Source organism: Mauremys reevesii, linkage group 12, assembly GCF_016161935.1.
Source record: "Mauremys reevesii isolate NIE-2019 linkage group 12, ASM1616193v1, whole genome shotgun sequence".
NCBI classification, from domain to species: Eukaryota; Metazoa; Chordata; order Testudines; family Geoemydidae; genus Mauremys; species Mauremys reevesii.
In genome coordinates, this window is record NC_052634.1 from 1,469,735 (window position 1) to 1,964,150 (window position 494,416).

At 51.4% G+C, this 494,416-nt stretch overlaps 4 protein-coding genes and 3 long non-coding RNA genes across 27 annotated transcripts; 5 read left to right on the forward strand and 2 right to left on the reverse strand.

The window, feature by feature from the left end:
- The first annotated feature begins 5,561 nt into the window (after window positions 1–5,561).
- Window positions 5,562–30,082, forward strand: TMPRSS13 (transmembrane serine protease 13). Of its 3 annotated transcripts, XM_039496495.1 has the most exons (14): window positions 5,562–5,692; window positions 6,594–6,678; window positions 15,057–15,234; window positions 16,376–16,486; window positions 18,568–18,690; window positions 19,560–19,689; window positions 21,171–21,263; window positions 22,270–22,313; window positions 23,339–23,498; window positions 24,560–24,732; window positions 26,711–26,809; window positions 27,499–27,641; window positions 27,907–28,059; window positions 29,115–30,082. In XM_039496495.1, the coding sequence occupies exons 3-14, from the start codon at window positions 15,174–15,176 to the stop codon at window positions 29,127–29,129; spliced, it is 1,305 nt and encodes a 434-aa protein (XP_039352429.1). In that variant the 5' UTR covers window positions 5,562–5,692; window positions 6,594–6,678; window positions 15,057–15,173; the 3' UTR covers window positions 29,130–30,082. The 3 variants fall into 3 exon arrangements, with proteins under 3 accessions (XP_039352429.1, XP_039352430.1, XP_039352431.1); XM_039496496.1 differs by lacking the exon at window positions 6,594–6,678 and having other exon boundaries at window positions 5,674–5,692; XM_039496497.1 differs by lacking the exons at window positions 5,562–5,692; window positions 6,594–6,678 and adding an exon at window positions 7,638–7,674.
- A 5,415-nt stretch (window positions 30,083–35,497) lies between these two features.
- LOC120375654 (FXYD domain-containing ion transport regulator 6-like) lies at window positions 35,498–91,751 on the forward strand. 9 transcript variants are annotated; one of them, XM_039496439.1, is made up of 9 exons: window positions 51,028–51,049; window positions 52,362–52,465; window positions 81,908–81,970; window positions 85,033–85,071; window positions 85,249–85,323; window positions 85,980–86,016; window positions 86,966–87,015; window positions 87,157–87,199; window positions 88,826–91,751. In XM_039496439.1, the coding sequence occupies exons 1-8, from the start codon at window positions 51,042–51,044 to the stop codon at window positions 87,183–87,185; spliced, it is 405 nt and encodes a 134-aa protein (XP_039352373.1). In that variant the 5' UTR covers window positions 51,028–51,041; the 3' UTR covers window positions 87,186–87,199; window positions 88,826–91,751. The 9 variants fall into 9 exon arrangements, with proteins under 9 accessions (XP_039352376.1, XP_039352375.1, XP_039352373.1 ...); XM_039496435.1 differs by lacking the exon at window positions 51,028–51,049 and adding an exon at window positions 51,680–51,869 and having other exon boundaries at window positions 52,335–52,465; window positions 85,036–85,071; XM_039496433.1 differs by lacking the exon at window positions 51,028–51,049 and adding an exon at window positions 51,684–51,869 and having other exon boundaries at window positions 52,335–52,465.
- Window positions 91,752–95,366: 3,615 nt separating this feature from the next.
- FXYD2 (FXYD domain containing ion transport regulator 2) lies at window positions 95,367–107,695 on the forward strand. 4 transcript variants are annotated; one of them, XM_039496446.1, is made up of 6 exons: window positions 95,367–95,661; window positions 103,701–103,739; window positions 104,386–104,460; window positions 106,469–106,505; window positions 106,662–106,692; window positions 107,463–107,695. In XM_039496446.1, exons 1-5 carry the CDS (start codon window positions 95,553–95,555, stop codon window positions 106,684–106,686), a joined length of 285 nt encoding a protein of 94 aa, XP_039352380.1. In that variant the 5' UTR covers window positions 95,367–95,552; the 3' UTR covers window positions 106,687–106,692; window positions 107,463–107,695. The 4 variants fall into 4 exon arrangements, with proteins under 4 accessions (XP_039352380.1, XP_039352379.1, XP_039352377.1 ...); XM_039496447.1 differs by lacking the exon at window positions 95,367–95,661 and adding an exon at window positions 100,082–100,828; XM_039496445.1 differs by lacking the exon at window positions 103,701–103,739 and having other exon boundaries at window positions 95,368–95,661; window positions 104,357–104,460.
- Window positions 107,696–112,231: 4,536 nt separating this feature from the next.
- On the forward strand, window positions 112,232–129,772 carry LOC120375800. Of its 2 annotated transcripts, none has more exons than XR_005586785.1 (3): window positions 112,232–112,376; window positions 125,184–125,266; window positions 129,441–129,772. It is a non-coding gene; the product is annotated as an uncharacterized LOC120375800 (long non-coding RNA). The 2 variants fall into 2 exon arrangements; XR_005586784.1 differs by lacking the exon at window positions 129,441–129,772 and adding an exon at window positions 128,124–128,541.
- Window positions 129,773–130,708: 936 nt separating this feature from the next.
- DSCAML1 (DS cell adhesion molecule like 1) lies at window positions 130,709–480,521 on the forward strand. Of its 5 annotated transcripts, XM_039496725.1 has the most exons (34): window positions 130,712–130,785; window positions 144,959–145,276; window positions 152,492–152,638; window positions 304,618–304,764; window positions 309,368–309,646; window positions 312,124–312,399; window positions 313,614–313,910; window positions 315,586–315,618; window positions 317,584–317,856; window positions 325,633–325,911; window positions 330,068–330,187; window positions 331,321–331,497; window positions 350,795–350,994; window positions 351,945–352,041; window positions 353,327–353,455; window positions 356,211–356,378; window positions 357,736–357,806; window positions 359,677–359,917; window positions 365,794–365,940; window positions 366,655–366,810; window positions 434,622–434,761; window positions 444,639–444,792; window positions 445,175–445,292; window positions 445,580–445,743; window positions 446,798–446,896; window positions 456,566–456,754; window positions 458,351–458,638; window positions 461,077–461,232; window positions 463,042–463,072; window positions 463,888–464,006; window positions 464,783–464,935; window positions 466,726–466,920; window positions 473,634–473,945; window positions 479,674–480,521. In XM_039496725.1, the coding sequence occupies exons 1-34, from the start codon at window positions 130,725–130,727 to the stop codon at window positions 480,114–480,116; spliced, it is 6,177 nt and encodes a 2,058-aa protein (XP_039352659.1). In that variant the 5' UTR covers window positions 130,712–130,724; the 3' UTR covers window positions 480,117–480,521. The 5 variants fall into 5 exon arrangements, with proteins under 5 accessions (XP_039352663.1, XP_039352659.1, XP_039352660.1 ...); XM_039496726.1 differs by lacking the exon at window positions 315,586–315,618 and having other exon boundaries at window positions 130,713–130,785; window positions 479,674–480,520; XM_039496727.1 differs by lacking the exons at window positions 130,712–130,785; window positions 315,586–315,618 and adding an exon at window positions 135,116–135,643.
- Window positions 384,288–388,243, reverse strand: LOC120375798. Of its 2 annotated transcripts, none has more exons than XR_005586780.1 (3): window positions 386,953–387,472; window positions 384,657–386,858; window positions 384,288–384,556 (listed from the first exon to the last, which is right to left on the reverse strand). It is a non-coding gene; the product is annotated as an uncharacterized LOC120375798 (long non-coding RNA). The 2 variants fall into 2 exon arrangements; XR_005586781.1 differs by lacking the exon at window positions 386,953–387,472 and adding an exon at window positions 388,080–388,243 and having other exon boundaries at window positions 384,289–384,556; window positions 384,657–386,575.
- Window positions 389,567–395,461, reverse strand: LOC120375799. Of its 2 annotated transcripts, XR_005586782.1 has the most exons (4): window positions 394,561–395,461; window positions 392,670–393,063; window positions 390,370–390,762; window positions 389,567–389,986 (listed from the first exon to the last, which is right to left on the reverse strand). It is a non-coding gene; the product is annotated as an uncharacterized LOC120375799 (long non-coding RNA). The 2 variants fall into 2 exon arrangements; XR_005586783.1 differs by lacking the exons at window positions 389,567–389,986; window positions 390,370–390,762 and adding an exon at window positions 390,965–391,155.
- Window positions 480,522–494,416: the final 13,895 nt, after the last annotated feature.

Consider the following 494,416-nt stretch of genomic DNA (forward strand, 5'->3'; position numbering starts at 1 on the left):
CCACTGGTTGTTTAGCAGGCTTCCTGCTTCTGATGTACTTAAAAAACATTTTGTTACCTTTGGAGTTTGTGGCTAGCCGTTCTTCAAACTCCTCTTTGGCTTTTCTTATTACACTCTTGCACTTAAGTTGGCAGTGTTTGTGCTCCTTTCTATTTGCCTCGCTAGGATTTGACTTCCATTTTTTAAAGGAAGCCTTTTTATCTCTCGCTGCTTCTTTTACATGGTTGTTAAGCCACGGTGGCTCTTTTTTAGTTCTTTTACTGTTTTTCTTAATTTGGGGTAGACATTGAAGTTGGGCCTCTATTATGGTGTCTTTAAAAAGGGCCCAAGCAACTTGCAGGGATTTCACTTTAGTCACTGTACCTTTTAACTTTTGTCTAACTAACCCCCTCATTTTTGTATAGTTCCCCCTTTTGAAATTAAATGCCACAGTGTTGGGCAGTTGAGATGTTCTTCCCACCACAGGGATGTTGAATGCTATTGTATTATGGTCACTATTTCCAAGCGGTCCTGCTATAGTTACCTCTTGGACCAGCTCCTGCGCTCCACTCAGGATTAAATCTAGAGTCGCCTCTCCCCTTGTGGGTTCCCGTACCAGCTGCTCCATGAAGCAGTCATTTAAAGTATCGAGAAATTTTATCTCTGCATTTCGTCCTGAAGTGAAATGTTCCCAGTCAATATGGGGATAATTGAAATCCCCCACTATTATTGAGTTCTTAATTTTGATAGCCTCTCTAATTTCCCTTAGCATTTCATCATCACTATTACTGTCCTGGTCAGGTGGTCGATGATAGATCCCTAATGTTATATTTTTACTAGAGCATGAAATTTCTATCCATAGAGACTCTATGGAACATGTGGATTCGCTTAAGATTTTTACTTCATTTGAATCTACACTTTCTTTCACATATAGTGCCACTCCTCCCCCTGCACGACCTGTTCTGTCTTTCCGATATATTTTGTACCCCGGAATGATTGTGTCCCATTGATTGCTCTCAGTCCACCAGGTTTCTGTGATGCCTATTATATCTATATCCTCCTTTATCACAAGGCACTCTAGTTCACCCATCTTATTATTTAGACTTCTGGCATTTGTGTACAAGCACTTTAAAACTTGTCCCTGTTTATTAGCCTGCCTTTTCTGATGTGCCAGATTCTTTTTTATGTGACTGTTTATCATCTGATCCGGCCCTTACATTATACTTTTCAGTCCTCTGCTCCTGACTATAACCTGGAGATTCTCTATCATCAGACTCTCCCCTAAGAGAAGTCTGTGTCCGATCCACACGCTCCTCTGCAGAAGTCGGCTTTCCCCCATCTCCTAGTTTAAAAACTGCTCTACAACCTTTTTAATGTTTAGTGCCAGCAGTCTGGTTCCACTTTGGTTTAGGTGGAGCCCATCTCTCCTGTATAGGCTCCTCCCATCCCAGAAGTTTCCCCAGTTCCTAATGAACGTGAACCCCTCCTCTCTACACCATCGTCTCATCCACGCATTGAGACTCTGAAGCTCTGTCTGCCTACCTGGCCCTGCGTGTGGAACTGGGAGCATTTCTGAAAATGCCACCATAGAGGTCCTGGATTTCAGTCTCTTCCCTAGCAGCCTAAATTTGGCTTCCAGGACATCTCTCCTACCCTTCTATGATTCTATAATAGGGTGTGTGTGTGGATGTTCTACAGCTGTGCAGTGGGAGAGGTCAGGCTGAATGGTGGTCATGGTCCCTTCTGGCATTAAAGACTAGGAAATTGTGCCTTGCAGCTACAGGCTGGGTGTGCAAGGGTCCCACACATACATCAAGCAGCCCTGATTCTCATTATTAATAATAATGGCTTACGGAGTTATTGCACTTTAAGTCAATATTTAGGAAAGCCCTTCCATAGGTCAACAAGCACAAGAGAATTTCATCTTTATTTTCTTTGTTACAACACAGAAAGAATTTAGGCAGATTGAAAAACTGCTGCCTAATAACCCATCCTATCTGCTGCATCTCTAGACATCTGTGAAATGGCAACAGCCAAGGACATGGGAGATGACTGTATTGATTTTTGAATGTTATATGTATCTCCGTGGGTTTGGTGGTTATTGTGCTGCTGACTAACAAGTACTAAACAGCAATTAGAAAGGTCAGTCAAACTTTGGCTGCAGGAACCAAAGACAATGGCTTTAGAGAGTAGGTGTTAGTTCCTTTGTTGTTCACCTCCACCACTCAGAGCAGGAAATCCGCCATGCCAATGATTGCACTCAGGGGACAAATGCAGCAGCACCATAAAAACCGATGGAGGGGACATGTCGGAAAGCAAGTCCTCTTGGGTCAGATCTCAGCAAGTGAGGGACAGTTTAGCTCTGACGGGCCCTGTTGGGTCAGAGCTGCATAACAGCTGAAGACAGGAACTTGGTGCAACTGAAACTGCAGAAGGGATTGAGCAATTGCAGGATGTAGTAACCTAGTGGAATTTGGCCAGGGAATCTTGGTTAACCCCCCGACTCTTCCGAAAGTGCCACGGGACCTTCAGTGACCACGAGAGGTCTGGTTCTGAGTTTGATGGGAGTGAACTGACTACGTCCTGGGAAAAGACGTCTCCTTGGTGGGGGTTGCTTGGGCACTGACTCAGTGGAAAGGGTGACACCGAATCACCAGTCCCACTTCTTCAAATAGCCTGCACTTTCCTGGTACTCTCTCCTCCAAGGACCGTCCATGCCAGTTTTTGCCAGAGCTGATATGATCACAGAACGATTAAGGTCACAGCCTTTGGTTGTGTGGCTTCCAGCTAAGTCAGAGAAACATTAACTGACTGAGGATAGTCAATTACTGCTCTCTATGGCAATGCAGCCTAAGAAGCAGTAACCTGCCCGTGAGGCAAGTTACACACTGAAGAGAAGCTGAAGGCTTTGGCTATCTCTAAGGCTGCAAGTCTTTCACGGAGGCCATTTTCCAACTGACAACACAAGGTGCTTCATTCTAATTACAGTGCATCTTAGCTCGGAAAACTGCATGCTGGTCACACGCCCCTCCCTCCCCAGCACCCTTAGCAGGGAGTGGCATCTGGGGTTTTGGACAGTGGCAGAAATGCAGGGGGACTGTCATGGGCAAAGTTCTGGGCTTCTCTACTGCAGCTAAGAGCTGGGTAAAAAAAAATGCCATTTGAGGCAGGGATTTCAAATTAGGAATTAAAAAGTCACGTCCAGCTCACATTTTTCCATTTCAAAAACTGTTTTTGATCAAATTTTTGGTTTCCAAAAACTGAAACCTGGCAATTTTTAATGAAGACTGACAAATATTTGGTTTCCAGTTTCTCAAGGAAAAAACAGAAAACTTCAAACAAAATTAAAATTTTCCATGAAATTGTTTGGTCCAAAAGCCATTTTGTATATACATTCTTATTTTTTTTTTAAAGAAAAAAACCCAAAAAACCCTGCTCAACTCTTCTCTACAGTTCTTGTGACTCAGCACAATCCCAGCTGTGCACCATGGACCAGGAAGTTCTGTATAACCTGTGAGCAAACCAGAGGCCAGCCCCTATGGTAGCTGAAATGACTGCAGGATTGGCATTCAGATCATCTGGAATTCCCACTCCTGTACAGCTGAGTCATGGGGCTAGAGGGAACCAGTGTGGCTGACTGAGTTTGCAGAGTCATATGAGCCACATATGGGGGATCAAAACCAAAGAGGATGTTCATCCCAATCCCTGCAGGGAGAAACCCGCTGCGGTTTTCCTCTACACTCCGGAGACCCTGGCTCCACCCCCGACTTCCCAGTGAGAGCCCTTCGGGTGGGTGGGGAGCCCGATGAAAAGAGACTTGCAGTGTGAATGGGAGGGAGGAACCATGTGAAATGGGACTCAGGGGCCCTGACTCCCCACCTCCCTGCTCCTGCATCATTTACATCATTCTACCCCCACTTTGCACTGCTGTAAGTAAGTACAGGAGGGGCAGGCAGTGGGGGAATCTGGCCAGCTGAGTGTCAGGAAAGGGTCTGAAGTGCTGCCATTAGCATGCACTAATGCTCCCTGCTCTAGCCACGCAGCGTTCGCCCTACCTCCTGAAAAGAGGGCCGAGATCACACAGTGACATGGGAGCGACTCTTCTCCTTGCAACGCGGCCAGCCCACTACTCCCTGTCGGCATGTGGAGTCGACAAGTCACTCTCATAATGTCCTGTTGCAGCAGAGATTGGTCACCCCTGTTCTTCCTGCTGTTGTCATAGGACGTTGCTAGGTGACACGTTTGTACCTTTGTCAGAAATGGGCCATCACATCATGCCACAGGAGCCAGGGTAGTAAATATTGTCATTGAAAGATTAAACTAGCAGGAAGGTTCACAGGCAACAGCTCCCATTGGCAGGGGCGGCTCTACAAAGTAGGCTGCCCCAAGCAGCGCGGAGCGCTGCGCCGCCCTTCCCCCCCCGTCCCGTCCCCCCTTCCTTCGGCTCGTTGGTTGCTCCTGCCGCAGTCATCTGCTGCAGCAGGTCGCTCGTCCCGCTCCGCGGGACCTGCCAGGCCATGCGGCGGGAGCGAACCGAGCCAAAAATGCCGCCCCGGCCCCCCCGCCGCCGCCGCCCCTGCGGGCGCTCCGGGTCCTGCCTGCCCATTGGGTTCCATTTTCTCCTCCTTGTAACCACCCAGCTCGTGACAGCTGCGGCTTTGGGAGTGACAGAGAAATGTGGGTCGGGGCAGGGAGGGGTTCATTGACAAAATCTCCCAAGAGATAAGGGCCCTGATTCTCCTCTGCAATCTGCTCCTGTGTTTATCTCAGGATGAAGGTGTGGGAAGGAGCCATGTTTGTGTCTTCCATATTCTGGGGCAGTGGGAGGGCCTGCCCAGTCCCCTGGCGTAACTGAGAGCAGTCTCAGGGCTGTTCTAATTTATGCTCTGTTTCCCATGGCCCCTTGTGGATTGTGGGCAGCCAGAGGTCTGCGTCCCGTAACTGGAAAGCCCAGCTTGGTCTGTGCTGCTGTGCAAGAGCTGGGCCCTTTTCTCCCAGGATGGCAACAAGCAATCGGGCGAAAAGGCGTGACATGACAGCACCTGCTTTATGTCCTCTGAGTCAGACTCTCCAGCTAGGAGCCTTAGGAGTGTGACCTCATCCCATGGGAGTTCACTTGAAACTGGGCAGCTCTCAGGGGAAAGCAATTAAGGACTGGGGAGGATCGGGGTGGCTCTGAGCTCAGGGAGAACATTTGCGAGCCATTCAGTGTGAGCCTTGCCTCGAACAGACAATCTCTGAATGGAACAAAACCTCTGAGGGTCCCACAGACTTTGCCCATAACAGATCACCTGGCTCCTCACTAGGAGTGTCCAGAAAGATACGTCCGACCCTGTGGTGAGAACTAGGAACCTGCCAGGTTCCTCCCAAGTTTCTGTTGCCTCTGTACAAAGGCACCCCTGCCCTGCTGTCAGGAGCAGGCAGGAGTGGCTGATGGGCCGGTACGTAAAAGGCAGATATTTATACACTACGTACGGGCTAATTGGAAACAAACAGCCAGCAGAGCTGAGTGACAGGTCAGGCCGGTTTTCCTCTGTCAATTACCCTGGCAGTTACCACACAGGTGCGAGCACGGACAGACTTCCTGCTCCATTCCCATAGAACTGCCTGCTCTCTTCGGGATCGGACGCTCTCCAGAAAACCCTGGAGTTGGCGGCACTGTGATCCCCAGACTCCAGCCCTGGTGGCGGCCATGGAACGGGATAGCTATCTGGTAAGCTTGCTCCTCCAGCTCCTTGCAGAGCCAGCAATGCAGGGAAGTAGGCTCCCTGAGATTGGGGTTTAATTAATGAGCTGCTTTCTTTGCATGTGAGAGGTAATTTCTGTGGGGGGAACCTGGGTTTGTTCTTCTGTCCTCTCTGTAGGATGTTCCTCTCCAGGCAGCATGTTTGTAACAGATGGGAGAATTCAGTGGGGTAGGGAGGGAATCACGACTTCTGGGTTCTATTCCCTGACACTGACCATCACTGCTCCATGCCTCAGTTTCCCCATTGGTAAAAGGGGCAGGATAATAGTTACCTTCCTCAGAAGGTGCTTTAAGGCTTAACAAGCGTTTGCCAAGCAGATGGTGGCATTGTGCTAGGGAAGGGGATCTTAATTTTAACTCGGTGGCATTGACTTTTCATGGTGAAATAGACCAGGGCCTCATGGAAGTGCAAGGACCAGGGATTAGGCCAAATGCTCTGCTAGTGTAAATTGACCCTGCTCTGGTGACGTCACTGGAGCAGCACCAATGTGCTCCCACAGAGTGTGTGGTCCTGTGTTTGGTACAGAGAGGCAGTGCGATCCAATAGACTGAGCGTGGGGCTGGGAGCTGGGAACTCCTGAGCTCTGCTCTGTCCCTGCCTGGCCTTTTGCACGTCACTTTAGTGCCTTTCTGTGCCTCGGTTTCCCCATCTGTGCCATGGGGGCAATATCTCAGAGTGGTGCGAATGCTGTAATGTGCTGTGTAGTGTTATCGCAAAGACTTTGAGACTCTACTGACCTATGGCACGGGAAGGAGCTCCGCAGTCCTGCTCTTCGTTTCTAATTATGATTTTCACCCTCTTAGCAACCAGCATCCAACCATAGTCTCTCCTCTTACTGACATTTATCCCTTTCTGTTTGGCGAACAGTGATTGCTGTCTCCTGTGCACTGTACCGAGGAGAAATAACCAGCCTGTTTGGTTTAACAGCTGCATCGACTTTGACTGATGCACAGTAAGTTCCTTGTCATGGGGAAAACCTCTCTGTCTGTGCCCCGGCCTCAGCCCCGGGGTGTCGGCCCGGCTCTGCGGGTGCCGCTCCTGAGCCAAGCTGCGGTGCGTGCTTACTTGGAGGAAAGGGCAGCTGGACGTTGACTGGGAAGGTGCTGAGCTGCAATTATCACTGTGCCCACCCCACCCCTCTCTGCACATGGACAGACGCAGCCCCATGCTCAGGGGACGTGTTCAATTTAACCAAGAGAAGGTTGTGGGGTGGCTGGATCATTAGGACCAACCTGGTGCTGAACAAATAATGAGCTCTGCTCTAGCAGGAAAAGGCCCAACACGAGCCAGTGGCTGGGAGCTGACGAATTCAGACCGGAAATAAAAGGCAGGTTTTAACAGCGAGGGTAATGAACCCTCGGAGCAGCTTGCCCAGGGGTGGTAGGTTTTCCAGCATGGCCATTTTAAAATCAGAACTGGGTGTTTTCTAAACAGTCGGCTCTAGCTCAGACAGGAACGAATGCAGGGAAGTCCGAGGGCCTGCGCTAGGCGGGAGGTAGACGATCACAGCGGTCCCTTCTGGCTCTATAATCGATGACGCTATGATCCCAGGGCGCGAACCATCCCCTCACTGACCGCACTCACCCTCCTTAGTGCCAGTGCAGCAAGTACACCCCTCCTGTGTGCTGGCGAAGGACTGTGCTAATGAGGGATGGCCACTCCTAGAGCTCCCCGGGGCTGATGTGGCTTCCTGCTGCCCGGTATCAATCCCACAGTCTGGCCTAAACTGAGTCCAGCTCTAAGTGATGTTGGAAGGCGAGGGGAGAACAGCTGCTTTGCAGAATCAGGCCAGTCATTTGGGCACCCACATATCGAGTAAATTACCTAACTTCAGGCACTCACATTTGACAATTTTGGCTTACCCTCTAGTTGAGAAAGCATGGACCTGGGAGTCAGGAGTCCTGAGGGCTGATCTCAGCTCTGCTGCTGACTCACTGCAGGACCTTGGGTAAGCCCCTTCCCTGCTCTGTGCCTCAGTTTCTCCATCTGTAGAGAGGGTGGAATGGTGCTGATTCCCTTTACGGAGGGCTTTGTGGATGAGGGGCTTGTCTCACTGGCGTGCAGGAATCCATTTCTGACCTGCTCCAGCTGACCCAACACAGAGCCAAGGTTTTAGCGTTGCAGAATGTCCCTTAATATGTCAGCATTATTCCCTTCTTTGTGCTGGCATCTTCTAAAGCATCTGGGCTCTAAAGAGTCTGACCAGATTTCAAAGGGGAAAAGTCACTGTGACTGATAGCCTTGCTCAGAATCCTAATGACTGGGTGCTAAATAGACCCTTGCCTGTCCCCGGATATTTGACAGCAATAGGAGGAAAAATCCAAGATACCATTGCAGAATGAAGCATGCTTGGTTTTGCTTCATCACACCACAGGTTTTGGTTCATTATAGACTGTCTCTGTTCTCACCTCAACTTCCTCCTATGATAGTGCATGAGAAGGGATCATTTGTTTATACTCACAGTGGGTGAAACTCTGGCCAGCACAGGGCCTACTAACCATTTAATCCCATCCAGAAGATGCAAGTGAGGCATAAACCTTGCGCTGGCTCTGCAGTGGGAGGAATTTTGCCCGTTGCTAGACAGTCGGTAGTGTCATCATTACTATGTTAATGCACTATTTATCAGGCACCAGCCGTGCTATGCAAACACACAAAAAAGCCAGCCCGTTTCCACTCTAGCTCAGAGAAAGGCAGATGAGTTCAGAGGCTAACAGCAGGTTGTTTGGTGATCGGGGGAATAGGAAAGAAGAAGCGCAGATATTTAGGCAGCTCGTTTCAACTAGTTCAAAACCGCATGTGTTGTTTGGTCTGCCACTGATCTCATTCCTCTCAGGTGACTGCTACTGAAATGATTCCTGTGACTTTCAGTTTCTGTTTGTTTCACTGTACCGTAAGGCCCTGTGGTGGTGTCCTTTCATTTTTGATTAAACACCCACTGTGAAGGTGCAGACAATTTCTAACTGTCTCTTGCATCTGCCTTCCCGTCATTGTTGGATTCTGAACACTGGGCTTCGATCCATGCTGTCCCTCTGCGGTGTTAGGGACATGGCAGACTGGTTCTCACTCACAGTCTTTAAGTCAAGATGGGATTTCTTTTGAAAAGATTCACTACTGCTCAAGCAAAAGTTCTGGACTGAGGCAGGAATTACTGGGTGAGGTTCTCTGGCTTGTGCTGAGCAACAGGGCAGCCTGGATTTTACCATAATGGTCCCTTCTGGCCTTAACATCTATGGTGCTGATGTGTTCCAGTTTTAATTCAGAGATTAAAACTGGAGATGGACAAATAGTTAATAAAGTGCTGCCTGTGCATATCTCCCCCCAACATCCCATCTCCATCAGCAGGACACATAATGAGAATCAATAACTGTCAAGAAATCGGTTAGAAAAATATCAGGAAATTCAGCAGAAAATTACTCTACCAGCTCTACTTCAAACCTATTGGGCCTGATCCTCCACTGAGTCGAAGGCGCTAGGCAGACTGACAGCAGCGAGGATCTGGCCCATTAGTTTTCTAGCTTCTCTCCTTATTGTTTCTATCCCAACGTTTTGTGCATGATTCAGGCCCTGCAGCAGTGACCTCAGCAACACGTTTGGCTCAAACCACGCACACACTTGTGCATTACTCAGCACACGTTTTCAGTGTCCAGCAGCTCTCGCTCCATGTTGTCTGGGTGACAGAAGACAGCACAAGCCCCTTGTGCTCCTTAAGTCCCACTTAAACCTTCCTTTGCCTGGTGCTCAGAGATTACCATTCTTTGCGCTCTCTGGATGTCTGGTCTGGCCACAAGTCCCACCTCCAATGAACGCAATGAGATGATACAGGAACTCTACCCGAGCCTTGCTCATGGGACTGCAATGAGCTCCAACCGTGCAGCTGAGCATGGACCTTTTTGAAATTCAGGCCCCTGTTGCTCCTGGTTAGCCACACTGTTCTGGGGGAGGATCTGAGAAGGGAGGCTGGCTATTTCAGTGAAAAGAACAGGAGGACTTGTGGCACCTTAGAGACTAACAAATCTATTGGAGCATAAGCTTTCGTGGGCTCCAGCCCACTTCATCAGATGCATAGAATGGAACATATAGTAAGAAATATATATACATACAGAGAACATGAAAAGGTGGAAGTAGCCATACCAACTGTAAGAGGCTAATTAATTAAGATGAGCTATTGTCAGCAGGAGAAAAAACCCTTTTGTAGTGATAATCAAAATGGCCCATTTTAGACAGTTGCAAGAAGGAGTGAGGATACTTAACGTGGGGAAATAGATTCAATATGTGTAATGACCCAGCCCCTCCCAGTCTCTATTCAAACCCAAGTTAATGGTATCTAGTTTGCATATTAATTCAAGCTCAGCAGTTTCTCATTGGAGTCTGTTTTTGAAGTTTTTCTGGTGCAAAATTTCCACCTTTAAGTCTGTTACTGAGTAGCCAGAGAGGTTGAAGTGTTCTACTGGTTTTTGAATGTTATGATTCCTGATGTCAGATTTATGTCCCTTTATTATTTTGTGTAGAGACTGTCCGGTTTGGCCAATGTACATGGCAGAGGGGCATTGCTGGCACATGATGGCATATATCACGTTGATAGATGTGCAGGTGAACGAGCCTCTGATGGTGTGGCTGATGTGATCAGGTCCTATGATGGTGTCATTTGAATAAATATGTGGACAGAGTTGGCATTGGGCTTTGTTGCAAGGATAGGTTCCTGGGTTAGTGTTTTTGTTGTGTGGCGTGTGGTTGCTGGTGAGTATTTGCTTCAGGTTGGGGGGCTGTCTGGAAGCGAGGCCTGGTCTGCCTCCCAAGATCTGTGAGAGTGAGGGATCATCTTTCAGGATAGGTTGTAGATCTTTGAGCTTATGCTCAAATAAATGTGTTAGTCTCTAAGGTGCCACAGGACTCCTGTTCTTTTTGCGGATACAGACTGACACGGCTGCCACTCTGAAACCTGGTTATTTCAGTGAAATTAAAAATAGGTCAGCCCCTGGGCCACTCCGTGATGTGCCAAGTCCTGTGGGAAATGACAGGAAGGCAAATTGCCTTTGTTCTCCTCCACTCCGGGAGTGTGAAAGCCTCTGGAGGGGCACAGGTAGGAAGTGACATCTCTGCTCCTCTGCATGTTTTGGGGGGCAGGGCAGAGAGCCACTCATTGCCCACCTCTCTAACCCTGCTGGGAGTCCTGACTCACAGCTGGCTTAGTCCTTGGCAGCTCACTGGTTGTGCTGATGGTGTGGGCAGGTGAATGCCACTAGGGACCAGCTGGCCAGCAGCGATGCTGAGGTCACCACAGCAGCAGTCGCACATAGAGACTCTGAGGTCAGAAGGGAGAGCTGTGGAGAAGGACGGGGCCTCTCTTCCCTATTGAGGGAACAACCCCCAGTGCGCTGCTGGCCCTGTCTGGGCGAGGGTTAGTCCCCCCGGCCTCATGCAGATGCTTAGCTCATGCACTGAAGCATGAAGCTTGACTGCTCTTATTGCTGTTAGCTTAGGACCTGCCCATCGCTTCCTGAAGTCAGCAGGAGTCTTTCTATTGATTTCAGTGGCTGGTGGATCGGGGCCTCAGTTGCCTGTATGTGTTACTGAAGGAGGCAGTGTGGTCTGATGGGATTGAAAGCCCAGAATCCCAGAGGGCTCTGCTCCCAGATCTGCGACTGACTGACTGGGTGGGTGGGGCGAGTCCCCCTGGCTAACATTTTAAAGGGTGACCAGGCAAGTTCGGGTGCTCAGTCTGAGAGACCCAGATTTAAGGAGGCGCTAAGCACTCACAACTCCAGCTGGAGCCTGTGGGACCCGTGGGTGCTCAGCACCCCTGGCAATCTGGCTTTGGTGCGTCACGCTGAGCACTCAAAATTAGCCGCTGCTTTTAAAAGCGTTGACACTAACTCCTGTGGGCCTCACTGTTCCCGCCAGTGATGCCCTGGCTGTGAGCCATTGAGGTTGGTCACAGGAATGGTCCATGACATGAGCCATGCTTTAAAAACCCACCCACCATCTTTGAGTCAGTGCCCTGTTGTGCAGTGAATTCCGTGGGCAGGGTAGGCACTGGGTGAACCAGCAGTGCTGCTGTGTGCTGTACGGAGACTGCCTGTGTTCTGGGTGGGCAGCTTCCACTTGACCTTCCTTCATTTTGTGTCGCTCAGTTTAATCCACTCGACTTGGTTTTAAAGGGCCAGCAAGACCCACAAACATCACACGATACGACCAGATTTAAGGTGACTTCCGTCAATGGCCTTACTCAGCCATGTAACGTTGGAAGAGACCCCTGTGGGGCCTGATCCAAAGCCCATTGAAATCAGGCTAAAGGGGAAAGGCTCCCATTTAGATCAAGAGGCCAGACCAGGCTAGCTCTCAGGTGACGTACTGGGGGCAAAAGACATATCTGGCTTCAAGACTAAGCTTGAGAAGTTTATGGAGGGGGTGGTATGATGGGATAGCCTAATTTTGGCAATTAATTGATCTTTGATTATTAGCAGGTAAATATGCCCAGTGGTCTGTGATGGGATGTTAGATGGGGTGGGATCTGAGTTACTACAGAGAATTCTTTCCTGGGTGCTGGCGGGTGAGTCTTGCCCACATGCTCAGGGTTTAACTGATCGCCATATTTGGGGTCGGGAAGGAATTTTCCTCCAGGGCAGATTGGCAGAGGCTCTGGAGGTTTTTCGCCTTCCTCTGCAGCATGGGGCACGGGTCACTTGCTGGAGGATTCTCTGCAGCTTGAGGTCTTCAAACCATGATTTGAGGACTTCAATAACTCAGACATAGGTTAGGGGTTTGTTACAGGAGTGGATGGGTGAGATTCTGTGGCCTGCATTCTGCAGGAGATCAGACTAGATGATCAGAATGGTCCCTTCTGACCTTAAAGTCTATGAGTCTATGATGTGCAGGGCAGGGCTCAAGAAGGAGACACCCCCTCATTTTAAGTGTGTTGCGTGAGTAGAGCAGGGCAAAATGTTTTGGCCGAAACTTTTTCTGAATTTGTGTTGTTTTTCACTGAATTGTTTAAAAGAAACAAACAAAATAAATGCCAAAAAAGTCAAAACGTTTTGCTGTTTTGATCTGCAAAGTTAGAAACTTCCTTCAGTTGTATCGAAAAAATGTCAAACCATTAAGAAAAGCTAAAAACCCAAACGAGACACTTCGGTTGGCCCACAATGAGGTTTTTTCCCAACGTTATGATGATTTTCAGGTCGACCCAAAACATTTTTATTTTTATTATTTTTCTGAATTGGCAGAGAACTGACAAATCAGTCATTCACCTTCTGCAAGTGGTAAGTGTAGGCAGGCCTAGAGCCTTTCGTGATATTGTTGTGCTCCACCAAAGGGGGGAAAGAGAAAATAGTCTGATTGTAGGAGGGGTAGGGATATCTGTGGTGCCTCAGCCAAGGAAGTTAAACATGACATTGTAACATTGAAGGTATTGACGGAGTCTGTAGGGAAATGTGACCGCCTTCCAATGCACTCAGGAAATAATCTGCCATATCCATAGCAAACTGGGCAAAACTAGGCCAAATAAAATACTGAATAAGAAAATTCAGCTGGAATCAGGGTAATATATTAACTGCATTACAAGCTCTTGTGATTTCATCATGAGTCTCACAGTGTTGGGTGGTTTTCTTCAAGCCCAAGCTCCTGCAGTCATGTGAATACACCAGCATCTCAGTTTTCATTTCTTTTTTTAAAAAGGAAGTTCGTGATTGTGGAGAAAAGCTTGAAAAAGTGACCCCTGCAGGGTGTAAAGCCAGAGGGCAAATGGAAGGAACTCCAAAGATATGAATTTCAGCTGATCTCATTACTTTTTGGAGCCTGACATGATTCTTGAGTGTTTGGGGTTGGCAGAACTGTGTTAAGTGCTGGCTTCTCCGGGGGCACCTCCCTTGTTCATGGCATACACCCTTCCTATGTTGTGTAGAGATGGGCATAAGAGAAATCCCAACGGCCATGATTCAGGCCCAAACCTAACAGCTCAGGCTCACTTCCATCGCAGTGATGTATCCAACGCCTTTGAAAAGGTTAGTGCCCAGGATCTCTGATTAAACAATGGCTGCCTGCCCTGATGATGGGACGGTTCTGCCTTCTTTCACTGGCTGAGTATTCTCCCTCACTCAACACCTCGCTGGGGAAGCGGCTGCTTGGGACAAGCCAGATCTTTCCAGGTCTGTTGCTTATGTCATGAATTAAGGTTTTGAGAGAGTTTCGGTGGGACAAATGATAAGTAAGCACTGAAAATGAGTGGACCCCCCTCAGGAGAAAGATACCAACGGATATAGCCCTTGCGTTTTTCACATGGAGAAGGAACTATGAACTCCATGTTTAAACTCAATGTTTATGAGCCGCAAATATCTGACTTGCTTCCCCTTTGCACATACAATATGAAGGGGCTGACTCATAGCAAGTTCTGGTGGTTGCTGCACCATTCCTGGGCTCTCTCACTGCACAAGTGACATTTTCTTTTTGCAAGTTCTCTGTTGCATGTGATGTTTTTACTGCTAAAATTAGCCCGAGATTTAAAACAGAAACCACATTAGCAGAAAAAATAACGTTTATTCTAAATTCAAAGCTCAGGCTCTCTCCAAGGAGAAATGGGGGAACACGGCACACGTATCTGGATTAAATTAATAAAGCACTCAGGAGAGAGGAATTTGAGTAGAGGAGATAAATATCCGGTCCCATGTTCACACCGATCAGTTGTGACATAATCGCAGAGCAGCATTCCAGGGCTCAGGAAGTTTCGGCCTTGGAACACCAATTATGAAATGTTACTAATTAACAACTGGAAGTTACATTGGCATTTTCTGAATGAGTGACTCAGAGGACTTATATAATGATAGAGACTCAGTTTCCAAACCTGGGTACATAAATTGGGGCACCTGATTCCTCCCCTGGGTGCTCACATGGACACTGAGGCGCTGTTTGGGGAACCAAGCCACCCACGCCTGAGCTGAGTACCAAAGGTTCCATCAGATGCCCTGAGCTAGGGGATCAGCTTGGAGAATTTGTTTGGCAGCCTCCAAAAGGAGAAAAACCAGAATGATGCAGTGTGATTCTTTGCAAAGATGCTCAGCATTTTTCAGCTCTGCAAGAACTCGGGGAAGAGGCACCTCTAGGGCTTTCTTTGCCTCCATAGGCTGGCCCGTTGTACCCTGGAGGTACATGTGCTGAGATGTTCGGCTACCAAAGCCAGCCAGCTCCGTCAGGAAGCCATGTTACTGGGATTTCCTGACTGCGTACGTTGGCTCTTGCTTCATGAAGGCAAGTCTTCTAGTTGTCCCTGGGCACCCAGCCTGGCCTTTGGGCATCTCCAGCAGATTGTGTGAGTGACGGTGTGTTCTTTACCTACAGATCAGACTGGCTCTGCCAAACAGCAGCCTCCTTCCCAACCCCTATGCCGCGTGAGCCAGTCAACCCATCACCACCCCGGCTGCACGTCCACGAGAAAGGGTCCGTGGGAGCAACTTCATGCCGTGCGCTCCAGAATCTGGACCGGCTCCACCAGGATACGTGGCTTGTGACAACACAAGTAAGATGGGTGGGGCAGGTCTCTTGGCAGCTACAGCTACTGGGAAGTCCTTGCTTCCTGGAGAGGTTGGGCATGTGCTTCCAGCCAGCCCTGGAATTGTGAGCCCCAGTCGTTCATGCATTAGCTCCCGCCACCCTGGGAGAGCTGACTGGGAGATGGGACTAGATGGTGCAGTCTCATATGGACTGCTGCCGGCGACTGTGTCCTGTCACCCCGACTGGCTAAAAGGAACAACCTCACAGGAAGCTGGCAGGCTCCCTGCGGCCTGTGGGATGCTGTGGCAGCAGTGGTAGGAGGGGAGGGAATGTGCTGAGGTGTACGTTATCCTCCTGCAGAGCGATGTGTAAGGGGTGTATGTTACCTCTTTGCACTCACTTAGATGCCTGTGGCCTGGCTCTACCAACGTGTGAGGGAGCCAAGCCCCATGGCAGGCAACCCCAGCTAGCGTCAGGAGCTGTACTCACAGCACCTTGTGCATCACCTCTGCACCTGGCCCCAGGGTGGGGTGCGCCCTGCTTTTAGGAATGGGGAGGTGACGCGGATGGCCTGTACATCCTGCCTGTGAGAACCAGGGCTTACACTAAAATTACCCGTAATGGGGACAACGATGGTATGGGCCAATCTAGCCTGGAGGCTGCCAGTTCAAATCCAGCCCACATCTGCCATGACAGAGAGCTGCTGTGCGGCGGTCTGTGTGACATGCGTTTCTGGGTCCCAGAAAACACTGTGGTGAGCAGCTGGGCTGTCAGTCTCAGCAGAGGGACCAAGGAATGAAGGTGCTAGGAGAATGAAGCCTCTCTCAGCCCTAGCAGCAGCCTGGGCGCATTGTCAGGAGAAGCCTTGGGATGCCTCTGCCCAGACTGCTCTAGTCACAGTGGGAAGCAGCTAGCCTGGGATCCCTGGGCTGTAATGGGAATGGTGTGTGCTAGGGACACCTGCTTCCTCACCTGTCAGAAATGACATGTGCCTGCTGGCGAAGGAGCAATCGCACATCCCCAGACATGCCTCCGTGGGCCTAGGTAACACAGCTGCCATGTCCAAAGGGCTGAGCATCCTCCTCTCTGTTGGGGAGGAGCTTGGATGGGAATGTCTCTGCAACCATGTGCACCAGTGACTGTGTTTCTGTCATCCCAATCCCCAGTGTCCCCAGCGGCAAGGTGCAAGGTCTCGTCGTGCATGGGCCAGAAGAGGCTGGCGCTGATCCTTTGCATCTCCTTTCTGATAGTCCTGCTCATTGCCCTCATCCTGCTCTGTGAGTCCTTTCCCCTTCGTTAGCCTCCAGCAACGCTGGCATGTCCTGGGGTGCAGGCCAAGTTCCTGCGTCCATCCAGGGGCTTGGCCTGCTGGGGGAAATATGTCACCTAGTTTGGGTTTGGGCAGGCCAAGCACAGCTACTGGCCTGCCAGCCGGGTTCTGGGATTAGAAACGCCAACAGGAGGGAAACCGACACTCTGAAAAGAAGTGATTAAGGGCCTGATTCAAAGCTCATTGAAATAAGTACAAAGACTCTCACTGCGTCCAGTGGGCTTTGGGGAGCCAGAAATGAAAGCCATGTCCCCATTCTCACATTCTTTAACCTGCCCAGCATATGCTACCTGTGGCCTGTCCCATCATGCAGCGAGACATAGGTCTGAGCTGTAAAGCTTGCGTCAGCACCCACGCCCCTAAAGTTCAGGGTGTTCAGGTTTGGCCCATTATAGAGGGGAGCATGGGCTGGGATTTTCTGACGTGGGTCCGAAGTTCCCCCGAGACTGAAGACAGTTCAGATCTGATGTTCCACTCTGGGCTCAGCTTAATAGACATGGACTAGAGATTTATGGTCTGTATTTTCTGTGTCACATACAACCTCTTGGTTTAACATCATTTATCTGAGACTGATAACAGACTAGGAGGGCGTTCATTAGGAGCTCAGCTGATCCCCACTCCTCCTGTCAACTCCAGCCACAGCCTGGGAGCTACAGGCTCGCCCCTAATGGCACTGCCTGGCTGTCAGAAGGAGGCAGTGCAGCTGCAGTGCTAAGGATGTGATTCCTGGAAAGAGGGCCCAGGCGGTGGGATGCCTCCATCCTTCTATTTCTTGAGTTTTCCTGACATCTGCTAGACACCTGGGAGCAAAGAATTTCACTAGGAAATTAGAACAACATCCTACTCTCTTTATGGCCCTTCTGCCTAGTGTTTTAGATGTGACATGCACCCAAGTAACCAGAGGCAGATGGTTAGATGTTTAGATAAGCCCAACACTTTCCATTTCCTGCAAATATTTTCAAGTGTGGCCACAGCTATCAGCACAGTCCCTCCTACTCTGAGGTAATTTCTGTGCAAGGAACACAGCCAGTGGGGAATTAGTAAGAGCCCACCAAATGGAAAGGGAAAAATCAGCAGAGACAGCAAAGATTTTACAGATAATGAAGAGGTTGTTTTTTTTCAGCTCCGTTGTCAAATCTAGCTGCTGGTTTTCCTTTTATCAGTTGCATTATCGAGCCCCTGCAGTAGCAAGTGGATTTAGAGCATTTTTACTGGGCGAATATTTTGCAGACGCAAATTAAAACTGCGTGAAGTGAGAGTGGATTTTGAATGGGGCTGAGTCAAAGGCAGCAGTTTTGGATTGCCAGGGACCAGGGTGGGGATCAGGTGAAGTAGAGATTGGCCTAAACCCAACTCTGGATCTGACCTTGAAATCCCAAGGGCAGAAGCCCGGCTCAGAAAACGCCCAGTCAGCTTTGGCCCAGAACAGCCTGAGGTTTGAACTGTGACCCATGATCCAGTGTTTGGGCTGGGCCCATTTCGGCTGTGAACTCTTTTCTGGGGGTCGGCCATGTGGATTCAGGTTCTGGAGGGTTCAGAATGTGTCCAGTTTTCCAGACAGTTCCCCATAGAGGGCAGGGGTTGGGGCGGGCTGTAGCACTGATATGGGGGCGGGGGGTTGAGTCGACAATCACTTGGTTTGAGTGTGGGGGCACCGGAGGGAGGGGCATCGGGCCGAGTGATCCTGCTCTTTACTGCTGCAAATAATGGCAGGATTCCCTTGGAGCAGGATACCATGTGAGGGGGATTGCGCCTTGGGAGCATCCTCTCCATGCCCCTCACTGGGACTTTGGAGCAATGACAACAGTGACTGCTCCAAAGAATCCAGCCCAGGTTTTGCTTGCTGCAAATAAATGCCCCTGCAGCTAGCGCAGGTCTGGGAGTGCGACCATGCCCCAGCTGGGGTGCCTGGGGTGAAGGAGCTGCCGGGCCCAGGATGGAATTGGCTGGCAGGAAATATCCCCTCCCAGCGCAGGTGACCTCCCCGCCACGACTGTCTCCAGCTCTCCTCTGTGTGTTTGCCTGCAGTCCTGTTCTGGCGGTCGAACACCGACTTTCTGTACAAGGAGCCGGCTGAGAGCTGCAGCCACCGAGCCGTGCGCTGCGACGGGGTGGTCGACTGCTCCCAGAAGAGCGATGAGCTGGACTGTGGTAACGCACCTGGGACGCAGGGGTCCCGCGGGGTCAGGCTGCTGCTTTCACCCAGGCCCTGTCTTAGGGCCTTGTGCTCTCGGTTCTGAGCGAGCCCCCAGACGTGACCAGGTCCCCGGGGCAGGAGTTTGCACTGATGCCAAAGATGGCACAAGGGCCCGGGGCCCAGGAATGCTGAGACCCCCGACGTTCAGGAGCTGGGAGGAGCTGGGGCCCCTGGCGTGAGAGGGGGCAGCGGCTGGGCCGGCAGGGGGTAGCCACGGAACTGATTTTTGCTCTCACATGTTGGGCAGTGCCTGAGGCTAGTGCAGGTGATGACTCTGGTGAGGCCTGTGTGGGGTTAGCTGGTGTTCCCAGGGGGGATTCAGAACTGGCACCAATTGCACACGCACGGCACTCCCGACAGCCCCGCAGGGAGGCCAGGGCTGGAGGGGACAAAGAGGCTGGGCGGGGCTCTTCCTGCACTCGCTTCCAGTGAGGCACGTTGGCCGGGGCTGCCCGGAGGACGCTAGTTCTGCCTTGGGCTGCCCCTGCCCCCTGCTGTCGCCTGGTGCTGGGGTGGAGCTCACTGTCACACTGCACATCGGGGTTCTCCTCGCTCCCCCCCCTCCCCCGTGGCCTGGCACCTGTCGAACTCCATCAGCTCAGTGGGGCGGCTCCTGATTTACGCCCGTGGGCAGGAGAGGGGAATCAGGCTGGTCATTTGCCAGCTTTTGTGCATGATCATGACACAGAGGCGCAAGTTCAGTCCTGGTGCAAGGGGGCTGGGCTCTTTGCCAGGCCCGGGTGCCTGTCTAAGGGTGGGCTGGAGCTGCAGAGCTGCCTGGAGCCCCTGCTGATTCTGCTGTCTCCTTCCTTCGCGCCTGCAGTGCGGTTTAGGTGGGATCAGTCTCTGCTCCACGTCTACTCCAGCACCGAGAATCAGTGGCTGCCTGTCTGCAGCAATGCCTGGAACGACTCCTTCTCCAGGAAGACCTGCCAGCAACTGGGATTTCAAAGGTAAGTCCCCAGGGACGGGCGTGTTTAGTTAGTGATGGGGGACGGAAGCCAGAGAAACCCAGCCCATGCCCAAAATGACCTGCTCCCGGGCTCCTCGCATCCAGGGGGAGCTTTCCGAAGGCACAAGGGAGAGTGAAGTGCTCAGCCCCAAGGCACTGCCACTGGGCCCCTACCAGCCCTTTGTCCTTTGAAAATCTCTCCCACAACGGCTTCCGGCCACCAGGCCCTCCCCGCTCCCTTGCCATTGCTCTGTGGTTGCTAGCTGCTGAGGGTTGCATGGACTCCTCCTGTTTCTCTCTGCACCTTCCCTGTGTGGTGTTTGCTAAGTCACCCCTGGGGTTTGCGGCCAGGGGAACCAGAGCTGGGAATGGCAGGGAACGGAGCTGATCCATGCACGGCTGTTATTGGAAGGGGAATCAAGGGGCTTGTCTACAGTGGGAAACCCCCGTGTCGCTGTCCCATTGCAAAGTGCCCCCAGTGCAGACGCACAGCACCCCTGCAAGAAGTGACTTGTACTGTGCAGGTTAGCCAGGTTGTTTACACAAGCAATGGTGCAAATAACTTTCTACACTAGTGCAGTGCCTCTGTACTAGGGTTTGCATCTGTGTGGCTAACCTGTCAGTGCAGCGATGCAAAAATCCCTGGGATAGACCAGCAGGGGTTCTCAAACTGGGGGTCGTGAGGTTATTACATGGGGGGGGTCGCAAGCTGTCAGCCTCCACCCCAAACCCTGCTTTGCCTCCAGCATTTATAATGGTGTTAAATATACAAAAAATGTTTTTAATGTATATGGGGGGTCGCACTCAGAGGCTGCCGTGTGATGGGGTCACCAGTATAAAAATTTGAGAACCACTGGTCTAGTACAACCCACGTTAGGATCTTTGCCCCCCTCTAGTGGCTGGTTCACGTCAGGCTACTACAGCTGCCAGCTACTGGGTCTGTCGTCACTGCACCTAAACACCCACAGCTGGCCCAGGTCAGCTGACTCAGGCTCATGGGGCTCAGGCTGTGAGGCTGTTGCATTGTGGGGTAGATGTTTGGGATCAGGCAGGAGTCTGGGCTCTGGGACCCTGCGAGCGGGGAGGGTCACAGCAATTTTTAGCCCTGCAGCCTTAGCTCCGCAAGCCCAAGTCAGCTGAGTCTGGCCAGCTGCGGCCATGCCACGGATCTTTTATTCCAGTGTAGCCGTACCTTTGAGGCCCTTGCTGTTTGCTCTGGGGGGCTTGCGTTCCAGCCCCTCTGGTGACCCAAGCAGGGGGTTGTTATAAACGCACAGTGGGTGAAGACCTAGGTTCTAATCCAGATTGGGGGACTCGTGAACTAGCGCTTTGTGGGGTTCGAGTGCCAGGGCCACATCGCAGTTCAGTGTGAGAGGCAGCAGCGGAGGGGAGATGCCCCTCTCTGGCTGCATGCCTGATTTTCCCGTTGCTGAGCTAGAGTTAAGGAAACCTGGCAGCATGACGTGTCCTGTCTCCTCCCAGCATATCTCACACGGAGTACGTGCCAGCCTCCTTCCCTGGCAAAAGCCTCACTGTCACCAAGGAGCATCCCACGATCCAGCAGAGTCTCAACAGGTAATGAAGAGGATCTGTTGCCTTTTCCCTGCTCCTCCCTATGTCTCCTTGTCCGCTTAGGGCCCCTCTCTGCCCACGGCACTGGCTGCATGGTCCCCTCTGAACTAACTTGGGAAAAAGGCCTGAGTTCGCTGTGGACGCCGGAATGAGAACCCCTGCTCAGTGCAGAGTGGTCAGCAGAGCAATACGATGCTGGCTTGCCTACAGGACGGGAGGCAGGGATGGGCACCAGAGATGATTAGCGGCCTGGCAAGACGGGGCTCTTTGCTTTAGAGAGGAGACGGCGGTCTGTCGCTCTGGCCCAGGCTGGCAGCCCTGCTCAGAGGGGGACACACGAAGCCCCTCCACCATGGCAGCTTTTCCAGCAATTCCAGGAAAGGGAGGGGAGGCCTGTGGCTGGAGCTCTGCAGGGGTTTGATCCCCTAATGGGATGGGAGTGCTAATGGGCAGAGGAGCAATCTGAGCAGTCTCCCGTCAGCTGGATTTCTGAGAGAACCGTGAAGTGCAGTTAGCCCCTGTGCTTGTTCTGCAGCGGGAACACGCGCCTCCAAGGAAAGTCAGGGCAGGTCCGAGCCTGCTGGAGAGTGGCCCATGCTTTAGCAATGGCCCACGGGTGCCTGGTGCTTAAGGGAGCCGAAGCACCTTGGAACAAACAACTCTGGTCTCACTTTACACCAGCGTAAATCTGGAGTGGCTCCAAAATAGTCAGCCCGTGTCTGTCTGCTACTGTGTGCACCTGCCAGGGATGGGGCTGCAGCTGCGAGACAGAGAGAGGCAACCTGAAGGGATTTTCTAGGAAGTAAAGGGGAGACGTGATCTTGTAGAGAGAACTCCCATTCCCCTTTACTGAGCAACAAGAGAGCATCTGGGATACTTCTGTGCTGGCTGAGCAGGTCAGGACGGGCGGGAGGGTGAGGGACCAGCCACTCGGATTCTTGCTCTTGTGTTGTCTCAGCGTGGGCCCGTGTTTGACTTTGTCTCTTGTTTGTTTTGTTCTCTCCTGCAGCTCCAAGTGTCCCACGGGAAAATACGTCTCCCTCCGATGCACAAGTAAGAGGGAGCTTTTACCATTGCCATAAAGCATAGACGTGGTGATAGGAGAGCTGGGTCTAGAGCGGGTCTCGAAACCACTCAAAGAACTGGTGTGAAAATGGTTTGAAATTGTTTTACTGGGTTTTGAAAATGTTGCCAGATCCCAGTTTCTCAGCAGTTGGTTGGAAAAGTGAGAGAATTTTCATCAAACTTTTCAGGGTTTTATTTTTTTCATTGAAAATTTTCATTGAAAATTCAAAATTTAACTGAAGTTCACAAAATTTTGATCAACTCAACTGATCTCTTGTGACATCATGTAAACTGCCATTTTTCTTTATCAAAGTTTTACACTGTTTGATTCTTTCTTTCTTTCTTTCTTGGCAGACTGAAAATATCAGTCTGTGCTATTGTCTATTTATGGGCTCACTTACTGTAAACGTATAAAAGTAAATACTAGGGGCCTGTCCCTAGAACTGGTCATCTATCCTGCTCTACTCATCTCTGTATCCACCTACCTGTCTGTCACAACTCACGGGTTTTTAAGGTGTCTGTCACTGATAGCTAAACAAAAAACCCCTTTTCTTACCCCTCCAGCTCAGTGGAATATATATTACTTAGCATAATAGCTACCCTATTTCACTGTGGGTATAAGTAACGGCCCATGCAATTCAAAGCCGCAGGGGTCGGATAGTCCAATTGTCCAGCTGGATTGTAAAAGTGGAGGCTGAATGACTTTAGACTCTCCTCCCTGGCATGCAGCCAGCATTGTACAGCTGTCTAGGGTATTACTGGGTTCTCTTTGCAGTTCCACTGAAGCAGAAAGCCACTGCCACAGCTGGGGGCAGGATACTGAAACTGATGGGCCACTGATCTGGTCTGCTGTGTTATCTGTGAGCACGTTTTGTCAGGTGTGCGATCTGTTAGGTGATCCTTGGCCTGATTTTCCTGTCGAAGCACCTGACAAAGCTAATGGACCTTTTTGAGTTTCCCCTCAGGCTTCCATGGGGAAGATTTGCCTCCTCAGCTTGTTTCTCTTCCTCCAGGCTGTGGACAGAGGACTTCTGGCCGGATCATTGGGGGGAACGAAGCTTCGGCGAGTAAGTGGCCCTGGCAAGTTAGTCTCCAGTATGGGCTGAGCCACATCTGCGGGGGGACAGTCATTGATACCCAGTGGGTGCTGACAGCTGCCCACTGCTTCTTCATGTAAGTGGTGCTCCTGCTAACTGGCTGTGTTGGCTGCAGCCAGCAAAGGTTGGTTTGGCTGCGGCTGGTGAGGGAAGGGCCTAGATGAGGAGAACCGGAGGAGATGGGAATTATCGGCAGCTATGTCCCACTCTCGGTCACAGCGTTGAAATGCAGACGGATTCTGCTGGAGCTTGAGTCGCTCTAGATCAACGCTGATGTCACCCGGGATCCCTCTCCCTGCTGGGACTTCAGACACGAAACCGGCAGCTGCACCACAAGAGCTAAGGCAGAATTTCCACTAGCTGTCAGCCACTAGAGGGCAGGATCACAGCGGTGTTCCAGCCCAGGCCAGCTCCTGGAGCAGCTGCAGCTCTCCAGCACAGACCAGCAGCCGATCCTTGCACAGGCGCCCGGTTTATATGTAATTATTGTAAGGTGGGAGCATCCGCGGCTGGGGGTGCGCAGACAGAAAGCCAATAGCAAACATGCACATCGGGGCCAATGGCTGGAATAAGAAATCAGCATCCATGCAGAATGTACAGCCGAGATCTGTGCCGTAGATAAGAGAACGGGGAATTAAAGCACTGACCTGCGTACCCGGACCAGGCTCAGACATAAGTCCCGCTTGGATTAGGCCGAGCGACCCAACCCTCGATCAGCATGGTGGAGATGTTGGTAGGGAGCAGGGTCTGATCTGAACAAAACAGGGAGAGGGCTTTTTGTGCCAAGTTTTTAACTCCCGTCCTTGAAACGAAGTGCTGGAGGGAGGCTGGAGGCTGGCCTGAAAACCCAGCCATGTGAGAAGAACAGGGGGCTACCAGAAGCTCGCTGAGGGCTGCCAGAAGTTGCTGTTGATATCTCTGTAGACAGCGGCGTTCAGTTCTAATCTGCTGGCCTCTGAGCTGGGCGTGCAGTAAGGGCACTGTGCAGAATCCCGGCGTGGCGATGGCACTAGGCAACGGCAGATTCCAGACCTGGTGTAAGAGCTGCCCCTGCGCTTGCCTGGCCTGGATTGGGCCATTTGCTGTTCAGAGCGGTCACTGCATCACCCCCCCCCCCCCCTTTCTGCGTCCGCTTAGGAACAGCGTGAAGATCCTCAACGAGTGGAAAGTGTACGCTGGGGCCTCCGACCTGTTCCATCCTGCCAAGGGCATCCCCACCGCCCAGATCATCATCAACTCCAACTACAGCGATGACCACGATGACTACGACATCGCTCTGGTGAAACTCGCCACCCCCTTAACGATATCAGGTGAGGCTAATTCCCAACCTCCTCAGGCTGGGAGCTGCAGGGCCGGTGCATCTGCTCGACTTGGCCAGCCAGGTGCTCCTGTTCCTGGGAGCGAGGAAGGACTGACAGGGAGCTGGCAGACATTTCAGGGGAGAAGAAACCCCTTGTCCCACTAAGTGGGAGAAAAGAGCAAGTACAGTCAGAATCCAGTACCAGGCGTGGCCTCTCCCAGCGATTCCAGATCTGAACTGTGATTGTTCTAACTGCCGTGCCAGCGCTGCCATCTGGTCTGGTCCCACCTGCCTCACCCGTCATAACCAGAAGCGGGAGGTTCTGTGTCCAGAACTCAGGTGTCTACGTTGTTGGTGGTGCATGAGGCAGAACAGACTCAGCACCCTCTCCCAGAGCAGCATCAGTTCCACAGGCCAGGCAGGGGCTAAGGCATCTTTGGGCAGTGAAGTCTGACTCCAAGCCACATGAAGAGCAGGGGCGGAGGCAGAGACTGTGGGTAAGAAGGTGCTGGATTTACACAGGCACTTTTCTGACTGTAATCAGTATAAGGCCCAGCCATGTGCACAATGCTGGCTACCTGCAGCGGGCTACCGAGTCAGTGGGGCTTTATGCATGCAAAGGGACCCGCTGCACATCAGTGGCAGGACTGGGGCTGATAGCTGTCACCGGGCAGACAGGAGGCTGAGGGGGTAACGCTGAGCTGTTAAATGGGTGTTTATTATCATCCCCCCGGCACCATGGGCATGTGGGGTGAACGGCCCTGCACAGCTGAGCCATACAGAGAACATCTGTTGATTTATACCTGTAAAAATGGGTCCTGGGGGCTTTGTAGGCATGTTCATGGAGCTCAGTTTGGGGTCTGGCTAATAGGATGTTGGGCAGATGACCTGGGAATGAGACCCCAATAGCACCAATGAACGCACCCCCTGGAAGCACCATACAAACGCTCTTACAGCCAAGACTTTTCCCCTCCCTCCGTGTAATCTGAAAACGGCTTCGTCCAGTGCTCAGAGACCGGCCTGACAGCCATTGCCACGTGGTGGGTGCTAGGACGGGGCTCCTGGAGCACGCAGGGCATGGGCCTCATGCCTCCCAGCCCCCGGGGAGGTGTGCCCAGGCCGATGCTTGCTGAGCCTTCTTGCTTGGCTTGGCCACAGTGCGGATGTCACAGGGTGGCTGGCCCTGGCTCCCTTGTGCCGGAACAGTTGCTCCCTTTGTCCAGGCAAGGGGGCAGGGCAGAGCTGGGCTGTGAAGGACCAGAGCTGGTGAATCAGAGCTGCCTGAGCGAGGGGCAGGGGAGGGCTGCCAGGGCCGGGAGGTCTCTCATGGGGGAAGGCAGGGGAGCAGCAAGACGGGGTTGCTGGCTGACCTTCCCACACCAGAGAGGGCTGAAGGCAGGGGAGCAGCGGAAAATGTACCCGCTGGTATCTGCATGCCGGAGAGCTGAAGCCAGGGGAGCAGCGAGGGGGCGCGATGGGTGCTCCCTGGTGCGGGTGATCTCCCCGCAGAGAGGCTGGGAAGAGTGGGTGCACTCCAGCCAGAAGGGCTGGGGCGGCTCTCTGGCTCCGGGACACAGGAGGGCTGACAGAGTCTGGTGTGGCGGAAGATGCCGGAACATGGCATGTGTTACGTCAGTGGCTGAGAAGCTATGTGATGTGAAGGACTACTTGGCCTGGGGTGATATAGTGTAAACAATCCCTTTGCTTTTGCAAAAAATCAGCCCAAGGCAGGAGAGCCTGGCAGAGTCTCCTTGGGTTACCTGAGAGGAGAAACTGAGGCAGATGCACCAGTTCTGCCATGGCCTGCCACAGGAGGGCACTCCAGGGGGGTCACCCGTTGACAGATGGTTAGTGGGACAAGACCCGACTTTAGTTCCTTCGGAGGACAACACTCCCTGTGGAGGCTGCTGGAACACCAGAAACTGCAGCTGTTCCCTGGTGCGTCTCAGACTCACTCTTTCCTTGTTTGGTGTTTTCCTGTCTTCCAGGGCAGGTCCGCCCCGCTTGTCTCCCGATGTCTGGCCAGACGTTCCGGGCTGGGAGGACGTGCTTCATCACTGGCTTTGGCAAAACCAGTGAGGATGAAGGTGAGAGTGGGGACTGAATCCGACATCCCTTTGGGGAGGGGCCACAGGCCTTGCTGTGACCTCAGTCCAGCCGGGGAGCACCGTGGGGGAGCACCGAAAAGGCAGCTACGCATCGTGCTGCGGAGTATGGGGGGAGCCAGAATTTTCAACCTGGGCCAATGACTCTGAGTGCCTCAGTTCTGGGGGGCCCAACCTGAGACCTGCTGGTCCTGATTCTCAGAGGCGCTGAGATGCTGTTGCTGGAAGTCCAGGGGGGCTCAGCACCTCAGTAATATCAGGGCCCAGCAGGTCCTGATCTGAAGACCCCCACGATGAACTTGCCTAAAACTGGTGGCCAGTTTTGCTAACGTGACTTTAATCTGTGAAGCCACCATGAAGATCTCTGTGAGAGGAAGCCCAGTGGTCTGAATTATGGAAACGAGGCATGTGATTTCAGAGACTACCGTTCTGTGGGCACGGCTAAGAGCCAGTGACCTCCCTACTGTGGGATTCTGTAGTGCAAAGAGCTCATTCGCCATTCAGTGCAATCACACGTTACAGCGATCCCTGCGGCACCTTCGCTTACGGCTGTGATGTGCCGGGGGCCTGCAGCGTGTGATCTAGCGGTGACAGCCGGTGGCCAGGGACTCGCTCTCGGTGTGTGAGCCCAGGGCACTGCTTCACCTGTCCCCTTTCTGTCACTGTTCCAGAGAACACCTCCCCAAAGCTGCGGGAGGCGGAAGTGAGCCTGATCGACTACAAGATCTGCAACAGCAGTAGCGTGTACGAAGGCGAGCTGACCCCCCGCATGATGTGTGCAGGGTACTTGCAAGGAGGGAGGGACTCGTGCCAGGTGAGGCTTCTGCCGGTGTTAGTCTGGAAGGGCCTGCAGCCCTGGGCAGGGGTGGGGGTGGGCACCACGTTGATCCACAGACACCCCTGTCTTAGCACAGACGCATGAACGAGCTGCTCCTGGAGACGTGCCGTGTCCTGGGCACTGTACCTGGCGGCACCTCTGGAGTGTGCACCGGCTGTGCAGTGACCTGAGACCTCTGTGCAAACCAAGTGCACGGTGGGGTCTCTCTTCGAGTTCTCCTGACTCTGCCTTCCCGCTCTAGGGCGACAGCGGCGGCCCCCTGGTCTGCGAGGATAACAGCCGGTGGTACGTGGCCGGAGTGACGAGCTGGGGAACTGGCTGTGGCCAGAAGAACAAGCCTGGGGTTTACACTCAAGTTACAGAGCTCCTCAGCTGGATTCACAGCAAAATGGAGGTGAGCTGGCCTCAGGACTGAGCTCCAGTGGGGAAAAGCGCCTGCCTCTGCTCCATGTGTGCAGGCGAATGCCATGGTCACCCTGGGCGAGAGCTGAGAATTCCAGATGGCTCCCAAACAAACGTGACGGACCTTGGTGGCTTGACTCTTGTGCTGCAATTGCCATCAGCCCCAGGTCCCTTGGCAAAGCACACGCCTCACCTCCAGGTAGTGCCCTGGCTTGGGAGCCCCTGCTGAAATAGAGGCAGCAAGAGGGGAAATGAGGAGAAGTGTGAACACTAGATCCTCATCGGGAGTTAATGGGTGAAAGCTTCATCCCCTGCAATGCTAAGTGGGCCAGAGTCTGCTCTTGATCCCACCCGTGGAACTCCAGAGTGATGGTGTTGAGCTCAGGGGAGTTACCTGAAGGCAGGATTTATCCCATTGTCTGTCGTTGCAGACAGGCTGTTAGGCAGGAAAACAGGGTTTGGGCTGCAATAACGCCGCAGAGCCGTGGGTTCCAGGCTGGCCCACGCAGCCATCTTGAGCACCAGCCTTTACCGGGGCCCGGCCTGCTCACTGTGGGTGTTACAGATCCCCTGGCACGTCCCCAAAGACTGGGGCTTGACTCGGTGCCTTTTGACCAAAACGACCCTTCCCCGCGGCACCACTCTGCCTCTGTGCCGCTGCCGATGCAGAGGATTACGGCACCACTCTGCCTCTGTGCCGCTGCCGATGCAGAGGATTACGGCACCACTCTGCCTCTGTGCCGCTGCCGATGCAGAGGATTACGGCACCACTCTGCCTCTGTGCCGCTGCCGATGCAGAGGATTACGGCACCACTCTGCCTCTGTGCCGCTGCCGATGCAGAGGATTACGGCACCACTCTGCCTCTGTGCCGCTGCCTATACAGTTGTGGTGTATCACAACTCCACTGACACCAGTGGGAGCTAGGCTGTGTGGCACATGGAAATCAACACAACTCGGGAGCAGGTCGCTCCCCACACCCACGGGTGCTGCTTGAAGCTTTGGTGTCTCCTGTCTAACCTGCGCTCTGCTCCCCTTTCTCTTCCCAGAGTGAGAGTGACTAAGGACAAGACGGGCGCATAGTGGGGCTGTGGCTTCTCCCGCTACCAGCTCCAGGTGCAGCGAGATCCTCTGCGCAGTTCTGCTGCCACAGGGCAAAATGCCAGTGATCGCCCTTTGAGCACGGACTGGCCGGAGGACTATGACTTGGTGCTGCCCTGAAGCCCTGAAAACACGATGCCTCCAGAACATCGAAGTCAATTCATGTTGCCAACAACCAAGATGGGAAATATAAGCAGAATATCAGGGGAAACGTCCCGGTGGTGAGAACTGTGAGCTGGTGAAATATTTTCCCAAGGGAAGTGGCCGAAGCCCCATGACTTGACATTTAAAACTGGACTTGACGAAGCACTTGAAAATATCCTATAAGGCACAGTCCTGCATTGACGGGTCCCTTCTGTCTTTAAATTATACAGTTCTTGTTGTCTTGTACATAGAAACGTCAGGCCTGTTTCCTCCAATCCTTCGCGTCAGAACCCGGGGGGACGGGCAAGCCAGTGCCGCAGGACATGGTACTGGAAGGGAAAAGGCTGAAACTCACACGGTTCAGCCCCTTTGCATTGTGCTCCTTGTGTTACAGTGGCCTCTGCTTAGGAGTAGGTGCTGCACCAAGCCCTGGTCAGAGGCAGAGGCTGCCCTGAGGAGCTGCCTGTCTAAATGGACACAGGCTGGGAGAAAGGAAGGACAATGCTCCCCAGAGAGGGCTCCCTGGGGGTCAGTGGCAGAACCAGGTCAGCCCAATGCCTGAGCCCCAGGGCTGCCCTTCACCATTCCTGCGGGCAGTAACGTGTAGTTCTCCTGTCAATGTCCACACGCAGCTGCCTCTGCAGCTAACGGCCTGTGTCATTAGAGCCTCTCGCAGTTGTCAGGGGAGGGGATTTGAACGGTTTGTTAATGAGTTTTTTGTATCATGTAGAAATATCTGATGGGTTTTTTTTTTATGGTTTCAAAATGACCTGCCCAGGCAATCCAGCTGGTGTCTGTCCCTGCACCGCTGCCCTGCACCCCGCTGCTGATGTGGAGGTGGACTGCTGCAGTGCCAGATACAACACAGTGTGCGTCCTGGTGGACAGGATTATACACACCAGCTGGAATTCGGGGGAGGAAATCTGTGACTCCTGGGGAAGTTTAGGAGCAGAGGAAAGGTAGAAAATTCCAGATATAATGGGAGCTGCCTTAAAAACACACCAAGCAGCTGCCTGGCCAGAAGCAGCTGTGTGAGTGAGTGCTACATGGCAGAACCCAGCATTAACAATGTTAAGTGTTCCAAAAGCATGAGTCGGGCCCCAGAAACAAATAATCACTGTTGGATTCTGTTCCTTGGCTATCTGACTGTTACACCTGCCAGGAGTCAGGCTCCAAGCTTCCCTCTATGCCCTCCTAAGGACAGCCAGACCGGGCCAGACCAATGGCCCGTCTAGCCCACCGTCCTGTCATCGGCCAGGGCCAGAGCCAGCTCTCACACTCCTGTTTGCAGCGAATGGGACCCCAAACACTCAGAAAGCACAAAGTGAACAGAACACGCCCTCCCCGCCCCCAATACATTTTACTATCCTGCAGGCTAGGGTCCTGACTCATGATTTCTGAACCCTCAGCCGGACAGCATGGCCATGATGTGTTCCTGCCGCAAGTGCCCAGATTGGAGCCGGTTGTGCTAGGCTCTGTACAGAAACAGGACAAGGCCTTTGTTTGGAAACACAAGTTACACCAGTTTAAGTCCATATCTAAAGTGCGAATGAAAATGGTGCACCGGTGTGAAGCCAAGACCTCGGAGACCGTCCCTGCCCTGCCGAGTTCACAGTCTGGCCAGACGAGGGGGAGGAGACAAAGCATTTACCTGGCTAGTGTCTGACCGGAAATGTGTCACTTCCTGGTGCGGCGGAGGGATTGACTCACCCTGACCCACTCCTAGATCAAGCCAGCCAGCAAGAAGAGGCGAACAGCAGCACTGAGCCACAAGGGCAAAATACCTCCCGAGGCTGGAGTGTGACATGCCCGGCTCTTAGGTAGCACCTCAGAGCCCGGTCAGCACCATTAGCTAGGGCAGGAGCGTGACCTGCCTAAAGAGGAGCTGAGCTGAGAGCTCAGGTCTGCTGCCTCCCTGTCCACTGGACCCCGCTGTCCTCTGGAGGAGGGGCGCAGGCCAGGCTCGAGGTCATCGGCAGGACACGCTGGGCTGAAAACTGGAGGAATTGCAGTCTGTATTATCCTGGCCTCTTGCTCTTAACCACAAACATGCACTAAAAATAAAACATCCTGAGAGTGGAAAACGTAATGGAAAATGTTGCAGGGTTTGTATAGCACCCAGCCCTCTGCGATCTCAGGCTGAGTGCACAAACGGGCCGCAGCGGTGTGGGAGAGAGCAGAGAGCGGGTTGCTGGGTGTGGCACCCGGCTCCCCTTTGCTGGCAAACCCCTGTGTGCTGCCCCCAGCAGGGGAGTGACCCAACCCCCCCTGCCTGCATGGACACTGAGAGAGGAGGAGCCTGATGCTCCTCTCAGCCATGCCAGTGTCCATGCCATTGTTAATGGAGCGAGAGGGTAAAGCCAGACCTGGGCCCACAGTGTTCGCGCTTTAGCCCAGAGGCAGGCTGGCCAGTTCAGGCACTGGGCCGGTGCCCCAGCATGCTCTGGGATACTGGCATGCTCCTGCAGCGTTTACAGGGGCTGTCGGGTGCTCTGGGATGGAGGCGTTTGTGCTCCGCTAGCTTTAGCAAAGGCCTGGGAGTGGAAGAATTCTTACGTGGTTTTCCTGTACCGCTCTGACCCAACGCACTGTCTCCTCCCAAGCAGCTGGCCTCCCTGGGCTGATGGTCCTCTCACACTGCTGCGGAACTGGTGTCACCCCTTTGCCTTCAGTGGGGTTACTCCCAGTTTACAGTGGGGTGAGTGAGCGGAGAATCAGGTCCCCTGCATCTCACTGTGCCCAGCGAGAATGTCTCCTGGTGAATAATGAACCAGCCCTGGGCCTATGTCTCTGATCAGATTTTCAGGGGAAATAATTTGAATGGCAAAGAGGAGGGAAGGGGTGGAGGTCTCTTTTTCTGTGTGCATCTGTGGGGGGGGGAGGAGGGGATCCCCAATGCTGGGTGCAAATAGGATTTAATCCAAGCTGTACATTTCAGGAACCAGCATTAACCCCCCTTCCTTGAGAAGTATTAGCCGCCTGTGTGATTAGGCCCCATTAGGAAAGTGGCAGCAAATGTGCATTTAGCCTTGAATTTTCCTCTGCAGCCGGAACGGTTGCTAGTAATTGGCTTTCTGTAGCCCATCTTCTTACTGCTGGGAACATTAGAGGGTGACCTGGAGCACTCGGGAACTCACAGCTTTCTTTGTAATGGACTGAAACACTCTCCTCCAAGTTGCCAGTGTCTCCTTGTCTTTGAGCTGTAGATGCCTGGAGGATCCCAGCCCTCCCAGCGGAGTAAGAGATTTGCTGTAATTCACTGGGGCATGATGACTCTTCCTCCAATAGTTAGGACTCTCCCTGCCCACTAAAGCAATTAAAAAAGGGGTGCAGCATGTCAGGGATGTGTGGGAAATCCCCCGGCCACGCCTGTGCAGCTCTGCTGCTGCTTGGTCCTTCACAAGAGCTGTGGGAAGCCTGCTACTGAAATGAGCTGGGGAAAGTTTGTGATGCACTGGCAGCCTGTGGAGCCAGCACCGTGCAGGGTCAGGAGTCTGCCTGTTGGCTGCTTTCGCAAGTGAAAGATAAATGCTTGAGCCATTAGCCACCTATTCCAGTGTACAAAGGGCAGGGGTTGAGCCCACTCTGAAAGCAGCTCAGTGCATGGGTGCCAGGGGGAGCCCCGTCCCAGGTCTGAAATGCAGTTTCCCATTAGCTGAGGCGTGGGATTGCTTTCTACTTGTTCTTGACTTTGGCTGGGAAGTTTCTATCAAAATGTTTCTTCAGTGCACAGTTTCCATGCTGTTTCATGGGAGTCACGTGACTGCAGTGCATCATGGGAGATGATCTTTCTTTAATTGGAAAGATACCTATCTCCTAGAACTGGAAGGAGGTCATCGAGTCCAGCCACCTGCCTTCACTAGCAGGACCAAGTACTGATTTTTGCTCCAGATTCCTAACTGGCCCCCTTAAGGATTGAATTCACAACCCTGGGTTTAACAGGCTAATGCTCAAACCCCTGAGCTATGCCAGTAGAGGTAATAGGTGCCATGGTAGAGGTAATGGGTGCCATGCGGGACTGCAGTAGTGCAGCAGGTTACCATCCAGTGCTGAACTGAGCCAAAACAAAACATTCAGACATTTCCAGATTGAAATGTGTGGAGCTTTCCATTCAGTACAGAATGATGGTTCTGCTTTATGCCCTGACTGGTGAAATATTGGAATGTCCTAGGGGCCAGAAATTCTGATTTTCAACCAGCTCTACTCCCATGCTAAAAGACAAAAACAGCTTATCACCGGGGGGCAAACACTTTTCACAACACAGTCTCTTCATATCTGCCCTCCCAGTCCTCGTCCGCAAAGGAAACCTGCCCCACACTTTCACAAGGTGAGCCTGGGAACTGAAAGTCAGACACAAAAAACCATGGACTTCATAGAGACACGGGGTTTTTATGGCTCATTGCAACACTTTGTAACGCTTCAGTCTGTTAGCTCTTAATTGCCCACTTTGGCTTAAGGGGTCTCCTGCAGCATGTGTGACTCCCTTATGCTGAACAATCTGCCCAGCTTGTGTTAAACTCAGACATGCTGGTCACCTTCCCCAGATCTGAAGCGCTCTGTGGAGCTCGAAAGCTTGTACAGTCCACCAGCAAAAGTTGGTCCAATAAAAGATAGCACCTCACCTACCTTGTCTCTCTCATATCTTGGGACCAACATGGCTACAGCAACACTGCAAGCTATAATGCCAATGGTGGTTACTTTGTGATGGCCAAACTTCAGAAGTTTCACTTTGCATAAGCACTTTGCGTATTTAAACCCCATGTAAGCTCTGGGCTCTGTAAAATGTAGCTGGTAATCAAAGAGACTTCCTCGTGCCATTTAGGCTTATCCAGACCCATTCCTGTCTGCTGGAGGGACCTCTGAGGCCCTTGAACGGGAAAAACACTGTAGGAAAAGTTACCTGAAAGTGTGCAAAAGTTTTGGCTGGGTTTGAATTTTGGGAGACAGGTCAGATCAAGTCTGCCTCCATGTGCAGCACAAGCATCTAAGTCCCCCAGGTACTGACAACAGCCCCATATTCGCCCTTGGGAGCGTAGCAGCTGCAGTGACCAGGCACTGCAATAAGCAGGTGTTACCTTCCTTTTTGAAAACATTGAGCCTGCTGGACTTTGAATCCCTGCCAGTGGGTTAAAGAAACCTCCAGTGTGTCGTGGAAGCCTCTTCTGAAAGGAGTGCGAGTGGCAGCATGATGCCAGAGGGGCAGTTTCTGTGCTATTTCATGTTTCTGAAGCAGAGTGACTCTGGATCAATAACACTTGCTCTCTGGTTACCCTACGCTGTAAATAATGGGCAGGCAAAGGCTGGAAGTGACAGTCGACGCAGGGGGAAATTGGGAGCCAGTGGAGAAGCTCATAAAGAGTGTCCCAGTCACAGGCTAAAATAATCTTGGCAGCAATATTTTCAATCGGCCTCGAGGGCGTGGGGGGTCAGGAGGGCCTGAGAAGAGCAGGTTGCAGAAGCCATGCTGAGGGCCTGGGCGGGAACGCTGGAGGTGGGGACAGCGAGAGACATACAGGGATGGGGGGCAGAGGGGACACGCTCGGACAGTGTTTGCTACAGGAGCTAGAAGGAAACCTGCCAGACCCTGGGGAGCAGGGATAGGGAATCTGGGCTGCCTGCAGCCTGTCTGTTCAGTCAAGCAGGCATGTGCAGGTACACCTGGGAATAGCAGCCGTTCAGCTAGCTCATGCACTATGGCTGTCAGACGTCTCATGCACCTCACCAGAAGGGGGTGGCTGACAGGCCAGGCCTGCTTTTCCCCTGCCTGGCATCTCATGTCCTCACTTACGCCTGGGCCAAGTGGGTGCAGTGCAGCCAGACCAGACCAGCATTTTGCACTGGCTTGTCACAGCTGTGCATGGGGGATTCGGCTCAGCACCTCACCCCGCTGAGCATGCAGGGCCAGCGAGCGCAGCTCCGGGGAGCAGGGCCTCGGAATTCTGGCACTTGCTGAGTGGTCACAAGGTGGGTTAGCAACCCCAGAGACAGAGCGAGGGAGGGGGAGTGGGCCGGGGTTGGCAGGGAGAGGGTTAACTCTCTCTCCTGAGTAGGGGAAGGCCACAGCTGTAAGCCAGGAGCGGGCAGGGCTGGTCCAGCTGTGGTGAGTTAGGGATTTACCCCAGATCACTATAAGGGGCTTGTGCTGGAGCCCTCCATCCCCTTAGAGCAGTGGTTCTCTATGGATGGGGGGGGGGGTATGCTGAGGAGCTCTGGGGGCACATCAACTCATCTAACTGTTTGCCTAGTTTTATTACAGGCTAAAGGAAAAGCCCTAGTGGAGTCAGTACGAACTGAAATGTCAGACAATGACTTGTTTGTACTGCTCTAGATACCATGCACTGAAATGTAAGTACAAGGTTTCTATTATGATTGATTTATTTTATAATTAAAGACAAAAATGAGAAAGGCAGCCACTGCTCAGTACTAGAGGGCTGTGACACTTCTGTCGTCTCACGGCTGATTTTGTAAGCAAGGAGTTTTTCAAGTGTAGTGAAAGCTGGGGGTAGTCAAGACCAATCAGACTCGGGAAAGGAGTGCAGTTGCCTGGAAAGGCTGAGCGCCCCTGTGCTACAGGGAGTGGGTTAGCAGGAGACGCTGCCTCTGGTGCACTCAAAAGGGGGCTGTGCAAAGGCCCTTTCCTGCATGAGTCAGGGTTCACGTATGTGCTGTGGCAGGAGGCTCCTGGAATCTTGGTTTTAAACCCAGGCCAGGCAACTGGGGAAGGGGCTGGGAGCTCTCTTGTGGTTTACAGCCCCCAGGATGTGTGTGTGTGGGGGCGGGTGTGATGTGCACACAATACTGCACCAGAGCCCTGGGCTGAAAAGTGAAGCAGGAATATCAGGCTGAAGCTAGAAGGGGGGATTTAAGGACCCAGACAGTCATTATCTGGGTTAGAATTTGGGCAGGCCACTGACCTTAGCAAACCAAATCTTGAGCATTTTCAGTCTGACCTGATGCTTTTCACATCCCAGAGCTGGGGCAATGAACATGAAAAGCCTGTCTTAGAATCACGGTGTAGGCGTGCCTGTGAGTTAAAGCTGCTTTTAGCAGCCCCTGACTCTTTGAATTTTGTGGGGGGGGGCTGGAAAGGGGGGCTGAGGCTGCACGGTTCACGTTACGTCCCTTGTGTGTGAAACCCAGGCACTAGTCATTACTAGTGAATTAAGCCACTTATCCCATTAAACCCCCAAATTTATCTTCCGGAGGCTTGTGCATGACAACTCTGAGCTGGGCTATCAAACATCAGAGAGGAAATATCTGATCATCACTAAAGCTGGTGATCCCTTAGCTAGGGAGTTGATATATCCTAGGGGCACAATTAACATATGGCTGTCACTAGACAAAGGTAGAGTTTCTGTTTGAAATAGGTCAGGCTAGTTGCTCTTCTAATGTGCTAGACTCAGAGAACGATACAGACACTGGGTGGCAAGCAAAGGAAAATAGCAGCCATGCCCCTGTTCGCTGGCTCTGCAGACAGCACAGCCGGGGCTAGGGTATGATCTCTGAGCTCTCTGGAGAGGTGACGCCATGTAAGGCAGCAGCCAGGAAGAATGAGCATGAGGCTAGGAAGTGGGAAAGTCTCTGTGTTGATCCCAGATCTGCAAGTGATTTGGTGTGTGTTTGTGAGTCACTAAGATATTGTGCGTCAGTGATAAAGCTTGCTGGGCCTGACAGATGCAACAGACACCAGGTTTTAGGTACTGCCCTAACTCCACTGCCCAGTGAAATTACAAGGGTCCATTCAGGGGTTTAAATGAGAGCAGAATCTGTCCCGATGTGTTTGCCAGCCCTGCAGGGGTATGGCGCAGATCCAGTAGCGAAAGGCTGGGAAGTGCCATGTAAGTGTTTGCATTTGGAGTCTGGCTGTTTGCGTCACTTCCGCACACGCCCAACAGTGGTGGCACATGATGAAGGGGTGAGGCTGTGTGCTCAATGTGGAGATGGTCTGAGCCTTGCTGGCTGCTGGGGGATGCAGTGCTCATGGCTGCTGTCCCACAGGGAGGAGGGGAGGTGATGCTTGGGGTGCCAGGGGGCCATGCCAGAGATGATGGAGACAAGGAAAGCCACATACGGGTGCCTGGGCTCCTCCTGTGCATACGGATGCACTTGCACACACACGTGGGAGGTTTGTGTGAACACGGGATAGAGGCTAATAGAAGAGTCCTGTTTCTGTAGGTTCTTTTAACCACCCTATACAAGTCAGTTGAGGATACGGTCCCAGCTGTAACATTCTATAGAACTTTTAAAAATAGAAACAGATCATTTTCTATGAAATTCTAAAGACTCTGTCGTTTCTAACAAACCCAGTTATCTAGAATCCTAGAAATGTCAGGCTGGAAGGGACGAGTGGGCCTCAAGTTCAGCCCCCATCACTGAGGCAGGACCAAGTGAACCTGGACCATCCCTGACAGGAGTTTGTCCAACCTGCTCTTAAAAATCTCCAGCGATGGGGGTTCCACAACCTCCCTTGGAGCCTATTCCAGAGCTTAACTTAGAGTTAGAAAGTGTTCCCCAATATCTAACCTAAATCTCCCTGGCTGCAGATTAAGCCCACTGCTTCTTGTCCTGCCTTCAGTGGACATGGAGAAGATCTGATCACTCTCCTCTTTGTAACAGCCCTTAGCTGATTTGAAGGTTGTTCCCAGGTCCCAGCTCAGTCGCCTTTGCTAGAGACTAAACAAGCCCAGTTTTTTAACCTTTCCTCATAGGTCAGGTTTTCTAAACCTTTTATCATGTTTGTTGCTCTCCTCTGGGCTCCTCCATTTGTCCCCAACTTTCCTAAAGTGGAGTGCCCAGAACTGGCCACAGGACTCCAGCAGAGGCCTTAGCAGTGCTGAGTAGAGCAGGACAATTATTTTCTGTGTCTTATGTACAACACTCCTATTAACAGACCTCTGCATGATATTAGCCTTTTTTACAATTGCATAGGACTTTGCCATAAGGGAAGAATGAACACACCTGCAGCTCCATGAGAGAGCCGGTATGTGGCTTCACGCATGCACAAGAACACAGACATACACACATTGCATAACAGCAAAAGTAGGTGGATGATGCAAAGATACCAGGCTCATGCCTGGACTATGCCAGTGTCCTTGACAAGGGCTGCTTCTGGTATGTTCCTTGTATTAAAACTGGAATAATAGCTCTTTGCATCACAAGCGTGCAATCTTTGTACTCGTGCAGGCTCAAGCAAGCATATTGACACACGCACAAAAGAATATACGCCGTGCACAGAATTTAGGTACATTTTGGTTTCATTCTGGCACTGACAACTTGAATTTTGTAATTGATTTTTCTAAATGTTTAGCAGGGAGGGGAAAGCTCTCTTCTGGCCAGCCTGAGTGGCTAAAAAAGATGGGTTCTGAGTAGGGTCCCCTATGGCCACCTCCATTTTATATTAGTCTGATTAGATTAGGGATTCCGTGGGTATTAAATCACGGATTGAGCGTGCATTTGTCCAGATGCTATTTCCTGAACCTCTTCCCTTTTGCCCATAAAAGCCTTGGTGTGCAGCAGAGAGCAGCAGGCCCATTGTATTTTATTGCTTGGAGATGACATGTTGGAAAAACAAATAGCTTTGAAAAGAATAAGCCAAAAATTGTAATCTAATAACAGCTGATCTTCTTGAAACAATGTTCCTGCTAACAGCGCAATTTCTGTGCACAGCGGAATTATGCACCTAAGAGGGATTTCATCTTCCAGGAGGTTATTGCTCCTCTGGGCCCCAGGAACATCATCTCTGAAGCAGATAAATGGCTTCAGATCCCTAATACAAACGTAATTTATTTCTCCTGAAACTTGCATCCAGCAGCCATTCCACTCAGGCTCGGAGGGAAGGTAACGTTTCCCCTTGAAATCTGAAACTTTGAACCAGATTAAAAGTGATTATTTCCTCTTGAAGCTGTCTGGACAATTTTGTTGGCTTTTATGCTCTGTTTAGGCGTTTCCAAGGAAAATTCCATTCAGCAGAGGAGGGGAAGATGCTAGACCAGCTTCATTCCTGTTCTCAAGCGTTTGAGCTACAAGTTGTTGCTCTTTTTAACCCTAGGCAGGAAGCTAGAAGGATAATTTAAGTGGTGCTGGAAGGAAGGGGGCATAGATGTGGAGAGAGAGAGAAATAGATAAACATGCACATGTGACAGCTGATTCACAGCAGACACATATTGCAGTGGAAGTGACTGATAACATTTCCTCTTGGAAGAAAAAGGCTAATGGGTTCCTAAAAGCATTGTGAAGAAAGCGATACTTGGTCCCACGTGTGAAATAAATTCCTAATGGTGGCCTTAGTCATAAACTTGCCCCAGTTTACTAGAGAAGAGTGAATACCAGAAAACTTTTCCTGCAAACATTCAGATCTAAAAGCAAATTTCAGTTTGAGTGGCTCTGAACCCTTTTTCATAGATTTAAGGCCAGAAGGGACCATGATCATCTTAGTCTGCCCTCCTGCATAGCACAGGCCAGAGAATTTTACCCAATAAACCGGTGTGTGTGTTTTAGATCACTGGTTCTCAACCAGAGGTATCCCTGGGGATATGTAGAGGTCTTCCGGGGGGGTACATCAGCTCATCTGAATATTTGCCTAGTTTTACAACAGGCTACATAAAAAGCCCTAGTGGAGTCCATACAAACTAAAATGTCATACAGACAATGACTTGTTTATACTGCTCTATATACTGTACACTGAAATGTAAGCACAATATTTATATTTCAGTTGATTTTATAATTATACAGTTAAAATGAGTCAGCCACTGTTGAGTACTAGTGGGCTGTAACACTTTTGTATTTTGTCTGATTTTTGTAAGCAAATAGTTTTTAAGGGAGGTGAAACTTGGGGGTACACAAGACAAATCAGACTGGAAAGGTTGAGAGCCACCGTTTTAGATGATGCATTTGTCCCTTTTCTGGCAAGTCGTTCCAATAGTTAATTATCACTGTTGAAAAGTTTTGTTCCCTTTGTGTGAACACTTGGGCAGACCTGAGTTTTCTTGCTAATTAAGCATAACAATGGAGAATTCATTTTGAAAGCTTCTCAACTGCCAACCTCAAAAATGTGCATATGATTCTAATTGTCAGTGTCCAGCTGTGTTGGTCATCCAGTCAGGGAACAGAAACACTATCATGTGATTTGTGCAACTAACACAATGTAAATGTACAGTTGGAATAATAAATAGTCTCAACTCTCAATGAAATATTCTTGGTTCGCAATGGAATTCTTCATCTTTAGGCATTGGACTTGCCTGAAAATACTTGCTGGCTTTCTATCTTAATTGCTTGCTTTCCTGCAAGTTTTCCCTTTTTAATTTCCAAAGCTGGCAGGTGCCCTATTCAGGGGTGGTGCCAAAGCTGTTCCAAAGATGGCCCAAGCAGTGCTGTGTGCAGGACTATTGCGCAAAAGGATGGTTCAGTGGTCAGAGCACACTTTACCTCTGTGTTTGGCACTGGTGCAACTGCTGCTGGAATCCTGTGTCCAGTTCTGGTGTCCACTGTTCAAGAAGGATACTGGTAAATTGGAGGGGTTCAGAGAAGAGCCACAAGGATAATTAAAGGATTGGAAAACAAGCCTTATAGTGATAGACTCAAGGAGCTCCATCTATTTCTCTTAATAAAGAGAAGGTTACGGGGTGATTTGATGGGTCTAGTGGTACGTACATGGAGAACATAAATTTGATAGTGGACTCTTCAGTCTAGCAGAGGAAGGTAAAACTCAATCCAGTAGCTGGAAGTTGAAGCTAGACAAATTCGGACTGGAAATAAAAATGTATGCCTTAACAGTGAGGTTAATTAACCTTTGGAACAATTGACCAAGGGTGGTGGTGGATTCTCCATTGGTGACAATTACTAAATCAAGAGTGAATGTTCTAAGAGATCTGCTCTGGGAATGATCCTGGGGCCGGTCTCTGGCCTGTGTGATACAGAAGGTCAGCCTAGATGGTCACAATGCTCCCTTCTGGCCTTGGAATACAAATCTTTTTCTGCAGAAAAGGACCTAGGGGTTACGGTGGACGAAAAGCTGAATGAGTCAACAGTGTGCCCTTGTTGCCAAGAAGGCTAATGGCATTTTGGGCTGTATAAGTAGGGGCATTTCCAGCAGATCGAGGGATGTGATCATTCCCCTCTACTCAGCACTGGTGAGGCCTCATTTGGAGTACTGTGTCCAGTTTTGGGCCCCACACTACAAGAAGGATGTGGATAAATTGGAGAGAGTCCAGCGGAGGGCAACAAAAATGATTAGGGGCTGGGACTGCAGAGGGTCCGCTGGTGCACCAGCTTGTTTTGCTGGTGCCTAGAGCCGCCCCTGGCTGGAGCACATGACTTATGAGGAGAGGCTGAGGGAACTGAGATTGTTTAGCCTGCAGAAGAGAAGAATGAGGGGGGATTTGATAGCTGCTTTCAACTACCTGAAAGGGGGTTCCAAAGAGGATGGATCTAGACTGTTCTCAGTGGTAGCAGATGACAGAACAAGGAGTAATGGTCTCAAGTTGCAGAGGGGGAGGTTTAGGTTGGACATCAGGAAAAACTGTTTCACTAGTAGGGTGGTGAAGCACTGGAATGGGTTCCCTAGGGAGGTGGTGGAATCTCCTTCCGTAGAGGTTTTTAAGGTCAGGCTTGACAAAGCCCTGGCTGGGATGATTTAGTTGGGGGTTGGTCCTGCTTTGAGCAGGGGGTTGGACTAGATACCTCCTGAGGTCCCTTCCAACCCTGAGATTCTATGATCTATGAATGAATCACTAGCCTAGGACTTGGGAGACCCTGGTTTGAGTTCTTGCTACTCCACAGGCTTCCCTGGGAGCTTGGACAAGTCCCTTAATGCCGCAGTTCCCCGTCTGTAACTGGGGATACTAGCTCCTAGAGATGAATACTTGAATACCTGTGAAGCACTCCGATATGGTGCTAATAGGGGCTCTGTAGGGTTCAGTGTGTGCTGGATGGACAGTTCTGGACAAGTCAACCCTTTGTTAATGCACAGGGCAAAGCAGGAAGCAGCAGTGCCATGCGCACAAGCCTGCCAGCATGCCCCATCCCTCACCCCCACAGCCTAACCTAGGCAGGTCTTAGTCGCTCAGCTGCAAGGGCTGAGCAGGTTGATCGTAATGCCAAGGGAGTATTGTCGACTGGGAACAAGACTGAGACCCAACAACCTCATTTCACATAGGCCGCCCAGTGGCACTTTCCGTCACTCCTGGTACAGGCTGGATTTGAACTGGTGGCCTAAATGCGAAAGGCTTCCTACCCTATCCCGCTCTCCAGAGCCAGCCAGTCCCCAGCCCAAGGGCTGTTCTCAGATGCAGCCGAGATTTAAAACAACCCCCCGTTTTACAGCTCAGTGTTGTTTCCACATCAGAGCAAGGGAAATCTGTAATGCAAAATCACATGGTCCTTGTTACTAAGTGACAGGGGACAGGTCATGTGTTCTCACAATCCCTCGGGCAACTCTTCTGAGCAAGAGACCCAAACCCAGAATGCAAAACCTGAATGACCCTCTCCAGGAACCCATTTTCTCAAGGGACTCGAACCAGCTCTGCATTGACTTTCTATTGAACCAGTCATTTCAATCCTTGTCATGTCGCTGATCCTTTGGGAAGCAGATGGACCCTGCTCTTGGCTCCATGTCCAGGGACGGTGCCATGGCTTTAGCACCATTCAGGTCTCGGTCTCACGGTTTCTCAGAATGAAAGGGTGTAATTTCCTGGCGGGGAGATAACTACTGAGGAAGCTGGATGCCCTCCCCCATGAATTAAGGGTGCAGTAGCTACCCAACTCATTACAACCATCTGATTGCTCAACGGCATCCAGCTACCACTTCCAGTCCCCTAATCGTTCTTGCTTCTCCTCCGAGATGGTTGTGCTTCCAAGGGGAAAAACAAACATCCTTCCCTTCCGGTTATTTGTACAGTTAATCATCCTGCCAGAATTTCTAGTTTAGATTATCTCCCTTCCTTGCACTCTCTCTGCTCCACTTCCCTCTTTGCTCTCGCCTGATTTATGTGCACATGTAAATCTCCATTCTGCACTTGCAACCCTGAATCGCAGTAATTGGTTACCATGGAGATGACTGTGATGCAGCACCGGTGACTTTATTCAAGCACAGGAGGCGGCAGAAAGGAGAGGGCTGTACACACCAGTAATTAAAAGGAACCCCTCCTCCTCATTGTCCTTGGCCCAGTGACTTGGAAGTTCACTGGCTCAGTGCAGGGCATGTGATGTCCACAAAAGGGTTAATTTTTATGAACTACTGCAAACCCTTAGCCCTGGGGTACTGACCTCCGGTCTGATCAGCCCAAGAGTTTGTTCTGGTGACTTAATGCTTCCATCTTGCTATTACGCCGGAGGGCTCTGGTGGAACAGGAGTGTCCAGCCTGCTTCTGCACTTCAGCTGGTCCCAGCTCCCCTCCAGCTGGTCGGGGAATGGAGGAGGGGAAATCGCAAACAGTTTTGCAAAATGGTTTGTTTTGTTGGAACTTCTTGATTTTATGGAAGGGTTCTGAGCTGCGCTACTCATCGGCCCTGCTGTCCCATGTGCAGGGACGGGGCCCGTGCCCTCATCTGGCAGGACTGACCCGCTAGGGAGAAACTTCCCCCAGAGGCAGCGTATTCCATAACTGCCTTGTACCTTCTTCCAAAGCACTTGGCTCAGGGCATGCCAGAGACAGGACACTGAACGACACGGGTCACAGGCCCAGTCTGGCCAGGCCTATAGTCGGCTGTATTGGAAAACCTTTGGCCAATGCCATCCAAGAGGATATAAGTTACAACAATACGGACTGAGCCACCACTAATTCCTGCTGTCTTTCCCAAACTCCCCTTTTGTAGCCCTTTAGACTTCTGTTTGTTGGGACGGGTTTGCCTGGTGTTGTTCCATCAGCACATTTCTCTGATTGCAGCAAGTTTCATTTTGGATGGGTGATTTTGGTGGTTTTCCAGGCAATTGTTAAACTTGACCTCATTACGTTATGACTATGGCAGCGATGCTCAGTTAGCACACAAGAGCTTCACTCATTTAGCAGTTTTAATTCAGTATGTTCCTTTGTCCATTACTCTCTGAATAAGCGAGGACGCAGAGAATGAATTAGTTGGGTCTGATTTAAGATTTAATTGATTTTTAAAACTACCATGTGGCTCTAGGCACTGTTCCCTATTCTTTTGTCTCTTCTAAATTCTGGTCAGGTTCTCATGTGGCACCTTTCGACAAACCATCCAACTACCTCATGGTGTGGCTAGCACGAAGTGCTCCAGTGGTGCCACTCACAGGTGGGGTTGTGTGTAAGCAAGAGAAAGACAGATGCCAAGAATTAATTCTGACACCTCTGTATGACATCTGTTTTTATTTACAATGGCATCTTGAGGTTTCAGCCAAGAGCATGGCCCTGTTGTGCTAGGTGCTGTACAAACAAATAAGAGCCCCTGTCCTGATGAACTTGCATGCTCACTATGCAGGCATTAGACTTCTCTAGTGCATTTTCACTAACCAGGGCTTCCCTAACTTAGCTTTCCCTACAGATCACTTACACAAACCCCAGTGTCCCTCCAAGAAGTGCAGTTCATTAGTCTTAATGAGTCCTTCACTTCTATCTTGCACCTTTCATTCAAAGAACTCCATGTTTTTACAGACCGGAATTCAGGACTTGCATCCTCTCCCAACCATATAAAGTAGGCGATTATAATAATACCCACTTTACAGGTGGGGAAACGACCTCACAAAACAGGGACGTGGCTCTGGGTCACACGGTGCCAGGAATATAAGCTAGAACTCTTGATTCCCAGTCCCCTGTTCAAAGGAATTCATCTTTCCTCGCTCTGCTTGTGCTAAAGAAAAACTAGCAGACTTTGTTGTGTCTAAGTGCTGCTTTGCAAAGACATTAAAGGTTTTGAAGCCCAAAAGGTTGGCATTACAGCGCAGAGGAGATACTGTGGTATTTGAACTGTAAAGTTTGTGTCAAATTACACACAGGCAGGATGACCACAGATATCCTCTGTTTTCACCAATGACTGTGCAAATATTAGAGATTGGAACAGGCCCCAGAGCCAATCCCTGACAACCTGGGATCATTGTTATATTTTGTTAAACTGGTTCACTGGCTGCCAGAGAGAGACAGTGGTGCTTTTATCATCAGCGATCTCATCACGCCACAGCCTTGCCAGACCGTGGTGAGCCACAGTTAGCAGAGTCCATGCTGGATAAAAGGTCCCAGGAATGAGCATTCAGAAGTATTAAGGGGCACTGACAGACCAAGTCTGCTCCCAGTGTGAAGCTGTAGCTAAAAGGGCTAATGTGTTCCTTGGCTCTAAGGACAGTGAATAGGAGCAGAGAGGCTTTTACATCTGTATCTGGTATTAGTGAGACTGATACTGGAATCCTGTATCCAGCGCTGATGTCCACATTTTTTAAAGTATGTTGAAAAATGGGAAATGGTGCAGGCAGGAGGCACAAAAAATGATTTGATGGTTGGAGAAAATGCCTGAGAGCAAGAGACCTTAAAAGCTCCATCTGTTTAGCTGATCAGAAAAGATTAAGTGACTTGATTGCAGCGTCTGAGGACCTTTCTGGAGAGAGAATACCAGGTCCTAAGGGGCTCTTCAGTCTAGTGGAGAAAGGCAGAACAAGAACCAATGGCTGGAAGCTGAAGCCAGACAAATTGAAGTTAGAAGCAAGGTCCCCATTTCTAACAGCGAGGGTGGTTAACCACTGGAACAAACTCCCAAGGGAAGTGGTGGATTCTCCATCTCCCAACGTCAAGCCTGGAAAATGCTTTGGCCAAACATGAGTTATTGGGCTCATTACAGGGGAGCTGGGGGAAAGGTAAGGCCCTGTGGCATGCAGGCAGCCAGACTAGACAATCTAGTGATCCCGTCTGTCTTCATGCTGCTAGGAAGCTATGAAGAGCATGTGTGGGGCCCCAGGACTGCATTAACTGGGATGTGCTGCAGATCGCGTGGCAAGCGCTTGTGCAGGGCCAGGGCTCGATGAGCAGAGGGCTGCAGGTATTGGAGTGTTTATATGATGCCTGCTTGCACTATGCCTGGACCTACCACCTGCTGCTGCTCCAGGACTCTCCTTAGAGTCTTGGTTGCCAAATAAAACATTTTGTTTTAAGGTTAGAAAACCTAAAAGTAGGTAGAACTGATGGCTCTGAGGCCTGTCTAGCACTCGGCTAACTAGGCAGCCAGAGACGAGGAATCAGCTGCAGCAGCAGCTGCCTGTGCCCCTCGATGACTTATTTCTCGGCTACTTGTTCTGCTGACCTATTCTCATGGGCAGTGGTCTGCTCTCTTCTGTACTGGTGTTAGTAACAGATGAAGCTAGCTGCGGAATCAGCTGATGGTTACACCCTTCTGCATCTTGCTGCCATCTGTGAGGTGGGACAATGGCCAAAATCGCTTACCAGACAGACCGTGAAATCAGAGAGGAAAAATCTGAGCCACAGCCCCTACTTTTCCTTTGTTTGACAACTTTTTGCCTCCGAGCCACCATGTGAACATAAGAACGCCATAATGGATCAGACCAAAGGTCGGTCTAGCCCTCTGTCCTGTCCTCTGACAGTGGCCAATGCCAGGTGCTTCAGAGGGAATGAACAGAACAGGTCATCATCAAGGGGCACATTTGGAGGCTCTTTCCTTTCAACTTTCCTTTACTGGAATCTAAAATAGAAAACTACCAAAGGCCAGGGCTGAAATCCTGCCCTCATTGAAGTTAACTGCAAAACTCCCATTTATTGGAATGAAGCCAGGAGTGCTGCTGAAATCCTCAACTGGGGTAAATTGGCATGGCTCCTTCGGCTTCAGTGGAGCTATGCGGATTTACACCAGCAAAGATCTGGCTCAAAATGCAGAGGAAAAAGAATCCCATAAGGAAATTATTGGACGGACAAAGTAATCAGTAAAGACCTGTGCAGCAGTAACAAGTGTTGAGAGTATGCATTTTATTGCTTTCTATTGAAATGATGCAAGAGGCTTTCCTTCTGTAGAAGCGTCATAACAGACTCTTCAGAGAATAAATACAAGATGTAATCTGCACCTGAGCTGGGTTAATATGGAAAAAAGTTGGTGATGCTGATTTTTTTATTCTGTTTCCAATATAAATAAAACATTGAAATGGAGAAAAATTACAAATTCCAAACGCCAGTGAAATTCCAGTTTGCCTGCCAATGTGCCGAGGCTTTCAGTAATGGTGAGTTATAGGAATATTTACATTGGGTCCCCTATGCCCCTCCAGAAACCCAGCAAACCTAAATGTTGTCCTGAGATGATGGTTATGCTAAGATATTTTATTACACAGAAGGGATAACACAAGCACAGGACTAGATTAGAGAAACCCTAATCTGGTCCCACTCCCTGTGTACAGAGTCCTGGAGGAGACAGTGTAACTGATTAAGGTGTCATGTCATCCCTAACCATAAAAAAGACTTTTCTGGTCATGCTTATGGGCCCATTATTTCTCAGCTCTTCTAAGAAATTGCCTTGATATGCCAATGTCAATTTATCTCCCCTCCCCTCTTTTTTTTAAACAGGAAACTGCCAAAGGAATGTGTATCCGAATATGGGACATTTTCCCAAACAATTACTCATAGACTCATAGACTTTAAGGTCGGAAGGGACCATTATGATCATCTAGTCTGACCTCCTGCACAATGCAGGCCACAGAATCTCACCCATCCACTTCTATAACAAACCCCTAACCCATGTCTGAGTTATTGAAGTCCTCAAATTGTGGTTTGAAGACCTCAAGCTGCAGAGAATCCTCCAGCAACTGACCTGTGCCCCATGCTGCAGAGGAAGGTGAAAAACCTCCAGGGCCTTTGCCAATCTGCCCTGGAGGAAAATTCCTTCCCGACCCCAAATATGGCCATCAGTTAAACCCTGAGCATGTGATTTCCATTCAAGATGTATGTGAGTATTGGAGAACACTACAGATAGGTAGTATTGCAAAACCCTGCCAGGATTTTCTTTTAATGAGGAAAGAGCTCTCTGGAGCAGCACTTCGGGACAGGTAGGGGTGTGTGTGTGTGTGTGTGTGTGTGTGTTCATTCAAATGGAGTGTGTACCCATGCTGTCTTTTTGATTGTGTATGCTCAAAAAGGAAGCGTGTATTCATGCTGTCTTTTGTTTGGCCGTAACATTGCCATTTTTATTGCTCTTCTGTCCAAAAAGGCAAAAGTTGGCCTTAGGATGCAAACAGAAGAGCCCTTACTCCTCCCACCTCACCAGTGAAACTTAAGTAAAGGCAGAATCTAGCACTAGATATTTATGACCCATGCATCCCAGTGGGGTTCGATGGGACAAATTCTTAGTTACCCTGGAATAAATGGGAAATTACCCCACTGACCTCAGTGGATTTATTCTGGATTTACACTGAGGCCACTGAACACAATTTGTCCCAGTGGCTTGACATGGGATGTAAGACAGAAGAGAATACAGCCCCTGGTTTTTAATGGGCCCATTGGTATCTAACCCTCACCCAGGCTCTTAGAAAAATCCCATGAATCATAGCAAGTGTTGATAAAAATATTTGACTTATCTCAGATTTTATCAATCAGACAGCTGTGATTTTTCTCTCCCCTTGGGGGCTTCAGCGTGCCAGGGGCCCAAGTCCGCACCCACCTCTTCCCATTTGCCTCATCCTTTCACTGCATTACTGGTGCAGAAACCCAGAGCGCTGCCTTAACGTTGGACCAGGGAGCCTGGCGACCTAGCCACCGAGTTCTGTGCACGAGAGCTGGTAGGCCTGGCATGGAGCTGGGGCCAGGAGCCCAGAGAGCAGCCTTTCCCCCACTGGCTGTCCAGCATTGGAAGGTCACAAACCCCAGGACTTTGGAATAAAATAATTAGAATAACACCTGGGTGTGGTTGTGTTCATCCCCTCCCTGCCAGTTAGAAGCTGGTCAGGAACAGACCTTCCCCTGCAGTGTACTACTAGAAACGCATCCACCCCCGGCTCAGGCAGCTTGCCTCTGCTCCCGGTGTGGGGCATGCAGCAAGGCAGAACTGGACAGACTCTGTGAAGGTGGGTGGAAATTGGCCCACCTCTGGCCCCTGTGGCACAACAGTAATTTACACCTGCTAAGGATCTGCCTCCTTGGTTCTTGTGGCTGGAGATGGTTTGTGGTGCCCTTGTGAGTTATGCAGGTTTTGGTCCATCGTTGGCTCAAAGGCCAGAGGCTGACCTTTTTCCAGGTGCTGAGTGCCTACACCACCACATGAAGTCAATGAGAGCTCTGGGTGCTGCATGCATCTGAAAATCCACTCCGCTCCTTGCTGATTTCAGGGGGAAGCGTTTGAGGCCCTCCTGTGCTGTCTGGCCAGGCTGCCCCTGAGCCCCTCTTCACGGTTTTATTCCCGTAAGGTTAGTGAGATGAACTGACACCTCCCTAATCCCTCTTTCGCTCTGGACTCTATTGTCTTAGGACTGCGGCTAGGCAAGAGAAGCCTTTATAGAACATTTACCAAGCTCTTTTCAAAAGTGTTTTGCTGATGCCTGAGTTGCTCCTCAGAACATTTCCCTGAGTACCTGGCTGCTTTTCCCAGTACCTCTAAACCACTATCTGACTAGGGGCAGCTTTCCGGAGGGAGGGACTGAACAAAGCTGCTGTCTAGGTTGAAAAGGGCTCTTTCAGAGCACTTTATAAACATTCTTTTTACTGAAGCATCCTGAGGGCTAATGCTGCTTTTAGCAGAGGATCTCAGAGCACTTTATACACAGTAAATTAAGCCTCACCATGCTCACGTAATTGTGAAATAGATACTGTCCTATCCTTTTTGCTGCTAGACAAACTGAGGCCAAGAGGTTAAAGCAGCTTGCTCAGAGTCACACAGCAAGCGGGTGGAGCTGGGTATACAAGCCAGGAGACCTGACTCCCAGTCCCCATTCTCCTCCTATGCTGATCAGACAATTATTAATTACTATTTATTATTGGATTACCATAGCAGCTAGGAGCCCCAGCCATGGACCCGGAGCCCCAGCCTGCTAGGTGGGGCAAAGAACAAAGTGTCTCTGTCCCAAGGAGTTTACAATCTAGCTGTAAGACAAGAGAGGTCTGATAGTGACAGAGAGTGGAGTACAAGGAAACAATGACAATATTGGTCACCCTGCTAGGCAGTGGTCTTGGTACACTAGCAGCCTTGCTGTTAAATTTTTGGTAGGCACCATGGCAAAGGAGGGATCTGAAGGAGGCTTGTTCATTAGTGGTTGCGGGTGTTTCTGGGTGCTCCTGCCAGGTGGGCGGGGCAGTCTGGGTGAAAGCACAAAGGTGATTCTTTGGAAATGTAACAAGCGAGTGCTGGAGCTGCTATCAGGGAGGCTTGGCAGAGGATGTGGCTTTGCGGCCATTCCTACACAATGCAGTCTTTACCTGAAAGGGCCACTTTTCCTTGCAGCTCTGGTGTCATTTTCTTGGTATCATAAATAACATCCCCAAGGGTGTCTCATGAGCCTCTGGCTGCCCCCTTCAGTCTGTCTGAAAGTGGTACTGGGGGTGGTCCCACAGGTACTAGCCAGCAGTTGTGCTCATTAGCAGAGCTAACCTCGGCCTGGTGCTGAAGCAGAATGTCTGACCCTCAGCCTGCACCAGCCTGGTCTGGATTTCCTCCATTTCACCTGGGAAATGTAGTCATGAAACCACTTGCCCTTAGTGCTAATTATAGCAGAAGCTCTTCAGGGGCGGGGACGGTGGTTTACTATATGTTCATCCTGCACTAGCACAGTGGCACCCGGAGATGGTGGGCCTTGGGCATCACGGATGTTTAGGTGAGTTAACCTGAGCAAACCCATTACTGTCAGTGGGGAGGGGGGAGTGTAATTTGGCTCTAAAGAAGCCATTGTGCTTTTTGTGTGAGACAGGGAGGGGATGGGTGTTCTTGACCAAAACTCCCCTTGTTTGCCAGCCCCAGAGGTGGCTGCAGGTCAGTGGTGCTTTAGGTTGGAGAGGATTGTGGACCCCTGTGGAAGGAAGGTTACTACAGAACAGCAACACGAGCTCTCTCGCTGAATGCAGGTCCCACTGGGGTGAACACTGTACCTGGCCTGGCTCTTAGAGAGCAGGATGTCTGTGCTGCTCTCACACCCGCACAGCTGGGTGGATATCAGTTGATTTGCAATGGTCTTGCCATAGTTTTTAATACACTGACTTCCCTGAGTTTCCTGTGCCCTGGGCATGGGTGTCCCACTCCTTACTGAGGTCAGTGCAGGGAGCTGGGCACTCCCTGGTGTGCACTGATTCTTACACTTCCTTTCACACAGTGCTGTAACTAAAGGATTACAGACAGCCCAGGGCCTGCCTAGGAACCCCTGGGGGCTGCAGAGGTGGGTACAGTCGGACTGGACCCACAGTGCAACAGGGCTGAAGGCTGTTGTTTTCCCTTCTCTTTTCCGGAGGAGGGGCTCTACTGCTTCGCTCGCCAGAGTCTCTTCTCCCCCTCCTCCCCCCATTCTCCCAGCGCTGGAGAGGCACGAATAGCCCCGGGGGTGTGTGCGCGCAGAGGCATCCCGGGCAGCGGCACGTTCCTTCCATGCATGGGCTGGGGTGTGAACGCTGCTGCTACAGGGGTTTAACTGGAGTAAAGCTCAGGTGCGTCTCAAAGCTAGAATTAAAGAGGGGCCGCAGGGTGTGTAACAAGCCCAAGGCCATCTACAGATCACTCCCTGGAGCGTCCCCATAACTGTGGGGCCTGGGGTTAGCTCCTTCCTCCCTCCTTTGGCTCCGCTCCGTTTTCCTAGTAGGGGAGGGGGGATAATCAATGTTTCCTTCTTTTCTTGCTTCCTCCTGTCTCTCTCGCTCACTCCCCCCTCCCCTCCCGAGCGTCAAGCAACAGATTATTGCAAATTCCTCCCCACCCCTCCTTGCAAATTCCCCTTTGATCCACCGCCCCTTTCGCTGGTGTCTGCCAGCCCCGCACTCCCGCAGCCGGCCCGACAACCCTGCACGTGCCCACGGTGCAGCCAGCCAGAGGGGGCCGGGGACTGTGTGTCTGAAAGCACCGAGAAGCCATTAGGCAGCTGACACCGATGCATCTTGGCTCCCGCGTTTAACCAGCTCCGGCTCCCCCCTCCGCCCACACAGGGCTCCACTCCCGGACTCCGTGGGCTTCTCTGCACGGGAGAGGCGGCGCCAGCGGAGCCCCCCACGGTCCCGTCTCTTCCCCCGGGCTCGGCGCGGGACTGGAGGTAAGTTCCCGGCGGGGTCTGGGGGGTCCGGGGCGGCTCCGCCCGCATGGCCCCCGCTGTGCTCCGGCCCGGGGCTGCGGGGCGGGGCGGGAGAAGGCGCCGCACGCCCAGACCTCGGGGCGGGGGCGGCTCCTTCCCGACTTTGGGGCCGCGCCCCAGTTCCCGGGCCGAGCCCTGAAGCAGCTGGGGGGAGCAGAGCCCCCACCTAGGGCGTCGCGTTCGGGGTGCAGGTGGGTTGCGGGGGAAAGCGGGTTCCTGGGGATCCCCCCCGGGTTCCAGACCCCGCTGGGCGGGGTCAGTCCAAACCCGTCTCCTCTTGCTCTTATTTTATCTTACACGTAAACAACCCCCCCCCCGCCCCGCCCACCATGGGCTGCCTGTCCCGGGGGGGGGCCCAGCCCCACTCCCATAGCGGATTGTAAAGCGAACTCCGGAGCCGCGCCTGTTTACAAGTGGCGGGGAGGTGGCTGGCGCTGCCCTGCTCCAGGCGACGTGACCTGGGAGTTAACTACATGGGAGCAGCCAGAGCCTTGCTGGCCATGTGTCCTGCCCCGACAGCCCCTGTCCCTCCCTGGCCCCCCAGGCTCCCTCCCACCAGGAATTCATTCACCCCCCAGTGGGCAGAGCTCCAGCCCGCCCTGTGGGAGGCTAGGGGGGCATGCATTGTGCTTCCCCAACCCTGGCTGGGAGTTGGGGGGCATGCCCTGCCCCCTGGCTCTTCGTGGGGCATGGCTGGGAGGGTGTCGCCTTCCCGCTGCCCCCCTGGCTGCAGGGCAGTGCTTTGTCAGCAGCTTGGCCTGGGCTGGCACCGGAGGGCGCCTGGTGCTTGGAGCTGGCGGCCTGCAGGAGCCCCATTGTTCACGGTGCCTCCCCCTGCCTGCCTCCCACCCAGCTACTTGTTGGCGCTGCGTGTGCACATGTCTCTGTCTCTTCTTTTCATTGTGAGGCCTTCCATTCCAGGCACGTGACCTGCCTTGTAGTTGCCATGCCAACTCCCTGGTACCAGTCCCCCCCAATGGTTGCCTGGATACCATTTATCCCTGCCTGGTCTGGAAGGATGCTCTTGTCTTGCATGCTCCCCTTCTCCCCTCTTTCACAAGTAGCCACACAAGCGTGTGCACACCGTACAACCCAAAGGCAGAGATATCTTACAGATCTCTAGTGCTAGGTGCATAGTCTCACAAGTATCCTCTAGTGCGCGCACACACAGTATGATCTGCTTCCATACACTCATATGAGCATGCACACGCAGTCACACTCACAAACACAGTCACCGTCTTGCACAGTCTCTCTCTCTCTTTCTCTCTCTCTCTCACACACCTACCCACCCCCCCACACACACCATCTTGCATACTCATCCAGACACATGCACAGACAGCCTCCGATACACACAGTTGCACACACCTCTTCTCACAATCACAGACATCACTTACACACCCTCACATCCCTTCACACACACGTTCCCATACGCACAGCTACATCCAGAAAGCAGTCCTTTTAATCTGATTTTAGGAAAAAAAACACCCTTGCCCAATTGGGTGTTGCAATGCACACAGATTTGGAGAAGAGCAAAGGAGCATCTAGTTGTGTATATCAAAATATTTTGCGATACATTTTCTTATGTTAGTAAATATTTTAATAAAGCTGCAGTAATATAAACAAATCAAACACTTTATCCTGCAGAGGAAAAAGGAGGCCCTATCCATACCAAGCTATATCTTCAGTTAAAGAGTCCTGAAAATTGTATATCTGAATCCATTCAGTGGAGTTCAGATCCTGAAGGAGTGATTTGCAGGAGGGGCAGTGACAGGTGGCATATCTGGATCTGTATAAGCTTTACACCATGAAAGAGCAGCCTCTGAAGAAATGTTTTCAGAGCTGCATGCGGATTATGACTGACATGAGATTCCCTTGTACCATTTCAATGTACACCACCTGTTTGGAGGTGTCGTTGTGTGCCCTGTTCTGAGCACAACATGAAATTTCTACTCCTGTAGGTTGTTTTCACTAGCACCTAACTCTGTGTTGAAAACAAAAAGAAAACCTTATTAAACAGAGGGGAAGCTCCAGAGAATTAAATTCCTTTTCCCATATGGAAAATGTTTCTGCAGAAATACAGCATGGCTTTGAGTCGAGCAGCAGGGGAACAGTAGCTGAGGAATGACAGATAACGTTTCAGATTCACAGCTGTTCTAAACGCCGCAAACCAAGGACAATAGTTGCTAATTCCAGGCTGAGGGGACGTGTATAAAACATCAGTGTTATGATATCCTCTGTAGACTCGCTGAAGAATCTGACTGATGTGGAGTGAGTTGGTTGCCATCTTGTTGCTATGAGATTTGTGCTTTACTTTTAGGTTTTAATTACGTGTGATTGCTTGACACATGCCGGCCTGGATAAAATATTGCACATAGCTGTGAATTTGTCAATAGTTTAAACTTCTGTAGTGGGGACAACTTTCATGGAGGACAGGTCCATCGATGGCTATTAGCCAGGATGGGCAGGGATGCAAAACCATGCTCTGAGTGTCCCTAGGCTCTGTTTTCCAAAAGCCGGGACTGGGCGACAGGGGATGGATCACTTGATGATTGTTCTGTTCATTCCCTCTGAAGCACCTGGCATTGGCCACTGGGCTACATGGACCATTGGTCTGACCCAGTATGGCTGTTCTTATGTTCTTAAATATGTCAAACTAGAAACTTAAATCTATTCCTCTCACCTGTTTGCGCTCATGGTGTTTCTTTCCATAATTGCAAATTATTCAAGGACTGGTTCTGGCACTTGCTCAGGCAGGGGATGAATCAGTGCCACTTCTGAGGACATTCTGTGCCAAAAAATAAAAAGTCTGCGCACAATATTTTAAAATTCTGTAAAATTCTGCAATTTTTAGTTCTCAAATAAATGCGGAGGATCCACCCTGGCATTGGGGAGCGCAGGCCACTGGATGCACAAAGATGGGAGATCACTGTGCAGCTCCACCCCCGGAACATGGACTCACCGGTGAGGATGCACCCAACCCTGATACTGTGCAAGGACCAGAAACACCCCAGGGCCCTGCACCCAATGCCAGTTGTGGGCAGGCAGGCTCAGCAAGGCAGGATCCAAGTGTGGAGGGGGTTAGTGTGGGGGGATCCAGGTGTGGGTTGAGAGGGTTCTGTGTGGGTCATTCTGGGTGTGGGCGGCTCAGTGGGGGATCCGGGTGCAGGGGTGGGGATCTGGATGCACAGGGGCTTGTTGGACAGTTCTGGGTGCAATGGTAAATGGGACTCTGCAGGGGATTCAGGTGAAGGTGGTTGGGGCTCAGCAGTGGGGGTGTGGGGGGATAGAGCTCAGCAGGGCGTCTGGATGTGGAGGACTCAGGAGGGGGGTCCAGATAGTGGGGGAGTGGGGTGGGGATCCACATGCAGCTGGTTGGGGCTCGGTGGGGTGGGAGTCTGGGTGCGGGTGGCTCATCAGGGTGATCCAGGTGCAGGGGGAGTGGGACTTATTGAGGGGAGGTGTTTCTGAGTGCGAGGGTGAGGCTCACTGGGAGGGTCTGGGCATGAGGGGGTCTGGATGCATGGGGGTTGGGTGCATGGGGGAGCAGCTCCCTGTTCAGGGATCCCTTCCCCAGCAGCTGAGGAGCGATGGATGCAGTAAGCGGGAGTGGGGGGAATTTGCAGAGATTCCTGCAGCTTGGGGAGAAATCTGGGGGGTGAGTCCGATCCAGCCCCCAATGCTGTGCAGGGAAAGAGGAAGTTCCGTCCTGCCTAGCCGGGATTAGCAGCTGAGCCCAGCGCAAGGGTGGGAGTCACCAGCCGGGTCTTTCCCACTCCCCACAGTGATTTACCCCTCTGCCGGCTGCCCTGGGCACCTGAAACATACTGCTGGGGAGGGTCACTCTTGTGGTTTTCCTTTGCTTCCCCGTCAGAAAGTCATTTTTCTGCGGGGAAGCAAATCTGCGGAGGACATAAATTCTGTGCATGCGCAGTGGCGCAGAATTCCCCCAGGAGTAAAGTGCAAAGCATGATTATAATCAGAACCAGCCAGAAGAACTCAGGAATGAGGAGATGTGTTGTGTCTCTGTCTCTATGCTGGCTGTGCTGCCGTTAATGCTAAGGATATGGAGTGGGGAATTGTCTCTCTCCTCTGGGTTTTGTTTATGTACATGCAGTTAAAAGCAGCCATTCTTTTTAAAATGAGAGCAAATCACTTTGGAGGGGGTGGCAAGAATGTGGATTCTTTGACAGTCTGTTGATTAAGACAGTATTCCAATATTGTCTATATCGGCAAGCTCAGTGGTTTAAGCATTGGCCCGCTAAACCCAGGGTTGTGAGTTCAATCCTTGAGGGGGCCATTTACGGAACTGGGGTAAAAATCTGTCTGGGGATTGGTCCTGCTTGGAACAAGGGGTTGGACTAGATGACCTCCTGAGGTCCCTTCCAACCTTGGTATCTCTGTGATTCTAAAGAGGGTAGAACTAGCATACCTTAGGCTTTTACTTCACTGCTTTCCAGGACATAGATATTTACAAACCAGATCATATCAGGTAACATTTATTAGTATTATTTATCCATTGTTGCATGACACCAGCAGTTCCTGGCCCAGAGATCTCGCCATCCAGGATCTAGCCAATAAGCAATCAATGAGTAAACAGATCAATGGAGAATATCGGGAAAAGGTAGAGACAGTAGAGGTGTATTTGTGTAAGATAGTTGTTACAGTGGTCTCGGTAGGTGTTAAACAAATAGAGGGAACATTTATGAAAAACAACCTAAACAGAATCTCCACTTCCCAGCAGCAAATTGTACAATGTCTTGGCTTGGCTTCGTCGAGAGACAAGTTTTATATGTCCTGTTCCCCTTCCTCACAGCGGACGCTGTTATTTCCCAGCCTGGCTTGCTCCACGCAGCCTGCTGTTAGCACAGCGTTAATCCCATTTGAGATACTCCTCGAATAATGGACTAGCTTGGCTCTTTTCGGTCTGCCAGGCTCTATGTTATGAGATGCACGTCATGTTGATGAGCTGAGGACTGAGGGCCAAGACAAATACCTCCAAACTGATTTGGCAGCCATTCCTTGATGTGTTAGGACATGACTGCCGGGAGCCAGGGGAAAAACCTGCAGAAGACTTGTTTTGTGTGATCTTATTAGTAAAGGGTAGGGCTCAGGGCCAGGGCAGGAGGGACAGAGTCTCACTGTAATTTTGTCCAGTGTGAACTGCGATCATTCTTGTGATCTCCTTGTTCTTGATTGACCCTAATCACGAGTGATCCATGTGGCTTCTGGTGGCATCTGAGATTAGATCACTCAGTGGAAGCCTGTATTGAGGTTTGGGTCCCTGGGTCTCCTGAAGAGCAGTAGGATTCCTTTGAGCATCCTCTGCTTTTGGCAGCTATCCCAAGCCTGCAAGTGACAAATTAATCTTAGCAAAAGCTGCCTTGTGTCTCCCATCCTACCCGCATATGAATCCGCGCAGTCCTGGCAAGTTACGAGTGGTGTCTTGCATTTTACAAGGATGTAGGCTGGAAATCTATCATTTAGGAACAAGAGACATAATAACAATTGCACGAGAAGCCAAATTGATGCTGAAGTGAAATGGCAGAAGAGCACATATATGCATAGCTGCAAATGTTCGTTCCCACACGCACGCTCGTACTTCCTTCAGGCAACTGGGGCTTTGTGGGGAATTTGGAGATTTTAACTCGGTCTGAGCTTTGGGAGATGGCCCGAGGACTCTTGAAGGAAGAAGGCGACTGCCCAGCGTTAATTCTGATGGCTGAGATTTGATGGGCTGATCTATTTGAAACAATTAAAAATAAGTGTTTAAAATTCTTTTCAAGTCTCTTACAAATCACCTGTCTTGTTCTTGCGGAGTTTTCAGTGTTGTTAAGGGCTGCAGAAGAGGTGGTGTTTGTCTGTCTGGCTTTCACCCCTCCCTGTCTCAGTAACGTGAGGAGAATGCAAAATTACAAGGGGATTTTTGAGGAGAAAGAAGGAAATCGGGACTTTCAGTATGTTCGGTATAGGGCTGTTCTGTGGGTGGCATATAGGCTAGAGGTACAGCGAGCGCAGTGAGCCCATGATCATGAAGTTGAACATATCTGCCCGCCTTCGGTGTGGTTTGATGTGGTTGTGTGAGAGGCGAGGTAGCGTGTATGTGTGTACTCTGGCCTCCGTCCCATGTAGGCTTGTGCCTCCAATGCCAGCTTTCCTGGAGGCCTGAACCAAAGCGCCAGAGCTGAGAAATGAACGGGGTGGAGGAGACATTGGGGTTCTAACCAAAGCAGCCTCTGAGCTGGAGACACTCTCCTCCTGGCTCAGCCATCCCTGTCTTCAGAGACACCCCAAGTCCCAACAAACTCTCTTCTCGTTTACACCAGCGGAACCCAGCTGCCTTCGGCAGGAATGCACCGGAGGAGCAGACACGCTCGGCACCTTGTGTTGCCATTGGCGTGGGTGCAAAGTGTGCACAAATCGGAATGGCAGCGTTTACACATGCTCCGCCCTGACTTTGCATTGGTGCAGATGATGACACCCATGCCATGTGCTGGGCTGAGAGCCCCCTTGCTATGTGGCCATGAACAGCTGAGCTGCAGGAAGGACATTGCAGACATAACACACGTCCTCCCCTCCTGCTCCCCATTAGCCCTCTGCTGCCACACAGCCTCTTCTAGCAGATGCTAGGTCGTGATTTCCCCTCTGGCAGGGGAAGATTGTGCAGTGTGGAGATAACCTCTTGCTAGTACTGTCCTCTCCCTGAGAGATGAAGAGTGACTAGGAACTGGAGGTCTCCCTGAGAGCCAGCCTGAGCCTACGCGCATTGCACGGAGTGACACGTGCCAACAGTATCGGAGGGGGAGCCGTGTTAGTCTGGATCTGTAAAAGCAGCAAAGGGTCCCGTGGCACATTGTAGACTAACAGACGTATTGGAGCACGAGCTTTCGTGGGTGAATACCCACTTCGTCGGATGCATGCCAGTGCCACTGAAACCACTAACAGCGTATTGATCACTTGGGTTATGGTAACACCCAGAAGCCCCAGCTGAGATCAGGGCCCTGTAGACAGCCCCTGCTGTAAAGCGCTTACGAAGGCAGGACTGTTATCCCTATTTTACAATTGGGAGAGAGGCACAGGGAAGACTGACTTGTGCAAGGTCACCCAGCGGGTCGGGCAGGAATTGAACCCAGATCTCCTGAGTCCCAGTCCAGTGCTGCTCACAAGGCCACGTGCATTCTTCCACACCCTGTTGCATTGTGAGCTGGGGACCGAGTTTGGGGAGGCTGAGTGGCTCAGCATGAGGAGGGAGCCAGGCCTTTGCCAAGTAAACAGCCAGCTGTGGTTACTGTGCACTGGTGCCTCCTGCTCTAAAGCCAGTGAGAAAGCAAGGCTGCCCAGGGCCCTGCGTAGCTGGCCGGGGCTCTACACTGCAGCAAGCAGAGGGGCTCCTGCAAATGTCAAATTTGAAGAAAACTCAAGTGGGGCCCAATAAACAGCCCTCCTGTTTGGCCTACAATTTGTTCACCATGTGGCCAAGCTTTGCTTCAGCAGCTCGGCTCCTGGCCCAGCGGTAGCGCGGGGTTGGATAACATACACGCAAAGGAGAGTAGTGGTAATGACCCAACAAGCACGGTCGATCTCTCCTTTCTGTGGTGAATGCTGTCGCAAGGGAGTGTGAGATTTTTTGAAAGTAGGGCAGACAGCATGGGGAGGCTGTGTTGTCTTGGTCACAGTAACTAGGGATTGGAAACCAGGACTCCAGGGTCCTATTCCTGATTCTGCCACTGACATGGTGTGTGACATTTGAACAAGTCGCTTCACTTCCCTGAGCCTCAGTTTTCCCCATCTGTAAAATGGGGATAATGGTACTTACTGGCCCTACAGGGTATCCTGGGAGTCGTTGGCAAAAGATGATGAGGAAAGGGGAGTTACTATGATTTAATGTTAACAGCAAAGCAAACAAACCCTCTCGCCCCTTCCAGAGAAACAGGCAGGATCTTCACTCTTGGGATTTTCGGGGGAAGTCGCTATCGTAATGTGTGCCATGGAAATAGCTAAATGAATGAAAAGGTCATCAGGATTGCTGGTGATTGGGCGTGATGAGCACAGGGGAAGTTGGTCCTTACAAATGCTGGCTGTAGTGTCACACTGCAAATGGAAGGGCCTGATGCAAGGCCACTGAAGTCAACAAGAATCTTTCCATTGGCTCCAATGGGCTTTGGATCAGACTCTATTTGTGGAGTGCCCTGGTTTGTTTCTGGTAAGATATTGTCCCCAGAAGCACCCCTCTATTTTCTGCTCCCTGGACCAAAACCCCACCCCAACCCAAGCCAATAGAACACTTCCACCCTTTCGTGGCTGGGTCTGTACAATGGGATCTCAAGGCTGCCTTGGCCCAGGAATTTTCTCTCTCAACTGCCTTGTGCCCTCTTGTCTCCCACCTTGTTACCACAAGGAATCAATGAGTAGTCAGAGAAAGCAGGAATCACTGCATAGGTGACTGGGGATTGTAAGGTTCTGCACTGGCATAGCAAGGTGTTCTGGTGGCTAACTGATTGCGATGGCATCAGAATCCTGGTGCATGCGTGTGTGTATAGCCCAGGTTGCAAAATTGTCACAAGCATTTATCAGTCCAGGCATAAAATCTACTTGCCTGCTGTTTCCATGATGATGACAGTGAAAAAAGTGAATGACGATTTACTGCCCTATTGCAAATTGTGGCTGGCTGTAGGCGAGAGGGAAAGGAGAATGTCGTCCATCTGGTGTAGCTCGGCTCAGTTTTCCCATGTGTCTAGATCTCTATTTATAATACAACAGGGAACAAACATGTTTTGATTAAAGTCAGATGGAACTACATCCCCTTCCTGACTGATGGGGATTTGTGTGTTTGCATTATAGCAATATTTGATGGTTAGAGATTTAGTGTTACTGAGGGGAAAAACATTTACAAACGCTGTTTATTAAACTTACAGTTCGGCTTGAAGAACCCAGTGATGGCTGGGGCAGCTCTGCCTGAGGTAATACAGACACTCCTTCCGCAGCTATTCTCATTATTTATACAGAGCCCTGCTGTGGGGATGCCTGTACCGTAGGCAAATAACCCCGTGGCTTGGCCAGCTTAGTCTAAAGGCGCAAGGCCGTGCAGTGTAATCGGGCTGTAGGAAATGTTTGCACAACCATTGACATTTTTGCTTTTCTCATTTTATTCCAGTCTTTCAAAAACAGCTGTCAGTCTGATTTTATGAAAAGCCCATGACATTTCACACAAATATACTCATTTGAGGGAGAAACGGGCTCGTTTTTCACTCCAAAATGATACTGTTCTTTCTCTAGTGAGAACTGTGACAATTCTGCAATTTAATTGGTATGAAGATGACTTTTAATGTGAGAAAAATGAAATTTCATTTATGTTTCAATGTGAAAAATACCCAATTTGCTAAACATCATGAAAAAATGGAACTCTGGCGCCAAACCCCCAGGAACCAAATGGAGAAAAGAGGCACAAAAAATGTTAGAAAACAGTTTTTCCCATTTGTCAGAGCCAGTCCAGATTGGTGTAGGGTTACCAGAGCGGGACTGCTTCCTAGGGTTGCAGTACAAAGTGTGCACTGCTTAAACCCACGTGGGCTTTTCCCAAGCCCTCCTTCCTGGCTGCGGTGAGGTCAGACAAACCGGGGAGATATTTATCCAGCATGTGCCCATTGCACAAGCCTAGGGGAGTGTTTGCTTCAGTAAAAAACATTTTGGAAGCCCTTTCTCAGTGTTGCACGCAGTGCATGGGAGCTTTGCCCGAGCCAGGACTGAGTAAAATCTGACAGTACGTCCTTTGGCGTTTGGCCCGTCACCAATATATAAACTAAATTCTTTCATAATGTGCTGCTGACGGCAATCCTGTGACATGGAGTGTCTCAAAAGCCACAGTCCCCACCGGTCACGCAGCCTGCAATTTAAAGGGTCTGCTCGGGTAGGGAACTGCTCCTTTGCTTCTGCCAGCTTCCCTTAAGGCTATTGCTGTAGTTGTGAAAACTGGAGTCCATTGACTTCAGTGAGCTTTGGCTCTGGCCTTGACGGGATGCTGTGCAAGCGAGTCTGACCTGCCGCACAAGCAGGAGGAAGAGGAAATCAACACAAAAATCTGACTTAAAAAAAAGTGTTGCAGCTCTTCCGGCGATCCCCCAGGCAACTGAGAGCGAGCTGTGCACTTAATGCGTGTAGCAAAACCTCGCTGCTAGCGACGCGGAAGAGAATGGCCCATGTTCCAGAGCTGTAAAGTTACCAGAAGCTGTGCCTCAAAGCTGTAAAATACAACTGTTGGAAAGAACCCAGCCTCCACAGCGGTTTAACCAAAGAACCCAGCCTCCACAGCGTTGTAGCCAATACAACCGCAGCGTGCAAAGGCACTGACCTTGACTGTGTACGTGGCAGAAGACAACTGCTCTGCACTCGGTTACGTGGGTGTAAATCTGGGCAAGCCAGGGCACTCTGTAGGGATGAATTACTTGTGCTGACCTAGCCCTGTCCTTTAACACCCCCCCCCCGCACCCCAGATAGTTTTAATTTAAGATCAAATTGCAAGTTTAACGTCTCTAATCAAGTGTTCTCTTGTCCTAGAGGGTTTACTGCAGAAGGGCCAAGACACAGTTTCTGCGTGAGGTTAACTGATGTTTTTTGTTAAAATCTCATGTTGCCTTTCAAATGCACAGACCACAGTGCAGCAACACTGACTGTGATCGGCCCTACTGAGACCAACTTAAGGCTGGTGTAAGTGGGTGCACTCGCTCGCCCGGGGGGGGGGTACCCCACAGTCTTGCAGAGATCTGCCCAGGTTTTAGCTCTTGGTTCTGCCTGGCCTGGGCTTGCATCAGCCCCACATTTCATTTGGAGTTTTGGATTCAAACCACAAACTGAGGAGCCAGGCAGGCTCACCCGAAGCCTTTCCGTGTAGGGGCAGAAACCACTGAGCTTTGCCTGGGTTCCACCTATTAATATGATTGATTGGCAGTGCCCCAGTCAGGATCAGGGCCCCACTGGGCTGGGTGCTCTGCAGTGAGATCGGGAGAGGCAGCCCTGCCTTGGAGAGCTTGCAGTCTGAAAAGACAAAGACAGATTGGGGTGGGGGGAAGGATGCAACGTACAAGCAAAGTGACCAGGTTGGTGATGGGCACGTCTTGTTTATTTATGTCATTTATTTATGTCTGTATTAAATAACTGATCCTTACTTGCCACTCTGCCTAGCTCCTCTTGGGTCTTTCCCCTCATCCTCTAAGGCCATAATTCTGACTGAAACCATCTGGGGAGGTTGAAATGTCAGTGGGTTCGAGTTAGAAACTGGCTGGGAACTGACCTGACTGTTTCCATGGATCCATCTCAGGGCTCTGGTGGTGACACAAACCAGAGCGATTCCCCCTGGGCTTGCCATGCACAGCATAGATTTGTAGACTGTAAGGCCAGAAGGGCCCATGATGATCATCCAGTCTGACCTCCTGCCTAGCACAGGCAGGGAACCTCCCCAGGGATTCCTGCATCAGGCCCAGAACCGCTGGCTGAGGTAGGACAGAACGTCCGGAGAGAGAGCCCGTCTCGATTTAAAGACTTCAGGTAACGCCCACATCCCTTGGTAAGTTGTCCACGTGGTTAATTACCCTACTAAAACGTTATGCCTTATTTCTAGTATGAATTTGTCTAGCGTCAGTTTAAAGCCATTCAGTCTTGTGCGGTCTTTGTCTGCTAGAGCTTCCTGACGTGGGTCTGCATGTACGTACCACCCTGTAGGTCAGTTACTTGTGTGGTGAGAGACGGGATGAGAAAACACGTGTGAAACCAGATGAAGCATTTCTTTGCTTCCTGGCCGAGGCCCTCAATACAATGCTGGCCTGCCACAAGATTGACGGGTACCTACCTAATCCCTGCTCTAAGGATCAGCAGTGTGACTATGGACATGTTCCCCATGCCAGCACCTTCAACCCTAACCTGGATGCACCTGCTGCTCTGCAAAACATGGTGTGCTGTAATCCCTTGGGAAATCATAGGGGTCGTCAGCTCAGTGCACAAAGATACACCAAAGCCCAGATCTGGGAGCGCAAGGTAGTCAAATCTCATTCCTTGGGCCAGTGAGTGACAGGGAAGGGAGGTGCCATTTGGTTTGTAAAACCAACAGAGTTGCATTTGCATCACCCTCTGCTGCTAACAACGTGGGGCTCAGTGTCCCGTGGGGCTCAGGGACTTGACGTAATGGACAGGTTGCATTCATGGTTTTGTGTCCAGGCGTCTTTGTCCAACAGGGCCGCCCAGAGGAGTCAGGGGGCCTGGGGTCTTCGGCAGCGGGGGGCCCCACTTTGGCAGTAATTTGGGGGTGGGGGGCGCCGAAGACCCGGAGCGGAAAAAGCTCCGGGGGCCCGGGCCCCGCAAGAGTTTTCCGGGGCCCCCAGAGCGAGTGAAGGACCCGCTCCAGGGGTCTCGAAAAACTCTCGTGGGGGCCCCCGTGGGGCCTGGGGCAAATTGCCCCCTCCTCTGGGCAGCCCTGTTGTCTAAACAGGGCCGGCTCCAGGCCCCAGCGCGACAAGCACGCGCGTGGGGCGGCACTTGCCGGCAGGGGCGGCAGATTGGGCCGGCGGACCTGCCGCAGTCATGCCTGCGGGAGGTCCACCGGAGCCCCGGGACGACCGGACCTGCCGCAGGCATGACTGCACAGGGGGCGCTCCTCCCGCGGCTCCAGTGGACCTCCCGCAGGCGTGACTGCGGACGGTTCGCTAGTCGCGCGGGTCGGCGAGACCTCCCGCAGGCATGACTGCGGCAGCTCAAGCAGCCGCCGGACCAGTGAACCGCCCGCAGCTGCGGGAGGTCCGGCCGAGCCGCGGACCCTCACCAGTCAAGCCCGCGGGAGGTCCGCTGCTCCCGGGGCTCCGGGGCGCCTCCCGCGCATGACTGCTTGGGGCGGCGGAATATGTTTAGCCAGCCCTGTGTCTAAACCTGTGTCTAGGTGCACAACAGCTTGTGTGTGTGCACACGATGTTAGAGTGCAGATCACGTAGTGAGATATCTGCCAGCCTGATCACCACATGCCATTACACGAGCATGACAAATTGCATGAAGCTGTTTGTATATGCAAAATATCTTACATCATTGTAGAGTTTGCTTCAGAAAATGTGACCCAGCATGCCATTCTCTTTCCCCGAGCTTCGTTCTCTACAAACCATTTTGTTACCAGTGACGGGCTGTCTGATGCTGCAGAACACCCCCCAGACATACATCACTGACTGTGTAGCAGGAAACACAAGGCCACATTGTTCGTTTGCCATGTGGGACACTTGTCTTGCAGCATGCTGGCCGTACAGACTCACCTGAAGAGATGTCTCCTGAGGACTGAGGGCCTTTTTCATTCCATCTGGAGCTGGCTCAGCTGAACCACAGAGTGGCATGAATTTAAACCAACAGTGTCTCCGCGAACGAATGTGCTCCCTGATCCCCCATGTCACCTCCTGCCCCCATATATCTGTAGCTAGTCTGTGGAATGGATATAGCGGAAGCTGATTCGCAGGGCAGCTGTGTGCTGATGGGTGGGAAAGTAGACGTGTGGGGCGGGTAACTGTGCACATAGGACCCCTGGTGCCGCTGGCCTGCAGCTTGGGGACTCAAGCCCGTGCCTTGCTGATTTGCTAGAGTTTTGAGCCTGCTCTGCACTGGTGTGCATGGCTGGGGCAGAGCAGACCCAGGCCCCTAGCACTGGGCTCTGGCTATCCCACTTCTGAATTGCGCTGGACTATCCCACTTCTGAATTGCGCTGGACTATAAAATGACTGTGTCATGGAAAGCTTCTGTGTACGTGCCTCCACCGTGAGTTAGCAGGCTTGTCACGTCTCTGCTGGGCTCGAGGCACTGAGCGATCAGCACTCAACAATCATCTATTCAAAATCACCCACTTGGGAGTGCTGGGAGAAGACACTTGCTCCTCTTGTCTGAGGGCAGGGGTGTGCGAGAGTAATGGGAAGTCACTAGGAGCAGGGACCCCACCAGGAGCCTCTAGAGGGACTCCCAGGAGGGTGGAAGGGATCCAGCATGGAGCCTGGATGGGATTTCAGGCTGCAGCGCGTTGTTGTTATGATTTTTTAAAAGATAAACTTCAGACTTCCAAAATGATCAAGTGGAAAACTATCGGCCTGTTTCACAGCGGCAGCCGTTGAGCAAGCGTCCCGCCAGGAGCGATGTGAATTTGTGTTGTGTGCACAGAGAGATGCTGGGCAGGGGTGGGGAACTGCCTGCGTCAGGGACAGCGAAGGGGTCAGGCTGTGGTGGTTTTTCTGTCTCGGCCGCTCTCTTTAATTTTGCTGCCTAGTGCTGGTGGAGCTCTGTGCTCAGGTGCTCTCCCATATTTGTTGTTTTTAAAGGGCTCCTGGAACCATGCTCAGCAAGAGCCAGTTGCCTGCCCCTGTTGCCTTCTAACTGCCAGGATCAGAGCACAGCTGTTCACATTCCTGGAGAGCCACTGGCTTATTTATAGTCCAGAATAATGACTCTCCGAGTTCTCTCTGTGGAAGAAGGATAATCCTAGTTTCTTTGACTCCTCCTGTTGAGCCCTTCCCCATCTGTATCCGCTAGCGGGAGAATGGAATTGGGTCCTTGGTAAGCAGAGGAGCTGATTGTGCTTTCAGTGCAAACGGAGGGGCCCCAAATGGTTTCTGAGAGGGAGGAATGATAGCACCAGGGCTGAGCCCTCCCTCCCCCTCGGGAGTGCTGGGGAAGGTGAAAATTAGGAGGTCAGGTGCAAATTGCAAATCCCTGAAATAGAAAAAGTGCCAGGGACTTTTGGCAAGAGGATCATAGGTTGGTAATGTGCTGTTAGATTTAGGGCTGTTGGGAGGGAAAGCCTGGAGTGGGGGTAGGAAATGCTAGCATTAATTCACAGGTACTTCCAGCGCAAAGCATTGCGCCAGTCCCAGAAAGGCTAGAGGTGAGATACCAGGTGGAAATATCCAGGCAGGAGGCTGGAGGCTTGCTCTCTATGCATCCAAGGGGACCTAATTCATCTGCAGAACCCTTTATACAAACTGCCTCTGTAGTTTATAGTATTAGAAAGCATTTTCCCAGAGGCGTACTATATATACACACACACAGAGGTGAGGTATAGAGTGTGCGTATCATATATGCACCCAGGGAGTGTTGGGTGTGCATGTATTTCATTACATTGCCGTGTGTGCGTGTACAGTTTGCATCTGCAAATGGCTTAATGTTTGCAAAGTGCTTTGAAGATGAGAAAACATCTCTGAGCATTAAGCATTATCAGCTGATGTTTGAAAAGTGTTTTTTCCTCCTTTTGGAAGACAGTAGAGGCAGGGCAGGGGTGGGGAGTTGTAAGACCCTGTTCCATATGAGACAAGCTGGTCACTTTGGAAGTGTTGCACTAACAGGCTGGTGAAATGGCAAGTGTTACCTTGTAGCAATTGTTAGGTCATCAATGAGATACCAGCAGAGGAGAGTTTAGAGGGATAATTCGACTTGTAAGATACTGTTGTTTTTCTAGCTTGCCCAGAGCAAACTGAGGTAATGACAGGAACGATTTTCCTCCAGAAAAAGCAAAACACCTATGTACAAGCAAGAGTGCAAATCCTGCTTACCTGTGTCCTGCAGGCAGCTGCACTGAAATCTGTGGGAGGCTCTGAGCCTAGCAAGGGGGCGTTTGGGGCTCTGGTGATGGAGGAGGCAAAAAGGACAGCATGGGCAGCAGGGCCGGCTTTAGGAAGTGCGAGGCCCAATCAAACAGTTTCAACGGGGCCCCAGCAAGGATGACTTTAAAAAAACCACATGGGGCTCGTTCTCACCGGGCGGTGCTCCAAGTCTTCAGCGCCTCTTCGGCGGTGGGTCCTTCACTCGCTCCGGGTGTTCGGCAGCACTGAAGGACCCGCCGCCGAAGTGCTGCCGAAGACCTGGAGCGAGTGAAGGACCCGCTGCCGAAGACCCAGAGCGCCGCCGGGTGAGTAAAAATGAAAAAGGCGCCTCTAGCCAGGGAAGGGATTCTCACTAGGTGCGGGGCCCTCTTAGGCGCGGGGCCTGATTCGGGGGAATTGGTGGAATAGGCCTAAAGCCGGCCCTGATGGGCCAGGTCCCATGAGATTTCCAGCCTGCACAGGACTTCTAGGTTTGGCATGAGATTTGGAGCCGTGTTAGGAGCCCTGTGCTCAGGGCCATGTCCCGTTTGCTGGATTCCAGCAGTCAGCCCATTATCTAGATCAAGTCAGTACTTTGGGACCGGGAAGGAATTTTCCCCATACCTCCGGATTGGTGAGGCAGGTCAAGTTTTTTCATCTTCCTCGCAGCACAACCTAGGGGTTGGGTTCTGGGCAACAGGTGGGCTGGGATTCTCCCCCTCCTGGAGGGCACAGTCTGGCCCTGTGGGAGAGTCGTCATTGCAAATGTTGGCAGGTGCCCAGTGCAGGAACAAACTGATTTAGGCCCTAGATCCTAAAAGGTAACATGGAGGGCACCTCCTTACGTGACGGGGGCATCGTGCGAGGCCCCTGGGGGCAGAGGCGAACCAGGGGTTGGGATGCTACCCAGGGGGACCCCTTGCAATGTGCTGTATGGCAGTGCTGGGGGTGGGGGTTGAGGTCTGAAAGGGGGAGAGATGGTGTTGGGTGGCTGGAGGTGCCCAGAGAACCTCCCAGTGTGGCGATTGGCTCCCTCTGTGGTGGGCGCCCACCGAGAATTGGCAGAGCTCAGTGGGGTGTGGGTGACTGCGCAGGGCCATCCCCTGACGGGAATCGTGGGTGTAATTTGACTCGCAAAGGTGCGGCCTGGTTAAAACCCATTCCCCATGTCCTTGCTGCCTCCTGCACGGGTGGGCGGGGTTTGGCTGAAAAGCGGAGTGATTACAGGCTGCAATGGGGTTAGTGATGCAGGATGTCACAGCAGTGCCTGGGCCCGAGTCTGCAGTTGCTGCTTCACTGAGCTCCCCGGCGCCTGATGTCTGTTTATACTACGGCTGCTTTGGTGCCAGAGGGTGTGGAGAGGCTTCAGTGTAAATGAGAATCAGGCTGTACTTACTGCCGTGGAGTCAGGCTGGTGTAATACTGACGTGACCGAGTGGGAACCGGGCCCACAGGGGTTGGGGTACGTCTCAGCTGTAGTATTTGTTAGAGAATATATTCAACGCGAAATAAATCATTGATGGGCTATGTCTTTCGGTAAGCATGATCCAGCAACAGAGGTAGTCAAATCATGCAAAATATGTACCTGATGAATAATTTATTCTACAAACAATGGCATTATTAATGGAACATCAGAGTCAATTAACACCATTCAGCTCGACTTTTGACTCATGGAGATAAATCGTGTGTTACGCTCTGTGATATATTTTGCACGATGCACACTGCACATTTTGAGTTGGATAGTTTCCACATTACACTCAGAACAGTATTTGATATTTTTAAAGTATCTTGTTTACTTATCACCCATATCATCTACGGAAAACAAGGCCACACATTGCTGGATCATCAGCTGTTGGGCTTGCTTGGTGGTTTTTTTAACCCAGTAATTACATTCATCATACAACGATAATTGCCTGGGCATGCTGCACCAGCTGATCCCTGTGTTCCTCTGCACACTCGAGAGTACGGAACCCAGAGCTTGGGAACGGCAGCAGCGGGAGCTGCATGGAAGGGAAGTTGAACCAAAGTCTATTGGGATAGAACGTGTGCACTGCAAAATGGCCCGGTCTCCGTGTGGGGAAGATACCGGTTATGCTGGGATGTGGGTTGTTATGAAGCATGGCGCTCGCTCTGTCAATGCGCAACGACATTTTACAGCACCAAGAGAAACCCAGGGGCTGACTCCGTTGCCCCTTTACACCCACCCGAGATCCCTGCTCTAAGGCGCTGACAAGCCAAGGCCCTGATCTGGTGGTGGGATCCCAGCCGGTTGTTCCTTTCTCCTGGCCTGAGTCCTGCTGGCTGCAGTGGGATTCCCCATGATGCTTTGCAGAATCGGGCCTTAACCAATGAGATTCTTAAAGACTGAGACTCAGTGGCCAGCAAACAAACTCTGAAAATGCTCCCTGGTACCGACTGTCCCCGTCCCCTCCGTGCTGGAGGGAGATGAGAGCACTCGCAGGGCAGGGCTCAGACGTTTTAAGGGCTGGTGTTTTATTTTTTTAGCTAAGGGAGAGATTTGTGAGTGGAAGGAGCTGTCCCCACTAACGCCAGCAGGGTCACGAAATAGCTGAGGAAGGCCCAGGTCATGGCATGTAGCTACTTCTGTTTGGAAAGGACGAAACTAGGAGGAGTGAGGGGCAGGGTGATGGGGCCGTGCGGGAGGAGAGCATCCCGCTCTGTCTCTCATAAGTGCTGCATCCACGCAGGGCTGGGAAGTGTTTCTACCCAAACTGAATTATGCAGAGTGAGTGATACGTTCCCCTTGAAGGAGAGCTCATTGCTTTGGCTGAGGAGTTATTCCGGGATAGCTCCCTGCGGGTTACTTACATTATGTACACTGCACTCGCCGCCTTCCCTTCGTTTTGTCCTGGCATTTGCCTCTCTGTCTTCATTTGGGATCTGCTGCTTGTTCCCAGCCCCCTCGCCCGGTATCCAGGAGACACCAGCTGCGAGGGCAGCCGTGGAGGTGCTCGCTCTCAGAGACCTCTGGCTGTAAGAACACACAGATACACTGAATCCAACTTACCCTTGGGGTAACTCCACTGACGTTGTGAAGTTCCACCCGCAGTGATCCTGGCCTTTATTTTCTTCGCCCCCTGGCTTTGTTTGGTTTGGTCTCTTGGTTCCAGTAACTGCTCTGCATCGCTTCCCCCCTCTCTGAGACCCACACTGCTTCGCAGCAAACCCCAGCAGGCTGCATGCTGGGAGTTGCAATGGCCGCCAGCCTTTAGTGGATCCCAAAGGTAGCCCTGGGGGTTAGGCCTCGAGTGAGCCTTGGGCCGGCGGCTTCGGTCCGGACACTAAACCCCCGCCAGGTGGATTTCAACGAGCAGGTTCCATCAGTTCCCTCTGGAGGCTGAATGCTTTCCTGAGTGGGGGAATCTCCCAGAAACAAAGTATGAAAAAGGGAGAAACCGAATGGCTCTCAGGGGATATAACTTCACCCTCCTTCACCCCCAGCTCTGCCACTTACAGCTGAGCCACCAGCACTTTCCATCCTGCTAAAGAACCAACAGACCTTTCACATGGGCGTTGGTGGCAGACGCCACGATGTTTCCTGAGGGATCTGGTGACTTTGGTAGGAGCCATAGAAAGTCACAAGCCTCCAACCTCAGTGGGACTTGTGCTAAGCCATGGAGCTATGTTGGCTGATGGGTGTAGGTGCCCCCAACAGGGAGCTATTTATTGGAGGTAGAGACTATTCAAATGTTCCCTTCCCCCGCTGGAAAGAAGAGTACCCCAACTTTTGCCAGTGATGCATCGTCCTCTGCTCCAGGTGTGGGAGGTCTGACGGGGGGGTGCTGAAGGGGTATGTCCAGCTGGGAGTGCATCTCGGCTTCTGACCAACAGTGGTGGCTGGTCACACCATGGTGACACCAAAGGGATGCTCGTGGTGGGTCAGCACTTCCAGCCTGGGCTACGCAGACAGCACCCGCCTTATGCCCTGCAGTGCCAGGGGAGGGGCCCAGGCCTCTTTGCTGGCCCTTCTGGGTGTGCGTTGAGTGAACGCTGTTCTGGTGACTGTGGGGAATGTGGTCGCCAGGCCAGGGAGCATCGCCGTGGCAAGCCGGGGACAGCAAGAGGCTGTGAGGTTATCATTGATTCTCAAGCCACACAAGCCAATTGATGCTCGTGTATCTGGGGAGCCGTGGCTTGGTGCCCAGCTCGGCGTCCGGATACTGCACTCCTGGGTGCAAAGCAGCGCCATGGCCCTGCCAGCGAGCACGCTGCTCCATGATGGAAGAGGCAGGGCCGAGAATAGGAGACTTAGGACCCAGATCCGCCATGGGCAGCCCTGACGCCGTTCTGGCCAGGGGGGCATCAGCAATGCCAGGAGAAGGAGACAAGGCCGGGGCAGTCGGGGGGAGGGGTGTAACCACGGCTCTGGCTAGACGGAGGTTCAGTCTCTTGAGTCGGGGGAAGGCTTAGTCAGGGCTGAGCCACTCAACGCCAGCGTCTCTCTGCATCTGTCACCCAGGGAATTGAATTGCTGCTCGGAAAGGGCCCCTTTCTCGTCTGCGTTATTCCAGCCCAGCAGCTGCAGCCGTGTTCCGGCTCTGTGCTCTCAGCGCTGCACAGAGCCTCTCTGTCTCCTCTCCCCGGATGTGAGCAGCTCACGGCCACGCAGCGCAGCTACCGGCAGTGCTATACCATGTATAGTCCTAGAGTCCGACCGGCTGGCTGTGCTCGCTGCCCAGAGGAAGGGCGTGGAGCCGATCCCACGGCTCCTGCTGTGTTGGGGGGCTGGCTCGCCTGACCTGGATGTGCTTTGCTGAGCTACAGCAGTGGGCGGCCCCTACGATGGGTGCTACGCCCAGACACAGGCCAGCAAGTGCTGTGCAAGCAGATTGATGGCCCTGCCTAATGCTGAAGCGTGTGTGTGTGGGGGGGGGGGGGGTTTGGGGGGGGTATACATCCCGCTTTGCAAGGCGAAGCTGGGCCCCTCTCCACCCTGGCCTCAGAGCCATGCTAGCTCCAGTGTGTCTGAACGCAGCCCTGGCCAGCGGGGATAGAGTGTGGGGATTTTTGTGCTGAGATGACCCGTCTAGGTTGTCTGAAATGTGGCTTTATTCCCTGGCTCCGACAAACTCCCTCCCTCTCCTCACTGATTAGGAACCCAGCCGGCAGGGCTCTTGCCCTGGCGGGGGCGGGCCTGTGGGCAAGGCTTCCTCTCAGGCCGGAGGGGGAGAAGGGCATCAGCACTGGCCTCTAAGCCTGACTCCTGTGTCGCCCGTCTGGGCCTGGTCCAGTGTTTGATTCTCAGCACTGGAACGTCCTGCCTGACCACTCCAGGGGCTCAGAAAAGGCCAAAGGCAAAACTCCCCAGCACCTGGAAAGTGTCATTAGCTGAAACAGCGGCAGCCCCTGGAGACTGTCCCTCTGTTTAGCAATGAGAGGGCAGGCAGGACAGGTGAGCATTACTGTCTGGGCACCTGCCTCCTCGAGCCCAGTGGGCCTGGGGCTCACTGATCTGATCAGGACAGTGCCAGTCATTGTTAATTTCCCAGTGGTCTGGTGGTGAGAGCAGGAGCGGGGCGGGGAGTCAGCACTCCAGGGTTCCTTTCCCCAGGCTGTCGCTGACCCTTCTGCCCATGCACCCCTTTGGCCCTAGGGAACGGGGCAGGTGAAGGCGATGGTGGGTGACACTCCTGTTGTAAGCCCTGCGAGCACAGGCCGTCAGGCTTGCTGGCTAGCATTGCTGGGGGAGTAAGGGCAGGTGGGCTCACCCCCACGTTGGGCACTGCCGCCTGGCCACAAGGGAGTCGCGGCACCATGGCTGGGGTCCCATGTAAATCCAGATGAGTTGCCGCTAAGTCAGCAATGACGCCTGCAGCACCAGCCCAGACCTGAGCAGAGCACTGCAGCCAGGCCCTTCCAGGCACGTCCCTGCAGCCCGGCGCTGCACCCAGGGGCTGGCCGAGTGAGGTGCTGAGAGGAGTTCCCGTGGGACGCTCCAGCTAGAGGAGATCGCAGTCAGGGAGGTTGCCCATTGCAGGGGTTTCCCTACATCACTTTCTGGGGGGCGAGGGGGCACAGGCAAACACCTTGCCCTTCCACACCAGCCCTTGGGGTCCCTGCTCCCTCCTCCTGGTCCCTGGCAGCACACAACCAGGAACTGCCCGCACTGGCTGCAGGAGGGTGGCGGTGGCAGAGCCAGTGCCGCCTCAGGCAGCGTTATGTTCTGGTGGGCCCCCAGCCTTTCCCAGAGCTGCACACAGACCTGCAGGCCCCTCCAGGCTCTGGTCCCCAGTGGGGAGGGAGCTGGGTGTTCCTGTCCTGAGTGTTTTGGAAACAACTGAAGGAGACCCCAGCAATGTGAGACTAGCAGAGCTGCAGTCTCCTCTCAGTCCTCCCTGCTCAGTTCGTTCCAGCTCTGGGTGACTGGTGCTGGTGGAAGGTGCCGAATCGCCGCCTCCTGCATGTCCGCCGTGACCCATAGGAACCGTCTCATTGGGGGCTGTGGCCCACACAGACATGCCTGCCGCTTGGGGGCGAACTGAGCTGGTGATTCTGAGGGGGATGCCTGGCCACTCGCAGTGGGATTGAGAGCCAACAAACTCACTACACATGGGGCCCTGAACAGGCATCTGGGGTTGGGGGGGGGTTCTGCTTGGTGAAGCCCGTCTCCCCTGCACGTCTACTGGTTTAGCTCATTTTTACATCGGTTCACTAGGGACCCACCTCTCTGCAGAAGATTCATCGGTTGGCAGTTTCGTCATTGTGTCCCTTTTGGTTCCAGGTGGCACCATTCTCACCACTCAGCAGGCACCCACAGGGGAGGTGCAGGGACCGTCTTTGTTCTGGGTGTGGGGTCCTGGCTCCTAGGTGCTACAGCAACCCAAATAACGAATGGATCTGAGGCCAGAAGGGGCACTAGGACGTCTAGTCTGAGCTCCTGCCTAACCCAATAAGAAGAAGCTCAGAAGCCAGGCTCTCTGGCCAGCAGCGCTGCCGCCTGAGTGCACCGGCTAGTCTGTGCTGCATGCGCTCTGCAGCCATGACGCCAGCTCCAGCCAGCATCACTGTGCAGCATGGCGGCATCACCCGCTAACCGGTTTATTTCTGAGCTGGTGACTTTGTAGACGGTCCCTGAGCGGGCAGCCCCCTTGGGCCCTGTGCGTTCTTCCCAATGATCTGAGGTGGGAACTGATGCTTGTCATCCTTGTCACAGTCCATAAACCAGCCTTCTCCCGTCCTGCTGCCCTGCCACAGAGAGTCCTCCCATTGCTGGGCACTGGCAGCTCACCAGAGGGGCACCAGGGACCCCCCGGCTGGAGAACTCCACTCCCTGTTGCTGCATAAAGAGCAGAGCTCAGGCTGGCTGACGCTGGTAACGAGCGCGACAGGCTGAGCGTGGCGAGCTCCTCAAAGAGACAGGCGCAGCCCAGGAGCTACCGGCTATTAGCACCCCAGAGCTCTTCGGTTCTCAGCGCCAAGCAGCTCGCTCTCCATGCTGTGCAGGGCCAGAGCAGTAAACGTAACACCTGCGTTTCCTCCTGTGCCAGGAGGGCCGAGACCCCAGTGCCTGTGACTCCAAGCCTGGCAGCAGCACGTTGAGAGACCGGGTGACCCCGAACCTGGCTCCTTCCCAAACGTCCCGCGCTCGTCGCCCAGCTGATGTGCGTGCAGGACGGCGTCGGGGGGTGCGTGAGTGGTCTGTGTAACGATACTGGTGTGAGTGCCCTGCATCCTAGGAAACAGAGAGAGTTTCTCACGGACCCTTCACCGGGCTTCCTCCTTTCTGAGCTGTTTGCAACGAGCTCAGCGACTTCCCCATGGAAATCCTCTTAGTGGCGACTTGAAGAAAGGAATTCAGGGTAATGTCTTACCAGGCTTGAGAGGACTTTTAGTGGCTTCAGCCTCCCAGGCACCAGGGCCGGGTTTGTTTGTTGCATTTACAGAGAGACACGGTGCAGTGACGTGGATTCTAAAGGCCTGTGTGGTGGCTAGTTTTTTCCCCTTGCTGTTGTGTTTGGCTGGTTAGGGATTTTGGGTCTAACACTCGCCCACAGCAAAATTCAGCTGGCAGAGACTGATGTGGAAAGGACTGTGCCCTCTAATGATATTTTGTTTATACCTCTGCACCAGTCAGCACCTGAAATTAACAGAGAGGAAGTGAGAGTGGCTAGTTTGTAGCCCCTACAGAAAGGTTGGGTGTGAGCCTTTGGCAGCAGTTCTCCAACAAACCCTGACCCCAGCACTGCAGGTGCACCCCGGTGTACACACACTAGGGACCTTCCCCACAGCTAGGTGCTGTGTACCAAACAGAGGTAATTCTAGAGCTCACAACCAAGAGCAGTGTTAAAACAAAACTCAGGCTAATGTAAAGGTGCCAGACTGACGTCCCTGGAGAACAATGCCCTCTGGTTATCTGTGTGCCTGGCCACACTGCCCTGGAGATGCAACTCCTGGGAGGAGAGCAGAGTTCGGTCCCTGGGGCCCATTCATTCCCTGGCCAAGACTGACAACCAGGGGCCAAAGCCACGGTGCTTTTAGTGGTGTGGGCACTTGCTGAACTGAAACCCACCACGCTCGTGTCATGCAGGCCTCCTGCACCCGTCAGACCTGCCAGCACCGCTGGCCTGGCCTGGATTTGGTATCCGCCCTGAGTTCAATGGCTGGGAGGCCCATTTCTCTCACGCGCCACCCAGCACTTACTGGGTTTCATTTGCTAGCGAAGGCAGCCATGTCGCTTGTCACAGCGGGCGGCTGGGGAAATCACGGCCGCCAAGTGAGAACGGGCAGGGTCAGGAGGAGAGAGGGCTCTGCAGACAGCGGGGAGTGAGTAGTGACCATGGGAAAGAGGCATAGTCTGACGGGTGTCCCTCTGACAGCCTGTAGGGTTGTTATTTCGATTGTGCATCACAGTCCGAGCAAGTGGTTTCTCCCCACTCCCTCAGGTCCATCCCTCCATGGGACAGTCAGAACTCGACTGCGGGAGTCGGGTTCTGACCCTTCAGAGCAGCCGCGGCTGCTTTTAGGAGCCATTTGATTGTGGGTGGGTGTCCCTGGCTAGCGAGGCTCCCACCTCTGGATGGACAGAAGAGCCATACACTGGTATCACTCCAGAGCACTTGTGCCTGTCGGCCAGCAGCAAAGCGGATAAACAAGCAGATGGACCCGAGAGAGAGCGAGCTGCAGGCAGGCTGCAGTGTCAAAGCAAACTCTTTTCCTGAGCCTTCGAGCTCATCCTCCCTGGATGGAGCCTCTGTCTGCAAAGCTTCAGAGCCCGGGTCCCTCTGGCAGGAGGCATCTGTGTGTGCACAGTTCGGGCATCCATGTCCCCAGGAAAGGGACCAGCCACGTCTCCTCCCCAGAGGGAAGCAGTGGAGAGGGCCTTCTGCCATTCCCCATGTGCTCAGTGAAAGTTAACACGCAACATAAGCATCTCTGGGTGCTGCAAAGTGCTCCATTTAAATCCACCCACCTCAGAGCGGCGATTGGCGCTTCTCCCGTGTGGCAGCGTGCTGCCTGTGGCTATGGATAAGCTAGTTCAAGGCTCTCAGCCAGATTAATCCTCCTCTTCCAAACCAATCCAATAAACAGCAGCTCAGCGCTGTGGAGTCTCAAACCCAGCTGAGGTGCTCGTCCCACTGGATGGCTGTTTGGGGCTCTGTGAAGTGAGTTGTGGGGCTCATATTCCCCAACTGTCTACATCCGGTGCAAAGAAGGCAATTCCCTACAGTCCCCATCTAAGCACAGCTGATCTCCGCTGCAGGGCAAACTGGTTTTCCATAGTTACAGATCATCTATTCGTCTAGGGCACATGAAAACTGACAGTGACTTGGCTGTGCTTTGAGACAGGCCTTTGTGTGCCAGGCTGTGCGGTAGGGAATTTAGGCTCTGATGTGTACTTCCTCCTTTTCCTTTCTGAGACTGATCTACAGTGAGAAACTTTTGCAAGCCAAACAAGAGTCTTGCTGCAGCCTCCTGTGCAGTGAGCCATGGAGACCCCCAGGGGCATCTAGGCTGCCTGCAGACACAATCCACAGCTGGAGCAGGGCCATTTCACTTTGGGAAGCAGTGACATCCAATGAGATTAGCATAGGGACTAGGCAGGCCCCTAATCTCTGGTGTGGTGGGTCCAGTGTGATCTGGGATATTTGGGATAGGTTGCCTGGGAAGTGTTAGCTGTAGAAACACCCTGGTGGAACTGGATGTGAAAGCCCAACGCTGTCTGGTTTCCCAGCATTCCTGGGGTGGAGGTGGGGGTAAGCGTCTCTCGGGGATGGAGAATTTGCATTTTCCTCCCAATCCAGGGGAACTCACTGCAGAGTCGGGTCTGTCTCGCTGTGCCATTCTCCGGAGCCTCGCCCAGCCTGGAGCCTGGCATCCTTTAGCGGAGTGCAGTTCCGTGCAAGCGCTGTTTTGCCTGCAGGTAAATTGTAGGCTGACAACAGCAGCTGTAACTCCCTGGTGCGAGTACCTTGAGCCTGGGATGAAGAATCTCCACCCAGGGAGATCTTTGAGCTAGGAGCTGACCGTTGGTGCCAGCAGCAAGTCCCTTATTCTAGCAGCTCGGAGAAGCTATTACAGCTCCCCCTAGCGTGCCTGGGACTGGACTCGGGGATCCTCCAGCTAAATGCAGACAGCAGCTGTTCCAGACAAACCGAACACTACAGGGCTGCTGGTCCTTGCTGCGGCCAGCCCTGGAGCAGCCTGTGTAATTGTCCTGCTGCAACAGTCATGAAGGCAATTGCCTGTGGTGGCTTTAGTGAGAGCCTCACCGCTGAGGCTAAAACAAACCCCAAAGCGCCTGGCCTGTGCCCTTGATCAGAGGGTGCTCTCCAGGTTTGTCTGAAGCCTCATTGGTGGAGCTGGTAGACTGTTTCTGTCAAAATGTTTTGTCAATGGAAAGTGGCTTTTTCAACCAAATGGGAATGTGAATGAAAAACATCCGTTATTGTGCTGAAAAATCAGGGGGAGGAGGGGGAAATCAAAGATTGCTCCCCCTCCCACATACATACACAAGAAAATTTCAAAGAAAAACTTGCAACAAAAATGAAAACATTTTTGTTTGTGTTGAAAATGTCAGAAGGCTTTCCCAGCCAGCTGTGCTCCATGGATTCAAGGCTAGCCGGGACCGTGGGGACCATCTGGTCTGACATCCTGCACGGCACAGGCCAGGAGAAACACCTCCTGTGATTCCTGTGTCCTGCCCAGAGTTCTGGCCGAGCTAGACCATCTCACTTACAGAGAAACATCAGATCCTGATTTCCGAACTCCAGGGGGTAGAGAATCCCCCATGTCCCTTGGCAGCCTGTTCCACTGGTGAGTTACCCTCGCCGTTCAGACTCTCTCTGAAGTTGTCCCCAGGGACTGGGTGTGGTCTGTGCAGCTGGCACCGTAGCCGTGATTCTGCCAAAGAGGCAGGAGCCAGCAGGGCTCACACTCTCATGTTGTCAGGAGGGGAAGTCAGCAGTGATAAATCAGATGCTTGGGGAGCAGAGACAGGCTGGACCCAGGGGCGTGTCTCAGGCTCACTTTCCTGGCTGCTGCCGCACTCCCAGCAGTTGTGTAGTTTATTGTATCTTGGCTTGTTATTTCTATCAAAGGGCTTTTCAGTTCACCTGCAGGCAAGAGCCGTGGTTACTGGGCCCAGGTGAGGGCAGCAGTGGTCATTTATCTTCCAGTTAGAGCCTGGAAGTGCGACTCCAATTCCTGGGTTTGCCTGACAAGCTGTGTGACCTCCAGCTGGTCCCCCTTTGCTCGCTTCGCCCAGTGGGGCCCCAGGCAGTGACGCTGGAGTCAGTCAGTCCTGTGCAGTGCTTGGATAAGCACGGCCTGTTGCGTTACTGCTGGTTTGCAGGGCGGGCACCAGCAGAGGCTAAGGGGCTGCCAGCCAAGCGGTGACCTTGCTGGGTTTTCCCAGGGACTGGGGAGGCGGGATGCTGACATTCAAAATTGATTAGCGTGTTGGGGGGGCGCAGGGCCGGCTCCGTCGCTCCCAAGCCCAGGGCAGGGCAGAGCTGTCTGCGGGAAAGGGCAGCAGTTACTGTTGGGGGGCGCAGGGCCGGCTCCGTCCCGCCCGAGCTCGGGGCAGGGCAGAGCTGTCTGTGGGAACGGACAGCAGTTACTGTTGGGGCGCACAGGGCCGGCTCCGTCGCTCCCGAGCCCAGGGCAGGGCAGTGCCATCTGCGGGAATGGGCAGTGGTTACTGTTGGGGCGCACAGGGCCGGCTCCGTCCCGCCCGAGCTTGGGGCAGGGCAGAGCTGTCTGCGGGAATGGGCAGCAGTTACTGTTGGGGCGCACAGGGCCGGCTCCGTCCCGCCCGAGCTCGGGGCAGGGCAGAGCTGTCTGCGGGAACGGGCAGCAGTTACTATTGGGGTGCACAGGGCCGGCTCCGTCCCGCCCGAGCTCGGGGCAGGGCAGAGCTGTCTGCGGGAAAGGGCAGCAGTTACTGTTGGGGCGCGCAGGGCCGGCTCCGTCCCGCCCGAGCTCGGGGCAGGGCAGAGCCGTCTGCGGGAATGGGCAGCAGTTACTGTTGGGGCGCACAGGGCCGGCTCCGTCGCTCCAGAGCCAAGGACAGGGCAGTGCTGTCTGCGGGAACGGGCAGCAGTTACTATGCTAATGGGGCACATTAAAACCTGCTCTGGCAAAGAGCACAGCACTGACCTTGGCAGCGATGGTGAGAGCAGAGGTGGGAGCCAGCAAGGCCCCCAGGCAGTGATGTGACCTTGGAGTAGCAATGGCCCTCACAACCAGTAACCCCCCCGCCCTCCTCCCCGACCTGTGGCAGGCTGCTCGCTCCGCTTAATGCAGCCAAGCCAGGAACACAGCAAAGGTGCCAAGGGCCCAGAGACCTTTGCCTGGCTGAGCCCCTCAGCCATAGGGCTCGGGGTGCGGGTGCCTCTGCAGAGCAGGCCCCTCTGCCTGTTTGTGGCTAGTCTGTGCAGGCCGGAGTCCAGCTCACTGGCTCTAGCGCATGCAGAAAAGGGTGTGGAGCCCAGTAACCGGGGGTGGGGGAAGGGCTCAGGCTGGGCGTAACGGGGTCTTGTGTTTGATGATACACAGCAAGAGGGCAACAACTTTCCTCCATCAGTCCCTGGTGCCTGCTGCCCCAGCCCTGATCCTCAAAGGGGAACGTGCTCTGGCCACCCTGCGTCCCAGCTGGGAGTGCATCTGAGTGCGGCTCCTTCAGCTCCCCCATAAGGGGTAATGGAAGCCAAAGTCGCCTCCCTGCCATGCCCAAACGGGCTCCCAGCTGCTGCCAGTCTGGAGAACAGTGGCCAAGTACCAGGCGTGGCTCCAGGTGACTCACCCACGGGGCCCAATGCTTGTACCTTTAACAGCACGCGTGATGGTGCTCTGCCAGTTCTTTGGGAAAGCAGATGGTGCCCCGCAGCCGGCCTGCAGGGAGTATAATGCTGCAGCTGGGCTTTAAAAGAGGTTGAATAATCTTATGAGGTAAACTATTAGTAGTTGAGAGTAATTAGTTGTCAGGCTTCAGGTTGCGAGCTGGTTCCCTGCAGGGGTCAGGAAGGAGTAGTTCCTCCACACAGACAAGATTGCACAGGTAGCCTGGTGCACTGCCCTCCCTGTGCAGCATCAAGCACGAGCTGCTGCTGGAGCCAGGATATGGAGCCCAATGGGCTGAACTAGAGGGGAACCCAATCAGTGGAGTTGGATTCTAGTTTTGAACTTCTCTGAAGTTCCAGAGCTGTTGGATCCAGTGTCCTGGTCCAGGCTGACCTACTGTCTGATCTGCTGGAGTGAATCTCACCCACCCAAGGCATCCCCCTCCCCCGCTCCATTGTTCTGCTGCTTTTGTCCTTGCTGCCTAGTGGAAGAGTAACCCCTGTCCTCCTCTCTGTTCTAGTGGCCATGGAAACAGCGCTGATCTTTCTGTGCTCTCTGCTGGTGCCTGTGGTCGTGGCAGATGGTAGGTATCAAGCCCCGCACACCTTGCACTCTGGAGGGGAAATGGGTACAACCAAAGGGCCCATGGGACCCAGGCAGATAACACAGAGTTATGCATCCAGATTGGGGTGCTGGCCTGCACCCTCCCCCCAGGCTTGGAGCTGCCAGGGCACAACTGATGGGTGGAGGAAGCATCAGGACTTTTAAATAGCCTTTTCTTGCTGGGAAAATATAGCCCACAGCAAACAAACATCAGGGGAGCTGCTAGGTGAGGGCACTGGTCCAGCTTCGGGGACATCTGCTTGGCGAGCCCTACACAGTCTGATTGGGAACACGGGGCCATAAGCTCAGGTAACTCAGTCACTGAGAAAAGCACCTAACAGGAGGCCATGAGAACCTGTCCTGATCCACCCTGCTTCACGCTCCAGCTTCCTCCACCCTCTGCCTGCACCCACTCACGCTGCCTTGCATGGGAGCAGTTGGCCTCAGTTGGCCTCTGACTGTGGCCACATCGGCACTGGGAGCTTGGGGTGTACTTCCCCAGCTCACTCGCAGCAGCTCGATGAGAACTAGCACCAAGATAGTCGTGTCCCCACGGTAGCATGGGCAGTGGCAAGCCACATGGAGTACAAACACTCCTGAAAATGCCGAGTAGATACTCTTCACGCTTCAGTCATGGCGTTAGCTTATGTTCATGACGTCACACATGACATTGCTCCATGCGTTTTGCCATGACATTACTGATCAGCAAGTTATGCATTTTCAAATGACCCCTCAGAAGGCATGCCGTGTACACCCATCATTACAGCGTGTCGAGGGTGTGAATACAGGGGTGCATTGTCACACCTCCCCCAGGGGAGCTACTGGCTGACCTGGAGGCAATAGGTCGGGGCCCTCTCCCCTGGACAGGGCATCTGCCACCATGTTTTCTTTTCCCTTGATAGCCACAATTCCCATCTCAAATTCACATAGTGTCAGACTCCAGCGCAGAAGCTTGGAGTTTGAGGCTTTAGTTTTGTGCAGCCAGATGAATGGAGAATGATCTGTTAATACCCTGAGCTTTCTGTTGACAGGATAGGGCTATAACTGCTTTACTGCCCACACAATGGCATAACATTCTTTCTCTAGGACAGAATAATTTTGTGTCAATTTCTTGCTTAAAAAAGCAATGGGGTGTTTTTCGTTCTTCCCAGGCTGCCTTAATACAGCCCCTGATCAGTGTCTGGTGCATCCGTGCACAGTTCAAGCATGGTGTCGAAGTCTGGGCTAGCTACAGCAGGCTTTTCAGACAGGCTTTTCTTCCCCTTCTCAAACCCCTCCTGACATGCCTCTGTGCATCCAGCTTCGTTAGGCGGTGTCTTTTCACGGGGGTTTGTGATGGCAGACACGAGGTCACTGAACCCCCCCGCACACAAACCTTCTGTCACAGCTTATTACCCCAGACCTATGAAAGACGGGACCTGCTTCTTGTTTGGGGCACAGGCCCATTCACCAGGGCTTCAACTTGGAAGGGCTCCGGGGATATTTGATCTCCCCTACCCAGTGTCCCAAATAAGGAACTGCAGCTCGTCAAGTTTTACACCTAGAGGCTTCTGCAGTTAGGTGTGTGTTGTGATCGGCCCAGGTGTTGCTAAACGTTGCTGTGCCATCAACACAGGCTCTTGCAAAGTCCTGCAAACCGTTTAACGCTTGGTTGACCAGCCTCTGAAAGGTGGCTCCTGCATTCATTAACCCAAATGCTGATGTTGTGAATCCATAGAGACCCATATCAGTGATGAAAGCAAATCTTTTTTCTGTGCATCCTCATCTAAAGGAGTTTCTGTTAACCACATCAAAAGAGCTGAGATATTTAGCTTTGCTTAAGGTACCCAGCATATCCTCAATTCTAGGCATAGGATAAGCACCTGGTGGTGGTGTGACAGCACTGAGTTTTCTGTAATCAACACAAAATCTTAGTGTTGTCTTTCATAGGGCCCAAGACCACAGGTGATGCCAAGAACTGTCAGACTCTTTAATTATTCCCAGGTATAATATGCTTTGTGTTTCTGCTCTTGCACCTTGCCAGGGGCCCTGCAGGCTCTGCTTTGGTCCTTCTGTAACGATTTTGTGGGTGAGCAAGTGTGCCTTCCCTGGCTTGCTAGAAAACACTTCTTTGTGCTCTTGCAACGCAGACAACACCTCTGACTTTTCTGCTGGTGTTAATGCATTGCAGGTATCATTGCTTTCCAGAGACTAAGTCAGTCTGGCATTCAGCCGTCAAATCAATGAGGTGGTGTGCCTCAGTTTCCCCTTCTGCACAGCAGCTCATGTTTACCATGGCTTCCCTTCTGTGATAGGCTGTCAGTCTGTTTACATGCACCAGCTGTGGGACAGAATTCCCATGAGGCTTTTCCCCATGGTCTGTATCTTCATTCTCCTCTGTCACCTCAAAAGGTCCTGCCCGACTCGTTTGCATTTTGTATTTTTTTGCTGGGCTTAGGGCTAGCACCCCGTCTTCTATTTCAAAAGAGTGTTTCCAAGTGTGTCTATCGTACCATGGCGCTTGTTTGGCCTGACCATCAGGGAGGTTAGGCCCAGCGTGTCTTTTAACCCTTTTTCTGAATCTTTGCACGTATTCAGTTACTGGCTCTCCCTCTCCCTCCATGTCCCCTTCCCAGGCATCTGTGATGAGATCGAGGGGCCCCTCACGTTCCTTCTCTATAGGAGCTCAAAAGGGGAGAACCCAGCTGATTCTTGGGGTACCTCCCTGTAAGCAAACAGCAAATATAGTAGCAACTCATCCCAATCTGGGACCCTCTTATTCGCATACATTCCCAGCCTAGATTTGAGGGTCCCGCCTGGACACATGCAGACAAGTCTCTCACCTTGCACTTAACCTGTAGCTCTCCAGGGCAGGGACCATCTCCTTGTGTGTTTGTCCAGCACCCTGCACAATGGAGCCCTAATCCCTGAGGGTCCTCAGCACTACAATAACACAAGTAGGAATTCAATGCAAGTAAAACCTCGCACGCTCAGAGTGATTTGGCAAAGTGCTTGTAATCCCAATGCTCATATTCACCAACTTTTTGTCTGTTTTGTTTCCAGCAGCCAATCAAGAGAAGGAAAAAGATCCTTTCAACTATGGTGAGCATCAGAGTCCTTAGTGGTATGCATATGGATGAGTGTGCAGAGTATATACCCTCGTGGTGCTAAAAGAAGTGTGTGTGTGTGTGTGTGTGTGTGTGAGAGATCTGACCATGTTTGTCTGAACGCTGCAGCCCACTTGGAAATGAAAACTTCCCTTGCCTTTTCCCCCCCCAGATTACCAGAGTTTGAGGATCGGCGGTTTGGTGTTTGCCGTGGTCTTGTTTTCTGTTGGAATTCTCCTTATACTCAGTAAGTTGGCGAGGGCGGAGTCAGTGGCCCAGTGAGATAGTGCTGAGAACTGGCTGCCCAGGGACGTACCCAGGATCTCAGGACTGTGCTCCACTGGCTAGCCTATGCCACAGCCCGTGCTGCTGCAGCTACGCTGCTTCTTTACATCTCCCCGAGCTGGAAATAGCCCTGCCAGCTGCAGGGTAGATGGACCTTCGTGTAAATGGGAAAATCAACCCTCTTTGAGGGCCACGTTTCTGCTGAAGGGCACTTGTACCCCTCTCAAAGCTACGTTCTTCCCCTCCCCCCGTTCCCCAGTGGGATTCTGCACACTCAGACTCCTCAACGTTTATTTGAGTGCTATTTCAGACAGCACAGGAGGTGACTTTCTAACCTGTGGCGAGGCTCTGTGTCCTTTCCCTCACATGAAAGAGCTCTGCGGCGTCCCCCTGCCCTGTCGTTCTTCGCTGCTGCGTGAGATGCCATAAGGCTGCTGGGAATCCTGCAGATCCATAGCGTCCCTGTGAACCATGGACCCACTGCCAGGGGACTCGGAAGCTCTGGGGTAGTGAAGTTCTTGGGGTAGCACCGCTGGTGCTCTGGGGGTGAATGGCTACAACCTGTTCCAAAGGGAGGCTTTTCTCTCATACGCTCACGATATTTTCTTACTCTTCCAGGCAGGAGGTGCAGATGCAGCTTCAACCAAAAGCCCAGGTATGTGTGCGAGTGGTGGTTAGCCTCTTTCTGCCTGGACTTGGAACCCTCTTTAGACTCCTGACCCATAAATAAATCCATAGACACATAGCAGCTGGGAGAACGTTCCCGCTAAATGAGGATCCCCACCCTGTGCTGCTCCCACAGCCAAAGCACAGAGCATTCCACAAGGCTCCTTGAGTAGCAAGGGCAGGATGTCTGCTTGGGGAGGTTACCCCAGTGGGGGCATAGCTGTCTGCGGTGCACTCCCCAAGGGCCAGGACTCAGGATATTAGCCAGTCAGGAGAGTCCTAGTGCAGTCACCAGCCTCGTCTGCCTGGGGGACACTTCTCCTTGCATGCCCTGATTGCTGTTCTCCTAGGGAACCTGCCAGTTCAGTGGAGGTTGTAGGCCCCTGTGATAGCACATCCAGGAGCCTGGCACACAGTCCCCTGGCCCCACCAGCCATCGCATTGCAGGGTGGTGCAGTGGTGTGCCGGGGGCTCGATGGGAGCCTGCTTTAATTCGTAAAGCCCAGAGAGGCTGGTGCAAACTTAGGCGAACCAAGCGAGCCAGCCACTGTACAACGGACCCTCTTCTCCTCACACCTCCCTCCAACAATCTCCTCCCCAGTGATGTGAGAGCTCACAGCCGCCCCGACCGCTGCTCTGTAGCCCCCATATCTGTGTTGCTGTGGCTCCCACCCATGCCGGCTCCCAGCCTGCGCTGAGTGAGTTTGCTCTTGGTTTGGGGGTTATGGACGAGAGTCCATGTTTCTTCACTGGGGTGTGTTTGGGTCATAAGACTGAGGGCCTAATCTGAACAGGCCTTGAGCATGCGTAGCTCACCGGGTCCCTGTGCTCAGCCCCTCCCAGCATCAGGCCCTCAGTTAGCAGTGTCCAAGCTCCTGCTCCATGCACTGGCAAGGTGGTGACGCCTCTCAGTTCTCACTGTGCATCTCTTGTTGCAGAGCCCCTGGGGATGAGGAGGCTCAGGTGGAGAACTTGATTGCCTCAAACGGTAAGGACCTTGTTCTCTTGCTGCACACACGCTGGGTTTTATTGAAAGATGGCCCCTGGCTGCTTGCCAGGCATGGAGCTGGGCAGGTGGCTGAGGCCTCTTGGTTGAACTTTTAAAGACATTTTGCCATTTTCTTTGCAGCAACAGGGGCACAAAAAGCAGAGAACTGAACTAGAGCCATCAGGTGAGCCACACCCAGCTTTTCGTATGTGCTGCTTCTCTGTGCCGGGCAGGGTTAATGGCAGCCGCGCATGGGGCTGAGGTCAGAGCCTCGCTAGATATTAGCAGGGATAGTGTGGGGCAGGGGGTGCGGTTTGTACAGAGCAGGGAGCACAGGACTCCAGCACAAATCATGGGGAGTTTACATGTTACTCGATTGTGCTGCAGTGTCGGGTCCATTCCAGGATCCAGTCCCTGAGGCCTGTACTCAAACAAAGTCCCAGTGCGGCGCCTGTGAAAAAACCCAAGGGCCTGATTCTGGTCTCCCATGCATGTGTGTGAATCCACCGAAGGTGAGACTGATGGGCAAGAGAGCCGAGCAGGGCCTGATGTGGCCCTCAGGATCTGGCCCTGGGGCTGGGATGCAGGCGTCCTGTTGTCACTCAGATCCGGTCTGCGGCGGAAGGGGGAGGTGGAAGGGAGGTGCACAGGCAGCCTCCCAAAGGGCTGGTTTGCGGCAGTGTGAACGATAAAGCCACGCACGTGCAATCTCTCCGGAGCACAGCAGCATGTCGGATTGTCTGTGTAACCTGCTGTGGCTCTCCCCGCCTCTGCGCTGCCCGGACCGGGCTGCCACTTTACGGTCCTCAAACCAGAGCTCCCTGGTGTTCGTGTCTCTGTCCCTTCCTGCCCTTCGTCCTCAACACCATGCAAGCGTAAGGCCATACAGGGTGGCTAGCTGGTGGCTTTCCCTTCTCTAGGAGCTCGACATTACTGATGCTCCTCCTACTTTATAATCCACCTTAGAGGCATTGGCTTTCTGGAGACTTTGGGTGTTCCCTGTACGCTCTGCATGCGGCTTGGTGGATCAGTTACACTGCAGGCAGTGCTGTGCTACCAGGGAAAGGTGCCTGGTGCCTCTGGTAAAGTGGGTGCTTAGAATTAATGGCTCCAGGGGCCGTGTTGTTAAGGTCTGTGGCCCTTCTGCGGGGGCTGTTTGTTTGGATGTTGGGTTCTAATTGGTTCATTTGGGATGGAACCTCGAATACCAGGATGGGTCTTGTGGGCTCTCTTAAGACATTACAAACCCTGCAAAACCAGGCACTTATCCCGGTAACTTGACATACATTTCCTTCCTGTTGGTGTCCTGCTGCGCATGCTGCTTGCTGCTCCATCCATATTTCCTAGTGGTTCTATGTAGAGCTGAGTGAATTTGCAAAGCACAATTTATCGGATTCATTTCCCCTCTTTCTCCGCTCAGGGACTCCCCGCTCCCAGATGGAGTTTTCCTTGAATGTTTTTGTTGCAGTGATGTTTTCTTAAAGTGCTGGGTAGATTGCGAACCCCTGTCTGAGAGTGTTCACTATCCTGCTCTGTTGGGTAGTGGGAACGGGTCGGGCAGGTCAATGCCATGGTGTCTGTTCTTGGATTGCATCAATGCAGATGTGAACATGTGGCACCAAAATACAGGATTTTTTAAAAAGAAAAATGTAAATTGGGTCCCAGAAGTGTCTGCTGGAGTGAATCTTTGCCAGACAAAGCAAGTGCAATCTGCAATGCTTGGCTTTTTCTTAGTGTCTCCTCTGCTTTCTTCCCTGATGAGGGGTTGAGTACAGGAGCCAGACTGACTCAGTGTCCTCCCTTCTCGCAGATCAGAGACCTGAGGACAGACGCTTGGACCACCAATGCAAGCGACCTGCAAGAAAGCGAGAATGACAGCAACAGGTCCTCCTAAGGAGACGCAAAGAAGCTGTGTCTGTGTTACCCTTTGTACTTTAATACTGGTTCTCTATATAACAACCTAACTAAACTCCACGCGCGGTACTGTCTGCCTACAGTAATGTGTAATGTTAATGTATAACGACCATCGCCGTTAAGGCTAGCTGTTGACGATGTTGTATTAGTAAGTTTCTCTTCATTTTTCTAGTGCTGTTGAGTGGTGCGTGACTGCGTAAGAATGACAGGGTGTGCTCCCCGTGGCACTTTGCTTGGCACCGTATTGGGGGTGTGGTTCTTTGTCCTTTCTGTGGGGAGGGGGAGGTTTTTGGGTGGCTGCCTCTCAGACCTGGGAGCATGGATCATACGCCACACTGCAAACTAAGGAAGGGATCGTCCACTGGACGAGCTGAGTCCTGCTCTTCAGTGTTTGTAAAGCACCGTGTGCACTTATGGTGCGATATAGATCGCTCATAACAATAGTGTTTATTGGATCTCTTTAATCCAAAAGCAAGAGCCTGGTGGTGCATGGAGCCAAGTCTGCCCCGTGCTCCGATCCTGGCACAGCACTCGGATTTTAGCCACCCTGAGCCTTAGGGATTTAAATGGTTGGCCAGCATGCGTCGTCTCGCTCCACCCCCAAACATCAGCTGTTGGAGGCGCCCCGAGGAATCAGCCACTGTAGAGAGGAGCTTTTCCTGTGTGGCTCCTGCACTGGGTCTGGGAGGGGGGTGTTTTATTCTCTGGGTAGGGCAGGAAATCTGTTAAAACAGGAGATGGGTGCAAACCAACCCTCGCACTCCAGACTCTCTGTGTTTTGACGAGAGGAAGGCGGATCCGAATCTGAAGTCACATCCAGATTTCTAAGCTGGCCAAACCCAGCACCCAGGCCCAGACCCCCTCCTGGGCTTTGGGGAATTTGAAATCTGAATCCTGGTTCCCAGCTCCGGATCTGCTGAACTGGGGACAGCGCAGCACCCGTGGCTCTAGTGAGAAACCCACGGCCAGTGGCACCAGTTCAGCCAGAGCTCAGCTAAAGGCCTCGTCCCAGTTGGGGCAGCCAGCTCCTACAGCCCGTGCTTGTGCTGTGGGTGGCTGGTGTGTGCAACACAAACATTGCACGCTCAAAGCATCGCAAGCAGCAGGTTCTTGTGATACAGGTTTTTTAGTTTAGACGGGGCTTCGGGGATCACTTCAGTTTTGTTTTGGTGAAATTGAATCTGCAGATAAAATCCAACACAGTACGGCTGGAAGAGACCCATGGGGAGCAGATTGCAGTTGCATTTTGCAGTATCAGCCATAACCATCATGCGCCCCTGGAGCAGGGCCCCAAGGGCTCTTGCTGGTGAGGAGAAAGCAGAAAAGCCAATTGCTTTTATTTCTCAGACCGCAGCTCCATGCCGCTTTAAACCCAGGAGAGATCTCTTCACAGCATGTGGCTTGTCGCTGCAGCACCCTCTTCTCTGAGCTCCCGGCTAAAATCGCCTCCCCTGGAGACGTTATTTTCAATGTGATCCAATGCTTTGGTGGAAGAGTCAGTCTGTGAAATGCCCCGGTACAGTGACGCTATGCAGGGAGTAATCCTGCTTCCCTCCTCCGTTCTGTGTGACGAGGTTAGACTGTCTCTGAGGACTAAACAGGTCCTGTCTCAGAAATTCTCTCTGTTAAAGGGCCAGTTCTTATTTGTCTAAGCCAGCAAAGGCATCCAGGGAGCACTGCAGGAGATTGAACACAGCAGTACTTTACCGTGAGTGGCACATCTTTGTTAATTCCTTTGCAGTTCCCTGTAGTGGGGTACAGGAGGTCAAGTCCTTGGCATTAATGTCACGTGTAATTCCAGAGTGTCAGTATCCACTTGCTGTACAACACCCTCCTCTGCTGGGAAAATAGAGCCCTGAATGGTGCTGGGTGACCCCCCAGGGCTCGTATGGCAGCTCGGATAGGATGGAGGCTGCTCCCATGCAGGTGGGCGATGCACCACTTATTTCTATGCTGCATTCAGGTGTAACTAGGAGTTAAGTGTTGCCTGCCTCTGTGCTGGCCCAGGACACGGGGTGAATTTTCCCCCAGAAACTTCCCAAAGTCTGGTCACTTATCCAAACCTCTGAGCACCCAGGAGTATGGCCCAGGTCTGCCGTCTTTCCTGGTAACTTATGCATTGCAAGGGGAAAACTCATGCGGTCAGGTTACCTCGTAAGATTCCCAGTAGATGCACAAACCCAACGTGAGATAAAACAAGGAGAAAGAAACAAAATTACATTCAAGGGGGATGAAGCTTTCAGACCGTCTGTGTAGGTCCAGATCTGTTCCAGGGAGATTTGGGGAGAGAAGGTCCCATTTGATCCATCCCAGTTCTTCTGCCCTGGGCTCCAGGATGAGTGGGTAGGTGAGCAGAAGGAAGGTTTGTTTGGGATCCGTGACTTCAGGACACAATATTTTGTTTTCCTCCAGTGGTGTGTGAGATGGGAAGCACCTCCTGTCCTGCAGTGTGAGGCAGAGTGAGTGCGTGTTGTGTACCTCAGACCCTTATCTTTGTCCAACCTGTAGCAGGCAGTAATATGTTGTTTTTTTCTTGGTGGCATTCTACTGATTCAAACAGGCAAACAAGCAAAACCCCTCCCAGGCCGCCCCCTGAGTGTTAGCTGTACGTACACCATGAGTTCTATGTTCAGAGTGACTTCAGTGTCTGTAGTGTGCAGTCAGTATAAAGAAAAAACATTAAAAATTGTATATGTAGAAAATGGCAAAATCTTGAATGTTGTAAAATAAAACCAACTGTTGTGTTTTCATTTTAAATCAGCAAACCTTGCTGCTGTGATAACGGACTGTTGTATTCTGTGTTGTGATCCAGAATCTAAGGGGGAAAAAAAAGGAATAAAATATCATTTCTATCTTAGTGATTCTCTAACTATTTGGTACCATAATGCAGGGCTGTCTAAGGGGAGGACCAAGTCCTTTTTCCTGAATGGAAACAAAGGCCAGTGGTTAGCAGAGCCAGCTGGTAAGGGGCTTGGGGCACGGGCTGTCTTTGTTCTGTTTGCACAGTCCCTAGCGCAGTGGGGTGCTGGTCCGTGACTGGGGCTCAGAGGTGTTATCACAATACAAATAATAAATACTGTTACTCTTAACAATAATTCAAGTTCACAGCTACAACTTCCCAGGATGCAGTGCAACCTTCCCCTGACCACGCAGCGTGGTGCATCATGGGAGATATAGACTGTCCAGAATAGGGGTATCGGGCACTTGAATTACCAGTCCCATGGGGCAATGAGCCACCACAGGGAAATGCAATTTAATGTGGCACTGATTCGAACTGAGACACTTGGGGTCAGTTCCACAAACCAAAGGCAAAGGTTGAGATTCTGGAACGTCGAAAGGTTTTGCTCAGGAGCACTGAATCGTTTACCCATTTCGGAATCAAAGTATTTTGGAACTTTTCGTTCTGAGGTAATTTCAGTGTTTCAATGTTTCGTCCCAATTTGGGCGAAACGTTTGTTTTGTTTTTTAAGAGTTGGAATTTCCCGCGGGATGGCCATTGTGCTGCTCCCATGGCTCTGGGCTGAGCACAGCTTGGCCCGGATGGAGCAGCAAAGACAAGGGGGCGATTTTGACTTAAATCCTGGCAGGCGTGTGACGCATGGGGATGGTGCGAGTGCACATGGGTGGAGGTCTCTGCGTGCGGCAGAGGGTGATATAACCATCTGTGAAGGCGGGAGGTTAGCAACGGGTGCACCCTGCAGAAGAGCTCTCTACAGCTCGAAAGCTTGTCTCTCTCACCAACAGGAGTTGGTCTAATAAAAGCTATTACCTCACCCGCCTGGTCCCTTCCCCGGCCCTGGAAGATGCGGAGTTAACTCAGCTCAAGTCCCCTGCCCCACCACACCCTCACAGGCATTGGATAGGGAGCCAGTGTTCCTAAGGGATGAGGGCTGCTCCCTGGCAGTGGATTTTGCTAGCCCTTGGCGAAGGCAATGAAGAGGGCAGGGTCTCTCTGCAGGATGTTTCCGTTGCAGGCTGGCCCCAGCAGCTCACAGCGGGTAGAGCTGTACCAGTGTCACAAGGCTCTCGGACAGTACAGTGTGTCTGTGCCAGACGGTGCCAGGCCAGGAAGCTATTTATTCCTCCCTGCCATCAGCAGAGGCCCTGCCCTCCTCACGTGGAAGCTGGATGTAGTTTAATGCCCAGTTTCAGAGACTCCCCGTGAGTCTCATGGCAAAATCGAAATTCTAGCTTATTTTAATGGAAGAGCCAGATTTCTAGGTGTGTGACTAGCTCCTGGTAGTGTCCCACTGGTTCCTGTTGCTGGGGAAGGGAGGATGGGTACGGACTTCATTGTCTCCCAAGGGACAGAGGCAGCTCCAAGAAAGATGCCTTTTAACAGTTGAATAATGGCTTTAGGTTTCTATGCTCCCAGCAAACATGCCATGCATGAAGCCAACCAGCTCTCCAGGAGGCAGACCTTGTTATCCTGGGGTAAACTGAGGCACAGAGCGAGCCAGTAGCTGGATCTGAGGTGGAGATGGGAACAGAACCATGGATTATTCCCACCACTGCATCAAAACACCAGAGCCATGAAAGACATTTTCCCTCGGGCCTATTTTACTTTGATGAAATAGTGTCACCCTTCATCTAACCCAGAAACCCTGGTAAATTCCCTTCAGTTTCATGGCTCTCCCCTTAGCAGATCGGAACTACAAGGTCACCCATTGGGCAGGAAAGATCAAGCAGTATTTCTGGAAAGTTTTGTTTTCACTTCAGCGTTTCCAAGACTTTTGTGCTTCGCTGCTCCAACAGTCTTGAAAATACTGAAGAAAACAGCCTCCCAGGGGAGGACCTTTTTTACGATATGCAGAGGCCACTTGGAAGTTTCCTTCAATGCAAATAGCAAGGCTTGGGGACGGAGCCCGGCACGGAGCAAGCAAGGCTTGGGGACAGCTAAGTGCGGCGTAGCTAGCAGACACACCGCTCGGGAGCAGGTGGATTCCAGCTGGTGAGTTACTGTGTTGGCTCCTGCTGTGGATCTCCCATGGGTCATGGCTCGCTGGCCAAGGCCACCCGGCAGCCAACTTTTCCAATTAACACCACATTGCGTGCTGGCTGGGCGTGCATTGAATTCTTGCTGGAACCAAAGCATAATTGAAACTAATTTTGTCCTGCAGCTGGGCTGCAAGGTTGGATGTGCAGCTTCATCTGCTGGGTACGTCTGAGTTTGGTCGAGATTTCCTCACGCTCACGAGTTGGGTGAAAAAAGTGAGCTGCACCTGATCTGGAGTGGCAAAGGCAACACTACCTAGGCTCTTAGCACAGGCACAGCTAAACGCTGGGCCATTGAAAGGTCCTAGGGCATGTTCATGGGCCTTAGCACCTCTTGCATAAAGCTGTGGACTCTCTGAAAGGCAGCAGGCAATGGCAGCCTTCCAGCCAGCGGGCTCCCCCGGACCTGAGACTGGGGGGACTCACAATTCCCAGTGGGGAGAGAGGATGGTCTCTAAACACCAGGCAGCTGCTGTTCTGCTGACGTCGTTCTGAAGGATGCACCGTTCAGTGCAGTATGACAGCCGTAGCCTGGAGATGCTTGCACCCTTTGTATGGGCAAAGGCGGCATGTGGTGCCCGTCTGTAGTTAGACCACAGGACCGGGAGTCAGGACTCCTGGGTTCTATTCCCAAGTCTGCTGCTGGCCTGCTGTGCGGCGTTGGGCGAATCACATCAATTCCCTGCACTCCTTTTGTAAAGCGCTTTGGGACCCGCCGGTGGGCAGAGTACCAAAAGGGCCTGGTAGGTTTATTCTCCATACGGCAGAGCAGCAGAGAGAGTGGCTGGGGCAACACAGTGCATTTGCCACCTCTCTCCCTTCAGCTGATCTTCACTCAGCTGCAACAGGAGCAGGTTTTCCAGGGGCCTCAGATCCACCTGCAGCGTGCACGGGACAGGGGGCGAGGGATTCTGCTGTATGGTGCTCTCCTTCCGTTACTGGCCTGATCTGCAGCGGGATCAAAGGGACACTCATGCTATGGGCCTGGCCTCTAGGACAGGGCACTCCCAGGCCCATCTCAACAGGCTAGCGGCTTGATCCACAGCACAGGACCACTTCCTGCCTGTCCGGGGCAGGATTAGACCAGCCCGGAATCAGTTACTCCTTCTGCACAGGTGATAATACAGGAAAGCGGGGGAACAAAGCAACACCCGCTCGTAAGGTTTAGAACGAAAAGGCAGATGAGAAAGCTGGGTTTCCCCAGGGTTCCTGGTGAATGTTGGAGCCAGTTAAAGGGTGAATGTGACAATGGAGAGACTGAAAAGCCACGTCTCGTCCTGTGGCTCTCCAGTGCAGCATGCAGGGCTGGACACGAGCCAAGGCGGGCAGTGCAGAAACCCAGGGATGGCTTGGTCTGACCTTGGTGAATTCCAATGGACAATGGTGCTGTTCTGTCTCCAAGTGTCTCAACTTTTAGCCAGCTCCTCTGTCAAGAAATGGGTAAACCCCCAAAGCCTCAGGCACTATCCTGGCTGTGAGTGGAGGAGTGACTGGGAGAGAGAGACAAAGGACCAGGCTCTGCCGTGCAAAGCCAGATATGCTCACTGAGTGACTGCCTGTGGAGGGAGTGAAGAAAGGCCTCAGGATATGGACAGGCTGTTTAACAATCTGCATGAACCCACGGCCAGATGGAAGCGATGGAGGAAAAGGTCCCCCCGCCATGTACCAGCGAAGTGTCTATTGCCCCAGCTTATCGGGAGCAGAGCTCCACCAGAGTCACCCCTCTGTGCCCTGGAGGTCAGTGGAGAGCTGTGGGGGAACTGATGTGGCCCTGTGGATCACCCTGTGAGTACCTGAAGGGAATATATGTCTGTCTGCTTTTTGGGGGACAGGGCGAGATCACCATTGACCAACCAGTTGAACCCCAATCCCACGCGGTGCAGGCAGCCGACGGAGCATGCGTGGAATTGGGTGTGATGCCCCTGCCCAGACGTCCCCAAGCACCGAGTGACGGTGTGCCGCTGGCTCTGGAGTAGCTGTGCGTGCTTTCAGCTGGCTGCGAGTCCTGCGGTCTGTGCACTAGGGCAGCTATGGGGCCTGACCATGCTGCAAGGAAACCCAGGGTGTGCTGTTTACTCCAGGGGTTTCTGGGCCCCAGGGGACCCTGAACTGAGCCATCAGCGTGAGGCAGGAAAGCCTTGCTGAGCTTGTGAAGGGAGCTTGGAAGGAAGCATCAGGGCTGGGAATGGTTGGGCTGCGAGAAGCCTGAAGAAGAGCCGGAGGGTTTGCTGGCTCCTGGCCCTGGTCTGCCTTAATCTGCCCTTGCATTGTCTCTGCTGCGTGCACCCTCTGGCTGCTGCTTCGCCCAGGCTGGAGAGCTCTGTAAGATTCCATGTTCCCTTTTCATTCCCTTCCACCTTCCTTAGGTTATGTCTGCTCTGCCCTTTCGGCAGTAAAACATTTGCCGGTTAGGGGTGTGAAAAAACACCCCCGATCGACAAAAGTTTTCCTGATGAAAAGCACCGGTGTGGACAGTGCACAAAGCTACTGCCCCTCGTTGGGGGTGGTTTTATTTTGTTGGCAGGAGAGAGCATGGTTGTAGAGGCACAGCTATACCTCTGTAAGGTGTGCAGTGTAGACACAGCTTTAGTTACAAGGAGGAAGGCTGTGCCCTTTCTGAGAGGAGCTCAAGCTGGAAAATTTGGATTGTGTGTGTGTGTGTGTGTGATTGATATATATATATCTGTGGAACCTCCAAGCCAGCTTCGTGCTAATGTCAGACAGGGAGACAGGGTTCCTCTCCTTGAAGCTTGTAGCAGAAGAAACTATGGGAAGCTGCCCCTGCTGCTCAGCTGTGTTTTAGTGCCCATTTGCTACAGCCCCGTGAGTGGCCAGTACAAACAGCAAATGGTGCCTGTGCTCAACTGGTGAGGCACCAGCGGGGACAGCCGGGCTTTGTTAGAGCTGACTGTCTCCTGTCTAACGACGGGCGATAAAATCAGTTTTGTGCTAGGAGGAGGGAATCTTTCCAAGTCACCGTTCAATGGCCCCATTTTCTGCAGCAATTTTAACAATACCCAGAGACTTTCAGGTGTGTGTGGGGGAGCAAGCCAGCCACTTTGCACTATTGAAGCTGTGCAATAAGAACCGGGCTTTGTTCAGTGCATCTCAGTTTCCTCTTCCCCTTTCCTAAAAACTGTAATCCCAGATGCATCACAGAGTGAAACAGGCTGCAAAGTCAGAAAGCGGGTGCGGGTGCGCTGTGCAGGGACAGAGGGGGAGGTCTGGGCCAGAGGAGAGATGTGGTTTGAAATGAGAGTTGAAAACAGAGGGAGTGTGGCATGTGGCAGTGAGAACAGGGAGGCTGTGTCACAGGGGCTGCTGCAGAGGGGGAGAGTCTTGCACCCAGAGTGTTAGTGAACTGGGTCAGAGAGGGGGTGGGTGCTACAGGGGCAGAACAGTGACAGTCGTGGGCTGAGTCTGGAGCAATACAAGGCAGCACGTTTGCACCTGTGAGTTTGTTTGTCACCAAGTGACAGCCCCTCCCACCTGTTATATTGGGGATCCACCAGTGCAGAGACCCAGAGCCCACTCAAGCCTGTTCCTCAGTGAATGGAGCTGTGTTGAAGTGGAGCAGATGGTAAGTGCTTGGTATGATGTGGAGCAGAACCTCACTTAGCCACCCACCTCCTCATCCACCAGCAAAAGCTGGCAGCCACCCAGCAGGGCTGGTACTGGAGGGAGCTCTCTCATTCCTGGGGCTGTAGGATGCTCCAAGACCTGCCAAGCGCTAGCTGTGATGCGTCTCAAGGCACACAGGGCTGTGAGCTTCCTTGTTATTACCTGCCAACAGCGCAAGGGAATCTTGCTGGGTGTTAATTCCCTAACAGCCAGCCAGTCAGGCACTCGCGCACTCTCCTCTGGGCTACACTTGTCCTGTCGGTGCCTGGGAGGTTGATGATAGATGCACTCCAGCTCCCTTGTACCCTCAAAGTGTCCCCTGGTAGTATCCAGCTCCTACTCGTTGGATAACCACAGACATCCCAGCTGCTCTGTTCCCCAAGGAACAGTGTCACACCTTAGCCAGCCGCTCCTGTGTCACATACTGCACCTGAGTTCCAGTCCCAAATGTCACAGCACATCTCACCCAAACGGCCCTCCGGTGCTTTCAGCCAAGCCAGGCTGTGATCCCCCTTTGCATGAAGCAAATTCTCTGTCCATTCGCTTCCCAGGGGAAGGATGCCAGGGTGTTTCTTTGTGCCCTTAAAAATACCAGAACAAGCCTTTGGGTTCACGTCTGCCCCCTGCTGTTTATTTCTTCCTGTTAGTTTCCTTCTCAAGCCTCCACCAGCTCTTCATTAGCATTTGACTTTGTATGTTAATAGACCCCTATTGTATGACAAACAATGCACAATGGAGATCAGTGTCCCCTACCCCCACAGTTTGTCTCAAGAGATGTGTGCCCTGTTTTTCACTACAGCCCTAGAGAACGTGCTGTTGCTGGTTAGTATATAACCATATCTCTGTACGTGCATCTCACAATGGTTGTAATGATTAGTGTGACACAGGCTTTTGCTAGACACATTACAGGATGTTCTTGGGGTGAAGCCAGGAGATCCCTGCACCCCGTTATACCCCAGTGTGCTCTGCAAGTTGGCATCCAGAGGTTCTTGGGTCACGCTGGTTTAGTTAAAGCTAACCTGCACCAGTCCAACGCCTGCGGCATCATTCTTGGGGGTTGAGGGGTGTGGTTTGTTCACTAATTCACAATTTTCAGTCATTCCTCCTAGGTTTTTGGGACAAACGGGGTCTGCTGCACAGTGTGCACAGCCAGGGACTGATGCAAGCCACGGAAGTAGGATTCAGATTTCCAGTACCTCAATATTTGGGCTTGATTTGAGGCTGTCTCCAGTCAATGATGCTAAGACCCAAATTCCAGGGGTCATACCTTGGTCTGCTTTAAAGAGACAAACAATAGTCCTGGTGTCAGTAAATAGCCTGTAACCCTGGCACTCACCTGGCATAAATCTCCAGACAGACAGACAGACGAAGACGTGCTGTCCTCCCAGACCCTCATTACAACTATTGCTTCTTGCTTATGACAAGCAGGAAGGAGGAGCCATTTTATAACAAGGACAAACATTCTGAAATGCGCCCCAGCAGTTCCTCAGGGCCAGGGTTTTAATGTGAGGCCTTGGTATCCCTGAGGCTGTAATTAGAGCTGATTAGCTTCTCAGAGCCGGCCTAGGATGGTGTTTGTCAGGCTATTCAGCTAGCGAGCTAGGTTCTTACTCTGCTGCTCAGCACTGCGGTGTCAGTGTGTGTTCCCTGCGGGCTCTGGGAATCTGGTGCAGAGAGCTCCCCGGGGTAGGTTGCCCTGTTAGTCTGTATCAGCAAAAAGAACAGGAGTCCTTGTGGCACCTTAGAGACTAACACATTTATTTAGGCATAAGCTTTCGTAGGCTAAAACCCACTTCATTGGATGTATGGAGTGAAAATTTTAGCCCACGAAAGCTTATGCCCAAATAAATATGTTAGTCTCTAAGGTGCCACAAGGACTTCTCATTGTTTTCCCCTGGGGCAGGTTCCACTCTGTAAGCACCATAACAGTAATCGGCTGGGATGCGTGACTTGCTGGTCACTGATTGCCAGAACAGAACAAACTGCACTTAACAGAGGGCTCAGCATTTAGCCTCTGGCTGCTGGGAAGAGGGGAGGTTTACAGACCTGCGGGGGAGAGGAGTCCGCACAAAGCGATTTGTGTATGCAGACAGCATTGGCAAAACCAATGGCATGGACTGGACTGCCTGCTGTGCCGCCCTGGGTGCAGGATGCTGCCTTTGCTGAGGTGTTGATTACAGTAGAACCTCAGAGTTACAACGCCCTGGGAATGGAGGTTGTTCGTAACTCAGCAAAACGTTCTGGTGGTTCTTTCAAAAGTTTACAACTGAACATTGACTTAATACAGCTTTGAAACTTACTGTGCAGAAGAAAAATGCTGCGTTCCCTTTATTGTTTTAGTAGTTTACGTTTAACACTGCACTGTACTGTATTCGCTTCTCTTTTGTTGTTGTTGGTCTCTGCTGCTGCCTGACTGTGCACCTCGGGTTCCAAATGAGGTGTGCGGCTAACTGGTGAGTTTGTAACTTTCTGGTGCTCATAACTCTGAGGTTCTGCTGTATCCTCTCCCCCGAAGGACTGGGACTGGGGCAGGCTGCTCCATCAGCGGCTGACGCTGGGCCTGCAGGAGGGCCAAGCAGTGCTGAACTCTGGTCTGGCCTTAATGGGACCCCTGTCTCCCTGCCAAGCTGCCAGGGTGGTGGTGGGGTAGGATTCCCCTTCCCCTCCTATGTTGCTAGCCAGTAGCCAGCCAAGAGACATGATCAAGGGATCAGAGCCAAGGGCCGGAGCCAGGAAATCCCACAGCTCTGCCTCTGACTTACTGGGTGACCTTGGCCAAGTCCCTTCCCTCTGCCTCAGTTTCCCACTGCAACATGGGGATAATGACAGGACCCAGCAGGCAGAGCTTGTGGGGGCTGGGTAGGAAGGTTGCCAAGCACCTGGAGAATGAAAAGTGCCCTAATTGCTTATTAGCCCTTCCCCTCTCCCTGCTGGGGCTGTCAGAGCTGAGATGCCCCTCGCTGAACTCCATGACACTCCCATTGACCTTTCAAACAGAGGCTGAGGGTGCATCTGGCTCAGCCCCTGCTCTCCGTGTGAACTGGAGAGAGCTGGTTGCAGGGGCTTGTTCTTTCCTTTGCCCCCTCAAGGAGTCTGATGTTTCCAAAACCTGGGTCTGGGCCATGTGCCTCACCTTGTGACTGGGATAAACATTACACTGAGGCCGTTAATGTTTAATGACGTTTGTCCCACGCCCCCCCACCCCCATTAATGTGCTTTCCCGGTGGTGCACACGCCCAGACCCAGGCACCCGCTGGACGGCTCGCTGGGAAGATGGCTGACGGTAAGGGTCTCGCTGCTCTTCAGCTCCCTGTCGGAGGCAGGCTGTGCTCTGCCAGGCTGTACCTGGGAGCACGGGGAGCGCGCTGCCATTCATTCACCCTCTCTGCAAGTGGAGTTTAGGCTTTGCTGGCAGGCGTGGCAGGCGGACAGGCAGGCGGAGAGACGTGAATGCTCCCTTAGCAGGGAAGCGTTCCCCGTGCTCTCAGACGTGGGGGCCTAAGCCCCGGTTAGACATCCAAATCAGCAGAGTGGTTTGATTGTCAAAGGCGCTGGGCACAGGCTGCTCTCCGGGTGGAGCCTTCACAGGGGCTCAGGAGCCGGCCATTAGGCTCTCAGGTGTGAAGATTTTGGCTGATGCTTTTAGATGCCTTATCCTAGTGCTTGGAGTGATCTCGTCCTCTCACATGGAAAGAGGGCTCTGCCCCGAGGCTGAGCTGGGGAAACCCTGCAAGAATTCAGGAGAGAGGCCCAAATAATCCCAAGAGTTTTGCCCTCGGCAGGGGGAGCAGTAGTTATAGGAAGGGTCAGTTTTTCCAGAGGGATTTTCCCTCCCCATAGGATGGACGCAGTGGCAAGGTCAGGGGACCTGGAGCAGAGAAGAGCGGCACGGGGACAGAACGAGTGGGTCAGCGCAGTGGTATCATGGTGTGACCCGGCTGAGGAGAAGGCAGTAGTTCCAGCCTGCGGCACTGTGCTGTGCTACCGGGCAGTCAGGAGGTCAGCTGAGCTCCGCCATTTCACCAAAGGGAGTGGGAATTGCCGTCCCGGTCAGATTGCTAGCGGGCACTGTGTGAAACCTGGGTGTCGGTGAGGTAACACCCACAAATGGTGGCGGATTTGTGCCAACACAGGTTCCTAGACACCCTGGAGCCATTCAGAGGGATACAGGCTAACCCGTAAATCTGCCCATGGTTAAAACGCAGATTTGAATCTGTGACACTTTTCCTTTTCCTTTTCATCTCTTTTTTCCTGTCTTACTCCCCCAACCCCCATGGGCCCTGTCCGGTTTGGAATGCAGTGATTAACAAGGCCCCCCCGGCCCCACCTACAAACAAGCAGCACTGTAAAAGGCAAGGTGGTGCTAGGCAGATGAATCAGAGTCCCAGTTGTTGGCTGTTTTCTACCCAGTGCTCCACAGTCCCCTCCGCGAGTGTGAGAAATAATTGAGTTGGAAAGGCAGGTTAGAAGGTGACTATGGAATGTGCCAGTGACTGATTGCAGCTGTGTAACTTTACTCTACGCAGGTTAACCTTTTCCTCCCCCTCCTGAACACATTGCTTTAGACACGGTCGAGATTGGGATTTGCCCAAAGTTTAAGGGGTGTTTGGATCCACCCAGGAAGTTTGACTCTGGAAACCAATTTTCCCCCCAAATCCCAGGGACCTGGAATCCAACCTGTCTCTAGCTGCTTCCCATGATGGAAAATGGTCTGAAAAAAACAGCAGTTTGCTGAGGACTCTTTGGAAAGCCAATCATGCTCCCCAAGGAGCCTGTAGCCTGTGAAATCCACCGTGCCCTTACTCCACCCCCGCTCCATTCTCCATTGCCCTCACGGCCTGTTCCCTTCACAGAGCTCTCTCTGGGGACCAGGGACCCTGCTAGGTTTTACGACGCCCCCAAGATGCTGCGCCCCGTGCACAGGGCGCTGGGCGGTGCAGATGCCTGGCAAGCAGCAGCAGTTACAATCTGTCCGTTCAGAGCAGGTTTTGGTGCTCTGTGACCGTAGGCTTGCAGAGCTTTGGGGCAATACACGGGCCAGTAGCACTAATCTGGGAAGTGGAGCCCTCCCTAGGCTGGCTGTGAAATCCCAGCATGGAAGACTCTCCAGAGGTGGTGCTCAGGAGTGCTGGCCGTGGGCATGAGTCCCCAAGCCTGCCGCTCTCAGCTGATCTCTAGGTATGGATGTGGCCCTGGTGAAGGTACTATCGAGGGCCGGCAAGCAGTTATACATAGCGGGAAAGTTTGGCTCACACAGCATGATTATAGGTTAGGACTGAGCTCCTTTGGCAGAGCTATGGGAGGCCAGGACCGGGACAGCAGGCCCTGGGGCAGGTTGGACAGGAGCTGCACTGGCAGATCTGTTTAGGGGACCAAGGACTGGACTAGCAGGGAGGCCCTGTGCATCAGAGAGGAAGTGCATTGGCACAGATGTTCAGGAGAGAAAAGGCTGGAATAATGTGGGGTTGGGGGAGAGAACGGGCTGGAATAATGGGGGGCCTGTGGGGGGAAGAGAACGGGCTGGAATAATGGGGGGCCTGTGGGGGGAAGAGAACAGGCTGGAATAATGGGGGGCTTGTGGGGGAACAGGGCTTCAGGTCTAAGCTGAAGGGTAGATTTCGAAACATGCTGTTGAAAATGAATCATACCCACATTGACCTGGGGCAAGTGGACAGAGGGAGGGGAGGTACACGGGACTCGCAGACTCTCTGGCACTTGGACGCAGTGAATTTGGGGCAGGTGTGTAATGGTAGCTGTGGAAGCCACTGGGAGCTGGTGTCATGGGCTAGGGTAGGCTCTATCCCCGGCATTCCCAGTCTCCACTGCCAGCAGCCCCACAAGATCCCACAGGGCTGCACCAGCAGCCAGTCAGTGTGTGGCCGCCCGCTGCAGCCTGGGATCACTGTGCTGGCTGGCCCCGAAGGTCTCTCCTTGGCTGCCAGGGGCAGGGACGGATCAGCTGTTTCCCCAGCTCTCCCATGGAGCCCTGGGCACTGTTCAGGAGATGTGCCTTCCCCGGGGCAGCTAGGCTCAGAGTCTGGGGTGCGGGGAGCCCGTTCCATAGCCGCTCCCTTGTGTCGTGGAGCTACGATACACCAGCAGCTCTGGGACCTCACCCCACTGGCTCGTCACTGACCTGCTCGCTCTTTTCCCAGAGATCGTCCCAGAGCAGGTGCCTGACAAGTTCACCTATGGTAAGACTCTTCTCTGCACCGTCGCACGAGGCCCTGGCTACCCCAGCCTTCGGTCTGTAATTCTTTGTCCAGTGGTCCCCCTGTGCTCCAAACACTGGAAGAGACGGCCTCTGCCCGGTGTCATTACCCTGTCAATAGGACAGAGCGGGAGGGCTACTGGCCCCTGGGGGCTGGCAGGGAACTGAGGCAGATTCAGTGACTTGCTCCCGGTCACACAGGGAGCCTGGGATGGGCCAAGAATTGAGCCCAGATCTCACCTTAGCCCCCAGATCCCCCTTCTGCCCTGTGGTTAGCCCCTGGATCTGTAGGCAGTGCCAGCCCCAGTGGCCATCCCGTAGCCAGGGGCACAGCTCTGTGAGCCTGCGGGTAGCTGCGTGGGATGCCTTTGGTGGCCCGCATTCATGTCACACACGTGTCACAGAGGGGAATCAGAAGCAAAGCCCTTCAAGGGCTGTTCTCAGGCAGCCGCCCAAGCCTGGCTGCCGTTGGTGCTGGAGCTGCGGCGAAGGCATGGGCCGCTCCAGCGGTAGCTGGTAACTCTTGCTCATCTGAGAGCTTCAGAGCTCGGTGAGATGCGACTCTTCCCTCCCCCAGCCCAGCTCCCTTTGCTCCGCCAGGCTAACAGGTGTCTCTCTCCCGTTCCGAGATTACGAGACCATTCGGAATGGGGGGCTGATCTTCGCCGTGGTGGCTTTCGTGGTCGGACTCCTCATCATCCTCAGTAAGTCTCACTTCTGGGGGGCTGCAGCCCTGCCTCCCACCAGCCCAAAGGCTGGGGTCGCGTGGGGGCTCTTCTCTGCTCCCCACACTGTGCTGCACATGGCTGCCCAGTGCCGGGGAAGGGAGGAGAGGGTGCATCTGTGCTTTGTGTGCGAACACACATACAGGCAAGCCGAGTCCTGCCTCAGTGTGTGTCACAGCCTGGGGGCCGGAGGGCCTGCTAACATGCCCCTGCTTTGTGGCAGGACGAGGTCCATTCTCCGTAAACCATCGCATGTCAGAGGGGCCTAGGCTTTGCCCTGCAGAACCGCAGCAACAGCACCGCTTAGAGCTTCAACTTTCCCTGAAATGTTTAACGTGGCCTCCCCTGCCCTCGCTCCGCCCTGGCCTGGACATCAGTGAGAACAATGGCCTCTGTCTCCCATGTCTCCTCTCTGCTTTGTTCTCGCTGCAGGAGGCCCCACAGAGCTGGGGGCCAGAGGCTGGGTACATGGCTCAGAACTTAGATGCAGATTTGGGTGCATGTTAATCTTTAGTAGAAGCTAGTAGGAAAATTTCCATCAAGGCAAGATTCCAACAGAAAATGGGGGTGGGGTGGGGAGGAGATTGTGCAAATATTTGCAGAAGCAATTTTGCCTTTTCCTGCCAGCTTTAAGGTTCAGGGTGAAAAGGTCACCAATTAAAAATGAGAGCAACAATATCTGACATTTCTAGAGGCAGAAACCAGGTTTTCCAAAGTGCTCCACTCCTGCAGACTCACTGGTGACCCAGCATGCTGGGCTGTTTTGCAAACCTAGCCATATATAGCCAGGGGACACTTTGCCCACTGCTGACAGGCAGCCAGCTCTGGGATGAAACACAATAGACATTTAACAGTGCACACCGCTACAGGGAAGAAAAGGAAGGAGAAAACTGTGTGCACTTGAAACCGTAGTAGCAGTGTAGAGAGAGTATCAGAGGGGTAGCCGTGTTAGTCTGGTTCTGTAAAAGCAGCAAAGAGTCCTGTGGCACCTTATAGACTAACAGACGTTTTGCAGCATGAGCTTTTGCATGAGCTTTCGTGGGTGAATGCCCACTTCGGAGAATGCATCCGACGAAGTGGGCATTCACCCACGAAAGCTCATGCTGCAAAACGTCTGTTAGTCTATAAGGTGCCACAGGATTCTTTGCTGCTAGTGTAGAGAGAGATGCAGAATGGAGGTACCTGGGGTGGAGTTCGGCCAGAAGGACTGGGTCAGCATCCTGGCCTCTGAGCAAAGTGCCACGGACCCTTGAATAACCTACGCCATGCGTCTCACCCACTAGCCCCAAATGCTGCAAACTCTGCAGATGGGAATAACAGCGTATTCCAGGTGGGTTCCAGATGCATGGCTGCTCTTTACAGCTGTGCTCAGGGCAGCTCCCAGCAGGCAGGCAGCCCTGGCTCTCTCCGCTGGTGTCCAGGCCTGACTGGGCCGTGTGGCTGAACAGGGCGTTTGTTCAGAGAGCTCAAGGAGGCTGAAATGTCCCGTTGGCACCCACAGGCCGGTGCGGGAGAGCCCAGAGCACGTTCCCAGAGTGCACCTCCCTCCTGGCTGGGCAGGGGCAGGCAGAGCTGGTGGCTTGAAAACCAAAGCTAGGGGTCAGTCCAGAGACGGGCACGGTTCTGACCCCCACCCACCCCCAGTGCCCGAGGGCTGGCCGACCCCACGCCAGACTCCGGTGTGCTTGCTGAAGCAGGGCTGTGCCGAGAGTTCCCACCACTGTGGGTGGGGTGGCCTTGGTCCCTATGCGATGGCTGCAGAGGCCACGCCGAGTTGAGGAGGCAGAGGCTTCAGGGGAGGGGCTCTTTGCCCCACAGACACAGCAGAATTATTGCATCAAAGAGAGAGGGGCAGCAGAAGGTGGGTGGAAGCCTGAGAGCAGTGAGGGAGCACCGGGATGTGGCCAGGGCCAGGGAGCACCGGGATGTGGCCAGGGCCAGCCCAGCCAAGGCGTAGGAGGCCTCAGACTCTTTCCCTTGTTTCCAGGTCGGCGGTTCCGCTGCGGAGCAAAGAAGAGAAGAAGGTTGGTGGTGTTTTAAATCGTCCAAGTCAGTCAGCCCATGTCTTCTCTTTAGTGGGAGTCTGTAGATGGTTCGAGGGCCGAGACATTGACTTTCCCCTTGGCTGCTTTGGCTCGTGCTGATGCTACTTTCTCTCTCTTTTCCGTCTGTTTCCTTAGACAAAGTGACGATGACGAGCTGTAGCTGCAGGTACGTGGAACGGAGGGAGAGCAGTGGGGAGTGGGAGGCAGCGTGGCTAGCAGGGCTGTATGGTGTATCAGGCTGTATGGCAGTGATGCCTGATGCACTGCACCGTTGGCAGGTGTCCATCCTGCTAGGAAAGGGTTAAGTGGGCTCTGCTGACTCCCTGGGGCAGGAGGCTCAGTACCCCACTGGGACATAAGGGAAATGGGAGGCAGAGGATCTAGGGTGTGGACTGAGCAGCCTAGAGAGAGGAGTCCTAGGAGCTTCCCAGCCTGCAGAGAATGTCTAAGTCTGAGCTTTCTGCCCGTATCAGTTTTGTAGGTAACAAAGCCAAACCCCAGGGAAGGGCTGGGGCTGGACTCTACACGCTGCGTGGGCTGTATCTTAGAGCAGTTTGGGAGAGGTACCTGCTCACAGTGCTGCTGTTTAAGTCCAAGGCCAGGACGTGGGGTGGGGGTAGAGGGGAAAGGATCCAGGTGGCACAAACCTTTTTGGGTCTGATCCAATGTGAGGAAACAGTATTGACATCCACACAGTGCAGCGGCAATCTGGGACGAAAACTTCTCAGCCAATCCTATGGCTCAACGGGTAGAGAATGGGATTGCCAGGTAGGTGTGGCCTATCCCCATTGGGTGTGTGTGTGTCTGCGGAGTGTGTTTGTGCAAGAGGAGTGCCACGTGCACCAGCAGAGGGCGCAGCACGGAGCTGAGAACTAGTCTGCAGGTATCTACTGCCCGGCTGATTTAACGCTTTCTGTTATTTCTTTCCAATTCTAGAACCGCCTGGACTGTCTGGAAAGCGGCTTCCTGCCCAGTGCTCTGTCTGGGAGGGGGGAGTTGTCTTCAGGAGCCAAGCCCCTTGCACCGGAGACATTAACCCTCTCAGCCCTGCACCTCTATACACACTATTTGCATGGCTTTCCTTTGTAAAATCAGTTCAGTGCTTCTTTGCCTCAATAAAGCTCCTGCTGAGCGAGGGTTAAAGCTTGTACCCAGGTGGGTTTGAGTCAGCCAGTTTCTCTGCCCTGTGCCAGTTTCTTTCTCTGTCCAGAAACATCAGACAATTCTGAACCCAAACCCAGCAGGTAAAATCTCTCACCCTTCATCCCCATAAGCAAAAGGGGTTTGAGCTTTAACCTTTTAAGTGAAGGGCCTAAGTGCCAGAGTGGGAGGTATCCTGAGCTGGGAGCTCTGTCAGTCTTTCCTGTTGAAGCTGGTCCACCTTCGTTAAATGATAATTGGGGAAGTCCCGGTCGCCCCCAGATCAGGGAGTTGCTGGTTGAGATGGGATTTGAACCTTGCTCTCTAACCTCTCAAGTGAAGGGCGTACGTGCGGGATTGGGAGGTATTCTGACATGGGGCTCCCTTGGCCTTTTCTATTGACACTGGTCCACTTTAACTACATAATAACTGGGCTAAAGCTTGCCTCCATGGGCACTTCTCAGGGATGTGAGTGACCCTGGTTCAAATCCCCACTCTGCCTCCATGGAGGGGATCTGGTGCCTGAGGTGCAGGCCCTTGTAAATTGACTGTGGCCGATACAGAGCAGCTCTTGCTGGTTTAATTAGTGAGTATTGTGGCCATACAAAAGACCCAGATCCCTTTCTTGTCCCCAGTAGCTAGGATACACACCCAGGCTGTGGCAGAGCCCTTCTCTGCTGAGGGGTGTGAACTGGGGGCTCCCACTTCCCAGGGAGAGTCAGAGACAAGGCCGCCTGCAGGGGGTGGCAAATGGGGCAATTTGCCCCGGGCCCTCAGCGCGCCGCGTCAGGAGCGGCCCTGGACAAAGCTGCAGGGGCGGGACCTGAGCTCCTCCCACTGAGTCAGATCCGTGTGGTAAGGGGGGGGCTGCGAGCTCCAGTCCCGCCGGAGCCACGCTGCTGCAGCGCTGTCCAGGGGCCAGGGCAGCTCCTGGACGTGGCGCACTGAGGCTCCGAGATTGGGGAGAGGCCGTGGTAACCCAGGAGTAGCCCTGGATAGCGCTGCTGGGAGCAGGATGGGTTGGGGATTCTGAGGGGGGCAGGAAGCGGGTGGGAGTCAGATAGGGGGCAGGGCCAGGCTGTTTGGGGAGGCACAGCCTTCCCTACCCTAACGCTCATTCAGCAGTTTGAGGCTTGCAGACAGCTATTTAACACAAAGAGCCAAGCTGTTATCTTTTCCCTTAGGGCTACCATCCCTTTCACTTCTCAAATGCCAAATTATAGTCTACGTTTAATTTCAGTGCCACAGGGAGAGTCATGTCAGGGGAGGGCAGCTTCATTTAAAATTAGCCACTTTAGATTAACAGTGATAGAGCCAAGAGAGCCATGGGGGAGGGATCACATGAGAAGGGCAATATCCTACACCACCTACCTCCTTCCCAACCCTACCAAGGGAAACCTCCTTCCCCTACGTTCCCCGAGGGTCCAGAGGGGTTAATTCAGTGGTTCTCAAACTTCTGTACTATTGACCCCTTTCACATAGCAAACCTCTGAGTGTGAACCCCTCCCCTATAAATTAAAATCACTTTTTAATATATTTAACACTATTATAAATGCTGGAGGCAAAGCAGGGTTTGAGGTGGAGGCTGACAGCTCACAACTCCCAGTAATAACCTTGTGACCCCCTGAGGGGTCCCAACCCCCAGTTTGAGAACTCCTGGGTTAATTTAATTTTAGCACCCTGTGTCCATTCACATGCATGTGCTATTTTGAGCATATTAGTTTTCACAACATAGGCTCATCCCATATTCTGGAACAAGCTCAAATGCTCAGTTCGTGGAGTATGTACATAAGCTATACTAAAGACAAACCCACAGTAACCGTCTCCAGTTTGTGAGGGACCCCAGGAGCCAGTCTCTAGGAAACAGATAAATTCATGGAGGTTAAGTCCATAAATGGCTATTAGCCAGGATGGGTAAGGGATGGTGTCCCTAGCCTCTGTTTGTCAGATGGATGGCAGGAGAGAGATCACTTGATCATTACCGATTAGGTTCACTCCCTCTGGGGCACTTGGCATTGGCCACTGTCGGTAGACAGGATACTGGGCTGGATGGACTTTTGGTCTGACCCAGTGTGGCCATTCTTATGTTCTAACCTAAATGAAGTTATGGAGACAGATATGAGTCAAGGAAGCCAGCAGAGTATCAGAAACCTGGAAAAATCTCTGACTGGATGGGCTCAGGCGTTTGGTCACAAGCTGAGGTGGTTCAAAAGTTTTGGATTTTTTTAAGCAGATTTTTTTTACTGTTTCTTTAAACAGTCAAATACAGCAAGCAGCAAATATTTGGCCACACACTTCTGAAACCCCAAACCATGTTCAGGTTTTGGCAGACTAATTTCTGCTTTTCAATTAAAAAAAACACAACAAATTTTGAAGGAAAGCAGACAGTGTCCGTGATTTTTTCTGCTTTTAAAAAAACCCTAGTTTTTGATCCAAAAAAAGTTTTGATGGAAAATATTTGTCCAACCCTTTTAATGAGCTTTAGTGCCTTTTAGCACTAGCTGATGCTGAAAACCAGTGATACCTTGTAAAGGTGACTTGAAAAGAAGTTTTCTCAAAACTGGATTTGTGCCGAGATGCAGAAGGTTTTTAAATGTTTATTTTTCCCAGGGCTGCCCAAGGAAGGGGTGGGGGGAGGAAGTGGGAAAATTTACCCCGGGGCTGCAGGGGCCCCCACGAGAATATAGCATTGTATAGTATTGCAACTTTTTTTTTATGGAAGAAGCCCCCAAAATTGCTTTGCCCCAGGCCCCCTGAATCCTCTGGGCGGCCCTGGTCAGAGGTGGGCAAGCCCTATCTGAATCCCCTCCCTGTCCCAAGATAGAAATGGCCTCCTGAGAAAGGGAGGGGGTTCAGACAAGGATGTCACACCCCAAAGGGCAATCAGTGGGAAGGCAGGAAATCCCTGTGCAAACTCCTGCTGAACAGGCAATGGGGATTTGAGCCAGCCTCTCCTACAGCCCAAGCAAGGACCCTAACCCCAGCCTATAGAGCGATTCCGACTTTAGGCCTGGCCTGAAGAACAGTTAAATCAAGTGGAACAACTTCAGAAGGCAAGAGTGAGGGAGCCCCTCAGCACTATACCTCAAAGCGCACACCCAGGCTGCAGGAGAGCTCTCTTCAAATTGCTTCTCAGCAGGCCAAGCAGGGGGTTTGAACCCACGCCTAGTCTCACCCCCAGCGTGTAGAGGGAGTCCTGGCGCTGGCCCAGCCCAAAGAAGAGTTAATTCCATTGGAACAGCTTCCAGAGGCAGGGAGCCCCTGAGCGCAGCACCCAGGTACACACCAGGAGCTCTCACTTCGATCTGCTTCACAGCCACCCAGGGGGAAGATGTGAACCAGCATCTCCCACGAGCCAGGTATGCAGCCTAACCACCAGCCTGCTGCCAGAGTCCTGTTTTGGGGTTGGCTCAAAGAATAGTTAAGCCAAGTAGAACAGTTTCACCAGGCAAGCATGAGGGAGCCCCCTGCCCCCAATTTCTGTGGCCCATCACCTGGGCAGTAGGAGATCCCTCCTCGCATCCCTTCTCTTCATCAGGCAGAGGGGGATATTCAGGGCTGGCCTTAAGGATAATTGTGCCCCTGGCCCCCACGGCCTCCCCGTCCATCACCCCGGCCCATCCTCCCACTGTCCCTGTCCGCTGCTGCCTTCCCGGTCTCCCCACACATCCCCCCATTGCCCCTGGATCTTGCTGCCTCCCTGGGCTCCCCACTCCCAGGCCTGCTACCTCCCCTACCCTACTGCACCAAGCTCCCTTCTGCGACCTTGCACCCCACTCCTGCACCGCTCCTTGCCTCCTGCCTCTGGCAGCCGGAGAGCAGCAGCTGCTGGCCGGGAGCCCACAGGCGCCAGGGCTATGTACTGCCAAGCCTAGAGGTGCCAGGCTCAGCACCGGCAATCCCTGGCACAAATTAAGTGCTGATGTTTCCCCCCTGGGTGGTCACCCACCCATAAGGCTGGTCCTATTTTTGTTTCTGCGGGGGAATCACAGGCTTCCTAGAGGGAATAAATGGTGCCCCTGCCCTGTGCATAAGCCCACCCTGGATTTTTGCATCCACCCCTCCATTTTGAAGCCAACTGACCTGCCCTTCTGATGCACATGGGAAATGTCCCATTTTTTAAAAAAGGGGTGAATGATCTAAAACCGTTTTGGTCCCCCTCTCTCTGGGCCCCCCTGAGTCTCACATGGCTGGTGCATGCTCTGCTGCACCCTCCTGCCCTCACCGTTCTGGCGGGGTGTCTGGGAACACCATGCCTCCGCTTGGTCAGGGGAGGGAAACCAGGGCAGGCAAGGACAGGCTCTGCACAGCCGGGTTCAGGGCAGCAAAGCAAGCGGCCTCCAGAAGCCAGGCAGGAGTGGGGGGAAGGATGCCTGGCACTGGCCCCTGTAGCAAAGAGGCATAGTTGCCCTTGGAGACGGACAGGGAGAGACCGCCAGAGGCCCCCTGGTGGGCGGAGCCAGGAAGGCCACACCCATGGGGCCAGAAGCAGAGGGGCGGGGCAGGGACAGGAAGTATAAAAGGCGGGCCCTGTGGCTCAGTTGGGCTGGAGTGGCTAAGGGAGATGGATCTGCTCTCTCCACTACTGGTGTAGGACCCTGTAGAAGACATCTACTGCCCTAAGCTGCTAGACCTGGCTGATGCTGAGGAGCAGCTGGATGGCCCTAGGTAGTGTATCCTGAGGAGGTGGAGGATGACCATGGGACTCAGGTACACCTGGAGGGGAGGGGAGGAGAGGAAGTAGCCCTGGGACAGCTGATGGTAGCCAGGTTGTGTTGCTGCCTGAAGATTGGTCAGTGTGTTGTGGGTAGATCCCTGCTGACCCAGTAGTGGGACCTGGGGAGTTGAGTGGGCCTGGGTCCTCTTGCCACCTAACCCCGGGGGTGGTAGCTGTCCCCTGCTCCTCTTCTCTTCACCCCCCACCCCTGTGTTGGTCTCCTGTCTGCTGAGCTAGGGGCTGCAGACTGTTAGTTTGGTGCCTTGCCTGACCTGAGGGTTTGAGTCCTAGCAACAGCTAAATTCTCCCTCGTTTTAAGTGTGGTGGTCTGGCTGCCCTAGGAGATTGGCAGGGAGGGATGGCCATGCATGCTCACATGTGATATTCTGGGGGTGAGCACCTTGTCCTCATCCTTGGAGTGTGTGGCTCAGTGGGCTACTTGGATGGGAGAAGAGGAAAGTCCTATGAGGTTGCTGGAGCTGGGCCCCTAGGGACATGGTGCGCTGGGGTCTACTGAGCAAGGGATATGCAGCCTTTAGGGAAAGCACCCTTCCTGGTTGGAGAGTCATAGATCCTCTTAGAGAGAGGCTGGAGAGGAGTTCCCATAGCCTATGGCCATTTGATATTCAATGGGACATATATTGTGTGGACTTGGCTGGACCAACAGGGCCATCTACTGGCCATCTAGTGTAATCCTGGTTTTGGGTTACCTGGGAATCCCTGCACTTCCACTTCTCTGGAAACACAATCCTCTAGATGCTGAGCGGCTGCCCTCAAGTGGAGCTGGGGTGGTGGCTCTGTGCCCCTGACCACCAGGTGCAGGATGTGAGCAGTGCACTGTCCCCTAAAAGCCTTGTGCTGAGATTAATGAGCTCATTAGTTTTCTATTCTGTTCAGAGGTATTAAAACTAGGGCTGTCTGGAGATTTTAAAAAGATGAATCTTTTTGATTGTCATTTATTTACATATTTTTGGAGGTTTTCTACATTTGCAAATATATTTATTTCAAGTACAACACAGAATACAACGTGTACAGTGCTCTATTGATTACAAATATTTGCGCTGTAAAACCAAAGAAATAGTATTTTTCACTTCACCTACAACAAGTACTGTAGAGCCATGTCTTTGTCTTGAAAGTTGAACTTACAAATGTAGGCTCTAAACTTCTACGTTGGTTTTATTTTTGAATGCAGAATTTTTTTGTACATAATTCTAAAAGTCCAATCTATCTATCTTCAGCCAATCTCAAACAAGTTTGTTTACAGTTGTGGAAGATAATGCTGACTACTGTTTACAATGTCATCTGAGAATGAGAACAGGCATTTGCTTGGCAGTCTTGTAGCTGGCATCACAAGATATTTACATGCCAGATGTGCTAAAGATTCACATGTACATGCTTCAACCACCATTCCAGGGGACATGCATCCATGCTGATAACAGGTTCTGCTTGATAACAATCCAAAGCAGTGCAGACTGATGCATATTCATTTTCATCCTCTGAGTCAGATGCCACCTGCAGAAGGTGAAGGGTGTGTGGTTTTGCTGGTTTGGGTTCTGTAGTGTCCACATTGGAGTGTTGCTCTTTTCAGACTTCTGAAATCATGCTCCACACCTCGTCCCTCTTGGATTTTGGAAGGCACTTCAGATTCTTAAACCTTGGGTTGAGTGCTGTAGCTATCTTTAGAAATTTCACATTGGTATCTTCTTTGCATTTTGTCAAATTTGCAGTGCAAATGCTCTTAAAACAAACATGTTCTGGGTCATCATTTGAGACTGCTATAATATGCAATATATTGCCGAATGCGGATGAAACTGAGTAGGAGAAATAAAATTTTTCCCCCAAGGAGTTCGGTCTCAAATTTAATTAACACTTTTTTTTTTTAATGAGCATCATCAGTATGGAAGCAGGTCTTCCGGAATGATGGCCGAAGCATAAAGAGGCACATGAATCTTTAGAGCATCTGGCATGTAACTATCTTGCAACACCAGCTATAACAGTGCCATGCGAACGCCTGTTCTTACTTTTCAGGTGACACTCTAATGAAAAAGAGGGCAGCATTATCTCCCATAAATGTCAACCATCTTGTTTTAGTGATTGGGCTGAACAAGAAGTAGGTCTGAGTGGACTTGCAGGCTCTAAAGTCTTGCATCAGGGTTTTCTGAGTGCAGTAATGTAGCACAAAAACTACAGTTGTAAGCTGCACTTTCATGATAGAGATTGCACTACAGTACTTCTATTAGTATTTTTCAGTTCACCTATTTCTTTTGTTTTTTACAGTGCCAATATTTGTCATAAAAAATAAATATGAAGTGAGTACCATACACTTTGTATTGTGTTGTAACTGAAATTGCTATAATTGACATTGTAGAAACATCCTAAAATATTTAATTTCAATTGTTGTTCTCTTGTTTAATAGCATGATTAATATTTTTGAGTTAACTGCAATTTAATCGACAGCCCTAATTCAAATCCCTGGCAGGAAGAAAGCAACCAGCAATTAATGTAGAGGCATTTTAGAGCCTCAGGTGGGCAGCTAGTCTGTATGGGGCCTCGCACTCCCAAGGGGTGTCACCAAAATGCCTGGAGTGATGATGGGGGACAGCCACAGCTTGAGGCAAGGCCCAGGATGAGGTATACTGCAGCGGGTCCATGTGCCCCTGCTGGAAGAAGCAGCAGGGCAGCGAGGGAGGGATAAGACCCTAGTGTGGAGTGTGGCTGTGATGGGGAGTGATTCTGGGTCCATCCCTGGGTTCACTCATCCCTATATGAACCTGTGGCTGGTTCAACTTTCTTATCCCACTCCAGCCCCTCTGGAAGACTCCCCAGCAACAGAGCCGGGCATGGGATAAGGGCCTGGCTATGCAGACATGCTGTTACTGCCACCTTGTGTCCAACTCTGTTTGCATGTGTAGGTTCTGGCTGTAGCATTATTATTATACAAGTTGAGTTGCATGTTAAAACTGTTTCTCAGGGGACACTGAGTTCATGTTCCAGTATTTCACAGCAGCGTGGTATAAATATTACAGAACTCAAGATCACTAGAAATATTGTTATGATTTCTGTTTTAAATCCCATTGAAAGCTGGCTTTTGTTTAGATTCAGACATTTCCTCTGGAGGGTTTGAAACACAAACATTGCAGCATGTTGCTAAAACAGGAGAGCCCTAAAATGAAAGCTCACTGTCAGCAAAAGTGAAACTGACTAACCTGGTTAATTTTTGCTCTAGATTCAGCTCAGATAATGAGACTAAAGGGTTCATGGTGAAAAGAAAAGTAGGTTATTAAAACTGAAAAGATTTTAAACAGCTAAGGTGCTTTTTAATAAACACAGAGCTTTAAGAGAGACTCTGTACAAATGCCATTGCCCCAAGAGCGATCAGAATTCCTGGAGGATGGGAATAAAGTGCCCAACTTGAATTTCATTGAGGCCAGGCAGACAGGACTGTGCTGTAACTCACTAGCACAGAATAGCTTTAAAGAACTGATGCTGTAATATTTTCAATGGCCTTTTAGCCATTGATTTATATTTTGGGCAGTGTTACTTATACAAACAGCAAGGATGTGCTACCATGTAATGCATAGGCCAGGACCGTTTGTAAGGTCCTATTGTGTGTCCTGTCAGTGGTGCCTGTCACCCATTTATATTTTAAATTTCTCCCCATCTGAGTTTGAGTTTTATTTCAGTGGCTGGGTATTTGCTTCATGGCTTCAGATTACCTGAGTGTAAGCTAGTGCTCAGTGAGTTGCAGCAGGGAATTCTTCCCCACCCAGTGTAAAAGGAGCTCCTGTTTTCCTATCTCTTCTCCTCAAGCCCTGCTTTTCCACTGCCATCCCAGGGGCTGGGCACAAGAGGACAGCTGCTTTCTGAAGTACCCTCGTGCTTGGGCCCCGTATCAGGGCTGCATGCATTCCTCTTTCCCCACTCTGAACAGGGCTGCAGCCTGTGGGGTGTATTCAGCAGCCCACTGGTTCGCGGTCCTTTCTGAAATCCTCTTCTGCTGCCTCCTTAAATGTTCCAGCTCTAGCTGGAGAGAAGCAGGTGTGTGTGTTTGTGGGGGAGTCACTTTCTGTAAGGCCTCGAGGGAGGTGCACTGTTAATTCCAACTACATGAACACAGCTTGTCATTGTCCTGTTCACAAAAACCAAAATTGATTTCTCCAGTTCAGAGGCTTGAGAAAGGGTGAAGCTGAGGTGCCATTTTTCTCCCTAGTCTAACCAACACTGGCTTTGTGTTAAAAGTCCAGCCTTTCCTAGAATCCTGGAAGTGTAGGATTGGATGGGACCACGAGAGGTCCTCTAGTCCAGGTCCCTGCACTGAGGCAGGACTAAGTATTATCTTCTAGACCATCCCTGACAAGTGTTTGTCTAACCTGCTCTTAAAAACCTCCAATGACGGAGATTCCACAACCTCCCTGGGCAACTTATTCCAGTGCTTAACCACCTTCACAAGATTTTTTTTTTCCCCCTAATGTCCAACCTAAACTGCCCTTGCTGCAATTTAAGTCCATTGCTTCTTGTCCTAGCCTCAGAGGTTAACAAGAGCGAACTTTCTCCCTGCTCTGTGTAACAACCTTTTAGGGGGGTGTTTGACATGGGCTTTAACCCCCTGGGCTATGCCTTTTTAAGACAGGAATATGGGAGGTTTCAGCTGTAACACATGCCACGCCTCAGCCAGGTGCTGTTTTTTTCTACAGGGATTTTTGGCATGTGCCATCTACCCAATGGCCCAGTTAGATCATAGCGTTGCAGGAGAACTGAGTCAATGATCTGCTAATTAAGAGATCTTGACACGGTTGTGACATGCCACCTTGGGAGCACTTGAATAAATAATTAAGTGTCTTTGCTAATACGATCTATAGGGAATAGACAGGACTAGCAGGATCACTGCAGTCCAGTGTGCCAGTTCTCCAGCAGACCCCCTCGCTGCTGATGAGCTAAGCTGAGGCCCTGGCTATCCCCCATGGCTGGGGAACATGTATTGCTCCAGCCAGCGGAGGGAGGTGAAGGCCTATGGGAAGCTCTGGGGGTGTTTGGCATGTGGTGGTGGTGACCTCTTAATTCTTGCTCATTTTAAAATCCTCTGGAGAGTGACCCCTAAATCAGACAGTCAGCTCAGTCAGTCATGAGGGTGCTGAGAGCTCCAGTCTGGGTCAAACCACACCAGCACACTCTGGATGTGTGGGGCGGGTGTGTGTGTGGGGGGGAATGTTATCGTGCTCCCTGAACACACCCTGAGCTCAGGGCAGTGGGAGTCCTCCTGGGACTGTCAGGCCTGGAGGCCAAGCAAAGGAGGATTTGGCTGGAGAAGGGTGAGGGTGGAGACCCCAAATAAGCTAAACTTGGGGCCTGAGCTACCACTCTGGCTCCTAGAGAGCAGGGCTGGGAGGGAATTTCTGTTGTTGGACCAGCTCCTGTTGGGGAGGGATGAGTGTTGGAGCCAGAGAACCCCCTTTTTGCTGACTCGGGGGGCACTGAGTGCCACAGCTAAATACAGGGGGGCACTGAATGTTCAGCAGAAGTAAACCCATTTGAAAGGACCATTCAAGGCCAAGTGGCCCGTTAGCCCCAGACCCTGATGCTGCACCCCTGGGTGGGGATAATTCCAGCCCATGTCTGGTGCTGGCCCAGGGCCCTTTCCCAGCCAGCAGATTGTTTCCAACCCTTCTTCACATCTCCCTCACTGACCCACTTGCATGTGGGACCGAAGGGAAAGAGCAGGGGTGTGAGACAAACCCTGGGCCAGGGCATGTCTGCAAACCCACCCGGACGTCAGGGCTGCCTCCCCGGGGAGCCCAGCTATTTCAGCCCTTCTGTGCATGAGGGGTGGGTGCCGGGGTGAGGGGTGACTGCTGGGGTGACAGACTGCCAGGGAGAGGGTTATGGGGAGGAGATCACAGTGCAGTTACTTCAGTCAGACCTGGGTCAAACATGCTCCTTTTCCCCATAATCTCCCCACCATCCCTAAGCCCCCTGTGTGCTGCTGAAGGGCTGGCCCAGCAGCCTCCGTGGCCCACGCTAGGGCATCTGCCTTGTGCCCATGGCTGATGGAAACCTTGTCAGCTCCTCATCTGAGCACTGTCCCTCACACATGTTAACGGGGAGGGTCTCACAGATGGGAACGGCCCATTCCCCAAGTCCCCCATGGCTTGAAGTGAACAGATTAAGAGGCACAAAAAGCCATGTCTGGATTTCCTAAGCAGGGGGATCTCTGTCTGGGCACCAGATGGCATTAATAGCATTATTCTGCACTGTGTGCAAATTGCCCAGCAGCCTCTGAGCCAACGCCATGGGAAAGGGGGCACAGGAACACGGAGGGGGCCTCCTGCTGGGCTGGTTTTGGGGGGGGGGAGGGCAGACCCAGCTGCCAGCACCTGAAGGCTGTGACCTGGAATCTACTGGTGAGCAGCTGGCTGGGGGCAGAGGTTAAACTCCAAGGCAGGCTATTATTAGAGTTAAACTGGGAGAAGCCTAACTAAGCCCTTCAAGACGGGGCCATGGGAATCCTGCCCTAAGCTGCCCAGTCCAAGGCGAGGGGCCAGGGAATGCAGACCTCCCTGGGCAGGAGCGCACTGTCTGCCAGCATCTTCTGCTGTATCCTGGCACCCAGCTGCAGTGCTGTGGGGGCCACATGCAGGATGGCAGGGGCTGCCAGGGAGAGTTAGGTTGTCTTCTGCATCCCATTACTTATACAACTTCTGCTCCCTGATCCACATGCTCAGACACCCACTGACCCCACAGTCTGGTGTGAATGTCATGGCTTCAGGCTTGGGCTCTGTTCCCCCCCCCCCCCCCCGAGTCTCCTTGCCAGTGGCCAGAGGCTGTAATTAACAAGGGTAACCTCACTTGGTGTGACCTTTGGGGAGCTACAAGCAGACAGGTGCTCTCCCTCCTTCCAGTCAGGGTCTGTCTCCCTGTGTCAGCACTCCACCGGACTGGGGTTTACAGGGAGCAGCAGGACAGTCCACCCAAAGTGAGTGTTGGTTCGTCTGTAAAAGTGCCTCACACCCCTGTGTGGGGATCAGCATCACTATTTATTGTTTATACTAATTATTGATATTCCTATTGTGAAAGCAGTACCAAGAGACAGGGCTCTCTGCTGCAGTACTCCAGTGATGCCTTTATTCATTGGTCAATTTTTATAGCTTCCCTCCCTACTCCTGTAAATCAAAAGCAGCTTTTTTTTCCTTGGGGGGATTCCCTACCCCCTGAGGAGAGCCCATCTGCCCCCCTGCCTGTGACAGAACGACAAGCTGCTGAGATTAGAACACCTGGCGTCACCTTCCGGCCGAGGAGCTAGAGAGGGCTTTACAGACCCTCCTCAAGCCAGCGCCCAGCGAGCAGCCCATCTAGCTCCAGATGGGGACAGGGAGGTGAAGGTGCTTGGTCAAGGTCACCTGGCTAAGTCAGGACTAGAACCCAAGTGTCCATCGGTTGGGAGAGCCCTGTAGAAATGCATAGGGACTAACCCCCAGGGACCTATAGCCATTGCTCTAAACCCTGCAGAACTGGCCAGTTCTGGAGAGTGAGGGGGGGTTTGTTAGGGTTAGAACTCTAGGGCCAGGCTATCATTCTCCAGACTGTTCACAAGATCCTAGCCCATCACAGGCTACAGGCCTTCTCCACAGGAGCAGCCTCCCAGCTGCCTTCTCTAGCACTGCCCGGGCTGGGTTAAAAGACCAGAACACAACCATAGTGTGAGTAGCAGCATCGGCCGCCGCTGCAGCATCAGCTGCCACTGCAGCCCCGTGCTCCATGCTGAGTGCTTCTGGAGCAGCCCTGTCTCCGCATGGGAGATCTCAAGGCCCTTGCATGCTGCCTTGACTTTGACACTGGCACATTAATAATGCTTCTGTGCAGCATAATGAAGCTGCTGCCCTAATTATCCATAAATAAATAAATGATCATGCTGTCGGGGGTGCTGACAAGGAGAACTCCACTGCTTCCAGCACCGGGAGCCTACAAGATTTATTTATTCATGGCCGTGGGGGGGCGTAGTGGAGAACTCCCCACTCCCTGGCATGACAGCAGCTCCCACAGGCTCTGCTTGTTCCTCTCTGGTGCATGCAGCTCCAGAGCTTGTACAGCAGCTCGGGTCTGTCTGCAGCTCTCAGGCACAGCAGTTGAAGCCACAGACCTGAGGTCAGCTCCTGGCTACGCTCCGTCCCCTTTGTGCTGCTTTGGCAGGCCAAAGGGAGTGGGAACAGAGCCAGCTGGACTGGTCCCAAGCAGGTATAGAATAGGTATAGCTGGCTCCTTTGGCAGCCATCCTGCAGCCCCTGACATAGGGAGCAGCATGGGGAAAGGGTGTGGCCAGAGTGCACTGTGCCTAGCCATCTCCATCTGGCAGAGCCTAGAGCAGCCCTCAGGCTGCTCTAAATTCCTTTGTGGCAGAGGGGCTGTGCTCAGGGGTCCAGCTTACAAAACTGTGGGCTTGCCATTCCCCTCCCTCACAGGGGTGCTGCATCCCTGCCATCTCCCAGGGTGGGTTTATAATCCCTGCAATGTGATTGCTCCCAGCGTGCTGCTGGCAGGTGCTGAGCATGAGCACCCACTGGTGGCGCAGGGAGTTGAGGTTGTCACACAGAGGGCAGATTTTAGCTGTTGGTTAATAAAAGCTCTACTGAGCAACCTGGTCTGTCTGCCAGGGCTCCGAGGGAAGGGAAAGGAAGACCTGTCCTCCCAGCTACATGTGCCTGAAGCTCTGTCACAGGCAGGGGGCTGCCCCTGCTCCACCTCAGCCTGCATTTCCCCCACTCTCTCCATTGCTGGAAGGTAACAGGGTGGTTGGTGGTTATGCACCCCAAGTGCTAGGCATGCCTGGTGCTCTGTGAGCATCAGACAAGACAAGGTGCCCCCACTGATGAGTACTCAAGGCAGAGGACACAAAGCATGGGCCAGTGGGGTGACAAGGCCAGTGGGGTGACAAGGCTGGCAGGGCAGGGCAGTATTCAGACAGTGCATGTGAAGTGTTGGCCGGGAGCCACAGGGTGGGGCTGGGGCAGGCACAGTACAGATGGAGTCAGGCCTGCACTTCTGGCTGCTGTATCATTTTACCACCAACTTTTCATCAATCACACAATTATCAGGTTTCAGAGTAGCAGCCGTGTTAGTCTGTATCCACAAAAAAAACAGGAGTACTTGTGGCACCTTAAAGACTAACAAATTTATTTTAGCATGAGCTTTCGTGAGCTGCAGCTCACTTCTTCAGATGCATAGAATGGAACACACAGACAGGGGATATTTATACATACAGAGAACATGAAAAGGTGGAAGGATGCATACCAACAGGCAGAGTCTAATCAATTGAGATGAGCTATTGTTAGCAGGAGGGAAAAAAACTTTTTGAAGTGATAATTAAGATGGCCCATAGAAGGTGTGAAGAGAATTATCAGGGAAACTTCTTGAGTGGACCCAGCGACTTCGATGGGAACCACAGCTCATGGGCCAATGCCGGAGGGTTTTCTAATGCCCTCTGGCCATCGCAGTGCCTGGGGAAACCTCCCCCAGGGAAACAAAGGGAGCAGCAGGCATAGCAAGGGGAGAAGGCACAGATATCTGCAGGGATCCTGCAGGAACATGAGTGAGGGGAGCAGAGAGGGAGAGATGAAAGGGCCAGGGGCAGCAGGGGGAAGAGAGAGGGAGATAAGAGACAGAGGCAAAGAGGATTTAGATGTAGAGGGGGAATGAGAAGAAGTGAAACTGAGGAAGGGACAGAGTGGGAGGGAGAAAGGAGAGATGTGAGGTAGAGGAGTAAGACCCTGTAAAATGGCAGGCGAGATCCTTGCCAGGCACTCTCCTCCCAATCCCTGCTCTCAGGGCCTCCCTTGCTATCAGTCCCCTGGAGGCACTTCTGCTGTGCCCAGGATCCTGCTGCCCATTAGCAGGGCCGGCTCCAGACCCCAGCACGCCAAGCGCATGCCTGTGGTGGCATGCTGCAGGGGGCGCTCTGCCTGTCGCCGGGAGGGCGGCAGGCGGCTCCGGTGGACCTCCCGCAGGCGTGCCTGCGGATGCTCCACTGGAGCCGCGGGACCAGCGGACCCTCCACAGGCACATCTGGAGGAGGTCCACCAGAGCTGCGGGACCGGCGACTGCCAGAGCGCCCCCCGCGGCGTGCTGCCGTGCTTGGGGCGGTGAAATTCCTAGAGCCGCCCCTGCCCACTAGCTGAGGCAATTGGGGATATAATCCTGAATAAACAGGATTTGAGATGTGGAAGCCCCTACAGCCCCTTGGTTAGCACTGGGCCAATGACAGGTCTATTTTCAGTTGTGTTTTAACCTTGGGGGGAGAAGAAACTTTGTTTTTGATACCAAGCAGTCCCTTGGGATTTCTCCCACACTCCTCTGAGCCATTAATCTTCTCAATCTAAATCTGCCCTGTGACATAAAGGAGATTGGGTAAATAATACCCCTTCGACAACTGGAGTATCTTTCTCCTCTGGGAAGATCTTAAAGGAGTCTCTCCCCTTTTCGTGGAATCTAACATAGCTCCTGCTGCCCTTGCTTGGCTTTGTCTGGCTCTGAGCGGGCTGGGGACAGAGCCATGGGGCATGGGACAAATTATCTTCCAGGGGAGATCAGAGTGAATAAAGGCTTGGGTTTAACTTGGCCTCAGGGCTCTTGGGTGCTTTCCTATAGGAACTCTTGACATCGGAAACAGAAGCGCAAAAAATACCTAGGGTTAACCTCAGTCGGCAGGTGGAAGGAAAGCAAATATTAGTCAGACTCTCTCAGGATGTGAAAATTACTGACCCAAACCCTTGAGCCCATAATCAAGGAAAACTCTCATTGAGTTTTGCCTGACAGGATTTATTGAAAATTGAGACAAGACTTCAGGATTTGGCTTCTTGCCTTTAGAAATGTCCTTTCCTGTGTTACTAACACCATCTTAGATAATCAGAACTCAAAGAAATAATAGCTAGACTTTTGCTTCTCGTTACTTTCTTTTTTTGGGGGTGTCCTGCACTAGCTCAGTGCATTTAGGTTTCCAAGAGAGACAGAAAAAATATTAAATTACATTGACTTAATTGAAACTTTAAAAAAATTATAAACGTCTTTCTATATCTATTATATTTTGTAATATGTATGCATACCCCCAATCCAATTGCATGTACACACATATATGGTTTATAAGTTATTTAATGTGTAAAATCCACTCCCACTCTGTACTGAGTTAGATGTGTGCACACATATGCACTACAATACATGTATTTTACAAGCCTTAAAGAACTATTCAACAACAACCAAAATCCCAAGCAGCCCTGTGATCACAGGTATTAGCTTCTCACTTCGGGAGGCCTCTGCGCAGAAGAAATTCTAGGTCATGACAACAGCACCAAGCACCTCCCTGCCTGGCATGCCGGTTGGCCTTTGTTGGAGGGGGACGGCTCAGGACTGGAAGAGGAGAATGCGTTATGGGCTGCATGAAGATCTATAGATCTCCACAGGCACCAGTGGTGAGGCTGGAGGAGAATGGGCAGAGCTGCAGCGGGGGAAGCTTTCTAGGCCATGCTGTCCCTCGTCCTTTGCTTTCATAAAGGCCTAAGCCTCCCTGGACCCATCAAATCCCCAGGGTAACTCCACTGACTCCATCCCGGTGACTCCCAGGAGGCCCACAGGGAAATGTCAACACAAAGTCTTCTGATTAAACAGTCGAGCACTAAATGGTGACGAATGCAGCCCATGAGAAACACGTGACAATACAGAGGCGATGAGGCCAGGCTGGCGAGGAGGCAGGCGCATGCTTCGTTCTCCTGTTGTCTGGCTCCCTGGATGCCCCCACATCAATCAGTAACAACAGGGCTGCCAAAAAAGCAGCACAGCAAGGTAATAAATTGTCCCATTGCCCAAAGCAAATAACGTTTCAGTCCTTAGTTCCACATTACACATGCCCCAGGGCAGTTATTACACAATAACTGTTTGCACCGAAGACGGATGCCTTCCCCTACTGCAGCCAAGGGGTTCCCATGAGCAGCAAAGAACGCAGAAGGCCTGGGGCCGTGCGTCGGAGAGAGGGATGGAGCATGAGCAGTCTGTATTCTGCACCTGGGATGCCTGCAGCTCCCGTCTCCAGTCTTAGCTACGTAGCCTACAGCTGCACCTCTCTGCACTCCAGCCATTGTCAGAACTAGTCGTCTTCTGCCTGTGGCCGGCAAATGCAGTCAGGACCAGATTTTCCAAAATGCTCAGGGTGGGATTTTCAAACATGCCTAAGTGATTGATTCAGGAGCACAGATCTTGTTGAAAGTCTCTGGGAGCTGTACTCCTAAATCACATAGGCACTTTAGAAAATCCCACCCTTAGCCCTCACTTAGGCACCCTAATAAGTGGCCCACTTTTAGAAGTTACTCAGCATGGCGGGGGCTGGGACATTGGAGCTCATTTGAACTGTGACAATGGCAAGTCAATCTCAGAAGAAGCCCTACAGATTCTTCCCCCTTGTCTTCATGCTCTTCCTCTTGGCTGTTATGTACTTGTTGTCTTTGTACAGCTTTTGGGATGGGGGGCTATGAAAAGCACAGTTGTATTGTGTGGGCCCTTCGCAGAGCTGAGCTGGATGTGTTAGATTTTCTTTACAAGCTGCAAAGTGCAAAGTCCCTGGCACCGACCTGCTTAAACAGCCATAGATATGGCTAAGTGCGGAACTGGGTCCTGGACACCTGGCTGTCGCTGGAACAAGATACACAGGCTGCTCCTGGACAGGGTATCAGCATAACAGAAATTGGCATCCCAAATGAAGAGCCCATTGCTAGCTCTTTAGGAAAGATTTGGGGACATCCACAGACCAGTGTGTTCTCTTTCAGGCTTTGCTGAATCATGAGTGATGGAAGCTTTGAGATCCCCCCGGGCCTTTGTTGCATGACAGGATTGTGTATAGAGAGAGCAGGTGGGTGAGGTAATTTTTTTATCTCTTATATACAATACAAGCTATGGCCTCACTCAGCTTGTCTCTCTGATTCCTGGGGCCGACACAGCTACAGCTAAACTGCATAGGAGGAATATTGTGCATAGTCTGGTCCAGGCGCTTCTCTTCACTGTGGTGCTCAACACTAGGGGGAGGCATGAAACAAGCTTATTTCCTGGAAAGATTTCCCTGGGCCCGTGAGCGAGGAGCCACATGGAGCATTCTGAGCCGAGGGGACGAACGGTCCCAGCCCCAGAGCCCACTGCTTGCAGGGTGACCAGACAGCAAGTGTGAAAAATTGGGACAGGGGGTGGGGGTAATAGGAGCCTGTATAAGAGAGCCCCAAATATCAGGACTGTCCCTATAAAATTGGGACATCTGGTCACTCTAAGTGCTTGGCCCCTCACTGAGCTGCCTGTCTTCACCACCCAATGCACCAATATGTCGAGTTTATTTAAAGAGGACGTTTCCTTGAACTCCAGGTATTCTAGTCCACTTGTACAGCGCGCTGAACTTCCAGGTCTGGTCTCCAGCTTTACCCTGAAGGGGGGGACACAAGCACCTGACAAGCGGTGGGATGGCTCACTTTGCCCCCTCCTGAAGCCATTTCTGGGGTGCAGCATGGCAGGAGGTGCTCATTTAGGATCCAGTTCTCCAGCCCACAGGGGGTGGGGGAATGCTGCACCCACCCTGAGCCCCACTAACATACTTACCCTCACAGGGCAGTGCTATTATTCCCATTTCCCAGATAGGAAGCTGGGGCACAGAGAGACTAAGGCCCAGATCTCCACAGGCCCTTAGGAGCCTAACTCCCTATGATTGCAGATTAGCCCACTCATAGGCGCTTCCCCCCAGCACACTTAACTAGGAGCTGGCCTTGAAATCTGGCAGGTAGCTGCAGCCCTCTAATGGCCATTTTGTTACAAGCTGCTGCAGGCTGGACGTCTCCTCCCCTGCTGTCAGACTTTGTTTTGGCTGGGGCAGACTGGCACGTCCTGCACACCATGCTGTGGACCAGAAGGGACTCTCCCTAAGGGGAGAAGTCTCCTCACCCCAGCGTACAGAGGGGGAAAGGGAGACCCAGAGGAGAAGGTGCTATCCTGAGGTCCCACAGTGGGTCAGTGGTGGCTGGGCTGGGTTCTGCAGCATGTCTGGGCGGGAGCCAGCTGGGTGCCCACAGAGCGAGGAGTGGATCAGCACACAGTCTGGCTGCACCGCAGGCTGGGCTGGGCTGTACTATCTAATAACTGAAACCGTAGGGGGATTGAGCTCAGTGGGGCGTTTGGTGCCCTGGAGGGGTTGGGGAAATGGGGCAATGGGAATGCAGTTGCAGCCTTTGGGACCACTCAGAGTTGAGTAAAACTCCTGTTCTCTGGCAGTTACACAGGCTGCTGAGACTTTCCGTTTTATGGTGTATTGGGAGCTGTCACTATCAATTTCAGGAGTTTGTCCTGGTCCTGCTTGCAGGTGAGGGGATTCTGGGGAAGTGTGTGAGCTGGGCCTAGCAGCAAGCCGTTTGCAGCTGGCGGCCAACAGTAAGGTGGAGGTGGATTGAGTGTAGGGAGCATCCTGCTTTGTGTCTCTCTGTTTTGGGGTTCTTGTGCGCTATTGTTCTGAATTCTAAGCAATCAAGGCGTGTTATAGCCCAACCTTCCAGTAAGAGTATTCTGTGTTTTTTCATCTAACTTCTCTGCTTTCTGCTGTGAAATGGAACAAGTTTTTAAGTCCATGTGCACTGCCCCTCTCTGCCCTGGTTTGGATTCAGACTCGCCTGACCCTTATCAATGGAGCAGCTCTGGGGTGAAGCTTCCTGCCCTAGTGTGCGTGTTCCACTGTCAGCTATGTGGAGCCTTTTAAAATCCCACCGGAGGGTTCCAAGGCACTGTCTAGTGGGTACAGCAGGGGCTGGGATCTAGTCCCAGCTCTGACACTGACTTGCTGCCTAGCCTGTGGGAAGTCCCTTATCTCTCTGCTACCTCCCCAGGGGAAGTGTCAGTGAAGTGCTGGCAAGGAGGGGGATCGTATTCCTGTTATCATCATTAACGTTGCCTCTTGGAGGGTTTATTGTCCAGGGAAGTGTCAGACTGTTATTGGCCTTAGAGCAAAGGCTGGCGAGGGTAAATGTGAGGGTTGCCTTGGGATTGCTGGGCTGCTTGCTTGGCACTAGGGCATAGGCATAGTTTGACTTCTATATTTGGGGAGGCAGCTCTGGTCAGGCCAACAGGGCCACGTATGTGGTGGGTGGGGGGAATTCAGAGCCTGCCTGAGGCTTGCAGTTTGGGGTGGGGGGGGCAACACCCTCCTATTTCTCCCCCCTCCCCCAACTACGCCCATGTGCTGGGGTGCTTCTGGCCTGAGCAGCCGGCCTGGGGCTGGTAGACCTTTTCCAGAGCTTGTCCTGGTGGGCATGGATGCAGTCCACGTGCGTTCACTCTCCTTGCATTAGAAAATATTTCCAAGGGAGGCTGATGCTGGGGGAAAAAGGAAACGGAGAGACTCTGCTTATTGGCAGAACAGCTCCAGCAGTGGCTCTCAAACTTTTGTCCTGGTGACCCCTTTCACATAAGCCTCTGAGTGTAACCCCCCCCCCATACATTAAAAACACTTGAACACCATTATAAATGCTGGAGGCAAAGCGGGGTGTGGGGTGAAGGTTGACAGCTCATGACCCCCCCCATGTAATAACCTTGCGACTCCCTGGGGGGTCCCGACTCCCAGTTTGAGAACACCTGAGCTACAGCAAGGCAAGCTGTCCCACTAGCCTGCCTCAAGTCTGCCGTGGAGGGATGGCTCCATGAGAAACTCGAGTTACCAAGGGCCATTCTGTCATTGGCTTCAGCTCCAGGCTGCTAGCAGCCCCCAGGGCAGGGACGATGGCTGTGATTGGTGATGACTGGAGTGAGACCTCTTCAAACAAGCCCCCCAGTGTCCATCAGACTGCAACAACTTCCAGCCACTCACTGCTGACTGTCAGGCTCAGGGCCAGATGCTTTCACCAGGCCACTCTGAGCTATCGAGTCCCCGGCTGGGCACTACTCTGCAAATGCTCCCCTGGGTTCGAAATGGCACAAATCCTGCTCAAATGAGTGGTGTCAAATGTTGTTTGTACTGGCTGCACGATCCAGAGGGAAATCATTTGCAATGAGAAAATGGAGAGGCTCTGAGGGCTAGAAATACATTTGGGTCCAAGATGAGCAATGAAGAGATGAGTTTTTGCAGTAATTCCTCACCCCGCTGTCATCAGTGGGATACAAACCAAGGGCCTTCAGAACTGCAGCACAGACCTCTGCCCCTAATAGAATAACTCCATTAGCTGCTACCGGCTAGTAGACCAGTCGCAAGGGGAGGGCTGTGACACACTCTTTTCCCATGTGTTACACTTCTACTGTCTCTCTTTCATGGAGCCTCATCTGTGCTGCCAAAAGTGTGGCTTAGGCCTGAACAAATCATGTATTGGATGACTTTCACCTCAGTCAGCTTACAGCTGTATAAACCCTGGGGCATCACTCTGGGTCCCCGGCAGGGGCCCTTAGCTTGATACCAGCTGGCTAGTTTGAACACTTGTGGAAAGGAATCTTAAAAACACTTCCCATGAGTATCCCAATGGCAAGCTCCTAGAATGGCTATGCTAGTAAAACCCGTTTGCACCAATGTGTGTGGGAGGTGCACTCCGGCAGGGCACCCCAGGGGCTGGCTTGGCCGGAGCCAGCTCCAAGATGGAGCTAGCTGCCTGCTGTCAGGGATCAGAGGGCCAGTAGTGTAGCGTGTGTCTGAGTGTAGGGAGCATGGAAGCTAAACAGCCTCCTCTGAACGATCGATGGGAGGAATAAAGGGGCTGCAATGAAAGGGACTGGCCAGCTGAAAGACTGGACCAGAGCTGCCAAGAGCACAGGCTTGTGCTTCTCACCCAACCTGCCCAGCATCCAGCTGTTTCTCTGCCCTCTCTCTGGCTGCTTTCACAGTGGCCAGCAGAGGTAGTTTTGTTCTGGGGGGAGGGATGCTGTTTAATACCTTTCTAGCCCTGCCGCCTAGGTGGGAGTGACCAGGGCAGGGCTGGCCAGAGGGGAGTGCCAGGGGGGGCAATTTGCCCCAGGCCCCGCAGGGGCCCCCACGAGAATATACTGTTCTATAGTATTGCAACTGTTTTTTATGGAAGGGACGCCTGAAATTGCTTTGCCCCAGCCCCCTGGATCCTCTGGGTGGCCCTGGACCAGGGAACTTATCAGCGATGCTGAACAGCAAGGGAAGCTAACAATGAAACATGGAGCAGTGTTTGCTCCCCCTCATCATGTGCTGTGAATGGATATCTCCAAGGCCCCGACCACGCTGTGCCAACATGCCTCCCGACAGTGCCTTCTCCTGTGCCTCCCAGCCCACGCACCTCGGTCTCGTTGGGTGCTTGGAGTGGGAGTGCCACAGCTGCACCTGAAGCTGGCGTTCCTGCACGGAAGAGGAAGTTATTGTTGCAGTTTGGATGGCCAGCAGATTCCTGCTATCAGCCTTCCCTTGGCTGCCTTCTTTGTAACAGCTGCCAGCAGGGAAGGAGGGTAGCCAGTCAGCATGTGTCCAGGGTGGGAGGCTCCCACCCTCGCCTCAGCGAGGGGTTTGGGGGAGGAAATGGGCTGGTTCACCAGAGGGATGGGGGAGCAGGCTGGGGGATGGTTTGCAGAGGGTTAAAATCCTGGCCCCATTGAAACTACTGGCAAAATTCCCATTGACCCCACAGGGCCTGGATTGGGGTCGTTACACCCATTTCACCGGTAGGGAGACTGAGGTGCAGAGAGGGGAAGAGATGTGCCCAGCAAGCCAATGGCAGAGCACTGAATAGAACCCAGGTGGCCTGCCCCTTGACCACAAGGTAGTGCTGCTTCCCTGAGACAGATTCCCTCCCTGCTGGGCTTCCGCCTAGTTACTGAACAACCTGTCCAGAGGCTCTTCCACCTGGCTGGACTGGGATGGCAGAGAGGCTGTCCTTGTGGCACTGCTGGCTGGGAGCAGAAGCAGAAGGACCATTAATCTTGCATGTGAGCCTGTTCTTGCGAGACTTCCAGCCCACTTCTGCAGGCTCAGCTCAGGCTAGGATGGGTGCTTCTCTGGGCCCAGGTCTAGGGACTGCTTCAGCTGGTTCAGGTCCCGAGTGCTCTTCCATTGGGGTCAGTGCTGTAGCAGGGCCCCAGCCTGGTGCAAGGAGGCAGCATCGGTCAGCTGGAGCGTGACCCTGAGGCCCTGACCACTTCCTTCCACTCCCTCTCTAAAGCTCACCTCTGCCACGATGCCTGCAAAGCACTGACCAGTGGCTGCTTGTTCTGCTGATCACAGGCATCTCGCTGTTGTTACTGTAGCAGCTAGGAGCCTCAGCTGTGGCTATGTGCAAACGCAGAACAGAAGGACAGTCCCTGCCCTAAGGAGCTTACAATCTGAGTAGGAGACGAGACAACGGATGGATACAGGCAGACCAATGGGTCAGTACGAGGAAACAAGGAGACAGTATTACCAGCACGGTAAGCAGTGGTCTCAGTACCTTAGCCGTTGTCTTTGTTCTTCCCCCTCTCTCTGTTGCACCCACCTGGCGCCTCTTGTCACATACTTAGCTTGGGCCCTGCCACAGGGAACTTGCAGCTTTTTATTTTCAGTGTGTGCAGTGCCTAGCACATTGGGCCCTTGATCTCACTTGGGGCCTCTAAGTGTTACTGTAATTCATATTATTAATAATAGTTTGTGCTCGTTACAGATCTCAGGGAGTTCTCTGCTGTAGGAGAGAGATTTACCCTGGCCAAACTCCAATTCAGGGAATTGCATTCTGCCTCCCTAAATTAGTTACTTATTTTATTGATATTTTAAGGCTCCTGAGGCTATAGCAAGCTCTATCCTGCAGTTTCAATTGGATAGGTTATTTTTCATTTGCAGACCTAAACTACTGTGGCATATTAACTGTGTAATATTAAACAGCTGCTGTGTTCCACTCCAGAGGTGGCTGCATTTCAGTGGTAGGTGAAGTGAACCTCCATATATTACTTACATTTACCTCACATGAGTGAGTGTTGTTTGGATAAGAGGCCATATTTGGTTCTCAGTTACTCTGTCGTAAGGCAGGAGTGAGTCCACTAGCCTCAAGATTTATGCTAGTGAGAGCAGAATAAAGCCCCATGTCAAAGTGCTTTGAGATCCTCTGAAGAAAAGCACAAGTGTGTAGAAAGCTGGAAGTGCAAAGTGTTGTTCTTACCAATTCAAGCTGCCCCTGTGACTGAGCGTATTCGCAAGGGGCAGAGGCACGGGTTCCCCAGAAGTGCCCTGCTAGTAATTCAGACTCACTGGCCCCCTGCGCTAGCTGGCCCACCTTCCCCAGCTGCTGGTGAGTTCCCGACTGGGGGAGGAGGTGACAGGAGCATCAGGTGGGTGAGCTTGTTGCCCTGAGGATGGCCGGGAATATCAATTTCTTCACTGAGTAGCCAACGTGCAGAGGTTGGCTCTGGAGCCAGCAATTGACATGCTCCTCCACTCCCGAGGTAATGACTGGAGTGGAGCCTGCAGCATGCTCTGTGCCCTGGCAGCGTCTCCGCCTTGGCCTCTCCGGCAGGACAGGCAGGCTGCAAAGCCTGGGGACCGAGGAACTCTGGGAGAGTAGGGACTCCACAGAGGGGTAATGGATGCCTGTGTGACTGAGCAAAGAGGGAGGTGTGTGTGTGTGTGTGTGTGTGTGTGTAAAATAGATACACACCCCTACAATACACATCACTGTTATAGAAATTCCATCAATGTGCCATAGAAGCCATGAGAGATGAACAGAAGGTCAACAGTAGAACTGCTACCGTGTCACAGCTGCAGCTGCGCTGCTGGAGCCTGTAGTGTAGACACTCCCTGCAGTGACAGAAAGGGCTCTTCCGTGGCTGTAGTAAATCCCCCTCTCCGAAAGGCGGGAGTTAGATCCATGGTCCACAAAAGAATTCTTCTGCCAGCCTAGCGGTGTCAGCAGTGGGGCTTAGGTCAGCTTCGTTACATCACCCAGGTGTGGTTTTGTCACAGCCCTGAGTGATGTACTTACACTGGCCTAACCTTGTAGTGTAGACCAGCCCCGAGAGAGCTTTTTTCAGGGAGCACAGTCACTAGCTTGGAGCAGAAAGGGAGACAAGGACATGCAGGGATGGAGTGGAGGAAAAGGAATGGAACAGGAGGGATCATAGACTCATACAATCGTAGGACTGGAAGGGACCTCAAGAGGTCAGTCCCCTGCACTCAAGGCAGGACTAAGTAATATCTAGACCATCCCTGACAGGTGTTTGTCCAACCTGCTCTTAAAAACCTTCAATGACAGAGATTCCACAGCCTCCCTGGGCAATTTATTCCAGTGCTTAACCACCCTGACAGTTAAGTTTTTCCTAATGTCCAACCTAAACTGCCCTTGCTGCAATTTAAGCCCATTGCTTCTTGTCCTATCCTCAGAGGTTAAGAAGAACAATTCTTCTCCCTTCTCCTTGTAACAACCTTTTACATACAGTCTTCTCTTTTCCAGAATAAACAAACCCAATTTTTTCAATCTTCCCTCATTGGTCATGTTTTCTAGACCTCATTTTTGTTGCTCTTCTCTGGACTTTCTCCAGTTTGTCCACATCCTTCCTGAAATGTGGTGCCCAGAACTGGACACAATACTCCAGCTGAGGCCTAACCAGCGCAGAGTAGAGCAGAAGAATTACTTCTCGTGTCTTGCTTACAACACTCCTGCTAATGCATCCCAGAATGATGTTCGCTTTTTTTTGCAAGTGTTATACTGTTGACTCATGTTTAGCTTGTGATCCATTATGACCCCCAGATCCCTTTCCACCATACTCCTTCCTAGGCAGTCATTTCCCATTTTGTGTGCGTGCAACTGATTGTTCCTTCCTAAGTGGAGAACTTTGTATTTGTCCTTGTTGAATTTCATCCTATTTACTTCAGACCATTTCTCCAGTTTGCCCAGACAGATGAAGGACTGTTCTCTCGAGCAGCTGGAGGATGGGCTGGGCAGGGCAACCAGGTCTCCTGGATCCTATACGTGGTGCTGCCACTGGCTTGCTGTGTGACCATGGGCAGGTGCCATTCTGTGCCTGAATGTCCCTTTCTATACAATGAGAGCAGTCCTCCCTGGAGGGGGGGGCACGCACTGCACTCAGAGCCCCTCTTATGGGCAGAGCTCACAATGCTTTGCAAAGGTGGGTGAGGATTGTTTCAAGTCTGTAACAGGCTGGTCTGCCCCTTGGAGGGTCAGGAGGCCTGTGGCTAGCCAACCCTCTTCAGTCAGTCCCACCTGTCCCATAATTAGCTGCCTCCCAGCCAAAGGGGGTGGGGCTAATTGGGGTCATGTGACAGTTTGAAACACCTGGGCCCCATCAAAAGGCCGAGAACTCAGTTTGGAAGCAGTAGATGTCCAGGGAGCAAGGTGGGTTCCAGCAGAAGGCCTTGGAGAGAGCCTGGGAGCTGGGCTGAGGTCCCCGAGTGGAGAGGCTTACAGGGGGGCCTGGGGGTCCAGCCTGCAGGGTGGGCTGAAGAAGCTTTTTGTTGGGACTCTTGTTTGAAGAGGGTTGAATTCAGAGTGACCTAGCTGGAGGGCTGAGCCCACAAGGGAGGCAAGGAACCCTTTCAGTGCCATGCTTAGCCAGCTCACATCTGCAGACAAAAGGCTTGGTGGAGGTGCAAACAGCTGTTCTCACACACTCTGTGAGTGTGGGGGTGGATGACTGACCCTTTGGGGGTGATAGATGTTCCTAAATGGGGAAGGAAAGGAGAATGCAGGCTGTGTCAATGCAGGTGAAAAAGGAGAGAGAAGCTCCCAGGGGATACAGGACTGGGAACCTTGGAGTTCTGGTATCACTGACTTATTGTGTGTTCTTATGTCATGTCACCTCCCAGTGCCTCTGTCTTCCCCAGCTGTGCAGGGAGGATAATGCTTACCTGCCTCCTGGGAGCATGGTGTGGGGTTATCTTGCTAGGGGTTCTCCAGCATGTACAAAGAGCTCTAGAAACATTAAGAATTAGTAGGAACTAGAGCTGGTCAAAAAATGCCAAATCACTTTCATCAGAATCTAGTTTTGTTTTGTTTTTTTAATTCCTCGAGGGGGGGGGGGACATTTTTTGTTTTTAGAAAAAAATAAAATGAAAATCCAGCTCTCTTGCATTCTCAGACTAGTTCAGCAGTGCTGTAACTAGGCCAGGTGCACAGTAGGGTTGAACTTGGCCATCTGTCGGCTGGAATAGGATCTGCGTAATTGACTGTCCTAGGCCCTGTATCACTAACAAGTTAAAGGAGAGTTTACCTAAGTGCAAACAGTGGGGGTGGTGCCTTTTTGTAGTGGGAGGAGTTGTTCTGTCCCCCAAATTGCCACAGCGGTGGGCAAAGCGGGTTACAGCCTACATGGGAGAGAAGGGGAACAGAATGGGCTGCAACAGGGCAACGACTGATGTGAATGCAGCTTCTAGGGATGGATAAGCAGAACGGGGTGTGTATATACACACTTCAGAGAGAGAACTAGAACTGTCTGTTCCGAATCGCTCTACGTAAGTGCTCAACCAACTTCCCTTCATGGGGCACAACCACCGTCTCCACAACAATCTGTATCTTACCCCTCTCTCTCTTTTATTATATATATATATATATACACACTCTGTAGCCTTCTATGCATGTTTCACTTTATACGTGTGAACAGCCCTAGCCCAGGGGGGACCATCTTATGAGCCACCTCTTCAAGTGTGCACATGCACGTTGGAGTGACCTGCCGGGTGCTGCCAGGTCTTGGAGGGGAAGGATGAATGTGTGTGCACCATCTGTTTGTACAGGTACTAAGCCCTGAACCTGTGCAAGCTGGCCCCAGGCATTAGTGCAAGCAGGTGTCTCTGCGTACTCTCGTGAAATGCTGGTCTGTACAATTAGAGCCAGGGAGCTGAGTGTCTTTCCCTTTAATAAAGGAGCCCGTGTATGTGTGTGCAAATGACAAGATTTTATACATGATCACGTCCCCTACCGCACAGAGATTGAATCTGGAAAATGTCCCCCCACTGTTCAGATACAATAGATAATATATCCACACCCTGTACCAAGTGGCAACTGCCAAGGGCCAGGCTGCACCCCCCAACGCATGCTGAGTGGGCGGGGAGTACACAGGCAGCCCTGCCCACCCTCCGGATGACACTAGCTAGGGAGAAGGGGGAAGGAGGAGCTGCTGGGAGCTCAGCTGTGAGCATCTGAACCTGGATAGTCCTGGGAAAGGCAGGGAGCACGGCACGTCTGGGCGCCGCGCTGCAAGGAACTGCACTACATCCCAGAGAAAATAGGTGCTCTTTATGGCATGTGGCTGGTAACTTTTCTCCTGCTGTACTCTTTGCAAAAAGGTACGTCCCGTCCGGGGTGGCGGAGAGGGGGTGTTACTCTGTGGCCAGCGGGCTCCCGTCCTGCCCCTTGTGCGGTTTTAAAAAAGGGACCGGCTCCCCGGGTGCTGCGGCCAAAGGGGGCGGGCCGAGGGGTGCCTGCGCCCAGCCCAGTGCTCTTGCCAGTCCCTGGATGCTGCTCTTGCAGCTGTCCGAGCTGCAGCCCCCCAGCCGGGGGGTGATGCCGGGGGCCGGGCAGCAGCGCGGGGCTGGGGCTGGGGCGGGGGGGCAGCGCCCCACGGGGCTCGGAGTTTCGGGCTCTCGCAAGTGGCTCTGTGAGCCCCCCCCCCCCGGAGGAAGCGGGGCCGGTTCTGAGCCTGCCCTGGGATGCCGCCCGCTGCGTTTCACCCCTTCGGGTCCCCGGTGTGTGTGTGTCGGGGGGGGGGGGGTGTCAGGAGGAACCGCTGCTGGGCTGCTCCTGCTCTGAGCAGGGGCTTGGACTCGATACCCCCGAGGTCCCGTCCAGCCCCGATCCTCTCTGGTGGGGGGCGCGGGGGGCTGTGCAGCGGCCTCCCCAGGGTCAGCTCCGACGTGCCCACCGCGGGGGGCTCCCAGCCCCGCTGCGGCGCCCTGCATTAATGGGACAGTTAATGAGTGTGACGGTGCAATGGCACCGGGCAGGAGATGCGGGGGGCGGGACACGGCTGGCCAGCGGGAGTACCCAGGGGGCTGGCTGGGCTCTGGGCTCAGGTTGCCATGGGGCTAATCAAGGTCCAGGGGACGGGCAAGCCCAGACCTGCAGCCCCGGCTGCAATGCACCTGATCCCGGGAGGGGGCACCCCCCCGCCCCTCTCCTCTCCTCTCCCGGGGTAGGGCAGGTCCGTGGGGCTCTGCCCAGTGCGGCCGGACGGGACGCTAAACCCGGGGGCTAGGGGGAGCTGGTAGCGCTGCATTTGTAAAGCCCCCCCCCGGCTGAAGGGTCTCTCTTCAAGGGGGTCGTTGCTTCACTAAAACAACCCCCCCCCTCGAGACGTCTGCCCGCGGCGGGGCGGAGGAGGGTGTTTGGGGCCCTGCCCGCTCCCTTCTGCCACCCCCCGCACCCTCTTCCCCCGGGGGCGCCTCCTCTTCGGATGGAACCTGCTGCCGAGCCCCGTGTGGCCACGGTACCGCTGGGCTCCATTAACATGGATCTGGGCTTTCGATTCGGAGCGGGGGTGACGCCGCTACTTCTGGCTGAAGGACAAAATCAAAGCCCAGGAGCCCCAACTCGGAGTTTGCTTGCGGAGGCTTTTTAATGGGGGCAGCGGAGCCTTGCAGTGGGAGCTCCGAGCTGATAATTAGTGATGTTAACTCCTTGCAGCCCCTGAAATCCTCTGGCGGGGGGAGAAATGATAAAGCCCCATTCCCCACACAGCTCTCCAGCCCCACAGAAGCGCCGTAATTACATGAATATTCAAATGTTTTCCATACCAGCCAGCCTCTCTTTGTGCAGGCAAGACTGCAAAGGCTGAAGCTTGTAGCAGTACTTTTTAAAAGCTTTGTTCTGCTGTCCTTACTTCCCAAAGACTATTGACAGCAGCAATATTCTAATCCCATAACACAAGCTCAATCCAGGGATGCTTTTAAATCCCTTCCTCTCCTCTAGGAATGCTCCATTAAATGTAATCCAGCGGTTTGAGCCCTCAGGTGGAGCAAAAAATGACTGTGAAGTAAGTGTGTCAAGGAGACACAACACTTGATTAACGGTAAATTGGGGATTGCTAGTGTCATCCAAATCTGTATGTGGGGTGTGCGAAACTGAGGTCCCTAACTATAGATGCAGTTGCAAAGGAAAGCCATCTGCTTGTACCATTGGTAGTGAAATTACAATCCATTTGTTATAGTATTTCAATGGTGTTAGCTAAAAAAGCTCCTCCGTTCTGATTTGATAGGGATTTTTGTGTTTTATTTTTGTAGTAACTTACCTTTTAATTTATCATCTGGTCCAAGGATGGAATAACAAACGTCCATGTTATGGAAAATGAGCTACTTTCAGCATATAAAACGTTTTCTCTAATAATCGCTTTCATCATATGAAAACAGCAAGAGGCAATCTTAGGAAATAGGTAGCGGGAGTGGGCTGCATCCTTAAATACGATTATTGTATATTAAATGTTAATATAATGAACATATTTACTGAGGTTTAATGGTGCATCCTGCGTGGTTGTGATAGTCAATTATGAAATATGAAATAGTCGTATTAAAGCCAGAATAAATCTGTATTTGGGAGCTTTAGACAAAATTGCTATTGTCGGACCTGCTGTACTGAACATGGAAGCATCTGCTTTGCCTAGATTTGCATGTTTCCTGTGTAAAAAGGAAAAACCAAAACAAATAACCCTCCGAGGCACTAAAAGTCTCTCTTCCCCCCCCCAACATCGAAAATAATCAATCCAACACAGCCCATTACTATTTGTGCACATTTTCAGCCCCAGCCCCTCAGCAAAGAGTCTCTGCTACAGAGCTCTCTCTTCTGAGAAGAGCAAATTAAAAGCCTCCATTAGCACTACACCTTATGGCCTCATTATTTTTTTTCTCTTTTCAGTTCAAGAGAGATTTTATTTTTAAGAGTCTCTGTGCTGAAAGTGTTAAAGTGGAACAATTCCAGGGAGAGGACAGTAATACAATGGAAGTTTCATTATAATAGGATAAAAATTGAATTGCTTAATGCATGATAAACCTTTCAGATACTTAATTCTTCTAGGTATCAAAGCACAACCATTTAATACATTTCTACTGTAGAACAAGAGCTCAATTAGAAACAAAAAGCAAATAAACATTTGACCCCAGGGACCACTAAAGTTTAGAAATCCCTCAGTAGACTGTAGCTGTTTGTTTATTTTTTTTTTTGCCTATAAAATAAAAATAGGCAGTTAGCAAGCAGGGAGTTTAGCGAAAGAGGGCTTGGTGGTTGATTATACAAATTAAAGAGCAGCCATAACAATGAGAGGGAGGGCGATGTGAATTGGAAGCTGTATGATCAGGAGGAGCATACAAGTCAAAATCTTGATATACTTAAACTGGGGGAATAATTTCCCTGTATGATTTTGCTGGAGTTCTCTGCCTGCTGATTTGTGATGTTGGCATTTTGTGTACGCTGTGTTCAAATATTAGAAGCAGTGAAATATGTTGCTTCCATTTTTTAATCCCCCCCCCTGCGCCCCCCAGTGTGGTACGGCGCTCATTTATCTTGGAAATGAAACGTGGAATCCATGAAATCCATGGAGGTAGAGCTTGCAGTACTGAAGTCCTGGCAGTGCCCAGTGTCGTTATTTTACGACACCAGGGCCATGATGGCAACTTGCTAAGAGACCAGCATCTACGCCTGGCTGAGGTGTAAAGCTCTATGTGCCGTAAATGAAGAATCAACACATGCAGCCCTAATATTTTCTGGTACTTGTGTTCTTCAGAAGGGAATAGCAATCACGCCTTGCCAGTTTGCCTGTGCTAGGAGCCTTTGTCCTCACCCAGCTTGCAGAGGTTGGCAGTGGGTTGTGAATTTAGGAATCCACTGGCCATGCCTTGAGCACCCACAAGACACCATATGTGTCCAGTGTGGTGCCCTCCTTTCTGCCCATGTGACACTTAGTGCACCTGCCTCGTTTGAACCAGCTGCTGAGCTCAGCATGAGAATCAAATAGGAAGTGTCTTTGTGGAAAGAATTCTCCTGACATGGAAGCGTGTGAGTTTTGAGCGGTATGTTGGATAATGTGAATTCAGCAGACTCTGAAATAGGCAGGCTGTTACATGCAACTTGCTAGGAGAGAATGAAGCACAAATGTATGTGGTTATTTCAGGAGACTCTGAAGTACTCTGCTGGTGAGTTTACATGGTGGTTAGTTAAGGCCCAAAATTTTATGCACCTTGAAACCAAAATTCTAAGTAGCTTTTTTTTTCTTTCTTGTAAAGAGTCTTTCCCCAGATTCTTAAATTAAAAATAATCCCTCAATGCCCCCTATAGCATTGCAAACACCCCTTGCTGACTAAACTGTATCAAATATCTAGAAACCCAGTTCCTTGGCCTTTGCTAATCTGCTGACCAGACCAGGAATTACATTTTGAAAGGCCTGTGGGAACCAAAGGTAGCCAGTGTTCATTCTAGTGCACTGGGGAAAAGGACACAACTGAGTGGATTTCAGTACTCCCCCTCTGCCTGTTCAGTCTGAGTCACCTTTTGGTTTATTTCTTACACCACCTGGGGCGTGTGTGGGAAATTGCCCTCTCTGCTTGTAGAAGCCTGCAGGCTTAGGGCAAATGAAAGTCATGGCCTGCTGGCTCGGGACAGAGCCTAGCAGCTGATGTGCACGCTCCTCTGATGTACCACAGTCCAGTCCTGAGCCTCCCTTGATTGGACACTTGACATGGTCCTGAAATGTGTGTTGGCTCAGTGATGTCACCAAATATCCAGTGGAGACTCAGGTGAAACTTGCCAGAGTTGCTGCGTACGTGACGTAAGCAGAACTTGAAATCAGGTCTCCAGAGATGAAAGGCTGGTGCATTCACCCCCACCCTGGCTCAGCGTATTCCCTTTGTCTAGTTCTGCATGTCCCCCTTGCAATACCCCGGTGTAGAGGGAGGAGGTGGAGGATTGCATTTCAAGCTCCTCTTTGGTTAGGTTTGCCTTGCAGAGGTAGGGCACCAGGTAATGTGCATGTACTTGGGGAGTTGTTGTGTTTTCTGTGCAGGGATTTAGGATGTGCTCGTTTTACCAGAACTTGGGGTATGTGCTCTGTCTGGTTTGGGGGTGTGCAAATGGCAACTGCAGCAAAGGCTGCAGGGACTGTGACTTCTCAGCTATCTGGAAGATGGGAGTTGAGTCTGCTCTGCCTCTGTGCTGATTTGGGCTGCGAGCCCAGCATCAGATCTCCCCTCTAGGTGCCACTGGAACTAGGATTTGGAGTTCAGTGAGTGGTGCTCTTTCCTCCTAACAGGTGCACAAGGCCTCAGCATGATGGGGGGCGTTGTGATGCTGGGGGGTCCTGACCACTTTTAGTTAATGTTTCCATACTATCCTGCTAAAGGGTAGGATGGCAACTCCAGGTGCATTTGGAGTCATTGCACTTTACCCACTACATTCCTCTTGCATTGTGACCTGGACTCCATATTCTTTCACTTTCTGTCCTGAACTCCTACTTAAGGCTCCTGTGTGCATCTCATCGCAGAGTATGCAGAAGTGTGTAGCTTGTGTGAAGTGCCCTGGGAGGAAAGGTGCTGTGTAAATGGGGTGTTAGTGACCACCACCTCTCTGAGCTCTTGGGTCACATGTAGCGGGAAAAGCCAACGCCTTGGGCCTGAAAGCCACATACACACGGCATTGAGCATTTCAAACTGCCCCTTTTTTGATGAATACACATGCTGAAAACGTCAGCTTGCGCAGTTTCTTGGGCAGCACTCAAGCCTGAACTTCAGGTGGCTCAGTGGTAGGGTTGGGGTGAATTTATGGTCACTCTGCCTTGGCTTCTCATGAGATGGAAAGCACTCATTTACTCGAACGCATCTCTCTGTGGTGCCGAGAGTGGCCCTGCTTCTAAAGAGAGTGCAGTTTCAAGAGTCCAGCGAACAAGACTAGTAAATATTGCTAAGGGAGGATAACAAAATGACTCATTTTTCCCAGCTGAGATGGAGATATTAATATTTCAATACCTTAGGTTGTAATTTACTGTGATTTAAGAAGATTTTACGGTGATAACTCAAAATAGACGCTCCTCAGTGCTAGCTAGGCACAGTCCATCCACATATTAGTCCACCTGTGAAGCTCTCATCCAGCAGAGTTCAGGTCTCCAGCACTCAATACAATGCCCCTGGCAGTGACATATTGTCTCCCAATAGGAAACTGTCCCGTTTTCACCACGCCCACCCCAGGGTTTGAGGTCTGTATAAATTAATGCCCTCGATATTTAGGTTAGGGTCAACGCATGTGACCAGATGCCAGCAGCGATTTCTGGTTTAAAAATATTGCAGTGCTATTTCTAAATTTTTAATCTCTCTCAGTGATTTGGAGACAGTTTTATGAAACATGGGATTAGGATGGTGCTCAATGTTAAATGGTAAAGGAGATTATATGGATTTAACTCTATGCGTCTGTCACATAACTACTACCAATCCCATAACTTCCATTTTCTATTAAAAATCCATTTTCCCCTTTGACCTGAAAAAGCTTTGCTGGTAATCTGAATTTCTCTCATTATTTATGAGGTATTTTTCCATTCCACCCCCCACCCCCTCTGTGTATCCAGCATGCAAGGGTGATGTCTGCAGAGAAAATTGTTCTCTAGCAGGATGATATCTGATCATCGCATCGTACAGCTGGCAACATGTCCTGCAAATTGTGGCTTCCATTCGAGTAGGGATACTCACCTGGGGGTCAGCACTGTCGATTCTGCCTGCTCTTGGGCAGAGCAAGTGGAACGCCCATGGGAACTAGCGGGGAGCCCTGCTACAATAGTGCAACGAGGGGTGCTGAGAAAAGGGACGGGATGTGAAGAAGTTCCTAGAATCCCCCCTCTTCTCACACAGCTAAAAGGCCCCTCTAGGATTTCAGGAGGGGCTGTGGGGGTGGATGAAATGGGAGAGGGACTGTGGCCTGGACCAGAGTTGCAGAGAGCTACAGAATATTCATGGTTCTAGGTCCTTGCATGACACATGGACCACACAGCAGAAAGCATGTCTGTTTTCTGTGTGCGCTACCTTTAAAGCGGAGCAGTCTCCATGCCATCCTGTGTTTCAGGGCACATGCAGAATGTTACCACAATGGTAGCACACAGATGCTTTCTCTCTGCTTGTTTTCCTTCATCTGATTGTAAATGCATATTTTCCTCTCGTGTACGGGCAAGATGAGTGGAAGAAGAGCAGAAATGCTGATTCATCACAACAAACCATCCTTCAGACATTATTTATATCTCGATAGCTCCTCAGAGCCCCTGTCCTAGGCCAGGGCCCACTGTGCTGGACTCTGCACTGCCACAGAACAAAAAGATGGCCCCTGCCCCAAAGAGATTAGATGTCACGACGTGAGTGTTTAGTGCCACTCTGCCACTGAGAGCCCAAGTTGCTTTTCTAAGGCCATCAGAGGATCAGCTGTAGATTGTCTTACCCCGGGTTTGTCACGAGTCTCCTAGCATTTGTCAGCCCAATGAGAAAAAATAAATAAATGTCTTTGTTCCTTTCGGTCTGTGCATGGGCTCACGGGGGGGCCTCTTTTCTTTACCTGTAAATCTGTTGTTTAATCAGCAGTAACGTTCCTAATCAATTCATCCTTCATTCCTACCAGTTTGTAGCCACAAAACTGACTGCAGCATCCTTGACTTGGGCCAGTAGAACTCTGGGTAGTTTGAGAAAGGAAATGTTGTTGTCATAGCTGATGTTCCTGCTCAAAACATGGAGAGGAACAAGAAACAGGCTGTTTAATGGGTGCTGAGAGAGACTGAGATTATATTTCCATCTCCGGAAGGGAGATTAAATAAGAGGGGGAATTGTTTAGTGGGTGGAGTAGAGGGTTCCTTGGTTGTATTCCCAACTCAATGAAAGAGCATGTTCTGGTGGTTACAGCAGGAGACTAGAGCCAGGACTCCTAGGTTCTTCCTTTCCTCTGATTCACTAAGACCCCATGGGCACGTTGCTTCACTGTGCCTCAGTTTCCCCAGCTCTATAAAACAAGAATACCTAACTCAAGTGCCATGATGTCTAATCTTCTGTGGAGTTGCTCTGATAAGTTCTCTAGAAGTGTTGTTCCGTTATTATTATTGTCACTGAGAGGGAGACCTGCACGTTAAAGATTCTGTTGTGTAAAGTAAAATAACACTCCAGCATTTGTCTTCCCCCTGTCAGCTCAGGAAAGCCTGAGCCAGCTGGCGACGTGACACTTACCCCTGGCAAGGAGCGTGGTTCCAAACACCCATCCTGATGAAAACACAAATATTATTTTTTCAATGGAGGCTGGTGCTGATGCTCTCATCATTGCTTTGTGATGTGATGTGAGTTGCTCTGGCCAATAACGCTTTAATGGCCTTTTCTCAAATGAGCAGTCATGAAACATTCTCCCTGGAGGGGCAGCTAAAAGCTAAGCTAAGAATATTAATACAGATGAGACTCTTTTCCCTTCTCCCTCTCTTCTCCATCCCCACAAAGTTGAAGAGTTTGAGGTGATGAAGGGTCCCCTGTGACTCATTCTAAACCAGTGGTAGAGTAGTTATTTGCTTATTGGTCCTGCTATAGCACAAGCAGAGGGATTGTGCTCTCCGCCAGAGCTATTCATACCCTGACACCGATCACTGCTTTCTATATTAGCGTCCTTTTGCCTATGTAAAAGTAGTGCCCTTAAAAAATCGGTTCTAAGCGACTTGGCACCTTGTTGGCAAACTTGTCCCCTCACCTTCCAGGTTTGAGGCGTCAGTGGGAAGGAGTCAGAGTGGAGCAGCAGGAAGGAGGAGCTGGGAGGGAAAGGCCTTTCCGCCTGCACTAGAGGAGGAGGAAGGTCGAGGGAGACTTTTCTCCTCTTCCAGGGCTTGGCTGCAGTTTGCAAGACCTGGCTGTGAAGAGCTGCTCCCTTGGAGACTGGCAAAGCCCCATTGCTCTCACACGGCTTCCTGTCACAAAACCGTCCCCACGCTTGAGAGTTCTGCCTGGCTGTTTCTGGGGCCCATTGTCTGAGGAGACCTCTCAGGAGGTGTCCAATGACCCATGGCTGCCTCTTCCCTCTCTAACTCAGCTGGCTCAGGGGGAGGGGGCGGACAGGTGACTCTACCTGTGGGGAGGCTCACACAAGGGCATCCTGGGAAATGTAGCTTGCGTTAGTCATAGGTGTCCTAGCGATTTTGGGAAAGGGCTGGGATTGCCAAGGCATCCCCTCAGCCCTGGACCAGCTGCTGAGGAGAGGCGAGAAGTACCTGGCCACTGTGTTCATGCACCAATCTACCCACTCCATTTGGGGCTGTTTGCCGCTGCCTGAGGAAGGCTCCCAGGCAGGGCCGGCTCCAGGCACCAGTGCAGCAAGCAGGTGCTTGGGGCGGCCAACGGAGGGGGGCGGCACATCCGGGTCTTTGGCGGCAATTTAGCAGTGGGTCCCTCAGTCCCTCTCGGAGGGAAGGACCTGCTGCCAAATTGCTGCTGAAGAAGAAAGCGGTGGTAGTAAAGCTGCCGCTGAAGTGCCGCCAATCGCGGCTTTTTTTGCTACTTGGGGTGGCAAAAAAGCTGGAGCTGGCCCTGCTCCCAGGACATGTCATTGGGAAGCCGTTGCTCTGCAGGCAAGAGGAGTTGGATGTTTGCAGTAACTCCCTGCTGTTGGCTCTGGTCTCTCCACAGCACACACTGAAGATGTTGGAACCAGTCTCTACTTTGTGAACGACTCTATCCAGCAGGTGACCTTCTCCAGCACAGTCGGGGTGGTGATCCCCTGCCCCGCAGCAGGGTCGCCCAGCGCCGCCCTTCGCTGGTACCTCGCCACAGGGGACGACATCTATGATGTACCGCACATCCGGCATGTCCATGCCAACGGGACTCTGCAGCTCTACCCCTTCTCGCCATCAGCCTTCAATAGCTTTATCCACGACAATGACTACTTCTGTACCGCGGAGAACTCGGCAGGCAAAATCAGGAGCCCCAATATCCGCGTTAAAGCAGGTAGGGCCGTGGGCGGGGCCGGGGCTTGGAGGTGGTGGTGGGGTGCTGGTGGGTTCTCTGGCGTTCTGTGTTTGTGACGATGATTAGCCCATTTGTGTGTCCCGACTGATTCTCTCCAGTGCCCTGGAATTGCCTAAAGTGGCTGATATGGTGAGCTCACTTCATCAATTAACCATTGAAGAGGGTGGCATCAGGGCTCGCTGGTGATTAGGGCTGGAACTCAGGGCGCTTGCGTCTTATTCCTGGTTCCGCTGCTCTCTCTGCGTGGCCATGGGCAAGTTACTTCACCTCCGAGTAAATGAATGCCTGTCCCCTGCCAAGCGTGCTGTGCAGATGTGTGTTCACTGAGCCTTGTGGCACTTGGAGCGCCTCTGGGCAGCCAAGCGCGGCTGTTCTGAGCTTGGAAGAAGACCTGAGGAAGTCCTAGCTGAGAGTGACCTGCTCCTGCCAAGGCTTGGGGTGGAGTGTCTCAATCTCCAGCGGGCCAATGCGTACGAGTCAGCATGTGAATGGGAATAACCGTTCACAGGATCAGGCCTGGAGGCAGTGCAGTGGCCAGCAGTGAGCTCCAGGGCCCTTCTGCCTGGATCTTCAGGTCATGGGTCCTCATCAGTGGGTTTAGAGCAGTATCTAGCACCTTTTGCCACGTGAGCACCAGCGTCTGCAGAGAGAGCAGGTCATAGCAAGGGCCCAAACTGGGCACTGCCTTGTGTGCCAGCAACCAGAACAGACAATAACTCCATTTTTACCTGGTACCTTTTGTACTGCGTCTGCCTTGCAGCCCTTCACCGTAAAGGTGCCAATAGTGCAGGCCACGGCGGCAGCGTCTGGGCTCAGCTTTGGCTCGTACTCAGCCATGGACGTTAGACTGTTTACTTGGGAAGTGTATTCGCCAGGGTGCTTGGGTATCGTCTTGCACCGTTTCCAAGAAATGGGATAGAGACCGCAGAGTCCTGTGGCTGGGTACAGGAGATCAGGGTTCTAGTCCTGTCTCTTGTGCTAATTCTCTGCATGACCCTGGGCAAGTCACTTAATGTTTCCTGCCTTGCTTCCCATCTGTGATATGAGGATGATGATACTTACCCGTCTCTCAAGGAAAAAAAGACTGTGCTAAGAATCTGTCATGTGGGCTCTGTAGCTTGGACGTGGCCCATGGAAAGCACAAGGATTTAGTCTCCTATTAAGAGCTTAGCTTTTCTCCCCAAGTATTGTGCCAGAGAACAGAGCAGACAGCCTGGGGTGAAACTTGAACCTGTGACCTCTGGGCCTGGCGGGGTGTTTTACTGACTGAGCCTTCCTGACCTGATGAATACAGTATTTATGGGGATGTTGTTGTCACTCCTGCAGGAATTGTGCCCTGTGGAGCCTGTGAGTGTGTAGGCTAAAACGCAGCTGCCATGTGGTTTTGCGTGTTGGCAAGGCCGTGGAACTGGGACTGTAATGGTCTATTGCAAGAGGATCGATCGATGTCACTATCGGCAGTAGAAATGAGGGCAGGGTGTTGGACAAACAGGAGGCAGAGTGTCAATAATGTTTCAAAAACTGCACCCTACCCAAGCCAAGACCAAACAATAATTTAGAACACTTGTTGGTAGGGAGAGATCTGCCGAGTGATTAGCGAGGACGAGAGCTGAGGGCCATCCCAGTGCTGCAAACTGGGGATGGCTCTGGGGGAAGCTGATGGTAACAAGAGACCATGGGTCTCCAGGACTGATCCCTGTCTGGCGAAGGCCAAGCCCCTTCAAATATTAGGAGAACCAGGCCCTGCGATGTCCCACGGGGACAAAAGCCTCAGTTCCATCCACCTGCGAAGACGCCCCAGAACAAGGGAGGAGGGGAAGGGTCATGAGGCTTTCCCAGAGGGCTGTTGTGCTGGTCCAGCCCAGCCAGCTACAACCATGGGCCGTGGTTCTAATGGTGACATTGCAGCTAGGTAGAGGTGGAAGAGTAGATGCAAAAGTGACTTCTTCATTATCTTCCAGGGGCTATGACCCACCTGCAGCAGAACAAGAGGGGATGCTTTATTCACTGCAATCTTTGAGCCCTTCTGGTGGTGGGATGTGGGTACAGAAACCTTGCATCATGGTGGGGTTAGACTATCTGACCCTTGTGATGCCTGCTAGCCCCTTATGGTTCTGTGATTGCTACCCAGACGTGTGTCTCAGCGATTGAAGTAGCAGGACAGCAGGCTTGGAGTCCAGAGCTGGGGAGCAATGGAGAAAGCCAGAGGCATCTTCTCTTCAACCATAGGTTGTTCATGCCACTGAGATCTAGAATTGCCAGATTGCACCAGGCCTATTGTGGAGACCAGACGCTGGATTAGAGGGACTAGTGGCCAGAGCCAGATGTTTCAGAGGAAGGTGCAAGAAACCATGCAGTAGCTAGCAGATGGGGGATAATCTGCCCCGTGAAGGTCTCATCCTGACCCCCATAGTCAGAGATGAACTCCAGCTTTGCAGCATGAGGGTTTATCTTCATTCCCAAACTTCTGTTAGCATCAATTATAGTAACTCCTGAATAGTCTTGTATAATTGTCGAGTCCTTCAGCAGGTCCCACCAAGGGGAGAATCCCCCACCTCATTAACCCCCCTTCCTAAACCCCTATATCTGCATTGCAGGCTCCAGGCCAACCACCCCAAGACGTCTAAGAAAACAAAAGGAGGAGGAATATAGCCAAGTGCTGCTTTCCAAAGTGATTATAGTAAATTATTGACCAGGCTGAGGAGGGCTAATAGCCCAGGAATGACTTCATTATGTAACCTATTAAAACCAGGGCTGGCACAGAGAACACAGCGAACAGACTAAAGGGAGTTTTTATTTTAATTCATGATACTGCAAAGTAAACTGGCCTGAAACCCCCTCCTGCCCAGAGAGTGAATTATTTACCAGCATTAGCAGTTAAGCTCTAAACCAAAGCAGACGGGAGTGAGCAGTACACTGGGTTGTATGTTTAAGGGAGGGGAATGTAAATAAATGTTGTTGGTCAGACGTGTGACATGTTGCAGCTTGTGTCAGCCCAGCTCTGGTGGAGGCTGCGTGGAAGTTTAACTGTTGCTGTCTAATGAGTAGTAATAATACCTAGCGACACTAGGTGGGTGAGGTAATATCTGTTATTGGACCAACTTCTATCACCTCCCCCACCTCTCTAACATCCTGGGACTGACACAGCTACACCGCATACAGCCAATACCTGGCACTTCTATACAACTTCTCAGCCATCCTACAAAGGAGTCATTATCCCTAGTCTACAGATGGGGAAACTGAGGCACAGAAGTGCAGTGGCTTGCCCAAGGTCACCCAGTCTGCCAGTGGCATCCAGGTCTCCTGAATCGCAGTCAATGCTCTGTCCACTAGGCCACGCTGTGAAATTGCTCCCAGCAGGGATGGAACCAGGGGGTGGGCTCTGTTAGTTGGCATGAGGCAGGCAGAGGGGAAGTATGCGGAGGGTGCTGTTGTAACTGATGCTTTCCCAACAGCCAAGATGGGTGGGTGCCTGAGAACAAGAGCAGCTGGCACAACTCTGCTGGCAGCTGCCTCCCTGCTGCAGGACCCCCTCTCCCAGCCCTTGGAGAGTATCCAACGTTCCAGCTGTTTGCTTAGTTTGCATCAGGCACGGTGGCCACATGGTCCTGCTTCTGCTCTCTAGATGGATGAGCAACACACCTGCAGTCAGGTTTCCAGAGTGAATACTCGCAGCTGGAGTCCAACATTCTTTTCCTGTTTCACCCCCTCACCAAAAAACCCTTCCAACTCTCTAGTAATGACTTAAAATGCGCTGTTTCTGCAGACACTCCCACCAGGGGCCAGCTGTGCCAGGGTGTTCACGGGAAGCAAATGCTGAGTGGCTGATTCAATTTTGTTGTTGTTCCCTAGGTAGTTTCTAGAGGTGAAAATCCATCTCCTGTCACAGCTGCCTGGCCCTGCAGGCCAGGGTTCCTGTTACCTCCCTCTAGACACTGAGGTGAGGTGACATGCCCAGGGTGATGCAGTGAGTCAGTGGCAGGGCTGGAGCCCAGGAGTCCTGACTCCAGCTCCCTGTTCTAAATACTAGACTTACTGCACCCCATGGAGTGACTGCAGGCTGCTGCTGTGCAGTGCTGTGACTTTCATCTCTTGTATGAAGGTGGGCGTTGCAAGTCTGAATTGGCTTTCAGCTGCTAGGCCTGGTTGGTAGTCCAGGCCAGTGCCACCCCTTCTCATTCAGTAGGTACTCATGGTACCTCCTCACAGGATTCCTCGAGATGTCACTGGGACAGCTCAGTCCGTGACAGTTAGAATGAGTTTGGCTTTAGGATAGTTGGAAACACTTAGCAAAAATCCCAACTTCTATTTCTCACGAGCGTGCTTCTGTTCCCACCTGCTTCCCGTATGCTAATTAATTATCCTCTTATTACTGAAATCCTGTCTCCAAACACTCTTCTTCTGTAGCCTTGTAATGGCAATCCCCTGAACCACGTAAAGCAGCAAACACACAGTAAACTGAAATGTAATGTTGAAAACCTGAAGATTTTAGAGACGAGGCACCAGGAATGATTCAAGGTCTGTATAACCTGCCTTCTAGCAAGGAACTTGTGACGCTCAATCTGTTCTTAGTTTGCCCAAGAGAAGGGATCAGGTGAGTTGATCACAGTTTTAGAAGTACGTGGGGCAGAGATTCTGATGGAAAACAGCTTTTTAATCTAGCAGACAGAGACAACACGATCTAATGGCTGCAAGCTGAGACTAGACAAATTCAGACTAGAAATAATGTGCAATTTTTAACCCTTGGAACAACTTACCCAGGAATGGGCTAGTTAGAGTCTTTAAATCACTTAGTCTTTAAATCAGGACTGGCTGGGTTTTAAAAGGTCCCATCTAGCTCAGGCAGAAGTGAAGGGCTTGATACAGAGATTCCAGTGTAAGATTCTATGTCTCTGCTAAAGCAGGAGGACTGGCTAGGTGACCAGAAGGGACACTTTTTTCCCTTTAACCATCTAGGAAGGAGTATGCAGCTCCTGTGTAACTGACAAGACTCCTGCTAACCAATCCACTTTGGTCCTTGAGCTGCTCTCTGCTGCAGAGCAATGAGTGTGTCCTCTTGGGCTTGCCTCCACCAGCCCTCTGCCTTCTCCCAGACCCCCGTCATCTGCTATGTTTGTCTGTAGTCTGCTTGGCATGGCATCTCCTGGGGGCAGAGAGCATGCCCTCCTATGGACCTGCAAAGCACCGTGCACATAGGTTTCAATACTGAGTGAGAAGGAGGTTTGTCTGACCTGTAGCCCCCTCTCCACCCCCCCAATGTTCATGTGAGGGTGGCTTGTCAAGCCAGCTGGTGTCCTGGAGCTGTGCTCTGAAGGTGCATTTGCTGCTGACCAGCGATCTTCTCAGCAGCTGCTCAGGTTGGGCCAGCTTGTCACCTATGATTCCATTGCAGTTCAGCACCTCCTGCACCAGGCCGCTGGTGTGTGGAGCCTGCTGGGAAGTTTAACCGGGGCTTCCTGAGGGATGGGCTGCCATTTGCCTCCAGCCTGTGAGCAGTTTTCTGTCTTGAGCTTTTGCAATAAAATTGTGAAGTCTGAAAGCTGGACACTTAGAGGAGAGGAATTGCAGGCAGAAGCAGCATCACCTCCTGTCTTACTTATTAAATACTCCTTGGGCCTGTTCAGAGGAGGCAGAGTCCGCACCTGCCAACAGATGCGTTCAGTGCTGGAAGCAAACCCCCTTCTCCACCCCCTCCCCCCGTGCCTGTTGAGTGTTTTCTATTAAAACACGCATTGGGTTGTTGCTGTTCTGGCCAGGGGAGCTGCAGATGACCCAGTGGTGTGTGTGTGTGTGTGTCTCTCTCTCTCCCCCTCTCTCCTGCTCTCCAAGGGGGTGAATAATGAGAAGCCAATGTCTTTTGGGGCAGGCATGTTGTCATGACAAGATCACACACCCACATGCTAGGCTAATTTTAAATGGAAGATATTTAAACATTACCAGTTCTTGGTGTGTCTGCCTGCACTCCCTAATGGTTGCACTGACAAGTTTCCTTACCAAAGAGACCTTGGGACGTTCAGCCGATCAAGCAAACTGATCCAGTACTTCGTAGGGTTCATTAGGGCTGCTACTAGTCTGGATAATCCCTTGTTATTTCCCCAGAGAGAGAAGGCTGCAGAGCTGCCAGGGCAGGCTGTGGGCGTTGCCGGGTCGCGCTGCGAGGGCAGACCCCATTTTGGGGAATTGCATTCCTCCTCTCCAGTTTCAATAGGGTACCGTTTTCTACCTCCCTCCTGTGCCCTAGTGCCGAGCAATGCTGATGCACGCTCAGCTCCTGCCCAGACCCAGCTGCATTTCAGCAAGAGGAGACGTTATTCTTCCCTGCCTTGTGGAAGGCCTGCCCCGCTGAGGTGCTGCCTGCATCCGGAGAGCTCTGGGCACCCGTGGCCCCTGCAGATGGGAGCCCCTGCCGGGCAGGAAGGAGGGTCCCGTCAGAGGAATTTGCCCAGAGAGAGCAGGGATTGTTGGCTCCAGGCCTACACTCACTAAAGTGTGAAACATGCACTATTGCTGTGGGATTCTGCCAGTCCCTGCCATGCTCTGGTGCCAGAGGAGAGCTACTTCCTCCTCCCCAATGCTGCCCTGTGCCCTGCTGGGCCGGCACAGAACCACACGTGGTGAGGAGAGGTGCTGGCAAGTGCTGCTCTGCCCTGCAGCGAGGGTGCTTCCCACCCCAAGGGGGCTCTTCCCAGGACTTGGCAGCGGCCGGGTGGTGGAGGGAAGTGGCTGGGGGCTGCGAGTACCTGGGAGGAGGGGCACCTGGGATGTGATTTGTTGCAGTGAGGGGATTGCAAGGGCCATGCTGCTTTCAGTGGCATGGGAGGAAGTGACCCCCTGTTGCTGTGCTATAGTCTGTCGCTATGTCCCACTGTGGGTTGTACCGAGAGGTGTGGGTTGGTGTGGCACCTCCTTACCGGCCGACGCAATCGTTTAAATGCCCCACTTCAGAGCCGTTCCCAGAAAACGATACTTCTTGGAATCTCTCTCCTGCTTGGGCCCCGTGAGCACATGGGATGTTGAGACCCCCAGAGACACGTGCACATGTGAATTCACTCTCCCTCCAGCTCGTCCCTTGTGGCAAACGCTGGAGCTGCTCAAAATGTGGGATAAAAAACGGGAACTGTTTAAATTAATGTGTTTGTGCCCAGTGCAACTTGGCATCGGTGCGTTGACTGTCGTCTGCTTTTCTCTCTGCAGTTTTCAGGGAACCTTACACCGTCCGGGTGGAGGATCAAAGGTCAATGCGTGGAAACGTGGCTGTCTTCAAGTGCCTCATCCCTTCTTCAGTGCAGGAATATGTTAGCGTTGTGTCCTGGGAGAAAGATACTGTTTCAATCATCCCAGGTAAGAGAGGAGCAGGAGGGGGACCCTCCATTCTCCCAGCTAATACTAACTGCATTGCCATGTGCATAAATTGTTGTACACGGAGCTCTTTTTGGTTTTTCTCTGTCCCTGGGCCCCAAAAGCAAGGGGGTTTGCTGGTGAATCATATTAGTACGAAAGCTGAGCCTGTGGGCTGGATTTACATTGGAAATGAGCGGGGTGTGACTGTGCGGTGTATTCGGTGGCGCCTGTTGTATTTGCCGGGATTGCAGTGTGTGCTTTGAGGCTCCTAGGTGCATAAAATTGAAGTGTGACAATATGTACGTGTCTTCTGGCTTCTCCCACCCACTGGTGACCTTGCCGACCTGGAGGGTACGTGACAGTGGGGAGTCAGGCAGAGGCACCCTGTGCCTTCCGTCTCCATGTATTCCTGCCGGGAGCAGGGCGTGACAAGAGTAAATAAAGCCTCTCTCATGACTCTTTACAACCCTTCCAATCAAACAGTCTTTAACTCCTGCCAGCACAGATGTCCATGGCCCACGCTCCCTGCCTTGCCCCTGTGGCCCTCGCAGTCTGTTAATGCGCCCAGGGAGCGTTCCAGTTAATGGGGCAGTTGCTGTCCTTGTGGGCGAGGAGACGCCATAGAGGAGTAATTAACTCCGGTCTGTCTCTGGGGAGGTGATGGTGCAGAGAACGTGTGCTGCCAGCCCATGTAGCCTGTCAGGGTGGCTGGCACCGACGCTCCCCTCGTGGGGTCCGGGCCGGTGGCTGCTGCGGCTTGGGCAAAAGTTTGCTCAGCTAGTTTTTGATCACAGAGGCCGTGCTCCTGTGGCGCCTGGTGCTGAGGAATCCAGCTCCTGAGGCCAATTCTGTGAGGTGCTGAGCACCCCTGACTCCCTGAAAGCCTAGTAGGAGGGTTCTGCTCTGTGCGGGATTGGCCCATTGAGGAGCAGAGTTAAAGCCTCTATGAAGAAATGCCAGGCACTGCTGAAGGCAAGTGTGGAATGAGTCCAGGCCTAGGTTCTGGGGTGTTTGGACCCAGAGTTTGGTGTGGCCCATGGTAGTGATAAGGGCCTGCTGGGAGGTTAGGATCCAGATTTCCCTGGCACTGAGGGCACTGGGTTGTGGGTCCATCTCGGTGGGGAGTGGAAAGGGGCAGGTGTGATGGTTAGTGTCTTCTACTCTTCAGTGCTTGGGCCTGATTCTCATTAGCAGAGGAGTCTTGTGGTTGTGTGGGTGGGCCCACGCGCCTGAGTTGTGTGATCCTCTGGAAAAGGGCGCGCTCGCGCCGCAAACTCCTCCTACTTCAGCCGGGCCAAGCGTTTCATGCACCACCACTACTACTACTACTACTACTTTTTTTTTTTTGTTTTGCAAAAAAGTGCAGATTTGGCAACATGAAAACATTTCACAAATTCACATCTAGTTCACCAGATTGTTTTGGTTGGAAACAAACAATTCTGAAGAAATAGAAATATTTTGTTTTGACGTTTTCAAAACAAAATGTCTTGTTTTGGTTCGTAGTGACATAATTTCAAAATGTCTTTTTAAAGTATATTTTACTCCTCCCGCCCCCCCAAACATTAACGACATTGGAATCAAATGTTCTGCGCCGCACTGCACTGAAAAATCTGGTGTTTGCCCAGCTCTGATCCAAGTCATGCCCCCATCCCTTGAGAACCCCATGGGAACTGTAAGGGGGGGAGGGGGTGGCATGGGAAGTTACCTGGAAGAGGAGGCTAGCACCCCCCCCCACGGTGACCTTTTTAGTGAGAACATGGTGGTTTGAGCAGAAGAACACAAGACTGTATGAAGTGCTCATGGATTTGTGAGCAAATCGCGCACAGAACCAATTGCGGCTTTGCCTCGTTGTCTAATGCTCTGGTGTGGTTTGTAGCTGGCTCTTGGATTGACAGCGCAGCGTTTGCAGTGAGATGCTGGATGGCAGAGTTCACTGGGCGATGCCCAGTGGTGAGCACTCGGCTCATGTTTCGAGCTGCCACCTACCCTGAGATGTATTGGTTGTTTAGTAGAATGTATCACTGCTGCTCCCCGAGGTTCCACTCCCCCAGCAAATGGCGTGGTGCCACTCAGCACTGGTGGCGGGTACGGGCTGGGCTCTGGGGGGCTCCTAGTGTTGCAATGGTGCCCCCAGCCTCTGTTTGCCAGAAGCTGGGAATGGGCGACAGGGGATGGATCACTTGGTGATTCCCTGTTCTCTTCATTCCCTCTGGGGCACCTGGCACTGGCCACTGTCAGAAGACAGGACACTGGGCTGGATGGACCTTTGGTCTGGCCCAATATGGCTGTTCTTATGCTCTTATGGGTGTCACATCTAACCCTGTTCGCAGAAGGTCTGAGGCATGTTGGTTCAAAGGCCAGTAGTCACTGGCCCTCTAGTGCTCCTGCTGGCACCTTCTCTGCAGCAGCATAAGAGGAAATTCTGAATGTCACCGGGGCCTGGGGGTGGGTGTAACGCCGGTTACTGTGATGTGGATGACCTTGAATCTCATAGCCAGGGCTGGTGATCTCGACGAGGATCCCAGAGCGGGTGGGTGGAGAGGTCAGTGTGGATGTTCCTCCGTACTGGGGTGACCTTCTGACTCTGCTCAGAGACGGTATTGATGGCAGTGCTGGCCCTCCCGCACAGCACGTGTAAGCTAGTAGTAAAGCCATCAATACTGCTTCCCCTGGGGGATCTGGAAAGAATGAAAGGATTTTGCCCACGGCGAGTGCGCGGTGTTTGATATTTGCTCACAGGTCAGTAAATACTGGCAGCCCGCGGGGGCTCGGTATTGCTCTAGTTGTGACATCATGAAGGGGCTGGGCATTTTGCTGCTTGGCCGTCAATCTCTAGGTGTTAGTAAAGTGCTTCACACCATGCACGCTAGTGACGTCACGAGTTCAGCCTCGTGTGCAAACCTGCAGTCGTCCCTCGTCAGAGCAGGTGCTGGCTACACCTGTGAGCTGCTGGGCTTAACCGCCCTCAGAAGGAATGTTTCAGTTAGCGCTCATCTCGTGAGCGGCATGTGGTTACTCGGCCAAACTGGCCTTGGAGATGCATTTTAAACCTCTCTGCATCACCTTCCCCCTGCGTCCCATCTCCCAGGAGGGCAGCTGGCTTCCCAGTTGGGACTCCATTGCCTCCAACGAGCAGATCCAGCCCAAGGAGTGCCGTTCAGTGTGGCGGCCCTGTATCTCTCATGCTCCGTTTATACCTTCGGAGCTGCACTACAGTGAAGGAATGTCAAATTAACTAGTTTCAGTTAAACGTCCCCCTTTCAGGGCTGCCCAGAGGATTCAGGGGGCCTGGGGCAAAGCACTTTCGGGGGCCCCTTCCATAAAGAAAAGTTGCAATACTATAGAATACTATATTCTCGTGGGGGCCTGGGGCAAATTGCCCCACTTGCGCCCCCCCCCGGCGGCCCTTCCCCCCTTTGGTTAGCAGATCCAGTGCAGTGAGTGATGTCTGGTGGCTCCTCAGGCCCTATGAGGAGATGAGAGGAAGAGGTCCTGCTAGGAGCTGGAATGATGTGAGTGTCTCTGTCACTCAGCTGGCCCTCATAACAAAGAGTCCAAAGCTAGAATGCATCCAGAAGAGTCTTGTCTGGGCGGAGGCCGGTGGAGGGAAAGCTTGTCCTGCAGCTCCCCTGGCGTTCTCGGCGCTGTTGGGTAGATGGAGCTGGATGGAACTTGGCCATCCTTTACAGAGCACAGTCAGTTTCTTCGGCACTTCAGTTTGTTGACTTGACATCCTGCACTTGCACGTTTTTAACCCGGGCTGGTACTTAAGTTTTGCAGTTGTGCTGGATTTTTAAATATGGTGATGTAATTAGAGTGGAACGATTTTAACATTTTAAAGCAATAATTACCCTAAAGACAGAATATAGAGACAATTTATACGTAGAGTCAACACAAGCAAACATATTTGCTGTTGGATTATAAATATTGCATCTGCCCAAAGCTAATTTTTAATTTGCTCTTGTGTTAGAGCGAAGACTGGATTCACGTCTACAAAAACAGGGTCTTTGTTTTGACTTCTTGTGACCCTTTGATTCCATCCTAAGTGTGTGCATGGAAGGGAGGGGGGTCCTTAATGGTGGCAGGGAGAATGGACAGTTGAGGGTGGGTTCCTTTTGCATTCTGTGTGGTTAATTAAAACAAACCAACCAATGAACCAAAATTGGTTCTGAAACATCAAAGCCATTTTCTGCCTAAAAATCTGTGTTGTGAACTGCAGGTCAAACAAACCTACAAATACATCACTGCCTTGCCCTCCTAAAATCGTCCTTTTAAGGAGAAAAGATCTATGGAAGGACAACTGCTTTAAAAAGTAAACCTAAGCAGTAACTTGAGGCTAGCGCTGTGACTTGGCGTGTGTGTTACCATGAGCCTGTACCGCCTACTGCAGCGGCTTCCATCTGTCCTCCAAAACGTTCCTTTGGCCTTGCAGGGAAGGTATGTCCCTGTGTGTGTCTGATAGAGGCTTGCTCCCCTGTTCTTGGTGTGTTTCAGTGGACCAGTCGGATAGGCAGAGTCTTAAATCTCCCCTAGGACTGGTCAAAACATTGGATTTATGAGAAATAAACTTCTTCATGGGAAGTGTCTGCTTCTGTAAAAATTCCCTTTTTTCCCCCTCCTTTTGGAAAATTGTTTGAAAACTGGAAAAATTCTGACTTTCTGACCAGCTCTGCTTTCCAGGGTTCACAACACACATTATATGTCAGGGAGCATGTAACTAGTGGGAGGGTTGGAAAAAGTACCATATATACTCGTTCATAAGCCAAATATTTTTGGTAAAAAAGTGACGCATCAAAGAGCAGGGGTCGGCTTATAAATGGGTCTACACCAAAACTTGATGATTTAAAACTCTGTGGAATCATTGAATTGAATATCTAATACATTGTCGTTTTGTTTATCTGGAGCATCTGCAGGCACAGAGCCCCTCAGTTCCCATTGGCTGGGAATGGCAAACCGCGGACACTGGGAGCTGAGGGGCTCCATGCCTGTGAATGTTCCAGATAAACAAAACGTACAGGCCCGGTAGTGGCACAGGCCAGGAGTCAGTTTGCCAACCCCTGAAATATAGGGTCGGCTTATGAAAGGGTCATACAGTTTTTGCTATTTTTACCTAACCATCTTGGGGGAGGTGGGTCGGCTTATAAATGAACAGGCTAATGAACGAGTATATACGGTACGTTTATTTATTTCCCTCCTCTCTCAAGCACAGACAGCTTCCTCCTAACTGCCCACCTGCCAGTGCTTTGCTTTGGGTGCCTGGCTAGAGCCATGGAACTGGAAACCTCGGAGAGCTACTGGGGGGCTGAAGAGGAGTGTTGGGCGTAGAGCTAGGCTTGGTGTGGGGGTCTGAGCGCGAAGCCAGAGCAGGCCCCCGTGTGCAAACGAAACAGCACCAACATTGGGAGACCCGAATGGTGGCAGTGTCGCAAGAATTGCAACCCGTACAAGACTCCAGCTGTCTTGGGCTGCGTGCCCGTGTCTAGAGCTCCCCAGCTCAGAGTGGGAAGGGGGAAGGGGGCAGTTTGGCCCCATCTCTAAAAATAACTGTCCTCTCTGACCTAAAATCCCGCCCGTGCTGCGTTCAGTGCTGCAGCCGGCAGCAACGACCGCAAGTTCTGCCTTTGGGCCTGGTGGCCGTCTGCGGTGGTGCCCTGTGGTGTTGAACTCCCCTTGGCTCCTTCCTTTGCTTCTCCTGCATGTTAGAAATGAAAAAGGGAACAGTTGCTGAGTCCCAAGCAACTACAGGCAGCAGGGTGGGTGCGAGATAACAGGATGCCCCCTGACGTTACCGAACCAAATTGCCAATGGGCTTTTCCCTTTGCAGCAGTACTAACAAACAGCTGGGGTGGGCCCCAGTTTGTTTTGTGCTTGTGGTGGGGCTGGACACCTTTGGGGGCACAAGCGGCAGATCTTGCTTGTGGAAACGCTTCCTTTGGGTTAGGCTCTAGGCGGCTTTGCACATCAGGGAGTTAGAGGTTTGGGTTGTTTTTTTTTTCAATTTTATGCTCAAATAGACACATTTCCATGGTAAAACCTTGGCCAAACTGCTTCATTTCAGTGTTTTTTGTGTCCAAATGTTGAAATTTCTACAGAGGCTCCACAGTTGGATCTGGACTGGAGAGTATGATCCATTCATAGAATCACAGAATATCAGGGTTGGAAGGGACCTCAGGAGGTATCTAGTCAACCCCCCTCCCCCCCCCCCCCCGCTCAAAGTAGGACCAATCCCCGCCAGGGCTTTCTCAAGCCTGACCTTAGAAACCTCTAAGGAAGGAAATTCCACCACCTCCCTAGGTCACCCGTTCCAGTGCTTCACCACCCTCCTAGTGAAATAGTGTTTCCTAATATCCAACCTAAACCTCCCCCACTGCAACTTGAGACCATTGCTCCTTGTTCTGTCATCTGCCACCACTGAGAACAGTCTAGATCCATCCTCTTTGGAACCCCCTTTCAGGTAGTTGAAGGCTGCCATCAAATCCCCCCTCACTCTTCTCTTCTGCAGACTAAACAATCCCAGTTCCCTCAGCCTTTCCATTGAATTCTGGCGGGAGACAGAGTTTGAGGCTCCTATCTAACATCGCTGCATGAACTGTCCTGGCTACTTAAATCTGTGTCCAGTTTCTTCCTTAGCATAATGCAGTGGTTCTCAAATTCTTTTTTCCCCGCAGACCACTTGAAAATTGCTGAGGGTCTCAGTGGACTACTTAATGATCTTTCCAAATGTTGTTTGTGCCATTAACTAACTATTGTAAAGCACTTTGGATAAAAGCGCTATATAAAAAAACCCTTAATAATAATAAAAAACTCTTTGTTCCACAAATAAAAGCACACAACTCATATTTTCATATCAGTAGTTCTACCTTTCTAATGTGATGGATGTGCTCTCTCTCCCCTGCCGCGGTAGCCCCCGAGCTGGGGCTGGGAAGGAGGGGGGTCTCTCCCTCTCTCCACCTTAGAGGGAACTATCTGCAGACCACCTGAATGGAGCTCACGGACCACTGGATGAATGGGCTAGTGCTTTTGCTTTCTTCTGTCCTCTGCTGGACAGAACCAGAGCTGCTGAACTGTCAGAGACCCTGTATTTGCAGCAGCTAATGAAGATTTTCCTGTAGCTCAGGAGGTAGAGGCCTGTGCTGTTTGAGGACAGCAGACCCCACTTCATTCTTGCTGCCACCATGGAGTGCCAGCGAGTGGCTATGATGTGCCTTGTAACTCAACTATTGATATTGAAGGTCATCACTGATATAGAGGCGTGTAGGGAGTGCCTAGAAAAACATACTTGCATGGTGTTTTGGGTGGGGGAAAAGTGCCCCTTTTAATGCTGGGTAACATGTCCTTTGGGTTTAACATTTTGTCTTTATGGCTATTCCAAGTCGTTTTAATCAAATGCAATAGGCAGAACTTGAGGCTTGTAGCACGTTTCATGGCTAGCTGTTCTTGTTCTTAACTGCACAGAACTGTTTCATTGGCAATGGGTGCCCTCCCTGACTTGTTCTGGTTAGTTCCCGACAAGCATCTCTCTTCAGGAGCACCTACTGCGTGTATTTCAGAAGATATTTTAAAACAATTGCAGAAAAATGCTTGATCTCTGTATCCTGCTGCTGCAATGGCTTTCTGGATTTTTTTTTTCTTTTCCTAGTGAGCTGAGTTATTTGGTTAACTTGGCAACACTGTAACTTACCCTGAAATCAAAGATAAATTCTTTATAAAAGGTTATCCTGCACATAAATCATCATTAGTCTACCTCATTTTTGTTTAATGCCTCCCTAACTGTGCTGTAGTGTAAAAATGTGTGTTTAGTGAAGTCAAGGGTTGCAGAGAAATTATAGGGTTTTCAAAAACCCATTTGCTTTACTGGTGCTCACATCAAAATCAATCTTGCCTTTAGTTCTCAACCTCCTAGCAAACATGCAGCACCACTCACTGAGTTCTGGCATTTAATGTAGGGTAGCATTTATTCAGAATAAACCAACGGTGCTTACAGAATGCTGGACTATGTATAAGATTGTACTTCACACCAAGGCTGTGATTTTGAACTCTGTTGCTATCAACAAATCTTATGGGTTTTTTTGGAAGTGGGAACTGCAGCTGAGCAGTACCTTTTCCCTTCCCCCAGGTTTCTCTCTTCTCCAGCGAGAGGGAGGAGAACTGATGTGTGGAAACGCTTGCACAGTAAAACTTGAGTTTGAGAACTGAATGAGGTATTTTTAAAAGGAGAAAAACACCCAACAATTCTAGATTGGATCATATTGAGAAGTCTAGGAAGTAAATACACATTTTAATTTGGTTTTAAATGTGGGTCGTATCCTTTGATTTTATTTCTCTTGGAACCAAGTCTCTGGTGTGGGCAACTGAAGCTGCTTTAGAACTGTTATGCTCTAATATCGTGGCAACTCATTAGACAACAAAATCTTGACTTTACAACATCAAAAACTGAACCTAGAACTGGTCCAGACACAGAATGCAAGTTTTTTGCAAAAACTTCATCTATTTTTAATAAAAATGTCAATGAGAATTTTTGTCAATTTTTAATTTTGAAAATTTTTGACCAACTCTATCTGCGGCAGCTTGGCTCTGGATTTAATCTGATCTAAGCAGCCCATCTCTGTCCCCCTTCCCCTCAATCTCCTATGTCTGGCATGGGTGGCGGGGTCTAGAAATCTTCTTAAACTCCTCTCCGCATTGGTTTTTGTGGCCACGTAGGAAACAAAACTGACATGGCATTTTAATGGTTAAATATGCCCACTTTTATCATGTGTGTTTTAATCTTTCCTCTGTTGCACCTTGGAACATCTGTCACATGCTCTATTTTCTCTCTAATATTGGAAGTAAATGTAACTATATTAAAATTCCATTTTAATCTGTCTCAAAGTGTAATGAGAGTCTAGAGACACAGCATGAGTCTACTGAAAATTAAAAACACCAGTAGTATTTATGGGTCTAATGTTCCTCCAGCATGTCCCTTTATATTCAGCTGTATCGGAAATGAAACTAGCGTTTGCATTAGAGCTCCGCTACTAGGGGCAAGCAGGTGCTGTTCATCTGCTCCTCCCCAAACAATATGCATGCGCTGCATAACAGAGGGCAGCACGGAAAGATGATCCAAGGCCCAGAATAACCAGAACCTAGATAATTAAGCATTGTCCTTTATCAATAGGCTCTTTTTCAGAGAACATCAATCTCGTGTTATTGGAGAAAGCTGGAGGCTGGGGCAGAATAAACACTGCAATAGGAGGTGAAAGGCAATCCTTGTTTGTGTGTTTATCTTCCGTGGGGTGGGGTGGGGACAGGAGATAACTTACAGGGTGTATTTACCAGCTGCTATCTTCTGTTTGTTTTTGCTTTGAATACAAAATAACCCTGGCTGGCGTAATTCTAACCATTGCATCCCCCTCCCCTTTAGCTGGAAGCCTGTGGTTTGGAATTCCTCAGACCGAACAATGCAGCAATGCATTTGTATTACCTGCCTCTTCCTAGGTGGTCACCTGAGGAGGCTGAATGGCCAATGAGTTTGTGCATCACTTGTTGCTGGAACTTACCAAGTTTTCATTACCCAGAGACATCTGAAAAGGGTTCAGAGTGCTGCTGTGGGGTGGGCATTGGGACTCCCTGCTCGCTGGGCAGGTGGAGTGCCAGCCTCGAGCCATCTTGTTCTCTTTAGCGCGCAGCCCCACCCGCATTTTTCAACGTGCACTTGATAAGGTCAGGTACCGTTTCTGCGCATACAAAATCCACATTTGCGCAGGCACGTTGGGCAGGCCGCTGCCTCGGTGGTGAGTGAGTGTGTGCCAACCGCACATGCAGTGACCATTGGTTAGCTGCCCGCAAGCCCATGTGTGCAAGAGGAGAGGCCTTGAAGGGCCTGGCAAGGTTCTCAAGCCCGGGGGTTTGACTGACAGCTGAATCCCGAGTCAAGGGAGGGTTTCTCCATAGTGGGAAGCAGCCCATTTGAAATCAGGGTGTTCGATGTCTGGCTGCTGGAATTGGGGATACTCAGCACCGTGTGGGCCGCCCTTCATGCCTCAGGAAATAAATGGAAACTGAAGGTGCCCAGCTCCTCCCAGTATCAGGCCCTGATACTGGACTAGATTGAAAAGAAAAGTAGATCTGACGCCGACAGTTCTGTGCCCCCTCCCCCCGGCCAATCTTAATAACTAGTCCTACCTCCTCAATGCTCTGCAGAGAGGTGTCTCTGTGGCTGCTGTGCCAGGAGGTGCCGTACATACAGGGCTGCTCCTTCTAGATCTGTCAATGAACTGAGCTGAGCAGAGGAGTCGTCATTGCTGGCTTTCATGCAGCTTTAATTTTTCTGCATGTAGCGGAGTTATGAGATTTGTTCCCTTCCCTGTGGGATGACGTGGACCCAGCTCCATAAGACATGGTGCAGCCCACTCTAAAAACTCGGCGGTGGGGCCTGGCTGGATCACTGGGACATCCCAGCCTCTTTCTCTGACTGGGTGGTGCAGAATGCAAACTGCCCTGGCTCTTTGCACTTGGTACGAGATGGAGAAGTTTGGTGCTGGTTCTGGTCCCGAGCTCTGATAGTGCAGGGATGAGAGCCACAGCCCTACCTAGAGAGATGCATGAAGACCTTTTCGTGTAGTGCCTTGTCTGCCATCTCTGCTTTCTGGAGTGAAGGGAACAGAATGAGACCAATGGAGACGTGTCAGCAACAGGGACACGCAATGTCCAGCTGACGCTGGGAGAGGTACCAGGAAGCGGGTCTGGACAGTAGGTGCTGTGGGACGGAGGGGTGCAGGGACAGCTGGGGAATGGTTTGAGTGAAAGATCAGTACTTCCACAGCAGCCATGACTTGGTTTTTTTTCTCTTTTCTGTGATATTCTTGGTACGGCAGGAAATGCCGTATTGGGAAAGACTCCACCCACTCCTGCCCGTAGTGCCTAGGGACCAGCTGAGATGAGGGCTGCAGAGCTGCTGTTTAGAGCAAGCAGCAGACAGCCCCTGCCCCCAGGAGCCTCAGAGGCGGGGAAGGGATAGCGCATGCAAGCAGTAATCAGTGTGGTGGTGATAAGCATCTCTTGGGCGGGGAGAGGCTGTGGGTTGGGAGGGTGGGTCCCCTGTGCTGTCGGACGCCAGCCTGACCTGTCTGCAGATTATCCCTTTCTCTCCTGGAGGGCAGGCTTGTGCCATGTTGGCCTGTCTTCTCCCGATGCTAGTGGAGCAATTGGTTTCCATGCAGCCCTTGTGGGCATGGGCGGACGGCCCGTGAGCACTTGAACTTGCGTGCTGAGTTCCGCTGCAGCTGTGAGCTGGCGGGGCTTACCCCTGCTGTGATATTTTTCATTTAAAACTCATGACCTCTTAAAATACAGCTATTAAAGCTGCTGAGTGTTGTTAAAGTCACGATGGGGAGACAATGGGTAAGTAAATGTAAAACGTTCTGTGCATTGTGCCTGATGCTACTGATCACCTGCTCCTGGATCTGTTCAGTCTTACCGCAGTGCCTGTCTCTTGGAAACTTCCCTTTGACTGGGACTGTGTTGTTTGAGCAACTAAGGAAGAACCTCTCTCTCTAAAGTGTCTTCCCCTTCCCCTCTGGGTAACGGAACCTTTGGTTGTCTACGCGTCAAGCAGCTTGTGGTGTACAGCCACTGCACACCCAACGGGAGCAGCCAGAACCAGCCGTGTAGCTGGTGAGGCAAGACTTAGACAAGTAGAGTACAGCTGTGTCAAACCTTAGGGCACATAGACCCTACACAGCTCTCTACACCCCCAAACAGTGCTTCCCCCCTCTGGTTTTAGCAGGACAGTGTCCTACTGCCAGAGCCTTTCCCTGCTGCCGCCCCTTTGCCGGAGACACTATCTTACGTAGCGTGGATGCAGGCCACTTTCCACTGCAGCGTGTCGCTACACGTACCCTACATGCTACGGCCAGTGTAGACGGCTGCTGGGTGTGCATGCTCCATACCAGCTCCAGGGCTGGTGAAGTAGAGCACATCCGTTTTGCCACTAATTTGCTATATGGCCTCAATTCTGCAAAGACTTAAGCACATGCTGGACTTTACATGGCCACTGGGGTCAAGGAAACTGGCATGTGTAAATCAGTGTGAGATTTTTGGCCTGAGTCACTTAACCTCTTTCTGCCTCCATTCTCCCCTCTGTGATGTGAAGATCAAGCTTGTCTTGCTCACGGTTTGATGTATGAGAACAGCTTTGAGATGGAAGGTCTGATAGACCTGCAAAGAATTACTAATAATTTATATTTAGTGTCCAATTGGGATTGGTTGGCTTGTAGTTGAACTTGCGTTGGGATGTTTTGGGGGTATCGAATCTCCATGCATCCTAGCGCAATCTTAAAATCATCTGTGTCCCCTCGCTGTCTCGACAGGTGTCCTGTCCTCCCCCGCTCTGCCCTCCCAGAGTGAGACATGTGCCCAGACCTGTTACTGAGGAAAGTTGCTCCAGGCGTTCTCACCAAGTGGGGTGAGATTCTGTCTGAAATAATTCCGTCCTTCCCCAGAGAGTTAGCGTGAATTTTATCTAATCACCATGGCAACAGATAAAAAAAGGTGTGAGCACATCTCTGTTTGCTGTGATAATTCAGATTTATATATTCAGATCAGATTGGAGTTAGACGTTTTAAAGGGAGCAGATGCTGCAGACAGTGTGACTGCAAATAACGGGGCACAAATGTTTGATGCTCCTGCCCCTTAAGAAGAGAGAGCAGTTTCTTGCAGATTTTTTTTTTTTTTGGAATATAATTATTCCAGCAAATCCATTTTAACGGGACTCATTATAGCCTTGATAATGCAGAGTCATGTTGGAGGCAACCGCACACGCCAAGAGATGGGACTAAAATAGGACATAAAATGCATGTTAGCAGCACAGAGAAGGGTCCTGTCACTTCCAGATGCACCCATGGGACAGCAGCCAAAGCCTCAGAGATCAGGCAGGATATAAAGAGTGCCTGGGGTGGTATCACTTCAGGCAGTGTACAGCCAGAACAGGGAAACCACTGTGGTGAGCAATCTCCCCTCAGTGCTGGGTGCTCTCCGTGCACATCTGTGAAACCTGTTCGCAGGGTGGTGCTTCAGAGCTGCCCAGTCTTTGAAACCAAAACCTTCCCCTCTTCATTCAGGCAAGGCCTTGAAGGAATCCTCACAGCTCCTTCAGCAGCCCATGTGCGGGTCAAAACAGGCCTAAGTTTCTGGAGCGCCCCCACCCCCCGACATGTCATCAGGGAACCTAGTTATTCTATTTCCACACTCAAAACATTGTGGTTTGTGGTATTTGTTTGAATATCAAAGTGGGTTACCCTGCTGTACGTCAGATCCCAAACACGCTGTGTTACCATAACATGCGCCTTCAACTGGCTGAACTGGGGGGAATTCTGTTCCTGGGTCTGCTGTGCCCTTAGCTGGACAGAGAAGTCGTACGTGGGTCTGGGACCCATCCGGGGGCAGAGGAGTAAGGACTAGAACTGGTTCTAGGGCCCTGTAGCTGCCTGCCCAGAAGGCAAAGAGAGGAGGACCACTGACGGCGAGTGAGATTGTCCATGCGCTCGAGGCATTCTTCAGCCTGTGCTCAGGATTGCACACTAGGTGTATACAGGTGGGTTTTGCTGCCTTAGGAAGTCACTGTGGGATGGCATGACAAGCCCCCATCCTCTCCTGCCCCTGCTCATGTGAAGTACTGCGGAGTATCCATTCCTGGAGCTGCTGACTCCTTTTGTATCTGGAGTGTAAATCTTTCATTGCCTGCAGAGTCCTGCAGTAGGGAATGGAGCACGGTGCTTAAAGAGGAGGTCCCAAGATGGCTGCAGTGTGGGGCTGTAAATCTCTCTGCCTGGTGCCTAAGCCCATCTAGCAGGACAGTAATTTAATGTGTCTTGCAACTGAGGAAGTGTCCCTGGATCTGCCTGGCTGCTATAGGCTTGGCTGTGAGTACAGGAGAGGAGGGGAAATGTTTGTTGTTTGCATTGCAGTGCCTAGGCTTCCCAGTCATGGACCAGGACCCCGTGTGCTAGGTGCTGTACAAACACAACACACTAGATTGTCAGCTCTTTGGAGTAGGGACCGACCATGTAAGTGTCACAATTCAGGGCAACTGCACCTGAATGTCTCCTCAGCAGCCCAGCCAGGGCACCAGTCTTGGGCTTCTGGCCTCCCCTCTTGGGTGGAGCCGTGCGTCTGTCTCCCTTCCGAGTGGGGTATTCCAAGGCTGAACAGTTCCTTGCCTTCACTGGGATGGTCCCAGCAGAAGGCATCTTGCATAAGCAGATCAGCTTGCTGTCTCTCCAGAGACTGATACCAGTGCAACTGCCACAGTTAAATCACCCTGTAGTCTGCTAAGCGCCATATCTTATTCTTAAGGTGAGAGCATTACAGAGAGAACCTATTAAAAACCTGCAAGCTTGCTACTGAGTCTACCAGCGATCACCCCAGCTCCAGCATGGGCTCCGGCAGGGCCACTCCATCACCCCACCTTTGCTCAGGAAGAGTTTAGTTGATCCTTTATGCTGTTTGGAGGACTTGGAATTGGAGTTTTTAGGAGCGGGTAATGGGTAGACAATTGGTTTCTCTCCAAGGCATAGCTTCAAAAGGGTGGATTTGAAGTTCCTAATATCTCCTAGAGATTGTGTTAATCCTGCCTTCCTGCTAAAGAGGTTCCATGTGATCTCACAGTAGTACACAAACATCTGCATTTTTAGTGCAGCAAATTTCAAAGTGAAGCGGAACCGACTGAGTTCAGTTTCGTTCAGTACGACTTGTCTAGGCTATTACAGTACACTGCCGTGGTTGTCACACTAGGTGTGAGCTGACTGGATTCTCAGCGTAGGCAACTTTTTGTATGTGGTGAGGGTGCGGGAGGGGCACGGGGTAGAAAATAAATGAATAGTTGTTGATTGTGAACACAGGCCTGGGTTACCGCCATGTATGGAGAGAGCTCGTGAGGGAGGCAGTGGGACGCTGCCTTGTTGTGAAAGGCGAGCCCCAGAGCCCTCCTTCCTCTGACTCTCCCTGCTTGGAGCAGAGGTGAGCGCTGTGCAAGGCAGCCCAGCGGTGACTGTGGGAGCAGGGAGTGTTCCCGTGGCTGCAGTACTGGTCTGGAGGGGGAGAGATCTGAGTGCCCTTCCTGGCTCTGCAGCGGTAACTCGGGCCACTTGCATGACCTCTGTGCTGCAAGTCGAGTGGCTGCAAAACAAGGCTGCTGCTTCCCTTTTGGGAAGATTCCTCCCTTGACCTAGCTACTGCTCTTGGAGAGGTGACTCATCGACAGCACCAGTAAAACCCCTTCTGGTGCTGGAGCACGCGTCTACATGTGTAGTGTAGACATAGCCTTGGTTTACTGGAGTGCTGTGAGATCCTGTGGAGCTGCTGCAGGGAGGTGGAGCGTCGAGTTAACCAGCGGTGCATTGAGAACACTGGCTAACCAAACCATCTAAATGCATGGGCTGGGCGTGAGGCTGTGTTCAAGGGCATGCTCCCAAGCGCCTCCCAAGCGGGCACAAAGCAAAGGTTGGTTGTACGCCTGCCCTGGCAGGGCGATGGGGAGCTAGCTGACCGGGTGGGTCTCACTTGCTGTTCTGTTTTGGTAGCTAGTGCCTCTGGGCTCCAACCGGGGATCAGGCCCCTTGCAAGCAAACACACCCGTGGCCTCTGCCCCAGACAGCTCACCGTCTAGAATCTAGATTGTAAACGCTCTGGTCAGGGACTGATGTGATGGGCCCCCTGGTCCTTGGCTGGAGTCTCTGGGTCCTACCTTACTACAAACAGCAGTGTGGGTAACAGATGTACAAACCCAACTGTGGGGAGGTGGGAGGGGAGACCAGGTGACCATAGGGAGGGGAACATTTACATAAATTACAGCTGCACTTGCATAAATTACCATGTCTGTCTGATGTTCTGTACCAGTAAGCTAGGAAAAAATGGCACTTAGCCCACTGCTGTTGTCAGGTGGGCTCCCGCTGCCGGCTTGAGGTGGCTTTCTGACACCCTCCCCAGTTCCCGCAGAAGGCGTGCGGGGAGCCAGATCCTGAAAGGGCAGCATGTCGGAGGATTGGAGACAGGCTGGGTGAGAATTCTTGTCTCCAGAGCCTGGAGCGTGATAGACAAGGGAGGGAGCGGAAGATACTGCAGTTCTCATGCTATCCCTTCATGCACGCTGCTGGGGCGAAGGTTGGCTGGAGAGCCGGGGGACTCGAGCAAAGCCAAGGGACGCTCAGTGGCTGTGCTGGTATTTGAGGCCAGTGGGTTTAGAGCCCCCCAGACTCCTGACTGGACCGTTCAGTTGTCCATTTGGTGCCCTGTCTGGTCCCTTAAGCAACAGGGTTTGTGTCCCTGGTGAGGCACTTTATCGCTCACCCCACAATGAGCAGAGATCTGTTGCTAGACAAGCTGCGACTTACAGGAGCCTCCTGCGCCACGGCTTGGTGATTCATTGAGGAGTTCCCCTCCATCACCTTTCCAGAGTTGTGTGAGGTGTAAAGGGGCAGAGCACTCAGGCTGAGTGTGCCCCCTGCCTAATTAACCCTTTGCACACACCACGCCCCTGCCCTTGCTCTGTGTATGCATCTGGGCTTTCCTAGGGCAGCTGATGTATGGGGCATCCTGGCTCCAAAAGTCTCTGTCAGAAGCCTGCCTCCGAGAAAGGGTTTGTGTCCAGCTAGCGTCCCAGCTGAACTGTATAATGAAACCGCGGAACTCAAAGGTGCTGCTGCTGCTTATTGGCTGTGAAACTGGGCACAGAGGACCTGGGGCTTGGTTAAGCTGTAAGTCTTGATTCGGGTCAGAGGGAAGGGGTGTCGTTTTACTGTGGCTTTTTAAAAAACGCTTCTGCTCTGGGGCTTCTGAGACAAGGGCCTCTAATGTCTTGGAGCCGCACAAGATCTGGAACAAATCACAGCTTAGATTAGACTGTTCCCAACCCTTCGTCGGCTCTTGTCTTTAGCCTGTAAGCTCTCTGGAGCAGGGACAATCTGGGTTTGTGCAGCATGCAGTGCAAGGAACCCCATCTTTGCCGGGGCCTTTGGGTGCCATTGGAATCTAAAGAGGTGGGGGTGGTTCGAGGTGCTTTTGGCCCTAGATAATGGGCTATTGTAAGGTTTGCCTTTGCTTCTCACACTTCAAGAGGAGAGAGATGGACAACACACACCGTGCTGGTGCAGGGGGGCTGAGATCCTGCAGACTGAGGTGCTGGGCCTGCTCTGTGGACACGAAATGACAGTCCAAGCTGCTGTGCTAATGGACTTGGCCCCGAGTGTGTGAGGCCTGTGTCTGGGAGGGAGAGGGGAGTGGGCAGTGAATTGTCCTGTCTCCTGAGCTGGCCGAGAAGGATGCTGATGGCAGTGGCGCTCTGGGGTGAGGTGGGCATGGGCTTGGAAAAACCCAAGCATTGCAAATCTACCCACTGGGGAAGTGAGGTTTGGGCTCATCACCTGTGTCCAGGCACGTTTGTCGCTTTCACCATGTCTGAGTCTCTCGTGCTTTGTCTTGCATGTCATTTTTCAGTTGATCAAATTAAATCAAGTCTCTGCTACCTCCTTCCTCACTGCCTGAGTGCTCCATGAGGAGCCGCGTTTGCCCCGCGGAAGATATCAGTGAGCTTGCCTGACACAAGGCTTCATTAGGGAGCCTTCCTCTGCTCCTCTCCAGGAATGGGAAACTTAGGTGACTCTGCAGCAATAATTACTAACTTTCTGTGATAGTAAAAAAATAAATGAATAACCTGCAAACTCAGTAGGTCAAAAATAGTTTCAAAACGTGCTTCTGTGAGCCAGGGTCAGGTACTGCTTGGGACTTACTGGGCCATACAGAGAGGAGGTGCAGGGGGCTCAGGCGAGGGGATCTCAGAGCTAGATGGAGAAGAACCGAGATGGTGCTGAGCGAATGCCACCTGCTTTACACAATCCTCCGATGCATTCAACAGAGATGTTAACATATGCTTGAAATGGAACTGGACAAATCGCGTCTCTAGCTTCTAGCCAGGGCCGGCTCCAGGCACCAGCTGAGCAAGCTGGTGCTTGGGGCGGCAGATTCTAGGGGGCGGCATCCGCCCAATCCTAGGGCGGCACTGACGCTTTTTTTTTGCTGCTCTGGCCGCCCTGTAGGGGGCAGAGGAGGGCAGCGCCCTGCAGCAAGCCCGGCAGGGCAGCCCCCGTCCTTCCCTCCCTGCTGACCGGAGCAGCTGCAGCTCGGAGCCCTCCCGGCAGGCGGCACGGAGGTGGTAAGCGCCCCGCTGAAGCCCTGGCTGCCCCCCTGCTCTCCCCTCCCCCCATTAGCCCGGGCCGCGCTCTGCAGCACAGGGAGTCCCCTGGCTCCGGCCGCCCTGTAGGGTTTTTTTGTTTTGTTCTCCCTGCTTTGCCGCTCCCCCACCCCGGCTTTGCCACTCCAGCCACGCGGCAGGTTGTTTTTTTTTTCACCTGCTTTGCCGCTCCAGCGCCCTGTTCCCCCCCTTTATCGCTCCAGCCCCGCCGTGTTTTGTGTTTTATGTTGTTTTCCGCCCCCCCCCCCCCGCATTGATGCTCCGGCTCTGCTGCAGTTTTTCCCCCTCCCCCTTTGCCATTCCAGCCCCGCTGTTTTTTGTCCCCCCCACCCTGCTTTGCCGCTCTGGCCCCGCTGTGGTTTTGTTTTAGTTTTTGTTTTTTCCCCTGCTTTCCCGCTCCAGTGGCCCCCACCCCCCATTTTTTTATTTTTATTTTTTTTTGCTTGGGGCGGCAAAAAAGCCAGAGCCGGCCCTGCTTCTAGCGGGGATGTGTGGGGGAGGTGGGGTTGCTGCACTCTGCTAGTGCAGTTTTTAATTGGGGGCTGTGTGTGTGTGTGTGTGTGTACCTACCCCTCCTCCCGCCACGGGTGCAGGAACAATTGTGGTAGTTATTTCTATTCGGGTGACAGTAGCAGCAGCAGAGATGCCAGCTTCCCAGCACAGCCTCTGCTTTATTTCATCTCCTCTGTTTTTCAAAGCCTCTTTCATTTTGTATGAGGAGACAGATGTGAAGGGCTGCAGGCTTATAAATTCTTCAGTCTTTTATGAAAAGAGAGGGCTTTTTTGTTACTTCACCCCCTCATCCCCCTTCCAACAGAGCAACAGTGGCAGTGTTTTTATTTGAAGGGATGTTCTTCTCTCTGTTTTGTCCTTTGGTGAAGGAAGCCCAGTAGAGACATTGGGCTTCCAACTTGCTCAGTTGGATTGGATGACTTACACTGTCCTGGCGAGGGGACCTGTGGACGTGGCATTAGATACATGGAGGGGAGGGAGATGCATCCTCACTACTCAATAGTCTATTGAGCTGTATTCATAATGCTACCAAATCTCAGCTGAGAAACTGAGACCTCGTGGGCTTGGCTCAGTTAGGAAGTGATGTGAACCAGCTGAGCTGAGGTCAGAAGGGAAAGGATTAAACCACTCGTTCTCCAAGAACCAAACTCTCTTCTCTCTCTACACATGTCTGGGGATTGGAAACAGTAGGCTCAAATCCAGTGCTAGAGACCAAGAGCTGTTCCTTTTTGATGGCTGGTTGGTGTGCTCTGGTGGGTGTGTCCGGATGCAAAATTCAGTCTCTCATCTTGGTCCTATCTACCTCACCTTCTCTCCCCCCCGCCCCCCTTCCCTTCACCTGGTTAGAACTAGTCCTCCCAGCCCAGGCTGGTGCTATCAGAGGGAGCTTCTATTGCCACTGTCTGCGCTGGTGAGAAATTGTGCATCAATCTCCAGAGCTGCCAGCCCAGCATGATATGGAGCCGCAGGGCCGTGCTCTTGTGGTGGTTGCTTTTATTCGGGGAAGTGTGCAGGGTGCGGCCAAATCTAGACAATACAGGGCTGTGCTTTCCAAAGCATGCAGGTTACATTTCATGGCCACTCCCAAAGTGTACAGACGTGTGCATGGACTCTTGGCAATGTGCTCCAGGAGTGTGTTTGAAGTTCAGCGCCCTGGATTTGAAAGCAGCTAAGGAGTAGCTGGGCAGGTCTGTGATGGACTTTGTGAGAGCTCTTAGGCTTCTGTTCTTTGTGGCGTTCCTTCATATCCATCTTGCTTGCCGTGAGTGCAGTCTCTATACCCCTTGGCTTTTTCCTCTTGGCACCAGCTGACGATATTCCTATTTTTAAAAATAAATTGCTCCGTCTTTAATTGCAGTCTAAATAACTGCTTCATTTTTATTTAAATGTGGCTCTGTAAGGCTTAGAGAACAATTAGGAGAAAATACAGGGCATTGCTCTGGTGCATGTTTTCAAGCATATAATTAATTTTTTTTTTTATTATACTGATGTTTGCCGAATCTGGAAAAAGATCTTATTGTTCCTCTTGATTTAGTCATGCGTGAGTTCTACAAATATACCAGCCTTTTCAGAGTTCCATTTTGTAAGGAGCGAAGCCTTGAAGCTGTCATGCTAGAAATGGGCTCCCCGATTATCATGTAACACTTGTATTGCGGTATGGCACAAAGAACCCACAGCCAGATTGGGCCCTATTGTGTTGGTTGCTGTACAGGCACATGAAACATGAAAGACCCTGCCCCAAAGAGCTTCCAGTGTTCACGTACTTTCTGTCTTTCCCCTCCTTTCTAACATGCCCTGCATTCAACGGGGACTCGGCACCTTTTGCGTATCAGGGCGTTGGTTTTGTGCCCTCTTCTGCTGTATTAGTTGCAGGGGGGCTGAAACAATGTGTGTAGTGGGGTGCTGAGAGCCATTGAACTAAACTGTAAACGATGGAAAACACTTCAAGCCAGGGGGTGCAGCAGCACCCCTAGTTCCAGCACCAGTGATTAGTTTTGGTTGGTTTCGATCCTACGGACCCGTGCTGAACTGGAGCCTCTGACTTCTAGATGCTAGATTGATACTGATGATTCTTTACAGTCTGACTGTGGTCACACTTGATAGTTAGGTTTCATTTATAAAGGGCTAAGGAATGATTTATAAATGTTGGGTAAAATCGTCAAAGGCTCCTAAGTGACTTGGGAGTCCAGGTCCCATTTTCACAAGTGACTTAGGACCCTACAGCTCACTGAAAGTCAGCAACACTTAGGTGCCTACGTGCGTGACAATGTTGCCTGTTCGAAGTGTTTATAAATATGAGCAGTCGGTGTTAACGGCGGTTATAAACCCCTTTTGGCCTGTTGGACTCTTAACAATTGCCATTTATTAAAACTTCTATTAGCAGCCTTATATAAAAGAAACCTTATTATAAAGTGTGACAAATTTTTCACAAAGGGCAATGTTGCCAGTGTCAAAAAATCATGAGTCAGGTCCCCAAAATCCTGAGATGTGTAAAGAAAACAAAACAACCCTCCCCCGCCCCCTCCCAACATTCATGAAAGTTTGGTTAATTTTCTTTTGCCTTCTGGTGTCTGAAGCCTTCTGGGTAGGGTGACCAGATGTCCTGATTTTATAAGGACAGTCCTGATTTTTGGGTCTTTTTCGTATATAGACTCCTATTACCCCCCACCTCCTGTCCCGATTTTTCACATTTGCTGTCTGGTCAGCCTACGTCTGGTGTTGTTTTTTGTCAAGCTCTCTTCAGCCAGGAGGGCTGGAAACTTACTTTTATTTTTAAGTCAAAGCTGACATTTTCCTATATTCATGTTACTCCAGGAGCTGGGACTTGGAGAAAAAACATCAGTAGAAGCATGAGAGTTGGCATGGGATCCCCCTCCTACCCTGACTTTCTCCAGTCTTTCTTTGTTACACACATTCCCTTATTTCAATAATTTATTTCCTTTACCGGGTCTATTTTCCCTTCCTCATCTTGGGCTTGTTTATGGAGAGATTATTTAGACTTACATGGCCCAAAGAATTCTATGAAAACGTGTATGAGCTCAGGGGCGCAGTGGGAGAGGAGTGGCTCAAACAAAACATGGGCCATGAAAAACATTCTGCCCAACAGAGCTCTGCTCAGCTTGGTTGAGTGTGAGTTGGGCCTGGGCAGAAGAACTTGCCTTGGCTTTGCAAAGCCAAGCTGGGTTTTTTTTAGATGCAGGTTCCTTCCAGCCAAACTACAAAAGCTCAAAAGGCTTTGGGTAAAAGGCTCAAGTTTTCACCATCTGTCATTTACGTCCTCATGGTGGCATGTCCTCGCCATGAGAGCTGGTTGGGAAAAGAGATTTTCCCCACCAAAAATGTTGGGTTTTTGTTAAGAAAAAACCCCGAAACACTTTTTCGTTTTCCTAAGAAAACCTGAACATAAGTTTGGTGAAAACTTTCTGTGTAAAATATTTCATTTTTCTACAAAAAAACATTTTTCAATGAAAATACTTCATTATAAAAAAAAATCGACCAGCTCTGGTCTCCACCGCAGGCACATGTGTCTCTGGGGTGTTTATAGCCAATGTGTAGCCATGCTAAAAAATTAGAGCTTGTTGCAAAAACTTAGGCACCGAAGAATTTGCCCAGCAGAACCAATCTGCCAAACACGGGCCCTAGACTCAGTGCTCTGTTCCCAAGGCATGTGAGCCATTGCCTGGGTTAGATGAATCAAGTCTTGGCTGATGAAACGTTCTTGGTAGGATCTGAGTCCTTGTCAATGTGAAACCAGGGCTTTGCAGAACCAGTTTGCACAACCCTAGCAGTAACCTTCCCTGGCTCCCCTCCCACCACTTCTTGTTTAATATATTGATTAGGATGAAGCAGACTGGGCAGAATATTGGATCTTAGTCATTAAAGAGTTAAACAATCTGACCAGCCAACTCTGCGTTGAGAACAGTGAGCAGGGTGGGGGAACGCCTGTAATGCTGCTAGATGGTGATTTCACCCAAGCTGGTTGTGTCGCAGAATGAAAAGGGTTCAGGGGGTGGGTGAGAGGGGTAAGAGCCAGGTGTAGTTGTCTCCAAATGTTACTAGAATGTGCTCAGAGGTTTCCTGAACCCAGAACTGCTGGCAGCTCCCATCTCCAGGAGGCAAGGGGATGATTTGCCCATTGGGAACCAGTGGAGGGTCAGGAGTGCAAATTTGTGGTGCCAACCCCAAGTGCTAAAAAAATCTTAAATGGGCCTGAAAAAGCATGAATTAAACAAGTAAATGTGGACGCTTGTTCTTTGCCTTCTGAGTCCTGAGCCTGCGGTCACATGTGGGTCACATGTTCAAGCTTTTAATCCCAACCAGCACTAGAATTTTTAGTGAAAGTCTGAGGTTCCCCAGGCAGTCACGTCACCCTAGGAGCTGGGGCTTTAAGAGGAACACCAACTATCATGTGACTCGCAATGAAATCATGTGCGCTGGCCACACTGCTATTTCTAATGGCACAGTTTGGTCAGAAATATCTGTGCTCAAAGCTCAGTCCTGATATTTTTCCAAGTGGCTTTTTCCATATTTGAGAGTTTTCCTTCTCCCCAAACCCTCTCCCCGTGTTTCCACCTCCCAACCTGGAAACACTGGGCTATGGGGCATGGTCCATCTCCAGCATCTTCCTCTGATGAAGACTCCGGGGGCACAAATGGCCTTTACATTATGGCCATCGCAAAACGAATTGGCGTGTATGGGACAAACTGCTAGACCTAGACAGCTTAGAGACGATAAATGTCTGGGCAGCTTCACCAACGTTTGCAGAGCAGCAGCAAGGAGGGGAGAGGGAGGAACCAAGGGAAGGGGGTTGGAGAGTCACATGGGTGTGGATCAGCTGTGCATACGAAGAATATTTGCTAGCGGGAGGAGAGGAGTGTGGATATGACCTAGGGCAAAGTTGCCGTCTTTGCTATCCAGCAATCTTGTGTTCAACTTCTCATCTGAAACTTGCTCCATTAAAACAAAGGAGGAATAAATTTGGAGAGATGGGAAAGGAAGATAAGTTCTGGCTAGCACTCTAGCAGCAGAATCTAATTCAAAGGGGTGCAGAATGCCTGTCTGGGATTTACCGGTGAGCTCCTGTAGTCTGCTCTGGTGTCAGACGGGGGCTCCCTCACTCCGCTAGTTCATTTGGGATAAACAGCAGAGCTGAAACAGGATTTGTGTCCACATGGAGCTGAGTGGCAGCTGCTGCCCCGGGGAGGGAAGGAGCTTGGACTGGATCTCTCTCTGCCTGTGCCCTGCAGTGGGCTCCCAGTGCTTGGCAGCATGATGCGCTCACGCCAGGCGAGGCCAGGAAGGATCTCTTTTACGCTGCGTTTTTAAATAGCCAGAAATTCCCTTAAGAGAGAGCAATTCATTTGAATCTCATCTCCATTTCATTTGAAGGCTGCACCATGCTGGGTTTCAGCCTTGTTATGTTGTCTCTTGAGCAATACCTTTTATTTCTGCAGTGTTTAATATTCCGTTCTGGAGCCTCGGTTATCTGTGCTGTTGCTTTCCACTGAAAGCAGTTCAGAAACAATAAATCATCTCTGAGTTGCACCTGTTATTTCCAACATGTAACACACTGATTCACCTGATTTCCCCTCCCCCCACGCCCCCTGTGTGTTTGTGTATCCTTCCCCATCTCTCGCTGCTCCTGCCTTTCCTCCATCCAATGTTTAAAGAGAACTGGGTTTGCGCGTGCTGGGCTGGGCTCAGTCATGCAAATCAGGCTTGCAGTACAGGAGACGTCCCCAGTACTCGACTTGCTCTGGGTGAAGATGGATAAAAGGGGCTCTAGCAAGAAAATAAAGGAGCCAACCTTGAATGTGGTTATTGCTATTAATTCTCAGCTCCTGGCTTCTCCCTTGTCAGCCCAGATCTCCTGGGGAAGAGGAACCTCTTCCTGTGGAGTCACTTCTGCGGAAGCTGCCTGCCCCCGACTCTCTGGTCCAGGGTAGCAGAGGGAAGGGCCGAGTTGGGGTTGAAGGATGTGCAATCTAAGTGCAATCTTTCTATGTGGAAAGAGCCTAGAATTGCTATTGCAGAATAGTTCCCCGGGTGAACCCTTAGGCTTGGTCTACACTGGAGACTCGTGTCGGTAGAACTACGTCATAAGAACATAAGAAAGGCCGTACCGGGTCAGACCAAAGGTTCATCTAGCCCAGTATCTGTCTACCGACAGTGGCCAATGCCAGGTGCCCCTGAGGGAGTGAACCTAACAGGCAATGATCAAGTGATCTCTCTCCTGCCATCCATCTCCATCCTCTGACAAACAGAGGCTAGGGACACCATTCTTACCCACCCTGGCTAATAGCCATTTATGGACTTAGCCACCATGAATTTATCCAGTCCCCTTTTAAACATTGTTATAGTCCTTGCCTTCACAACCTCCTCAGGCAAGGAATTCCACAAGTTGACTGTGCGCTGCGTGAAGAAGAACTTCCTTTTATTTGTTTTAAACCTGCTGCCTATTAATTTCATTTGGTGACCCCTAGTTCTTGTATCATGGGAATAAGTAAATAACATTTCCTTATCCACTTTCTCAACATCACTCATGATTTTATATACCTCTATCATGTCCCCCCTTAGTCTCCTCTTTTCCAGACTGAAGAGTCCTAGCCTCTTTAATCTTTCCTCATATGGGACCCTCTCTAAACCCCTAATCATTTTAGTTGCTCTTTTCTGAACCTTTTCTAGTGCTAGAATATCTTTTTTGAGGTGAGGAAACCACATCTGTACACAGTATTCGAGATGTGGGCGTTCCATGGATTTATATAAGGGCAATAATATATTCTCAGTCTTATTCTCTATCCCCTTTTTAATGATTCCTAACATCCTGTTTGCTTTTTTGACCGCCTCTGCACACTGCGTGGACATCTTCAGAGAACTATCCACGATAACTCCAAGATCTTTTTCCTGACTCGTTGTAGCTAAATTAGCCCCCATCATGTTGTATGTATAGTTGGGGTTATTTTTTCCAATGTGCATTACTTTACATTTATCCACATTAAATTTCATTTGCCATTTTGTTGCCCAATCACTTAGTTTTGTGAGATCTTTTTGTCACTCAGGAAATCCCCCGAACTGGCCAAGTCAGTGCTGTGTTGACAGGAGGACCGGTGCAAAATCACTAGGGTGTTAATTTAAAGCAGAGCAGCTATGCCGCGCTAGCTCCCCATGTGGAGACGCTTATGCTGCACTAAGAGTGCCTTAGTGCTGGTTAGTCCTCTCTGTGCTGGGGAAATGCCCCTGAAAGGGGCGGGATCCTGGAGGAACCAGTGGAGCTGGGTGGTGTTGGTGGTAGATGTCCTGGAGCCTGAGGTTTAGGGTCAAATCTTCTCCCCATCCTGTGGATCAGGGTGAGGCTGTTTGGCAGCAACCCATGTCTCCTGGCAAGGTGGCCCAGAGAGAGCTCTGGCTTTTCTTTGGGCTGGCTCGCCCCCACCCCAGGGAGCGCATGTTAATGTGGCCTCCTGTGAGAAGAAGCTTTTCAAGGACATTGGTTTGGAGGACTGTAGAGCAAACCCATCCAGGAGGGCCCTGAAGGCACTGACTGAATCCCTGATAGAAAGGAGAAGGAACCCGTTTAAAAGAACAAACTCCCAGCGCTTTTTGTAAGGTAAATTGCAATAGAAAATGGAGTGGGAAGAGGAACAGATGAGGTGTGACCGTGCTGAGAATCAGTGAACGTGGGCAGAGGCCTTTACATGAATTATCTTGTAAAGGAAAGTGCCACTGACTGGCCAGAGTTGTAATGGGGATTGTGTGGCTACGGCTCTTCCTGGCTCTCAGAGGAGAGCAAGGTGTGTTGGCAGGCGTCAGGTGACAGATCTGATGGTATCCGGTCGCAAGGGCCAAAGGGCTCTCATGCCCTGATCCTACACTGGGGTCCGAGATGTGGTGCGCTCCCCCCCTCATGGGGGAGGGAAAATAGTCCCTTTGCTGTCTTGCTGCACCACAGCGGCATGTGCTGCTCGCTACGAGCCTGTGGAGGAAGTTTTAGAGAAGAGCATTTTTACAGAGGATAGAGAATGACTTACACAAGCTTCAGTGCAACTAGACAACTTTTCAATCCATGTAGCAGAGCGCCTGCCCTTCCCGTTTCAAGGCAAGTGAAGTAAATACCACGCCAGGAAAGTTTAGTCAGTGTCACGGTATTGTCAAGAGCAAATGTTTGAAAAGAAGCACTTGGTGCAGATCTGTTGGAGTTTTTGAGCCTTGTTATTTGGTAGCATTTTTATTGTGCCCTATGTTTCAGCCATGAAACTGCTGTGAATTAGGTCGGAAAAGCCTCCTATGTAAAGGGAAGACTAGTGGCTAGTGTTTGGAACAGAGACCTTGGAGTCACAACTTCGGGGCTGTATTTCTGATCCCCCCCCACCCCCTGACTAATTCACTGCCTGACTTTGGGTGAGTCACTTACCCTCTCCATACCTGTACCTCCGTTCCTCTCGGTGTAAAGTGGGAGATACTGACCTTCTTCCCGAGGGCTGTGCTGGGCGAAATCCTTGGCTGTAAGGTGCTAGAGAAGTGCAGTAGAACTGAGAGCAGGCATTTTGCTGCTAATGGTTTGGAACTTGCATAGTTTTCTGCTCCATTTCTCAGGGCCCTTTCTCAAATGCATCTGAAGAAGTGAGGTGTTTTTTTTAACCCATGAAAGCGTATGACCAAATAAATCTGTTAGTCTTTAAGGTGCCACTGGACTCCTCATTTTTGTGGATACAGACTAACACGGCCACCCCTCTGATACTTTCTCAAATGGTGCATTCAGTTGCTACAGGGAACACCATTTCCATGCGTGCAAGTTTAGAGAGGCAAAATAAATACTGTTCATCAGTGAGGGAGACCGCCCTAGACTAGCCCACACTGAAACCAGGAAGTGGAGGGGCTGGTTTTCTCAGTTGTCATCTCAGGCTTCACTGATGTTCAGGGATGTGGTGATACAGCATCAAGGGGTGTGGGTGTGTGTGTGGGGGGGTGTCCTTTGCCCACATGACTTTAGGGGTTTTGTACCTGGCGGCTGTAGCTATGACACTGCGGTGCCTTTGTTTTGTCTCTTGAGCCTTTACATTTCTTACAACTCCACATAAGGGAGAAGACAGCAGCCATTTTGTTCTCAGCTGCTCAGGGGCATTTCCGAGGAAAAACGCACTGTTCTCCGTGGGGAAATGGTTTTGTCTTGTGGCTTTCTGCTTCTTTTATTGTGAGGTAAATCACTCAGACTAAAACGATATAGAGCTGCTCCTTGTGTATGGGCCCTTCCAACTTGGGGCAGGCTGACTATCCCTACATGGGCCTATCCTACAGCAGCCGACATGGCAAGAACTTCTGTCAAGATTGTGATGTCCAAAAACTAAATGGAACCAAGTTTAGAGAATTTTTTCTTGGCAGCACCAAAGAGATTTGGATCCTCTCTTGCTGCTTGAATTAGAGAACCTATCCCGGGCCCTGCAGATTCTAGTGTTTGGATTAAGTTAGTTTCAGGAAGAACTGGATTGATCGTATCTGAGCCCATAGCAATGAGACTCATGTGCTGCTAGTTTCTACAGAAGCACAGACATTCAGCTCCCTCTGATAGCAGCAAGAAGTGAATTGGGGAATTTTGACAGTGGCTGAAATTTGAAGTTTCATGCTAGTTGTTGGTTTGCATCCACCAGGCCCTGTGACCTTGTTCCAGGCTGACTCTGATCACTTGGAGCTGCCTCTGTCTGAAATCCCCATCTCATGTTGGAGGAAAGTTCTGCTGGAGGCTGTGAAAATTAGTGACACCACTAAAATTGCTCATTGTGTCATTTAACACAACGTCCATTTGATTCAAATCTCACATCTGGATTTTGTTTGCATTCTACCTACTGTGCGCTTATCAGCATCATGTGCTAAGTGGTGTAGTAATAACTGTAAAAATTAACACAACAGTGAATGCAAGCAATTGTGGTGCTTCTGTCTTCTCCTTCTATGCTTTCCAAGCTTTTACACTGCATTTTAACCTTTTTATTCACAATGGTGTGTGTGTGTGTGTGTGTGTGAGAGAGAGAGAGAGAGAGAGAAATCTGCTGCCCATTAATTTCATTGGTGATCCCTGGTTCATGTGTTAGGTGACACAGAGCAGAAAGCTTTGCGGACCTTTCATGCTGAATTCAAGTGCGGGTGAAATTCAAGAGGGGGGGCTGGGGTGAAAATGAGGCCTGGAGGTCCTCCTACAAGTGGAGTTAATGAAATACTTTACAGGGGAGATATTACCTAGAAACTTACCTACTCTGCATGTGTGTGATGGGGGTGTGCTCCCTGCATGAGCGGAACTAGGGCAGGTGGGCCCAATCAGCTAATTAGGCTGCAAGCAGAGGAGCCTTAAGTTGGAAGCAGCTAATTAAGGACAGGCTTACCTATGCAGGAACAAGCAGGTAGCTGGCTGCAGAGAGGGGACTGGTGCGTCTGTGGAAGGCTGCAGGGAACAGGGATAGCTCAGTGGTTTGCGCATTGGCCTGCTAAACCCAGGGTTGTGAGTTCAATCCTTGAGGGGGCCACTTAGGGATCTGGGGCAAAAATGTGTCTGGGGTTGGTCCTGTTTTGAGCAGGGAGGTGGGACTAGATGACCTCCTGAGGTCCCTTCCAACCCTGATATTCTATGAGTGAGTTGGGTGTGTCCAGTGCCCAGCCCAGTGGGGTGCTGCGCTACTACAGACAATATCAGAGTTTGTGGCAAGGTCCCAAGGATGCCAAGAAAATGTATTACATGCAGAGCGAGCAAATCTAGTTAAAATGAAAGAAACCGTCCGGGTTACACCTCAACCAACAGGGCAGAAGCCAGTTGAGGTGGGTACCAGCTGGGCTAGTTACATCACAGATGTGAAACCTGGCACTTCTGGAGGGTCCAGCTTGTCCCTTCGGCTGGATAGTGTATTGGGTGTCTTGCCCTTACTTTTTATTTTTCCCCCGACGACAACTCCTGCTGCAGCAGATGAGGCCTGGATTTGAACTGGTGGACCTGAAGACCACAAGGATCCATGACTTGTCTCCAGTCCCCAGAGGTATCCAGCTCCGCTTTCCTGCAGGCACGTTTTACACCTCATGGAACCAAACCAGCTGATTGCAGCATGTGCCAGTCCCTGCAGCTCCCCTGGAGTCTGTATCTGCGGAGTAGTGAGCAACACAGAGGAATCTCTTCTTTCTTTGAATCTGTTAGGCAGACGTCCTGTGACTTGGTATTGCTCAGTTGCATGACGTGTGTGTCTGTGGCCTGCTGTTAGGGCTCTCCAGCCAATGTGATTCTGTCCCAATGGAGCATCCCTGGTTCATTATGTAGTCAATAAAATAAAGAGACAAAGCACAAAGTGGCACTGGTGGCCAAACCAGGACATTTCCTTGGCATGTGTTCTGCCTGTGCACACAGGTTGGTGGGATGGAGCCCCTTGGAGCGGTGCCAGTGGGCAGAGAAAGTGACCGGCCAGGTGGGGAAGTGAGGTGTAGGGTGGATGGAGCCAAGCCTTTCTCCTGGGCGCTGGCAGAGCACTCAGCGCTCTGCCGGATATGGTGAAAGACACGGTTTTGGTTGTTAACATTGTGTCCAACCCAATCTATGTCCTACAGTGCTGACATTGCACTGAAATCTGCAGGGGCCCCACATGTGGTTTGGGAGCAGTGAAAGGCTGAACTCTGATCTGTGCTCTAGAGTTGGCAGGATTTCCGAGTGGAATAGCAGAGGAGTGTAGCTAACCTGAGAGGGGTGTGAGTATGAATACATACAACTATGTTGCACTCCTTGAGCCTTTTTGGTCATGGAATCTCAGGAGACGTTCAGAGACATCAGTTGATTAAGATCTCACTCCGTGCTTGTGTGGGGTGAATCTGCTCTACAGATGGGGAGGTGCAGAGGTGAGTGGTAATTTGCCCAGGGTGTCTCAGACATGTAGAGAACTCCCTTCCCCAATTACTAACCTGCAGCCCCTCCAGTACTTCCCCTCTTGTGTGTCATGAGGTTCGACTCTCTCAGCAGTGCAAGGTATTTTCTTGTAATGAAGAAATTGAGGAACAAGCCTCCTGCACCTGCAAAAGCCTTTACTCCTGCACTGGACAATGATCTGCCTTTGCAATAATGCAGAAAACTGATATCCTATTGATCCCTTTTTGTCCCCCCCTCGCCCCCCCCGTTTTGCATACAGGAGCAGCTTTGCTGCAGGCCAAGCCTTTATAAAAATATTGTATTGATTTCCCCGCCTAAGCCAGTCTATTAACAATTGATATGTATTGTTGTGTTTAGATGTCTGCCCTAGCTGTGCCTGGAGGGGAAACGGTCATTAAAACGTTAACCCTCAGACATATGGCAACTGCTTTTCTGAGAATGTGTGGAATACATTAAGGCCGTTGATAAGGCATCTGGAGTGGGTTTTGTATGCATGTCCCTGGGCCTTACACCTTTATTTACCTTGTAAGGTGTCCAAGCCCCTGAATTGAGATTTCATCTTGAACTGTGAATTGCCTTGTTTTCCTGGGCTTGTCTGCAATCTTTGTTCTAAAGCCGTGACCGTTCTCGTTCTGTGCAGATATAATTAGAAACTCGTTTGATATAAAGTGGTGCAAACTTCCAGGACACTTTACAAATCAAGGCATGTTCCCTGCCACAAAGAGCATACAATCCCTCCATGTAATTGTATGAATACAGATAATTACCTCGATGCAGGAGCTGCTCTTGGACTGTCTCTGTACGGCATTGTGCCCATGTCTCTGTTGTTCCTCATTCACCTGCATCGTTTCCTTTATGTAATAGCAAAAACAACCCTCCGAGCAGCTCAGTGCAGAGAGATTAATACTGACTTCTTCAGGTAAAGTCGCTCTGCCTTTCGGCCTGATTCCATAGACGGGTAGCATTACTCAAGCGTTACTAGGGTGTAATCAGACATCCCGGCACAGCCCATTGTTTAAACAAGAGCTATGGGTATGGCATACAGTACATCAGGGGTCGGCAACCTTTCAGAAGTGGCAAAGAATCCAGACTAACACGGCTACCCCTCTGATACTTTCAGAAGTGCTGTGCCGAATCTTCATTTATTTACTCTGATTTAAGGTTTTGCGTGCCGGTAATACATTTTAATGTTTTTAGAAGGTCTCTTTCTGTAAGTCTATAATATATAACTAAACTATTGTTATATGTAAAGTAAATAAGGTTTAAAAAATGTTTAAGAAGCTTCATTTAAAATCAAATTAAAATGCAGAGCCCCCCGGACTGGTGGCCAGGACCCTGGCAGTGTGAGTGCCACTGAAAATCAGCTCATGTGCCGCCTTCGGCACGAGTGCCACAGGTTGCCTACCCCTGCAGTACATGTATCATGCACACTCACTCACAGGTGTCAGCAATTAATTTTGTAATACTCACTGTGATTGTCCCCAGTGGAACTTCAGCATGACGCATCCCACAGTATCTAGCAATTCTATGTGGAGATACAATACCATTGCATCTTGGTCTTTTGGCTCAGACGAGTTGCATTCTGACCAGGGAAATAACCCACTTCCTTCCCTGACGAACCAAGGGACGCACCCCACCCATGTACTTTATTTGCGACACTGATACTGACTTGGACTCTTAATACATTCCATGGGTGGCGTACCCAAGCCCACTTATCCACTGACGCTCTAAAAACTCCCGCACCCCAATCTGGGTCTATGCTGGTTATGTGATATGTATATATCTCTTCATCCTTGTAACCGATACCTGTAATCCCTCATAACTCAAGCCTGACCCCGGACGTACAGTACCTTCCCTCTTAACTTGAGTATATTTAATTTTAAACATTAACTTTAATAAAATTTTTAAATCTGGTGTTCTGCTGGACACGTGGGGATTCCACCCTGCTCAGGCAAGGGTTGGCGTAGACTCTTCTTCCTCTGATGAGTTCAGTGCAGGCAGCAGTAACTGTGCCGTCATTCCTGCTGTGTGGGTGTGAACCGCTTGCTAGGAGCCCTGGTTGCCATGTTAAAGGGGTGGGAGGGTAAAGAGTCTGGGTGTTACGCTAGAAGAAGCTTGTGAAACTCATTGGTGAGATCTTCATGTCAGTCTGGCAGCCACCCGAGAACTCCTCTTAGCATCAAATGAGTTAGAAATGGGGGTGAAGTGCCTGTTAAATACAGAATGGGCCACGGTCCTTTTAATCCCACCTCGCCTTGAGTCTCTCACATACCTTCATTTGGCTCTTTAGGGTGTGGCGGGGGAGTGGCAGCTTGTGCTCACCTTCCAGAGAGTTTCGACCTAGAGGCATCTTGCTGTTCTCACGGGTCAGCAGGTTTTCTCACGACTGGGGACGAAGCGTGGGAGCCCCTCCAGCCTGGCTTTGGGAACACCAGGCAAAAGGTGGAGCTCACTCCTCTGTAGGGGCAGGGCCGGCTCCAGGTTTTCTGCTGCCCCAAGTGACAGTTCGGTGGTGGGCCCTTCACTGCCTCTCTTCCTCTTTGGCAGCACTTTGGCGGCAGCTCAAAGAGGAGGAGAGGGACGGAGGGACCCGCCACCAAATTCCCATCTAAGACCCGGCCCTGCCGCCCCAATAGCAGACGGAGCGCCACCCCTTTTTATTGGCCGCCCCTTTAAGCACCTGCTTCCTTCGCTGGTGCCTGGAGCCGGCCCTGGGGAGGGGCCTGGCAGAACTCCAGTGCTGTTCCTCTGGGGAACTCAAAGCAGCTTGTAAAGGTTTTAAACCTCGTAGTTCTCTTGCAAGGGGGAGATGGTCTTTGTTTGCTGAGGGGGCAAACAGTGTCAAAGGGGGGAAGCGACCTGGCCATGAGTGCACAGGGAATCAGTGCAGGGAACAGGCTTTGCACCCAGGATTTAAAGTTGTATTAAACACCTTTACAGGAGGCAATCTTGGTTCTGTTTGCAGAGGGCCCATGAGATGGATTTCATTGGACTTGGCTCAGTCCTTCCAGATGCATGTGCTCTGTGGTTCTTGGCTCTTTCTCTCCTACCAAGCTCTGCACTCTTTATTTGGATAGATCTGGCTGGTTTTTCTCCCCACCAGCTGCCAAAAAGGCCCCCTTTTTTCCCCTAATGACAGTGATGTGGCAACTGCTACTCAATGCCAGAGACATCTTGGGAGATGATTTGTTGTCATCTGTGGCAGATTTAACCAAATGCCTCTGCCTTCATCATCCTGGTGAGGGAGTGTCTTATGGGGCTGATTTCCTCCCACATGTGAGTGGCTGGATTTTCCCCTTTCAATAAAATATATATAATATTTATGAAACAATAGTGAAACATGATGAATTACAGCTAATGCTGCTGTGTGATGGAGATAAAGCCCTAATTGTTTGGGCAGCATAAATCAACAACAAAAGCCTGATGGAAAATAAAGCAATTTAAATCTATTTGCTGTGTCTCCTGGGCTGTGTGACCAATCATGAATTTATATCCCAGGCATGGTTAAAGCAGGTCACTTTTGTGTCTCTTGATGTGCGGCTACAGAGCCTTACTTGGCCTATGTTTCAGGAGAGTCGTGTTTTTAATTTATTCATTTCTGGCAGAGGTTAGCACCTCCATGTTGTCTGTCTTGTAAGTTTGCTGCTATTATTATTTATGCTACAGCTAAGATTGTCCTAACATAAACGGACCAATCCAGTTCACTCTAAGGCACGCTGTGAAATCCACTGGGGCTTCATTATTCTGTAATGAACGGGCTCTATCTCCCCAGGGGTACGCAGTGATTCTACGTTGCGTGAGCGTCTCTCTCTCTCACAGACGTAGACCCTGGTTCAAGGTCGCCTTCCTCGGGAAGGAAATCTGCCATGAGGCAAGAATACAGGTTCATAAATGTTGCTTCGTTGAGACCCCCTCCCCCATACTCAACCTTCTACAGATGGTTTCTTTCTTCAGTGTGTTATAGACCCCCTTGAATTCCCAAAAACCCTAAAGCATTTTCAAGCCTAGACTCCCACTAAAATGCAGCCGCCCCTGGGGTGGAATACGCCGACTACACGGACTTCAAGCAGCAGAGTGGTGGGGATGGTGCCGATGGGGTTGGGTGGCCCATGGGTTCCTTGACGTGCATGCAGAGCAGATGGGGCCACTGTTCTTAGCAACAGCTCCTCAAGGAGTAATGTTCTCCAGCCTTCACATTTCCTGCCTATGTCCAAGGGATGCTGGGCGCTCGGTGCGCTGGTGGTCCCAGCGCTTCCCCCACTGTTTGCCCCTCCTGCTCTGGGGTGGCTTGAGGATCTGCCAGCTCCCCGAAGGAAGGTGTTGAGTAGCCGTTTTAGCCTTGCTGGGATGCGAGATCAATGGGCTGAGCTGGGGCTGTCACAGCTCCGCATGGGGCACATCTGAACAGGTGACATCGTAAATTTTTATATTGGTTGTGTTTGTTTTTGTGTTAGTTTAATTAATTGATCTATTAAACCCAGTCAAGCCCTGACCTCCTTTTACAGCCACTATAAATCAGCTCACACCCTTTGCAGGAACCCATGGCTTTGGGGGTGGGGAGTGGGGCTTTCCTCCCAGATCCAAACACTTTCATGTTTCTCTCTCGCACACTTTGGCCAAACAGGCACATTTGGTGCAGCATAAGGCAAAGGCCAGTTCATCAGCGTTCCTGAAATCCTTGTTGAAATAAACTGGTGCAACCCATTATGCAGAGGGGGCCTTAACCTTCCCTGGGTTCCAGGGTTGGTTCCAGGTTAATTCAGACCAGTTCTGGGTTTGGCTTTTAGAGGCGAAGGAAGACAAATTGCTGAGTTCCACTTGCAAACAAAGGGCCACTTGCAGCTTCTTGTGAACTTGCCTGGCGTCAGTCGTGCCCTTGGCAGGGAAGGTTAAGGCCCTGTCTACGTAATGGGTTGCACCAGTTTATTTCAACAAGGATTTTAGTGAGATTTGATTAAATGGGTGTGAATCTCTGTGTGGACACTTGTAAATTGATTTAACCCTGGCTGGTGCTGATTTAGGAGCATCCACATGGGTTTGCACCAGCTTCAAAACATGCCTCTAGTAGAGACTAGGCCTGATTCTCCTCCCCTTCTGCGGACACTGCAGTCACCCGTATGAGCTCCCCCACCCCCCTTCTCTTGTACACAAGTGACATCTCTCTTCCTGACTTGCCCTGTTGTGGTTGGCGGCACGTGAGTCCAGCGAGTGTGACAGGCGGGAGCTCTCTGATCCGAGGGGCTGGGGCGTAGGGATTTCATAGTCAGCTTGTTGCATCTGTTTTTAAACAAACCCTCCAACCACAAATGTAGGCACTTCCAGGCCAGAGACCAGGAGATGAGTGAGAGGAGTGGAGTGATGCATCCCACGTAACCAGGTTGAAAGACAACTCTGAGCCCCCTGCCTTTTGCTAGCCCTCTTCCCGGGTCTCTCAAAGTGCTCTGCAGACACGAATTCACCCGCGTGTGCCCTGGTGCAGACCCCTGGCACCGCCTGCGGGGCTGTGCGCCCCAATCTATTGCTGTGGCCACCAGCAGGTTCCCTAAAGCTTTTTCACTGATTAATTGTAGCGTGTTGCTCTGGCCCTGCCCCCATGCGACCTCCCTATCCCCGTGGTTCACACTGTGCCTTCCTGTTTGCCACCTTCGCTGGGTCGATTTCAGCTTTCGTTGTGCTCCCAGGCAACTGCGTTTGGAGGCCTGTGTTTTAATGGTGATCACAGAGAGACGGGATTCAGTTTTAGAACAAAGTTAGAAGCCCCCCCCCCCCCACCGCTGTCCCTTGCTTCCCGTCTGCAATATTGAGTCTTTCATGTCCTAACCCTGGCGAGCTTCCACAGATCTCTATCCTGCTCTCTATTTTAGTCTCCCTCCCGATGGCTGGGCTGAGGAAGGACGTTGTCAGTGCATTGAAGGTTATCTTTGTGGGTTGCCAGTTGAAAGCAAGCTGCATTGAGACCAGCAGATGTGCGCGCTCTGATTAGACCCATGGAATTGTTAACCAAGGCGTGAGAGACACCTGTAAAGATAATGGACCTTCCTGAATTGTAGGGCTGAGCCGCTTGGGGACCAAGCTTTCTAGAGTAACCCCCTCTGCTTGCTCCCTGAAAACATGGTGGGCTCTTCTTTGGCAAATCATGTGTCGAGAGGCTGCAACAAGATCTGGGGCCTCACTAGGCTACGCATCTTAGGCCAGGTCTACGCCAGAGCTAGAGTGATCCGCTCCAGCTCAATAGACATACTGGCGCTAGCTCTGCTCAAGCTAGAGAGCTAAAAACAGAGTGAAGCTGCGATGGCTGAAGCTGGGGGAGGGACTAGCCACCCAAGTATGATCCCGTCGGAGACTCCGGGCGAACACTCGGGACGGATTGCACTGCCATGGCGACTCTTCACTTTTTAGTTTGACCAGAACCAGTGCGGGTATGTGTGCCTGGGCTGGAAATTACATCTCCAGCTCCAGTGTAGAGGAGAGCTTAAAATCTAAGCAGACAAGACAAAGGAGGAGGAGGGAAATCATAATGGCGTGAGCAGTTAGCCTAGGCCATAGTCTTCCCCAGGACCGGGGGCATGGCTACTAGTGAGTTGCGGGGTCAGCTAGCAGGAATCATCTGCTCCTGAATGTTCCCCCAGAAGCTTTTCTGCCCTGTATAACAAACATATTTATATTTCAATGTAAAGGGGAAAATACATGTATTATCAGATAAAAAATGCAGCATTTTATGGCTTCTAATGCCATGGCTGGTTTTTTTTTTTAAACCACTAAAAGCATCTGCATTAAAGCAATTTTCCCAAGTAATATAGCAAGAGGTCTACAAAAGCTCTGCAACATTTGATAATAGTTGCCATCTTCGGCTGAAGATAATGATGTTAACAAATGTAATGGGAGTAATGAGTGGAGATTCAAAAAGCGGCTTTTGTTTAATTTTTTTTGTAATGGAAATGAGTTTGGGAATGAAGGAGGAGAGCAGAAAATAATGAAAACTTCATTTGAAATGAATCTTAATCCTCACAGCCAACTGGCAGAGGAGAATGGGCCCAGCTTTTCTGAGCTGAAGGAGGGGGCACTGTTTTATTTCACAGTCTCAGGAAGGGAACTGTTCCTGGCAGGAGGGAGTGTCACGTGAGGGGTGAAGCTTATTCTCCCTTTCTCAGGTTTATCTTACAGGTGTGCAGAGATTGAACCACCTGACTCAGTCACTGGAAGTTTCAAGGGCTTTTAGACATCTTCAGTGATGACCTTTAAAAATTACCCCCCCTTTTGTCCACAGTTACCATAATTTTCTGCATACTCAGAATAGGAAATATCTCTGGCATTGGGGTTTGTGCCCTTGCTTCACTTTTTATTTTTGGTTTGAGTACAGCAGGGGTCGGCAACCTTTCAGAAGTGCTGTGCCAAATCTTCATTTATTCACTCTGATTTAAGGTTTCACGTGCCAGTAATACATGTTAACATTTTTAGAAGGTCTCTTTCTGTAAGTCTATAATATATAACTAAACTATTGTTGTATGTAAAGTAAATAAGGTTTTTAAACTGTTTAAGAAGCTTCATTTAAAATTAAATTAAAATGCAGAGCCCCCCGGACCAATGGCCAGGACCCAGGCACTGTGAGTGCCAATGAAAATCAGCTCACGTGCCGCCTTCGGCATGCGTGCCATAGGTTGCCTACCCCTGGAGTACAGTATTCTGCGCATACCTCACTCTTCTAAGGCACCTGCTAGTAACTTACGCTACATTAATCCTCTTAACAGCTGTGCCAGGCAGGAGCTATGACCCCATTTTCCAGATGGGGAAACGGGCAGAAATTTGGTGACTTGCCCAAGGTCACATAATAGAGTTGGTGACAGAGTTGAGAGCAGAATCCCTGTCCCTGCGCTCCCAGCCTTAACCATACAATCCCACCTCTTCGTTCTTTCTCCCTTCCACTAAATGAAACGTGGGCATGAGCTTGTCCAGAAAAGGGGACACTGGGAGAGATTGGCTGTAAATGTCCATCATCTTGGATCTTTCACTTCAGCCTGTTCATTCTGCTCTGACGCCCACCACCCCACCCAATCTTCCAATTTAAGTCCTGTCCCATTCGTCCAGGGTATAGGCTGCAGCTATACCATGGCACCCGCCCAGGAGGAAGCGTTTGTCACTTCTCCCATCTTTATTTTCTGGTGGCAATGGCAAATGTGGTGAGTGGCTCCAGGCAGCGTCAGCACTGGGTATCAATGCTCAGTGCGTTTGCTTCTCCTCTGATAGCTGTGAAGTGTGTAGAGCATAGATTTGCATGGGGGCAATTGCTGCTCTGCTTTTTGATGACTCTAAGTCAGTTACGTGGTGGACTGAAGGCAATGTAAACTCTTCCTAGAGGTGCATCTCATTTAAGGGGGAATAAAAAAAAAACTGCAAGAGGACCAAAAAATGCCACTCCGGCTAAAGAACAGAGCAAAAGAGACTGTTGGAGACCAAACACAACTTTTGAAAAACTGGCAATCAAATTGTAGGTGTAAAATAAAAAGTAGCATTAACTCTGGCACGTCACGTATAAAAGTATAATTAGGCAGTCCAAAAAAGAATTAGAAGAGCAACTAGCAAAAGACAGACCAACAGCAAAAATTTTTTTAAAAATACATCAGATGCAGGAAGACTGCCAAACAATCAGTGGGGCCCAGGGGCGGCTCCAGGCCCCAGCACGCCGAGCGCGTGCTTGGGGCGGCAAGCTGCAGGGGGCGCTCTGCCGGCGCCGTGAGGGTGGCAGGCAGGCTGTGGGAGGTCCCCCCGCCGAAGCCGCAGGACCAGCGGACCCTCCACAGGAAGCCGCCGAAGGCAGCCTGCCTGCCGTGCTTCGGGGGGCAAAATGCCTAGAGCCGCCCCTGGTGAGGCCGTCGGTGCTAAAGGAGCACTATGAGAAGATAAGGCTGTTGCAGGGAAGCTAAATGAATTATTTGCATCGGCCTTCACTGCAGAGGAGGTGAGGGAGATTCCCACACCTGAGCCATTCTTCTTAGGTGACAAATCTGAGGAATTGTCCCAGAATGAGGTGCCAGTAGAGAAGGTTTTGGAACAAATAGATAAATTTAACTGTAGTATCTCACCCGAGTTCTGAAGGAACTCAAATATGAAATTGCAGAATTAACAATTGTAGTATGTAACCTGTTGCTTAAGTCAGTCTCTGTACCAGATGACTGGAGGATAGCTAATGTGACACCAATTTTTAAAAAGGCTCCAGAGGTGATCCCGGCAATTACAGGCCTGTAAGCCTGACTTCAGTACCACATAAATTGAATGAAACTATAGTAAAGAACACACTTCTCAGCCAGCTAGATGAACGTGATATGTTAGGGGAAGAGTCAAGATGGCTTTTGTCAAAGGAAATCATGCCTCACCAATCTACTAGAATTGAGGGGGGTCAGCAAACGTGAACAAGGGCGATCCAGTTGACGCAGTGTACTTGGACTTTCAGAAAGCCTTTCACAAAGTCCCTTGCTGAAAACTCTTAAGGAAAGTAAACAGTCATGGGATAAGAGAGAGGGATCAGTGACTGGTTAAAAGATAGGAAACAGAGCGTAGGAATAAATTATCCATTTTCCTGATGGAGAGAGGTAGCTAGAGGGTGTTTGCACAGAGTCCTCTCTGCCTTGCTGCTGAAGGGACACACAGGGCTGCCCGGGGTGCCCCAGGCCACCACAAGAATACAGGATTCTATAGTATTGCAACTTTTTTTAATGGAAGAGGCCCCTGAAATTGCTTTGCTCCGGGCCCCCTGAATCCTCTGGGCAGCCCTGGGGACACATCCCAGCATTCCCCTTCTCCACACACACTAGGTTCTGGTCATTACTGGACGATGCAGGAATATCTCACCCCTTCGGTGTCTGGTGGGGAAACCAGTGTTTCCTGTAGCGAGTGGTTCATGGGCAGGTTCACGCTGGACAGCAAGAGGCTAATGCAAGCAATTTTATGATGATCGGAAGCAAATGGCTGGTCCCCAATCTTCCAATCAGCAGGAGTGAATTTGATTTTAGATTGACTCCCAGGCCTGAGTGATAGGTGCTGGGCTGGCAAATAAGCACCTTTGTGGCGCTGACTGATTTCTATGCATGTGTTTTAGCTGAGTGCTACCAGGAGCAGAAAATTCAGGTCTGTCAGTTCACTGTCATGTTCTCTGCTATTGAATGTTTAAACTCCTAACCCCTGACCAAGAAATGCATTGCAGGCTGCAGAAAACAGGAGCAGAAGAATTGAGCAACGCTTCCCCATCTCATTTAATCCATGCACAAAGCAAAAGGGGAGAGAAGAAGGGAGATAGGACAAGGAAAACCGGAGCCAGCTACCGCTGTATGGAAAGGGCAGTCTCAGCAAGATGAGCTGGTAGCACAGTCGCTGACATGGAAGCCAGGATAGTGCACCCCCCTCATGTGGACACGGTTATGCCAGTGTCTGGGGCTATATATAAGTATAGCGATTCCTGTATGGGAAGAGGAATAATTATATTGGTGTGTGTCACCTTTACACTGGGACAACTGTGTCACACTAGGGCTATTACTGGTAAAACTATTCCGGTAAAAAAGTCACACTCCCAACAGACACAGTTACACTGTAAAACTCCCCAGGCTAGACTGGGCTGCAGTTGTAACGAGCTGCGAAAGCATCCCCAGAGTCCAGACCACAGCTTAAATTGGCCCAGCTGAACATGGGGGTGCCCTTGAGAATCCGTCCTAGGTATCCCACTGAGACTGGGGCTTTGGGTGGTGAAGGAGGGATGGGTGAATGCTCATACAGTGCAAGCATGATCCAGAAAGCTGTGTGCTTTCCTCCAGTCTGTGCCCTGAAATAGGGAGTCCCAGGAACTTGGGGTCACAACAGGTGCGAATAGCTGCAGATGTGAATAAAGTGCCTCTGGTGTTATTTCCCAGGTGACTTACAATGCAACATTGCCAGTGTGTCCTTGTAAACAGGCTGCTGATATCAGAGGCATGTTGTGCAAGCGTGCTTACTCTGAGCTGGGAGTAACTCCGGTGATCCTGCCCTGAATAAGGATATTTCCATTTGGTTTTGGTTGCTATGCCACAGACCAGAACACCAAACATGATACCTTGACAGGTTGCCTATGCAGTGTAGGAATGGGGGACTCCAAAGGTGAAGGCAGCTCTTGTGATGTGATGCCGTCCTGTGAACTGAGCGGGTTGGGCCGAGCGCTGACCGGCTCAGTGTACGTGTAGCTAGTGCGCCATCTGCACTGGGTGGATGGTGGTCTTGGTTACTTGGATGCAAAAAGGGGCGCAAAAAGCGGTATCCCAGACATGGGGGAACGTGTCTGGCCCCTCTTAATAGACTGATCCCTCTCTTTGGGGTGAGGGATCAATCCAGCTAGGAACATGTCCCATTCTTAGTATTATTGCAACCAGAGCTTCATTAGATGGGATGGGGCTGTTCCTGGGGCTGTACTTTAAAATTCGTTTCATTCCCTTTTTTGGAAGGGTGGGGATGTGAGTTATAGCGTCTGGCTTTGCAATTTACAGCTTTTAATTAATCTGAAATCACAACAGAGATTTTTATGATAAGCAGAGGCATCTCTGTGAGCTGGGAAGGAACCATAAAGCTGAACCAAGATGAATTGGCAAGATGAAATATCAATGCAATAAACAGAAATGTAAAATTAAAAATAAGTCTGAGAAACCAAAGCACTGATCTGTACATGAGTTTTCTGGAGCCGTTTCCCTGCTGCAGTTAGGGCTAGCCTAGTCGTGGGCACTTGTCAACCTCCCGTCCCACCCCTGTGGTACTAGGGCCTAGGCAACGATTACCAATTATAATAGTAGTTCATTTAGGTTTGTAATGAACCTCGTCATTTTATTGTTTGTTCTAGTGCTAAATAAAGGTTAAATGTGAGTCAAAATCTTAACTTTCAGTATTTTTCCTGCTACTCAAGCAGTTGCCACAAGATCGTTCTGTGTAGGGGAGGAGAATTATGTGGAATTAGGAAGGATGGTCCAGTGCTCTGGGCACAGGCCCAGGACTTGGGGAATCTAGGTTCAAATCCCTGCTCTGCCACAGACTTCCTGTATGTCCTTGGACAAGTCATCTAGTCTCTCTGTGCCTCAGTTTCCCAGCTGTAACACAGGGGTAGCAGTCCTGCCCTGCCTCCCAGGAGTGTAGAGGATACATATTTTAAAGGTTGGAAGGGGCTCAAATTCTAGGATAAAGGGGGCTAGATAAGTACCTTAGGTACCTCACTAATTCTGTACATTCCTGACCTGGTGCCATTCTGGCATCCACCCTACAGCCTGTCCCACAGATGTAGCTGCCTGCTTAGAAGTCGGCCTGGCCATTCACACTTGATTTGCAGGGACCTGATCTCCTTTCCTCAAGCTTTTGTTCCTCTGTGAGCCCCATGAAACGAATTGGCATTTGCCATAGAAGGGTGGTGCAGGCTCTTGACAGGGCTGTTCTGGCTTCCTCAATAAGCTGCGTTACTTTGGCTCCTAGCTCTGCCGGGTTCCCCCTAAAACAACCGCCCCTTGTTCTTGAGGTCTGTCTGCTGCAGAGAAGATCAGCTTCCGCGGCTCTGCTTCCTTGTGCTTTGCTGTGTCCATCCAGATTTTCAAGGGGAGTGAGGCTGATTTTGAGGAGGATTGGCCCATGCCTTGTTGGGTGCTAAAAGCCATCCCATTGCTTCCTTGGGGCTGTAGCACCGAGGAGAGAGAATGAATTGGACACTGAACGCAAAATTTAGAAGGTGGCAACTCTCTGGATTCTCTCTGACCTTGCCACCCTGGTTAGACCTGCGAAGGTGTCATTGGGAGTAGCTGGGGTTCTCCAGCAGGGAACTCCTCTTGCCCTGTTCCCCAGTAGAAGACAACAGAGAGATTGTCCATCTTGCTAGGAAAAAGTGATAGTAAACAAACCTAGCTTGATGGTCACTGTGGGTCACGTGAGCGGGGCGTTTCAAGGATAAGATCGAAGTGCCTAGTGTGACTCCAGCATCAACAATATTTGCCTTTAGGGAACACAAGTAGCAATAGCCCACCAAGCTCCAACTAGACAAATGTTCAGGCTGGACCTGTGCAGAAAGTGTCCCCCAGCTGGTGGTGGGTGACCAGGGACAAGAGACTAATAAAATATAGTTTTTCCCCTACCCCTTTGGAGGCTGATACATGGATTCTGTGTGCCATCACTGCATTAAACCTTCCCTGTGTCTCCTCATTCTTCTTTCAGGCTGTAAACATGTTATTTATTTAATCACGTAGCATTTAAGCTTGCTCTTGCAGTGGCATTCTTCCCCTCGCATGCTTGAGTGCAAGAGTCTGCTGAGTTGCTGTTTGGGGTGGTGTGCATTAAGGGATGGTCGCATCAAACTGAGAGCATTGGGTTACAGAAAGCCCTGGATTTATAGGTAATTTAAATCATTCAATTGCACCTTGAGACACTACTTGGGGGGAGAAAATACACATGGGCGCATGCGGGCACATACAAAACTGCCCACGCAATGCCCCCATGCGCTAGTGCTCAGGGGAGGAAGAGTATAGACAGGGCACTTCTCTCCTCTTCTCTCTCCTTTCTGGGCAGTCACTTTATCGCTACTGGTGTGTTAAGTGAGGAAGGACTGTGCGTGGCCAAATAACACAGCTGTGGTGTGATGGGCGGGTCATTGACACCCCTTCTGCAGGACTCTCTGTGACTACAAGTGATGTATGAAATGAACTGATGAGGACACACTTATTGCTCACTTCTGTGTCTGTGATATGCACGTATCAATGTGCCGCCACGGTAGTTCTGTTTGAGCACTTTGGCTGGCGTGTTTTAACCCTTTGACTGTTCTTCCTGGGGTAAAATTTCAGTGCACAGAGAACAAGAGGGTTATTAAGTGTGGCCATACAGCACCCATAACCATTTGCCGGGGACACTGAGATGATCTAGTTGGCTCTGATCAGGAGCTGGTTAATCCACTGATTTCTCTGCCAGAGCAATGCCCGGGCCATGGGACGCTGGGCTGCAGGGACGTTGCCGTGGCTGTTCGGTTTGTTTGGAGCATGGCTTTTAGAAATGAAGGGAAGGCAAAGTGGGGGGTTGGTTTTGTCCAGAGGGGCCGGGGGCAGTGTGGGTGTTGGTAGCTCCTGGTGATTTATGGAACTATTGTCATTGGCTCCCACAGCCATTGTTATTTAGTATCGTTTGTATTAAGGTGGCTCCCAGAGCCCCCAGCTGAGATCGTGATCATAATGTACCGGCTCAGTGTTACTGTCTCCGCCCAGTGGCTGGTCTGCGTGGAGGATAAGAGCCTACTATTGCCATCAGCTGAAGCGGTGGAAGCATGTCTTCTGGTGATGACGGGTCCTGGTGCTGAGGTCCCTCTGTGGGCCTGACCTGTGCAGGCCATGCAAGCTGCTGTGCATAGCCAAAGGTACTCTGGGGTGCCAGGAAGGCGAGAGGATGCTGAGGCTGTTTAATTAGTTGGAGCAGGAGGCTCCAGATTTCACCCGTGTTCCATTTTATCTGTCTCTAAAATGGTCTAATCCTTTACTTTCCCTCCCCAGCCCTCTGCATTCTTGAGCACCCTGCAGTAATGGGGAGTGATGGACAGTGGCAGGGCAGGCCTCCATTCTGCATCTGTAAGGGGCTCTTGTAAACAGAGGTGCGAGAACATTTATTTTCAAACATTTTCTTAAAACAACCCCATTGTTTGCAGTTTTAAAAATGTGTCGTAACTTTCTGCATTTGGACACCCAACTAAAAAGAGGGGAAATGACATCAGCATGCCCCGGCACAACCCTCTGTGACAAAATCAAATGTGCTGCTTTGTGCAGTCAGGAACATAGTCTGTTGTATTCAGAGAGGGGTGTGTGTGTGTGTCCGTCCTTCGTACTGCTTTTTGGCTGACACTGAACAGCGGGCCATATGCTCTCGCTCGTGTTGTTACTAGCCTAAATTGCTGGGAGGAATGTTAAATTTAGGGAAACGAGAGATACTCAGAGGTTTCTCATTCACGTATTTGGGCCACATCAGTAGAAATGACTGGAGACAATAAGGCTGAGTCATCTTAGGGGAAACCATTTATCTGGAATTGTCAGTTTTATTTACTGCACCGACTGCCAAAGGCTCCTTCTAACGTGCGCTGCTTTCATTTTAGTCCAGGGGACAGAAGCGGAGTCAGACCCAGGGTGTATTTTTTCATGTCAGCCCCTTAGCCTCCCTCTCTGACCCTTTGGGAAGGGTGGCCCTTGTATTTCTGGGTGAGATCTCCATGCCCTGAAACCAAAAGGTGCAAACTGAAGCCTCAAATAGCCACGGCCACCAGCCTGGCATCTGATGCTATCCTGCTCCCGTTAGTCCCGTGCTTCCTTAACTGCCCCTCGAGACTGGGCTTGGACTGATGCTGAGACGACTGGAGGTGTTGCATGTCTCAGCAGCTGCCCTGCATCCTGTGACTGACTCTCCGCAAGCCCTTGATTCAGGGGTAGTGAGACTTATTCTGCCTGCTCAGCTCTCTGCTTCCAGGAAACCTAAACCAGCCGACCACTGTAATTCCTCAAGCCCCTTGTGCCACACTCCCACTTGCATGGGACGTAGGAATACAGCGGTTGTGTCTGTATGCAGGGGAGGGCCTGCGGATAGGGCCTAATGGATGGGTGTGGGGTTGGGGTATTGGAACCTAATGGCACCTCTGACTGGGTTCCCTGTGGTGCGACGAACTAATCTGAAATGCGAGTGAGGGGCAAGCCGGGAAATGGCTTTTAGCATCAATATTCAGAAACGGAGGGTGTAAATAATGGATTAGCTCTGCGAATTGGAGCCCAGCTGTCCAGCGTGGTGAAGCAGAGCAGGCTGAGTATCGGGCCCATGTGGGGAAGGCTCCGCTTGTCCTTGGGGTGCTGTGGTGAACTCTGGGCCTGGTGCGAATCTTCCCAAAGGATTCTGGGACTGCTTCTGCTCCAGTGGTGTCATTGGGGGGGGGGGGGGGGGTGGCTTTGCCTCCAGATTCAGTGGGAGCAAGATAGGAGCCTCTCTCCACAGGTGCCAAGAGGAAGCTAGGTGGGAATGCCGGATAGTTGGCAGGGCAGCAGATACACCTCTGTCCTCACACCACCCGCTCCTACAACACCAAACCTGCCCCTCCTTGGGGCCTGGGAGGGGAGTGCTCCCTTTTCCCACATGCAGGGAGTAGCCTGTGACTTGGAATGGCTTTTATTCTAGATTGAGAGATAAAACCCGACAGAGCGAAAGTCAGGTCTCCAGGAGAGAGCCCAGCACATGTGACACTGCCGTGAGCTTGGAGAGCAAAAATGGCACTGAACTCTGGGGAGGGCTTAGATGGGTGGGAACAGGATCAAATTCTACCAACGCCTCTGGCAAGTCTCCATCACAGGGCCAGGCCTGTACAGATGCAGCCCTCAGAACAAGCCCTGCTGAGTCCCAGAGCTACATGCCGTGGTGGAGACGACAATCTGGGTGCAGATCATGCACCAAACCCACAAGCCTGTTGCCCTCCTCTCCCATGAGGGACCCAGTGCAGAAGCACTTTGGGGGTGGCTATCCTCTTTGTCGTGATCATCCCCTCTGGAAGGGCCGGGCAGGTGTCCTTCAGTGGCTCTAGCCCTGGGTGGACAGGCTGCCTTATTACCTAGGCTGCCATTATGCAGCTAACGTCTCCATCCATGGCACATGCACAGAGGGAGAACCAGGCACCTACGGCGAGCATGCAGCGCCGCACTCCCAAGGCCAGGCCCTAGTCTAAGTCCCAGGGAGTGGTGGGAGCAGCCCTGTAATGCCCTGTCTCTGTCCAGGGCGTGTCAATTAAAACACCGTCTTGAAAAGTCTTTCTGTGTAAAATAACCATGCAAGTGACTCCATCCCCCCGGGGTGCTACCTAGGGCGCCCTGTCCCGTGTGCGTCTGCCTGGCTCTGAGGGTGAGCTCTCTGGGGCAGGCACTGTGTGTGGTTTATGTCTTTCACACACTCGGTGCTCTATTGCTGCTTAGCTAAAAAGGGAGCTGCTCCTTCGAGTCTTTCCAGGCTACAAGGACAAATAGGTTTGGACTTTACTTTTTATCTAAAAAGTGATCTTGCATGAGGCGTCTACCTTTCACTGTTCTTGCTGAAATTCTCCCTGCAAAAACTCCCTTCCATTCAACAAATGGTCGCTCTGTGGTGGGGATTGTCTTATCTCTCTTGCTTTGCATTAGAGCTGAAAATGCAGGTTCTTTTCTGCTTCTAGCAGGCAGAGGCTGCTGCGGTTTGTTTGAAACGCTGACAATTAGTGTAGTAGCTGTACCTCTAGTGATACTGTACTGTGCAATATTGTTAAAATACTTCCAGCAGCATACACAGGCTTTCCAGGAAGTCTGTGCATTATGGGGGGGAGGAGGAAGGTGCTGGACTCCACAGTAGTTTTGATCTGAACCAGTCCTAAGCTGTAATTAGGCCAAGGACTTGGAGGAATTGATTTGCTGTGATGCACAGGGAGAACCTGTGCTCTGTGCCCGTTGAATCCTCTGTACCCTAATTCTGATTAGTTCTCCCGCTGACTTTCCAAGGGGATCCTCTGCCATGGCCTGGGTATTAGTTATTGATCTCACTAATCTGTTAGATCAGGAACATGGTTTGCTTCAGATCCGATTTCTGGCTTGAGCCAGCTGCTAATCAGCTCTTCCTTGCAGAGGCCTGGGTGTCAGCTGAGGTGGTCTCTGTTGCTTGGTGGTGGGGATCCATCAGAAGGCTCGGCACCAATTACATATGGCAGCTATGTATATGCTACCAACGGGGGGTGACTTCCCTGCTCCCCTTACCCAAGAAACAAAGGGTGCATAAGGGATTGGTGACGTTAGTAAAAGCAGCCCTGCCATGGTGTGGCCTTTCCCAGACGCCAGGGCCACAGGGAGGGGTTAGGAACAGAGCTGGGCAAAAATATGCAGATAATTTTTTTCATGGGGTAACAGTGAAATTTTTTCATTTTTTGGATGAAGGGTGGAGAAATATCCTGGATATTGAAAGTGAGAAGAAAATTCCAGTTTTTGGTTATAACAAAGTTGCCTAGTTCTAGTCAGGGATGTAGCATGAGTTGAGTATGGATACATTTTCCTCCTACATTTCTTGTAGCCTGCAGTGGCAGAGCTGGGGATAGAATCTGGGAGTGCTGATCCCTCTTCCCTCGCTCTAACAGGGAATACCTATCAACCCCACAGCCAGCTCACCTCCTAGCCAAACAGGGACTTGATTGCAGCTGGACATGGCGGGTGTGGAGTTGAGAGGAAAGCAGCACTTAAAGGGTTAAATAAGGTTTTGTTGCAGAAATTTAAGCATGGTGATGTTTTTCCTCCAAAACGATTAAAATTCATCCTTTGCCATTAAGGGCAAGGCAATCCCTTCATAAAATATGTATGCAGTTGTAACCTGCGTTTGCATGGTTCAGTGTGTGGCACAAACATGTACGTGTTTATAAGTTATTGCATTATTATTTATGAAAATGTAATTGTTCGAGATTCCCCCTGAACTAGACCATACAATTCTCGGTGCTGGGAAGGTCTGGATGGTTGAGGGAGTTGGTCACAGGGCCTGGAGCTCTTCACTTTAGGTCACTGGTTCAGTTCCAGTTGGTGGTGAGAAGAAGATTCTTGCCATCTGAGGTGACTGACTTCATGTGAAATGAGTTGGGGGTGTGTGTCTCAGCCCAGTTCCTACGGGACAGCTGGCAGCTTCATAGACATGCCTGTAAGTCCTGTGAGATGGCCACCGCTGCCAAGTAACAGGGCTGGACTGGAGGAACTGGACAGGGTGGAGGAAGCTGTACCCACCTGACTTCCCTGCCTCCCAGGGTGCTGTGACACTAATGGGGCCAGAGAGGTACCCTGAGCCCTATTGTGCAGTCCCAGAGACGGTGACATGCCCCGAGTGTCTCAGGGAACCCGGATTGACTCCAGGCCTCCTGACTCCCAGACCATGGCAGGCAGATGGTCCCATGGGGACTGAGAGGGGGCCTTGGTCTCCAGGACTGTCAGCATTCAAACCCTCTCCACCACTGTCAGTGCTGCCGCCTGTCCCCAGCAACTACAGTGTGTCTGCCGCACTCGCCCCTTCAAAGCCTCCACTTACTGCATAAAGCGCTTTCATGCTCTGGGGTAGAATAAAATAAAATAAAGCCCTTTACAGCTGAAAGACTGAATTGAAGGGAGGAGGAAGTTTTGAGCCTCCTGCCGTTCTCGCTGAGCTGCTCTACAAAGCAGCCTCCCAGCGTGGCGAGTAAGATACCGTAAGAGGTTTTAAAGTTGTGACCTTAGCAAATGTATTAGACAGGAGGAAAGAGCCTTTTTTTCCCTGCCTCTTACGGTGTCAGTGTAGTCATGGCTTTTAAACCGCATTAAACAGGCTTGTCATCCAAGATAAAATGTTATTAAGATTAAATGCTACGCAGGGAACAGTAGGGGACTTCCCACCATTATATTTCAGTGTCGCTGCAGGATTGCCGTCCAGAGCGCAAGCCTCTGCATTCGCTCGCAGTGAATCCATCACCTGAAATAGGAGCTAAAATGTTTCTCACAGAAAAAGCCCCCCTCCTCTTCGATACATGTGTAAGGTGCTGGCTAAGGATGCTTTGCCTTCCTGTGTGGGCTGGCCCACCTATTAGATAAGAGCCTACTACTGCTATCAGCTAAGGGAGTAACTCCTTTTCCATTTTGTGGAAGGCCCGTTGGTGTGGGCAATATGGTATGTACAGCCACCTGACTTCTCCCCTCTCCAAGGTTCAAGCCCAGGGGCCCTATTCTGCCGGTCACATGTGGTCCTTATTCAGGGAGCTTTGCCTGCATATAATCTGCAGCACTTAGGCCAGATATGGGGCCTGGGTGGGTGAAATGGGTACCTGCTGCTGTGCTCACTGTGGGTTAAACTCTCCTGCTGCAGATGCACCAGGCCCGTTCGGTGTGCGTGGTGGGTAGAAGACGAGGGACTCTCAACCCTGCCATGCACATCAGACGGGGGAGGCTTAGAAAAGGAGCAGGTTGGCTCTGGCTCTGTGGATCCATGGGCCACAGAGCAGCTGCATGCTCCCTGCATAGGGTCAGCTTTATTCCAGCCATGCAGAAGTCAGGTGCCATGGAGAGGGCTGTCTGCGGTTCTGTGCCCTGCTGGCGGAAGGGTGGCCTTGTGCATGAGATTGATTGTCCACGTCGGAAGCTCAACCGCAAAATCCATGAATGGTAGAGGCACTTGCTGCTGGCATGTGGAGATCCAGAGCTGTTCAGAGCTCCCTGGGAACACTTTGACAAAGTCCCTCACCGAAGGCTTGTATGTAAATTAAGTTGTCATGGGATAAGAGGGAAGATCCTTTCATGGATTGAGAACTGGTTAAAAGACAGGGAACAAAGGGTAGGAATTAATGGTAAATTCTCAGAATGCAGAGGGGTAACTAGTGGTGTTCCCCAAGGGTCAGTCCTAGGACCAATCCTATTCAACTTATTCATGATCTGGAGAAAGGGGTAAATAGTGACGTGGCAAAGTTTGCAGATGATACTAAACTGCTCAAGATAGTTAGGACCAAAGCAGACTGTGAAGAACTTCAAAAAGATCCCACAAAACTAAGTGATTGGGTAACAAAATGGCAAATGAAATTTAATGTGCATAAATGTAAAGTAATGCACATTGGAAAAAATAACCCCAACAATACATACAATATGATGGGGGCTAATTTAGCTATGAGGAGTCAGGAAAAAGATCTTGGAGTCATTGTGGATAGTTCTCTGAAGACATCCATGCAGTGTGCAGCGGCGGTCAAAAAAGCAAACAGGATGTTAGGAATCATTAAAAAAAAGGATAGAGAATAAGACAGAGAATATCTTGTTGCCCTAATTGCCATAGTACGCCCACAGCTCGAATACTGTGTACAGATGTGGTCTCCTCATCTCAAAAAAGATATTCTAGCGCTAGAAAAGGTTCAGAAAAGGGCAACTAAAATGATTAGGGGTTTAGAGAGGGTCCCACATGAGGAAAGATTAAAGAGGCTAGGACTCTTCAGCTTGGAAAAGAGGAGACTAAGGGGGGATATGATAGAGGTCTATAAAATCATGAGTGATGTGGAGAAAGTGAATAAGGAAAAGTTATTTACTTGTTCCCATAATACAAGAACTAGGGGCCACCCAATGAAATGGATGAGCATCAGGTTTAAAACAAATAGGCAGGGCGTGGAGGAACTGGGGCCATGGGAGAGTCCCCCTCTTCTTTGTTTCACTGCCTTGGAAGGCCATGGAGCCTAAACGTAGGTTGGGCAGCAGGGAATGAGGGACCTTGGGGACGCTGCTGCAGCACCCTGGCTGGATGTGTGTGGCAGGTCCCCTTTGTGCACACATCTACCCCAGCTTGTGTGGAAGGGGATATGGAGTCAGGGTTCCTGTGTCACCACCCAGCCCCCGGGGCTATGTGGGGATTTGGGACAGAGAGGAGCAGCAGATCTGTGCCCCATGGCACTGTCATTCAGGAGCCCCACTGCATCTCTCACAGCCTCCCCTGGAGGGGTGTTCTGGACCCTGCCAGTAGCTCTCGCCCAGCTGGGGCTCCCAGGCTGTTGAGTGAGCACTGCTGAGCACAGGCCTGGGTGTGGTGAGGGGAGGGCAGCGTGGTGCTTGGGGTGACTCTGGGGGGATGCTCTGCAAGCCCCTTTCCTGTGTGTTTTCTCCTGTGTCTGGCTCATCCGGCATGCTGGTGCTCCTGGCACTGAGCGCTGCTGGAAGCGGTGGCCTCTCCCATCGCCGTCTCTGGCTGCGGCCGATGCGTGGAACGGCAAAACAAGGGGTTCTGGCTGTGGTGAAGGGAGCGGGAGCGTCAGAGTCCTGGCCTGTGTGGAGCTGACAGCGAGCATGTGGGAGGCCGAAGGGCCTTCCTGGGGCCCCTCCTTCATGGATCATGGGAATCATTAACTGCATCCCTCTCCTCTGCCTTTTGTTTGTGCCGCTGTAGCGATTTTACAGACCCAACGCTCTGGGTCATTATCTTCACATATGCTGCCTGTCGCTCCTCCCCCCACTCGTGCTGCAGATTCCGTTCCTCCTCCTCTCGTTTCTTTATTAATATTATTTTGTCTGGGATGTCCTTGGCAGCGGCAGGCGATGCTGCAGCGGGCCTGGGGGAGGGTTACTGCCATTAAGGACAGAGGTACCTGTGCAGCGCCCCGGCTGGCTCCCCAGTGAGAACCAGTGATCCTTGGCACGGCAGTGGGGGTGTTCCTGCAGGAAGCCGCTGGCTAAGGTCTGGAGAGGGCTGTTGTGCCAGGTTTCATAGTGGGATACAGCTGCTTGCCAGAGAGCAGGCCCTGTGGGTAGGGCAGCAGGCTGGAGAGCTGGGTTCCTTTCCCTGCCCCCTGTGCACGAGTTAGGACCAATAGCTGTCGTGGGCAGAATTCTTACCTTCTGTCGAACGAGGCATCTTGCATTCCCCTAGTGCCCTCCTCTGCCTCGCCCGGCAGCTGGGTGGGGGAGTGGAGGAGGAGGAGGGGCCAGGAGGCCAAAGCTGGGTGAGGGATGGTGGGGGAAGCGACTGGGGCAGCAGAGACAGGAAAGAGGCTGTTGATGGGAGAGGGACTGGGAAAGAGGTGAATGGGGCCAGGCCTGAAAGAAGAGAGAATCGTAAAGCAAACGCCACACCTGGTTGGAATCAGGAGCTGGAATTTAAACCTGTGAGCAGCGTTATTTCTAACCTGCAGCCTGGAGATGTGAGCCATCCCTCCGCTTATCTGGAGACCCCTGGGGAGTGCAGGGGAGAGCCCAGAACCCTGCCCCGCTTACCAGAGTAACGTCTCACGCCCCATTTTCCATGCAGCGGGGTAGGGAGAGCCCCACTATTCGTTCTCCCTGTGGGGCTGGGGACCGATCAGGAGCCTGGACAGTAGCTCAGGCATCCCCATGGTGCTTGCTATTTACTTCCTCGCTCCCTCCATGGTGAAGCAGAGATACTCCAGGATGGAGATGCACACAGACAGCATGAGCTAGGCTGGCAAAGCTTAAGGGCTCAGCAATAAACGTGGCTGCACAATCTCCCCCTCCGCCTCCTGTCGTCCCCTCCCATCCTCTCTCCAGATCTCATTAGATGGAGTTCGTGTCTGAGGAGATGATTTCCTGTCTCTGCCCATCACAGAATTGTTCAAAGCCTCAGCAAGGCGGCGTAGGACTCAAACCTCCAAAGAGGAACCCGTGGCAAGTGCCAGCTCCTTTGTAGTGCTAACGTGAAGCTGGAGGTGGCTGCTGAGCTCACCTCAGTGCTCTGAACAGACTGAGTGTGCAGAACAGGGGCTCTGAACAAGCGCTCTCTTGACTTCTGGCCTTGGCTTTGCTGCTGACTCACTCTGAGACCATAAACAAGTCACTTGCCCTCTGTGCCTCGGTTTGCCCATCTCTAAGACGGGAAATAAAACCCAGGGAACCTGGGGATTTTGGACAGTTTACTTGCAGTTCATGGGGACTCTCGTATGTCCTGTCCAGTGTGGTGGTGGTGGAGGGGCTTTTAATCACTGGGACTGAATGCACTCCCCCTTGAGTGCACAGCGGGGTCTCTCAATCCTTGTTCATCACCGTGGCGCAGATGGGGAACGTAATGCCTTGGTCTTTCCTAAGCTGCTGTCCGATTCAGGTGAGAGGCTGATAGCCCAGCCTGTGACTGTGTGAGCTAGAGATGAGCCAAAGGCAGAATCTTGGAGCCCTGGGACTCTGTGGATGGCTGGTTGGATTGGGTTCCCTCACACCCCTACGGGTCAGCTCCCAAACTGGAAGGAGATGTTCTTTTCTTATTCTGATGGGGTGAAATGATTATAGCCCAGACCAGCTGGCAGCAGTCCACATGCATGTGTCTGAACCCCAGCCTTCAGTCCAAACCCTGCAATAATCCCACCTCTCTGGCGTCTCTAGTATCAACCCTCTCCCTTCAGCACAGCTTCATGGCCGCTGTAAAACCCCTGTAGGAGAACTGAGGGAAGGAGCATGGCAGTGCAGGAAAGAGTTGCTCAGATGCTACCAAATTGAGTACGATACACCAGGGATATTCCTTTCCTGAGCTACCGCATTGTCTCAGCCTTGTGCCGAGAGGCGCGTGCTGAGTGTAACCAGATCTGTAAACATGCTGGGAAGAGTAATTGAAAATGAGCAAATTCATTGCACAGAACATTGAGATGTCTTGCGGAGCATCCAGCTCCCTATTATTAAACAACACAGAGCCCACACTTAGGGACTGGAGTACCTTCTTAGCTTAACTGACAGTGCAGCGAGAGCATTAATGTACTCGGCCTGCGTTGGTGTGTGCGCAAAGCCTCCTCCTGCCCCTTGCCAGCACTTTGCTGATATCAGGGGTTTGTGCCGAGAACCCCTGACATTAATCTGGGGGCTGCAGTGTGGCTCTGCTCACTAGCTGATTTGCAGTGATCTGTCTGACAGAGCCGCTGGGCTTTAGCGGCACGCAGGCTTGGTTTGAGGTCATGGAAGCTCCTTTCAGCCTGACTTCCCCATAGAAAACCCCAGCGCATTAACTATAGCTGGTGGCTGGGAAGGGGGAATTACCAAAGCAAAAATCGACACTCTGGCAATTCAGGCGGGTGGGATTTAGGGTTTGCCACTATTTTTCCTACCCCAAAAGTTTGAAGTATTGTCAGTGTCGATGCCCAATGGCCAGGCCAGGCCAGCTCCTGTCATGCAATTTTTCTATTACCACACGCTGCTGCCTTCCTTGAAACTTAACTAGAAGCATCCTCGGTCAGCCTACAAGCCTGAGACGCATGCAGGGAGAAGGCCTCTGAAATGCTTTAGCTGGTAAACCCTGGGAAGACCCCTCCTTGTTCTCCCTGTTTCCAGCTCTTGTTCTTACTGATTTGGCAGGTTTTTTGCACTGATTTCTGCTGCTGTGTTGGTGGCACTTGCTAGTGAAACCCTGTCTCTGTCCACAGCACGGATGCTGGCACTGCTGGCTTCCCCGAGCCCTGTGACCATCCCTCAACCCTGCCTGGAAAGGACAGTGTCTAGGGACGAGATGACAATGGAGTCTCCCTGGTGCAAATGGCTGCTTTGCTGAGAATGCCAGCAAGGGGGACAGTGCCCATTGCACCGAGACACCCCGTCCCCCTTGCAGGGCCTCGGGGTGCTCTAAGCCCATGCAGCTGAACAGAGCTGGGGCCAGGGCAGGAGGTGATGGAAAACCTCCCATTTCTGTTGCGTGCACATTCATTTCCCAAGCAGGAGTGACGCTGGCAGCAGCCAGAAGGTGCAGTTACCACCCAGACGTGCCTTCTCACAAAGGGCGCTGCGAGGTGGCGTCTGGGGACTGGCTGGTTGTGCCTGGCTCGAACTCGCTTGCCCCTGCTGTCGGGACGACCTTTGGGTCGTGTCCGGCGCAATGTTCTGCAGCGTGCAGCTCCTGGCACCCTGTCGTACCAGTGTCCAACATGGGGCCCCAGGGGCGAGAGAGAGCTGCCAAGCCAGCGCGCTCTCTGCCTTCTATTCATTCCCCAGCTCCGAACCCTGGTGCCCAGTTATGGTGCTTCCCCCGGCCCTATGCGCCAGGGGGCCTTGTCCGTCCAGGATACGGAGTCAGACGAGTGGCAAGCTTGGGATGGGAGAAGGGACCTGCTGGCAAGTTGCACCTCATTCTGTTGGTCTGGGCTGCAGCTCAGCCAGCAGCAGCGTCTCCCCCTGCACCTGGTCCTGCTTCCCCACTAATGTTTCTTAACCCTGCCTAGAGAGGCCCCCCGTGGGGGTGAGATGGGGCGTGGGCTCTGACCCACTCTGCCCTTGACATCGCTGCTGAGCTGCCAACACAAGGGCCGTGCAGCACTCAGGGTGACGGTGGTGAGAAGGACACGCCTGGTTTGGGGCGTGGCTGGCAAAGGTAATGGTGGTTTGGCCACTGCTGTCCTGGGCTGGGCTGTCCCATGCCCTGAGCCATCCAATACCCTCTCTCCTCCTCTTTCCATCCTGTGTCGCTGCCATCCTGGCCGCCTCTCGACTCCTTGGCAGTAGCTGGAGAAAGCCAGCAGTGTCACCAGCCGTGCTAAACTCAGCTTCCTGAGGGACAGTGCTCCCAGGTGATCCCCTCCCCGCAGGCGTGTGCAGAGCTGTCTAGTCCAGGTGCATCGCTTCCTCGTTGCTTTATGCCAATGCAGTCTTGGAGCCTGGAGTCCTCTGGCTCCGGCCAGTGGCTGCAGGGCGCTTTCCCCAGTGCAGTAGTTTCAGTAAAACAAACACACGACTGTTTTTTCCAAAGAAAACTTAACTCCGCTTCACCTGATCAGGCGCCTGCAATGGCATGAGAGCAAGCCCCTGGGGGCTGGGCACATCTGAGCCCCTCTGAGGCATCCCGGGCCTGTTCATTTGGGGGGAATACATTGCTTGAAAGATGGAAACTTTGAGTTGCTTTCCTCCTTCCCAGTGGTGTTCTTAACCCAGGCGTGCCCTCCTTCCTCCGCGCCCAACCACACACTCACCATCCCCCCATGGGGAAGTGATTTGTTAAATACCCCTCTGAGCAGCCTGGAGCTGCACGAGTGGTGAGCTGCTGCTGCCACTCGGCTTTTGAGCCCCAGGTTTATCAGCATCGGAAAGGCCCCCAATAAATGGATGTTGGTTTAACAACTTGCCCAAGGGGAAGGGGACTAGATGGGTTTCCTCCTCTGGTTCCTACGATTCTCTACTCCAGCACCTGGGTTACCTAGCCGGAGTCTGTGTAGTGTATGTGTTGGGAGATTGTTCGTTTCTTTCTGCTCTGGGAGCTTCTCCTTTCCAACCTCGTTAAGCATTAACTTGGCAGGGTAGGTGGAAAGGGGAAGAGATCAGATAAGCGGCTTCCCCTTTTCTGGGTAGAGACAGGCAGGCTAAGGGCTCCTGTTGTTTGCTTTGGGAAGTGGGGTGGCGGGAGCAGCTGGTGGCAGGCTGATGGGAAAGGGAAGCATTCAAGCTAACCATGCGAACATGCAGAGGCTCCAGTTCCTGTGGGTGGGGATGGCTGGAGGTCAGGCAGCGCCAGGAGTTCATGAGGGTGGGTGTGCAGGAGACTGACTCCCTGTGGAAGCGGGATGCAGATTGGCAGGAGAAATACAAACGCTGCTCTGAGCTGAGATGGTGTGAGCTGGGGGGAGCGGGCGGATCTGACCTGACTCACCACAGCTGAATTAGCTGGACTACGGGAAGGACACCGTCTCTTAGAGCACGTATTAATCAGCAGGAGGAGAACACCCAGACCAGCCTCTGCGCCTCTCAGAGATGAAGGAAGGAGCCGGCTCCCGCAGCCTGTTGTTCTGGCCCCTCCTGCCCCCCATTACTGAACCTTCGTGCTTCCTGTGGGAGTGACTCTCCCAGCTTGCCCCCTCCCTGGTGGTCTCTGGGAATGGGGGAGGCAGCAGCCTTCAGCACACGGGGCTCTAGCACAGATGCTGGGGCTGTGGAAGCGTCAGAGTCTCTCAGTCTCGTTGACCCGGTGCAGCTCCATGGGAGGTTAGCGCAGTATAGAAACCAAACACCCGTGTGGTGGGTTGGAACCTAGCCACTCCGGGGTGGAACCCATGGGCGCGACCTAGGGAGCTTGGCATTTATTTGCCTTTTCTTTAATGAGAGAGGTCTGTTTACATTTTAACAACTGTCTGTTGGTCAAAGCTACCTGGGCTGGCAGCCTGGAGCCCACTGTTGTGAAATTCTCCATTTGGAAAAACAGCAAAGAAACAGGACAGACGTGCAGGCTCCATGCTGAGTTCACAGCCAGCTGTGCAAACCCAGGTGGACGGAATGCCTGGCTTCATCCTGTGTTTGCCCCGGGATGTTGTGGTGGGTTTTCAGTTCTTAAATGCTTCTGTGTTCTCTGGCTTTTTGTCTAGTCCAGTCACGGGAAGGTTGTGGAGCATGGAAATCAGCATCCGAAATCACCACGTTAGTTTGCATTTGCTCAGCAGTGCCTTCCCCCGTAGAGCGTGTTAGAGTGACAGTCTCTGCTGGAGGCATGGGCAGCCCCTATACTTCACGGCTTGTTAGGGGCATGACTTTTTTAGTAGGTAAAGTGAATTGGATACAACTTGGGTGCTTATACCTGGATGATGATGATGATGATATCTAGCTCTCTTCATTAGTAAGTCTCAAAGCCCACTTTGCAAAGGAGGTCAGTCTCATTATTCCCACTTTGCAGATGGGGAAATGGAGGCACACAGAGGATTGCTCAGCAGGCCAGTAGCACAGCCAGGAACTGAATACAACCCTGAGACTCTCAGTACTGGTCTCTCTGCCTGTGTGTCACTTCGATAAATGTTCCTACCAGGATTTTCTTCTCCTTGATTTCCTTAATAAATGTGGGGACAGCGTGTCCTTGGCTGAAAACGAGCATGGATCTGTTCCCATAACGTTACACTGGGAGGGAATAAAGTAACTGTTCAGTGGGGGAGGAGGACTTTAAATGAACGTGTTCAGTATCTGACTGTGAATGACGGTATGCAAACAAGACAGCTGCACGCACAGGGTGCGGGGACTCCGGGAATGGCCCGTGCACGGCCTGCTCTCCTCCTGCAGCCGGCGCAGCGTTCAGGCCACAGTGACTCTGGCATGGGGTGCACGCTGCAGCCCCAGGACGTGAGGCCCGCTCTGGTGGCCTGGAGAAGGCTGGCTGGTACAGAGGGTGCCAGGCCACACCAGCTGCGCACCCCTCGGACTCAGCTGAGCTCAGGGGAATTAACCCAGATTTACGTCAGCATGAGCAAGATGATGCTTGAGCCTGGTCTGTGCCCTCCACTACTTTGACCGCGGAACACACAACCCCTCTCTTGCTAGCCCCGTCCCGCAGTTCCTCTGAAGTGCGGCCAGCTGCACCGGCCACCTGAGCCAGTCTGCGGGTGCCATGTTAGATCCGCGGGGCTGCCCCTGCTGCACTCAGCTGTCCTGCCCACCGTGCAGGGGGTACAGCTGTGGCACACAGCTCCTTCCTGTTCCGGCCAGGAGAAGGATGAATCCTTCCTGTGCTGGCGCTGGGCTGTCACCTCTGACAAAGCCTGAATCGTGGAGGAGATAGTGACAGCTGTGGGTGGGAGCGAGAGCCGGACCGACAGCCTGTGTGTGCTGGTGGGAAAGAGACACCCCGGCTAGGATGCACTGGGACCTTGTTAGAGACCTGAATGACATGTTGGATAGAGCTGGTCTAACCTCTGCTAATTTTGGGGAAAACAGAATCCCTCCCCGCCAATCTCCCTGTTTAGAGGTGCAGAACTGAGGCCCAGAGAGCAGCTGAGTGACTGGCCCAAGGTCACAGAGAAATCTGTGGCGGAGCAGGGAATTGAATCCAGGTCTACAAAGTCCTAGACTAGTGCCTTGGCCACTCGGCCATCCTGCTCCTAACAAGTCCTCCGCTCCAAAGACCTGCCATGCTACGGCCCCGTCCTGCATTGTGACCCCCCTTGAGGCCTGTGGGGCGCTGCGTGGGCTCAGCAGCGAGCACAGGGCACGGTGCGTGTCAGGCCTAAATGACTTGTATTTTCAGCATTGTGGGTTTGGCCACACATGCCTGGGGATTGTGTGCTCCTGGCTGGCACGGGCTGGAGAATAAACAGCTCTTTCTGGCCAAAGTGCTCCCTGGGTGAGGTGGGGTCCTGAGGCAGGTAGCTGGGAATAAGGGATGGGAAAGGCCCCACCCCTGCTGGTTCCCCATCCCCTCACCTGCCCGCACAGGGTTATTCCCTGCAGCAGGTCTGGTTTTCAGTCACTCAAGTGATATCCTCCTGCCCCCATCTCCCACGCTGGCTGAACGCACCTGTCGGGAACAGTGAAAATATTTAATGCTTTACATTGACTTTGCCGGAACAAAAGGGAAGGTCTGTGGAGCCAGAGCGATGGAGGCAGCCCCAAGGTGCTTGTCTGATCTCCACAGCAAAGCACGATGGAGAACAAGGGGAGGGAAGAACTGCTCTGACCTGACCCCAAGGAACAAGAGAAGAACAACAAGCCGGCGTGTGCCGGGGTTACCAGGGCTGGTAATCCCGTTATTGAACTGGAGAGCGCTGGAGCATTAACTTGCGCTCTGCGTGTGCACAGAGCAGCGGGGATGAATGTAAAAGCAATGCTCTTAGCTGCCTTATTAAAGGCTCGCGTCTGAGTCAATATGCGCACTTCCCAGCTGGCTTAGGCAGTAATTCCTAAAGCCTCACAGCGCTTTGCTAACACCTTTTGCCTTGAGGTTTCTCTGTGTTCACTTAAAGTCCTCCAGCTCCTCCTCTCATCCTTATTGTCTGATGATTTTATTTTTTTCCTTGTGTGAAGGGTCCGGACTGATAGTTACCATGGGAGGGTGAGGGAGACCACGTTGCTCTCAGCCAGATGGGCATTGGCAGAGACCCAGCTGCTGATTTGGGGCTTCCCGCTGACTTGTAGAGGGGGAGGGATAGCTCAGTGGTTTGAGCACTGGCCTGCTAAACCCAGGGTTGTGAGTTCAATCCTTGAGGGGGCCACTTAGGGATCTGGGGCAAAAATTGGTCCTGCTAGTGAAGGCAGGGGGCTGGACTCGATGACCTTTCAAGGTCCCTTCCAGTTCTAGGAGATTGGTATATCTCCAATTATTACCTATTACCTTTGCCTTCCATAGAACAATAGCCACCACGTTCTCGCTGGTGGATCCGCGGCTGGCTAACGAGATTCATCTGGGATCCAGGGATCTGGTCACACCTGGGGCAGACGTTTCCCAGTGGATTGTGACCTGGAAGCGTGGGAGTGGTTTGAGTGTTCCCATGATCCTGAGAGCAACGCCACAGGGAGTCTTGCACTCCTGGCAGGGTCACCCAAGGAGGCTAGGTCAAAGGTGAGGTTCCAGACAAACAGCAACCCAAACCCGCCCCCCGCTGCCCCCATGTCCTCAACAGCAGAGCAGGTGAATGAAGAGAGAACTTCTCTCAGTGGCTGTGAAGGCAGATGAAGGCTGCAGCAGGATGAAGGTCTCCAATCGTCATCCGGCCACCCAGTGTGGACACTGGTGGGCAATGGTGTCTCCGTGTTAAGAGAATTCTCACACAGGTGTCTTCCATATTCCTGTCCATGTCCTGTGGTGACAGGAGCAGGACAGTGATGACCAGAAGCGCCTAGTCACAGACTGGCACGCAGGGGGGGGAAAGGGGGCTGGCAGATGGTCGAATTTGCATTTGGACAGAGGTAGGAGTGCAACTCGGCAGCTGCAACCGCAACTGAGCAGCCCTTTTTAGCATCCACTTTGCTCACCCTGCGCATGGGGAGGGAGGCTAGAAAAGTTGCCCTGAACATGGTCTGCCTTGCCTCTCCCCAACTGGATAACTGCATCCAGAGAGATCCCTGTACTGCGGGCGAAACCAAACAATGACATTTGGAAAGCACTTCAAAGACACCCTCAAAGCCAACATGAAGATGTGCAGTATTGACCCAAACTCATGGGAAACCCAAGCCCTCGACTGACCAAAGTGGAAAAGGACCTTGTGTTGAGGATCTTGGTATTTCGAGATCCAACAGAGAACAGGAAAGGGAGAAAAAGGAAAGGAGGAAAACACGCCTCAGCCTGACAGATCCTTCCCTTCCCACTGGCTAATTGCATCCTAAAGACACAGTGTCAATAACCTTAGGGCTATGGGGCACCCCAAAGGGACAGGGAGATCATGGAATGCCCCTAGCTCTTGCACCGGGTTTGGGACATAATGAAACGGGCTGGAAGTTAGGACTTGGCGGCTTTGTTTCTTACTCAGCTGCAGACCTGTTGTGTGACCTTGGGCAAATTCCTGGGCGCCTCCGATCTTGTCCTCACTGGAGTTGTCTAGCACGTGTGTAGCTGCACCAGTGCCACGCCCTAGTGTGGATACTCCTACACCCGTTCGGTGCACTGCCGCTTGCATCGGAGTGCTTTACCCCTCTTAAAAACTAATCCAGTGCAGACAAGCCCTCCTGTTTCTCCATCTGTAAAGCGAGGCTAGTACTTCATGCCTCATGACACCCTTGCACTGTGGTGTTTGTGAATTAGCTGATGTTCTCTCAGATTCCGTAACGTGCAGGTGTGTTGTGGTGAGCATCCATGCATTTGTGCTGCACTATTGCTTTTTGGTGGATGGAATTGGAGTGTCTCAACTCTGCTTCATAGGCCCTGACCTGCTAAAAGCGAACAGCTCTTGTCCTTTAGCTTCCGGACTTGGGGCCTGCGCTTTCAAAGCAGGAGGCTCCACCGTCTGTTCCACCTCCCCATCACTCTGTGCAGCCTAGTGACAAGCACGGAGTCCTAGGCAGACGCTGGTTTGTTACAGCTGGTGTCTTAAATCTGACTCTCCGCTCTGGCTTTCTCTCGTGCTCTTCCAGTACGTCTCGGCCTGTTTAGACTTCGGTTTAGATGCACAAATGCGGCAGTTAGTCTGTCTGAGTAGTTGGAAGCCAAAGCCAAAGGTGGGTGGGAGCCTGTCTCGGTCAAAGCTGAAGGAAATGTTCATGGGACTCCCTCCAAGCCAGAGCAGCTGGGCTCTGGGCATCTGCCATCAGACCTGCTCTTTGGGCCAGGAGGTGACACTAGGGTGACCAGATGTCCCGATTTTATAGGGACAGTCCCGATTTTTGGGTCTTTTTCTTATATCGGCTCCTATTACTCCCCACCCCGTCCCGATTTTTCACACTTGCTGTCTGGTCACTCTAGGTGACGCTGCGCAGCACCATGGGGCTGGGACCTGTCGCGCTACCTGTCCCTAACAATAGCGTTTGAATTGAGACGAGGTGCAGGGCATGGTTCGGATCCAGATTTCAGACACCCACTGTGGGGGAGGGGTTGCTTTTTGGAGTCTGCACGTTAGCGATAGGGTCACACGTGATTTGGTTCCAGATCAGGGCTTGGGTATTTTATGATTGTCACTGCATTGGCAGAAGTGCACAGCTCCCCTCTGCAGCGCTGCAGCTTGTAAAGAGTGAGATTATGGGGTCTCCTGGCATGCCAGGCCCTGTTTGATTGAATGGGCTGGGTGATTGAGCCATAAACAGATCAGGCAACCTTTGGTCACCATAAAATTTATGAAGCCACCAGGGCGTTGATTAAACGGGGCCCTTGGTTGTGCACATGGCACTGAATATTTATCTCGCATCTGGTGGGTGCAGGAGATCGGTTCCCTGGTTAGCAAATATTTGTTAGCGGAGGGAGATAATCCTTTTTATAGACCTGTGTCCTGCCTCTTCCTGACTTCCTGCCCGACAGGCTGAGGGGATAAACCGCACGTTGTTATTCATACGTCTCCCCACAGCCCAGCCATGCACTGGGAACCAGTAGCTGTGCATGTGCCTATCGCCGTCCTCCCCCCCCGCCCCCGCCTCCAAAAGATGGCCTCTGTCCCAGAGAGCTGGCCATCTATGAGGCTTGTCCTCACTTCTCTCTCTGTCCTGGGGATTTCCTCCCCTGAAGAATGAACTTTAATTAAAAAATTACCAAGTTATAGTTTTAATCCAACTGAAGGAATAAAAAAGGAATTGTAGTTAATAATATGGGCACAAAGCCCTTATCTAGGCAAAGCTCTCATCTATGCCAGTGCACATTTTCAGGTTTGGTTAACTCATCCCCTTGCAATGTTGTCTAGTGTTTCTGTGTACTGTTAAACAGCAGCTCTGTTCCACCCCAGAGGGGGCCGCATTTCCATGGAGTGGAAAGGGGCCCTGTGTATCTTTACAGGTGTGTTGCAGGCCTTTCTTAAATCCTCTTATGAAAGGTGCCCCATAGGCTCCTCTGTTCTAAATACATAACGGCTCATGGAAGCCTGGGAAGCTCAAGTGCTGGGAGATCAGTGGCAGAGGAGGCAATTCTTCAAGTGTTTTGCTTTTGAAATCTAGAATCTCTGAGGTCTTTGTTTAAAGACCCAGAGATGAAGAAAGCCATTTTTGTAAATTAGAAAGGACAATGCATTAACACAATAGCTTTCAGTTTGGATTTAAACATCGCTGAGCAAGTGGCAGAGAGTAACACACCCCTTCATGGGGCTTGGCAAGGTTAACAATAGAGCAAATTCCAGTCAAAGCCACTGCCTTAGGCATGGCCGCTCCTAGGGGTTCTTCCTCCAGTGTTCCGTGCTCTGAGAACAGAACTCCCTGCAACTGGGCACCGACACACACCTATTAGCTTCTGCCAGCAGCGTCCCAGCATCTACCAGCAGAGTGGGTCAGTGAAGGAGCTTGGCCAGGATCCCCCCTTGCAAACCAGACACTGCAATGTGCATGCACTCAAGAACCAGAAAAGGAAATGGACTCTGCACAAAACTGAAAGTGACTATTTTCACATTAGAAGTTGGAGGTAGCGATTGACATGAATGGTGCAAAGGTCTCAGCATGAGGGATGTTCTTTTACATAATAGGATTTTTTTTATCTGATGTCCCTTCAAGCTAGTGAAAATTAGGATAGGGCTGTTTGTGTTGTGTGTGTTTGTTCACTCTTAGGTCTAATTTACCTCTTCGTGTATAAAAAACAAAACAGCCCAGCCCACCAAAAGCCTTACCCTGCACCCCTTCCCTTGAGTTTCTGGGCAGTGTGAACGGCTTGCAGACGAATTGCTGGTTTCCTGGGCAGCTGTAGTGAATGGAGTGTAATGGTTATTAAGGGCTGATTGCACACACGCACAGCTGGTGCCAGTGAGCTGAACAATAAAGTAGCCACTCAGGGCTGATTGGGCTAATCTGCACTGCAGACCAGGACCTGTTTTCATTATTTTCATCCAATCGAATTAGACTGTTAGATGACAGATCCAATTAAACCCGCAGAACCCCTAGAATGTTGTCCCTTGCCCAGCCATTGGTGAGTGTTGCCTGGTTTTGGTGGCAGCAATGCTAGCCCCCGGCTGGGTCCCAGATGGGAAGGAAGGATCTTGGTTCCCATCTCAGGTGCCTGGCTCAATGGTGGGGGGCTTCTTTGGTGCCTGTCCCAGGGTCTTTCTGTGAAGGTCAAGATTCCTTCCTGAAGGGCGGGCAGCCCTAGCTGTTGTGCTGGCTTGCTGGCAAAGCCCTCGATTGCTGTGACGGCAGAGCTACCCTCTCCTAGACCAAAGCACTGAGCTGGCCCCAATATTCTATGCTTTTCTAAACACCCGCCCTGCCTGTCTGCCCCCAGGGCAAGCCCAGCTGTGAAGCTCGATATTGGGCTGTTTGAAAGGCAAGGAATGAAGGATTACACCCTTTTAAATCCATCTGGCGCATCCCAGACCCCACACTGGCTGTGACTAAAGATATATGTAATAGGATTTGTACCTCCTTGCAATTTAATTACTAGTAGCAAATGATGGATCAATCTATTGATTAAGTGCTATTGATTTGCCTGACGTGACTTGAGACAGTTAAACTACATTCTGCACACAATCCACCGGTAATTACTTTATCCTGCCGCCAGAGAAGCTGCTGTTCAAAGATGTTAGTGAGTGAGTGAGGGTCCCGTAAATGGTGGTTTTATTTATGAAATTGCGGAAGTGCTATTGGGCCTCTAGTTAAGGACCTGCTGCCCATCCCCTGTATTTCCCTGCTGTACAAATTAGCTTGTAGTGGGGCACTAGGCACACAAGGCTCCTAATGAGGTAAGAGCCCCGTTGAGAATTTTGGTTTTGGCTTGTAAAACAGCAAACACCTTACACACAAACTACTGCACATGCAGTGTGAGGTTAAACCCACATCTCTTAAGCAGACCATGGTCCCTGCTTGCCATTAGCATTGAGGCTCTAGGGTTTTGTGTAGTCGGTGGAATCAGTTTGTTAGGCTGAACTGGTACATTTAACAACCTGGCAGGTGTGTGCGGGTTGGTTGGTTCTTTGCTTGCTGTCTGTGGAAAGTGACAGCTGTCAAGGGGGGAAATAATGGTTGTCCTACTGTTCTCATTAAGCACTCCTCCAGCAACTAGGAGAGTGCTGCACAACTGCCGATTGCTAGGGCCCAATTCGTCTACCAGCTCCGCTGTGTGAATTCAACACCTGGCAGGAGTGGGTCCCGGAGGAGTAATGTTCATAGGATATATTGGCAAGAACTTCTGGGTTCCTGTCCATAGGTTGGCTGTAAATTTCAGGTTGGAGGGGAGAGAAGAGGCTCAAAATACACACATGGGTTCAGGAACTCCTATTCCGTAAGCACCTGTGGAATTCTCAAGCCTGCATTTCTCTGTGCCAAAGCTGAATGTGGAGTCTTGCTGCTGTGATGGGACCTAAAGGATGGTTTCCCTAACGTGCATGAACTCCTCCTTGTATTAGTACAAATGCTGGAGGGGCCAGGAGCCTGGCTATTTTTAGAGTTGAACTTCTTCACTCCGATCCCTTGTGCTTCAAGGCTGGAATGTCAGCCCAGATTGAGAGTCAGCCCAGTGCTGGGAAAGTGATGTTATGGCGCTGTGACGTCTTTAAGCCTGATGGAGGACAGAGGCACTGCAGATGGGAGGGGGAAACAGTCCTTAGAAGTGTAATTAATATAAATTCCAGCATTTGGCGTACTGATTGATTATGGAGTTGTCTCGTTCAAGATATTGCTGAGTGTTCCAGCACTCCTTCCTTGTTGTTTCATCCTGTTTGCACCAAAAACTAGAGGAGAAAAGGCAATGGGAGCACCACCCTGAAAACTACCTGTGCACCCGCATTAGAGCCAGACTAGACCAGACACCCAACCTGCTTTTCCACGTCCCCTTTCGAGCTGATATCCAGAGGTGCTGAGCATGCACGACTCCCCTTGAAGTCAGCCTGGAAGCATCTCTGAGAATTAGGCCCTGTGCTGACATCCTTGCTACTGAAATGCAGCAACCTGTAGGAAGGAGAAGGGCAGACGGCCTGGCTCACAACATCCATGGGGAAGAAATATTTCAGTCAAGGATACTGGTGGTAAACTGTCATCTTGGGAGAAGTGCCATGGGGGGCTAAGGCTCCCACGAGTCGGATGGGATCTAGGGTGTGTAAGGTCTCCCTAAAGATCCCCTTTTGGCAAACCTTGTGGAATGTGTTTGTGTACCTTGGAAGGACGAAAGGCTAAGCTGACCCTGCTAGGAATTGACCAGTAGCTCTAAGGCGCACATAACGATTTCATATCTAAAGCTTAGTCCATCAAGTCATCCCCTCTAGTGCGTGGAGTGAAGGTCTGTGGAGCTAGCTAGCATGGCGGCTTGTGTTGGATGCAATGGCTGTGTTGGATATTGGGGTCTCTAGTGGTGTGTAGCAGTCATAATTTGTGACAACTGTGCTTCTGGTCCAGTTGCTCCCCCTGCCACCCCCTCTGTGCATCGTGCTGTTTTCCACAAAGCACTGCCTTGCTTCAGATGGTTGGTGTTGGGATTCGGAGGTACAGAGCTCCACAGTGCTTGTTACAGCTCAGCACAAACACGGATGCTCTTGGTAGCGCAGTGTAGGAATAAATGTTTCAGTTGTGCTATAAATAATGGAGTGGGGAAAGATGTTGTGTAAGTGGTGCTCTGGGTTTTGCCAGAAGGAGTGTGTGTGTGCTGGTTTTTTTCCCTTTTTCCCTTTTTTTCAGTCCAATACAGAAAGCTTCACACCAGGGAGTCGAAGGAAAGCAGCTCTGCTGCAAGGGAAGGAGGAGATTAAACCGTTGAAACTGAGTAAATCAATTGAAATCAGGGCACTTTGCCGTCCTGTGAAGTAAGTGATGGTGCTGCCACTTAGAGCAGGACTGTCCTTTTCAGAGACACATGGCCCTTTTCTGCTGGACTGACACACACAGTTCCATTCAGAGAGAGAGCACCAGCTCTCAACCCTACCACTCCTGCCCTTGTGAGGGTACTTCTGTGAAGGGCAGGTGGGCGGAAGAAGGCAGAAAGCAGAGGAAGGTGCCTGTTTTGTTGTAAGCAGAAAGCAGCCTGTATGAAGTTGGCTTTGTAATAAAGGTAACTGAATTGAAATCTAATTGTACTTAGATGTTTGGTATGCAGGGGCGGCTCCAGGCACCAGCACTCCAAGCGCGTGCCTGGGGCGGCAAGCCGCGGGGGGTGCTCTGCCGGCGCCGGGAGGGCGGCAGGCAGGCTGCCTTCGGCGGCTTGCCTGCCGAGGGTCCGCTGGTCCCGGGACCAGCAGACCCTCCGTGCTTGGGGCGGCAAAATGTCTAGAGCCGCCCGTTGGTATGCCATCTCTCTGATCAGTGCAGGCTTTGTACCCTGCCGTGTGGGTTTTTAAGAGCTGGATTCTCAAATGTGCAGATGTAACACACTTGCAAACTGTCTATTTTTGTCCCCTGTTAGTGGCTGGTCTACATGGAAGATAACAGCCTACTGCTGCTAACATCTAGCTTAGGTGGTAAAGGTTTGTGCTTCAGTGCAGATGGTTCTGGGCTCAGACCTTGCTGATGATGCATGACGGGGCTGTTATGCTCCAGGTGAAATCACTGTGGGTTCTGCACTTCTGGAAATCGAGCCCAGAATGTTTCAGGTAATGGTGGTGGGATAGCTCTCACCATTAGGGTGTTTATTCCCGATAGCTAACTGCAGACTAAGTGTCTTTGCTTAATGTTATCCCTTTTATTCATGGGTGAGGGGGGTGAGAGAGAAGCATCGTGAAATTCTCTGTTGCTGTTTGTACCTTGGTAACACCCAGAGTTTCCATTTGGGATCTGGGCCCTATTTTGTTGGGCAGGGTAGAAATGTGGTATAAGGCAGTCCCTGCCCCGAACAGCTTGCCATGTCCGTTTTCAAAGGTGCTATTTTATAGTAAGTCCCAGTTTATGCCACCTTGAATGATTCTCTCTCCATGCTGTTAGACGCTGAGGCATGGACCCTTTCATTCCATCGTCCTCCTTGAAGGCTCCTTGTTGCTCTACCTTTCACCACTGTCCTGGCCATCTGGTGTATCTTCAGTGATGTAGAGCAGAGGTTCTCAAACCTTTCCATGGTGCATAGGCCACGTCTTAACACACAGAGAGTGGTGGTCTCATGGGCTCCTCCCTGCCCATTCTTGAATTGCAAGAGCTGTCTCCTGTCCGCTAGTGACCGAAATGATTCAAACATACTGAGGTGGCCTCTTTGTGTTTCTCTGTGGCAATACGAACAGGGCACCTGTTAATTCTAATGAAGCTGAATGGCCTCCAGTCTTTCACTGGCTGAGGGACGAGAGGTGTTTGTATAGTGACAGTGTTTGTGTTTTAATGCAAATCCTTCCCTGCATCTCCTGGGTCTCCTAGGCACCCACTGTGTGCTGCTGCAGCCTTGTGTGCGTTTGTCCTGATGAGACGATCGCCCTTTACCAGCAATATCACCAAAAAATAAAAGGCCGCAGTTGATTTGCTCTGATGTCCCTGTGCTGTTTGGGAAGCAAAAACTTCCTTCCCTTTCCCTGTGGAGCTGCAATCCAGTGCTTGCCTCACTTGTGTGCTCTTTGCCTTGGAGCGCTGGAGTGTGCTCGCCTCCCTCCATTTTGGATACTCCCCGCTGCCAATAAAGGCAGTTCAACCAATGGGAAGAGCCACACTGTGGAAAGCGTCTTTGTAAAGTTTTGATTTTCAATAGTGATTGAGATAAAGTGTCCCTCAGCTGCCCTGTTTTGAGAGGGGGTGGGACAGCCTTGGAGCACAATAACCAGGTAAAACATTGCCCAGAGGACAGTACAGTTAGTGTGTGTGTGGGGGGGGGAGGAGGCTACTTGGATAACTGCAGACTGAAGCTAACGTTCCCACCCCAAGAGCAGAATTATTAACCCCAAGTGTTCAAAAATAAGTCCAGCCCTGCATTAAAGATAATAGGAGTTGAGGGGGAAATGTTTTGTCTTTGCCTTCTGTTTTCTGAGCTGTTAGGGTGTCATTTTCATGCTATTCCTTGAGGGCTAGAAACTGATTTAAAAAAAGAAAAAGCAAGCAAACTGAGATTCTCACATAATCTCATGACTCCAGAAGCTGGGCCTTTTAAGCAAAGCATCAAATATCCCTACCCACAATCAAATCACAAGTGTAGGCAATAGTGCATCACTCTACATTGCAGTAGCTAAGGAAAAGCCATTTTTATTTTTTATAATTTTCTGTCTTTTAAAATGAAATAGTAATGCAATAAAACATTTTGAAGGGGAGTTCCCAGAAATGGGAGGTGTACTATGTTGGCTATTTTGGTATTGGAAAGCAAATTGCAGCTGAGTGTATGTATGGTACACAGAGCTGTGTATTCTCTCGTACGTACGACATTGCAAAGGACAGATGGGGCTAGCTGGCATTTACAAACATCTGCATCTCTAAAAAATTATAAATTGTGTATCAAATGGTGTGTGTGAGTACGTGTGCATATAATGTGGCTGTATCTCTCATCCCACAACCTTCCTGCAAGCAATTCAGGGCAGTGGACATCTTTCTGTTTTTACAGCACTCATCACATTGGGTACCCAGTCCTGATTGGGGTCTTTGGGTGCTACTGTCATACAGGATTTAATAATCATCCCTTCCCCAAGAGAGAGAATAAATATTGCATAAACGTGACTGATAATATGGTAGTTAGAAAAACCCGGGTGTGCTCTGTGTAGCGAATGCAGGATAATTCAGAGCCCCGGTTTGAAATAAGGCTACAAAGACATTGTGGTTATTGGTAACTGGGTTTTCCCTTTAGGTTGTGCAGAAACCCAGACAGAGCTGAGAGTGGAAGTATTTGGCAAACCTGAATAGAGACAAATATCGCCACTTGTATTTGTGTTTATTTTTCATTGGCTACGTGATACAATAAAAACTAGTGATTGCTTGAAAAATGGTGATTGCTTGAACACTCTGGCAGGAGTGCTTATGATGGGCTTAAGGGCACATCCAGTCAAGTGAGGCTCTGCTTTTGTGATCTGTTAAATGCGAGGTCAAAACCGCCCCGTTTGCTGAGGGCTGTTGTTCCCCCCACCATGCTGCATATTTCTATCCACTCCCGTGTCTCCAATACAGAGATCACCTTGAGGCCAGCTAACGTTGGGACACCATTGCTTTTGGCCATTAAAACGTGTGGCCGGGACTCTGCTCCAATCCTCTTGGCTCAGCCAATGGGAAGCTCCACTTCAATTGTGACAGCTCCACTCCATTGGCTGCCTATGGACCATGGGAGTTCCAGTGTCCATCTCTGCCATGATAACTCGTAAGAGTCAAACGAGAAGCAGAGTGATGTCAGAGTGTGGCGGTGGGTGGTTACTAGCAGTAGTGTCCTTGTGCATTTCCCTGAGATCAGAAAGCACACTGCCCTAAGCACAGGGGTGTCCGAGCTGAATGAAGCATGTTCCTCTTCCATGCAGGACTGGTGGCTCGCCGGCTGGGATCCCTCTGTTTTAAACAGACCCAGCCCTGTCTGAAGTGTTCCTGAGGTGCTGTCAAAGTGAGAGTTGGTTTGAGTCAGTGTCATAGATGGAGGCTGTATTGAACAACGGGGAGGAATGTTGGCGCTCAAAGGCTGTTTTTCACTCTGAGAGCAGATGCCTGCTCCACCTTCTCCCAGCCCTCTGCGCGCCCGCCCCCAGGGGCCTGCGTTAGTGAGCTTTGCTGACCGTAAGCTCTTCTGAGGAGTTAGTGGCTTTGCTTGAAGCCAACCAGCCCAGCATTTAATGGGCGAGAGGATTATAAGGGGGCTTTGCTTCTCCCATAAATCAGTGTTCTCGGATGTTCTTGTGTTGATGTGGGTCTTGGTGAGGAGAAGCCAAGTGCTCAGACAGCAGGTCGTCTGGAGACCCTGGATTTGGTTGGATTTATACTTAGGTGTTGTAACAAACAAGATCTTAATTGATTTATCTGTGGACATGGCTTGTAATTTTGCCCTAAAGCTGCGAATCTCACGCCTGCACCAGCGTGAGAACTTCAGCATCCACAAGTGGAGGAAACCCAGGTTCAGCAAGGACTGCACTGTGAAACTGGTGCTTGGCCAGTCATCACTCTCTTGGTAGGGAAAGGAATCACATGCCCTAGCAGCTTGGATGGTAGCACAAGCACAGCCATTTAGGTGTATTAGCTTATGGAGGCTGGGGAAGAGACAGCAACTAACAGCCTAGAAAGTAAAAGAGACCATCACGGATTGATGTTCAGATAGCCATGTATAAAAGTACAGTGCAGTAGGGAGGGATTCTTTGAAAACCACGTGCTGCAGGGGCTTGCTTTGAGGGTTTCCAAAAGGGAGAAGGGCTCTGTCAGGATGCACGCTCTTTCTAGGGATGTCTGTGATGCTGTGATTCTTCCGGCTTGATTAGACCGCGTCTGTGGGCTGCTAGAATGCCCAGAGGCAGATGGATCGATGCAGCATGTGGAGGCAGAAGCACAGAGGATAGCGGAGTGGGGAATGGTTTGCACGGGCTGCTTATTCCCCCTCTCTCCCTTGATGCTGTTAGCTCACTGCTGCAGGACGGGTATGCTTTGGTCCTTTTTTCCCTGGTAAATTCAGCCATCTCCTTGGACACAGAGTTCAGTAGCTCAGAGGAACCTTGCGGGATGGGATAGTTGCTTGTTGTTTTCTGAAAGTCATGGGAGCTTTTTGTGTGAACTGTAGGAGGAAGAAAAGGGGTAAAAAAGCCTGGTTTGCTAGAAATAGCTCAGGAGGCCTGTTGTATTAATTTAAATGGAATACATGGACCAAAGGTGTTAACTTAGTCACTGCCCAACATTAAACAGTGTTAAACAAGGTCCTGGGCTTGGTACAACAAGACCTCAGCCTGCTTAGTCCCATGGCAAACACACTATTAACCATCCTTGTAACCGTTAATTAAAGAGACAGAAACAATGGGAAACCAGTTAAAGCTTTGACATGCAAAGTATTAAATAAGGCTTTCACTTGAACAACATCTCTTGTTCCCTCTCTCTGTAGCTGTAAAGCGTTTCTAAAAGGAACCCCCCGCCCACTCCCGTTGAGTCTGATTTGGTCACAGTGGGAAGGCCTGTCCTTGTGGGGAGACGAGCAGAAGTTAGTTGAGATGGGCTGGAGAGGTCATTGCTTCTAGTGGTGTTAGAGTCCAAGGAAAAGCCCCCTTGTGACTGTCTCATGGATGGTACCAAAGATGGTGCTAATGGTCATCCCAGGTGGAGTGTGGGGTTCAGCTGGAGCTGGTGGGGTGGCAGTGTCCCCTCTCTCAGGCTGGTCTGGTCAGGACACCTCTTGGGTCAGGATGATGAAGGTCCAAGGTCCCGGAAACACTGGGTGTGATAGCCCTCATGGTGAAGCTCACTCCTGTAGCCTTGGTCTGTTCTTTCGTTCTGTGTTCTTCCTTTTTGTTCCTTCCTCACAAAATCTTTCTTTGACAGCTCCAAAAAGGGAGGAGGGATGGAGGGAATCATCCCCTGGTTTGGTTATTTTGTCCATCAATTGGGCCAAAAATCCAAAATACTAATTTTGATTCATTAATGTCCTGTTCCACATCTCCTGTTTTTAACTAGCATAATTTCAACACAGTCCTTGACTCGTATCAACTTGGCCTTTTGGTTTAGACCAGGGGTTGGCAACCTTTCAGAAGTGGTGCACTGAGTCTTCATTCATTCACTCTGATTTAAGGTTTCACGTGCCAGTAGTACATTTTAACGTTTGTAGAAGGTCTCTTTCTAGAAGTCTATAATAGATAACTAAACTATTGTTGTACGTAAAGTAAATAAGGTTTTAAAAATGTTTAAGGAGCTTCATTTAAAATTAAATTAAAATGCAGAGCCCCCCCGGACCGGTGGCCAGGACCTGGGCAGTGTGAGTGCCACTGAAAATCGGCTCATGTGCCGCCTTCGGCACCCGTGCCATAGGTTGCCTACCCCTGGTTTAGACTATTTCAGCTATCCTGTCTCCCTCTCATGCCCTTTCCCCAGCAACGCTGGTTGTTGTAGGTGATGGTGACATGCTGTGGATGGTGACATATGTCTTACAGTTGAGCACACAGTTTGGGTAAATTTGTAGGCACGATTGTCACAACAGGCCCTAATCAAGAGTAATTGGCTGAAGTGGGTGAATTTGCAGCAGAGGCAGCTAGAGCAGAATCTGACCCACCGAAATGCAGTTTTGCTGTAAGTTTGTCTGCCAGGAACAAGCTCTCCATTAGCATACCGGTGCTGTAGGCAGCAATGTCTAGTGCACCGAACCTTCCCACCCTATTTCTAGCTCGGGTGCTACCTGACTGGCCATGGGCATGTCCCTGGACTCTTGCTGTCTGTTTCCTTAGCTGCCATACTTGGATAACACTCACCTTAGTAAAAAGCTTTGTAATCTGTAGACCCTAGAGACACCGATGGAAGGCACCTGAGAGAGAGCAGGTGGGTGGGTGCATGAGACACGTCATGTGACTGCCATTATTAATAATAAATATTTTGAAGTTCTTGAGTTTGGGCCTCCTGACTCCCACTGGGCCCTGCATACATTTGATTCTAATTCAGTCTCTGATATCAGACTTCCTGTCATCCAGCTGGATGCCTTTCTGGGTAAACAGGTCCTGCAAACAAGAATAAGCTGCATTTAAAACCAGCCTCCTGCTAAATGCAGAGGCCGGGCTCCTTGCTCTCTGAGCATCTGTTGATGCGCAGCTAATGTGGGCTGTTGTGACCCCACTGAAATCTGCAACTGAGGCTTTCATTCTACCTCACTGCACCTCCTTCTTGGCTCTAACTTCCGACGTGAAATCTGTCACTCAGGACTTGGGGGTGGGGGAAAGGGGAGTTATTTATGCAAGACCCTTTTCCGCATTGATTGCGTGGAACAGCCCTTGCTGATGCATGGAGGTTCCCATCTTGCTGCAACTGCCAACTTGAGGAGTGGCTGAGCGGTAATTTCAGAAGTTTGCAGAGGGTTGTGCACCTTCCTGTGCCCTGTCCTGGCTGGCCTGCCTCCTCTCAGCTCCTTTCCTGAAGGCTGCTTTGAGGAGAGGACATCTGTGCTGCTTTTATTCAAACATGGGGTTAAAAAAAAGTGAGATGATGAGACCGGGCCTTCTAATATGGGCGACAGAAGGCGCGAACTTCGAAGAGCTCTCCAGGCCTGGAACGTGTGGACATGTCCTTTTGCTTGACACTTCTCCCCACCCTCTTTCTGAAATGTTCCTCCGGGCTGGGAGGGAAGAAATGAGCTGTAGGCTTACACAGGCCGGCGCAACCCATTAGGTGACCTAGGCAGTCGCATAGGGCGCTAACATTTGGGGGGCCGTGACCGCGGCGGCCGGATCTTCGGCCGCCCCAGTCGTCGGCGATATTTCGGGGGCAGGACCTTCTGCCGCCCCTGTCGGGGCCGGGACCTTCCGCCGCTTCTCTCAGGGGTGGCATTTCGGGGCGGGACCTTCCGCTGCCTAGGGCGGCAAAAAAGCTGGCGGCACTCCTGGGCTTACAGTATCCTCACACACTTAGCTTGGTGTCAGGCTGAATGGAACGCCACCATCTGGAAGCCAATGAGAAGTGGAGGCAGGGGAGTGTTGGATGGACTTTTCCCTGTGGAAAAAGCCCATATAACTGAATAGAAAACACGTGCCTTTCTATAGACTCACTGAGGCTTCCATTCCTGCTATAGAATTCTATGGGCTGCTAAAAATCCTATAGAAACTTTCTCACTTTCTATCCAATTCTATAGACTGGTAGAATAATTGCTGTAGAACCATCTTGGTTTCCTTCCATTTAAAATCACCAGGGCTCTTCCTGAAGGATGTGCCTGCACTGGGCAAGTCCATATAATATAATCATGTTCTCTTCGCACAGGTTTTATCCGTCGGGACTAGAATGAGAAGGAATTTCTACTGTCTGGTGGCACAAGGAAGGGAAGATAACTGACTTGGGGGTTCCAGTAAAGATGTCTGCTGTTTTTTGGGGTTTTCTGGCATTTTTAAGATCTTGTTTAATGTATCGGACATGTTTGATCTCAGAGGTCTTATGTACCAGTAGTAACGTATAATGGTTGAGCCAGAAGAAAAGACAGCTCCCCTGTTACCCCATGTCCCCTCAAATACCCTCTTCCTGCATCTTACAGCCTGCTCTGATGCTGTGGGCTCGGTCCATGACGCAGGAGAAGCTGATTTGGGAGTCACCAGATTTCCACTCAACTGCCCCCCTTTTTCTGGACCCCATATGTCAAGATCTAGGGCTGCTTGGCACAAAGGCGTCATTTGATCTCAGCTGCTTCTTGCTGCCACTGCACAATGGTGTTCAGAGCCAGGCTGTGTTCGTAAGGAGCAGAGTCCCAGCTGGGTTGGAATCCATGGGCTGACTGGCATGTGATTCTGGGCATTGGTACCTATGGTAGGCGCACAGAGGCTGGGGGAGCTGGGAAGATAGCAGGATTCACAGGAAAGGGTCCGTTCAAATGGTTCTGTCTCTCCTCTACTCTCCTCTTTCCATTTTGTGTGAACAACTGTCTCTACGCAGCTGACCAAGATTCCCCAGGAGTTCCCTAGTGTCACGGAGCGGGTCAAATGGGATCCTAGCCGGCCGTGGATGGAATGTGCCACGCACCTATCGTAGGAGTCCCGACAGCCAGCCCTTAATGAGCATTCTCCGTGTTGCTTAGCCTGGCCTGAAAACACCGGTCCCACCAGTCATGCTGCCTGGGGGTCGTCTCCTCTTTCCTCAGGCTTCCCTGGAGATAACCAGGTGCCTTGATTTTATTTGTTGTGGAGAGAGAAGTGGCTATTAAAATTCCAAGCTTCTGTGCGCTCACCTCTTGCATGTTAAGGGCTGTTATAAAAGGGACAGTGATTATTTATTCTCCATGTCCATTGAAGATGGGACAAGAAGTAATGGGCTTAATCTGCAGCCAGGGTAGTATAGATATTAGGAAAATCTATAGTTAAACTCTGGAATAGGCTTCCAGGGGAGTTGTGGCATCCCCGTCACTGGAGGTTTTTAAGAACAGGTTGGACAAACACCTCTCAGGGATGGTCTAAGTTTCCTTGGTCCTGCCCCAGCATGGGGGTCTGAGCTAGAGGACCTTTTTGAGATGCCTTCCAGCCCAACACTTGCATGGTTCTGTGATTTGGAACAAGATAACAGGCTATTTGAGTTACTCATGACTTGGTTCCCTGAGCATTAACAGTGAGCTTGGTGCGGCGTGGGCCTCAGATGATGCGGAATTGACCGGCCAGGCACGTAGTTCGGAGGCTGAGCGGGGTGGGTACCGCAGTGTAGTGAACCTGGTTGCTGTAATGTGTGAGTGAATAATTGCATTGCTGCGGGAGGCAAGTTCTAGCTGCTAGGCAGCTCGGAACTGCTGGGCTTCGGGGCGGGGAGCTCTGAGAATTGTGCATCAGAATGAGAACAGCCTGGAAACCTGGGGGCCAGGCTTGCAGATTTGGTCTCCAGGCCACTGACTGTGAATCCGTTCCTTCTCCTGACCCTGCCGCAGAGGAGACTTTGAAAGGGACGTGTTTAGCCTTGCTGCAAGTGGAGTGAGGTCATGCCATCTGACTGCCTGCAATGCCCTGGCTCTGCCCTCCGTGTGCCGGCTGAGACCGGGTCACACTTCACACACTAAGATGTTTGACAATGATTTTTTTCCACTGTCTGCATACTGTAGGAACAGCCAGCTCTGCATGGCAAAAGGGATGGGGGTGTGTGTGGAGATATGCTGGGAAGGAGGGGGGTTGGTGCTACTGCTTTGCACTTACACTGTTACGTCCCTTCTTATCCACACACCTCAGTCGGGGATGGAGCATTGTCATCCTACCTGCCCGGCTTTGTCGGGGCAGGTTATTCCCCAATTATCCACTAGTGGGTTATTGCACGTGCTTCTGAAGCACCTGGTAACGGCCAGTTAGCCCAGATACCTATCCAGATGGGCTGCTGGTCCGATCCAGCTGGGCAGGCCTTATGTTCTGTGTTACACATGGAGACGGTGCGAGAGAGGGAGGACAAGTGACTCCCCTAAAGGTCACCCAGAGAGTCATTGGCAGAGCTGGGAATAGAACCCAGGTCTCTGATTCCCAGTCCCTCGTCCTGTTCATGCACCATCAGCAATTTCCATCTGGTCCATAACTTCAGATAATGCCCAGGCCCTGAACTTTATTTCTTAAATCAAGGTGGTTTTTACTGAATGCTTTTTAAGAAAATAAAATAGGAAGGTGGGTGAGATGGAGCAGCTGGTTCCTTCTGGGGAGGCCTGGAAACTACTGACTCCACAAGAGTGGGGTCCCAGCAGAGACACCTGGGGCAGCTCCTTTCCCTTCTCAGGGCCCTGCTTGTCCCGCCCGTGAGATGAGGCTGGCCCCCCTCATGCAAAGTGCTCGGCGTTCCCTGGGCAAAGGGCAGGGTCTTCTCACTTGGATCAGTGCTTCTGTAGTCACAGGGCAGGCTCCCACGGGCACCTCTCTGCAGCAGAGGGGTACGGCGGGGTGGGGGGGTCTGATGGTCTCTTGCAAATTCCCCCTGGGAGCTTTGGGCTCTTCATGGGAATATTTGCCTCACTCTTTGCTGTTGCTCCATTTGGCTGTAACTCGCTTAGCAGTTGTCCCCGTCCATCCCTGTTTCTTGGCTCCCTCCCTCGTGTCCGCTCTCCCCTTGCTCCTCTGGCCACCTTGGCTGCTTCCCCGCTCGCTCTGTTCCATGGTAAGCCCAGGATCCAGAGAGCGTCTCCTTGTCTGTCAGCTCGTGTGCTTGTCCGGGCAGTTGGCGGACAAAGGGAGGCAGGCTGAGGGGTTCATCAGCCAGAGACAGCTTTAGAGAAGGCATCAGTCTGTCCTCCATCACTTCCTGTAGCAAATCACTTCACTTACCCAGATGCGAGTGTACAGACATGCTGCCTTCGGGCTGCCCTCCTCGCTCCCCACAAAGCCGGAGTCTCTTACGCAAATCGCTTTTCACGCTCCCTTAATTGAAACTGTCAGATGGGCTTTACCTATTTTTTTTGCAGAGATGCAGACATATTAATTCCACCACAGAGATCCCAGCAGCTACGAGAGATCAATAAAATGAGGTTGTATCTGTGACATATATATTACAGAAGCGGCATCAGCAATATTTCATCTGGAAAGCAGAGCTAAACACACACAATGCAACCCCCACTTAGCCACATAAAGGGCCAGCGGTTTGGGGGGTTTGCATCCTCTGGGGGGGGAGGGGGAAGGCCCATGAGCTGCACCGTGTCCCTCAGGATTTGAACAAGTGGCTGTTAGGCCCCGCTTTTAATATATTCAAAAAATAATCAGTTTCTGAAAGGATGAAAAGCTCCCCCGAGCCCGCCCCAAAGAGGGGTTCTCCCACCGTGCCTGTTCTTCAGTGCAGCTGCCCATTTTTCTAGCTCGGTGCTTTTCAACTTTGGCCATTGCTTGATCCATGATACAGCAGGAAAACTGCTGGGACCTGCCTCCTCTCTAGCCCTAAAGCAGAGAGTCAATTGACGGGCCGCGGCCAAATGTGGACCGCCAGACGCTTTTGAACAGTGTGATTTTTTTTTTTTAAATTTACTCCTCATTATTGCTGGTTTTGTATTTTCTTTGGAGTCTGGACCTTGACTATACCTTGACTGAGAAATGTGGACTTTGACAAAAAATAGACTACCCCTGCCCTAAAGAAAGTGAGGGTAGTCGTGGCATCGCTAGACCTATAACATGACCCCCTGGGCTAGAATCTATGTCGGAGCGGATGGCTGTGGATGTGCATTCACTAAACGCTGGTGAAGTAGTCACCGTGGCCACAGAGTGGGTTTCTCTGGGGGAATCTAAGGGCAAGTCTACACTGACCGCTGTATCGGCACTGATGCAGCTGCGCTGCTGTGGCATGTCTGGTAAAGACACACTGTGCCGGCGGGAGAGCTCTCAGCATAACGACTCCACCTCCTGTTGGTGGGAGAGCGTCCCAGGGGTCGCACAGGATGATGGGTGAGAATAGCATTGCATCCTCCGCAATCTGAAGACTGAGGCTTCATATAGAGAAATGGCCTGCACTGTGTCTCTCAGTAATAGTTTGTATTTGGCCAAAGTTAACTCGCCACAGTGATCCAGGCTAATTGGCTTTTCAGTTCAGGTAAAGGTTCGTTAGTATCCATGGGAATTTGGGGGCATGTCAGGAAACGGGCAGTATATAGTTTGCATCTCACACCCTTGGCTCTGTAATGTACATTCCAGCAGCAAAGCACGAGGTGCAGACACTAAAACCAAATTGGAGAGAGAAATTGAATTCACCCAATAAAATGTATACCTGCATTTTTTTTCCTGGAGGAGATAAGGAAATTGTACAGCAATGAAACTTGGCTTTTCTGACCTGGCGGCATTGTAAGTTTTGCCCCTGGATAACTACTCTGTACTTCATTATGTGAGTCTGCTCTGGACATAGCATGTTTCCCTGCTGCAGAGTACAACTTGATAGGGAGCATTTAGCAGCAGCAGACCAGGGATTTAAGATGCAGCATTTAGTTCTTTAGGCACGTGTAATCTTATCATGCTGGATGTAGCTGATCTAAACCGATTTGATTTTCTATATATTTCTATATATAATAAAATATTGAACTAAGCTGTGAACGCTTCATGGCACTCCTGTTCTGGGCTCATGCTGTGGCAAGGGGCTGTTTGTGCCTGCCTTTGTGATGGGAAGTTCCCCGTACTATGGGGAAGACAGCAAATGGCAAGTAGTGTAATTAATCTCTTCCTCCATAGCCGTAGCCCCATCATGGCAGGGGACTCAGCCCAGTGCACACAACCCTTCCTGCTTTCAGCACGCTCAGCCTGCAAAAGGAAAATGGCCTGATTTTCAGAGGTGCTATTGACGTCAGGAGGAGTGGTGGTTACTGCACATCACTGGTGTTCAACCTAAATTGCTCCTTGTGGCAGGGCGGTATGCAGCCTGCTGTGCCTTTCCAAGGGTGCTGCTTGCTCCTATAAAATAAAAGAATCATAGGCTTGTTTGCCAGTGCCTTGGCCTGTTGGTCTGGAATTGGTGCTGATGCAGGGGGATGTGTTTGGGCTGCACACGCAGCACAGGGCCGTTCTGACCAACCTGAGCGAGTTTGTTTGGAGAAATCACCCCAAGCCCATGGACCAATGGGCAACAGAGGCTTTTAAAGGGGCTTTAGACTCAAGGAAGCATTGACGGTTTGGTGTGGAGTGCGAGAACCAACCAGCTGTTGTCTGCATTCTAAGCTGTCGCACTACGGAAGAGACTGTAATGGGGCCTCCAGAGCTGGAGATGGAAGAACCCTTCAAGGCAACCTGGAGCAGCCGTTTGCCAGCGCGAGGGGTCCCCGCCGTGTGTGCAGGACACACCTGACGCTGAATCGGCCTTTGCTGCTTCCCTTGGGAGCAGCCTGCTCACTGTCTAAGGGAGCCTCACTGCCGTGGTGCGTCCCTTCATCTCCACCTGAATCCGTTGGTGCTGGTCAGACCCCCTTGTGCAGGTTCGGTAACAGGTAGCCGAGGTTTCCTTGCAAGGGAGGAGTAAAGAGGAAGTGAGGCCTTGTGGTTAAAGCCCAGGACTGGGACCTGAGTTAGGGTTGCCACCCCTTCAGGATTCGCCTGGAGTCTCCAGGAATTAAAGATTAATCTCTAATTAAAGATTGTCATGTGATTAAATCTCCAGGAATACATCCAACCAAAATTGGCAACCCTAATTCCTGGGCTCGCTTCCTGACTCTGCCACGGCCTCCCTGTGTGACCAGGGGCCTATCCCTTAGTCTCCCTGTGCCCCAGCTCCCTGTCCTGGAAAGGGGAAGGGGGGAGCCCCTTCTCTCTCTTTGCCTCTGTTTGCTGGTTAGATTGGCAGCTTTTCAAGGCAGGGACTCTCTCTCGCTTGGTGTGTTCTGCCCATGGCACAGGGGGATCCTGATCTCTAGGCACTACTGGAAAACCCGTAACAATGGGAAGGCTGGGCTCACAGATCCCAACAGCAGAGCGAACTGCCACTGTATTTTCCCCTTCTCCTCTCCTGTACACACCATGAGAGCGAAACACAATGGGGTCAGTCTCAGGTGGAGTTCCTTTCCATGCTTTGGGGTCCAGTTGTACCGCAACCTTAATGTGGCTTAAATTGCAGGTGTGGCTCAGGCATGGTGAGGTTGCAGGCTTGTGTTAATCAGTGAAATTGTTCGCTGAGCGGGCCAAGCCTTTTCGAATGACACAGCTTGCTTGGCTGTAAAAATGAATCTCTCCCCCACTCCTCCCCCCATCCCCCTTCCCTTTCAGTCCATGGCAGGGATTTGTGCTTTGGCTCTTTTCAAATACTAGTTTGTGTAAAATTTGATTTGAGGAAACATTTTTCTCCCACATGCTGTAGGATTGCGGGCGTGTAATCCTCCTTAAATCGCCCGGACGAGGTTTGTATTGCAATGCCGGTATCAGCTAACAAAAGGGGATTAGACATGAACATTCTGCGGGAAAACCTGCCACTCTTGCAGGGCTTTTAGTGCAAAGAAGATAAGATAGGTAGAGCAGAGCCATTTTAACCCAGTTTTTAAAGCACTCAGGGCTTCTCCTTTCAGAATGGGGGGAGGGGGCTCCCATTTTAAATGCTCTCCCTTTAAATCTGGCCTTTACTTTGACATTTTCATGTGCTGTAGGGAAACACTTGTACAATTCAGGAGCAGCTAAATGCTCTGAAAGGGGTTTGCCGTGTTCATGGTGGCAGAAGAACACTCTTTAGGGGACACTTGTCGTTGGCTCTTGCTGTACGTGGGCTGCTAGGCAGAGCAGCACCGGCAGGCTCTGCCGGGCGTGACATTCCATACAGCTGCGGTTTGAACAAGGTGCAAGGGGGAGCTTTGCCCATGCGCTCCGCCGGAACTGGCCTGTGCCAAGGGCTGCCCGCTGTTTACCGGTGCACTTGATTGAGTGACAGGCGCTGGACTGACAGTCCAGGCGAGCCCTGGAGCAGTCTCTGGAGGGCACAGCGCTTTCGCCCTTCCCTGGCAGGGTCTGCTCTCAGGCTGAGGGGGGTATGGCCTTGGATGCCCATTTAGGGTTTGTGCTTTCTCCCAAGGCAGCCGGCAAACGTGCCCATCGGTGGTGGCCCAGGTGGCTTTGCTGTGCTCATGCCTGGTGCTAGGAGGCAGGGCTGGGTTCACTGGTTCATCTAACCAAATAGACACCAAGTGGGCCCTGCTCTGAGCCACTTGAATTGGACTGGCGACCTGGATGTGACAGGCTTGGTCCTCCGGGCCTAGTCCCTGGAGCCCATCTGCTCTCCCGGGCTGGTGTAACTGGAAAGAAGAGAGTCTAAGTGTCTTCCCTTCGTGCCTTGCTCTGACGCAGGAAGTGACGTGCCCTGCGCACAGCTCCTTGGGATGTCTGAACGGCATAGAAAGCCATTGCTGTTGCTAGCCCTGACTGGGCCAGACAGTCCACTAGCTCGGTTTTGCCAGTCAAGATAACCCCTTGGGGAGGGTATGTCTACACCGCAGCTGGAGTGTGCTTCCCAGCATTGGCAGACGGACACCTTCCCTCTGCTCGAACTAGCACGCTAGAAACAGCAGTGTGGCTGCAGCCGCTTGGGCGGTGCTCAGGTTAGCTGCCTTAGGACTGGGGAGGATTCGCCTCCGGTGGCTAGTCTGAGCCGCACCTGTGCTGCCGTGGCCATGCTGCTATTTTCAGTGCACTAGCTGGATCCGAACTCGCGCCCCCGAGTCTGCGTGCTGGGAACCATACTCCCAGCTGCAGTGTAGCGTATATCCTTCAACTCTGCCAGGCTGAGGGGTAGCAATGGCTGCAGGCCAGTAACTGTCTGATGGGGCCGCGGGCCCCTTGCACCATGACATTTGGTAGATCTCATGGTGAACGGGAATTAGCATCACCAGTGAGCTCCAGTAAACAGACAACAATGATCCTGCTTGACGTTAAGAGCTGATAGCCAGAGGTTCATGCAGAGCATAACAGGTGTTACTGGTCCTACCAAGCTCAGGAACTAGGCTACATAATCCTGAGCCCTATCTATTGGCTTCTTGTCTAAATGCTAACTATTGACATACAAACAGCCACAGGGCACTCTGGCTACTTTCGTTTTGCTTGTTCTGCCACTAATGTGCTGCAATAAATCCCAGATAGCATTGCCTGTAAAATTTACACACACATACACCCGTCCAGGGGGAGAAGATACCCTGGGATTCTCTGAGTTAAAAAATAAACTAACAGAGGCCTGCTGCCTTCCAGCCACTTTTTCTTCCCGAAATGGCTGCACTCTTCCAAGCAGCGGGGTGGATGCTGTGATTGTTCCAAGCGCTCTGACAAAAGGCTATTTCTGCTCTTTTAATGGGGGCCGTTCAAATAGCATCCTAAGTTCATCTACCTCCTACTGCTGTTTTGTGAAGTCCATCGTTCCCTGAGGGTTTCCCCTCCCCACAAAATCTTTGTTTAAACAAATAAATAAAATCCCGGCAGCCTAGCACAAACCCCAACTCGAGTATTGCACAGGAGAGGGTGCAAATCGAAGAGGGGGAAGGGGACAGGCCAGTATGGTCATGCTTGGGGGCTCACATTTAGGTGTTTTAATAATATTCCAAAACCTAAGCAAAAGGCCTGATTTTTTTTCAAAGGTGCTGAGCACCCAGCGGCTCCTATTGGCTTCATCTGGAGCTGTGGATGGGCAGCATCTCTGAAAATCAGGCTGGTTTTTAAGGTGCCTTGCCAAAATCTCCTGTGTCTGAAAATGTTGTTGCCACAGACTTGACTTTCACGTTCTCCAAAGGTTGTTAAGAAAGAGCAAATACGTGCATTTCTGCAGTATGCCCAGTACCCCAACAGCGCCGTCTTCACTCACCCTAGCTGGGTTTGAGATGAGGTCACTTTCCTCTCATACTGATATGGGGGAGGGGGGTGTTTTCACAACCCAATCGACTGTGCTGGCATTTTCAAAGCTGCTGCAATGTCTTGTGCTGTGACACAGTTTTGTGTATTTTTTTACACCTTAGGCCATTGCCCTTTGCGCAGGGTCAAGCTGCATCTCTCACGCTCTTCGGGATTTGCATTAACACCCAGATGGAAGCTTTTTCTTCAGAGCAACATATTCTACAATCGTCGGGGTGGTTTTTAAACCTCAGCTTATTGACTTGTGTTTCTTTAAGCAGCTCCCCCCCTCCTCCCTGTGGTGCCCCCACCCCGCGGCAGCTCCCCTCAGCCCGGGGAGCCGTGCGGCAGCTCCCCTCAGCCCGGGGAGCCGTGCGGCAGCTCCCCGCCCCAGCTCACCTCTGCTCCACCTCCTCCACGAACACGGCATCGCCGCTCCACTTCTCCCGCCTCCCAGACTTGCGGCGGAGGAGACTAGGTAGGAAGTCAGAGGAACACGTACCGTAGGGGAGGCTGTTTGGCGCCACAAGCCTGGGAGGGAGAGAAGGAGAGCGGGGTGGCGTGCTCAGGGAGGAGGCAGAGCAGAGGTGAGCTGGGGTGGGGAGTTCCCTTACTTGCTGCAGGCAGCCCTCCCCACGCTCCCTCTGCCTAAATGCCAGCGACGACCGGGGCGGCCGAAGATCCGGCTGCCACGGTCGCTGCCAAAGGGCCCGAAATGCCGTCCTCCAAATGCTAGCGCCCTAGGCGACCGCCTAGGTCGCCTAATGGGTTGCACCGGCCCTGGTCCCACTGTGGGCCTGAGGCAGCAGGCAGAGGCTTCTATAGCGAAGGTCTTAGCCCGCTAAGCTGGCAGAGTTTGCCTGGAAAGGTTGGCAGCTCCTCCTGTCGGCTGTATATCCATTCCTGAGAAATTACTGTGATAAAACCAGCCCCGGGGCAGTAGGTTTGTGCACATAGCAAAAGTAGAATTACTGAAGGCAGCATAGCTCTCAGACACCTGTCCACTTCTGCCCCTCAGACTTCCTTTCCTTTGCCAAGTGTGTGACTCGCCACTGTCCTAAGGGGGGAAGAACTTCCAAAGCTCAGGATTGCCTGGAGCTGGTAATGCGTTCCACGTGGTGGGAGTGACTAGTGGTTAGAGCTGGGGGGGCTAGGAGTGAGTCCTGGGAGCGATTCCTAGCATGACACAGTGGTGACTAGGAACACCACCCAACTGCTATAAAGCACTGAGCGATCTTGGGATGAGTGGAGCGCCAGGAGTGCAAAGTGTGGTGGTGGTCTTCTTTATGGTCATGGATGGGGCGAAGACAATGAAATTCTGAGAGCTGCTGGGTGCCAGGTTGTCTTTATTCTGCCTTCCGTCCAGGAGAGGTGTTAGACGCCTGTTTGCTTAGCCCTGTGGAGTGATAAGATCCTGCGGATGTTCTTGCTTGCAGGCTGGGTTTTGTAACGATTGCTGCATCAAGAGAACCATCGTCAATCTGCTGCATGGGAAAAGTTGCCAGTGGGTTGGCCTCTTGGAGGTGACATTTTCAAAGTGGTGAGTTTAGGGATTTTTTGGCTGCATGCATCCAACCCAGCTGAAAATCCTGTGCAGTTCTGGAAATGTTATGTGATGCCACTGTGGGGTTAGGTTTACAGAGCTGGAGGGTTGAGGAAGCCCAGAAGGACGGGACACTCCATGCGCTGCAAAAGCTCAGACTGAATCTCTGGTAAGAACTCCCAGTGCTGCCTAGGCTGGAAGTGGACTGGAGCTGTATGGAAAGGGAGGGGTATCTGGGATGGGGGTGAGGGGGATCACTGGTGGCCGTGGCCATCCTTAACATCTTCATTAGCAATCTCTAGAAAGGAGCAAACTGCCCTAATGAGATGGAGTGAGGATAGCTAACCTGGGAGGAGTTTTAAACACCCAGGAGGTCCAAAGAATGGTACAAAGAGGCCAGGAGAGACTCGAACTGTGGGGAGAAAATGAACAAAATGAGACCTGGCTGGGGAAAACTAATCCCAGATCTGGGCTTGTAACGGGAAGGAGGAAGCGGAAAGAGATCTAGGAGCGACAGTGAATAGCGGCTAGACCCGAGTGCACACTGCTACGTGGCGTGTGAGGCTCGGGCAGCTTCGGTGCAGCACATGTAGAGGCTTGGATGAGGAAGCAGGATCGACCTGGCTCTGAGACCACTGAGACACAGGCAGCGATGGGCACTATGCAGAACCCCTTGTCCAGATGGACTCACTTAGGCCACTGCCTGCAGGTCTGGGCACCTCCTTAGTGGCTGACAAATTGGCAGCAGTTCAAAGAAGAGCAACAAACCATGCTTAGGAGAGGTGGAGACTGAGTTAGAGATTCAGAGCTCGGTAGCTAAGTGGGGACTGAGCCCTGCAACTATCCAGAGGGTATAAACAGCAGGACTGGGGGAGAGGGATTAGTTAAGGGAGTAACAGGATGAAATGAGGAAAAGCTCAGGCCAAGTATAGGCAACAGTTTCCCGACCGCCAGGTCATCTGGGCTGTGGAACAGAGGGAGGGTGACACGTAAAACCGCGCGAGGCCGACTGCTAAAGTTACGGATGCAGTTGTGCTGGGCCAGGGCCCAGTCTGGCCTTGGCAGGGAGAGGGGCTAGCGGTGACCTAAAGAGGATGCCCCATCTCTGAGCTCTGTGGAGTCTCCAGAAGAACGGAGAGTGACTGGGGCGCGTGTTGATTTTATCCCAGGTCTAAATGGAGAGGGAGGAAGTGACGAGCTTGCGAGTTGCCCTGTCTTTGCAACTGCTCCATGGCTGATAAATAATTTGTCAAAGTGTTAAAATCCTGAGGGTGGGGCTAGGGGAGAGGAGGGAAAGCGAGGTCAGAATTGCATGAAAAAATAATGAATTGTGCTCTCTTTGTAATATGCAGCGGTCTAACAAGAATTAGAAAATTAATTATCTTCTGTAATTAGTGTAATGACCTACACTATTAGAGGTTATTTACAACGGGAATAAAACTTCCCACTATAAATGTCATACTGTGCTGTCTGAATGTAAAGGCTTGTGGTAAACCGCCACTGACAAGCCTGGCCAATTTTTTGAGGCAGGGAGCTGTTAATGTGTCCTTAATAAGCTGTGGAGAACCTGGAAAACAATGATTTACTTCCCCCTCTAATCACTCAGCAGGAAGGAGCCTGCAGAATGGCAAAACCACCTACCACCCTTCCCCTGCACGTCGCTTTGCTCTGCTCTCGCAAAACTTTGTGCATGCGTCGGCTGTTTAGCAGAGGGGGGGGGGGTGTAACTGGAGGTGCTCTGGGCTGCTACCTTAGAATGGACCTGATATTCTAGAACTGCGTGGACGTACAGCCTCATCCTTGGGTCTCTTTCAATGTGTGAATATTATTGTCTCCATTTTCCAGTTAGACGCAGAGACGTGAAGTCACTTGCACGAGGTCGCCTGGGAAATCCGTGGCATGTCTAGAACCCACTTCCCTTGCTTTATTCCCTTGCCCTGTCTTTAACTGTAGCGAGTGCCATAGTGTTAGATACAGGCCTATCAGCCTGTTTCCAGGAGGACCTTTAGGGTATGTCTACACTGCAGCTGGGAGGTGCGAGTCCTGGTTCGGGTAAACATACATGCACTAGTGTGCTTAAAAATGACAGTGTGGTGGCATGGGCCGTAACCTCGTCCCAGCTAGGGGCAGCAGCCTTATGCAACAGCGCTTTGCTTTGCCTTGCAGGTGTCACTTTTCCTACGGGGAGAATGCGGGGACCAGCCGGACGGGGGGAAGGGAGTTACTGCTGTTTGCCACTGACATTCCAGATTTGTTCTGTCTGATGCTACTGCAGCTCTGGCACTAGTTGGAGTGAGCTCTGCTGGTTTGTTCTCCTGTGCAGACAGCGACCAGTTATATTGCCCACTCTCTCCCCCTACCCCACAATTAAAGAAAAAAAAAAGCTACTTCTCAGCATGGCTGGCGGTTGGGAGCAGGAATGTACCAACGCTCACCCCACAGGGTGTTGTGCAGAACATTTCGCAAGAATGTAGGGTTGGATCCAATCACTGGTACTTTCAACTTGGTATCCTTCCTCTGCTACTGATCCAAACCCGATACTGCCAGGAGAGGCAAAACCACCCACAGTGCATTAGACCAGTTGTTATGGGTTATGTGGGGGAAGGGGAAAGAAACAGATAAATGGGAGGAAATCTTCTCCTAGCCAGAGACTGAAAATGCAAATGAAAAACCAGGTTATCTGCAGTCTGGGACTGTCACTGGTTCATTGGGAAAATCATGGAGCAGGTCCTCAAGGAATCAATTTTGAAGCACTTAGAGGAGAGGAAAGTGATCAGAAACAGTCAGCATGGATTCACCAAGGGCAAGTCATGCCTGACTAACCTAATTGCCTTCTATGAGGAGATAACTGGGTCTGTGGATGAGGGGAAAGCAGTGGATGTGTTATTCCTTGACTTTAGCAAAGCTTTTGATACGGCCTCCCACAGTATTCTTGCCAGCAAGTTAAAGAAGTATGGGCTGGATGATTGGACTTGGATGGTGGATAGAAAGCTGGATGATTGGACTTGGAAGGTGGATAGAAAGCTGGCTAGATCGTTGGGCTCAACGGGTAGTGATCAACGGTAGTGATCAATGTCTAGTTGGCAGCCGGTTTCAAGCGGAGTGCCCCAAGGGTCGGTCCTGGGGCCGGTTTTGTTCAATATCTTCATTAATGATCTGGAGGATGGCTCTCAGCAAGTTTGCAGATGACACGAAACTGGGAGGAGTGGTAGATACGCTGGAGGGTAGGGATAGGATACAGAGGGACCTAGACAAATTAGAGGAAACCTGATGAAGTTCAACAAGGACAAGTGCAGAGTCCTGCACTTAAGACGGAAGAATCCCATGCACTGCTACAGACTAGGGACTGAATGGCTAGGAAGCAGTTCTGCAGAAAAGGACCTAGGGGTTACAGTGGACGAGAAGCTGGATAGGAGTCAACAGTGTGAACCTTGTTGCCAAGAAGGCTAACGGCATTTTGGGCTGTATAAGTAGGGGCATTGCCAGCAGATTGAGGGACGTGATCATTCCCCTCTATTCAACATTGGTGAGGCTTCATCTGGAGTACTGTGTCCAGTTTTGGGCCCCACACCACAAGAAGAATGTGGAGAGAAGTCTGCAGAAGAGAAGAATGAGGGGGGATTTGATAGCTGCTTTCAATTACCTGAAAGGGGGTTCCAAAGAGGATGGATCTAGACTGTTCTCAGTGGTAGCAGATGACAGAACAAGGAGTAATGGTCTCAAGTTGCAGTGGGGGAGGTTTAGGTTGGATATTAGGAAAAACTTTTTCATTAGGAGGGTGGTGAAGCACTGGAACGGGTGACCTAGGGAGGTGGTGGAATCTCCTTCCTTAGAGGTTTTTAAGGCCTGGCTGGGATGATTTAGTTGGGTTTGGTCTTGCTTTGAGCAGAGGGTGGGACTAGATGACCTCCTGAGGTCCCTTCCAACCCTGACATTCTATGATTCTATGATTACTGGGGTCCTACCATTAAACAGTAATTGCTTCTCTCTAGAGTCCTGAAGCTTGGTAGATACTTCTCCAGTTCTGAGTCACCAGGAGTCTTACTCCCCTAGAATTTTCCTTCACACCCCAATGGAAGCTTGTCTAGCTTGCCTCTTTGGAGCAGGTGCTTTGCCTTTCCTGATGCACAGGCCAGCAGCAAATGCCCAGACAAAATGGGAGACATTATGCTGCTTTTCCTTTGCTGCCCCAAAATCTTTGTGGCTCTAAAATGACCCTTATCTCTGATGAGGACATGTTGAGTTGGTATCTGGCGTTTCAGCGTGCTGCTCGCTGAATTACACCAGGCAAGGGGCCTCTGTGATGCACTTTCCTTCTGGGGACGGTTGTCACCAGAGAGACTTGGGTTTGCAAACCCAAGTTAAAGCACAAGGTGGTTCTCCCCCAGTCTGTAGTCTGGGCAGGTGGGTGGGGCCTTCCACTGAGAGCACCTGAGCTGGGGTTAGTTTGCCAGTCACAATTAAACAAGTTTTGGCTTCAGTGTGTTGAACCAACTTTCATCTTGTTAATCCACCCCCCTGTCTGCGGAGCACCGTGGATAAAGAAGTGAGGGAGTGTCTCCCATGGGGAGTGAAGAGCAGGGAGGCTGCAGGTTGGGGTAGAGGGGTGTTGGCAGAGCTGTGGGTGAGACATGAGCCCAGGTGGGGTAGGTTGGAATTGAGGGACATGAGCAGAGCTGTGTGAGGGTCCAGAACTGGAATAACTGGGTCTGCGTGTCAGCACTGCGGGGCATTTACTGATCTAGTGTGAGTGAGATGAGTTGCCAGAGTTGGGTGGAGATGGATCCAGGTTGGCGTCTCCCAGCATTGTACCTCTTCTCAAGTCGGGGTTCTGCCCTGGCATCCATTTCTCTACAGAGGGCAAATGAGCTATGGACTCGGGGCTGGGGTCACTCGGGCACTACGCTGCAATGTCCCCTCGTTTGCCATTAGCCGTCAGGGCTGCTCGATGTAGTATTTGCATTCTGCAATTGTTTCTGATTCGTGGCTTGTGGTGAAAATTCCAGGCACGCGCGGGAATGAGGATTTAAGTGTAACACAAACTTTAAACAGTGCTGGAAACATATTGATTTTGCCCCCAATGAAACCGTCAAATAGCTTTTCCCCACGCAAGGTAAATATTTGCTGAATCAAATCTCTTTGAGAAAGAACTGTAGGAGGAGACTCATGGCATGATTCGCCCTTCAGAAGTATAACGGAGCGGGTCTTGGAGCTTGTACTGTGAATTTATCTTTGTACAGAGTGTGAGCGAGGGTGGGGTTACTGCCTGCATGAAATACGCTAATTTAACCAACCCCTCCCCCCCTGGGAGAATCCTGGGGGGTGGGGGTGGGAGATGATGAATGGATGCTGAGTGCTGTTTCATCAGAGAGGTGCCAGCGCATAGGAGCATTCCACTGGAGTCAATCGGATGCTGAACAAACTGATCCGGACTGGAGCCTCAAAGTCCACTGGTGCTTTTCATTGACATTTAGTTTGGGTTTAAAGTCCTATAAAGTTCTAAGGATTTTATCAAAAACCTGCCATTGATGGAACCACTGTCATGATTTTAAAGGTGGCTTTAGGGGGCCGACTTATCAGCATCCCAAGGGCCGTGTTGGATATTCTGTTGCTGGAAATGTTTTAAAGAGATCCAAAGCTTCCCATAGGGTGCTCAGTGCCCTTGGGGCGTGGCATGTTCTGCTGCATTGGAAAGCCGTGCCGGAAATGCAGCATGAATGTGTTCAGGGGGTTTGTAGAGCGGGGTGCGGCCCTGCTTTGGCAGTCCTAGCAACAAGCATGTGTACCAGAACAGACGGGCCCCTGCACAAGTCCCTTAGCTAGAACCACAAAGGGTAGTGCAGGGGGACAGCCTCTGCATGGCCAGGGTAACCGGAGGTGTCTTGATGTTTTAGTGTAAAGTATCATGAGTCCTGCATTATTAAAGATGCTGCAATAAAATGCCCTACCTGTTACTCAGACTGTGTGTCAATAATTGACATTGGCACCTGGTGATTAAAATGGAATAAGTGCTGACCCAGTTCCCCTTTGGGACTGCACTCCCGTTTCTAGTGCACGTCCATTGCTCAGAAGTCCAAGCTAATGGTGCTTTCGAAACCGGCACCGATCACAAACCAACTGCAGTCCATGATTTGACTCTGCTGTTTAATGGGGATGCTCCTGCAATGAGCAGGGAACGTGGATTCTCAAGCAGCATTTTGTGGTGATAAGATGGATGTAGGGAGAGAATTTTACAGATATAACATTGTAAAATGCAAAAAATACATTTAAAACCCTCTAAAAGCTTGGACCAAACCAATAGGATGCAGAGATGAATTGCCAAAGCAATGGGGTGGCTTTCGGTCATAATTTGTCTCCTCTTTCCCCTGCTCCCATTTTTGTGTTCTCTTTTTATAAGATTGTAATTTCTTTGGCGTAGGGGCCATGTCTGCCATGAGGCGTTCCGAGCACACGTTGGGTGCCAGAGAAAGAAATATGTGTGTAGCACTGCAGCGGGTGCGTGCTAGCAGATGTGCACATGTGAAAAATGAGAATCCTATGCACTGGTTCATTGGGCTTGTTTCTGCGTCAGCCTGGTAGCCAGTGGCCTCACCTTGAACACTTGCTAGGCCAGTCATCTGGTTGGCTTGCACACCTGCACACCTGTTTGTGCATCAGGCAAATGTGTAACGCACGAGTGGTGTGTTGCTCACAGAGATGCAGAGAGTGCTGCTGCTAAAATACATCTACCTAATGTCTGACGTAATCTCAGATAAACAGAGCAGAACAGCACTCCTGGAATCAGGAAAACATTCCTTCCAACAGACCCTTAATGAAATCTGAATATTACAATAGAGAGTGTTAGATATTATAGCTTAATAATTCAGTGTTTGTGGCACATCCTGGAATTTAAGTGGCTTAAACATAATTATAGTTAATTGCTCACACGATTCTATAAACTCATCCAATTAAAAAAAAGTTATTAACTTTAAAAAAAAATATTGCAGGCATCGCACAGCACAGTATATTTGCAGGGAATAACCGCATGAGCAGGCCGTGCCAATGTGCAGTGTGGCAAATCAGTGACACTTTTTTTCACTCCTTAAAATGCTTTGGAGTTTTATTATTTTTTAACACCGGGGCCAGACTCTCATTTATGCCAAAGGGCCCTTACCCCACTCTGGCAAGGTGAAAATGATTTAAAGCGGATGTTAATTATGTGTTCAGGCCCTGTTATACTGCTGGAGTCATGTAAGTGGGCTCAGTGTAAATGAGAATCTGATCCTGTGGGTATAGAGGGAGCAGTATTTTTTTTTCTACCAAGACAGCATGGAAGACAATTGACACGGCACTCAGAAGTGGCCTGCTGTAAAACTCTGCACTCTGTGAACCTCCAGCAAAAACCAGCACCGCCCGTCCAGGGATCTCCAAGTGCTTTGCAGAGCTGCAAGGATCAGAGCTGGGAGAACGTCGCAATAATAATAATTCCACGACCAGTTGTTGGAATGTTTAAACAAGTTCACTTTCCCCATGCCTGAAAGTCTTGTGCTCGCTTCCTATGAGCGTTGGTGATTGAGTCTCACTAGCAGGTTTTTGAGCTTGCACGATTGAATGCTCACCCAAATGAACGTGTAACTCGCTTACCGGGAGCTGTTGGGCTGACCACCATCTTGGCTGTGCCTGGGTGTGGAACTGGGGCCTCTCACAGCGGAAAGCACGAAACGCTGTCGTTTGCGCTGGGGGAGCTGTAACGCTCATACTCCTGGGTTTGCACAGAGAAGGGGATATGGAATACCCAGGGAACAGTGGCTTACTCAGCTGAATGAGAAGCCTGATTGGCTGAGGGTAATGCTTACAATCAGAGAAGAGAAACGATTCCACGTGGCCTGGCTGCCAGTCCTGCGTGAAGGGCCTGGCTCCACTTCTGGAGCTCAAGGAGTGAGACCCAAAGTAAACTGAAATTGTATGAAAACTTGCCTGGTTTAGAACGATAAGCATCCGGGGATGACACACTGTTAGTGGCACAGATGGGGGCCAAGGCTGGATCCTCTGGCTCCCAGCCCTGATTCCAGCCATGAGAAAGCGCTGCCCTTCTGTAACTCCCAAAGTTGGTAGTTGCAGCCAGCCAGAGCTTCCTCCTGTCTCACACTGTACCTTGGTGCCAGAGTTTGTAGCCAGATTGTTACTGTCCATCCGATGGGCCTGTTCTGTGATCCAACTCTCACCCACAGGAATTATTTAATAAACCGTGGGTGGAGCTGCTCTGTCGCTGCCTTTGTGCTTGTACAGAGCTTTTCCAGCCTGCTTCTTCGCTGTTCTTCGAGGAGTAACCGTGCTGTAATCCCAGACGCTAATTAGAGTGTATCCAAAATGAATCAGGCAGTGTAATCCAGTATCATATCACTGATTGGTATCGTATCCAGTATCAAACCAGACTGAACTGCAGAGTCTGGGAAGTGAAACCTGTCTCACTTGCTTCCAGCCTGTTGAGTTTCCACTGTGGCTGGTGCAACCACATGCTCCCCTAGTGCCAGTGGAGAGAGAGTGAAGGGAGTGTAGCCTGGTGCGCGCTTTACAGATGCAGTGGGAACAACAGCTACATTGGGGATTTCCTTGCTGGGAGTGGGAGGTGGAATTGGTGGTTTCTGGTGGCCTTACGCTGTATGGGGTTTGCTCAGTACTCGGATAGGAAACCTTTCAAGGAAAACCTGGTTTCCGCAGCCACTGGTGCTGGTGATTCGGTAGGGGATGACCTAGTCAGTCCAAGTAAATAGTCACTAAGTGGATTTCCCAGATCCGGATTGGTAAGAGACCCTCCCTTTGCAACTGGAGACTTGGGCTTTGGGAGATGGTATTGGCATGTGGCAGGTAACAGTGAGCTCTCAGCATACATTTGTGATAGTTAAACTCATTCGTAGGTTCATGGAGTTTAAGGCCAGAAGGGACCACTGTGATCTAATCCTCATAGCACAGGCCACTAAACACCACCCAGCTGCTGCCGTATGGAGCCAGTAACGTGTCCGATTGAAGCATCCTCCATAAAGGCAGCCAGTCTGGATTTGGAGAAGCCACCAGTTCCCTCAGCTGTTAATTGCCCGCACTGTTAAACCACCGCACCACACACCGCACCAGTGCTTCCCTGCACTTTGCCTGACCAGTGTCAACAGGGGTTGGTTTTTCATTTTGAGATCTGCGTTACAGCTGTGAATAAACCCAGGGTAGAAGCATCCGAGCAGGGTTAGGCTGGGACGAGCTAGGCAAGTGGGACTCCCAGAAAACACCTGGGTATACTGGTCAGGAAACATGGGTTGGCATCCTGCCAGCTGAGACCTTGCAGTCACATGGTTCTTGGTGGTCAGGGAGCAGCCACAGGCTGTCTGTCCATTGGCTCCAGGGCGAACCTGGAATTGTTACTGCGAAACATATGGGCTGCAAGAGCTGCTTCTACCCCACAGACTAGGGCAGCCCCCTTGCTCGGGGGGGCCAGGGCCAGAACCCTGGAGTGGAACACCTGAGCTTGGGGGGTGCCTGGATCCGGGCGGGACTCCAGTTCTGTCGTCTCCGATTGCAAGGCTAGAAGAGACATCATGATCTGCTGGTCTGACCTGTACAGCACAGGCCAGAGACCGGCCCAGAATCATTCCCAGAGCAGATGGGTTTTTGGAAAAATCCAGGCTATATTGTAAAATTGCCAGTGCTGGAGAATCCACCATGACACTTGGTAAGTTGTTCCAATGTTAAAAATGTGCCATATTTCCAGTCTGAATTGGTCTGGCTTCGACTTCCAGCCACTGGATCATGTTCTACCTTCCTCTGCTAGACCAAAGAGCCCACTATCAACTATTTTTTTCCCCATGTAGGTACTTACAGACTGTGACCAGGTCACCCCTTAACCTTCTCTTTGTCTTAAGGATTCTGTACCAGGAAACGGGGGGAAGAAGCCGATCTGGAGTGTATTTAATTAGTGTGTGTTAGAAACTGACCTTTGGGATTTGCAGTCAGGTCCTTACATTTTATTGTCTGGTTATTGCTAAAATGCCTGTGATGTGAGGGGCGGGGGAATAACCCTGCCCGCGACTCAGTTACTAATCCTAGGCTCTGGGCTCAAAGCCACCAGCTGGAGCACTCCACCCAGTGTGTTGAGCAGCAGCCCAGCTGCATGCATTTCCTCACAAAGCAGCTCCACTGGGCACTCGCCAGCAGCACCCACAGCAGTTAGAATACCAATAAGGTGATGCCAGACTGTCGCTCACCGCTGGGTCCGTGCAGAGCCAGGCACGTCATGCTGGGGTGGCCCAAGGCCAGCAACGAGAACACTGCGAGAGGCCCTGGGTATATCAGCCAGCAGAACGGGGATGGTACGTGCAGCGTGTATGCTGGGACGGGCATGGCAATGCTGCCTGGTGCTGTGCTTCCCCATCTGCTCCCAGGGAGAACCGTGGGTTCGCCAGCTGGTCAAACTCCTTCCTTCTGTCTGACCCGCTTGGTGAGATTTGTACAATAGAGTAAAATCTGCACTGGGTCGGAGTGCACCAGCTCTCCTTACCTTGCCTTCACTGGCATGTGGGTTGCTCTGAACCTTTACCCCACTGGGTAAAGGACGTGCAGTTGGAAGAGGGATGCAGTGGTAATTAGATGCATTAGAAATCCAGGAGCGCGGGTTGAGAAGTCATGACTGCACCCGTGCTTAGCACAGGAAATGGTGGTGTGCCCCGTCTGTTGGCCAGTGCTGACTTTTGAACTGCACCCAGCGTAGCAGGCAGCGTCTCGGAGCCTGATTCAGCCTCTGTTGAAGTCAGTGGGAGTCTTGTCTCCTCCGGGCCTGCTCCAACATTGAAATCGGTGACACGCCATGAAAAGGTTGGGAACCCCCAGCCCAGATCTAGGGCAGTGCACAGCCGCTGTGTGATTACCGGCAGCTGCGGCAGAGGGGAGAGCAGCTGAACACAAAGGACGCTTCCAGCTGTATCTGTGTGAACCAGCATCTCCTTAGGGCTGTGTGGGCCAACAGCACAAACCACAACCCCTTTCCAATCGTCTCCTGCCATTAAACGCGGCTGGTTTCCTCCCTGGCGACATTGGCACTGAGGTTAATCAAATGTCACCAGACAGGCCTGTCTCACACCTGTCCTCTCGGGCGGCGGGGGGCTCTGGGAAACGCCATTCATCCGCAGCAGCTGTTAGCGAGAGACATTTGGGGTTACAGTGCTGGCCGGCGTTGCTTGAGTGATTCCTGTCCCAGGGTGTCTGGTACTTGGATGGGAAATATGCCAGGCAAGGCTTGTGTTACTCATGTCTAGCGAACCCGTGTGTGATACTAAAGAGCCAGACGCCCAGTGGACTTACCTGGGTCTGAGGAGAGCAGGATGCAAACGCTGTCAGCGCAGAAGCTCATGTCATTTGCTTTTGGCCTCTTGTACCGGGGCGTGAAATTAAAACTGAACAGAGAAGAACCTAGAAATAACATGAAGGGCTTGGAGCAGGGACAGCCCTCACCCCCACCTCCCCGGGGCTGGTCATCTCCTCCGGTCTCTGCATGCAGCTCTTTCCTTTCAGTCGTAGTTGGGTGCTTGCAGCTGCTCGGGCACCTGGGTTTTATCCCTGCCTCTAGCTGCCTGCGCAGCTTTGGGGGCTTGTCATTTCCCCCCTCTGTGCCCCAGTTTCCCCATCAGTGAAGTGTCGAATGTACTTTGGGCTCCTATTATTAGATAGCAATCCAGGGTGGGTGCTGCCGTTAATTCTGTAGAAAGGCCTGGCTCTTGCACTAGTGACATTTTGATGTGTGTGGGCGAGGGCAGGGGGGATGGCTTAGCCTTGTGACCTTCTCTTCCAGGTAAGTGTGATCATGTTATGAAATAACTCTCCCGGTAACCAGGTGACAGTGAATGTTGATTAGCTCTGTGATCTACTTTTTATGACTCGCTCTTTCTGAAATATCATCTCAGGGAAGAGCGAACTGGATTCCTTTGGGCAGGTGGATGTATGGGGAAGGAGGAGCCTGATGATTAGAGATGGTCAAAAACGGAGAAATTTCAAATCAAATGAAAAAATTTCCTTTTTCTTCGAAAGTTTTTAAGGGTCTTTCCCCTCTTCTCTCCTTTTTGCCTTCTCTCCTTTTCCAGTGGAGGAAAAATGCAGGTGCCGGGGGGAGGAGAGAAAAAAGGAGGCAGAAGGGGGAACTCCACAACCCCAAAACTGTACACTGTTTGTTTTGATCAAAATGAAAAACTTTCTACAAACATTTGCATTTTGGGTGAAGAGCTGTTCTGTTCTTCTCAGAAATGTTAGAATGTAAATTTTTTGACTGGTTCTGTTTCTAATGTGCCACGTTTTCCATGAAGGCCTTGGGGAGGTGCTATTGCAGTGGGCACATGCTGCAAATGTGTTACGTGAATGTTGTTTACAAGTTCTAAGTTCTCTGTCCAGATCTGCATCCCTTTTGGGTTCATTTCCCACAAATGTTCGCAAAGCAGACCCCAGCCATGTGGGCAAACGCTTGCAGAACCCAAACGTTATATACGCACTCTGTGGAGTCCATCCCAGGGGCTCGTCAAATCGGGGAACAGACACGATACCATGTGACTTCATCTGACTAACCAAGTTCTCTTGACCAGCAGACACTGAATGCACATTGTGGAACATTAGTAATCAATAGCTTCAATGATAGTTTACTGGCAAAATTCTAACACATTTGGACAGCTGGAAATATATTGATTTTAAAGGGACTGTGGTGGGCTCACGGATACCTTACATGAGGCTTTGTTCACCAAATTAATGAAGCATTATAAGTAATACCTGCCTTTTTCTCTCCCCACTGCCGCCCCCTTTTGCCTGCCCAGGGGTGGGTAGTAAGTCTGAGAGTGCAGGCAGCCTGGCCCCCTCTTGGAATTCTGAGTGGACGCAGGGAGTGCAGATGGATCATGATAATGGTGGGGGGGAGTCGATGTAACTGGTATTGATCTCTTTATTACTTCTGTGAAGGGCAGCGTCATTTTTCAAGCAAATCAACCTTTGTATCTGAAATTGATTTGAAAGCGGGGGCTGCCATGCGTAGGGTGTGTGTGTCTATCGGAGATTGATAGGCTAAGGCTGCGTTAGAGAATGAAAGTAGAATCCCTCCGAAGTCATGAGACATGTTGGACTTGTCTGACTGTATTACCTGGGATCCGGAATGGAAATAATAGCATTTGGAGGTAGGCAAAGAAACTTCGCTGAAGATTCTTTCTTCAGATCCATTGGAAGCAGCTTGTCTTGTTGCTTATCCTCAGCCAGGGGATGGGGAAGGTGAGTGAAACCTTCACTCCCCAAAGCCAGTGACTGCAGTGAGGCTCTGTAGACTTCCCCTCTCCCCCTCTCCTACCCTCCTCCCAAAGACAGTGCTCTGGGCATTGCTCAGACAGGCGGGTGCCCACCAGGCCCTTGGTGATGAGTGCCAGAGAGCACCGGGCAGTACTGCCCTTTCCTAAGTGATTGGGCAACAAAATGGCAAATGAAATTTAATGTGGATAAATGTAAAGTAATGCACATTGGAAAAAATAACCCCAACTATACATACAATATGATGGGGGCTAATTTAGCTACAACGAGTCAGGAAAAAGATCTTGGAGTCATTGTGGATAGCTCTCTGAAGATGTCCACGCAGTGTGCAGAGGCGGTCAAAAAAGCAAACAGGATGTTAGGAATCATTAAAAAGGGGATAGAGAATAAGACTGAGAATATATTATTGCCCTTATATAAATCCATGGTACGCCCACATCTCGAATACTGCGTACAGATGTGGTCTCCTCACCTCAAAAAAGATATTCTAGCACTAGAAAAGGTTCAGAAAAGGGCAACTAAAATGATTAGGGGTTTGGAGAGGGTCCCATACAAGGAAAGATTAAAGAGGCTAGGACTCTTCAGCTTGGAAAAGAGAAGACTAAGGGGAGATATGATAGAGGTCTATAAAATCATGAGTGATGTTGAGAAAGTGGATAAGGAAAAGTTAAAAGAACAGGCATACTTGTGGCACCTTAAAGATTAACAAATTTATTTTAGCATGAGCTTTCGTGAGCTACTGCTCACTTCTTCGGATGCATAGAATGGAACACACAGACAGGAGATATTTATACATACAGAGAACATGAAAAGGTGGAAGTATGGATACCAACAGGAAAAGTCTAATCAATTGAAAGTTATTTACTTATTCCCATAATACAAGAACTAGGGGTCACCAAATGAAATTAATAGGAAGCAGGTTTAAAACAAATAAAAGGAAGTTCTTCTTCATGCAGGGCACAGTCAACTTGTGGAGCTCCTTACCTGAGGAGGTTGTGAAGGCTTGGACTATAACAATGTTTAAAAGAGGACTGGATAAATTCATGGTGGGTAAGTCCATAAATGGCTATTAGCCAGGATGGGTAAGGAATGGTGTCCCTAGCCTCTGTTTGTCAGAGGGTGGAGATGGATGGCAGGAGAGAGATCACTTGATCATTGCCTGTTAGGTTCACTCCCTCTGGGGCACCTGGCATTGGCCACTGTCGGTAGACAGATACTGGGCTGGATGGACCTTTGGTCTGACCTGGTACAGCCGTTCTTATGTTCTTATTATGTTCTTATGTTCCTATGTTCTTATGTAGCCTTTCTGCCGGCCCAAGGAACGAGAAGTGTTTCCTCTCTGCATGCCATGCCCCCTGCAAGGCCAGCATGCTGGTTCTGTGAACCCCATTCACCGGGGGAGGGGGACAGGTATTTATTGCAGAGACAGCTTAAGGAAAGGGGGTGGGGGAGAGGGATGGTGGCCCAGACCAGCACTTCCATAAACCCAAGTGCAGCCTGTTGTGCCGGCGACAGGAGAATAGAGACATTGGGCTGCTGCCCCTAACAGTCATAATTCTAAGGCCAGGAGGAACCACTGTGGTCATCTAGGCGGAGCTCCTGAGAGCACAGGGCATCAGACTTCCCTGAACAAATTCCTCCTTGGGCTAGAGCAGATCTTCCCTCAGAGTTCCCTGTGCCACGTCTGAGAAAGCGCCCTGGCATGGGGGGAGCCCTGCAAACTAGCCCGGACCATGCACTGCAGGGTGGGAACACTCCTGCCTTGGCAGCGGACTGGGGCTAGCTGGGCAGCGAGGCCTCTCCCAGTTGTACCCACAGCTGCCAAGAGCAGGTTGTGTCACTCTGGCCATGCTGGGGGCTTTGCCCACGCAGACGAGGCAGAGGGAAGTTGATGGCAACTGGTGGAATGGTCCATTCTGCGCTTATTGGTTCAAGGTGGCTCTCTTCTCAGTGGGTGAGCAGAGGGGTCTGCGTCACCCTTTGTGTAAACTGTTCACAAAGTGTTACTAAGTGATTATAAGCCTGAGCAGTATGTACAATAGATGGCTATAAACACAGCAGTAGAAGGCCTTTTAGATGGTTATAAGCAACCTGTTAACCCGCTGAACTCTGTAATAACCTATAAAAAAGATTAACCAGGTACTAAAACACCATTTAGTAACCCTCTCTAAATATAGGCTTGGCATAAAGTGTGCCCCAAAGCTGCATGCCTACAGCTGCAGAGGAAAGTCAGGCAGGATTTATGATCAAATCAAACAGGAAATCACTTGAGCTCAGTGAAAGTCCATATTGAAGCTAGTCCTATCCATTTTGAGCAGGTTTCCTTCTTGCAATGGTGCCTGATCAGGATGGCTCACAAACTGTGCTCTGTGCATTGCTGCTAAATAGATGCACGGACGCACCTGGGTATCGCTAGCAATCTCCCAGAGAGCACCCCACGGTGCAGGTGCCCACTCCCACCAGAGAGAGTATTAATAACCAAAGAGCAAGTGAATGACTGAGCTGACTCGAGAGAGAGGTTAAGGATATTGGGAAGTAGAGGGGTGTGTGTGTGTGAGAGAGAGAGAGAGACTTTGGGGTGTGGTGGCTCACAGAGTGGCTGTCTGCACCACGCTCTCACCCACGTCGCTCTTCGGGCTGACTGGCAAACCGCGTTGCTGAGCTGTGTAGCAATACCCTGTCTGAGATGCTCCTTCACAGGGATATGTATGAAGGTTCCTGTGTGGTGTAATATAAATGCTGAACGAACCCTGCTGGTGACACAAACTGGACTCTGGAGGAGCCAGCACCGAAACCACCTCTGCTGGTTCCCCTTCAGCTGAGGTTCTGGGCTGGGCAGAGAGGGAGGTTTGGAAAACGACACTTTCATCCTGTGGGGATATTGGTATTTCGAGGTTAGTCTCTACTCCAAGTTGGAATGAAAAGGGCTCATATGATTCTCTGCCTTCTGCTGGAGGAGGGGGTATTCAAACTGGGAACCAGGGGTCATTGGTGATGCTTCACCCACAAGATAGAAGATGGGGGAGCAGCCACCCAGCAATCCTTTAAAGGCCCCAAATTGTTGTCAGCTGGCTCCCCAAAGTGAGAAGGACCCAAAGAAAAGGCCACCAGTGCTACCTTGGGGACAGCAATGGTACGATGCGGGGAGCCCCTGGGGCGTGGTGGGGGCACTGGAGGAAGGGAGGGTAAGATGGGCTGTGCTGGCTGTATGGGTGCAAAGGGAATGCCCTGATTTTGGGGTGGGTTTCGAGCTCTCGCTGTGATTTGTGTGGCCCTAACCCTGATACCCTGAGGAGCAGCGCAAGGCCACATGTGTGGCTTGTCACCTTCACCATCAGCAAGTTGAGGCTTACAACTGCGCGAAAGTTTCTACCCATCAGAGGGGTGACATTCTGGGACAGCCTTCCGAGAGGAGGAGTGGGGGCAAAAAACCGAACTGGCTTCAAGCCTGAGCTTGATAGGTTTGTGGAGGAGATGATAGGACGAAGTTGCCAACAATGGCACATGGCCTATGTTAGAAAATATCTCCAGGGGCCGCTAGATGGGGCGGGCTTTGAGTTACTCCAGAGAATTCTTTCCTGGTGTCTGGCTGGTGAGTCTTGCCCACATGCTCAGGGTCTAACTGAGCGCCATATTTGGGGCCAGAAAGGAATTTCCCCCCGTCAGACTGGCAGAGACCCTGGGTGGGGGTTCACCTTCCTCTGCAGCATGGGCCATGGGTCACTTTCTGGTTTGAACTAGAGTAGATGGTGGAGTCTTTGGTAACTTGAAGTATTGAAATCAAGATTTGAGTAATTCAGCCAGAGGTTCTGGGCCTATTGCAGGGGTGGGGTTCTCTGGCCTGTGGTGTGCAGGGGATCAGACTAGATGATCATGATGGTCCCTTCTGGCCTTAGTCTGTTTGTCAGGTGGGCGGCATGCTCCTGTGTGGGGGGGAATGTACTGCGGTGACTCGGCTGGAGCAAAGTCTGGATGAGAGCCATCGTTCCCAGGTCACTGAGCCCCCCATGCCGGTGACCTGCGCAGATGGCCCCCCATGTTGTTGCTCCTTTCCCCACTCTGGTTCCTAGCCAGGAGCACAGGGAGGCGGGGTTAGACCATGGAGAGCAATGACTAGACCGGGGAGGATTGACACCAGCTCTGCTCGCTGTGCGCTAATGACACACACTAGGTGTCTGGGTCTGTGGTTTTAAGTGTTTAATGAGCAAAACCAATTGGGAATTCTGCAGGCAGAAGAACTAAGCAGCATAGATCTGAGGCCCTGGCTTCGGCCACAGCCTCTCTGCTTTGGACACAGACGCAGCTTGTGATTTGCACTGATTAGAACGCAGAGAGGGGAGACAGCCTGGTGTCAGCTGCTGTTGACTTCGTAATAGAGAGAGCTGTTCCTGAACTCTGGGGCAGCTTGTGCAGTGAGCGAGTGGGTGCCGCAGCCCCTGGGGTTTCTAAAACACACGTCTCTGCAAAGCATGCAGATCCCAGCACCTGATGGACTGTGCTCCCCGAAGACGACCCGTGTCTGCGTCTCCTCCCTGGCGAGCAGGGGGTTCACTGAGGGGTAGGAGGGAGGTTTGCCAGAAAGAAAAGTAGGACTCGAGCACTTAACTCACGTGAACACCTTTGAAAATCCCAGCTGCACCAGCTAATTTGCCGCCAGGCTGTCCAATGTGGCAGTGGATGGAAGTGGGGCAGGTGTTGATGGCCTGCAGACAGGATGGTATGATGTGCACAGCCACATCTGTTTGGGAAGGCCTCATAACATGAGAACAAGGGGACATTTCAGTGAAAGACAAAGGCAGCAAATTCAACAGTGATGCATATTGTGTGAAAAAGTAACAACTGTGGAATTTCTTGCCACAGGATGTCATTGCGGCCCATAAATTAGTAAGATTCAAAGAGGTGCAGGGTGTTTCTATGGATAACAGGAATACCCAGAGCTGTGATACTTTATGCTAACATACATTTTGAAGAGAGATTTTAATGTATGCTACAGGGCTTAAGGTGACCTCCAACTACTAGGGATTATCCCACATCTGCCTGCTGTAGGGTTTCTTGCCCCTCGCTGTGAAACATCTGGCTCTGGTCACAGTTACAGACGGGATACTGGAGTAGATGGACCTGGATTCGATCCAGTCTGGCCATTCCTATGGTGTGAAGAATTCAGAGGTTAGGTATGAAATACGGGTGAACCATGCATAAAGTCAAGCCAGCTGCATGGATGCTGGAAGGCAGGGGCATTTCCTGGGACACTTGGTGAAATCCAGGTTACCTGCCGTGGGAAGCCTTGTGGTACAAGCAGAAACAAGAAATGCAGAGGATTGCTTGTATAGAACAAATGCATGTGAGCATTTCCTTGCGGCTAGAGCCCAGGCTTGTGAGCCAGACCTCCTGGCTGCACGACACTCTCATGCTCATGCTGACCATGGGCAAGTCACGTCATTTGTCTGTCCCACAGTTTTCCCATTTGTAAAATGCCCCCTCGCTAGATTGCAGGGGTGAGGGAATTCTGGGAGGAAAAGTGCCGGGTCCCTGCTGCCTCCTGTTACGAAGCAGCACAGTGGCCACACGAAGTGAGCATTCTGCAGGAGTCTGTGCTCCAAAATTGCTCTGATTTTACCTTAGTCCCTAACTCCTCGAAGTCGTGGAGAGTAACTATTGGGGAGTCGGGGGAGGAGGTGCTGGATGCGAGAATGCGCCGAGAGGTGCTTGTGGCATGTGTCTTCTGTGCTGCTTAGCTAGACACTGAGAGAGTGCAGCAAAATGGTGGCTTTTAATGCTTGTCAGGAGTTAAGCTTATTCAATAAACTCCAGCTGTGAGGGTGGGACCAGATGTGTTTCCCCATGGGCAGGGCTGATATTTGCAAGCTTGGCTAGTTCCTACCTATAAGCAGTGCAAAGTCTCTTGCTCCTCAAATCTTCCGTCCCCCTCAAGCCCTCTGTAGAAAAGACTTCAGAGAACAGAGCAGAACTGTATCCATTTAGCTCGTTAGAGAATTAAGATCCTGTCTTTAGGAATAAAAAATTCTCTTATTGTCATTGTAGCCTAGGCTAAAGAAACTAGGATGCATGTTCTGAGCAGCATCTTTTCATGGCATGGTGCTGATGCCGAATGATAATGAGAGGTTCAAGCTTTTGTGCATCACAAATGAATTGCATGCAAATGACTAGTCTTGAATGGAGAATAATTGTCACCATTCAGCATCCTGCCTGCAAAGGAGGAGGGAACCCCCCCCCCACAAACCTGCCTAGTCTTGGGAATGGGAAAGCCATGAAATGGTTAATGGGAATTGAAACATAGATAGTGGGGAGCTGGCATTTCCACTCTGGTAGAGCCTACCCTGTTAGTGCAGAGCTGTGTGAAGAATGTCAGGGATTTGTTCCAAGCGTTATCGAGATGTGGCTTTACATCTGTAAATCCTTTTACGCATCACAGCTCAGCCGTGAGGGTTCCCCACGTGACCAGGAGCTCTTGCTGCCTGGGCCACTGCAAACTGTCTGTGCAACCTGGCCTGCTGGATCCTGAACCAGGCGCAGACATTAATAATGGTGCTTTCATTATGCATCACAGACACTCATCTGTCAACGTTTTGGGGGCGCACAGCTCAGAGTATAGTTCTGCAGCATTTTATACAGCTCTGACCAAAGAGAGGTAATTGGCATAAGTGTTTTTAAAACAAAATATCTGATTTATTATAGGGCTTTCTGTAGTGCCCATTGCTATAGTATTCAAACAGAATGCCTCCAAATTTTTCTTATGCTGATTACTTTATTCTTAGTGGTAGGGTGACCAGATGTCCCAATTTTATAGGGACAGTCCTGATTTTGGGGTCTTTTTCTTATATAGGCTCCTATTACCCCCACCCACCCACCTGCTGTCCCGATTTTTCACATTTGCTGTCTGGTCACCCTACTTAGTGGGGACATATTTCCAAGAAGCAATGGGCCAGGTTCTCAGCTGCTGTAAATTGACTTAGCTCCATTGACATCAGTGAGCTACAGCCATTTATACAAGATGAGGATCTGACCTAATATAATTTGAGAAACAAATTTCACTATCTGAACTGAACTTGGAAAAGTATCATGAAAATTTACCAGCACAGGCTGGAAAATATTCTCTTATCCTTTGTTGATGACTGACAAAAAAAACACCCAAAAAACGTTGCTTTCCCATCAACAGATAATTAGTACTGTCCTTGGGTGAGTAGAATTTGCCAGTACTACCTGAAATTTATTCAACATGAATGAAATCTAACAATCTCAATCACTCCTGTTTGTGCGGCTTATTTATTTCTGGTATATGAGTTTGCACAATGAAAGGGGACTGACAGGAAAGCATAAAGGATCAGAGAATCTGCACCAGAAAAGAGTGGAGCAGAATGAAATTCTGATGCTGGTAGCTCTGAACTAGTAGTTCCTGCTCTAGATCTGAAAGGCAGCCAGGGCGATTCAGTGGACTCCAAAGTTTGCTATAGCTTTACAGGCAAACAGATGAGCCTGTTAATAGCACTATTTGGTATGCTCATGCTGTTGCTTCAGCAGAGCTGGTTTACATCTATTTCTTTCCACTCTATTCTGTGAACAGAAACGTTTCTCTTTGTTTTTAAATGAATCCTTGGCATTTGTCTATACCTCGTGGCATCATCTAAAATGCATCTTATCCTATTGATTTACACCGTGGCTAACCTGTGCTGGCTCTTGTTGAATTTCTGCTTTGATGCAAGCCGAGTAAGCTATGATCTCGGGTAATGCTAAACACAGAGTCATATTCGTATAAGCAATATTGAGGAATGATCCTGCAAGACAAGACATGGGAAATGAGAACATTTAACACTGCTTGGTGAGAGAGGAAGAGCCTTAGTTTCTACACTGTGCGGTTGTGGGGTTTTTTTGCAAATGAGAACGCTAGCTTTATTAAAGGGGAGGGCAAGCAAGCCTCTTGTGAGAGCGGTAGTGAATCCCTGGGATGTTTCCATAAAAGGTGGTGGTAAGCCTGCATGGGTCTCAGGTGTGCAGATGTTGATAAAGGCTGGAGGTTGACATGGCTGAAGGTGAAGGAAAGGCCGTGGTATTTAATGTCATAGAAAACTTGTGCTAAGGAAGGAAATGGTGCTGAAATACACATTACAGTGATAATTCCGCAAATTCCACCGCATTAATGTTATTAAATTGTCAGAGTGCTATTGTCTGCCGTGTTAAAACTCTTAATGCACTTTATCCTTTCCAACTCATAGTACTTCAAATGAAAGCCTGGAGAAACGTGGTTATGGAGCAGAGAATTAACGTGGAAAAAAGTGTGTGTGTGTGGAGGGGGAGGATCCCATGACAGAGCTGCTGTTCAAATTGCTTTCTCTGGCACTCATGGTGCCTTCTAATCAGTTTAAACATGAGTAATACACACTGTCTGTTGTATTTAAAGACATAATACGTGGACTGAGTCTTCCTAATGGAGCCTGCTCCATGGCATGTCCTTAAGAAAAAAATGGCTTCCAAATTCACAATTGGCCAAGGACAGCAAACGAGAGGGGTGTGTGCGTGTGTGTGTACTTGTATCTCTACAGAGGGGTGGGATGTTCTTACTTGTGTTTTTAAAATGACTCTTCCCAAGGCCAGGAGGGTAGAGAGCACAGTTGATTTCAATGCACTCCTTCCATACCTGGACTCAGAACCTAGCCTGCTTTATGTGTTGTCTTGTGACTGTAGCTTCCAGGGGCCATTGGTCTACATCAGAGCACTCCTCACAGTCTGGAGCGATGCTTGGGGTGACGTGCTTGGAATGAGGCCTGTACTGGAGCAGGCCAGGGGCTGCAAGTGCATCACAAGTGGGAGCTGGGAGGAGCATGAACATCATGTCAATAGAGGGTTTTTAATCTTCAGATCATCTGGCACGGCACCTAATCCTCATAGCGCAGCAAGGGGCAGGTCAATCTCTGTGATGGATCCAGTACAGAGGGGTGAAGTGACTTGTGCTAGGCCTTGGATGGAAATAGTAATATAGCTGGGTTTAGAACTCCATTGTGCCTGGACCCAGTCCTGTCCTGGGACCTTTCGATCTCCCTGCTCCCCAGAACAGTAGGGCAGCTTTGTCCCAGCATGCAGGAGACTTCTTTAATTTCACGGTCACACAAATTCACCAGCTGGACCTGTCCCCCTTTCCGCCCCCCCCACCACCACAAGGAAAATCAAATTATCTTAACCCGCTGGCAGTAAGTGGCGTCCCCATGAAGGGGCTGTGCTGTACGTGAATCTCACAGAAGAAATAGTCCCCCTGTCTCCCTCCGCCCATCCCAAAGCCCTTTTCCAGGATGAGCTTTAGGACCTTGGTGGGTAAATTGTGGCCCCTTGTTTCACTGCGGGCCAGCGCACGGCAGTTCCACTGGGCAGGGCAGGACTTGGGAAGCTTGTGAGGTGGTTCGGCGTAACTCTATAAAGGCAAGGTTAGCGGTAAGGCGGCAGGTGGCCGAGAGGGCCAGGGCTGCTGAATGTTCCACACCGTGGCTACCCTGGCCCCCCTGGAGGGAGAGCGCAACAGCGCTCGGGCAGAAGGAGGGTCTGGTAGGGAGAGCTGGATCCCATGCGGCCTGAAGCACGTGCGTTCTGAGCAAATGAAGAGGTTACGAGAATACACAATGGCATGGAAATTGGAATATTGGGAGTGTCCATCCAATGGGGAAGGCCTGTTCTGGACCGAATGTTTTTCTCTAGCCTGAGTATAGCCTTGGGCATGTGATGTGCCTCTTGGTCCACCCTTTTTGTCTGTGAATGGTTTAAGGGGCCCCCTGGTTTGGCCTTCCAGATTGTGCAGAAGTCCCGTCCAGTCCCCCCCCACTGCTTTTGTGCTGTCCGTGGTCCTGAAAAGCAGCTGATTGCTACTTCGGTGATTAAATTGACTACAGAGCTATCCCCTCCAGTCTGCTGTTGTGTGGAGACTAATTTCCATATAACAACATTTTGTTATTTGCAATAAATCATACCCGCAGTAAGGTGACTGGGTTATGTCATTATTTGCAAACCTACAAAATGTAATTATGCTGTGTCTGAAAACCTCCATGCAGAACGGTGGCGTTCCCCACGTAATACCGACCAACAATAATAAAAATGTATATCGTATCTTGTACAGCGGCTCATCACAGTAACCATTCTGTGCAACCCCTCCCCCCCCCGCACACTCCAGGGAGAGAGATGCTAACATGCAAGACTTGTAAATGCCAAGTGAGTTGATCCCCAGCTTTTAGCTTCCCCCAGTTTTTTATTGCTTGTTAAATTAATCAGCCCAGGAACCTAGAGTTTCATTTGCATTCTGAGCATGGAGCTGGGCTTTTTCATGCATTAAGTACATGTTCATTACACTAGCTTACTATTTGTTCACAATGGAACAGACTCCTCTGAAAATATAACTTGTTTCCCCAAACTGTGGTGCTCTTGTCATACAAAAGTGGAGTGAAACTGGTTTCCCCAGGCAATGAATTAGGAGATGGTAGCTGTTCATTATTTCATTTCAGTGATGATCAATCTAATGCAATAATAATAAATAATAATAATAAATAATAATAATAAAGGCGGCATTTCTCCTATCTTTGCCATTAGGAATGTTCTTTGCCATTACTCCCTCTTCCCTCTCACCCCAAGCCCCAAGTTAAGAGCTGAGCAATGTTTAAATCTTTTGGAAATGTACTTACTGCTGTAGGGGGGGCAGGGAAAGCTTGACTTAGCTCCAAGGCTTTAAGATTTCCAAAGTATTGTGCTTCCCAATAAGAGATTATTTTTCCAAAGGCAGAGTCTTGAATGGGTCTTTTCTTCCCCTCCTTTAGCTTAAGCTATTACAACTCTTGGGAGCTGTTGTCCCACTTTAGTGGCTATAACCTTACATTTATTGTGCGTGTGGTGGCATGAGGCCTTTCAGATAATTTTGTTTAGGGCTGTGAAATTAGCCTTCAAAACTGAAATTGAATCCAGTCCTCTGCTTTCAGCGGCACGATGGGTTTGTGTGTAGCTCTCTTTCCCAAGGATGTTTGCAGATATTGATGCTGAGTGTGCCGATTTATCACAGACTATACGGAGCAAAAAAGAATTGAATAATAAGTCTCCTGCTCCCATATGCTTCCTCAAGGAACCTGAAACCTGCTGTTTTCTTCTTGGCCCATTTATATCTACATGGTTTTGTTCCTGTCCAGTCAGATTAAATGTTTGCTGAAGAAAAGGGGTGAGTTAGTGGTAGATGTGTTACATTTAGTGCAGGAATAGTTAGGTACATAGGTTATACTCAAGCAGCAAATAGGGATATAATGCAGAGTGCCATGAGGTGGTCCAGAATAGTTTTTGACACCAAGATGGTGACCCCAGGCCTGCAGACTGTGTGTGTGCGCGTGCGCGCGAGAGAGAGAGAGAGTGTGTGTGTGTGTGTGTGAGAGAGAGAGAGTGTGTGTGCACGCGCAGCCAAGGCAATGCTGAGCCTCACTGTGAAATGCCATTCTTCCCTCAAAGCACTTTTCAAAGGGGATCTCTGATAATTAGTGCAAATATTTTGAATACAGCACTCATCTCTAATCCTTTGTCACTGTGACAGGCAACGATCTGAGATGCATTTCTTCCATCTTAAGGTACCCAGAATAGGTAATTAAGAGGTGACAAAACCCCCTTGATCACTGTTCATTTTCTGATGCATCAGACTGCAGTGCCAATGCCACCTCTTCCCTGCATGGTTTCCAGAGAAGTCCCCAGTAATGAGAGCCAGAGGAGATATCCGCAGGACTACTAAAACTGCATGGCATGATTCCTTCTTTGTCCTGAGCTTTGGACCAGGGTCTCATTTAGTCTGGATTTTCAGAGAGATAATTATGCAGGAAAGGTCAGCAGCACATATGTGACAATTTGGGTAGGAGTGACTTAAGTGTGTCTGTGACAGTGTTCTACCAAAGGCATTTGCATTGTTCTTTGAAATGTGTAGCAGAGAAAGGGCCACTTGCTGTCAGCAGGATGCCATGGATCTGATCTGAGTGCAAACCATGACACTGGGGGGAGCTGCAGCTGCTCAGTAGCTATGAAAATCAGGCCGTGATTGCTCGGAAAAGAACTCCAGCCGTGCTTGGTTCTGATGAGCTCTTTAGCCAGCCTGGTATGTCAACACAGTAGCACAAGCATTTGATATTTCTATAGAGATGTGCATCCATCATGTGTATCATGCAGAGAAGGATCAGCGAGACAGTGACCCACCAACACTCCCCAAACCCAGTCTGCTTTGAAGCGGTCATATCTTCCTGCAACACTTGAGCTTTTGGCTCCGAGACCAGCCTTTCGGAGTGCACAAACACGGGAGGCCAGCAGAGATGGTGTGGGAAGGTCAGGGAGCACATGAAATACCTGGAGAGGAAATTCCTTAGCACAGTCAGAGCAAGCTGCACTAGTCTTTGGCTTCTTGCTTCTGTGAAATGCTCTCTGCTCCCTTCTTTTCAATCCAATCCCTGAAGCCTTCTTGCAAGGAAAGTGATATGAAGAGAGGGAAGTGGGAAGCGTGTGTTATTGCTCATATGAGAAATCAGTCAGAAAGCTGAAGGAAATTTATGGAAATAAGTCTGAAGAAATGCAAGGCATGGAAGGCAAGAGAGCAGCAGTAGAGACATAAATATCTAAAACAAATGCTTGTGTTCCTGGCTCTCTACATCCTGAGACATATAATATTACAGATCCTGGCTTGCCTGACTTCAGCATATTCAGTAAGTCTCTGATACAGTACAGTAAATGCATTGTGACAGTAGCTGAGTGAATTCTATGTGCTGAACAGATGTCTTCTAGCAGACGATGATTCTGAGGCTGTATCACATTGTGATTTCATCAATTATATATCACTCCTCATTCAATAGACAGAAGCTCATGACTGGGTACTGCTAACGGAGACAGAGGACAAGATTCAGAAGCAGAAGAGAAACGTTGAGGGGAGAACTTAATTTTTTCACTTGTTTTTTAATACTGGGGTAGCCTATGGTGAGCGTCTCCGTTTATTACTCCTCCACCATTCACACCACGCTTCTCACCAGTGTGTTTCCAGATGGCATGTTCCATTTTTAATCAGCCCTGGTAGGGCGCAGACATCCGCACCCAACGATGAGCCAAGTGTGCCGTTTTCACTTCTGTGGAATAGCCCTTCCCTGGGACCTGTGCTTGCCCCGTTGGCCGCACTGGGTAGTGCTGAGTGCCAAGGACAGGCTACGAGCTAACGGCTCCTGAGTTCTGAGCCCATCAGCTTCACAGTGTCATTTGCAGCTGTAGTTCTTGGCTCACTCCCGTCAAATAACGTCTTATTTATTTTGTGTACATGCTGACTTGCTGGGTGACCCCGGGTGGGTCACTTCACGCTGCATGTTGAACAGCAGCTTCTTAGGTTGGGTGCCACCGTTTTTGAGAGCCCATGTTGAGACCCCTACCAGCAGGGCCTGATTTTCAGAGGTGCTGAGCATCTGCAGATCCCAGTGGGTGCTCAGCACCTCTGAAAAACCAGGCCCAAAGTGTCTCGAGTTGCACCCTCAAAGTCAAGAGGCAATTCTGAAAATATGACTGGCAAATTTCTCTTTTCCCTATGTGCAACAATGGGGCTGCTAGTCCCTCCCCTGTCACACGGGGCTACTGGGTGGATTAATTAGTGTCTGGCAAAGTTAAGTGCTAAATATTATTATTGTTATTAGGAGGCATCATAATGAATACGTGTCAAAGCTGTATTGTTACGGAAACTGGTGCTAGCTCTACATGTAGCAGGAGCATGACGGGCTCAATCCTTTTAACTCGGAAGATCTTTTTAAACATTGCAAATTCGATCCCCTTTTTATTTATTAATTAAACTAAACATTTTACCCAGAAAACCTATTGCATTAAAGAAAATGCAGAGATTTTTATTATGAATTTAGAGCGTAGTCTAGTCTTTGCACTGCCTGTATAATCTGTCATGTATGAAAACCATTTGCAGAATTAATTTCCCTACTGCAAACAATTTATATTAATGAAAATGCATTTTTATATGGGTTTACTGGGGAGGCACGCTGCTCCCAGGGAGCTTGCTTTATCTGCCAGGGTGAAGAAGAGATGGAATTTGCTTAAAAATGAAATAAATAACCTGCTCTGGTTTTAATTCACACTGGCCCAGCAATAGTCTCTGAAGCAGACTGTAATGGCAGCATAAAGCCCTGTCCACAGTATTTTAATATGTAGCAGTCTGTCTCCTTTTTAAAAATTGTCCCTTTTCCAGGCTCACAGATATGTTACTCAGATGCGAGATGCTGTCATCTTGCTCGGTCACATTCTGATGCTTGAAATTAACAGAAGTTGAGATGAATTCAGCTGCCAAGCACCTTCCCCCCATATTAACATAAATATTTTAGAATAATTGATGCTGAATTCATTTGCAGCTGTTCTCCTCTGCAGCCTTCCGTGTGTGTGTGTGTGTGTGTGTGTGTGTGTGTGTGTACACGCATGTGCATGTATAGATATAAATAGGAATCTTGTCATCTGTCCAGATGGCACCTGGGTCTCCTGATCCTAACCTGTGCCATATCACACGTTTCCCCATGCCTCCATCGGCTAGGGATGGAGGGTGGGACTAGTCAGTGCTGGAGGCTTTTCTGGAGCTTGCTCTTTTGGTTTCAGTTCTGTCTGAGCAGCGACACTGGTGTTAAGTGTTGTGTGGTCACAGGGACACATGAGATGCCTGCCTCAAATATCTGACCGTCTAAATTACGCCCAGACAGTACAGCGCAAGCATGTTCGTTGTGCAGGGAATGGGTTACTGTGCCAGCAGCTCCACGGCCCTCTCCCTGCTCACACAAGTCTCGTAGGCCCTGTATTGCTAGCAGACGGTGGAAATGCTCCATTAGCTGAACAGAGCCGGGGCTTCTGGGGCAGGAGGGTTGAGTTCTAGCCGCATGTGGCATGAGATAGTGACAGTGGTGTCCCTGGACATACTACAGCTTGTAGACTGGCAGTTGAAACCTCTCATGGGTGGCTCCAGGTCAGTGCGAGAGAGAGAGAAGGCTTGGGCCAAACGCTACATCAGAAGATTCCTCTCTGGCCCCTTTCAGTTTTTCAAACAAAATATTTTGCATTGAAAAATGCTCCCCACCCCCCATTTTCAAAATAAAAATAAAAAAAAACATTTTTTTTGGCAAACACTTCTATGATCTTTTTTTCTGAATTTTTTTTTTTAAATTGAAAATTAAAAAGATTCTGAAATCTCACTACATGGGTCAGATATTCCAAGGATGGGATTTAAAAAAATATTTAACGCAAATAATAACACTTCAACAAGAATGGATGCAAAAACAATGGCTGTATAGAAAGGCAGTGAAATGGAAATAATTTCAACCTTTTTTGGCCTTTTTTTCAAGGTTTTTGGATCAGTCCAACCCCTGACCCAAACATGGTGGTTTACTCCCCATGCTACCTGCTCAGGTACCTGGTTCCGTTGTAATTGTGAGGCCTCCACGAGGACTCAGTCCTGGAAGGTACTGGCCATGTTGGCTCCAAACCAGCACATAAACACACGGTGAAAGTTAACCCTTTGCCATCAGGGGAACTATTCACGTGTATAAGTGCTTTCCTGGGTTGGAGCCAGAGGGTTCAGCACAATACAGGATCCAGCCGCAAATAAGTGGGGATTTAAAAAGAGAGGAAGAGGAGATGATGGAGCAGACGGCAGGCGTTCTGTGCATGAAGGCTCCAAGAAGAGTGAGAGAAGGAAAGATTTGGAACTGGAGGGCGAGAGTAGTGCAAAGAACTTAATATTGTAATTTTAATTTAGCTGGGGAATATTTGCCATAATTGGAGCTTTTCCCCTTTTGGGTTAATAAAAGAAATATCACCCTGCTTTTCTGTACCGCGAATGCTGTTTGAATCCCCTTCTTATCCAGATCGAGAGTTGGTCCCTTTTGCAAAATTTGCTTTGAAACCACAATTCATTTTCACAAATGTTAAGGCCAGAGGGATCATCCCTATGATCACCTAGTCCAGGGGTTCCTAAACTTGGTTCGTGGCTTGTTCAGGGTAAGCCCCTGGTGGGCTGCAAGACGCTTTGTTTACCTGAGTGGCGTGGGCTGGACCACCACTTCCCGCGGCTCCCATTGGCTGGGAACAGCGAACTGCGGCCACTGGGAGCTGCGAGTGTCTGTACCTCCGGATGCTCCAGGTAAACAAAGTGTCTCGTGGCCCTCTAAGGGCTTACCCTGAACAAGCCACGAACCAAGTTTGGGAACCACTGATCTAGTCTGAACTGCGTAGAACAGGCCATAGAATTCCTCTCAGTGATTCCAGCCTCAGGCTCAATAACTTGTTGCAGAACCACAGCATATCACTTTTAGGCCTACAACAGGGTGTGACCATTTTTGACTGAAACTCTTTTGGGCAAAAATGCAGATTCAGCACCCCCAAAACCTTCTGTGAATTCACGTTGGTCTCACCAAATTGTTTGTGTTGGGGATGGGGAGGAACCCCCCCCCCCAAGTTGAAACATTGATTTTTAGGCGGTTAAGCTGATGTTTTGTTTCAAAACTTCCTTCCATTTTATTAAAAAAAATACAAAAATGCAATAAACCCACTCAAAATTTAAACACAATGGTTGTGGTTTTTTGGTTTTCAATTGTTAAAATTTTTGAAAACGTGGTTTTGGATGAACCCAAAATGAATTTTCTCCAGGTTTTTCAGAAATGCCAGTGCACCACAAAATCCATTCTTCGCCCAGCTCTATCTAAGCCACTCTGACTGCACACTTAATTGTAAAATCCAGGTTTATCTGCAGTGTAGTGCTGATGGCTGTCACTGCGGCTACATACTAGTGTCCTGCACTGGGTTTCTGGGCTGTTCCTTCAGCCCAGGCATGGAGATTTGAGGGTGGGATATGCAGCTATGAGCATGGTGTCTGCCTGTGAGAAAATCCACATGGCACCAAGTACTCGGGTCCAGTGATGAACCTGGGGCTCTCTTTGATTGGGGGCACTATCTTACCTGGTTGTCCTAAAGTCCATGTTGAGCATGAGAAGGGGATGTGTCCAAAGGTTTACAGCCAGAGTACTGCCTGAAACAGCTGGAGAGACAGGATGTGTCTGAGCACAGTTACCTTGCCTTCCTCTTGGTGTGTGCCCACATGCGCGTGCTGGGCATCTTTAGATGCCTGGGTTTTATGAAATGTAATTGCTCTCCTCTGTAGCTTTCATTATAAAGCTGCAGCTAACTGAGAGCCGTTACTGAACAAACCTATCGCATGCCAATCAAGGCTTGTATTGTTACTGCCTAACCTCGCCTATTATGTTTATCCCATTCCAAGACTGTCAGCAAAGCCACTCTATGCATAACTTAATTATAGCTCCTTGCTTAGGCGCCGGGAAATGTGTTGCTGTCTTTCATTCCATCGGCACCTCATGTACGTATGATTATGCTATGCACAGTGGGTATTGCTCTTCAGAAGACACATGTATTTTGGCTGTACATAGAAGCTAATATTTGTGTTCAGATTTGCCCTTGCTTCAGACCCATCATGAATAGCAACCTTGGTGGCCTACAAGCATCTCCTTGTGACCCCCAGCTGAATCACTGTGATGGGCCTTGTTGCCTTGATGGTTCAGCTGCAGCACCTGGGACATGTACTCTGGCCTCTCCACCAGGAACATACAGCATAGAAGGGATCTGGTGCAGGAACGAAGGGAGAAAGGAGCTGACCGTGTGATAATCTAGATATCTAAAGTGGAATTTCCAAAAGCACTGGCTGGATTTAGGTGCCAGCTCCCACTGCTAGTCCATGGGAACTGGTGGGAGAGCTGGGCAAATAATGGATTTTTCTGATCTCTGCCAAGTCTGAAAAATTGAGAATAAAAATTATTTTGGGTCAAACTAAAGGTTTTGTTTCAATATACACTGAAACTTTTTGTTTCTATTGTGACCATTATAAAACATTTTTGATTAAAAATATTAAAGGAAACTTTGAAATGAAAAGTCACTTCAGATTGAAAATTTTCAATGTTTCATTCTGAAAATGTCAAAGTGAAATGTTGCCATTTTCCCCAGAGTTTTCTTTTTTAATGAAACATCCAGGGGAACCACCATGAACTCGTGAGACATCTCAATGTATCTGGATCTGCAGGTTTTGCCAAACACCCCCCAACCCCACACAGCTCTACTTTGTAGCCCCTAGCTCCTTTCAATGCTTTTGAAAATCCACCTGTAAACTACCATTAAACTAATGTTCAATGTGGGCTGAGAAAAACTGGTCTTGGCACCTTCTCTCCCTGGACGTCAGTTCCTCACTTGCCGGCCTACCGCAGAAACACCCATTTTGCATTGCGATGCCTACGGTGTGTCTCTTGCTCTGAATGTCGACCGTTTGTGATGCTCGTTAACATTACCATGGTGAATTGTTCACTTATAATATATACATTTTAAAATAATTAGTGTATGAAGGGGGAAAAAATGCCGCTCGATGAAACAGCTCTGGAGTGGAACTCTCAGCTCCTCTGTGGTCGGTGCCTTTCTTAATAAAATTAGAGGTTTCTAGCTCCTCCCCCTCCCCCCGCCACACACACACACACACACACTTTGACAAGTGTCAAGAGAGAAGGATGACAGCTTCTTTGTTTAATTCTTCTTCTCTTTGTGTTTGTGTTGGGAGACACTGTAAGCCTTCCACGGTGCCTATGCTGTAGTATGCCCTACCCTGCTGGTAGGATTAATTCTTAAGAACAGTCGAGAAGCTGGGAAGATCATCCCCAATTTTCTTTCCCTGTCTATGCCGCTCGAGGTCTCTGCTCCCTCTCTAGAGGAAAGAGTAGATGCTTTAATTATTCTTGCCTTCTGGAAATGCCATGGTAATTAGCACTTCTGCAGAGAGCAAGGACTAGCTGGGCTTATGTGGAACACCAAGGAGCCAAAAGCATCTTATTTTTTAGAGAAACCTGGCAGGCCGAATTACTTTCTGCTCTGCTGATGCACCTCTGTGCTAGGGTGATAAAGCCGAGGAAAGGTTTGGCAAGGCAAGGTAAAGGGAGCTCCAGGATCAATGCAACAGGGATGGCTGGGCATCTTAGAATCTAGTGCAGGAAAGGTGTTGAGGGAAGAGATGCAGAAACTTTACAGATGAATCCTGACAGTGGATGAGACAAGAATAAGACCAGCTACGTGGTGAGAGCATTTCTGTATGGGGCAAGGTCAGAGCAGTCAATTGTTCTTCTCAAGGAAGTTCCAGTAGGTGTTAGGACCCTTGATTGAAGAGAGGTTGGGGAGACTCCTCCATGGTTGTGACTGATACGGTCTGGTTAGGAGGAAAACGCCGCTTTCATGCAGCCACGACATAGCGTGAGCACATGTGGGATCAGCTGGGGCAGTTCTTGATAGGTACGGAACCTGGTGAGGAAACATGGCTGGAGGGGCAGGCTTGGAAACCTTGAGTAAATCATAGATTTTGTTGTCTCTCAATATCGTTGTCCCTCAGCAAGGGGCGGGAGGTGGGGGGCGGGGGGACTGCCTTTGCATCGGTGACAGTGAGCTTTTAAAAAAAATAGAATAAAATAAATACTGTTCTGCATTTGAAAAGAATTGTGATTCTCAGAAGATCTAGTGCAGATAAGGCACTTCAGGGCAGGGTTGAGTCATGTCAGTGTATTAACTGCGGCACAGCTTTTCAGGATGGGATATGATTCTACCACCCCTGCTGAAATTCAGGGGAAGCCATTGCGGCATGGTGATGGAGGCTGTAATTTACTCAGGAGCATCCCACTTCCTACCCTATTACTGACTCTCATGCTTAGAGCTACCTACTTAGATGATCAGCTCTGTGAGGCAGGGACCCTGGTTTGTGTTTGTATAGCACCTCACATGCTGGGGCCCTCACTGAGGTCCCTAGGTGCTCCCACAATGCACACGTTCAATAACAATCACCATTTGAGGATGTCACCATGCTGGGAGGGGCTGCGGGTACTTTGCAGGGCAGGATTAGAGTTCAAAATGGTCTGACATCAACAAGATGAAATGCAATAAAGGCAAGTGCAAAATACTACACAGCTGGAGAAGTCCAATGCACAGCTACAAAAAGGGAATAACTGGCTAGGTGGTGTGCAGCTGAAAAGATCTGGGAGGTCTAGTGGATCGCAAATTGAGCATGAGCCAACAGTGTGGTGTGGTTGTAAAAAAAAAGGCAAATCTCATTCTGGGTATATTAATAGGAGTGTCAAATATAAGCCACAGGAGGTAATTGTCCTGTTCTACTTGGCACTGGTGAGGCCTCTACTGGAGAACTGTGGCCAGTTTTGGACAAATTCTAGAGAGTCTATAGTAAAATGACTAAAATGCTAAAAAGTTTAGAAAACCTGATCTCTGAGAGAGGTTAAAAAAATTGGGCATGTTTAGTCTTGAGAAAAGAAGTGCAAGAGAGGCTGGTAATAGTCTTCCAACATGTTAAGGACGGTTATAAAGATGAGTGATCAACGGGGGCGGCTCTAGGAATTTCGCCGCCCCAAGCACGGCGGCATGCCGCGGGGGGGGGGAGGGGACGCTCTGGCAGTCGCCGGTCCCGCGGCTCCGGTGGACCTCCTGCAGACGTGCCTGCGGAGGGTCCGCTGGTCCCGCGGCTCCGGTGGAGCATCCACAGGCACGCCTGCGGGAGGTCCACTGGAGCCGCCTGCCGCCCTCCCGGCGACAGGCAGAGCGCCCCCCGCGGCATGCCGCCCCAGGCACACGCTTGGCGTGCTGGGGTCTGGAGCCGGCCCTGGTGATCAACTGTTCTCCACCTCCACTGAAAGCAGGACAAGGGCCTTAATCTGTGGCAGGGGAAATTTAGGTTAGATATTAGGAAAATGTCTAACTCTCTAGGGGTAGTTAAGCTCTGGACCAGGCTCCCAAGGCAGGTTGTGGAATCCTCATCATTTTTTTAGGAAGGTTTTTAAGAACAGGTTGGATAAACATCTGTGAGGGATGGTCCAGGAAGCTGGAATTGATGATCTGTCAAGGTCCCTTGCAGATCCATAGTTCTGTGATTCAAAAGTAACACTGCAGTGAAGGAAGCAGGTTACTTCAGTGGCAGCCCTTTTAGCCAAGCTCTTTCCTTTAAAAGTTGGTGAAACAGTAATAAATCTGTGTAATCCAGAGTGCCTGTCCTTTAGAAGTGGAATTTGAAGTGGATCCGTTGACTCTGGCCAGCTCCTGTCTTGGTGCTGGGATCAAGATGAAGTCAGTAAAGAAAGAGAAGACACATAAATTATGTCTGAAAGGGAGCTGAGCTGCTTCACCATTGGCTCCACCACAGAGTTCTTAAGGCTGTTTCCTATGAGAGCGTGTACTTGGGTCCCTCTACTGTACCTTTTAACGTTTTGCGGGTGCTCTGCTGCTGTCATGAAAGATGCCTGAAGAGAAAACTTTAATACTACTTCTTCGTCACGTCCCTTTGCCCATTGTGAGTGGCGAGGAGCCTTTGAAAAATCGTGTTGCTGAGACGTGGCTGGGCATGTGAGCCGTGCAAACTGCTCTCTAGAAAGTATCCCTGGGATTGTCTGTGCCATCATGGGCGTGGGGTGAAGCACAGGGCCAGAGCAGAGAGAACCTGGTTCGTCCTCCCAGAAATTGGCTGCACAGAACCTTTCTAACGCCTTCGCTTGGGACATGTCTGCAGAGACGTTAGTTCTCTTTGAAGGGGTTCTTTGGGCCGAACTCTTTACAGGGCAGGGGTGCTGCTCTCCTGGGTTGGTTTGTTAGGGATTAGCAGAGGGCTGGGCTGTCCGGTGGAAATATTCTGAGTGTGGCTAAGACCCTGCCTTTGAAGATTGGTGTGTGTGTGTTTATGTATCTTTGCTGGCATTCAGAGCTCCAGAGCAGCAGCGTTGGTTGATATTTGTGCTACGGCGCATGAAAGCGCTGAATGGCAGGTGATGCACTAGAATTGTGTACATTTTGTTTATTTGGAGTGACCCAATCCTGTTGTTGTGAATTTCAACTTACCCACTGTTGTAGGTCTGGCCTGAAACACGAGTCATCCAAGTGACTGTCTCGGGCTGCCTTGGTAAGTCCTGGCCTGGTTCTCCTATCTGGAAGAGAGACTGGTGGATAAGGAAATATCTCCTGACTGTTCCTTGCAGAGAGCTGGGTGTGTCTCAGCCTTGCACACCAGGTAGGGTGTGTTCCAGGTTGGGTAGTGTTGCTGTGCGCGGTTAAACAGCTGCATTTCAGTGGTGGGCAATGTTCGTGTGGGGTGGGGAGGGGGGCAGGCTGGTTAAAGTGCTGGAAGGCTGTATGTAAATACATCTTATCCAATAATGTACCAACTACTGCCGTGTCCAGGGAGAACACACTTGCTTTGCTGGTCAATAGTCTAAGTGGCACTTCTGGAATAATCAATTCAGTTAATTTCTCAGTGAGTTTTTGAATACAGTATTCAATTTTTTTTCTCATTATTCACCCGGCTCCTAGAGGGGCGTGAGTAATCAGTGTATATTTGTGAATAAGCATGGACATTGCAATATCTTTATGAACATTTGTGAATAAGATTTGTTGATTATTGGCCCAGCCCCAGGTGTAAGTTTGCCCTAGATTATCCCATTAATGACAATGGAGTAGGAACAGATAACTAACCACCGGTTACCAGGAGTTAGCAGGAACCAGCAGTTGAAGGATTTGGAGTCGTCTCCAATATTGTCTGAGCCCCTGGTCTCACCTCCATACCGGTCAGATGGCAAAAGCAGAAATGGACTGTAACTGGCAGGACACCCCTGGGCCCTTGCTGTGTTGTTTTGCAGACATTTGCCCCAGTTTGGGCATTAGAACGGAGGGAGTCAGTCTGGCCCTAGCTGAGATCCATCCTTTCCGATCCATTCAGATGGTCAGTTCCTTGGGACAGGGGCTGCCTTCTGGTGTGTGTACAGCACCCAGCACAGTGGAGCCCTGGCTGGTGCCCCAAGGTGCTCCTGTAACACATCCCAGGAGCCAGGCGTTCTGCTGCGTGGACACAGCGCAGCCACATGCCGATGAGCAGCTGGCCTCTTCTGTGCAGGGGGCTGTCAGTGCTTGATGCCATACTGCCTGCAGACCAGAGTGAGGCTGGTGCTTCCCCAGGGAATGTACCAAGAGCGAAAGCAAATTCATCCCCAAAGTTGGGAGCTTGGAACCTCTTGCAATGACTAATGCATGGAAAGAGGGGGGTGGGATACTTCCCAATTCCCACCCAGCCTATCGACTGAACAGACATTCCCTAGGCCTCATGGTTTGCTATCCTGAATGCAGCCCAAACACCGAGGCCTTGTCTAGCTGGGATTCAAGGTGTGATGCTTGCATGCAGGGCCGGCTCTGGCTTTTTTGCTGCCCCAGGCGCAAAAAAAAAAGGGGGGGAGGCGGCCAGAACAGCAAAGCAAGGGGGGGAAAAACAACCTGCAGGGCGGCCAGAGCCAGGGTGCAGGGGGACTCCCTGCGCTGCAGCCGTGCCCCGGCAAGCGGAGGGGAGAGAGAAGGGGGGCGGCCAGGGCTTCAGCAGGGCGCTTGCCACGCGGCCCCGACCGCCACGCTGCCTGCCGGACTTGCTGCAGACCTGGCACCAGCTGGGGCGCGCAGACGGCTCCCAGCAGGGCCCTCCCCTCCTCCGCGCCGCCCCCCCACACAGGGTGGCCAGATCAGCGAACCAAAAAAAAAAAAAAGTGGAATGCCGCCCCGTAGAATCTGCCGCCCCAAGCACGAGCTTGCTTGGCTGGTGCCTGGAGCCGGCCCTGCTCGCATGGGTTAGCTGGCACGTACTAACACGCACCTCTTAGGCTACATTGGCACTCTGAGCGAGGGAGGTCATTCCAGCTCGGGCATACGGGCTTGCGTTAGCCCCCACTGAGCTAGCGGGAGTCTAATAGCCGTGTAGCCACAGTCGCACAGGAACCGGCTAAGCCTCTGCGACTGTGGCTACAATGCTATTGGTACCTGTGCTGACTCAATCACAGCTAGCTCAGGCATGTCTGCACATACTGGAACCACACCTGTGATTTCAATGTAGAGACACCCCCTTGATCCTGGCCACTGTGTATAATGGATCTATGCACCATTTTCCAGGGGCTGCTTTTTGAATTTTCCTCCTCTTTTGTGGTCACTGTGGTTAAATGACACTTGTTGATGGTTTTGAATGACGAGACTCTCCTTGGTGGCATCAGACTCCTTCCCCCTCACTGCCAACGTCTAGTCGCTGTTGTGTAGCCCACACTTCAGAAGGGCCAGGAGAGGGATGTACATGCAGCAGTAGCAGCTGTGCAGGATGGTGGGCCACCATGCTCGAATAGCAGCTATAACAACTGAATAATTTGTATCTGATTGGTTTTGAAAGGCTCTTTTTGTAATGTCGAGATGGCATGGGGGTGGGGAATAGAGAGCACCTGCAGCTGATGAGGAGAGGGGTGGTGGAGGATGGCTGCTCACGTGAGAATTCACCCCCTGAGGGAGGGAATGGGCACCAACCTGCAGCCAGGGACTCACGGGAGCAGGTTTGGATCCAGGGAATCGAAGCATCCTTCCCCATACCCTGAAGTTTACAGGGTTTTGGGATCGTGTGCGTGTGTTGGGAGGATTGCGGGGGTAAGTGTGATGATGTAGATCCCACTTTCTGAGTCAGTGACAAATTAGCAGGTCCTAACTCGCAGGAACTAAAACACCCTTGAACTCAGAGGAGCATAATTGGAGCATGGGGGCGTCAGGTGTCTACTACTGTGACAGCAAACCAACCCTGTGTCTCCAGGAGTCTGTGCACTTCCTCAAAATAGAGACCCCAAGTGGATTGCCATAAAGTGTTGGACACAGAAGAGTCCAGTTATAAACATTGTCCTTGGACACTGAGGAGGTTTGGAAATGAGGAAATGCCAGCAGCTTTGGGTTGCAATCTTGGCAAGTGATGGGGAGGAGAAAGGAGAGCAAGATGGGGTTGTGCTTTGGGGGCCCTGCGAAGAGGCAGGTCTATGATTAGCACGAATTGTTCACGGTTCCTGTTTAATTTTTAGTCTACATTGCAATTCCGCCTCAGAAACCGGGCATAGCCTTTCCTCCGAGTACCTGAAAGTCCTTGAGAAATCTGTAACTAAGTAAATGTTACCAGTGTTTGTGAGAGAGGTAGCTGCACAGCCGGGTAGAACATCACTGTGAATGGAGGGAAAAGAGCCCGGTCTCCCGCTTCAACCACTTGACATGCTCCCTGCATACCTACCTGTGATGCATTCATAGTGCCGAGGGTAGCCCCTTCGCACGGGGGTTGTCTTGTTAGCATTTTGGTCACCAGAGCCACTTGGCTTCAAGCAATTCTCGTAGTGGAACTGCTTCTGCAACTCTGTCGTTATCGGAAAAGAGGGTCCCTCCAGCTGAAATGGATTAAGCAATCCTGCACTACTGGAATACTTGTAGCCAATCATGCTGAAACACAGAGGGCAGCCATGAAGTGCGTTTCTTTTCTAAAGAGATGTTACCTTGTGCCAGACAGCTAAATACACAGACAATCATAATAAACCGACCCCGGTAGCTATCCTCTCGTCCTTGTGCGCTGTACAAGGGAACTCTTCAGTAGGGATTATCACTCAGGAGCCACTTACTCAGGTATTATTAGTTCATGCACTAGACGTCTCTGTTCGTGTTTAGATTGTCTGTGAGTGAGCACTCTGAGTGAGACTGTTGCGCTGGGAGCAGCCGTAATTTATGGTCCAGAGGCAAAGTCAGGAGGGGAGGGGAAAAAAAATCTTCTTATGAAAAGCTACATTCAACTGCATGAGCAGGAGTAGAGCATTCACTGTTTTACAAAACTCCACTGGCAGCCAATGAAATGCACAACAGATTCATAACATCATCAGAATACTTCCTCATTGGCCAACGACACGCCAAGTACAAGAGAGACCGCAAGGAGGATGGAGGAGAGTCGTGCTATTCTCAGTCACCTAGCTGACCAGGCAGTGATGCTCTCTCCATAGTGGAGATGATGTTGGCTACAGGTGTTAATCCATGAAGCCCTCATGGATGGATCCCTGGGTAGGATTCTTTGGCCCACGTGGTGAAGGAGGTCAGACTGGATGATCACAGAGGTCCCTGCTGGCCTTCAAATCTGAGTCTTAAAAAGAAAAATAGAAGTACCTTATAAAGAAGATCCCATCCTTCGGTAATATTGGAGGGGCTCTGTCCACCCTTACTCGTACACAGCAAGATCTCCTTCTGGGAAGTGTTTGATGGTCCGGTTAATGTACCGATTTGGTGGGGAGTATTTATAAGCATGTTACTCTATCGGATGTGCTCCTGATTAGGGGTGTGTCTGTACCTTTTGTTTGGGGAAGAGCCTGAAAGCAAGATAGTTCCTTCTTGCTCCTCCTCCACTCCTTCCTTTTGGGTGGGGTTGGGAAGGTTGTACACAACATCCCCTCTCCAACTGCTTCCACACTATGCTCCCAAAGTAGCTCACCTGCTGCTGGGAGGCTGCATTGTCAGTGTCACCAGCTGGTTCCAGCCCCTAGTACATTTTCTTGGAACAATGCCTCAAGTTTCAGGAAACGATCATAATATTTTTAACATCCAAACAGGCCAGTGTAGTCTGCCCCCTCTCTCCGTTACATTAACCATGGTATCATTAAGTGAAGCAGCCTTGTTTATTTATATTCTTAAACCTCTAACTAGGTCAACACACATTTCTCTTGTCTTAATAATTATTGATAAGATGCAGCGGATCACGTGCCTGGCAGGAACCCAGCTCCTGCTGCACTGATCTCATTAGAGACCCTGCATATGCAAAAGATGCTCTTGTTTATCTAATTCCTGGATCAGCTGTTGACAGCCCCCTCTAATTTAACCATTGGGACACCAAAGCCCAGTGCAATTTTGAGACTTGTTTTTCCTCCTTTTAAAGTGCATTGCACCCTGATTCCTCTGTGTGAGATAAAATATTAGAACGTTGTAGGTGTATCGAATGCTCATCGCTTCTTAAAACCAAAACAAACAGCCCATGGCTTTTGTGACAACCTGACTGCGAAGAAAACAGATGGCTTTATTGATTTGTGCAAGGAGTTGTAATCTATCATCTTCACTATTGGTAGTGAATTGTAGTGCTCAGAAATCTGATTGGCCGTGCTCTCTCCCCCATGTCCCTCCAGCTGACACTGCAGGAGTCTCTGCTCTTATCATCTTTGGTCTCCCCAGAGCACTGACAGTCACAGGGTGGGGCTGTCTGGCAAACCACAGGCTCCAAAACTGACAGGCTACCACGGCTGAGTAGTTGTGAGGGGAAGAGGGCTAGGAGGACACAAAGCAGCTCCCATGAAAGTTGTCGTTCAGCTGTAGGCAGGAGTGTAAATTCTATTGGCCAGATTTCCAAATGAGGAGCAATGGGTGTGTGTGTGTATGCGTGTGCGTGAGCAAACAGGCATTTGCCTGCACAAATCCAGGTTGTTGCAGACTCAAGCTATGTGTTTCCTAGTTCTGTGGGTGCCTTTCTTTGCTTGTCTTGAAACACTTGTTCTTTGTGCACAAGTTTTGTTAATAAAAACATGTGTGCTGGGTCCAGGGTGAAACACAGAGAACTACATTGCTTTTCCAGGGAGGATGAGCCAGGAAGAAGTTTTTCTTCTCTGTTTTGAAGTTCGTTCAATTATTTTTCCCAGGGTGAGTAAGAGGGAGGGAATGTAGGGGGTACAAAAACTGTGTGGGTGTGTGTAGTGGGGGCTTGGTAGTAAACTGTTGCACAGTAGCAAAGAGTCCTGTGGCACCTTATAGACTAACAGACGTATTGGAGCATGAGCTTTCGTGGGTGAATAGCCACTTCGTCGGATGCATGACGAAGTGGGTATTCACCCACGAAAGCTCATGCTCCAATACGTCTGTTAGTCTATAAAGTGCCACAGGACTCTTTGCTGCTTTTACAGATCCAGACTAACACGGCTCCCTCTCTGATACCTGTTGTACAGTATTATCCAATTTTAGTTCGGAGTTTTAGGCAGCCAGAGCAGGTTTCTTTTGTATTCTGTTTTCCCCATTGGATCGAAATGTGATCTTCTCCACTTGAGCTAGATCAATCAAGCTTTACATTGGGCAATGATTTTTCAGTTCTGCAGACTTCGGTTTTTGTCGAATTAATCTTTTGGTAGCTAGACTTCCTCTCAGTATAGATAAGTTCTTGTTCTTGTTACAGGGATCCCCAGGATAAAGTTTTGGGCTCTGTGGCTAGAGCTGCTTACAATATCATGTTAAAGTTTCTGCTGTTTCTCCCTGTAACAAATACAACTTACAGGCAGATCCAGGCCATATGCGTGGGCTCCACCATGACCATCCTCTAGTTCCAGGGTTTCCTTTAGTACCAGCCTAGTTTAACCTGTCTGCAGGAAACAGGTGACTTTAGAATCATAGAATATCAGGGTTGGAAGGGACCTCAGGAGGTCATCTAGTCCCACCCCCTGCTCGGAGCAGGATCAATCCCTAGACAGATTTTAGCCCCAGATCCCTAAATGGCCCCCTCAAGGATTGAACTCACAACCCGGGGTTAGCAGGCCAATGCGCAAAGCACTGAGCTATGCCTCCCCCATCATGAGAGATTTTTTTAAACAGGCCTCCTGTGTTTACACAATTGTTCCCCCATAGTGTCAAATGGACACAGCACTCCGCGCTTCCTGTCCCAAACTGGTGATTTTTGCCTTGAGCGATTTCTTTCCCTTTGGGATGCCGTTTCCCTGGGAGATTTGAATTCCGTGGATGTAGCTGAGTTTTAATGTGATCTCATCCATTCCCTTTGCTGATTCTAAGTCCCAGCTGATCATTTTGTTTCTGAGCTTGGGACAATTCTCCTGCTGGTGGGACACAGGGCTGGTTCATTGCACCAATTCAAAATTCCATCTACAACCCTTTCCATTGTGCTGGTGAAGCGTCGTCCTCCATAGCCCCGGTTGCGGGTTTGTGGTCTGGGTTGTGCGCAGTGCTCCAGTGCTTGTGAAAAACACTTGATTATGTGCAGAATAAAGTAAAGTACAAAATGTCTTAAATGTGGATGCCTAAAGTTAGGCTCCTAAATCCATATTTAGGCACCTAAAGACAAGTGAACAGATTTTGAGAGGAGCTGAGCACAACTTCCAGGAAAGTCGGTTTAAATGTGAGTTGAGGATGCTGAATTTTACTTTTCTCACTTTTTCCAGCCTGGTGTGTGTTTTCTGAATGATGATAATGTTCTTTGAATAAGTGTAAATACATTTAAATGACACACAGGGATAACCTGCAGCCACCTCTGGGGTGGAATGCTGCAGCTGTTCAACAGTGCACAGCACAGACAAGAAGTGAAGAAGAATATTGTATCCATTTATAAAACTGCAGAGGCATCTAGGAAGACAGAGTTTTGTTAGCCTGGCTGGGGCTAATGCGTCTCCTCATGCACAGTGTTATAGGTTATGAGCAAGCACAGCCCAGCAGAACCTTGCTGGCCTGCCTGCAAAGCACCCCTAGTCTCGGAGATTCCCTGTGCAGGTCATAGGGGAATTCACTGTGTGCTGATGATCTGGGTCAGTGACTGCTTTGTTCCATCCAGGAGAGTGCACACTAGTCCTCTCGCTGGTCTGTGCTGCTCCCTTGCTTTCTCGTGTGCTTATAGGGGAACCCAACGTACTAAAATACACAACGTTTGGGGTCAGTGGGAGTGAGAGAATGAGAGAGCGCAGTTACCGGTCATAAAAATGTGGCAATGAATCAGATCCCTCACCCAGGATTCGCTCCAAGTGGAGTGTTCCCCTGATGGTAGCGCTCCCAGAAGAAGAGTTGAAAAAGACTTACAAAGTGCGGTGAGATCTAAGCCTTTCTGTGACGTTTGCAAGGTTACTCAGCCAGGGTGCCCCGTATTGTTCTAGCTGGGCTCCAGCCATCGCAACCTCCCCTCCACAGCCCTCTGCCAAATGATTCAATGAGACTTCATCATGCTGCAGCATGAATATCATTATCTCGTTTGTCGGGGGCTCTCCGGGCCTCTAGTCAGTTAGTCTGGGAGCAGCTCACAATGGGGATCGAGGTTTTAGATTACAAAGCTTAATAATCCCCATTGGCCGTGATTTATAACACTGGGGCTTGAGGGAGGCGGGGGTGGCCTGGGTTCCTGCTGATGGGTAGAGAGACTATTGGTTATATTTAGCATGAAGGGAAGGGTGACTCTACACCCTTTTTGTCTTGTTAAATAGATTTCATAGCGTGAAATAATGAGCACAGTTGTATTGCAGGGTTTGCATAGAAAGCTGGAGCTAGAGCCCGGAAGTTAGCCGAGGAGCGGCGATGGTACTATTTCCACCTACATTTTGTTTTTCCTATATCTGATCAAGGGGCGATTTACATAGCAAGCTACAAAAATCATTACAGATGCTGCTAGTGGCCTGGTTAATTAAAATACATAGTTGTCTGGGTAGGGAAAGGCGACCTATATTTACTGTATATAGGAAGACATCTGTCAGCAAGAAACGCTTGTTAACTCAATGCAGAAATAGGTTTGTTCTGGATTTCAGAGTCCTGGAATTGTAACAATTTTTTTAAGCTTTGAGGGTACACAAAACTAATTTAAAGAGGACGATTACTATTATTAACATAAGGGAGGACATATTTAGACTCAGTACTTTCATCTCAAATAGGGGGAAATCCCTGAATGTTTCTAGTAATTTTCCCCAAACCGTTTGCTACAAACAAATAATTCTTCTCTGGTTTCCACAAAAGAATATGTTCCAGAGTGATCATCAAATAGATTATTTTAAAATCTGCAGATGGTTTCCACATATTCCTCCCCAGCTTGCTGCGTCTTTCCACTTCAGTAAACTGGTTTATAATTTAGCCGGGGGCTGTGGAGCAAGCGTTCTGTCATCTTGTTTTTCTTGTTCATGTTCTTTATTCCCCCGCCTTCCTCCCTTTCTCGGTGTCTTCCTCTTTTATTTCCCCTAGTTTTTCTCTCTAATAGGCAGTCACTGTTCAGATCAGCGCCAAACCGCTGCTTAGATTGTTCATGGTGTAACTCATGTTCTAGCTATCCAAACATCTAAATTCTTTACTCTGTAGAAATAGAGACAGATTATCTAATATAAAACTTTCATAGGACAACTTCCCTCGCTACAACTAGAATGGCTTGTTGCAAAACTCGAACAGGGGCTGGGGATCATTCACACCAGGTTACCATGGACTCCATTATGCTAAAAGCATGTCACTCCCAAATGTTTTTAACCAACGCTCAGCAAGGGAAACTCGACAGCACTGAGCACAAACATTTTGTGCGCTGTTCAGCAAAATCTTCTACATCAAATATGGCTTTCAGAGTTGCATTGTGCTGTTCAGCTGTTTAATAATAATTCTAATGTGGCTCTTTGTGCTGTTAAAGGTAATCAAAAATCTCTTATGAGTTGGATGGCATTTAAGATGAGATTTGCATTTCCAGTAACTTGACTGGGGTTATTTCTCCCCTCCATTAGCTTTTTTTTCCTTACTCTTTGATAGTTCAGCATTATAATTACTGAGATTTCACTACAATGCCTAAGTAACCATTGGACAATATACATGGGAAAAACATCCACGTGTTCTCCAGAAGCCAAAACTGATGGCAAAACTCCTGCTGACTTGGATGGGGACAGTAAATTCTCTCATGTGTGGGTAGTATTTTTTGACATCTTGTTACAAATGGTAACTTTTCCCCTAGATGTTTATCATTTCCTTTCTGACACAAATTGAGGCTGCTGACGCATCTGTCAAGGGACTCTGCAATAACTTGGTTTTTTTTACAAGGAAACCTCCATTAAGCACCTTCCATTTATATTTAATTGTTTAAAAAAATCATACAAAGCTTTTTGACCAAAAAAGGCCTTTCTTTCCAAAACAAAAAAATTTGCAGAATTTTTTCACTAACTAAAAACTTTGGTTTTTTAAATCAAGTGAAACATTTCAAAACGATTTCTGCAAAAAATGATAGAAAATATCTTGGAAATGTTGTCCATTTAGAACCCTGCAAAATGGAAACAATTTATAGGCAGACATTTTCCCATTTTTTTTGACCGTGCTAATCTTGGTGCAATTTAGTCATTTGCTATTTAAAGGTTGCATATGAAAAAATGGACAAAATACGGTGCTAAATCAACTGGATGGTGGACTCGAGTTTCCCTGTCATGGCTCACGTGCATAATCGCTGTTCAGTAAGGGCCTAACACATGAAGAGAGAAGTTGACTTTCCAGTGTGAGCTGACGCATATTCCTGCATGCTCTTGCAGCCCGTCTACCCTGCTGACAGCACTGAGAGGACTCTCCAGATCCAGATATCTTTTGCAAACACTGGTCCTGTTCCAGAAAGAAATTAAAGGTGTGTATGTGCTTTCCTGGACAGAGAAGGACTTAAGCACATGTATAAGTGCTTTTAGGTGTTGGGAGCACAGCCCGGATGTTTGGCACTGTATTTGGCATAGCGCTGTTACGATTTTTAGTTCAGCTTCCCAATTCCACCCAACTGTCACATCCTTAGTTATAAACCAGTCCCGGCACCAGAGAATAGCTAAATGCAGAAGGGAAACCCTTCATTTGTAGTATGTTCCCCAGAATAACCACAGACTGTTCAACAATATGAAATATGTAAAAGTGTTTCTGGCAGCACCCAGTCCAATCGGCCCCAGTCTGTTGGCGCTTGTGAGCCTAACACCAGTAAGAATAAGGAAAATGGAAGTCTGTGTCGCCAAGGGCTTCTTGTACCGTCTTGCCTCTGACATTGTAGCAGAGCTGTTTTGCCCCTTCCCCTCCCCTGTCCTCATGATGCTACGTTTATTGTGGCGATTCCTTCCCTGGTTCGAGGGCGGGTCTGGGATGGCAGCCACGCTCTCTGGGTTGTGAAGAGCTGGATGCCAGCACAGGGGGTTAAGTCTCTGTGTTGCAGAAAGGTTTATGCAGGAGACTATTTTCCCCTGTTACCCTGAGGCTGATGAAAATGAGCTGACAGAACAGAGGCAGCATTAGCCTAATTATGGCCATAAACGTTACCAACTCGGTGGTGGATTTTCCTTTCTCAGTGACTTCCTGTTTTCAGCTTTGAGATGCAAATTTTTGCACAATCCTTGATCTGGATTTTCTTCTCATTAGCATGAAATTTGACTAGTTCCACTTTTTTTAAATAACCGCTTTCTGAATTTCTAAATTCTCTGTGTGTGTATTATACATGTATGGGTGTGTGGGGGGGAGAGTTACAGTGGGATTCCTGGTGCGTTTCATGGGCAGGGTACAGGGAGAGCTAGTGGGGAAGCGGGTGTGTATACGGCTGTAATTTTTCAGGAATAACTAAGCATGATCAGCAATGGGGGTTGGTCATGCCAGCCTGTATATCTAAACAGGAGAAAGCCATTAACTGTGGAAACCCCCAGATGGGCATGGCTGAGAGATGGTCTGTGCAGATGGGGACAAGCTGCCTTTGCAGAGATGCGCTGAAACCCTAAGTGATTTTCCCCGCTTGGTGGACTCTGGTGAGAGATTTCCCTGTACCTCCACCCCTGTAAAAACAGACCCGCAGATTCTGTTTCACTTTCACAAACGCAAATGGATATGAAATTTGTGCTTTTTGAAACAATTACTTTTGCCTCTGCCTGGAAAATGAAGTTTGTCATTATAGAAGGTTAAAAACACTTATCCTGGAAAAATAATTTTGAAATGAGTGTTACCTCTGTGGATGTTTTTTTTTTATTTTAATGCCTGTCATAATCTGCATATGTTAAAGCTGTGAGCTGAGAGATGGCTAGTGATATATTGGAAGCATAAGGCACTATTTTTGGTAAACATCACTCTTGTAATATTTAACTCTCCTTGGGATGTAATACTTTTTTTTTTAAGTTTTGGGTGCAGTTAGGAGCCAAGGGGTTGAGGTGCTGGTAGTACTGGCTAGATTAAGGGTAGGGGAGGCATCGGGTATGCATGCTTCTGCCAACGCAGTCCTGATGTGCAGCCTTCCTGCTGCACGTACCCTGCCCTCCCGCCCCCATGCCTTGTAGTAAACACTCATGTTGCAGCTGAATCCTAATAGCCAGGATAAAAGCCTTCAATGAGTGAGGGCTGCTGCGCTGTTTCATGGAGTTCCCTCTGTGTTCTGGCACCTACCCTGGCAGATAGGACTGTATGACAAGCTGGGTACATCTACACTACATTGTGTGCCCAGGCTCTGAGCTGGCTTACGCCCATTCCCCCACTGCTGTCGACACACACAGCTCTCTGCCATGTGCCTGCATCCCCTCAGAACACGGGCCGACGCGTCATCCAGGGGGCAAGCCGGGGTACTGCTGTAGTGCGTGGTCAGGCTCCCCCACTTCGCAGTGAGGATTTAGCTGCAGCTAGTGTTGGGAGAGCTGTGGCTGTGCGTCCCACCCTTTCCATCACACAACTTCCCACTCAGCTCCCTTGAGCGGGGAGCAGGCACCCGGCTCAAATGCAGCCGCTTGGTGTTTGGCCCTTCGTTTCCATGCAGACCGCTCAGTTTTAAACACAGCCAAGACCAGCGTATTAGAAAACTGAGGAGCTGCTGGGGTGCTGAGACCCATACCCTGCAGAGCCCTGCATGACCATCTCCTGAGCTGGGGCAAGGTGCTTATAACCCCAGAGGAGAGCCTGGAGTGACCAGAACAGCTCCCCAAACAGCCCACGGTGCTGCCGCTGGCCTCAGATCAGCCAGCAGACCTCCTGGGCCTATATCTGGAGGAATGGTTTGGGGATGGCCATGGGGAGCAGCCCACAGAGGCAGAGCTGGAGCTGGAGCCTGGTATGTTGCAATTATACCTATTAAAAATGGGAGGAGTTTCCAGGCTATGTTCAATACAATTATTATTGCATGCAGGGGGTTATTTTGCTTCTGCTGAGGACGTAAGCCAGGCTGTCTCCATGGCTTCCCACCCCACCCCATCACATGGCAGCTGAGATGGATTTCAGTCCAGGGCAAACATTAGAACAAGCAGCGAGCGTTAACGTTTTACTAGACTTGCGCATCTTGGCTGATTAGCCTTACCAAGCGCCAGTTTTCGGCATGCACTGCTCCGTTTGTGTCTCGCCCACACCAGAACAGCCGCCTGGTATATGCTGAAATAGCCTGGGCTGGGAGTATCTGTCCCAGTGGCTGCCGTGGGTGTATTTTGTTTCCTGAGTCCCTATCTGCTCAACGCTGAGCGGGAGAGGGACTCAGATGGTCACCTTCCCAGTCTTGTCCTGCCTCAAAAGAGGTTCAAAATGAAGCTAGTAACTGGGCCCTTCATAGGAACTCCCACCCCCCCAACCTGGGTACAAACTGTAGGGAGATTTTAGAATGAGTGTAATATATAGTTCTGCCCGGAGCGTGTGTCTGGGCTTGCACCGTGGCTTGCTGGAGCTTCTGAACAAACCAAACCCCACTTGCTATAAATAGCACAGCCCCTCAAAATGGGTGGCATCCCCCCGCCCCAGTCCCAGACAAACGGTAATGTGCTTTTCGACTTCCTTGGCAGGCCCTTCCGTCTCTGTTGCCAGAGACAAGGAGCCAGAACCCTGGGCAGTGGATACTCACCCGGCACGGGAAAAGGAAAAGTGGCTGAAATGCATCTGGGCATTGTGGGGGAGCCTGATGAAGAGCTGAAGTTCTGGGGGGGGGGGGCGGGCAGGGTCCTGTGGGAGAGCCAAGGCAGCCCCGCTTGAGGAGAGAACGGTGCCAAGGGGCAGTTCCTGGATCAGTGACACTCTACCGAGCATGCTGGTTTTGCACGTTGTTTTCAGTTGTTGATGCCTCACTGTGTTGTGTTTTTGTTTTGTTTTTGTTGTCTTGTGCTTCTCGATGGCAACTGGCCTGCCTGCATGGTTTTGTATGTGGTGTTGCAGTGTATGTTTCCAGTCGTGGCTGGGTTGCAGTCGAGAACAAGGCTGTTACATTAGCAGGTTTTATTGCATTCATAAAAATGGAATTCCATGGCCCAGCAGCGCTGCTGCATAAGCTGCAACGCCCAGCAAAGCCGAGCACAGCAGCATAATGCAGCAGTATCTAAGCTGCGCTGGCCCCCAAAAGCATGGGACAGTTACATTACTTCATACTCCCTCATTGGTAGCACCCGGCACCCCTCAGCTGTGGGCATACAAGGCACCCCTGTGTGCCCAGGTGCGGTGGCTCCAGGCCCCTAGTGATAAGCATCAAATCCTGAGTCCTCAAAGGTATGTGGATGCCTAACTTCCACTGATTTTCATGGGAGTTAGGAGCCTAACCAGCTTTGAGGAGCTGGGCTGAGATGTTCTTCCAGGGGGGTGGAACCATGACCCGTCTCTGGCAGCAGGGAGCGTGCAGACCCAGAGAAGCCTCAGCTGGATGTCTTGGTGGGCTAAGAGCACTTCTGGGTAAGTGGTGTGGGATGGAGAGACAGGTTCTCCTACAGTATGTTGTGAGCCAAGCCCTAGACTGACCACACCAGGCAAGGTGATGAGAACAGGGCATTGGCTGGGTGCAGGGTGTGCCTATCAATGCAGTGTGGGTGCTCACAGGTGACCTGGGAGAGCGTGGGCAGCTATACCCAGTCCTGGGCTCCTGTGTGGCAGCTATGGGAGCCAGGGATAAGCCTGAGGGAGCTGGTGCATGAGCCTCCTCTCTAGCTGTCCCAACGCCTCCCAAAGGAAATCTAGACGTGTCCTACCCCTGCTATCTTCTGCGTGCAGCGCAAGATTCCCCTCTTCCCTCAAGCATTCCCACAGGTGGCAGAGCTGCAGGAAGGAGAGGCTGTTGAGTGCTGAGCTCCGGCCTCTGCTGTACCCTCCTTGGAGCGCACTTCTTGGGGCAGTGATGCTGGAGAAGGATTTTTGGGACAGTGGAGGCACGGGAGCTGCCGAAGAGCAGAGCTCGAGTCAGCCCTGTGGGGACGTATGGAGGTGTCGCTTCTCTGAGAGCCCGGGTTGGCCGAGGTGTCGGGGGTGAGGGGCAGGCAGAGGCCCATTCCTGCCAGGAATCCAGCTGCATCCTCCGCCAGCTTCCCTTCGCTCAGGGGTTCCAGTCACTACTCTAGGGACCCCGTCCATGTCACTGAGAACAAGGGCATCCCACAGCCACTGCCTGAAGCCAACAGCCGGCCCTGGGGGTTGGGCCACGCCCCACAGTTGGCTGGGAATGTCTTGTGGGATGGTGGCTGAAAACCCTGGCATTACTTTGGGGGTGGGATTTCCCACAGGGCCTCAAGGAGCTAGACAGGGAGGGAGACAACCACAGCCCCCACTGAGGCTCAGGGGGATCCAGGGGTCGCATGGTCCCAAGAGCCTGAAGGCAGTTCTCAGGAGTCACTTTCGGCACCGAGGAGCCTGATTCTATTGGCTTCCATTAGCCAAGGCCCCGATGCCACTTGGAAAATGGGAACACTTGCCTTGGTGCCTGACTTCTGTAGGTGCTTCTGAAAATGTCATTCCCAGCCCCATGGGCCCAGAGGTGAGTGTCTGGTTGGCTTGGACCTGGCTCCCCCACTCCCATTGGTCCAGATCTGGGTCCTCTTGTCCCTCTGGGCCTGAGTGGGTCCTCTGGTGCCCCATTGACCATGACCTGGGTTCCCTGGTCCCCACTGATCCTGAGCTGGCTCTCTGAGTTCCTGTTGGAGCAGAACTGGGTCGCTTCTTGGGTCGGAGCTAGGCCCCAGTCCCTGGAGCTGGGTCCCCTGGTCCCCACTGGCCTGTTTGTGGTTCCCCTCCTTGGCCTCAAGCTGGGCTAGGATTGCCAGTGTTGGTTGGATGTAATCGTGGAGGTTTCATTCCGTGACAATCCCGGAGGGCTGGCAACCCTAAGCTGGGTCCCCTGCTCCCCAAGCACCATGCGCATTCTGGAGACTGTCGGGGGAGAAAGTGCTTCCCCGTCTGATTTCCTGAGCTTTGCAAATGAGAAATGAGGCGTGACTCCAATAGCGGTGTCCGTCCCTGCCAGCCTGTGCAGCCCCGTGGCTGTAGCCTGCAGGGCAGACTCTGTTACTGGAGCTCACAAAAATTCCACGTCCGTCACTTACCATTTATAATTCACAGGCAGGAAGGCATCATCTTTCTTCCCTCTCCTGCCCCCCAACTGGCTTTCCTCCCTGCTCCCCCTCCTCTCCCTGGCACATAATGAGTTTGATAAGAAATTGTCTCGTTAACAGGATTAGCCATGGAAATCTCTAGTCCCCTCCTATTCATTTTGTAATGTTCCTCATCCTGTTCTGTAATTTTCTGCTGGTATTAGGCGTCTGTGGACCACCTCGGGGAGATTAATTCCTGCTCGTTCTGTGATAGTGTGAATGCTGATCTGCCAGAACAGTGCACTCTGCAGCTGCAGGTGCCGTGCTGTCGTTATGGCTAATTTACATGAAACCCCCATTAACTCTTTCCCTGAGAAGCCTCGTCTCTTGAAATCTGCCGCACCCCTCAGTCCACGAGCTGCCTCCTACACTGTAGCCCTATCCCCTGTGAGATGCAGGGGACTAGTCTGTCACCCAGGCGTGGAGGAGGCAGCTGGGCTGGCTGGTGGGGAGGCGAGGAGGTAGTTTGTTTTAGTGATAGTGACGTCTTTCCCAAAGTAACTTCTGCATATAAATAAAACGACTCAGAAATACTCTGTCTTGTACTAGAAGGCAGCCGCTCTTCTCATAGCACTGTCTCTTTTATAGAAAGCTGCATAGGCAGATGCATTAAAACCTTATGGACCAAATTTTGCTGTCATTTACCACTGTAAACCCACTGATTCCTGTAGCATAACTCTGGTTTTACCCCAGTGAAAATGAGAGCAGAAATTTGCCGCATGATAAATAATTACCCTTAATTTAATAATTCTTTATAACTGACAGAATACATGCCCCCCCCCAGGAAGTTATTAAAAGAGGTCTCTGTTCATACCAGTTTTATTAAGTCATGCGCACATATCTGTAAAGGTGGGTCCAGTTTTAGGTCCTGTTCACCGACAACTGGGCGCTATACATAAAGAAATTTGGGGGGAAAATTTGCCTGAGGAATTTCCTCAAAGATCCTTTAAAAGGGGGCTTTTGGGTTGAATTTAGATCAAAATGTAGATTTTGAGAAAGCAAAGCTTTTAAAAAGCATAAGACCAATAGCAGTGTGTTTGATTAAATAAAAAAAAATCCATGCAAAATTATTTGCTTAACGATGTAAACATGCCATGTTTGCAGCGCTCACAATGCAGCATTTTGCTACTGCATTAAAACCTCCGGTTTCTCATGCACCAAAGGGCGTTTTCTGGTATATTTCTGAGCGAGGCAAAAATTAAACAAACTGCATTAATAGGGAAGAGATGAGGATACTTAATATCCTTTTGGCTGTAAACATTTACAGGATTTTTTGTAATTTAGCACAGGAAATTTGTGTTTTTCAAAAAAAATTTTAACCTGACAATGCCCCTTTTAAAGTGAATAATTTATTCAATTAATTTTTCTTCTTTATATTCATTGAGGGTCTATGAACAGATTTGTTTCTTCTAGTTTATTTTTAATTACTTGCCATACTTTTGGTGACTAATTCTTGAAATGTGGCTTGTGCCCAAGCAACTGCTGGTGGCAATTTGGTATACAAACCATGTCGTTTGGTTGGTTGGTGTTGAGTTTTGACAGGGCACATAAGCTGCATAGTAATGCCTCACTTTCCAGAACTCTTGGGACAGGGACAGTTGATTTTACAAAGTCAGTATTTCTTTCAGCAAATACTTTCCAAGCTCTGCATTTAAAAATTGCTTCTTTCAGGGATGTTCCTGCTGCGGGACTTGTTGGCCAGTCTTCTGGTGGAAGGTGACAGCTGAAAGGGTCAACAGACAGGCATGGCCAGTTTGTTTTAAACCCTGCACAAATATTTGCAGGACACTTGCTTGTAAAAACTGCCCAGTTTCCCAATCGCTAGCAACCCTCCGATGAAACTGAAAAGCCAAACGTTTCCAACAAGCCAGTGGAAATACATCTTTAAAACGATTCAGAAGTAATTGGTGGAACTCCTAGCCACAGCATAGCCTCAAGCTCAGCAGGATTAAAAAATATATTAGACACTTATATAAAATATAATGTTTATATATAAATATATTAGACATTTGTATGGCGAAGCAGATCCCCCAGTTGCATAAAATAAGATAGAAATGTACTAAGGCTATAAACTTTTATGCTTCAGGTCCTAATCCCACCACCAGCTGATGGGGGTTAGAAAGGAACTTTGCTCTGGGGGAGAATTATTCCATAATTGCCCTTTCTGAGGTTTCTTCCACCTTACTCGGTAGCAGCTGGTGCTGGGCACGGATGGAGACAGGAGACCAAGTCAGATGGACCATAGGTCTGATCCAGTCTGGTAAACCCCCTGTTCCTGTACTGACTAACATCTGTTCTGACCTGCAAAACCTGGACACCCAATGTGAGCTTCCAGATCGAAAACATTTCCAAATGCCTCGGGCATGACATGAGAGGGAGAGCGCCACCTGCAGCTGAGGCTTAAATAGGCCTGGCAATAATTGCTTTGCAAAAAAAGGGGATATTGGTTTGGACTAAGAGTCCCAGCTGTGGATCCTCAGCTTGCTTTATTTGAATGCAGGGTGCAGAGCTGTGTTTGGTGCAGGAGCTGAGATGTGGCAGATGGCAGCTGGCACAGCAGGGATGGTTCTTTAACTCTTTTTTTACACTTGTTGGTAGAGGAGAAGACATTGCAGCTCTGTTGGCTCTCCCAGGCTTAAATGCAGTGATCAAAACCGAAACCAGACCTGGAGGCTAGGGGAAATGTGGCGTTTTTACTGATAGACTGGGATCCTGCTGTTCTTTTTTAAACCCGAAGAGCCAATTGACTGGAAAAGCACCCATTGCTGAATTGCAGCTCTGAAATGCATGGAATGGGATTTGTCAGGGGATTAGCATCCACAAAATTAATCTGTATTCTCTGGTTCTCAGAAGCCTGTGTAGGGCCTGGCGGGGCCATAGTATCGGGCAGTAAGACCCTGCCAATGTACACAATCGCTGTGGAGACCAAGAGGTGGGCCTGGCCTAAGCACAGAGTTCTTTCAGAGGGAGGGGGGTGGGCACATGCTAATGCAGGGCCCCGTGCAGTGGGCCTTGGATGCTGGAGGGAGAGACTTCCTGTAATAGGGACATTAAGGAAGAACAGAGCATTTGCAAATGATGAATAATTATTGCCATCTATTAAAGGGCAGAGGTAGATGTGTTAAACCTCACGCGCATCAGATGAGGTGAAACCTGAGATGATGATAGGTGGATTTAGAGATGGCTTTGGGGATCAATCATGCGAGAGGCAGGAAGTGTCTCTCTCCAGGTGAGAGGTGTGTGAAATAGCATCCGTCTTGTGAATGAGCTTAACCTTTCACTACCCAGAGCCATTTCATGGCAGGAAGTGTTCCTGTGAGTCTGGGGCTGGCTGGAAGGCAGTGCTAATTAGCGGGAGCTTGCAGGGAGAAGGAAGTGTTGCAAAGTACAAGGAATAAAAGGGCCTTTGGCGATAATAGTTGGGGTGCGGCAGTCCAAGGAGAGCTCTTTAACGCTGGGAGATGACAGGCCAAAAGCAGGTGGAAAGTGTAAAAAGGAAGGCAGGATTTACTGAAGGGCTGACATTCAAACCAGAGCAGTGCAGACCCAGCCCTGAGCAGGGCGTGGCATTCATCCTACACAGTCAAACTCGAGTTCTAAGGCTCAGCTACAGTGGCTGGCAGTTCTCATGTTAAAACGCATATGGCCATGCCTTCAGAAGCCTAGTGAGATTAGAAGAGCTAAACCTGTGTGGTCTGGTTCCTAGATAGCAAACGAGGTGCCAGAGCAGCTCCATGGGTGTAAACGAGGATAGCGGGGAATTATTGTTTGGAAGCACTTTGGGGCAGAGACTTCCTCTGCATTTGGACAGTGCCTGGACTACATTTTGGGAGCTGAAGCAATAGAAATAGCAGGTAGGGGGGTGCACAGGAGTCTAACCTGGAGTCCTGGCCTAAAGCAATACAAAAGGAACATGGCACCCATTAAACAGTTTAAAAAACAGCTCATCGACAGGTCTCAAAATGTAACTGCAAATAGGGAATCCTCATCGAACGGGTGTGTTTCCAGTGGGGTCCCGCAGGGACTGGTTCTTGGCCCTACACTGTTTAACATTTTTATCAATGACCTGGAAGAAAACATAAAATCATCACTGATAAGGTGTGCAGATGGCACAAAAACTGGGGAGTGGTAAATAGTGAAGAGGACAAGTCACTGATTTAGAGCAATCTGAATCACTTGGTAATTGGGCACAAGGAAACGGTATGCCTTTTAGTTCAGCTAAATGTAAATGTGTACATACATCCAAGAACACAGAACACAGGCCATACTTGCAGGATGGGGGACTCTATCCTGGGAAGCAGTGACTTGGGGGTCATGGTGGATAATCAGCTGAACCTGAGCTCCCAGTGTGATGCTATGGCCAAAAGGGCTAATGTGATCCTTGGATGCATAAAAAAGATCATATCAAGTCGGGAGGTAATATAAACTCTGTATTTGGGATTGGCTGCTATGGGAATGTGGGTCCGTTTTGGTGTCCTCAATTCAAGAAGGATGTTGATGATTGGAGGGGGTTCAGAGAAGAACCACGACAATGATTAAAGGATTAGGAGACATGCCCTGTAGTGACAGACTCAAGGAGCTCAATCTGTTCAGTTGAACAAAGAGAAGGTTAAGGGGTGACTTGAACACAATCTGTAAGTATCTGCATGCGGCACATGTATTTAATAATGGGCTCTTGTTACACCTGTTCTGCTGGACCGGAGATCCAATGGTTGGAAGTGGAAACTAGGCCAGTTCAGACTGGAAATAAGATGGACATTTTCCAGTGTAATTAGTCATTGGAACAACTGACCCAGGGTCGTGGAGGATTCTCCCTTAGTGGCTGTCGTTCAACCTGGGCAGTCCTAGGGCCTGTGCAGTGCACAGTGGCCCCTCATGGCTTTACGGTCTATGGGAAAATTAAAGAAAGGCAAATTAAGGCTGAATATCTGGACAGTGAGTCGTCTTTGGCTGTGGGCTAGTCTTCCAAGGGGAGAGGGGCCAGGCCCATCAGCTAGGACATTGCAGAGCTAAGCAGCACAAAGCACTAGAGGATGTGCTGCAGGGAACTGTCCTGCCTTGGCTAGGAGGAGCTGGCACCTACTTAGTTTTTCCCCTCAGCAGCTTCTCTTGTTCTGCAGTGACCTGAGCAGCGCATGCATCCCACTGCGTGCCCACTATGTGAGAATTTCAGGGGCTGACTGTCGTGGGGGCAGTCACACAGCCAGCAGTGTCTGGGCCCTCTGTGCAGCACAGCTCCTATGGCTGGCCTGCTAGCGATTTTATCTGCAGGATAACATCTGCATTTCTGTTTCAGAGGAGCAGCTATTTCTGTTGTAATGCTTTGGGCGTAGGTGGGCCTCCAGCAGGTGCCGCCGAATGACGGGGGAATTGCAGTTGGTACCACGCAGTGTGTTCAGGAAAGGGCTTGGAGTCGGGCAGTTCTATTTCCACTCCCCGGAACAGTTACATCCTATTTTCAAAACCTCCTCCCTTCCTTTTTCTCTTCTTTGGTGTCATTCTCCTCGCTCAGAAAATCCATTTAAATGCAATTCCATTCTTAAAACGTCCCCTTCATGCATGTCTAATGAATGTCAGGGAGATGCTATTACAATGAAGCCGAGTGGGATCCAATCTTGCAGAGTGTCTACAAGTCATTTGGAGGAAACCCTGGGAGTGCTCCCAGTTTTATTACAGCATAATTAGAAATAAAATCTTGTTGCACTAGGCGAATGAGAGATGGGTGTTAATTCTGTAACAGGGGAAGATAGAGATGTGCCTATAAAAGAGACCAAGGACAGAAAGAAAAAAGCCTTTCATGACTCCCCAATTTTCATCCCTCCTGTTTTACTTTTTTCCTCTCTCTGGCTCAGCGTCTATTCAGTGTCACATGCTGCAGCTGGTTCAGAGAGGACCAGTTTTTCCAAATGCCCCCAGCCCTGTGAGATGTCCGCACCCTCCCCACCTGCTGTCCAGGGGTCGAGAACACGGGAATCCCACCTAGCACAGCAGCTGGATCAGGCGCAGCGTTGGGGGTGGGTTAATTTCTGGAGCATTTCTGCCTCCGCACTCAGTCACTGGGAGGTCAGCGGCTCGGCACGTGCATGGCAAGGGATTCAGTAAGGTCTAGATTGCCTTGCTGCTCAGCTGTCGGAGGCAGCTCTGTAAGCAAGCCTCCCTGCACAGGCTTCTCTCGGGCGTTGCACAGGGAGGCCAATGCCCTGGCTCTGTAAGGTACCCCATCCCCAGAGACCCGACCTGCTGCCTGTGTGTATTCTGGCTGCTTAGTATGCACAAGGTATTCAAATCCCAGCCCAGGCTCTTCAGAGTGAAAGTGGGTCATTCCGATGTTGCATCCCTCTTTTTATTGTTTAAAATCACTTCCTGGAATGGTCCCTTTGAGACTCAAGTTAAAATGTGAGCACATAAAAGAACGATACCTATGGAACCGCAGTGGAATGCTTAATTGGAGCCTTAGGTTGTCTGAGCAGAAACTGCATGGTGGAGCAGAGAGCAGAGAACTGGGCTGGCTGAGACGGGCCCACTCAGACGTTGGCAAGCCTACAACCCAGGCGTAGCCTCTCCTTTCATGTGGAGGAAGTTCTCTTGCTCCGTACAAGTCAGGGTTTAAATATGCTCCTGTAAGTGGAGTGCTGGTGAAAGTCCCCACTGGGCACCACTGGAGATCCTCTTCTCCCCACTGTAAGGGGGAGCAGCAAGGGCTCTGGCTGTGCAAACTCCCCCCCACTACATGCCGTCAATCTGCCTCTTTCCTGCTCTGGGCTGGCCACCCCCTGCTCTGAGAGGGTAGCTTGCTTTCCCGGTGTCTGTCTCGTGTCTCTGTCGCACACACACTGTGTACCCTGGGGCCTTGCAGACGGAACTGCCCTCTCGCTCCCAGGAGATCGCCCCTTCAGGCAGGGCTGAGAGATGCACCTGGACCTCGGACTCCCAAAGCCATTGTGGAGGCAAGACGATGTTTCTAGGACATATTACCTCTTTCGAGCTAAGCCTTGTTCTTCCTGGATGGAGGAGGAGGACAGGGAGGTCTTGGGTACAAAGCGTGACCCACTTATGAGCTGGAATCAGTTATTTTGCAGCTGCCCATGAAACTTGAAGGTGGACGTGTTCTGTATGGGCGTTTGGCTGCTCTGTGCTACTCAGCCTTGTACAGCCACACAGGAGAAATATGTCGCCTTTGAAAGGGGTAGGAAACCTGCCACTGCCTTGCACCCCCCCCCGGGATTATGTATGCAGGGAAACGTAAATACATCTGTCGGATATCTCGCAGTGCTTATTACATTTGGATTAACTGATGGCTTCTATTTAACATCCCTGGGATGGATCCTTAATCTGTGTCTCATCTAGCCTAGCTTTAGTTAGGTGTGTGCCAAGCTGCCGGCCGGCAGGTCAGCCTTCTAATTACAGTGGCTGTGCTGAGAGGCAGCCCATTGTGCAAAGCCCCAGAGGCTGACTTGGAGGGGGGGTGGTCTCCTTGGCATCTGTGCTGTGGAGGATCTCGAGGGAGGCAGCTGAAGGGGTGTTGATAGACTGAAACAGAGGGGTAACACGGTCCGGGCAGCAGGCCTACAAAATAAGGCCTGTGCTTGGATGCCAGGTGGCAGAGATTTTCCATTACTGCTGAGCTGGAGGACACAGACTCCCTGTCCCTCTCCAGATGACAGCTACGTTGAAAGGCAGGATAGGAAAGCCGAGGTACACTGAAAATCACAGCCTTCGTCTTCGGGGCTTCCCTGCCTCCCTCCCCATCTTTGCCCCAGGGAGATAGTCGTTACTTTACCCGTGGCCGGAAATAGCTCCCAACAATCACTGGCTGCCCTGGATGCCGTGGGATGCATATGCTAAACCACAGCTAATTCATAAACGCTGGCACCTATTGATCCCCCAGCAGTTACAATAGAATGCACAAGGAAATATTGGCCTCAGAGTATCAAGGGACAGTTCTCTCATTAGTCTTATGAACTATACAATGTGCTCTCTCCTGCAGCCCTGACCCCATTGTTCTTATAAATCTATATTGGATAGAGCAGGAACTGGTAACCTGTATTGATTGTAATTTTTCACTTGAAATTGGAAGGCCCCTGGGATGGATACTGTGGTTTCTTGGCCACTACAGGCTTCTGGGTCTGGAAACGGGCTTTGGCAATGCCCCAGGCTTGTATGTGCTTTTGGGGGTGGGGATACCTTCCTAGTAGCCTGCCAAAACATGGCCATGCATGGAGACTCTTCTGCGGTCCGCTCGCCAAGATGCACCCGTCTCTGTCTAGACAATCTGATCCCAGGACAAGTCTGAAGTGGCTGCCTCCTTCCCCAGATTTGGCTCTTTAGTCCTTGCTGGAGTTGATGTGTCCCTGTTTTCTACCCTCATGTCCTGCGGGGAGCATGGTGCATTGGATCCACCTTCGGTGATGTGGGAACACGAGAGAGGGAGGATGGAGGAGTAAGAGATGCCAGAGTCCTCTTCTCCTCCATCCTCTGCAGCTCACTTCTCCTCCCCGCACCATCCCTGGGTAGTGGGATTTTTGGAAGGTTATTTGCAGAGGCTGCTAGTCGTGTCCAGCTCTGAGAGCTGTTAAAACAGTGCAGCTTCAGTCTGGCCACAGATGCACTTAATCCTCTGCTTCCCGTAAACCTTTCCCACCTCCTGACAGGCAGAAAGATTTGACTTTATTCCACAGCCATCAACGTTAATCTCGCTAGAGGGGCTGGCAATAAGTCACTTTGGGGAGGTCTCAGTTGGAATGGCTCACATCGGTTATTGCCCACGTCTTTCCCGCCAACCAGTGTAATTCTCTTAGACAAAGTTATTTGTCCCTTTTTTAAAAATTGAAGAGACACCATCAGGTTGTGTAGACCCTAAATTTAATGTCACAGTGTCTTTAAAACTGTATATTGCAATGGGCGAGGTGCTTATTACTTCCAGTGCAGAGGACTTTCGTCGTCACTCAAGAGATTCAACCTTTGAACAATATTCAAATGGACCAATCCACTGCACGCCCAGAAGGTTTTAACGTCTAAACACTCTTGTTGCTGTGAAGATAAATGATGGAACGTCCATAGACCCCATGCTCCCCATTCCTGGGGAATGCCCAGGGGAAGGATGGCTTGCAGGGTACTGTCTATGCAGGTAATTGGTTCCCATCTTGCACTTACTTTCAGAGATGAAGCTCTCCCCTCCCTGATACCCCGGTCATGGAATCCCTACAAACTTTAGAACAGCTTGTACATAACTCAGTTCATACAGAACTCGACTTGTAGACCCAGGCAGAGCCACAGGCTCATGCTGTGTTGCCAGTTATTGTCACTTGATAGTGAGTCTCTCAATATTTGGTTGGTGTTTTTCTTAGAGCCCCAGCTTCTGGAGTCATGTGAATATGGGATAATCTCAGCTTTCACTGGGGAAAATAAGTTTCCAGTCCTCATGGTTGCAAGGAAAAGCTTGAAAAGGTAACCCCTGACAGCTCAGAGGATAGAAGGGAAAGAAAAAGAACACGTTTGTTGTTTTTTAAAATGTCATGGGTTTGGGGGTTGTGACTCATGATACTTCAGCCCTTGGGTTGGCAATGTGGCACATGCTAGTGACTAGTGGAGTTCCAGGTGTGGACAGGGTGTGCCCCGGTCCAGGAAGTCCTGTCCCGCAGAGAGGACCGGCTTATTAAGGAGTCCCAGGGGTGTGTGTCTGTCTCTCGCAGAATGTTTCCGTCCAAATCTGAGTGGCTCCCACACAGACTGAGAGGAGTGAAGGACTCGCCGTGCTCCTTGCAGTCGGGTTTATGGAGAATGCTGGCCATTTTGCCTTCCTTAAGCACATGAGAAGCATCAACATGGTGCTAATGGTCCATGGGCCCTTTGTTCTGAATGGCCTGATTTTCAGGTGTTGAGCTCTTGTATTGAGCTCAGTGGCAGCTGCCTGGCACCAGGCCGCCAGGCGCGATGGCATACTCACAGAGTGACTCCAGGCAGCAGGCTGGGATAAATAGGAGATCTGTTTGCCTGCTCTGCCTACCTCCACACACCATTCCGCCAGTGCTGATTCTGTTGGTGTCTGGGGAAGGTGCCCCCTGGCCAGGCGTTTGGAGTAGCTCAGGAAAACGTTCCCACCAACCCAGCGAGTTTGCTCCAGGTTTTACCCGGCACCCAGGGATTGGGGAGTTGAGTCAGGGCTGGTGAGTGCTCATGAAGCTCAGAGAGAGCCAGCAATGCTCTCTGTACGTACTTTGTACCAGGGTCCAGTTGGCTGGAGAGGTGCACATCCCAGCTGTCCTCGCTGGGGCCCTGGCTTGCTCCGTGTACAGCAAGCACAAGCAGCCTGTTCAGCTAGCAGAGCTGCTGTCCCTTGTCCGAGCCAAGCTTCCCCGGTGGAGTCCCATGGCTTGAGGTGGAACAATATTGGTACTTTCTGGCCCAGCACATGGCTTATGTCCATTTGCCCTCACAGCCCTCCCACCCGGCTTTGCTCCCTGTCCACCTCACCTCTAGCACTCCCAACTCCTCTGGCTGGCTCCCCCGCCCTGGGCAGCCAGCCCCTCTGCATGGCGGGCAGGGACGGTTCTTATAACCTCATGGAGGCCATTTCAGGCCTGGTGGCAGGGAGGCCAAGTGTAAATAGGTGTCAGGGCGTTATTTGTATTCATTTTGTGGTGGGGATAATCCTCCCTCCCCTTTGGTCTCCCTGGGTTTTTCTTCACTCTCCACTGTGTGGGCTCAGCGGGTTCCTCATCCATTTCCCCCACAGCAGGCCATAATTTGATTCTCATCAAACATGCAGAACTGATGTTATGGAAGGTCCCTCCAGAGGTTTGAACATCCTACTGCTGCTGTCTGCACTCCCTCTCTCGCGCTGCGCAGCGCTCTGGCTCGGGAAGCCTTTGTTTCCGGAGGAGTAACACGGCATTCTGGAAATGTTACCGCAATTATATATGCACAAAAAAATAGTGGGGGGAGGAATGAGGACAGTCAGGGTTGTGGAGCAGCAGTTGGCAAGATGCAGTGGCTGCTCGTTGCCATAGAAACTGCCTCCCCCCTTGCTTAAAATTCCAGTACAGCCAATATTCTGTGCTTACTGGTTTGCTGAGAGATGAAACATTAATGATCTATTTGCATTTTATTGCAATTGCACCTGTGGGGCTTTTCTTTCTTTTCTTTTTTGGACGTTTGTATTAATCCCTCGATACTTCAGATTGACAGCTCAGAGCTACGACTGTTCTGCAATTATGTGTGTGCTGCGGCATTGACTTTGCCATGTCATAACACAGAGACAAAACAACACATGCAGATTTTGGCTAATGAGCATCTAGCCCCTCCTTGTAAACAGGGAGATAGACATATCTCTTCTCTCTCCCTTCCTTCCCTTCCAGGTTTTGCAAACCAGAGTGTGCAAATAACTCATTGATTGAGCATTTTGATTACTTGTCAGGTCTCCTTTTGGCTCCAGGGCCGGACATTGAGTTACTGGACCTTAAAGACATTTTTGCATGTGGCTTTCCAGTCTCTGTGTTTATTTAGGCATTCTGTTAAGGTAGATGAATGTTAATTGTTTACTGAAGTCACTATTTTTCTCTCTGTTAAGAATCCCTGACACAGAACTTGCTCTTACTGCAATTAGAGTAGGATAAATGAATATCTGGCTTATATAGAACTAGATAAATTCATGGAGGATAGGTCCATCAGTGGCTATTAGCCAGAATGTGCAGGGAGGGTGTCCCTAGCCTCTGTTTCTCAGAGGGTGGAGCTGTATGGCAGGAGAGAGATCACTTGATCGTTACCTGTTAGGATCACTCCCTCTGGGGCACCTGGAGTTGGTCACTGTTGGTAGACAGGACACTGGGCTGGATGGACCTTTGGTCTGACCCAGTAGGGCCATTCTTATGCTGAGATGGAAATATGCTGGCTGGAGTTGGGGCTGACCATTGCTCTGCCTTGTGACATGGTTTGCTGCTGCTATGCTACGTGGTACGAAGCCTCCTCTGAGGGCGGTCCTTGGACTTGCCTGTGAGAGCTGCTGGGTGCGGGGGATCAGGAAGGATCAGGGAGTGGGTTGAGTGCCTTTGTGCCAGACTGGTTTCAGACTTCTGGCTCCCTCACTTCAGAAGATCTCTGCTTCCATTGTGGGCATAAAAGATGCTCTTTCCTTTGCCTTAGTACAGAACTGTCCAGGCTACTTCCAAACGGTGCAAGCTGATTCTCACGCTAGGCCCCGTCCTAGGTTCAATGGGTATCGAACCTGTTCCCAGGTCTGTGGCTAGGGGGTGCTGTGCTGATGGATGAGCCATCTCTCAGATGAGAGAGAAAACCCCCATCTGTGGTCACTGAGGATTCCCATGGCACTGGTCATTTCCATGGCCAAAATCGGACTCAGGAAATGACATTCTGCTGACATTCTCCAGGCTTGTGCAGTGGTGCTATGTGGCAGCACTGTGCTGCTAGTGAACAGCTGCCATGTCCTGCTCCAGAGGTGGCTGCATTGCAGTGGTGGGCCCAATCTTTTTGTGGCCTTTGGGGATGAAAGGCTCTATCTAGCCATTAGGAATAGTGAGCGCTGTTAGAGCAGGATGCAGTGCGCTTCCCAATGGGGAAAGCCAACGTTAGCCTCTTTCCAAAGCCATTTGCTTGCCCTCCGTTTCATGCTGCTGCTAAGGTCTTCCACAGCACAGGTGTTTGATCATTAGTATGTATTAATATTCATGGTGAATTATAAAGTGGGGACCAGGTTAATGAGTGGGCTAATGCCTCCTTATTCGCCTGCTCGCTAGCCTGAGGCGTGGCCAAAAAAACCTTACTTTTGTGCTTCGGTGCCGGAATGTCTCCGTGTGGACACTCTCACCAGTCCAGCTGGCTTGGTTTATGTTGCTTGTTACCTGCTGTCCTCTGGAATCTTCCCCCTGGTGCTCAAGTATCAGCTTAAGATCTTATTTGTTTTCGCAAGCTTCTAAGTAAGTTGAGCTAATTATTGACTCGGCAGGATGGATTCCCTTTTAATTGCCAGGTTGCAGTAGGGCATGCTGAGACTCAGCAGCGCGGTCTGAGTTTGGAGTTGTAAGCTTGCCTCTCGCCTGGCTCTGCCTTCTTTAACAAGCCACCGTGGAACCGCCTCTCACGCTCCTCCCAGGCCCAGGATCTCTGGTCCCTTTCCGCACGTTAATTGGGCCTCTGTAGGGGTACTGCAGAGACGTACTAGTTTGCCCATGGTAAAATGGAGCATGATTAGACCCAGAAGTGAGGCCAGTGCCAGAGCTGAGAGTGCAGCCTTAAATTCTGTCTGTCCAGTGCATTTCAGCAACCAGCCAGCACCACTGCTTACTCTTGTTGAGCTTTTCTATTGGGAGCACATTCAGTCAGACGAGGGGTATATTTTAAGTTAACCTGAAGATTGTGACCAACAAATACGTTCTAAAATGGGCGTCTAACACCATTTCTATGGAATGTCCCGGTCCAGGTATTGGGGCGCCCTGACCCCAGGTTTGCATTCTCGGGCAGACTCATTCACATGCAGAATGGTATCTGCACAGCCGGCTTTCTGTTTGTATGTGCCTCTGATATGAACATACGCTGCAGCTCTCTCCTTTTCTAGGCCCGATTTTAGATACCTGTTTAAAACTGCAGCCCCTGAGCTAAGGGAGGAGTCGGACCCTTGGTTTGTCTGGGCTGCCCAGATGCCGTATTGACCACAGCGGGCTCTCATCCTGTGCTAGCAGTTGCGCAGCTCTTGAGGTGCAGCAGGGCAAGTGAAGGACGAATTTGTCCCCTGAATTCAGCTTTGACCTTGTTCCTTTCGGTAACTCTATGCAACTTCCTTGGGAGTTCCCCTATTTTATGGTATCTTCACTGAGAGATTCACAGGTGCATGCTTCACTGCAGAGCAGGCATTCACCCACCCCATCCCTGGGATGCTTCTTACTGCCTAGTGATGAAATATGTTTAGTTTGATCAAACACGGAGCAATAACCAGACTTTTCCCTCTCTTCTGCTTGTGTCCCCAGAAAATAGGTTTTTTATTACTTTTTATGGAGGTTTGTACATATCGGACGTGCAGAAGGAAGATGCCTTGTCCACCTACAGGTGTATCACCAAGCACAAGTACAGTGGAGAGACACGCCAGAGCAATGGGGCTAGGCTGTCCGTGTCAGGTAAGTCTCTGGAGCCGAACCTGAGTCTGAGTCTTGAATCTTCCTATCTGGCCCCTGTTACCATGATATCAGAACTCTCCCAAAATGGTACCGTGTATGTAAAATGCATGTCAAAGGCCAGCCCAGGAGGTTCTAATGAGACTGGGAAGCCCAGCACGAGAGCCTTGAAAGGGGCTAGGTTTTCAGACAGTGCTGAGCTGAGCACCCACCCTTTCTGGTGTCTCGAGTTAAGAATGGCCACGTTGGGTCAGACCAATGGTCCGTCTAGCCCAGCATCCTATCCTTCAACAGTGGCCAGTGCCAGCTGCCCCAGAGGGAATGAACAGAACAGGCAATCATCAAGTGATCCATCCCCTGTCGTCCAGTCCCAGCTTCTGGCAGTCAGATTCTAGGGACACCCAGAGCGCGGGGCTGCATCCCTGACCATCTTGGCTAATAGCCATTGATGGACCTGTCCTCCATGAACTTATCTAGCTCTTTTTTTTAATCCAGTTATACTTTTGGCCTTCCCAGCATCCCCTGGCAACGAGTTCCACAGATTGACTCTGCATTATTGAGCACACGGAGTCACTAGGCACTTTGGGACATCTTGGCCTCAGTTCTCTCTGTTTCCTCCAGTCAGCAGACAAGGGCCTTTATATTACCTGGGTGGGGGTTGGTTGTTTGCTTTGTTTTCTGTGGGTGTGTGGAGATGGGGGCAACACAGAGAGAATGAGGATGAGCGAAAGCCTGGGTGTGTGTTGGGGGGAAACAGTGGAGATGGGAAGATTTTACCCTCCTGTTCACCCCCAGAAGCGTTAGCTCTTGGCCAGACAAAGCCAGCACAAGTAGCCGCAGAGAGGGGCTCGGCTCCTGTCCGGTTTGAATGTTCCCTGTGTGACTCTGCAGACAGGAGCCTGTAGCAGGGTGCTGCAGGGCCCTCTTGGTTCCTGCCCCTGCTGTGCTGACAATGTCATTCAAAGACCGACCCTGGGGTTCAGAAACCACTGGTGTCGTTTGTTTACAGGTTGTGATCCCACCAACCTTTTCACCTTACCCAGCTTGGGTTCTGGTGTCTGCACCCGGTGTGGGAGAGTTTTGCTCTGCTTCCGCTCCCCCGCCTGGCTTCCTTCCCCGCAGCCTTTTATACACCCCAGGCTAAGAGGGCGGGCAGCTGTTTCCCATTCACCAGTTAGGTGCAGGTTTTCTCTAGCTGGCTCTAATTAACTTCCCTTAAGCGGGGCTGGCGTGACAGAGGGCTGAGTCAGCAGTTCTTGCCCAGCACCCTGTCGCAGAGCCTGACACGGGAACCCCTGGGATCTGTATGGGGTAGAGCGAAAACCCAGGTGCTGTGCCCTGGCCAAGCTGGCAGGACTCGTGCTGGAAGGAGCTCCAATCCATGTATTAATTTATGGCTCTTGCTCTCAAAAGGCAGCCGATCAGTTATTTACATTGACTTCCATTTTCTTAGCAGTATAATGGACTTAACTTCCTCAATATATTAATTATGAACTGGGTATTATAGAGTTCTTAGAGAGGCTCTTGGCAGTACAGCAAGATAGAGCACTGGCCATTCACCTCCACAGGCTCTGTTCAAATGCCACCAAGGTCGCAAGCACACATGAGTGATGACTCCAGCCCACTCCTTCCTGAGCATTTCTCCACTGGCCAGAAACGACCATGGCAGTTTCTTCACAGGGGGGAATTGCGGGGGGTGCGAGTGTTGGGGTCTGATGGGCGTCGGCAGGACTGGGTGTGGGGGGATGGGAGGAAATTGCAGGGGGTGCGAGTGTTGGGGTCTGATGGGTGTTGGCAGGGCTGGGTGTGGGGGGATGGGAGGGAATTGCGGGGGGTGGGAGTGTTGGGGTCTGATGGGCGTCGGCAGGGCTGGGTGTGAGGGGATGGGAGGGAATTGCAGGGGGTGGGAGTGTTGGGGTCTGATGGGCGTCGGCAGGGCTGGGTTTGGGGGATGGGGGGATTTGCAGGGGGTGCGAGTGTTGGGGTCTGATGGGCGTCGGCAGGGCTGGGTGTGGGGGGATGGGAGGGAATTGCAGGGGGTGCGAGTGTTGGGGTCTGATGGGCGTCGGCAGGGCTGGGTGTGGGGGGATGGGAGGGAATTGCAGGGGGTGCGAGTGTTGGGGTCTGATGGGTGTCGGCAGGGCTGGGTGTGGGGGATGGGAGGGAATTGCAGGGGGTGCGAGTGTTGGGGTCTGATGGGCATCGGCAGAGCTGGCTGTGGGGAGCCTGGGTAGGAGTTAAGTGCCAGGGGTGGTGCAGATGAGCAGGAGGGCTGTGGGCTGAGTTGTGTGTATGTGTGAGGTGTGGGGGGCAGGGCGGGAAAGCAGGAGGCACTAGAGGTGGGGACTGAAGTACCTGGGCACAGGTGCATATGGGGATCCCAGGGCTTTAGAAGGTTTTTGGGGGGTGACATCCAGAGACGTGTCAGGAAAGCTGACCCTGGCCTCCTGCACACTTTGGCAATTGTCCTCACCCTTCCCTGCTGTCCACTGACTCCCCCCAAAGTGACACAGGACGGGGTGGCGCTGGGACGATTTCGTGGAGGTTAATGAGATTGGGAGAAGGCACAGACACCCCCTGCATTCCTGGTGCATCGTCAGGACGTACTGGAAGAGGTGCAGGGGCTTTGGCTCAGGGCTGGCTGGCCAGAAAGGGATCACTCTAGTGGTAGATCTCTATGCAGAACCAGATGCAGCCGCCTTTCATCTAAGTTAGCTCATCTGCCGATTGCATTGCCCACCTATCTTCCAACCTCGCCCCACTCCACCCCACCCCCAAACCTGGAAGTGAAGTACAGCTGCCAGTTGGGTAGCCTGGCAAGCCGTGCAGCATGACACCGGGCTGTGATGTGATCTGATGTGACAGGCCGGTATGTGAGCAGCCCGATGCGATGTGACGAAGATGCAAGTGATACTGCAGCAGACAGCACAGTCTGTATTGCCGGGTGTCGCCGGGAGCTCCAGGCTTCACTGCCTGCCTAAGTTACTCTAATCGGGAGGGACTTCACTCGGCTTGAATTCAAATCACCCCTTGCACCAATCAACTTCGAATCCCTAGTTCTTGGCCATATGTTTGTTGGCCTTTTTTGTGTTGGTTTTGGCTCCTGTATTAACTGGTGGGTGGCCGTGCCCTGGCTGTGCAGTGTGGGCCCGTGGTGAGCAGAGAGTTGGATGGAGAATGGAAGAAGGGCTCCTAGGTTCCGGCACCGACTCGCTGTGTGACCTGGGCATGTCACTTCTATCTCCATGCCTCATCAGTAGAAGAGGGATGATACGTAGCTACCCCACAGCGGGGTTTGCTGGGCACCGTGTCCTTCCCCAATGCACCTCTCAGCTGAGGACCTGCATGTTGTCATGAGTATCCAGGAGCTGCCGCCTTGCCGCCCCATGGCTATTGAGCCAAGTAGCTGTCTGAAGGGCAGGGCTCTGTGGCACCTGTTGGCAACACCTGCCCACGAGGAGGCAGGCCCCGGGGAAGGAGGTGGAGCTAGGTCAGCCGCCGGGACTGGCAGGCTGGGCCACAGAGTTAGCAGCTGGGCAGACCAGAAGTACAGACCCCTTACTAGTATGCCCCCCCCCGATGGGCATGGACAGGAACCGCCCCTTCCCTGGGCTTTGCTCTGTCCTCTTCTGAGGACAAGACCCCCCCAGTCCCGCTCACCAGGCTTCACATTGTCTTCTCATATGGACAGGACCCCCCCCTGCCCACTCACCCCTCCCGGGCTTTGCGCTGTCCTCTCCCATGCTGGGGGGTGTTCCGTTTTGGGGCGGGGGCGCTCAATCTGGCTTGGCCCCGGGCTGGCCAGGGCCGGTATTGCCATGTCATGGCGTTTTACTGCAGTGTGGGTGCAATGAAAGCCGTGTCTTTCTCCTGGAATGGAATTTCATGCCTGAGACTCAGGGGTTCATTTTCTCCACTCCTGGCCGCCTGATGGGCCCCTGTCCTTGTAAATGCTGAGAGATACCACAGAACGTGTGTCTCTTGCACCGGTTAGGTGGCCTTGCGTAGCTCCTACGGTGCTGTACTTATCCCACCCTCTCATAGTGCGTGTCTCCCCCTACCTTCCGGGGGGGGAGGTCAGCCCAGGTACTGCCCCACCCTAGGCCAGTCGCCCTGCTCACTGAGTACACGCTAGGCCCCCACCTGCCTCCCTGGTCACACCTGTGCCTCCCCCACAGGTGCATGCAAGCCGTGCTGCAATTGGCAGCTCGTAGGCTGGGTGGGTTGCACTGGCCGGCCCGAAAGCAGCAGCATGTGTTCACCCTGGACCCAGGGCTGCAGCTGGCTGTCCCATTCCTGGCCATGCCATGGGCTGTCCTGCCATCTACAATACCCAGGGGTCTTCAGAGGAGGAGAGCCCATGTCTGGAGGGTTCGTAGCTGAGTTCTGTGGTTGTGGCTGCCCCCAGGGCACTAAGCACAGGCTTTCCCTGGTGTCCCTGTCCTGGTGATGGCTCAGACAAGACTCCTGGGTCTCCAGTGTTTATAACCAACCACTCTAGTTTGCCCACGTCATGCACCAGCCAGATGGTGCAGGCTGAAGGAAGGATGTGTCGGCCTTTGCTCCATATCTGCTTCTGAGCAGCTTGTTTCCCCTCTGCTCTTAGACCCAGCAGAATCCATTCCTACCATCCTAGATGGCTTTCAGTCCAGGGAGGTAAAGGCAGGCCAGCTGGTGGAGCTTCCATGCATCGCCTCCGGGTACCCGAACCCAGCCATCCGGTGGATCAAGGACGGGCGCCCACTCCCTGCAGACAGCAGGTGGACCAAGCGCATCACAGGACTGACAATCAGTGACCTGCGCGTGGAGGACAGTGGGACCTACATCTGTGAGGTCACAAACACCTTCGGGTCGGCAGAGGTCACCGGGACCCTCACAGTCATAGGTGAGAGCTGTCCAAACCATGGCGAATGTAAAGTTATGGGCCTCTCCATTGTACATCTGGGGAATGGGGGTTGGGGGCAGTGGACACATCTGGGGAACGGGGGTTGGGAGCAGTGGGCACATCTGGGGAATGGGGGTTGGGGGCAGTGGGCACATCTGGGGAATGGGGGGTGGGCATATCTGTAGAAAGCATCCATCCATCTCTTCAGAGACAGTAATCCTGGTTTTTGTTCATCTCATTTTATTAATATTGGAGCTGGGCATGGGCCAAGACGGTGGATCCCACCCCCTCCCACTTCCAGACTTTGGGTCAAGTGGGATCTGAGGTCCACGGTTCAGGCCCATCTTTGCTCAGATCAGAAAGGGCCTTCCTGGACTCCCCAGAGCCTGAACAATCAGCCAAAGTGGGCGTTAAAGGGGAGTCGTGACTGCTGCCGGATAGCCTGGTGCTGCAACGGAGTTTTGATTTCGATTCTCCCGTGCACGTTGGATTTGGTTGCCCAGATGCCTTGGCCTGCGTGGGTTTTACATGCCGTGGGTTATGTTCTGTGTGTTAGTGTTATGGCCCATTTTACTGGCTTCTCCTTAAAAATCAGTAATAGTGAGGTGCGCAACTGGATTTCATTGATCATGCCCCGGGGCGGGGCCGTCCTCTCCAGCCTCCCAAAGTCCTGGCCCGGCGTTCCTTGGCCCTCTGTTAAACCTGGGATGGCTTGTCTCGGGACAGCCCCCTCTGGGCTTGTTCCAAAGTTCTGGCCAGGAATCTGGAGACGCGCCCAAGGTCATCCCAGGGCTGTTGATTTGCATGGGGCAGGGGGTTCTGAGGGATTGTAGCATGGTCTCCATTCCAGAACTGCATGAGATGGGTGGGTGACCAAAATGAAATAGCCCTCTGGGCCCTGGCTGTTGTACAAAGCCTTGTACATTGCAGGCTCAGGACGTTAACTGCGCTGTGTGCCGGAGCACAGTGTGGTGTTACATGCACAGCTCAGAGCATTTGAAAGAAGTTTGTTTATTTATATCGCAGCAAAATATCTCCGAGAGCCCCAGATTTACCATTTTAATGGAGGGAACAGACCAGGATTGGTGGAAAACCAGAGCGCTACATTGAGAGACTTTCAATGTCTGTCTGCTTGGGTTATTAGTGTTAGTTTTATATTAGGGGCCTGCATTTTGAGTTTTGTTTGATTTTATATTTAATAAACTCCAGCCAAACAGTAAATTCTGTCACGCGTTGGTCCTGGGGATCTCCTCTGTCCCCAGTAACCCAGCTGTGTCGCATGCCCCTGGGGATGGGGGGCGTGTTTGCCCCAGCTGTTGCAGCGACACTCAGCATGTTCTGCGTGTCTGTGGAGGAGCAGGCAGGCTTGCATGGGGCTGGATCAGAAGGGGAGGCCCCACCGAACAGAACAGCGTGCTTAGTGAGCAGCTCCAGGGAAGTCTCTGCTCAGAGCAGGCCTGTCACACCTAGCACGTCAGCCCGCTGTGATGTCTACTTCCAAACGCAGCCAGGCTCTTCACGCCTGCCAGGGCAGCTCCTGTGCAGTCAAAGCGAAAACGATACACAGGGGAGGCACTGCCTGCCCCCCGTGCTCCTGGCTGGTGGGCATGTTGCCCGCACCACGCAGAGGAGCGTGTGTGGGGGTGACATTAAGATGAGGGGCCCTTGCTGCAGACTCTGAGGAAGGTCAGGGCCACACCTGGCTTATTGTGCACTGACATTTCACGTGCAGTCAGGCTAATGCTTCCCGGGGAGAGAAGGGAGAGAGACCACGTTAATCAAGGGACTCAGAGTGCGCTGTGCAAGCAGTGCTCCGTCTCCCAGCCGAGCTGGTGCCGGCCGCCACGCCAGCCTCGCCCTGCCCCCTGCGCTGTGATGGCTCCTCCGAGCTGTGATGGGTGCAGCTGCACTAACCCCCTGCCCCTCCCCCCATCTAGCCCCCATCAGGGGTAGGTTTTGTGTAATGCTCCTGCTTCCAGCAAGCCCCCTTTCCCCTCGCCAAATCAGCTCTTGCTCCTGACTCAGTGGCGAATGGAAAGGCTTAGGAGCAGGGGGCTGGGTCTGAAGCTGGTCTGCCCTTCCCAGGAGTTTGCTGGTTGAGGCAGACTCCTGACCCCGGCCAGCGAACACACGTTTGAATGCAAATTGCCTTGTCTACACTAGGACTTGAGCGTGTGCTCGCTAGTGCGTGTTGAAAACACACCTGGTTCCTAGTGAAGCCAAGGCCTTGCTGTGCTCACTGCGGCAGGTCACTTGCAGCGTTCCCGACAGCAGCTTGCTGGCATCCTCCTGCTGCAGCCCAGGGAGTAGAAGGGAGACCTCGCTGCTAGTCAGCGTGATGGGGCCAGATCACACCCTGGTGCAGCTCGGCTGGTGGGGCCCTCCACCGCTCTAGCGAGAGAGTGCTCGCTAGATCCTTTCCCCAGGCCATGAGCCCTGAGTGTTTTTTCTCTTGCCTCCCACCCTGTCTTGCACAGACCCTCTGCACGTGAGCCTCACGCCAAAGAAGCTGAAGACAGGCATTGGCAGCACAGTCATCCTCTCCTGCGCCCTCAGCGGCTCGCCCGAGTACGCCCTCCGTTGGTACCGCAACACAGACCTGGTGGTGCTGGACAACTACATCTCCATCCGGGGGATTAGCAATGAGACCCTCCTCATCACTGCCGCGCAGAAGAGTCACTCTGGGGCCTACCAGTGTTTTGCCACCCGGAAAGCCCAAACGGCGCAGGACTTCTCCATCATCGCGCTGGAGGGTGAGTCGGCTTCCCGGGCATGACGGTGAGGAGGGGAGTCAGAGGGTCTCTCCAGCATCCTCTGCCACCCCTGGAAGCTCTGTGTGCAGAACAAGTGCAGGGGAGACTTACAGCATCCCTAGGAGAGGAGAATGCTGCCCCTTAATTAGACCCTACTTCCTGGCCTGTGTGTACTGGCCAGTGGGCTCCAGAGCGGTCTCCACACACCCCTCTGCATCCTGTGCTGGCAGGGCTTGCCCCCTTCTGCACCTGGAAGCGAAGAGGTTCTGCTATGCCAAGCTCTCCCCACTCCCAGCGCTCCCAAGGTGCTTCACAACAGGTCACTGAACTAGGCCATGCAATGCCCATGTGATGTAGGGGTCACTCAACCCAGCACTGAAATGCAGCTATCTCTGGGGGGCAACCAATGCTTATTTAACAGCACCTAGCAACGCTGCCCAGTATTTCAGGAAAGGGAGGGAAGAAGAATTCCTGTCTGCAGGAGGAGTTGGGTGAGGCTGAATGTCCTTCCCAGACACGGTGTGGTCAGGAAGGTGCTGTCCCTTAGTGAAGGTCCTAGGGCACTTTTGATAACAGGTGTAAGCTGCTGTGGTAACTGCAGGGAGAGAACCATAGCTGGGCCCTGTCCTCTGCAGGGAGGGTCTGTACCAAGAAAGCAACAGAAGCGACAGTGGGGAAAGGAGGAGCTGCCAGATGGGGATCATGGTGGTGCCCTGGCCTTGGGTCTGGGCCTATCCTCCCCTGAGGCGTTCTCCCTCCTCTGCCTCCCAAGCAGTGTCCTTCCTTCGAGTGCATGTGCCAGGGGGAAGGCTGGGCCCTGTGTCCCTGCCCCCTCACGCTCCCTTTTACGTCTCATCTGAAAAACGCTACTAAGCTGATGTGCCCCCGGTTCTCACCAGCCCCTTTGACAGCAGCAGCCCTCCTCCCTGGGGAATGCAGGCGGGGCCTGATGGGAGCATGGCGTGTCAGGCACGGTCACCCCGTTGGTTTGTTGTTGTTTGTGTGTGTCGCGGAAGCACGAGGAGCCACAGGCCTGGACCAGAACCCCGTTGTGCTGGGCCCTGGACAAACAGAACAGAATGCCCCCTGCCCCCAGAGAACGCACAGTCTAAGCAGTGTGTAAAACCCTCAGTCCGGCTTGTGCCTAAACGCAGCTGCTTGCGAGGGCCCCAGCCTGAAGCCCTAACGTGCCCCTCTCCGGGTGTCTCTCCTAGATGGGACCCCCCGGATTGTCTCCTCCTTCAGCGAGAAAGTGGTCAACCCGGGCGAGCAGTTCTCCCTGATGTGTGCCGCCAAAGGCGCTCCCCCACCCACCATCACCTGGGCCTTGGACGATGAGCCCATCCAGAGGGACAACGGACACCGCACCAACCAGTACACCATGTCGGACGGCACCACCGTGAGCCACATGAACGTGACCAGCCCGCAGATCAAGGATGGAGGGGTGTACCGGTGCGCCGCGCGGAACTCGGTGGGCAGCGCCGAATACCAAGCGCGAATAAACGTAAGAGGTGCCTGTCTACTTTTAAATATCAGCATAGGACTCGTCCTTTGTTCTGTTCTGTTTTTTGGTAGAATCTCTCTTCTTTTGTGCCGTTCCACCCAGCTCCTCCACTGCCCTGCCGTACTTTTAAAGTTGCCTCAAATCATCAGCATGCACTTGGTCGAACAAACCTTCCCTGTGGCTCATCAAGTGAGGCAGGACGTGGGGAGCCTATGGAACTCATTGCCACAAGATAATATTGAGGCCAAAAGCTTAGCAGGAGTCCCAGAAGAATCGGGTTTTTATGTGGCTGTTGTGGACATCGACAGCCCTGAGGAGTGTGGTGAACCCCCACGCTGCTCTCCCGAAGCTAAGCTTCAGGTATTCTATGATTCAGCAGTGGGAAATGAGTTGCACCCTCCTCTGAAGCATCTGGTGCTGGCCGCTGTCGGAGACGGGGCTGGACGGGCCCCGGCCTGGCCCTGGCTACCCGTCCCGAGGTGCTCGGCTCTCCCGTTCCAAACATTTTGTAACAGAGTGAGGCAAACGGCTCAGTTTGTAAAGCAGAGCCCTGTCTCGTGGGCCAGCTCGCGGAGAGTGGCTCTGCTCTGTTCCTGGGGCGTTGTCAGGGTCACCGTGCTGCAGAGGTGCTGACTGAGGAAGCCCCGTGCATCTCAGTGGCACGTGGTTCCCTGCTCCTCAGGGGTTATGTTCCAGGGCTACATTGGAGCAGACTGCAGATCCAGACTCCCCAAGAGCTGGTGGCTGTCAAATGCCAGAGAAGTTCATTGCAATTTCCACCTTCAAGCTGCATGTCCTTTCCATTTATTTTTCTGCAAAGTTTGTGGGAGAAGTTAACACTCATCAAAGTGCAGGATTTTGCTGCCAGAAGTTAGGCAGAGTGCAAGCTTCATATGCCCCACCCTGCCAATGCACACCAGTCCTGATCTGCAGCACCCCCCTTCCAGTCCTGCCCCACTGCCTCGGCTTTGCCAGTGTAACTCACTCCTGATCTGCTCCCCCACCTCCTAGTACTTCAATCTGGGCAGTAGGGAGAAATCCCTCTTCTCCTCCCTCCTAATCCTAATGCATCTTGGTCCTAGCCTGCAGTGTCCTCTGCAGCACCTCCAGCAATACCAGTCATTGGTTTCTGAGCAGATATTGCCAGCTGCACCAACTACTGCATTTGGGAGGAGCCGCCAATTTAATTCCCACTACAGCCCTAGGAGGATCTGGAACCCAGGTCCCCAGAGATGAGAGCTAGCACACTCACCCACTCTGCTCTCATGCTGTTGATCAAAGTGCAGTTTGTAAATGTCTGTTCCCCTGGAGAGGAGCTCCAGCTGATCACGTGCCCAGTCCCAGCGTGTGAGCAGGTGTGATGGCCCGTGGGAGCGTGCCCTGCAAGGCCTCTGCCTAACTTCCCCCTACTTGTTTTACCTGCCCAGTGCCTTGGGGCCTGCCTCACCTCTGACCTGTCCACCTCCTAACTCGGACTCTGTCCTTCCTTCCCAGCACTAACTGCCCATAGGCGCTGGAATGTGTATTAGACCCGAGGGCCAGCCAATTTGTTAAATCATGACAAACGAACTGAATTTTCCCTTTGATTTGTAATAGCTGTATTTTCTTTGTCTGCTCAAATCCATTGTGCTGTTAATCATTCCTCTTGTTATGGTTGGAGCATGCTGTTCTTTGCATTGCAGGGACTTCTGGTGGGCAAAATTCTAAGACACAAGGTACAGTATTAGCCGGTGACAGTTCACGCTTCTGATTGTATAGGTATGAACTAGACAAAGCCAAAAGTAACATTATTTTATCTACCAGAAGCAAGTTTGAATGGCCGTGTTCATCTTTCTCTCCGGTTTGCCATGGATCTAGTGGTGTTTGTCTGGAAGTCCAGTGAAGCTGGGCTTTGGCAGCCGTTTATCACTAAATCTGGAGCAAGTTCATTGCTTAGCAATGGGAACCACTAGCAAAGTTTGGTGTTGAACTTTTTGTTTTTGTTTTTTAACTACAGATCCCTAGATTAGAATGCAGGGTACCTTAGCCTGGGTACGTGCACGTCTCTCCGACAGGGCCAAGGGGCTGTTCATCAGGAGCAAGTTTTTAAAACTTTTCCAAGTCCTCTGTGAAATTTACTCCTACTTTTACACACCCACCCACACCCTTTCTTTTCTGCTGGTCAGGGAGCCAGTGTTCCATGGCCAGTACAATGCACGGGTGTGTGTTCCCAAGGCTGCTCAAGGTGAGTTAGCTGGGTCTGAAGCTACCAGTGCTGAATTTGAGTCAAGTTACAGGCTCTAAGTTGCCTGGATTGCTTCCGTTCCACCCCAGAACTGTCTGGGGGTGTGCAGCCCTTTTCTGCTTCAGTGCTCAGGGGAGAACTTTGTGGCTGATGCCTCTTATAAGATGCTTTTTTCTTTGCCGGATGTTTTCTTTTGATGGATTCTCCGTTTTTAAAGTCGTATCCTGTCGGCACCCCAGAGTGATGGCTGGCAGAAAGAGACTTTTTAAATCCATTTTTTTATATTATTTCCCAATTGCTTTGGAGCATTAAAAGTGGTGGCTTTACCAGAACATGAGGCAGCTGAAAGCGTCACCAAAGCACCTTCCCCCGCTTCTGCCTCCCCCCACCCCCAATCTCATCTTATTTTCAGAGTTTCCAGGAAAACTCCCCCAATTGTGGAATCCCTTCTCAGTAACTTTTGGAGAGAGTGGGTAGGAGAGATAGGAAAAGCATTAAAAAGCGAAAGCAGCAAACTGCTTTTGAATGCGTTTGTTTTACATGCCAAGGAAATGGATCTTCTGTAGGAGTGTCCTGCATACCTGATAAAGTGGGAGTTCTGCAGTTCACCGCAGGCTGGGAGCCGAGATACAGTTGATCTTTACACTGTAGGTGGAGTATTCGGTTGCTGTTTCATTTGGGCAACAGCTGATAAACAGGAGAACAATTCGATTGTTGATCTAAGAAACATGGTGTTGAAATACTCAAGTGTAGTGTTCTCCTGATCCATAAACCAGTCTCAGAGCCAGATAGAAACCGCTAAGCGGTAGATCCCCAGCTGGAGGCTCAGGCAGGCTGCTTTTTAAAGTTAAGGTAAAATAGTTTGCAATTGAGGTTGGTGGCATAAGGTCCTGCTCCCGGCATATTCCTTCAGCAAGAGAGGGGTAGCTTTGTTTTTTAAAGAGACATGCAGGGCAGCTGGGAGTGTGTTAGAAGCTGAATGGAGCTTAGGGAAGCAGGGCAGAAACATAGAGTCTGTCCCTAGCATTAGCAGGGGTGGGTTCAGAGGTGTGCAGAGAGTGCCCCGGGGACAGAACTTTCACAGCTGAGTATGGAAGTGACACCCACACAATTTGGCTGTGATTTTAAAAAGCAGCTACGTGGTTCTGGAGCACGTGTCCCAGTGACTTTCAGTGGGGCGCGTGCACCCTTTGGAATATCCCACCCTTTGTGCACCAGTGACTGGTGCCAAAGTTTGTCAAAAGCTGGCTCTGCAATTTCTGAGTGTGTGCAGGATGGCGGGGGCACCCATCTTTGAGCTGTTGCCTCCCCCTTCCCAAACACAAGCAAACCCTAAGTGTTTATCTTGCCTCATTTGCCTATGAAATGTGCTCTGAAATAGCAACAGATCTGTGTGCAAACAAATTGCTCTTCGGAATTAACCTAGCCTGCCTCTTTCATCCTTCCCACAATTTAGGTCCCCCGAGTATCCGAGCCATGAAGAATATAACGGCAGTGGCGGGTAGGGACACCTTCATCAACTGCAGGGTGATCGGGTATCCGTACTATTCCATCAAGTGGTACAAGGACGCCTTGCTGCTTCCAGATAACCACCGCCAGGTGGTCTTTGAGAACGGGACCCTTAAGCTGATGGATGTGCAGAAGGGCATGGATGAAGGGGAGTATCTCTGCAGCGTCCTGATCCAGCCGCAGCTGTCCATCAGCCAGAGTGTCCACGTTACCGTGAAAGGTAGGAGGCTGAGAGCTCTAACGCTGCCCCTGGCTTTAACAGGGGACTCACTCTCCTACTCTGGTGTCCGGCCAGTTCTTTGAGTCTCTCGTGTGCTAGTTGCAGGGGACTTTCAGGGAGGGGCCGGTTGTAGCCAGCAGCCCAGCTGGCTAATTTCAGCATGGTCCTCTTGGCGTTCTCTCTCTGACGCGTGCGCCCCAGAGAGTCAGAGCTGTCCCACCATCCCTGGGTTTTACTGGGGCGGGAGGCCAAGAGAACACAGTCAGCTCAGCCTGCTTTGGTCTTGGGGAGCCCAGCAGTGGGGAGGGGAGAAAGGGTAACAGTCAGGAACGCTGCTGGAAAATCCCCAATCTCCTGCCTGTGAGATGTTTGTTGCCGAAGCCTTTGCCAATTGCCAGTCCCAGGCAATCTTGACAGATGCTGCAAGAGGCACCTCTCCCCTCCCATGCTCTTCTGGACGTTCGGCTGCACTGACTAGTCTGCCTCCCACCCACAGCCCCGGGGGCACCAAGAGCTCCCCGTGCTCAGTTGCACACGTACAACTTCTTCCCCAGGGGTGGCACCTTTGGGAGCCCAGGCAGAGCAGAGGTCACACTCGAATAATTTTGAGCACGTTGCTGCTGTGGGATGAAGGTGGATAAGCCAAGCAGGGAAGCGTCTTGCTCCATTGGACACACCATGGGCTCTTCGGCCAGACCGTGGACTTGCAGTGCAAATGTTACATGGGTCCAAGATCAATTCCCATCCTCCTGGGTTAGCTGCTGCAGCCCCAGTGAATTAGTTCAGTTACTGCTGAATAACTGCCTGGACCTGCCGCTCCCTCTCCATAGTGTATCCATTTCCCATTACAAGCAATGGAGCAAGAATTGACAGTGTAAACACAAAGTATTAAAACATCTAACCTTTGCTCAGATCACCTTCGTTGGGGTTTTGCTGTGTGTGTTAGCTTTTAAAAAAATAATACACTCAGTCTTCCGAGCGTACAGAACATCTTAAAAGCTTCTACAGCCCATCAATTATTCAGCCCCATTCAGGGAGCTATCAGTCCTAATGAATTGAATCTGATGCATTCCATTCCAGTGACTTGCTGAGATTGTGTTATGAGCGTGCGATGCTACAGTATCTTCCATCCTCAGGGTTGTCGGGGCTCCTCAGACTGTCGCCAGCTTGGTGGGTGCAGTAAATCATTTCGACAAACACAGCCACAGCAGGGGAGAGAGAAAGGCAGTTCTTTCTCTCCGTCTCGTGGAGCCGAGTATTTCTGGAATGCCCTTCAGTTCTGCAGTGGGTTTTGTTCTGATGCCCCATCCTTCATATCCTCATTAGGAATTGGGTTAGCAGGAGCATGCATCCATGCTGATTATGGATTCCGCCACTTGATTAGTTAGTACTCTCCTCCAAGGCTTTGCAAAAGGAACATGGAGGAAGCTGTGTACTGTAGATGGCATGGGTCAGAGAGCTGCAGAAAGGCCTTCTCTGTCATCGGGAGCCCTACAGGGTTGGTAACTGCACTGGGTGTCTTTGCTAGCAGGAGCTTTTTTATTTTGGAAGCTACCACCCCTGAAAGGGATTAACACAAGCACTCAAGAGGACACAGTGCATTCAGCAGCACTTGCTAGTGCACTAAAGTTAATGGGCTGCCAGGCATCCTGGCAACTGGTCATGCAGGGAGCAGGGGGATTCCAAGTGAGGATACCTTGGGTGAGTTCCTTGTGGGGTAGGCTCAGGGTAGACAGTTTGGGAGTGTGGCAATAAGACACCTGTTGTCCGTATGTTTGGGAGCCCTTGATGCTCGTGTGAAACGAGTGGTAGGAAAGCTGGGAAGAGGGAGAAGACATTTGCATTTCTTCTTCTTGTCACAAATCCCTTCTGCGCCTTACACTTCATGCTACAGTTTATCTGAGATTTTATTGCTGGTTTGAGCTTTACAAAACTCATTGGGCTCCTGTGGGGAGAGCTGACCCTTGTGCATTGTCAATACAGGTTTACAGTAAACAAAGCCAAACTTGGAATGAAACCATCATGTTTTCTGAGAAAACCATGTGAAATCCTGAGCCTGCACCAAACCCTAAATCTCGCCTGCTTCACTCAGGGATACCAATCCCAGCAATGTCCTATATACCTGCATAGTCTAGTGTAGGTGCTAAAGCTCGGGACAAAATGTCCATAAGCTGGCATGGTGTTTCGGTGCAAAAGGGGTGGGCTTACAAGGAGCATCTGGTGCAAAAGGGGTGGGCTTACAAGGAGCACCTGGAGAGTGCAGTGGAGAATGGTGTGTGTGTGTGTGTGTGTGTGTGTGTGTGTGTGTGTGTGTGTGTGTGTGTGTGTGTGTGTGTGTGTGTGTGTGTGTGTGTGTGTGTGTGTGTGTGTGTGTGTGTGTCAGCGAGGCAGCTGCATTGAGGAATGGAGCCTCCCACCAAAAGAACTCAGTCTGCAGCGGCAGGAGTCTCCGCACTTGAGATGCTTTGAGAATTAGGTTTGCACTAGGAAAACATTTCAGCAGGGGACAGACCACAGGCCTCCCCGCTCACTTCTCTGGCTGCGCATGGCAGCGTTATGTTTTTGTTAGCTATCAGTACAATTTTTCTTTACCAACACAAGCCCGCACTTACGGAAAAAGCATAACATAATTCAACTTTTCTCAATCTCTAGAAGGTGCCGTTAGAGAATGCTGAAGTTGAGCTGCAGACCCATATATTCTGGGTTCCCATTGATATGCAAACCCTTCGGAGCCGGGATTTACTGTCTTGATCAGTAGTTGGTGACAGTTGTAGAAAGTTGAGCTGATTTAAATGTTCTCCGGTCTGGCTGATAGGGCCATTCTGATTGGAAGAGAGACATGTTTATTTCATCTGCAGCATAGCTGGTTAGAATTTATGCCAGAATTTAGATGTTTGTTTATTTATTTATATATTTATTGGCCATCAGATAAAAGACCCATGGAAAAAAATTGAAAATGCCCTGGAAAGCAATCTGAGCGGCTCCAAAGACCAGAGTAAATAACTCTAACGGTATATACATATAGACTGTGCAATGGCATGGAATGCTGAAAAGCTTTTATTGCCAAAGTGCCAGGTGGCCACATTAAGTGCCACAAGTGAGTTATGCAGGTCTTCCGAAGCAAGTGATATTATAAGCTTTATAGCACCCCTTGCACCTGTGCCTAGTGTGTTCGTGCAGGTCTTTTTTTAAATCTTCATCCTGTGTTTACGTCTCCAGCTGCTTTTCCCTCTTTGGGAGCCAGTCACTGTTGAGCTGATGCTGTGGGTGTGCTCCGCATAGAGCTCTCCCCAGGAGTGGTGTGAATGGGGCATTGCTTGGGACAGGAAGGGCTTTGAGGTGCTTTCTCTCTCTGGCTGCTGCCTGTAGTGGTATGACTAGGGGGCATGCAGTGGAGTGGGAGCAGTAATGGTTTGGGGATAGCTGCGTTACCCATGTTCCTACAGTGTCACCTTGTACTGACCTCCAGGCCAGGCTGAGGGTGTGGGACCAGATCTCCTCGCCGCGGGACCCAGTTCTGTCAATGGTGCTGCCTAGACGGGGCTGAAACAAAGGGTGTATCTACACTGCAGCTGGGAATGAGCCTCCCAGCTCGGGCAGACGACTTGCACTGGCAGGGCTCCAGTTAGCGAGCTAAAAATAGCAGTGTGGATGTTCTGACTTGGGTTTGGGCAGGAGCTGGGGTGCTGACGCCTACAGGGCCCAAGCCAGAACGTCCACACTGCTATTCTTAGCTTGCTAACCGGAGCCTGGCTAGTGCAAGTCTGTCTGCCTGAGCTGGGAGGCTTGATTCCCCACTCTAGTGGAGAGGGAGCCGAAGAGGCACTGAGCCAAAGTCCTAACTACAAATGTAACCCTCTCACCCCAGGGCAAGGGCTGAGGAGACGGACCCTGTGCACACAGCCCAGGGTGGGGTGAATGGACCCTGTATTGTGCTAATTAGGGGCCTACTAGAAAAGCAGAGACAAGACGACAACCTTGGGAAACAATTGCAAAGTGCAAAGCCGTGGGTTCCGCTCAGCTGTGTCCGCCCCAGTGACAATGTCTTGGTGCCCCCCTGAGGTCAGCAGCTTGTGATCCAGGGGAGGTGAGCACGAGAAAGTCTTCCACGTGGAGTGATGGAAATCCCCCAGCCCCGGTCCTTCCCCATTCTGTATCAGCAGTTACATTCAAAGCTGGTCTGGCTGTGGTCTCTTGGAGTGCAATGATCTCCACACTCTCCATGGAGTGTCGCTTTTAGGCTCCAACAGTTTTATATTCCAGTCCCAAAATCCTGCTCAGATTTCATTTGTGCTATTTAGTTTAGAATCCCTGTCTCTTTCGTGGCCCAGCCTTCTTGCTCATCCAAGTTCTGGCAGCTTCTGGGAGACATGGAGCCCGGAACCCCTCCTGTTACAGCTACAGAAGCCATCAGCTGTCATCACTGGGACCTCTTGTCCTTAGTGGTCTCTTTGTCTCCTCTGACAGCACTGTCAGAGCATCCTCCCCCATGGGATCCTCTCTAACAGCTGTGCTCGCTATTCCAGGCAGCAGACTAAACCACTACTCTTCTTTTAACCTCATTGTGTGTGGATTTAGTGCTGGTGATTTAAATAGCAATACTCAGAGCCAAGTCTGCACTGGGGTACACCTACACAAGCTTTCTCTGTGAAGGAATCCCTGAACACCAGTGCACCTGCTCCCTAACCCACACTGCCGTGTGACCCACTTCTGGCACTCTCCCAGCCCTGCTGCGTCACTTCAGGCCTGACCTGCACTCCCCTGCCCAGTTAATTCCAATCCGGGGTGCTGGCTCCACCGTCTGGGATGAGACCCCCCACATGCACTTACTCCTCTTGTGAATTACCAGGCTCTGAAACCCAGGTCTGTAGAGTAAAAGGGCTTGTGCATTTGTGATCGCTTTCCTGAGCTGCCGTAGCTGTGCTGTGCTCTTGCAGAACACGTGGGAGCTCTAGGGAGAGGAGAATTCATAGTTGTCCCAACATCAAGAAGTTCATGTAGAATATAAAAAACCTTATAAGCGCAGGCTGGTGTCAAGAGAGTTAGAACCTGGGAGATTCCTCTGCCGAATTCTTGCTGGGCTGTGTTGTTTTGTTGGTGTTTAAAGAGGCCTGTGGGGTGTGCTGGGAGAGAGCGTTGCATGGATACACAAAGCCTCCTCCCCTCTGCAATAGACTGCAGAGCATACACAATTAATTATTCATTAATTATGGAAAACAGGCACTGCTGGCTCCATGGCTCCAGCTTCTTGAGTCATTCCTCTGCAGCTGAGCTAATGGAGCAGCCTCGTCCCATTGGAAAGAGGTTCTCCTGCCTGTATCTGCTCCCAGGGCACCAATGAGGACATCCCTGTGCTCAGACTGAGCCTGGTGCTTTGCACTGTTGGCTCCTTCGCTGCAGTTTGTGTTTCAGGGTAGCAGTTATCTGGTTATCCGCTGTTCTCTGCAATTCACTGACTAATGTATAGGATAGCGGGAGAGGAGGCCTCATGGCATTGCACCATGGCGGTGTGGTGAGGGAGCTGTATCTCAGAACCACAAAGGGAGAGATGCTCTTGTTGTTAGAAATCAGCTAAACCAGAACCTCCTTGCCTTTCATTTAGCCACTGGCCTGGGGAATAATGTTAGCTCTGGCTTCCTTCCCGCCTACCCCGAAAGCGCGGTGTCAGGCCATGGGAGGGAGCAGGAGCCAGGTTTCCTCGGTTCTGTTTCCAGATCAGCCACAGGCACGTGGCCTTAGGTTACCTCCCAGACCCTCAGTCTTCCCAATCTGTACCATAGGGGTAGTGATATTGTCTTGCATCGTTGCAGGGTGGGAGCCTTCATTAATCCTCAAACAGAAGATGCCAGTAAAAGGCTCTTAGTAGTATTGGCATTCTGCTGTTAACTAAAGATTTGGCTCAAAGAGGGGAGGATGGGCAGTGAGGAAGAGAACAAGGGTTGAAATGCCAGCTCAGCATAACCGAGCTGCGGGATAATGCCAGTGCCTGCTGGACTGACTTGGGGAGGTTGCAATGGACACACTCAGGCTTGCACACTTGCACAGAATGTGCTAGAATCACCTTTGGACACCAGTGCTTTCAGGCCCCCTCCTGTCACACTCACCTGTTCCAACCTCTCTCTCCACTTTGGCCTGCGAGGAGGGGCTAATGCTGGGAAGGTGACACATGCAGCTGCCTTGCTGGCACATCCCCAATCTCTGCTTGAGACCTCCCTTTCCCCCATCCACGCCCCCCGCAATGCCACCATCCCACTCACGGTGTGTGAGAAAATAGCGTTTGGCTAGAGACACTTGAACAATGGTTTATGCCGTGAATGGATGATTCCCCACCTCTGGCTCTGCACCCCCTCTCAGAGCTCGGTCCCTGTCCTCACTGCGGTGATGGGTCCTGGATAGCTAGAGAAGGAGCTGAAGGCGCACACATCATGTCATGCCGATCAGTTCCCGGTTAGGGGCTTCAGCTTTCAAAGGAAAGAGCGTCTTATTTCTGCCAAGGAGACAGTTGGCAGCCGACTAATTGAATTATGGAGCCTGCTGAAAGGAGAGCGCATCTACCAGGTGCTGGGCCTTGTTAAGCCAATCGTCTACCTCTTGCCTTCCCCTCCCGCCGTTGGCTGAATACGTCGTCACTCTCTCAGTTGTGAAAAATCCTCGCCTCTGAGCAACGCAGTCAAACCGACCTCACCCCCAGTGTAGATAGCGTTGGGTCAACAGGAGAATTTTCCCGTCGACCTAGCTCCGGCCCCACAGGGAGGTGGATCACCTCTGCCAAGAGGAGAACCCCTCCTTGGTGTAGGTAGTGCCTTCACTGAGGCACTACAGCAGCGCGGCATTTGAAGTGGAGACCAGCCCTAACGTTCTCATAAAGATAACGGTTGGTGTGGTAGCCTTTGCCTTCAAGAAAAGCATCAAAGTGCTTTGCTAGCAGCAGATAAATGCTGCGGAGGAATTTCAGCCAGCACACGCAGAGGGGTTCAGTGCAGAACTTCCCATGTGGGTGCCTGGTGGGTTTGATCCCTCGGGATTTGTCTGTATCTAACGTAGGCTGTGGTTCTTTGAGATGGATGAAGTGTCCCTTAGTTCCATACTCATAGATATCTTTTACCCTCTGCTGAGAGTGCTAACTGTTGGAATAAAAGCAGCAAAGAATCCTGTGGCACCTTATAGACTAACAGACGTTTTGGAGCATGAGCTTTCGTGGATGAATACCCACTTCGTCTCTTGCATCCGACGAAGTGGGTGTTCACCCACGAAAGCTCATGCTGCAAAACGTCTGTTAGTCTATAAGGTGCCACAGGATTCTTTGCTGCTTTTACAGATCCAGACTAACACGGCTACCCCTCTGATGTTGGAATAAAAACCTCCTTGTTTCCAGCAATGCGGGCCATCTTGGCTGATGTGACAATAGATTTGTGTCACAGATGTGGCCATGAGACATAACATCACTTATGGCACAGAGCCCCTCAACTTGCGGCCAGGTGGGCCCCTTAAAGGCATGTTAAATTGCCCTGGCATGACACAGGGGGTCAGCACAATGGAACCGATACACTCACCACTAGTGGGGCCCACGGGGCCCCCTGTGTGGCCACGAGGAAGGTGCTGGGTTCAGTTCCCCACAGTGCGAGTGGGCACAGCTGCTCCTTGGACGCCGTAGGAGTTGGGTCTACTCCCCACAAGGCTGAATTTGCCCCAGTGACTTTCTGGATGAATTTTAAAATGATTCTGGGTCCTTCTTCCAAACCAGGCTCCTCATTGTTTTGCTCCTTGCCTTGCCAGTCCCTCCCCTGATCCAGCCCTTCGAGTTCCCACCGGCCTCCATCGGCCAGCTCCTCTACATCCCCTGCGTGGTCTCCTCGGGGGACATGCCCATCCGCATCACCTGGCGGAAGGATGGGCAGGTGATCATCTCTGGCTCGGGGGTCACCATCGAGAGCAAAGAGTTCATGAGCTCCCTGCAGATCTCCAGCGTCTCCCTCAAGCACAACGGCAACTACACGTGCATTGCCAGCAACGCCGCCGCCACCGTCAGCCGTGAGCGGCAGCTGATCGTGCGAGGTGAGAGCCTGGGGCGCCCCAGGGGGCGGGATGTGGCTTTGCACACTCATAGTTCTGTCCTCTGAGCGTCATCTGTTGTTAGGGCCACGTTCCCGAGACGGGGGGCGTTCCAAACCAAAGCAGCCTGTGCCCTCTTTGGGGGTAAGTGAGACGGAGGAAGAGGGTGGCAGGAGGAGGCGCTTAGACAGCCCCTGCGCTGTTGAGGAGGAAGAAGGGCCCAGGGAAGTAGAGCAGTCAATGGGAGCAGAGGGAAACCTTCCCATAGTTGGGACCCTCCTTCCAGATGGTGCTGGGGTTGCCTCTCGCACTGAGGTTGCCTCTCCGGGGGAGGGAACTCCAGTTTCTAGGAAAAGGCAGGTGTTAGTAATGGGAGATTCGATTATTAGAAATGTAGATAGCTGGGTCTGTGATGACCGGGAGAACCGTATGGTGACTTGCCTGCCTGGTGCGAAGGTTGCGGATCTCTCGAGGCATCTAGATAGACTTATGTGTAGTGCTGGGAGGGCGGTGGTCGTGGTACATGTAGGTACCAATGACATAGGGAAGGGTAGGAGAGATGTCCTGGAAGCCAAATTTAGGCTGCTAGGAAGAGACTGAAATCCAGGACCTCTATGGTGGCATTTTCAGAAATGCTCCCAGTTCCAGGCCAGGTAGGCAGGCAGAGCTTCAGAGTCTCAATGCGTGGATGAGACGATGGTGTAGAGAGGAGGGTTCACGTTCATTAGGAACTGGGAAACTTCTGGGATGGGAGGAGCCTATACAGGAGAGATGGGCTCCACCTAAACCAAAGTGGAACCAGACTGCTGGCGCTAAACATTAAAAAGGTTGTAGAGCAGTTTTTAAACTAGGTGATGGGGAAAGCCGACTGCTGCAGAGAAGCGTGTGGATCGGACACAGACTTCTCTTAGGGAGAGTCTGATGATAGAGAATCTCCAGGTTATAGTCAGGAGCAGAGGAATGAGAAATATAATGTAAGGGCCGGATCAGATGATGAACAGTCACATAAAAAGAATCTGGCACATCAGAAAAGGCAGGCTAATAAACAGGGACAAGTTTTTAAAGTGCTTGTACACAAATGCCAGAAGTCTAAATAATAAGATGGGTGAACTAGAGTGCCTTGTGATAAAAGAGGATATTGATATAATAGGCATCACAGAAACCTGGTGGACTGAGAGCAATCAATGGGACACAATCATTGTACAAAATATATCGGAAGGACAGAACAGGCCGTGCAGGGGGAGGAGTGGCACTATATGTTAAAGAAAGTGTAGATTCAAATGAAATAAAAATCTTAAGCGAATCCACAGGTTCCATAGAGTCTCTATGGATAGAAATTTCATGCTCTAGTAAAAATATAACATTAGGGATCTATTATCGACCACCTGACCAGGACAGTAATAGTGATGATGAAATGCTAAGGGAAATTAGAGAGGCTATCAAAATTAAGAACCCAATAATAGTGGGGATTTCAATTATCCCCATATTGACTGGGAACATTTCACTTCAGGACGAAATGCAGAGATAAAATTTCTCGATACTTTAAATGACTGCTTCGTGGAGCAGCTGAACCCACAAGCGACTCTAGATTTAATCCTGAGTGGAGCGCAGGAGCTGGTCCAAGAGGTAACTATAGCAGGACCGCTTGGAAATAGTGACCATAATACAATAGCATTCAACATCCCTGTGGTGGGAAGAACATCCCAACTGCCCACCACTGTGGCCTTTAATTTCAAAGGGGAACTATACAAAAATGAGGGGTTAGTTAGACAAAAGTTAAAAGGTACATTGACTAAAGTGAAATCCTCCAAGTTGGCCCTTTTAAAGACACCATAATAGAGGCCCAACTTCAATGTATACCCCAAATTAAGAAAAACTGTAAAAGAACTAAAAAAGAGCCACCGTGGCTTAACCACCATGTAAAAGAAGCAGTGAAAGATAAAAAGACTTCCTTTAAAAAGTGGAAGTCAAATCCTAGTGAGGCAAATAGAAAGGAGCACAAACGCTGCCAACTTAAGTGCAAGAGTGTAATAAGAAAAGCCAAAGAGGAGTTTGAAGAACAAACTCCAAAGGTAATAACAAAATGTTTTTTAAGTACATCAGAAGCAGGAAGCCTGCTAAACAACCAGTGGGGCCCTGGATGATGAAAATACAAAAGGAGCGCTTAAAGAGGATAAAGTCATTGCGGAGAAACTAAATGGATTCTTTGCCTCAGTCTTCACGGCTGAGGATGTTAGGGAGATTCCCAAACCTGAGCTGGCGTTTGTAGGTGACAAATCTGAGGAACTGTCACAGATTGAAGTATCAGTAGAGGAGGTTTTGGAATTAATTGATAAACTCAACATTAACAAGTCACGACCAGATGGCATTCACCCAAGAGTTCTGAAAGAACTCAAATGTGGAACTATTAACCAAGGTTTGTAACCTGTCCTTTAAATCCCAATGACTGGAAGTTAGCTAATGTAACGCCAATATTTAAAAAGGGCTCTAGGGGTGATCCCGCAATTACAGACCGGTAAGTCTAACGTCGCAAATTAGTTGAAACAATAGTAAAGAATAAAATTGTCAGACACATAGAAAAACATAAACTCTTGAGCAATAGTCAACATGGTTTCTGTAAAGGGAAATCGTGTCTTACTAATCTATTAGAGTTCTTTGAACAACAAACATGTGGACAAGGGGATCCGTGGACATAGTGTACTTAGATTTCCAGAAAGCCTTTGACAAGGTCCTCACCAAAGGCTCTTACGTAAATTAAGCTGTCATGGGATAAAAGGGAAGGTCCTTTCATGGATTGAGAACTGGTTAAAGGACAGGGAACAAAGGGTAGGAATTAATGGTAAATTCTCAGAATGGAGAGGGGTAACTAGTGGTGTTCCCCAAGGGTCAGTCCTAGGACCAATCCTATTCAATTTATTCATAAATGATCTGGAGAAAGGGTAAACAGTGAGGTGGCAAAGTTTGCAGATGATACTAAACTACTCAAGATAGTTAAGACCAAAGCAGATTGTGAAGAACTTCAAAAGATCTCACAAAACTAAGTGATTGGGCAACAAAATGGCAAATGAAATTTAATGTGGATAAATGTAAAGTAATGCACATTGGAAAAAATAACCCCAACTATACATACAACATGATGGGGCTAATTTAGCTACAACGAGTCAGGAAAAGATCTTGGAGTTATCGTGGATAGTTCTCTGAAGATGTCACGCAGTGTGCAGAAAAAGCAAACAGGATGTTAGGAATCATTAAAAGGGGATAGAGAATAAGACTGAGAATATATTATTGCCCTTATATAAATCCATGGTACGCCCACATCTCGAATACTGTGTACAGATGTGGTCTCCTCACCTCAAAAAGATATTCTAGCACTAGAAAAGGTTCAGAAAAGAGCAACTAAAATGATTAGGGGTTTAGAGAAGGTCCCATATGAGGAAAGATTAAAGAGGCTAGGACTCTTCAGTTTGGAAAAGAGAAGACTAAGGGGGGACATGATAGAGGTATATAAAATCATGAGTGATGTTGAGAAAGTGGATAAGGAAAAGTTATTTACTTATTCACATAATATAAGAACTAGGGGTCACCAAATGAAATTAATAGGCAGCAGGTTTAAAACAAATAAAAGGAAGTTCTTCTTCACTCAACTTGTGGAACTCCTTACCTGAGGAGGTTGTGAAGGCTAGGACTATAACAATGTTTAAAAGGGGACTGGATAAATTCATGGTGGCTAAGTCCATAAATGGCTATTAGCCAGGATGGGTAAGAATGGTGTCCCTAGCCTCTGTTCGTCAGAGGATGGAGATGGATGGCAGGAGAGAGATCACTTGATCATTGCCTGTTAGGTTCACTCCCTCAGGGGCACCTGGCATTGGCCACTGTCGGTAGACAGATACTGGGCTAGATGGACCTTTGGTCTGACCCGGTACGGCCTTTCTTATGTTCTTATGTTCTTATGAGGAGAGAGACTTCAGAGGCATAGATGGGAGAGAAAAGAGCACTGCAGGTGGGGTTTGAAATGAGGCAGCGGAACAGAGACAGCACCAGTGAGACTGCAGCGGTACAAGCAGGAGGCCTGTGCTGCTGAATCAGCGAGATGAGCCCCCCGAGAGCCATGGTGGGTTTCAGCCATGGTGATCACGCTGTTCTTTAACTTCCCCAGTGCCGCCTCGTTTCGTGGTCCAGCCCAACAACCAGGACGGCATCTATGGCAAAGCAGGGGTGTTGAACTGCTCTGTGGATGGGTATCCCCCTCCCAAGGTCATGTGGAAGCATGCAAAAGGTAGGTGTGAGCTATGGTCTCTCACGCGTGTGACGCCTGGTTGGGGGGATGGCCCGTTCATGGCAGCTGCTCTGCCTGGGCGAAGGACACACTTGAGGGGTGAAAAGGCATGTGGCAGCCGTGGCTACTCCTCTCTGTGGGGGTTTCCTATCCCATGACAGCCCTTCCAGGGGCTCTCCTCGATGCTAGTCACAAGGGGGTGCTAGACAGTATGTGATATTGCTCAATTGGGATTATAGCTCACTAGGATCCCGCCTACACCGCTAGTGCGAGAGCCCATCATGTGAAGGAGCCAGCTTGTAAGCGTGCCTCACGTGCAGGCTCCATGCACAGCCGTGTGTGTGTTCCTCCTGGCACTAGCCTCTGAGCCCGTTCCAGAGGAGAGCTGAGGAGACTGACCAGGCATTTGAGAAAGGAAATAGAAAACTTTTTCTCCTCTCGCCCCTATGGGCTGCAGCCCCACCTTCCTCCCTGCCACATGCACCCTGGCACAGCATGCTGCAGATAGTGCTCAGCCCTCGGGGCCCATCTGCAAGGGCTCGTAGGAGAGAGCTCTGATGATTTGTAAAATCCTAGCACAGGTCAGCATCTTGTAACCAGACCTTTCCTCGCGTCTCTGTCCTGGGGCTTTTCGGCCTGTCCGGCCTGGAAGTTCACTCTTCTACTGCAGCTTCCGCTGGCGCTTGGATGCCGTTCTGGGGGTGCCATTGTGAAGCCTGACACATTTAAATCTCTCCCTCTCCCCAGCAGGCATGGCTATTTCCCCCTTCTTTTGTGCTGTGGAGGGGGGGTGAAGCCAGTCTGGTGCCACTTTTGCGGGTGGCCTGCATCTTTTATCCGCTCGCCATGGTGGGCGATGGTGCGAGCCGGGTTCTGAGCCTTGCGCGCGGCAGGCAGCTGAGCGTGCAGACCCAGCCGGGAGCTCATGCTCTCTATGGGACTCTCCCAGCAATGGCAGCTGTCTTTTCTCTTGAACTCCTCTGGGTAGAGGGATGTCAGGGCAGGCTGAGAGGGAAGCGTTAGGAATCCGGGGGACATTTCAAAGCAACAGACAATACCAGTCTCAGGTGCCCTTAAACTTTCTTTGCCTTCGTTGTGTCCTCTGAGGATTGTTTCTTCGTGTCTCCTCCTAGGAAGCGGGAACCCCCAGCAGTACCATCCTGTGCCCCTCACGGGCCGCATTCAAATCCTCCCCAACAGCTCGCTGCTCATTCGCCACGTGCTGGAGGAGGACATCGGCTACTACCTTTGTCAGGCCAGCAATGGCGTGGGGACGGACATCAGCAAGTCCATGTTCCTCACCGTCAAGAGTAAGTAACTCGGCCATTTCACAGCGCATGCGAGGTGGGGAGAGCAGGGCGAGCCAGCCAGGGGGCAGAGGGGAGATGCCCCCCCTCAAACTGAACGCAGAGAGGAAAGGCGAGGTGGGGAGAGCAGGGCGAGCCAGCCAGGGGGCAGAGGGGAGATGCCCCCCCTCAAACTGAACGCAGAGAGGAAAGGCGAGGGGACGTAGGGAACAGCCGCAGTGCGTGACATGGCCCCTAACAGTGTTTGGAGGGAGAGAGTAAATGTGGGGCCAGGACAGCTGCCCAGTGGGGAAGAGAGGAGGTCAGTTACTGTGTGCCGGCGTCAGGATGTGACCGGGATGCCAGGAAAGCTGGGGTTCCAGTGAGCTCAGGAAATTGGAATGCAGCCTCCCTCGAAACACCAGGGAGAGAGGAGAGACTCCAGGCATTGGGGACGGGTGTGTGGTCAAACCGAGTGAGCTGGGGGAACTGGCCAGAGGGTCTCCGTGGAACGCACAGACTGCGTAACAGCGGAGGTGGTCCTGAACACTGACCTTGGAGGTTGTCCGTCAGGTTATTCGATTTTTCACAGAACATTTTTCCAGCTGGACATTTTGACAAAGAATGTCACGGAAATTTCAAATGTTTCGGATCAGCTCTCCCCTCCCCCCACCAGCTGGTACAGAGCGATCCTGGGGCCATTGTGGGAGTGATTATGCTGCAGAGTGTAAATTCACTGGGACCATTGCCCTTGGTGAGGGGATCGGTGGTGTTCTGCAGGGGTGAACGGGGCCCTTTACAGGCTGCCAGGATTGCATCTCGACGTCTGGTTTTGGGGGTCAAATTTTCTTAGATTTCAGGGGGTGCCTTGTCTCCTGTCTGTACAGCACCTAGTGTGCTGCGGGGGTTGGCAAGCAGAGGGGAGTGAGAAATGCAGTGTCTGGGTGGGTTTATGTCCCCTGCATCTCTGGGCCTGTGTCTCTCCCCCACTGCCTCATGCCCCAGCTAGGTCTTAAATCGAATCCCCAGGGGCCGGCTGGAGGGTAAAGTTCCAAATAACCCGGGCAGTAAAGACGACACATGGTCATTTTCAATCCTGTGTGTTGCTACCTGGTGCAGGGGAACGCAGCGTGGGGCTGCGGGCCAGGCTCTCCGCGCTGGAGCGGTGTGTCTCAGCCAGCTCGGTGCAATGTCATCTGATAGCTCCCTCCTTTTATATTTGCAGATGCTTTATCGCACACAAAGCCCTTCCCGCCTCGGCACACCAGCATGCGAATCCCTGGCAGTCAATGCAGAGGGAGCTGAAAGAGGGATTGATTCCTATCCCCGGGGAGCTGCTTCCCTTACACTATCAAAAAACACTTTGTCCTTAATCAAACTGGGCAATCGATCTACATCATCCGAGGGGAAAGGAGGCAGGGAAATAACTTTGCTAACTCCCTGCGTATGGGCCTGGCAGTGTTGTTAGAGACCTTGTTCACACTGTGCGCGGTATTGGATTCCTCGCTCGCTGCTGTCAGCGCAATAGATAATCTCCAGCTCCTTTTTGTTTAGTTTTGTTGTTGCAAGAGCTTAAATCTGAAAGAAGCAGAATATCTCAACTGTGCTCATTACTGCAGTGGCTCACTCGTGTCACTCGAGTTAAGATCGTGTCACGGCTCCGTCACAGATCGTCAGATGTTCAGGGTTTTATTACCGGGCTGGGACACAATATCACGCAGGGCTGCAGCGAGCCCTTTGAGCTATTTATTCACCACATTTCACAGGTTGGTACTTCCTGCCTTAAAAGAGCGTAGCATTGCTGTGTGTGGTTAAACAGCCGTCCTGTTCCAGTCCAGTGCTGAGCCCTTCATGGCTTTGGTAAGCTCAGTAGCACAAGTAAAGTGCTTTGAGATCCATGGGGAGAAAGGAACTCTGGACAGGCTAACCATTAATGGCCCACGCTTTCCCCTTAGTCCTTGCACGTACACAACTCTTAGTGGAGTCAATGGGAGCTTTGCCTGAGTGAGGACTTCAGGATCTGTCCCTTTGTGATTTTTATTATTTAAGATGCATCTTCCCCCAGCTGATTGGTTATAAAGCCTCAATCCAGAAAATACATGTGAGTAAATCAATGCGTGTCTAATTTACTTCAGTGGCACTACTCCCATGAATAAAGTTCATAGGATCAGACCCTTATGGTGGCATATTTGGGGACTGGCAGGGGCTGGACAGAGGTTTTCACCCACTGACTGGTCCAGGCCCAACCCATCCCACGTCTTGAGGCTGTCTGCCAGCATGTTGAATCTGGCTGTGCTCAGGTAGGAGCTGGGGGATTATTTCCACTAGCTTTAAATAGGGCCAGCCAGCACCTGATGCTTACTGCACCCAGGGTCTCCTCTTTGTATTTGGATGCACAAAGATTTTCATTACAAAATAAACATGAGTGAGTCTGCCCTAGCCTGGGTCATGCGGCCACCCCAACTCAGCTGGAGCTGCCGTCCCTAGCTTGGCATTCCCGAATCCCTGCACCCGGTGCTTCTCAATTCCCAGTCAGGGCTCAGACGTTAGAAATTGGTCGAAAAAATGAAATGAACAGACTGGCTCTGGTAGCCCCTTCACCAAGGTCTTTCCCTCCCTTCCCTCACATGTGTTAATTTCTCCTGTGGATTGATGAATTGAAAAGAGCAACTTCAAACAAAATACTTCAATAAAATGCAGGTACAAAGCGCAGGCGATTAATCCAGAGTGAATGTGCAGAACTATCCAGAGTTTGAACTGTCGCCTCATCCCCGCTACCTTGTGTAATTGCATCCCAGGACAGGTTGCTTGCTGACTTGAATAGCACATAACCTTATTATGCATGTGCTCTTACATTTCTCGGAGACCTCGGCAGCCTTTGAAAAGGCTCGACTGAATAGGTAGACAAAGCGCCACAGCCAATTAAACGTTATAAGGGTTCTTTGTTTTGTTTCATTTTTTGATTTTGTTTAGCGAAATGTCAGGCCAATTAAAGTGAAATCAGTGCGAGCTTTCATTTAAAGGCAGGTCACTGTGGATGGAGTCAAATGAAAGTTAATCAGAGTCCAAACAAAATGTGCGTGTGTGCGGAAGAGAGACGGGGACTGGCCTTTTAAAGCTGCATTGCTGAGAAGGGTCCAGAGGCTTCTTATATGTGGGGAAGGTTCTGTGTCTCTGTGCCCAGATACTGCAGTGATGGGCACTGAGCAGATCCCCAGAATGGAGAGAGAAGGTCTCATGTAGGGATTTATGGGTGTGGCTTGGAGCCCTGCAAACTCACCAGCCCCATAAAGATTGAGCTGCTGCTTTTGTCAGGTGGCAAGTGAAGAAAAGGGCTCTGGTTTTATCCTCCTTGGAAGTTTGACCCTTGGGTTGCCTTTTCTCAACCCTTCTTTCCTGCCTTTAACAAACACTGGGTGGAAGTTGTGAGAGCACAAGAGGGCAGAAGGTAGTACCGGCCGTGCGATGGCTCCCGGACTGCGGGACAGAACGTGTGTGTGCTCATGAGGGAGTATTGTCTAGTGGTCAGGACTCTGGGTGCTTGTCTCAGCTCAGCCGCTGGTTTGCTGTAGGATCCTGGGCCAGTCTCTGTTTCCCCACCTGTTATATGGGGATAATGCTACAGGCATCACAGAGATGGTTTGGCACAAGTTATGGTTAGTAAAGTGCCGTGGGGTTTGTAGAAGCTTTTGTGTAAGCATCCCAAGTAATGGTTGTTAATGTTGGTGTGGTTCTTCCCACAGAGACACCGGGAAGGGGAGGAGGGGGACGCTGCTCTGTTCGGAACATGAGAGTTGGTGAGTCTCTCTTGGGTCGATTGAGACACGAGAGGCTCTTAAAACTTGGGGTTTTCCTCTGTAAATGCAAATTGAGTATTGATCTATTTTATTCCCTATGCCCTTAACCCAGTCATCGAGTCTGCTCCGGATGGCACCTGTCCAGGGCCAGTGGAATTTTGGCAAGAAAGTTTCACGTTTTAGGGGAAGTGTTTTTTTTTGTAGCAGGCTGAGTTTACTAAAGGGGAAAAGGCAGGTGTTAAACGTTTCTCAGGTGTTTGGGATGTGAGAAGTAACCCTGGGGGAGGGCTCAGTGAGCAGAGTGCCGGTGAGGGGATCAAGGGAGCATGAGCACAGTTATGCACCATGCTGGGTGTCGAGAGAGAGAGAGAGGGCCTGATCCTCAGCAGGTGGAAATTCTGTGCATGTTGCTGTGATGGTGCAATGCCAGTTTGCATCCATTGAGCGTCCGGCCCGGTGTGTACGTATTGTGCTTAAGAGATGGGGCGTCTCCCCTGGGGATGATTTTGAGGCTGCTCCTGTACCCTTGTTTCTGTGTCTGCAGTGCAAAGGCCAGGTGCATTCTTTCCTCACCAGCCCAGGAGTGATCTCCAATAGTCCTGTCTCTGCTGCAGGACGGATGCTAGCCAGGTTAATGCAGCTCGTATGGGTAAGTTGAGGGGAGAGGAGGAGCAGGTTGAGAAAGCCGTGTCTGTCGTTCTGTATGGGCCATGCCTTGCAGCTCTCTCGTGGAGTGTGCAGCAGTGAAACTGTGAAGGCAGCTGTCCCATTACCTTCCTGAGGACCCTGCCGGCCCATCAGCTTGGAGGGCCTCCATTTTCGGATACAGGTTTCTGCTTCAAGATGGCTGCTGCAGCAGAGCAAGTCACACACTGTGCTCTCTTGGGGAGATGCTGCATCTGTTCATTCGTGTTCCCGCTAATCTGAAATAAAAGGTGCAGAGACTTAAAGGGACACGCTTTGTGTGTGCAGAAAACACGGCAGCAAGAGTGAAAACCAACAGCGCCGCAGGACAGCTCGGGTTGCTGTTTGCGAGACACATTTTGGAGAGGGGGGTGCGGCCTTCAGTGGCTGTCAGACCCTGCCCTAGTCCCCCTCCAGTGGCTTGAGCTCATTTTCAGGCAGTAGCTGCTGTCTCCTCCCTCCCCACAACCCCGTTCCCTGTCAGCTGGTTTGACAATGACACGAGTACAATATTGAAGATTGCAGAGGGCCATCACCTTTCCTTTGGAGAGATGATCAAGTGTCTGGATAATAGGCCAGCAATCAGTATGTCTACAGCATTTACAGAGAAGTGGAAAAGCATCTGAAACAGCTTCCCTCTTCGGCTGAGCCTGCGGAGCATGAGATCAGAAGTGCTTAAAAAGCCCGCAGGGCAGGGGTCTCATTGGGCCTCCGTCTAACTGTCCGTGTTCCCCAATGTCTCTGACATGCCGCCGCAGAATGAGTGGGGGCGGGAGAGATGACAAGAGGGTGGGAGCGGAAGTTTTGATCCATCGCGCTTCTTTTTGGACTATGGATTTTCAGACTTTGTAAGATAAAAGCATCATTTTATCGACTGCTTCATGAAAGCCTAGACTGTTAGCGCATAGGCCAGCCTCGCGCTCGGGGGGAGCCGCACCCCCCTATCTGTGTAGCTCAGGGGTCAGCAACCTTTCAGCAGTGCTGTGCCGAGTCTTTATTTATTCATTCTATTCTAAGGTTTCACGTGCCAGTCACACATTTTAACGTTTTTAGAAGGTCTCTTTCTAGAAGTCTATAATATATAACTAAACTATTGTTGTATGTAAAGTAAATAAGGTTTTAAAAATGTTTAATATGCTGCATTTAAAATTAAATTAAAATGCAGAGCCCCCTGGACCGGTGGCCACAACCCAGGCAGTGCTGAGTGCCACTGAAAATCAGTTCGCGTGCCGCCTTCAGGTAGCTCTTCAGGCCAGGGAGTGTCTGTACAGACCCGGCACAATGGGGCCCATGGTTGGCTAGTCTCTAGGCTGTAAGTGTGTGACGATAACCTACTGAATTTACGTGCAGGGTTTTCTAAAGAGCATTTTTGCTCTGTGTGCGTTGGAGGCAAATGTAAGGTGATGCTGTCAAGTTTAAAACCCTCCTTGTGTAAAATTCCAGGAGTTTTAAGAATCAGATTGGCGTTTCACCTGTAATGCTCTTTTTTGATGTTTCTGCACTCTGTCTTAGCTGGACAGCGAGCAGAAATCTGTCCGTTTTCTCCCTGGCTTCGTGCAGTGCTTGAGGACAGATTACGATGTCCTGACTCTGAGTCGTCCTGTCCGCCGTGGGGAAGGCCGAAGGCGATGGGGCTACTTATGGAGGACGATACTACTCCATGTGAGCAATGGTGTGGCAACTGGCCTGCAGCTTGCAAACGCTGGCAGGGGAAGTTAACTATCCAAACAGCTGCTTTCGTCTCTATTAACAAATTCCCAGCATGGGAATATTCCCGTATGTTTTGCCCCTTTAAAGGTAGTGCTCAGGAGAGCGACCGTGAAAAGCTGTAGCTGCGCACGGTTCTGACGTGAGCTGTGTCGCTGCGCTGCACTCCAGTTATTGGGTGCCTGAGCCTCTCCTGGCAGCCAGTCTGTCCCAGGCTGTGTAGTGGTTTAGCAATGTTCACAGAGCTTCCGTAGGGACTAGGCCGAGGCCATGTAGTGAGCTAGGGCAGGATTGAAAGCGTGCAGCAAAAGGGAGGCTCACCCTTTACACAGTCACTTAGAAACCCCTTCTCACTGGGGCTGGGGGGCATGGTGGAAGCTCTAGGTGTGGATCTGGCTGGGTACTGAGCTCCTCGTTCGAGATGCTGACCACCCTCAGCTCCCTTTGAAAGTCCCCGGGTGCTGGAGGGCACTCAGCACCTGGCATTGTCAAGGCCCTACGCTGGAGTTGGGAGATGGCGTGCACAAGCGTGTGCCTCCGCTCTGGCACATGCCTGCTCCCTGCCAGCAGGCCCAGCAGAGGCACCAAGCTGGGATGTATTTGGAGGTTCGCTGTCAGTACTCCAAGAGCATAACTGATTGCTTCCATGCAATTTGAATTAATCTCATGCTTCAGGTGAAACTCAGCTAATCAGTGTAGACAAGAAGCTGAAATGGGTGCAATCAAATTAACATCACAGAGCCAGCTCTTTTTTTTTTTTTTTTAAAGCATCATTCTTTGTTGTGGTTTTCATTGGATTGTCACTCCAGCGTGGTGCTGCTTTCCTTACCCCCGGCCTGGGCTCAGGATGGCAGAACGCACAGCGCGCTGACAATTCCCTTTGTAGCAATCTTATCTCTGCCCACCAAATGGGATCAGCCTCTTGTCTGTGTCTTGTTAACAAGAAACAGGGACACAAAAGGGAAAAACAAGAAAAGGAAATGCTGTTTGGGGAGGAGGGGGCTGTTCTGGCTTGTGGTTTGGAGGGAGGAGATGAGGACATGGGGAGGGGGGGATTTTAGTAACTGCCAGAAAAATGGTTCCCAAAGGAAACCTTAAAAAACAACCACCCTACAATGCATGTTCCACCGTATCAGCTGAACTCCTGACCCTGCCATGTGCCATGCTAGGAAGCCAGTGGTTTGCAGAAACAGGGCACAGCCTTGGGGGCTGATTTTTCAACGATGTTGAGCACCCGCAGCTCCCAGTGGTTTCAGCAGGTGCCCGGCATCTCTGACAAATAGAGACATAAAGGTAAAAACTCTTCTGTGCCGGGACCTCCCCGCACCTCCCCCACAAGGAAGAGCTCTTTCCTGGCATTAAGCTGTGGTAGTGCCTTGAGTACTACAGCTTGTCCGTCGGTCTGTCCAGCCTGCCGTTGGTATCATGGGATGGCATCTGACTCTCATGCGGGTGGTTCGTTTTGGATGCTGTCCTCCTGCTCACCTGTCTCCAGCCCCTCTGTGGCTGCTGCCAGGCTGGCTGTTGGCAGGGCGAGTCCGGGGCTTTGCTGGGAGAGCGGGTGAGCTGGAGAGGATTTGAGACCTTTGTGCAGATGCCTCTTGATGCCCTTTCCACACCTGCCCTGACACGACTACAGTGCAGTACGTCACCGGAAAGTCATAAGGGGCAAGGGGTCCTCAGCTGGCTCGACTGGGTTACACTCAGCCCACCCCAGCCTTGCCGTCCCTATGGCCTTTCTGTGCTTTCCCTACTCTCTCTCACGCCTCAATCCTTCACCAAGTGCCCTGTGCACAGGTGTGCTGGCTTCCCCCACCCTCGCCACAAGCTGAAATACATGGCGCAAGCAGCCCAGAATCCACAATGGGGGCTCATGTAACGATGGGCCCAGAGCCACGACATGCAGGTCTGGGGTGGGGATGGAGCTGGAGGTGTGTCTGCACTGCAATCAGACACCCGCAGCTGGCCTATGCCACTGACTCGGGCTCCTGGGGCTCAGGCTTTGAGGCTGTTTCAGTGCCATGTAGACATACCAGCTCGGGCTGCAGCCTGAGCTCTGGGACCCTCTCACTTCACAGGGTCTTTGCACTGGGCTCTAGCCTCTCCACCAGCCCGAGCTCCGTGAGGCCGAGTCAGCGGGCATGGGCCAGCCGTGGGTGTCTGATGGCAGTGCAGATGTACCCGCAGACAACGGGGAGTTCGCTTCCTATCGCCAGGCGAGCTCATAAGAAGTGCTGATTTTGCTTTGAGCCTGCGATCTGGGAGCGGAGCGAACCCCGGGCTGCTCAGACCGGATGGGGGCAGCGCTGCACAGCCTGGGCTGGGCAGCACACCGCTCTGAAGGAGAGAGCTGGTGCGGTAGGAAACATCTGCCCACGGAGTCTGCGGGACGCCTCAGGGAAAGAGCCTTGCGGGTGAATCAAGGCAGTGGAGTGCATGCTCGGGCCTCTGTCCCCCCAGGGACCTCAGCGCAGCCTATGCCGCTGTGGACGCTCAGCTGGAATCTCAGCCGCTTGTCAAAACCATGTAGGCAGAGAGAGAGGAAATTATTAACAGAGCGAGACCAGGGCAAGAGACCTTGCACGAGAAGGGTTATTAACGTTCCACCCGCAGAGGGGGAAGGGGTGCTGCGTGTCTGAACTTTTCCTTCGGAGACTGGTAGAGCCGGGCTGTAGAGAGCAACCCCCCGCAGCCTGAGCCCCGGCCCTGGGGGGCGGGCGATGTGACTCCATCCCTGTGGCCCAGAGGCACTGATGCCCCAGGCCCCCAATTCCTATTGCAAGGGGAGGTTAGGGAAGCCACGGCAGGTGGGAGATCTGCATGATGCTTCGTGCTCCGCCGGTTCCCTCAGGTGTGGCCTTGCCATCAGAGCCAGGAGCTGGCAGTCAGGACTCCTGGGTTCCTGTCCCAGCCGTGCCTCATCATGTGACCTTGGGCGCCATTTCATCGCTGTACCACAGTGTCCCCAGCTGCATGCTGGGTCCCTGTAGGACCCGTAACCCGGGAAAAGTGACTGACTTGCTGTGAGATTCTTGGCTGGAAGGGCCTGTAGACACATGGAATATTATTAGTCGGCGTGTCGTCACTTAACTCTGGAAATGTGAGTCCAGCCTGGAGCTGTTCCCCTGGACACACCCATCCCACATGCCACTACCGCTGCCGCGCGTGCCCAGGGCACTGTCCTCTAGGCAGTAACGACCCCCCGTGTGTCCAGCGACGAGCCTCCGTGCCACGGTATCCAGCTTCCATAAAGAGGTGGATGCTTCCAGGGTTTCCTCTGTCAGGAGCTTCCCAGCCATTCCCAGCAAAGGCTGAGAGGCGGTAACAGCCACAAGCCATGTCAGAACCCTTCCTCCCCTCCCCGGCTGCGCCCCTGCGAGGGGAATTCCTGAAGCCACGGTGCAGCAAACCTTGCACAGATGCGATGATTTAATTAGCTTGAGTGGCAGCATTTGGTCCTGCTCCAGTGTCTGACATAAGCCAGTTTCCCACCTGGCTCCAGCTCAGAGAGCATCCAGAACAGGTGCCCTGCAGGGTTTGAACTTGGAATAAAATAGGGGAAATTCTAGGGTATGTGGTGAGGGAGGAGGTGTCACTTTTATTGTATCACCAATTCTCGCATCTTTATCACGAGTCCTGCAGTAGTCCATGTTTTCCTAAAGCCCCAGCTCCTGGAGTCCTGTGATGGGAGGAGAATTTCCACTTTCCTTTAAAATAAAAAGTCAATTTCTAGCCTTCCTGGTTGTAGCAAATAGCTTGAAAATGTGACCCAAATGCATCCTAGAGACTCAGACACCGGAAGGCAAAGAAACTCCACAATTTATTATATTTCTAATCTCACTATTTTTAAGTCAGTCTCGTGCTATTGGGGCCTGGCTCATGACTTGTGGAAGCATGGGGTTGGCTATGCCGCAGCGTCACCCCTTGCCATCTGTCTCGAGTTTGTGGGGTGTCAGTCTGGTTCCCGGCAGGCAGGAGAGACACACATTGCCCCTTGTTCTCTAGCTGGCGCCTCAGGGGCAAGGCTGATGGATGGAGAGGGTCATGGGGCCTGGCCTCTCCCCTCTGGCCCCCTGAGCCGGCCTCTCGGAAGAGTGCGGCCTGGGGGAAGCTTGCCCTGGCCTGCTGGGTTGGCTCTGTGGGTAATCGGGGGCTTCAGTCTAGCACAGTATCTTGTGTAAACAGTCTGACCATGGGCTGCTACCTCGAGGCTGTGAATCCTTGGCTGGACTCTGTTTGGGAGGGGTGAATCGAGAGGGTCAGACGCTGGGGGAGCGACGTGTCCTCTAACAATACTTTGTCCTTCCATGGCCCATCCACCCAGGCCAGGAACTCAGGACAAACTTAGCAAGCGTCAGTCAACTAAGCCTCACTGCGTCCCTGGGAATAGGATAAATGTCAGTTTCCCTGTCCATAAAATGGGTATAAAGAGTCCACTGAATCTCCCAGAGTCTCGCAGCAAGTCAGGGGCAGAGACCAGACTCTCCCTTTCTGTTTCTCTGACCAGTAGCCGAGCTAGGAATAGAACCTAGGCATCCTGGCTCTCTGCACCCCTGTTCTCATCCCTACACCCACTCCCCGCCCAGAGGTGGGAAGAGAACCCAGGAGTCCTGACTCCCCCATCACCCCCCATGCTCCAGTCTCCCGTCTCCTCCCTGAGCAGAGTTTGAGCTGTTCTGCTGGCGGCTCCATTTCCATTACTTTTGAATTAAAATGTAAAGTATCTGCCAGGCGGCCAATCCCCACTCAGTGGCGGGAGCCTCCGTGGAGCCATTTCCCAGGCCGGAACAGGTGACACCGTGTCCTGATAACTGTCTAGTTTCTGAAATGGATTTTCTCCCCTCAGCGAGCTCCCTGTCCCCCGGGAACCGTGCAGCACTTCAGTGGTTAGACTGGCTTTCTCCCTCCCTGGGGGGCCCGTCAGCCTGGAGAGAGGCCCAGACTGGTGAGAGGGCAGGGGAGCCAGGGAGAGATGCGGGTGCACAGCTCTAGCCCTAGCCAGCTCAAGGAGAATTGGTGCAGCGGGAAATCCTTTAGCTCCCTGTTTGATCCTCGGAGCGCCAATCCTGGGAAATTAGCATGGAAAATGTATGTGGTGTTGGCTTTGCTGCTTTCCCCTCTCTGGGCAGCACGCTGCTCTCCCGGGAACCCGGCAGCGCTGAGAAGTTGATATGTTTACATCCACTGTGCTGCTTTTAATCAAACATCAATAAGTGCATGTCAGCGAAGCAAAGCTTGCAACAGAGCTGCCCTCTGAGCCCGCTGCTCCCAGGGAAAGGGGCTAATTGCTCAGCTGCAGAGCAGCTTTGTGTATCTCTCCCATGCCCCTTTGCCCCCATCCTGCCCAGAGACGGGCTCTGCCGGGTTTGCTGGTTGATCACTTTTCTGTAGGACCAGTTTTGGATTTGTAAAGACCAGAATTCCGGGGCTGCGGCATTCTGCGGCCCCTGTTGCCCCACCCCCAGGCAGGAGGCAGGAGAATGTGTGTGGTAACTCGGCGAGGACTCTGCAGCTGGGCACGCAAGGAGCACTGGCACGTGGCACCCTGAATTTGGCATGCTGTGAACAGCCTCCACGGCAGGCAGTGGAGAAAAGGTTTGCACCAGCCCCTGCCAACCAAATGCATGGCCTTTCCCCTCCTCTGCTCCGGCTGTGCAATCTGGATCTGAATTGCAAACAGCCTGAAGTTTGGGGTTATTTGTAAAGAGCTGGACCAACACTCTTGAGTCCAGACAGAGGTTTGGATATGGCTGCTGCTTCCTAATGAGCTGATTCCAGGCTGCCAGTCCAGAGGTGGAGGCTGCTCATGGGATTCATGGACCCCTACCTCGCACAAAGTTTTGGGTGTGTGGTTCCAGAACCATCTCTGCTCTGTGCACGGGGCTGTATGTTCTTACTGCTCCCCGGGCATGTAGCATAGACGAGCAGCACCGTGGAGGGAAATCTGAAAGCTCAGTGGTGTCAGATCCTTCAGTGCCTGGTGCCTATTGTTTACAAGCCTTTGGGGCCTCTTGACCCCTTTTTTCTGCAGGGGCATCTGCTAGGGAAGCTGGTGCAGGCTGGCTGGGCCATGAGGGTGTCGGTGTGATAAGCGAGGTCTGGGCAGGTCAGCTGATGGCTGCAAAGTTCTGTTAGAAACCGTTCCACAAAAGCCAGCGCTGCCATGACGGGCTGTGGCTGGGTGGAGCGGGAGGCAGCTGCACACTTAGCTTGTTCCTGGGGCTGCTCGGTGGGTATGTCTCACTCTGCGCGTGCTCTTCTGAGTCTTCCCGTTAACTGAACCATGGGGCCACCAGGGAGTGTGTGTCTGTGCAGAGATGCGCCAGGAGCTGTGTGCAGCACAGCAGTCCCCAGAGGCGTAGGGTAACCCACGCAAGCACCAGTAACCACAGGAATCTCTGTCCTCTCTCTAAAGGTCACCTGTCTGCAGCGGGTAGCGCCTGGGCCGTTAACCTCTCTCAGGACGGCCCTGGCTTTGCCTTGCTCCGCTGTGCATCTGTTATGTCTTTTCCTATTGCGTCTCTTTGGGGGAGAGACGCGCTTCGGGGGCAGCTCATCTCACTACCAGACTCATGCTGCCTAATCTGCAGGAGAGCAGTCACTGAGGCTGGAAGCTTTGTGGGGTGAAAGCTGCCTTGATATCCAAGAGTCTCCCTCTCCTCTGCCCCATCGCACTGGCTCGGGGTGGATTGAGCTCAGGGGGCGCAGCGAACTCATCCACCCTTAATCTTTTCTCGTCTTGGCAGGCGTACGTTTATCAGCTACACCATCCACATGTGGTGTGGCCGGCTAGAACCCAGACCTGCTCCCAAACAGCCCGGTACCACTTGAGCCTCGGTAGCGGCGCCGATGCTGGGATTCGTACCTCTGTGAACCACAGCACCTGGAGGGAGATAGGAACTCCGTTCAGCAGAGGGAAATGGGGCTCCTGGAATGGCCAGTGCATAACACCTGTCGCCATTGCAGCTGGGAGGACCGTGGCTCCAGGGGCAATGGCTGCTTCTGGAAGGGTGGACACAACGGAGGCAGTGGCCCAAGCGGGACTCGGGAGTGGCCATTGTAGCCAGCTGGGCGAGGCTAGTGGCTAGCACCTGCTGGAATTAAGCATGAACTATGACACCACATTGAGCCCCTCTGCCCAAAGAAATCCAAACTCACCCCATGCAATGACCAGACTCGTTTACACGAATGTACTGACTAGTGTGTGCACACACCTGTGCTGTGGATTGGATGGGATCAGAGCTGCCCAGCTGTGTGTCACGGGGCCTGTACTGCTAAGAGATTCTCCTTTAGCCCAAGGGCTGTGGCAGCGGGTTCTGTAATTCTGTTTCCAGTGGGGCTGTGAAGTTCCCACTGGCCTGGCATGCAGCATTGTGACAAACAGGAAGCCCAAGGTGGCTACGGATTTGTTACCATGCTTTGCACCTCTGTAGCCCCTTGAATGCCAGGATCTCGGTGCCGTTCCCAAGGCCCAGGTGGCAGGGAGGTGCTGCTGTCCCCCTTTCACTGACAGGGAAGTCACCTGCCCAAGGTCACACAGGACATCAATGTCAGACTGCAGCCCTCCCAGCCTTGTGCTTTAGTCACTAGTCGGGTCATCCGCCCTCCCCCACGTGACACACCTGCCGTGACCCTTTTTCCTTTCTGCAGTCGCCACATGGTCAGCAGTTAACTGCACTAGGGTGCTGGGAGCCCTCCCAAGGTAGGGAACAGCGACCCAGGGAGGAGGGCTCCTGCACCCGTCTCTGAGCTCTCTCCTGTGTCCCCCGCTTGGCTTCTGTGTCCTGTGGTGACTCGCATGTTCCCTGGGAAGTGGTCCTCCCATTCCTCAGTTGTTTGCCATCTCTCCTGCCCCCCTCCCCCGCATTTTGTCTGCCATGCGCCTTCGGAGTCGCACCACCATTCATGTGTAAAGTTTTGCGTGGCCACGGCTCCCCTCGGGGGCGGCCCCAGGCGGAATTTTTACAGGATGCTTTGAAGACTTGTCACAAGGCAGAGATGTCCTTGCCAGCTGTCAGACACAGCCCCCGCCCCTCCATGCCCACTCCCCCAAATCTGATTTGTCTGCTCCACACCCCACTAGCACACGCAGCCAGAGAGGAAAGGTTTCTGTAGCTGTTAATTGAATTACATTGCCACAGAAAGCCGAGAAGTCGTAGCTCATTAAACTCTCTTGTGTCCCATTATAACAGTGTGTGTTGCCTTTGCGGATTGTCATTATCATATATTACTGCGGGACTCGGCAGTGCTGTTTGTTTATGCATTACATTTTTTTTCCTGCTTATCCAACCCCCTCCCCACCCCCCCAAGCCTGTTTTTCCTGCATGGTATATACTGCTCTGGGGACTGTGAAGGTGCAGCCTTCCTCGCTCGCTGGATAAATAATGACTTTTTTAGTGAAAGCCAAATTTATTTTCCTAAAGCTAGATTAACTGCAGGCTCGGTCTGTGTCGGGGGCTCTGCGGTGTTTTGTTTTCAGTGTGTTTGTGCTTGCGAGGCGGGTGAATGATGTTTACTACAGTCGGGCCAACCCTAGTAGCAGGAAAGGACACGTTAGGTAGGAGCCATCACAGCACATGAAGATGGGGTGGGAGGGACCACACACAATTGGGGCTGATTGGTCAGTACATTTCCTTGGCCAGGATTCTTGTACTTTTACTGCAAATGGAATGTGGCCTGGAGAGTCGGGCACCAAGCTGAGAGTCAGGAGAAGGGGGAGGGGGGTTCACAGTCCAGGTCTGTCCTTGGCTCATAGCGTGATGCAGGCCCAGTCACTGAACCCCTCTGGATGCGTTTTTCCTCCCCAGTAGAATGGGGGTAACCCTCCCTCGCATGAGTGCCATGGCAGTGGCTGCAGGGCAGTGTGCAAAGCCTGCGGGATGGAAGAAGCTCTAGAGAGGCAAAACTCTGATTTACTATTGACAGTGTCCTGATTCTCTCGTGCTGTGACTGGAACCTGGGCACCAGCTGTGGGTGCACAAGCGCCTGGAGTGTGGCGGGGCTGAGTGCATTTTATTAACTGGACCCTAAGTATTCTCGAAGGCTCATTATTTGGAAGGCTTTATCGTAGTGGGAGGCCTGCCAGCAGTTCCACTTTATTGTTCAGCCTCTCTGAGATGGCCATCACTTTCTGTAGCCAATTGCAATATCCAGCAAGTGTTAAATATACAAAGGACACAGGCCAGCAAGCTGGACTCCCCTGCAGATTTGCATTCATAGTTCTGTGCCTGATCGAGAGGAGGAAAAGATTCAGAGGTGCTGGAAGCAGGCCAGGCCAGAGGAAGGGTAGGGACTGAGTGCCCCCCCCCCCCAGCAGTGTACAGATGCCCGGAGGGGCCTGGCTGAGAGGCCCCTGTTTTCCAGGTTATTGCCAAGAAGCTGGCTGGCTTCCCCTTCCCAGTAATTAGTGCAATCAGCTCATTTCTCCCAGAGGCTGGGTTCCCTTGTTAGACCCACAATAGAGGTCTCCCTACAGGATAGGGAGCAACCAGATACCGGACACAGTGTTGGTATATAATACTCTAAATACTCACAAAACAAACCTTACTCACTCCACATTCACCCCCCCAAACATACTATACCAGAGGTCAGAATGGTCCTGATGGCCAATTGAGATTCCTTCCGATCATAAGATGCAGGGAGCTGGTGAAAACCACATCTATATCCACACGGGGCTCTGGATCAATAAACAACTCCGATTTGCAGAAATCACAGGCAACCATTTATAATCCATTCCGTCGTGTCATTGGTTCTTTTCCTTTGTTTACTAGGCCTTCTACCCACACAATTCCAGAGACAATCCTGGGTGGGCCACCATGATCCAAGGCGTGCCATTTCCTCCAGTTCTTATACAATTTTATATCAGTCCAGCTGGTGGTGTTTCCTTTTCTGCTGATTCTTCGTATTTTTCTTGGAACATAACAAGATTGTTTTTGCACAAATAGTTCTAGTAGTTCTTGACCTTAAGTTCTTGCTTCGGTTGCCAACTTGCAATGCACATATTCATGTCAAGCATGCGTCATTCATAGCAGGCCTCAATGACCTATAACATATTACATGGCTATATGAATCACTCTGTGTGTGTGTGTGAGTGTATGGAGAGAGATATATATAGATAGATATATCTCCCAACAGCTTAGCTCTGCCACTGGGTTGGGAGTTCTCAAGAGACACTGCCTGCTCCCCCTCACATCTCCAGATGGGGAATGCGGTGCAGGTGCTTGGAAATGCAGGGACCTTTGTTCGTTTTTCTGATGATTCCCAGCTGGGACCCAGAAGGTCGCCCTTCCTGGGGCCAGGGACTCATCGTCACTGTTTTAGGGTGTTTGCTGGCCAAAGCTGGCCTTTCTTTCAGAAGCTTGTCTTCACTCTACAATGCCACACAGCTGCCCTGTTTTCTTTTATAGCATTGACCTTTGATGAACACAAAGGCTGGTTTATAATCTGCAGTCTTATTTTTCACCTTCTCCTTGGTTATTTTTTGGGACAGGGGAAGGCGGTACTAGGAGTTCAGGAGACCACGGTATAAGAGAAATCTTGCCGGCATTTTCTTTCCAGCATGCCTCTGAATTGTTAGCTCCTATTCCTCCACTGGGACTTTACTGTTTAGCTATTGATACTGCACAGGCTGTGAGTTAGATGGTTTGCAGTGACCTAGGAGCACAGGGTCCCTGCCGGAAGGAGTTTACAATCTGATCTTGTGTGAAATTGTTCTCCATTCTTTGCTTGGGAGACCTAGGAGCTACCGGGGAGAGGATGTGCCAGAGTAGGACTTGGAGCAGAGAGGAGTGTTGTGGAACAGATGGCTGGATCAGGGTGGGGGTGTGATCCGGGCTGAGAGAAGCACAGGGCAGAAGGCTCAGAGATGGCTGGAGGATGGACCGTTACAATGGTTAGCTATGGGGCAGGGAGGAAGACAAAAGGAGATGGGAACAGGAGTGAGTGGGGTTGTGCAAATCCTAGGTCAGGACAGCCTTCTTCTGACTGCCTGGTAGCCTGTTGCATATGGTGTTGGTGTCGGCTCGGCTTCCAACAGCCCAGGGTCCACCACGTCACGAGCTGTCATGCCAGTAGCCATCTTTGCTGGCACGTCTCAGAGCAAGGAGACTCCACCCCTTCTCCAGTCTTCTCTTCAGGCTGAAATGAAAGGAGGAGGGTGGGAACCAAAGCCAAGACCTGTCCTGGCCAACTCGTACCATCTCCAAGCCCCTGGAAAGCATTGTTGTTGTCCAGTGACTGACAGAAATGTGACAGTTGGCCTCCCAGCATTAAAGGGTTTCACTCCAGCCTGCGCCAGGCCATACTGGGGCTGTCACCTTTTCCAGGTAACCTGTGTGAGGCTGGTGAAAGAATGTGCAGTTGCTCCATCTCTGTTCCCGTGTGATCGCTGACCCCCGTGTTACTGCTCACCTATGCATTGTAGGAAATGCCAGCTGAGCCAACCCATAGTTACTGGCTCAGTCTGGTCTCTTGTGGGGCCGGTCGAGAGTTGCCCCTTTTAGCTGGGAAAGAGACGCTCGGAAGTGCATGCCTTTCTTTTTATTTTATTTAAATATTCCATATGGATATAAAAAAATCTCTGGCATCTGCAATGCAAAGCCTGACTTGTTGATGTAAAATCGTACTCTATATTCTGCCCAGGTTTATATGAGTGAATTATGCAAATTTTTGATGGAAAAATATTCCTCCTCACATCCTTGAGAGTGTAAAACCTTAGTCAATAATTCATAGTCGTGTGTCTCAGACTGGAGGCTTTCTCTTCATTATAACTTGCACCTAGTTATTTGTCTTTCACATTTTATTGTATATGCTGGTGTAATGCTATGCATTATAAAATTTATCTGCTTCATTATTTTATGATCCTGAGCTGTATAATGCAACAAAACGATTCTGTTTCTGACTGCATGGCCTATTGGCAGTATCTGCAGCTGATAAACGGCATTCAGCCACCTCACTGCTGCTGTTTGTGGGGTAAACTTTGAGCCTGCTGAGCAGGGAGTTGGGTGCGCCCTGCCCACGTGCCTGGGGATGGCAGAATTGTCTTTAATTCTCCAAGTGCAGCAGTGGAAATTAACCCCTGTGTGTCTCAGCGCATCCTCAGCACGAGGGAAATCTTGGACTGGTTGGAATATGCTTAAAAACACAATTAAATGCGCCCATGTGGTGGTGGTGGTTTGTTGTGAAGGGTACGGAAGTCCCTCGCTGTGTCGGTTAATACAGAAGTGTGTGTTCACTAACAACTCCTAATTCTCTAGCCTGTCACTCTGTGGAGCATGGCTGGAATCTGGCCACACACATAATACATGCTGTGTTCTCTCTAACGTTTCGTGGGCACGTAGTGCAGAGTAAGGACAGCTAGCTGAGTACTGCAGTTAGCCAGGTCCTTTCGTATCCGAGCGCCTTGCAGTGGGGACCGGGCTTTATCCGCACAACTCCCCACGGAGGGAGGACAGTATTCTCACCGTGGTACAGCTGGAGAGATGAGATGTTGACATCTGTAGCTCAGCTGGGAAGTGAACCCAGATCTCTTGAGTCCCATCCACTGCCCTGCCCACTAGACCGCCCTTCCTGGTAGCCCCCTCTTTAATGCCTGGTTGGTTACTAGAGCCGGAGAGCAACGTTCATTAGGTATCTGATTATTGCTGGCTCCTATGGGGCTGGCAGCTCCAGACACATCAGCTGCTGCCATCCAGGACACAGGGATGGTGAAGCCAGCGACAGAGTGCAGACCTATTCCTGGGTCATTTCAGCCTTGGAGCCCTCTCTGGCCGCAGAGCTTCCCAGGCTAACTGAACAGGGAGTAATCCCCCCCTCTCGTGGGCACAGCAGCTCCTGGGGACCCCGCACATGGCTCTGACGTTCTGGGCTGTGTGTGAATGAAGAGTACCTGGGACGAGTACTGCAGCCTTGGGAAGGCAGCAGGGGGTCATGGTTGGTGGCTGGGGTATCGCTGACCTTCGTGCTCGGCAGTAAATCTCCTTTGAAGGCAGACAGTTTAGCCTTGGCCAGATCGCGTTGCTGTAATTGTGAGCATCAGAACAGTGCAGTTTCTAAGTTCCCCTAGGTCTGTTCTGCCTCATACCTTAGCACGTGTCTCTGAAGCCTCTACTACTCATTTCTTCCCCTCCTCTCAGTCCCAGCCATGATCACGTCCCATCCCAACACGACCATTGCGATCAAGGGCCAGATGAAGGAGCTGAATTGCACAGCCCGAGGGGAGCGGCCAATCATCATTCGCTGGGAGAAAGGCGACACTGTCATCGACCCCGACCGCAACATGAGATATGCCATCTCCACCAAGGATAATGGTGACGAGGTCATTTCAACGCTCAAGGTGAGAGAGCTCTGGGTGAGATGCGCCAGCGCTGAGGTCTGTGAGTGGAGCGCTGGTGCATTTCACACTCCAGCGGGGTTTGGTTACATTTCTGATCACAAGGGGTCACCCTCCTCTTTCCATTTGCTGCTCCCACGACCTGTCTGTGCCAGGAACAGCCTGAGAGCAGTTTGATTGCACACACGTGGCATTACTCAGGCTGCTCTGTAAAAAGTACCTTCCACCTCAGCTGGGGAAATTGTTGTAATTTCTTATGAGAATTTTTTCAGTTTTACTGAAAAAAATTAAAACTCAAAAGCTGATTATTGGATGTGTGAAAAAAGGGAAAACTTCCAATGAAATTAATCTTTTCCCTTGATTCATCCAAACAAAGATGGAAACTTTCCAGCCGGCTCCAGAGGAGAAGTTGTGTGTGTGTGTGCATGCGCGTGCCCCTCGGTGCCGGCTGTCAGAAGCCTGGGTGGCACAGTTATCACACCTGAAGAAGTAGCTCAGGTCCTTCTCTCCTGGCCTGGGGCCGGGCTCTCACTGGGTGTTGTTAGAGATTGACAAGCTCATTCTGACGGCACTTGAATCCACTAAAATGTAAATTAAAAAATGTGCCTCATGTGGATGTCGCTGGGGTTTGGCCAGCTCTTGAGAGGTGCAGAAAAGCAGAGGGGAGAAAAGGAATCTAGACATTGGCCTCCGTTTGGGCTGGGGAGAGACACCTGGCTTTAGCATGCAGGCTCTGTAAGGCATGGATGGAAGGCACTTTGGGTAGCCACCGGCTGTCAGCATAACAGAGGGGAGAATTGGGCCCGTGTGTTTTCTGTCTAGTGTGTCTCACCAGCTGTACAGTTCCAGTGCTGTGCTAATAACAAGCACGTCTCCTGCATTAAGGCATATTGCGCCCTCACTGTCACAACAGCAACAAAATGACCTCATTCTTACCCCTTACATATCCACAGCTTAAACCAGCCGACCGGGGGGACTCCGTCTTCTTCTCCTGCCATGCGATCAATTCTTATGGTGAAGACAGAGGATTGATCCAGCTCACTGTCCAAGGTACTTGTTTTCCACCTGCGAGGTAGAATCATAGAAATGTGAGGCTGGAAGGGACCGGGGGAGGCCATCTAGTCCTTCCTCTGTGCTAAGGTAGTACCAGGTAAGCCTAGATCTTCCCTGACAAGTGTTTGCCTGGCCTGTTCTTAAAAATCTCCAATGCCGGGGATTCCACAACCTGCCTTGGAAGCCTGTTCCAGAGCTTAACTCCCCTTAGAGTTAGATGGTTTTTTCCTAATATCTAACTGAAATCTCCCTGGCTGCAGATTAAGCCCATTACTCCTTGTCCTGCCTTCAGTGGACATGGAGAACAATTGATCACTGTTCTCTTTATAACGGCCCTTAATGTATTGGAAGACTGTTCTCAGGTACCCCCCTCAGTTGTCTTTTCTCAAGGCCAAACATCCCCAGTTTTTTAACCTTTCCTCATAGCTCAGGTTTTCTAAACCTTTCATCATGTTTGTTGCTCTCTCTGGGACTCTCTCCAGTTTGTCCACCTCTTTGTTAAAGTCTGGCGCTCAGAATTGGACACCTGAGAGGAACCTCGGTCACCTGGGGTGGATTCTTCATCACTGGAAAATTTTAAATCAAGTTTAGATGTTTTTCTAAAAGATCTGCTCTAGTTCAAATAGGCGTTAATACCAGAAGTCCTCTGGCCTGTGCTTTGCAGGAGGTCAGACTAGATGATCACTGTGGTCCCTTGTGGCTTTATAGCCTACAAATCTTTGACCCCACGGGGATGAAGAGAGCATACCTGTTCATGCAAGCATTTAATCCTGCGCTCAAGTCCCATTTAGAGGAACTTAAGCCCGTGTTCAACGCATATGCAAGTGCTTTCCTGAGTCATGGCCTGTGAAAGCATGTCACAGAGAAGGTGCCAAGTACGAGATCATGTGCAGTACATGCAGGAAAGAGACTGCACGAAGAGGTCTGCTTCTTACTCCCCATGCGTCTTTGAGTTATATTCGCTCACTTCATACAAACCAGGCTTAATGCGTGTGAAGCCTGCACAACCGATACAGCTACGGGAGAGGGAGCTGGGTCTGGTCTGCCTTCAGCGTCATCAACAAAATTGCCAGCTAAATTCTGACTGCAAGATCTTTTGTGATGATCTGCCCTGAAATCCATTGGGCCTTAAAATGCAAGTCAGCTCCGGCAAACAAAATGAAGTAACCATCCAACTTGCTGCCTCTGTGGGGGACAGGAAGCATGTCACCATCAGGGGTGAAATGGTTTTCATATTGCTGGGAATGGTTTATTCACTTGGCCTCAACTTTTTCTCTCCAAGAGCCTCCTGACCCTCCAGAGCTGGAGATTCGTGAGGTGAAAGCCCGAAGCATGAACTTGCGCTGGACTCAGAGATTTGATGGAAACAGCATCATCACTGGCTTTGATATCGAATACAAGAATAAATCTGGTAGGTGATTGCATTTCCCCCTGCTACATATGTATAATCTAGACTGAAACAAATGTGCTTCAATGGAGTTGTTATCCATAGGTACAAATCTAAAACAGCGGAAGAAGACAATAGTCTGTGTGTCAGCATAGGAGATCATGTTTACTATGCTTGAGGAAGAACTTATAATTAGAGCTAGTAGGGAAAATTTCAACAAAATGGCTTTTGTCAGAAAAGGCATTTTGCAGGAAAGGGTTGGTTACAACAAAATTTTCAACTCAAAAAATTTCTGAGGAAAAAATGTTCTGAAGTTGTTGAAACATTAAATTTTGACGTTTTTGTGAAAAATTCTGGTTTTCTGGTTCAAAATTACTTTTCATTTCAAAATTTCAGCTAATTATAGGGGAGGGTTTGGTTTGCAAATATTTTTGATGTTTTGATTTTTTTTTTGGTCAATTCTGAACAGGATTTTTTTTTCCAAAATCTCAAAATTGTTCATGGGATGGGAAACCTGTTTCTCCCCCCGGCCCCAGCTCTACTTGGTACTGCTGGTGAGACCCGAACTGCTGGAAATTACCAGGGTAGTTTTTCTGCTTCTTGCTGTAATAGTGGAACAGAACTGAGTTTTGCATGGAGCCTTCTGCTCCCAATGCAGCAAGCTGGCGGCTGATCTTACTGTGACTTTGCAGATCAGTACATGCTCTGAAAAGGGGAGTTTTCTAGCCCGTGCCTGCAAAGTTTGAAGGACTGAGCCACCTGCATTGGTTAAAATTACTCCTGAGCTGCTGCAGCTGCTTCCTGTGTGCACAGGGGCTGCCCTGGGAGAGGAGGCTCTGGTCCTGCCAGCTCAGGGATGGGAGAGGGGCAGGGGAAGAAACACTTTATCTTGCTCCAGCCAGGAGCCTGGCACCCTGCCACTGAGAGAGCTGGGGCATCAGTGGCAGGGAGGGTGTTCAGGCCTCACACACACCCCAGTCTTTCTCGGGGAGAGGGGTCTCCTTCTGGGACTCCTGCTGCCACTTCCTCCACCTCCTGAGGACAGATGGGGCCATTCCAGGGAAGGGAGGGGATGCCGGCCTCGTCTGTGCATTCTTGCATGGTGTTTAAAGGGAATATTCTGCATCCCGGTCTCTTTGATGAAGAAAGGAGAGAGCGGCATTAATGAAATATGTTAATTTGTGTTAGATGGGAGCATTTGAAAGGGAATGTTAAAAGAGACAATATTTGCAAACAGCCAGGTCTGGAGTTATACAAAATCAAGGAGGGAAAAATCTGACATCTCGAAATGTGGGAGCCAGATAAACAAAGGCCATAAGTAAAATAGTCATCCCCGGCCTGGCTGTCCGAGCTGATGGAAAAATGCACTTTTCAGAGACGTTACAGCATCTTGCAGAACATTGGGTCGAATCGACTCAGAAATTCCCGAGTGCCCATGGCCTGGGAAGCACAGCTGGGAAATGCCCTTTGCCACCAGAGATCCCATTTTGGACCTCTTGCTGTGATCCAGCCTGGGTCAATGCCCTATAGTGAACAGTGCTGCCAGGAGAAACCAGGAGGAGTTTTGTTCACCTGAGCTTCCCAGTTGGTGCCTCTGCCTGGCACGTTTGGGCAGCACGTCTGTGGTGATGCCACACCTGAAGCTGTGTGCATAGCAGCCATGTTAAACGGTGTTTCTGCGCTGAGGATGCTGTTGGTTTGGGTTTTGCACATCACGGTCATGGCTGGACAGTGAAACTAGCCCAGTTCATTCCCTGTGCAACTCTCCTGTAGCAACTGGGCTGTCAAAGCTTCAGGGGAATGTGTACATCACACTCCGATCTCGAACGCGCCTTGTGTGGTGGGGAAATCAGGAAAACGTTTCATTTCGGATTATTTATTTTTATTTTGTTAAAAAATGAATCCAACATCTATATGTGGTTCGGTAGGAAGATATAGATTCCTAATCTTCTGGTGGTATTTCAGGTGCCTTCTTTTGGAAACCTAAGATCCTGCCTCTTTCCCACACCTCCTCTAGAGTCTGTCACTTTTCAACAATGTCTCTACAGGAGATGAGCTGATGATGATTTTCAGAACAATCAGATATGGAATGGAAATATCTCAACTTGTGCTCACCCCATTAAAAATAATGTCTGTGTTTGTCTGTTTTGCTTCCAAGTTAATTAAACCCAGGCCAAACACAGAGCCCCATACACCTCACCCATGTACTGCTCCTGCTCCTCATCAGGATAATTTTAGGCATTAAGGGCTTGATCTTGCATGATACTGAGCAATTCCTGGAAGCACTGAAGAGCCTCTGCTTTCCTGGAGGCCAGTGGGGAGGGAAGTGCTCAGTGCCTTGGTGAATTAGATCCTAGAAGAGGAAACTGTATAAGCCATCGGCTCCACACTTCAGCAACCTGCAGCTGAGAGTCAGCACACTCTTGGCAGCAGGTTCATGCATGTCCTGGCATTACCAAGCACTGCTCCTTCTCCATCTTCAGCACTCCCTGCTGTTTACAGAAGGTTCCAGATGCTCTGCCCTGCGTGGGTGGCATAAATGTGTCCAGGTGCTCAGGAGTTGGCACGTTTGTGGCTCAGTGGGAAAAGAGTCATGAGACAGGAGACGTGGTGGGGTGCGAGACAGGCAGATGCAAGTTCTGGGGCGTTGTGTTATTGGGATCCTACCAAAATGAACTGGCATTCTCGCCTGTGGGGCTGACAGAGCCTCTGCGGAGCCATGAACTCCAGGACTCTTCATAGGATCCCTGTCCTCTTTCACTGTTGTTGTTTTTTCCAGATTCCTGGGATTTTAAGCAATCTACCCGCAACATCTCTCCCACCATTAACCAGGCTAATATAGTGGACCTGCACCCAGCCTCCGTGTACAGCATCCGCATGTACTCCTTCAACAAGATCGGGCGCAGCGAGCCGAGCAAGGAGCTCACCATCAGCACCGAGGAAGCAGGTGCTTCTCGCTCATGCATTTTCCTCTGCTGGGTGCATGCCTCCTGCACTCCTTTCTCTGGCTATACAGGCCTTTCCCCCCACTCTGGGTGCTGAGTCTGAGCAGAGGCATTTGTTCGGGGAGGTGACATGGAGAGGGAGTTACCAGGAAGGACAAATTAAGTTGGATGCAGAATGGAGCCTGTGGTGCTGGCTGGATGGGAAAAGTCTGAGGCTTTGTGTGTGGGAGAGGCCGTGCACAGGCAGGAGTGAATCATTGCACTGCCTGTGACAGAGTGGCCCAGCTTTTGCTGTGCTGGTGAGCTGTGCCCAGGCCACAGGAACTGGCCTTGGTGCTGAGCAGTCTTCCTATTGGCAGCGAGGAGCAGGGAGCTTTCCGTGGTCCTGACCAAGTGACTCGGGAATAAGGGAGCTGAAGGGGCCTGTGTCCATACTACCGCACGCCACAGGACTTGGGAAATGAGCTGCTCAGGCCTCCCCCTTTGCCATTAACTTCAGCAGACAGCTAGGACACTGCAAAACCCTGGCGTGGTGCAGCTGCCTGCACACAAGCCGGCAGTGAAGGTGCAGTTTGTTCCATCTCCGTCAGCAAAGCAAATATCCCAGCCTGGGCAGCCAGCTCAGCTAGTGACTCTCCAGTTCTGCATGTTCCGTGCAGCCCCCATGGAGATTCAGCAGGGGCTGGACCCCGGCACAGTTCTGTAGATGTGCAGGAATGCACACGTGTATACTGACTGGCCTGTGAGTCTCTGGGAACCAAGATTCCTCAGCTGAAGTTTTGAGAGAGACTTCTGAGCAGAGCATGAAATCTGTGCTGTTAAATCACAGCTGTTTTTATGTGCGTGTGTTTCACCTTTGCTCATTTCACTGTGTGCGCGAACCCCTGTAAGGAACCAAGTCCTCTTCTCAAACACTCACAAGGGGATTGATTTCCTCTCTGGCTAGGACCTGCACATGGGCCCAGCCAAACGTGTATCGAAGGAGCAATACAGCTGGCATGTTGGATAACGTTCTCCGAGTCTGAGATGGGGAGCGCGCGCTCTCTCTGCGTGTTGTCCTCTCTAGAATGGCTACATTCATCACTTTAACTGCCCCTTGTGCACTCAGCAGTGCTGCATTAGTCAGTGGGAAATAAGAGAGCTGAACTGGGAAAGATGAAAAAGCTTTTATTTAAAGCACAGTTTAGTTCAAGAATAGAGAAGTGCATTTATTTTTCTCTAGCCCTCTGTTGTTGGTTGTTCCCTGTGATGGTTGCCCCACTGGAGAGTTGTTTCTTTAAAGCAAGTTTTGCTACCAGGGACTCTGCAGCTTTCTCTGCAGCTTGTAAACATGACTCTGTTTGATCTGTTTAACCACAGCTCCAGATGGGCCCCCAATGGATGTCACCTTGCAGCCAATGACATCGCAGAGCATCCAGGTCACCTGGAAGGTACATTGTTTTTGGGGGGGGTTGCTGTGTGTGGAGTTCTGTTGGCATGGTGATACCTCTAATGTCAGTGATAGAAGGCAGCAGGCCCATTGCCTGTACAGCACCCTGGATGGCACTTTAGAGCTACTGGTGCCTTGGGCAAGTCACTTCATTTCTCTGTGCCTCACTTTCCCCATCTGAAATGGAAATATAATGCTCACATATCTCACAAGGAGGCTGAGTCAGTTAGTGGTCAGAAAGCGCTTTGAGATGTTAGATGAAAATGCACTAGAGATACGCTAAACGTGATAGTTGTTTCATTATGGCGATGATGTAAGGAAGCTGGTTTTAGGGGCAAGAATATTTAGGATCACAATCCTAAACAGAAGCCCTGCTCCTGTGGCTCAATGTCTTGGATCATCACCTTTCACCAGCATGCCCAGGCCCAAGTAAAATTCACTAGACAGAATGAAAACTTCAGGGCTAGATGAGTACCCGTGTTCTGTCACACGAGGCCCTTCCTAATCATGTTTTATAAGATGCTTATTATCTTACAGGATATTCATGCAGGGTGGAGAGGATAAATATGTAAAAATCAAGACACTTGGCTACAAAATGCTTGCGCAAAGATCAATAAAATTTAGAATCAGATTTATTTTTCAGAAGCTGCATTGGAAAAATAAAATTGATTATAAAGTTAGGACTTCAGAATGAACCAGCAAGTCAATAAATTTAGGGCTCCATCTTCTATTCCTCCCCTCCCCTTTAGCATTGAAAAACAGATTAATGAAAAATAAGATTCACTTGAAAGATAAGTCACTTGGTTTTAAGAGTATTTCAGTGAGATGGATTGCTGTGGCTTTATAACATACATTTGCAATCAGCCCTATTGATTTCTTAATGCTTCAGAGAAATATTGTTAAAATTGATTTAAACCTGGCTTGGTGCATTTTTAAGGCTGTCGGCCCCTTTTCCCCCCTCCTAATCAGATCATCTGACTTGAGTCCTAGCCCTGACCAGGTGCTGTAAATCGTTACTTCCTCATCAGCCAATCAGCATTCAGTTATCAGCCCCTCTGCCAGGCTCTGAATGGCTCTGGGTTTGTTACTATTTGATTATCAGCATCTGAGCACTGCCTAGTAGAAGCCAAAATGCAGGAGTATTTTAAAAAATCAACCAACAAAGATCCAGTCAGACTGAAAACCGAAGGATAGGGCCCAGGAGCAAATCCTTGTCACCTGTAAAATGAGCCACTTGCTATTCCAAAGGAGCAGCGTCCCCTGGCACTAAGGATGCAGAATGAGATTACACACAAATAGCAAAGAAACACAAACTAGGAAGGGGCCCCAACAGACAGGCTGGGCCAGTTCAGATGAATGCGTCCAAGTGTGCCCTAAAGAGAGTCAGAGAGGGAGTAGGAGACCCTTTCCCGCAGCTGAGAGAGTCTGGTCTTCATCCCAGTCCAGCATGAACCTAGGGAACACTGGAAGAGCTGCCCTGGCTGGGCAGGAGAAGTGGGGAGAACTGAGTTGCAAAGGGCTTTGTAGACCACTAATAAAACACCTGGCACTTAAGCAGCAATTTCTATTTCCACAGCACCATACGCATTCTGAGACGGTCTCACAGGCTCTCTCCCCTTGTGAGCGGGGGTCAGTAGGATCAGCCCCACGGGTGAATAAAGCACATTAAGTATTCGCCCCAGTTCTGAGCAGAGCTGGGATTAGAACACATGGGCTCAATGCACATGGGCACGCTGCTTCAGGTCACTAAGACCTCCTGTTTTGCTGCATGTTATCCCCAGCAGTGCTGGGGAGCGTTGATGGGCTGATGAGGTAGGGGTGGATGCTGCCCATCCCGTGACCCTGCTCCATTTGTATCCCCGCTTCTGCAGGCCCCAAAGAAGGAACTCCAGAACGGGGTGATCCGTGGCTACCAGATCGGCTACCGGGAAAACAGCCCTGGCAGCAACGGGCAATACAGCATTGTGGAGATGAAGGCCACGGGGGACAGTGAGGTCTACACTTTGGACAACCTGAAGAAGTTTGCACAGTATGGGGTCGTGGTGCAGGCGTTCAACCGCGCAGGGACGGGACCCTCCTCCAGCGAGATCAATGCCACCACACTCGAGGATGGTAAGCATACCGAGGTGCCGGGGCATACAGACAAGGGCACAGAGACATCTGGAAGGGCCTCCAGCCATTCTGAGGGTGTTTGTTCTCCAGGTCTCTGGTGCAGCCTGATTAGTCTGGGGCAGCAGCAGCCGAAACTCTGAGGTGGGGTTGGCCTTGTCAACACAGGGGATTTGCACCCTCTGTCTAGCATCATGCAAACCCCTAGTGTAGACAATTTGCACCCTGCTTTCAAGCATAGCAAACAGCAATGGTACAACTAGCAATGCTGGACTGTCTACCCCAGTCCAGGGAGCTGGCCACCCATGGCTGAAACTCAGTAGAGGCAAGGCCCTTGGGTGTATATAGCAGGTGGGCAGCAGTGTATTCTGGCTCCGTCTGTCAGCCCTTCCCTCTGTGGAATAACATCTTGGAGATCTCCTGTGTGTTGTGTAGAAAGCAATTTACAGCTGCCTGACCCCTCTGCCCACTTTTCATCCCTGGCCAGCACAGAAAACACTTTTGGGCTCTCCCCCCTTCTGGTGAGGGGCAGAGCATCTGCGATTTGTTCCCTGCCTGATGGACAGGGAGGCTGGCTTTCATTATATCACATGGTTTTGATTTTATATATAATTTTTTTCCCAGGAACAAAAAGACCTGAGTCAGTGTGTGGGGACCCAAATTACACTGGATTTTTAGTCTAATTAAAGGGATGTCAGGGTGGCTTTACACATCCCTGTTCATTCTTAAGGGAGTGGAGAGCCCGCTAATCCTGCAGGAGCTATTGCCTGATTCACTATTACTAGGCCATTATTGGCAGACCCCCTGCCACTCTGGTGTATTTCAAACTACCTGCATAGTGGGAAAATGGCTTGCGTTTCCTGCCCCAGTAATTCAAACCCAGCATGGGGAAAGCTCTGCACCTTCCCTCGGTGTCTCATTTCTGAGGTGCAGGACACTTCATGGAAAGGATCTGCTTACTCTGCTGAGAGTGATGCAGTTGCAGATCTTCCTCCTATATTAGCTGAGTCTCCAGGAGCAGAGAGATCTGAGGGTAGCAGGGAAGTAGCAAATTCCCCACCCCTAGAACCGTCTCTGATAGAGCCTAGGAGCTGATGCAGGTGCGTCTCCACTGAAATATCTGTCTTTGCCCTCTAAAGAGCATTGGTACCTGGCAAAAAACATTAGTCACTTAAACTGGGTCAAACCCTTTCCCCATCCCACTTGCCTTGCAGGGGGGGAGAGTGTGGTCTAGTGGTCTCAGCAGGACCCTGGAGTCAGAACTCCTGGCGTCAGAACTCCTGGCTTCTGCGTGATCTTAGGTGCACAACTCTCCTGGGCCCCTTTGCAAATTGCAGCCGAAGTGACTTACCCATCTCCCTTGTGTTTCACTGGGTCAGATAGGGCCAAATTTTAGGTGCCTCAGATCTGGGTCAGATTTACAAGGCCTGGTTGTCAGGGGTACTGCACAGCCACAGCTCCAAGCGACTTCCGCTGCCATGGCGAGTGTTCACCACCTATCAAAATCAGGCCCTGTATGTCTAATGCTAGGAACCCAAAATGAGAGCCCACATGGGAAAACCTGACCCATAGCCTCTGTGATGTAGCTTCCCTGTCTGTGGACTGGACTGACGCTGCTCGCCTTGTTGTAGCTGTGCTAATATCTGCAGAATGTGCCGAGGCCCTTGGAGGGGAGGGGCTGTGGCAGTGCCAGGTGGTGGTACGTGAATCTGTCGTCCTGTTCAAATGGCTGCCGCAGACCAGACTCCAGCTGAATTGGAGTAATTTTCTATTAAGCAACCTTCGAGCCTGGAAAACGCTAACAGCCATGCGCATATGGCTGAATGCTGCGAAAACAGTCATGTGAATTCAGGGGACTAGCTCTTAATAAAGGAACCGATTCATTTTCTTATGATTAATACTTACTTCTAGCTCATGCAAATGAGTTGAGACACAAAGACAGTATGTCAGAGTATCAGAGGTGACAGGGGACCCCTCTTCCGCAGCACCATGCCCGCAGCTCTGTGCTCCGAGTTTGTCCTTCAGGCTGGCATTTATTTCATCTTGTGTTTAAAATTTCATGGCTGCATCTCCTCTTTCATGCTCATGGCACGATTCCTGTTTTGCTAGCAGCCCCTCTCTTCCCTCTGCCATGGCTGAGGCAGGGAGCACTTCAACAACAGTGCACTTCGGGGGTGCTAATTAAGCTTCATGCAGCCTTGCTAGGTAGGTAGGTATTGTGCCCATTTGGCTGACAGGTGAGCTCTGGCACAGAGGTTAAGTGACTTGTTCAGGGTCACACACGGTTGGCTATTGGCAGAGCTGGGAATAGAGCCCTGGCCCAGGCACCCTTGTTCTCAGCGCAAGACACACACTCCCTCTGCCCAAACAATGGGAGAGCTTCATAAACTCCATCTGGGAGCTAGAGGGCGTGGGCGCCCCAGTGCTGCAGTGGGGAGGTGGGGTTCTGTGCCTGCTCTGTGACCTGGAGCGAGTCACGTAACCTCTCGGCACCAGAGCTGCCATGTCAGTAAAGTGGGACTAGCAGTCCTTGCCCTCCAGTGTCCAGGGCTACGAGGTCTCTGGCTGAAAGGTGCTATGTAAGTGCTAAGCGTGATTGCGTATTTGGGGCTGCCCCAGCCAGTGCTGCCCTGCCAGGCACCTGCTCAGCTTCCAGCCTTTTACAGTGGCTGAACGTGCCCTGGAAGCTGCAGGTAGCAGCTGGAGGGGGCCCAGCCTGTGAGCTCTGGCAGCTGCTCTACCTGCTCCTCGCAGGGTTGTTTTACAAAGTGCCTTAGATGTTTCCACTGGGGAGAGATCGTGGTTGGCCTCGGAGTCATTTTAAAAACAAAAAAAAAGTTTCACACTGCATTTGCTCAGCAGTTTTTCATACTTAATTAAGGCTCTCATTAGCCTGTCAAAGCAGGATCATTTCCTGGCTCTATTAGCACTCCTCCTGGGGTATTCAAGGGCCCCTGTTTTAGCAGTAGTGTCTTTTCCATAATTATATTGCCTTCATTTTGTTCAAACGGACTCTCTGTATTAGTTTATTACACTCAGTCCCTAATTACATGGTGCTTATATTTTTACACCTAAGTGATATGAAACAATAATCATTTTCAAAGAGGATCATTAGGATGATGTATTATCATTTAAATGCTCATAAAAATTAGAGTTACCTCTTATGGGGCAATGGGATGTAATTACCTTGCATCCAGCTAGCGCTCCTGTTTTTTCCCTTTGTTCTAAGTGCAGTGTAGACATTCTTCCTGCTTCCTGGATTATGGGGCTCTAGTTGGTTTTGAAGAAGTTGTGAAGTTTCACCCAGTTGTGCTGGCAAAGAATTTTTGGTGGACTGAAGGTTGAGGCAAAACTTCTGGGGCTGGGTCAGTTCTGCATCTCCCTGGTGGATAGATGTGTGGCCAGTTGCCGCTGCAGAGCAACACATTTCTAGGGTGTCCTTCACACAGTGTTGACCTTGGGCACCCTGCTGGTTCTGCAGCACTACTTGTGTTCTGGTATACGCAGAGGTCTCAGGCTGGCTCGGGTCCCCTTTGTGCCAGGTGTGTTTCAAATGCTGCCACCCAGAACAGCACCAGGGAAAGCGGGAGTGGTTTTGACTCGTAGCTGAGCAGAGACCACAATCCTGCAGTGGGATTATGTAACTTCTCAGAAGTCCCATGAGAGTTCCCTGGGTCAAACGAAAGCTGCTTTGGCCCTGTGTCTGGGGGTATTTCACAGGCCTGCCTGGCAACCCGCTTTGCCCCCTGCCATCTCCAGCTCGTCTCTTGACTTCTGACAATGTGCAGGAAGGGGCAGGACTTCATGAGAGCAGAGGCAGCGGAGATGTGAAATGAATGGCGTGGGTGTGGCACACCCCATGCCCTCCCCCGGGTGATTAATACTAAGCAATATGGACAAAGCACTGGTACCTCTTCCTGCTCTGTTTACCCAATGCCAGGCCCTTTCTGTAGTTTTGAGCCTCAACTTCAAAAGCAGAGAGAATTCAGGGGGCTGGTCAGACTGAACCCCCCTCCCCACAGTGCTGTGCCTCCCTCCACCATGCTGAATGGCTCAGCAGTGTGGAGCTGGAGATGGAAGGGTAAACCCCCGGGAGCCTCCCAGAAGGCAGCTCAGCACCTGCAGTGCTAGCTCCCTGGGCAGCGATGCTGTGTAGCCATGACCCCATTGGGCTGGTGGTTCTGAGTCCCTGCAAGAGGCTTAGCGAATGGTCCCTGGCGGGGGTGACACCTCTGTGTAATGCCTGCCGTCTGTGTTCTCTGATACCCTGAGGCAGCGAGCTCCCTTTGCTGGGCAGAGGAGGGTGTCTGGAACCTGGCTGCTTGCTTAGGGGTAGCACCTGTGTTAAGCAGCCAGCCTGTAGACGTGCCCAAGCTGGTCCCCCCTCGTGCCAAGTCCATGGTCCCCCTTCTCCTCCCAACCCCACATCTGCCACTGGCCAACCCCAGCCCTAACCCTACATTTTGAAAGTGTGTTCTATGTGAATCCACCTTTGCTTTCGCGAGCTCAGCCTCACGTATGTTGTTTGCCACTTTATTTTGATGAAATCTCAATAGACAGCAGCAGGTCTGCTCCTTTAACCATGACTCAGTTTACAAGACCCTCTGCTGCAAACTCAGCCTTTATTTGGTTAATTTCACTCCAGGGCATGCTCAAACCAGGGCTTTAGCATCAAGATTGGTGGGAGTGTTTGCACTGCAGCTGGGGGGTGTCATTCCCAGGAACAGTAGACAGATTCGAGCTAGCACACTAAAAATGGCAGCATGGACTTGGCAGCACTGGTGGTGGCTTGGGGCTAGCCACCCAAGTCCAAACCTGCCTGACCCCTGAATCTGAGCTCAGGTGGCTAGCCCGAGCCCCCCCCAGTGCCGCACCACCCACACCACTGTTTTGTGCACGCTAGCTCAAGCTGAGCTATTGCGAATCCGTTTGCCTCCACTGGGAATCACACCTGCCCAGCTGCAGTGTAGATGTACGCTGGTTACCCTACTCAGACCGCAGGCTAGACAGCACCCACCCTTTAGCAAAGGACCTTTCTGCTGGGCTCCCTTACTCCAGCATTGCCTGCCACTGGTTCAGTTTTGCATGTTCTCATCCACATTTGGGCTGCTGCTCACATCACTCTCAGTCCAAGCTTTGCTGCAGAATGGAGCCCTCTCCGGTGGGTGGGCAGCTGCTGGCGCAGTGCCTAGCTACCCAGAAAGGCTGGGATTAGTGCTTGATGGAAAGCAGAAGTTCCAGCCCCTGGGAAATTCCAATATTTCAACTTTTGTTTTTGTCTCAAAATATCAAAAATATTCACAGAACTTTGGAAGAGATGGAATGCGTCACTTGGACATTTGCAAATCGACCCTTTTCAGAACTTATCAATCAAAGTCAAGTGCTCTGATATCTCATGGCATCATTCTTCACTTTGAAATGCTGATTTGAAATAAAATGTCATTTTAATGTCATGCTGAAACCACATATTTTGAGTCAAAACAAAACGTTATACAAGGCAAAAATCAAAACGTTTCTTTGAAATCATAATTTTTCCCGTGGGAACATTTCGGTTTTGATGAGCCCACGTTTTCTGATGGGAATGATTTTTTCATTGGGAAATTGTGACCCGGTCCAGTTGGGATCCAACTGCATGTAGCTCCTCATTGTGGTCTGGCTTCTCACATGCTCCAAGATGGCGAATCTGAGAGTCTGAAATTCTTACCTGCTCATCGTTCACAAATGCAGCAGGGAGCCAAACCCTAACAATAGATGTTGTGAGGACTAAACTACCTGAACAGACAGATGGTGAGAGCATTACCGATGCTCTGCTCATACAGCATTGCATCCTCCCTCACTGATTCATTCTCTCTCTCTCTCTCCATGGACTCTTCCATCAGTTCCCAGCCAGCCCCCGGAGAACGTGAGGGCATTATCCATCACGTCAGATGTGGCTGTGATCTCCTGGTCGGAGCCCCCACGTAGTACCCTGAATGGCGTGCTCAAGGGGTACAGGGTGATCTTCTGGTCTCTCTATATGGACGGAGGTGAGGGCTTGGATGGGGTTCACTTTTTTTGCTTTGTTTCTTACTCCTCTTATTCTAAAATGTTACAAAATTTGAGACCCGTGGCGAGATCTGCCATAATGGAGGCTGGAAATACACAAGTCCCATCCATGTCCCCTGCCTCACCTACACACACACTTGTAACTCCACTTAGCACCTGACTTTCAAGCCTCCTGCTATTGCAGTCCGCTGCCAAGCCTGCAGCATTGCTCGGGTTTTTTTCCTGTGACACTGAAAATGTCCATAAAGAGCCAGGATGTCACTTGTGACCTGAGACAACATGTCAGTTGGATCCTGTGCTTGTAGAGCTGAGCAATGGAGCCCGTCCCCACGCTTGCTCTCAGGGGCCCTGTGCGTTGGTAATCCACAGAGCCATGCGGGAGGAAGGTTGGGAATCTACCCAGTTTGGGCACAGAGAAGGTCAGAAGCTGGGCCCTGAAGCTGAAGGAATAGCTCCGCGGAGATGGGCTGGTAATCTGGGCTGTAATGCAGCTGGCTTCACTGTCCCTGTGTCTCTGTCTGGCCTGAAAGCAATGAGTGACCTTGGTGCCTGGTTGAGACACTTGGAAGTGCATGGCCCAGTGTCCTGCAATGGGAGGGTGAGTGGGAGCAGAGAATCTAATCCTGCCAAGGTCGCCTGGGGAGCAGGCTGGTTCTGAGCCCCCGACTGATCCCCTTGTCATGTTTCCACTGCAGAGTGGGGGGAGATGCAGAACATCACCACCACGCGGGAGCGAGTGGAGTTGCGGGGGATGGAGAAGTTCACCAACTACAGCGTCCAGGTTCTGGCATACACGCAGGCCGGCGATGGTGTCCGCAGCAGCGTGCTCTACATCCAGACCAAGGAGGACAGTGAGTGATGCTCAAGCATGATGGGCCCCTCCTGCCCAGAATGGCCTGGAGCAGAGGGGGTGTCACAGGTCGGAGGTGGGGGAGGGCACGAAGGTTGCTGGTACAGTAGGGATGGGGATGCTGGGGCAGCCAGGGCATGGCCTGGGTGGGGATGGGGTGCTGGTTTCGCTGGGGCCTGGCATGCCCGAGGTGCTGGAAGGAGATGGCAATGGAGCAGGAGGTGGCAGCGAAGGTGATATTGAGCAGGGCCGTTAAGTGCCTGTTTAACTGAGGAGCCTGAGGAAATGGGCTGCCCTCACCAGTGGCTCCAGCCAGTGCCCCTGGGCAAATGCTGACTCAGCCCCAACTCCCGTCTTCTCCCCCTGTAGAGTACAGCCCTAGATGCTGCTTGCTAGCCCAGTGCCTGCTGCATTGGAGCCCCCCTGCCCAGCACCCCCCTCCCGTCGTGCCAGCCCTCTGGCCAGCATGGAGTAGGATGCTGGCCCCACGACTGCGCCAAGCCAGTGGGGTCTCTAAGGCAGAGCTGAGAACGTTCTTGCTGCTGGGTGGCTTGGGCCAGTCTGAGGGAAGGATATGGGAAGCCCATGTAACTCACTTCCCCCATCCTCCCAAGTACAGTGATGCGCCGGGGTCCTCCAGTGAGATGCCATGAGGTGTCATAGGTGCTGGGCTGGAGTCCTCTGGAGGTGCGCAGGCAGGTGCCCGTGGGGCTCTCCTGGCTCTCTCTTTCCCCCTGCTCTCGGTTCCTTTCAGGGGTTTGGTTCTGATGCCTTAATCTACTTGTCCACAGCCCTTAGCCAGTCTGTCCCTCCCAGCTCACATGCTGAGATCGGGCTGGATAGCTGGGGCATCAAACTGAACGACTTGGGCGCAGGATAGGGAGGTGACAGCCAGGTTTGGTGTCTGTCCCTTCCAACTGCAGGGGGCCCCAGGGGGATTGGCGTCCTCTTTTCTGGGTGGGGACAGCCCTGAGGGCAGATGATTACATCCTGGTTGTGTTGTTTGGAGTCCCTGTGCATTTGCTACCTCTGGGCAGTCGATACTCCCTGTGCTCTTCATAAGGGAACTTCAGCTGCAAACACTTGGAAGGTGGTAAGGTGATAGGGAATAGCCAGCATGGATTTGTAAAGAACAAATCATGTCAACCCAATCTGATAGCTTTCTTTGATAGGATAACGAGTCTTGTGGATAAGGGAGAAGCGGTGGATGTGGTATACCTAGACTTGAGTAAGGCATTTGATACGGTCTCGCATGATATTCTTATCAATAAACTAGGCAAATACAATTTAGATGGGGCTACTATAAGGTGGGTGCATAACTGGCTGGATAACCGTACTCAGAGAGTAGTTATTAATGGTTCCCAATCCTGCTGGAAAGGTATTACAAGTATAACAAGGTTCTGCAGAGGTCTGTTTTGGGACCAGCTCTGTTCAATATCTTCATCAACAACTTAGATATTGGCATAAAAAGTACGCTTATTAAGTTTGCAGATGATACCAAACTGGGACGGATTGCAACTGCTTTGGAGGATAGGGTCATAATTCAAAATGATCTGGACAAATTGGAGAAATGGTCTGAGGTAAACAGGATGAAGTTTAACAAAGACAAATGCAAAGTGCTCCACTTAGGAAGGAAAAATCAGTTTCACACATACAAAATGGGAAGAGACTGTCTAGGAAGGAGTACGGCAGAAAGGGATCTAGGGGTTATAGTGGACCACAAGCTAAATATGAGTCAACAGTGTGATGCTGTTGCAAAAAAAGCAAACGTGATTCTGGGATGCATTAACAGGTGTGTTGTGAGCAAGACACGAGAAGTCATTCTTCCGCTCTACTTTGTGCTGGTTAGGCCTCAGCTGGAGTATTGTGTCCAGTTCTGGGCACCGCATTTCAAGAAAGATGTGGAGAAATTGGAGAGGGTCCAGAGAAGAACAAGAAGAATGATTAAAGGTCTTGAGAACATGACCTATGAAGGAAGGCTGAAAGAATTGGGTTTGTTTAGTTTGGAAAAGAGAAGACTGAGAGGGGACATGATAGCAGTTTTCAGGTATCTCAAAGGGTGTCATAAGGAGGAGGGAGAAAACTTGTTCACCTTAGCCTCTAAGGATAGAACAAGAACCAATGGGCTTAAACTGAAGCAAGGGAGGTTTAGGATGGACATTAGGAAAAAGTTCCTAACTGTCAGGGTGTTTAAACACTGGAATAAATTGCCTAGGGAGGTTGTGGAATCTCCATCTCTGGAGATATTTAAGAGCAGGTTAGATAACTGTCTATCAGGGATGGTCTAGACAGTATTTGGTCCTGCCATGAGGGCGGGGGACTGGACTCGATGACCTCTCGAGGTCCCGTCCAGTCCTAGAATCTATGAATCTATAAACCCGAGCAGTTGGGTCTGAGTTTCAGATAATTTATATAACAATCCCTCCCTCCGAGAGATGGAGCAAAGCTTCTCAGCTCAGCGGTTTGGCTCACCACATCCACTGCTGCTAGCGGAGACGGGGGTGGGGAGGTTATAGATTTAAACATCTGTGTGTGTTCCCCTTACCCTGGCTGATACACTATTAACACGTGTTAATTAGAATTAAGAAGATTCAGCTGTGAATGAGTCATTAGCAATGAATAAAACAGCCAAGATGTTTCCCAGGCCACAGAATCAAGAAGAAAGACAAATTAGGGCTCATAAAGGATTAGGCAGGAATTTAGGCTGATTTTTTACTACTTCCCCTTCTTCTCACGTTAAGAAGCGACACGCAGTCCCAGTTGCAGAAAGCTGAGCTGATTCCCTGGCAGGCTTTGAATGGAGCAGAGATTTGGCATGTTTACAATACACCGTGTGTGGAGAGGGGGGGTATGTATGGGGTGGTGGAGGAGGGGGTGTGTGTATGAGGTGGTGGGTGGGGCACCCCTGGCCCCAGCAGACCATGACTGGAGCTGCTTACATAGTCCTTCTGGCTGCGGTATACAAGGGGTTCTCCAAATAAAAACAGGTCTTTTCCCTTCTCCTTCCCCCTGAGCAGGCGAGAATCAGAGTCAAATGAAAATGCAAAGGTGGCCAGTCTCTTGGGCAGGCGTTTGGTTGCCCCTTAGGGTTCGGTTTCTCTGTGGGTTGTAGGGTCCGTGCTCAGAGCTAGGGACTGCCTCCAGCTCCTCCTTTTCGTCATCCCCATCTTATACCTGCTCCAGGCCCTCTCAGGGGCAGTAAGGTCAGTGACTGTCTTCCTCTTTGCTGATCTGTCCCTGTAGCCTTTCCCTTTTGAGCTTCCTCCGTCCCAGCAGAGCAAGCCATACAGGTGAGTCTGGTCAGTGGTGTGTGAGCCCACCTCCGTTAGGGCTTGTCTACATTACCCGCTGGATCGACGGGCAGTGATCGATCCAGCGGGGTCGATGTATCATGTCTAGTGAAGACACGATAAATCGTCTGCCAAGCACTCTCCCATCGACTCCGTGACTCCACTAGAGCAGAGGTGCAGGCGGAGTCGACGGGGGAGCGTCAGCCATTGACTTACTGCAGTGAAGACACCGCAGTGAGTAGGTCTAAGTACGTTATTCACGTAGCTGAAGTTGCGTAACTTAGATCAATCCCGCCCCACCCCCAGTGTAGACCAGCCTTAGAGAGAAGGTGTGCCCCTGAGTGCATACACCAAGTACAGAAACCCTGTGTGTGTGTTTAAAGATGCATGTACACACCCACCCCTGTATCTGAATAGAAAAAAGACACAATGTTTTCAATATTATCTTCTACCCATTTCTTATGCATCCAAACAATGTCTTAGGAATCAGTGGTTTTCCCTCCTGTGGAGTACTGTGTCCTGTTCTAGTCACCCTGTCGCACAATGCATAAGGTGCAGACAGAAAGGTGTCTAGTTATTTTCACTGCCCATCTCTCAAACCTGAGTAAGCCTCCCTATGAGACACTATTTGATCAGATGAGGAGCTGCTCAGTTTAGAGAGGAGAAATGGTAGAGATGTACATAATAATGAATGGGTTAGAGATGGTAAATCAGGCACTTCTGTTCACCCTTTTTCCATGTACAAGAGGAACAGGGCATTTGATAAAACTGAAAGGGAAGAAATTTAAAATCAATACATGGAAACACTTCTTTGCACATTGCAAGATTAACATGTTGAACTCCTTACCACAAGGTATCCTAGAGGCCAAGAGCCCACTGGGATTCAGAAAAGGATCGGACAGTGGCATGACTGATAACATCCAGCTATGTGACCGTTGGGATACTGGGTTGTAGGCAGTCAGGGCTAGTAGTCAGAGTCCAAATACCAGAGCCAAGGATCAAGACAGAGTTGGAGCCAGGAATCAGAGCCAAGGATCAGAACCAAGTTACCTGGGGGCAGGGAAGGCAGGAGCAGGGCTGGTTCCAAGGCAGAAGCGAGGCTAGGACAGGACTGGGAGCAGGGCATGGTTGAGGCTGGGTGCAGGGCAGAAGCAGGGCTTGGAGTGAGGGGAGCACACAGGGAGGCAGAGAATCCATGGGCATGTGCATTGAGCAGCCACTGATCTACTACAGCTGCTGGGCTAAAGGGGCAAGCCCCCTGCCATAGCCAATCAGGTGGTTCTGCTGCAGCCCAGCTGTCTTCACTGGTTGCCTGAAAAATGGGTGGGTGCAGCTGCAGATGCTCCTTCCTGACAGCTATTGAGGGGCGAAGCCTCCTGCACCAAGGTGTAAGCAAACCTCTGAGTGCTGGGATGCATGGCCCCTTTGACCACTGGGGTTATCCACTGGGGGGTTCTGGCTCTTTCTGGAGCGCGTGGCACTAGCCACTGGAGATGGGACACTGCCCAGCCTTCAATTCTTGTGCTCCCATCTCTAAGGAGGGACAGGTGGTATACACATAGAGGTGAGAGCTCTGTGGGAAAAGGGTGCAGTGCTCTCCCATTTGCTCCCAGAAAGTCAGAGGAGTTACTGCAGCTTTACACTGGCTGAGATGAGAGTTTGGCCCTAGATTTACAGGAATTTTCCCATCTCTGAGACTGATGAGCCTTCCCCCAGCCAGTCCCCTTCTAACATAGCTGCTTCTTTGCAGCCTTTAGGCAAAGCCCAAACTGCGTCATCTTCAATGTGGGGAACATGAGAACGGCCGTACCGGGTTAGACCAAAGGTCCATCTAGCCCAGTATCCTGTCTACCAACAGTGGCCAATGCCAGGTGCCCCAGAGGGAGTGAACCTAACAGGCAATGATCAAATGATCTCTGTCCTGCCGTCCATCACCCTCTGACAAACAAAGGCTAGGGACACCATTCCTTACCCATCCTGGCTAATAGCCATTAATGGACTTAACCACCATGAATTTATCCAGTTCTCTTTTAAATGCTGTTTATAGTCCTAGCCTTCACAATCTCCTCAGGCGAGGAGTTCCACAAGTTGACTGTGCGCTGCATGAAGAACTTCCTTGTATTTGTTTTAAACCTGCTGCCCATTAATTTCATTGGGTTACCCTTAGTTCTTGTATTATGGGAATAAGTAAATAACTTTTCCTTATCCACTTCCTCCACACCACTCATAATTTTATATACCTCTATCATATCCCCCCTTAGTCTCCTCTTTTCCAAGCTGAAAAGTCCTAGCCTCTTTAATCTCTCCTCTTATGGGACCCGTTCCAAACCCCTAATCAAAGCAAAGAATCCATTTAGTTTCTCCACAATGTCTTTATTGTCTTTAAGTGCTCCTTTTGTATCTCAATCATCAAGGGGCCCCACTGGTTGTTTAGCAGGCTTCCTGCTTCTGATGTACTTAAAAAACATTTTGTTATTACCTTTGGAGTTTTTGGCTAGCCGTTCTTCAAACTTCTCTTTGGCTTTTCTTATTACACTCTTGCACTTAATTTGGCAGCGTTTATGCTCCTTTCTATTTGCCTCACTAGGATTTGACTTCCACTTTGTAAAGGAAGTGTTTTTATCACTCACTGCCTCTTTTACATGGTTGTTAAGCCACGGTGGCTCTATTTTAGGACTCCTTTATCTGCTGGGCCAGGAAAGATGGGACACCTGGGAATCCCAGACTGCTGGCTGGCCCTTGGCTCCAGGACAGGTGCTGGGTGGAGTCAGTGCCACTTCCTCAGCTCGTCCCCAGTCAGCTCCAGCCTTGCTGCCAAATATGCCTCATTTAGATGATGCCGTGAGACTGAAGCACTTCCTTACGGAAAAATGAACTATTTCGCTGGCCTCTGCTTAGTGCCTCCGCGGCTGCCCTCTCCCTCTTCCAGCTCTCTCAAAGTTCCTGGGCCTCTGACTTGTAGGCAGGAGAATTACAGAGAGCCCCCATGTGCGTTGTCTAGGGCGGGTCATCCTGGATGCTGCTCTCATGGTCAGCAAGTGGGGTCAGGGCAGCATTCACTGGTGCAGTGAACCAAAAACTGGCATAGCCATTTTTCTACCTGATCGTCCGCCAGCTTCAAACCAGCTGCCCTGGCAGCATCTTAAGGGAATCTGCCAGAGTGCTTGGGTGAGACAGAAGGAGGGAGGGGGAGAGCAGTGGGGTGACATCTGCCAGCACATAGTAGCGAGGAGGGAAGTATTAACACTCGGAAAGGGGAGCAAGGCAAGGAAGAGGGATGGAGGATGCACAGCTGTGAGCAAACATTGGACGAGGCACCTCGCTAAGTGCAACTTGGGGAAAGCAGAGCGGGAGACGGGCTCTTTGCTGCATGGGGAACAGGGAGGTGGGGCTGGAGGAGATACTCAGTGTCATAGGTTTATTCCCCACTTTGAAGTTTAGCGTTCACAAGATGGGGACCTGCATGGACTCCTCTAAACTAAAATCCTAGTTTAGATCTGGTTCTTGCTGCCACCAGTCAAGTTTTAAGTGTCTGACACACTCCCGGTTCCCCCAAAACTTTCCCTTGGGAACACAGATCCAAACACCTTGAATCTCAGCACAAAGGGAGATAATCCATTTCCCCCACCTTCTTCCCCCTCCCCTTGTCATTGGGAGAGATACCTTGATTCAAACTCCTTGAATCAAACAAAGAGGGATTCACTTTTCCCCCTCCCCTTCCCTTGAAAATCCAAACAAGGGAAGAAATCAATCAAGTTCTAAAAAGAAAAGATTTTATTAAAGAAAGAAAGAAAGTACACTACCTCTGTAATACCAGGATGGAAAATATCACAGGGTCTGACTTCTAAATCTGGAGAGACTCCCCGCTCCCTCCTCCTCAGAATAATCAAAGTAACAGCAAACAGGAGTAAAGAATTTATCCAGCAAACACACAATTGCAAATACAGAAAGTAACTCAAAAGACTAATCCGCCTTTTTAACTAATACTCACTATATTGAATAGAAGAGGCTATTTCAGGAAACTTGGAGAACTTGAAGGATATGACTGGCCTCTCTTAAATCCAAAAAGAGACTAACTCCAAACAAAGAAACACAGACAAAGCCTTCCCTCCACAGAGATTTCAAATTATCCTGTTCCTTGATTGGTCCTCTGGTCAGGTGTTCATCAGGTTACTGAGCTTGTTAACCCTTTACAGGTAAAAGAGACTTTAACCCTTAACTATCTGTTTATGACACTCAGACAGAAGCATCTCCAGAGCAGTGAGGTTGAAGCAGTGATGCTGAGAACGCTAGCCCTGAACTCCTTCCTCTTCTATTAGTGTCTGTATTGCAGGGGGCTGTCCCTTCCAAACAGGCTCTGGATAGGTTCCTTGACCCAACACATGTCTAAAGACTCTTTCCCGAAGCCAAAAACCAGCACTCACCATCATTCCCTTTCCTTTCTCCATTGCTACTTAAGAATGTCAAAAAACCTGGCATCTAGCAGCATCTCTCCAAAGCCTTACACTAAACAGGACCATGCAGGAAAGGGTTATTCTAGCAAAAGCTACCACAAGGAAACCACTGGGCTGTGGAGAGGACCTCCCTTCTTGGAAAGATCACTGGGAGCACTGAGTTGCACAAGGAATTTTCCTGAGTTCCATAGGACACAAAGGAACACTGGGAATCTCAGAGGACCACAAACAGCCACAAAAGCTTTCCGAGGGTTAAGTACAAAAGTCTAGGGTTATGGTCTGCAGTAACCCCTTACACCCAGCCCTGAACAGCCTGGTTTCTAGAACTACCTTCTCAGTGGCAGTGTTCTCTTGTGAAAGGCCGGGAAAGACCCACACCCTAGTTAAAGGGAGCTGACTTTAGACCTTGGCATGAAGAGGGCCAATGCAGAGAGGAGAAAAGGGAAAGAGACCTGAACCCTGATTACAGGACGGTCACCCTTCCTTTAGTAAAATAGTCTCTCCCCCGCCCCCTTGTTTAAGGGAGGAGTCCCCAAGGTGTGAAAAGATCTGGAAATGAACAGGTAAGGGAGGGATCCTGCTGAGTCTCCCCTTTCCAATCGATTCTCCATCCCTCAGCGACACCCTTCCCGACTTACCTTCCTACCCCACCAAGAAAATGACAACTTTGTGCCCCGTAACCTTGACCAGAAAAAAAGACACCTCTTCCTTGTGACGCAGTCCTGTTAGTAGGGTTAGGTGCACCCACGTGCCGGCTCTGAATACCACCACACCTACCTACACCACGTGAGCCACATCAAGCCCTTCAAACATAGCCCTAGGAATCTCCTCTGTCTCTCAGCAAAGAGACGCAAGGCCTGGAATTCGGACCCGACTAAGGCAGCTGTCCGAATCTCTACAGTTAACACTCATCAGTCCAACCGTGTCTTTCTTGTGCACAAGAAAACAAAGGGTCAAAGTTGTGGTTGGTTGAGCAGTGTAAATTGGGCAGGGCAAGAGGACTTGAGGAAGGATTACGTGGAAGTGAGGGTCTGTATCCCAAACCTCACCTGTTTATTTCCAGACTTTGTGACATTAGCATGGTTGGGCCATTTCTTGGCTTTTTGAGAAAAGGGCGAATTTTCCACGGCCTCCACCATCCCCTTACAGCCAGCCCTTCGCCACACCATGTTCCATGTGAGCGGGATAGGTCACAAGTAAGATTTCACTTCAAATCTCAAAAAAGCCAAGTAGAAATCATTCTGGGGGATTTTACTGTGACTAAGAGAAACAGAACCTCAACCCTTCTTAAAGGGGGGTCGCTCAGCCACAGGCACAAAAAGGCTCCCTAGTTTAAGCGTGAGAGGAAGAAGACCTTACACCCTGGTTACAGGGCAGTCATTTTCCTGGCGTGTCAAAGTGACCTGTGGCTTAATTGGCGTGGCAAAGGAGACCCAAACCCTCCTTACTGGGTGGTCACGAAGCCAGTGGCGTTCCAATGGTCCAGAGCGAAAAGCGCAGTGAAGGATTGACCTCCGTTCCATCAGGAGAGGGTGGTCTCGTTGCACAGCGAGTGACAACGGCCCAAGACAAGCTAGAAAGGAGACCTGCACCCTTCTTACAGGGAGAGGTCAATGGCACAGGGCATTTTAAAGGCTAGGCCCTCAGGAGTTGAAAACCACAGAGACCTCAACCCTTCTTAAAGGGGGGTCGCTCAGCCACAGGCACAAAAAGGCTCCCCTAGTTTAAGCGTGAGAGGAAGAAGACCTTACACCCTGGTTACAGGGCAGTCATTTTCCTGGCGTGTCAAAGTGACCTGTGGCTTAATTGGCGTGGCACAGGAGACCCAAACCCTCCTTACAGGGTGGTCCCGAAGCCAGGGGCGTTCAATGGGCCAGAGCGAAAGCGCAGTGCAGGAGAGACCTCCGTTCCCTCAGGAGAGGGTGGTCTCGTTGCCCAGCGAGTGCCAACGGCCCAAGACAAGCTAGAAAGGGGAGACCTGCACCCTTCTTACAGGCAGAGGTCAATGGCACAGGGCATTTTAAAGGCTAGGCCCTCAGGAGCTGAAACCCACAGAGACCTCAACCCTTCTTAAAGGGGGGTCGCTCAGCCTCGGCTATGGAAGGGACCCATAGAGCATTTTGGTGGGCAAGGAATGGACCTTGATCCCTGTTTACAGGGAGGTCCTTTCAACGGGCACCTCAAGGGGGATTAAGCGTGTGGGGCAAAGTGTCGATCCCCAGCCCTCGGTAGAGGGGTGCGGTGTGTGCAGTGTACTCAGCCTTTGGCCGTGGCTTTGTCTTCCCTCTTCCTGCAGTTTCTTTGGTGCTTCTGTCGTCTTGTCCAGTTTGTCCTTTGAGTTGCTAGAGGGAGAGTGAGAGAGAGAGAGAGAGAGAGGTGAAGCGGGTTAGATGTGGCTCAGTAAACAGCACGATTTCAAAGTACTCGCCCCACCTGGAAATTACCCTAATTCCTACTTTTCGGCACCGATCTCTGGCAGAGAGCAGGAGAGCTTGCGGCGAACGGCTGCAGGTGGATGCAGAGGACGCTGGCTTTGGCTTGGCTGAGTGCATGAGTGAGGAGGACACGGGCCAGCTAGTAGGAGAAACCCTGAACCCTCTCAAGAGGCTGGTTTTTAGAACTACCTTCTCAGTGGCAGTGTTCTCTTGTGAAAGGCAGGGAAAGACCCACACCCTAGTTAAAGGGAGCTGACTTTAGACCTTGGCATGAAGAGGGCCAATGCAGAGAGGAGAAAAGGGAAAGAGACCTGAACCCTGATTACAGGACGGTCACCCTTCCTTTAGTAAAATAGTCTCTCCCCCGCCCCCTTGTTTAAGGGAGGAGTCCCCAAGGTGTGAAAAGATCTGGAAATGAACAGGTAAGGGAGGGATCCTGCTGAGTCTCCCCTTTCCAATCGATTCTCCATCCCTCAGCGACACCCTTCCCGACTTACCTTCCTACCCCACCAAGAAAATGACAACTTTGTGCCCCGTAACCTTGACCAGAAAAAAAGACACCTCTTCCTTGTGACGCAGTCCTGTTAGTAGGGTTAGGTGCACCCACGTGCCGGCTCTGAATACCACCACACCTACCTACACCACGTGAGCCACATCAAGCCCTTCAAACATAGCCCTAGGAATCTCCTCTGTCTCTCAGCAAAGAGACGCAAGGCCTGGAATTCGGACCCGACTAAGGCAGCTGTCCGAATCTCTACAGTTAACACTCATCAGTCCAACCGTGTCTTTCTTGTGCACAAGAAAACAAAGGGTCAAAGTTGTGGTTGGTTGAGCAGTGTAAATTGGGCAGGGCAAGAGGACTTGAGGAAGGATTACGTGGAAGTGAGGGTCTGTATCCCAAACCTCACCTGTTTATTTCCAGACTTTGTGACATTAGCATGGTTGGGCCATTTCTTGGCTTTTTTGAGAAAAGGGGCGAATTTTCCACGGCCTCCACCATCCCCTTACAGCCGGCCCTTCGCCACACCATGTTCCATGTGAGCGGGATAGGTCACAAGTAAGATTTCACTTCAAATCTCAAAAAAGCCAAGTAGAAATCATTCTGGGGGATTTTACTGTGACTAAGAGAAACAGAACCTCAACCCTTCTTAAAGGGGTCGCTCAGCCACAGGCACAAAAAGGCTCCCTAGTTTAAGCGTGAGAGGAAGAAGACCTTACACCCTGGTTACAGGGCAGTCATTTCCTGGCGTGTCAAAGTGACCTGTGGCTTAATTGGCGTGGCAAAGGAGACCCAAACCCTCCTTACAGGATGGTCCCGAAGCCAGGGGCGTTCCAATGGGCCAGAGCGAAAAGCGCAGTGAAGGAGAGACCTCCGTTCCCTCAGGAGAGGGTGGTCTCGTTGCCCAGCGAGTGCCAACGGCCCAAGACAAGCTAGAAAGGGAGACCTGCACCCTTCTTACAGGGAGAGGTCAATGGCACAGGGAATTTTAAAGGCTAGGCCCTCAGGAGTTGAAACCCACAGAGACCTCAACCCTTCTTAAAGGGGTCGCTCAGCCACAGGCACAAAAAGGCTCCCTAGTTTAAGCGTGATAGGAAGAAGACCTTACACCCTGGTTACAGGGCAGTCATTTTCCTGGCGTGTCAAAGTGACCTGTGGCTTAATTGGCGTGGCAAAGGAGACCCAAACCCTCCTTACAGGGTGGTCCCGAAGCCAGGGGCGTTCCAATGGGCCAGAGCGAAAAGCGCAGTGAAGGAGAGACCTCCGTTCCCTCAGGAGAGGGTGGTCTCGTTGCCCAGCGAGTGCCAACGGCCCAAGACAAGCTAGAAAGGGAGACCTGCACCCTTCTTACAGGGAGAGGTCAATGGCACAGGGCATTTTAAAGGCTAGGCCCTCAGGAGTTGAAACCCACAGAGACCTCAACCCTTCTTAAAGGGGGGTCGCTCAGCCACAGGCACAAAAAGGCTCCCCTAGTTTAAGCGTGAGAGGAAGAAGACCTTACACCCTGGTTACAGGGCAGTCATTTTCCTGGCGTGTCAAAGTGACCTGTGGCTTAATTGGCGTGGCAAAGGAGACCCAAACCCTCCTTACAGGGTGGTCCCGAAGCCAGGGGCGTTCCAATGGGCCAGAGCGAAAAGCGCAGTGAAGGAGAGACCTCCGTTCCTTCAGGAGAGGGTGGTCTCGTTGCCCAGCGAGTGCCAACGGCCCAAGACAAGCTAGAAAGGGGAGACCTGCACCCTTCTTACAGGCAGAGGTCAATGGCACAGGGCATTTTAAAGGCTAGGCCCTCAGGAGCTGAAACCCACAGAGACCTCAACCCTTCTTAAAGGGGGGTCGCTCAGCCTCGGCTATGGAAGGGACCCATAGAGCATTTTGGTGGGCAAGGAATGGACCTTGATCCCTGTTTACAGGGAGGTCCTTTCAACGGGCACCTCAAGGGGGATTAAGCGTGTGGGGCAAAGTGTCGATCCCCAGCCCTCGGTGTGTGCAGTGTACTCAGCCTTTGGCCGTGGCTTTGTCTTCCCTCTTCCTGCAGTTTCTTTGGTGCTTCTGTCGTCTTGTCCAGTTTGTCCTTTGAGTTGCTAGAGGGAGAGTGAGAGAGAGAGAGAGAGAGAGGTGAAGCGGGTTAGATGTGGCTCAGTAAACAGCACGATTTCAAAGTACTCGCCCCACCTGGAAATTACCCATATTCCTACTTTTCGGCACCGATCTCTGGCAGAGAGCAGGAGAGCTTGCGGCGGAACGCGGCTGCAGGTGGATGCAGAGGACGCTGGCTTTGGCTTGGCTGAGTGCATGAGTGAGGAGGACACGGGCCAGCTAGTAGGAGAAACCCTGAACCCTCTCAAGGGGCTGGTTTTTAGAACTACCTTCTCAGTGGCAGTGTTCTCTTGTGAAAGGCCGGGAAGGACCCACACCCTAGTTAAAGGGAGCTGACTTTAGACCTTGGCATGAAGAGGGCCAATGCAGAGAGGAGAAAAGGGAAAGAGACCTGAACCCTGATTACAGGACGGTCACCCTTCCTTTAGTAAAATAGTCTCTCCCCCGCCCCCTTGTTTAAGGGAGGAGTCCCCAAGGTGTGAAAAGATCTGGAAATGAACAGGTAAGGGAGGGATCCTGCTGAGTCTCCCCTTTCCAATCGATTCTCCATCCCTCAGCGACACCCTTCCCGATTTACCTTCCTACCCCACCAAGAAAATGACAACTTTGTGCCCCGTAACCTTGACCAGAAAAAAAGACACCTCTTCCTTGTGACGCAGTCCTGTTAGTAGGGTTAGGTGCACCCACGTGCCGGCTCTGAATACCACCACACCTACCTACACCACGTGAGCCACATCAAGCCCTTCAAACATAGCCCTAGGAATCTCCTCTGTCTCTCAGCAAAGAGACGCAAGGCCTGGAATTCGGACCCGACTAAGGCAGCTGTCCGAATCTCTACAGTTAACACTCATCAGTCCAAACGTGTCTTTCTTGTGCACAAGAAAACAAAGGGTCAAAGTTGTGGTTGGTTGAGCAGTGTAAATTGGGCAGGGCAAGAGGACTTGAGGAAGGATTACGTGGAAGTGAGGGTCTGTATCCCAAACCTCACCTGTTTATTTCCAGACTTTGTGACATTAGCATGGTTGGGCCATTTCTTGGCTTTTTTGAGAAAAGGGGCGAATTTTCCACGGCCTCCACCATCCCCTTACAGCCAGCCCTTCGCCACACCATGTTCCATGTGAGCGGGATAGGTCACAAGTAAGATTTCACTTCAAATCTCAAAAAAGCCAAGTAGAAATCATTCTGGGGGATTTTACTGTGACTAAGAGAAACAGAACCTCAACCCTTCTTAAAGGGGGGTCGCTCAGCCACAGGCACAAAAAGGCTCCCCTAGTTTAAGCGTGAGAGGAAGAAGACCTTACACCCTGGTTACAGGGCAGTCATTTTCCTGGCGTGTCAAAGTGACCTGTGGCTTAATTGGCGTGGCAAAGGAGACCCAAACCCTCCTTACAGGGTGGTCCCGAAGCCAGGGGCGTTCCAATGGGCCAGAGCGAAAAGCGCAGTGAAGGAGAGACCTCCGTTCCCTCAGGAGAGGGTGGTCTCGTTGCCCAGCGAGTGCCAACGGCCCAAGACAAGCTAGAAAGGGGAGACCTGCACCCTTCTTACAGGGAGAGGTCAATGGCACAGGGCATTTTAAAGGCTAGGCCCTCAGGAGTTGAAACCCACAGAGACCTCAACCCTTCTTAAAGGGGGGTCGCTCAGCCACAGGCACAAAAAGGCTCCCTAGTTTAAGCGTGAGAGGAAGAAGACCTTACACCCTGGTTACAGGGCAGTCATTTTCCTGGCGTGTCAAAGTGACCTGTGGCTTAATTGGCGTGGCAAAGGAGACCCAAACCCTCCTTACAGGGTGGTCCCGAAGCCAGGGGCGTTCCAATGGGCCAGAGCGAAAAGCGCAGTGAAGGAGAGACCTCCGTTCCTTCAGGAGAGGGTGGTCTCGTTGCCCAGCGAGTGCCAACGGCCCAAGACAAGCTAGAAAGGGGAGACCTGCACCCTTCTTACAGGCAGAGGTCAATGGCACAGGGCATTTTAAAGGCTAGGCCCTCAGGAGCTGAAACCCACAGAGACCTCAACCCTTCTTAAAGGGGGGTCGCTCAGCCTCGGCTATGGAAGGGACCCATAGAGCATTTTGGTGGGCAAGGAATGGACCTTGATCCCTGTTTACAGGGAGGTCCTTTCAACGGGCACCTCAAGGGGGATTAAGCGTGTGGGGCAAAGTGTCGATCCCCAGCCCTCGGTAGAGGGGTGCGGTGTGTGCAGTGTACTCAGCCTTTGGCCGTGGCTTTGTCTTCCCTCTTCCTGCAGTTTCTTTGGTGCTTCTGTCGTCTTGTCCATTTTGTCCTTTGAGTTGCTAGAGGGGGAGAGAGAGAGAGAGAGAGGTGAAGCGGGTTAGATGTGGCTCAGTAAACAGCACGATTTCAAAGTACTCGCCCCACCTGGAAATTACCCATATTCCTACTTTTCGGCACCGATCTCTGGCAGAGAGCAGGAGAGCTTGCGGCGGAACGCGGCTGCAGGTGGATGCAGAGGACGCTGGCTTTGGCTTGGCTGAGTGCATGAGTGAGGAGGGCACGGGCCAGCTAGTAGGAGAAACCCTGAACCCTCTCAAGGGGCTGGTTTTTAGAACTACCTTCTCAGTGGCAGTGTTCTCTTGTGAAAGGCAGGGAAAGACCCACACCCTAGTTAAAGGGAGCTGACTTTAGACCTTGGCATGAAGAGGGCCAATGCAGAGAGGAGAAAAGGGAAAGAGACCTGAACCCTGATTACAGGACGGTCACCCTTCCTTTAGTAAAATAGTCTCTCCCCCGCCCCCTTGTTTAAGGGAGGAGTCCCCAAGGTGTGAAAAGATCTGGAAATGAACAGGTAAGGGAGGGATCCTGCTGAGTCTCCCCTTTCCAATCGATTCTCCATCCCTCAGCGACACCCTTCCCGACTTACCTTCCTACCCCACCAAGAAAATGACAACTTTGTGCCCCGTAACCTTTACCAGAAAAAAAGACACCTCTTCCTTGTGACGCAGTCCTGTTAGTAGGGTTAGGTGCACCCACGTGCCGGCTCTGAATACCACCACACCTACCTACACCACGTGAGCCACATCAAGCCCTTCAAACATAGCCCTAGGAATCTCCTCTGTCTCTCAGCAAAGAGACGCAAGGCCTGGAATTCGGACCCGACTAAGGCAGCTGTCCGAATCTCTACAGTTAACACTCATCAGTCCAACCGTGTCTTTCTTGTGCACAAGAAAACAAAGGGTCAAAGTTGTGGTTGGTTGAGCAGTGTAAATTGGGCAGGGCAAGAGGACTTGAGGAAGGATTACGTGGAAGTGAGGGTCTGTATCCCAAACCTCACCTGTTTATTTCCAGACTTTGTGACATTAGCATGGTTGGGCCATTTCTTGGCTTTTTTGAGAAAAGGGGCGAATTTTCCACGGCCTCCACCATCCCCTTACAGCCGGCCCTTCGCCACACCATGTTCCATGTGAGCGGGATAGGTCACAAGTAAGATTTCACTTCAAATCTCAAAAAAGCCAAGTAGAAATCATTCTGGGGGATTTTACTGTGACTAAGAGAAACAGAACCTCAACCCTTCTTAAAGGGGGGTCGCTCAGCCACAGGCACAAAAAGGCTCCCCTAGTTTAAGCGTGAGAGGAAGAAGACCTTACACCCTGGTTACAGGGCAGTCATTTTCCTGGCGTGTCAAAGTGACCTGTGGCTTAATTGGCGTGGCAAAGGAGACCCAAACCCTCCTTACAGGGTGGTCCCGAAGCCAGGGGCGTTCCAATGGGCCAGAGCGAAAAGCGCAGTGAAGGAGAGACCTCCGTTCCCTCAGGAGAGGGTGGTCTCGTTGCCCAGCGAGTGCCAACGGCCCAAGACAAGCTAGAAAGGAGACCTGCACCCTTCTTACAGGGAGAGGTCAATGGCACAGGGCATTTTAAAGGCTAGGCCCTCAGGAGTTGAAACCCACAGAGACCTCAACCCTTCTTAAAGGGGGGTCGCTCAGCCACAGGCACAAAAAGGCTCCCCTAGTTTAAGCGTGAGAGGAAGAAGACCTTACACCCTGGTTACAGGGCAGTCATTTTCCTGGCGTGTCAAAGTGACCTGTGGCTTAATTGGCGTGGCAAAGGAGACCCAAACCCTCCTTACAGGGTGGTCCCGAAGCCAGGGGCGTTCCAATGGGCCAGAGCGAAAAGCGCAGTGAAGGAGAGACCTCCGTTCCCTCAGGAGAGGGTGGTCTCGTTGCCCAGCGAGTGCCAACGGCCCAAGACAAGCTAGAAAGGGGAGACCTGCACCCTTCTTACAGGAGAGGTCAATGGCACAGAGCATTTTAAAGGCTAGGCCCTCAGGAGTTGAAACCCACAGAGACCTCAACCCTTCTTAAAGGGGGGTCGCTCAGCCACAGGCACAAAAAGGCTCCCCTAGTTTAAGCGTGAGAGGAAGAAGACCTTACACCCTGGTTACAGGGCAGTCATTTTCTGGCGTGTCAAAGTGACCTGTGGCTTAATTGGCGTGGCAAAGGAGACCCAAACCTCCTTACAGGGTGGTCCCGAAGCCAGGGGCGCCCAATGGGCCAGAGCGAAAGCGCAGTGAAGGAGAGACCTCCGTTCCCTCAGGAGAGGGTGGTCTCGTTGCCCAGCGAGTGCCAACGGCCCAAGACAAGCTCGAAAGGGGAGACCTGCACCCTTCTTACAGGGAGAGGTCAATGGCACAGGGCGTTTTAAAGGCTAGGCCCTCAGGAGCTGAAACCCACAGAGACCTCAACCCTTCTTAAAGGGGGGTCGCTCAGCCTCGGCTATGGAAGGGACCCATAGAGCATTTTGGTGGGCAAGGAATGGACCTTGATCCCTGTTTACAGGGAGGTCCTTTCAATGGGCACTTCAAGGGGGATTAAGCGTGTGGGGCAAAGTGTCGATCCCCAGCCCTCGGTAGAGGGGTGCGGTGTGTGCAGTGTACTCAGCCTTTGGCCGTGGCTTTGTCTTCCCTCTTCCTGCGGTTTCTTTGGTGCTTCTGTCGTCTTGTCCATTTTGTCCTTTGAGTTGCTAGAGGGGGGGGGAGAGAGAGAGAGAGAGAGGTGAAGCGGGTTAGATGTGGCTCAGTAAACAGCACGATTTCAAAGTATTCGCCCCACCTGGAAATTACCCTAATTCCTACTTTTCGGCACCGATCTCTGGCAGAGAGCAGGAGAGCTTGCGGCGGAACGCGGCTGCAGGTGGATGCAGAGGACGCTGGCTTTGGCTTGGCTGAGTGAATGAGTGAGGAGGACATGGGCCAGCTAGTAGGAGAAACCCTGAACCCTCTCAAGAGGCTGGTTTTTAGAACTACCTTCTCAGTGGCAGTGTTCTCTTGTGAAAGGCAGGGAAAGACCCACACCCTAGTTAAAGGGAGCTGACTTTAGACCTTGGCATGAAGAGGGCCAATGCAGAGAGGAGAAAAGGGAAAGAGACCTAAACCCTGATTACAGGACGGTCACCCTTCCTTTAGTAAAATAGTCTCTCCTCCGCCCCCTTGTTTAAGGGAGGAGTCCCCAAGGTGTGAAAAGATCTGGAAATGAACAGGTAAGGGAGGGATCCTGCTGAGTCTCCCCTTTCCAATCGATTCTCCATCCCTCAGCGACACCCTTCCCGACTTACCTTCCTACCCCACCAAGAAAATGACAACTTTGTGCCCCGTAACCTTGACCAGAAAAAAAGACACCTCTTCCTTGTGACGCAGTCCTGTTAGTAGGGTTAGGTGCACCCACGTGCCGGCTCTGAATACCACCACACCTACCTACACCACGTGAGCCACATCAAGCCCTTCAAACATAGCCCTAGGAATCTCCTCTGTCTCTCAGCAAAGAGACGCAAGGCCTGGAATTCGGACCCGACTAAGGCAGCTGTCCGAATCTCTACAGTTAACACTCATCAGTCCAACCGTGTCTTTCTTGTGCACAAGAAAACAAAGGGTCAAAGTTGTGGTTGGTTGAGCAGTGTAAATTGGGCAGGGCAAGAGGACTTGAGGAAGGATTACGTGGAAGTGAGGGTCTGTATCCCAAACCTCACCTGTTTATTTCCAGACTTTGTGACATTAGCATGGTTGGGCCATTTCTTGGCTTTTTTGAGAAAAGGGGCGAATTTTCCACGGCCTCCACCATCCCCTTACAGCCGGCCCTTCGCCACACCATGTTCCATGTGAGCGGGATAGGTCACAAGTAAGATTTCACTTCAAATCTCAAAAAAGCCAAGTAGAAATCATTCTGGGGGATTTTACTGTGACTAAGAGAAACAGAACCTCAACCCTTCTTAAAGGGGGGTCGCTCAGCCACAGGCACAAAAAGGCTCCCCTAGTTTAAGCGTGAGAGGAAGAAGACCTTACACCCTGGTTACAGGGCAGTCATTTTCCTGGCGTGTCAAAGTGACCTGTGGCTTAATTGGCGTGGCAAAGGAGACCCAAACCCTCCTTACAGGGTGGTCCCGAAGCCAGGGGCATTCCAATGGGCCAGAGCGAAAAGCGCAGTGAAGGAGAGACCTCCGTTCCCTCAGGAGAGGGTGGTCTCGTTGCCCAGCGAGTGCCAACGGCCCAAGACAAGCTAGAAAGGGGAGACCTGCACCCTTCTTACAGGGAGAGGTCAATGGCACAGAGCATTTTAAAGGCTAGGCCCTCAGGAGTTGAAACCCACAGAGACCTCAACCCTTCTTAAAGGGGGGTCGCTCAGCCACAGGCACAAAAAGGCTCCCCTAGTTTAAGCGTGAGAGGAAGAAGACCTTACACCCTGGTTACAGGGCAGTCATTTTCCTGGCGTGTCAAAGTGACCTGTGGCTTAATTGGCGTGGCAAAGGAGACCCAAACCCTCCTTACAGGGTGGTCCCGAAGCCAGGGGCGTTCCAATGGGCCAGAGCGAAAAGCGCAGTGAAGGAGAGACCTCCGTTCCCTCAGGAGAGGGTGGTCTCGTTGCCCAGCGAGTGCCAACGGCCCAAGACAAGCTAGAAAGGGGAGACCTGCACCCTTCTTACAGGGAGAGGTCAATGGCACAGGGCGTTTTAAAGGCTAGGCCCTCAGGAGCTGAAACCCACAGAGACCTCAACCCTTCTTAAAGGGGGGTCGCTCAGCCTCGGCTATGGAAGGGACCCATAGAGCATTTTGGTGGGCAAGGAATGGACCTTGATCCCTGTTTACAGGGAGGTCCTTTCAATGGGCACTTCAAGGGGGATTAAGCGTGTGGGGCAAAGTGTCGATCCCCAGCCCTCGGTAGAGGGGTGCGGTGTGTGCAGTGTACTCAGCCTTTGGCCGTGGCTTTGTCTTCCCTCTTCCTGCGGTTTCTTTGGTGCTTCTGTCGTCTTGTCCATTTTGTCCTTTGAGTTGCTAGAGGGGGGGGGAGAGAGAGAGAGGTGAAGCGGGTTAGATGTGGCTCAGTAAACAGCACGATTTCAAAGTACTCGCCCCACCTGGAAATTACCCTAATTCCTACTTTTCGGCACCGATCTCTGGCAGAGAGCAGGAGAGCTTGCGGCGGAACGCGGCTGCAGGTGGATGCAGAGGACGCTGGCTTTGGCTTGGCTGAGTGAATGAGTGAGGAGGACATGGGCCAGCTAGTAGGAGAAACCCTGAACCCTCTCAAGAGGCTGGTTTTTAGAACTACCTTCTCAGTGGCAGTGTTCTCTTGTGAAAGGCAGGGAAAGACCCACACCCTAGTTAAAGGGAGCTGACTTTAGACCTTGGCATGAAGAGGGCCAATGCAGAGAGGAGAAAAGGGAAAGAGACCTGAACCCTGATTACAGGACGGTCACCCTTCCTTTAGTAAAATAGTCTCTCCCCCGCCCCCTTGTTTAAGGGAGGAGTCCCCAAGGTGTGAAAAGATCTGGAAATGAACAGGTAAGGGAGGGATCCTGCTGAGTCTCCCCTTTCCAATCGATTCTCCATCCCTCAGCGACACCCTTCCCGACTTACCTTCCTACCCCACCAAGAAAATGACAACTTTGTGCCCGTAACCTTGACCAGAAAAAGACACCTCTTCCTTGTGACGCAGTCCTGTTAGTAGGGTTAGGTGCACCCACGTGCCGGCTCTGAATACCACCACACCTACCTACACCACGTGAGCCACATCAAGCCCTTCAAACATAGCCCTAGGAATCTCCTCTGTCTCTCAGCAAAGAGGCATAAGGCCTGGAATTCGGACCCGACTAAGGCAGCTGTCCGAATCTCTACAGTTAACACTCATCAGTCCAACCGTGTCTTTCTTGTGCACAAGAAAACAAAGGGTCAAAGTTGTGGTTGGTTGAGCAGTGTAAATTGGGCAGGGCAAGAGGACTTGAGGAAGGATTACGTGGAAGTGAGGGTCTGTATCCCAAACCTCACCTGTTTATTTCCAGACTTTGTGACATTAGCATGGTTGGGCCATTTCTTGGCTTTTTTGAGAAAAGGGGCGAATTTTCCACGGCCTCCACCATCCCCTTACAGCCGGCCCTTCGCCACACCATGTTCCATGTGGCGGGATAGGTCACAAGTAAGATTTCACTTCAAATCTCAAAAAAGCCAAGTAGAAATCATTCTGGGGGATTTTACTGTGACTAAGAGAAACAGAACCTCAACCCTTCTTAAAGGGGGGTCGCTCAGCCACAGGCACAAAAAGGCTCCCCTAGTTTAAGCGTGAGAGGAAGAAGACCTTACACCCTGGTTACAGGGCAGTCATTTTCCTGGCGTGTCAAAGTGACCTGTGGCTTAATTGGCGTGGCAAAGGAGACCCAAACCCTCCTTACAGGGTGGTCCCGAAGCCAGGGCGTTCCAATGGGCCAGAGCAATGGGCCAGGCGAAAGCGCAGTGAAGGAGAGACCTCCGTTCCCTCAGGAGAGGGTGGTCTCGTTGCCCAGCGAGTGCCAACGGCCCAAGACAAGCTAGAAAGGGGAGACCTGCACCCTTCTTACAGGCAGAGGTCAATGGCACAGGGCATTTTAAAGGCTAGGCCCTCAGGAGCTGAAACCCACAGAGACCTCAACCCTTCTTAAAGGGGGGTCGCTCAGCCTCGGCTATGGAAGGGACCCATAGAGCATTTTGGTGGGCAAGGAATGGACCTTGATCCCTGTTTACAGGGAGGTCCTTTCAACGGGCACTTCAAGGGGGATTAAGCGTGTGGGGCAAAGTGTCGATCCCCAGCCCTCGGTAGAGGGGTGCGGTGTGTGCAGTGTACTCAGCCTTTGGCCGTGGCTTTGTCTTCCCTCTTCCTGCAGTTTCTTTGGTGCTTCTGTCGTCTTGTCCATTTTGTCCTTTGAGTTGCTAGAGGGGGAGAGAGAGAGAGAGAGAGGTGAAGCGGGTTAGATGTGGCTCAGTAAACAGCACGATTTCAAAGTACTCGCCCCACCTGGAAATTACCCTAATTCCTATTTTTCGGCACCGATCTCTGGCAGAGAGCAGGAGAGCTTGCGGCGGAACGCGGCTGCAGGTGGATGCAGAGGACGCTGGCTTTGGCTTGGCTGAGTGCATGAGTGAGGAGGACATGGGCCAGCTAGTAGGAGAAACCCTGAACCCTCTCAAGGGGCTCGTTTGTAGAACTACCTTCTCAGTGGCAGTGTTCTCTTGGGAAAGGCAGGGAAAGACCCACACCCTAGTTAAAGGGAGCTGACTTTAGACCTTGGCATGAAGAGGGCCAATGCAGAGAGGAGAAAAGGGAAAGAGACCTGAACCCTGATTACAGGACGGTCACCCTTCCTTTAGTAAAATAGTCTCTCCCCCGCCCCCTTGTTTAAGGGAGGAGTCCCCAAGGTGTGAAAAGATCTGGAAATGAACAGGTAAGGGAGGATCCTGCTGAGTCTCCTTTCCAATCGATTCTCCATCCCTCAGCGACACCCTTCCCGATTTACCTTCCTACCCCACCAAGAAAATGACAACTTTGTGCCCCGTAACCTTGACCAGAAAAAAAGACACCTCTTCCTTGTGACGCAGTCCTGTTAGTAGGGTTAGGTGCACCCACGTGCCGGCTCTGAATACCACCACACCTACACCACATGAGCCACATCAAGCCCTTCAAACATAGCCCTAGGAATCTCCTCTGTCTCTCAGCAAAGAGACCCAAGGCCTGGAATTCGGACCCGACTAAGGCAGCTGTCCGAATCTCTACAGTTAACACTCATCAGTCCAACCGTGTCTTTCTTGTGCACAAGAAAACAAAGGGTCAAAGTTGTGGTTGGTTGAGCAGTGTAAATTGGGCAGGGCAAGAGGACTTGAGGAAGGATTACGTGGAAGTGAGGGTCTGTATCCCAAACCTCACCTGTTTATTTCCAGACTTTGTGACATTAGCATGGTTGGGCCATTTCTTGGCTTTTTTGAGAAAAGGGGCGAATTTTCCACGGCCTCCACCATCCCCTTACAGCCGGCCCTTCGCCACACCATGTTCCATGTGAGCGGGATAGGTCACAAGTAAGATTTCACTTCAAATCTCAAAAAAGCCAAGTAGAAATCATTCTGGGGGATTTTACTGTGACTAAGAGAAACAGAACCTCAACCCTTCTTAAAGGGGTCGCTCAGCCACAGGCACAAAAAGGCTCCCTAGTTTAAGCATGAGAGGAAGAAGACCTTACACCCTGGTTACAGGGCAGTCATTTTCCTGGCGTGTCAAAGTGACCTGTGGCTTAATTGGCGTGGCAAGGAGACCCAAACCCTCCTTACAGGGTGGTCCCGAAGCCAGGGGCGTTCCAATGGGCCAGGCGGCGCAGTGAAGGAGAGACCTCCGTTCCCTCAGGAGAGGGTGGTCTCGTTGCCCAGCGAGTGCCAACGGCCCAAGACAAGCTAGAAAGGAGACCTGCACGCTTCTTACAGGGAGAGGTCAATGGCACAGGGCATTTTAAAGGCTAGGCCCTCAGGAGTTGAAACCCACAGAGACCTCAACCCTTCTTAAAGGGGGGTCGCTCAGCCACAGGCACAAAAAGGCTCCCCTAGTTTAAGCGTGATAGGAAGAAGACCTTACACCCTGGTTACAGGGCAGTCATTTTCCTGGCGTGTCAAAGTGACCTGTGGCTTAATTGGCGTGGCAAAGGAGACCCAAACCCTCCTTACAGGGTGGTCCCGAAGCCAGGGGCGTTCCAATGGGCCAGAGCGAAAAGCGCAGTGAAGGAGAGACCTCCGTTCCCTCAGGAGAGGGTGGTCTCGTTGCCCAGCGAGTGCCAACGGCCCAAGACAAGCTAGAAAGGGAGACCTGCACCCTTCTTACAGGGAGAGGTCAATGGCACAGGGCATTTTAAAGGCTAGGCCCTCAGGAGTTGAAACCCACAGAGACCTCAACCCTTCTTAAAGGGGGGTCGCTCAGCCACAGGCACAAAAAGGCTCCCCTAGTTTAAGCGTGAGAGGAAGAAGACCTTACACCCTGGTTACAGGGCAGTCATTTTCCTGGCGTGTCAAAGTGACCTGTGGCTTAATTGGCGTGGCAAAGGAGACCCAAACCCTCCTTACAGGGTGGTCCCGAAGCCAGGGGCGTTCAATGGGCCAGAGCGAAAAGCGCAGTGAAGGAGAGACCTCCGTTCCCTCAGGAGAGGGTGGTCTCGTTGCCCAGCGAGTGCCAACGGCCCAAGACAAGCTAGAAAGGGGAGACCTGCACCCTTCTTACAGGGAGAGGTCAATGGCACAGGGCGTTTTAAAGGCTAGGCCCTCAGGAGCTGAAACCCACAGAGACCTCAACCCTTCTTAAAGCGGGGTCGCTCAGCCTCGGCTATGGAAGGGACCCATAGAGCATTTTGGTGGGCAAGGAATGGACCTTGATCCCTGTTTACAGGGAGGTCCTTTCAACGGGCACCTCAAGGGGGATTAAGCGTGTGGGGCAAAGTGTCGATCCCCAGCCCTCGGTAGAGGGGTGGGGTGTGTGCAGTGTACTCAGCCTTTGGCCGTGGCTTTGTCTTCCCTCTTCCTGCAGTTTCTTTGGTGCTTCTGTCGTCTTGTCCAGTTTGTCCTTTGAGTTGTTAGAGGGAGAGTGAGAGAGAGAGAGAGAGAGAGGTGAAGAGGGTTAGATGTGGCTCAGTAAACAGCACGATTTCAAAGTACTCGCCCCACCTGGAAATTACCCTAATTCCTACTTTTCGGCACCGATCTCTGGCAGAGAGCAGGAGAGCTTGCGGCGGAACGCGGCTGCAGGTGGATGCAGAGGACGCTGGCTTTGGCTTGGCTGAGTGCATGAGTGAGGAGGACATGGGCCAGCTAGTAGGAGAAACCCTGAACCCTCTCAAGAGGCTGGTTTTTAGAACTACCTTCTCAGTGGCAGTGTTCTCTTGTGAAAGGCCGGGAAGGACCCACACCCTAGTTAAAGGGAGCTGACTTTAGACCTTGGCATGAAGAGGGCCAATGCAGAGAGGAGAAAAGGGAAAGAGACCTGAACCCTGATTACAGGACGGTCACCCTTCCTTTAGTAAAATAGTCTCTCCCCCGCCCCCTTGTTTAAGGGAGGAGTCCCCAAGGTGTGAAAAGATCTGGAAATGAACAGGTAAGGGAGGGATCCTGCTGAGTCTCCCCTTTCCAATCGATTCTCCATCCCTCAGCGACACCCTTCCCGACTTACCTTCCTACCCCACCAAGAAAATGACAACTTTGTGCCCCGTAACCTTGACCAGAAAAAAAGACACCTCTTCCTTGTGACGCAGTCCTGTTAGTAGGGTTAGGTGCACCCACGTGCCGGCTCTGAATACCACCACACCTACCTACACCACGTGAGCCACATCAAGCCCTTCAAACATAGCCCTAGGAATCTCCTCTGTCTCTCAGCAAAGAGACGCAAGGCCTGGAATTCGGACCCGACTAAGGCAGCTGTCCGAATCTCTACAGTTAACACTCATCAGTCCAACTGTCTTTCTTGTGCACAAGAAAACAAAGGGTCAAAGTTGTGGTTGGTTGAGCAGTGTAAATTGGGCAGGGCAAGAGGACTTGAGGAAGGATTACGTGGAAGTGAGGGTCTGTATCCCAAACCTCACCTGTTTATTTCCAGACTTTGTGACATTAGCATGGTTGGGCCATTTCTTGGCTTTTTTGAGAAAAGGGGCGAATTTTCCACGGCCTCCACCATCCCCTTACAGCCGGCCCTTCGCCACACCATGTTCCATGTGAGCGGGATAGGTCACAAGTAAGATTTCACTTCAAATCTCAAAAAAGCCAAGTAGAAATCATTCTGGGGGATTTTACTGTGACTAAGAAAAACAGAACCTCAACCCTTCTTAAAGGGGGGTCGCTCAGCCACAGGCACAAAAAGGCTCCCCTAGTTTAAGCGTGAGAGGAAGAAGACCTTACACCCTGGTTACAGGGCAGTCATTTTCCTGGCGTGTCAAAGTGACCTGTGGCTTAATTGGCGTGGCAAAGGAGACCCAAACCCTCCTTACAGGGTGGTCCCGAAGCCAGGGGCGTTCCAATGGGCCAGAGCGAAAAGCGCAGTGAAGGAGAGACCTCCGTTCCCTCAGGAGAGGGTGGTCTCGTTGCCCAGCGAGTGCCAACGGCCCAAGACAAGCTAGAAAGGGGAGACCTGCACCCTTCTTACAGGGAGAGGTCAATGGCACAGGGCATTTTAAAGGCTAGGCCCTCAGGAGCTGAAACCCACAGAGACCTCAACCCTTCTTAAAGGGGGGTCGCTCAGCCTCGGCTATGGAAGGGACCCATAGAGCATTTTGGTGGGCAAGGAATGGACCTTGATCCCTGTTTACAGGGAGGTCCTTTCAATGGGCACTTCAAGGGGGATTAAGCGTGTGGGGCAAAGTGTCGATCCCCAGCCCTCGGTAGAGGGGTGCGGTGTGTGCAGTGTACTCAGCCTTTGGCCGTGGCTTTGTCTTCCCTCTTCCTGCGGTTTCTTTGGTGCTTCTGTCGTCTTCTCCATTTTGTCCTTTGAGTTGCTAGAGGGGGAGAGAGAGAGAGAGAGAGGTGAAGCGGGTTAGATGTGGCTCAGTAAACAGCACGATTTCAAAGTACTCGCCCCACCTGGAAATTACCCTAATTCCTACTTTTCGGCACCGATCTCTGGCAGAGACCAGGAGAGCTTGCGGCGGAACGCGGCTGCAGGTGGATGCAGAGGACGCTGGCTTTGGCTTGGCTGAGTGCATGAGTGAGGAGGACATGGGCCAGCTAGTAGGAGAAACCCTGAACCCTCTCAAGAGGCTGGTTTTTAGAACTACCTTCTCAGTGGCAGTGTTCTCTTGTGAAAGGCAGGGAAAGACCCACACCCTAGTTAAAGGAGCTGACTTTAGACCTTGGCATGAAGAGGGCCAATGCAGAGAGGAGAAAAGGAAAGAGACCTGAACCCTGATTACAGGACGGTCACCCTTCCTTTAGTAAAATAGTCTCTCCTCCGCCCCTTGTTTAAGGGAGGAGTCCCAAGGTGTGAAAAGATCTGGAAATGAACAGGTAAGGGAGGGATCCTGCTGAGTCTCCCCTTTCCAATCGATTCTCCATCCCTCAGCGACACCCTTCCCGACTTACCTTCCTACCCCACCAAGAAAATGACAACTTTGTGCCCCGTAACCTTGACCAGAAAAAGACACCTCTTCCTTGTGACGCAGTCCTGTTAGTAGGGTTAGGTGCACCCACGTGCCGGCTCTGAATACCACCACCTACCTACACCACGTGAGCCACATCAAGCCCTTCAAACATAGCCCTAGGAATCTCCTCTGTCTCTCAGCAAAGAGACGCAGGCCTGGAATTCGGACCCGACTAAGGCAGCTGTCCGAATCTCTACAGTTAACACTCATCAGTCCAACTGTCTTTCTTGTGCACAAGAAAACAAAGGGTCAAAGTTGTGGTTGGTTGAGCAGTGTAAATTGGGCAGGGCAAGAGGACTTGAGGAAGGATTACGTGGAAGTGAGGGTCTGTATCCCAAACCTCACCTGTTTATTTCCAGACTTTGTGACATTAGCATGGTTGGGCCATTTCTTGGCTTTTTTGAGAAAAGGGGCGAATTTTCCACGGCCTCCACCATCCCCTTACAGCCGGCCCTTCGCCACACCATGTTCCATGTGAGTGGATAGGTCACAAGTAAGATTTCACTTCAAATCTCAAAAAAGCCAAGTAGAAATCATTCTGGGGATTTTACTGTGACTAAGAGAAACAGAACCTCAACCCTTCTTAAAGGGGGGTCGCTCAGCCACAGGCACAAAAAGGCTCCCCTAGTTTAAGCGTGAGAGGAAGAAGACCTTACACCCTGGTTACAGGGCAGTCATTTTCCTGGCGTGTCAAAGTGACCTGTGGCTTAATTGGCGTGGCAAAGGAGACCCAAACCCTCCTTACAGGGTGGTCCCGAAGCCAGGGGCGTTCCAATGGGCCAGAGCGAAAAGCGCAGTGAAGGAGAGACCTCCGTTCCCTCAGGAGAGGGTGGTCTCGTTGCCCAGCGAGTGCCAACGGCCCAAGACAAGCTAGAAAGGGGAGACCTGCACCCTTCTTACAGGGAGAGGTCAATGGCACAGGGCATTTTAAAGGCTAGGCCCTCAGGAGTTGAAACCCACAGAGACCTCAACCCTTCTTAAAGGGGGGTCGCTCAGCCACAGGCACAAAAAGGCTCCCCTAGTTTAAGCGTGAGAGGAAGAAGACCTTACACCCTGGTTACAGGGCAGTCATTTTCCTGGCGTGTCAAAGTGACCTGTGGCTTAATTGGCGTGGCAAAGGAGACCCAAACCCTCCTTACAGGGTGGTCCCGAAGCCAGGGGCGTTCCAATGGGCCAGAGCGAAAAGCGCAGTGAAGGAGAGACCTCCGTTCCCTCAGGAGAGGGTGGTCTCGTTGCCCAGCGAGTGCCAACGGCCCAAGACAAGCTAGAAAGGGGAGACCTGCACCCTTCTTACAGGCAGAGGTCAATGGCACAGGGCGTTTTAAAGGCTAGGCCCTCAGGAGCTGAAACCCACAGAGACCTCAACCCTTCTTAAAGGGGGGTCGCTCAGCCTCGGCTATGGAAGGGACCCATAGAGCATTTTGGTGGGCAAGGAATGGACCTTGATCCCTGTTTACAGGGAGGTCCTTTCAACGGGCACTTCAAGGGGATTGCGTGTGGGGCAAAGTGTCGATCCCCAGCCCTCGGTAGAGGGGTGCGGTGTGTGCAGTGTACTCAGCCTTTGCCGTGGCTTTGTCTTCCCTCTTCCTGCGGTTTCTTTGGTGCTTCTGTCGTCTTGTCCATTTTGTCCTTTGAGTTGCTAGAGGGGGAGAGAGAGAGAGAGAGAGGTGAAGCGGGTTAGATGTGGCTCAGTAAACAGCACGATTTCAAAGTACTCGCCCCACCTGGAAATTACCCTAATTCCTACTTTTCGGCACCGATCTCTGGCAGAGAGCAGGAGAGCTTGCGGCGGAACGCGGCTGCAGGTGGATGCAGAGGACGCTGGCTTTGGCTTGGCTGAGTGCATGAGTGAGGAGGACATGGGCCAGCTAGTAGGAGAAACCCTGAACCCTCTCAAGAGGCTGGTTTTAGAACTACCTTCTCAGTGGCAGTGTTCTCTTGTGAAAGGCAGGGAAAGACCCACACCCTAGTTAAAGGGAGCTGACTTTAGACCTTGGCATGAAGAGGGCCAATGCAGAGAGGAGAAAAGGGAAAGAGACCTGAACCCTGATTACAGGACGGTCACCCTTCCTTTAGTAAAATAGTCTCTCCCCGCCCCTTGTTTAAGGGAGGAGTCCCCAAGGTGTGAAAAGATCTGGAAATGAACAGGTAAGGGAGGATCCTGCTGAGTCTCCCTTTCCAATCGATTCTCCATCCTCAGCGACACCCTTCCCGACTTACCTTCCTACCCCACCAAGAAAATGACAACTTTGTGCCCGTAACCTTGACCAGAAAAAGACACCTCTTCCTTGTGACGCAGTCCTGTTAGTAGGATTAGGTGCACCCACGTGCCGGCTCTGAATACCACCACACCTACCTACACCACGTGAGCCACATCAAGCCCTTCAAACATAGCCCTAGGAATCTCCTCTGTCTCTCAGCAAAGAGACGCAAGGCCTGGAATTCGGACCCGACTAAGGCAGCTGTCCGAATCTCTACAGTTAACACTCATCAGTCCAACCGTGTCTTTCTTGTGCACAAGAAAACAAAGGGTCAAAGTTGTGGTTGGTTGAGCAGTGTAAATTGGGCAGGGCAAGAGGACTTGAGGAAGGATTACGTGGAAGTGAGGGTCTGTATCCCAAACCTCACCTGTTTATTTCCAGACTTTGTGACATTAGCATGGTTGGGCCATTTCTTGGCTTTTTTGAGAAAAGGGGCGAATTTTCCACGGCCTCCACCATCCCCTTACAGCCGGCCCTTCGCCACACCATGTTCCATGTGAGCGGGATAGGTCACAAGTAAGATTTCACTTCAAATCTCAAAAAAGCCAAGTAGAAATCATTCTGGGGGATTTTACTGTGACTAAGAGAAACAGAACCTCAACCCTTCTTAAAGGGGGGTCGCTCAGCCACAGGCACAAAAAGGCTCCCTAGTTTAAGCATGAGAGGAAGAAGACCTTACACCCTGGTTACAGGGCAGTCATTTTCCTGGCGTGTCAAAGTGACCTGTGGCTTAATTGGCGTGGCAAAGGAGACCCAAACCCTCCTTACAGGGTGGTCCTGAAGCCAGGGCGTTCCAATGGGCCAGAGCGAAAGCGCAGTGAAGGAGAGACCTCCGTTCCTCAGGAGAGGGTGGTCTCGTTGCCCAGCGAGTGCCAACGGCCCAAGACAAGCTAGAAAGGAGACCTGCACCCTTCTTACAGGGAGAGGTCAATGGCACAGGGCGTTTTAAAGGCTAGGCCCTCAGGAGCTGAAACCCACAGAGACCTCAACCCTTCTTAAAGGGGGGTCGCTCAGCCTCGGCTATGGAAGGGACCCATAGAGCATTTTGGTGGGCAAGGAATGGACCTTGATCCCTGTTTACAGGGAGGTCCTTTCAACGGGCACCTCAAGGGGGATTAAGCGTGTGGGGCAAAGTGTCGATCCCCAGCCCTCGGTAGAGGGTGTGCAGTGTGTGTCAGCCTTGGCCGTGGCTTTGTCTTCCCTCTTCCTGCAGTTTCTTTGGTGCTTCTGTCGTCTTGTCCAGTTTGTCCTTTGAGTTGCTAGAGGGAGAGTGAGAGAGAGAGAGAGAGAGAGGTGAAGCGGGTTAGATGTGGCTCAGTAAACAGCACGATTTCAAAGTACTCGCCCCACCTGGAAATTACCCTAATTCCTACTTTTCGGCACCGATCTCTGGCAGAGAGCAGGAGAGCTTGCGGCGGAACGGCTGCAGGTGGATGCAGAGGACGCTGGCTTTGGCTTGGCTGAGTGAATGAGTGAGGAGGACATGGGCCAGCTAGTAGGAGAAACCCTGAACCCTCTCAAGAGGCTGGTTTTTAGAACTACCTTCTCAGTGGCAGTGTTCTCTTGTGAAAGGCAGGGAAAGACCCACACCCTAGTTAAAGGGAGCTGACTTTAGACCTTGGCATGAAGAGGGCCAATGCAGAGAGGAGAAAAGGGAAAGAGACCTGAACCCTGATTACAGGACGGTCACCCTTCCTTTAGTAAAATAGTCTCTCCCCCGCCCCCTTGTTTAAGGGAGGAGTCCCCAAGGTGTGAAAAGATCTGGAAATGAACAGGTAAGGGAGGGATCCTGCTGAGTCTCCCCTTTCCAATCGATTCTCCATCCCTCAGCGACACCCTTCCCGACTTACCTTCCTACCCCACCAAGAAAATGACAACTTTGTGCCCCGTAACCTTGACCAGAAAAAAAGACACCTCTTCCTTGTGACGCAGTCCTGTTAGTAGGGTTAGGTGCACCCACGTGCCGGCTCTGAATACCACCACACCTACCTACACCACGTGAGCCACATCAAGCCCTTCAAACATAGCCCTAGGAATCTCCTCTGTCTCTCAGCACAGAGACGCAGGCCTGGAATTCGGACCCGACTAAGGCAGCTGTCCGAATCTCTACAGTTAACACTCATCAGTCCAACTGTCTTTCTTGTGCACAAGAAAACAAAGGGTCAAAGTTGTGGTTGGTTGAGCAGTGTAAATTGGGCAGGGCAAGAGGACTTGAGGAAGGATTACGTGGAAGTGAGGGTCTGTATCCCAAACCTCACCTGTTTATTTCCAGACTTTGTGACATTAGCATGGTTGGGCCATTTCTTGGCTTTTTTGAGAAAAGGGGCGAATTTTCCACGGCCTCCACCATCCCCTTACAGCCGGCCCTTCGCCACACCATGTTCCATGTGAGCGGGATAGGTCACAAGTAAGATTTCACTTCAAATCTCAAAAAAGCCAAGTAGAAATCATTCTGGGGGATTTTACTGTGACTAAGAGAAACAGAACCTCAACCCTTCTTAAAGGGGGGTCGCTCAGCCACAGGCACAAAAAGGCTCCCCTAGTTTAAGCGTGAGAGGAAGAAGACCTTACACCCTGGTTACAGGGCAGTCATTTTCCTGGCGTGTCAAAGTGACCTGTGGCTTAATTGGCGTGGCAAAGGAGACCCAAACCCTCCTTACAGGGTGGTCCCGAAGCCAGGGGCGTTCCAATGGGCCAGAGCGAAAAGCGCAGTGAAGGAGAGACCTCCGTTCCCTCAGGAGAGGGTGGTCTCGTTGCCCAGCGAGTGCCAACGGCCCAAGACAAGCTAGAAAGGGGAGACCTGCACCCTTCTTACAGGGAGAGGTCAATGGCACAGGGCATTTTAAAGGCTAGGCCTCAGGAGTTGAAACCCACAGAGACCTCAACCCTTCTTAAAGGGGGTCGCTCAGCCACAGGCACAAAAAGGCTCCCCTAGTTTAAGCGTGAGAGGAAGAAGACCTTACACCCTGGTTACAGGGCAGTCATTTTCCTGGCGTGTCAAAGTGACCTGTGGCTTAATTGGCGTGGCAAAGGAGACCCAAACCCTCCTTACAGGGTGGTCCCGAAGCCAGGGGCGTTCCAATGGGCCAGAGCGAAAAGCGCAGTGAAGGAGAGACCTCCGTTCCCTCAGGAGAGGGTGGTCTCGTTGCCCAGCGAGTGCCAACGGCCCAAGACAAGCTAGAAAGGGGAGACCTGCACCCTTCTTACAGGCAGAGGTCAATGGCACAGGGCGTTTTAAAGGCTAGGCCCTCAGGAGCTGAAACCCACAGAGACCTCAACCCTTCTTAAAGGGGGGTCGCTCAGCCTCGGCTATGGAAGGGACCCATAGAGCATTTTGGTGGGCAAGGAATGGACCTTGATCCCTGTTTACAGGGAGGTCCTTTCAACGGGCACTTCAAGGGGATTGCGTGGGGCAAAGTGTCGATCCCCAGCCCTCGGTAGAGGGGTGCGGTGTGTGCAGTGTACTCAGCCTTTGGCCGTGGCTTTGTCTTCCCTCTTCCTGCAGTTTCTTTGGTGCTTCTGTCGTCTTGTCCATTTTGTCCTTTGAGTTGCTAGAGGGGGAGAGAGAGAGAGAGAGAGGTGAAGCGGGTTAGATGTGGCTCAGTAAACAGCACGATTTCAAAGTACTCGCCCCACCTGGAAATTACCCTAATTCCTACTTTTCGGCACCGATCTCTGGCAGAGACCAGGAGAGCTTGCGGCGAACGGCTGCAGGTGGATGCAGAGGACGCTGGCTTTGGCTTGGCTGAGTGCATGAGTGAGGAGGACATGGGCCAGCTAGTAGGAGAAACCCTGAACCCTCTCAAGAGGCTGGTTTTTAGAACTACCTTCTCAGTGGCAGTGTTCTCTTGTGAAAGGCAGGGAAAGACCCACACCCTAGTTAAAGGAGCTGACTTTAGACCTTGGCATGAAGAGGGCCAATGCAGAGAGGAGAAAAGGGAAAGAGACCTGAACCCTGATTACAGGACGGTCACCCTTCCTTTAGTAAAATAGTCTCTCCCCCGCCCCCTTGTTTAAGGGAGGAGTCCCCAAGGTGTGAAAAGATCTGGAAATGAACAGGTAAGGAGGGATCCTGCTGAGTCTCCTTTCCAATCGATTCTCCATCCTCAGCGACACCCTTCCCGACTTACCTTCCTACCCCACCAAGAAAATGACAACTTTGTGCCCCGTAACCTTGACCAGAAAAAAAGACACCTCTTCCTTGTGACGCAGTCCTGTTAGTAGGATTAGGTGCACCCACGTGCCGGCTCTGAATACCACCACACCTACCTACACCACGTGAGCCACATCAAGCCCTTCAAACATAGCCCTAGGAATCTCCTCTGTCTCTCAGCAAAGAGACGCAAGGCCTGGAATTCGGACCCGACTAAGGCAGCTGTCGAATCTCTACAGTTAACACTCATCAGTACAACCGTGTCTTTCTTGTGCACAAGAAAACAAAGGGTCAAAGTTGTGGTTGGTTGAGCAGTGTAAATTGGGCAGGGCAAGAGGACTTGAGGAAGGATTACGTGGAAGTGAGGGTCTGTATCCCAAACCTCACCTGTTTATTTCCAGACTTTGTGACATTAGCATGGTTGGGCCATTTCTTGGCTTTTTTGAGAAAAGGGGCGAATTTTCCACGGCCTCCACCATCCCCTTACAGCCGGCCCTTCGCCACACCATGTTCCATGTGAGCGGGATAGGTCACAAGTAAGATTTCACTTCAAATCTCAAAAAAGCCAAGTAGAAATCATTCTGGGGGATTTTACTGTGACTAAGAGAAACAGAACCTCAACCCTTCTTAAAGGGGGGTCGCTCAGCCACAGGCACAAAAAGGCTCCCCTAGTTTAAGCATGAGAGGAAGAAGACCTTACACCCTGGTTACAGGGCAGTCATTTTCCTGGCGTGTCAAAGTGACCTGTGGCTTAATTGGCGTGGCAAAGGAGACCCAAACCCTCCTTACAGGGTGGTCCCGAAGCCAGGGGCGTTCCAATGGGCCAGAGCGAAAAGCGCAGTGAAGGAGAGACCTCCGTTCCCTCAGGAGAGGGTGGTCTCGTTGCCCAGCGAGTGCCAACGGCCCAAGACAAGCTAGAAAGGGGAGACCTGCACCCTTCTTACAGGGAGAGGTCAATGGCACAGGGCGTTTTAAAGGCTAGGCCCTCAGGAGCTGAAACCCACAGAGACCTCAACCCTTCTTAAAGGGGGGTCGCTCAGCCTCGGCTATGGAAGGGACCCATAGAGCATTTTGGTGGGCAAGGAATGGACCTTGATCCCTGTTTACAGGGAGGTCCTTTCAACGGGCACCTCAAGGGGGATTAAGCGTGTGGGGCAAAGTGTCGATCCCCAGCCCTCGGTAGAGGGGTGCGGTGTGTGCAGTGTACTCAGCCTTTGGCCGTGGCTTTGTCTTCCCTCTTCCTGCAGTTTCTTTGGTGCTTCTGTCGTCTTGTCCAGTTTGTCCTTTGAGTTGCTAGAGGGAGAGTGAGAGAGAGAGAGAGAGAGGTGAAGCGGGTTAGATGTGGCTCAGTAAACAGCACGATTTCAAAGTACTCGCCCCACCTGGAAATTACCCTAATTCCTACTTTTCGGCACCGATCTCTGGCAGAGAGCAGGAGAGCTGCGGCGAACGGCTGCAGGTGGATGCAGAGGACGCTGGCTTTGGCTTGGCTGAGTGCATGAGTGAGGAGGACATGGGCCAGCTAGTAGGAGAAACCCTGAACCCTCTCAAGGGGCTGGTTTCTAGAACTACCTTCTCAGTGGCAGTGTTCTCTTGTGAAAGGCAGGGAAAGACCCACACCCTAGTTAAAGGGAGCTGACTTTAGACCTTGGCATGAAGAGGGCCAATGCAGAGAGGAGAAAAGGGAAAGAGACCTGAACCCTGATTACAGGACGGTCACCCTTCCTTTAGTAAAATAGTCTCTCCCCCGCCCCCTTGTTTAAGGGAGGAGTCCCCAAGGTGTGAAAAGATCTGGAAATGAACAGGTAAGGGAGGGATCCTGCTGAGTCTCCCCTTTCCAATCGATTCTCCATCCCTCAGCGACACCCTTCCCGACTTACCTTCCTACCCCACCAAGAAAATGACAACTTTGTGCCCCGTAACCTTGACCAGAAAAAAAGACACCTCTTCCTTGTGACGTAGTCCTGTTAGTAGGGTTAGGTGCACCCACGTGCCGGCTCTGAATACCACCACACCTACCTACACCACGTGAGCCACATCAAGCCCTTCAAACATAGCCCTAGGAATCTCCTCTGTCTCTCAGCAAAGAGACGCAAGGCCTGGAATTCGGACCCGACTAAGGCAGCTGTCCGAATCTCTACAGTTAACACTCATCAGTCCAACCGTGTCTTTCTTGTGCACAAGAAAACAAAGGGTCAAAGTTGTGGTTGGTTGAGCAGTGTAAATTGGGCAGGGCAAGAGGACTTGAGGAAGGATTACGTGGAAGTGAGGGTCTGTATCCCAAACCTCACCTGTTTATTTCAGACTTTGTGACATTAGCATGGTTGGGCCATTTCTTGGCTTTTTGAGAAAAGGCGAATTTTCCACGGCCTCCACCATCCCCTTACAGCCGGCCCTTCGCCACACCATGTTCCATGTGAGCGGGATAGGTCACAAGTAAGATTTCACTTCAAATCTCAAAAAAGCCAAGTAGAAATCATTCTGGGGGATTTTACTGTGACTAAGAGAAACAGAACCTCAACCCTTCTTAAAGGGGGGTCGCTCAGCCACAGGCACAAAAAGGCTCCCCTAGTTTAAGCGTGAGAGGAAGAAGACCTTACACCCTGGTTACAGGGCAGTCATTTTCCTGGCGTGTCAAAGTGACCTGTGGCTTAATTGGCGTGGCAAAGGAGACCCAAACCCTCCTTACAGGGTGGTCCCGAAGCCAGGGGCGTTCCAATGGGCCAGAGCGAAAAGCGCAGTGAAGGAGAGACCTCCGTTCCCTCAGGAGAGGGTGGTCTCGTTGCCCAGCGAGTGCCAACGGCCCAAGACAAGCTAGAAAGGGGAGACCTGCACCCTTCTTACAGGGAGAGGTCAATGGCACAGGGCATTTTAAAGGCTAGGCCCTCAGGAGTTGAAACCCACAGAGACCTCAACCCTTCTTAAAGGGGGGTCGCTCAGCCACAGGCACAAAAAGGCTCCCCTAGTTTAAGCGTGAGAGGAAGAAGACCTTACACCCTGGTTACAGGGCAGTCATTTTCCTGGCGTGTCAAAGTGACCTGTGGCTTAATTGGCGTGGCAAAGGAGACCCAAACCCTCCTTACAGGGTGGTCCCGAAGCCAGGGGCGTTCCAATGGGCCAGAGCGAAAAGCGCAGTGAAGGAGAGACCTCCGTTCCTTCAGGAGAGGGTGGTCTCGTTGCCCAGCGAGTGCCAACGGCCCAAGACAAGCTAGAAAGGGAGACCTGCACCCTTCTTACAGGCAGAGGTCAATGGCACAGGGCGTTTTAAAGGCTAGGCCCTCAGGAGCTGAAACCCACAGAGACCTCAACCCTTCTTAAAGGGGGGTCGCTCAGCCTCGGCTATGGAAGGGACCCATAGAGCATTTTGGTGGGCAAGGAATGGACCTTGATCCCTGTTTACAGGGAGGTCCTTTCAACGGGCACTTCAAGGGGGATTAAGCGTGTGGGGCAAAGTGTCGATCCCCAGCCCTCGGTAGAGGGGTGCGGTGTGTGCAGTGTACTCAGCCTTTGGCCGTGGCTTTGTCTTCCCTCTTCCTGCAGTTTCTTTGGTGCTTCTGTCGTCTTGTCCATTTTGTCCTTTGAGTTGCTAGAGGGGGAGAGAGAGAGAGAGAGAGGTGAAGCGGGTTAGATGTGGCTCAGTAAACAGCACGATTTCAAAGTACTCGCCCCACCTGGAAATTACCCTAATTCCTACTTTTCGGCACCGATCTCTGGCAGAGAGCAGGAGAGCTTGCGGCGGAACGCGGCTGCAGGTGGATGCAGAGGACGCTGGCTTTGGCTTGGCTGAGTGCATGAGTGAGGAGGACATGGGCCAGCTAGTAGGAGAAACCCTGAACCCTCTCAAGAGGCTGGTTTTTAGAACTACCTTCTCAGTGGCAGTGTTCTCTTGTGAAAGGCAGGGAAAGACCCACACCCTAGTTAAAGGGAGCTGACTTTAGACCTTGGCATGAAGAGGGCCAATGCAGAGAGGAGAAAAGGGAAAGAGACCTGAACCCTGATTACAGGACGGTCACCCTTCCTTTAGTAAAATAGTCTCTCCCCCGCCCCCTTGTTTAAGGGAGGAGTCCCCAAGGTGTGAAAAGATCTGGAAATGAACAGGTAAGGGAGGGATCCTGCTGAGTCTCCCCTTTCCAATCGATTCTCCATCCCTCAGCGACACCCTTCCCGACTTACCTTCCTACCCCACCAAGAAAATGACAACTTTGTGCCCGTAACCTTGACCAGAAAAAGACACCTCTTCCTTGTGACGCAGTCCTGTTAGTAGGATTAGGTGCACCCACGTGCCGGCTCTGAATACCACCACACCGACCTACACCCCGTGAGCCACATCAAGCCCTTCTAACATAGCCCTAGGAATCTCCTCTGTCTCTCAGCAAAGAGACGCAGGCCTGGAATTCGGACCCGACTAAGGCAGCTGTCCGAATCTCTACAGTTAACACTCATCAGTCCAACTGTGTCTTTCTTGTGCACAAGAAAACAAAGGGTCAAAGTTGTGGTTGGTTGAGCAGTGTAAATTGGGCAGGGCAAGAGGACTTGAGGAAGGATTACGTGGAAGTGAGGGTCTGTATCCCAAACCTCACCTGTTTATTTCCAGACTTTGTGACATTAGCATGGTTGGGCCATTTCTTGGCTTTTTTGAGAAAAGGGGCGAATTTTCCACGGCCTCCACCATCCCCTTACAGCCGGCCCTTCGCCACACCATGTTCCATGTGAGCGGGATAGGTCACAAGTAAGATTTCACTTCAAATCTCAAAAAAGCCAAGTAGAAATCATTCTGGGGGATTTTACTGTGACTAAGAGAAACAGAACCTCAACCCTTCTTAAAGGGGGGTCGCTCAGCCACAGGCACAAAAAGGCTCCCCTAGTTTAAGCATGAGAGGAAGAAGACCTTACACCCTGGTTACAGGGCAGTCATTTCCTGGCGTGTCAAAGTGACCTGTGGCTTAATTGGCGTGGCAAAGGAGACCCAAACCCTCCTTACAGGGTGGTCCCGAAGCCAGGGGCGTTCCAATGGGCCAGAGCGAAAAGCGCAGTGAAGGAGAGACCTCCGTTCCCTCAGGAGAGGGTGGTCTCGTTGCCCAGCGAGTGCCAACGGCCCAAGACAAGCTAGAAAGGGGAGACCTGCACCCTTCTTACAGGGAGAGGTCAATGGCACAGGGCGTTTTAAAGGCTAGGCCCTCAGGAGCTGAAACCCACAGAGACCTCAACCCTTCTTAAAGGGGGGTCGCTCAGCCTCGGCTATGGAAGGGACCCATAGAGCATTTTGGTGGGCAAGGAATGGACCTTGATCCCTGTTTACAGGGAGGTCCTTTCAACGGGCACCTCAAGGGGGATTAAGCGTGTGGGGCAAAGTGTCGATCCCCAGCCCTCGGTAGAGGGGTGTGTGTGCAGTGTACTCAGCCTTTGGCCGTGGCTTTGTCTTCCCTCTTCCTGCAGTTTCTTTGGTGCTTCTGTCGTCTTGTCCAGTTTGTCCTTTGAGTTGCTAGAGGAGAGGAGAGAGAGAGAGAGAGAGGTGAAGCGGGTTAGATGTGGCTCAGTAAACAGCACGATTTCAAAGTACTCGCCCCACCTGGAAATTACCCTAATTCCTACTTTTCGGCACCGATCTCTGGCAGAGAGCAGGAGAGCTTGCGGCGGAACGCGGCTGCAGGTGGATGCAGAGGACGCTGGCTTTGGCTTGGCTGAGTGAATGAGTGAGGAGGACATGGGCCAGCTAGTAGGAGAAACCCTGAACCCTCTCAAGAGGCTGGTTTTTAGAACTACCTTCTCAGTGGCAGTGTTCTCTTGTGAAAGGCAGGGAAAGACCCACACCCTAGTTAAAGGGAGCTGACTTTAGACCTTGGCATGAAGAGGGCCAATGCAGAGAGGAGAAAAGGGAAAGAGACCTGAACCCTGATTACAGGACGGTCACCCTTCCTTTAGTAAAATAGTCTCTCCCCCGCCCCCTTGTTTAAGGGAGGAGTCCCCAAGGTGTGAAAAGATCTGGAAATGAACAGGTAAGGGAGGGATCCTGCTGAGTCTCCCCTTTCCAATCGATTCTCCATCCCTCAGCGACACCCTTCCCGACTTACCTTCCTACCCCACCAAGAAAATGACAACTTTGTGCCCCGTAACCTTGACCAGAAAAAAAGACACCTCTTCCTTGTGACGTAGTCCTGTTAGTAGGGTTAGGTGCACCCACGTGCCGGCTCTGAATACCACCACACCTACCTACACCACGTGAGCCACATCAAGCCCTTCAAACATAGCCCTAGGAATCTCCTCTGTCTCTCAGCAAAGAGACGCAGGCCTGGAATCGGACCCGACTAAGGCAGCTGTCCGAATCTCTACAGTTAACACTCATCAGTCCAACTGTCTTTCTTGTGCACAAGAAAACAAAGGGTCAAAGTTGTGGTTGGTTGAGCAGTGTAAATTGGGCAGGGCAAGAGGACTTGAGGAAGGATTACGTGGAAGTGCGGGTCTGTATCCCAAACCTCACCTGTTTATTTCAGACTTTGTGACATTAGCATGGTTGGGCCATTTCTTGGCTTTTTGAGAAAAGGGGCGAATTTTCCACGGCCTCCACCATCCCCTTACAGCCGGCCCTTCGCCACACCATGTTCCATGTGAGCGGATAGGTCACAAGTAAGATTTCACTTCAAATCTCAAAAAAGCCAAGTAGAAATCATTCTGGGGGATTTTACTGTGACTAAGAGAAACAGAACCTCAACCCTTCTTAAAGGGGGGTCGCTCAGCCACAGGCACAAAAAGGCTCCCTAGTTTAAGCGTGAGAGGAAGAAGACCTTACACCCTGGTTACAGGGCAGTCATTTTCCTGGCGTGTCAAAGTGACCTGTGGCTTAATTGGCGTGGCAAAGGAGACCCAAACCTCCTTACAGGGTGGTCCAGCCAGGGGCGTTCCAATGGGCCAGAGCGAAAGCGCAGTGAAGGAGAGACCTCCGTTCCTCAGGAGAGGGTGGTCTCGTTGCCCAGCGAGTGCCAACGGCCCAAGACAAGCTAGAAAGGGGAGACCTGCACCCTTCTTACAGGGAGAGGTCAATGGCACAGGGCATTTTAAAGGCTAGGCCTCAGGAGTTGAAACCCACAGAGACCTCAACCCTTCTTAAAGGGGGTCGCTCAGCCACAGGCACAAAAAGGCTCCCTAGTTTAAGCGTGAGAGGAAGAAGACCTTACACCCTGGTTACAGGGCAGTCATTTTCCTGGCGTGTCAAAGTGACCTGTGGCTTAATTGGCGTGGCAAAGGAGACCCAAACCCTCCTTACAGGGTGGTCCTGAAGCCAGGGGCGTTCCAATGGGCCAGAGCGAAAGCGCAGTGAAGGAGAGACCTCCGTTCCTCAGGAGAGGGTGGTCTCGTTGCCCAGCGAGTGCCAACGGCCCAAGACAAGCTAGAAAGGGGAGACCTGCACCCTTCTTACAGGGAGAGGTCAATGGCACAGGGCATTTTAAAGGCTAGGCCCTCAGGAGTTGAAACCCACAGAGACCTCAACCCTTCTTAAAGGGGGGTCGCTCAGCCACAGGCACAAAAAGGCTCCCTAGTTTAAGCGTGAGAGGAAGAAGACCTTACACCCTGGTTACAGGGCAGTCATTTTCCTGGCGTGTCAAAGTGACCTGTGGCTTAATTGGCGTGGCAAAGGAGACCCAAACCTCCTTACAGGGTGGTCCCAAGCCAGGGGCGTTCCAATGGGCCAGAGCGAAAGCGCAGTGAAGGAGAGACCTCCCTCAGGAGAGGGTGGTCTCGTTGCCCAGCGAGTGCCAACGGCCCAAGACAAGCTAGAAAGGGGAGACCTGCACCCTTCTTACAGGGAGAGGTCAATGGCACAGGGCATTTTAAAGGCTAGGCCCTCAGGAGTTGAAACCCACAGAGACCTCAACCCTTCTTAAAGGGGGGTCGCTCAGCCACAGGCACAAAAAGGCTCCCCTAGTTTAAGCGTGAGAGGAAGAAGACCTTACACCCTGGTTACAGGGCAGTCATTTTCCTGGCGTGTCAAAGTGACCTGTGGCTTAATTGGCGTGGCAAAGGAGACCCAAACCCTCCTTACAGGGTGGTCCCGAAGCCAGGGGCGTTCCAATGGGCCAGAGCGAAACGCGCAGTGAAGGAGAGACCACCGGTCCCTCAGGAGAGGGTGGTCTCGTTGCCCAGCGAGTGCCAACGGCCCAAGACAAGCTAGAAAGGGGAGACCTGCACCCTTCTTACAGGGAGAGGTCAATGGCACAGGGCGTTTTAAAGGCTAGGCCCTCAGGAGCTGAAACCCACAGAGACCTCAACCCTTCTTAAAGGGGGGTCGCTCAGCCTCGGCTATGGAAGGGACCCATAGAGCATTTTGGTGGGCAAGGAATGGACCTTGATCCCTGTTTACAGGGAGGTCCTTTCAATGGGCACTTCAAGGGGGATTAAGCGTGTGGGGCAAAGTGTCGATCCCCAGCCCTCGGTAGAGGGGTGCGGTGTGTGCAGTGTACTCAGCCTTTGGCCGTGGCTTTGTCTTCCCTCTTCCTGCGGTTTCTTTGGTGCTTCTGTCGTCTTGTCCATTTTGTCCTTTGAGTTGCTAGAGGGGGAGAGAGAGAGAGAGAGAGGTGAAGCGGGTTAGATGTGGCTCAGTAAACAGCACGATTTCAAAGTACTCGCCCCACCTGGAAATTACCCTAATTCCTACTTTTCGGCACCGATCTCTGGCAGAGAGCAGGAGAGCTTGGCGGGAACGCGGCTGCAGGTGGATGCAGAGGACGCTGGCTTTGGCTTGGCTGAGTGAATGAGTGAGGAGGACATGGGCCAGCTAGTAGGAGAAACCCTGAACCCTCTCAAGAGGCTGGTTTTTAGAACTACCTTCTCAGTGGCAGTGTTCTCTTGTGAAAGGCAGGGAAAGACCCACACCCTAGTTAAAGGGAGCTGACTTTAGACCTTGGCATGAAGAGGGCCAATGCAGAGAGGAGAAAAGGGAAAGAGACCTGAACCCTGATTACAGGACGGTCACCCTTCCTTTAGTAAAATAGTCTCTCCCCCGCCCCCTTGTTTAAGGGAGGAGTCCCCAAGGTGTGAAAAGATCTGGAAATGAACAGGTAAGGGAGGGATCCTGCTGAGTCTCCCCTTTCCAATCGATTCTCCATCCCTCAGCGACACCCTTCCCGACTTACCTTCCTACCCCACCAAGAAAATGACAACTTTGTGCCCCGTAACCTTGACCAGAAAAAAAGACACCTCTTCCTTGTGACGCAGTCCTGTTAGTAGGGTTAGGTGCACCCACGTGCCGGCTCTGAATACCACCACACCTACCTACACCACGTGAGCCACATCAAGCCCTTCAAACATAGCCCTAGGAATCTCCTCTGTCTCTCAGCAAAGAGACGCAAGGCCTGGAATTCGGACCCGACTAAGGCAGCTGTCCGAATCTCTACAGTTAACACTCATCAGTCCAACCGTGTCTTTCTTGTGCACAAGAAAACAAAGGGTCAAAGTTGTGGTTGGTTGAGCAGTGTAAATTGGGCAGGGCAAGAGGACTTGAGGAAGGATTACGTGGAAGTGAGGGTCTGTATCCCAAACCTCACCTGTTTATTTCCAGACTTTGTGACATTAGCATGGTTGGGCCATTTCTTGGCTTTTTTGAGAAAAGGGGCGAATTTTCCACGGCCTCCACCATCCCCTTACAGCCGGCCCTTCGCCACACCATGTTCCATGAGCGGGATAGGTCACAAGTAAGATTTCACTTCAAATCTCAAAAAAGCCAAGTAGAAATCATTCTGGGGGATTTTACTGTGACTAAGAGAAACAGAACCTCAACCCTTCTTAAAGGGGGGTCGCTCAGCCACAGGCACAAAAAGGCTCCCTAGTTTAAGCGTGAGAGGAAGAAGACCTTACACCCTGGTTACAGGGCAGTCATTTTCCTTGCGTGTCAAAGTGACCTGTGGCTTAATTGGCGTGGCAAAGGAGACCCAAACCTCCTTACAGGGTGGTCCTGAAGCCAGGGGCGTTCCAATGGGCCAGAGCGAAAGCGCAGTGAAGGAGAGACCTCCGCCTCAGGAGAGGGTGGTCTCGTTGCCCAGCGAGTGCCAACGGCCCAAGACAAGCTAGAAAGGGGAGACCTGCACCCTTCTTACAGGGAGAGGTCAATGGCACAGGGCATTTTAAAGGCTAGGCCCTCAGGAGTTGAAACCCACAGAGACCTCAACCCTTCTTAAAGGGGGGTCGCTCAGCCACAGGCACAAAAAGGCTCCCCTAGTTTAAGCGTGAGAGGAAGAAGACCTTACACCCTGGTTACAGGGCAGTCATTTTCCTGGCGTGTCAAAGTGACCTGTGGCTTAATTGGCGTGGCAAAGGAGACCCAAACCCTCCTTACAGGGTGGTCCCGGCCAGGGCGCTCCAATGGGCCAGAGCGAAAAGCGCAGTGAAGGAGAGACCTCCGTTCCCTCAGGAGAGGGTGGTCTCGTTGCCCAGCGAGTGCCAACGGCCCAAGACAAGCTAGAAAGGGGAGACCTGCACCCTTCTTACAGGCAGAGGTCAATGGCACAGGGCGTTTTAAAGGCTAGGCCCTCAGGAGCTGAAACCCACAGAGACCTCAACCCTTCTTAAAGGGGGGTCGCTCAGCCTCGGCTATGGAAGGGACCCATAGAGCATTTTGGTGGGCAAGGAATGGACCTTGATCCCTGTTTACAGGGAGGTCCTTTCAACGGGCACTTCAAGGGGGATTAAGCGTGTGGGGCAAAGTGTCGATCCCCAGCCCTCGGTAGAGGGGTGCGGTGTGTGCAGTGTACTCAGCCTTTGGCCGTGGCTTTGTCTTCCCTCTTCCTGCAGTTTCTTTGGTGCTTCTGTCGTCTTGTCCATTTTGTCCTTTGAGTTGCTAGAGGGGGAGAGAGAGAGAGAGAGAGGTGAAGCGGGTTAGATGTGGCTCAGTAAACAGCACGATTTCAAAGTACTCGCCCCACCTGGAAATTACCCTAATTCCTACTTTTCGGCACCGATCTCTGGCAGAGAGCAGGAGAGCTTATGGCGAACGCGGCTGCAGGTGGATGCAGAGGACGCTGGCTTTGGCTTGGCTGAGTGCATGAGTGAGGAGGACATGGGCCAGCTAGTAGGAGAAACCCTGAACCTCTCAAGAGGCTGGTTTTTAGAACTACCTTCTCAGTGGCAGTGTTCTCTTGTGAAAGGCCGGGACGGACCCACACCCTAGTTAAAGGGAGCTGACTTTAGACCTTGGCATGAAGAGGGCCAATGCAGAGAGGAGAAAAGGGAAAGAGACCTGAACCCTGATTACAGGACGGTCACCCTTCCTTTAGTAAAATAGTCTCTCCCCGCCCCTTGTTTAAGGGAGGAGTCCCCAAGGTGTGAAAAGATCTGGAAATGAACAGGTAAGGGAGGGATCCTGCTGAGTCTCCTTTCCAATCGATTCTCCATCCTCAGCGACACCCTTCCCGACTTACCTTCCTACCCCACCAAGAAAATGACAACTTTGTGCCCCGTAACCTTGACCAGAAAAAGACACCTCTTCCTTGTGACGCAGTCCTGTTAGTAGGATTAGGTGCACCCACGTGCCGGCTCTGAATACCACCACACCTACCTACACCACGTGAGCCACATCAAGCCCTTCAAACATAGCCCTAGGAATCTCCTCTGTCTCTCAGCAAAGAGACGCAAGGCCTGGAATTCGGACCCGACTAAGGCAGCTGTCCGAATCTCTACAGTTAACACTCATCAGTCCAACTGTCTTTCTTGTGCACAAGAAAACAAAGGGTCAAAGTTGTGGTTGGTTGAGCAGTGTAAATTGGGCAGGGCAAGAGGACTTGAGGAAGGATTACGTGGAAGTGAGGGTCTGTATCCCAAACCTCACCTGTTTATTTCCAGACTTTGTGACATTAGCATGGTTGGGCCATTTCTTGGCTTTTTTGAGAAAAGGGGCGAATTTTCCACGGCCTCCACCATCCCCTTACAGCCGGCCCTTCGCCACACCATGTTCCATGTGAGCGGGATAGGTCACAAGTAAGATTTCACTTCAAATCTCAAAAAAGCCAAGTAGAAATCATTCTGGGGGATTTTACTGTGACTAAGAGAAACAGAACCTCAACCCTTCTTAAAGGGGGGTCGCTCAGCCACAGGCACAAAAAGGCTCCCCTAGTTTAAGCATGAGAGGAAGAAGACCTTACACCCTGGTTACAGGGCAGTCATTTTCCTGGCGTGTCAAAGTGACCTGTGGCTTAATTGGCGTGGCAAAGGAGACCCAAACCCTCCTTACAGGGTGGTCCTGAAGCCAGGGGCGTTCCAATGGGCCAGAGCGAAAAGCGCAGTGAAGGAGAGACCTCCGTTCCCTCAGGAGAGGGTGGTCTCGTTGCCCAGCGAGTGCCAACGGCCCAAGACAAGCTAGAAAGGGGAGACCTGCACCCTTCTTACAGGGAGAGGTCAATGGCACAGGGCGTTTTAAAGGCTAGGCCCTCAGGAGCTGAAACCCACAGAGACCTCAACCCTTCTTAAAGGGGGGTCGCTCAGCCTCGGCTATGGAAGGGACCCATAGAGCATTTTGGTGGGCAAGGAATGGACCTTGATCCCTGTTTACAGGGAGGTCCTTTCAACGGGCACCTCAAGGGGGATTAAGCGTGTGGGGCAAAGTGTCGATCCCCAGCCCTCGGTAGAGGGGTGCGGTGTGTGCAGTGTACTCAGCCTTTGGCCGTGGCTTTGTCTTCCCTCTTCCTGCAGTTTCTTTGGTGCTTCTGTCGTCTTGTCCAGTTTGTCCTTTGAGTTGCTAGAGGGGGAGAGAGAGAGAGAGAGAGAGAGGTGAAGCGGGTTAGATGTGGCTCAGTAAACAGCACGATTTCAAAGTACTCGCCCCACCTGGAAATTACCCTAATTCCTACTTTTCGGCACCGATCTCTGGCAGAGAGCAGGAGAGCTTGCGGCGGAACGCGGCTGCAGGTGGATGCAGAGGACGCTGGCTTTGGCTTGGCTGAGTGAATGAGTGAGGAGGACATGGGCCAGCTAGTAGGAGAAACCCTGAACCCTCTCAAGAGGCTGGTTTTTAGAACTACCTTCTCAGTGGCAGTGTTCTCTTGTGAAAGGCAGGGAAAGACCCACACCCTAGTTAAAGGGAGCTGACTTTAGACCTTGGCATGAAGAGGGCCAATGCAGAGAGGAGAAAAGGGAAAGAGACCTGAACCCTGATTACAGGACGGTCACCCTTCCTTTAGTAAAATAGTCTCTCCGCCCCTTGTTTAAGGGAGGAGTCCCAAGGTGTGAAAAGATCTGGAAATGAACAGGTAAGGGAGGGATCCTGCTGAGTCTCCCCTTTCCAATCGATTCTCCATCCCTCAGCGACACCCTTCCCGACTTACCTTCCTACCCCACCAAGAAAATGACAACTTTGTGCCCCGTAACCTTGACCAGAAGAAAAGACACCTCTTCCTTGTGACGCAGTCCTGTTAGTAGGGTTAGGTGCACCCACGTGCCGGCTCTGAATACCACCACACCTACCTACACCACGTGAGCCACATCAAGCCCTTCAAACATAGCCCTAGGAATCTCCTCTGTCTCTCAGCAAAGAGACGCAAGGCCTGGAATTCGGACCCGACTAAGGCAGCTGTCCGAATCTCTACAGTTAACACTCATCAGTCCAAACGTGTCTTTCTTGTGCACAAGAAAACAAAGGGTCAAAGTTGTGGTTGGTTGAGCAGTGTAAATTGGGCAGGGCAAGAGGACTTGAGGAAGGATTACGTGGAAGTGAGGGTCTGTATCCCAAACCTCACCTGTTTATTTCCAGACTTTGTGACATTAGCATGGTTGGGCCATTTCTTGGCTTTTTGAGAAAAGGGCGAATTTTCCACGGCCTCCACCATCCCCTTACAGCCGGCCCTTCGCCACACCATGTTCCATGAGCGGGATAGGTCACAAGTAAGATTGCACTACAAATCTCAAAAAAGCCAAGTAGAAATCATTCTGGGGGATTTTACTGTGACTAAGAGAAACAGAACCTCAACCCTTCTTAAAGGGGGGTCGCTCAGCCACAGGCACAAAAAGGCTCCCCTAGTTTAAGCGTGAGAGGAAGAAGACCTTACACCCTGGTTACAGGGCAGTCATTTTCCTGGCGTGTCAAAGTGACCTGTGGCTTAATTGGCGTGGCAAAGGAGACCCAAACCCTCCTTACAGGGTGGTCCCGAAGCCAGGGCGTTCCAATGGGCCAGAGCGAAAGCGCAGTGAAGGAGAGACCTCCGTTCCTCAGGAGAGGGTGGTCTCGTTGCCCAGCGAGTGCCAACGGCCCAAGACAAGCTAGAAAGGGGAGACCTGCACCCTTCTTACAGGGAGAGGTCAATGGCACAGGGCATTTTAAAGGCTAGGCCCTCAGGAGTTGAAACCCACAGAGACCTCAACCCTTCTTAAAGGGGGGTCGCTCAGCCACAGGCACAAAAAGGCTCCCTAGTTTAAGCGTGAGAGGAAGAAGACCTTACACCCTGGTTACAGGGCAGTCATTTTCCTGGCGTGTCAAAGTGACCTGTGGCTTAATTGGCGTGGCAAAGGAGACCCAAACCTCCTTACAGGGTGGTCCCGAAGCCAGGGGCGTTCCAATGGGCCAGAGCGAAAAGCGCAGTGAAGGAGAGACCTCCGTTCCCTCAGGAGAGGGTGGTCTCGTTGCCCAGCGAGTGCCAACGGCCCAAGACAAGCTAGAAAGGGGAGACCTGCACCCTTCTTACAGGGAGAGGTCAATGGCACAGGGCATTTTAAAGGCTAGGCTCTCAGGAGTTGAAACCCACAGAGACCTCAACCCTTCTTAAAGGGGGGTCGCTCAGCCACAGGCACAAAAAGGCTCCCCTAGTTTAAGCGTGAGAGGAAAAAGACCTTACACCCTGGTTACAGGGCAGTCATTTTCCTGGCGTGTCAAAGTGACCTGTAGCTTAATTGGCGTGGCAAAGGAGACCCAAACCCTCCTTACAGGGTGGTCCCGAAGCCAGGGGCGTTCCAATGGGCCAGAGCGAAAAGCGCAGTGAAGGAGAGACCTCCGTTCCCTCAGGAGAGGGTGGTCTCGTTGCCCAGCGAGTGCCAACGGCCCAAGACAAGCTAGAAAGGGGAGACCTGCACCCTTCTTACAGGCAGAGGTCAATGGCACAGGGCTTTTTAAAGGCTAGGCCCTCAGGAGCTGAAACCCACAGAGACCTCAACCCTTCTTAAAGGGGGGTCGCTCAGCCTCGGCTATGGAAGGGACCCATAGAGCATTTTGGTGGGCAAGGAATGGACCTTGATCCCTGTTTACAGGGAGGTCCTTTCAACGGGCACTTCAAGGGGGATTAAGCGTGTGGGGCAAAGTGTCGATCCCCAGCCCTCGGTAGAGGGGTGCGGTGTGTGCAGTGTACTCAGCCTTTGGCCGTGGCTTTGTCTTCCCTCTTCCTGCAGTTTCTTTGGTGCTTCTGTCGTCTTGTCCATTTTGTCCTTTGAGTTGCTAGAGGGGGAGAGAGAGAGAGAGAGAGGTGAAGCGGGTTAGATGTGGCTCAGTAAACAGCACGATTTCAAAGTACTCGTCCCACCGGGAAATTACCCATATTCCTACTTTTCGGCACCGATCTCTGGCAGAGAGCAGGAGAGCTTGCGGCGGAACGTGGCTGCAGGTGGATGCAGAGGACGCTGGCTTTGGCTTGGCTGAGTGCATGAGTGAGGAGGACATGGGCCAGCTAGTAGGAGAAACCCTGAACCCTCTCAAGAGGCTGGTTTTTAGAACTACCTTCTCAGTGGCAGTGTTCTCTTGTGAAAGGCAGGGAAAGACCCACACCCTAGTTAAAGGGAGCTGACTTTAGACCTTGGCATGAAGAGGGCCAATGCAGAGAGGAGAAAAGGGAAAGAGACCTGAACCCTGATTACAGGACGGTCACCCTTCCTTTAGTAAAATAGTCTCTCCCCCGCCCCCTTGTTTAAGGGAGGAGTCCCCAAGGTGTGAAAAGATCTGGAAATGAACAGGTAAGGGAGGGATCCTGCTGAGTCTCCCCTTTCCAATCGATTCTCCATCCCTCAGCGACACCCTTCCCGATTTACCTTCCTACCCCACCAAGAAAATGACAACTTTGTGCCCCGTAACCTTGACCAGAAAAAAAGACACCTCTTCCTTGTGACGCAGTCCTGTTAGTAGGGTTAGGTGCACCCACGTGCCGGCTCTGAATACCACCACACCTACCTACACCACATGAGCCACATCAAGCCCTTCAAACATAGCCCTAGGAATCTCCTCTGTCTCTCAGCAAAGAGACGCAAGGCCTGGAATTCGGACCCGACTAAGGCAGCTGTCCGAATCTCTACAGTTAACACTCATCAGTCCAAACGTGTCTTTCTTGTGCACAAGAAAACAAAGGGTCAAAGTTGTGGTTGGTTGAGCAGTGTAAATTGGGCAGGGCAAGAGGACTTGAGGAAGGATTACGTGGAAGTGAGGGTCTGTATCCCAAACCTCACCTGTTTATTTCCAGACTTTGTGACATTAGCATGGTTGGGCCATTTCTTGGCTTTTTTGAGAAAAGGGGCGAATTTTCCACGGCCTCCACCATCCCCTTACAGCCGGCCCTTCGCCACACCATGTTCCATGAGCGGGATAGGTCACAAGTAAGATTTCACTTCAAATCTCAAAAAAGCCAAGTAGAAATCATTCTGGGGGATTTTACTGTGACTAAGAGAAACAGAACCTCAACCCTTCTTAAAGGGGGGTCGCTCAGCCACAGGCACAAAAAGGCTCCCCTAGTTTAAGCATGAGAGGAAGAAGACCTTACACCCTGGTTACAGGGCAGTCATTTTCCTGGCGTGTCAAAGTGACCTGTGGCTTAATTGGCGTGGCAAAGGAGACCCAAACCCTCCTTACAGGGTGGTCCTGAAGCCAGGGCGTTCCAATGGGCCAGAGCGAAAAGCGCAGTGAAGGAGAGACCTCCGTTCCCTCAGGAGAGGGTGGTCTCGTTGCCCAGCGAGTGCCAACGGCCCAAGACAAGCTAGAAAGGGGAGACCTGCACCCTTCTTACAGGGAGAGGTCAATGGCACAGGGCGTTTTAAAGGCTAGGCCCTCAGGAGCTGAAACCCACAGAGACCTCAACCCTTCTTAAAGGGGGGTCGCTCAGCCTCGGCTATGGAAGGGACCCATAGAGCATTTTGGTGGGCAAGGAATGGACCTTGATCCCTGTTTACAGGGAGGTCCTTTCAACGGGCACCTCAAGGGGGATTAAGCGTGTGGGGCAAAGTGTCGATCCCCAGCCCTCGGTAGAGGGGTGCGGTGTGTGCAGTGTACTCAGCCTTTGGCCGTGGCTTTGTCTTCCCTCTTCCTGCAGTTTCTTTGGTGCTTCTGTCGTCTTGTCCAGTTTGTCCTTTGAGTTGCTAGAGGGAGAGTGAGAGAGAGAGAGAGAGAGAGGTGAAGCGGGTTAGATGTGGCTCAGTAAACAGCACGATTTCAAAGTACTCGCCCCACCTGGAAATTACCCTAATTCCTACTTTTCGGCACCGATCTCTGGCAGAGAGCAGGAGAGCTTGCGGCGGAACGCGGCTGCAGGTGGATGCAGAGGACGCTGGCTTTGGCTTGGCTGAGTGAATGAGTGAGGAGGACATGGGCCAGCTAGTAGGAGAAACCCTGAACCCTCTCAAGAGGCTGGTTTTTAGAACTACCTTCTCAGTGGCAGTGTTCTCTTGTGAAAGGCAGGGAAAGACCCACACCCTAGTTAAAGGGAGCTGACTTTAGACCTTGGCATGAAGAGGGCCAATGCAGAGAGGAGAAAAGGGAAAGAGACCTGAACCCTGATTACAGGACGGTCACCCTTCCTTTAGTAAAATAGTCTCTCCCCCGCCCCCTTGTTTAAGGGAGGAGTCCCCACGGTGTGAAAAGATCTGGAAATGAACAGGTAAGGGAGGGATCCTGCTGAGTCTCCCCTTTCCAATCGATTCTCCATCCCTCAGCGACACCCTTCCCGACTTACCTTCCTACCCCACCAAGAAAATGACAACTTTGTGCCCCGTAACCTTGACCAGAAAAAAAGACACCTCTTCCTTGTGACGCAGTCCTGTTAGTAGGGTTAGGTGCACCCACGTGCCGGCTCTGAATACCACCACACCTACCTACACCACGTGAGCCACATCAAGCCCTTCAAACATAGCCCTAGGAATCTCCTCTGTCTCTCAGCAAAGAGACGCAAGGCCTGGAATTCGGACCCGACTAAGGCAGCTGTCCGAATCTCTACAGTTAACACTCATCAGTCCAACCGTGTCTTTCTTGTGCACAAGAAAACAAAGGGTCAAAGTTGTGGTTGGTTGAGCAGTGTAAATTGGGCAGGGCAAGAGGACTTGAGGAAGGATTACGTGGAAGTGAGGGTCTGTATCCCAAACCTCACCTGTTTATTTCCAGACTTTGTGACATTAGCATGGTTGGGCCATTTCTTGGCTTTTTTGAGAAAAGGGGCGAATTTTCCACGGCCTCCACCATCCCCTTACAGCCGGCCCTTCGCCACACCATGTTCCATGTGAGCGGGATAGGTCACAAGTAAGATTTCACTTCAAATCTCAAAAAAGCCAAGTAGAAATCATTCTGGGGGATTTTACTGTGACTAAGAGAAACAGAACCTCAACCCTTCTTAAAGGGGGGTCGCTCAGCCACAGGCACCAACAGCCGCCCCTAGTTTACGCGTGAGAGGACGAAGACCTTACACCCTGGTTACAGGGCAGACATTTTCCTGGCGTGTCAAAGTGACCTGTGGCTTAATTGGCGTGGCAAAGGAGACCCAAACCCTCCTTACAGGGTGGTCCTGAAGCCAGGGCGTTCCAATGGGCCAGAGCGAAAGCGCAGTGAAGGAGAGACCTCCGCCTCAGGAGAGGGTGGTCTCGTTGCCCAGCGAGTGCCAACGGCCCAAGACAAGCTAGAAAGGGGAGACCTGCACCCTTCTTACAGGGAGAGGTCAATGGCACAGGGCATTTTAAAGGCTAGGCCCTCAGGAGTTGAAACCCACAGAGACCTCAACCCTTCTTAAAGGGGGGTCGCTCAGCCACAGGCACAAAAAGGCTCCCTAGTTTAAGCGTGAGAGGAAGAAGACCTTACACCCTGGTTACAGGGCAGTCATTTTCCTGGCGTGTCAAAGTGACCTGTGGCTTAATTGGCGTGGCAAAGGAGACCCAAACCCTCCTTACAGGGTGGTCCCGAAGCCAGGGGCGTTCCAATGGGCCAGAGCGAAAAGCGCAGTGAAGGAGAGACCTCCGTTCCCTCAGGAGAGGGTGGTCTCGTTGCCCAGCGAGTGCCAACGGCCCAAGACAAGCTAGAAAGGAGACCTGCACCCTTCTTACAGGGAGAGGTCAATGGCACAGGGCATTTTAAAGGCTAGGCTCTCAGGAGTTGAAACCCACAGAGACCTCAACCCTTCTTAAAGGGGGGTCGCTCAGCCACAGGCACAAAAAGGCTCCCCTAGTTTAAGCGTGAGAGGAAAAAGACCTTACACCCTGGTTACAGGGCAGTCATTTTCCTGGCGTGTCAAAGTGACCTGTAGCTTAATTGGCGTGGCAAAGGAGACCCAAACCCTCCTTACAGGGTGGTCCCGAAGCCAGGGGCGTTCCAATGGGCCAGAGCGAAAAGCGCAGTGAAGGAGAGACCTCCGTTCCCTCAGGAGAGGGTGGTCTCGTTGCCCAGCGAGTGCCAACGGCCCAAGACAAGCTAGAAAGGGGAGACCTGCACCCTTCTTACAGGCAGAGGTCAATGGCACAGGGCTTTTTAAAGGCTAGGCCCTCAGGAGCTGAAACCCACAGAGACCTCAACCCTTCTTAAAGGGGGGTCGCTCAGCCTCGGCTATGGAAGGGACCCATAGAGCATTTTGGTGGGCAAGGAATGGACCTTGATCCCTGTTTACAGGGAGGTCCTTTCAACGGGCACTTCAAGGGGGATTAAGCGTGTGGGGCAAAGTGTCGATCCCCAGCCCTCGGTAGAGGGGTGCGGTGTGTGCAGTGTACTCAGCCTTTGGCCGTGGCTTTGTCTTCCCTCTTCCTGCAGTTTCTTTGGTGCTTCTGTCGTCTTGTCCATTTTGTCCTTTGAGTTGCTAGAGGGGAGAGAGAGAGAGAGAGGTGAAGCGGGTTAGATGTGGCTCAGTAAACAGCACGATTTCAAAGTACTCGCCCCACCTGGAAATTACCCATATTCCTACTTTTCGGCACCGATCTCTGGCAGAGAGCAGGAGAGCTTGCGGCGGAACGTGGCTGCAGGTGGATGCAGAGGACGCTGGCTTTGGCTTGGCTGAGTGCATGAGTGAGGAGGACATGGGCCAGCTAGTAGGAGAAACCCTGAACCCTCTCAAGAGGCTGGTTTTTAGAACTACCTTCTCAGTGGCAGTGTTCTCTTGTGAAAGGCAGGGAAAGACCCACACCCTAGTTAAAGGGAGCTGACTTTAGACCTTGGCATGAAGAGGGCCAATGCAGAGAGGAGAAAAGGGAAAGAGACCTGAACCCTGATTACAGGACGGTCACCCTTCCTTTAGTAAAATAGTCTCTCCCCCGCCCCCTTGTTTAAGGGAGGAGTCCCCAAGGTGTGAAAAGATCTGGAAATGAACAGGTAAGGGAGGGATCCTGCTGAGTCTCCCCTTTCCAATCGATTCTCCATCCCTCAGCGACACCCTTCCCGATTTACCTTCCTACCCCACCAAGAAAATGACAACTTTGTGCCCCGTAACCTTGACCAGAAAAAAAGACACCTCTTCCTTGTGACGCAGTCCTGTTAGTAGGGTTAGGTGCACCCACGTGCCGGCTCTGAATACCACCACACCTACCTACACCACATGAGCCACATCAAGCCCTTCAAACATAGCCCTAGGAATCTCCTCTGTCTCTCAGCAAAGAGACGCAAGGCCTGGAATTCGGACCCGACTAAGGCAGCTGTCCGAATCTCTACAGTTAACACTCATCAGTCCAACCGTGTCTTTCTTGTGCACAAGAAAACAAAGGGTCAAAGTTGTGGTTGGTTGAGCAGTGTAAATTGGGCAGGGCAAGAGGACTTGAGGAAGGATTACGTGGAAGTGAGGGTCTGTATCCCAAACCTCACCTGTTTATTTCCAGACTTTGTGACATTAGCATGGTTGGGCCATTTCTTGGCTTTTTTGAGAAAAGGGGCGAATTTTCCACGGCCTCCACCATCCCCTTACAGCCGGCCCTTCGCCACACCATGTTCCATGTGAGCAGGATAGGTCACAAGTAAGATTTCACTTCAAATCTCAAAAAAGCCAAGTAGAAATCATCCTGGGGGATTTTACTGTGACTAAGAGAAACAGAACCTCACCCCTTCTTAAAGGGGGGTCGCTCAGCCACAGGCACAAAAAGGCTCCCCTAGTTTAAGCGTGAGAGGAAGAAGACCTTACACCCTGGTTACAGGGCAGTCATTTTCCTGGCGTGTCAAAGTGACCTGTGGCTTAATTGGCGTGGCAAAGGAGACCCAAACCCTCCTTACAGGGTGGTCCCGAAGCCAGGGGCGTTCCAATGGGCCAGAGCGAAAAGCGCAGTGAAGGAGAGACCTCCGTTCCCTCAGGAGAGGGTGGTCTCGTTGCCCAGCGAGTGCCAACGGCCCAAGACAAGCTAGAAAGGGGAGACCTGCACCCTTCTTACAGGGAGAGGTCAATGGCACAGGGCATTTTAAAGGCTAGGCCCTCAGGAATTGAAACCCACAGAGACCTCAACCCTTCTTAAAGGGGGGTCGCTCAGCCACAGGCACAAAAAGGCTCCCCTAGTTTAAGCGTGAGAGGAAGAAGACCTTACACCCTGGTTATAGGGCAGTCATTTTCCTGGCTTGTCAAAGTGACCTGTGGCTTAATTGGCGTGGCAAAGGAGACCCAAACCCTCCTTACAGGGTGGTCCCGAAGCCAGGGGCGTTCCAATGGGCCAGAGCGAAAAGCGCAGTGAAGGAGAGACCTCCGTTCCCTCAGGAGAGGGTGGTCTCGTTGCCCAGCGAGTGCCAACGGCCCAAGACAAGCTAGAAAGGGGAGACCTGCACCCTTCTTACAGGGAGAGGTCAATGGCACAGGGCATTTTAAAGGCTAGGCCCTCAGGAGTTAAAACCCACAGAGACCTCAACCCTTCTTAAAGGGGGGTCGCTCAGCCACAGGCACAAAAAGGCTCCCCTAGTTTAAGCGTGAGAGGAAGAAGACCTTACACCCTGGTTACAGGGCAGTCATTTTCCTGGCGTGTCAAAGTGACCTGTGGCTTAATTGGCGTGGCAAAGGAGACCCAAACCCTCCTTACAGGGTGGTCCCGAAGCCAGGGGCGTTCCAATGGGCCAGAGCGAAAAGCGCAGTGAAGGAGAGACCTCCGTTCCCTCAGGAGAGGGTGGTCTCGTTGCCCAGCGAGTGCCAACGGCCCAAGACAAGCTAGAAAGGGGAGACCTGCACCCTTCTTACAGGGAGAGGTCAATGGCACAGGGCATTTTAAAGGCTAGGCCCTCAGGAGTTCAAACCCACAGAGACCTCAACCCTTCTTAAAGGGGGGTCGCTCAGCCACAGGCACAAAAAGGCTCCCCTAGTTTAAGCGTGAGAGGAAGAAGACCTTACACCCTATTTACAGGGCAGTCATTTTCCTGGCGTGTCAAAGTGACCTGTGGCTTAATTGGCGTGGCAAAGGAGACCCAAACCCTCCTTACAGGGTGGTCCCGAAGCCAGGGGCGTTCCAATGGGCCAGAGCAAAAAGCGCAGTGAAGGAGACCTCCGTTCCCTCAGGAGAGGGTGGTCTCGTTGCCCAGCGAGTGCCAACGGCCCAAGACAAGCTAGAAAGGGGAGACCTGCACCGTTCTTACAGGGAGAGGTCAATGGCACAGGGCATTTTAAAGGCTAGGCCCTCAGGAATTGAAACCCACAGAGACCTCAACCCTTCTTAAAGGGGGGTCGCTCAGCCTCGGCTATGGAAGGGACCCATAGAGCATTTTGGTGGGCAAGGAATGGACCTTGATCCCTGTTTACAGGGAGGTCCTTTCAACGGGCACCTCAAGGGGGATTAAGCGTGTGGGGCAAAGTGTCGATCCCCAGCCCTCGGTAGAGGGGTGCGGTGTGTGCAGTGTACTCAGCCTTTGGCCGTGGCTTTGTCTTCCCTCTTCCTGCAGTTTCTTTGGTGCTTCTATCGTCTTGTCCATTTTGTCCTTTGAGTTGCTAGAGGGAGAGAGAGAGAGAGAGAGAGAGAGAGGTGAAGTGGGTTAGATGTGGCTCAGTAAACAGCACGATTGCAAAGTACTCGGCCCACCTGGAAATTAGTCTAATTACTACTTTTTGTCACTTCTGTGTTGCAAAAGTTAGTAGAGTTTGCAGGAGAACTCAGCGCCTTCTTCCTAATCAGCAGAAGCTGCCGGAGGTTTCCTGCTTTGCGTCTCTTTCCTGGTGCGCTCAAGCCTGCACATATATTTGCCACCTAGGGCCATTTGTCTCATGAGTGGAAGCTGCTTCAGGAATTTGCTACGCAGTACTTTTTGTCATATCAGTAGAAGACTCTGTTCCCCTTTCCTTTCCATGTCTTTTCCCCAGTAAGGGTATCATCTACAGTGTTACCTTCCCAGTATCTCGTATTCAGTACTTCATGTCAGCTTCCGTTTTTTCTGACCCAGCACCTCCTTCCCTTTCAGCATGTTGTATCTCTGTGATTTTCCCACTCAGCACTCCTGTCCAGTCAGTGCAACCCACCTCTGGGCTTTCCCGCCCAACACTCCCTACCCAGTCAGCACAAGCCCCCTCAGATTTTCCACCCAGTGCCTCCCATGCTGTGAGCTCGACCCACCTCTGGGTTTTTCCTCCCAACAAGTCCTACCCAGTCGGCGGCAGCCTCCTCCGTGATTTCCCCGCCCAGCACCTCCTACCCAGTCAGCACGACCCACCTCTGTACTTTCCCTCCCAACATCTCCTGCCCTGTCAGCGCCAGCCGCCTCAGTGACTTTTCCCGCCCAGTGCCTCCTGCCCAGTCAGCACCAGCCCCCTCAGTGACTTTTCCCGCCCAGCACCTCCTGCCCTGTCAGCGCCAGCCGCCTCAGTGACTTTTCCCGCCCAGTGCCTCCTGCCCAGTCAGCACCAGCCCCCTCAGTGACTTTTCCCGCCCAGCACCTCCTGCCCTGTCAGCGCCAGCCCCCTCAGTGACTTTTCCCGCCCAGCATCTCCTGCCCTGTCAGCGCCAGCCCCCTCAGTGACTTTTCCCGCCCAGCATCTCCTGCCCTGTCAGCGCCAGCTGCCTCAGTGACTTTTTCCACCCAGCATCTCCTGCCCTGTCAGCGCCAGCCCCCTCAGTGACTTTTCCCGCCCAGCACCTCCTGCCCTGTCAGCGCCAGCCCCCTCAGTGACTTTTCCCGCCCAGCATCTCCTGCCCTGTCAGCGCCAGCCCCCTCAGTGACTTTTCCCGCCCAGCGCCTCCTGCCCAGTCAGCGCCAGCCCCCTCAGTGACTTTTTCCGCCCAGCATCTCCTGCCCTGTCAGCGCCAGCCCCCTCAGTGACTTTTCCCGCCCAGCACCTCCTGCCCTGTCAGCGCCAGCCCCCTCAGTGACTTTTCCCGCCCAGCATCTCCTGCCCTGTCAGCGCCAGCCCCCTCAGTAACTTTTCCCGCCCAGCATCTCCTGCCCTGTCAGCGCCAGCCGCCTCAGTGACTTTTCCCGCCCAGCACCTCCTGCCCTGTCAGCACGACCCACCTCTGGGCTTTCCCTCCCAACTCCTCCTACCCAGTCAGCGCCAGCCCCCTCAGTGATTTTCCCCCCCAGCACCTCCCGTGCTGTGAGCTCCACCCACCTCTGGGCTTTCCCTCCCAACATCTCCTGCCCAGTCAACGCCAGCCGCCTCAGTGACTTTTCCCGCCCAGCACCTCCTGCCCTGTCAGCACGAGCCGCCTTAGTGACTTTTCCCGCCCAGCGCCTCCTGCCCAGTCAGCGCCAGCCGCCTCAGTGACTTTTCCCACCAAGTGCTTCCTGCCCAATCAGCAAGACCCACCTCTGGGCTTTCCCTCCCAGCTCCTCCTATACAATCAGCACAAGTCCCCTCAGTGATTTTCCCATGCAGCGCCTCCTACCCAGTCAGTGCGAGCTTTCTCAGTGATTTTCCCACCCAGAGCCTCCTGTCCAGTCACCATGAGCCACCTCAGTGGTTTTCCTGCCCAAACAGCTAAACTCACCTTTGGGCTTTCCCTCCCAACTCCACCTACCCGGTCAGCATGAGCTGCCTCAGTGATTTTCCCAATCAGCGCCTCTTGCCCTGTCAGCACGAACAGCCTGAGTTATTTTCCCACCTAGAGTCTCCTGCCCAGTTAGCGCCAGCCACTTCCAGGGATTTTCCCACCCAGCGCCTCCTGTCCAGTCACCGTGAGCCTCCTCAGTGACTTTTCCCACCCAGCGCCTCCTGCCCAATCAGCTAAAGTCACCTCTGGGCTTTCCCTCCCAACTCCTCCTACCCAGTCAGCGCCAGCCGCCTCAGCGATTTTCCCGCCCAACAGCACATACCAGTCAGCGCAACCCACCTCTGGGCTTTCCCTCCCAGCTCCTCCTGCCCAGTCAGCACAAACAGCCTCAGATTTTCCGCCCAGTGCCTCCCGTACTGTAAGCTTGACCCACCTCAGTGATTTTCCCACCCAACACCACCTGCCAGTCAGTGCGACCCCCCTCTCGGCTTTCCCTCCCAACACCTTCTACTTAGTCAGCGCGCGCCCCCTTCAGTGATTTTTCCTGCCCAGCGACTCCTGCCCCATCAGTGCAACACACCTCTGTACTTTCCCTCCCAACATCTCCTACACAGTCAGCGCGAGCCCCCTCAGTGATTTTCCAGCCCAACACCTCCCATGCTGTGAGCTCGACCCACCTCTGGGTTTTTCCTCCCAACATCTCCTGCCCAGTCAGCGCGAGCTGCCTCAGTGACTTTTCCCACCCAGCACCTCCTGCCCTGTCAGCGCCAGCCCCGTCAGTGACTTTTCCCGCCCAGCACCTCCTGCCCACTCAGTGAAACACACCTCTGGGCTTTCCCTCCCAATTCATCCTACCCAGTTAGCGCCAGCCACCTCCAATGATTTTTCCCTCCAACACCACCTACCCAGTCAGCGTGAGCCCCCTCAGTGATTTTATCACTTAGCGCCTCCTGCCCAGTCAGAGCCAGCCCCCTCAGTGATTTAATCACTCAGCGCCTCCTACCCAGTCAGGGCCAGCCTCCTCAGTGATTTTCCCAGTCAGCGCTTCCTGTCTAGTCAGCACGAACAGCCTCAGTTATTTTCCCGCCTAGAGCCTCCTGCCCAGTCAGTGCCAGCCACTTCCAGTGATTTTTCCCTCCCAACTCCTCCTACCCAGTCAGCACCAGCCCCTCAGTGATTTTCCCGCCCAGCACCTCCTGCCCAATCAGCTAAACTCACCTCTGGGCTTCCCTCCCAACACCACCTACCCACTCAGCGCCAGCCGCCTCAGTGATTTTTCTCGCCCAGCGCCTCCTACCCTGTCAGCGCCAACCCACCTCTGGGCTTTTCCGCCCAACACCTCCTGCCCACTCAGTGCCAGTCACCTCAGTGATTTCCCCGCCTAGCACCTCCCACCCTGTCAGCTGGACCCACCTCCAGGTCTCCTGGCCAGCAGAGATGAAGCGGAGACAGGCTGGATCACTGCCCCCAGCCGCTTGCTTGCACGCCTGCTCAGCCGCCCAGCCCAACACTCATGAACCTTGTAAAGAATTTCCACGCAGCCTGCAGGCACTTCACCCTGTGACTGATCCTTTTTATTGCCAGCTAACTAGCCGCCTGTTTGTGTACTTCCCCTTTTGGAAAGGGATTGCGTTGTTGGGGATATTGCTCAGCTGCATTCACCTCTTGGACCAGATCACGTGCCACGCTTAGGACTAGGGCTGTCAATTAATCTCAGTTCACACAAACAATTAACGCAAAACAAATGAACTAGATTAATTTCAGTCTACTCAGTCCTACTTCTTGTTCAGCGAAACGCTAGACAAACAAGTTTGTTTACATTTACGGGAGATAATGCTGCCAGATTCTTATTTACAATGTCACCTGAAAGTGAGAACTGGCGTTCATATGGCACTGTTGTAGCTGGTGTTGCAAGGTATTTACATGCCAGATACGCTAAACATTCGCATGCTCTGACTTGTAGGCTCTAAAATTTTACATTGTTTTGTGCAGTTATGTAAAAAAAAAATTCGACATTTGTAAATTGCACTTTCACGATAAAGAAATTGCACCTACAGTACTTTTATGTGGTGAATTGAAAAATACTATTTCTTTTATCTGTTTACAATGTAAATTATTTGTAATAAAAAGCAATATCAAGTGAGCACTGTACTTCGCATTCTGTGTTGTAACTGAAATCAATATATTTGGAAATGTAGCTCAGCTCTGAATGTTAGGGCCTAGGTGACTGAGGGGCAGGAAGCCAGGCAGTGCAGTTTCCTACATTAGTGTACATTCAAGTGCGGTTGTGGGAGACCTTTCTAGTCTAAAAACATGGGCAGGAGCAGATTGTGGCTAAGGAATGTTAGCAGAGAAAGGCTGTATCTGATACTGAGTGTGTGGAGGGTTGGGGGATGGGGGTGGGGGGGTGTTAATCCACCAATCCTCTGGATCTGATCCTGCTGCCATTGAAACCAATTGGAGCTTTGCTGCTGAGTCCAGCTGGAGCAGGAATCGGCCCAAAGTTAGCTGTTTTGCCCAGGCCTGTCTCTTTTGAATGCATATGATCCTCACTGCCATGCTGAGAGCCTTGGAGTGCAGGAGGGGATGGCTGTGGGGACTAGACCAGGGGTGAGCTGGAGCCGGTTCGCACCGGTGCGGGAACCCCTTGTTAAATTTAGAAGCGGTTTTAGAACCGCTTGTTAACTAGCTTCCCTGCGAGGGAAGTTTTGTTGGGCTCTGCCTGGGAAGCCTGTAATTCCTCCTCCCGGCCGCCGGGGGGCGCTGCGCTGTGCTGCGAGAGCCATGTGAGCTGCCTCCTGGCCCTGTTGCTGCTCCTGCTGCTCGGAGCTCTGGCCCTGGGGCTCCTGCTGCTGCCAGGTGAGTCCCCGGCTGCGTCCTGCTGCTCCCAGCCCCGCCCGCCCCGTGTGAGTGTCTGCGCCCCTCCCCCACCTTCCCTGCCCGCAGCCAGCCCCTGCCCCCTGCCCCTCCCCCGCCTTCCCTGCCACAGCCACCCCCCAGCCGCCCCCTGCCCCCAGCCAGCCCCTGCCCACAGCTGCCCTCTGCCCCACCCCCGGCCCACAGCCGCCCTCTGCCCGCAGCCACCCCCCTGCCACCAGCCACCAGCCAGCCCCAGCCAGCCCCTGCCCCCAGCCGCCCCTGCCCCACCCCTGCCCCCAGCCGCCCCCTGCCCCACCCCTGCCCACAGCCAGCCCCAGCCGCCCCTGCCACCCCTGCCCCAGCCAGCCCCAGCCGCCCCTGCCACCCCTGCCCCCAGCCAGCCCCTGCCCCACCCCTGCCCACAGCCACCCCAGCCAGCCCCTGCCCCCAGCCAGCCCCTGCCCCACCCCTGCCCCCAGCCGCCCCTGCCCTGCCCACAGCCAGCCCCAGCCGCCCCTGCCACCCCTGCCCCAGCCAGCCCCAGCCGCCCCTGCCAGCCCCTGCCCCCAGCCAGCCCCTGCCCCACCCCCTGCCCACAGCCACCCCAGCCGCCCCTGCCACCCCCAGCCAGCCCCTGCCCCCAGCCAGCCCCTGCCCCACCCCTGCCCCCAGCACCCCTGCCCCCAGCCAGCCCCTGCCACCAGCCAGCCCCTGCCCCAGCCGCCCCTGCCAGCCCCTGCCCCCAGCCGCCCCTGCCAGCCCCTGCCCCCAGCCAGCCCCAGCCAGCCCCTGCCCCCAGCCAGCCCCTGCCAGCCCCTGCCCACAGCCAGCCCCTGCCCCACCCCTGCCCACAGCCACCCGCAGCCACCCCTACCCCAGCCACCCCAGCCAGCCCCTGCCCGCCCCTGCCCCCAGCCAGCCCCTGCCCCCAGCCAGCCCCAGCCCGCCCCTGCCCACAGCCGCCCTCTGCCCGCAGCCAGCCCCCTGCCCGCAGCTTCAATGAGGGGGGGGGCAGGGAGCAGCTGGGACCCACACATGTGCACACCCTAGAGTGACCAGACAGCAAGTGTGAAAAATTGGGACGGGGGTGAGGGGTAATAGGAGCCTATATAAGAAAAAGACCCAAAAATTGAGACTGTCCCTGATCACCACCCACACGTGAAACGGAGCTCATTTCTAGTTCAGCCCCATCTTTTTAAAAAAGAACTTTAGGTAGGGTTAAAATACATCTGTATTTTCCTGGACATGTCAGGCTTTTCGGTTCTTAATCACCTCCTGGGAAAATATGGACGTATGGTAACCCTATTGGTACAAAAAATACATGCTGTCGCACATCCCTTAAATCAGAACTTTTTATAGGGAACCCGTTGTTAAGATTTTGGCAGCTCATCACTGGACTAGACCACCTGGTGTGAACTTTCCAGGACTCTTTGGTCAATGACAGCATGGGCCAAGCCCTTCACTCTGTGACGGCCTCTAAGCTCCCTGCTATAGCTATTTCCCGTGACCCTGCCATTGGCGGCAGATAGCTGGAGAAGCTGAGCTCCACACACCGTACAGTATTCTGTGCGGGGCTTCAAGGTGAGTCCTTAACGACCATCTCTGGCAGGTCCTGCTGCTCTTTCTGCAAGAGGATGGAGTTTGCCTTGGAAGTCCTTAGAGAAATATCCCTTCCCCCAGCCTTCACTGTTCTACAATCTACTGCTCAGCCAGTCAGCTGTCACCCTGAGCCCCAGATGTGGCTGCATTTCAGTGGTGCTCTTTGCGCAGGGTTGGATAAAAGGTGCTATAAAAATACAGGAGGAGTTGCAGCTCGGGGCCCAGTGGGGTAGGCCCAGGGATGCTGGGTGACCTTGGCAGTGCAGTTGCCAACTTTGTGTTGAACAAAAACCAAACTTTTGTTGCTGTTTTTGCGTTGTCCATTTTGCAGTTGATACGTCTGTATTTTCAGCTCAGTGGGCAATCAGTTTACTGGCTGATGTGGTGCCAAGTTGCTCTGGACATCTTTAGACCACTGCAGGGTGCAATCTGTCAGGGGCTTTTTGGACAAGCATATGTTTTTCTACTTATTACGGTGATCTAGTGCTCTTTAATCTAGGCATCTAACTCCAAGGAGCTGACAAAGTCATCCCTGCTCAACCTGATGACCACTCCTCCTTCCCCTCAAAGGAGGAGGACCCAGCTAGGCTAGATTGCACCAGGGAAGAGGTAGTGCATTGTCTGCCCTGCAAGAGACCCCCTTTCTGCAGCACATTCAGGCAATGCTGGGCTGCCCGATATTCTGGGCAGGGACCATGAATATAAGAACGGCCATACTGGGTCAGACCAAAGGTCCATCTAGCCCAATATCCTGTCTTCCGACACTGGCTAATGCCTGGTGCCCCCAGGGAATGAACAGAACAGGTAATCATCAAGTGCTCCATTCCCTGTTACCTGTTCGAAACTTCTGGCAAACAGAAGCTAGGGTTATCCCTGCCCATCATAGCTAATAGCCATTGATGGACCTATCGTCCATGAATTTATCTAGCTCTTTTTTGAACCCTGTTATAGTCTTGGCCTTCACAACATCCCCTCGCGAGGAGTTCCATGGGCTGACGGTGCGTTGTGTGAAAAAATACTTCCTTGTTCTTGTGTTATGAGAAGGAGTAAATAACACCCAGCATGATTTTATAGACCTCTGTCATATCCCCCTTTGTTGTCTCTTTTCCAAGGGCCTTTAGTTTGTCCCTGCTCTCAGGAGGTGTGTGCGAGTCACGTAGGGGGATCAGGGTGTGATCCAGTGCTGTGAGAACGTGTGGCACCATGCAGTTCTGCGTCAAGAAATGGCCCCTGCGCTGCGGGGTGTCTGAGGAAGCTGAGGCGTAGAGGAGACAGGCTTGTGAGCCGTGTGGGCTTCCCGCTGCAGAGGGGCCCTTGAGTTATAAGAACCAGGCGAGGAGATGGCACGGGGAGAAGAGAAGGAGCCGGAAAGCCAGGCACCAGGAATCACTGACTCCAGCATTAACATGGGGGAACTTTGCCAGCCGGGGGTATGAGGCAGAGGGAGATGGTGATAGCAGGTGCCTCTGGGGAGGGAAGGGTGAGCCCCAAGAACTAGGAGGACATAGACTGACACCACATCATCCTCACCGCTTGGCAGGGGGGAGCGCTGACATGAGCTCTCTGTCAAGGGGTTTCCTGGGGGCTTGGTTGCACGTAGCAACCAGCCTTAAGCTGTGGCAAGGAGGGGACCAGGCATCTGCTCCTGGGGGATGAGCAGGGGCTGGAGAAGAACTAGAGGCTGGAAATTTCCAGAACAGCCTGGGCCTTGAGAATAACCTCAGCATTGAGCCTGTTACCAGTGCGAGCTAACCGACCCCTTTGTGCTGACAATACGGGAGAGGGACAGCGGTTCCGGAGCAGAGCCAGGAGTTGTACCTGGGACTCCCACCTTCTGTTCCCAGCTCACTCGCTGTGAGCATCCGGCAGATCTCGTCTCTCCAGGCCTCAGTTTCCTCCTGTGTTGTATGGGGAGAAAATGACCCATTTGCTGTGGGGGTCGGGTGCACGGGGCTAGAGCACGGACAAGTGCTGCTGTTCGAGGATAGAACTACGGTTACCCCACTGGCCGGGGGTCTGGGGTAGGACGGGTGCCAACAGCCTCCACACCAAGGGGCATGGGCAGTTAGGGAGTGTGTGGGGGGACCTCCTGTCTCTCAGGAGATGGGGCCACTGCAATGGTTCGTTGAAGTCCCCGGGCCCAGAAGAGGATCAATCCCAACCAGGGACAAACGTCTCTTGGGTCCAAAGTTTCTGCCTTCTGTTTGTGCTGGGACTGCGTGTGCCCTTGTTGGCATCAACCCCAGCACAGTGCAGCAGAGCAGCCGCTCTGCACCATGGTTCTGGGAGCGGGATGAGATGATCAGCTGGCGGGCTCTGGGAACTCCCTGTATGGAGCCCCCAAGGCAGCATCCTTGCAAGGGGGCTGGGGGTGCTGGCTGTGCATGCAGCAGGATCATCCTCGATGTCAGCCAGTCTGGGGTGTGCTCAGACACCACGGGAGTGAGCAGAGTGTGAATTCCCAGGGACACAGCGATGGATATTTAGGTCTTTAGGAAGAGCGGGGTGCAGAGGTTGGATCATTATTGTTCCAGCTCATTTCCCTACCTGCTTGTGCCAGTCATCCTCCACCCCCTCAGGGCAGTTGGGTGCGGTCTGGAGAGGTCTGTGCTTTGGGTTGTGGAGGAGATTTGGAAGCAGAAGAAACAGTCAGTGCAGTAAAAATAACCCAAGCCCAGCCCCCTGCTGCCAAACCCCTCAGCACTTGGTGAAATAAACACTTTTTTAAAAAGCTCTGGTTATTTAAATATTTACACTCTCTGCCTGGCCTACTTTAATTCCATTAACGAGGTTGAGTGTTTTCCTGGCTCTGTGCTGTCCTTGGGCTGGGAATAGGAGACAGGGGCCCTGAGCCCCTCAGCTGCCTGTCTTTGGAAAGCACCAGATGCTGGGAAGGCACATTAGGGTAGCGCAAGGATAAGCCAGTCGGGCATGTTAGTGGATTAAGGAGACAGACATTAAAAGCCAGTCGCGGCTTCTAAATATGAGTGTGAGCTGGAATTAACCCTCTTGCCTCCAGCTTGGCAAGAGGCAAGAGGGCTGCCCTCAGTTAGATGTGGCTACACTGTTAGATGTGGTCTCCTAACAGGCTGATCCCTGCACATGAGTAGACCCTCAATCCTGCAGACAAAAGGCTGCAGGGAGGGACGCGGGAGTGGGCAGCCTCTGCTGTCCCTGCTCCTGGCCATGGGGCAGCGTGGTCTAGTGACTCCAGCTAGGAGCCAGCAGCTGGGATTCCTGGGCTCTGCTGCTGGCTCACTCTGTGTCCTATCCGCCCCTCTGCAAACCAGGATGAGCATTTAGCAGTACCAGCGCGTGAGGGGGGCTAGTTGATGTTTAGAAAGTGCTTTGAGATCCTGGTATGATGGGCGTTAGGCAGAGTAAAGTGTCCTTGCATTGCATGGTACCGGGTGGGAGGGAGGGAGGGCTTTGTGGGGCCATAATGTACAGCCTGTATTTCAGGGGTATTTCAGCTGCGCAGTGTGGTAGAAATGGGCACAAGACAAGACGTAGCACGATTGCGCGTTATGGGCAGCAGTGATCCCGCCTCGGAATGACCCCTATGGAAAAAGATTTTAACGTGAGGCCTTAGAATCCCCACAGTGTTAGACAGCGAAGCCGTTGGGCATCACAGCCCAGATTGCCTCTTGTGCTGCGAGAGGGCACCAAACCTCCCCTTTAAGGGCCTGAGCCTTGGTCTGGGCTGAAGACTGGCAGAAAGGAGAGGAGAGCAACAAAGATGATAAAAGGTTTAGCAACCCTGACCTGTGAGGAAAGGTTAAAAAAACTGGGCATGTTTAGACTTGAGCAAAGAAGCCTGAGGTGGGACCTGATTACAGTCTTCAAACGTGTTAAGGGCTGTTATAAAGGGGGCAGTGATCAATTGTTCTCCGTGTCCGCTGAAGGCAGGGCCAGAAATAATGGACTTAATCTGCAGCCAGGGAGCTATGGGCGAGCTATTAGGAAAACTTTGCTAACTCTGAGGCTAGTTAAGCTCTGGAGCCGACTCCCAAGGGAGACTGTGGAATCCCAATCATTGGAGGTTTTTAAGACCAGGTCAGACAAGCGCCTGTCAGGGATGGTCTGGGTTTCCTTGGCCCTGTCTCAGCACAGGGGAAGGACTAGATGACCTATCGAGGTCCCTCCCAGCCCCACATGTGTATGGTTCTGTGAAAGCCCCAACGCGGGTGCTTCCCACTTCCCCAGCCGAGCACTGAACCCAAAATGAAAGGTAGGACGGTTTATCCACCGCTGGACTTGCTTCCTTTGCCTCTCTGGCTGACTCAGCATCTGCCCTCCCTGGCATGGGAGGGTGAAAGGCTCGGCCCTGCGGCGGGGGAGGTACCCTGCATGCAGCCTCCAGAATAGCTTTCTTCCATTTGGGGCACCCAAAGTGGTCCTGTGCCAAAATAGCATCTGCATCCAACACCAAGCCAGGGCAGGATCGAGAGCTGGTCCTTCCACAGCATTGACGCCTGCTAGAATTGTGGCATTCCTGGTTATAAGGAATTCCTCTTAGAAGAAGAACTCAAATGATGTGAATGCCTGTGGACACTGGGTGCACAGGAAGAGCGGTCTGGCCTTTTCCCCCCATGGGGAGGAGGAGGAATCAGCGCCCTGCTCGGGCGGTCGTGGTGGATCTAGCCGGCTTTGCTGAAGCTGCTGAGTCTAAAATCAATTGTCTCTTGCTCAGTTCCAGGCCCCCCCGCCGGGATAAAAGCCGTCCCGTCTTCTGCCAGCAGCGTGGTTGTGTCCTGGCTTCCCCCAACTAAGCCGAACGGGATCATCCGGAAATACACCATCTTCTGCTCCAGCCCTGGGTCTGGACAGCCGGTAAGTAGGACACGAGGGTGATTGGGCGGGTGCTTGGCAGTGAGGAATTAACCTTTCTGCTCAGAGGAGATTGTATGCCCCCCTGAAGGGCATGCATGAAAACACCCTGGCCCCAACTCCCAGTATGCACCCCCAGCTAGCAGAGCCGCCTTGGGCTGCCTAGCAGCCTGGCACCGGATGTGGTAAACCGGCACACTGGGCTTACCGTAGGAGGGAGCTGGGAAACTTTCAGCTCAGTGCTCAAAGGGTCAGAAAGCACCTGGGGGCCCCTCGGCTACGCGAGCTAATGGGTCAAATGGAAATGCAGGTGGGAACGCCTGGGTGCCTTCTCACACTCCTAGCTGTCACCCTTGTTTATGTAACAACCTGCCCCACTAGAGTCAAACCCTGGGCACAAGTCCCTGCCACTCGAGCTAAACAGGTAACTTATCAGATAGGAGTAGTGGGCTGTTGTCTGCGTGGACTATCCCGAGGAAGGGGCATAATGTTTGTCTAGCATTTTGCATTCATTGCCTCTGGCTCATCTGGCCCTATGCATTCCTGGTGCTCATAATCTAAAGGCACCTCTTAGCAGTGATAGCAGAAGCCCGCTGCCCTGCGTATTAAAGCTAATCAGTTGTTTTTACGATGGATTAGTGTCTGTCTTGAGCACGGGTGGATGTTCTGAATGCACCACAGATGGTTTCTGTCTTAGACACCCCTCCACTTGTAGATTTATTGCTGTGGTGTCAGTGGTTTATGGGTGTAAACTCAGCACTGGTGTCAGGGATCGCTTGTGCGTTTAACAAGCAACCAAGTCACAAGGTACATTTTAAGATGGCCCCTGCACAGTCCCCCGGTCAGTGCAGCCTGCAGGCACTGAGCCCCTCCTGGCACAGTTTCTGGATGGGGGATTTATCCGGTCCTGGGGAATTCTCCAGAGTGCAGGCAATCACTGGTGTCCAGTGCAACGGCATTTCTTGTGTTTAGAGCTTGTCAGGAGCCCTTGTCTTCTTGCAGGAAACTTGTGGGCAGAACGAAAGGGGCCAGTGCACGTGTGTGAGAGAGAGCAAGAGAGCGCACACATTTGCAGGGGTGAATGTTAGTTCTCAGTAAGGCTGTGAGGCTGCGCGGAGAGCCAGGCGCACAGCAGACAAGGGCTGCATCAGCTGCCCATCAGCCCTGACCTGCAGCATCCCCATTATTCCAGAGAACACTGTTCCTCCCTCCCAAGCTCTGCTGATGCCCCAGAGTCCTGATCCCCTGCACCCCTGGTACCCCAGTTCTGACTCTCCGCTCCACAGGCTGCTAATTATTCTGAAATGGGCAGAGCGGAAGGACGCCCTCCCCCTGTAGAAGTCACTCACTCCCAGCCCCTTCCCCAGCGTGAACTCACTTGAATTCCTACTTCTAGAGGTGAGAAGCCCAGACTGCTCCTTAGGGCTGCCCTTCCTCTTCCATTGCACAGCTCCCTGGCTGCAGGCCAGGCAGGGGGATGTGCCATGTAGGTGGAGGGAGCTTCTTTTAAACGAGTAGCATCGAGTTTAAAAGGAATAGACCAACTCCAGGAGTGAGAGGGGAACCTTTAAAGAACTGAGCTGAGATCCCGGATCACTTCTAGTGTAAGGGGAAAATGGAGGAACCTGCCCTGCCCCCGTACATCTGCCCTGACATTTCCAAGGAGCCTGGCCCGTGGAAGATTCAGGCTCCTTGTGTCTGGTATCAATCCCCCCTGGGTCTGTGCCACCTGCAGACACTTCCACTTCATCTACCATGCCCGACTCTGTCTAAAACAAGCTGCTTAGTGGAATCATGTTTTATAGATTTTCATGTTCTGTTGTTTACAAACCTCTCTGAAGTAAATATCTGAGCGATGTTCTAGCTGCAGGTGTGTGTAAGGGAGGCCATGTCAGGGAGCGTGAAAATATCCCACTGAAAGCACAACAACTCGATACCGCACCTCAGAAATCAGAGGAGATAGCCCAGTTGGTCCCGTCAAGTCCATCCTACTGGGTCAGTGTGGGATTGGTTCTCGCTATGTGTGGGCCGTGGGTTTCTCCATCCTCTCTCTCGGTGTCCAAGACCTGGGAACTTCCCTAGGGGACACGGTTGTATAAAATTTCCTTTGCTCAGCTTCATCCCTTGCTCCAAGTTACACCCGCTCCCCTTCCTCCCGACATTCAACCCTCTTCAGACAAAGGGAAGCCTGCACAGGAAGTCTCCTAAACTAGACATCCTCCCCGTCTCAGGATTTGTCTGCACAGGAAGTTGGTTTGGATTAAGTGTGAGTTTAAAGCAGACTGACTATTCCTGGTTAACTGTTTGTGTGAGCACTCTTATTCTGGAATAAGAGAATGCACACGGGGTGAATCAGGAATAACTCCCCAAGTAGACAAGCCCCTGGAGCACTACACAGGAGTATCCCCAGGTGCAGAGAGGAGGGGTCTCCTGCACCTTTCAGAAGACCCAGCTCGACTAAGCAGCTGATCTTGGTCTGCCCTGCTCTCCATTAAGGAAGGCGTCACCGTGTGGGAACAGCTCTCGTGTCTCTCCCTGCACACCCCTCGCCGTATGTTACCCAAACTGTGTCCTGGGGATACACTCCAGCTGGGATTCCCAAAGGAGCCGAGGTGAATTGGTGCCCAATCCCATACGACTGGCTGGGCACCTGCCTCCCGTGGGAAATCCCGGCCGTAAGCAAATGGTTTGAGTTTGGGAGCCTCAACCCCAGCACCTAGATGTCAGTGGTCTGGTTTGTCCAGGTGCCGAGCAGCCAGTAGACTCAGGCTGCTTTTATTCAGGTGCTAGAGTTTAGGCCCTGAGCCCTGGACACTTTGGCCTTGGCTCTTCCCCTCTCTCTCGTTGTGGGCTCCCTCTGTCCCTGAACCGTTGTTGTTCTGCCCTGAGTCTCCGCGGCTGGTCACTATGGTTCTGGGTGCTCTGCAGTATGGAGGTTCGGGCACAGAGTGGCAATCCCTGCTCCATGATGTACCAGCCCCAGCTCGCCCAGGCTTCAGGTTTTTCTATTGCATTGCAAGCGCATGCCCATTGGGGCCTCTTTGGCCTCTCCCAGCACCCAGCCTTTGCCAACTCCTAAGAGGAGGTGAGGGCTCATGTCCCCATCTCCATGGGGCAGGTGTAGACAGGTTTCTAGACTGATGCCATTTCTACTTTGCCGGGGGCGGGGGAAGGAAAAGCAAAGCGACTGCTCCTGCTGGAGCGGGATTCACAGCAGCAGGACCCAGAACTGGGTGTTGCTGCTGCATAGAGCAGGGGAGAGGGATTAATTGGCCAGGAAAAAAACTATTAATAATAGAGCCAAGTGGTGTGGATGAAAGTCGATTTGATTCAGCTCCACACACGGGGCAAGTATTCACACAGAGGGGTTTGTGCAAATGTGTGTACAATTTGCATTGGATCATAATCTCACTATCTGTTTATTACCTTTCACCACGCATCTCACCCGTTGTCCCTGCACGGATTTCAAAAGGGCAAATTTACGAGACATTTCTCTCACCAGCAGCTGACCGAAATTAAAATAAAAATTAAACAGGGTCCCGTCCCGTCTTCACGAGGGGAGAGGTTGACAGGAGGTCTGCAAACTAGTGCTTATCAAAAGCTCCTTCTCAAATTCATTTCAATATCTGAGCCTCTGGTTTCCAGGGCAACATAATCTTTTCATCAAAGCAACTGGTAAAACCGCTGGGATCCGATATTGTTTTCTTGGCATAATGTCAAAACTGTCATTTGGTTAAAAAATTATGTATACAATGTAATATTTATATATGTATATCTATATATTGGATATATTTACATATATTGTAACATATATACACTATATATTATGTGTATTATGTATGTGTGTACACACACACGTAAATATGTGTATACGCAATTAAGTCTATTCCATGGAATGAATAGTGTGTGTGTGTTTATACACATGCACACGTAAGTGTTTTTACGTATATGGGTCTGTGTGTGTGTGTATGTATATGTGTGTGTATATATATATGTATATATATATATATATATATACACACACACACATATAGAAGCAAAATATCCATTCCATAGAGTAGACAATTAATTGTTGAATTCCCTCTCCCCCACGGCCCTTCCCTTCCCCTGTGACTGGCACACCAGACAAACGACATGTTGAAGATGGGCTGGGTGGATGGCTCCCAGTTGTTTGACAGTCGGGAGAGCAGCGTTTCCATGCCCCTATGGTGGCGTGATGATGAGGAGCAATGGCCCTGGGAGGTGCCTTCTAACCCAGCTTGGCACTCAGCCCCCTCTGGTTTCAGGAAGTCTGTGCCACTCCTGGAGAACAGGGGTTAAAAGCAGCCAAGCTAGGCTGATTGGGGAGGCAGCCACAGCTGGGGCCAGCCCAGTTAGGGCCCAGCCGGCCCTGATAAGAGGACTGTGGGCGAGAAACTGTAGGAGTCTCACTCTAGCCCTGGAGTGGGCAGGGCTGGCTGCCTGGGAGCAAGGGACCGAAGCAGAGCAGTGCTGGGGAAAAGGGCAAGGGAGCTGGTAAAACCGCCAGGCTGAGGCCTTGGTGAAGGCCTATGGAGGTACTGGGGCTGCAGAGATACAGCCTGGGAATAGGCAAAGGCAGCAGGTCCTAACCCCTTGCCAATGATGAGTGGCCATGACAGACTGCAGCCTGCTCCAGCGAGCGGGGGCTAGATGATGACTGGCAGTAGCCACTGAGGCATGCTGGGTTTAGAGGGTTCCCTGGGAGGGGAGGCCCAGAGCATGGGGGTACTGCTGGGGCAGAACCCCGAGGTAAAGGGCACCGGGTTCCGGGAGAGACACGGGGCCAGTGGCAGGTGAGACACCGGCCTGCAGAGGGCGCTCCGGAGCTGGAGTTGAGCTAATTCCCAAGATGACCAGCAGGAGGCGCCACACAGGGCTGCCCCAGAGTCAATGACTTTGGTATGCATTGCACATGGTCATGTGCTGTGTGCAGGAATGGCGTCAGAGTTTCTGGCGCCCTAGGCAGAATTCGGGAGACGACATTTTGTGCGCTCCCCACGGGACGCGTAGGAGCTTCCGGTTCCGCTCCCATCGTGCTGCCGAAGAAGGACCCTCCGCCGAAATGCCACAGGTGACAGCAGCAGTCATTGAGCTGCTCAATTGCCTGCCGCTGTTTTCTGCGGCACGTCGGCAGAAGGTCCTTCTGCGGCGCGACGGGAGCGGAACCGGAAGCTCCTGCGCGCCCCGTGGGGAGCCCACAAAATGCTGCTTCCCGAATCCTGGCACCCTAGGCAACCACCTAGGATCACCTAATGAAAGCGCCGGCCCTGGCTCTGTGTGTGTGTGTGTGTGTGTGTGTGTGTGTGTGTGTGTGCTCGTGTGTGGGTGTGGGTGTGTGCGCGCTCGTGTGCCCCTGCCCTCACCCGGCTCACCAACAAATGGGAGAAACATTCCTAGTGAGGTAAAAGCCAAAGATTCTCGTTTAGCTCTAGTGTCAGAGGCATGTAGTTTTTGTGAAGCGGAGGGCCTGAGTAAGAACATAAGAACGGCTGTACCGGGTCAGACCAAAGGTCCATCTAGCCCAGTATCCTGTCTACCGACAGTGGCCAATGCCTGGTGCCCCAGAGGGAGTGAACCTAACAGGCAATGATCAAGTGATCTCTCTCCTGCCATCCATCTCCATCCTCTGACAAACAGAGGCTAGGGACACCATTCTTACCCATCCTGGCTAATAGCCATTTATGGACTTAGCCACCATGAATTTATCCAGTCCCCTTTTAAACGCTGTTATAGTCCTAGCCTTCACAACCTCTGCAGGTAAGGAATTCCACAAGTTGACTGTGCGCTGCGTGAAGAAGAACTTCCTTTTATTTGTTTTAAACCTGCTGCCTATTAATTTCATTTGGTGACCCCTAGTTCTTGTATTATGGGAATAAGTAAATAACTTTTCCTTATCCACTTTCTCAACATCACTCATGATTTTATATACCTCTATCATATCCCCCCTTAGTCTCCTCTTTTCCAAGCTGAAGAGTCCTAGCCTCCTTAATCTTTCCTCGTATGGGACCCTCTCTAACCCCCTAATCATTTTAGTTGCCCTTTTCTGAACCTTTTCTAGTGCTAGAATATCTTTTTTGAGGTGAGGAGACCACCTCCTGTTAGTGCCTGGGGGTTCATTGGTGACCAAGACTAACATTGCATGTGGCCATAGATCTCTTAGAGCCTCTGCACGCTGGATTTCCTGTGAGTTCTCCCTGTTATCACTGCCAGGAGCAGCGGCTGTAACGCACTGGCTGCATTATTTGAGCACAGGAGAACAGCCGCTGTATTCCATGCGGCTCCTCATCAAGGATCTCTGTTACCCTTAGTCCAGCCATAGTTTGTCACCCTTCTGGTGGCTCATGCATTCTGAATGCCAGGGGCTGCCTACAAAAGTGATTCTGCTTTTCTCTGAGCCCTCCCTCAGGGAAGAATTGGAGAGGGAGACAGTGTGTCCTGGTTGATAAGGCACCGCTCTGGGAGTCAGGAGCCTTGATCTCCAATACCAGCTCTGTCACTGTGTTTGTCCCGCTCCCACCCTTGGTCTGTCTTGTCTAGTTAGACTATAAGCTCTTCAGGGCAGTGATTCCCTGTTACTCTCAGCACCTAGCCCAGTGGGCCCTGATCTCAGTCGGAGCTGCTAGGTGCACCATAGTACTGCTACTCATAACGAATGGGTAACGAGAGCAACTCCCCATCTCTTATCTCCTCCTCCCTTCCCGCAAGATCAGGAATGCCCCTTGCCCCGGATTGCCCTCAATTCCTTAGTGCAAGCTCCTGGAAGTTGCTGCTCCCAAATGGTTCTCTTGTGTGCGCAGCGAGTCCTGTGGTTGCTATGTTGCTCTGCCGATTTCCTTTCCAGCGGTCTGTTGTGTGGGAGAGAGCAACTGGAAACCCGACTTGGCACTGAGGTTTTCTTCTCTGGTGTGTTTGATGTCCCGAGGGTGCAGGAGCAGGGCTAGTCCTAAATGCGAATGAGGCAGTTATGGTTGCACTGGGGCAGCTCGTTATGTGAGTGGAGTGGGTTTGGGGGTGGGGTGATTTTATGCATGTATTTATTGGAAATAAACCTGTCTCTGGGCTCCAGCATTTTTGCATGCTCTGCAGAGAGGTGAGTGAGGAAGGGCCCTGTGCAGTACAGCCAGTGGGAGGGGGACAAAGAATTGAGTGTGGGAAGTGAGGGGAGCCATAACATGGGGTCAGTATTTTTTATACTGAATTTTGGGCTGGATGAGGCGAATGTTTTGTTGCATGTTTCACACTGAGCAGTCACAATGCAAATTGTTGCGGAGGGTCCATCGGGCCATCATGAGCTCCTGCCCTCCCAGCCTCCCTTGCTTGTGCTGTAGATCGGCAGGAGGGACCGTGGGCCCTCGGAAGTGTGATATCGCTGGAACGCATCACACCGATGCCGCCATCTGTTCCTGAAGCTCGGAACTGGGCTCCCTGGAGAAATGACGACACCAGCCAGTTTACACTGGCATTGAGAAATGCCAAACGGAGCTGAATTAGCTTTCAGAAACTAGAGCCAAGGAAACCAACGCACAGAGAGAGAGAGAGAGAGAGAGAGAGCTGCTCTGAGTGTACCTGGCCTCTCCAGTGATTGTGAGACAGGGGGTGGCTCTCTCATCTCTACCCTTCTACCTCCAGAGGAAGGGGATGTGGCAGCAGGGGGGTTGCACATTTTGCTAGCTTCCCTGTATATAAAAATCATGAGCCTTTTGAAATATACCAGCGAGAGGCCTGGTGTGTTTTCAGAACTCGACCACACCCACCTTCCCATGTCTCGCCTGCCTGCCTGCTATAATCCTCCCTCCTTGGGGACATACGCAGGCAACGGGGAGAGGCGCTGGGCCACTGAACGTTAACTTTTATTGGAAGTCCCCGGGAGCAGCTGCTGCTGCCCTGCTCCCATACAAACTACGCTCTGTGCTCCCAGCCTGTCAGAGCGCAAGGTGAGGGGAACACCTGTGAGGGCAGCGCCCCCACCCCTGCAGCTGTGCTGTTAACTGAACTACAGGGTTGTGCAGGTGCGTCATGGGGCTGGAGAAGCAAGTGTTGCTATCCGCGGGTTGTTCAGAGGAGAAGCAAAGGCAGGGATTTGGGGCCGTCCCTTACATGGGACATTAGCCGGGAGTTGTTAATGTTAGAGATGGCAGAGACTGGGGCAGGGGCAGGGACTCCCTTTGCATGCAGCGCCTAGCACAATGGGGTTAAGGGGCATTTGCTACGGTAATTCAGATAATAAATCAGTGTTCTGCGTTGCAAGGCCCGCGAGCCAGTGGCAGCTCCCATTGACCCTAAGTGCAGCTCCCTAAGTTCCCTCTAAGCCATGCAGCCCTATAAGTAGCCGCGCAGCTGCTCTAAGGGGCCACACAGCAGGGACCTGGGGGGGGGGGGCAGGAACTGGTGGGGGAGCAAGTTGGGGCTTGCAGGGCTGCTGTGGGCCTCTCTCCCGGCCTGGAGCTCCCTGCTGCCAGCAGGGGGGAGATAGGCCCCTTCCCCGGAACTAACTGCTGCCGGCAGGGAGAGGGCTGGGGGGAGTCCTCTGGCCCCAGCCCCGGGGCAGCCTGCCTGCACCCCAAACTCCTCATGCCTGGCTCCACCCCAGAGCCCTCTCCCCCCCCATGCATCCCAACCCTCTGCCTTAGCCCTGAGCCCCCTCCTGAACCCCTCATCCCTGGCCCCACCTTGCAGCCCTCACCCCTGCATCCCAACCCTCTGCCGTACCCTGAGCCTCTCCCACACCCCAAACCCCTCGTGCACAGCTCCACCCTAGAACCCTCGGCTCCAGTCAGAGCCCTCACCCCCCCACACCCTACCCTGGGCCACCTCCCACACCCCAAACCCCTCATCCACAGCTCCACCCTAGAGCCCTCACCCCCAGTCAGAGCCCTCACCCCCTCCACCCTACCCTGGGCCCTCCCACACCCCAAACCCCTCCTGCAAAGCTCCACCCTAGAACCCTCAGCTCCAGTCACAGCCCTCACCCCCCCACCCCCGACCCGGGGCCACCTCCCACCCCCCACACCCCGCGTGCAGAGCTCCACCCTAGAACCCTCACCCCGTGTCAGAGCCCTCACCCCCCCTCCACCCTACCCGGGGCCCCTCCCACACCCCAAACCCCTCGTGCATAGCTCCACCCTAGAACCCTCAGCTCCAGTCTGAGGCCTCACCCCCCCACACCCTCCCCTGGGCCACCTCCCACACCCCGACCCCTCGTGCACAGCTCCACCCTAGAACCCTCAGCTCCAGTCAGAGCCCTCACCCCCCCACACACCCTACCCTGAGCCCCTCCCACACGCCGAACCCCTCGGCCCCCATCCACTCTCACATTGAAGGTTTTTTGACAACGTGGCCCTCACTTCAGAGATCGTGAAGAGCACTGTAGTAAATAATAACAAATAACAATTTGCTTAATGTAGATAAAAATACCCAAAATGCTGGGGCTTCCACCACTTCTTTGGGAAACTTCCCTGGCAAACAGCCCTGCCTGGAGTGCCTGCCTCTCCACTCCCTACATGTAGGTGTGTTGCAGGTTGTCCCTCTGTGCCCAGTCTCTGTGGGTTGGTCCGCCCCAGCAGCGGAGTCTGTGCTCATTAGCAAAAGCTCCAGCGTTTATCTCCGCAGGTCCCTGTCTGAGCCTTGGGGTCAGCCGAGATGGTGGCCGTCACACAAGGATAATCTGGGGTGGTCCCTTAAAGCCAGGACTTGTCCGAGCAGGGGTTAGGTTGCCCAGACATTTGCTATCACTTGTGTGGCTGTACTGGGGCGGGGGAGAGGGGGTGTTGGTGGCTGCCTCAAAGCCTGGGCGGGAAGAGGTGCATGAAAGGGGGTTCACTTTGTCCTGGTTAACCAGCTGCGTTCCACCCCCCGCCAGGCCCCCAGCGAGTACGAGACCAGCCCCGAGCAACTCTTCTACCGCATCGCCCACCTCAACCGCGGGCAGCAGTACATGCTGTGGGTGGCGGCCGTGACCTCGGCGGGACGCGGCAACATCAGTGAAAAGGTCACCATTGAGCCTGCTGGGAAAGGTGCGGCAGGGCCTGTGGGGTGGGCAGATGGGTTGGGGCAGGGGGGCAGTGGGGCTGATTGGAGGGGAGCTGGGTCTCTCTCCGGGTAACAGAGTCCGGGGGGAGGGGTCATCTGGCATTTAGATTTGGCTCAGTGTAGAGGCTGGGATGCCCACTGCACACTCTGGATCCAGGCTCGGGTTTGACACGTGCCCTAGTGCTGGCTCTGGGTAGGACTCTCTCTGCCTGTTGGCTAGGAGAAGGTTCTGCTGCATCGACAAAGGTGGTGAATCTCAGCCCCGGTGCAGCAGGGTGGGGTCTGCACTGGTGGGCTAGGCAGGCTCTGTGTGCCTGGCTCGTCCGGCCAGACTGATGTTCCCGTCTCTCCCCCTCCTCCCCCCAGCCCCGGCCAAGATCATCTCCTTCGGCGGCACCGTCACCACTCCGTGGATGAAGGACGTGAGGCTGCCATGCAATTCGGTTGGGGAGCCGGCCCCTGCCATTAAATGGACCAAGGACAGGTAACTAAAACTCACCTTTTCCCCGCCGTGCAGCCTCTCCGGATGAGCCCTGATCCCTGTGGCAGGGAGGTGGGAAAAGCTCCAGAGGTCCTTGTTCCTGGAGGAGCTGACCTTTCGTTTGGGGGCGCTGCTTGGCCGTTGGAACGGAAGAGCGGCCAGGCAGCGCTTGGGCTCCTGGGACAACACTCTCTGGAGCCCCATCCATAGGCGCTGGGAGCTTCTTGCTGCTGGGAGGCGCGAGTAGGGATTTACGCTGGTGAACTGTTGACATTTCTTGTTCCTTCCAGCGAGGATTCTGCCATCCCGGTGGCAGTGGACGGGCACCGGCTGATCCAGGCCAATGGCACACTGGTCCTGCGCTCGGTGAAAGCAGAGGATTCTGGGTATTACACCTGCACCGCCACCAACACCTGGGGCTTTGATACCATCATCATCAACCTGCTGGTGCAAGGTAAGGGCTGTGCCAGCCTGGCATGCTCGGCCCTGCTCTGCCTTTGCCGATCATGACAAATCTGCTTGTTGCTGGAAATGGCTGGACAGAGATTTTCTGCAGCTGCATCTCGGCCACTGGGGTTGTTCATTCAGCTCATCAGAGCTTGGAATTAGTTGTTGGAGCTCTGTGATTGGCCACTTAAGTCACATGCAGTTGTTTCAGTTCCCCGATGGGGCAGCCTTCCCTTTTCTATGAACTACTGTTGCCCGAAGCCAATCACACTTTGTCATGAGTCAAGTTTTGTTTTACAATTAAATGAGTTTTGTCCATGGGCCTGAGAATTGCTTTCCACAAGCCCATCCAAACACCGCTTCGCCCAGTGGAAGTGCCCACACCAGTAATGTACTTATTGGACTGGTTCTGGTCTCTCATAGCCTGGTGTGGCCATCCAGCCGAGCCCCCCTGGAGTCTATGGAGTTACATCAGTGTGATGCCTCTGTGAGAGCAGAAGCAGCCCAGTGTCCGAGTCCCAGGCATTTCCTTCCCTGTGTTGATGCGAATGAAGCCATGAAGTTGTGTGCACTGGGAGGGTGGGATCTGGTTGACCAGTTGCTAGTGGTGCTGTTGTTACACTTTGCTTTTCACTCACCGTGGAGCAGGGAGGTGAGACGGGATTGTTTTGTTTTCTTTTCTTTTCCAGGACCATCTTGCTCTTGGGTCTGGTGCGTTAAACCAAGGCTGGTGTTTGGGTTGCCAGGGGAATGTTTGAAACATTGAATTAAAAAAACTCCCATGCAAAAATTTCCCTCCATGTTCGGTTTTGCTGAACACCCTGTAAACTGCCCCCAAAATCTGAACCTCAAAGATCCAACCATTAGATTTTTCTCCACAGTGTGATGAAGCTGGGAAGCTCCATGTCTCTTCCCAACTGGATGAAAGGATAGAGGGCCATCCCTGGTTGTCCATGGGCGTGGGACTTGTATTTGAAATTAACCCTCTAAAGGTGCAGATGCCTGGCTCTGGTTCCAGTGTGAAATGCGCTCAGTGACTTTGTGCTGTTTGTTTGATCTAGTTCCCCCGGACCAGCCGCGCTTGACTGTATCTAAAACCTCCGCTTCATCCATCACGTTGGCCTGGATTCCTGGGGACAACGGTGGCAGCTCCATCAGAGGTGAGGCAGGGAAGGGCAAGGGACTGGAGAGCATCATGAGCTCTGTAGGGCTGTGATATTGAGTGTCAGGGTTTAAACCCTCTTTAAGCAGGGTTTCTGCTCTGCTTGGCTTGTGCTCCACAGCCAAGGGAGGAGAGGAAGTGGCATAAATTCTGGGGATTCTGCACGCCCTTCTGGCTGGGGAGATAGCAATGTCAAGCTCAGACACAGGATCGGCCAAGTTTTCTGGGAGGGGCTGGGGGTGGACTGCCACATGTGAGCAGCTGGGTCTGCTTTGCCACTGGGGCTGCAAAGCCAGATGGAGGCACGTGGTCTGAAAGAGAGAAGGGCTAGTGGCTTTGAAGCTCCGGATGCTAGCACATTAGGGCTTAGCTTCTGGAGATCCAGATTGGCCTTCTGAGGATTAATGATGAGTCTGTTATGGAAGGTGCAATGGCGTGCGTCCTTGTTTCAAAGGAGACCCTTGCGTGGCTCCCACGGTGGTCAGTTGTTGCTCGAGAAGAAGGCTGGAGATGCCATATCCTTCACACAGCCGCGCCCCACACACAAAGCCCAGAGTTCCTCAGTTTGCAGCAGAGATGTACAAAGGCCATGTCTGGGGGTAGGCAGCAGTTTGGTTCAGCTTGGGAAGAGCGCACGGTCCACTCTTGGAGCTGAGAATCGAGGGTCAGGACTCCTGGTTCTACAGCCAGCTGCAGGAGGTGAATGTAGACTAGTGGTTAGAGCAGGGGACTGGCGAGTCCTGGCTCTGAGAAGGAACGTCAGTCTATGGCTTAGGGCTAAGAACTGGGAGCCAGGAGGACTCCTGGCTTTTACGTCCATCTTTGCCACTGACCTGCTAAATTATTTAATCTGTGTGCCTCACTTTCCCCATCTGTAAGGGTGACACTTCCCAACCTTCCAGGGGGGCTGCAAGTCTCACTTAAATGGCTTGTTAAGTGTTTTTACAAGATCCTGGGACTGAAGCGGCTTGTAAAAGCCAAGCCGCTAATTGCTATTTCTGGCTTCCTGGCAGGGGCGGCTCCAGGTCCCAGCACGCCAAGCGCGTGCTTGGGGCGGCAAGCCACGGGGGGCGCTCTGCCGGTCGCTGGGAGGGCAGCAGGCAGGGTGCCTTCAGCGGCTTGCCTGCGGAGGGTCCGCTGGTCCTGCGGCTTCGGTGGACCTCCTGCAGGCGTGTCTGCGGGAGGTCCACCGGAGCTGCGGGACTGGCGACTGGCAGAGCGCCCCCCGTGACATGACACCGTGCTTGGGGCGGCGAAATGGCTAGAGCCACCCCTGCTTCCTGCGAGATCTCTTCTAGCTGCCTGGTGTCTACGAAGCTTGGACCCTGAGTGACCAGGGCTCATCTCCTACCTCCATCTCCCCTTCCCAGCAGACCTAGGATGGCTAGAGAGTCTAGGAATTTCTTGGCTTTCCGAAGCCTCCTTCCTGCTCTGATTCATCGAATGAATTATATGTTGAAACAGCTGCAGACTGGGGGTGGGGGGGGATGGAAACCTCACTTACAATTAATTAAAAGCATGAAAGTAATTACAAGCAAATCTCCCTAGGCAGCAGCCTTTCACTTCAATGGACTGTTGATAAATTTGGGTATAATTGGATTAGAAATATTAAAAACATGCTGCATATAAAGAATCAATAAATAACTAAAGGCTGGGCGAGTCGTGGCGTGAGCCTTCAGAACGGGACTGCACAGCTTGTTTTCATGCCCCATCCTGGGCTCTTCCTTCTGCAAAGCTCCTTGGTGTTGGCTTTGCGGGGGGGACAGCGCCACCTGATGGGGCTGGTCGGGAAGTGGCAGGAATGGGTGTTGAGGGAGAGCAGTGTCAGGTTGTGCTGCAGGCCAGTGCTGGACAGAATCGGGCCCCCTCACGCTGGGGAAGAGGCGCAAGTCTTGCCTGGGGTTCTGCTCGGTGTGGGGTTCGCTCCCCTGAGGTTCTGGGAGCAGAAGACCCAAAACTCAGTCAAACCCACTGAGATTTGTTTGGTTTTACGACGCAGAGCCACATGCTGCTGCAAACGGGATGGGGGTTTTACCCCAAGCTCTGACCTGGCCCAGGCTCCCTCGATCCGTGAACCTTCCCCGATACTGGCTGAGCTTTGAGTTTGTGGTGAAATGTGTAACTAGGCCAGTTTGTTTGGGATAGGGCTTCCCTGGGTGCGTGCATGTTAATAACAACACTCTGCCTCTGCCCTACATGCCAGGTCTCTGGGCCCTGCCAATGCTAATGGAGCCAGCCGCACACCCACGCCGAGAGGCAGCTCAGCATTGCTTCCCCATTATCCTGATGGGGAAACCAAGGTGCAGAAAGGGAAAGGGACTGGCTCAGAGTCACAGATGTGCTCAGTAGCAAAGGCGGTAAGATCTCCGTGCTGCTGGGAGGCAGTGCAGCCTTGCGCATAGAGCCTGGACTACCACCTGGAGTCGTGGGTCCTGCTCCCATCTGCTAACAACCTGATGGGTGACCTTCTGCAAGTTCCTGCCCCTCTCTGTGCCTCAGTTTCGCCTCCCACCCTGTGACTGTCTTGTCTGTTTAGATTGTAGGTTCTTTGAGGCAGGGATGGTCTCTTATTGTGTATCTGTTTGGGCAGCAGAATGAAGCTGCCGCTTTGAGGTCTAGGTGCTATGGTAATGCCGTGTCTTTTAACAACACCATCTTTCCCTCTCTTTTGCACAGTTCCACCTGGGTTGCCACTGAGTTTGTGTGGGTCTGTCTGTAGTAAAACACATGCACTTACCTGTACCTCAGTCTTGAGATCCAATATTGTCAGACAGTCAAATCACACAGGCGTCTGAGAGCGTCCAATTGAACATTACTCCCTTCATTTGAATAGTCAGTCATTCAACTCCTGACGCACGTTTGCACAAACGTGGGCCTCTCTTCCTATTCTATTTTTGTTTAAGAATGAGCGAAAGTAAATGCAAAAATAAATAAACCCGTCAGTGCAACACGGAGGTTGAGATTTGCATATATAAAAAGTCAAGACATTCTGAGTTATGATTCGCACGGCAACAGTAAGTCATCCTCATTACACGCAGACGTTGGCATGAACCCCATGCTCCTGATGTGTCAGGTACACCTGCTGCCACCTTTCACTTTCCTCACTCTTTTGAGTGTCTAACAACAACTGTAACTGTGCACTGTGTTTAGTGGAGATGAGTGTATGCGTGTGGGTATTACATGTATTGGCCCTATAGAGGATCGTTCAGCTATAACTCCAACATCTTAGATCGCCGAAAACATCTGTGAAGCCAAGCCCAGTCCTGCATTACCTGGCACAGCAAACATTCCTTTGTCCATAGGTTCTCTCATAATTTCCTAAGCAGGGAATCCAATAGCCACATGCTAGATTCCCATTAGAGGGAGCTGCAGTAGCTATGCACGGAGTTCATTGAGCCCTAGGAATCTGCAGTCCATCCTGGGACTTATAGGTTTTACTCATTAAGATACTTGCCTAGGCTGATTGGGGAAGCAGCCACGGCTGGGGCCATGCCAATCCGGGCCCAGCTGGCCCTGATCCAAGGCCTGTGGGGCCAGAAGGCAGAGGAGTCTCTCTCTAGCGCTGGAGGGAGGCTGCCTGGGAGCAGGGCACCTGGGGCAGAGCAGTGCTGGGGAGAGGCAAGAGGAGCTGGGGAGCTCCAGCCTGGTAACTCCCCAGGCTGAGGCCTTGTGAAGGCCTGCGGGGGTATGGGGGCTGCAGAGATACAGCCTGGGAATCGGCAGAGGAGGGATGAGGGGTGCGGCAGGGGTCAGGGCAGGGGATCGCGATGCAGGAGGGGCGCGGCAGGGGGCTCAGGGCAGGGTGCTGGGTTTGACAGTGGGTCTGGGGGCTCAGGGAAGGGGGCTGGGGTGCAGGAGGGCGTGGGGTGCAGCAGGGGCTCAGGGCCGGGGGTCAGGGTTCAGCAGGGGGCTCAGGTCAGGGTGCAGGGTATGGCAGGGGGTGGGGGTGCAGCAGGAGCTCAGGGCAGGGGTTGGGGTGCAGGAGGGTGAGGGGTGCAGCAGGGGCTCAGGGCAGGGTGCAGGGTATGGCAGTGGGTCAGGTGCAGCAGGGGCTCAGGGAAGGGCTGGGGTGCAGGAGGGGCGTGGGGTGCAGCAGGAGGCTCAGGGCAGGGGTCGGGGTTCAGCAGGGGTGAGGGGTGCAGCGGGGGCTCAGGCCAGGGGTCAGGTGCAGGGTATGGCAGGGGTTGGGGTGCAGCAGGGGGCTCAGGGCAGGGGGTTGGGGTGCAGGAGGGGTGAGGGGTGCAGCAGGGGGCTCAGGGCAGGGTGCAGGGTATGGCAGTGGGTCAGGGTGCAGCAGGGTGCTCAGGGAAGGGGGCTGGGGTGCAGGAGGGGCGTGAGGTGCAGCAGGGGCTCAGGGCAGGGGTCGGGGTTCAGCAGGGGTGAGGGGTGCAGCGGGGGCTCAGGCCAGGGGTCAGGGTGCAGGGTATGGCAGGGGGTTGGGGGAGGGCAGTGCATTGGGGTGCAGGAGGGATGAGGGGTGCGGCAGGGGTCAGGGCAGGGGATCGCGATGCAGGAGGGGCGCGGCAGGGGGCTCAGGGCAGGGTGCAGGGTATGGCAGTGGGTCAGGGTGCAGCAGGGGGCTCAGGGCAGGGGCTCAGGGTTCAGCAGGGGTGAGGGGTGCAGCAGGGGGCTCAGGGCAGGGTGCAGGGTATGGCAGTGGGTCAGGGGGCTCAGGGAAGGGGGCTGGGGTGCAGGAGGGGCGTGAGGTGCAGCAGGGGGCTCAGGGCAGGGGGTCAGGGTTCAGCAGGGGCGAGGGGTGCAGCGGGGGGCTCAGGCCAGGGGGTCAGGGTGCAGGGTACGGCAAGGGGCTCAGGGCAGGGGGTTTGACTTCTGGAGGAGGTTGGGAGGCGGGCTCTGGCCTGGCGCGCACTGGGGGCAGGGCAGGCCAGAGCCGCTCTAGGGAAATGCTGGGGGAGGGGGAGGGGGCCGTGAGGAGCTCGCGGGCCGCAGAAAATAACTTCGCGGGCCGTGTGTTTGAGACCCCTGGGTTAGAGGGTTGGGGGTTCCCCTGGGAGGGGAGACCCAGAGAGTGGGGGTACAGCTGGGGCAGAACCCTGAGGTAAAGGGGCACCGGCCAGCAGAGGGTGCTCTGAAGCTGGAAAAGAGCTAATGCTAAGACGACCAGCAGGAGGCGCTGCACCGGTGAGTCTTCGCTTCGCTACAGCACCCTACATAATGGTGACCAAGCTGAATGTAGTCCCTAAACCAGTGGCTCCTGCACACACAGGCTGTCATCAGAGGATGTAGAAATAAGAGCACCCGCTCAGACACTTTGCAAACTGACCCTGGAGGTTTCTCTGCACCACATCTTAAAATCTGCAGGGACTGGCAGCCATTTCGTGTTCAGTTCAGTGCAGACTGTTGGAGGAGAGAACGACACTGTGCTCTCTCTTAGGGACTTGTGTTAATCTGGTTTTTGTAGTTCTCCAGCTCTGAACTGGAATGTCTGTTTGCTCAGTGTGTAAACAGACACATAACACAGGGCTTGTGTGCACAGGACACTCTGTTCGAAGCCAGGGGTTATGCTGGCCCAAGCTGTAACAGTCTCATTATTCCACTACAGCTATATGGGTCAGTTTCTCTGTGTAGACAAGCCTACCATTAAAGCAGCAGCATTGTGTGTGTGTGTGTGTTTTACACAAGATTCCCAAACAAATGACTTGCTGACACACCTATGGAAGTGAGGCCTTTGAGCCTTGTTGGAATAGATTATGCTTTAGGCATTTGACAGGTGATTCTTTGTTGTGCGTATTCTGGGACTGCAAGGGGATCAGCTCAGAATAATATTCACCTCACTGAAGTCTAACAACTGCTTGTGTGTGTGTAGGCAAGCCTGCCTCACTCGCCAATAAAGCCCCGAGAGCCATTTTAAGACATGTTGTTGATGGGAGTGTAACAGGTTTATTCATCTAGGACCCGGTGTGTTTCCTAATACTCTTAATCATGTGAAAAGAGGCAGCATTCAATGACAGAAGCAACTTCCTAGCAGCTTCCCGAGGGAGCTAGTTAATTCTGGCTTTCCTTTTATAGCCTCTCTCCAATCAATCACATTCCACACTCACCGAACTCTGATGCGGAAACGAGTAATTGGTGAAAATGTTATTGATGGTGCTGGGTCGGACACTGTGTCCCAGGGAGCAGAATCGAAAGGCAGGTCGCTTGAGAGAGCCGGGGAGGCCGGAGCCACGGGAGTCCCCAGAATTGCTAGTGCCTGGGAAAGGCATCTGCTGAAGGGGCCGGGCCAGCTGCCAGGAGCAGGCATGCGCCTTCCCCAAGGCGGCGGTTTGGAGAGCGAGCAGGGTTGGGAGGACCAAGGGGCAGCCGCTAGGGCCCAAAGGGGATGTTGTGTACAGACTGAGCCCTGTGGGGGAGCGGGCAGCAGCCCCCCCAGGAAAGCTGCAGGCTTGCTGGGGGTGGGTGACCGGGCAGTGTTGTGCCTCACCTTGCACCAGAATTGTGCCCTTTGCTATGTACTCGGTGATCCCAGCCCATGTGCCTCCCCACACACCCCCAGCCCTGCCCCACCACCCACTGGGGAACATGGGACAGGAAGCCCATTAACCTCAAGAGCTGTGGTTATTGCTGTCCCCTGGCACTGCCCTCCCACTGTGGCCCTTCTCCCAAGGAGGGCTGGAGGCAGGGGGTGGCGTCTGAAGCTGTATCTCCAGCGTGGCAGCTCAGTGCCGGCTCTGACATTTGAGAATCCCTCCCCTCCCCCAGTGTTCGCACTGCCCTCCCGCCTAAGGACACGGTGCTGAAGTTCCCTGCCTCCTTTTGGTCGGGGGCCCTCCATGCCACAGTTCTTAGTAGGTTGTGGGGGACCCTCTTGTAACATGGCAGCCTTGGCATGGTTCAGCTCCCAGGCCACGTGGGACCAGGCCACGTTTTCAGATTGGTTTTGGACCCTGGAAAGGCCCAGAGCTCTAGTGTCGTTCCAGACCACGGGTCAGGCCCCGTCTCCCCGCCCGCCCAGTCCCCACAGCTGTGCTGGGACTGGGTCTTGCACCATGATGGGAATTGCAGGGGTCAGGGGGTGTCCAACATTCCTAGTTTGCTGCAGTGCCACTGGGCCAGAGCAGGGCAGCTCGAGAGCTGGGACAGGCTGCAGAGTCAGGTGCTGCTAAGACGGGGTGTCTGTGACCGGTATGTTCCAGTGCGGGCTTTGGCTCCGTGCCTTTTAATCCAGAAACGCCCTTCTCCTGCCTTTTCCCCAGTATCCTGCGCAGACAGCTGGGGGATCAGCAGCTTCCTCCCCCCTAACCGACCCGGATGGCAGATGCCCCAGCACACCCGCATGTCTGAGGAGGGATTCGGTGCAGGCTGAGAGCGGTGGATTTTCCTGCCCATAGACTCTGCACCCGCCACACGAGCCAGCCTCAAACCACGGCGCTAATATCAGTAATGAAGGGAGGGGGGAAATCTCCCCCCTCGTTCCAGCTCCATTTTAATAATCTAAGAAAAGAGGGCTCCATTTCCATCCCCATTCATATGTATGAAATTAGGCAGGAAGACATGTTTAATGTGCACGGAGGCAGAGCTGGATTTGAATTGGAAATCAGGGCTCCGCCCAGGCCTGGCCCGGAGGGGAGGCTGCGGAGCGCCATTAGAGTGCAGTGTGCTGGCGTTAATCTGTGTGGTCACGCTCCCCTCGTTAGCTCTTGTTGGCAAAGGGGAAGGTGGGTGCGGGGGTGGGGTGGGGGCTAACACTGATTTTATCTGGGATGAGAAATTGCGAGTCCGTGGCTGAGAGCTCCCCTCGGGGGGCCGTGTGCAATGGGTCTGGCGAGAGCCCAGCTGGGCTCCAGCCCCACTGAAAACCCCCTTGCAATCAGCATGGACTGGCCCCCTTGTTGGTAATCACGGCAGAGCCCGAGGACAGTCACAGAGACGGAGCTCCCCGCTCTGCCCTCGAGATGGGCACCTTGGCAGGGCCAGCGGCAGAATCTCACAGAGGCCTTGGCCTTCCACTGCTGTCACTGCAGGGGATTTAACTAACCCCCCCGGGATGGGTCTGGAGATGTGTGGCCAGGGGAGCCATTAGCGCAGTCCCTCCCCCAACACACATTGGTGTGGCGGAGCAGTCCCCAGTCTGCAGTTTAATGTGCATCACGCCCTGGTCTCCCCCTTCCCCTTGGACGAGCGCTGTCAGAGATGGTTCGTCCTGTGTAAGTGCTGGGCCCTGTGTGGGGAGGGGCTCTCGCTCGCTCGTGGGCCGGGGAGGAGGAAGATGCAGCAGGTGGGACTCTGCCCTCAGCGTAACTGACAATAGGTGTGAAGCGGAGAAGTACAGTAGCACAGAGTATAAACCCCAGAAGCAAAGCACCAGACTAATCCCTCCCACTACAGAACCCTGGCTGCCCTCGGCTGCCCAGGCTGGTCGGCTTTTAGCATTATGCACGTGGGCCCTTGTGTGTGGCGGGTGTTACGCTGCTTTGATCTGGGTTCCTGCCTTGTATCAGGCTCCCATTGCTAGCAGCCCCATGCAATCACCGGGCTGTGTCAGTCTGCGCCGGGGGGAGGCGAAGGGGGAGCCAGGGGAATTGTTTTCCTCTGCATTCATTATGGATGCATGAAGATTATTTCCCCCCCTGCCTTTTTGGAGTCTGTTCATCTGGCTGCTTCAGCACCGCCTGGTGGCCAGGGTGGGTTGCAATTTACAATAGTCTGCGCTGAGCCCAAACCAAGGGCTAGGGAGCTCTTAGGGTGTGGCTACCCTGCAGCGTGAGCCCCGCTGCAGCAGAACTGAAGTTAACAGACCCTGGGTTTGTTAACCGAGGGCTTGAGCGTCTACACTCATTTGTAACCCCAGGCTAGGAATTGTTGAACCCTGGGTCCCAACCTGGGATTCCAGGATCTGCAGGCCCAAGTCCAACCACCCATATCCCAGACTTCCTAGCGCCCTTCCAAAATGTGGCCACTCTATCCCTTTGTTTGTGGTGCAATGCGGGAAAACTTGACTGTCCAGCAAACCTGACCATCCAGAGGATGCAGAAAGTCGGCTTGTGAGATTCCCAGAACATGAGTCATGGGGGGCTGCATCTACACTGCAAAGCAATAAGGCTTGAACCCAGGGTCCTGGCTTGACTCAGGGTTTGACCCTCCATCCCTGTGGGGACCTGGGATCTGAGCCCTGGGTTAGTGTGATTTGTGTGTAGATGGAAGGAGGGGTTAGGCTCGAGCCTAAGTTGAAACTTCTGTGTAGACAAACCCTTAGTCTAAAACAGTGGGCTAGGGCTCTGGCTGCCTGGGTTCTCTGAAGGACTCTGCCTCTGACTGGCTGCGCAACATTGGGCAAGTAACTTGGAACCAGATTGTCCCGTGAATTCGGAGCATGTGCAGCTAACCTTGTACTTTGCACAGGCAGTTAATGCAACACCTTCCACGGTGTTACCTAGAGGCTCTGCAAATCTGGCTCCTTAGCCCTCCCTGCCTCAGTGTATCCATCTGTACAATGGGGCTAAGATTCACCTACCTTTGGACGGGCGGGATTGAGGCCTGCTTGATGATTGGATGCACAGATTCAGAGCACAATAGACGTGCCCAGCCAGGGCTTCTTTGACCAGCCCTTTCTCACCTGCCACCATGTTGCATCCCCCTTGGAGAGGAGAAACAGGTTGTGCTCTGTCCCTGTCTCCCGCTAACAGCCCCTGCTCCTCTCCCCCTGCAGGCTTTGTGCTGCAGTACTCGGTGGACAACAGCGAGGAGTGGAAGGACGTGTTCATCAGCTCCACCGAGCGCTCGTTCAAGCTGGACAGCCTCAAGTGCGGCACATGGTACAAGGTGAAGCTGGCAGCTAAGAACAGCGTGGGGGCCGGCCGGATCAGTGAGATCATCGAGGCCAAGACACACGGCAGAGGTAAGCCAGCGGGGCCGCCCAGCCACTCGGAATTGGTCTGTCTGCTGGCCTGATGCCGGCAGAGTGACTGGTACGTCTCGGGCCACCTGCGCTGGTTCCCCTCTGTAATGCGTTCCCCTCAGCTTCTGGCGAGGGAGGGAGTACTCCACCCCTCATTCAGCACAGCACTATGGGCCGGCTGCATCAGCACGGGCCGCTGCTGGAGGCAGAATACAGGACGCGGGCTGACGAGCTGGTTCCAGCTTGTCGGTAGGGAAAGGCGAAGGGCTTCCCGTTTGCTTCTGCCCTGGACGATGCTGTTCCTGAGATGCTGGCCACTCCCAGGGCATCCTGGAGCAGCTGCTGCTCTGGCACGCACTCGCCAGGGCCTCCCCCAGCCCAGCGAGGAAAGGTCCTGAGGCCACTTGCTCTGCACTGTTCCGTGCCGCTGCCCAGGCCCTAGCATGGCCAGGGGCCTCACAAGCCTGGTGCAGAGATTCACCAGCTGCATTTCTTTTCCCTTTCAGATTTTACATGTGACCTACCCATTGCGGGGTCAGGTGCTGATGCTTTAGCCCCTCCCCATCCTCCCATCACACTGCCACGCACCCTGCCTTCTCCCCCGGTTTGCTCCAGCGCAGTTTGCTGAGCTGCAGTATTGGGCACACAAGGAGGAGTGACAGCAGCATGATCCTGGGGGGGTGTGGATGATGCTGGGTCCATGGTTAGGGGTCCAGAGAGGCCCGCGCTGCCTTCTTGCCAGGATCGAGCGAGAGAGACTGGTGGGCAGAACAGGAGAAGCAGGAAAACTCCTGCCCCAGTCTGTTGTTGCAGGGTTATGTGGTTTTGTAAGGTTGCTGCAGGGCCACCCATTGACTCCTCTGTGCAGCCGTCAGTGTCCTTTTCTTTGCTGAAATGAGAAAGTCCCAGGAGAATCTTCCTCTGTAACGTGCGGTGCAAGGTGCAGGAGGTCAGTTTATTGGCCTCATGTCCTTGACAAGAGTCCTGTTCAAAGTTGGCCCTGGCCTTATACGGACGAGTTTATTGCTGGCTGTGACCGATGGTAAAAGAACTCCACCGTCCTGTCATCTTTAGCTAAGATGCTGTCGCAACTGGCGGCGACCAGAAGTAGAATTTTTTCCCCTAGCTGCCCAGGCAGTGACCTCAGCAGTCGTGTATTACAGAGACACACAGGTTCTGCTCCTCCAGGTCAGCTACCAAACCCTATTTCCAGCAGCCCAGCCGTAAAACCCCTGCAGGAGGCAACCTGAGCAGCAAAGCTCCTGATGTGGCGGGAGGGGCCCTTTGCTTTTTCTCACTTGCTGGGCATTTACCAGCGTCTGGGCAGGCGGCTTTGTGCTTGGGAGCTCTGTCACCGGCTTCGCTTTGCAGCATGAACTGTGGCCGCCGGGCAGACGCTGGGTTGGAAGGGATTGAGCGCGCTGAGTGTTGCTGGCAGGATGGGGACGGGGTAGGAGCCAGCTCCCATTGAAGGCTGGACTGAGACCCACCCAGATGCAGCAAAGTGAGCGGAGGCCGTGGGGAGGGGGCAGATGGAAAGCTTGCCCTGTGAGAGCCGCCCCCTCCCAAGCCCTCATGGCATGTCCTTTTCCACAGAGCCCTCCTTCAGCAAGGACCAGCACCTCTTCACCCACATTAATTCTACGCACGCCAGGCTGAACCTGCAGGGCTGGAGCAGCGGGGGCTGCCCCATCATGGCCATTGTCCTGGAGTACCGGCCCAAGGGCAACTGGGTCTGGCAGAGCCTCAAGACCAACAACTCCAACGAGGTCTTCCTGACAGAGCTGCGCGAGGCCACCTGGTACGAGCTGCGGATGAAGGCCTGCAACAGCGCTGGCTGCGGGAACGAGACCACCCAGTTCGCCACGCTGGACTACGACGGCAGTAAGAGCTGACGCCGCACGGCGAGTGGCCTGGTTCTGGGGGGCTGGCCGCGGGGCATAGCGTGCGTAGGGGGCCGGGGGATGTGATGCGGGTTAGGCGGCTGGGGTGGGCCAGCAGTAGGATTCCCGCACGGGCGTCATGTTGCACCGTGTGCCAGCGGCATTGCATTAAGGGGTTGTCTCTCTTGCTCAGCGTTTTGCTGCTGCCTGTGGCCCGGCTGAGCCACTCAGCTGAACGCCAGGCAGCTGCAGCATCCAGAATCCGCTGCTTCCGCGGTGCTGTCCACCCCACCTTCCTCACTTCCTAGCCAGGCCCTCCGTGCAGCTGTCACTAGCCTTCCTCCTGCCCCTCGCCCTCCTCTGCCCACAGCTGGGATGACATGAGGCTCTGGCGCCTGGCCCGGAGCTGGGAGGGGAGCACGAGCAGTGAGATTTGCCCAAAGGAGGTTAGAGAGACGAGCTGCACAGAGCTATGTTGAGAGCCTGCTTCCCAGCCCAGGTAGACAGACATGCGCTTGCTGTGCTTGAACTAGCATGTGAAAAATAGCAGTATGGCCACGTCGGTGCAGGTTAGCCATCCCAGTACAATCCTGCCTGAGCCTGGGTGCAGACTCAGGCAGCTACGCAGCCACCCTGCTGTTTTCGCAGCACTAGCTGAAGCACAGCTAGCACCTGTCTGCCTCCCCACGCTGGGAAGCAAACACCCAGCTGCCCTGTAGACATACCTCATTGCCCCTTCAGGCCTTGGCATCCCTACGCAGGCTCTCTGCAGTGGTTTCGTTTTGTGATGCAGACACCCGGGGACTGGAGTGACACCCCACACCTCCTCCCTCACTTATTGTCCAAAGGACATTGAGAAATGTCCTGGTAATTGCCACTGGAGAACCAGCTATCATCCTTGCTGCTCCCCCACTTTGGTTCCTGTCTTCCCCTGCCCCTCCTCCCACTCCCTGCAAAGATTGCAGGGGCCAGTATCACTATCCCTAGTGCACACATGGGGAAACCGAGGCACAGAGCGGGGACCTGACTTGCACAGGGTGGGAGTCAGTAGCAAAACCAGGAAATGAACCTTGGAGTCCTGGTTTCCAGTCCCTTGCTGTAACCGTTAGACGCTCCTCCCTTTAGTAGTCAGCCTGTGGGGGGTTTCGCCGTAAAGCAAACCCCTCCAAGTGTCGCACCTGCTTTATTTCTTCACCTTTCACAAGGGCAGCTCAGGTGCCAGATGGGATTGTTCCAATTACACAAAGGCCAGAAATCTGTGCCAGCCCCTTCCTGAGCAGCCCCCGAGCCAGGCAGTGCCAGCTGTCAGCAGGGAGTGTGAGGCCAGAGTTGTGGTAGGGTTGGTGTGTTCTTGTGACAGATGCTTGTGCTCAGAGCCTGGTCACATGTTTGTTCTCCAGAGAGACTGCAAGTGCCTCGTTTTTATCAGTGGACTGAGAGGGAGATGGAGATGACACAGGGCAGGTGTGCCCGTTACCTGACTGAGTACCCCGCCCCCACTCCCCTGTCTGCCAAGTCCACAGCATCCAGCAGGGAAATGACATTTGCATGCAGTCTTCTCTGGGGAGCAACAATGCATCCCAGTTGCCCCACATCCCCACCCTCCAAGCACTGACATCCTCAGGAGGTTACTGTGGTCAGTGGCTGTGGCAAAGACTCTGTGCCAGATAAACTCTGTGGTAGGTCAGATCAGAGTGCTTTACAGCACGCGGCTATGTGTTAGGAACGTGAATCCTGGCAGGGGAGGTGGTGGCTGAGGCCAGGACACCTCTTAGCTGCCATTTCCGGGACTTGCAGTTGCACGTGCTTTCGTGTATCATGCGTGTGCTTAGCGTGGGTTCCCATGACTGGCTGTAAGAAGGGCTGGGTGAATCTCCGTAGCCCTGTGGCTTGGGTGGGGTGAGCCCCCAAGAGCCCAGCTCTGAGGGTAGGTCTGTGCTGCAGCTGGAGGAGAGGCACCCAGCGCGGGTAGGTGCACCTGCCAAAGCTTGAATCTGGCTAGAGGGGCTAAAAATGGGAGTGAGTACGCACCCGGAGCGCCGAGCAGCTTGTACAGCCGATGGTGGGGTCCAGGCCGTGCTAGCTACATGAACACTAGTGTGGGTACGCTGCCATGAGCTGTGTCACGCCTCCCGCTGCAATGCAGATGTCGGGTGAGTCTGCACAGGTGAGCTAGAAACACTCTTATCTAAACACACTTACCCCCAGCCTTGGCTGCCGGTACCATGAGCCCAGCTTGTCTCTTGGGTTCCCAGGGTGGCTGGAAGCAGAGAGAGAGAGTGTGTTTATCTGGGCATCCCAGACCTCTCCCCTTGCCCCGACCCCGACATCCCTCTGAAGCCGCTTTGCAGTTGGGCGGAAGGTGTTGTCCGCAGGCCAGCCCGGCCTCGGCTCGGCTCAGCTCCGAGCTGAGGTCCGACATGTGCGGCTCTCTCCTAGGTACCATACCCCCAATCAAATCTGCTCAGGGGGAGGGAGACGACGTGAAGAAGCTTTTCACCATCGCCTGCCCTGTGATCCTGGCCACGCTCGGGGTGGCCCTGCTCTTCATCATCCGGAAGAAGAGGAAGGAGAAGCGTCTGAAGAGATTGAGAGGTGAGGTGTGAGCCCGGCTTCCTATGAGGTGGTGGGTTTAGCTTCACCTGCTTTAGAAGAAAACTGCAGCCACACCAGACTTCTGAGTGAGTCTGTCTCCTCCGTCATTAGATGCACTGATTAAATACCTGCTGGTCAGGAGGCTGTGTATTGATTGCATCGGGCAGGGCAGGACTGAGAGATTCAGGCTTGCAGCTGGAAAGCATGTTGGGAACCTGTGAGTTACACGGTCGTGAAAACACTAGTTCCTCCACCGGGTTCATGTAGAGCTGCTCAGGCCAGCAGGTAAGGGAGGGTGCCCCATTGTCTAGAAATGATAGAACCAGAGTCACGCATGCCAATTCCCAAGAGGCAAGCAAATTCTGACAGACAGGTTCTGCGTTGTCAATGGAGGGAAGGAAAATTCAGCAGCAGGATTTCCATGAGATGCAGGCTCTGCTCCCTCCCCTGAGGGACTGAACCCCAGGCAAGTGTTCATAGGAAGTGATTGGGAAGTTCCTTTTTAATTCACTTAAATATTTAGGCTGAGATGTTTCTGTGTGACTTGTGATTCTGGGACCTGGCCGCAGACGCCACGAAGAGGCACCATTCTCAGAAGGGGTGCTCAGACCCCTCCCAAATCACTGTGGACTATCTTGACCATCATTTCTTGTACTGTCATGCGTCCGTGCCGTGCTGTGCTACGCACTGAATGGACGTAGAATGTGAGTTGGCCCTGAAGTGCATGGCCGAGCCATAGCAGGTTGGGAGGAAGGGATCTAACAGGCAGGCAGAGTGAACAAGGTAGGCTCGGGAAGCATCGTGGTAATTGCATGAGCCTTGTTAATATTTTGGGTGGGTTTGTTGGGAGGTGATTAGTTGACACTAATGAGTGTTAGGTCTGGCTGGAGTTTTCCTGGAAGGCAGGCCTTGCAGTTCTGTAATGGCATACACTACCTGTGATGGTTGCAGTTAACCACCATAGAGGGTTTGACCAGGGCCAGCCATGTTCCCAAGTGGCCTTTGTAACTTACATCTGCAGCTTGGCATATGGTGGGGCAAGAGGGGGACTTGGGCAGGGTTCCCTGCCCTTTTCCCCACCCAGTCCCCAAAGTATAAACAGATGCTTAATGAAACAGAAAACTTTGATGGTGGGGGGGTTCAGTTAACATGGATTAAACATATTGCAACAGTTAATAGGAGACAATAGATTTCTAGCAGAAAGCAGTAAGTATGGGCAACAGTCCTGCAAAGGCAGGGGAGATGGTCTTTGAGAGAAGACTCTGTGAGCTGCTCTGCTGTGCCAGTGCGGGGTATGGTAGAAGTAGACAGACAGACAAAGCGCCCCCACGAGTTCTCGAAGCTCTAAAGTCTGTGATCATCCATTTCAGTGTGGATCTTAGTATAGATCCTGGAGGCTCTCTTGGGCGTTGGATTGTGTTGCTCTTTAAAAGCATGCACTGAACAAGGCTAAAGTTTGGTTGGATGGGTGAGGCCCAGAGCTCCATTGACTGGAAGGATTTAAAAAAAAAATAGCAAACTAGTTTGTTCAGATACTTAAAAAATAATGGTGCCTATTATAGTAGTTAGATGTGGTTTGATGGCAGGACACTGTGATTGGACACACCTTACACTAGAATTAATGTCGATAGTGTCTGTGCATGTCATGTACCCTCCTGCCTAGCATATCGCACCGGCGGCTGGTCTAGAAACTTGCCTTCTCACGGACGGACATGCCCCAGCCCATGCATCAGTCTGCAGTGGGAACAGAGTCCGTCTTGTGGCCTTTTCGTGTCTCTCTTACAAATGTCTCTCGCTTTTGTATTGCAGATGCAAAGAGCTTGGCAGAAATGCTAATAAGGTGGGTGAGCAGCGCCTTGTTTTCCAGTGTAAGACCCTGTTTCACTTGCCGGTGTAGTTCATGGCACCAGAGTGCACCCTCAGCGTGTGTCTACATATGCTGCAGTCACACCTCCCACTTGCAGTGTAGACAGACCCACAGTGACCAAGGGTGTCACTTCCAAGCCTCCCTTTCCAATGCAGCTTGAAAGCAGGTGGAGCCAGTGGCTTTTCTCAGGCTGCTGCTGGATGCCCTATTCTGACAGCAGACGAATGTTGGGTGAGAAGTGGCCGTGTGGTGCTGTCCACCAGAGGGGGGTGTCTGAATCCCTCTCTGGGAGTCTGGGATCATACCCAGCATTGAATCTGCAGGTGGGAGGCTGCCCTGAGGAAGAGGGGATAGAGGTGGTGCCCTGACAGGCGCCGAGGCCCAGTGCTGTGTGACTCGCTCAGAGTCCTGCCTGCTCATTTGGGGTAGCGCGAGCACAGAGCGCCGCAGGGATCGGATCCCTGTGATGATGGAGCACAGCGAACAGACCCTATTTCACCCACTAACTGGGGATTTGAGGGCTTCATAACATCGAATATCCCCCAGTGACAGCAGCGGGTCTGGTGCGTCGCTTTCTGCTTGTCTTTCAAAGCACGGCAGAGCGATTACCAATACACGGCAGGTATTGGAATGTGACGGGGTGGTGACTTGTTCTTCACCACAGCCCTTCTGTGCGGTGTCGCCCCCCAGCAGGAAGAAAGGGGTCGTAGACCTGGTCGCCGGTAAGGCGCGTTCAGTCTGCGAAGTGGGGGCTCTGCTATATTCATTGGCTTCTCTTTTCTCTGCAGCAAGAATAACCGGAGCTTCGACACCCCAGTGAAAGGGCCCCCCCAGGGGCCCCGGCTGCACATCGATATTCCTCGTGTCCAGCTGCTCATTGAGGATAAGGAGGGCATCAAGCAGCTGGGTGAGTGGGGCTCTTGCTCAGATGTAATGGCACTCGGCCTTATTACTGAGCAAACCCCCCCTTCCCCAACCCTTCCCTGCTGAGGGCCACGGGTGCACCTTACCACTAGCCCCACGGACTCCTGGCTGGGTCCAGCTGGCGTGTTGCGGGCCGGGGGACACTCCTGCTCATCCACTGGAGACGAGGGCAGCTGCAGCAAGCACTGTGAGATGGAACAGGCATGGCCATAGGGGAAGAGACTCTTTCCCCCGCTACACTTCTGGCCAGGGAAGTACTATTCCCAGGTTGATACCTGCCTGCCCTGGCTTCTGAGTGCCAGCTCCCCATGCCAAGAGCCCATCCTGGCCAGGGCATGTCGTTTCCCTTAGGACTGGAGGGTCTTCCCTGCCCTGCCATCCCTCACCGCCTTGTATTTATTCCACGTTCCCAATACTGCTTGGGATCACTCTCACTGAAGCTGAGAGGGGCCCTCAGGACAGAGGCTGGGAGTCCCCTCTGCCCTGCCCCCATTTCATACCCAGCTAGGAGGAAGTGCCACTTCCCTGGCCCTGCACCATACAGCACAGGGGGAGCTGTGTGAAGCCCCAGCTCTTGTGTGTGTATTGAGCCTGACGTGGGTGGAGGAAGGTCCCCTCAAGCAGGGAAGCCGGTGATCAATATGGCCAGGAGTTACTGTCAAGTGGCTCAGGACAGCATGGGCTGGTGATGCTGGTTACTTGCCATGCCTGCATCTGTGGAGCTGTCTGAGCTCAGTCCCCAAACTGACCTCCTTGCAGGGGACGATAAGGCTACAATACCAGTGACAGACACGGAGTTCAGCCAAGCCGTGAATCCCCAGAGCTTCTGCACGGGGGTGTCCTTGCACCATCCAGCTCTGATACAGAACACCGGACCCTTGATCGACATGTCTGACATTCGACCTGGAACCAGTAAGTACCCGAGGCTGTGTGGCCGATCCCTTTTCCCCCAGAGGCAGAGAGAGGACACTGACCCAGGCTGTTTGCTGGCTGAGCGCTCCAGCCATGGAGCTGAGCATTGAGTGTGGCTACTGGATCCAGCCCCTGCAAGGCTGGGCTGGGCCATGCCTATGTGCCCTGCTTTGAGAATCCTGCTGGGGCTCAGGCATGAGAGGGGCGATGGGACTCGCCAGAGGTAGCAAGAGATGTGCTCACAGGCACCTAGAGAACTATTAGAGCACAAACTTAGGTGTAGCTCGGGGATTGCAGTGGTACCTAAAAGTGGGACCTGGGCACCTCAGTCGCTGTGTGGCTTTGTGTGCTTATCGTTGCATCCACAAATCCTGTGCATGGGGCCTGTACTGAGCTCACTCAGTCTCGGCTCAGCCCTGGCTGTAGCTCACCTTACTGTAGGAACAGGGAGACTCTATACCCTCAAACTGCATAAAACTAAACTGAAAATCTACTACTGGTTGGATTACTGGGGGTTGGAGCTTTGGGTAGGTCACATCAGGGATGGTTAGGGTGATAAGTTCTATGTGAACACTGCCCATTTTCCCCTCTAACTTTGTGCCAAAGAAAAGTGATTTCTTCCCATCTCAAGAACAAGTGTGAAATACCAGGTGTGGTGTGTGTCAGTAACCTAACTGCACCCTGTCATTTATAAGCCTGCTCCTGTTACTGAACACGGTGGTGCTGCTGCCTGCTCCAGAAGCCATCCTCCCCTTTGTGCAGTGTGGCTATGAGAGCACCTGTGCAACAAATGCAACTGTGAGAGGGATGAGTGCAGCAGCAGGGCATTGAACAAACCTCAGACAGGTTCTGAGGGGGAGTGAAAATGTTTCAACTATTTGCAAATTACCGTCACTCAATATAGCTCAAAGGGGTGTTACATTAGACATTCAGTAGCTCATAGTTACATTTAGGGATTACATAAGAGTACATGGTTATACATTGTTATTCACACAAGACCTTCTGCTAAGAGTTATTACTGGTAAGTAAATAAGGTACATGGATTGTCTTTGCATTTAGTGATAATAAGATAAGTCTAAAGCAACTGTAATTATGTCTCCAGCTGAGCACATAACATCAACAGTATATGCTTTATAAAGAGGAGGCAGGGAGTCTAAATATATACAAACCTTCATAAATATATTAGACAGTTTCTCAAATCAGTCCATTCTACAAACGATGACAAATATTTTGGTGTTTGTATCGTGTTATACAATTGACTACAGACTCTTGCTCTAATGGAAGACAAAAAAAAGCACAGGAAAATGCATGAAATATATCACCTGGAGCTAAGTAAGTGTTTTCCAAAGAACTATTTTGAGTACTTACTTAGCTGCATTATCAATTGTATTTAGAAGCTTTCTGCCAATTTTCCACCAGTTACGGCTCTTTAAACGTTATTGGGCATCCAATCAGCAAAACATCCATGCTGATGACCACCACTAGAAATGTGCCAAACTAACATGTGGTAGCAATCAACTCTTTGTAGCTGATGAGTTACCCCTTAGTGCCCCAGATGGGTCAGGGCTAGTAAACTACAGACAGACACTTGTGTCTGTTGGTGGACAGATGTCTAGCAGTATACACAGACCTACATCTGTGTCCACAGCTGGACATTGGCAAACATGCATGTTCACCCTGTAGACAGGTGGGTCCCAGGGAGGCTCTGTGTTTGCCTCACGAGAGCACATCTTTCTCAATTGTCAGAGAACAAATCGGACTTCCTTTGTTGTCTAATGTCTGTGCTTCAGACCCAGTTTCCCGGAAGAGTGTGAAATCTGCGCACAGCACCCGGAACAGGTACTCCAGCCAATGGACTCTCACCAAATGCCAGGCGTCTACTCCTGCACGTACTCTGACATCAGACTGGAGGACTGTGGGATCCCAGCATGGAATTATGGTCACAGAGAGCGACAGCTACAGTGCCAGTTTATCTCAGGACACGGGTGAGTTGGCGGGATGGGGAATGTGGTGGTGGGGAAAGGCCAGGTGCGTGGCACACCTAGTGGAACAAGAGAGAAATGGGAGGCAGCACCACTGCTCAGCTATTCACTCCTGGGAGCAGCTTCTGCCCCACCCACCTTCTACCATCTCTCCAGCAGGAAACAGCCCAGCGTATCCACAAAGAGCCTCCTGGCACCCAGCTTCCATGCCTGTTTTCTTCAGAGTCCAGGCAGAGCATAGTCTGCAGCAGGGTGGATTTGATGTAAATCGTCAGTCAGGAAGACTTGATGTAATCATGGATTTCTACATAAAAGTGCATTTGTGTTGGTTGTTATAACCTTACTACATACTCTTCACAGCTCAGAGATAGATGTAGCTATACATTTTGTAAGTGATTTATTTTGAGAACTTTTCAGATTAGTTCTACAGCTATACCAGAAAATGAATGATTGATTGATTGGGTATTTCATTTACAAAAGGTAATTGAAGCACATGATAGTTCACCTTCCAATGACTTCATAAATATCTCTAGTTCAACAGGTTAATCATTAATATTAGGAAGAGAACATCACTGGACAGATGTTTAAAATCTTTTATTTAATTAAAGCAGCAGCAACAACATGTATTCTGGATTTTTTTCTTTGACAGCAAAGATAATATTTTAATGAAACAAGCATCTATGTGTGTTTTTAATTTAGTTTAGTTAAACATTCAAGCTTTTTAAAATAAAACTTAAATCGATGGTCAGCCAGGTCAACATGAGAAACCTAAAATATTGGCTTCTGCAGCTAACTCAGCTGTCTTCATCTTCATTTTCCTGTTTGTTTGTTCATAATCGGGAAAAGAAAAACAAGCTTTCCTGTGTCCCAACTGATTTCTCAATTTGGAATGAATTAGTCCAAAGGAAGAAGATAGATAGTCTTTCTGCACTGGTAGAAGAAGCTACTGCTGTTAACTGTGAGATAATCACTGCAAGAGTTGCTGAATCCAAGTGCTTAAGTGACTGACTTCCTCCGGGTCACTGGTGTGACTTCCTGTAAAACATCAGCAGCAAATGTATATGTATGTCTGGAATGGCTCACACTGAACTCTGATGTGTATTATAGTTGGCAGTATGGAGGGATGCCTATGTCATAGCCAGCTCAACTCCTCTTCTTCAGCAGTTAAGGTTTGAGCCTGCTACCAAGTATTGAGAATCTTTGCAAGAAAATGAACTGGAGATTGTGCTTGTCTCATTTGTTTGTTTAATGCTTGTGAATTAGCTCTGTTGTGGCATCAATCTCTTACTAAGTACGTTAAGTTCCTTCTGAATGGCAACAGTAATTTCCCTGTATTTTGTTCAAGGCTACAGAAAGGACTTCAAGGTACTCAGTGTGTGTTCAACATGTCTCTTAAGGCCAATGTTGTGAACTTTGGCTGTGACTCTGCCATCTAATTTTGTTCACAAAATGTCACCAGATTAGGCCAGTTCTTGATCTAGTGCTCCAAACAGTCCCCTACTGAGTGAGTTCCATTGCATGTCTTGTGGAGAGTTAGTTTAGTTAGCTCGCTTCCTCCCTGAGCAGCTGCTGCACAGTGGTTGTAATAGAATATCAGGATTGGAAGGAAGGGACCGTGTCTAGTTCAAACTAAATCATCCCAGCCAGGGCTTTGTCAAGCTGGACCTTAAAAACCTCTATGGAAAGAGATTCCACCACATCCCTAGGGAACCCATTCCAGTGCTTCACCACCCTCCTTGAGGAAACGGGTTTCTAATATCCAACCTGGACCTCCACCCCCCAGCCTCCATGTTGAGACCCTTGCACCTTGTTCTGTCATGTGCCACCACTGAGAACAGTCTGGACCCATCCTCTTTGGAACCCCCCTTTCAGGTAGTTGAAAGCAGCTATCAAATCCCCCCTCAGTTTTATCTATCTTCTGCAGACTAAACAAGCCCAGTTCCCTTGGCTTCTCCTTGTAAGTCAGTCAGTCATGTGCTCCAGCTCCCTAATCGTGCTCTGAAATGTCTGTTAGTCCATAAGGTGCCACAGGACTTGCTGCTGCTAATTGTTTTTGTTGCGCTCTGCTGGAGTCTTTTCAATGTGTCCACATTGTTCTTGCAGTGTGGGGCCTAAAACTGGACACAGTACTCCAGCTGAGGCCTCACCAATGTTGAATAGAGGGGAGTGATCATGTCCCTTGATCTGCTGGCAATGCCCCTACTTATATGGCTCAAAATGCTGTTTGTTTGTTAGCCTTTGTGGCAACAAGGGCACACACACTGATGACTGGTATGCAGCTTCTTGTCCACTGTAACTAACTAACTAACTACCAGGTCCTTTTGTGCAGGACTGCTGCCTGGTCACTTGGTCCCTAGGCTGTAGTGGTGCATGGGATTCTTCTGTCCTAAGTAAGTCAATGCAGGACTCAGCATCTATCCTTGTTGAACCTCATTGGATGTCTTTTGGGCTAATCCTCTACTGTGTCTAGGTCCCTCTGGATCCTATCCCTACCCTGCAGTGTATGTAGTGCCCCTCCTGGTTTGGAGTCATCTGGAAACTTGGTGAGGGTGTGGTCCTTGCTATCCTCTGGCTCAGTAATGAAAATATTGAATGGATCTGGACCCAGGACAGATCTGTGGGGTGCTCTGCTTGAGATTGTCTGCCAACTAGACATGGAGCCATTACTCATTACCTAGCTTTCTATCACCTTGTAGTCCATTCATCTAGGCCATACTACTAATATGTGCTGGCCAGACTACTGTGGGAGATGATGGTACTGAAAGTACAGTTCTTGGCTTTCCTGGTCAGGATTGCAGATTGGTGACTTTGACCACCAGCACCTGCTGTCTCCTCATGAGAGTGGTGGTTGTGGAACCCCCATCTGTAGGACACTGCATCCTCTGCCTTCCAATTGGTGGAGTTGTCTTCTGCTCCCTTCCATCAGATGTAGGTGAGACTCTGCATTAGGATGTGTGGAGAGAAGATGGAAGTGGATGCTCACCTGTATTTGTGTTGCTGGTACATGGATGGTCCTCTGTTGTCTTTTGGAAGTCACATGCTGATGAGTTTCCTCACCGTTGTCTTGGGCAGATGTCAGGATATGCTTCTGTGGGCATGTCTTGGTTTTCTGGTATGCAATGAAGGGTTGATGCTTGTTTCTCCAGTCCTTGAACTCTCTCTCCCACTAGTATCAGAGGGGTAGCCGTGTTAGTCTGGTTCTGTAGAAGCAGCAAAGAATCCTGTGGCACCTTATAGACTAACAGAAGTTTTGCAGCATGAGCTTTCGTGGGTGAATACCCACTTCTTCGGATGCATCCGAAGAAGTGGGTATTCACCCACGAAAGCTCATGCTGCAAAACTTCTGTTAGTCTATAAGGTGCCACAGGATTCTTTGCTGCCTCTTCCACTAGGGAGACCAGCTTGTGCTTTGGACATAGTTGCATCTGTCCTATGGAATAAACACACAGAGCTCACCATCCATTGTATCTTCCTTCTGAGAATGTCCTCAGCGATTGCAGCTACTCCTGAGAGAAGCCTGTAGGATGGTGTAGTCAGTGGGCCCTCCCAGGGTGGATGATCCCTGGTAGCCTCTCTGCTGAGTGTAGTCCAGGTGCTTTTCAATGGGCTTGGAGCAGGGCTCACAGCTCCACCCAGCACGCCATCATACAGGCCCTTGGATGGCCCCTGTAGAACATAGAGCTGCAAAGTTACAGCCCCTACCTTGTCCTCCCTGGTGGTGGCATGCAGGCTGCCCTGGCCAGGGCCCGGCCCCCTCGTGCTCCCCTCTAAACTCCCTTGTAAACTCCCCTGTTTGCCAACCCTGTTCGCAAGCTCCTCTGGTCGCTTAGGGGCCCTAGGCTTATAGTCCCACTGGCCCTGCCCCCTGGGTAGGGGCTGATGGGTACAATTAGGCTTAGTGCTCACAGCCATGCCTCGGCCTGCACTCTACAGAGAAGGGTTGGGCCCCAAGGGTCACGTTATCACTCCTCCATCACCTGGAGACCTCCCTATCAAAACACAGCAACCATCCTTCCTCAGTCCTACAACTGTGGCCTGTGCATCACCTGAGCATGCAACCTCTGGTGGTTGGCTTAGGACTCTCCACGACACAGGTGCTTCTCATCTTCAAGACATTTGCACCATTGTCTGTGACCAAGCTGCATCGTAGACATTGGCCCTTTCCCCCAGTTTGGGACAGCTCGTCTTGTTGCTACATATCAGGAAATGCACACACACAGCAGAACACTTACGTCTCAACCATTCCTGGAAAACAGACCATTCCCACCTTCCACTGTCACACTAGCACCTACAACCAGATCACTGTGGACATGGCTCCACCTATCAAGCCTCAGGTTACCAACATCACCCTGGAGCCCTTTTGCACAGTGCTCAGTTTCTCTTTCAGACATTTCCGCCAGCAATGTGCCCACATCCGAGTCTTAACAACTGACCCATGTTAATGAAGTGAGGGTTCCTAATCATACAGCACACAAAGTTTGTGGCATAAACAAACCCGACAAGGTTTGGATCACTTACTTACCTACCTCTTTCCATGATCTGCTAGTTCATAGCACAAACAGTTCCATAGTTATTTCTGAATGATGGATATGTCCTCTTTTCATTCTGCTTCAGGGGGTATACTGTGGGGACATGTCTGCCAATGATTGACAGTGTGTCAGTCAACTCCAACTATACAAAATGATGGTAACCTTGACAGTGGATAGGCTTCAGAACCCTGCACATTGAGGACAGATTCTCCTCAACAACATAACTCAACTCAATGCACTCACTTACTTAGTTGTTATCATCATCCTACTCAATAGATTCACTGACATTCAGTACTACCATTGTAGATACAGAATAAACTGCTGAACTCAATAGGCAGATCTTCCTTTTACAACTACATACTTTACTCAAATGTGAGAATTCAAGAACACTCCAGAACAAAGGCAGACAGTCCACAATGAAAAAGTTGACCAACCTGAAGATCCTGCATGTTCCTTTCAACATCATAAACACAGCTGCCACCCAATAAGAAATACTGCTCATGATGTTGTCTCACTCACCCAGGCCTTGCATTTCCATGTTGCACTGTTTGTTTGCATTCAGCACACACACTTGCCTTTCTTACCCACAGGTAGAGGAAATTCATTAAGATAGATACACACACACACACCCCTCAGGTCTCCTGTACTGCCTGCTGCCATTACAGGTTTCCCTTCTAGTGGGAGAATGCTGGCATAGATCACAAATCACTAAAGACTCCACTCAGACAGACCTCAAGACATCTGGAATATGCTGCCCAAACAAACAAACAAACAAACACTTTACCTTTGGTTTCTACTGCCTCTCACATTTATCTGCAGATGACTTCTCCTTGTCCAGATCTGTTCCACCCCAACAATCCTCTGGTCATTGAACCCTCTGACAGACACTTTGAGACAGCTAAGAGATCAACTCTAGCCTGGTCTGTGAGAGGTGTCAACCTAAGATATGCAACATCAGCTAGAAGAATAGTGCAGCTGAAGTCAAGTCTACATATCATAGTGAAACTTACTTACTTACCTCACATCCTCACAGCACAGGGTCAATTGCCACAGCTCCCCCCTCAACTCAACTCCATTTCCACCTCTCAGCAAGCTGAAGTGCAGCAGTCAACAGGAGAGCAATCGGGTATCGATTTATCACATCTACACCACACACAATACATCAATCCCCAATAGATCAATCACTACCCACCACTCCAGCAAGTCATGTGGAAGTAGCCTCTGCGTACACCAATTTGCAGAGGGACAATAGAGTTCAGGTTTGCTATTTCTCCCCTCTATATATTACTTACTCTTGCAGCTAACAAACAAGCATGTTATCTCTGGAGTCACAAATCCAAAGTTCAAGAACTTCAAAACTAAGCTTCTCTGATGGTATCTTGAGCACTGAGCCCCAGCGGTAGATAGAAAGATTAACCTCAATAATCAACACAGAACACCCAGGAACCCCATAAAAGTGAATGAGTCCCTAATCCATGAACTATTAGAACTCATTTACAAAACCTTTCTCAAACCTTACATGAATATATTATCTCATACTATAGATTTAGAGTTTATAATCCCTAGTCCACTGTAATATCTTTGAGCAACAATGTACCTTAATTAAAACTCTCTGTAGATTGGAGTTTTTGATTAAAAAAAACCTATTTAATGTAAAAGATTTTTCTTTTTACCATTGATTTTTATCCACTCTGCTCTGCAGTCAGCATCGTGAGTGGCCAGGGCATGCACCAGACACATGCCCATCCACTAAGTACACGTGCCCCTCACAAGGGACAAGCTTGCTTACTGATGGAGAACACTACATCAAAGTTTGCCATTTCAGTCTTGTTTAAAGATACACAGACAGATGTGTGTGTTTTGTTTGATTAAATAAATACAGATATGTCAATTATTTCTGCATGATTTAAACTACACATTGTGTATTTAACAAAAAACATTCACACAAACAAGGATACATCATTTTAAAAAATACATACCAACCAAACATTACAGTAGTGTTGTGGGGTTTGGGATTTTGTGTGAGGGTTTTATATAACATATAAAGCTTTGAAAAAAAATGCAGACCGCTTCATTTTAATACAGTGGTTTCAAATCACACTTTACTCAAAATCTGCCACACCCTCACCATTCTGCACCAGTGCCACCTCCCCCCAGGCCAGATCTGATTGCCTACCTTGTTTTCAGACAAAGGGCGGAACAGCATGGTGTCTACAGAGAGCGCCTCATCCACCTACGAGGAGCTGGCACGAGCCTACGAGCACGCCAAGCTCGAGGAGCAATTGCAGCATGCCAAGTTTGAGATCACGGAGTGCTTCATCTCTGATAGCTCTTCCGACCAAATGACCACAGGGACCAATGAGAACGCAGACAGCATGACATCCATGAGCACCCCATCCGAGCCAGGTATCTGCAGGTTCACCGCCTCCCCACCCAAGCCGCAGGACAGCGACAGAGGCAAGAACGTGGCAGTGCCCATCCCGCACAGAGCTAACAAGAGTAAGTATCCTTCCAATGGCTAAGAGTGCCCCCGTCACCCATGCAGGAGTGAAGCTGCAGCAAGGCTCCTACAGCCACTGTGGTCCCAGCCCCCAGCGCAGCACTTTGTCCTGTAGAGCGCACACATGGCCCTGCTCCCAATTGGTTCTCAAGCAGCCCATGTGTGTCTGCTAGCACAGCAGGTGCGGCCCCAGCTGGAATGCAAGTGCTCACCTACATTTGCAGCTACTGTCTGTTCCATGATTCCTTTGGTAGCTAGAACAAAACACAGGGTTTATTGCACACAAGCATTTGACTGCTATTTCCCAGTCTTTCAAGGCTCGGAGAGGGAAATGATTACTTGCCACAGAACATGTCGTCTCAGGTTTACCCCACTACACACTCAGCCTTCCTAAGGACAACTGAAGCATGGATGACAACTAGACAGAGCTTCTGCTCTCAAGAGGAGAGAAGTGCCACAGCCCCTGTTGCTCCCCTCAAGGTTGCACACGCCCACGTGCTCCTTTGCAGCTGTTAACATCAAGCCTTCAGATTCACACTGTGATCAATGCTTGCTAAGCCCACTTTCCTTTCTCCCCCCAGCCTTACGTGTCTGTGGTGAGGTTTATTATACACAGATGGTCCTTGGTAATTTACTGTTTGTTTGTGGTGTTATGTGTCGGGTGCTGCTTTCAGTCCTCACTTCTGACATTCTGAGTTCATTATAGTCAGAGACGAGAGGAGTAAGGGAGCTGGAATAGACTGAAATCCAGGACCTCGATGGTGGCAGTCTCAGAAATGCTCCCAGATCCACGCAGGCAGGCAGAGCTTCAGAGTCTCAATGCATGGATGAGACGGTGGTGTAGAGAGGAAGGGTTTAGATTAATTAGGAACTGTTGAAACTTTTGGGATGGGGTGGTCCCTATACAGGACAGACGGACTCTGCCCAAACCAAAGTGGAACCAGACTGCTGGCACTAAACATTCAAAAGGTTGCAGAGCAGTTTTGAAACTAGCAGATGGGGAAAGGCCAACTGCTGCAGAGGAGCATGTGGTTCGGACACAGACTTCTCGTAGAGGAGAGTCTGTTGATAGAGATTCTCTAGGTTTTAGTCAGGAGCAGACTATGGAAGAGGAGAATGTACGGGCCAGATCAGATGAGAAACATTCACATGAAAAGGAATCTGACACATCAGAAAAGGGCAGACAATTAAACAGTCACAGGTTTTTAAAGTGCTTGTACACAAATGCTAGAAGTCTAAATAATAACAGGGGTGAACGACAGTGCCTCATGATAAAGGAGGCTATTGATACAATAGGCATCACAGAAACCTGGTGGACTGAGGACAATCAATAGGATGCAATCATTCCAGGGTACAAAATATATCAGCAGGACAGAACAGGTCGGGGGGGGGGGAAGGGCGGAGAGGGCAATGGCACTATATGTGACAGAAAATGTAGAAACAAGAAAGAACAAAATTATATATCAGGTAAGAAGTTTCTCTATGAAAACAAGGACCCCATAAGCAGCTCGAAGCCAGCTACTTCAAATGAAATAAAGAAGTTCTTAAGTAAGTGATTCCACATGTTCCACAGAATCTCTATGCATAGTAATTTCATGCTCTAATAAAGATATAACATTACAGATCTATTATCAACCACCTGACCAGGACACTGATAGTGATGAAGAAGACATGCTAAGGAAATTACAGAGGCTATCAAAATTAAGAACTCAATAATAGGGGGGGGATTTCAATTATCCCCATATTGACTGGGAACATGTCACCTCAGGACAAAATGCAGAGACAACATTTCTCGATAATTTAAATGACTGCTGCTGGCACGGGAACCCACAAGGGGAGAGGCAACTCTAGGTTTAGTCCTGAGTGAAGCACAGGAGCTGGTCCAAGAGATAACAACAATAGGACCGCTTGGAAATAGTGACCATAATATAACAAAGGGGAACTATGCACAAATGAGGGGGTTAGTTAAACAGGAATTACAAGGTACAGTGACTATAGTGAAATCCCTGCAAGCTACATGGGCACTTTTTCAAGAAAGACACCATAATAGAGGCCCAACTTCAATGGATACCCCAAATTAAGAAACACGGTAAAAGAACTAAAAAAGAGCCACCGTGGCTTAACAACCATGTACAAGCAGCACTGAGAGATAAAAAGACTTCCTTTAAAAAGTGGAAGTCAGATCCTAGTGAGGTACATACAAAGGAGCATAAACATTGCCACATTAAGTAAGTAAGTGTAAAAATGTAATAAGAAAAGCCAAAAAGGAGTTTGAAGAACAGCTAGCCAAAAACTCCAAAGGTAATAACAATGTTTAAGTAAGTAAGTAAGTACCTCAGAAGCAGGAAGCCTGCTAAACAACCAGTGGGGCCCCTCTATGATCGAGATACAAAAGGAGCACGTAAAGACAATAAAGTCATTGCGGAGAAACTACACCGATTCTTTGCTTCAGTCTTCACGGCGGAGGATGTTAGGGAAATTCCCAAACCTGAGCCGGCTTTTGTAGGTGACAAATCTGAGGAACTGGCACAGATTGAAGAAGTGTCACTAGAGGAGGTTTGGGACTTAATCGATAAACTTAACAAGTCACCGAGACCAGATGGCATTCACCCAAGAGTTCTGAAAGAACTCAAATGTGAAATTGCAGAACTATTCACTAGAGTTTGTAAACTGTCCTTTAAATCTGCTTCTGTACCCAAAGACTGGAAGATAGCTAAATGTGACACCGATATTTAAAAAGGGCTCTAGAGGTGATCCCGGAAATTACAGACCGGTAAGTCTAACGTCAGTACCGGGCAAATCGGTCGAAACAATAGTGAAAAATAACATTGTCAGACACATAGAAGAACATACATACATTCTTGGGCAAAAGTCAATATGGTTTCTCTAAAGGGAAATCGTGTCTTACTAATCTATTAGAGTTCTTAGAAGGGGTCGACAAACATGTGGACAAAGGGGAGCCCATGGACGTAGCATACTTAGATTTCCAGAAAGCCTTTGACAAGGTCCCTCACCAAAGGCTCATACGTACATTAAGTTGTCGTGGGATAAAAGGGAAGGTCCTTTTATGGACTGAGAACCGGTTAAAAGACAGGGAACAAAGGGTAGGAATTAATGGTAAATTCTCAGACTGGAGAGGGGTAACTAGTGGTGTTCCCCAAGGGTCAGTCCTAGGACCAATCCTATTCAACTTATTCACAAATGATCTGGAGAAAGGGGTAAAAAGTGAGGTGGCAAAGTTTGCAGATGATACTAAACTGCTCAAGATAGTGAAGACCAAAGCAGACTGTGAAGAACTTCAAAAAGATCTCACAAAACCAAATGATTGGGCAACAGAATGATGAATGAAATTTAATGTGCTTAAATGTAAAGTAATGCACACTGGAAAAAATAAACCCCAACTATACGTACCATATGATGGGGGCTAATTTAGCTACAAGGAGTCAGGAAAAAGATCTTGGAGTCATCGTGGATAGTTCTCTGAAGACGTCCATGCGGTGTGCAGAGGCGGTCAAAAAAGCAAACAGGATGTTAGGAATCATTAAAATGGGGATAGAGAATAAGACTGAGATTATATTATTGCCCTTATATAAATCCATGGTACGCCCACATCTCAAATACTGCATATAGATGTGGTCTCCTCACCTCAAAAAAGATATTCTAGCGCTAGAAAAGGTTCAGAGAAGGGCAACTAAAATGATTAGGGGTTTGGAGAGGGTCCCATATGAGGAAAGATTAAAGAGGCTAGGACTCTTCAGCTTGGAAAAGAGAAGACTAAAGGGGGATATGATAGAGGTATATAAAATCATGAGTGATGTGGAGAAAGTGGATAAGGAAAAGTTATTTACTTATTCCCATAATACAAGAACTAGGGATCACCTAATTAAATTAATGGGCAGCAGGTTTAAAACAAACAAAAGGAAGTTCTTCACGCAGCGCACGGTCAACCTGTGGAACTCCTCGCCTGAGGAGGTTGTGAAGTCTAGGACTATAACAGGGTTTAAAAGAGAACTGCATAAATTCATGGTGGTTAAGTCCATAAATGGCTATTAGCCAGGATGGGTAAGGAATGGTGTCCCTAGCCTCTGTTCGTCAGAGGATGGAGATGGATGGCAGGAGAGAGATCACTTGATCATTGCCTGTTAGGTTCACTCCCTCTGGGGCACCTGGCTTTGGCCACTGTCGATAGACAGGATACTGAACTAAATGGACCTTTGGTCTGACCCGGTACGGCCGTTCTTATGGAGCAATCCAGTGATGAGGAAAGCTTAAGGGCTCAGTCCTGCAAACACTGCCACCCATGACCGTACCTTCTTGGAGCTCCATGGGGCTCCGCAGCTATTACTCCCCCCATCCATAAATATTTGTAGATTTGGACTCTAGAAGAGCAAGTGAATTCGTTTGGCTGAGTGGGGACACAGGTGAATCTCAGCACCAGAGGTTTATTCCAATAGCCCACAATTCATGAGGCTATGGAATAAAGTCTTATTCTTTACGGTTAGATGGACTCAACCCTGCATTCACGGGCAGCTTGGCTAGATGAGTGAATAGCATCGCTCTCCCCTCTAACTTTTATCTTGTGCAGTTAGAGACTGACCTTTGGATCCTATGGGGGCTGTTGCAGCCTTGCCTGCTTCACACAGTGCTTTCCCAGCTAGGGCTCATGCCATTCCAAGTTGCGGAGAGACAGGGGCCAGCTTTCTGCTTCACTTGTTACTGAGCTATCGCTGCCTTCAGGTGCTGACCTCTACAGAATTCATACCTGGGCCAGGGTTGGTATTATCTTATAACCATCACTCCAGCTTTAGCATTCACCAGGCCTGAATCTGCTGTGATCGGTAGAAGAGCCGCCTGCATTGCATTACTTCATGATCTGCAATCGCAGGAAGGAAGCAAGACAGAAAGGGACCCTACTGTCCTAGACCCCTCTTCTGCCTTTGCAGTGATGTTCCCTCGGGGCCTGGGTTGCCTTCTTCCCACCCCTCCGCTGACAGCTGCTGGGCTGGGGGAGGCGAGAATGAAATGATCCTCTGGAACCTCAGCCATGACGCCCATGGGCGGAACAAAAGAAAAGGGATTCCAGCCCCAGCATCTTTCTTCCACCTTCGCCAGCAGAGGCCCCTGTTCTCAACCTTCCATTTCCCCCTGACAACGCTACTTTACATCAGGGTGGATTCATCAGCTCATGCGTGTTCCCAAAATATTACTGCAGAAGATATGTAATGTACGACTCCTGCTCTTCTTGCAATGGAACAATATTTAACACTCCAAACAGTCTTATGACAGCTGCAGCTGCTAAAAACAACATAGGGGCTATCCCAAAGGTACAGTAAGAGAGACTGAAAATAACTCTTTGCATGGTTTGTAATTTCCTTACCATTACTGGGTAGGCAGAGCAGTCACATGGTTGTTAGATACTTCCTCTCTCTATAGCGTGGGGTTCTTTATTCATCTTCAGAGATGAGTATCAAATAGTGGTGCACATAAAGAACAGGGATCTTTCCTCTCTGATCCTGATAAGAGAGACAAGAGCAAGGTTCTTGGGGTGAAAGCGCGCACACAAACCATTTGTGCCTGTGTAGAAAGAGGAGAGCTATGAAAAGCGAAAGGCAAACAGGCGCTTGTTCTCAGGCACGCACAGGGCTCAGTCAGTACTCTTGCTTCCCACACTCTACGCGAAACTGCTAGGCATTTCAAGCACCTTACCTCTGTCTTTGTTCCCTGCAGGCGATTACTGCAACCTTCCCTTGTACATGAAATCCGAAGGGTTCTTCCGCAAGCCTGACATCCACGATCCTTGTCCAGTGGTCCCGCCCAGGGAAGCCTCCATCCGAAACCTAGCCAGGGCTTATCACACGCAAGCAAGGCATATGACGCTAGACCCAGGCAGCAAGCCTTTGGGCCTGCCGCACCCGGGCTCCTCCACAACTACTTTACCTCAGAGAACTCTCACCATGCCTGTCTCGGCAAACTCCGCTTCCGCTACTGCTGCTGCTGCTTCCGCTCCTGCCGCCGATCCCACCGCTGCCACCACCGCTGAGCCACGCATGCCCACACACACCAAAATGGGAGGCTCTAGAGACTCTCTACTAGAAATGAGCACATCCGGTATAGGGAGATCTCAAAAACAAGGGGCTGGAGCATACTCCAAATCCTACACTCTTGTGTAGGAAACTAGAAAACCTATTTAAAAAAAACTGCTGGTTTCCTGCATTATTTATATTGAAATAAAATAAACTCTTGTACATAATGAACTCTTTTGTATAAATGAAACTATTTTCTTCTTCTGCGGAACTGAAAAAGAAGCCAGGGCACAAAGAATTTGATGTTACAGATTTAAAAAATATATATATGTGATCTTATATATATATTTCACATCATTTTGAAAGGGGCACAAAGAGACTCAGCGATTTTTTTCCCTGATATTATTGGTGGTTTTGAAAAGCAAATTCTCAAAGACATTGCATGCTGTTTACTGTTCTGAAAACAACAGGAGTTACTTTGATTTGCAAATGCTTATGTGTTAATACCTTTTTCTATGAAAAAACCCAGCACCGTGTGCAATAAAAGTTATGTTTATATGTTGGAGTTTTCCACTTGATTCAAGCCTCAGGACTGCACTGGAAGCAGACTGGGTTGGGAGAAGAGCTCAAAATAGCTGAGAGAAGGGTTTAGTGCTCCTGGCAGTTTGCACGTCTGCCTAAAAACCATGGCTGTAAGGTTTTAGCCAGGACACAAAGCCTGCAGGGAGGCATCGAATGGAGAGACACAAGCCAATCCATCACAGATCAGCAGGAGCCTCTTCCCCATCCCGTGCTGTCCAGAGGGCAAGTGTCAGGCCTCCTGGGGGCACCAGAAATTGCGAAGGCATACGCTTTCTTGCCTACCTTTTGTCTGGCTTCTCAGTAGTAGCCATGAGCCTGCAGCAGGGAAGGGAGCAGGCACATCACCTGTCTGCAGACATAGTGCCCCAGTGGCTCCGAGTCAGCTGGGCAAACTCACTGAGGAAGAAACCCAGTGGCACTACAGTGAGGTGCAAGGACACTGCTAGGTATGTACAAGCCTGCCTATGGTCCAAGTCGTGCCAAGGCAGCAGCCTAGGACTTCAAGAGGCCTCCATGTAGGAATGGGTCCAAACTGGGTACAGGAAAACCTCAAAGATACGAACACCAGAGTTACAGATGTACCAGTGAACCAGACACCCTCTGGGACTGGAGTAATCAGACAGCAGCAGAGAGAGACACACAGCAAATACTTCACTGCTTTGAGGCTTTAGCCCTGGTACTCAGGGCTTCAACAGGGGAGTGCGGGCTGCAGCAGGAGGGGGGGCGTCATGGCTTTAGCCCCACAGGGGGTGCCTAGACATGGGGTGTGACAGTTTCAGCCCCAGTGCTCCCCACCCCCAGCTGAAACCAGGAGTGCAGCTGTGGGGAGCCCCGAGCCCCAGCACTCCCCCCCATGGTGCTCCCATGGCTCAGAAGCCCTGACACTCCCAGTGGCCAGAGTCCATAACAAGTTCCATTGCTGAGGCTCTACTGTAGTTCTCCTTTGACACTAGAGGAGGTGCAGCGTGTGAAGTCCGATGCTGTTCTAGCCTCCATCTCGGAGTGGTGTTGCTGTGCACGACCCTCCCTGCCGACAGAGCTGCTCTTCCAGAGGAAGGACTTGGACTCGCACGACCCTTTCCCTTCTCTCAACAGGAGCCAGGGAGGTCGCTGGCTACAGAAGTGAACGAGATGCCAAACATAACACGTTCTTAGAGAGAAAAGATGCACGTGTGACATGCGATTATTACAGTACAGGAGAAGAGCTTTTTTTTAAAACAATAAATCGTGGCTAAAGTTAATTAGGAGACATTTTCTACATTTCCTTACACAGTCAATAGATTTTTAGTCTTTCTGTAGAACCTATTTTTCCAAGGGCAGTTTTGCTCTGAACCATAGATTCGAGTGTAATTATTTAAATTCAATGCACAGGACAGTGGAGCTTGGTTCCTATAGAGAACATTCCAACAGTATTTTAGATTCTGCTTTGGGATGGGTGCTGCTAACAGCTGTAAAGAGAGCCCTTTGGGAGCTGCCCGCTGATCACTTTGAGCACGCGGGGTACTGGGTTTGGTTAGAGGAGGAGTGGGTTCACAGGAGCTGAAGGGAGATCCTCTTCACAGGTGGGGGGCTTGGCCAGGATAGCTTGAGAGGCAGCCTGTGTGAGGACAGACCGAACCTGGAAAAAAAATTGGAGGATGCTGCAGGCGCTCCAACAGACCCAGCAGACAGCGCACCAAGCTCCACTGGGATGGCAGCCAATTCAAGACTTCCTGGAGGAGCAGAACCACAGACAACAGCAGTTATTACAGACTCTGACAAGTCCCGCCACGGGGAAGGGAAGTTGGGGGGTGGGGGGCTGAGCCCAGGGAGGGTCCCAATGTCTTTGTACTGGACTGGGGTGATGGGAAGCTCTCAGAAGGGCGTGAGAACTATTCCGGTAAGGGTGGGCTGGCAACCGGAGATGGGGTTATTTCATCGGAGGCCAATTACTCTCTCTTGCAAAGCAGGCTGGTTACATCGCGATGGTTTTAGGAGGGGTGATGCTCTAGAAATGGAGCATATACATGGTGTCGGAGAAAAACTCAGTTCTCGCTTTTTGTTTGGGTGCAGCAAAATCAAATACTTTATTATTTCTCCAGTAATTACAATGGAGGGAGAGAGTGCCATAGGACACAGGGTCGCCCCAGTCCTGGACAGGTCTCTCAACTGGTAAACAATTACAGCAAGCCTTTATACCTTTGTTACAGACAATTTCTAGCAATAATACAGACGGTAAAAAGAAACAATTGCATTTGTTTATACATAAGCCTTTCTGCTAGCTTATTTGTCTCACTACTAGAAAAAGCAAGCCTGCACATTTGGTTATCAATGCAAGGGCGTAATAACTTTTTACACAGTTCGTTCGTCTGTCCCACACTATCTTTGCTTCTACAAGTCTCACGTCATTAGGGTTACAGCTAGGCTAACTCTTGCTAACTGACTGACATGCATTAAAATCCCCTTCAAATCCTTATTAATTCTTTCCCTGCTTCCACAATGGGGAGAAAAAAGCCTTCTCCAGCCGCATCATCCCAGTAGAGGTGTGTGGGAGGGTCAGAGCCCCCATCCTGTGGTTGTGGGTACTGAGTGGAACCCATTCCCTGTAAGGATGTGAAGAGAGGTGCGCTGGCGGGCACCTCAGTGGACGGTAGGAGAAAAAGGAGTCAGCATAGGACCCAGACCCACAAGCAAGGGGATACGAGTAAAAACTCTAGACAAATACCAACAAACCAGAAACACAGGGCCCAGGTGGGAAATGCTGGAGAAAGAGGGACCCATACAAGGGAAAACCAAAAGGAAGCGATGGGGCAAACCCCCACCTAGGGGTCGAGAGGAGGTGGATCCCGGAGGACTTAGTAGCTAACAGGGAGCAGAGACCATCAGATTGCAAGGTGCCGGCTGGGAAAATGCCACCGTGTGCTCTACAGAGGATGGGACAGACAGGGCAAAAGTCTGTGGGATGCCCCTGTGCGTCGAAACAGAGTCGTAGGGTAGACGCCCACCGAAGGAACGTTCATTCTGTGGCTGGAGAATGGGAGATGGTCCGCTGGAAATCCGACTAAGGGAACTCCAGAGGCAGTGAGGGATGGCTGCTCTCCATAAAGGAGGGAGAGCACTGACAAGGAGACAGCTGATCCCCATTAGAAAAGGGGGGCCTTGCTAAGGCTGTACTAACATAACACAAAGCTCCCTCCAGGAACTCTCTTCTTGCCAGCAAGGGGGTGGGGGAGGGGGATGCACCAGGCAGGCCGGCCAGCCGCCCAGGCTTCATCAGAACACCAGAGCAAGCTCCTCAGTTGGAAATACCCTCAGGCCTGTGCAGAGAAGGGCTGATACAGTGGGGGCAAATGCCAGTTCCTCCTCTGTACCCTGCTGGGAATGGGCACAGCCATTCTCCAGGGGCTGAATGCCCAGGAGCAGGCAGGGGGCTGTGCCACAGCAGGGCTGTAGAAGTGGTGGGTGCTGTTTCTCTTTGTGTTTTGGGGCTGGAGGGATGTCTCACTCGTCTCCACCCAGTCGGGCTGGGTTTGACATTGCTGGTCTGCAGAGACACTAAGGGCAGCATTCTCCACCTGCAACCCCCCTGCCCGCCACCTTCTCACCCTACTTGCGCAGTGAAGGGTTTGAGTTCTGCTGTACCAGAGGGGTGCTCGGACCATGCATCTCCCAGGGGCATCTCGCCAATCTGCCCAGAGGCAGAGGGCTGCATCCAGCTGGCACAGATCAATACCTGCTCAAAAACAGATGCCCAGAGCAGTTGCCTGCTCCTCTGCCTTGAACATCATCAGCTGTTTGGAGCCAAGTTCACCAGCAACAAATGCCAGGAGTTTGAGCAGGTTGGTCTCCACCCTGAGTTAGTTACCGGAAGGCGGCAGCCCTAGGCTCTTCATGTACTCATCACTGCGCTGATAGTCATGTTTTTAGGACTAGCACTTTGTCTGTGCTTTATTCACTGATCTCAAACCACTTTACAGAAGTAGGTAAACTGAGGAAGAGGGGCGCACAAATTTACACAGGTACACGTGGCAAGACGCTGACTACAGGTCTGCTGCCTACCTGCGCTGTGCTCTAACCACTAGGACATGTTACGTTTTCGCATCCTGGTCGATCACCACCATGGCAACGTTTTCCAAACAGCAAGTGCTGTAAGAACAACCCGCAGCCCCTAGCAAACGTGCTACAGCGAGACACTCAGGTTAGATTTAAAATAAAGGCTGTGCCCAATCCTGACCAAGAAGCCCCGCTGCTATCAGAATAGATGATCATTCTTCAAATCACATACCTTTCAGCCTGGATGCTGGTTAGATTTTACACCAAGACCAGTCACCTGCATGTTTCTAGTCACCTTCTGGTTCTCCCCATTAGACCAAGGCAGGAATGTTTATAACCAACTAACAAGGTTTCACAATCTTTAAAAACATTTCTGCTACTATTGAACAGGTCTGAAACAATGTAGAGGCACAAGTCCTAAGTGGAGGGCCCTGTAAACGCCCCTGCCGTCAATCAGCACAGTGCTATAGTCTGAGACCACTTGTTCCTTTGAGGTGTGAAATTTCAACCCAGAACTGCAAATGAAAGAGACAAGAATACTCTCTGCTGTTTGACCCAGTGGGTTGGCAAAATAAAGAAAGGCAGAAGACTAGATTGTCACTTCTTTATTATCACGTAGCTGGTACAAATCTCTGTCCTACATTCTAACAAGAACTCTCCATTGTACTTTCCCATGCAACTACAGGCCTTGGTATTGCACAGTTTTATCCAACCTGGATTGATTTCCACCACTAGAGAAAGATGAGGAAATACCTCAGCCCCAGTCCAGCCCCATTTACTGTCGCTGTAACAGGCACAGCGTTGTAGGAAATGACAAACCAGCATTTCAGGGGAGGGGAGAGTTGTCTAAAAGACGTCAAGTCAAACTGGCCAAACTCCCTATTGTTTCACCTGCCTTAAAACATGGGAGGTGCAAGGAAACATTGAGTGAAAAAATCCAAGTTTGAAAGGACATGAATCTAGTGCCCCCGTTACCTGGTGTTTGTGCCACATCCAGCACAAGAGGCCCTGATCCTGGCCGAATGCCTCCACAATACAAGTAACAAAGACTCTATTAGGCTTTCGCTAGCTCTTGTTTAACAACAACCCTCTGCGCAGAGGAGCTGGAACCAGCTGTGCATTAACAGAGGGAGAACAAGGTGTCACTAGCCCACTTGGAACCAGTATGTAGAAGATCAGAGTTCAGGAGGCAGAGACAGGAAAGGAGGGTGCAGAACTACTGTGGAGAGGAGAGAACCCAGAGACAGTAACACCCTCGCTGAGCATTGACATTGGGCTTTACATATTTAAAGCATTTTACAAGCACTGACTAACACAGCACGCAGCTGGGGGTGCAGCAGCCTTCACGGCCATTTGGGAGGGAGCTAGGTCAGCCTGCAGCTGGGGGCACGGGGCGGGGGGAGCTAGAGATGGGGGACCAGGAGCACTCAAGGAGGGTTAAGGGCCAGAGTCCATTGTGGGCACTGCACAGAATGACTCAGCCACAGCAAGGAGGCAGCTGAGAACCCTTCTCAAGGGGCCAGAGCAATACAGTTCAACAGTAGCAATATCTTGTGCACAAGAAGCCTCATGGGTCACCTGGCCTGTCTCCCATCCCCCGGCAGGGCAGAGTATCTCCCACTTACAGCTGTTGGAGGGTTGCAGTGCACCAGCCTTTAGAATTCCCTGACTTGTTCCAACGTAACCGGCCAACCCGTCCTGACCCCGCACTCAATGACCTTCTCACTGCACCTCCTGGGTTACCCAGTGCCGAGACACATCCCAGGGCTTTACACCTTTACCCTGCTCCCCGTAGATCCCCCACCGCCACTCCTCAAAACCACTGTCCTCTTACACAACGCTCAGAGAGACAGGGACAGCGCAACTCCACCCCCACCTCCTGGAGGCACACGCCACTAGCCATAGACAACAGAGAGAGCTTCTCACCGCCACCCCCGTCTCTATTGCGTGCACTGCTCTGGCCTAACACCCAGGGCACTGTCAACTCCTCCAGGCAAACAGTGGGTCTCTTACTTGGCCCTAGGTCATCCTGTGGCCTAGCTAGAGAACAGCGGTGGGACGAGCCCCATGTCGGGCGGGAGTGATTAGCCGAGGGAATGACTGTAGGTTAGGGTGACATAGCAGCAGAAAGGAGACAGGGAAGATCCATCAGTTGTGTATCAAGTTAATTGCAGGGAGGGTGGTCACCATCCACACAGGGGGGGCAGTGAAAACAGACAAACACCCAACCTACACCCAGTGACAAAGCTCCCCAGAAAAGTCATCACCAGCTCACAGTCTGCATCTGCAGGTCCCGTTCCCTTGGCCGCTGTGGCTCACGAAGACGCTGTCATGGCGAAGGCCGGCTGGCTCCTGGGGTGGCAAGTCCAGTGTACAAGCTGGTTGGGGGGTCCCAGACGCACAGGGGCAGCCCCGAAGGTGTTTTAGCCGAGCTCCAAGGGAGAGAGCCAGGCCGAGGCCTAAAGGGAGGCTGCTCATGAGCAGAGATTTAAAAGCAACACACTCAGCACTCCAAGAGCAGCATAACCAGCCTGCTAAGGACTCTGTCCAAATGAGCCTTCCCCTCCCTTGCTCAGTGACACAGACGCAAGCCTTCAGCCCGTTAGACCCAGCTGCTGACCCCCTGCCCAGTTCAGGGCCTGCCTCCCTCCCTCCCCCAGGCTCTGCCAGAGGGAGAAGCTGGGGTTTCATTTATTTTGAAGATAAAATAGCCAAGTTTTAAAAACAGAGACGGGAATGAGACCCAGTTCAAAGGGGCGACTAACCCTCTGGATGCTGCGGACAAGGATGAGCCTGGAAATTCCCTCCCTGCCCCCCTCACCTCAAACACCCACCCCGCCCCGTGAACTCCCCAGCAAGCACCCTGTCCCTCTCCCCATTTCCCATGTGACCCAACCCCAGCCGCCCCTATTCCCCCCTCCCTTAATCAAGGCATTTGCAAGCACCTCCTTTATATGCCTCTCCCAGCTGCTCAACCCACCTCTGTGACCCCACGACCCCTCCCACCACAAACCCCTGCTGCCGGTTCCCCCTTCCCACAAATAACCTGGGCCCCTCTCTCGCTTCTGTCCTACTAAAAGTGCCTAGCTCTCCCCGAGTTAGCACTGGCCCCTGCTGCAGCTCCAGGACACAGACCTGCTCCCACAAGGGCTCCAGAGCAGACAGGACATGGCCTGGCACGCCGGGTTAGCTATTACATGGACATGGCGCTGCTACCTCCTGCCACGTGGCCAAACAGCGGAGCTGGCCCAAGAGCGCCGGTTCACCATGGAGGGATTAATTCCAGATCTAGCAGCTCATGGTGGCACCAGCATCTATCGCACAGTGAACCTAGCTCGGCACTGCACTGCACTCAGGGAGGGGAGTCCTGCCCTACGCCAATTTCAGACAGGCCCAGACGCTTAGAGATGCTAGATGTGCCCCTCCTGCTCCCTCCCACCCACCTCCTTGGGTGCAAGAGGCCAGAAAGATGGGGAAACAGCACTGTGCAAAAACGAGCACCTACATCCCACCGACGGGCACTAGGACACTCCAGCACTGAAGACGGCGTTAGGGTGCTGGAGCCCCAATTAGCACCCACAAATCTGAGATTTGGGCCCACAGGTCTCAAAGCTGGGCTCTGTCTCAGTCTCTGGACTCCAACTCCCATCCAGTCAAACACTTGCTCTCCCTGCGCCCTGCTCAGACCCCCGGCTGGGGCTATGATACGTGGGGATGGGCTTGTCACCAGGCTTGCAACTGAGGGCCAGCGTAGACACCCTGACAAACACGGACACGTCTCTAAACCGCAGCACTATTGAGAAGGGAGCAGACAGCAGGCTAGTGTGGATCCAGGGAGTCACCACAACAGTGACCGAAAAACTTCTTATTCACACGGAAAACCAACACAACGACACGCAAGAAAGGGATCCCGGCCACGTCTATTTCTTCTCCTGCTTGTGCTGCTGGTATTTCCTGTAGTGGGTCTGGATGGTGACGGCAGCCCGCTCGGTCGGATCACACAGGCACTTGCTCTTGCTGCTTGAATCAGGAACCACGTTACCTAGAGAGATGGGTACAGAACACAATGAATCCAACAGCCTGGGCACGTGCCGGTGAAAGGCACCCGCGACAGCCCTGCCGGCTGAGCTCTAGACCCACAGGGCAGGGCCAGCAGAGCCCTGCCAGCGCGTCACCGCTGACCACTCCTAGGGACGAGAGGGAATTCACTGTACATGGCCCAGGCCAGCCTCTGCCTTGCCAACACCATGGGACCCAGTTCGTGCCATCAGTCAGTGGGTCTTCTGGCACGTGGGTGCTTGTCCACTGGGAACGACCCTTTTCACCGGGGCTACAAGTCAGACATCAGGGGGCAACGGCCAGTCACTGCCAAACAGGACTGACCGTAACTGACCAGCCTCGAGGCAATGGGGCGGTAGGGCCTTTGGCCAAGACTGGTTCCAGCCTCCTGCCCCCCAGTGATGGGCAGACCTCGGAGCCGGGAATTCTGCTGCACTCTTACACAAGCCCCCGCGTGTCTGGGAGGGGCAGGGCCGGCAACCAACACCCAAGGGGTTGACGTGATAGGCATCTCCAGTTCCATGCTGACCACCCACTCCGCGAGGGTCTGTCTGGCCAACATCCAGGTCAGAGAAGCGGTGGAGCGGGCAAGTGATACAGAAGGGAAAACCCACCCTCGCTCTCCGCCAGCACTAATCCCACTCTTTAGACAGCTGTGCTCCCCAAAGCCCTCCTCGCCTTTCATCACTGAGCGCAATGCTCACTTGCTGGCACGCACAAAGTAGTGTGGCACTCTACAGGAATAAAGCTCTCATGCTGATAAACGGGAGCGCTCCCTGCCCAATGCTTAATGTTGCATTAGGGAGGTATTGTGAAATTCAACAGAAACTGAATCAAGGCAGCACGGCAGTGTTCTTTTAAGCTAATGTGTCACAGCTAAGCACCCCCCTAGCAGCGATCAGACATCCCGGTGCCAGATGCTGCTGTATAAACTCAGCAGTGTCACCTGAACCCATTTTTATTCACAGCCTAAAAGAAACTGCAAAGTAAAAGACATATAAAACAGCCTGCACTGGGAATCAGCTCCTGCCTGCCTGCTCACAACAGGCCTCGTCGCCCATAAATCCTGCTCTCAGCACCATCAAACGCCAGGGGCCAGGGAGGCGGTTGGAGGGCAGGGGGTGGGGGGAAAGAGACATGTGGCATAAACCAGGAATAAGCCCCATCTGTGTGGACTGTTGACAGCTCTTAAGAAAAGCACCAGCCGAAGGATCTCTGCGGGGCTGAGCAGACACCGAAGCCATCGATAACGCTGCACTGCTGTAACCCCACAAGTCCAGTTCTCAGCTGGGAAGCAGCCAAAATATCCCTGTTAGGGTGAAAGTCACTTAAGGTCTTTTTCTTCTGTTTTGCACTGCACTGCAGGCAGCAGCAGCAGGTGCAAAAAGGCAAAGCAAAGCAGCTCTGATGTGTGGGATCCCACACTTGCACTCCAACCACACACACCACTCTCTCTCCTCATATGGAGCTATGGAGGAGATATGGAGAGCACCCAGAGAGCACTCTCCACCTTCAAAGGATCAGTTGCCCTGCATAACACCCTGGGAGGTAGGTCAGGATTACCAGCTCCATTTCAGAGAGGGAAACCCAGACCCACAGAGGGGAAGGGACTTACCCAAGGCCACAGGAGAGCCAGGAATAGGATTCAGTAGTTCCTGGCTCTCGGTGCTATGGAGCCTGGCATCCTGGATTGTTACATGTTAGTTTTATGGCAGGCAGACAGGGACCTGGTGACCTGTGTAACTATGCTGGGCCTTAGGGACAGAGATGACCGGCAGCTCACCCAGGTGACAACGCTCAGGTGCTTACGTCAGACCACGTCATTACCCTGTAGCCCTTTCTCGGCCACGCTAGTCCTATTCCATCTGATGCCAGCCTGGAGAGGAGGGACAACGGGATCCCCAGGGGCTAGCTACTTAGGCCTCATTTGAACTAGAACATTTGCACCCATGTAACTAAAACCATTTTAGAAACTAAGTTAATTAACGAGCGCAAGTCCTTTGTATAGACACTGAAATGGGGTTGAGAGAGATTCACGTCAGTGCAGCCCAGTCGATTCCGTACGAGCTAACCCGACAGGCGTTACCCTGCTTTAACCTGCTTTAACCTGCTTTAACCAACTACGTTTCCAAACAGATTGAGTTCGGTCAGTGCATCTTTCTTGTGCAAACAAGGCCGTGCAGCTGCCGAAGAGCCTGGGGAAAATCGGACATCCACAAGGCACCCTTGGGAGTCCTTCTAAGAGGGTTAGCAAGAGGGAAATGTGAACAGTCTACCTCCATTTCAGAGGGCTGGCCATTGGCAAAACAGGAGCTGCTCAGACAAGAGCTGAACGATGACGCCCGTAAGCTCCCAATGGCTCGTCAAGGCCCCTGCCAGAAAGCGGCAAGAGACACTGGCTCCCAAACACTTGCAAGTCACAGCAGCACGTCTAACACTTCTGTGCCAGCTCCACGCTGGAGCACCGACCGTCTGGCCAGGAGTACGAAGCCACACGGCCCATACCTCTGAGCACCAGGCCCTGCTGCAGAAGGGGTAGGGAAAGGGTGACCCAGACCATAGCAAGAAGCATCATCTGCTCTGCTGAATGTGGCTTTCCTGAAGGATGCCCAGGAGCAGCTGGAATTCAGCCCAGTGGCCTACCAGGCCTCCAGAGAGGAGTCGCCAGACTGGATTCCCTGCCAAAGTTCCTGTCCAGAACAGGACACTGCATCCTCCTCAGCAGCAGCCGCCAAGCCCCCTCAACTCAGCGCACATTCCAGCCCTGCGCTGCAGAGAGCATCAGTGCACCAGCCTTCATCCGATTACTGCCTGAGCTGCACTGAGAATAGAAGTGGACAAATCCTATTTGCTGAGCACTTGACTTCATTAGAGGCAGCAGAATTTGAGGACATTTCAAAGTGGCTCCTCCCAGGCAAGGAGGGAAGAGGATGAGGCCCTGGGAAAGAGGGACCTTCTGACACCCATCTCTTTCCATTGCAAATTCAGCTGGGTGGGTTTGCAGGAGGAGATACAAGCACATTACAGACATGCTGGAAGTTCAGTCTGCACAGCACAGAGCTCTGCACCAGCTGGACAATGGGTCAGAGCAGCGAGGCTCCAAAAGGATACCCAAGGTTGGGCGTCTGGCTATTGACGCTGCCAGCTATAATTAAATACAGCCGCCTTCCTGCCTGGGATCCTGCACACACTCCCAGATGCTCTGGCTGGAGGTACATTCTAATCAGCACAGAAATGATTAAAAATTAATTGAATGGAGTGTGCCGGCTCTGCTGAGTCGGAGCAGCGCTGCTCGGGGGTGCGAATCCCTCCCGCAAACCCAGTCTTGTTCCAGTTAGTTAACATCTCAGCAGGTCCCCGATCCAGATGCACGCTGCGCACTCACCTTTCCGCGAGTACATGCTGTCGTGCCGAGAGCTCCCACCTTTCTGGAAATAAACAAAACGGAAATAGGAAGAGTTAGTTCTGTCCCCAACAAGATCCCATGAGGATGGTCCCTGCCAAGGCACTGAAAGGAGGCAGGGCTGGTTTTAACTCTCCATTGCTCACAGTGACTCTGAGACCCTGACTATATTATAGTGGTCCCTGTAGAGGGGCACCATGGAGTAACACTTCGATTAATTAATATTTGTGAAAGCACTTGGAAGGCAGAGTTATAGAAAAGGCTCCTGTTTAAAAAAACAAAAAACAAGTTTTTGAAAACAAGATTTCTTTAATTTGTTTCCCTGACATCTCAGGAGATTACATTTGCATTATCTAGCCTCATTAACGCCTGAACATGCAGTTCAGAAGAAAGCAGACAGTGAAACTTGCCTGGTCAGTTTCACTGTCTACCACTCAGGCCCTCGCAGGATGCTGCAATGCCTAGGGTGCAAGCTCTGCAGGGATGCTTCCATCCAGCCGTTTTAATGTACTTAAAAACCCCTAAACCTTTCTACCTGGCACTGTCCCTTTACCGATGCTCTTTTTTGCCCTTTGGAGAAAAAGACTCTCTCCCCCACAGACTTGGTTTTGAGCAGATGGTTTAGCTAACAAGCACACCCTGCTTTTTCATTACAAATAAAAATATGCCCATTTGTATCATTACCAATGCGGTCACCCGATCCCACACGCAAGAATCAGACGCTCCACAGCTGTCTAACCCAGAGCCTGGGAAACCCGGCCAAACGGCCCCCCCACTACTGGTTATTTGTCACGTTTCGGGCATGGAAGACCCTTCGTTCTAATAAATAAAATAGTAACAAATAGGATGCTGCTGCGGGAACTCTCCAAGGCATCTGGAATACGGAGGTTAATGGTTTGTTGCCGTCCCTTGGCATACAGAAAGGGCCCTGGACTTCCACAAGGTCTGCCTAGTTCAGCCAAGGCACAGCTGCTCTTAACTTCCTTAGCCAGCCACAGCCGTGAGGGAAGTGCTCTGTGCTCACAGCAGCCGCTGGCTGCACACGCACCTGCCACTGGGGAGCCGTGGCATGTGCGACCATGGAGCGAAACTGGAGATCTGCTTCTTTAGCTACAGAGGCCTGAGAGCTGCTTCATGCCCAGGAGTGGCAAGGAAGAGTTTCAGGGGAGGCGGATTGGTGGTAGGCCCAAAGGCAGTGGAGACTGGAGGAGAGAAAGGCGACTCTCTTCCAGGAAGATCAGTCCTAGTCCCAGTTTCCACCAACTCAGCTTCCTGTCTCCCTAGGCGCAGAGATTCCAGTGAGACCTCAAGGCCTGACGGCATGCTACCGGCAGCACAGCACAGCTATCAACACAAGGCTCTTGTACACAAATATCTCCCCTGGGAGAAGGGATGGATGTGTGCTTGGACTCAAGACTTCGCTGACTTGTTCCCAGATTGACCACCGAGCCTTCGAGTCTTTATTCATTTTAGTCAGCTGGTGAAATTCACCCTGGGGTCCTGAAGGAACTAGATGAAACAATCAGGGAACCATTAGTGATCATCTTTGAGAACTCCTGGAAGATGGGTGAGGTCCCAGAGGCTGGAGAAGGGCAAACCTAGTTCCTGTCTTTAAAAGAGGAAACAAGGAGAACCCAGGGGATTATAGCCCAGTCAGACTAACTTCAACACCTGGAAAGATACTGGCACAAATTATTGAGCAACCAGTTTGCAAGCCCCTGGACGATAATAGGGTTATAAGTAATGACAAATCCATGTCGGCTAAGAACAAATCATGCCAAACCAGCCTCATTTCCTTCTTTGACAGGGTTACTGGAATAGTGGATGGGGGAAAGCAGCAGAGGTGACAGATCTTGATTTTGGTGGGGCTTTGGACGCTGTCACACGGGACATTCTCAGAAACAAACTAGAGACATGTGGCTTAGATGAAATTATCAGAAGGTGGGGGCAAAACTAGTTGAAAGACCGTGCTCAGAGTGCTCTCAAAGTGGGAGGGTGCCTCTAGTGGTGTCAGGCAGGGGTCAGTCCTGGGTCTGGTACTATTCGATATTTTCATTAATGATTAGGATAATGGAGTGGAGAGTTTGCTTATAAAATGTGCAGATGACACCAAGCTGGGAGGGGTTGCAAGCTCTTTGGGGGACAGGAGTAGAATTAGAAATGACCTTGAAAAAAGTCAAGAATTGGTCTGAAATCAACAAGATGAAATTCAATAGAGACAAATGCAAAATACTACACATAGGAAGGAAAAATCAAATGTGCAACTACAAAATGCGGAATGGCTGGCTAGGGGGTGGTACTACTGAAAAGCATCTGGGGGTTAGAGTGATCACAAATAGAATATGAGTCAATAAAGGGATGTAATCGCAAA

Coding starts and splice junctions, on each gene's coding strand:
- LOC120375654 (XM_039496433.1), top strand. CDS start 51,811: ATGCATGGGCTGGGGTGTGAACGCTGCTGCTACAGGGGTTTAACTGGA. Junction 85,324..85,979: donor TGGAATTCTCCTTATACTCA/GTAAGTTGGCGA, acceptor TTACTCTTCCAG/GCAGGAGGTGCAGATGCAGC. Junction 87,016..87,156: donor GAACTTGATTGCCTCAAACG/GTAAGGACCTTG, acceptor TTTTCTTTGCAG/CAACAGGGGCACAAAAAGCA.
- DSCAML1 (XM_039496725.1), top strand. CDS start 130,725: ATGGATACAGGCAGACCAATGGGTCAGTACGAGGAAACAAGGAGACAG. Junction 145,277..152,491: donor CAATATCCGCGTTAAAGCAG/GTAGGGCCGTGG, acceptor TTCTCTCTGCAG/TTTTCAGGGAACCTTACACC. Junction 445,744..446,797: donor CATCAACCTGCTGGTGCAAG/GTAAGGGCTGTG, acceptor TGTTTGATCTAG/TTCCCCCGGACCAGCCGCGC.
- TMPRSS13 (XM_039496495.1), top strand. CDS start 15,174: ATGCCGTGCGCTCCAGAATCTGGACCGGCTCCACCAGGATACGTGGCT. Junction 21,264..22,269: donor ATCCAGCAGAGTCTCAACAG/GTAATGAAGAGG, acceptor TCTCTCCTGCAG/CTCCAAGTGTCCCACGGGAA. Junction 26,810..27,498: donor CAAAACCAGTGAGGATGAAG/GTGAGAGTGGGG, acceptor TCACTGTTCCAG/AGAACACCTCCCCAAAGCTG.
- FXYD2 (XM_039496443.1), top strand. CDS start 95,553: ATGGAAGCGATGGAGGAAAAGGTCCCCCCGCCATGTACCAGCGAAGTG. Junction 104,461..106,468: donor CGGACTCCTCATCATCCTCA/GTAAGTCTCACT, acceptor CCTTGTTTCCAG/GTCGGCGGTTCCGCTGCGGA. Junction 106,506..106,661: donor GGAGCAAAGAAGAGAAGAAG/GTTGGTGGTGTT, acceptor CTGTTTCCTTAG/ACAAAGTGACGATGACGAGC.